The sequence below is a fragment of the Stenella coeruleoalba genome, assembly GCF_951394435.1.
Source record: "Stenella coeruleoalba genome assembly, chromosome: 8".
Lineage (NCBI taxonomy): Eukaryota > Metazoa > Chordata > Mammalia > Artiodactyla > Delphinidae > Stenella > Stenella coeruleoalba.
Genome location: NC_137154.1, coordinates 54,393,221 through 54,941,254, shown reverse-complemented (window position 1 = coordinate 54,941,254; position 548,034 = coordinate 54,393,221). Strand labels below are relative to the sequence as shown.

The following is a 548,034-nucleotide window of genomic DNA, read 5'->3' as shown; positions in this document are numbered from 1 at the left end:
TTCAAAATGTTTTATTATAATACTTCTGTCATTTCTTTCACTTAATATATGTCAATTGTGATAATAAAAAAATTAAATAATTTGATGTATTTAGCATGATGTGTTTGCAAACTTAGTTTATTTTAAACTTTGTAGCACATAGAAAGTTAAGAATTTTCAATAACAGTTGATGAAGGTTGAAAATTTTTATCACCTCAGGAATAGATGAATTGTTCCCTTACTATCTAGAAAGTAAATTTGCAAGTGCATCAATTTCCCCAAAATAATGTTTAAGGCTATTTGCCAAGGATGTGAATTATAGATATTAGAAAGCTTTCTTGATTTCTATCTTTAGCCTCTGGAGAACGGACACATTAAAGAGGCCTTGGACTTGTTCTGTGTGGCCCTGTGGGAGCCACAGAACTAGGCCAGAGGGCAGAAGCCATAGGCAAAAGCTTTCTATTTATTCTATGGAAATTCTTTTTTACAGAGTTCTCTAATAACTTGGATGTGAACTGTCACCAATAGGGGATGTTTGGGTTTAGGTTGAACTGCCATTTGCAGGACTGTAATAGATCAACACATTTTAAAAGGGGTTAAAAAAAATAAATAAAAAGGGGTTAGACATTTAAGGGGCCCTTCCAATCCTGAGTATAATTCTCATCTACAAATGTTGATTTGATAGATTTTCCTTACTCTTGGAATACAGTAAGATGCACAACGAACTCATTTTTTTCCCCAACAAACTAGTGGAGTTCATTATTTGCAATTCTGATTTAAAATATTGATAAACTATTTAGGTAAAGAACTTTTGGATCAGAATTTCGCTTAGTGGAGTGAAAGCTGATTTATGCTGGCAAGAAATGACCAGCTACAGTGCTTCTTAGTGATTTATTTGAAATGTTCACTTAAACTGAATTGGTCAAATACGAGTGAGATGCTGTGTTGGAGGCTAAGGGTGACAGCGCTGTGGCAGCCTTGAGAGAGCTCTTTTCTGGAGCTGACAGTGGGGTCCAGAACATGACTGTCGACCCACATCCCTTTCAGGTTATGAGACCAGAGAATGTAAAAGAGTTCTTTTCTTTTAAAAACTGAGAATCGGTCTACTATACTGTGATCATTTAGTAGCGGTAGAATTATAAAAAGTAGTGAAAACTTTCTAGTGAAACAATTAAATGTTGGGTGAGATGAATGCTTGTGTGTCGTTTTGATTCTTCAATCACTTCACATAAGTTCTTTAAGGTCCTAAAAGTCTAAAATGGAAAAAAAAACCACTCTAAGGAAATGTGAATTCATATTTGCAACATTAGTTTTACACATAAAGTTATCCCCAAAGCAAAGTCAACTAGGAACTTACTAGTTCATAGTATATATAGGTCACGTATAGCTTCCTTATTGTTCCTCTTTGCCCATTTCAGAGCCACTTTATCCACACTCGAGCACCCGTCCTTCTCTCCAGTCTCCAAGGAACAGATGTCACCTCTTTTTTTGCCACATCCCCTCTGCCTGTGTCCTTGATCTGGCCCCTTCCCTCTTGCCTGCTCTGGGTCTTCCCATCTCATTGATTTCTCTCTGACCTCCAGCCCTCTATATTCACTTTCTCGATACAAAACTCTCCCTTATCATGGAAAACAAGTGTCATCCTGTCTCCCATCCAATCTGTTTCCTACTTGACAACCAGTCTTTAAAATAAATAGGTTATAGAAATGTTAAACTATATTTGAAAACTCTCACTGAAATGTCAGAAATTCCGAAGAGAAACTCTAGGACCCTAGCAGGCTTCTCAAGAACATACCTGAACTCCATCATGAGGAACAATTGTTCTAGAAAGCTGAAATTTACAATATGGGAGAGGGTCCTCCCTTTTCCCTGCACTTGTTTCATGTTTTTCTTTTGAAATGTCCATTTTCTTTCCTCTTTGGCATTATTGCTTGCTAGTGGGATGCCAGTAATTGCATCTTTTTTTTTTTTTAAGGATGAATTTTGAGGTTAAGTAGGGCTTACCAACATCAAGGAGAAGCAAGCTGACTCAGTTCTAGAAAATCAGAAAGTTGGCTTCAGATTCAGACTGATTGAGAAGGCAAGGCTGAAATTTTACTGGGAGGTACTACACGCAGAGTCAGGACAGTGCCAAAGAGGCAAGGATGAAAGGCAGGGACCCACAACCAGAGAAGGCACTTTGGAAGGGGAGAGAAGGCTAGGAAGCAGCCTTCAGGATGACTGTCCTCTCCATGACACAGCCACTTTTAATAGTCTGGATGTGCTTATGCAATGGTTTCCAAAATAAATGTTCTTGTCAATTTTATTTTTAAATCTTTCTTCTTAGTTTTTAAAATTGAGATATAATTCACAAGCCATAAAGTTCACCATTTTAAAGTGTACAATTCAGTGGTTTTTACTATATTCACAAGGTTGTTGTCACCCCCCAAAATAACCCCATATCATTAGCAGTCACTCACCATCCCTCCCCCCGAGTCCCTGGCAACCAGTAATCTACTTTCTGTCTGTAAGGATTTGCCTATTCTGGACATTTGATATAAATGGAATTATACAATATGTGGCCTTTTGTGTCTAACTTCTTTTATTTAGCATGTTTTCATGATTTCACCTATATTTTAGCATGAATCAGCACTTCATTCCTTTTCATGGATGAATAATATTCTATTCTATGGATATACCAAATCATGTATATCCATTCATCAGTGGAGAGATACTGGATTGTTTCTACTCTTGGGCTATTAGGAATAATAAACGTTTGTGTACAAGTTTTTGTGTGGACATATGTTTTCAATTCTGTTAAGTACATAGCTAGGAATGGAATTACTAGATTATATGGTAACTCTTTGTTTCAAGTTCTAAGGAACTGCTAAACTCTTTTACACAGCATCTGCATCTTTTTACATTCCCACTAGCAATGCACGAAGGTTCCTATTTCTCCACATCAGTAACACTTATTGTCAGTCTTTTTTTGTTATAGCTCTCCTAGTGGATATCAAGTGGTTTCTCAGTGTGGTTTCGATGTGCATTTCCCTGATGATTAACGATGTTGAACATCTTTTCGTGTGCTTACTGGCCAGTTGTAAATCTTCTTTTCAGAAACATCTATTTAAATCCTTTGTCCATTTTTAAATTGGGTTACCTGTCTTTTAAATTGTTGACTGTCCTTTATATATTCTGGATACCACACCCCTACCAAATATATGGTTTGCAAATATTTTCTCCGATTCTGCAGGTTAGTTTTTTTTTTTCCCCCCTTTTTTTCTTGCGGTACGTGGGCCTCTCACCGCTGTGGCCTCTCCCACCACGGAGCACAGGCTCTGGACGCGCAGGCTTAGCGGCCATGGCTCACGGGCCCAGCCGCTCCGTGGCATGTGGGATCCTCCCGGACCGGGGCACGAACCCGCGTCCCCTGCATCGGCAGGTGGACTCCCAACCACTGCGCCACCAGAGAAGCCCCTGAAGGTTAGATTTTTACTTTCTTGATGTTGTCCTTTGATGCACAAAGGTTTTTCATTTTGATGACATCCAATTTTTTTCTGGGTGTTTTCTTTGCTTGTGCTTTAGATGTTTTACCTCAAACCATTGCCTAATGCAATGTTACAAAGATTTATGTTATATATTTGTAAGAGTTTTATAAGTTTATGTTTAGATCTTTGATTCATTCTGAGATATTTTTGTATATGGTGTGAGGTAAAGATCAAAATTCATTTATTTGCATGTGGCTATCCAGTTGTACCAGCACCATTTATTGAAAAGACTGTCCTTTCCCCCATTGAATTATGTTGGAATCCTTGTCAAAACTTAATTGACCAAAAATGTATGAGTTTACTTCTGGACTCTCAATTTGATTCCACTTATGACACTACTACACAGTTTTGATTACTGTAGCTTTGCAATAAGTTTTGAAATCAAGAAGTGAGTCCTCCAACTTGGCTTTTTTTTTTTAAGATTATTTTGACTGTTCTAGGTACCTTGAATTTTCATATGAATTTTAGGTTCAGTGTATCAATTTCTGTCAAAAAGGCAATTGGAATTTTGATAGGGCTTACCTTTAATCTGCAGATCATTTGAGGGAATATTGGTTTCTTAACAATAGTAAGTCTTTTAATAAATGAACATGAGATGTCTTTCCTTTTATTTTAGGTCTTCCTTAATTTTCAAGAAAGTTTTGTAGTTTTCTTTTGTTAAATATATTCCTATGTATTTTATTCATTTTGATGGTATTATAAATAGAATTGTTTTTCTTAATTTTATTTTTAGGTCGTTCATTGCTAATGTATAGAAATACAAATAATCTTTTACTTAGGAATAAACTTAACCAAAGAAGTGAAAGACTTGTACACTGAAAACTACAAAATGTTGCTGAAAGTAATTAAAGAAGACACAGATAAATGGTAAGACATCCCATGTCATGGACTGGAAGACTTAATACAGTTAAAATGTTAATACTATACACTAAGATATGTCACCTGGGCTCATTTAGCACCTCCCCATCTGTCTTAGAACTTGTTACAGATTTGAGGGATAATTTGTGGCAGGCTATCTATGAATGCCAAGGGCCTGCTGTACATAGCCCTTCCCAGATTGTCCCTGCCTACTTTGTAGCCCCACCATGCCATCATGTGCCACACACAAATTCTTGCAGTTCTCAAGCATCACATGCCTCTTTTGTACCATTGAGTGGAATCACCTCCACTCCTTCTTTTCTTTCTCTGTCTTTGAACTCCTCACTCTCAAGTCCCAGGTCTCCATGAAGTTCTCTCTGGATTCTCATTCAGAGCAATCCCATGGCACTTGGGTCTGTGCAGACTTCAATACCACACTTACCACACAAGATTATAATCCTTCCTGTATCTCTTATCCCAAAGACTATGGGGCCTCTGGGTTCACTGAATGAAGACCAATTTGGAGGCTCTTACAACAGTTTACTTAAGAGGTGACATGGCTTGAAGTGGGCTGGAGGAAGAGTGAGGGGTCAGGTCATGAGATAGGAGTTAAGAAATGACAGGACTTGGTTGATTGGAGGCATTAGAATGTAGTGGTTGAAGGGTGAACGCTGTGCTGCCCAGCAGCTTAGGTTCTAAATCATACTCTGCCACTTGGTGGCTATGGACCTTGGACAAGTTCAACCTTCTTACTTGTTTTCTTATTTGTAAAATAGGAATAATGACAGCATTTATTTCCTAGGGTTGCTGTGAAGATTAAATGAGTTGATACATACAAAGTGCCTAAAACAGTTAGTACCTAGCACATAGCCCTCCGTAAGTGTTAGTTGCTATTTTCTTGTTAAAATAATAATAATAATAATAATTGTTATTATTACTGGATATGAAGAGTGAAAGAGAGGAAGGAAATAAGGCTAAGTCCGAGGTTTCTAACCTGAGCAACTAAATGGAAGGTGGTATTTTTTCATAAAACAGGACATTGAAGAAATAACAGAATTGAGAAAATTGTAAATTCAACTTTTTTTTTTTGCTTTTTTTGGTTGCAGAATCTTAGTAACCCAACCAGGGATTGAACCCGGGCCACGGCAGTGAAAGCCCAGAATCCTAACCACTAGGCTACCAGGGAACTCCCGTAAATGCAACATTTTTCATTAAGACTTTATTCTTTTAGAGCAGTTGTAGGTTCACGACAAGTTTGAGGGGATGGTACAGAGATCCCCATATACCTCCCTCCCACTCATGATAGCCTCCCCCATTATCTACATCCTCCACCAGAGTGGTACATTTGTTACCACTGATGAACCTACATTGACACATTATCACCCAAAGTCCATACTTTATAAGTTCAATTTTTGACAAGTTGAATGACAGGTGCCTGTGGAACTTCCAAGTGGAGACGTCTAGTAGGCTGTAGGGTGTAAATATCTGTAGTTCATGAGACAATTCTGGGATGGAGATATAGATTTGGGAATCATTCACACAGGGTAATTCAAATAATGGGCATGGATAAGCTTGCCAAGTCAAGTGTTTAAGGAGCAGCACAGTGGCTAATACTGTTCAAGGTTCTTTCTCTGTCTCTTCTCTTTAGTTAGTGTATTAATTATCTGTTGCTGTGTTTACCCCAAAACTCAGTGACTTAAAACAACAGCTATTTGGGACTTCCCTGATGGCCCAGTGGTTAAGAATCTGCACTTCCACTGCAGGTGGCTCGTGTTAGATCCCTGGTCAGGGAACTAAGATTCCGAATGCCACGTGGTGCGGTCAATAAAAAACAAAACAAAACCGAACAAAAACCCAGCAGCTATTATCTCACAGTTCCTGTTGGTCATTAATCTGGGCACAGTTTGGTTGGGTGCCTCTGCCTCAAAGTCTGTCCCAAACCTGCAGTCAAGATGTTTAGACAGGGATGCAAGCAGTTCAAGGCATATATAGTACTACAAAGCTCATTAAAAAAAAAAAAAAGATGAAAAATCCAGCATATCCTACCTGTGGTTACACTCTGTAACTTCCAAGGCTAAGTGAGAAGAGGCCATGCAGCTTCTATCAGTCTATTTCTTGGGATACTCAACTTCGAAACCCAGCTGCTGTGCTGTGAGGAAGCTCAGGCCACAGGGAGAGGCTATGTAAATGTGTTCCAGCTGACAGTTCCCACAGAGGGCCTAGCTGACAGCCACCATGTGTCCGCATGTCAGTAAGGAAGCCTCAGGATCTCAGGATCTATCTATTCCTGGTACATACTTTCCACTAGTTCGCCTTCTTTCAACTCCATCTTTGCCACATCGTTGTCACTAAGAGGAAATGAAGAAATAATACGGGTAAAGTGCTTAGAACAGTGCCTGACACATAACACCCAGTTACCATTAGCTACTATTAAGATTATTTTAGAAGTTTTTATTGCTCTTATTACTTTGCTCTTCGGCGCCTAACGAAGAAATAAAGCAAAAAATTCCAAATCTAGTGGATTAATTCTTTTCCCTTCAGCGCCCCATCTGCTTACTGACATAACTAGCTCTTCACCTAGAATTAATTACCTCTTTGCGCTCGTTTGCCCGTCTGAGACCAGGGGATATGTGGCTCGTGCACTAGGACGGCCTTGGGACCTAGACTGATGTCTGGGGCGTGGCTGTTGAGACGTGAACAGGCCTAGATGAGGCGGGCGCAGGTGAGAAGGGTAGAACCCAGTTAGGAGACCTCCGACCTGTAAATCAGTGTGGTCTCTCTACTTCCTAGGCAACCTCAGGCAAGGACTCCCTGTCTCACGGTTCCGTTTCCCCTTCTGTAGAAAAAGTAATTTATTATTTGTGGTGCTTCCTCTCTCACAGGGTTGCTGTGAAGACACCGAGGTAGGAGATCGGAGAGACAACAGTCCGTTATTACAAGCCTGAAGCCTCAGAAATGGGAGGGAGAGAGGCTAAGGAGTCACGTGACAAACTCGGGCCTCTCAGGCCTCCGAGAGTTTGTCCTAGAACGTCTCATTTCTATGGTAGATGGCGCTGGAATTTCCGGGGCAAAGACTTTGCTCTTCCTGAGTAATTGCTACCGCTTCCGGGGCGGGACGCGGCGAGGCTAGAGTGCTGTTCTTTAGCTCGCTGGTGACTGGTTTCTCTGTGCTCCTTGTTGCAATGAGCTTTCTCAAAAGTTTCCCGCCGCCTGGGTCGGCTGAGGGGCTCCGGCAGCAGCAGCCAGATACCGAGGCCGTGCTAAACGGGAAAAGCTTCGGCACCGGCACCCTTTATATCGCTGAGAGGTAGGTTCTCTGGTCCCCAGTGCTGGCTTCCTGCGCACCTCCTTCCCCCAGGGCGCGGGCGATGCGGAGGAGCGGGGCGACACCAAGACCTCTGGGGCTGCGGGGCGGGGGAGCGCGTGCTCCGCGTTCCCTTGGGGGTGCCTCTGCTGGGGGTAAGATTTGACTGTTCCAGTGTCGTTTGTTCGGAGCCTTTTTTTCTCCTCATTCATTATGCTTTTTACCCGCCTGTTTACCGGAGGTCTGGTGGGGTGTTACTCTTTATTCAAGGTCTCATTTTAAGGTTTTGAGTTTCCAGGCCCTGAGTTAGAGTCATCAGTGTGCCTGCCTTCTCGATGAACAGGAGCGGGAGGTGTTACCCTGAGCAGGATATGTAGGTTTAGAGCAGATTGTGCAGTATTTTTAAAATTTGGTTAAGGAGTGTAGGTTTTCTTCTGTAGGTATGGGTGGGGAGAGGAACACCTTCAACGCCACGCAGGTTGGGGTTATATCCAGAGGGACCTGACTCTCATTTTCATTCCTAGAAGGAATTGCCCTTTTATTTGGGTACCTGGGGCACTTTGTACTTTCACAGTCAGATAGACTTGTCTTAAATGTTGAGATTGTAGAATAGAGGTTCCCATTTCCATGATACACGGTTCCATTCATCTTCAGGCCAACAGTGACACATGGAATCCTTCTGTCCTTCACATCTCTCTGACTTCTGCATCAGTTTTGTCTACATCCAGAGAAAATTCTCTGCTTCTAAGAGGTCACATGATTATATTGGACCCACACAGATAATCCAGGATAATCTCTCTATTTTATTGTCAACTGATTAGTAACCTGAATTACATACACAAAGTCCCTTTTGCTTTGTAACATAACACATTCACAGGTTTGACACCAGGGGAAATTGGAGTCATGGGGGCCAAAATTCTGACTACCACAGAGGGCACAAAAAGATGTAAAGAACCCTTGGTTTAGAAGGAAATCTAGTCACTGAGCAAAGCTTACGCTTTTGGCCAGTCACTGAGATAGGAAATATGGATGGGAGGAAAAGCAAGTTTGGGGAATGAGTTTGGTCTGTATATGTGTGGATTAGTTGCACATATGAGCATGTTTCTTGGGAGAGTGGTGTTAAAGATGGATAGATTACATGCCCAAGAAGAGAAGAGGACCAAGGGTAGAACCCTGGGGACACATCTACACTAAGAGGTAGGTTATAGAAGAATAGACTTGAGAAAAGTGAGAGGAGCAGTCAAATAAAATCATATCTGGAAAGCACCTGTTGGGTATTGACAAGGAGACTTTCAGTGATCTTGGAAGAGCAATTTCTTTTAAGGGGTGGAAAGTGGAACACAGATATGTTCCTAGCCCCTACTCAATCCCCTTTTTCTCCATGGCTTCTCTGTGTATTTGCCCTTCTATAATATAAATCCTGTTTTGGGAAGGTCCTATACTTGTCTTCCCATTTGGAAAATTTGCAAACCTAAAGAAAAGTTGCAAGCGTTGTTAATTAATACCCATGGCTCCTTTGCAAAGATCCATCAGTTGTTAACATTTTGCCACATTTACCTCTTTCTCTTTTTTTTCTGAGCTTTTTGAGAGTTGCACACACGTCATCACTTCACATGTAAATACTTGAGCAAAAATCTAAGTATAAGGACATTCTCTTGTATAACCACAATACAGTTATCACTGTACAGTTATCACTGAGGAAGTACAAACTCCTTTTTAGCTCTTATCTGTTTAAAAAATTTACTTATTTCAACCTTTCACTAACAAATCTTTTTCTTTAAGAAACTATTTTTATAAAATATACATATACATAAAATATACATAAAATATACATACAAAAAGAATATAAATTATAAATATATGGTTTAAGGAATTATAATTAAACTAACACCTGCATAACACCTCCAGGTTAAGAATAGAATATTACCAGTACCTTGGACACTTGTTCATCCCTCTACTGATTGTTAGCGTTACCTCCTTGGTCTCTTTCCCTTTTTGTTCTTTCCCACCTAGCATTTCCAAATCTTGATAGACTCAAGATCTCAACAAACTGGGAAGGCTTCCTAGAGGATGTGACAAATGAGGATTAACAGTCAGAGGAATGAGGTGGGGCTAAGAGGAAACATTCTAATTAGAAGAAACAGGATGTTCAGAGGCAATGGTGAGAAACAGTACTGTGTGTGCCAGGGTATATATCTGTGTGCACACATGCACACACACAGTTCAGCAGTTCTTCATCTGAGGGACCGAGGGAGAAAGAGTGGAAACATAATAAAGCTGGAGAAGGAGGGAGTCATGTTTATGAGCTTAGCTTATAGCCCAAAGGTTTTGGGGAAACTGTTTTAGGATTTTAGGCAAAGAGGAACAGGGTCTGATTTGGTTTTAGGTAGTTTTTCAGATGTGTATTGAGAGATTTAGAACTCTTGGGCTTATTTTCAAAGCTTAGTTTTCATAGAAAGTTGACTTTTTTCCAAATAAGCGAACAGAGGCATGAATCATTCAAAATAGATCATTTGAAACAAGTGAAATAAAATATTTAATTAAATTAAAAATAGGTATCTTAAACTTATAAATTATGCTCTTTTTATATCTTATTCCAAAATTAATTTAAAACCAAATAATTAAGCCAGTCCAAATTCAAGACCTCTCTTACCTTTCTGTCCTGTTTTTCTCCCCATGCCAGGAATAAAGTAGTGATATTCTTCTGCAAAGCATTGGAGGTTAGCAAAACATTCCTCTGCACCTTTACTGGCTTCCTAATTCTTTTGTTTGTTTGTTTTGGCGGTACGCAGGCCTCTCACTGTTGTGGCCTCTCCCGTTGCGGAGCACAGGCTCCGGACGCGCAGGCTCAGTGGCCATGGCTCACGGGCCCAGCCGCTCTGCGGCATGTGGGATCTTCCTGGACCAGGGCACGAACCTGTGTCCTGTGTATCGGCAGGTGGACTCCCAACCACTGCGCCACCAGTACTGGCTTCCTAATTCTTGATTTTCCCTTATGTGACTCATGGTTTCTTTGGGACTGGATATAGTTAGATATTTTGGTTTGGAGGGCTTTTCTTCTAGAATATATGAAAAGAGAATAAATAAAAATGAAAACTTAGTAATCAGAGTGAATGTTGCTTTTAACTGAAACTTTCTTCTGTAGAGTACATAATCCATGTTCCTGTATAAGGTTATGAGAGCTCCATAGGAAATGCTGTGGTGAGGTAGCATTTGTGTTCTGCCAGCAGTAAGGAACTACAGAGTAATTATTATGTGCTTTTTAAAGTGAAAGCCATAATTTATAGGCACTGAATCTTTGCGTATATTTCAGTTTTTCCATCTCCTAATTGAGTCACTAAAGAAAGTTTTGTGGCTTTGGTATTTCAAATCATTTTGGACACTGAAATTTGGAATACTCCTTTCTGACTTGTGATAATGCCAGGGGGTTATTGAGCTGAGAAAAAGGAGTTTATTTGCTTAAAGTAATACAGTTTTAGTAAGGGACTGGCAATATTTCTGTGATACATGAGCACTATTTCTTCTCCACATTAAGAGGAAAGCAGTGGAGGAAAGGCCCATAGAACACACACAATCCAATTACAATAATAAAATCTATTTCTTTGGACCCAATGGGATGAGTCATTCTGGAAAATCATTTGTAGAGCTTTTACCACTTTAAGCATCTTAAGATTTATCACTTTAAGCTTCCCAGGTTTTCTTTTTCTTTTTTAATAAGCATGTTGAATGGAAATCTTTCTAAATGACAGTGCATATTTTTTCACTTTTCCTTTTTTTAGTGTACAGTTCCTTATGTTTTAGTGTATTTACAGAGTTGTACAATTTTACCACAATCTAATTCTGCCTTTGCTTTTGATAAGTGAGGGTCAAGTGTTACACACTTGTGCTATTAGATGTTGATTTCCTTTAGGGACTAAGGTATAAAGTTCAACCTTGCCTTACATCGGATATGAATGCTCTCAAACTGCTGTACTGTCATTGTTCCTGCACAAGGGAGTCCTAGGTTCTACTATTGTATTTGTTTTTGCTTCATTAGAAATAAGACCACCAGGCTTGTTAGAGTTGTATAGAAAATAGAACGATATGGGGGTTTTATTGCGTTAACCTCTTTTTAAAAGAAAAGCTGCATTGAGATAATTTACATAGCATGCAATCCATGTATTTGAAGTATACAATTAAATGTTTTTTTAATCTATTTATAGAGTTGTGCAGCCATCAACACAATTTTATTTATTTTTAATTTTTAATTAATTTATTTTTTTTGGCAACGCCACGCAGCTTGTGGGATCTTAGTTCCCCGACCAGGGATTGAACCGGGCCCTGGCAGTGAAAGTGACGCGTCCTAACCACTGGACCACCAGGGAATTTCCAATACAATCAATTTTAGAATATTTTCATTCCCCCTGCAAAAACTGACACCCATTAGCAGTCACTTTCTATTTTCCTCCAGCCCTGTGCAACCACTATATTGCATTAACATTTTTTTTGTGGTTTCTTAAGCATCTTTTTCCTACTTTTTTTCCTGCTAAGTGGTGAAGTATTACCAAAAAATTAGCCAGTCCTTGCTCAAAACTCAACGTACAGATTTTCTTGATATATTTCCTTTGTTATACCAATAAAATATTTGCATTAGACCACTTTTGAGGGAAAACTAGATGTTGCTTATTTGTGGCTTTCTGTTAAAGCTGCAGAATAAATGAAAGGCTTCATAAAGTCTGCCTTTCAATGTGATGACTATTTTCCAGCTTGTGGTATGATTACAGCCATTTCATGTGTATATCATTTAATGTAGGATTAGTGAAGAAATTAGTGATTCCTAGGTATTTATTGCATACTTACATGCTAAGCACTATGGTAGTGGTTTTGAAGAATGTTAAATAAAGGAATATGACAAGTTTTGTCGAGTAGCTCACGTTCTGTCAGGGTACATATAAGATTCTTTACCACAGAGTTAGGTGCTCAATAGTATATTACTGAGCATAAGTACAGTTTAGAAAAAGAAGAGATCATTATGGACTGGAATAATTGTAGGGAGGGCTCTTGGAGAGGCTGACACTTATTCAGATGAAGAGGATTTGCAAAAGCAAAAAAGGTGCCTGAAGACATTCCAAATACGGACAAGCATAAAAAGGCATAGAAACACACAGTCACTTTTCTGTGACTTAAGAAAAACTGCATTTCAAATCTGTTTGAATAGAGGAAAATAACAGAATTGGTCGTAAAGAAATTCAATTCCTGCTGTTGAATTTTCTTATTTTACGAATATTTCTAAACAGTATGCTTGAATTTATTCACATGTATAAAAGTGTCCAAGATGAACTTTTATAAACGTTAGGACGTTAAATTAGGATTTAAGTTCTGAAAATAATCTACTTAAAACATGTTTTTCAGCCGCCTGTCTTGGTTAGATGGCTCTGGATTAGGATTCTCACTGGAATACCCCACCATTAGTTTGCATGCGGTGTCCAGGGACCTAAATGCCTATCCACGAGAGCATTTGTATGTTATGGTGAATGCCAAATTTGGAGGTATGTATGGTACTATTTAACCTTGAGCTTCCTTTGGTAGTATATTATATTTCAAAAAGCAGTCTCTGATCATAATCAATGTAATAATCAATTGACTTATTTTGGATAATACTTTCTTAAGCAAAATTTCAGCACAGTAAAATAGTTTGGCCTTTTTAAAAAAATATTTATTTATTTTTGACTGTGTTGGGCCTTTGTTGCTGCACATGGGCTTCCTCTAGTTGTGGCTAGCGGGGCCTACTCTTTGCTGTGGTGCACGGGCTTCTCATTGCAGTGGCTTCTCTTGTTGCGGAGCACGGGCTCTAGGTGCGTAGGCCCAGTAGTTGTGGCACACGGGCTTAGTTGTTCCGCGGCATGTGGATCTTCCCGGACCAGGGATCGTACCCATGTCCCCTGCGTTGGCAGGCAGATTCTTATCCACTGTGCCACCAGGAAAGCCCATGGGCACTGCCTTGTATTTTCCATATACTTGCACTTAGAATTATTTAGCTATTGTGCGTTTGTATTTCTAGTTTTTCCTCTTGAGTTTAACTGTTTATTCTTTCTCTTTGTAAAGACATTTATATTTGGCACCCTTAGAGGCTTGGATCAGTGTACTTTGCTTCTAAGAGTTTAGGATAGAACATATTTTGTTTTGTTACAGAAATGGTTCTCAGTGGTGGACATGTTGCCCTCCCCCCATGTTTGGCAATGACATTTTGATTGTCATGACTAGAGGTGGAGAGGAGTGCTACTGGCATCTAGTTAGAGGCCAGGAATGGTATTAAGCATCCTACAGTGCACATAGGACAGGCTCCCACAACAAAAAATTAACCAGTCCTAATGTCAGTAGTGCCAAGGTTGAGAAACCCTAGGGTACAGGATTCCCAAGTCTTGGATAAAATACAAAGATTCATAAAAATCTAGTGTAGTTGATGAAAGAAGAAGCAAGAAAGATTTTAAAAATCCATTTTTTTAGGCTGTCCACAATAAGTTGTAAGAATTCTGAATGAGAAACAGGTTAGGCACGAAATAGAATCTTGTGCTTGACTTTTGTAAGTATAACTAAATAAGAAGTTTATATAGTATATTGTGTTAGTTTAATATGTTCATCTTTTGTAGAAATGAACTTAGGGGTTGCAAAGACAATTGTCACATCTTTAGTAAACTTTCTCTTTTAAAATAGTGGGTTGCTTTTCTTTGAAATAGCACATAAGAGACAATCCCATGAATTTGCCTATTGAGCTATTGCTCCTTCAATTTGAGATTTTAATAGGGTTTCAGATATAAGATGAACATTTATATTGTTATACAGGTGTGGATCCTATTTTCCCAGCCTTTGTTCCTCTGGTCCTGATTCAGACTTTTTTTTCCTCTTTGGCTTACCTCCATTAACCTCTAAAGTGGACCATCGGCTTATTGTTGAGAACATTAGATTATTTTTAAAATGACTAAAAATACATTCCCATTTCTGAAAATTTAGAAAGTTTTAAGGAGACAGAGTATGGCACACACTACTATGATCTAGCATGAGATGATGAGTGTTTGTCATGGTAATATTTTCTTTTCCTAATTGTAAAAATGCTATATTACATTTCTGTTTACTGCCTTAAGATAGATTCCTGAAGATATAAAAGAAGGTATTAATTAATAGTAGTTATTTCTAGGGAGAGGACTAGAGGGTAGGGACTTTTTCCTTTGAATCCGTCTTGACTCTTTTACTTATATTTATACCAGCATGAATTACTTTTTTTTTTTAAATTTTTATTGGAGTATAGTTGCTTTAAAATGTTGTGTAGTTTCTGCTGTAACAGCAAAGTGAATCAGTTATATGTATACATATATCCCCTCTTTTTTAGATTTCCTTCCCATTTAGGTCACCACAGAGCACTGGGTACAGTTCCCTGTGCTATACAGTAGGTTCTCATTAGTTATCTATTTTATATATAGTAGTGTATATATGTCAATCCCAGTCTCCCAGTTCATCCTACTCCCCCTCCGCCCTTGGTATCTGTAAGGTTGTTCTTTACATCTGTCTCTATTTCTGCTTTGCAAGTAAGTTCATCTGTACCATTTTTCTAGATTCCACATACAAGCGATATTATACGATATTTGTTTTTCTCTTTCTGACTTATTTCACTCTGTATGACAGTCTCTAGGTCTATCCATGTCTCTGCAAATGGCACTATTTTGTTCCTTTTTATGGCGAGTAATATTCCATTGTATATATGTACCACATCTTCTTTATCCATTCGTCTGTTGATGGACATTTAGGTTGCTTCTGTGTCCTGGCTATTGTAAATAGTGCTGCAGTGAACACTGGGGTGCATGTATCTCTTTGTGTTACGGCTTTCTCTGGGTATATGCCCAAGAGTGGAATTGCTGGGTCTGAGTTACTTTTATAATTTGAAAAGTGGTATCCATTCAGTTATAGAATAATAATTACAGTATGATACTATTCTGTTTTTTTAAATGCATTGAAAAAGTTTGGTAGTACCATAATGTATTCAACTCCTTAGAATTGTTTGGAACTCTCCAATATTTTTGTATTTTACTTTTTACAGAAGACATCTCTATTATATTTGACAATTTAATAACATTAGAAACAGGACAGAAAACGTCCTATTAAATCTGCTATTTAAAACTGCTAACAGTGGCCACTGAAATTTTTTTCCTTTTTTGCTTATCTGTATTTTTTCATTATTCTGCAGTGAACTTGTATGACTTATAAAAGGTAAAAAAAATTTAGTGGATACCCCCTTATTATTGATTTCTATGAGTAGAATTGCTGCATTAAAAGTAAATATTTTTAAAGCTCTTAACATATATTGTCAAGTTGCTTTCCAGAAAGTTTATACTTTCAGTACCTCTCTACCTTATCTTCATCTATATGGAGAATTAACATTTTTTCAAAATGGTAACTGTAATATGCTAAACAAAAGTTATATATATATATACGTATATATGTGTGTGTGTATATATATATATATATATATTTTTTTTTTTTTTTTTTTTTTTTTTTTTTTTTGCGGTACGCAGCCCTCTTACTGTTGTGGCCTCTCCCGTTGCGGAGCACAGGCTCCGGACGTGCAGGCTTAGCGGCCATGGCTCACGGGCCCAGCCACTCCGTGGCATGTGGGATCTTCCCAGACCAGGGCACAAACCCGTGTCCCCTGCATCGTTAGGCGGACTCCTAACCACTGCGCCACCAGGGAAGCCCCAAAAGTTACATTTTTAAGATGATTGGTTGAACATGTTTTGGTGGTTTGGCGGTCTTTTTGAGTGTTTTATTGACCATTTTTTTAAAAATTATTATTATGAACTAATTCAAACATTGAAAAGTACAGAATAATAAAAAAATTCCATTATTTAATGTCCAGTGTAAATTCTAACATTTTTCATAATTATTCTAGTCTAAAAGAAATAAACTATATTAATACTACTGAAATCTTTTTTGTATCCCTCCCCATTTCGTTCCTAACTCTGTCTCCAGAGTTCATCTTAAAGATGGTGTGTGTCCTTCTTGTCTATGCTTTTAGATTTTTACTGAATATGTATATACCCATAAGCACTATAATGGTTCTCTTTTGTGTTTAAAATTTTAATGTAAGTGGTATTATATATATTCTGCAACGAGCTCTTGCACTCACTTATATTTTAAAATCTCTTCATTTTGGTACATATAAATCACATTTAGTCATTTTCAGCTGCTATCTCTCAAACATAGTATGACCAGGTTACAATACATCTATTTCCTTTTTTTAATTAACATTTATTTTTTATGTTTTCTATAGTACATATAGTAGTTCAGTAAACATTCACATACAAACTCCTTGTGTACATAATATGTACTTAAATGAGGAATTTCTGGGTAGTAGGATAAACACGTGTCTGGAATGGTTTTAGCAATTTCTACTTCCACCAGCAGCATGTGCTAGTTCTCTTTATTGAACATTTGTATTTTTTTCTTGCCAACAGACTTTGTTAATTTATCTTTTGGGTCAGCTAACTTTCATGGGCCTTAGTTTTCTCATCTGTAAATTGTTGGTGATGAATCACATCAGTGGTTTACAAACTGCTGCTGGAACCCCTTGTTTCAAGGTGAAAGAAACAGACATGACAATGGAACTCTACTTGATAGAGGCCTGACTGTACAGGTTTCCTCACCCCCACCATGACGTTGGGGCTTGGAATCCCTAGGACTCAAAGTACAGTGTGACTAGACCAGAGAGACTATCCAGAGTCTTTTTTAGCTCTAAAATAACAATGTTCTTATAATTTGAAGTAAAAAATTGCAGTATTTAGATATATCAGTAAGCATCCTTTAATTTAGGCTTCTATTTTTGAAAACAAATAAACAACATCATTAAAAAGCTATTTTTTTATTCCCTTTCTAGAAGAATCAAAAGAATCTGTTGCTGATGAAGAAGAGGAAGACAGTGATGATGATATTGAACCTATTGCTGAATTTAGATTTGTGCCTAGTGACAGATCAGCCTGTGAGTACTCTGTGGAGTTCTTTTCCCTTTAAGTACGAAGCATTCCCTCATCCCTCCCCCCACACACTTACCTTCACCCTCATTACCTCTCTTCTGTTGCTTTTTCTTCATTTTAGCATCTGTAATATCATTGAGGACCAGATAACTATTAATATAAAGATTGTGAATGAAGTGATAGTACAGTAGATGCCGTGTTGCCTGGTATGTTTTGTGAGTGGAGGAATATGTTATTTTTATGGACTTGATGCTGTTGACTGTGAATCTCACTGGATAGAGGACAGAGGACTCATGGCATTTCCAAAGTGGAAGATGCCAGGATAGCTGGAAAGAGCCCTGCCAGCTGAGGGGCTTCACCCTGAGGCCAGTGGTCTGACCAGGACACTGACACTTTTTTTTAGAAAAATCCAGCCAGGCATGAAGGGATGTCAATAATGTTTCAAAATGAACTCTTATTATTTTGTGGCGTGTCCATTGCTATCAAGCACTTTTCAAGATTGATTCTCCTCGGAATTTGGCAGATTTTGTAAATGTTGTGACCCTAGTATACCTCTTGTCTACTCATTAAATTTATTTGCCCTGATGGTTATTTTATTAAATTTTTATTGTACATTGGTCAGAAAAAAATTAATTAGGAATTTTTAATTTACTTGTTCAGTGGAGGCCATGTTCACTGCAATGTGTGAATGCCAGGCTTTGCATCCAGATCCTGAGGATGAAGATTCAGATGATTACGATGGAGAAGAATATGATGTGGAAGCACATGGTTAGTGAAGTGGATTTTTTTAAGTGTTTGTGTATGTGTTTCATTTTAAGCATCTATTTGTATAGGATATGGGATTATAGTTCTTTATATCTCTAAGTATCCATATAGCTTGGTTTTTAATAAAAGCGAATGGCACAATTCATGTCTCAGCCAAATTAGAAAACTTCGTGGGCTTCCGAGGCTTGAGAGCAAAAAATAGAGATTACTCAGGGGAGAAAGTGGATAGAGATAAATGGAAGGAAGGAAAATGATAGGATAGTGGGGAGTCAGGAGAGTCTTTTAAGTTGATGAAGTTGCTCTCAGAAAACAAACCTTCTCTCTCCATTGCTTGGAACCTGTATCATCTACATCTTTAACATATTCCATCTAACACCTCATTGCCAAAGTAATTTCTTTTTCCCACAACCATACTTGATTGATCTAAGAATATCTCCCTTTACCTCCCCAGAGCATAGTGCAGTCACTAGCTTGGTGTAGAGTCTTGTTACTTGAGGTGCCTGCTGTTCTCTTTTCTTTTTCCCACTGGTCTCATGTATACAAGTTTGGCTCTCTGAAGCCTTTTCCTCCATATATACCACTTCCTGGCCTGAGAACACTCATTTCTGGGATTTCCCTTTATATATCTAAATACATTCTCATCTTTGCTGAGATTTTGGGGTAATTAAAAATTTTTTTTAAATAAATTTATTTATTTTGGCTGCATCGGGTCTTCGTTGCTGCACGTGGGCTTTCTCTAGTTGTGGCGAATGGGGGCTACTCTTCGTTGGGGTGCGCGGGCTTCTCATTGCAGTGGCTTCTCCTGTTGCGGAGCACCGGCTCTAGGCATGCGGGCTCGGTAGTTGTGGCTCGTGGGCTCTAGAGCACAGGCTCAGTAGTTGTGGCACACAGGCTTAGTTGCTCGGCGGCATGTGGGATCTTCCCGGACCAGGGCTCAAACCCGTGTCCCCTGCGTTAGCAGGCGGATTCTTAACCACTGCGCCACCAGGGAAGTCCCAATTTAATTTTTTTAATCCTGTACTTTCCAGAATTTCTGATTTTTTAAAAATTAATTAATAAATTTTTGGCTGCGTTGGGTCTTAGTTGTGGTGTGCGGGCTCTTCATTGTGGTGTGTGGGCTTTTCTCTAGTTGTGGCGCATGGGCTTCTCTCTTGTTGTGGCACACGGGCTCCAGAGTGCACTGGCTCATTAGTTGCAGTGCACGAGCTCTCTAGTTGAGGCATGCGGGCTCTCTAGTTGTGGGGTGCAGGCTCATTAGTTGCAGTGCATGGACTTAGTTACCCCGCGGTATATGGGATCTTAGTTCCCTGACCAGGGATCGAACCAGCGTCCTCTGCATTGCAAGATGGATTCTTAACCACTGGACCACCAGGGAAGTCCTCAGAATTTCTGATTTTTTAAAAGGAGCATGTATTTTAATCAGTAAAAAACACTCACATGTAAAATTCCCACCTTGGGATAATACAAGACTCCCTAACTTTAGGAACACCCTCTTTTCCTTCTAGTCTCTGGACATTTGATTCTTTGGGAATTGCTGTTTACTGGCTTATTATGTCTTGGAATCCCTTCTCATCCTAGAGAGTAGAGACATTTTCTTTGTATCTCTGTCTTCAACAGATGGCTGATATATGTATGTTAAATGAATGTTGAGTGTTTTCCTGGAAGCCTTTTTTCATTTTAGCTTACCTTCAGTAAGTGCATTATTGATTATCTTTTTTTTTTCTAATTGTTTTTTAGTAGCTTAAAAGCTTTTTATTTATTTAGAACAAGGGCAGGGAGACATCCCTACATTTTATACCTATGAAGAAGGATTATCCCATTTAACAGCAGAAGGCCAAGCCACACTGGAGAGATTAGAAGGAATGCTTTCTCAGTCTGTGAGCAGCCAGTATAACATGGCTGGAGTCCGGACAGAAGATTCAGTAAGAGATTATGAAGGTGAGTACACAGAATTAACTCTTTATAGCGTAGGAAACAAACGTAGAATTACATAGAATGGGAATTCTATGTAAAATTTTTTTTTAACTTTTTTCCCTAACTACAAAGACAGTCTATGTTCATAGTCAAAAACATTTTAATGGGCACAGGCAAAGAAGAAATGAAAAATCAAGTAGAATTCTAATTGAGAGACATCTGTTACTTTCCTGCTGCATATCTTTCCAGTCTTTTTGTTTGCTTGCTATGTAAGTGTATGTGCAGGCACACATTGATGCTGCCATTTTAATTTTTTAAATGAATTCCTGCATGATTATGGGCAAAACTAGTCAGTTGATTAAGAGGACTAGACAGCATTCAAGAAACTTGGGATTTCTTTTAGTGACAGACATTTGAACCTTACACAAGTGGCTTTAACTGTTTCATTTGTCTCATATTTGTAAGCCGCTTTGTAAATATTTTACCTATTAGACTGGTTCCCTTTTCTAAGTGTCCTATTTCAGTTAGAATCTTAATGTATTTCTTTTGACTCAGCCTTTACCATTTTTTCCCTTATCCAGTCCAATACTGAATTCTATGGATTTTTCCTTTAAATGACTTTTCAGATCTCTTTGCTATAATTACTGCTATCCTTCAAACCTAGCCCCTTTTCTTCTCACACTGGATTTACAATAGTAAATTTTTTGCCTCAGTCATTCCTTCCTCCAGCTCACTGTGCCATATGAATCTTCTGAGAACACTCTGTGTCCTCCCTGTATAAGGATGTCCCCTCAGTGATTGTCTGATACTCACCATATGAAGTTCAAACTCTTCTCTCTGACTCTGAAGAGACAGCTGTGTCTCTGCCCTACTTGTCTCCAGTCTTGTTCCTGCTACCCTCAATAAAACATTTAGATAGTGCTCTTATTTGCCAGGTCCTGATTTAAGCACATTATATGTATTTGCTCATTGAATCCTTCCAAGAACCCTCTGGTAGATGCTGTTATGATCCCCATTTTACAGATGAAGAAACTGAGGCACAGAAAGGTCACATAACTTGATTGAGGGCAAATAGCTAGTAAGTGGTAAGAGGATTAAATGAACTAATATGCAAAAACAATATGCCAGGCACTGTTGTGAGCATTTCTTACATCTTATATGTATTCATTTCAGTATTTTATGTTGCTGCAGAATCTTAATACTTCTAATTTTTAGTGATGGAGAATGTTCTTAAAGAGGGTTACCATAGTTTTTCTTTTATTGGTACATTTAAGTTTCTCTCATAATGTTGTGATCAGTATCTCCATGCGCATAGCATTCTGACCTGGGGGTCCTGAAGTTCTGGGATATTTAATTTGGAAAAACTTAGGCTTTGGGTCACACTTTTTCCTTATGTCTCCTCTCCATTTTAAGCCCTAGGTGGTGAGCCTCTAACACAGGCTTTAGGGTGAGATGGCTCAGGTGATTTCTAGTGCTCTCCCAAACTCTTAGCTGAAAGAATTCAAGATATTTTTTTATTATAATGATTAACTGAAGAGTACCCTTGGACATTGAAAAATCTTTCATCACTGAAGTTTCTTTGTTGTTTTTAATTGTAAAATTCCTTATTTGATGCTTTGTAGCAAGTGGTTTTAAGGTCACAAACACTTGTTGCTAAAGTGAGATTTTTGGACTTGTATTCCTAAGCCTCATTAGCGTATGGAGACTTGCCTATATATAAAACTTCTTCAGCCTGTACCATTCTCTATCTTCTAAAGTCCTGGGTACCCATATCACTCTATTGCCATTTATTTGTTTATTTGACCTGTGCATTTTCTTTTTTTTAATTTATTTTTAAAATAAAAATTGTATATATTCAAGGTATACAACATAATGTTTAGATATATACATGGTGAAATTTCTACTGCTGGCATTTCAGTGCTTTGTGTGTTTGTTTATGTAAGAGGTGTTTGTTGAGCTACAGTGCCAGGTACAGAGAATACAGGCGTGCTCAAGAGAGATGCGGTTATATCTGTCAATGACAATCTAGTGGCGAGAAAAATAAATTAACTAATTAGGTAGTTATAGTACATTGTGATACAGCATTGAGATATAGGGGAGACTTGAGGAAGTGTGGAATCAGAGACTGGGCCTGTCACTCAGCTTGGATAGTCAGGGAGAGAGTCAAACTTCATGGAGTAAGTGACATTTAAGCCAGAATCTAAAGATGAATAAAAATGAACCAAGTGAAGAGGGATTGCATACAGTTTGGGGAGAGAGGCAGGTAAAAGGATCAGTCATGTGCAAAGGTCCAAGAGACCATGTAGCTTTGGGGAACTGAAAGTTCATATGTCTGGAACTCTGAGTGTGAAGGGTAGTTATTATAGCAACAGATAAAGGTGGAGTAGTGAACTGGGCTGTATATTAAAGGAACTTGAAAGCTGTGTTAATGAATTTCAACTTTTGCCTAGGTCATTGGGAAACCAGTGAAGAATTTTAGTTTGATTAATGTTTCAGAAGATGACTCTGGCTATGATAACAAAAAATTAATTGCAGAGGGAAATACTAGAGGAAAGAAGAGAAACCCTGTTAAGTACTTTATGATTTAAATTAGATAAGAGATAGAGGCCTAAATTACGGAGTGGCAGTGCGTGTCAAAAGACAACAGATTTGAGAGATATTTAAGAGAGAGAAGCAACAGAAGTTAGAGACATGGTAGGGGTTTCTGGGTTGGGCAGGTAAAAGGTATCCTTTTGCAAAACTCTTTGGAGAGAGAAGCATTTTCTACGTGGAAAGATGATGAGTTAATTTTAGATAAGTGTTGTTTTTGCATGCCCTGCTGGATATCAAGGTGGTGGTGTACCAGTGGGCTGCAGGCAGAAGCCAGTTTGTGGTGGGCTAAAGAGTTGAGGGGTGAGTGGGAAGTGAAGAAGTGGAGAAAGCAGCTTTAGGCAACTCTTTCCAGAGGGCCTTTTTTTTTTCTTGTCCTCCCCTCTCCTTTTTTTTCAATGAGATAAGAAAAAGATATGTAAGAACCTCGCTCTACTTATTTAGTCTTCTCTCCTGAATTATGTCGTAAGCTTATGAAGATAGGACTTCATATCATAAAAAAAAGTCACACAGTAAACACCTAGCACTGTTCTGTGAAGAGAGAACAATGGATGCTTACTGCATTTGAAAGTCCCTACCTGGTGTTCTTTCAGTGTTCAGGTTGAGAATTGCGAAGTAAATGTTAAATATATAGACTAATTTTAACTTGGCCTAAATCCACAGGTGGCATTTTTCTTTCTCAGTTTGTTCCCTGGTACTTTTAATTTTCAAAAGAGAAAGAAACTGCAACTCCTACAAGCAGGGGGCACTAGCTTCCTTCTGGTCTAACTTTGAGCTGAATCTTTACCTATCTGAAGTGCTTAGTAGACTGTTGCTCAGTGGTTAATTTTTTCTTCAGATGGGATGGAGGTAGATGCTACACCAACAGTTGCTGGACAGTTTGAGGATGCAGATGTTGATCACTGAAAATGATTGATGCTGCTTTAGGGTGAGTAGTTTATTTTCTCCCTTGTCACTGAACATGAAAATCATGTGAAATAATTGATTTTTATTTTCATAATTGAGGAGAACTCCATAAAATTAGCAGTTGTGGAAAAATGTTAGTTATTCATTTATGGAATTATTTAAAATCGTGTAGGTTTTTTCCCTAAGAAATCAAGATCTGCCAACATGGTGATGTTCAGGTTAACATTTATTGAGCACTTATTACGTGCTAAGCACTATGCTAGGCATTGAGAGTACATGGAAGAATAAGACATACCCATCTTCAGTGAATCAGAAGAAGGACATTACCCTTTGTTCAGAAACAGAGATCTCCCTGGTTGGCTCAGGTGGGAACAACAGAGCCTGAGGTCATGTCCTGCTCTGCTCAGTCACCTTTTCCCACTTGCGATGTTTGAAACCTTAACATACTCATCAAAAAACACAAAGCAGAGATTTGCTGCAACTCACTACTTTTCAGTTGAGGGAGGAAGTAGAAGTCATTCCAATCTGAGTTTAAGCCTTGAATCATAATCTTGTATCAGTTTGCCTCGTTTTGAATATAATGGAGGACCAAGGTCCTGGGCACTTCAGTGTTAAAGGCTGATTTGCCAAACCATATCAAGTCCACGTACAGTTGCCCAAAAGCTGTCACTTCCCAAGTTGCTTCATTCCTGCTTTTCTTGACGGACATGGGTTCACTGCCAATTTTCTCTCCTCTGACACATTCTCATGAGCTTTGCCTGAAGTTTGTTCCTGACTGTTTACTTGTTACATGCTACTCTGAGAAATAAATTGTCCTTTGTCAGTTTGAGTGTCTCAACTGTATGTTAAATACTAGCTGAAGGTCATGTAGCTAGTTTATATCATACTGAGCTAGGATTAGTAATTAGCAGTCCTTCCTTTAAAAACTAAGATCAGGAATACCCTGGCAGTCCAGCAGTTGGGACTCCGTGTTTTCACTGCCGCGGGCCTGGGTTTGATCCCTGGTCCGGGAACTAAGATCCCACAAGCTGTACAGCGTGGCCCAAAAAAAAAAACTGTTAAGATTTTTACATTGTTAAATTGTTGTTCCACTGTCCCCTTTACAACGTCCTTCTACTGCTGACCTTATAGCATTTTCTTGAATACTAGCTGTTTTCCATTCTTTGAGTACTTATACCCAGGTCCTTTGTTTTATTAAAGCATATAGTAATAACGTGGCAAGATTTATGTATTTTTGGCTTGAGTTTTATACCATTGTCAGTCATCCAATTAGGTTGTAAGATCCCTTGTTTTTCAAGTTCCATTTACCTTCCAGATTATTGCCACTGTGAAAATAACATCGCTTCTTATAGTAACCATGAATTGTGATAATGGAACTCTGCCTTCCTCTTAGATGCCAGTGGAACTATTAGAAAATAATCTTAAGAGTTCTGTGATTTAATATCTCTTTCTTTAAATATTTATTTCCACAACATTTATTTCTGTCATTGGTAGCCATATAGTCTAAAATCAGCAATGTCTCCTCTGCACTTAGCTGGAGCTCTGTTAACGTTAATTTTCAGATCTCACAGTTCCAGATGTCAGTATTTCACTATTCTACTTCATGGGAAATCTTTCAGTACCAATATAAGCCTTCTTCCCTTATTTCTCAGATTCTTATTTATTACATTCTTTATAGTGTGTGGATTTTTTCAGTAACTTTTATTGAAACTGGGAAACAGATTTTTTGATCTGGCTTTAACATATTTCTTCTTGAAAACAGACTATTCAGAGAACACCAACTACTCTACTAATAAGATTGAGAAACTTATTCGGTATGTCACAAATGGTTACACAAATGGGATGTTACAGCATTTTCCTGGCAAGAATTCTTAGCATTCTTTGTAATGCAATTTTATGGTGAAATAACTGTAAAATAGCCCAAAGTTTCTAATGAGCTGATGATTTGTTTTCCTTTCATTTTGTGCTACAGCTGGAGCAGAGAGATACTTTATTCATAAAGTTTATATAAGTTCTTCATCTGGATAATTGACCTCAATTCCAAACAATGTCTGTAAATTTTTAATCATTTAAAATTACATTTGCTTTTGAGGAGTGAACAAGGAATAATTAGAGTGTGTATGCAACTATTAAAAATTTCAAGATAATGGAGCTAGGACTGATCAATGCATGAGATAGGGTAGAGGGGAAGGCACATGAATAGTGGAATCACAACTCTACCACGTACCAGCTGTGTGCCTTTGGACAGGCGTATAACTTCTCTAATTCTCAGTTACCTCTTCCGAAAAATGAGGATGATAGTAAATACCTGGCAGGATTGTTGCTAAGACTGAGATATAATATATCTAAGTCCCTGGCACTCTTGACTAGGCATTTAATAAATTAGCTATTATTATTATAAACACTGTAAACCTTTTGTTTTTCAGATTCTGCTCATAACCTTAGGAGAGAACTTGGTGCCTCTTCCACTGTGGAGTGGGTATTGATGAAAGTCTTTTTCCTTCTCCAAAACTTACCTGAACCAGTTCTTTCTTGAGACAGATTATACTGAGACAACAAGTTGTCGCCAGCACAAGAAACTATGACCTTTATTAACAAAGGTGAATTAACTTAACCAAGAGGGTATTGGTAGTTTATCATTTACTCCAAAACTTTGTGTCTAGGTGTACCCTCCATAGGCTTATAATTCCTGCCTTCACTATATGCATCCTCATAACCTAGCAGGACTACATGGTGGAAATGCACTGGCACTTGAAGGTGTAGGTAGACTGCATGGGAAAGAGAGGGGCTGTATACAAGATATACACCTTAGGGCCTAAGAATACCCTTGCTCCTTTAAAAAAGAAAAACAGATATCTCAGATAAATCCTGGCCTATGCACAGTCTCCACAGGGTTAAAGGTCTTTTTCTTTTTACTAATTGGGAACCCAGATTAATTAACTCTAGGGAGCCTCTTCAGAAACAGCCCAGCCACACATACTACCACTAACACAAGTGCTTTTGCCTAGCCTTTGCTCCTTTCACCGTGTTTCACCAGTCTGTTCTCTTATAACCTCTTAGGTTATATCCTTCCATTCCCAACCTCTTAGGTCAGTTTCTGTAAAAGAACAAGTGAAATTGGGGTGAAGTTCTCAAAGTACTTCAGATAATTGTTTTGTCTTTGTAATAGCTTAACAAATAAATCTAGGTTTTCTATATTATTGTGCTCTTATCCTCTTTTTTTAATTCATTTTTATTGGAGTATGGTTGCTTTACAATGTTGTGTTAGCCTCCACTGCATAACAGAATGAATCGGCCATACACATACAGATATCCCCTCCCTTTTGGACTTCCCTCCCATTTTCATTCTTGCCTAAAACCATTAATGAGAAACATTTCTTAAAAAATTAGTGTTGGCAAAAACTGAGAATCTTGTTGGTCTTATTTTTGTTTGACTTTTGTTGAGAACATGAACATGAAATAAGTAAGAAAATGTATAGTTAGAGCTTCAGGCAGATGTTTAGTAGGACAAGGTCATAACACATTTCAAAGGGATTTCTGCTTCCACTTGAATCAGGAGTAATTTCTCAGGGCATACTTTTCAACTCTCAGTTTTCTGTTTTCACAGACACCTGGGTAGTTATCAGGCTGATTTGTAATTACAGGTTTATACTTGGACTTTTTTTTTTTTTTTTTTTGCGGTACGCAGGCCTCTCACTGTTGTGGCCTCTCCCGTTGCGGAGCACAGACTCCGGACGCGCAAGCTCAGCGGCCATGGCTCACGGGCCCAGCCGCTCCGCGGCATGTGGGATCTTCCCGGACTGGGGCACGAACCTGTGTCCCCTGCATCGGCAGGTGGACTCTCAACCACTGCGCCACCAGGGAAGCCCCTATACTCGGACTTTATGACCTTAAAAATAGGTTAGGAAAGCTATTCACGGTTACTTGCCTAATTAGTGACTAGTGTGTCACCACTAAGCCCAGTGTTCTTTTCAGCACTTTTACTTGGTTTCCCTCATCTTGCATGGTAGACTGAAAAAAACGAATATTCTTTTTCCTGACCAGACTCTTATAAATACTGAATTTGTTACAACAAGCAAAGATAAAGGCCGCTTGGAAATGGGAACTGAAATTTACTGAGACCTTCTCTGTACTGTTCTGGGTTCTTTACATGCATTATGCATATAATATTCTTAACCACCTTATGAGTTATAGGTGCTTTTATGATCCCACTTTAGAGATGAGGAAACTGAGTTATACAGGGAGAGGTAAAGTAACGCTTGAGGTCACATAAATAGGGAGCTGTGATTTTTAAGCCTGTGCTCCCAAATACCATTCAGCCTTACCATCTACCAGCAGCTGAAAGGAAGCACATTTTCTTTTTACTGCAGGGTTTTCAGTGTTAAAATTTCAATAGACAGCACAGGAAGTTCCCAAATTTCTCTGCTGCCAATCTCAGCAGCACTCATAATTCTATGCTAGACGTTTATCCATTCTTCAGTAAGCAGTCTGGGTATTCTTATGGGCTAATCTTAGCAATTCTATTTGAATTCCTTTTTAAAGTCATGTTTACATACTTGTAATCATGACTTTTAGTGAAACATAAAGTGCTCTTTGATAACATATCAACAAAATGTTGAGATTCTGTGCACTGTGTTTCCTGTAGGCACTGCTGCGGTCAGCCTGGTATTGTGGATAATGCAGTCAGCTAAGATGCAGGAGACCAAGCATCTAGTTTTGACTTGGCAGACAAGATATTTAACCTCTCTGGACCTACTTCCTCATCTTTGTAAAATAAGAGGACTAGACTTTCAAAGTCTAAATGACTTTAAAAGAGTCAACTGTAACATTCTGTAATAGTAGGCAGGTGTACCCATAGCTTTGAGAAAATAAGAGAAAGAAGAAAAGATCAGGTCACACTTTTTAAAAATAAAATTCATAATGATCAGCAAGCCAACATTTCTTGATTCTATTTGAGCTTAATTTTAGGGTTGCTGGAATTGTTTTGTTTACTGCTTCTTGGTGTAGAGGAAATTTTAAGAAAAGACATAGACATTCTCACCCCATAGCTAGGGTTAGTGGTCGTCTGATCTAGGTTCTATAGTTTAAAAATGTATTCATTAAAATATCCCAGTGGATTTCTGCCTCCCTCAGGTCACTTTGTCAGATATTGATACTTTTCAGATAGGCTTTTTTAAATGTTGATTGTGTATTTTGAGATCTTGTTGGGATCTTGCCGGTATTGTTAAAGATGAGGGATTATGCACAGATGATCATAGTATATAGCCCTTTATTTTTAGAAGACAAGTGTGATTACTCATTGTTCAGAGAAATTTTAGATAAAATTTTATTTATCTGCAGGATTTCAGATAGAATCACTATATAGTTAATTGTCGTACAAATCATATTTTTGAAGTATTTCTAGAATGGGTGAATCTTCATCTGGTACCCATCTTCTGTGGCTAGTAGATAGTAATTAAAATCTGAGAAAATCTCTTATGAGGATTCTGATAGAATTATTGCCATCCCTTGACAAAGAAGCTGAAATTGAAAAATACTTTCACTAGCGTCTCGCTTTGTCTGCTCATATCTATGTAAATAAAATCAATATCTAATGTCAGGGACTTAATAACTTCAGATGAGAAATCAGGACAACTTTGGGGAGAGAGCAGTGAACTTAGAATTGTTGTTTTTAGTACCATTTTAAGAAGATAAAATAGAAATACATAACTTGGATGAGAAGGCTAATAAATAAAAGTGTATACAGGCGAATTCTTCTTAGGATTTTATTTTTGGATTATTTTGAAGATTGTATGAATCACTAACAACAGTGTCTAGAAGATGATGCAATAAATGTTAATTATTACCAATAGTAGTTAATTCTTTCTATAACAGAAAGAAGCAGCTACAAATGTAATGTTAACTCAGCTCTTAGAATACATCTGAGATGCCTGATATTTAAAATTCCACTGAGCAATTAAAACAGATGTGATAAAATTATGCATTTTTCTCGAAGGACCTTCAGGCCTTCACTGCAGGTCTCTACCCTTGCTCTACAAACAGGTCCAATGGACTTGCTCATCTAGTTTCTAGGCATGTAACAGGTTAGAAAAGGAGAAAAGGGGTGGTTGCCTCAGGCATATTAATAGCAGCAGTAAACAGCTGACAGAATTATGAAGAAAAGCAAATATGTATTACCCCAAAATATAGCAGTCTAAGCCTTCATAGCGTGTAATGCAGATATGAGAGTACTGTAGCAATTTATGTTCATAAAAGTATGACCAAAATTATCAGCCTAAATTCTGGTTGTAAATATCCAAATCTGGCTAATTTAAGCAGAAGAAAAAAAAAAAAAAGGCTATCTGGTAGCTCACAAAATGGACATGAAAGCTGAAATAAACCAGGCTCAGAAAAAGGTTAGGAACTAGGATTGGTTTACATAAGATGTTGTGATTCCTCTGGGTGTTAGACTGATTGAATTGCTTCTGTGTCTTTGAGTCACCACAGGGTCCTGGTTGGCACTGTGTGTGTTGCCAGAAGACAGGACTGTCTGGCCCTTTCAGCTTCTGTAGTGGAAGGGCACTGCCCCTGCCCAGATTCTCACAGTAGTGGATTATCCCAAATAGAAAGGAGGCTTGGATGCTGGCTTGCAAAATTTACAGCTGTCTACTGCATCCCCAAACCTTAAAAAACAAACAAACAGAAACAACAACAACAAAAACTATAAATTGGGGTTGTATATAATTAAAGAAAGGTTTTTATAGAAACTGAGGGACGTACTATTGATATTTGTCAAAGCTTAAAATGCACGTGAGAGACCCAGAGACTTCGCTTAAAGGAATTTATCTAAAAGATAAATTTGCACATTAGGAAAAGTCATAAGCGCAAGGATATTAATTGCAACTTTATTTGTAAAAGACTGAAAACAACCTCAATGTCTATAGTTAAGCCTGGGTCAATTATTTACAGTACCTCTGTACAGTGGAAAACTGTATCCCTTAAAAAGAATTGGTTAGAGGGAAGAGATATGGGAACATATGTATATGTATAACTGATTCACTTTGTTATAAAGCAGAAACTCACACCATTGTAAAGAAATTATACTCCAATAAAGATGTTAAAAAAAAAAGGTTAGATACTATGTACCAATAATGAATAAGCTCCAAGATAACATTAGATTAAAAAACAAGACACAGAGATATTTGTATAGAAGAAAAGGGGCTGGAGGTTACAATGGGGATTATACGTATCATGTGCATAAGAAAGTTGTTTGGGGGAGAAGTAGGGGACTGGGGTAGGAGGGAGACGAGTTTTTTTTCCGTGTTCATGGGTTGAATTGTGTCCCCTCAAAACGATATGTTGAAGTCGTGACCTCCAGCATCTCAGAATGTGACTTTATTTGGACATAGGGTTTTTACAGAGGTGACCAAGTTAAAATGAAGTCACTAGGATGGGCCCTAATATAATATTTACTGGTGTCCTTATCAGAAGGGAGAATTTGGACACAGAGACAGACATGGCAGAGGGAAAGCCATGTGAAGATGGGGGATTGTAGTGATGCATGTACAAGCAGAGGAATGCCTGAGGCTACCAGAAGCTAGGAGAGAGGTCTGGAACAGATGCTTCCCTAGTGCCTTTAAGAGGGATCATGGCTCTGCTGACACCTTGCTTGGACTTCTGACCTCCAGAACTGAGAATAAATTTCTGTAATTCTAAACGACCTAGTTTATGGTACTTTGTTATGGTGGTACTAGAAAACTAACACATCTCCTGCATGGTTGTAATTTTTATCTGAGGAATAGGGATCTGGGCTATATATTGTAGTTTAGAGTTTCAAAGAATTAAAAAATTTACAATTATTCATTGTTTAAATGCAAAACTCTGCAGGTAAAGGAAAAGTTGGTTATCGTTACCTAACTTTATAAATAATTTGTGTTCTGAAATATTTTGGGCATATTAAAAAGATTAACCTAGAGAATATTATGCTTAGTGGAATAAGTCAGAAAAAGACATACTATATGATATCGCTTATATGTGGAATCTAAAAATAATACAAATGAATGTATATGCGAAACAGAAACAGACTCACAGATAATAGAAAACAAACTTGTGGTTACCAAAGGGGAGAGAGAAGTAAGGGAGGGACAAATTAGGGGTATGAGATTAACAGATGCAAACTATCATGTAAAAAGTAAACGGGCAACAAGGATATATTGTGTAGCACAGGAAATTATAGTCATTATCTTGTAATAACTTATAATGGAGTAAAATCTGCAAAAATACTGAGTCACTATGCTATACACCTGAAAATAATGTAATATTGTAACTCAACTATACTTCAGTTAAAAAAAAAAATACTAATGTAACACATACCCATATACTCACATGCAGCTAAGAAATAAAATTGTACAAATACAGTTGAAGCTCCCTTTGTATTCCCCAGATCCCAGTCCCCTTCCTCCTCTTCAGAAGTAACCACCATCCCAGATTTGGTATTGATCATAACTATGTATGTGTTTGTATTTTTGCTAAATGTATATGTATGCTATAAACACTATATAGTATTGGGTTACATGTTTTTTTTTTAACTTTTATTAATTGAATCTTTCTGCTGCTTTTCCTACTTAAGCACTTTATTTACTTTTTTTAAGATTTAAAATTTTAATTATTTATTTATTTTGGCCGTATTAGGTACTTTCTTGCTGCGTGCAGGCTTTCTTTGCTTGTGGCAAGCAGAGGCTATTCTTTGTTGCGGTGCACAGGCTTCTCTTTGCAGTGGCTTCTCTTGTTGTGGAGCACGGGCTCTAGGCACGCGGGCTTCAGTAGTTGTGGCACATGAACTCAGTAGTTGTGGCTCGCAGGCTCTAGAGCGCAGGCTCAGTAGTTGTGGTGCATGGGCTTAGTTGCTCCGCGGCATGTGGGATCCTTCTGGACCAGGGCTCTAACCCATGTCCCCTGCATTGGCAGGCGGATTCTTAACCCACTGTGGCACCAGGGAAGCCCCACTTATGTAAATCTTGAAGTTTGCTAGATTTTGCTAAACTCTTCTCCAAAACGATTGTAGCTATTTACAGTTCCACCATTAGGGAATAATGCTTCTCTATATCCTTATCAATTTTTGATATTTCTAGACTCCTGAATTTCTGCCAACCTGATGAATATGGAAGTAGAATTTCATCAGGATTGTAATTTCCATGTTCCTGATTATTAGTGAGATTGAACACCTTCCTGCTTTGTACATTTGACTTTTGCATATTTTTTGCCCAGTTTTAAGTTATTTTTTTCTTACTGATCTGTCCTTTATATATTCTAGATTCCAGTCTCCTAGTCTGTGACTTGTCTTTTCATTTTGTTTACAGTGTCTTTTAAAAGCAAGAAGTTGTGGAATCCTGTGTGCTTTTAGAAGCTAGGAATTATTCCTTATGTAGGATGCTTTAAAGTGTGGTTATTCTAGCCCTAGCATTCTAATACAGTTTTGCTACAGTGTGTTTTTAAATAATATGAACTAGCTCACAAATGATTGCTGAGTAAGGCAGTGATGTCCGTATAACCCAGAAATCACATTGGTTCATGTGCAGTTTTTCCCAACACATTAATATTTTGCACCAACAGTTGTGTACAGTTTTGTAATAGTTAAATCGAAGAATATATGCCTTTAAGTCTGAAATAGAGAGCTGTTGCATGATTTGATTGTTTTAATAGGATCACTCTGGTAATAGAAACAGGAAGTTATTGCAATAATCTGGACAGGAGTAAGTAGATGGAGGCTTGACCAAACTATGCTAGTAGGCCATAATGAAAAGTATGAAAGCCTACTACCCTAGAAAAACACACGTACACAAGAAGACATGCACAAGAATGTTTTATCACATGCATTGATTTAATAGTGAGTAAGAACAAATACCATCAATAAAATGGGTAAACTATGCAGTTTGAATTAACTAGAGCTGCATGTATTAACTTGAGTTATATGTTAGACAACCAAGTATAGAGTTACATTTACAGATGGATATGAGTCTGGAGTTCAGGACAGTTGTACAAGCTGGAGACAGAAATTTGGCAGTTATTAGGATATAGTTGCCATAAAGCCACAAGACTGGATAAAATTACCAAGGGAGTAAGTATAAATAGAAAAGAGCTCAGAGGACTGAGCCCTGGGAAACTCTTATCATTTAGTTTGGGGAAAGGAGGAAGAATAAACTGAGAAGGCAATAATTTTCTGGAAGTGAAGTGATTCAGGAGGAGAAAGCAATAAATTGTATCAAATGCTGCTGATAGGTAAGAAGTATGAGAACTTGATTTAACAGCATGGAAGTCATTGATGGCCTTGGCAGGAATTTCAGTGGAATGGTAGAGTTGAAGGGCTGACTAGAATGCTTCAAGAAAAAATGGGAAGAAGAAAACTGAAGAACTTTTTCAGACTCCCACCATCACATCTGCTTAACCAACTCTTCTTGTGCCCATATATTCTTACCTTTTCTCCTGTTACTATGAATGATCTGTCTGTGCTTCTAGCTAAGGCCAGCCCCTTCAGTTGTGCACTTGCTTCCATCTTTGCTAGCCAATTAAAAACTATGGACCTGGGAAATCTCCTACATCATTACTTTCTCTACTGCATCATTCCCCTTAGCATGTAAACATGCTGATGTCTTTCCCACCTTAAAAAAGGAAATTCTTTCTTGACCCAATTTCCCCCACGTTTTCTTTGCTTACAGCAAAAGTCTTTGAAAGAACTGTCCTGCTGCTATCTCCAGTTTTTCTTCTATTTCATGTTTGGGTGCAGGCATGGAATAAGCAGACAGTTGGATTTAATCAAATTGTGGTTAAGCCATGTGAGTATGATGAGATAAAGGAACAAGGGAGTTAAGATTCTATGCAAGAGTGTAATTTAAGCTGCTGAAGGAGACGAGGGTAATTGAGAGGGGAGAAAGATGTGAAAACGTGGTGGTATCGGTGGACAGAAGTTCCCCATGGGGGTTCAGAGGATCATTGGAGATGAGATAGTAGGGCGAGTGAGCTGGAGAGAGGGGTTAGTGGTTGGGGAATGAGGTATTTGAGATCAGAGAAGAGTTTGAGTTATTGGTAATGACAAGCTCAAGGTTATGACCAAAGTTGTAGTTGAGGCAGAAGAGAAGGGAAAAATTATTGAAGGGCCTTTTCAAGTTCAGCCAATGAACTGGGAGGCCAAGATATTGGAAGGATCGTCTTTGTAAGTATTGAAATCACCAACAAATACAGCTGGAGTTGTGTTGTGGAGAGTGAGAGTGAGACAGGAACTAAATTCCTAAAGGATCAAGAGGGAATTGAGGGGACTGTACAGTAGATAACTGCAATAAGAAGTACCCAGGTAGAAGGTGGCATGGTCTGATGACATGTTTTTAATGGGGGGAGCAGAGAATAGATGAGGAGAAAGGGACCTGTTCCATCTCCAGGCCCAGTGGTATCAAGAGGTGTGATAGAGAAAACAGCTAAGCTACCATTTGAGAGGGCTGCAGGGGAAGCCGTGTCATCAGAAGTCACAACCTCTAATTCTGACAAGTGCAGTTTAGAGGGCTGGGCATTTTCACAAATGAATACTCAATTTTCTTAAACCACAGTCTCATGATAAAGAGACATGAATAAAAAAAATTCCTATAAGAAAAACAGCCATGAAATAATAAGTGAAATTCAGCTTCATGTTTGGAAGAGACATAGGGAGTGGCAAAGGGACTATTTTAAAGGAACCAGTCATTTTGTGTGCTTGTAATAGCAGAAGTCAGGCCTAATATTGACTGATCTTTTGATTTTTTTCAAGAGAAGCTAGAACTATGGATTTTTGTGTGGTTTAAAAGCTTAAAATAACTAGCTTGTTATTTTGTTTTAACTACTGTGCAGGCCAAATAAAACAAGTCAGAGACTGCATTTAGCCATTGTTGCAGTTTTATGAACTCTGCTTTTTAAAATAGAAAATACTACGGTATGTATTCCTAAGTTCAAGAGTCAAAGTCCATGACTGTCAAACTGGCTGCCTTGTTGGGTAGCCTGCAGCAGTCTGGTTCAGTCTGCAGGTGTAAAGGGAGTGACTATCACAGGCTGATCACCAAGCAGCACTTAGATCACCTGGCAGTTTATCAGTTGCTTAATTGATTATTACTCAAACAGATCTTATTTCGCCCCCCACCCCGCTTTTTTTTTTGCTTTCAGTTTTAACTCTGATAATGGAATTCCTTTGAAGAGAAACATACTTAACCTTTTATCATCTGAACTTTTAATAAAAAGTAGACATACAATAAAAGAAAGCTTCTAATAGAGGAAAACTTGAAGGTTCTTTAAGCCTAAAAAAAACCCGCTGTTAATTCCTAAACAGATTGTAACATTATAAAGTATTTAATGTTTCTTTAAAATCTTCAATTTTCCTTTAGTCTTAATGATGACGGAGAATATTTTTTTGTATTGAAGTAGAAGTTTAAAGATGGTATTTGGCTGTATTTGACCTTGGGCAAAGCAGTAAACCCCCTTCTAGACTTCCTTTCCTTATCTGTAAACTGGAGATTAAAAATACATGCCCTGCCTACTTCATAAGGTAGCTGTTTAGTCCGATGAGAATGTGAAAAGCGTACACCTTGTATGAGTGCTTTATTCTACTAAAGAATGACAGTTTGCCTAAAGCTAGTGAGATTGTCTATTTAGAGAACATATTTTAGATTAGAATATATTTAAAATTCAGGAACCCCCTTGAGTATGAGTAGGTATATAATCTACTTCCAAAAGCAACTTTCCTATTGAAAGATGACACTGCTGATGGTATCACTGTGTGAGGTAGTGGCTGAAAAGTATCCTCTCTCCAGTTTTGTAAGCATGACTGTTTGAACTTTGGTTAAAAATCTTGTTCATTCAGGTGACACATGATACACATACTCTTTCTTGGTCCTACCATCACTTTCCCTTCCCTTCCCTTCCCTTCTCACCCTGTACTCAATTTCTTTTTCATCAAAATTAACAATTATCACTTGAGATTTATATTTAAAGAGTCTTTTCTAGCAGCATTTAATACACGCTTAAAAGAACAAGTCTTAACTGAAAAACACAGGATACCTCATTTTCACAGTAATTTTTTTTAAGTCCCAGTGATGAAAACTCTAAGGCAGTTTCTTCAAAGGAAGATAACATTGACGAATCCAGTGCAGCCAGTGTGTGAATATTAGGTGATAAAATCTTTATCACATCCATCTTGACTGTCCTGAAACTTAGTCTGAGTCTTTTAGAATAGTTACTCCTTTTTATTAATTGTGTGGTTGTTATACAGCCATGGAAGGAAAAAACTGAACATCAAAATCATCAGCAATATACCTGAAAGAAAAATACAGTAAAAACAAAACAATCCCTAAGGAAGTTCATAATCATTCAGTGGTTATAATTTAAGATTATATACAGTTACATACCTAGAGATTTGTAGAGCTATGTTTAAGAGAATTAGCTACATCAGTTCTACATGAAACATGTAGGTATTTTAAAATATAATATTCTCACATTATTTTTCTTCAACGATGAATCCTTAAAAACAGTATGTACTTGGAAAAACCAATAGGATCTAAACAGTGAATTCAAAGGATAAATAAAATAGATCTGGAGTTCTAGTTCTGGCTTCATTACTGACTTGCTGAGTGAGAAACTCTGGACTTGTGTCTCCATTTTAGTCTCAACGATTAATAGCTTTTAGAGCTGTATTAATAAGCAGAGTATCTGAAAGAAAACTTCAGTTGACGTTTTAAATCTTAAATATAAATATGTTTTTAAAAAAATCATATTAGCAAATCTTCATTTTTGAGGTCATGCCAGATAAATCTAACCTAGCATATATATATATGTATATATATGTAAACAGTGTGATTTTTTTTAAAACCATTTTTTAAGATTTAAAATTTTTCAGTGGGAAATAGGGACAGAGGAGATTTAGGCACAGGACTCAAATCACTGTCTAACAGAGAAGTCTGCAGTGGTTAATGTTTTTATCTGAAGGTATGTAGGCTTAAAGCTCTAAATCAGTTTAAACTTAGATTAAGAATGTGTTTTTGTCACATGCAGATTTGATAGTTTACTCCTGTTTGCTAACAAGAGGAAACCTTAAGGTTTGACTAGCATTTGGATAGCTTAACATATTTTTGAAAGATGAATCTGATTTGCAAACAAAGGCTTTAGATTTTTTTAAAAGTCAGAAACAGTCTGTTAATAAATCCACAAAATTTGACATTTTCTTTATAAAGTCAGAGCTAGAAAATAAGACATTACCTTTAAAACTTTCTAAAAATGGAGTTGCAGTTTCATAGAAGCAAATAGAATTTGCAAATTTTTATTATATGAAATGTGTAAGCTAGAGAATTAATTCTATATACATTCTTATAGTCACATTTCTAACATTTTATTAATTGGGGAAGATGGCAGGGCCCATTAAAGGAATTATAATTATCTCCGCTATGAAGAGAAACAAGAAAGAACAAGGACCATGTCTTCCAAGAATAGTGTGCTCCCTGTTTGGTCAAGAAGGGAAAGAAGATAGGTATCTTGCAATTACTCTCCTCTGTTGCACTCTGTGGCACTGCCTAGTGTGTGTTTGCTTTGACTCCTCATCTCTTACTTAGCTCTTTGAATGACTCTTGTAAAAATAAAATTTATTTTTCTTATCCTTCTTTGAGTTTAATAGTGACCTTATTTCATTTGAGGCCATTCCTTTTCCCAATGGGAATGTAATTTCAGTGTATGACAAAAGTCAGTGGCAAGCCAGAATTCAGTATTCTAAAAACTGCCATTTAGTCACATGTCTTTTATCCACACCTATCGAATTATTTCTATATTGTTTCTCATTCACAAACCTGTGAAAGCAGTATAGGAACATGGCTCTTTAAATGAAAAACTAGAACAGAAATTTTGTTTGGGTCTGTTTACAAAAAGCTAGGAGATCCTTAGGTTAACAAAGGAAGAATCTTTGAATGTATATTTTCAACAGGCTAATTAGGGCCATACATAATTGCAGAAAAGTTTGATCCCAATCCCATTTTTAAAAGATCCCTTGGATAGGAAGTAAAGAAATAAAAGTGTATTTGTTTTTCATTTACGTATTTGGATTGTTTTTTGGATAAGTGGTTCTTTAAAATGTTTTGGTAATGGCAACAAGTAATGTTCTCTTCCTGTTTGCACCACACTGTCAGGAAGAGAATATACTCTGTTTTCCTACCCTACTACTCTCTGGTCTGTATATTTGCTAAAGGGGCAGAAGTGATTGCTCCTTTTTTTTAATCTGTCATGAGACTTTTTTCCAGTATGTTCTTCCAGGAAGAAGTTATCAAGTGATTTAGGCTAGAAAATGTGTTTAAAAAAGTCATGGTCTTTTTACAGAGAATGGCAATGACTTCTGTTTCTTTTTTCTTTTAAAATTCTTTTGGAAAGGCCTACTTTTTAGTTTTTTTTCAAGTAGTGAATGACATAATTCCTTAGTATCATGGGCCTACTGTTAAAATTGTAGTTGGAGCACATTAACAAATATATAATGTTAATAATATATGTTCATTTCAAATAAGACATATTAAGAGAATTTTTCCATATAAAAACTTCAGTAGACCAGTCCAATTAGTGATGTTTTTAACTCCTTCATGAACTTCAGTGACCTTTTTTACTTCTTAAAAATTAAGAGCAGAGAAAATTTAAAGAACTTATTGGAAAATACTAGTAATCAATAGATGAGAAAAAGCTACCATTATTAGCATTTTAAAATACAGGTTTTCTCTGATATTCTTTATGTTTAGGCCTATAGATATTGCTGAGCATAATAGATACTAAATGTGAGGAAAATTCCTAAATGAAACGAATGGAAGGAATGGAAGGAGTGAAGTATGATGGCTATTCAAACCTGTTATGCCTGTGTTCTCTCCTATAAGTACCCTCCTCCCCACCCCCTTTTTTTTTTTTAAAGAAATGAGCAACAAGAAACAAAATGCAAACCGGATAAAAAGAAGGATGAACTAACAGAAGGCCAGCTATCCTCATATTCATTTATAGTTATGAATTATAGTCAGGCTTAAAACAGATGACTAAACAAAATCAAGAAATGCTGATAACTTACATAAGGAAATGCATATCATGATTACAGTTATTTTATAACTTCTTTATGTTATTTGACCTACCTGAAAATAGGAGTTTTACATATCTGATCCAGATAGAGATAACAGGAATGCAACTTGTGGAAAATTTTAAAACTACATTTATTATAGTTCTGCATTGTTTCATGAGATGCCCTTCTGTAAAATGAGTCAAATGAACTAAATAGTATTTTATTTGGCGCTCACAAACTTGAAAAAAACAAATTCCTTTAGCAAAAAAAAAGATTATTTTTTAAAGGAAGTAATTACTCCTCACTTTTTTGCCCTCATATCTGAGGGCTTCTTAAAGTGGTATCAGACCTCAAACTGACTATCCTTAACTAGGTAATTTGTTTCTTTGAAGATAAAAACAGTTTTAAAGGATACTGCACAAAATAAAATGTTACTTCAGACATAACATTTCCTACCTTTTTTCTTTTCTGTCCCTACTCTGGCTTTGGAAATTGACATGTTACAGTGACATTCCATATCATATTTAAAATATTCTAATCTTTTAATTATATTAAATAAAAATATGCTTACCTAAAGAAGGAGCCAGCCAATATACTATAAAAAATTGAAGGAATGCTTCATCAAAACACTTGAAATGTAGTGAAAGTGCCAAAGCTGGATTAAATACAGCTCCTGTTAGACTTCCTCCTGTAATACATTTTAAACAGAATGATAGCAAACCATATATCTTACATTTTCTTGCAACTAGAAATACAGGGATTACTAAATGTAACTATTTCATTTTAGGTACTTAAGTATTCTTATTCTGTAATCTTCCTTTGCAGAATCACCTGGCATAGAGGATAAAAATAGATTATAGATTATAATATGCCAGGTGCAAAAAAGCGGGGGTGGGGGGGACAAAGGACATTAAGAATTTTAATCCAATGCTTTTCCTATAGTATATTATAAAATGCACATTGAAAGTTAACCTGCTCTGTTATTGTTCTTACAGTTTTATAAAACAGGAGATTTGGCTGCCCTTCTTAACATTCATCAACTTAAATGAGTGAATAATAATAAAAATAAGACGAAAGTACATTTAAAATGGGTACAATACCCCAAGATCCTCTTGAGCAGAAGTACCTTTGCTTTGAAAACAAAAAATGGACCACAGCATTATCATTGACTCCATTTTTACTTGGCAGCAGAGCCCTGAAGAAGTGACTGTGAGTGGTATGTGAATTATATCTCAATAAAGTGGTCACAAAATTTTTAAAAATAAAAAAAAGTGACTGAGTAGTCGTGAAAGATAAGCACAAATTCTAACTGTTGACTACTTTTCAGGATTCATGGTCCAGCTCTGCACAGGGTCTCTCTCTGAGATGGGGCCCAGGAGCTTATAGTTCTGGCTACATAGCAAGTAAGGAAAGGCAAAAGAGGTTGGACTGCCTGTCCAGTGGTTCTCACCTGAACTGTGGCTCAGCTTTTCAAAACATATTCTAATTGTATCCCTGAGATAGAGACATTTCTGGTGGTTGTTCCAAGTGGAAGCTTTGGCACACTTGTCTGCCTCTGACTCAGCCACAGCTACAGATCCGGAGATCTTCACAAATTTTACGTGGACATATGCCACTATAGCATGTTAATTGTCTTTATAAAATGTAGTGAAGTAAATTTGGAAATTAAGAGACCCTTTCATAAGATTTCACTAATGAGATTTCACTCCTGATAGGCTGAAAACATTGAAGCTGTGTGGAGGTAAAGATGTTGACACTGAACTGAGTTCACTCCATGGCTAAGAGTCCATTTTAGCATACCAGCCTCACAGCATGATTCATATTTATGCCTGAGCAATTATAAATGACATCACATCATGGACCTTCAGGACCACTCTTGAATAGTCAAATCTTGGAATGTTAAACCTGCAACTGCCGAGGGCCAACAAAATTGGTTGGTTGGCATGTGGTCATTTCAGCTTAATTCCACAAAAAATTATTGAGTTCTTTTGTTCTGGACACCATGGATAAAAATATAAGGATTCACACAGATCTTTATAATATAATATGTGCGGTGATAATATAAGTGACCTGTGATTTTTTTTCCGGCATTTATCAATAAAAATAGACTGAATCATTGCCCTCATAATTAGTTTGCTTCAGTTTTCCCATTAGGTCTTTGGTATCTCCATTAGGTCTAAGAACACTGTCAGTCAGTTTTATACCATTCTAGAACTCCAACTACTTCACACTTATCTTCTAACCCTTACATCACCAATTCTGCTGGTAGAATTGGTAGAAGCTGCTCCTCCTACCCAGAGGTACAGTCTATTTCCCTGTCGTGGATATGGATTGGCTTTGCAACTTGCAATGACAAATAGAATGCAGCAGAAGTGATGCTATGTGAATTCTGAATGTGAGAAGCAACGCTGAGTGAATTCTAGGTTCAGGTCTCAATAAAGCCATCGTCGGTTTCCACTTTTTACTCTCTTGGAACAATGTCCTGACCATGTAAGTGAGCTGGAGGATGAGAGGCCACAGGGAAGAAAACTGAGGCATCTTAGATGGCTGTTGGTACCAACTGCTGGACGAGTGAAGCACCTTGGCTCTTCCAGACATACTAACTGTCCAGCTATATGATCTCAGGAATTTCCTATCTAATCCACAAAGTCATGAAAAATAATAAATTACTGTTATTTTAAGGATAAGTTAACTGGTTCAGAAATCCATTGTGTCAACAAAAGGCCCAAAATGTGGCATTGGCTTTGATGATTTAGACTGGGTAATTCTTTGTTGGGAGTTGTCCTTTGCATTGTAGGATTTTTAGCAGCATTCCTAGGCTTCACCCACTAGGTGCCATTGCACATCCATCTCCCACCTTGTAACAACCACAAATGTCTCCAGACATTGCCAAAAGTCCCCTGGGGGGGCGGGGGGCAAAACTGTCGCATTGAAAACCACTGTCCTAGAGAACTACTGGTACTTGTATACTAGTAGACACACATAAGATTGTTTATTTATAGTAGCAATGAACTGGGAAAAACCTAAATGTCCATTCAGAAGAAGGTAGCTAAATATACAACTTAGTTATTAATTTGGAATACCATTCAGTACTGAAATAAGTGAAATCTCTTTACTAATATAGATCTCTCCAAGATAATATCACTGAACCACACCACTAAACAAAGCAAACTGCAGAAAGTAAAGTATGATACCTTTCATGTTAACATGACCACATAATAGTTTCTATAGGGTCCTATCTATACGTATAATAAATGCACGTAAGAATTTGGAAGGACACATATGCATGCACAGAGGCTACACTGGTGAGAAGAGTAGGCAGGGAAGGAGAGGGGACAGGCATGAAGGATGGCAATCAAAAGTCTCATTGGTAATATTTCCATTTTTTACAAAAATAACACATTCATGTATTGTGTAATTAAATGTGAATTATTTAAAAAGTAAGAATCATCCATCAGGCACAGAACTTACAGAAAATGGCTTTGAAAAATGAGTTACTATTTATTGATGTCTGGAGGGGAGAAGCCATAACATGTTGAAGAAGAGGTATCAACAGGGAGATCCAGCTGGCTGACTGCCAAGAGTTTTAGAAGACAGTATGACCTTGGTGAAATTACCACAAAGACTGAGTCCCAAATCTGATAATTATAGGCCCTAATGTTTCTCAGTACTCCTAAAGGGAATCAAATTCTCTGTGACAGAATGACACTAGTTAAAATCATGTAAGACTTGTGTAAAAGCTAGAATGTCAATTAACTAATTCATAATGGAAGCTAGGCCTTTCCAGTGACCAGAACATTTGTGCCAGTTACTTTGGGAAGAACTTGGAATACATTATTCTTCATCATAGTCTGAAGAGATAGGTAGTATTATTCTCCATTTTAAAGATGAGGAAACTGAGACCTAAATTACGTTATCTCTCCTATGGACACAGTCCAACTCCAAGGCTGTGTGCTTAACCACTATATTATACTGGCATGATAAAAAAAAAAAAGTTTTGGACCTTTGTTTGAAGCTGTTTTTCATTTGTAAATTGACACCTATTTCATATGGTTATTGTATTAAAAATAAACTTATGTAAAGGACTTAGTTCCCTTCTCCTTTGACAAATAATCTTACCCAAATTCTTCGTGACTTAGAAGGATACAAAAACCTCCTGAATGGAGTAATGAAATGAAGTAAAAATGCAGTTACTTCAAACAATATATTAGGCTTATTTTGAAAGCTCTTAGACAAAATATGGAATACCCAGATATGTATTACTTCTTTCTATTTTTAAATGAATAGAGTATTTGCTAATTCATTCACTCATTCTAAAAATAATGAGTATTTATTTGTAACAGGTGACACCATGCTAAGTCCTAGTTATAACAATGAATAAAACAATTTTAGTCTCTGTACTCATAAAGCTTACTGTCTGGTGGAGGAAGACAGGCATTACATCAGAAAACAAGTATATAATTAAAAAATTCTACAAAGGAAATGAACAGGGTACAGTAATAAAGACAGCCTATTTGAATATGTAAAATAACAGATTTTTTTCCCAATATGTAATTAATTTAAAAATGAATGCAGTTCTCTCTCACCCTGGTCATTGAACCAAATTCTCCCAAAACCTAAATTGAGGAAAATTTGCTTGAAATTTGCATTAATAGTTTTATAGCTTTAATATGTTAATAAATCACAGGTTTTTTTACTTTATTTGGGAAGTCAATAAATACATGATAAGTGGTAATGACATCAGTGGCCTCCATCTGCACATCAAAGTGCAGGGTGCTAAATCAATAACTACACAATCAGATGCTTGTTCATTGGCTTTCCAAGGAGCCTGTGGCTATGCTGCTGGACAGTTATGTTCTGTAATCTTAAATTGCCAGTTCTTTTGATGTGACCTGTATTAGTGTCCTCCAAATGCAAGTGATTAAAGAAATATCCCAGCATGCAACTTAGCCAAACCAGTACTAATAGTATCTTAGAGGTTAAAAAAAAAAAAAAAAAGACATATCAAAGTAACTTGTAACGATGCCTGATTTAGCAGATGCTTCCCCTGACTTTCCTTCCCTATCCATTCTTAACTCCTTCCTACAAAAGCCTCACCTCTGCCTGGTAAGACACACACTCAGCTAGTCCCCAAACAGTTCACTCTATTTAGAATAACTGATCTAAAGTTATGACTTATATCCATAGAAAAAATGGGGAGTGACATGGCTTCGTGCAGCACTTCCCAAAGTATGTTCTCTTCTGCTACACACTCCTAGACAAAAGGATTCCATAAGTTTGAAAAACTGTGTTCCACATGCTTCTCTTGTTGGAGTTTCACAATAAACAGTCGCATAGTAAAGGCTCTGTGAAGTCTTAAATTAGAAAATCTGTTTAATCCAGTGTTTGCCAAATTTACTTGGCAACAGAATCCTTTTGTGACTTAAATTTTTTCAAGTTATGCTAAAATATACATAACATAAAATATGCCATTTTAACCATTTAAAAGTGTATATTCATGGCATTAATTACAGTCACAATGTTCAATCATCACCACTATTTCCAAAACTTTTCCATCACCCCAAACAGAAACTCTGTACCCATTAAACAAAAAGTCCCTATTCCTCCCTGCTACCCAGCCCATGGTAACCTCTATTCTACTTTCTGACTCTATGAATTTGCCTATTCTGAATATTTCATGTAAGTGGAGTCATATAACATTTGTCCCTTTGTGTCTGGCTTATTTTGCTTAGCATAATGTTTTCAAGGTTCATTCCTATCGTAGTATGTATCAGAACTTCATTCCTTTTCATGGCTGAACAATATTCAATTGTATGTATATATTTTTGTTACTTTTGAGGAATATGCTGTAGAAATGCTGATAATGAAATGAGTATAAGCTTTAGTGTCAGTTTAAACCATGGTTCCAGCACATTCTAGCTGTGTGACCTTGGACAGGTCATTTCACTCTTCTGAGCCTCACTTACATAAAAATGGGAATAATGTATTCATCAGTGGGTTGCTGTAAGGATTAACTAGGATAACTCATATAAATTTCCTACATGCTTGGCATGTTGCCCAATGAATATTCTTATCTCCCTTATATTGGCAGAAAAGGAAGATCATAATAGGGTATCAATTTTTGTAACAGTGCTAAATAATTGTTAGGTTCTGTCCCTGCAAACAGCCTCCAGCACTGCCCAATATTGTACCCACTAGCCACATATGGCTATTGAGTACTTGAAATGTGGCTATAGCAACTGAAGAAGTAAATATTTAATTTTAGTTGATTTATACCTAAATAACCATATGTGACTAGTGGCTACTGAAATGGCCAGCAAAGTCTAGACTGGAGCAGTGGTTCATATTGGGATCACCTGGGAAAATTTAAAATCTACTATTGCCTAGGCCCCTTCCCACAGCAATTAAATCTTAATCTTGGCACCCAGATATGGGTATGTTTAAAACACTCCCTAGGTGACTGTAATGCAGAGAGAATGTTGAGAACCACTGCTGTAGTGATCCCTTCACTCTCTCCTCCTCCCCTACCAATTAGTATCCTCATTTCAGCAATGTCGATGTCAATAGTGTGAGGGGAAGAAAAAGAGCAGTGTTTTTGGACACCTTAAATTGTTATTTTATGGGTTCTTTCTAATAACTCTCCTTATATTTATGTATAACTTCAATTATTATCTTGTTTCTCTTCTCTCAAAATCTTTGTCACTTATAAAATAGGTATTGGCTAATATATACAGTATTATTATGAAATCATAAATATGTATTAAAAGTACAAAAATAGGAAGAATACCAATTTAAAGATAATCAAGAGAGGGAGGAGGAACTGTGTATAACATTTTATTAACTTAAAACATCTTTTAAATGTTTACCACTTCTAATTATATAAGTACAGAGCTAAATTGTGGCATAACTTTTTTCAAGGGATGTTTCTGCTTTGGCCCAAACCTAAAACTTTAATAAGCAACTACTCACCAACCCCTCAGATATGCATAAATCCTTCCTTCTCTCCTATACCATTTACTTCCATCTGCCTCTACAAAAAAAATGGTACTAGATCTAAAGAAGTTGAAATGGATTGGAAATTCTTTCATTTCTACCTAGGAAGTCGAGCATATGTTTAAAATTCCTTATCTTGAGGTTTGCGTCTACTCATAGTTTCCCTTTCAGTGGGCAGAAGACTGATTCTTACTACTAATTCCTTTTATTAGATTCCTGCCTCCAAAACATCTTAGAATTCAGATATAGTCCTAATGAAATATTTTGTCGTGATCATTTAAAATAACACACTTCATCATCAAACTTTTGTTTTTTGGATTTTCTTGTCCCATTTGGAATATTCAGATTATCCACTAAATCTGAGATCTGTCAAGGTGAACAAATGGTTTACAATAAATCAACAGATTCTCAAGAATTATTAGTTTTTAAAAAGCGTCTTTGATTTCAAGCACGTTTTGATTTTAAAACACATCTTTCTTGATAGGCCATTAAAAATTCACTTATAACTCAAGATGAATTATTAAGGAGATAAATGATTTTAAGTAATTTTGTAGAAAAAGAACTAAGAAATAGAACTACAGAATTTCTACTTCCCACTCTTACTACTAACCAATCAGGTAGCTTGTGCTTTAAATTGGAAGGAACTTTTGACACCCAGGATCATGTTTCAGTGAGAGTCTCAGAAAGGATCTATACCAAGTTGGCAAGAGGTAGCTGATGTTATCTTTCCTTTCTACCATTACAACAATCCCTTTGTAGGATATTTGAACCCTTGGCAATATCTCACATGATCTCAGTTTCAGCACAGAAGTGGCTTTCTCTGGGCGTTAAAAAAAAAAAAAAGCACTGAATGGAGGATCAATATTTCGACCCTATCGGTAAAGAATGAGCTGCAAAATGATTAGAATTACGGAGATACCAATATTGACTTCACAGAGGCATAATGGTTTAAAATGTATCTTGGCAAAGAACTTAGAGCCTCAAGTCAGAGAAGCTCCGGACATGCCAAGTGTTTTGTGGGAATAACAAACCTGCATAGACCAAAAAGGTGATGAGTGCTGACAGCAGGTGGATACGAAGCTTGGTTCGGACCTCCTGGAAGTGCAGCAAAGCGCTGTGGAAGATAAAGGAGGAGACGGCCTCTATGATGACCGCTTTGGGCAAGTCCACTTGGATGGGATTCCTGCAAGCGAGGCTCCTCTCGCTGATGTGATACTTGGTCAGTCCCAGGCTCCACAGGGCGCCCATGCAGTACCTGCTGCACAGGGCACCAATCAGCTGAGCTAACAGCCTCATCGCACCCGTCTCAGCGGACATTCCCCCCAGCATCATCTGCATCATCACGCCGCACGGGTTGCTTGAGGTGCCCACCAGAGTCAGGCCATGCACCAACGAGAAGAAGTAGGTTAGCGTCAGCGGCCAGGTGGGGTGCAGGGGTTCCTGCTCGCTCAGCAGTTGCAGCTCATGGGTGCAGAAGCAGAGCTGGAACGTGGCCAGAAACTCCAAGACGAAGGCGTGGGCAGTGGGCCTGTTCAGCTGCTGCCGGGTGACCACGCGGGCCAGCCCCATGAACAGCACGATCGACAGCATCAGCCCCAGCGAGATACAGGTGTCCTGCATCTCGGGCCAGAGCCCCCGCAGCGCCGTCATGGCTCTCTCAACACCAGACTGGGAAGCCTGCTCTGGCTCGGCAGGAGGCGGTCTATGGGCCGGAGTCCTAAGTCCTCAGCCCCGCCCCCTCACGCCCCTCGGGGCGGGCCGACTCTAGGCTTACTGGAGGCACCGGGGGCGCTACGCGAAAGGCTCCTCCCCTCCCCGGCTCTGAGCTAGGGTGTTGTTACCAGAGCCGGGGAGGAGGGGCGACGAGGACAGCTCTGCGAGGGCACTGGCTAAGGGGCCAAAGGTCAGCAGGAGCCGGACAAGCACAAGCCCTCGCCGCTTCCCTCAGGGACTGGAAGCAGGCGCGGGTGGGGCAGGGAGTGGAGGGAAGGCGCGCGTCCGGAGGCCATTACGCATGCGCGCGGCGGCCCGCGCGCCTTTGCGAGAGGCTAGACTTGGGACCGCCGGACCCCTGGCGACGCCGGGCGCGCTTCTCCCAGTGCTACGCGGGAGGGCGCGCGCCTCTTGCGCTTGGACAGGTGCTTTGACGTGGGAACCTTGAGGCGTTTTCCTTCCCCGCTCCTAAAACTGTAAAGCCGGCAAGCTGGAAAGACCGCTAAAGCTCCTCTCGGCCAACCACCTCGTTTTTAATTTATGGGGCGACTGAGAAGACGGGAAGTGACGGAGGTGCAACGCGGAGGTCGGGGGTGGGGCTGGGTGGTGGTTTGCGGGGAGTAGATTTCAGAGCGAACCAGGGCTTGACCTGTGTGAAGAAGGGCAGCCAACTGGGTCTCCTTGAGCCTTAGTTTTTTTCACCTGCCTGTGACGTTTACCTCGTAGAGTTGTGGGTCAGACGACCCACCTCATCGATTTGTTTTAAAAAAGCATGGAAGGCAAGTAGCACAGAGCCTGGCAGACAGGAAGTGTTCAAGAAGTGCTAGGCTGAAGTTGAAAGAGCACGTCTTGCCACCGCCCCCCACTCCCAACAGCTCGCCCACCTTGGGCGGCCCTTTGTGGGTGCAGCTGGGAGGGAATGTCTGAGATTCCTCAGACCTTGCACCTGTCGTGGTTTTCTGCCAATGGAATGGGTGTCATGGTTTAGTTGGGGGAGAGGGGTGCAAATTCCTTAGCACTCTCCAGCCTCAGTTCTGCCTCCCCTGGGCTCTGCTGAAACACAAGTCCACATTTCTGAGGGCTGGAGAGAAGTGAGAGAAGAGCTAAAATGAGAGGAATAATTAGCCCGAGCTTCAAGTGATAGAGCGCTTGGAAGGTGTTCTTGACACCACTAGGTGGCATCTCTGGGGGGGCTCCAAGGAGCTCGGGTCCTTTATGTCTCGGCACGGAAAGAATTCAGCCAGAGGCGAAGTGGTAGATAAGAAGTGATTTATTAGAATAGGATGCTTGTGAGGCTTACAAGTGGGCAGGCGAGAGGATGCTGTGCCCTGAGAACTTAGTGGGCTACAGTTTTATAATCAAAGGAAAAGTGGGGAGGGGGGGGAAAACAGCCTTCTTCCTCATTCTTCAGTAGACGTCAAGCTTCCATCATCAGCTCCTCCTGCAGGTTGGGCAGGGGGGTTTTCTTGTCCCTACATGGTCAAGCCAGGACTGTCATGGCACTATGGAAAAATTATTTCAGGTCTCAGTACAGTGAGGGTCTTTCACTTTGAAATGTCACTTTTCCATAAAGTATTGTTTTTTATGTGTGCAGAGAGTATGTCCTAGGGGTCATTAACTGATTGAGTTCACTGGGCAGGATGTGAGTCTCATGCCACCATTGTTTTATTGTTTGGGGTCATGTCTCCTGCTTCGGTTGCTATGCAAGCCTGCTTGGTTTCGTGGTTAAGCAGACCTGCTTTCTTGAGTGATCATTAACTTATAGAGGTCTCCCATATTTTTTCTTTACTTACAGTCCCCTTAGTGGGATTAACTATTTAATTACCTACTTTGTCCCTTTACTCCGTCCCTGTCATTCTTGCTGATTCTCCTCAGTTTTCCTTCCCAGTCTCAATTTGTCCTCTAATAACTAATGAAAGAGCTTTTTTTTTTTTTTTTTTTTTTTTGGTTACGCGGGCTTCTCACTGTTGTGGCCTCTCCCGTTGCAGAGCACAGGCTCCGGACGCGCAGGCTCAGCGGCCATGGCTCATGGGCCCAACCGCTCCGCGGCATGTGGGATCTTCCGGGGCATGAACCCGTGTTCCCTGCATCGGCAGGCGGACTCTCAACCACTGCGCCACCAGGGAAGCCGTCTAATAACTAATGAAAGTTCTCTTCGTAACTCCCAGGTTTTCTGTGGTGCCAGTAGGTATTCTCTGAATTAAAAAATATAAATTTTTTCAGAAAACACACAAACTATGTAGAAAGATGAAGGCCTTTCCTCTTTCCTGTGTTGGTGCCTGATCAGGAAAGAATTTAGAGTAAATTAAAACTATTGTTTGCTCACTGCTGTTGAAAGAGGTTGCTTTTAAATCAATCCTGTGAGTGTAACGCTTTTATCGCTCCCCTTTACTAGAAGTCACTTGAGTTTTCATTAATGTGAATATATTTTGTTTACTGCTTTCCTGATAATTCACTTTTTTTTTTTTTTTTTTTGATAATTCACTTTTACTAGCACAAGCCATGTAGAAAACTAGCCTTTTGGACTTCGATTAGAAATTTTAATAACATTATAATATACATTGTCATTAAAAGGATTTTGGTAATTCTTTCAATTAAAGAACAAGGGCAAAATAAACCCAATTAATTACTTGTGATTATTTCACATCCCATGAATCTCTGTTTTCAGAAACAAGAAATCACTAATTAATCCACCCCATTTCCTTCAACATAAATGTTTGTTGTTATGGGTGACAGAGCTGCATCTTGCAAACCCAGATCTCAAAATTCCAGTTCTAAGACCAGTGTCTTCATGAGGAAGAACGACTCTTCCATAGGTTGGAAGATTAGAAGAGTCTGGCTTCCTCAGCAATGTTGGCCCCATTTTAACCACTTTGCTTCTGTGCATTTCAGAGATATCCTGTTTCTGTGAGGCAGGAAGTACATAATACTAGGTTTGGTGAAAGCACTGGATTTAGCATTTGAAAATGAGGGTTTGCATCTTACGCCATGCTTACTGTGAGATCTTGAGGAAATTGCTAAATCATTAAACTTCTCTGAGCTTCAGTTTCCTCATCATAATATTATGGTAAATAACTAATTTAGGGTTTTGTTGTGAAGATCGAATGAGAATACAGATGAAGTGCTTTGTAAAGAGTTATTACAAATGTTTATTGAGATGTAATTCACATACCATAAAATTCACCCTTTTAAAGTGTACAATTTAGTGGTTTTATTATATTCACAGAGTTGTGTAACCATCACAAATTATCAGTTATTTTGAGTGGTGATTCTTAGAAATGAAGTCCTAAATTTATAATGCGACTGTCTCTATAATCTTTGCCGTGAATTATTTAAATAGAATATGAAACAGTTATGTCTTATTATTATAGACACTGCTTCCTATGTGGAGAGGAAACCCAAACTATAACTTTAAAGAAGTCCATAGCAATCAGTGGATCCTAAAATGGAAGATACTTATCTAGTGCTCTGTCACATATAATCAGTTAAATTTTTGTGAGAACTTTTTGCTTCTATCTCAGTAATATGTTTCCTTCCTTCCTTCCTTCCTTCCTCCCTTCCTTCCTTCCTTTCTTTCATTCCTCCCTCCCTCCCTCCCTTCCTTCCTTATCTTTTTGGCTGTGCCATGCTGCTTGCTTGGGATCTTAGTTCCCCAACCAAGGATTGAATCTGAGCCTATCAGGGAAAGCACTGTGTCCTAACCACTGGACTGCCAAGGAATTCCCTATCTTCCTGTTAATTCTAATTTCAGTTAAAAAAAAAATTTGTTGAGCCACAGACATTAATAAGACACAGTCTGCCTCAATAACACAATCTTATAATAATATGTGATATTTATTGAGCACTACTTTGTGCCAAACATTGGATATTATTAGCCTTGCTTTACATAGGTCAAGAGAGGATTAAAAAAAAATAGAGAAGATATCATTTAATATGGTGGAAGAAGAAGAGTGCAGATAAATTAAAATTATTTTAAGGCATCACCAATGCTTTAAATTTGGACTAATTGAATCAACATATAATAGATAAGATCAGATTTTTACAGAAGTTGGCTTGTTTGAAAAAGCCCTCTAGATTGTCTTTTTCCTTTTGCTCTGATTTCATGTTATGTACTAATTTGACTTCCCATGCTTCTGTTTTTCTGAATTTTATTTAATTAATTTTTTTATACAGCAGGTTCTTATTAGTTATCTATTTTATACATATCAATGTAGACATGTCAATCCCAATCTTCCAATTCATCACACCACCACCACCACCACCCCACTTCCCCCTTGGTGTCCATACGTTTGTTCTCTACATCTGTGTCTCTATTTCTGCCTTGCAAACTGGTTCATCTGTACCATTTTTTCTAGATTCCACATATATACGTTACTATATGGTATTTGTTTTTCTCTTTCTGACTTATGTCACTCTGTATGACAGTTTCTAGGTCCATCCATGTCTCTACAAATGACCCAATTTCGTTCCTTTTTATGGCTGAGTAATATTCCATTGTATATATGTACCACATCTTCTTTATCCATTCATCTGTTGATGTGCATTTAGGTTGCTTCCATGACCTGGCTATTGTAAATAGTGCTGCAGTGAACATTGGTCCATGCTTCTTAATACCACGAAAAAGAAGCCTTGGAGAGAGGATACAAGAATTTCAACTATCAGGAAAGAATATGATTTACGTTAAATAATTAAATGATATTTCAGTTCATGCTTGAGGGACTAAATCATTTTTCTAACTTTTAATTATGAGAATTTTCTAACATACAAAAGCAGAGGGAATATATAGTAAATTCCTATATAGTTTTCACTATGTATACTATTCAATGATTATCAATACTTTGCCAATTTTGTTTCATTTATTCAGTTTTGGTGGAGAGGAGGCTGGAGTATTTTAAAGCAAATTCTATACATCTTGTCATTTTTCCTAGATGTCTCTTGTGTCCCCCTCCCAGTCCACTCTTTCTCTGCCTCTCTTCCCTGCTCTGATTCCCTTGAGGCTTATCTGTATAGAATGCAGATAAGGACTGCATTACCCAATAGCATGAGGACTTCCTTACCCAGTATCATCTAGTTGGGTTCTGCTAATGGATAGTATCACCAGGAGCTTAATACCTTGAGGTACTATTCTTCTGGCTCCCTTTCTGAGGGTTTGTGGCAGCCAGGTGTATCCTTCAACCAAATGTCACAACTTCTTGTCACAAGACTTCTCTGTCTCTGGGTTCTGATAACCACACCCTTTCCTCACCCCTAGGCCTAGGGGTGTTAACAGTTGTTATTACTAGTCCAGGGGTACTGGGTTATCCCTTCTAGTTTCCCTACAGTCTTCCTGCATCTTTGAAAAGGATCCTTTTTATTAAATTCTCTTTAAATTACCTGATTTGATTGCTACTGTTTTCTGCTAGAAACCTGACTGAAATGTCATTTTACACATAAATACTTTAGGCTGCGTCCCTAATTGATAAAGATATTTTTTTAAAAATGTAAACACTATGTTACTGTCCCATGTAACAAATTAATGATACTTTCTAAATATCATTTAATACCCAGTCCAAATTCACTTTTCTCCAGTTGACTAAAAACATGTCTTTTGGTTTAAGATCCAAACAAAACCCATTCTTTAAAAATTATTGCACCTCTTAGTTTTCTTTAGTCTATGTTGTTGATTTATTGGAGAAACCAAGTCATTTGTTCTGTAAAATGTCCCACATTCTGGATTTGGCTGACTGCTTCTACATGGTGTCATTTAACTTTTTCCTCTATCCCTTGCATTTCCTTCAAACTGGTAGCTACATTTAAATGTTTAATTAAGTTTAGTTTCTTTCTTTTCTATTTTTTTTAAGGCAAAATACTTCATAAGTGTCACTGTGTACTTAAGGCATATAATGTACAGTTCTACTTTTGGTAATACTAAGATTGATCAAGTGGTTTATAAATATACCATCAGGGCTTCCCTGGTGGTGCAGTGGTTGAGAGTCCGCCTGCCGATGCAGGGGACGCGGGTTCGTGCCCCGGTCCGGGAAGATCCCATATGCTGCGGAGCGGCTGGGCCCGTGAGCCATGGCCGCTGAGCCTGCGCATCCGGAGCCTGTGCTCCACAATGGGAGAGGCCACAACAGTGAGAGGTCTGCGTACCGCAAAAAAAAAAAAAAGGAAGAAAAATATTTTATATATATATATATATATATATATATATACCATCAGTCTTCCACTTTTTAGTATCCATTATTTTCATAGCTCTATTAACTTATTAGGGGTTGAAAATTGGTGATTTTCTGAATCCCTCATTCCTTTTCCTTTATCAGCTGAATTTCTTCTATAAAGAAGAATTTTCCCTTAGTAACAATTTGGTCACTCTAAAATTCAGTTTGTAAAGGAAATCCAGGATTTAATCGATATCCTTTATTAGTATTCAGAATGAGTTAGTGCCCCAGCAGCCTGTAATTATGACTAATTACCTTGTTACCATGATGAACTCATGGATTTTTATATATTTGATATGTTTCAATACATTTAATCATTATTATTTCTGATATGCTATTTATTATTTCTATGTTAGGTCAGTGAGAGCCCCTTTTCATTGATTCCTTTAAGGCTTTATTGGATTTTGTTACTGTGATAAAGTTTAACTTTACGAGAAGAGAGAGCTCACCTCTGGATACTGATCCACTTGTGTTTTCAGACCTGCAACACTGAGAAATAACCCTAGACTATGGTGGATTCATCAAGGTGACCCTCAATAGAGACCAGTCATCTAGCCTCCCTTGCTTACAGTTAATCACTCAATAAATGTTTTTTTTTTGAGGACCTACTCAGTGTAACATACCCTGTTAGCTTTGGTGAAATAACAGTGAAGATGTAGTCCTTGATTTTACCTACCTTACAAGAGGGAACAAAAGAGAGAAGAAAAACTAAAATATAGTGTAAAACTACTGTGGTTAAAAGAGGACATTACTCTGTAGGAGCACAGGGAAGGGCCTCCTACCCAGACTTAAGGGAAGGCTCCTTGGAAAAAGAGTCATTCTAGCTGATCCCTTTAGGATAAGTAGGAGCTAGAAGGTCAAGAGAAAGGAAAGAGAGACAGAGCCAGTGCAGTTTGTAAAATCCCAGAGAGAAAGCCCAGGGTGGTCAGGGTACTCTAGGCTGGGGTGTGAAAAGGGAAGTAGCAAGACATCAAGGTTAAATGAGATAATGCTATACTGGTTAAGTACTAAAAAGTACTTAGTACATGGCCAGCACATAGTTAGTGCTTAATAAAGGCTAATATATAAAAATGGAGTTCAAGCAGATGAAAGTTATATAATGATGAATTTTGCACTGAGGCCTCACATAAGATAAAGAGAAATGAAGGTGGAAGAAAACCTCACCAAAATTTAGAATTACGTTACAGTGGCATCTGTAAACAGAGAGGGAGATGGGATGTTTAAGAGATTGTAAAGGCAATTCCTTCAGCTTGATGTTATCAGGGACAGAAACTTTAAAACTCTGAATGTTAGGGAAGAGATCTGAGTCATTACATTAAAAAAACTATTTTGTAACTATATCAAGCTTACAGAAAAGTTGCAAGTGTATACAAAGAACTGTTTTTTCCTGAACCATTTGAAAGCAAGTTGCTGATGTTATTATGATGTCCCATTAACCTAGATATTTTAATGTTTATTTCCTCAAACAACATACTCCTATGTAACCGCAATAAGATCAACTAAATCAGAAAATTAACATTGTTTACATTTCTACCATCTATCCCTCAGACTCCATTCAAGTTTGGCCAATAGTCCCAGCACTGTTCTTTATAGTAAAAGGATTCAGTTCAGAATCATGCATTGCATTTACTCATTATGTCTCATTAATCTCCTTCAGTCTGGAAAAGTTCCTCAGTCCCTCCTTGACTTGCAGACCTTGACAGTTTTGAGGATTACAGGTCAGTTATTTTGTAGCACCTCTCTGAATTTAGGTTGGTCTGATGTTGCCTAGATGTTAGTTTCAGGTTATGTATCTTTGACAGGAATACCACAGAAATGATGGGATGCTCTTCACATTGTATCCTATCAGATGACATAATTTCAGTTTGTCCTATTACTGATGTTAATTACTTTTGAGCTCCTGATGAAGGTATTGTCTGCCAGGTTTCTATACTGTAAAGTTGCTCTTTTCCCATTGTGTGGAGGGAAGGTTCATCAAACTTTACATTTGTTTGAACAAAAAAAGTATTGATAACTTATAAACAGCTGAAGTGCTCAGGTCCTGTGAGCTGGTATCATGGGGGTGGGAGAGGTGAGTATCTCTATTTTCATATTTCTCTAATAGAAGAAAAGAAAAGCAATGTTTCTGTAACTTCTTAGAATTCAATACGACAATCTCCAATAATTAATAAATACGAATTTTGTTGTTGATGTGGAATTATTTTAGAACTTTGTTTTTGTGAATTTCAGTGAAAATAAAACAGATATCTGAGGAAAAAATGAGACAGCCTCAGATTTAAAAAATAAAATTAGCTTCCCTATTTTCAGTAAAATAGAGACTGGGAGCAGGGAAATCTTTTCATCTCAGTCCATCATGGCAGCAGAAAATCAGGGCTTGTTAATGTTGATGTTGTACAACCTATCTTCAATGTTGGGAACTGACATCTATAGGCTGAGGACACCTATGGACTGATTCTCTGATTATCCTAGAGGATATGAAAGTGATTAGGAGATAGCACAAGCACAGTCACTGCAGTCTGTCTGAGAAACACTGGTTCTGCATATATGCCTTTTTTAAAAAAATAAATAAATGATAGAAATCAAAAAAGAAAAGAAAAAACCCCCACAATGTTTCTGAATGGAAAGAACTCTGAAATTGGAATCAGGTTGAGTACTAGGTGCAGTTCTGCCACTGTATAAATCCGCTAAGACTGACATTACAAAATACCATAGACAGGGTGGCGTAAACAACTGATGTCCATTTTCTTACAATTCTGGAAACTGAAAGTCCAAGATTGTGGTGCCAGAGTTCGTTTCTGGTGAGATCTGTCTTCCTGGCTTGTAGACGGTGGCCTTCTCACTCTGTCCTCATGTGGCTTTCCTCTGTGTTCTCACAGAAAGAGAGAGATCTTTGGTGTCTTCTGCTCTTCCTAAAAGGACAGCAGTCCTATCAGATTAGAGGTCCAGCCTTTTGACCTCATTTAACCTTCACTACCTCCCTAAAGGTCCTATCTCCAAATATAGTCACACTGTGGGTTAGGGCTTCAACATATGAATTTGTGGGGAGGGAACACAATTTGGTCTATAACAGCCACTAAGGAATGACTACTGCTTTGTGCTTCCATTTTCTCCATCAGGGGTCCCAGCTGGAGCCTATTCTATATCTCCTTAGGATTCAAGCATTGCTGGAGGACTGGTGGAGCAGGACTTCAGGACTCTATTTATATATAGCTCCTAGAGTATCTTAGGAAAGAAGCCATGCTAAGAGAGAGCTGAGTCCCCAAGCCTGGTTCAAAGACGTGAGCCACTGTCAGAAAGGAGAAGAAATGGTGAAAGCATCATGGTCTCTGTCATTTAGATCAGCCTCCATGGATTCATGCTTCTGTCATAAGGTAAAAGGGCTGCAATTGAAAAAAAAATTCAAACTAAAGGGAAACAGCCATTCAGTGGAATACTATTCACTGAGAAAAAGGGATGAGGTATTCACAATAGCCAAAAGGTGGAAGCAACCCAAATGTCCATTGACAGATGAATGGATAAGCAAAATGTGGTATAAACATACAATGGAATATTATTCAGCCTTAAAAAGGGAGGGACTTCTGACATATACTACAAGTTGGATGAACCTTGAGGACATTATGTTAAGTGGAATACGTTAGTCACAAAAAGACAAACACTGTAAGATTCCACTTATATGAGGGACCTAGAGTAGTCAAATTCATAGAGACAGAAAGCAGAATGGTGGTTGCCAGGGACTGGGGAAGGAGGAATGGGGAGTTATTATTTAATGGGCATAGAGTTTTAGTTTTGCAAGATAATAAGAGTTCTGGAGATGGATGATGAATTGCACAATGATATGAATATATTTAATACCACTAAGTGTACTTAAAAATAGTTAAGATGGTAAATTTTATGTTATGTGTATTTTACTACAATTAAAACAAAAAAATTTTTTTTAAAGAAATAAACTATCAAGCTAAGCAAAAACATGGATGAATCTTGAATGTATATTGCTAAATGAAAGAATCAGGTCTGAAAGGCTACAAACTATATGATTCTATTAATAGAACATTCTAGATAAGGCAAAACTATAGAGCCATAAAATACATTAGCAGAGATCAGTAGGGATTCATTGGGGAGGAGGATTGAATAGGTAAAGTACAGAGGATATTTTACAGCGGTGAAACCATTTTGTATAATACCGTAATGATGGATATATGATACCATGCATATACCCATAGAACCTTAATATATGCAAAATTTTTAAATAATTAAGGAGATTGGAGGATCCCAAGATGGAATAAAGGATGGGACAAAATAATCTAACTATATTATAAATCTATGAAACATGAGACTTCCCTGGTGGCACAGTGGTTAAGAATCCGCCTGCCAATGCAGGGGACATGGGTTTGAGCCTTGGTCCAGGAAGATCCCACAAGCTGCAGAGCAGCTAAGCCCATGCGCCACAACTACTGAGCCTGAGCTCTAGAGCTCATGAGCCACAACTGCTGAGCCCATGCACCACAACTAGTGAAGCCCGTGTGCCTAGAGCCCGTGCTCCGCAACAAGAGAAGCCACTGCAATAAGAAGCTCACGCACCACAACGAAGAGTAGCCCCCGCTCGCCACAACTAGAGAAAGCTCGCACACAGCAACAAAGACCCAATGCAGCCAAAAATAAATCAATAAATTTATTTAAAATAAATCATTCAATCAATCTATGAAACAGTCTCACTGACGGGGGTGGGAGAAAAGGTACTGACCCAAGTAACTTTGGAAATGAGTGGAGTCTGTAAAATTAAATGCCAAAGGGACTGTACATCAGCACTGTACTCTAGCTGAAAAAGTTGTGTACCCATGGGGTATAAGTTAACAAATCTGAATTCAATATATATATATACTGGAACTGAATAATTAAGTAAATGGATGGCAGATTGTGGGAGCCAGGTTTCTCACTGTTGGAGTGGGAGTTTACGAAGAGGCTAGAAGGCTCCATATGGTAATGAATTACAGTTGGAGATATCAGTATGAACTTGTGTAGCTTAATATAGATACAGATGTTACATACAGAAATATTTATAGTTATGTGTGTATATATATGGGTCAGCATACACACATACATTTCCTTACGTTGTCAGCTGGGAGGGCCTAGAAGGAAGAATACCCCAATAGCAATGAGTGCACCTACTGCCCAGATCTTGGTTTCTAATACCATTCTCCCATAAAAGGAACCAGGGCTCCTTGGAGAAACGGCAGATTCAAGGACTGGGGCAGGGAATATACAGGAGCATCTGTAATGCCAGAACATCTTTTAGTGCCAGAAAGTAAAAGTTCTAAAACAAAATAAAAAAGATGGAGCTATGTCAAAGGGACATGGTAGCCAACTGAAAGAGCTGACCAAAGTGACCATTTAAGCAATACAATAAATAAAGTAGTATTGGATTATACCCAAAGTATACATTAATTATCCACAAAGCCATACTGTTATACATAAATAATTGAATAAATAAATAAATGGGAGGGAATATAAACATCTCCAGTGTAGAAGAATTCCAAATAATTTATGCAGATACTCTGCCTTCAAGGAGGCTGGGCATAGCTCCTCACTGGTTAAGTGTGGGTTGTGCATATTGACTTCCTTTCAAAGAGACTAGTCTGGAAGAGGGGGAGAGGGGAAGACTGAAAAGAGTAACTTCGCAAAAAAAAAAAAAAAGAGTAACTTTGCAGTGGAGAAACCTGACAAACACTACCTCAGCCAGATGATCAAGGTTAACCTCAACAGTGATGTCATGTTGATAGTATGTACCGTTGATATGAGGTAATGAGAATGGTACTTTACTTCTGTGGCTTCCTTCCCAAAACATGTAACCCCAATCTAATCATGAGAAAAACATAAGGCAAATTCCAGTTGGGGGATATTCTGCAAAATACTTGACCAGTATTCCTCAAAACTGTCAAGGTCGTAAAAAAGAAGGGGAGTCTGAGAAACTGTCATAGCCAAGAGGAGCCTAAGGAGATATGATGACTAAATGTAATGTATCTTGGAAGGGATCCTGGGACAGCTAAAGGACATCAGGTAAAAATTAATGAAATATGAGTAAAATATGGATTTAGCTAATAATAACATTAATATTGGTTCATTAATTATGACAAATGTTCCATATTAATGTAAGATGTTAATAATAGAGAAAATTGGGTATAGGATATACAGGAACTCTCTGTACTGTATTTGTAATTTTTCTGTAACTTTTTTTGTTTTTTAAAGTCTGTGTTTTAAGTAAAAAGTTTATTAAAAATAATAAATAATATATCATACACACAAAATAGAAGTTGCTCTTAATTTTTTTAAGTGGTATTGGAACACCAGGAAGTTTCAGCAGAGCTTGGAGTTGGCGCTGGTGGTTTTGGCAATGTTAAGAGAAGGTGAAGTCCTCAGCAACGGTTTAGAAAGAAAAGGCCTCAAGTAGGACCTTAATAGCCTTGGGGCAGGCACAAGTGGGCAGGTACCAGAGGTCCATCCGCCCTTTGAGCCTCAATAGAAACAGTGGGGTTTCTGCAGAGAGCAAGAGCTAGAGCAAGCTGGAAAAAAAATGGTGAAGACAGGAGCTCTGCAGGTGAACTTGGGGCTTCACAGAACAATTTGAGAGAAAATAAGGAAGTTTGGCTTTCCTGCAGAATGAATGGAAGCAGAGCCAAAGAACCACTGTTTTGTAGCTGTTGTTGCAGCCCTTTATTTACTGTGAAGGATGCTGTTGCCTGAAAAACAGGGGGTCTACAAAATAAGGGTACTTATTGCTATCTATAAATCTCTTTAAAATCTGTTCAATATAAAATGCAAAAATCTATAAAATACACACACACACAGTAAATGCAACTTAATGACCTGAGTCAAAGAGTGTATTTTTTTATATAAAGCTTAAAAACTAACATAATACACAGATACCAGAAATCCCTTTTATTATACTTAATCTATTAGAAATATAAACCTCAACCAACTGGTTTTTCAACTTCCCTTTGTCTCTAATGATGGGACAGGTGGTTTGAACATATGCCTAAATTTCTAGTATTGGATTTAACTGGACAAGCCTGATTCTTGCCAGGATTATAAACTCTTTGAGTTCTGGTTATGGGAGCTACCTCTTCTGAATTTCACTCCACCTAACTTCCCATTCACTGTTCCCTTTCTGAGGTTCAACTAGCTATTTCATCTTCAATCAACTTCTCTTACAGTGTGCACTGTGACTGGCTCTTCCCTGTTAAAAGTGAGATTTGTGTTTTTCAGTAGGATTAATTCTTCCCTTATCTGTAGATGGTGAATAATCTAACTGGATCTATCAAGACACCCTCTACCCCAGAACAAGTCTTGCTCAATGAAGATTATGGACAGAATGACTAATTAATAGGCTCTTACCACCATGGAGTCTTCATTCATTCAATAAGTATTTATTGAGAATCAGTTAGGTGCCAGCCAGTCTGCTAGCAATGAGTAGATACTATCCCATTACTCTTGGTGTTTGGCTATTGAGAAAGAGAGGATAATACTACAGAATGATTAAATATTATGCATATTAAGTTAGGGGAATATTGTGCTGTCATTCCTAAGACTATGATTTTTAATCTTTATTTTGAGGGAGTCATAGACCCCTTGAATCTTGTCAATCTTGCCCCAGAAAACAAATATATCCCCAAAACTTAACCAATAATTTCAAGTTGTTCATGGATCCTTTGAAGCCCTTTCATGAACTCTGGGTTTAGAATTCCCACCCTAAATGATAAATGCCAAGATAAATTCATATCTTGGAATGTCTGAAGAAGCAGACATTCCAAGATATATGGAGGGGAAGGTAGACTAAGTGCTTAGGAGTGGCAGCAGCAAGAATGAAAAGTGAGTTTCTATAGCTTTATCTTACATGTGTTATCATCAGCTAACATATGTAATAATTAATGTTTCCAGGAATAATCCACTACTGAGGACCCAATGCCCCACAAAGTGAACCTTGGCCTCCCACAGAAGAACGCTTTAAGGAGCTACCAACTCATTTACCTTTGCTCTAGTGCAGCACCCATATTATGGGTGGTAAGAGGTACTATAAAACTAAGTAGGGTAAAGGGGATGGAAACTGGGGTTTTGTGTGTTTGTGCTATTTTATATAGTTATACAGAATGTCAAGGAAGTTGTCTCTGATAAGGTGATATTTGAGCAGGAATTTATAGAAGTGGGGGATTAAACCATGTGTGAATGTCCAGGACAGCCTTTCAGCCAAATGGAGCAGCAAATGGAAGGAGGCCAGTGAGCAGAGCAGGGTGAGTAATGAGAGAGGGAGCGTGGCCTGAGTGAGGTCAGGAGGGAGTTGAGGTGTGTGTGTCAGGTCTCTCAGGGTTGGATTGAAAGAGTCAGAGGTAAGGGACAAGCAGAATCTGAGGGTACCAGACTCAGGATCATAAAATGCTGTTAGTAATGGGAAAACTGCTCAGTGAAATCCAGTGGGGGATGTTTTGGGATGATTAGCTGGATAATATAGAGAGGCTTACCGAGCCGGACCTTACCCAAGTAAGGGTTAACTAACGGACACTGTTCTATGTGTGTGATGGGGGAGGGGATAGGGTGGAGTCAGAAACAGAAAGAACAATGGAGAAAATACTTAGGAAAGTGAATAGAAAACAGAAGACTAGGATATCTTAAGTGGGAAGAGCTTAGAAATCAAGGAAAGGAAGAAGGATTAGGAAAGAGGGGGAGGGAGTAAGGAACTAATATTTGTCACATGGCCACAATTTGCCAGGATCTTTACATTTATGTTTTAATTTTGTTTTAAAGCAGTACTACAAGATGAGTGTTATTGTCCCCATCTTGCAGATAAGAAAATTTCAAGCCCAGAAAAGTTGAGTAACTTGATAAAGGTGATATGCTACTAGTAAATAGTAGGAGAGGATAACTTTATTATTTTGTCTTCAGTTCTTATTATTTTCTTATGTTGCTGTGTTGATTCATTCCTAATATTATATTTGGAGAAACAAAATGATGTTACAGGTAGGAAGACAACAGAAGGATGGCAAAGTGGCCAGCATGGTTAGAATTTTGTCCTGGGCAATCAATCCTCAGTGTTGGACTGCACACCTGGCCTTACAAAAAAGGCCACAAGGTGTCAGCGTCTTACTCGTTGGTTTGGGGGCCTCTCCTGCTCCTGTGGCCAACTGTTTCAGTATAAAAATATTGAATAAAAAGTAATATATCACTTATAGATGATATTTAGAAACTGACGTATCTTAACCAGAAATACTTGTTGAGAAATAGTCTAAAAGTTCCTAAGTTCCCAGAAATACATCCATTGATAGGCATTGGGATCTTGACATTTGCCTCCAAGTGAGCAGGATAAAAGAAACCATTTCCAATGATGTGTGGGGTTATGCGACATGGTAGAATGTAGTGGTCAAGTTTCCACTGGGTCGTCAGAGAGATCTGTGTTGAAATGTTATCTCCCACCTTTAGCTACATGGTATTGTGCAATTTCTTCATCGGTAAATTCCCTACCTCTTAAGTTCATTGTGAATATTAAATAGCACATAAAGAGCTCTTGGTAAAATGCCTGACACTTACCACTCAATAAATAGTAGGCATTATATAATATCTATCTAGCTAGCTAGCTAGCTAGCTATCTACCTACCTATTGCAGAACTAGCATTACCCTAATACAGTCATAGCTAATGGCTATAATACATTTATCTATGATTGCACATAATTTTTAAAAATATTTTTTCTTCTAGTTTTATTGGGATATAATTGACATATAGCACTGTATAAGTTTAAGGTGTACAGCACAATGATTTGACTTCCATACCTCATGAAATGATTGCCGCAATAAATTTAGTGAGCATCCATCATCTCACAGGAATACAAAATAAAAGAAAAAAAAGGTTTTTTCCCTTATGATGAGAATGTTACGGAGCCAAACTCAGGTCTGCTCACCCATGTGCAGTAAAGCCAATCTCCAATCTATTGACACCGGGTTGTGGTGAAGGAAAGTGCAGCTTTATTGTAAAGGTGCCAATACAAGGAGGACAGGTAGCTTGAGTTCAAAAAACCCCAAACGCCCTGAAGCGTTTCAGCAAAGCATTTTGAAGGGCAAGGTGAGGGAAGGGTGTCCTAGAGTATGTGATCAGCTCCTGCACAATTCTGATTGGGTGATGGTGAGGTAACAGGGTGGTGGCACAGGGGTTAACATTACCAATCCTTAGGCCTGAGGGCTATGTGCTCATGGTCATCAAGTAGTTGACACCTTCCATTTGGTGGGGGGTTTTCACATCTGTGAAACAACTCAGGAAACATGCATCAGATACTGTTATCTAGGTACTTCTGAGAGGAGCTAAAGCAGAGGATATGGGGGAGGGCTCTGCCCCCAGCAAGGCTCCATAGGGTCCTGCTTGGTTACAAGTCTTAGGATTTACTCTCTTAACAACTTTCATACATAATATACAGCAGTGTTCATTATATTAATCGTGTTGTACATTACATATCTAGTAATTATCTTATAACTGGAAGCTTGTACCTTTTGACCACTTTCATCTAGTTCCCCCTCCTCACGTCCCCACCTCTGGTAACCACAAATCTGATCTCTTTTTCTAAGAGTTTGTTTGTTTGCTTTTGAAGTATAATTGACCTATACCACTATGTTAGTTCCTGGCACACATGTAGTGATTTGCTATTTCTATACATTACAAAATGATCACCACAATAAGTGTAGTTACAATCTCTCACCATACAAAGATATCACATAATTATCAATCATATCCGCCCCCCCCCCCCGCCCCCTGCACTGTACATTTCATTGTGACTCATTCTTTTTGTAACTGGAAGTTTGTACCTCTTAATCTCCTTCACGTCTTTCACACATCTCCCTACCTCCCTCCCCTCTGGCAACTGCCTGTTTCTTTGTATCTATGAGTCTGTTTCTGTTTTGTTATGTTTCGGTTTTTAGATTCCACATACAAATAAAATCATACAGTATTTATCTTTTTCTGACTTATTTCACTTAGCATAATACCCTCTAGATCCATCCAAGTTGTCCCATATGGTAAGATTTCTCTTTTTAATGGCTGAGTAGTATCCCATTGTATATATATTCCACATCTTCTTTATTCATTCATCCATCATCAGGCACTCAGTTTGCTTTCATACTTGGCTTTTGTAAATAGTGCAGCAATGAACATACGAGTACATATATCTTTTCAAATTAGTGTTTTCATATTCTTTGGATAAATACCCAGAAATGGGATTGCTGGATGGCATCATAGTTCTATTTTCAATTTTTTGAGGAACCTCCATACTGTTTTACGTAGTGGGTACACCAGTTTACATTCCCACCAACAGTGCACAGGGTTCCCTTTTCTTCACATCCTCACTAACACTTATTTGTTGTCTCTTTGATAACAGATATTGCCATTCTGACAGGTGTGAGGTGATATTTCATTGTGTGTGTTTTCTTTCTTTTTAATTATTTTTGACTGCGTTGGGTCTTAGTTATAGCAGTTAGGATCTTTGTTGAGGCATGAGGGATCTTTTCACTGCGGTGCGCAGGCTCTTCTTTGCAGCATGCAGGCTTCTCTCTAGTTGTGGAGCACAGGCTCCTGGGTGCATGGGCTCTGTAGTTTGTGGCATGCAGGCTCTCTAGTTGAGGCTTGCGAGCTCAGTAGTTGTGGCGCTTGGGCTTAGTTGCCCTGCAGCATGTGGGACCCTGACCAGGGATCGAACCTGCGTCCCCTACATTGTAAGGCGGATTCTTTACCACTGGACCACCAGGGAAGTCTCTCACTGTGGTTTTGGTTTGCATTTCCCTGATGATTTGTGATGTTGAGTATCGTTTTACCTGTTGGCCATTTGTATGTCTTCTTTGGCAATATGTCTGTTCAGGTCCTCTACCCATTTTTAAAATCAGGTTTTTTTGTTTTTGGTACGCGGTCCTCTCACTGTTGTGGCCTCTCCCGTTGCGGAGCACAGGCTCTGGATGCGCAGGCTCAGCAGCCATGGCTCATGGGCCCAGCCGCTCCACGGCATGTGGGATCTTCCCGGACTGAGGCACGAACCCGTGTACCCTGCATTGGCAGGCGGACTCTCAACCACTGCGCCACCAGGGAAGCCCAGGCTTTTTTGTTTTTTGTTTTTGATGTTGAGTTATATGAGTTATTTGTATATTTTGGATATTAACCACTTATCAGGTGTATCATTTGCAAATATCTTCTTCTATTCAGTAGTCTGCCTTTGATTTTACTGATAGTTTCCTTTGCTGTGAAAAGATTTTAATGTAGTCCTATTTATTAATTTTTTCTCTTATTTCCCTTCCATGAGGAGGCATATCTAAAAATATATTTCTAAGATCGATATCAAAGATCATACTGCCTGTTTTCTTCTAGGAGTTTTATGGCTTCAGCTCTTAACATTTTCGGTTTCTAATCCATTTTGAGTTTATTTTCGTATATGGTGTGAGAAAGTAGCACAATTTAATTCTTTTGCAGATAGCTGTTTTCTGAATACCATTTATTGAAGAGGCTGTCTTTTCCCCATTGTATATTCTTGCCTCCTTTGTTGTAGATCAATTGCCCATATAAGTGTGGGTTTACTTCTGGGCTCTCTCTTCTGTTCTATTGTCTAGGTGTTTTTGTGCCAGTACCATACTGTTTTGATTACTGTAGCTTTGTAGTATAGTTTGAAATCAGGATGTGTGATACCTCCAGCTTTGTTCTTCTTTCTCAAGATTGTTTTAGCTATTTATAGTCTTTTTTGTTTCCATACAAATTTTAGAACTATTTGTTCTAGTTCTGTGAAAAATGTTATTGGTATTTTGTTATGGATTGCATTGATTCTGTGGATTGTTTGGGGGAGTATGGCAATTTTAACAATATTAATTCTGCCAATCTGTGAGCACAATATATCTTTCCATTTGTTTGTCATCTTCAATTTCTTTTTATTTTCTTCCTGTTTTATTGAGATATAATGGACTTACAGCACTGTATAAGTTTAAGGTGTACAGCATAATGATATGATTTACATACATCATGAAATGATTACCACAGTGAGTTTAGTGAACATCCATCATCTCATATAGATACAAAATAAAAGAAAAAGAGAAAAATATTTTTTCTTTGTGATGAGAACTCTTAGGATTTACTCTCTTAGCAACTTTCATACATAACATACAGCAGTGTTAATTATATTTATCATGTTGTACATTACATCCCTAGTACGTATTTATCTTATAACTGGAAGTTTGGTCCTTTTGACTACCTTCATCCAAGTCCCCTCTCCCCAACCCCCACTTCTGGTTACCACAAATCTGATCTCTTTTTCTATAAGTTTATTTGGTTTTTTTTGAAGTATAATTGAACTACAACACTATGTTAGTTCCTGGCATACAATATAGTGATTCAATATTTCTATCAATTTAATTAATTACTTAATTAATTAATTTATTTACTTACTTACTTATTGCCTGCATTGGGTCTTCGTTGCTACGTGCAGGCTTTCTTTAGATGCAGCGAGCAGGGGCTACTCTTCGTTGCAGTGTGCGACCTTATTATTGCGGTGGCTTCTCTTGTTGTGGAGCAGGGGTTCTAGGCACGTGGGCTTCAGTAGTTGCAGCACATGGGCTCTAGGGCATGCAGGCTTCAGTAGTCGTGGCTCGCAGGCTCTAGAGCACAGACTCAGTAGTTGAGGTGCACAGGCTTAGTTGCCCTGTGACATGTGGGATCTTCCTGGACCAGGGATTGAACCCTTGTCCCCTGCATTGGCAGGCAGATTCTTAACCACTGCACCACCAGGGAACTCCCTCTCTCCATTTTAAAACTATCACCAAGGAGTCTAGTTATGATCTGTCACCATTCAAGGATATTACATAATTATTGACTATACTCCCCAGGCTTTACATTTCATACCTCTGACTAATTTATTTTGTAACTGGAAGCTGTACCTCTTAATCTCCCTCACCTATTTCTGTCCTCTCCCTCCCCTCTTCCCTCTGGCAACCACCTGTTCGTCCTCTGTATCGATTAGTATGTTTCTGTTTTGTTCTGTTTGTTTATTTGTTTTGTTTTTTAGATTCCACATATAAGTGAAATCATAGAGTGTTTGTCTTTCTTTTTTTTTAATTAAAAAAAAATTATTTTTGGCTGCATTGGGTCTTTGTTGCTGCACGTGGGCTTTCTCTAGTTGCAGCGAGCGGGAGCTACTCTTTGTTGCGGTGCGTGGGCTTCTCATGTGGTCACTTCTTGTTGCGGAACATGGGCTCTAGGCACGCGGGCTTCAGTAGTTGCAGCACGCAGTCTCAGTAGCTGTGGCTTGTGGGCTCTAGAGTGCAGGCTTAGTAGTTGTGGCACACGGGCTTAGTTGCTCTGCGGCATGTCAGATCTTCCTGGACCAGGGATTGAACCCATGTCCACTGCATTGGCAGGCGGATTCTTAACCACTGCGCCACAAGGGAAGTCCAATATTTGTCTTTCTCTGACTTATTTCACTTAGCCTCTAGGTCCATCCATGTTGTCACAGATGGTAAGATTTCATTCTTTTTTATGGCTGAGTAATATTCCATTGTATCTTTATCCATTCATCTACTGATGGGCACTTAGGTTTGCTTCCATATCTTGGCTATTGTAAATAATGCTGCAATGAACATATGGGAGCATATATCTTTTCAGATTAGTGTTTTCATTTTCTTCAGATATACACCCAGAAGTGGAATTGCTGGATTATATGGTACTTCTATTTTTAATATTTTGAGGAACTCCATAATGTTTCCCGTAGAGGCTGTACCAATTTACATTCCCATCAACAGTGCACAAGTGTTCCCTTTTCTCTACATCCTCACCAACACTTGTTATTTGTTGTCTTTTTGATAACAGATATTGCCATTCTGACAGGTGTGAGGTGATATTTTATTGTGGTTTTGATTTGCAATTCCCTGATGATTTGTGATGTTTTAATGTGCCTGTTGGCCATCTTTATGTCTTCTTTGGAAAAATTCCTATTCAAGTTCTCTGCCCATTTTTTAAGCAGGTTGTTTGTTTTTTAGATATTGAGTTGTATGACTTTTTTGCATATTTTGGATATTAACCTCTTATCAGATAAATCATTTGCAAATATCTTCTCCCATTCAGCAGGCTGCTTTTTGTTTTGTTTATAGTTTCCTTTGTTGCGCAAAAGCTTTTCAGTTTGATGTATTCACATTTGTTTATTTTTTGTTTCCCTTACCTGAAGAGACATATCCAAAAAGATATTACTAAGACTGATGTCACAGAGCATACCTCCTATGTTTTCTTCTAGAAGTTTTATGGTTTCGGGTCTTACATTTATGTCTTTAATCCGTTTTGAATTATTTTTGTGCATGGGGTGAGAAAGTAGGGACTGCATCAAATTTAAAAACTTCTTTAAGGTAAAGGGAACAATCACAAGAGTGAAAAGGCAATCTATGGAATGTGAAAATATTTGCAAGCCATTTATCTGATAAGGGGTTATATCCCAAATGCACAAGAAACTCCTACAACTTGGTAGCAGAAAAACAAATAACCTGATTAAAAAATGGGACAAGACTTAAAAAATATATTTGTCCAAAGAAGATATATATATGGCCACCAGGTATATGAAAAGCTGCTCAGCATCACTAACCATCAGGGAAATGCAAATCAAAACCACAATAAGATACCACCTCACACTTGTTAAGATGACTATTGAAAAACAAACAAAAGATTATGGGACTTCCCTGGCCGTCCAGTGGTTGAGACTCTGCACTTCCAATGCAGGGGATGCGGGTTTGATCCCTGGTTGGGGAACTAAGGTTCCACATGCCACATAGTATGGCCAAAAACTTAAAAAAAGAAAACAAAAACCCAAAAGATTAGTGTTTGTGAGGATGTGGAGAAACCGAAACCCTTGTACACTGTTGCTGGGAATTTAAATGATTCAGCTACTATGGAAAATAGTTTGGAGATTCCTCAAAAAATTAAAAATAAAACTACCATATTATCCAGCAATTCCACTTCTGGGTATATATCCAGAAGAATTAAAATCAAGATGTCGAGGAGATGTTAGCACTCTCATATTCGTTGAAGCATTATTCACAGTAGCCAAGATATGAAAACAACCTATATGTTCATCAACAGGTGAATGGACAATGAAAATGTGGTGTATACATAGAATGGAGTATTATTCAGCATTAAAAAAGATGGAAAGCCTACCATTTATGACAACATGGATGAACCTGGAGGACATTATTCTAAGTGAAATAAACCAGCGTTATAAGGACAAATACTGTATGATTCCCCTTATATGAGGTAGCTAGAATAGTCAAACTCATAGAAGCAGTGAATAGAATGGTGGTTGCCAGGGGCTGGGAGAAGGGGAAAATGAGGAGTTGTTCAATGAGTAAAAGTTTCAGTTATGCTAGATCAATAACTTCTAGTGACCTATTGTACAACATAGTACCCACAGTTAACAGCACAGTGTTGCGCATTTTAAAATGTTAAGAGGGTAGATCTCATGTTAAGCATTCTTACCACACACACACAAAATAATGGGACACAAGGAAACTTTTGGAGGTCATGGACATGTTTATTACCTTTATTCTGGTGGTGATATCATGGTGTGTGCATATGTCCAAACTCATCAAATGGAATACATTAAATATGTACTTTTTTTGGTATATCAATTATACTTCAATAAAGCTGTTGTTTTTTCTTTTTTTAAAGTCTGCTGTCTGGAGTCCCAGCCCCAGAAGTTCTGACTTAGCTGGTCTGGGGTATAGCATGGTCATTGGAATTTTTATAAGCATTCTAGATGATTCTAATATGTAGCTAGGGAGATAAATACTTCTCTAGACTAATATCTCACTCTACAGATGGGAAAGAGAGGCTCAGAGAAAGTGAGAGTGACTTGTCTGGTGAAATGAGATCAAGAACTCAAACTGAGGTCCCCTGACTCCTAGTCCTGGGTTCTGTCTAGCACATAACGTGCCTCAGGCTCACTTCTTATGCTTCTACACAAACACTCTGTCCCAGTCAAATTGTCTCATGTTATATTCCCTGAACATACCAGGTCCATCCCTGTGTCAAATCCACAGCAGTACAAGCTGCCATTGGAGTGCTTATTATGTGCCCAAACTGAGCAAACCAAATTACATGTGTTACCTCTAATCCATACATCAAGCTTTCAGGGAAAGCATGAGTATCCCCATTGTTAGAGGAGGAACCTGATGTCAGAGACTCTAAGAGACTAGTTGCAATACTGGCTAATGAGGAGAAGCAAGATTTTTTTTTTTTAAGATTTTTTGATGTGGACCATTTTTAAAGTCTTTATGGAATTTGTTACATAATAGCTTCTGTTTTATGTTTGGTTTTTTGGCTGTGAGGTATGTGGGATCTTAGCTCCCCGACCAGGGGTCGAACCTGCACCCCCTACATTAGAAGGCGAAGTCGTAACCACTGGACCACCAGGGAAGTCCTGGAGAAGCAAGAATTTAACAAAGTTCGGTTGGACTCCAAAGCCCAGGCTCTTGAGCTACACTCACTGCCATCTGTTCCTACCCTGCCTTACCTTCCTGAGTTATTTCTCCATTAGAACCAGCTCTAGTTTCAAACCCTCCCTGAAAGCCCTTCCACCCCATCTTTTTATTTACTCAATTTTCATGGCACTGATCACCCACATTAGCTGTTTGGGTGAGTCCACCTCACATGGTAACTTATTTTGTCATGTATATGACCTGTTTCCTTCTCCTTGAGGCTGGGAAGGACAAGGACCTTCCTCTGACTATGTTTCTGTCCTGGTCCTGTAGGTGTGTCAAGATATGGTGCTATTGCAAGATCGTAATACTTAGTTTTTTCTGAGACTCCTCCCCTGGGAATATCTGGAGATGGGGAGAGCCTATAGGCCCAAATGAAATTGAAAATTTGAACTAAGAAGCTTTCCTCGGGCTCAGATTTGTAATAATATTTATAAGTAAGCCTCTAGGTGTCAGTAGAAAGCCTAGTTTTGATAGCGTGTCTCAAATGAAATCAAAATCTCAGGCTAGAAGGACTTTTTCTCATCTCAGTCATCAACCTAAAGCTAGAATTCCCTCTCCAACATAACAACAACCATAGCAACATTCCTTCCAGACCAGGGTCTGGTGATGAGGAACCCACTGTTTCTGAGGCAGCCTCTTCAATGTTTGGACAGTTTTGTTAGAATGCTTTTCTTGATTTTGTGAAACTCTGCCTCCTTCTAGCTTTCACTACAAGGCAACTAAGTGAAAACAACACATGCACTGCATCTGGGCCTGGGCATGTGAGAGGCCTGGTGTGGCTGAGTCAGGCCTTCTACACAAGATTGATTACTCAAGGACGTTGGTGGCATCAGTGGGAGCCCCACTACTCTGGGCTATCCTGCCCATCAGCACCTCCCTTATGACCTAAGCATTGTTGACCCTCAGAACACCAGGGAAGGAAGGAGGGAAGCAACACACCTCTGGCAGACTGCTGTCCTCTCAGACCCAGGGATGAAGAGGGTGACTCTTTACAGCAGAGTCCAAAGACCTGGAGAGTATGTGTCTTGCTCAGAGAAGCCTCCTTTTCACTTCTGTTCTTCCCAAGGGCTCCTGTCCAATAGCCAGATTGTTTCTTAGCCAAGCCCAATTTTTCTGCTCAAAAAATTAATAGGGACTGCCACTGTGTTTTCTGGTCCCAGTTGTATTCTTCAGTAATATCTAGAAAAAACACAGTATCTCTTTCTCTAGGAATCTCAAGATGGAAATTAAGCCATCCATCCATTTATCCAACTATCCAACCACTAAGCATATCTTTACTGGGAGCCTACCATGTGCCAGGCACTGAGTTTCCTAGTAAGCAGACAATAAGTGGTAAATCGTATTACTGTATTAATGACCTGATGATTAACTTAGTCAAAGGTAGATCCACTTTTTTTTTTTGCATTGTTAATATATTTTAATTTTTTTTTTACATCATTATTGGAGTATAATTGCTTTACAATGGTGTGGTAGTTTCTGCTTTATAACAAAGTGAATCAGTTATACATATGTTCCCATATCTCTTCCCTCTTGCGTCTCCCTCCCTCCCACCCTCCCTATCCCACCCCTCCAGGCGGTCACAAAGCACCGAGCTGATCCCCCTGTGCTATGCGGCTGCTTCCCACTAGCTATCTACCTTACGTTTGGTAGTGTATATATGTCCATGCCTCTCTCTCTCTTTGTCACAGCTTACCCTTCCCCCTCCCCATATCCTCAAGTCTATTCTCTAGTAAGTCTGTGTCTTTATTCCTTTCTTACCCCTAGGTTCTTCATGACATTTTTTTTTCTTAAATTCCATATATATGTGTTAGCATACGGTATTTGTCTTTCTCTTTCTGACTTACTTCACTCTGTATGACAGACTCCAGGTCTATCCACCTCATTACAAATAGCTCAATTTCGTTTCTTTTTATGGCTGAGTATATTCCATTGTATATATGTGCCACATCTTCTTTATCCATTCATCTGATGATGGACACTTAGGTTGTTTCCATCTCTGGGCTATTGTAAATAGTGCTGCAATGAACATTTTGGTACATGGCTCTTTTTGAATTATGGTTTTCTCAGGGTATATGCCCAGTAGTGGGATTGCTGGGTTATATGGTAGTTCTATTTGTTAGATCCACTTTTATATGGCAGATTTCTGGTAAGGGAATGGAGAGATAAGGGAATGAGTACATACTGAAAATGGACTGCCTACCAGGCAAGGTGTTAGTTGCTTGCTTTACTTGCCATATATCGTTTAAGTCTTACCACCATCTCATGATGTGTGTTATCTACATCTCCATTTTGAAAAGAAAGAAGCTAAGACTTAGCCTAAATAAGTTGACCAAGGACACATAACCAGTAAGCAGCGGAGCTGGACTCTGGTTACAGACCTCCCCATCATGCTGTGGTCATCACATGAAAATCCCTAGGACAGCTGAAGGAACGTCATGGTCTCTTCATGTACTGTGTCTGGAATGAATACTGCTTTAAATTACGCTTTTTTTCAAGCTTTCTAACCAAAACCCCTCATTTTCTCTGTTGTATTTTTACTTTCATTTTATTTTATTTTTGGCTGCGCTGCATGGCTTGCGGGATCTTAGTTCCCTGGCCAGGGATTGAATTCACACCCTTGGCAGTGAAAACATGGAGTCCTAAACACTGGACTGCCAGGGAATTCCCTCTGTTGTATTCTAAATTTTAAGTTCATAGGGTGATTTCTTTGTTGTTATTTTCTATAGAAGTCAAATTTCCTGTCAGTGCTTTTCCATCATAAATTTGGACACATGACAAAGCATATGAAAGTCAATAGCAGTAATTTGGGTAGTCATCAGTTTGTTTTTCCTCTAGAATTAGTTCTGTACTATATTTACTTTAATTGATAAATTGCTATGATAATATCAAAGACAATTTTCAAGAAAATAAAGTAGGGGGGACCTTCAATATAGCGGAGGAGTAAGACGTGGAGATCACCTTCCTCTCCACAAATACGTCAAAAATACATCTACGTGTGGAACAACTCCTACAGAACACCTACTGAACGCTGGCAGAAGACCTCAGACTTTGCAAAAGAAGGTAGAGCACCGCCTAAACGAGCTCCAGAGATGGGCACAAGTGCGGCTATTGGCTTCGACCACAGAGATGGACATGAAATCTAACGCTGCTGCTGCAGCCACCAAGAATCCTGTGTGCAAACACAGGTCACTATCCACACCCACCCTGGGAGCCTGTGCAGCCCGCCACTGCCAGGGTTCCATGATCCAGAGACAAGTTCCTTGGGAGAACACACGGTGCGCCTCAGGCTGTTGCAATGCCACGCTGGCCTCTGCTGCTGCAGGCTCACCCTGCATTCCAATTATAACTTCCATACCCCTCCCTCCCCCCAGGCCTGAATGAGCAAGAGCCCCCTAATCAGCTACTGCCTTAACCAGGTCCTGTCTGGGTGGGAACAGATGCCTGAGAGCAACCTACACACAGAGGTGGGGCCTAAACCAAAGCTGAACCCCAGGAGCTGTGCGAACATAGAAGAGAAAGGGAAATTTCTCCCAGCAGCCTCGGGAGCAGCAGATTAAATTCCCACAATCAACTTGATGTACCCTGAATCTGTGGAATACCTGAATAGAAAACAAATCATCCCAAAATTGAGGTGGTGGACTTTGGGAGCAACTGTAGACTTGGGGTTTGCTGTCTGCAACTGACATGTTTCTGATTTTTATGTTTATCCTAGTATAGTTTTTAGCACTTGTTATCATTGGTGGATTTGTTTATTGGTTTCGTTGCTCTTTCTTTTTTTATTATTATTTTTATATATTTTTTTGCTTATTATTAAAAACATTTTTTTTCTTTCTTTTTTCTCAATTTTCTTCTGAGCTGTATGGCTGAAAGGGTTTGGTGCTCCGGCTTGGTGTCAGGCCTGAGCCTCTGAGGTGGGAGAGCCGAGTTCAGGACACTGGTCCACCAGAGACCTCCCAGCCCCACATAATATCAATTGGCAAGAGCTCTCCCAGAGATCTCTGTCTCAATGCTAAGACCCAGCTCCACCCAATGGTCAGCAAGCTCCAGTGCTGGACACCCCATGCCAAACAACTAGCAAGACAGGCACACACCCCACCCATTAGCAGAGAGGCTGCCTAAAATCATAATAAGTTCACAGACACCCTAAAACACACCACCAGACATGGCTCTGCCCACCAGAAAGACAATATCCAGCCCCACCCACCAGAACACAGGCACCAGTCCCCTCCAACAGAAGCCTACACAAGTCACTGAACAAACCTCACCCACTGGGGGCAGACACAAAAACAACGGGAACGATGAACTTGCAGCCTGTGAAAACGAAAACCAAACACAGTAAGTTAAGCAAAATGAGAAGACAGAGAAACACACAGCAGATGAAGGAGCAAGGCAAAAACCCACCAAACCAAACAAATGAAGAGGAAATAGGCAGTCTACCCGAAAAAGAACTCAGAGTAATGATAGTAAAGATGATACAAAATCTTGGAAATAAATGGAGAAAATACAAGAAATATTTAACAAGGACCTAGAATAACTAAAGAGCAAACAAACAATGATGAACAACACAATAAATGAAATTAAAAATTTGCTGGAAGGAATCAATAGAATAACTGAGGCAGAAGAACGGATAACTGACCTGGAAGATAAGATAGTGGAAATAACTACCGCAGAGCAGAATAAAGAAAAAAGAATGAAAAGAATTGAGGACAGTCTCAGAGACTTCTGGGGCAATATTAAACACACCAATGTTCGAATTATAGGGGTCCCAGAAGAAGAGAAAAAGAAAGGGTCTGAGAAAAAATTTGAAAAGATTATAGTTGAAAACTTCCCTAATGTGGGAAAGGAAATAGTCAATCAAGTCCAGGAAGCACAGAGAGTCCCATACAGGATAAATCCAAGGAGAAACATGCCAAGAGACATATTAATCAAGATATCAAAAATTAAATACAAAGAAAAAATATTAAAAGCAGCAAGGGAAAAGCAAAAAATAACATACAAGGGAATCCCTGTAAGGTTAACAGTGGATCTTTCAGCAGAAAATCTGCAAGCCAGAAGGGAGTGGCATGATATATTTAAAGTGATGGAAGGGAAAAACCTACAACCAAGATTACTCAGCAAGGATCTCATTCAGATTCGACACAGAAATTAAAACCTTTACAGAGAAGCAAAAGCTAAGAGAATTCAGCACCACCAAACCAGCTTTAAAACAAATGCTAAAGGAACTTCTTTAGGCAGGAAACACAAGAGAAGGAAAAGACCTACAATAACAAGCCCAAAACAATTAAGAAAGTGGTAATAGGAACATACATTATTGATAATTACCTTAAATATAAATGGATTAAATGCTCCAACCAAAAGACATAGACTGGCTGAATGGATACAAAAACAAGACCCGTATATATGCTGTCTACAAGAGACCTACTTCAGACCTAGGGACACATACAGACTGAAAGTGAGGGGATGGAAAAAGATATTCCATGCAAATGGAAATCAAAAGAAAGCTGGAGTAGCAATACTCATATCAGACGAAATAGACTTTAAAATAGAGACTATTACAAGAGACAAAGAAGGACACTACATAATGATCAAGGGAGCAATCCAAGAACAAGATATAACAGTTGTAAATATTTATGCATCCAACATAGGAGTACCTCAATACATAAGGCAAATGCTAACAGCCATAAAAGGGGAAATCGACAATAACACAATCATACTAGGGGACTTTAACACCCCACCTTCACCAATGGACAGATCAACCAAAATGAAATAAGGAAACACAAGCTTTAAATGACATGTTAAACAAGATGGACTTAATTGATATTAATGGGCATTCCATCCCAAAAGAACAGAATACACTTTCTTCTCAAGTGCTCATGGAACATTCTCCAGGATAGATCATATCTTGGGTCACAAATCAAGCCTTGGTAAATTTAAGAAAATTGAAATGGTATCAAGTATCTTTTCTGACCACAACACTGTGAGACTAGATATCAATTCCAGGAGAAAAAACTGTAAAAAATAGAAACACATGGAGGCTAAAGAATACACTACTAAATAACCAAGTGATCACTGGAGAAATCAAAGAGGAATTCAAAAAATACCTAGAAACAGGGCTTCCCTGGTGGCACAGTGGTTGAGAGTCCGCTTGCCGATGCAGGGGACATGGGTTTGTGCCCCGGTCCGGGAGAATCCCATGTGTTGCAGAGCGGCTGGGCCCGTGAGCCATGGCCGCTGGCCCAGCACGTCCAGAGCCTGTGCTCCGCAACGGTTGGAGCCGTAGCAGTGAGAGGTCCGCGTACCGCAAAAAAAAAAAAACCAAAAAAAAAAACCCTAGAAACAAATGACAATGAAAACACGATGACCCAAAACCTATGAGATGCAGCAAAAGCAGTTCTAAGAGGGAAGTTTATAGCAATACAGTCCTACCTCAAGAAAGAAGAAACATCTCAAATAAACAACCTAACCTTACACCTAAAGCATTTAGAGAAAGAAGAACAAAAAACCCCCAACGTTAGCAGAAGGAAAGAAATCATAAAGATCAGATCAGAAATAAATGAAAAAGAAATGAAGGAAACAATAGCAAAGATCAATAAAACAAAAAGCTTGTTCTTTTTTTTGCAGTACGCGGGCCTCTCACTGTTGTGGCATCTCCTGTTGTGGAGCACAGGCTCCGGACGCGCAGGCCCAGCGGCCATGGCTCACAGGCCTAGCTGCTCCGCGGCATGTGGAATTTTCCTGGACTGGGACATGAACCCGTGTCCCCTGCATCGACAGGCAGACTCTCAACCACTGCGCCACCAGGCAAGCCCTAAAAGCTGGTTCTTTGAGAAGACAAACAAAATTGATAAACCATTAGCCAGACTCATCCAAAAAAACAGGGAGAAGACTCAAATCAACCAAATTAGAAATGAAAAAGGAGAAGTAGCAGCTGGCACTGCAGAAATACAAAGGATCATGAGAGATTACTACAAGCAGCTATATGCCAATAAAATGGACAACCTGGAAGAAATGGATAAATTCTTAGAAAAACACAACCTTCCAAGACTGAACCAGGAAGAAATAGAATATATAAACAGACCAATTACAAGCACTGAACTTGAAAATGTGATTGAAAATCTTCCAACAAACAAAAGCCCAGGACCAGATGGCCTCACAGGCGAATTCCATCAAACATTTAGAGAAGAGCTAACAACCATCCTTCTCAAACTCTTCCAAAATATAGCAGAAGGAGGAACACTCCCAAACTCATTCTACGAAGCCACCATCACTCTGATACCAAAACCAGACAAAGATGTCACAAAGAAAGAAAACTACAGGCCAATATCACTGATGAACACAGATGCAAAAATCCTCAACAAAATACGAGCAAACAGAATCCAACAGCGCGTGAAAAGGATCATAAACGATGATCAAGTGGTGTTTATCCCAGGAATGCAAGGATTCTTCAACATACGCAAATCAATCAATGTGATACACCATATTAACAAATTAAAGGATAAAAACCATATGATCATCTCAATAGATGCAGAAAAACTTTTGATGAAATTCAACACCCATTTATGATAAAAACTCTCCAGAAAGTAGGCACAGAGGGAACCTACCTCAACATAATAAGGGCCATATATGACAAACCCACAGCCAACAACGTTCTCAATGGTGAAAAACTGAAACCATTTCCTCTAAGATCAGGAACAAGACATGGTGCCCACTCTCACCACTATTATTCAACATAGTTTTGGAAGTTTTAGCAACAGCAATCAGAGAAGAAAAAGAAATAAAAGGAATCCAAATCAGAAGAGAAGTAAAACTGTCACTGTTTGCAGATGACATTATACTATACATAGAGAATCCTAAAGATGCTACCAGAAAACTACTAGAGCTAATCAGTGAATTTGGTAAAGTAGCAGTGTACAAAATTAATGCACAGAAATCTCTTGCATTCCTATACTAATGATGAACAATCTGAAAGAGAAATTAAGGAAACACAACCCAATCCAAAAATGGGCAGAAGACCTAAATAGACATTTCTCCAAAGAAGATGTACAGATTGCCAACAAATACATGAAAGGATGCTCAACATCACTAATCATTAGAGAAATGCAAATCAAAACTACAATGAGATATCACCTCACACCGGTCAGAATGGCCATCATTGAAAAATCTACAAACAATAAATGCTGGAGAGGGTGTGGAGAGAAGGGAACCCTCTTGCACTGTTGGTGGGAATGTAAATTGATACAGCCACTATGGAGAACAGTATGGAGCTTCCTCAAAAAACTAAAAATAGAACTACCATAGGACCCAGCAATCCCACTACTGGACATATACCGTGAGAAAACCATAATTCAAAAAGAGTCATGTACCACAATGTTCATTGCAGCACTATTTACAATATCCAGGATATGGAAGCAACCTAAGTGTCCATCTGCATCTTTATTCCTGTCCTGCCCCTACGTTTGTCAGAACCATTTTTTTTTTTTTAGATTCTATATATATGTGTTAGCATACAGTATTTGTGTTTGTCCTTCTGACTTACTTCACTCCGTATGACAGACTCTAGGTCCATCCACGTCACTACAGATAACTCAATTTCGTTTCTTTTAATGGCTGAGTAATATTCCATTGTATATATGTGCCACATGTTCTTTATCCATTCATCTGTCAATGGACACTTAGGACATGCATTGGTTGACTAGCCTCTTCTTCACTTTTACCTTCCTAAATTTGTATCTATCCCCCCCCCCAAGAAATAATCAGCACTTTAATCTTTTTATAAAAAATAAATTTATTTATTTTTGGCTGCATTGGTTGACTAGCTTCTTCTTCACTTTTACCTTCCTAAATTTGTATCTACCCCCCCTCAGTAATAATCAGCACTTTAATATTTTTTTTAAATAAGTTTATTTATTTTTGGCTGCATTGGGTCTTTGTTGCTGTGCACAGGCTTTCTCTCGTTGTGTTGAGTGTGGGCTTTTCTTCATTGCGGTGTGCGGGCTTCTCATTGAGGTGACTTCTCATGTTGCAGAGCAAGGGCTCTAGGCACGTGGACTTCAGTAGTTGTGGCACACGGGCTCAGTAGTTGTGGCTCGTAGGCTCTAGAGTGCAGGCTCAGTAGTTGCGGCGGCACATGGGCTTAGTTGTTCTGCAGCGTGTGGGAGAAAAAATCATATGATCATTTTAACAGAATGCCAAAATATTTTGATAAATATCACCATATATTTTTGATTTAAGCAAATCTTAATTAATATGTTAATGAATATTGATCTCAAACCAACAGCCAGTATTCTATTTAGCAGTTAAACATTAGAATCATTTTCATTAAAGTTAATAATTTGAGTGTCATTACTATTATTTAAAATTTTCCTAGAAGTGCTAATCAATGCAATAATGAGAAAAAGAAGTGAAGGAGGTATAAATATCTGACAGGAAGAGACAAAATTATCATTATTTAAAGATTATAAGGTTGCTTAAAAAACTATTAGAACTAGTGGGAGAGTTCAGAAAGATTGGCAATTATGACAGAAATATTTAAAAATTAATAGTTTCCTTATGTATCAACAACAGTTAGTTAAGATAATGAAAAAAAAGAGTCCATATCATGACAATCAAAAATAAAATCAGGGCTTCCCTGGTGGCGCAGTGGTTGAGAGTCCACCTGCCGATTCAGGGGATGTGGGTTCGTGCCCCAGTCCGGGAGGATCCCACATACTGCGGAGCGGCTGGGCCCGTGAGCCATGGCCGCTGAGCCTGTGCGTCCGGAGCCTGTGCTCCGCAACGGGAGAGGCCACGGCAGTGAGAGGCCCGCGTACCGAAAAAAAATAAATAAATAAAAGTAAAAAAGTAAAATCAAAGTACCCAGTAATAAACTTAAAGATAAATGTGCCAATCTCAAAACTTTGCCATGGAATCTAAAAGGAGATTTGAATAAAGGGAGAGACATTCTACATTACTGTACTGGAAGATTTAATATTATAAAGATATTAATTTTCCTCAAGCAAAGCCTATAAATTTAACAAAACCCCAACAAAAACACTTGGAAGTTTTTTAGAATGTGAAATAAATCTATTTTTTAGTTTATTTAGAAAAATCAACAAATGAAGAAAGCAAGCACATCTTTAGGAAAAATAGTAGTGAAAAGGCCTTTTCCTATCAGATATTAAAATAAGTCAGCAAGATAGAGTAATTAAAATATTACTGTTCTACGTAAATAAAATAGACAGCTCAGAAATATATCCAAGTACATATTAGAATTTAGTATATAATAAAGCTAGTGCCTCATTCAGTGGGGGGATTGTTAAGATGACAGTCTAGGGGACTTCCCTGGCAGTCCAGTGATTAAGACTCCATCTTCCAGTGCAGGGGGCAGGGGTTCGATCCCTGGTCAGGGAACCATGATCCCACATGCCACGGTGCAGCCAAAAGTTAAAAAAAAAAAAAAAAAGCTGTCTAACTGTTAAAATAAACCCAAACTCACACAGTACACTAAGATAAATTCCAGAAGGATTAAAAATTTTAACGTTAGTAGAAGAAAATACATAGGAATATTTACAAAATTTGGAGTAAGGAATGATTTTCTACACATGAAACTAAAAGCAGAAAGTATAAAGGATGATAGAGATGATTATATAAGGTATAAAACTTTCATATAGCAAGATTTACCACAAACCAAATTAAAAGACAAATGACATTGGAGGAAAGTATCCTTAACCAAAGGTTTGTATCCTTAGTGTTCAAAGACCTTCTTCAAATCAATAAAAGAAAAATGAAGATACACAACTGACCAGGAAAGGTATTTGACATAAGAAAAATCCTCAAATGCTCAATAAACATAAAAAGTTCAACTTCACTATCAGTCAAGAAGTGCAAATTTAAACCATAAAGAAAAAAATAAGGATAAATATATCCATAATTAAGAGGAGTTTGGAGATTCAGGCCCTTTCAAACATTACTGGATATATAAACTTATACAGTTCTTCTAGAGGGTATAAAAGCCATAAGACAGGATTTACTCTTTAGTTTAGGAATGCTACTACTAGGAATGTACAGCAAAAAAATAATGTTACTACTAGGAATGTACTGCAAAAAATATATATATATATATATATCCTTAATATATAACATGGCACTCTCTATAATAATAAAGAATTGGAAGCAACCTAAGTGTCCAAAAACAAGGGATGTATGCAGCCGTTTCAAAAGATGTAGAAGAATATTTAGGAACAAAAAATATTTCAGGAAAGATATTTAAAATAACAAAGCAATAGTGAAAATGCAGCCGGTAGGGGGAAAGAAGTTGTAACTTTGACAACCTGACACCAGAGTTCTCATAGGGAGGGACTATTTTGATTTAGCAGAATAACTTACCTCTTTGTAGTTTAGAATAAAGCAGAAGAAGCATTGAATTGCCTTGTGCAAAAGAGGATGGGAACTGGAAATGATTGCTTTGGAGTTTATAGCTAGAGGGGGTTGAATTTGGAAAATGAAAAAGATATTCATTACCTTCTCAGGGAGAGAAGCTGGGCAGCTGTTGCTGCTGTACTGCCTCTGGAGGGATGGTCAATGAGAATTTTCCAGTGATATGAATGACTAATGGACTCTTAAAAGAACTGCTGTCTTAACATGCAGTTTCAAGTTATTCTCTAAGCTGAGCTTCAATATAAGCCATCCTTTCTTGCTCCCAAATTTTCCCTAAAAGTTTGCCAACACACCACCTTGTTTAGGCCATATTCTGGGGAGAGAAGGGGTTGGGGAAATGAAGAAGGGACATTTCATGCCCAGAAAGTGAAATGAGCGGTGGAGATCAAGGCAGAAAATCAGAGCTAGAGGTAATCAGAAGAAACATATCCCCACCGTCACCTCCACAAAACCCCCCAAGAACCCTCAGAGATATTGGTAGGGACTTGGGCTTCACACCCTTTCATAGGACAGAGGTTTGAGCAGAATTCTTTTCCATCTCAAAGGTTGGGGAGACCCATAAAGTATATGCGATGAAGAAACTCAAGAGAAAATTCTTTAGAAGGATACACAGTATGCAAAAGTTACTTAAGATACTAAAATTATGAGCATTATTTATTTTCCTCTTTTGCTCACCCGTATTTTGATTCTTCTATAATGAATCCATATTACTTATATAATTTTTAGAAATAAATGTATACTGAGGGAATACGTAGATCTACCAGAAAGCTGACTAGTGGTTGCCAGGGGCTGCAGGAAGGGAGGAATGGGAAGTGACTGCTTAATGGGTGTGGGTTTCCTTTTGGGGAGATGAAAATGTTTTAGAACTAGACAGAGGTAGTGGTTGTACAACATTGTGAATGTACTAAATGCCACTGAGTTGTTCACTTTAAATGATTAATTTTATGTTATATGAATTTCACCTCAACAGACAAAAAAGAAAAATGAAAAAAATCTACTGAGGAGAAAAACATACAACATAGATCAGACTCCGTCACTCTTCTGCTTAAAATCCTTCAGGGACTTCCTAACTCTTTAGCATGGCAAACAAGGCTCTTCACGTCCTGGCCCCGCTGCTGCTCCACCACAGCTACCCCTTCCTATATACCTTATTCTCCAGCCATACAAAACCATGTGCAGTGCTCTGAAAGGACCTATTCTTTCCTGCCTTTGTGCCTTTGTATGGCTTTGCTTTTCTTGGAATGCCCTTCCCCTAGTTAGTTTCCGCTCAACCTTCAAAACTCAGCTAAACATCTCCTCCTTTGAGAAGCTTTCCCTGATTTCATAGTCTTGGGTGCCTCTTCCCTTACACCCCAAGAACCTTCTGGACATCTCTTTATTTTATCAGTGTAGGTGATTGTGAATCTTTGGAGGATGGAGCCTGGGCCTTTCCTCTCTTTAGCTTCAAAAGTTGGCCCAGGACAGAAGCCACAAGAATGTAGAATGAATAAGAACAGACTTAAAATCACTGAAAATAACAACCTTTTCTAATGTAAACAGGTGGCTACCCTGGGCATGGAATTGAAAATGATTCAGAGATGTTTAACTGGCCTATTATGGTATTTATCATAGAGGAAGAGGATATCTTTTCTTTTTCCTTTTTATGAATTATTTAGGAATTGAAGTATGATAAAAATTCTGAATGATAGGTTAATAAAAATGTCAATCTAGGGCTTCCCTTGTGGCACAGTGGTTGAGAGTCTGCCTGCCGATGTAGTAGACACGGGTTCGAGCCCTGGTCCGGGAGGATCCCACATGCCGCGGAGCGGCTGGGCCCGTGAGCCATGGCTGCTGGGGCTGCGCGTCCGGGGCCTGTGCTCCGCGACGGGAGAGGCCACGGCAGTGAGAGGCCCGCGTACCGCAAAAAAAAAAAAAAAAAAAAAAAAAAATGTCAATCTAATTAGCAAAATGGTCCCACATGGGGGATAGAGGGTTGCAGAATACTGATGGTTTTAGGAAAATGCCTAAAAACTCAATTACTCTTGCAAAAAAAAAAAAAAAAAATCCAAAAACAAAAGAACCATGATAGGTAATAGATAAAAAGAGATTTTTTTTTTGATACCTTGACTCAAAACTAAGATATAGTATTGCTATCTTAGGATGATTTTTAAAAATACCTAAGTCTTATAGGATTTTTTTTTTTTTTTTTTTTTTGCGGTACGCGGGCCTCTCACTGTTGTGGCCTCTCCCGTTGCAGAGCACAGGCTCCGGGCGCGCAGGCTCAGCGGCCATGGCTCACGGGCCCAGCCGCTCCGGGGCATGTGGGATCTTCCCGGACCGGGGCACAAATCCGTGTCCCCTGCATCAGCAGGTGGACTCTCAACCACTGCGCCACGAGGGAAGCCCCCCCTTATAGGATTTTAAATGAACCTAAGTTCCTAATGAAATCATGGATCTAGGCAAAAAAATCATCAATGGCTGCTAAAACTATTAGGTAAAATGTTGATGAGGAACATATGTATCAGACTGGCAGCCGCTGAATCCACTGTTCAATCTTAGCATTTACTAAAAGCGGGACAGTCAGACATTAATTACCTCCTGATAAAATGCAGTAGGAAGTACACTGCTTAAGAAACAGTCTTGCCAAAAGAATTGAACCTGAATTTAACATCTCTAATCATCATGTTGTGAGAAATATAAAGGAAATAGGAGCATGTTAAATGACCCCATTGAGGTATGAGAAATCAAATCAAGAAGCTGGGAATTTGGGACTTCCCTAGCGGTCCAGTGGTTAAGACTGTGTGCTTCCAATCCAGGGGACACAGGTTCGAATCCTGGTCAGGGAACTAAGACCCTCCATGCTGCAATGGTGTGGCCAAAAAAAAAAAAAAAAAGATGGGAAATTCTATAAGACAAATGACAATTTCTTCAACGAATAAGTTGTATGAAGAAAAAGGGAGGGGAAAATCAGAATTCAAGGAAACAAAGATTTGAGACATAAATTTTGAATAAACAAAAAGATAATTTTGAGACAACCTGGGAAAATTTACATGGATTGGGTGTTGATATTATTAAGGAATTATTGTGAACTATTATGTCTGATAACAGTGATTGTCACACCATTGTTCTTTTTTCTAAAGTTTATTCTTTATTTTATTGAGGTATAGTTGATTTACAAAACACCATTATGTTTTTTTTTAAGTTCTTATATTCAGAGATTGAAATGTTAATGGTGAAATGATATGAGGTCTTGAATTTGCATTAAAGTGCTTCCTAAAAAGTGTGTGTTGGGGTAGATGAAACAATAATGCAGAATATTAATAATTGTTGACTCTGGATGATAACGGGCACATGGATTCATTATACTATTCCTTCCCCTCTCATGTATGTTTGAAATTTTCCATAAGAAAAAGTTTTAAAGAATAAACCTAACATTCAACAGCCATGTGGCAATGTTTATAAGCCCATCTACTTAGCCAAGACTATGTCACGGGAGATGGCATTGTTGGACCAATGGGAAGATCTTAGGCCTTGGAGTCAGAAAGTCCTGGGTTTGAATTCCAGCTCTGCTACTTACTAACCCTGTTAGGTAGGCAAGTTACTCACTTCTCAGAATCTGTTTTCTCATCCGCAAACAGGGGTAATATTACCTACTTCAGAAGATTTGCAGAATAAGTGAGATGATATACAGAGTGTCCATCACGTGCCCCTCACAGAATAAATACTCTGTGAATGTTAACTACCTTACACTAATCCAATTATTTCCTTTATTGTTTTTTTAAAATAAATTTAAGTAATACTCCCCCAATTTTACTCTCCAGAGGAAGGAACCACTGTTAACAGTTTGGTGTTGGTATCTTTCTGGGCTTTTTCTTTATATCTATCAATATATATAGGAATATGCATCTACATACATACAGTGTGGGTTTTTTTAAAACAAAAATGGAATCTTATATTACGTATTACTTGGCAATTTACTTCTATCACGTTACAATATATAGTGTGTCTCTTTTTGTCAGTTCATGTGGCTCCTATGTGTGATTCAATCAGTGTGCCATTCATATGCCTTTATTCCCAGGTATGAGCATTTCTGTGAGATAGAATCCTACAGAATTGTTAGGTGGAAGAGTGTGTGTAGTGCGTATCTTTATGGTACTACAGAATGGCCCTACTGCCCTTCTACAAGTTACTGAGCTACTTTCACATGAAGACCTCAATATTATCTATTTTCTATACATTTCTAAGTTGCATTCTGGAAGATATGCCCTTTCTGGTACCACTTATTTCTCAACAGGCACTGAAAGTGTTCAGAGAATAAATGTGTTTGATTAGCAAAAATCAGCCTCATGGAAAATAGTCAGGCTCCATTCTGCTATTTGTTCCTGTTAGAGAATAATGCAATGCATACTGTTTTCAAGGTTGAATGTAGCGGTGTATTGGATAAAATAAATGGGAGTCCTAGTTTTCTTTGTGAAAAACCAGTGAACATTATTTGAGGCAGAATCCTGAGAGAAAGCAGGGAAATAAAACCTCCTCTCAAATGAGGTCCCAGTGAATGGCAGCCGTGGAAAAGTGGATGAGTAAAGAAAGGGGAAGGAAAGTCTGCCTTGATTCCCTGGGGAGTTCAAGATCTCACTTTCCCCCCCCTGTTGTTCTAGTGACTTTTAGAGAGGACAATTCTGGAGAAGGATGGTTTCAAAAAGAAAAGAAATCCAAATGGAATCCAATTTGGCCTTACTTATGTCAGAGCACCTGCCATGTTGTGTACAATAGTCCCAGGCAGAACTCCTAAGAAAGATCACTTTGTAAACCATCCTTCTGCTGTGGGAGTCCAACAATTGTCCTTTGTCCATGCAGCCCTCCCATCATCCCGCTATGGAGTTGCTGGTCCAAACCACTGTAGTAAGGTTTGGGCAAGAAGAAATTATTCCATTGTCTTTTAAAAGTTAGATCAATAAGGGTGATATCATTCATGACGTATGGCTTTCCTTGGGTCCCAGCTGTTCCAGATGTAGGAGATCATGTGCTACCCCATTGCTGGATATATTTCTCCAGATCCGTAGGCAATATGGGCACATAGAAGATGACCTGTGTCAGATGAGAATCTACTTAAGCCCCCAAAATGCTGACTTTTCTTTTAGGTGAAGTGCAATCAACATTTTGCTTAGTGACTTTTAAAACAATGCATGTAAAAAAAATAAATGTACTGTTCTTTCTTGCACTTAGAGTTAGGTTTTAAATACAAGGTACTAACTCAATTCATTGCATTTGACCTCCAGAACACTTTGTGTCTCTAATTCCTTTTTTAGTCCTGAATCAGTCTCTTGCCAGTGACAGAGGGGTCGACCACAACAAATGGGCAGTTTGCACATGAGACTTAATGTACAACTCCTTGTTCGTTTTTCCTTGACAGGTAACTTTAATTATTTTGACAAATATTTAATGTGCCAGGTATTGTCCTAGGTGCTAAGGATAAAGCAGAAGAAAACAACAAAAATTCTTGCCTTTGTGGGTTTACATGCTAGTTGGGAAGCTTCATTCATTCATTCACTCATTTATTCCACAAGCATTTATTGATCTTCTAATACAACTCAGGCCTTAAACTACATACTGTGCCTAAATAGGATTTTATCCCTGCCCTCAGAGTCTAGTGGGAGAAATAAGACATGTCCCCTGTCCTCCCCTGCTGCCCGCCATATACCCTCATATATAGAAAGTACAGAAGAGGGGCACCTCGTTCAGGTTGAGTGGTTCAAAGAATGTTTCTCAGAGAAACATGTAAACGAGCAAGTAAGTTGAGGCTGGAAGAATGAACTGATGGGGGAGAAAGGCAGACCTGGTGGTGATGAGACGGAGCATGGCATAGGGCCTGGGCCAGATGAGGAGACCAATGAATGCTGTTGAATGAATGAATGAAACTTCCCCAGGAGAGCATAAACTCCATGAGATATGTTCTGGGAACTGCAAGTTCCTTCCAATGGCTGAAGTTTAAGGTGTGTGGGGATGAGAAGCAGGAGACGGGGCTGGGGAAGGAGGCAGGGTCGGGGCTTGAGGTAGGTCTGGCTAAGGAGGTTTGTCCTGATGACAATTAGAAAATTTGTGGATCAATTTAAATGGCAATATGACATGGTCTGATTGGTTTATTCTTTTCTTAATAAAAATGTATTTAAAAAATTCCACAAATGACATATGTTTATTTTAGATGACTCTTATGGACTTTTTGTGGGAGCAATGATTTCATTATACTATTTTTGTAAATGGTACTTTGCATATCTCTTTCTGCTTCACAGTGGAAGGACATTGGACCTGACATACAGAAGTCTCTCAGTAAAGATTTGCTGTTTTTGAAATTCCATGGACACTGGTAAGTTGCAGTCAGCTTAGGTGAGGCCATGATCTGGCCCAATTGTGCCACTCCAAGAAACTGGAGTTTCATTATCTAACTAGGAATATTTAACAATTCCCCCTGCTGCGTCATTGCCACTATGTTTTTTTATCTCCATTTTTGTCACTTTTTATTATGCAAAAATCCAAATATTAATGTATGTAAAAATAGAAAGGGTAGTATAAGAAACCCTCATATAGCCACCACCCAATGTCAACAATTAACAACTTACAGCCAATCTTGTCTCATTTATATCCTTTCCTCTTCCCGACCACTGCATTATTTTGAAGTAAATCCAAGACATCAGATCTTTTTGTATGTATCTCTAAAAGATAAGAACTTGTTTAAAAACATATCCATAATTATTACAACTAACAAAATAAGGAGTTATTCTTTACTGTCATTAAACATACAGTCAGTGCTCAAATTCCAACTGTCTCTCTTTTTCTTAAAGTTGGCTTATTTGAATCATGAATTAAAGTCCACATTTGTATTGGGTTGTATACGTTTTCTTTAATTAATAGCTTCCCTCTTTTTCTTTTTTTTTTTCTTACCTTGCTTGTTATTTATTTAACTAAAGACTCTTAACAGAATGGTTAAGTTGAAAACAGCACTTTAAGTGTGCCATTTTCCTTCATGCTCACCTTCACTAGGTTTTTTTTTTTTAACACCTGATAATTTTTAAGGTACAAAACTGTATCTCATTATTGCACAACATTATTTTAATTTGAAAATCATGTCTAATGTTGCCTTTTTTTTTTTTTTTTTTTGCGGTACGCGGGCCTCTCACTGTTGTGGCCTCTCCCGTTGCGGAGCACAGGCTCCGGACGCGCAGGCTCAGCGGCCATGGCTCACGGGCCCAGCCGCTCCGCGGCATGTGGGATCTTCCCGGACCGGGGCACAAACCTGTGTCCCCTGCATTGGCAGGCGGACCCTCAACCACTGCGCCACTGGGGAAGCCCTAAAGTTGCCTTTTTTTATCCTGTCAGCTTTATCCAACCACTGAGACACATGGTGATCACACCATATACCAAAATGAGTTCTAGATGGAATAAAGGGTTACATATGAATAAATAAAACCATAAAAAACTAAAATAAAATATAATATTGAACATATTTTTGGAAAAGGAATATGTTACCTAAACATAAAAGCAATGGAAAATGTCACAAAGAAAAGTATCAATAAAATCAAGTATATGCTGTTAAAACTTTTTGGTCAACAAACACAAAATGAAAGGACAAATGATACACTGGGTGGGGGATATAGTTACCATCTATGAGAGACAACAGTTTAGTAGCTTTAATACACATGGTCTTGTCTAGATTGTCACTGGGTCCGGATGGGTCCACTCACAAGATGACACCAAGTTGAGATTCTTTAGACTCTATCTTCTTTTTTAAAAAATTTTTATTGGAGTATAGTTGATTTACAATGCTGTGTTAGTTTCAGGTATACAGCAAAGTGAATCAGTTATACATATACATATATCCACTCTTTTTTAGATTCTTTTCCCATATAGGTCATTACAAAGTACTGAGTTCCCTGTGCTATACAGTAGGTCCTTATTTGTTATCTATTTTATATATAGTAGTTTGTATCTGCTAATCCCAAACTCCCAATTTATCCCTCCCTCGCCCTCCTCTTTGGTAACCATAAGTTTGTTTTGGTTGTGACTATTTCTGTTTTGTAAATAAGTTCATTTGTACCATTTTTTTAGATTCCACATATAAGCAATATCATATGATCTGGAAGTTGTATTTTTTTCTCTAGATCTCCTGCCCCAGTTATTCACTTGAGAAATGTTAAGAGTGAGGGTAAGATTCCTAACATTTAGTCCCTCTGTTCTGTCTGTTGGTTTCACCATCCTTCTGCTCTGTTGACCCCAGGAGCTCTGCTGGGCCACTGCTGACCTCCTTCCCATCACTGACATCTGTCTTTCTTCTTCTCCTCTAGCAATCAGGAAAACACTTTCTACTCCTTATGACTGACTACTGTCAAAGGAGCTTCCTGCAAAAGAGCTTCTGGGCCCCTAATGACCCAGTTAATTTTGTTAGACCACAGACCTTCTGTCCCTGAACTCACAAGCACTCTTAGGAGGAAGGAAGAAGGGTGAAAGTGCAAGTCAGAGGATGATCAGGCCCCTGTGGTAGCTAAAACTTTACCCTCTCTGACTCTCAGCATCTGCTACATAAATTATTTCCTGGCCACAAGTGACAGAAGCTGATGCTGGCAGATTAGGCAGAAAAGGGATTTATTTAAAGGATATTGGGTAACTCATAGAATTGTTGGGAAGACTGGAGGAAACAATTTTGAGGCTAAGTTTCCAGGAAAATCCCCCCAAATCAGTAGCACAGCTGGCCTAATAAGCACACTGAAGCCAATGCCCTGTCACCACTCAGTAACCATATGCTGCCAGGAACTCAATTTGACTGCAACCACCGCTGCCAAAGGCATCAGTGTTACTTCTGTACCAGGAACTCACCTTACAGACCGTTCCAGTTTCCCCAAACCACATAGCTCTGCTACCCCCTCACCAGCAAAAGGAGTGCACTCTGCAGCCTTTCCCCTCTCACTGCCACTTTCTTCACCAGAATCTCACACAAATGCATCTGATTAGAGGAGCATAAGTCACATGCCTGTGTCCTAACTGCAAAGGAGAGGGATGGGAATGAGCATTTTGCGTTCTAACTTAGTGGTACTCAGAAAGGGAAAATTCTCCTAACATCAGAAGGGTGTTCAAAAGGCAGTGGATACCGAAAGACCAGGACAAATGTTTAGCAGAATGAATGACTTAGGCTGGGTATGGCATGGGGTGGTCACTTACAGATAGGGTGGCCTTATACCTACTAATTAAAATATGGACTGAGTTATAATATGGAACGACATACAAGGTTATTTGTGGAGGCATTATTTTTAATAGCAAAATATTGGAAACTATCCAAATGTTCAGTAATAGAGGTTTGATTGAATAAAAATCGTGGTACATCAGTACACACATGGAAGACAATGCACCTGAATGAAGGGGAAAGAATGATCTCTAGAATATATAAGCGAAAAAAGCAAAATAGAGAATAGTATGTGTAGCACCTGTCTATTCTGTAAGAAAGGTGGGGATATATTTATGGTTCAACCACAGAAATTGCCATTTTTGCTGATAAAATGGTTAATCTTTAGCAATTTCATACAATTCAACATAATACAGGGCAGAGGAGACAAGGATGGAAAAGAGACTTTTCTGAGTATATTTATTATGCATTTTTGACTTTGGAATAATATAAATGTGTTTTACGCATTCAAAATTAAATTTAATTTAAACGGACAATTCCTAAGATTTTAAAACAACCAAAAACAATGAACTTAACTGTATATGAAGTTAATTATGTAGCTGCACAGAGAGGACAATTATTTCAAGTGACTCTACAATGTGGTATATTTGCTGTACATACGTAGTGGAATATATTTTAAGGGAGAATAGAGCTGCAAAGAAATCTAACACTGCACTCAATAGTTATGTCACTAGTAGGTCTTTACATTAGTTTTTTTTTGGGTTTTTTTTGGTTTTTTTTTGTGGTACGCGGGCCTCTCACTGTTGTGGCCTCTCCCGGTGCGGAGCACAGGCTCCAGACGCGCAGGCTCAGCGGCCATGGCTCACGGGCCCAGCCGCTCCGCGGCATGTGGGATCCTCCCAGACCGGGGCACGAACCTGTGTCCCCTGCATTGGCAGGCGGACTCTCAACCACTGTGCCACCAGGGAAGCCCTACATTAGTATTTTGAAACTATTTTTTATGTAGTGTAGCACAAAGTAATAATCTTAATGCTATTAGGAACCAAGATTTTTAGTGTAAGAGAAGAGAAATATAAAATCAAAGGCATTCATATAAATAGATTTTATTTATTTATTTATTTTGAACAGGGTTGGGAGGACTTTAAATGCCAGACTGAGGAGTTCAGATCTTTTTTTTTTTTTTTTAATAAATTTATTTTTGGCTGCGTTAGGTCTTCGTTGCTGTGCGCAGGCTTTTCTCTAGTTGTGGCAAGCGGGGGCTACTCTTCATTGCGGTGCGTGGGCTTCTCATTGCAGTGGTTTCTCTTGCTGTGGAGCAGGGGCTGTAGGCGCACGGGCTTCAGTAGATGTGGCGCACAGGCTTCAGTAGATGTGGCGCACGGGCTTAGTTGCTCTGCAGCATATGGGATCTTCCCGGACCAGGGCTCAAACCCGTGTCCCCTGTATTGGCAGGAGGATCTTAACCACTGTGCCACCAGGGAAGTCCCTAATAGATTTTAATATTAAATTTGAATTAGAAATATCAGTATATGCTTATGATTTTTTTCTTCTATTTGTATACTTTTCAGAAAGGCCTAGAAGCATTAAAACCCCATGGGCAATGGGCAACCTCTAGTGCCCAGACTGTGGTCCCTAAATGACATTCTGCATTTAAAGGAACCAGGGGGCTTCCCTGGTGGCACAGTGGTTAGGATCCTCCTGCCAATACAGGGGACACGGGTTTGAGCCCTTACTCTGAAAACTGGCAATTTAAGAGAAATAAATAAACGTTATCCTGCTTTTCCAATTCAATCTGCATTTCAGGATGACCAAATAGCCCTAATTAATGAGGAAAAGTTCTTCCTTACACACAATTCCCAGCTAATATATGTGAAAGGAATGACAGAATTAGAAAAATCACCATTTTATAATCCTAATGATATAATTTAAGGCAAAGATCAATAAAGGATGAAAGCATTAGATGAAAGGCTTCAAGCCATTTCGTGATGCTGAACTCTTTTAGCTTTTGCTGGTCTGTAAAACTCTTTATCTCTCCTTCAACTCTGAATGATAGCCTTGCTGGGTATTTTTGGTTGTAGGTTTTCTCCTTGCATCACTTTTTTGGGAGCTCATTCTATCAAGAGGCCACTGGTGCTGGCAGGCACCATTTTGGAGTCCTCCCTATAGCTTATTAGTCCCAGGACCTGGAGGGGCCCACCAGCTGGTGGGCACCAGTCCTGGGATTTCGCAGGCTAAGTAGCTAAACTGCACAGCTGGCCTGCTGGTGGGGAGAGCTGTGTCCCTGTATTTCGGAGCATGTGAGATTTTGTGTGTGCCCTTTAAGAGTGGAGTCTCCATTGCCTACAGCCCTCTGGCTCTCTTGAAAGTAAGCCCCACTGGCCTGCAAAGCCAAACGTTCAGGTGGCCCCATCTTCTTGTTGCAGGAACCCTGGGCAGGGGCTCAGACCACTTCCTCCTTGGGGAGAACCTCTGCAATTGTAATTAACCTCCCATTTGTGGGTTGCCCACCTGGGGGTACGTGTCTTGAGTATAATGCGACTCCACCCCTCCTACCTGTCTAATTGTGGTTCCTTCTTTATATCTTTAGTTGTAGAAGATCTTTTCTGCTAGTCTTCAAGTAGTTCTCATCAATAGTTGCTCTGTAAATAGTGGCAATTTGGTGTGCCTGGGGGAGGAAGTGACCTCAAGATCTTCCTACTCTGACATCTTGGCACTTCCCTAGAAAAACAGCTTATGGAGAACTTTGCAGTGGAGAGATCTAGCTGACACCACCTGAATCTGCTGATCAATCTTAACTTCCCTAAGAGTGGGATCACCAGAAAATATGTGCTTCTTGAGATGCCCCGTTATGGAAAACAGAACCTGATTCTAACAAGTCTTTTAGAACTAACCTCCAGTTTACATGAAATACAGGAGGTAGAGGCTCAGGTTTAAGTGATGCCACAGGACATAAATGGATAAATTCAGAATATAGGTGAGTCTATAGAACAACTGAACTAGTTTAATCAAGAAGTCAATGGCATAAAGAAAAATAAAAACTTGGGGCAAGGGGGAGAAACTGTTCTAGATTATAAAAGTCTCAAAAGACATAACCATCAAATGCAGTGTGTGGACCTCGCCTGCATCCTGATTCTAAGGAGCCAACTATAAGAAATATATTTCTTTAGATATTAGGGAACTTTGAAAATGGTCTAAGAATCAGATGATATCAAGGAATTACTACTGTTGTTAGGTGTATTACTGGCACTGTGGCTATATAAGAAAATATTCATATATTTTATTTTATTTTATTTAAAAAAACAAACAAACCCAAAACCTTCAGATTCTTTTTTTGAATTTTATTTATTTATTTTATACAGCAGGTTATTAGTTATCTATTTTATACATATTAGTGTATACATGTCAATCCCAATCTCCCAATTCATCCCACGACCACCACCCCCACCCCACTTTCCCCACTTGATGTCCATACGTTTGTTCTCTACATCTGTGTCTCTATTTTTGCCTTGCAAACTGATTCATCTCTACCATTTTTCTAGATTCACATATATGCATTAATATACGATATTTGTTTTTCTCTCTCTGACTTACTTCACTCTGTATGACAGACTATAGGTCCATCCACCTCTCTACAAATGACCCAATTTCGTTCCTTTTTATGGCTGAGTAATATTCCATTGTATATATGTACCACATCTTCTTTATCCATTCATCTGTCGATCAGCATTTAGGTTGCTTCCATGACCTGGCTATTGTAAATAGTGCTGCAATGAACATTGGGGTGCGTGTGTCTTTTTGAATTATGGTTTTCTCTGGGTATATGCCCAATAGTGGGATTGCTGGGTCATAAGGTAATTCTATTTTTAGTTTTTTAAGGAACCTCCATACTGTTCTCCATAGTGGCTATATCAATTTACATTCCCACTAGCAGTGCAAGAGAGTTCCCTTTTCTCCACAGTCTCTCCAGCATTTGTTTATAGATTTTCTGATGATGCCCATTCTAACCAGTGTGAGGTGATACCTCATTGTAGTTTTGATTTGCATTTCTCTAATAATTAGTGATGTTGAGCACCTTTCATGTGTTTGTTGGCAATCTGTATGTCTTCTTTGGAGAAAGTTTAGGTCTTCTGCTCATTTTTTGATTGGGTTGTTTGTTTTTTTAATATTGAGCTGCATGAACTGTTTATATATTTTGGAGATTAATCCTTTATCCATTGATTCGTTTGCAAATATTTTCTCCCATTCTGAGGGTTTTCTTTTCGTCTTGTTTATAGTTTCCTTTGCTGTGTAAAAGCTTTTAAGTTTTATTAGGTCTCATTTGTTTATTTTTGTTTTTGTTTCCATTACTCTTGGAGGTGGATCAAGAAAGAGCTTGCTGTGATTTATGACAGTGTTCTTCCTATGTTTTCCTCTAAGAGTTTTATAGTGTCCAGTCTTACATTTAGGTCTTTAATCCATTTTGAGTTTATTATTGTGTATGGTGTTAGGGAGTGTTCTAATTTCATTCTTTTACATGTAGCTGTCCAGTTTTCCCAGCACCACTTATTGAAGAGACTGTCTTTTCTCTATTATATATCCTTGCCTCCCTTGTCATAGATTAGTTGAACATATGTGTGTGGGTTTATCTCTGGGCTTTCTATCCTGTTCCATTGATCTATATTTCTGTTTTTGTGCCAGTACCATATTGTCTTGATCACTGTAGTTTTGTAGTATAGTCTGAAGTCAGGGAGTCTGATTCTGCCAGCTCCGTTTTTTTCCCTCAGGATTGCTTTGGCTATTTGGGGTCTTTTGTGTTTCTATAAAAATTTTAAGATTTTTTGTTCTAGTTCTGTAAAAAATGCCATTGGTAATTTCATAGGGATTGCTTGAATCTGTAGACTGCTTTGGGTAGTATAGTCATTTTCACAATATTGATTCTTCCAATCCAAGAACATGGTATATCTCTTCATTGGTGTGTCATCTTTGATTTCTTTCATCAGTGTCTTACAGTCTTCTGAGTACAGGTCTTTTACCTCCTTAGGTAGGTTTATTCCTAGATATTTTATTCTTTTTGTTGCAATGGTGAATGGGATTGTTTCCTTAATTTCTCTTTCTGATCTTTCGTTGTTAGTGGATAGGAATGGAAGAGATTTCTCTGCATTAATTTTGTATTCTGCAACTTTACCAAATTCATTGATTAGCTCTAGTAGTTTTCTGGTGGCATCTTTAGGATTCTCTATGTGTAGTATCATGTCATCTGCAAACAGTGATAGTTTTATTTCTTCTTTTCCAATTTGGATTCCTTTTATTTCTTTTTCTTCTCTGATTGCCATGACTAGGACTTCCAAAACTTTGTTGAATAATAGTGGTGAGAGTGGACATCCTTGTCTGGTTGCTGATCTTAGAGGAAATGCGTTCAGTTTTTCACTATGGAGAATGATGTTTGCTGTGGGTTTGTCATATATGGCCTTTGTTATGTTGAGGTATGTTCCCTCTATGCCCACTTTCTGGAGAGTTTTTATCATAAATGGGTGTTGAATTTTGTCAAAAGCTTTTTCTGCATCTATTGAGATGATCATATGGTTTTTATTCTTCAATGTGTTAATATGGTATATCACATTGATTGATTTGCATATACTGAAGAATCCTTGCATCCCTGGGACAAATTGCACTTGGTTATGGTGTATGATCCTTTTAATGTGTTGATGGATTCTGTTTGCTAGCATTTTGTTGAGGAGTTTTGCATCTATATTCATCAGTGATATTGGTCTGTAATTTTCTTTTTTTGTAGTATCTTTGTCTGGTTTGGGTACCAGAGTGATGCTGACCTTATAGACTGAATTTGGGAGTGTTCCTTCTTCTGCAATTTTTTGGAAGAGTTTGAGAAGGATGGGTGTTAGCTCTTCTCTAAATGTTTGATAGAATTCACCTGTGAAGCCATCTGGTCCTGGACTTTCGTTTGTTGGAAGATTTTTAATCAGTTTCAATTTCAGTGCTTGTGATTGGTCTGTTCATATTTCTATTTCTTCCTGGTTCAGTCTTGTAAGGTTATACCTTTCTAAGGATTTGTCCATTCCCTCCAAGTTGTCCATTTTTTTGGCATAGACTTGCTTGTAGTAGTCTCTTACGATGCTTTGTATTTCTGTGGTGTCCATTTTAACTTCTCCTTTTTCATTCCTGATTTTATTGATTTCAGTCCTCTCCCTCTTCTCCTTGATGAGTCTGGCTAAAGGTTTATCAATTTTGTTTATCTTCTCAAAGAACCAGCTCTTAGTTTTATTGATTTTTGATATTGTTTTGTTTCTATTTCATTTATTTCTGCTCTGATTGTTATGATTTCTTTCCTTCTACTAAGTTTGGATTTTGTTTGTTCTTCTTTCTCTAATTCCATTAGGTGTAAGGTTAGATTGTTTATTTGAGATTTTCCTTGTTTCTTGAGGTAGGATTGTATTGCTATAAACTTCCCTCTTAGAATTGCTTTTGCTGCATCCCATAGGTTTTGGATCATTGTGTTTTCATTGTCTTTTATTTCTACGTATTTTTTAATTTCCTCTTTGATTCCTTCAGTGATCTCTTGGTTATTTAGTAACGTATTGTTTAGCCTCCACATGCTTGTGTTTTTTACGGTTTTTTTTTCCCTGTAATTGATTTCTAATCTCATAATGTTGTGGTCAGAAAAGATGCTTGATATGATTTCAGTTTTCTTAAATTTACTGAGGCTTGATTTGTGACCCAATATGTGATCTATCATGGAGAATGTTCTGTGTGCACATGAGAAGAAAGTGTAATCTGCTGTTTTCGGATGGAATGTCCTATAAATATCAATTAAATCTATCTGGTCTATTGTGTCATTTAAAGCTTGTGTTTCCTTATTAATTTTCTGTCTGGATGATCGATTCATTGGTGTAAGTGAGGTGTTAAAGTCCCCCACTATTATTGTGTTACTGTCGATTTCCTCTTTTATGGCTGTTAGCATTTGCCTTATATATCGAGGGTGCATATATATTTGTAATTGTTATATCTTCTTCTTGGATTGATCCCTTGATTATTATATAGTGTCCCTTCTTGTCTCTTGTAACATTCTTTTTTTACAGTCTATTTTATCTGATATGACTATTGCTACTTCAAATTCCTTTTGATTTCCATTTGCATGGAATATCTTTTTTCATCCCCTCACTTTCAGTCTGTATGTGTCCTTAGGTCTGAAGTGGGTCTCTTGTAGGCAGCATATATATGGGTCTTGTTTTTGTAGCCATTGAGTGAGCCTGTGTCTTTTGGTTGGAACTTTTAATCCATTCATGTTTAAGGTAATTATCGACATGTATGTTCCTATTACCATTTTCTTAATTGTTGTGGGTTTGTTTTTGTAGGTCCTTTTCTTTTCTTGTGTTTCCCACTTAGAGAAGGTCCTTTAGCATTTGTTGCAGAGCTGGTTTGGTGGTGCTGAATTCTCTTAGCTTTTGCTTGTCTGTAAAGCTTTTGCTTTCTCCATCGAATCTGAATGATATCCTTGCCGGGTAGAGTAGTCTTGGCTGTAGGTTCTTCCCTTTCATCACCTTAAGTGTGTCCTGCCACTCCCTTCTGGCTTGTAGAGTTTCTGCTGAGAAATCAGCTGTTAACCTTATGGGAGTTCCCTTGTATGTTATTTGTTGTTTTCCCTTGTTGTTTTTTTTTTTTTTAATTTAATTTTGGCTGTATTGGGTCTTCACTGCTATGCGTGGGCTTTCTCTAGTTGTGGTGAGTGGGGGCTACTCTTCGTTGTGGTGCATGGGCTTCTCATTGTGGTGGCTTCTCTTGTTGTGGAGCATGGGCTCTAGGCATGCGGGCTTCAGTAGTTGTAGCACACAGGCTCGGTGGTTGTGGCTCATGGGCTCTAGAGTGCAGGCTCAGTAGTTGTGGTGCACAGGCTTAGTTGCTCCATGGCATGTGGGATCTTCCCAGACCAGGGCTCTAACCTGTGTCCCCCGCATTGGCAGGTGGACTCTTAACCATTGGGCCACCAGGGAAGTCCTCCCTTGTTGCTTTTAATAATTTTTCTTCGTCTTTAATTTTTGTCAATTTTATTACTATGTGTCTTGGCATGTTTCTCCTTGGGTTTATCCTGCCTGGGACTCTCTACGCTTCCTGGACTTCAGTGGCTATTTCCTCTCCCATGTTAAGGACGTTTTCGACTATAATCTCTTCAAATATTTTCTCTGGTCCTTTCTCTCTCTCTTCTCCTTCTGGGACCCCTATAATGTGAATGTTGGTGTGTTTAATGTTTTCCCAGCTCTCTCTTAGGCTGTCTTCATTTCTTTTCATTCTTTTTTCTTTATTCTGTTCTGTGGCAGTGAATTCCACCATTCTGTCTTCCAGGTCACTTATCCATTCTATGCCTCAGTTATTCTGCTATTGGTTCCTTTTAGTGCATTTTTCTTTTTAGTTATTGTATTGTCCATCTCTGTTTGTTCTTTAATTCTTCTAGGTGTTTTTTCTTTAATTCTTCTAGGTCTTTGTTAAACATTTCTTTCATCTTCTCAATCTTTGCCTCCATTCTTTTTCTGAGGTCCTGGATCATTTTCACTATCATTATTCTGAATTCTTTTTCTGGAAGGTTGCCTATCTCCACTTCATTTAGTTGTTTTTCTAGGGTTTTATCTTGTTCCTTCATCTGGTACATAGTCCTCTGCCTTTTCATTTTGTCTGTCTTTCTGTGAATGTGGTTTTCATTTCACAGTCTACAGGATTGTAGTTCTTCTTTCTTCCACTCTCTGCCCTCTGGTGGATGAGGCTATCTAAGAAGTTTGTGCAAGCTTCCTGATGGGAGAGACTTGTGGTGGGTAGAGCTGGGTGTTACTCTGGTGGGCAGAGCTCAGTAAAACTTTAATCCACTTGTCTGCTGATGGGTGGGGCTGAATTTCCTCCCTGTTGGTTGTTTAGCCTGAGGTGACCTAGCACTGGAGCCCACAGGCTCTTTGGTGGCACTAATGGCAGACTCCTCGAGGGCTCACACCAAGGAGTACCTCCCAGCACTTCTGTTGACAGTGTCCTTCCCCGGTGAGCCACAGCCACCCCCCGCCTCTTCAGGAGTCCCTCCAACACTAGGAGGTAGGTCTGGTTCAGTCTCCTCTGGGATCACTGCTCCTTCCCCCTGGGTCTTCATGTGCACATTACTTTGTGTGTGCCCTCCCCGAGTTGAGTCTCTGTTTGCCCCTGTCCTGTCGAAGTCCTTCAGTCAAATTCTGCTAACCTTCAACGTCTGATTCTCTGGGAATTCCTCCTCCCATTGCCGGACTCCCAGGTTGGGAAGCCTGATGTGGGGCTCAGAACCCTCACTCCAGTGGGTGGACTTCTGTGGCATAATTGTTCTCCAGTTTGTGAGTCACCCACCCAGCGGTTATGGGATTTGATTTTATTGTGATTGTGCCCCTCCTACCTTCTCCCTGTGGCTTCTCCTTTGTCTTTGAATGTGTGGTGTCTATTTTAGTGAGTTCCAGTGTCTTCCTGTCAATGATTGTTCAGCAGTTAGTTGTGATTCTGTGCTCTCACAAGAGGAAGTGAGCACATGTCCTTCTACTCTGCCATCTTAAACCAATCCTTTCATATATTTTAGAGATGTGAAATGACGTATCTAGAGAAGAAATAACGTGAGGACTAGGATTTTTTTTTAAAGTAATTAATTAATTAATTTGGCTGCGTCGGGTCTTAGCTGTGGCACACAGGCTCTTCGTTGCAGTGTGCAAGCTCTCTAGTTGAGACATGCGGGCTCTCTAGTTGTGGCACACAGACTCTCTAGTTGTGGCACACAGACTCTCTAGTTGTGGCACATGGGCTCCAGAGCACGTGGGCTCAGTTGTTGCAGCACGCAGGCTCTCTAGTTGTTGTGCATGGACTCTAGAGCGCACAGGCTTATTTGCCCTACGGCATGTGGGATCTTAGTTCCCCAACCAGGGATCGAACTCACACCGCCTGCATTGGAAGGCAGATTCTTAACCACTGGACCACCAGGGAAGTCCGAGGGCTGGGATTTGCTTTAAAATACTTCCACAGAAAAAAGAGAAAGATAGATAAAGCAAGTGTGGCAAAATCCTAACAATTGTTGAATCTGAATGATGGGTATTTTTTATAATATTCTTTCCAATTTTATTTGTTTGAAATTTTTTGTATTAAGAAAAGGTAGTGGGAACAGGCAAAATACAAATCTTCTGGATGATAATTCAGCCTAACCCTTGAAAGTCAATGGAGCAAATAAATGGGAAAAGTTTTTGTCATACAGACTAACTTGCTGTTCTTTAGTTGTCAGCTCACACTATGTGGGAAAACAACCTGATGTCAGTGATCACACCTTGGATGATGTGATCATGGCCAAAGGAAGGGCTGTTGGTGGATGTAACAGTTCTTTCTCTCTCACGTCTCTTTTTTTGCTAACACCTGAAGTGGCACCTCAGCACAGCCAAGCAGAGTACAGAGCAGTTTGCAATGTTCTTTTGCATCCAAAAACTGCTAATCACACTCAGTGCCTTTGCTGATTCACTGAGGAATAACTTTTAGTCCTGTAAGTAGATCTCAAGATTGAAATCGGAACTTGCAAGAGTTTAGCAAGCATGTTGCCGATATCCCACTTTTCCTGACATTTCCTCCATGCCTGCCCTGTTTGAGTAAGGGTGCTGGGTGAAGGAAGAAGAAATTTTTTTTTTTTTTTGATGAAGGATTACAAAACTCAGGGATGCAAATTCAGCCAAGTGTATGGCCCCTCTCCATTCCAGAACCTGGGACAGGCAGACATCACAAATTGATCACAGATTTCTTTTTCTCTGGGCTCTGCTTGCCATACTACTCCAGGTAGCACCATATTGATGAAATTGTTACCAAACCAAACTTGGGTCCACTCGTCTGCACGCAGTAAAGCCAATCTACTGACACCAGGTTGTAGTGAAGGAAAGGGCAGCATTTATTGCAGAGGCCAAGCAAGGAGTCCAGGCAACTAGTGCTTAAAAGACCCAAACTCCCCAATGGCTTTCAGGGAAAGATTGTTTTTTTTAACATCTCTATTGGAGTATAATTGCTTTACAATGTTGTGTTAGTTTCTGCTGTATAACAAAGTGAATCAGCTATACATATACATATATCCCCATATCTCCTCCCTCTTGTGTTGAGGGAAAGATTTTTAAAGACAGGGTGAGGGAAGAGAGCTGTGGGGTGTATGATCAGCTTGTGGACATTCTTCTGATTGGTTGGTGGTAAGGTAATTGGGAATGCTTGTGTGTCAGCATCCAGTTAACTTCTTCCACCTGGTGGGGATTTCAGTATCTGCAAAACAGCTCAAAGGATGTGGCTCAGAATATTATCTATAGCCCTTTAGGAGGAACTAAAAGGAATTAAAAGTCCTTGACTTTGTTTAATGGCTAAACTATTATTATTTTTTCTTACTTGACTGTTTTCCTTTCTTTCTGCATTTTGTCACTTCTCTGATTAAATTTCTTCTTTGAAACTTAGGGAAGGAGGCTAAAGTTTTTCTATGGATAAGAGGCAGGGAGAGGATGTCTGGGGGGATGGGGTGGTCCTGTTCTGGGAAGGCCACGTAGGGTCCTGCTTGGCTACAAAATAACTCCTACTCAAAAACATCTTCAGACTAGATTATAAAGCATTTGCTTAGCTGTATTTTTTACCTTTTACAAACAAGAAGAAAAATACTTTGACTAGAAACTCAAGGAATTTAGATTAGATTGGATTTGAGGAAGAGCCTCATGTGAGGAGGTTGAAATCTGTGAATAATTACTTAGAAATATTTAGATATTTTTCTTAAAAGACCTATTAAAGCTGGGCAGATTCTTTTTTTTCTTTTTTTTTTTTTTAATTTGGCCACATGACATTGCTTGTGGGATCCCTGACCAGGGATAAGGTGTGTACCCTCGGCAGTGAAAGTGCAGAGTCCTAACCACTGGACCACCAGGGAATTCCATATTTTTAAAAAAATTCTGGGCAGATTCTTATTGTCTGGAGTGGTCTAGGACTAATGAGGTTGAGCACCATCTTTTGGCCTATGTCAGGACATCTGGCATTTTTGCCTGCCCAGCATCCCTTTTCCCTCCTCCTTATAATAGAATACTCTTTACTTTGAGGAAATCTGTCTGTTTGCATAGGTCTGCCCCTTCTCTTCTACATGGGGTGAGCAGGCTTAGCCAGTCAGATTACCCCATTTCTTTGAACACAGAAGTTAATACATGGATGGGCACATAACTCTAGCTGGGCCCATTAAATTCTAGCCATTTTTCAGCCAGATCTTTTGGAGAAAAAGCATTAAGTTGATAAAGTGGCTGGCTGTGAAGCTTGGGTTGCTGCTGGCTACAATGCCCTTCACATGGAGAGAGCCAACAAAACCGAAATGCTGGAAACAATTGAAAAGAAAGTCGTCCTTAAACCATTTGACCCTTTGGTTCTAACTGTGCTAGAAGCAAGATTAACTCCTGGATAATTTAAATATGAGCAAATTGTCTTTTTTTTCTCCCTTAGTTTGAATTGGGTTAGTGTCATTTCCAGGGAAAGTCTTAATTGGCATGGCATGTGAGATGCTTCATTCATTCCATTAACATTTATTAAGGTGTTGCAGTCACTTTGACACCCTGGAGATACAGGAAAAAAAAAAAAAAGACAATCATTATTTCAAGGTGTCTACAGTTAAAGAGACAGTTATGATACAGTACTAATATAATAGATGACACTTACATAGTGCTTAATATGTTCCGAGCACTATTCTAAACATTTTATATATACTAACTTATTTAATTCTTACAGCAACCCTTTGATATAGGTTCTGTTACTTTTTCCATTTTAGAGATAGGGAAAATCAGGCCCAGAGAGGTTAAGGAAATTGCCAAAGTTTACCCACTTCAGAAATAGAAGAGCTGCAATTCAAACCCAACTAGCTTGGCGTTTAACCACAACATTCTAGAGCTTCATTATACCTAAAGGTCAATGTTGGAGTTATCCTGGAGAATAATCAATAATAATGGCCACCATTCACTGAATGCTTCTTATGTGCCCAGCCCTGTGCTAGGTGCATTCCTGCCTTAACACATTAAATATTTTCAAGAATTTAATGCAACGATTATTGATTGTATAGTTGAGGGAACTGAGGCTCAGAGAGGTTAAGTGGCTTGCCCAGATCACACAGCTAACAAATGGCAAAGCATAAATTTGGATCCAGACATGTCTGCTTCCAAAGGCTTTCGTCTTTCTGTCATGTTTCTCTAAGGACCATACCTTCTAGCTTTTCCCCTAGAGGTGTGGCATGTCTAGGATACTTATGCCTGGCTGCCAGTGACTGGGAAATGGAGCCAACAGTGGGAGTCCTTTAATGCCAGAGAGTGTGGCATATTTTGTTCGCAGAAGTGCTCTTGGAATTTGTGTATACCTTGCAACCTGATAGTCCTGAGAATATATCTGCTGTAGTGGAGGGAGATTAAGAAATTCATCGGAAGTGTCTCTTCGGGAGAATAAAAAGGATGTTATTTGTTTATTTTTGTGGCTGCCATTCAAGTGTTGAAGGAGTAACTTGCTTTTGTTCTGTTTTTTGCCTTCAGACCAGATCTGTGAATAAGAAGGCTCTTGGATAAGGTATGTGTCAAGTATACTGAGGACAAAGTGCACATTTAATTAGAAAATCAGGGAATAAAAGGTAGTATTTGGAGTGGGGGAGATTTCTGTAATCCCCAACAGGCATTTTTATCTAATAAAATCACACCCAATACAGGAGAAGCTCTTAAGGTACCCCCATGTAACCAACTCACAGGATTAACTGATGCTCTCCATTCCTCCTGGAAAACTTATCAACAAAGGCATCCTGTGTGCTTCTGTGCCCAAACATTTACTGAGTGCTTAACAAGATTTTTATATAGATTAACTCATTAAATCCTTACAATGCCACCATTTTACAGGTGAGAAAAATATAGCCTGAGGAAGTTAAATAACTCAGCACCAATTAGATGCTTACCAGGAGTCAGTGATGTTTGCTAGCAAACCAATTTTTGCCAGGCACACATGGTATAATTTAATTAAATAAAGTGTAAATCTGTGAAATATGAGTGTAAAGAGAGATTGAGCTATTATTTCTATGAAAACTAAATTGAATGTTTTGGAAAGGCTTGATAATGTCTGATTCACTTTGGTGTACAACAGAAACTAACGCAGCATTGTGAAGCAATTATACTCCAATAAAGATGTATTAACAAAAAAAGGTTGCTGTTGAATTAGGTATGAGCAAGACCACTGCTCTTTCCTGTCTCTATGACTGGGCCTGCTGCTGCTAATTAGAAGTTCTTTTCTATGTTTTCCTCCCTCAAATGCTTCCTCCAGATCGATCTCCTCTGAGAAGCCGTCTGAGGTAGCCTGAGTTGTACCATTTCTGTGACTCAGCAGCAAGTTGCTCAATCTCTCTGACCCTTAGAGTCTGTATCTGTGAGACAGAGATAATAATATCTACCTTGCAGGATTGTTGTAGAAATTAAGTGGGGTTATCTGGGCCATAGTAAGTACTCAACAAATGGCAAAAATTATGGTATGCTTGTTGTTTTTCTGGGGGCTATGGAAACAGATGAATGAGATAGTCCCTGGCTCCAGAAGCTGAAGATGAGCACAGGACTCTGCCTGCTTTTGGCTCCACTTGCCCTTTAGTGAGCTGAAGCAGATTTTCACAAATGTAAATGGAAACTTTTCTAGATGTTTTTAGACACTGACACCATTATGTCATCCAAGTTCTTAGTTAGCATTTGAGTAACTCATCCTGAAGGCCTGGAATGCATCAGCACAGAGATCATCTTATATTTAGTCACTAAATGATTTGTTCTGAAGCCTAAAGGGGCCGTTGGAATGCCTTCAAGAGGAACAGGTTCCAAATCACGGAGGCCACATGGAGGAGGCTCTGGGATTTCTTCAAGTTGGGTTCAAATCATGGCTCTTTGACCTCAGGAAACTTACACAACAACTCTGAGTATCAATTTCTTCATCAGAAAAATGGGGGTAATGATTCTCATTTCATAGGTGGTAACAAGAAACAGATGAGATAAAGTGTCAAGTGTTCAGCACAGTACTTGGCATATAGTCAATACCTAATAAATGTTAGTTTCTAACAAGTGAATATGAGTAGGTAGGAATGTTGTGGGCACACAGCTAACCTATGAGCTGAGGAATTGCAAGTAGGCCTTTGTTCAACACTTCCTTTGTGCTATCATCACAAAGACTCTAGTCTGGATAGCCCATTGGTCTGACCCTGCACACGGTCTCCTCTTAGTCTTCCAGTGGAAATGACTAATACTCAAATTCTTATTCCATTATTTAACTTGCAGAGTTGTCTTGAGTGAGGCAATCAGCCTCTGGGAGCCTCAGTTTGTTTATAACATGCAGATACAAGTGCCTACCTTGCAAGAATTATGAAAGGAATAGAAATAATGAAAAGCATGTAAGAGTGCTGACACAGGTACTCAATGAACTGTGGCTAGTTATAGTACAGTGGGACGCCTTTATCTAACTAGAAGTTGGTCAATTGATCAAAAAAGTTGATTAAAGCAGGGAATCTTAGGACTTCCCTGGTGGTGCAGTGGTTAAGAATCCACCTGCCAATGCAGGAGACAAAGGTTTGAGCCCTGGTCCGGGAAGATGCTACATGCTGAGGAGCAACTAAGCCTGTGTGCCACAACTACTGAGCCTGTGCTCTGGACCCCACGAGCCACAACTACTGAGCCCACATGCCACAACTACTGAAGCCCATGCACCTAGAGCCCGTGCTCCACAACAAGAGAAGCCACTGCAACGAGAAGCCCGTGCACCACAACGAAGAGTAGCTCCTGCTCGCCGCAACTAGAGAAAGCCTGAGTGCAGCAACAAAGACCCAACACAGCCAATAAATTAATTAATTAATAAAAAAAAGCAGGGAATCATAAAAAAAAAGATACAATCTTTCCTTCCCTCACCATGTCCTCCTAGTACCACTGAGATCATCAAACCTGTTAACTTCATCCCTAATGGTGGCTCCCATCCCCATTCCTGGCTCGTATGACAGACATGAGTCATCTACCTACAAAGGCTAGAAATTCTGCTCCAGGCATAAAGTTTGGTTTGCAACCTTGCAGATTTTCCTGCTCAGAGACCAGATAAATGACCACAGGCCAGAGCAGGATGAGAAAAGGGTGGGAGTGGCATTTACCATGGACCACAGAAGAGGAAGATGTGGAGAGATCTGAAATGGGGGGAGGTGGTTCGGGAGGTTTGAAGGGAGGAGGAACCATGAAGTAGGAACTGCTTCAGTGACCAGCTGTCCCTCATGCTGCTGTCTGGAGTGGACCATGCTCGGCCTACAGAATTGGGCTGCCCCCGAGTATCTCATTTGGAAAGAGTTCTTTTGCCCTGGAGGGCTTGGCAAGCTTTCCTTCCCCATCTGACCTTTCACATGTTAGCAACGTTGACTCTTGTCAGCCTCAGAACATAGGGAGAGGGGATATGGCCTCCTGGAGGGGTTATGATGTCCTGAAAGGAAATCCTAACCCTGCTGTCAAAGTGGGAATAGACAGAACCAGTTTAAGCTGACCTCTGTGTTGGGATGATGGTGGAACACCCCACATTTTTATGCATATTACAAATTGCAAACTCTGTGGGTTTAGGGTTCTGTGTTTCTAAGTCAAATTGGAGGCTACTCCCACTCTGAACTGGGAGCCATATAGTCAAGGCAAAATCCACCTGCCACAGGTGATGCTCATATTATAATCAAATGCACACTTCTGATTTAGTTCTTGCAACTTATAATTAGACCTTGTCAGAAGAAAAAAAGAAAAAAGAAACTTGAAAGCAGCTGTGTTTTGGTGCTATTCACATCTGTGACTGACCTAGTTTTTAAAAATTAAAAATGTGCCATTTATTTGTCACATCTTTGCACCTTGCTCACACTCCTATAGGATGAGCATTGAGAAGTGTTTTCTGAGCTGTGAGCATATGGAGGAGGAAGGGCATTGTGGCTGAGGGCATTGACCAGCTCTCAAGCAAAATTCCAGAGGCATAGCTCTTCCTGAGATTTACCTTCACATGTTGAAAGGAAGATGGCAAAGTAGAGCTCTACAAATAGATGAGTTTTAGAGGTAAATAAGAGGGGATGTTGTTTATGCTGTGTTCTCAATGTTTTTGCGACCACTGGCCTAATGTAAAAGTGAGCTATAGAGCTGAAACCTTAATCATCAATCCTCCCATCCCATCTCTGGGTACAGAGGGTCTGGTTGCCAGGATATTCCCCAAAGCTTGCAGGAACGTTGGTGGTTTATTCTAAAGAAACAGAATGAATTAGGACTATCCTCTGTGTCTGGGTTTTATTTATTTATTTTATTTTTATTTTTGGCTGCATCGGATCTTAGTTGTGGCTCATGGGATATTCGTTGAGGCATGAGGGATCATTTGTTGCAGCACGCTGCCTTCTCTCTAGTTGTGGCGTGTGGGTTTTCTCTTCTCTAGTTGTGGCGCACAGGCTCCAGGGCACGTGGACTCTGTAGTTTGCAGCAGGCGGGCTCTCTAGTTGAGGCGCGTGAGCTCAGTAGTTGTGGCACACGGGTTTAGTTGCCCCACGGCATGTGGGATCTTAGTTCCCTGACCAGGGATCGAACCCGCGTCCCCTGCATTGTAAGGTGGATTCTTTACCACTGGCCCACCAGGAAAGTCCCTGTGTCTGGATTTTAGACTTTCCAAGTATAATGGCTGGTTCTCTGCCTGCTCATTATAAAACAAAACTTTCAGCCTCCCAACCACCCTCCCACGCAGAAGTCACAGGAAGCTCTCCTCTCTCCTCATTCTCAAGCATGTATAAACAATCAATGATGACTAGGCATAAAGGACAAGATAAACTAACAGATAAAATAATAATACTGAAGGAAGCAGAGATAACTCAGGGGAACAGACCAAAACATGAAATAAACATTTAAAAGAATCATCTAATTAGTATCCTCATAGAAGATGGTGCAGCCACAAAATAAGAACAGTTTGGTATTAAAAAGGAAAATGTCAGAGTGCAAAATCAGGGCTTTCCCAAAGTTGACAATAATCCTAACAATTTATATGACCTAACCGATAATTATGTGTGAGGCAGAAAGAAACTTTTCTAAACTATCAGCTACAGAGAATGAATTTTGATCAACCATAGAGACAAGACTGAGTTATCTTTCTATTCTCCCTATTGAAAATTATAAGATCATTGTCCTATGAAGAGGTTATCAAAAAAGTAAACAGTTAAAAGCTGTAGGGGAAAAAGTGTATGGAGGTGTGTCAGCTTTTTAAAACTTGTAATTTGTTGTAATTTCTTTTCTCACTCTAGATAAAAATTTACTGTCAGATATAATTTTGTATTCATAATTTAATATTCTTTTCTTAAAGAGACCTCCCTCTTCCCACCTCCACACACCGCCACCAATTTTCTAACTTTCAGGCCCCACAAAGCCTGGATGTGCCCCTGGCAGTGCATTGCTTGCAGATAGAACAGAGAAGATGGCAAACAAACTGCAGAATGATATACACCGTAAGATTTCAATTCAAATACCTTTCAAATACCCAACTCTCACTATCTATTGATTATAGCTACACATGCAGGTAGTAAAAGTGTGAAAACATAGACTAGGAGGTACACATCTAAGTTATGAGAATGGTTGCTTTGGAGTATGGGGTGCTCTGTTTTCACTTATTTTCTGAAGCAAAAATGAAAAAATGTTAACATGTATTTATTTTGAATGGTGGATATGTGGATGTTATTTTATTCTCGGTGATTTTCTCTTTCATTTTAAATTGTAGTCAGATTCCCTCAGAATTTGGAAGGCATTGTCAATAGTCTTCTGGTATCCAGGTCGTCCTTTGCAGTTGACCTGATTTTCCCTTCTTTTTCCTTGTGGTCCTACTATTTCACAACAATCTGTTTAAGTATGGACTTTGAGTCCCTCATTGTGCTAAACTTTTGTGAACTTTCCAACTTGAAGACTCATGTCCTTCAGCTCCAAGTATTTCTTTTCTATTAGTTCTCTGTCAGTTTTGTCCTTGCCATTTCTGTTCTCTTTCTGGATCTCTTGTTAGTCAAATGTTAGACTTCGTATTTTTGTCTCACATTTTGTACAGGTTTTTACCCCCATCTTTTTTTTTTTTTTTTTTTTTTTTGCGGTACGCGGGCCTCTCACTGTTGTGGCCTCTCCCATTGAGGAGCACAGGCTCCGGACGCGCAGGCTCAGCGGCCATGGCTCACGGGCCCAGCCGCTCCGCAGCATGTGGGATCTTCCCGGACCGGGGCACGAACTCGTGTCCCCTACATCGGCAGGCGGACTCTCAACCACTGTGCCACCAGGGAAGCCTCCCCGCCCCCCATCTTTATGGGAGATTTCTTTTCCATCTTACAACTCTTTTGTTAAAAATTTTGGCATTTATATTTTTAATTTCCAATATTTTTTCCTTTTCATAACATCCTGTTTTTATTTTGTAAATGCTCTGTTTTCTATGAGGATACTAATTAAATGGTTTGAATTATAACAGTTTCTTTTTTGTGTTGTTTTGCAGTTGGGATAATTTAAACACACATACTAATGTGGATTTTTCTTTAAAGAGTTAAAGGGTAGTGAGAGTTTACCTGTTATAAAATTGTTCAAATCTTGCAATATAGATACAGAAACATTTAAGGATTCTAAAATATATTTTCAAAACTTGGACGAGAAACCTGGCACAAACAAAATGAAGAGAGTTTATTCAAAAAGTTGATGAAACTCTAATGTATCATTTTTTCCTAATATATCATTTTTAACTGAAATTTGGAAAGATGTTTTTAAAAGTTTCAGTAAAATAAATGAGAAATGAGTCCTGATTTGAATGTGTATACAACTTCATATAGACTATGATATAATATATACTTGGTCTTTGTCACCAGTTCCTGGCACAGAGCTCCTAAAACCATGGGAGTTTCCTGAGTGATAGGATTAGCTTTTGTTGTTCATTAGGAGCCCCTTTCAACCACACTTCAGTTTATACTAATGAGATGACTCAGAATGAGGTTCCTAAATGGTTTTAGAATAGAGGCTGGTCAGCTGAAACAGCAACCAGCAACAGCAATTTCATTTCCACTTTCATCCCCACTCTCTGACTTCCTGGATAGTGATGGGGACTGGAGTTGGGTTATAAAAACTCTTAAACTACAAGATTGAGAGAGCTTCTGAATTGGTGAACACATCATGTTTCTGGAGGGTGGCAAAGCCTGACTCCCTGGGCACAGAGGTTCCTATGTACCAGACCTCGATCTATGTACTATTCATTTGTATCCTCATCTGGCTATTCATTTGTATCCTTTATAATAAACTGTAAAAGAAAGTGTAGCACTTTTCTGAGTTCTATGTATCATTCTAGTGAATTATCAAACCTGAGCAGGGGATCGTGGTAACCCCTGAATTTGTAATCTTCTGGGAAAAAATGTGGGTAGCATGGGCACACAATTAGAAGCCAGAAGACAGGGGAACTCATTCATGTGGTCTTACAGTCAGCTCTGGAGGCACTGAGCAGAGTGGAGAAGTGTGGAAAGTGGATCTGGAGAACAAACAAGAAATCTGACACATCCCTTGCCTAGAAGTTATGCTCTTTAATGCAATAACCTCGTCTATCTTATACTTCATTACGCCCTAGTGCCTAGAACAGACCTGATGCATAGCAATAACAGCTAACATTCACTGGGTGTTTACTATATCCTGAGTACATCTATTGGACTTTACATGTATTAAATTATTATTATTATTTTTTAAAAACAAAACCTACCAAATCACAAGTAGGGGATGATTTTCTTTTTCTTTTATAAATTTATTTATTTATTTTATTTTTGGCTGCCTTGGGTCTTCATTGCCGCTGGTGCACTTTATTTAGTTGTGGCGAGCAGGGACTACTCTTCGTTGCGGTGCTCGGGCTTCTCATTGTAGTGGCTTCTCTTGTTGCGGAGCATGGGCTCTAGGCATGTGGACTTCAGTTACTGTGGCTCGTGGGCTCTAGAGCGCAGGCTCAGTAGTTGTGGTGCATGGGCTTAGTTGCTCTGTGGCTTGTGGGATCTTCCCAGACCAGGGCTCAACCTGTGTCCCCTGCATTAGCAGGCGGATTCTTAACCACTGCGCCATGAGGGAACGCCTATATTAAATTACTTAGTTTTCATGTCAACTGTATTAGTTATTTCTATTAGGTATTATTATCACCATTTTCTAGGTGATAAAACTGAGGCACACAGAAGGCTAGATTTTACATATTTGTACTCCAACCCAGGACACTTGACTCTGTGACCGTCACTACTTTTTTTTTTTTTTAATTTAATAATATACTTGATTTAACCCAATATAACCTAAATATTTTCACTTTAACGTGTAATAAAATAAAAGGCATTAATATGATTTTTTTTTGGTTTTGTTTTTTCTTCCCCCCCCTTTTTTTAACATCTTTATTAGAGTATAATTGCTTTACAATGGTTGTTAGTTTCTGCTGTATAACAAAGTGAATCAGCTATACGTATACATATATCCCCATATCCCCCCCCTCTTGTGTCTCCCTCCCACCCTCCCTATCCCACCCCTCTAGGTGGTCACGAAGCACCGAGTTATTCCCCCTGTGCTATGCAGCTGCTTCCCACTAGCTATTTTACATTTGGTAGTGTATATATGTCCACGCTACTTTCTCACTTCGTCCCAGCTTACCCTTCCCCCTCCTCGTGTCCTCAAGTCCATTCTCTACGTCCGTGTCTTTATTCCTGTCCTGCCCCTAGGTTCTTCAGAACCAATTCTTTTGTTTTTTTTTTTACATTCCATATATACGTGTTAGCATATGGTGTTTGTTTTTCTCTTGCTGACTTCACTCTGTATGACAGGCTCTAGGTCCATCCACCTCACTACAAATAACTCAATTCCATTTCTTTTTATGGCTGAGTAATATTCCATTGTATATATGTGCCACATCTTCTTTATCCATTCATCTGTCAATGGACACTTAGGTTGCTTCCATGTCCTGGCTATTGTAAATAGTGCTGCAATGAACATTGAGGTGCATGTGTCTTTTTGAATTATGGTTTTCTCAGGGTATATGCCTAGTAGTGGGATTGCTGGGTCATATGGTAGTTCTATTTTTAGTTTTTTGAGGAAGCTCCTTACTGTTCTCCATAGTGGCTGTATCAATTTACATTCCCACCAGCAGTGCAAGAGGGTTCCCTCTTCTCCTCACCCTCTCCAGCATTTATTGTTTGTAGATTTTTTGATGATGGCCATTCTGACCAGTGTGAGGTGATACCTCATTGTAGTTTTGATTTGCATTTCTCTAATGATTAGTGATGTTGAGCATCCTTTCATGTGTTTGTGGGCAGCTGTATGTCTTCTTTGGAGAAATGTCTGTTTACCTCTTCTGCCCATTTTTGGTTTGGGTTGTTTGTTTTTTTGATATTAAGCTGCATGAGCAGCTTTTATATTTTGGAGATTAATCCTTTGTCAGTTGCTTCATTTGCAAATATTTTCTCCCATTCTGAGGGTTGTCATTTGGTCTTGCTTATGGTTTCCTTTGCTGTGCAAAAGCTTTTAAGTTACATTAGGTCCCATTTGTTTATATTTGTTTTTATTTCCCTTTCTCTAGGAGGTGGGTCAAAAAGGATCTTGCTGTGATTTATGTCATAGAGTGTTCTGCCTATGTTTTCCTCTAAGAGTTTTATAGTGTCTGGCCTTACATTTAGTTCTATAATCCATTTTGAGTTTATTATTGTGTATGGTGTTAGGGAGTACTCTAATTTCATTTACATGTAGCTGTCCAGTTTTCCCAGCACCACTTGTTGAAGAGGCTGACTTTTCTCCATTTTATATTCTTGCCTCCTTTATCAAAGATAAGGTGACCATATGTATGTGGGTTTACCTCTGGGCTTTCTATTCTGTTCCATTGATCTATATTTCTATTTTTGTGCAAGCGCCATACTGTCTTGATTACTGTAGCCTTGTAGTATAGTCTGAAGTCAGGGTGTCTGACTCCTCCAACTCCATTTTTCTTAAGATTGCTTTGGCTATTCAGGGTCTTTTGTGTTTCCATACAAATTGTGCAATTTTTTGTTCTAGTTCTATGAAAAATGCCATTGGTAGTTTGATAAGGATTACATTGAATCTGTAGTTTGTTTTGGGTAGTATAGTCATTTTCACAATCTTGATTCTTCCAATCCAAGAACATGATATATCTCTCCATCTGTTTGTATCATCTTTAATTTCTTTCATCAGTGTCTTACAGTTTTTGGCATAAGGTCTTTTGTCTCCTTAGGTAGGTTTATTCCTAGGTATTTTATTCTTCTTGTTGCAGTGGTAAATGGGAGTGTTTCATTAATTTCTCTTTCAGATTTTTCATCATTCGTGTATACGAATGCAAGAGATTTCTGTGCATTAATTTTGTATCCTGCTATCTTACCAAATTCATTGATTAGCTCTAGTAGTTTTCTGGTATCATAATTAGGATTCCCTGTGTATAGTATCATGTCATCTGCAAACAGTGACAGTTTTACTTCATCTTTTCAGATTTGGATTCTTTTATTTCTTTTTCTTTTCTGATTGCTGTGGCTAACACTTCCAAAACTATGTTGAATAATAGTGGTGAGAGTGGGCAACCTTGTCTTGTTCCTGATCTTATTGGAAATGGTTTCAGTTTTTCAGCATTGAGAATGATGTTGGCTGTGGGTTTGTCATATATGGCCTTTATTATGTTGAGGTAGGTTCCCTCTGTTCCTACTTTCTGGAGAGTTTTTATCAGAAATGGGTGTTGAATTTTGTCGAAAGTTTTTTCTGCATCTATTGAGAAGATCATATGGTTTTTATTCTTCAATTTGTTAATATGGTTTATCACATTGATTGATTTGTGTATATTGAAGAATCCTTGCATTCCTGAGATAAATGCCACTTGATCATGGTGTATGATCCTTTTGATGTGCTGTTGGATTCTGTTTGCTACTATTTTGTTGAGGATTTTTGCATCTATATTCATCAGTGATATTGACCTGTAGTTTTCTTTCTTTGTGACATCTTTGTCTGGTTTTGGTATCAGGACGATGGTGGCCTCGTAGAATGAGTTTGGGAGTGTTCATCCCTCTGCTGTATTTTGGAAGAGTTTGAGAAGGATAGGTGTTAGCTCTTCTCTAAATGTTTGATAGAATTGGCCTGTGAAGCCATCTGTCCTAGGCTTTTGTTTGTTGGAAGATTTTTTTTTTTTTTTTTTTTTTTTTTTTTTTTTTTGCAGTATGCGGGCCTCTCACTGTTGTGGCCTCTCCCATTGCGGAACACAGGCTCCAGACACGCAGGCCCAGCGGCCATGGCTCATGGGCCCAGCCGCTCCGCGGCATGTGGGATCTTCCCGGACCGGGGCACGAACCCGTGTCCCCTGCATCGGCAGGCGGACTCTCAACCACTGCGCCACCAGGGAAGCCCCTGTTGGAAGATTTTTAATGACAGTCTCAATTTCAGTGCTTGTGATTGGTCTGTTTATATTTTCTATTTCTCTTGGTTTAGTCAGAAGGTTATGCTTTTCTAAGAATTTTTCCATTTCTTGCAGGTCATCCATTTTATTGGCATACAGTTACTTTTAGTAATCTCTCATGACCGTTTGTATTTCTGCAGTATCAGTTGTTACTTCTCTTTTTTCATTTGGAATTCTGTTGATTTGAGTCTTTTCCCTTTTTTTCTTGTTGAGCCTGGCTAATTGTTCATCAATTTTTTTGTCTTCTGAAAGAACCAGCTTTTAGTTTTATTGATCTTTGCTATTGTTTCCTTCATTTCTTTTTCATTTATTTCTGATCTCGTCTTTATGATTTCTTTCCTTCTGCTAACTTTAGGTTTTATTTTGTTCTTCTTCCTCTAATCGCTTTGGGTGTAAGTTTATGTTGTTTATGTGAGATGTTTCTTGTTTCTTGAGGTAGGATTGTATTGCTATAAACTTCCCTCTTAGAACTGCTTTTGCTGCATCCCATAGGTTTTGGGTCATCATGTTTTCACTGTCATTTGTTTCTAGGTTTTTTTGATTTCCTCTGTGATCTTTTGGTTGTTTCATAGTGTATTCTTTAGCCTCCATGTGTTTGTAATTTTTGCAGTTTTTTTCCTATAATTGATAATAGTCTCATAGCGTATTGGTAGAAAAGATACTTGATATGATTTCAGTTTTCTTAAATTTACCAAAGCTTGATTTGTGACCCAAGATAAGATCTATCCTGGAGAATGTTCCATGAGCACTTAAGAAGAAAGTGTATTCTGTTGTTTTTGGATACAATGTCTTATAAATATGAATTAAGCCCATGTTGTTTAATGTGTCATTTAAAGCTTGTGTTTCCTTATTTATTTTCATCTTGGATGATCTGTCCATGGGTGAAAGTGGGGTGTTAAAGTACCCTACTATTTTTGTGTTACTGTCGATTTCCCCTTTTATGGCTGGTAACGTTTGCCTTAGGTATTGAGGTGCTCCTGTGTTGGGTGCATAAATATTTATAATTGTTATATCTTCTTCTTGGATTGATCCCTTGATCATTATATAGTGTCCTTCTTTATCTCTTGGAATAGTCTTTATTTTGTTTTTATTTATTTATAAATTTATTTATTTTATTTATTTATTATTTTTGGCTCTGCTAGGTGTTCGTTGCTGTGTGCGGGCTTTCTCTAGTTTCCGTGAGCTGGGGCTACTCTTCGTTGCGGTGCATGGGCTTCTCATTGCAGTTGCTTCTCTTGCTGTGGAGCACAGACTCTAGGCACAAGGGCTCAGTAATTGTCCTCATGGGCTCTAGAATGCAGGCTCAGTAGTTGTGGCACATGGGCTTAGTTGCTCTGCGGCATGTGGGATCTTCCTGGACCAGGGCTTGTACCCATGTACCCTGCATTGGCAGGTGGATTCGTAACCACTGCACCAGCAGGGAAGTCCAATAGTCTTTATTTTACAGTCTATTTTGTCTGATATGAGAATTGCTACTTGAGCTTTCTTTTGATTTCCATTTGCATGGAATATCTTTTTCCATCCTCTCACTTTCAGTCTGTATGTGTCCCTAGGTCTGAAGTGGGTCTGTTATAGACAGCATATATATGGGTCTTGTTTTTGTATCCATTCAGCCCGTCTTTTGGTTGGAGCATTTAATCCATTTACACTTAAGGTAATTATCGATATGTATGTTCCTATTACCATTTTCTTAATTGTTTTGGGTTTGTTATTGTAGGTCTTTTCCTTCTCTTGTGTTTCCTGCCTAGAGAAGTTCCTTTAGCATTTGTTGTAAAGCTGGTTTGGTGGTGCTGAATTCCCTTAGCTTTTGCTTGTCTGTAAAGGTTTTAATTTCTCTGTTGAATCTGAATGACATCTTTGCTGGGTAGAGTAATCTTGGTTGTAAATTTTTCTCTTTCATCACTTCATATATGTCCTGCCACACCCTTCTGGCCTGCAGATTTTCTGCTGAAAATTCACCTGTTAACCTTATGGGGATTCTCTTGTATGTTATTTGTTGCTTTTCCCTTGCTGCTTTTAATATTTTTTCTTTGTATTTAATGTTTGATAGTTTGATTAATATGTGCCTTGGATTTATCCTGTGTGGGTTCTTTGCACTTCCTGGGCTTGATTAACTATATCCTTTCCCATATTAGGGAAGTTTTCAGCTATAATCTCTTCAAATATTTTCTCAGTCCCTTTCATTTTCTCTTCTTCTTCTGGAACCCCTATAATTTGAATTTTGGTGCATTTAATGTCCCAGAGGTCTCTGAGACTGTCCTCAATTCTTTTCATTCTTTTTTCTTTATTCTGCTCTGCTGTAGTTATTTCTACTATTTTATCTTCCAGGTCACTTAGCCGTTCTTCTGCCTCAGTTATTCTGCTATTGATTCCTTCTAGAGAATTTTTAATTTCATTTATTGTGTTGTTCATCATTGTTTGCTCTTTAGTTCTTCTAGGTCCTTGTTAAACATTTTTTGTATTTTTTTCCATTCTATTTCCAAGATTTTGGATCATCTTTACTATCATTACTGTTATTATTATCATTATAATTATTCAATTGCCTGAATTCTTTTTCAGGTAGACTGCCTATTTACTCTTCATTTGTTTGGTCTGGTGGGTTTTCACCTTGCTCCTTCATCTGCTGTGTGTTTCTCTGTCTTCTCATTTTGCTTAACTTACTGTGTCTGGGGTCTGCTTTTCACAGGCTGCAGGTTCATAGTTCCTGTTGTTTTTGGTGTCTGCCCCCTGTGGGTAAGGTTGGTTCAGTGGGTTGTGTAGGCTTCCTGGTGGAGGGGACTGGTGCCTGTGTTCTGGTGGATGAGGTTGGATCTTGTCTTTATGGTGGGCAGGACCGTGTCTGGTGATGTGTTTTTGGGTGTCTGTGAATTTATTATGATTTTAGGCAGCCTCTCTGCTAATGGGTGGGGTTGTGTTCCTGTCTTGCTAGTTGTTTGGCCTGGGATGTCCAGCATTGGAGCTAGCTGGTCGTTCAGTGGAGCAGTGTCTTAGTGTTGAGACGGAATTATCTGGGAGATCTGTCGCTGATTGATATTACGAGGGGCCGGGAGGTCTCTAGTGGTCCAATGTCCTGAACTCGGCTCTTCCACCTCAGAGGCTCAGGCCTGACATGAGGCCGGAGCACCAAGACCCTGTCTGTCACATGGAGTTATCAAGATAGTGGTCATTGGCAAGTGAAACCACAAGAGAAGAGGCCCGTGCTATGCCTGGTCCCGCTGAGCAATTTTCAGACTTCAGCTCATTCTGGCAACAGGGCAACTGTGTCGATGACACAAGGCAGGACAGGGTCCATGAGGCGGGTGGCACTCATCTGTTGCGCGACCTGAGGGGGCTGGTCAAAGCCCTCAGGGAAGGCGACAGCAGCCAGGACTCCGGCCTCCTGTGGCTGCGGCGTCTTTGGGGTCTCCCTCCTGGTGTCAGGTCACTCTCATTCCTGCTTTGGCGGTGATGCCTTTACCCTCAGCTTCTTCGTTGGGCGAGTGTTCCCTGAGGCAACGTGTGAAAAGTGCAGGCCTCGCTTGACCCTCACTCTTTAAAAAAGAAAAACAACTTTCCCCCCAGCTTTTTTGAGATATAATTGGCACATAACATTCTATAATTTTAAGGTTTAAAATATGTTGATTTGATACATTTATAAATTGCAAAATGATTACCACCATAGTATTAGTTACCACCTTCATCCGGTAACATAGTTACCATTTTCTTTTTGTGGTGAGAACATTTGAGATACACTCTGTATCAAGTATATGATAGAGTATTATTAGCTGTAATCACCATGCTGTGCATTCGATCCCCACACTTGTTCATCTTATCACTGGAAGTTTATACCCTTTGAGCAATATCTCCCCCTAACTTCCATCCCCCAAGTCCTGGTAACCACCACTCTACTCTCCATGACCCTCAGTCTGAATTGCCATATTATGGTGCTCAACAGAGTTACTCTCTTCTTATGCAACATCACTTCTTACAACCAGTACCCAACCATCTTTTTTTCTTTCCTGAAGCTACAGCTTTCTCTTTAAAAAATGCTCCTTTGGAGAGTTAACTCTCTGCCAATTATATCTAGCATATAGTGCATCTTCCGGCTGAAAAGAGTAGGACCTTTAAGTTCTTAACGTGGGATAAGAAAACAAGTCCACAAGAGTGACCAGTTTTTAAAAATAGAATGAATTCTACTCAGATTTTCTAGAAAAGATATATCTCGGCTGCATGACCGATTGTATTGTCAACCTGCCAATATAATATTTATGTATCTGGTGAAATCTTGGAGAAGCAATAGGGAAGGGAAGTCTATGATTTTACTTGATAGGAGGCCACACAGAGAAAAATAATAATAAACATCATTTACTTTTTGGGGGCCTATGATTATCTCATTTAATTTTTTAAAAAAATTATTTATTTTTAACCCTTTGACCAACCTCATTCTTCCCAACCTAGTCCCTGGCAACCACCATTCTACTCTCCGTTTCTATGAGTTTGGCTTTTTTTTTTAAGCCAAACATATATATATGTTTGGCTTAAAACATATACTTTAAGCCAAACATATACTTTTCCACATGTAAGTGAGATATTGCAGTATTTGTCCTTCTGTCTGACTTGTTTCATTTAGTGTAATACCTTCAAGTCCCTCCATGTTGCAAATGGCAGGATTTCCATCTGTTTATGGTTGAATTAAAAAAAAAATGTGTGTATGTGTGTGTGTGTGTCACATTTTCTTTATCCATTCATCCACTGACAGACACTTAGGTTGTTTCCATGTCTTGGCTATTGTAAACAATGCTGCGATAAACATTAAGGTGCAGATCTCTCTTCAAGATAGTGATTTCATTTCCTTCAGACATATCACCAGAAGTGGAAGTGCTGAATCATGTAATAGTTTTATTTTTATTTTCTTGAAGAGCCTTCATACTGTTTTCCAAAGTGGCTGTACAATTTACATTTCCACCATCAGTGCACAAAGGTTCCCTTTTCTCTACATCCTCTCTATCACTTGTTATTTCCTGTCTTTTTGATGATAGCTGTTCTAACACGTGTGAGGTGATATCTCATTGTGGGTTTGATTTGCATTTCCCTGATGATTAGAGTGTTGAGCATCATTTCATATACCTGCTGGCCATCTGTGTGTCTTCTTCGGAAAAATGTTCAGATCTCTGCCCATTTTAAAATCAAATTATTAGTCTTTTTGCTGTTGAGCTGTATGAGTTCCTTATATATTTTGGATTTTAACCCCTTATCTGATATATGGTTTGCAAATATTTTCTCCCATTCCACTGTTTGCCTTTTCATTTTGTTGATCATTTCTTTTGCTGAAGAAGCTTTTTAGTCTGATGTCCCACTTTGTTTTTGCTTTTGTCAGTTGTGTGTTTTGGTGTCATATCCAAAAAATTGTCGCCAAGACCAATGCCAACTAGCTTTGTCCTCGTGTGTTTTTCTTTTTCTAGGAGTTTTATGGTTTAAGGTCTTACATTTAAGTTTTTAATCCATGTCTAGTTAATTTTTGTGAATGGTGTAAAGATAGGGGTCCAATTTCATTCTTTTACATGTGACTATCCAGTTTCCCTAGCACCGTTTATTTGAAAAGACTATCCTTTCCCTGTTGAGTATTCTTGGCTCCCTCGTCAAATGTTAGTTGACCAAACGTGCCTGGGTTTATTTCCGTGCTCTTGGTTCTGTTCCATTGGTCTATGTGCCTGTTTTTATGCATTTAATCTTTAAGATATCTTTCTTTGGTAGTTGGCATTTGCTTCATTTAAACTCAAGGAAACTGAGACAAAGAGAAATGTTTTGCCCTAGGTCACATGGCTAAAATGTATTCAAGTCATTTTGATTCCAAAGCCTCTGTCTTCAACTATATCACCTTACTGCCTGGTACGGCATGTGGAAATTGTTCCTAAACCTCAGTAAACTTCCCTGTTTCTCTTGTTCCCACATATAAGAATATAGGCATAGGTATAGTTGGATTTACATTTATTATTTCCACATGGGGGAACATGTACTTTCATATAATTTTGTATTATAAACAACACCTTGTAAATTAATAATAACCCAGTAATTTAATTGCATTTATATTGAGAGTGTATTGCAAGTTGTTTAAACAGCACCACTTCAGAGGCAGCCGCACACATCACCACAGAACTGTGAGTGCAAAAATGAAATTTAGAGAGATGATATTTACATCAGCTTCAGCAATGAGGGTATGGATGAGTCATGATTGAACCATGATGTATACGTATCTTAAAGTCTAGTTATTAGAAAATTATAGGACAAAAATGCTGCTGGTGTAAATATGTGTCACTGCGTGTTCTCTAACACTTAACAACCTTAACAAACAAAAAGGAGGGAGCTAAACTAACAGTAATTTTAATTAAAGAGGAAGAATATTAGCAATTGAAAATCACAACAAACTGAAGACAATACTACAATGAGGATTTAATACTCTGATAACAGAGAGTCCATTCCCCAAATTAAGAGCATTCCAGCTATCTGGGTGAGGTACTGTGCAGCAGGAGGCAAATCGGGGTTAAGATTGGCCTGGCAGACAGACTTCTTAGTGGAATACTGAATTTAGACTCTTTAATAAATTCTAGTAGCCGCCCAATTTTAGTTTATGAATATCACATTTTATTAATGGATAATTCACTTAGTAGGTGACTAATGAAAATGAAAGTTTATAAAATTTTGAATTTTGGAGTCATTTTGAGGCCCATCAGTAAGACTCACGTCCATCAGTAGATGCCAGCTCATTTTTAAAGAATCCTTTACATAGGGGGAAAAGCAGAGACGATTAGGGTCAGAAAAGGCTGGTCTTAAAAGGCTGGTCTTTCCAGGTCTGAGACCTTGAGCAAGAATCTTAGCTGGACTGAGCTTGAGAGTCTGCGAATCACTCAGTTGTGTGCTGGAACTGGCTCATATCGGTGTTGGAGAGCTCATGGTTAAATTTCCAAGAATTCTGCAGGCCAGTTGTTAAGCCATTGGTAGCTTGATATCAGCAACAATGGGAGTATTACACTACAAAAATCAGCAAACACTACAAATCAGGGATTTTTTTTTAGATGGTTTAAAAATTTTTTTATTGTGGTAAAATTGGTATATTACATTATATAAGTTTGAGGTGCACATTATAATTTAATATTTATATACACTAAAAAATGATCTCCACTATAAGTCTAGTTACCACCTGTCACCATATTGCTTATCCCTTTCACCCATTTTACCCATCCCTCAACTCCCAACACCTCTGTTAACCATCAGTCTGTTCTCTGTATCAGTGAGTTTTGTTTTGTTTTATTTGTTCATGCATTTTGGTCTTTAGATTCCACATATAAGTGGAATCATACAGTATTTGTCTTTCTCTGTCTGACTTATTTCACTTAGCATAATACCCTCAAGGTCCATCCATTTGTCAAAAATGGCAAGATGTCATTCTTTTTTATTCTTTTTTATGGCTGAGTAGTATTCCATATATATGGAATATATATAAAACAATTTCTTTATCACTTCATTCATCATTGGACATAGTTATTTCCATATCTTGGCTATTGTAAATAAAGCTGCAGTGAACATGGGGGCACATATATCTTTTCAAATTAGTGATTTCGTTTTCTTGGGAAAACTGGAATTGCTGGATCATACGGTAGTTCTATTTTTTTTGGGGGGGTGCTCTGGGTCTTCATTGCTGCGTGTAGGCTTTCTCTAGTTGTGGTGAGCGGGGGCTACTCTTTGCTGCAGTCCGTGGGCTTTTCATTGCGGTGGCTTCTTTTGTTGCAGAGCATGGGCTCTAGGTGCAGAGGCTTCAGTAGTTGCAGCAGGTGGGCTTCAGTAGTTGTGGCATGTGGCTCAGTAGTTGCAGCGCACATGCTCTAGGGCACACAGGCTTCAGTAGCTGTGGCGCACAGGCTTAGTTGCTCTGTGGCATGTGGGATCTTCCTGGACCAGGGATCGAACTCATGTCCCCTGCATTGGCAGGCAGATTCTTAACCACTTCAGCACCAGGGAACTCCTGGTAGTTGTATTTTTAATATTTTGAGGAATCTCCATAGTGGCTGCACCAATTTACATTCCCACCAACAGTGCACAAGTGTTCTCTTTTCTCCATATCCTTTCTACCACTTGTTATTTCTTGTCTTTTTGATAATAGCCATTATAACAGCTGTGGTTTTGATTTGAATTTCCCTGATAATTAGTGATGTTGTACATCTTTTCATGTGCCTGTTGGCCATCTGTCTGTTTTCTTTGGAAGAATGTCTATTTATTATAGATTCTCCAAGTCAAGGACTCCCCCCAAACCCCCCAGAAAACTGGCTTACCAGCACACCATTGTTTCATTCTTCCCTTCCCTCCAAAATATCACCAAATTCTGCAAAGAGGAAATAATGATTCCTCTATGAGCATTAAATTGTTTTGATATTGAACGAAAGCTAGGTAATCAATAAATATTCATTTTGTAGGGTGGCTACTAGGCATGATCCCATTTAATTCCTTTACAGGTAGATGTTATTATCCTCAATGAGAATTACATTTTTGAAAATACCTGAGAACAAACTACTGATGCTCAAAACATTACGTGAATTTCGCAGCTATTATATTGAGTGGAAGAAGCCGGACACAAAATAATACATGCTGTATTATTTCATCTATATGAAATAATACATACTGTATTATTTCATCTATATGAAATTTAAGAACTGATACAAGTTCAAGAACTGATGGAAGATTATAGAAGCCAGAAGAATGCTTATCTCCAGTGGGGAGGAGAGTGGTGACTGAGAAGGGGTGTGAAGGAAACATTTGAGTGCTGGAGTGTTTCTCTATTGTGATCCAGATAGGGGTTACACAGATGCATAAAGATGCAAAGATTCATCGCAATATACACTTAAGATGATTGCACTTTATCATAAAAGTAATTTTTACTTCAATAAAAAATTTAGTAAAAGTTATGTTACACTAAAAAGAAAAAGAAGAATCTGAGAAAGTATGTTTTATAAACTGGGAAGCACTTCAAAGTCTCTTTTACCTTAAAAATTTGAGATGCCTTTGACAACCTCCCTTCTCCTAGTTTCTCCCTCTCTGTGGCCAGTCTCTCTAAGGTTCGGTTGGCTTTTCTCTGCCTGTTTTGTAAGCATTGTGTCCCCAGAGTTCTGTCCTTATAACTCTCCTCACTTTATGTACTATTGACAATCTCTGTAGCTCCAACTCCTGACACAATTTCCTAACCTCCAGGTCACACTCTTTTCTCCTCTGTACCCATACTCATTCATTGAACAACTACATACTGGGTTGTCTTTACTGGGTGTCTTATGCCAAGTACTGTTCTTGGCACTAGGCCATGTCAGTCAACGAAACAGAGATCTTTGCCTTCATGGAGCTTATGTGCCCAGGTCGCTCTCCCTGGGCCTACCAAGACTCAGATGTCCCAAATGATCTCATTATCTTCACCCCTTGATTCTCCCTAACCTCAAACTTGTTTTTCCCATGCATCTTCCGTCTCTGTGATTGCACTGTCATCCTCTCAGAAACTCGGGATCATCCCTGACCCCGCTTCAACAAATCACCATCGGCTGACTATTACATGTCCTGAATATCTCTCAGAACCCTCCACTTGTCTGTATTTGCACTGCCCTGCCCCATTCTCATTCTTTCCCATTTGACTTACTAACTGGTCTCTCTGCCTCCAGTCTTCTTCCTGCCTATCACTCTCCATACAGCCGCTAGAATGATTATAAAATGCAAATCAGGACAAGTTGCTTTCTGCCTAAACCTGTCCAGTAAAAGTCTAAATTCCTTCCCTTGTTCTCATATTCTCAACTATCAGGATATAAGCATAGCTGCTGAAACCTGGGTTCACATCCCTGCTTACCAGCATAAACTTGGGCAAAATTGTTTTATCCTTCCCATGCCTTACTTCCCCATCTATAAAATGGGAATGATAATAGTACTGACGTCGAGTTGTTATGGGGATTAAATTTATTATTGCACACAAGGCACTAAGAACAGTACCTGGTCCTCAGTATATACTCAAGAAGGCTGGTTTTCTTTTAGACGGTGCTGTAATGTTTAAATAAGTTAAAACATCTAAGAGGCTTTGCACAGCACCCAGCCTGTCTTAAATACTCTGTAATGTCAATGTTGTTGCCTCTCTAGCCTTACTTCTTGCCCTTCTTCCACACAAACCTGACTCAGCCCTATGGGGCTGGCTATGGTTCTCTTTCTTACACGTCCCTTGGTTCCTCCCTTTCCTGTCTTTTTCCTGGATGTCTCCCACCGATCCTTCAAGTCTCTGCTCAGGCACCAGCCCCTGGCTGCCTCAGCCCAAGCTGGATTGGTGGCTCCTCCTCTGTCTCTCCGTCTTAGAACCTGTGCTTGCCTCTATTACAGAACGTAGTAATTGTTTATTTAAAACATACTAAGAAGCATCCAACAACAGATGAATGGCTAAGCAAAATGTGGTATATACATACAATGGGATGTTATTCCACCTTAAGAAGGAATGAAGTACATCATGGATGAACCTCGAAAACACTGTGCTAGGTAAAATAAGCCAGGATTTAGAGCCGAGATTAGAACAGTTAGGCTAAATTGCTCTAAATCCTGGCTTCACCAGGCTGTGTGACCTGGTGTAAGGTATACAGCTTCTCTATGTTTTCGTTTCTTCATCTGTAAAAATAGGTAAATTTCCTTTATAAAGTTGTTTGAAGTAATGTGTGTAGAATACTTGACATATAACCTGGATAATGGTAAGCGCTCAATAAGTGTTTTCCCTTATTATTGTTCAGTTGTGATCTCTTTGGGCACAAGGCTCTATGATCTCTGTCACAGTTCCTTGATATGGTTTCAGATTCCACATTGCAACCAACCTTGAAGAACATATTGCAACAGATTAAATGTAGAAGCAGATATAATCATCCAGTTGTGTTCCATTGATCTAGATAGTAAAAAGCTTTTTTAAAAAATGCTACTCTTCTTTTTTTTTTTTTTTTTTTTTTCCCGTTGCGGAGCACAGGCTCCGGACGCGCAGGCTCAGCATCCATGGCTCACGGGCCCAGCCGCTCCGCGGCATGTGGGATCTTCCCGGACCGGGGCACGAACCCGTGTCCCCTGCATCGGCAGGCGGACTCTCAACCACTGCGCCACCAGGGAAGCCCCAATGCTACTCTTCTTGCTAGATTTTTTTTGTTTGAGTAAATATAGTTATTTTCTGTAGAACCTTTTCTTTATGTTAATGTAGAAAGGAATTACTAATGTTATTTTAAAATAAATTAGTAAGTATTTAAATTTTTCTCAGTTTTAATTTCTAATATGGTAAATGTTGATAGATAGAACCTATATAAACAATGTTCCTTGGATCCTCAGTAATTCTTAAGAGTGTAAAGGAGTCCAGAGACCAAAAAGATTGAAAACCACTGTCCTGCCTTGCAGTTGGATCCCTGCCACACCACCCAGGACAACTGGCCTCCAGTCTGTGCTTTAGCACTTCACAGGATGGGGAGGTCATCACCTCCTGGAGCAGCTGGTTTTATCTTTGGGCTACTCTGCCTCTTAGAAGGTTCTTGCAATGAGTCAAAAATCTTTGTTTTGGAGGCTCCCACTGACAGTTCTTAGACCCACCCCTTATTTTCACACATTGCAATTTGGAATCCTCTTTCAGGTCTGGAAGACAGTCATCAATTCCCCTTTGTGGTGGTCCCAGAGGGAATCACCCTGTCCTTCGTGTGACTAAAGTGCACATGTATTTTTCTGAGTCAGCCAGTGATTTGTAGGAAGCATTGCCAAGCTAGATAGCTCACAACTGCTTTTCCAGGAACCAGAAGATTATCTCCAGTCCCACACTGAATTTGAGAAACTCATTTTGTTGTTGTTTTTACCAATAAATTAAAATTTTCCATTATAAATCACATATGTTTCTTAAGGAAAATAAAGTAGGGAAAAAGAGACTTAAGAATGGAAATGGGGTCATGGTTAGTGCTGACTTTCTTGTCTTGGCATCTAGCTCCCTTTCAGGCTTGCCCTGAATGCCATTTTTTTCAGCAATTCCTAAAGCAGTTATATGTACTATGCCTCCAGAGGTCTGCCAGGTTGACAGACTGCCTGCTGCCTGGTCAGTCCCCAGCCCTTTAAGGACAGCTGAGGAGGGGCACTCAGAGGAAACAGAAAGCTCTCAAGGAACGTGATTCTTGTACTACCTGAAGATATTTTAGGCCAGATCTCTCCAGGCAAGGTGGGGTCAGAGGGGATAGACGCTTTACTACAAGAGAGATTAGTAAATTTTTTCTGCATTTTTGGGAGGTAAAAAATGAAGTTCTTATGGAAATTCTACTTCTGGGAATCTATTCTAAGGAAATGGTGAGAGATTTAAATGGTGTTATGTGTCTATCATTATTCATAAAACTTGGAAACAAGCTAAATATTCTACAATAAATGTTCAGTTTAAAAACTATCTATAAGGGAATAGGGGTTATATGGGAAATCTCTGTACTTTTCCCTCAATTTTGCTGTGAACCTAAAACTGCTCTAAAAAAATGAAAATCTTAAAAAAGAAACCTGTCTATGTGCTTGTATATTCTGTGCTGGTTAATAATAAATTACATTTACAAAATCTTTTTAATGATGTGGGAAAATTCTCAACATAGAGTGTTAGTTGCTTAATATATGACTAGTATATAGTTTTTATGTAAATATTTGTTGACTGAAAATTGAAAAAAGCAGATAAGAAACTATACAAACAGTACGGTTTTGATTGTATAAATATTTTTGTGACAGAGTGAAAAAAATGGATGACACCAATGTATCTCACATGGAGGAAACTGTCTTTATGAAAACTCTTTGAAATGCCCTGCAGACACAGATGTCAGCAGATGCCCAGCTCAGACAAGGGGAAGCTGTTTTGCATGAAACAAAGAGAGGAACATGGTTTATTGCTTGTGAAAAGGAGGGGGAAGAAAGAAGGTATTGGTCAACACTCTTGCAATTGCAAATGACAGAAATTTAACTCAATGTGGCTTAAGGGAAAACCCAGATATCTAGTTAGACATGATTGGATTCAGGAAGTCAAACTTTGTCATCCATATCTGCGTTTTCTCTCCATCTCTTGATTTTGTTTTCCTTTGTCTTGATTCACTCTCAAGCAGAATCTTCACTTGTGCTGGCAAAGATGGGCACTAGCAATGCTAGGCTGACCTTTCTACCAGCTCAGTGACCCCAGGGGTAAGAGTCCTTCACTCACCAAGAGTTCTCTCAAGTCTATCCCTGAGTAGCAGTCTGGCCGGGGAGATGGAATGTACGGATTATGTGGGTTTCGTCACTTGTTTGGATCACTGGAATAGGCTGGGGTCAGCCCTGCTCAAGTCATGTAGAAGTTCCAAAAATAATTTGCAGAGTTCCTGGCATGGAGCTTCTAGAACCCTTGGAATTTCCTGAGTGACTAAAGTGTCTTTATTATTCATGAGTCCCTTGGATCACTCCTGAGTTTATGCTAATGAGGGCACTCATGGTGGGACCCTGCATAGCTTCAAGATTGAGACTGGTCACCAGAAAGACCAACCACTGATTAGAAGGTTGGGACTTTGAGCCAGCCCAACCTCCAGGGAGGGAAGAAGGATTGAGTTCAAGTGCATGGTCCATGATTTAATCAGTGAAACTCCAATAAACCTTTGGACAGCAAAGCTCAGTGGAGGTTCCTTGTTGGTGAACTCATGTTGAGAAGATGAGGGGCCCTCGTCCCATGGGGAGAGGGCACAGAAGCTCTGTGTTCAGGACCTTCCAGACCTTGCCCTATGTGTCTCTTCATTTGGCTGGTCTGATTTGTATCCTTTAAAACTCTAATTGTAAGTATAGTGCTATCCTCAGTTTTGTGTCATTCTGCTGCATTATAGAACCTGAGCGGGGTTGGAGGAACCCTCTGGATTTGTAGCCAGTTGGTTGGGAGTATGGGTGGCCTGGGCCCCTACTTGCTCCTGGTGTCTGGAGTGGGGGCAGTCTTGTTGGAGACTGTGCCCTTACAGCTGTGGAGTCTGACAATAACTCTGGTTGCTTAGTGTCAGAATTGAAATTGCAGCACAACAGATGACGTCAGAATAGTTGGGGTTGAAACAGAATAGGATTGAGTCTGGATCCATGCACTGCAGAACAGTGGAAGAAGTGTGGAGCCAGGAGCCTAGAGGCCAGGTGGTTATGATAACAGAAGATCACTGGGAAGAAACTGAAATCTTGAAGAGGGCTTTGGATTTTCACAGGATAGGGAGTTGGAGAGAAGAGGAGTTTAAGCCAATTTTATCTCAACCTTTCAGCAGAGGAGGGTCCCCAACTGAACTGAGTTACATACATTCATCTTTGCTATAAGAATCTGTGTTCACTTTTATGAAGTGATTACAACTTTTCCAAGTGAACAAAGTTCTTTCACTCACTCATGGTCAGACTCACTTATCTTACACATGTGCATTCAAAGACCTTCCAGTCACTCTCAGAGCCAGGTGTAGAAGCAGAGAATGGAAGTGCTGGCTGATGCAGGATAGTGGATTTGCAAGGCGAGTGCAAGAAAAAGTCAAGAGGGCAAGATACATCAACGAGGATGTGTCTGTTCTGTCTGTAAAAGCCCCAAATGCCAGAAGGTTCAGTGGGGTGTGTGTGTGTGTGTGTGTGTGTGTGTGTGTGTGTGTGTGTGGTGGCAGCACATATCAACTCAATGTTTTAGGGAGCAGTATGAACTCAGGACCATATCAGCTCACATAAATTAACATTCCCACTTCTGGCTGGTTTGATGAATACTCCTGGTTCATAAGTCAATGTGTGAGTTTCCCCATAGAGCAGGCCCTCCACAAAAACATGTAAAATACCTTATTGTATTTTCCTCACAAATAATCACTGAGAATGGTTGAGTCTTATTCCCTTTGTCTTTTGTTTTTAAACTAGGGTTAATAATAAAATAAACTTTAGGGTTTTTTTGTTTTTTCTAATTTATTTTATTTTTGGCTGCGTTGGACCTTCCTTGCTGCACACAGGCTTTCTCTAGTTGTGGTGAGTGGGACTACTCTTCACTGCGGTGTGTGGACTTCTCATTGCGGTGGCTTCTCTTGTGGAGCACGGGCTCTAGGTGCGTGGGCTTCAGTAGTTGTGGCTCGCGGGTTCTAGAGCACAGTAGCTGTGCACAGGCTTAGTTGCTCCGTGGCATGTGGGATCTTCCCAGACCAGGGCTCGAACCCGTGTCCCCTGCATTGGCAGGCAGATTCTGAACCACTGTACCCCCAGGGAAGCCCTAGTTTAGTTTTAATAAGCCATTGTCACAATCAGGATCATAAACATATCCGTCACCCCCAGAGTTTTTGGTGCCCTTTGTGATCTCCCTCCCACTCTTTCTCCCAAACCCAGACAACAACTGATCTCCTTTCTGTCACTATAGATTTGTTCACATTTTCTAGAATATTTTAGCAATGGAATCATATGCTATATATTCTTTTTTTATGTGGCTTCTTTCACTCAGCATAATTTGTTGAGATTCATAACTTGTTCATTCTTTTTTATTGCTGGATAGTATTCCATTGTATGAATATACCTCAATTTGTTTATCCATTCACTTGTTGATGAACATTGGTACAATTTCATAAGTTTTGATATACATATACACACGTGGAGCCATTGCTCCAACCAAGATACCCATCACCACCAAAAGTTTATCTCCAGTGTTTGGCTATTACAAATAAAACTACTATGAATATTCATGTAAGAGAACTTCTATGGATATAGCTTTCATATGTTTTCTCTTTAGTAAGTATCTAAGATTAGAATTATTACATCATTTGGTAGGTATACCTTTAACTTTTTAAGACACTTCCAAACTGTTTTTTAAGAAACTGTTTTCTAACCTAGTATATACATCACCACTCTTCTAAATTCTCGCCAACACATGGTTTGGTAAGTCTTTTTAATATTTTACATTCTAAAAAGTATATTGTTGTATTTTATCATGGTTTTAACTTGCATTTCCATAATGGCTAATGATATTGAGCAACTTTTCATATGTTGTTAAGAGTTTTATGCATTTTCTTCCTTTCTTTTTCCTGTTCTTTATATGTATATATTAACCCTTTACTATATGGGGAAAAATGCTTCTCCAAATTTTTGCTCATTACTGAAATTTCATATTGATGGCTAATAATTTCTATTATAATTAATGTAATAACTATGGTATTTTCTAATGGAAAAGTAGGTCTAAGCTTGATATTATAATAATATTGATAGTGAACTCCAACCTTTAGATGACTCTAAATTTTGTCATTTTATGAATAAAAGGTGAAAAGTTCTGAAGCAACTGAGAATTTAGCAGCAGTTGCAGTATTGATGTTAGCCATTTTCTTATTTTTTGGAAGCTCTGAAAATCAGTGTGATCTGACTCTGCAATGAGTTTGGGAACTGCTTTGCCCAAAATCAGAGTGATTTTTGTAAAAGCTAAAACATTTATTTCAGCTCAACATGGTGGCCTCTGAGAATACATTTAGCAGAGAACATCAACTAATGCAATCTTACTATATTTTCAGAGACTCTGAATGTTCATCTTTAAATGGAATATTCTCTTTGTATTAGGGGACTTGCATAAGTTGCATTTATAGTCACCCTGGGCATAAATTCAGTGTGTAAAATCTGGCTCAATCTTCCCATTCCAGATGAGGAAACTGGGGCCCTGGGAAGTAGAGATTTGCTCAAGGGAATCTGGTGAGATAGTGGCAGTGAGCACAGTTTAGGTAAGGTGGGCAATGCTCTCTATCCTGTCTCTTCTCTGAGTGAGATCAACAGTGAGTAAATTATAAGACCATAGAAAGTGAGTGCTGAAAGGAGAATTAGAGACCACTCAGTCTACTCCTCTTATTGTAAAGTGAGAAAACTGAGGCCTGTGGCAGGGGAGCAGCATGTCCAAGGCCATGCATAGCAAGTTTATCACATAATTGAGACTGAAAGTTGGGTCTCCTGATGCTTAGTTTTCAGGATGGCTGAGCAGGTCTGCTGCCTCTCCAGTGAATGAAGGGCCAGAGTCCGGGACTTCGCACAAAACTTTGATGGGATTTGGAAGATTTCCTTGTGGAGGTGACAAGCACTCGAGTTGTCTTTATAGCCCCAGTAATAAGATGATGGCATCATCCATGTTCCCTCTACCAATGACTCTTCCATGGCAACGTAGCTGAGACTGAGGCTAAAGGGCCAAAAAGGTGAGGATGCTCTCCTTAGCAGATGAAAAGTCATGCATGTGTCTCTTTCTGTGCATCATTCATTTGGCCGCCCATTTTTCCATCCCTTCATCCATCCACTCACCATTCAACAAAACCTACTCTGGCCATTATCCTTGCCATCGAGGAGCTCCCTGACTCTTGGGACAGGCAGACATGTAAACAATGAATTAAGATACAAAATGTAATAAAGAAATAACTAAAGGAACTTCCCTGGTGGCGCAGTGGTTAAGAATCCGCTTGCCAATGCAGGGGACATGAGTTCGAGCCCTGGTCCGGGAAGATCCCACATGCAATGGAGCAACTAAGCCCGTGCGCCACAGCTATTGAGCCTGCGTTCTAGAGCCCACAAGCCACAACTACTGAGCCCGCGTGCCACAACTACTGAAGCTCATGAGACTAGAGCCCGTGCTCCGCAACAAGAGAAGCCACCGCAATGAGAAGCCTGCGCATGGCAACCAAGAGTAGCCCCCGCTCACTGTAACTAGAGAAGGCCTGTGCACAATGAAGACCCAACACAGACAAAAATAAATAAATTAATTAAAAAGAAAAGAAAAAGAAAGAACTAAAGATTCATTGGAAAACCTAAGAGGTAGTACCTAATCCATCTAGGGTAGAAGAAAGAAGAGAGGGCGAGAAAAGTCTTCCCAGAGGTGTTAGCATGTGTTGAGTCTAGAAAGATGAGCAGGAAATATTCAGATGAAGAACAGAAAGGAGGAAATGCATTCCGGGATGAGGGAACAGCCTGAGCAAAGATACCTCTAAAATTGTATGAATAATATCACCATTTATTTTAAAAGTATGTGTGTTTGGGCTTCCCTGGTGGCACAGTGGTTGAGAGTCCGCCTGCCGATGCAGGGGACACGGGTTCGTGCCCTGGTCCAGGAAGATCCCACATGCCGCGGAGCGGCTGGGCCCGTGAGCCATGGCCGCTGGGCCTGTGCGTCCGGAGCCTGTGCTCCGCAACGGGAGAGGCCACAACAGTGAGAGGCCCACTTACCGCAAAAAAAAAAAAAAAAAAGTATATGTGTTTACATGTATATGATAGAAAAGGGGTTATACACTAAAATGTTAATAATAGCTATTTATGGTGGGATTATAGGTGACCTTATAGAATTTCATTTTTAATTTTCATCCATTTTTTAAAAAAATAAATTTATTTTATTTATTTATTTATTTTTGGCTGCACTGGGTCTTCATTGCTGCTCGCAGGCTTTCTCTAGTTGCAGCAAGTGGGGGCTACTCTTCGTTGTGGTGCGCGGGCTTCTCATTGCGGTGGCTTCTCTTGTTGCAGAGCACGGGCTCTAGGCACGCGGGCTTTCGTAGTTGTGGCACGTGGGCTCAGTAGTTGTAGCTCGCAGGCTCCAGAGCGCAGGCTCAGCAGCTGTGGCGCACGGGCCCAGCTGCTCCGTGGCATGTGGGATCTTCCCAGACCAGGGCTCAAACCCACATCCCCTGCATTGGCAGGCGGGCTCTCAACCACTGTGCCACCATGGAAGCCCTTCATCCATTTTTATTTATTTTTTTTCCAGTAGTGAATGCGTGTCACTTGTGAAATAAAATAATAATAAAAGTTTAAATATCTTTAAAACCTTTTTCAGAGGAGCTGTTCTTCCTTTGTTATTGAAAGTTCCATATGTGGAACATAGAAAAGTGGTACAGATGAACCTGTTTGCAAGGTAGAAACAGAGACACAGACGTAGAGAACAAACATATGGACACCAAGGGAGGAACGAGGAGGTGAGATGAATTGAGAGATTAGGATTGACATACATACACTAATATGTATAAAATAGATAACTAATGAGAACCTGCTGTATAACACAGGAAACTCTACTCAATGCTCTGTGGTGACCTAAATGGGAAGGAAATCCAAAAAAGAGTGGATATATATATATACATATAACTGATTCACTTCACTGTACAGCAGAAAGTAACACACCACTGCAAAACAACTATGCCCCAATTTAACAAAAAAAAAAAAAGGAAGTCCCAAAGATGGTCATGAAGTTGTTTGTCAGAAAAGGTTTTCTGCCAAGTTTGGAAATCTTTGTTTCACATAAAGCTTTCAGAAAAGATTTTATACTAGATTTCTATGTATACACAAAAATTTCCTACAATTTGAAGAGGCAGAAAAATTCCCAAGCAAGGTTATTGAAACACAGCTATTCCTTCAGACATTTATTTAACAAATATATATCATGTATCCCTTTGAAGGCCCACAGATGAGTCAGGCAAGGAGACCCCTTCAAAGATAGGCCATATAGACAAAAATGAGCATAAGACAAGATAGACAAGGCCAAGGACTGGGAGAGAGGTCAGCTGTGGGAGAGATGAGAGTCAGAGAAAGAACGATCATGGGCTTTCATAGATCACCACAACTATTCCCACCAGCATTATTTAAAATGATAGCAAGGGCTTCCCTGGTGGTGCAGTTGTTAAGAATCTGCCTGCCAATGCAGGGGACACAGGTTCGAGCCCTGGTCCTGTAAGATCCCACATGCCACAGAGCAACTAAGCCCAGGCCCCACAACTACTGAGCCCGCCCACCTGGAACCCGTGCTCCACAACAAGAGAAGCCACTGCAATAAGCCCACACACCACAATGAAGAGTAGCCCCCACTTGCTGCAACTAGAGAAAGCCCACGTGCAGCAACGAAGACCCAACGCAGCCAAAAATAAATAAATAAAATGAATAAAATCTATCTTAAAAAAAAGAGAGTAAATAAATAAATAAAATGATAGCAAACACCTACAACATTCAAAGTGTGGATTGCAACCCATTAGTGGGTCATGAAATCAGTTTAAATTGTCAAGCTAGAACTTTTTATTTTTCATGTTATGTAAGTTATTTATTCATTTATTATTATGGTATAATTGACATATAACATTATATTAGTTTCAGGTATACAACACAATGTATTTGTGTATGTTGTGAAATGATACATGTATAATGATATTTGTATATGGTGTGAAATGTGTTTGTATATGTTGTAGTATTTGTATATGTTGTGAAATGATCACCACAATAAGTCTAGTTAACATCCATCCCCATATGTAGTTATACATTTTTTTTCTTGTATTGAGGACTTCTAAGATTTACTCTCTCATCAACTTTCAAATATACAATACAGTGTTATTAACCACAGTCATCAGGCTGTATATTATACCTCACGACTTAATTTATTCTATAATTGGAAGTTTGTACCTTTTGACCCGCTTCACCTGTTTCACCACCTCCTACCCCACACATTTGGTATTTTTTTTTAATAAACTTTTTCTTTTGGAGTAACTTCAGATCTACAGATAAGTTGCAAAGATACTTCAGAAAGTTTCTACATATTTTCACCCAGCTTCCCCTAAAATGTTGACATCTTACATAACCATGGCACATTTACCAAAACTGAGAGATTAACATTGGTACAATATTATTAACTAAACTATAGATTTTACTTGGCTTGCACCTGTTTTTCACTAATGTATTTTCTGTTCCGGAATCCAACCCTGGATTATATTTAAGAGACTAGTAAAAAGTGAAATTCTATAGAATACAATACAAAATATCAGGGTACATTGCTCAGATTAAGGATAAGTACTGTTTTATAAAACTTGTTTCCATTACATGTATAAATTGTAGTTTTACTGAAGGTGGCAGCTGAAAAAAGTAACAAAAGAGAGAGACACAGTCTTAGAAGACACCAAATAATTAAGCATGCTTACCATTATGGGGATTAATACTCTAGTGAGAAGCAAAACAAAACACTTGAATACAACAATGTGAACACTAGTGCAAAGTCAGAAAATGCAAAATAACACAGGACTGTAGGACTAACAGTCAGAGGACAGAGCAAGGTAGAGATCCTTTTGTTCTCATACTGATGGCTGAACAGCCTTGTCCTTTGGAACAGAGCATAACGGGCCCCGTACATGTTGTTGAGTTGGATGGAATTCTTGGATCAAGCAGCTGAATGGGCTGCATCACCGGAACACACTACACACAGTACTGGAGCCCAGTACCACTCTCCCCATGCCCTTCTCTTAGGCCTGGCTTTGTCCCTAGTGAACTAATTAATGGTTATAAAAGCAGTTGGTAAAATGCAGTTGGTATATGCACTTTGAATGAGTCACTTTCTCTTCTGGGCCTCGGTTTCCTCATCTGTGAAATGCGGACATGACTCTTGCCATGGCTCCTTCACAGGGCTGTTGAGAGAATCAAGGGAGAAGAAAAGTGTTTTGTAAATTGTTAAGGGCTATACAGATCTATGTAAAAATTATGATTTCAGATATAAATTTTCATTGGTATTATTGTTCTTTGGGCAGTAAACATTTTGAGAACAAGGATTATATTACTTATCTTCATAACCCTAGGGCCTATTACCATGCCTAGGCCTTAAGGCAGACTCATCTCTATGGAGACATAAGGACCTGGGCACACCTTCCCCTCCACGGACTTGCAGATGTTCACTCAATTCTCAAATGCATATCATCCCCGACTTGTTCCTCTACCCAGCAGGGCAGAATCAAGCTAGATTAACTCTTACTGACCCTGCAGATTTGGGTCTCAGCATGGATCTTTCTACCTACCTGGAGAATCAGGAGAACCATCTGGAGAACCACACCTTTCAGATTTTATTTTTATTTCTAGGAAGTAGCCTAAATGTCCATTGATAGCTGAATGGATAAAGAAGATGTGGTATATATACACAATGAAATATTACTCAACCATAAAAAAGAATGGAATCTTGCCATTTGCAACAACATGAATGGACCTAGAGGGTATTAAATTAAGCAAAATAAGTCAGACAGAGGAAGACAAATACTGTATAATTGCACTTATATGTGGAATCTCAAAACACAAAACAAACAAAATAACAAAACAGGAACAGACTTACAGATACAGAGAGCAAACTGGTGGTTGTCAGAAGTGGGGAAGTGGGGCGAAATAAGTGATAGGGGATTAAGAGATACAAACTTCCAGTTATTAAATAAATAGCTCATTGGGATGTAATATACAGCATAGGGAATATAGTGAATAATACTGTAATAATTTGTATGGTGACAGGTGGTTACTGGCCTTGTCATGGTGATCATTTTGTAATGTATTTGATTGTCAGATCACTATGTAGTATACCTGAAACTAACATAATATTATGTCAACTATACTTCAATTAAAAAATTTTAAAATGTATTAGATTATCCTTTGAAAAAAGTTTCAAAGACACACAACACACACCCCACATATATATATATAAGAAAAATACTGAAAATTAAACCAAGAAAAGCAAATCTTACCTATAATCCTCAGCTTTAAAAAATTATATAAAGTGTGTAAAAGTCCAGTCCCCCTACCGTCCCCTTTCCAATTCCCAAGAGTAAGCACTACTAGCAATTTTTCCTATACTTATACTGATATATCATTTACCTTCATTTTAAAAAACAAAAAATGAGATTATATTATACAAATTTCTTACAGCTTGTTTTTATGCACTCAACAACAATAAAGGACATCTTTTTAGGGCAGTACATACAGATCCATTTAATTCTGTTTAATGCCTGTATAGTATTCTGCTGTATGGATGTATCATTCGATTAATTAGTCACCTATTGATGGATATTAGGTTGTTTCCAGATTTATGTAGTCACAGTACTGCAGTAAACATTCTTCAACTTCATGTATTTCTCCTATTTTTTTTTCCCTTGGTAGGATAGAATCTTAAAAGTGCTGTTGCTGGGCCATAGTAGATACATGCTTTAAATATTATTAGATGCTTTCAAAGTAACTTCCAATAAGTGTATGTCAGTTTACACTTCCACCGGTAGTATATAAGAATGTCCACATGATTGGCATTATTAATCATTTTAGTGTTTTAAAAATATATATATATATTTATTTATTTGGTTGCACTGGGTCTTAGTTGTGGCACACGGGATCTTTAGTTGCGGCATGTGGGCTCTTAGTTGCGGCATGTGGGATCTAGTTCCCTGACCAGGGATCGAACCCAGGCCCCCTGCACTGGGAGTGCGAAGTCTTAACCACTGGACCACCAGGGAAGTCCCCATTTTACTGTTTTTTTGAATCAATATTCTTCAGCCTATCAAACTAAATGTGGCAGAAATTGTGGATTGATTTATTCAACATCCCATGCAGCTGCCTTCTGGTATGTCTTCCTGTACTGGAGGCTGGAAAACCAAATCACATTTCCTAGACTTGTTTCCAACTAGGATTCACAAATAAGATGTATCCTAGCAAGACTTGGGTTTGGAACTGAGTTAAGTGGGGAGAGAGGCAGGACACAAGGTAACCATTTGTGCTGGTATGAACTGCAGGAGATGGCACGGTTCTGGAGCCAGCAGCCTTAAGAGAGGCTTCTGTGGGAGGGCAACAGCTCCGTTGGTGGCTCCCACCAGTAGGACTTGGGAGTCACTCCTGAAAGCTCAGCCTGGAGTCTTTATCTTCAGCATTCCCAATGATTCTTCAAATGATTTCATACCCTGAAATAAATATTTTATGCTATATTTTTATCCATTTTCTACAGTAGATCCTATGGACTGTTTCCTGTTATATTCAGTTGTGTGACACTGTCAAATTATTAACCTTTGGGGCCCAGCTTATTTATTAAAAAGAGATAATACCTATATATGGGGATGTTGTGAAGGTTAAATGGAATGATGAATTGAAAGTGACTGACTTACTCTGGGTTCAGCAAGGCTTGTGGGTAGTGGGTCTTTTTTCTCTTCCTTCTTTTTAGACTCACTCATCCTATGAGACCCAGCTCAAAGGCCATCTCAATACCCCTGGGGAGGCAGAATTATTGTTGTCTTCTCTGGGCTCTCACTACATTTAACTAATTCCTTTACAAGTCATAACATGTACTATGACTTATTCATATATGTGTTTGTCTCCCCACTAGATTTTGTGCTCTTTGAGGGCAAGGGTATTCATGATCCATCTCTTTATTTCCAGGCCCCAACAAAGAGCAGGGGATGAGATGTGTTGGTTGAATGAATTAGCCCTAGCCTTGCCTCACTGAACTGCTCAGTTCCCCTCACCTGCTTGTTGCAACCATCAATTTTAGTGGCCTCATTGGTATCTTAGATTGGGATCACTTGGCTACAGGCAACAGGAAGCCTTTTAAATTAGCTCAAGCAAAAATGGGTATATCAGTAAGCTTTAGATTCAGGAAACAAAAAGCGCCCAAGCTACTGTTAGTAGAAAACGGTTTAAAGAAAAATGAGGTACTTTTAAAGTTGTTGCAAATTTAGGAGGAGTAAGTTACAGGCTGGACCTTCAGGAATAACTCTCAGAACAACACTGCCAAACTGACTTGCCAGTGGAACTGCCACCTTTTGTACAATTAGGGAGCAAGGGGATCAGAAGCCCACCAATGGAACTACTGATTTTCAAGAATATACAACTGAGGGGTCAGGATGCTGCTGCTGCTGCGACAACAACTACCTCGAGATAAGCACAAAGTTAGTGAGTAGCCACTGAGATACTGTTACAGAAAAACCCAAAGTCTCCATAACTGTTCTTTCCAGCAGCAGTAGCCAAGGCAGCAAGAAGATGACCTCTGCCTCACTTCTGCCTTCCCAAACTTTCATGAGTGCCTTTAACTGGTGGAGCTTTCTTTCCTACCCCTCCTGTATTAGTTTTCTATTGCTCAGTAAATTACCACAAACTTTGTGGCTTAAAACAACGCATATTTATCATCTTAGTTTCTGTGGGTCAGAAGTCTGTGGACGACTTAGGCAGGTCCTTTCCTCGGGGTCTCAGAAGGCTACAAACATGGTGTTGACAGTTTGCATTATCATCAGAGGCTTCCAAGCTCCCTCAAGTTGTTGGCAGAATTCATTTCCTTGTGGCTATAGAATTCCTGGTGCCATGCTTTTCAAAGGCCAGAAGGAGAGTGAGAGTGAGTCTGCTTGGAGTCTTATATATACCGAGAGCACCTGGGAACAGTGACTCTCCCCAGTAATGAACTCAGCTAGTGCATAGATCTTGGCTTGTAAATACTGTTCTTCAATGAAAGGAATAAGAACTCTTTGGAGACATGACTTATTTGAGGACTGGGTCAAAGAAAGTGCAAGAAGAGCCTGGAACATCTTGGGCCAAAAAGCAAGGAAGTGCTCAAAGAAAGATGGGGACATGTGAAAAGGACACTGAGTGGTATAACTATTTTGGAAGACAATTTAGCAATTCTTATAGAGTTAAATATGCATTCATTCTACAACCCATTCATTTCATATCCAAAAGAAATGAAAATATATATCCACATAAAGACTTGTACATGCATGATCATAGTAGCTTTATTCATAATAGCCAAAAACTTGAAATGCCCATCAACAGTTAAATGGATAAACTAGTGGTAGTGTATCCATACAATGGAATACTACTCAGCAATAAAAAGGAAGTACCGACTGACACATGAACAACATGGATGATCTCAAAAACATTATGCTGAGTGAAAGAAACTAGACACAAAGAAGTACATACGGTTCCATTTACATGAAATTCTAGAATAGGCAAAATTAAGTTACAGTGGTAGCAGATCATTGGTTGCCAGGGTGGGGCAGGGGGTAGGGGATTGACAGTAAAGGGGCACAAGGGAACTTTCTGGGTCAGAAAGGGTATGGTAGTGGTTACAAGGAATAAACATTTGTCATAAATCATCAAGCTAAACACTTAAAATAGGTGTATTTTTATCACATGTAATTTATACTCCAATAAAGTTGATATTAAAAACTTGAGCAAAAGATCTGAACAGACACTTCACAAAATAGGATATCCAAATGACCAACAAACTTATGAACAGGTTTTCAACCTGATTAGTAATCAAAGGAATGCAGATAAACATAATATGATATCACTACCTACCCACCAAATGATTAAAATAATAAAGATTGATAATGCCAAGTACTGGTGAGCATGTGGAACAGCTGGAACTCTCATTGCTGGTGGAAGTGTAAATTGGTTCAATTATTTTGGAACATAGGTTTGGTGTTATCTACTAAAGTTGGTTTTATAATGTGAAACTATAAAAGAAACCCACTTAGTCTGTGGCAGATATCTCTGGTACTTGTCACATTCCTTTAACCCACATCTAATTTCAGCTGAAATTTTGGAAAACAGTTCCAACTCTCCTCATGGTGCTAGTGTGTCACCTCAAGTATACACTTTACATCTTTCCTTATTCTGCCTTAGGACCTTCTCTGATACCTGTAGCCCTGCAAGCAAAGTCACAAGGTCCTTGGGAGTCAACAGCCCTGGGGGCAATCATCATTCAAATAGGGATGGAAGCCTGTGGATAAAAGCTCTCATCTCTCAGATGGTTCTTTTTTTTTTTTTTTTTTGCGGTACGCGGGCCTCTCACTGTTGTGGCCTTTCCCGTTGCGGAGCACAGGCTCCGGACGTGCAGGCTCAGCGGCCATGGCTCACGGGCCCAGCCGCTCTGCGGCATGTGGGATCTTCCGGGACCGGGGCACGAACCCGTGTCCCCTACATCGGCAGGCGGACTCTCAACCACTGCGCCACCAGGGAAGCCCTCTTTTTTTTTTAAAAAATTAATTAACTAATTAATTTATTTTTGGCTGCTTTGGGTCTCTGTTGCTACGCATGGGCTTTCTCTAGTTGCGGCGAGCAGGGTCTACTCTTGGTTGCGGTGCGTGGGCTTCTCATTGCCGTGGCTTCTCTTGTTGCGGAGCACAGGCTCTAGGTGCGCGGGCTTCAGTAGTTGTGGCACGTGGGCTCAGTAGTTGTGGCACGTGGGCTCAGTAGTTGTGGCTCGTGGGCTCTAGAGCACAGGCTCAATAGTTGTGGCGCACGGGCTTAGTTGCTCTGCGGCATGTGGGATCTGCCTGGACCAGGGCTCGAACCCCTGTCGCCTGCATTGGCAGGCAGGTTCCTAACCACTGAGCCACCAGGGAAGTCCTCTCAGATGGTTCTAATCTGGGAGACATTCTATATGTTTCTCTGAGGTTATGGCAGAAGTGAGACCCTCAATAACAGACTCTACATTGGTTTTCCCTTCCCCCTGTCTCATTTCTGTTTTCTAGGATCACCTCCCAAATAAACTACCTGAACCCAAGTATTTATCTTAGGCTGTGCTTTTTGGGAAATCTAAACTTAGTTAGCTGATACCAGGAGTGACCTCAGAGTGAACACCCTCAGGATGGATTCTGGAACTGAATCACTCACTGACCAGATGGCAACAAGGACTCTGCTGTTGATGATAAGTTGAGCAGTGATAACCCCTGATAGGCTGTGCAGTCACAACGACTAAACTCTTCACCTGTGGAAGACTGGAAGTACAAGTGGAAGGAATACACCAGATTATGTAGTAGCTCTAGCACAGGGATTCTCAGCCATTTAAAAAAATATTGTCCCCCTAGGGAGAAAAATTAAATTAAGTTAAAGTATTCTGGGTGGGAGGTGGGCAAAAGAGGTGAAGGTGATCAAAAGGTACAGCCTTCCAGTTATAAATAAGTCTGGGAAATGTAACGTACAGTATGGTGACTATAGTTAAACATACTGTTTTGCATATTTGAAAGTTGCTAAGAGAGTATGTCTTAAAAATTCTCATCACAAGAAACAAAAATTGTAACTGTATATGGTGATGGATGTTAACAACTTATGGTGGCAATCATTTCATAATATATACATGTATTAAATCATTATGTTGTACACCTAAAATGAATAATATGTTGTATATCAATTATAACTCAATAAATTATCCCTAGCCAGGGAAATGAAATGCTAAGGAATAAGATTTTGTCAAAGAGGGTTGAGCTTTGGAGGACACAAACCATTATAAAATCTAAGATGTGTTTTGCCCAACTAAGAACAAGTTTTCACTTCCTTGGAGGTTGATATTGTCATTATTGAGAATGCATGCTCTAGCACTTGAATGGGATGGGAGTAATGTTAATTATAATTCATGGAATTGACTGCAACTATCTTAAAAGCCCTGAAGAAAGAGAAATTCAGGCTCAGGTCATCCACCTATCAATTCAGGACATGTATGAGATCCAGAAGACCTACATGGAAGGTTTTTTTAAAACCCTCTTTTCCAGCAGCTAGAGAGCAGATTGTGCTGAAAATCAGGCCCAGAATGTAATAGTTGCGGTTTCAGAGACCGCTTGACTGTTCTCTTATGCTAAAGTCAGCGTTCCTGTGGGGAGTGGGATGAAGCCTGGGATGGAGACATTTGGGTGGATGCAACTGAGAATCTGGCACCTCTAACAAGGAGCCCTTCCCACTTGTTAGCATAAGCAGTCACCCTTGACTTGAGACTGTGTCAGGTTCCTATTGCTGCTGTAACAAACTATCACAACTGTAGTGGCTTAATACAGCAAACATTCATTATTTTACAGTTCTGTGGTCCGGAAGTCTGAAATTAGTATCACTGGGCTAACATCACAGTGTTGGCAGGGCTCTGTTCCTTGCTGGAGGTTCCAAGGAACAATCTGTTTTCTTGCCTCTTCCAGCTTTTGGAATTGTTTTTATTCCTTCGTTGGTAGCTCTCTTCCTCTGTCTTCAAAAGGTGGATGGAGTGCTCCTCACATTGAATCACATCTCACATCTGACCTCTTATGTAGTCTCATCTACCTCTTCCTCACTCTTCTGCCTACTTTTCCCACGTTTAAGGATCCTTGTGATTACACTGAATCCACCTGGACAATCCAGAATAACCTCCTCATCTCAAGATCTTTAATTTAATCACACCTGCAAAATCCCTTTTGTCGTTGAAGGTAATATATTCATAGGCTCTGGGGATTAGGATGTGAACATTTTTAGGGAGCCATTATTCTGCCCACCACCGAGACCATGCAAATACAGTTTAGATTAGAATTAATTTACTGGGTTATGATCTTGGGTTAAGTTACTTAACCCCTCTGTACCTCAGTTTCCTCACCAATAAAATGGGGGGATAACAGTAGTCTATCTCAAAGGGTTGTTAGAGGTTTAAAAGAGAGGGTGCTTAGAACAGTATCTGGCACAAGGTAAGTACTTTGTGAGCATTTATTAAATACATTTTCATAACACTGATTCTTACTATATGTCAGGCACTATTCTAGATACTGGGGATATGGATAGTACGGATAGGAATATGACTTGCTCTCAAGGAGCTCAGGGCATCAGATACACAAAGAAAGTTACTATGCTGTCTGCTACATGCCATTAAAGGCATGGAAGTATTATAAGATTACAGCATTGTGAAGGCTCAGGGAAACTTAAGAAATATTAGTTTAATGAACAAATGAAAAGGACATTTGAGCTGGGCTTTGTAGAATGAATAGGTGTTGGCCAGTGAGATAAAGAGAGAAGGGCTAGATACATGAAGAAATGTGTGTTCAAAGAACATTAAGTATCATTTCAGTGTGGCTGGAACAAAAGATATACCATGTGAGATGAAGCTAGAAAGGCTGGTGTAAGCACCAAGGTTGTACAGTGCCAAGTTAAGGAGTTTAGATTTTATCCTGAAAGCAACAAAACCCTTTCAGAGTATTTAAACAGGGGAAGACATCAGATCTGTGGTTTTAAAAGGGCATTCTGGTCACCAGTAGGAATGGGTTGAATCTGGAGAGACTGAAAGCTGCTCCATTTGTCTAGGTGATGGTAGTGAGTGAAGAGAAGGGCTAGGACTTGGTGACCAATTTGATAAGAGTGTTGAGAGAGGAAGAATGGGGGGCTATGTTCAGGTTTCTGGGTCAGTGGACTGCTGGATGGCAGTCCGTTCTCTAAGACCAGAAAGTAACGTGAGTTGCAAGCTTGGGGGAAAAACGTAGTAGGAATAGCCAACATTTCAAAGGGCTTAATACATGCTAAATTGCACTTGCTATTATTATGGTAAAACTGAGGCTTAAAGAGATCAAGTTAAGGATACACTCATATAGAGAAATTGTGGCTTAGAAATGTTAAGGTCCTGTCACTAACATTTGTATAGCTGGAATTTGAAGCAAAGCAATCTGATTCCAAACCCTTCGTCACTAATGTTGTTTCAGTTTGGGTCATGTGGAATTTGAGGTACAGTGGGGTATGGAAGCACTGCATTGGAAAATAGAAGAGGCACTGGGAAATACAGAACCCGAGCTCAGGAAAAAGGTTTGCGTTGAATGTAGCCTTCAGGTAGGAGAAAAGCGGGAAAAGAAGCCCATTCTTTTCTGTCTGTAACAGCAGTTTAAACCTCCATTATCATTTCTTTACCCCCTTACCCCCTCCAAAAAAAAAGAAACAGTATAAATGTCTGGCTCTGAGGTCCCAGGAGATGGGGTAGTTTCCAAATTCAGCGCTTGGCAAAGAGCAAGCAGATGCCGTGGTGCTTTATAACCTGAAGAGGACCATAAGACTGGGGGGTGAGACATCTTCTTCGACACACCACTAACGCCCCCAGAAACCGTCCCAAAGCCTTCCCGCGTCCAAGGAGCCTGCCCCTGTATACTGTGCGGGGCTCGAGGTGAGACGCGGGCGCAATGACGTCACGCGGCGGCCGGGTGATTCCCCAGCCTCTTGCGTCATGCACCGATGACGTCATTCGAGGAGCTTGCTCCCCCCCCCCCCACCCCGGTTGGCCTCGCTCACGTAGGTCTGTCCAGCCCTCCCCGCCCCCTCCCACCTGCGGGAGGCGGGCCGAGCCGGGCAACGCCGGCGCCTAAGCCTCGCGGGGGAAAGGGCGGGGGCCGGTGGGCGAGGCGGTCGGCCCGGGGGCCGGCGTACAATAGCTCGGCTTAGGTTGGGGAGGCGGCCCTGCAGCGGCTGCAGCTGCAGCTAGAGTCCAAGGTGTCGGCAGCACCGTAGACGCCCCCTCACGGTTCCCCCCTCCCCCTCTGCTCGTCTGTCGCGCCTACCCGCCCCCTCCCTCCCCGGCTCTGCTGTCCTACTCCACAGAAGCTTTCCCTCAGACTCTTATTCCCTCTTTCAAGGAGCCCCGCGCTCGCGAGAGCCCCTCAAAGAACTCTCTGTCTCCCCACCTCCTCCCCCAGAGGCCACCCGAGCTCCTCACATCTCTGACCCTGGGAGCACGCACCCCCCTCAGCCGAGTCGCCTAGCTCCCTCCGCCTCCCCCCTATCCGACTCCCCCCACGGTCGCTGACCACCCTCCCACCCCCGCCCGGTCCTGAGGGATTCCCCGGCGCGAGCGGGGTGGGGAGGCGCCGAGAGAGCAGCGGCGGCGGCGGCGGCGGCGGCGGCGGCGGGAGGGAGAAAGTGAAGCGTCCCCTAGTGCACTCGCGCGCTCACTCCCGGGCTCGGCCGCCGCCTCCGAGCAGGAGAAGGAGGAGGAGCCGAGTCGAGCCGAACGTGCGCGGAAGGTGAGAGCCGGCCTCCCGCCCGGTACCCCTGGCTGTGGGGCCGGGGCGGCGCGGGGTGGGGCGCTGGGGCCCATTCATTCTCCGCGGTGGGGCCGGTTGGACGGGGGCGCCAGGTGAGGCGAGGCGGGGGCGGCCCCTGCGAGGCTGGCCGCTTCTGTCGGACCAACAAAGGCCCCCTGTGTACTAACCGGCGCAGCCGCCGGTCTCGGACGCCTGGGGCCCTGAGCGGCCCGGGGGAGGACAGGGGCAGGGGAGGGGACGGGAGATCCGACAGGTCCGGCCCCGGGAGCGACTCCCTCCCGAACTTTGTGGTCCTCCGATCCTAACCCTGGCCCGCGACGGGAAAGCCTAGCAAGGCGGCGTCAGATTCATTGTGCACGAAAAAATCACCCCGTCCAGGCCGTGGGGGGGAATCACCTATAGAGTTGAACTCCTTGAAAAATACGAGTGGACAGTGCTTGACTTGTGCTGCCCCTCCCCCACCCCGGGAATACTCTGTAACATGTGGAGTTAAAAACTAAACGGGGAAAGGAGAATTGGAGTTACTTTATGTTCATTATTCCATTTCAAAAGACATGATTATTATAGTCTTTACTGTATTGAATATTTTCACAGCAAACATTACCGGGAGTGTTTTGGAAGAATGCTTGGGAAGTTTTGGGTGTTTGTGGGTGTTGGGAGCAAAGAGCTTGTTGTTTGTTAAGCCCTTTGGGTAACTGTCTTATGCTCCCCTCCCTGCCCCCCCGAACTGTGAAAGGTGAAGGGAAGGATTAGTACTATGGTTACCAATAAAAATTCGAATCCACTAGTCTAGCCTTTATTTTAAGAGCTGTTCCTGAGAAAAATCTTTAATTTTGCCTACTGTGTCTTTGGGTTCTCTCTCTCAACTTTATCAGGAGAAAACAGGAGTCAACAGTACACAGATGCCTCCTCCTTGGTCTTACCTTATGACTTCATCTACTTCCTGTGTGACCTTGAGCAGGTGACTTCCAGTCTTAAAGTTCCAGGAGTTTGCTCTTGTGCCCTAGAAACAGGCAGATGTCTACCACCGACTTAGTTTTCAAGACTCTACTGAAGCATCCCCCCACCCCACTACCCCTAGTGTGAAGTCTTTGCTGGCATTCGCCCCCATACTCCTCTCAGGCCAAACTTTCTCACTGGGTCCCTCAGAGGCCTGGTAGGATTTCTACCACAGCACTTGTAACATTTTTTTGTTCCTATTTGGGAAATCCTAAATCAGGTGCATATGAAATCCACCTCACCTCAACTAGAAACTCTGCTTCTCAGAAAGGGTTTTGGATTGATGGACCCTGAAACATTCACTGAAGCTTACCTACATTAGCTCATGGGTCTATCTGGTAAATTTGCTTATTCAGTCATTCATTTACCCAACATTACTGGAGTCTGGAGAGCTGTGTTTCAGGTCTCCTGCTAGGGCTATGGGGATTTAGAATCTATTAAGACACTCCCTATCTTCAAAGAGCTCAAAGTCTAGTGGGTGAGGTAGACACGTAAACAATGAAGGCTTTCCCTAGTCTCTACTCCAGTTGTACAGGGAGTAGTGTGCAATAATTGAGGCTGCTGGACCTGTTTTTCAGGTCTTGTCCTGGCCAAAGTGAGTCCTTCAGGGAAGGTGGTGACCTGCTTCTCATCTATAAAATAGCACTTGACAAAGAGCTTGTTCAGTTTAATTCAGTATACATTTACTAAGCACATGTTATGAGGCCCTGTGCTAGGTTTGGAGGAAGGAGTGCTTTCTAAAAGGAGGGCACTGTGTATCCAGAGAGATCTTTGTAAAACAAAACCCAGTGATTTATCCCCACCCCGACTAGTCATTGCCTAAAGATAAAATTTTATACACTTTGACATGAGTAAGAAGCTCTCAGAGATTAGAATACTGCCAGCCTTTGCAGCCTCACTTTCTATAACTCCCTTGCCACTCTCTTCTCATCTCTGCTTTTGCATGTGCTGTTCTTTCTGCCTGGAATGCCACCCTGTACCGGCCTGTGGAGAAGTGCTTGTTGGACCTCTGGGAAGTAGTCCCTTAGTTTCTCCTCCTATTACCTCCATAGAATGAGTTGCTCTTCCACCCTCTGGCTCATGTACAGACCACTCTTAGAGGTCTCTATAGCTCTCTATTGCAAATATTTGAGTTTGTGCCTATCTTTTCCATGAACCTGTGAATTTCTTGAGGGCAGGATCTGTTTAGTCCTAGTGCCTAGCAAAGCTTCTGGCAGTGAATAAGTGTTTGAAATGAATGTATGAATAAAGAAGCAAGTCAAGACCCATGAGTTAGAGGTTACCTAATTCTTTGGATTAGAATAATTAGCTCCAAGTGTGGTCTCTGCACCAGCAGCATCAATACAATCTGGAAATTTGTTAGAATTGCAAGTTGTTTGTCCCATTCCAGACCTACAGATGAAAAACTCTAGGGTTGGGGACTCCAAATATTTGCTTTAACACGTCCTCCATGTGATTCTGACACTTGCTAAAGTTTGAGAATCACTGGGTTAAAAGATCTGCTTTTGGTAAGACCAGCTCCTTGCCACCTCCCCTCCTCCCCGCTCCCTCCTTTTTCTTCCAGGGTACAAACTGCCTGACATTCCATTCCATCTATTCCATTCTGTTCCATTTCATTCCATCCTATCCTATTATACTCCATTCCATTCCATATCATCTATTTTTGCCACTTGATTGAAAGCTTCCTGAAAGCAGAGAATTTTGTTTTATTTACTGCTTTAATCCCAAGGCCTAGAATAGTGACTGTATATAGCAGGCACTCAAATATTTGTTGAATGAATAATATAAAAATGATTTAATCCCATTTATTGCCAGCTGCTACGTTGGGGGTTTATTCAAGAATAGTTCTCAGTAGGAAGAGGAACCACACTCCAATATGCAAAGCCAAGTGGATTCTAACATTTTGGGGGATTTATTTTAGATTGAGCTTTTCTTCCCTTTTACATATGTCTTTCTCCACTGAAGCCTGGAGGATTTTTTTTTTTTTTCTTTCAGCCAGGACCTTAAAATTGCACTTAAAATATCCTAGGCCAGGATTGTTTCTTGGGAACTTGCAAGTGGTTTTGCAAGTTTAAATAAGCACCCTAATTTTGATCCTTTTAACTTGAAACTATCTCTTCCTGATCTCCTGTGGTTTTTGTCTTTCTCTAGTGATGCTTAAAGCCATACAAGGGCCTGTTTGACTCCACACAAAGGTTTCTCTTCCTTGTGAAGCTCTTAAAATGTTTTGTTTCTTTCACTTTCTTATTAGCCCTAAGATACCATATCCAGTTTTCTCCTTTCCTAACTTCCCTCTGGGAGATTGGCTTCATTTGTTGATTCATTTATTTGTAAACACTTGTTGAGTCCTTCTCTACCATATGCCAGGTCCCATGCTTGGACAGGATGTTCAGATATCCATAGGATGTGGTTCAAGTCCTTAAGGAGTTAAAGATACTAAAACATGATGTGATAAGTGTGGAAATGAAGAAATTAAATAGAGGGATAAAGTGATGCATACTCATAAAGATGGGACAAAGCTTTCTGATTTTTTTTCTCAGTTTTGGAATCGTTTATCAAACAAGCATCATTTTGATAAGCAGACTTTAAAATCTTTTAATTAAGAGGTTGTTGGCTTTATTGGGGAAAACTAAAACAAAAATCAAGGTAGAATCAGCAGTTGCTAATTTGAGATAATTCTCAATTCTGTTGTTAATGCATTTTCCTTTCCCCCCTTTTTATCTTTCTAAATCATGACTAGAAAGTAGGGAAAAAACTTTTTTTTTTTTTAAATAGTAAAGAGAGAAGTTTAAGTTTATCAAAAAGAATATGCTGTTTCATTTTAATTCCTAAGGACTAATGTTATAATTTGGGGTGGGGTGGGTAATAAAACCCAGAGAAAGTCAGGAGACCTTAATTTAGTCTCTATATTACTGCATGACCTTATGGAAATAATTTTATCTTTGTGCCTTTTGTCCTAACTGTAAAATAGGGTTAGTAACAGTTGCTATGACTAGCTTACAGCTATGAAGCAACTGAAAAAACATTGAATGTAAAGAAACTTTTGAAAAGTATAATTTGTTAGCTGGTTGTTAGGTGGTGGTAAACTTATTAACAGCCGCTTACATTATTGAACAACTGTTATGTACCAGATACTATGGGAGATATTTTTTCCAATCTTCAAAATAAGCACGTAAGAAGATTGCTAGTATCTCTATATCATGGATAAGGAGGTTGAAACTCAGACTGGCAAAGGGAACTTGTATAAGCTTTTGTTAAGTAAGTGGCAAACCTCAGTTCCAGTCTGTATCCGTCTGATACCAGCAGTTATGTGGCATGTTCATCACCCCAGCTGCTTTAACTTTTCTGTATGGCGGGTGTAGGAATGTTTTGTAAGTGTACTGCTGTGAGAGTTAAAATCTTTCTTCATTTAGCCTCCTCTCTTTTTTTGTGCATAGAAAGACTGGTGAAGAGAGACTTACATGGATTTACATTTATCATTCATTAGGAAAAAGAATAGCACCTTTCCCTGGTGCATTTTTTTTGTGTGTGGTACGCGAGCCTCTCACTGTTGCGGCCTGTCCCGTTGCGGAGCACAGGCTCCGGACGCGCAGGCTCAGCAGCCATGGCTCACGGGCCCAGCCGCTCCGCGGCATGTGGGATCTTTCTGGATAGGGGCACGAACCCGTGTCCCCCGCATTGGCAGGCGGCCTCTGAACCACTGCGCCACCAGGGAAGCCCCTCCTTGGTGCGTTTTGTTCAGTCTTCACAACAGCCATGTGAAATAGAAATTTCCATTGGCTTGCGCAAAGGTGCATCATTAGCAAATGACTAAATATTGGTTTAAAACTACATTTTTTTGAATCTAAATGTACTTTATTTTTGCCACTATATCATATTGCCTTTTAAACCCTATCAGGCTAAACTTTGGGGCACTAGAAATGTCCTTTTAGATTGCTTTCTAATCTCTCTAACCTCTTCTCACTAAGAAATCCCAACTGAAGTCCACAGTTTGAGCCCCCCAAAAATAACTGCTGATAAAACTCTGCCAGATGGTCATGATATTGCAGACTTATAGGATAACACTTCTTTACTGAAGTTGGGAGATCAGACTTTATCCATGTTCTGAGTCACCTGTGCCTGAATATTCATTTTTCCTTTGCCAATGTAGATTTATTAACATAATGTAATACATTTTTCTGCTTTAGTGTTAAGCTTTATCTCTCATAAATAACTTCCTCCACTCTCCCATCTAGTCTTTGAGATGGGAGAAATCTTCTATGTGCCAGGATCCTCCAGATTATCCCCTCTTTAGGAATAGTGTAGTAACAAGTCAAGGAAGAACCAGAGGTTCATTGATCCCTCATAAATATGATTTTGTTTGGTATTGATTAATTCTCTAAAATTTATCTAAGTCTTAATTATAAAAAGTCCATTATGTTTTGGCTCTTATTCATGGAGTCGGGGTGTGGTAATTTGCATGCAGCCTTGGGAAATTCATTCTTGTTTATAGGACTTTCTTCTTCCACTTTTCTACTTCCAGTTCTCTCCAGTGTCCCTTTCCCTTTCAGACTGTGTAAGTACTAACTGAGGCTGCAAGGACATTCCTTTATAGAATCTGCCTTTTGAATCTTTTGGGGTGATAAATGACAGTGACAGTATATGTGTGGCCTCCACCCTCATCTGCCTGCCTATATCTTGAAGGCCTAGCTTTCCTTATTCTCTCTTTCCCTGATTTGCACAAAGGGATTGATGGCTTTCTCATTTGAATCCTTGCCTCATAGTACTTTGTATATTATGGCAATATTATTTATCATTTTTCTTGGGAAGGAGAGAGATGTAGAAGGAAGAGCAGTAAATTTGAAGTTAGGCAAAGACCTACTTGGACACTTAACTTATTTAAATCTCTGTTTCTTCATTTGGAAAATAAAAATAATACCTAACTCACAGGGTTGTTGTGAAGATTAAATGAATAACATGTGAAAATGAATTGTAAGATGTTAAGTTATATAGATGTTAGGTACAATTGTTGTAATTTTATGACTGCAATTCTGTATAGCAGTGGTTTTTAATTTTGGCTATGCGTTTGAACTACTTGTGAAGATGTGAAAAAAAATACAGTTGCCTGGGCTCTATCTCAGGTCTACTTAATCAAAATCTCTTGGAATCTCTGTTCTTGAAAGGTTATAGATGATTCTGTTATGCAGCCAAGTTTGAAAAGTACTGCCTTATAATATTTTGCATAAATGTCTTTAGTACTTATTATATGAAAACTGTTTTAATTGTCATCTAAAGTCCCTTAATTTGCTAAACACATATTAAGCCTCAGGCATTGTCATGGGCTGTGAAGAAACAGATAGATGATACCTTGTCCCTACCTTTAAGTTTATATTTGAGAAACAAACATGTCTGTAGACAACTGTACTATATTGAGAAAAAAAATGACACATGGATATATATACTGGTGCTATGTGAAGACAGAGGAAAGGCATCTACTTCACCTGAAATAGGGGTGGTTTGGCAAGCCTTCTCAATGGAAGTGACACCTAAGTTGGATTTTGAGAGATAAGCAGGGATTAACCAAGACAGTGGGGGGAGGTAGAAAGAGAAGGGAGAAGGAGGACCTTTCTGAAAGAGAGAGATACAAGGGCTAGAAGGCTTGAGAGCATGTTTGGGGAACTCTGAGTAGTTTAGTACACTTAGAGGATGGGGTGCAAGGTGGGGAGTGGTAAGAGCAGACAGGAAAGCAAGGCTCAGACGATGAATGGCCTTTTGGATAGTGTACAAAGTACTTCCACTAATGTCATCTCACTTTATTCTTTCAGCAACTCCCTGGGTTAGCTAAGACAGGAATTATTTTATGTCCATTTTATAGAAGTGAAAACAGAGGTTAATTGAATTGCCTGAGGCTGTACAGCACAGCTATGGTTTGAGGACAAGTCCTTCTGACTCTTGAGCTTGTGCTTCTTCCAATACACTGTAGCTCTCTTATGCTTTTCTGGTGTTGTGAGGATCAGGTGAGCTCCATAGATAAATGCATAGCAATTCATAAGCTTTAAAGTGCTTGACTCATTTTGGCTATTAGTTGGGAGTTTGGACTAAGTGATCTATAAAAGTGCTTTTAGCTCTAAGATTCTGTGGGCATTTTCTTGGATTTTCCTTAATCATTTAAATAGATTTTTTTTTCCCAGGAGTTGGTAACCAGGGTCCAGCAAGCTAAAATAGCATCAGATAGTTACTCTTCCAATTTGAATGTCTTTACTCAAACCCCCTTGTTTGTTTTTGCGGTACGTGGGCCTCTCACTGTTGTGTCCTCTCCCGTTGCGGAGCACAGGCTCCGGGCACGCAGGCTCAGCGGCCATGGTTCATGGGCTCAGCCGCTCTGCGGCATGTGGGAGCTTCCCGGACTGGGGCACGAACCCGTGTCCCCTGCATCAGCAGGCAGACTCTCAACCACTGTGCCACCAGGGAAACCCCCCTTGTTTGTTTTAAAAATACATTTATGTTTCTTTTATTATGAAAGTAATATGTGATTCTTGTAGAAAATATGGAGAATACAGAAGAATAAAAGGTAAAACAAGGACAACAACAAATCTATCAGAGTTTTATTGTAGAAAGATAGCCAACAGTAAGTATTATAGCATTTCATCTATACCCTTTTAATCTTCTTAAAAAATGAGTTTGGGATAGTGATGTCCCTGTTTCCCAGCCACCTTCTCCCCCCAGCCTCATTGTATGTTGGGGATAAATGACATCAGGAGCAAATCAGCATCCTCAGCCTCATTACAACTGACCTTTTACTGGGGACTTTCACAGTGCCAAGTACTTTACATTTGGTTTTTCATTTATTCCTCAGAATAATCCTATAAGAGAGATACTGTTTTATACTCATTTTACAGATTAGAAAATTTAGAAGCAGAGAGATCAAGTTGGGATTTGAAGACATTTTTATGATTATTACTGTGTAACTACGGCAAGTCACTTAACCACCCTGAGCCTCCGTTTTCCTTAGCTGTCAAATAGATGTTTTAAATTTTTTTTAATTTATTTTTAAAAATAAATTTATTTACTTATTTATTTATTTTTGGCTGTGTTGGGTCTTTGTTGCTGTGCATGGGCTTTCTCTAGTTGTGGCGAGCGGGGGCCATTCTTTGTTGTGGTGCGCGGGCCTCTCATTGTGGTGGCTTCTCCTGTTAGATGTATTAAATTTGATGCCAGCTTCTTAGTTCAGATATTTTATGACAGTGTTTTTAAGTTTTTTTATTTATTTAAAAAATATTTTTATCTTCTTCTCTCCCCTGCCCTCACCCTTACTCCATAGTAAAATAGTCCATGATCCCCATAGTCTATCAGTAACAGTATTTCACTATGGAAACAATTCTCAGTGGGCTAGAGGAGTAAAATTTAAATTTCCAGGTTGGGGCATGGATAGAGAGGGACTTGGTATAGTTGGAAGGACTCTTAGTTCCCCAATCACCTGTTAAAGAATTACTATTTTATAACATTTTCTTCTATTTAAGATTATTTTCCCATCTGGAATTACCTGGCTGGTCCAGAGTCTGATATTTTTGTTTGGTGTCCGGGTACATTTTGCTTGGTCAGTTCAAGAAGTTATCTATATGTAATCTGCAAAGTAACTTAAAACAAGAAACTAGATGAGCAAAGGGGAAAAATTCATTATGATCCACTTTTGTAAGTCCACGTTTCCTAAGCAGGCTAGAGACAATATATATTTAGGCTTTACTGTTTTCGAAACACTTTCGTATACAATCTCATTTAATTCTGTCCTTAATGCATCATATTTTTACAGATGGAAAGAAGTTAAGTGGCTTGTCCATGATAGCAGAGCTGGGAGTTTGCAAATTGGAATCTTTAATCTATATCATCTGTCTCCAAATCTGGTGTTGGCTCCTGAACATTTGGGTGCTGCCTTGACCAGTGGCACTTCCTTCATTTTCCCTTGACTAAAAAAAAAATCCTGGTTCCTTGGAGAATGTTAAAAGCTATTTGCAGTTCATTCATTTTCCAAAAATCATGTTGTTTCTATCCATTGCCAGTTGCCAGAGAGTTGTCTGAAGCTGACTACTTTGTTAAGGCCCCAGGCCACTTGGGAATGGCTGCTGAGAATATCCTTATGTGTGGGTTGGTAGAGTAGGGACAAAACATATACACCTCCACATGCATACAAACCAAATGCATCTCTACAGTGCTTCTATTTATCTATCCCTTAATTAGTCTACAGATATTTGTTGATCGCTTCCTATGTGCCAGGCATGTGCTTAGTACTAGGAGTACAGTCATAAGCAACACAGAAATGGTCCTTGTCCTTGCTCTTATAAAGCTTATACTCCAGAGGGGAATAAAGAGAAAAGCATTAAATGTGCAAATAAGTAGTTGCAGGTTTTGATAAATCCTACAGAAGATAAAGGAGTAGGGCAGAGAATTTTGGAGTGCTAAGAGGAAGGCCTCATTGAGGAAATGATACTTTTAAAATAAGATATGCAAGATAAGTAGATACTAGTCATGCAGAGAATGGAGTGTAGAGCATTGCAGGCAGAGGGAACATTTTAAGTGCACAAAGGCCCTGAAAGTAGGTAACAGTTTAGAACTCTGATGTTCAGTGTGGTAGCTACTAGCCAGTGGGGTTACTGAGCATTTGAAATGTTGCTGGTTCATATACAGATGTGCTGTAAGTATAAAATACATACCAGATTTCAGGCTTAGTACTGAAAAAAAGAATTTAAAGTAATTAACTTTTTATATTGATTATATGTTGAAATGTTAATATTTGGATAAATTGGGTTAAATATTTTTTCAAATTAATTTAACTTTTCTTTTTTAACTTTTAAAATATAGCTACCAGAAAATTTAAGATTACCTATGTAGCTTGTGTTAGTGGCTTGCATTATATTTCTATTGGATAACACTGGTTTAGCTCAACATGGAGGAACTAAACACAGGACATTATGGTTGATGTGCCGTAGGGAGCAAGAGTGAATGGTATGAGATGAAGCTGGTGTGGTAGGAAGAGACCTTTCGAGATGCTACCCTGTGCAGTATCCTAGTTAATCCTAAGAGACTGAGAAGGGATGAATAAATCAGATTTTACAGACAGAGACAAATAGTGACTGCCCAAACCACCCCCCACCCCTTGGTGCTAGAATGAGGAGATGAACCAGCACTTTTAGCATAGTGTCTTGAGTGTAGAATGTTCTCTATCATTGTCAGCTAAAACAAACAAACAAATAAATATTGAGGAGTAAATTGATTAAATTGACTAATCAAAGTTTTTAAGTGGTTTTGAGATTGCCTCTGGATATCCGTAGTATCTAAGTAGAACTCTTTGTCAAAGATTGAATTTTTTATTCAACTTTTTTCTTTTTTTTAAATTTTTTTGGCACATGGGATCTTAGTTCCCCAACCAGGGATCAAACCCACACCCCCTGCATTGGAAATGCAGAGTCTTAACCACTGGACCACCAGGGAAGTCTGAATTTTTTATTAAAAAAGAAAAATCCCTTCTTTAGGCTGACTCCTCTTGAAGCAATACACTTCTTTCAACTATTTTGTATGTTTAAAAATTCTTTATAATACAATATTATGATGGGAGTATGTTTAGTGAGCACTCATATACTCATTTAGGTTCTATAATATTTTACTATATTTGCTTTATTGAATATCCATCCCTTAATCTATTCATCAATCCATCTTATTTTGAAGCATTTCAAAAAAAGTTGCAGACATCAGTACACTTCACCCTTAAACGCTTTAGCATTCATACTCTTACCCACTACTCTATGGCATTATTTGATTAATGTCTGTCTGCCCTACTAGACCCTATGCTCCGGAGAATCATTTTTCTTTAAGGCATGACACCTTAAAGAGAAAGAATTTTAACATAGTACCCCTTTCCTTAAAATAAAAAGTATCTCTTTTTTTTGCTCCCTGTTGTAGTTACAGTTCCTAGCATATAGTAGCTACTCCAGAAATGTTTTTTTTTTTTTTTGCGGTACGCGGGCCTCTCACTGTTGTGGCCTCTCCCGTTGCGGAGCACAGGCTCCGGACGCGCAGGCTCAGCGGCCATGGCTCACGGGCCCAGCCGCTCTGCGGCATGTGGGATCTTCCCGGACCAGGGCACAAACCCGCGTCCCCTGCGTCGGCCGGCGGACTCTCAACCACTGCGCCACCAGGGAAGACCTTTTTTACATTTTTAAAAATAAATTTATTTATTTTATTGATTTTTATTTTTGGCTGTGTTGGGTCTTCGTTACTGCGTGTGGGCTTTCTCTAGCTGCAGCGGGTGGGGGCCACTCTCGTGGTGGTGCGTGGGCTTCTCATTGCGGTGGCTTCTCGTTGAGAAGCACGGGCTCTAGGCGCGCGGGCTCAGTAGTTGTGGCGCACAGGCCAGCCACTCCACGGCATGTGGGATCCTCCTGGGCCAGGGCTTGAACCTGTGTCCCCTGCATTGGCAGGTGGATTCTCAACCACTGCACCACCAGGGAAGCGCCATAAATGTTTTTTGATTGAATGAATTTGAAAGTGGAGCCAGCATTCAAACTGAGGTCCATATGACTTCTTCACTCAAGTTTAGCAAACATACAAGAATCCTTTCCATTGTCTGGTGTTGGGAGAGGCCAGGAGAGAAGAAACTTCACTGTGTTAAATATTTAGGTGCCCAGTACAAATATCTCTGACCTGAGTCAAAGTTGAATGCATGCCCTGGTGCTAGCTAAGGATGTGGAAAATTCTTAAGCTGATCGCCAGCTACTTTGCCATTCTGGGTCTTTCTTCATTTTATTTGAGTTGAAGAATTAAATGTTACTGAAAAATGGCATTGGATTAAAACCCTTTTAGGCATATTTGCTTTCCAGAAGTTTCCTTAAAAAATTTTTTTTCAGTACTCTCCCAGGCAACATTTCAAAATTGGCAGAGTTCTTTTAGGTTAGTACCAATTTCTTTATAGGGCCACAATTCTAATAAGGCTTAACACGTACAATGTTACTAACTTTATTCCATTAAAATTAACAGAGCTCTATTTAACAAACTATTTTGTAATACTGTTAATAAATTTAAAATTCAGGCACAATTCCTTCAGTCAAATGAATAAACTCTTGTTTCCTTTTTTCTTGTATGTAAACATACCTATTTACATAATTATAATCACAATGTAGACCTACATTTGTTTGCCTTGTTTTTCTTGACTTATAAACATTTCCCTCATGTTACTGTGTAGTGTTCATTATAAAATTTAAGATGTTATTCCATAATTTGCCTAATACCATTGTATCAGTCAGTGTCCTACCAGAGAAACAGAACCAGTAAAATTCTTTAGCAGGGAAACCTCAGTTTTGCTCTTGAGGTCTTTCAACTGATTGGGTGAAGCCTATGCAGATTATGAAGGATAATCTCCCTTGTTTAAAGTCAACTGAATGTAGATGTTTACTGTATCTATAAAATACCTTCACAGCAGCACCTAGTTTAGTGTTTAATTGAACTACTGGGTACTATAGCTTAGCCAAGTTGACATAAAACTAACCATCACAATCATTTAGGTTTTTTTCCCTGTAATAAATTACACTGTAATTTTATCTGTAACACTACATATAGCTTTTTACTTTCAGAGTTTATTTCTTTAGAATAAATTCCCATAGGTGGAATTACTGGATCAAGTGATATGAAGACCTAATAGGCTCTTGACAGGGATTTAATATTTGCAAACTGAGAATACCCACCACAACCTTTCTTTTAATGATTTCTTCAGGAGTTGGTCTGTTCAACTGACTTATTTCCCATTTCCAAAAGCCTATTTTTTCCCCCCTGTATTTTCTAGCTCTGGAAATAGCTGCTTTCCTTCAGGGTTATCTTCAATTCTTCCCTCAGTCTCCACCTGTCACTTTCTCTCTTTTTTTTTTTTTTTTTTTTTTGCGGTACGCGGGCTTCTCACTGTTGTGGCCTCTCCCGTTGCAGAGCACAGGCTCCGGACGCGCAGGCTCAGTGGCCATGGCTCACGGGCCCAGCCGCTCTGCGGCATGTGGGATCTTCCGGACCGGGGCACGAACCTGTGTCCCCTGTATTGGGCAGGCGGACTCTCAACCACTGTGCCACCAGGGAAGCCCCACTTTCTCTTTTGTGCTTTCTCTTCTCTACTACCCCTCACTTTGTCTCATTTATCACAAATAAAACAGAGCTTTATATTCCTACTTCTGAATCTGAGAATCTACTTGGATTGTACTCCATTTTTGCCTTCGCTCCTTTTTTACAATGAAGGAAATGATTCTCTTTCAAGGAAAGGCCTGATCCTTCATATACTTTTAGATTCTTTCCTGTGGTCCTGTCTTAGAAACCTCACTTCACTACGTCATGACATTTTGCTTTCTACTGGGTTATCATAAGCAGCATTGAAATGTTTTATTTAAAGGAAAACAGTTTTCCCTTCTCCACCAAACAAAAGCGCTCCTGAGATCCCATGTCAGCCTTCAGCTAAGCGCTATTTTTGCTTTCCTTCAAAACTAGTCTTCTTTAAATAGCTGTTTACAACTTCTGCTTCTAATTCCTTACCTTCCATTTACTTGGCAGCCTACTCCACTCTGCTTCTACCCCCATCCCCCCACCTTATCATAACTGCTTGTGCTAAGGCCCATAATGACCCCTATGGTGCCAAATCTACTTAAAAAAAAGAAAAAGAAAAAAGCAAACAACCCAAAACCGCAGCCACACATACACCACTCCCCTTCCCATATTCCCTTAATATCATCAAAATGCTTCAGTTGTGGTGCAATGTCATACTTTTCTTTCTTTCTTTTTTTTTTTTTTTCTTTAACAGTTTGAAACAGATAAGGGCTACAAGAGAGATTGGTTGACATGTCTTTTATGTTTCCTTTAATCTCTAAATTTCCTCTCAGTCTCTTTTTTCTCCCTTTCAGGATTATTTGTTGAAGAAAACCAGTTTGTCCTATAAAGTTTCTCACTGTCTGGATTTTGCATCTCCCTGTTATAATTTAACAAGTTCCTTGGTTATACATTATTTGTAAGTTAGTATCTAGAGGCTTGATCAAATCCAGGTTTTCTTTTTTGCATGGCCACTTTATAGGTTGTTGGTGTGTTCTTTCATTGAGAGGCTCACAGTGCTTGGATGGCTCTCTTTTTGTGTTGTTAGCAGCCCCACAGAATTTCCATTTCATTCTTATCTTTCTGGACCTCTCAGTATATTTGCCTTTATTGATTACTCCCTCTTAAAATATTGCTTTGCCTTCTGTGATATCACTTTCCTTGTTTGCCTCCTACCTCTGACCATTCCTCAGTTTAACTTTGTTGCCTTTTCTACAATGTTGATTTTAAATGTTGGAATTCCTCAAGGGAGAGATCCTCTTCTCTTACACTGTACTCTCTTTCTACTTGATTTCATTCATTGTCCTACCTTTGAATACTATATATATGCTCTCAACTTCTGTATTTCCCCAGATATCTCTAGTCTAAACCTCTCTCCTTAACCCTAGACTCATAATATTCAATTGCCCACTTGATATTTCCACTCTGAGGTCTTACAACATCTCCTTCTTTATATACTCTAAACTGCGTTCTTGGTCTTTTTCCACAAACCTGGTTCTCTCCCAGTTATCACTGTCTTAGTAAGTGGCATCTTTGTTTCTCTAGTTGCTCAAACCAGAAATTTAAGGTTCATCCCTGACATCTCCTTCTCTCCTGACACCCTTCTCTCCTGTCCTTCATATGGATAACTCCACTCCCTATCTTGTTAATTTTACTTCCTTCGTATTGCTTGAATCTATCTACCTCTCTCCATTTCTGTTGTGACTTCTCTAATCCAAACTACCATCATCTCTACCTTGGACTATCTTTTTAAAAAAAATTATTAATTAATTAACTTATTTTGGGCTGCCCTGGGTCTTTGTTGCTGCGTGCGGGCTTTCTCTAGTTGTGGCGAGCCGGGGCTGCTCTTGGTTGCGGTGCATGGACTTCTTATTGTGGTGGCTTCTCTTGTTGAGGAGCACAGGCTCTAGGCCCGTGGGCCTCAGTAGTTGCAGCAGGCGGGCTCACTAGTTGTGGCTCAAGGGCTCTAGAGCGCAGGCTCAGTAGCTGTGGCGCACGGGCTTAGTTACTCTGAGGCATGTGGTATCTTCCTGGACCAGGTATTGAACCTGTGTCCCCTGCATCGACAGGTGGATTCTTTTTTTTTTTTTCCCCCGGTACGCGGGCCTCTCACTGTTGTGGCCTTTCCTGTTGTGGAGCACAGGCTCCGGACGCGCAGGCTCAGCGGCCATGGCTCACGGGCCCAGCCGCTCTGCGGCATGTGGGATCTTCCCGGTTCGGGGCACGAGCCCGTGTCCCCTGCATCGGTAGGCGGACTCTCAACCACTGCGCCACCAGGGAAGCCCGACAGGTGGATTCTTAACCACTGTACCAACAGGGAACAGGGAAGTCCCTACCTTGGACTATCTTTTAACTGAGTTCTTTGCTTGAAACCTGTAAAAGTTTTTTGTTTTATTTAGGAGAAAATATAAAATCTTTTTTTTTTTTTTTTTTGGCTATGCCACGTGGCTTGTATCATCTCAGTTCTACAACCAGAGATCGAACCCGGACCCATGGCAGTGAAAGCAATGAGTCTTAACCACTGGACTGCCAGGGAATTCCCAAATATAAAATCTTAAACGTGATTTTAAGTTTTTGAGTTGACCTGACCTTGTTTTTTGTTTCTCTAACTTCATCTTGTGCCACTCTCCACCTCAGTGGCTGTGTTTCAGAGTGATTGGCACTGTTTTTCCTCTCTTCCTCCCCCCCCCCCACAAAGTTTGAGAAAGTCTTTCTTGCCTCAGGGCCTTCACACCTGTTCTACTCCCCTGGTATGCTTTTCTCCATTTCTGGCTTCTTCACAAGTCTAGCTTTTCTCTGCCTCCCTCTTTTTCTTCTTTAAGAAAATTGAGTATATTCTTCTTTCTAAATATTGAGTATCTACTGGAAGCCAGGACCCATCTGATCTAAAGAAGATCCCCTCTATTTTCATCTTACAGTATTTGTTATTTTCTGTAATGGCTTTTATAATGACCTGTAATTCTGTACCTGTCTGTTTGTTATATGTCTAGCCTTTCAGCTCCATGGAGTCAAAGATCATCTCTTTTGTTCACCTTTGTACCCCATCACCTAGTACAGTGCCAGGACCACAGTGAGTGTTGTAAATATTTGCTGAATGAACGAGCTCACATTATCAAGAATTATCAAGCCTTGTCAGTTTTATCTCTGAAGTTATTTCCAAGTTTGTTTTTATCTTTCTATCCTCTGTGCTCTGGTTTAGACCATAATTATCTTGTCTCTAGGTTTTAAAATTACCTCTTAACTAGTGTCCTGGCCACCAGTCTTTTTGTTTTGTTTTTTCATTTCTAAAAATTTTATAGTTGATTTACAATGTGGTATTAATTTCTGCTGTACAGCAAAGTGACTCAGTTATACACATATATATATACATAATCATTTTCATATTCTTTTCCATTATGGTTTATCACAGGATACTGAATATAGTTCCCTGTGCTATATAGTAGGACATTGTTGTTTATCCATCCTGTATATCACAGTTTGCATCTGCTAATCCCAAACTCCCAATCCATCCGTCCCCTAACCCCTTCTCTCCCTTGGCAACCACAAGTCTGTTCTCTATATCTATGAGTGTATTTCTGTTTCATAGATAAGTTCATTTGTGTTATATTTTAGATTCCACATAAAGTGATATCATATGGTATGTGTCTTTCTCTTTCTGACTTACTTCATTTAGTATGATAATCTCTAGGTCCATCCATGTTGCTGCAACTGGCATTATTTCATTCTTTTTACGGCTGAGTAATATTTCATTGTGTATATATAGTCCACATCTTCTTTATCCATTCATCTGTCGATGGACATTTAGGTTGTTTCCATGTCTTGGCTCTTGGATATAGTGCTGCTGTGAACATAGGGGTACATGTATCTTTTCGATTATAGTTTTGTCTGGATACATGCCCAGGTGTGGGATTGCTGGATCATATGGCAACTCTATTTTTAGTTTTTTTTTTTTTTTTTTGCGGTACGCGGGCCTCTCACTGCTGTGGCCTCCCCCGCCGCGGAGCACAGGCTCCGGACGCGCAGGCCCGGCGGCCATGGCCCACGGGCCCAGCCGCTCCACAGCATGTGGGATCCTCCCGGACCGGGGCACGAACCGGCGTCCCCTGCATCGGCAGGCGGACTCCCAACCACTGTGCCACCAGGAAAGCCCTATTTTTAGTTTTTTGAGGAACCTCCATACTGTTCTCCATAGTGCTGGCCACCAGTCTTTCTGCCCTCTTATTCATCCGTTATTCTGCCTGGAGTAATTTTTCTGATCCTGTTACTGTTTTTCTCAAAAGCCATCAGTGTATCCCCATTGCTGGTAGGATAACATGTAAATTGGTTTGTTATTCAGGGAACATTACACTTTGACCCCACCTACTTCTTCAGCCTCATCTCTCTTGACCCTAGTCCATCCCTAAAAAGACTGAGTTTACTACACTTTCATATGTTATATCACTTTGTTCCCTCAGCCTGGAATTCCTTTTTCCTCTATGCTATTAAAGCTCTTCATTCTTCAAGATCCAACTGGGCTGCCATTTCTTCCATGTAGGCTTGCAGCCCTCATCCACCCATTCATGACTATAAATTCCTTGATGGTATGCTGTAGACTAAATGTTTATGTCTCCCCCAAATTCTTTTTTTTTTTTTTTTGTGGTACGCGGCCCTCTCACTGTTGTGGCCTCTCCCGTTGCGGAGCACAGGCTCCGGACGTTCAGGCTCAGCGGCCATGGCTCATGGGCCTAGCTGCTCCGCGGCATGTGGGATCTCCCTGGACCGGGGCACAAACCCGTGTCCCCTGCATCGGCAGGCGGACTGTCAACCACTGTGCCACCAGGGAAGCCCTCCCCCAAATTTATATGTTAAATCCAAATGCCCAAAGTGGTAATATTTGGTGGTGGGGCCTTTGAGAGGTGATTAGGTCATGAGGATGGAGCCCTCATGAATAGGATTAGTGTCCTTATAAAGTAGACCCAGAGAGCTCCCTCTCCCCTTCTGCTATGTGAGAGAGAAAATGGCTATCTCTGAACCAGGAAAAGGGTTCTCACCAGGCACTGAATCTTCTGGTGCTTTGATTTTGAACTTCTTAGCCTCCAGAACTGTGAGAAGTAAATTTCTTTTGTTTGTAAGCCACCTAGTCTATGGTATTCTGTTATAGCAGCCCAAATGGACTAAGACAGGTAGTACTTTATTTTGTTCCTTGCTGTATACTCAGTATCTTGAACAGTGTCTGGCATGTACTAGGCTCTCAATAAATGCTTGTTGAATTATTGAATAAAATAATTTATCCACTCATTCAACAAATATTTATTAAGCTTTTTTGAATTTCCATAGCACTCTTTTGGTCCTGTGCACTATAATTAGATATATAGATGTTCATTTGTTATCCATAGGAACTGATCACTTATAAAATTGCTCCCCACTCAGACATCCCTCTCTGCTCACCACTGGGCTCTGTCCTCACTCTCCTTGTCAGTAAGGGCATTTCAAATGGTAGGATAATTAATATCTAACAATATGATGCAAGTAGATTCTAAAAGGAAAACTGAAATTTCTGCAAAACATAAAGAATTTTATGAATTTGAAATAAAGTGATATTGGAGAATGGCTTGAACCACACACACAAAAGTCATTGACAAATGAGGATTAGGTAAAATTAGACCAGTTTAAAATTGAAGGAAAAATTGACGTGAGTTATGTCATAATAGGAGATTCAGACGACAATGATTTGAGTAACAAAGGATTAAGAGAGGCCCTTGGCAAAAACTGGTGAAGCTCCTGAATATTTTTACACAACTGATCCTTTTCATCAACGTGTTCTGAAAGCCAAATGTGAAATGACCTATGTTCTTTGGTTTAAGAATTACCTTAGTGGCAATTATTGCTTAAATTTTGTTAAATTACAAAATTTTGTTTTATACTTATTTTGAAAAATTAAAGGCCCCATCTACTTTTTATTTATTTTATTTTATTGTAGTTTTGTCCTTCGTCAGTTAACTTAAGTGGCATTTTTGGGTATTAGTTATACCCAGATAATAAGAATCCCTTTGTATGCACTTGCCCCCCATTAGATTTATTTCCCTGATGTTGGGGATTTTGCATTATTCATTATATTCCTATGGGGCCTAGCTCAGAGTCTGGCACATAGGAGATACCTACTAAAGCAAAGGGTTAGGAAGAAGTGAACAGTAATTGAAGAGATTTGGAAAAGTGTCTTGAAAAGGTACTGTTTGGGGAGGGGAGCTAAGATCCCACAAACTGTGCTGCATGGCTAAAAAAAAAAGGTACCGTTTGGTACAGTTTGCGTGGCAGGTGAGTGAGTAGGGTTTGACTGTTATACTTTGTTATGTCCAAATAGAGAACATCTCTTATTCTTCCTTTTGCTAGCTCCTGCCTAGTGTGTACTTTAATATTCAGAGTCTGGTCTCTGCCGCAATAGCTCTTGTTCTCAATTGTAATTCTTTCTAGAGATTGAGATGGAAATGAGGAAGGCTTTGGGCTGCTGCCTGGGCATCCACATTCACGAGAACTTAGAAATGCAGAGGGACCAAATGCCATGCCTGACCTAGATGAATCCAGGTCAGCCAATCATTGCTTTCTTGCCTCTCCCTTTGTTCTCTGTGCTGCCAGCCTTCTATTCTGCAGGAAGTTTATGCTACAGCTGTTTATGCCAATTAATATAATGCTAATATGCCCTTTAATGAAAGCATGGAAACACAGGGTCTCAGCCGGTGGATAAGAACAGTATAGTGTCAGCTTTCAAAGTACCTTTTCACTAACAACAACTGGACTAGGCACCTGAAAAATTTTTGACATTGTTTTTGAAACCGTAGAAACAGAAGCTGAAAGTGACCATTGCTTAGGGAATCTAACCCCTCATTTTATGGCATAAGGAAACAAAAACCCTCAGAGATGGTCAACCTCATGCCACATTAACAGTTCCATGCCTCCTATTTTAACAAAGCTCTATCTCATATAAATATAATTTTGTCCTCTATATTGTGTAGTAGTTAAAAACCTCTGCTACTGACCTAACTTGGAATCCTATGGCTCTGCCAATTCCTGACTCTCTGATCTGGGGGCAGTTACTTAACCTCTGTAGTTTTAGATTCCTTATCCTTAAAGTGGTATTAACAGTAGCACCTACTTCATAGGTTTGTTACCAGGATTACATGAGGTAATAATTGTAAAGCACTTAGCAGATTCTGGCACAAAACAAGTGCTCAATAAATGTTGGCTCTCATAATTATCCATATTACAGGATAGGGAAGTGAAAATGAGCCTAATGACCAGTGCTTTAATTTACAGCCCTGTCCTTGAAACCTTTGTTCCTAATTCTCCTTCAGTTAGAGTTTAAACCTTGTAAAAGCAAGGACTTTGTGCTTGCTTCTCTGTTTCCTCAGCAACTAAAATAATTTTTAGCATACAGTAGATGTTTAGTAAATATTTGGTGTATTAATGAATTCTTTTAGAAAAAATTTTCTCTGAATAACACCTATTATTAGATACTCTAGTGACTTGAAACTTTTTTCTTTACAGTTGTTTATATGAATTTGCACTTGTCTTTGTAGTATTTGTGTTGTATCCTTGCTCTTTTCAGATGTCTTTGTTTCTCTCTATACTGTAAATCTTTAAGAGTGGAAGACTGTGATCTCTGCTTTGGGAATTTCCCTATAACTCCTAATGTAGTAGTTTTTTTGTACACAGTTATTAGTGCTTATTAATTACTGACAACTGACTATAAAAATCACTTGTATTCAACATTACTTTTTAGCAAAACTCAGTATATGCTATAGCATCATTCCCAGCTCTAAGAAGTTGTGAATTTGTAGGGTCAGTCCTTGGTGGCAAGAGGTACTTTATTGCCTTTGTGAATGTTATTCTTTATACTTGAAACGCTCCCTCCATCCTCCTTGCCCCTTCTCTGCCAGATGTCAACTGCTCATTCTTCAGGGCTCAGTCTTCCTCTGTCAAGTTGGTTTTCTTCCTTTCTTCTGTGATTAATTCCTCATTATGTAAATCTCTTCATGGAGGAAGTGGGCAACTTTTGCAAATGGGATGATTGTGAAGGAGGACATTCCACACTGAGGGAAGAGTTGATGCAAAGACAAGGAAGGAAAGGGTCAGTTGTTATGCGAACATGATGGCAAATATTATATGTTATCTTTAGTGTAGGGTAGTTTACTGGTCAGGGTTCTTATTAGTGGGGCAAGTAACAGAATCCACTCTAGCAAGTTCAAGGAAAATTGATTTATTAAAGGATACCAGAGAGATGAAAGAGTCTTTGGGAGAATAGAAGAAATGGACCCAGGCTGAGCTTCCAGGAATAAACTTTCCAAACTGCACCAAAGAATAAAGCTCTCAAGGATGCTGCTGTCTTTGCCATAATCTAGAAGCTGCAGAATCAGGCAGCTGTTGCTATAACTGCTAGATCTAGAACTATGCTGCCTCTGTTGCAGTTTGTTCCAGCAAAAGGGGTGTCCTGTGCCCAGTCTCTCCACTCATCGAATACATAGTTACAAATCAGTATCTAGCGTGAGAGCATCTGATTAGCAGAACCTAAATGACTTTTAGGAGGGAGTCTGGGAAATACAGGTTTTTTTTGCTTTCCAATCTCTGAAGTACTCAAAGCTAGAAAGGGGTTAGAATAGGTATTGAGCAAAGCAATTTACAGATTCCACTGTAGAGAGTTTTCACGTGGCTTGTACCATCTTCTATTACTGAATTCTATGTCATTTGGAATTCTTTAAGCAGCAATTCTGACTCAAATTTGGTTTATATCATATTGAAATTTATATAAATTGAAAATTATAACAACACAAAAGTAAAAGATTGTGTTACTTATATCCCGAAGCTGCCTTCCATCATGGTGGTAAATTGATAGTAACCGTTGGAGGGGCTAAGTTTCTTTGTTAACCAGTGGATGAGAGAGATATAGATACATAGACAGAGGGGTGGGGGAAAGGGAGGGAGACAGGGAGAGAGGCAGAAAGAGGCAGAGAGAGAGACAGAGGCAGACACTGACTTCATCTCCCAAAATGGACAAAATTTCCCCTTTAGTGCAATTGGACCACCTTAGGCCACTTACCCATCCCTGAACTACAAGAGTTTCAAGGGATGTGCCAGATGCCAATTGGTTAAGCCTGAGTTCTTGGACTAATCACTGCAAGGAGAATGGGATTACTATATTTGGTTTGGGTGTAGAATGAAGACCTACCCTTAGAGCTAGGTTTGGGGTCAGCTTTCCCTTAGGACAGTGGTTTTCAAAAAGTGGTCAATTGGGAACTTGTTAAAAATGCAAATTCTCGGGCCAGGTATCAGACCTACTGAATCGAAAACTCTGGGTGTGGGGCCCAGGAACCTGTGTTTTAACAAGCTCTTCAGGTGATTTTTGACTCTGATAATATGCTAAAATTTGAGAACTGCCTTAGTTACATTGGCTGCTGAGGAATGAATACTGGATGAAAATCAGGGCTCTATTGGGAGGGAGGAAGAGGGGAATGGATGCTGGCTAGCCAGTAGCATCCATTTCAGAACTATAAAGGTGAGTAGGGATCAGTTCATGAGAATCTTGAATGTCTGCCTCACAAGCTTGTTGTGAGATTTCAGACTAGACAAGGGATGTGTGAGGGACCTGTACAGTGAAGGAGATAGAATATAATAGGGATGAAGTAGAAAGTACATTGAACTTGGAGTCAGAGATTGGGTTCTCATCCTGGTCTTTTTACCTCTTTGAGCTTCAAACTCCTCTTCTGTAAAATAGGGACTATAACTACTGGAATGTTGGGAGAATTAAATGAACAAAAGTATGTGGAAGCACTTAGTTCATTGTTTAGCATATTAATAAGTAAATATTTACTGAAAATTATGATGCTTGACTAAAGCAGTATGAACTTTATTCCGAGGTCAAGGGGAGGCTTGCTCCCTTAGGCTTGTCTTTCCTCTTAAGACAATTTCCTGGTTTCAGGAAACAATTTCCAGTTGTTTCAGATCTGATCATATTCAGATCAGCTCTGGTTTAACTGCATGAGCAATGGTTTTCTGCCTCAGCAGTCTTTTCCTGAGGGAATTATGTGAATTATTTACTTCAGCTGTCACAGGGCTATAGATTTTTATTTTTGCTTTTATAACTAATATGTATTGGGGGGTGATGTGACCATACGTATTTTATGTTCTGCCTTGGCATTTTTTAGAATTTTCTTATCTGAGGTCATTTTAATGTGTAACACTATGCCCTCTTCCTCCTACTTTTTGTTTTTTACACATTTCACATTTTCTAAATATAGAATATTTATAAATTCATATTAGGTTACAGTGGGAAAGGTGTTTAGGATTGGTTTGGACTCTCTCCCTTACTTTATATATAAAGAAACTAAGACAGGGAAGTAATTTATCCAGTCTTGGGTCCTGCTTCTTGCCCTCTTCTGTTTTCTTGGCATGGAAGAATTACATCTGGGGTTAAATTTCATATTTTGTTCTATAATATTAAATAGTCAAGAGTCACTTGTAAATTGTTTATATCTGATGGGATTTAAAGTCATAAGCCTGGTCTGCTGTAAGTGAAGCAGAGCTGATGTCCCAACCTAGGAAGATTACCTAGTGAATAGAAGTGTTGTGACTCCAACAGTGGGAAGAAGGGCCCTGCCATGAACACACTCTTCACTCCTAGTCATACTTGGCATGTTATTAAATGTGCCACTTAGAGGAGGTGCCAGTGTTGTGTTATTAGGTAGCTTGTGGCCTTTTCTATGTTTACATGTAGTGTGTTCGAAGAAGGAAAGAATGAAATTGAATGGGTAATTTCTACTCTGTGATGCTGAGCACTTCTTACCTTATCACTACAAATAACAGTTAATTTTTTTTTTTTCTTTTAGAGAGTTACTGTTGGGTGGCAAGGAAACCAGAGAAACTGATTCTAGTCTTGTTGGTACTAATTAAAACCTAGATTTCCAGATGAAGGGGAACCTAAGGGTTATCCAATCTAATACCCTTATTTTATGAATGAGAAAACTGAGGCCAAGAGAAGAAAAAATTACTCACTTAATATTATAAAATTAAAAAAATATATACAATAAGTTAGTTCCAGAGTCAGGACCATATCTCAGCCCTTCTGACTCTGTTAAGTATATTTCTACTATACCGTTCTGCAAGGCACTGAAAGAGGAAATGTGGGGTAGTGAGAAGAGCACAGGTTTGGGGGCAAAAGATCTGAGTAAAAGCCATGGCTCTGCCACTTACTGACTTGTGCCTGAGAAAGTAATATCACTTCCTTAAGCACCGGTTTCTTCCTTTGTAAAACAGGATAATGCTGATACTTTCTTACCTGCCTCACAGGGTTATTATTAGAATACCATGTGAGATGCAGTGGATAAAAGGAAGGCAAATTTGCTTATGGATTTCAGCTCCATCACCTATAAGCTGTGATTTTAGGGCAAGTCATTTAATTTCTGTGAACACAGTTTTTCCTTTGTAAAATTGGGACAATAATAGCTCCCTTGCAGAGTTGTTTTGAGGGCATTAATGTATGTAAAGCATTCAAAATGGTGCCTGGCACATAAGAGGTGTTCAGAGAGTGTTTGAGATATTCTCAGATGACTTAGTTCTGTCTTCTCAGAACTGTTCCTCTAAAGGCTTAACATAGATATAGCAGCACTTATTCTGGGGCTTTAAAACTATTTTGTGGAGTCTGATTCAGAGGCTGTAGGTGGGGTAGGGTGTGGGGTGTGCTGTTAGTCAGGTTTCTATTCTGAACTGTAGTGGCCTATGCTCAGGCTCTTCAATCCAGGGAAGGGCCTCTGGAGATGGCAGGCATTGAATATGGTGAATTGATTGAAGACGAGGTGAGGTGGAGGAAACTTGGTGGCTGCGAAACTTGGGAGGAAAAATGGAAATGGGATAAGTGGTACTATTTTTGGTCACCACTGCCTGCAGCCCACAGAATATCAGTATGTCAGGACCTTAACGGTGAAAACTTTTTTCATTATGATCTCAGTCTCTGACACTATAGTGCCTCAAAGTCATGGGACTATCTCTAAGTCCGCTGTTGTTCCGAACACCCAACTTACAGTAGATATACAATGTATTTTTTATTGAAAGAATGAATATCTGAAGTGGAGAACTGCTGTGACCCATAGGGGTCCATAAACCCTTGGTGGCCCCTAATCTCTTACCAGCTCCACCATCAGACATTCTTCTGTGTGCTTTAAATACATTATCTTACCAAATGCTAACAAGTAGCTTTTTGAATTAAGCTGATGATATTGCCCTCAGTTACACAGATACAGAATATGGAGTTTAGATAAAGGAAATGACTTGCCTTAGCTAGCAAAGGGTAGATCCAGAATTTGAACCCATGTCTTTTTTTTTTTTTACATCTTTATTGGAGTATAATTGCTTTACAATGGTGTGTTAGTTTCTGCGTTATAACAAACTGAATCAGTTATACATATACATATGTTCCCATATCTCTTCCCTCTTGCGTCTCCCTCCCTCCCACCCTCCCTATCCCACCCCTCCAGGTGGTCACAAAGCACCGAGCTGATCTCCCTGTTCTATATGGCTGCTTCCCACTAGCTATCTATCTTACGTTTGGTAGTGTATATATGTCCATGCCACTCTCTCCCTTTGTCACAGCTTACCCTTCCCCCTCCCCATATCCTCAAGTCCATTCTCTAGTAGGTCTATGTCTTTATTCCTGTCTTACCCCTAGGTTCTTCAGACATTTTTTTTTTCTTAAATTCCATATGTGTTAGCATACAGTATTTGTCTTTCTCTTTCTGACTTACTTCACTCTGTATGACAGGCTCTAGGTCCATCCACCTCACTACAAATAACTCAATTTTGTTTCTTTTTATGGCTAATATTCCATTGTATATATGTGCCACGTCTTCTTTATCCATTCATCCAATGATGGACACTTAGGTTGTTTGCATCTCTGGGCTATTGTAAATAGAGCTGCAATGAACATTTTGGTACATGACTCTTTTTGAATTATGGTTTTCTCAGGGTATATGCCCAGTAGTGGGATTGCTGGGTCATATGGTAGTTCTATTTGTAGTTTTTTAGGAACCTCCATACTGTTCTCCATAGTGGCTGTACCAATTCACATTCCCACCAGCAGTGCAAGAGGGTTCCCTTTTCTTCACACCCTCTCCTGCATTTATTGTTTCTAGATTTTTTTGATGATGGCCATTCTGACTGGTGTGAGATGATATCTCATTGTAGTTTTGATTTGCATTTCTCTAATGATTAATGATGTTGAGCATTCTTTCATGTGTTTGTTGGCAGTCTGTATATCTTCTTCGGAGAAATGTCTCTTTAGGTCTTCTGCCCATTTTTGGATTGGGTTGTTTGTTTATTTGTTATTGAGCTGCCTGAGCTGCTTATAAATTTTGGAGATTAATCCTTTGTCAGTTGCTTCATTTGCAAATATTTTCTCCCATTCTAAGGGTTGTGTTTTGGTCTTGTTTATGGTTCCTTTGCTGTGCAAAAGCTTTGACGTTTCATTAGGTCCCCTTTGTTTATTTTTGTTTTTATTTCCATTTCTCTAGGAGGTGGGTCAAAAAGGATCTTGCTGTGATTTATGTCATAGAGTGTTCTGCCTATGTTTTCCTCTAAGAGTTTGATAGTTTCTGGCCTTACATTTAGGTCTTTAATCCATTTTGAGCTTATTTTTGTGTATAGTGTTAGGGAGTGATCTAATCTCATACTTTTACATGTACCTGCCCAGTTTTCCCAGCACCACTTATTGAAGAGGCTGTCCTTTCTCCACTGTACATTCCTGCCTCCTTTATCAAAGATAAGGTGACCATATGTGCGTGGGTTTATCTCTGGGCTTTCTATCCTGTTCCATTGATCTATCTGTTTTTGTGCCAGTACCATACTGTCTTGACTACTGTAGCTTCATAGTATAGTCTGAAGTCCGGAAGCCTGATTCCTCCAGCTCCATTTTTCGTTCTCAAGATTGCTTTGGCTCTTCGGGGTCTTTTGTGTTTCCATACAAATTGTGAAATTTTTTGTTCTAGTTCTGTGAAAAATGCTAGTGGTAGTTTGATAGGGATTGCATTGAATCTGTAGATTGCTTTCGATAGTATAGTCATTTTCACAATGTTGATTCTTCCAATCCAAGAACATGGTATATCTCTCCATCTATTTGTATCACCTTTAATTTCTTTCATCAGTGTCTTATAGTTTTCTGGATACAGGTTGTTTGTCTCCTTAGGTAGGTTTATTCCTAGGTATTTTATTCTTTTTGTTGCAGTGGTAAATGGAGTGTTTCCTTAATTTCTCTTTCAGATTCTTCATTATTAGTGTATAGGAATGCAAGAGATTTCTGTGCATTAATTTTGTATCCTGCAATTTTACTAAATTCATTGTTTAGCTGTAGTAGTTTTCTGGTAGTGTCTTTAGGATTCTTTGTGTATAGTATCATGTCATCTGCAAACAGTGACAGCTTTACTTCTTCTTTTCCGATTTGGAGTCCTTCTATTTCCTTTTCTTCTCTGATTGCTGTGGCTAAAACTTCCAAAACTATGTTGAATAAGAGTGGTGAGAGTTGGCAACCTTGTCTTGTTCCTGATCTTAGTGGAAATGCTTTCAGTTTTTCACCATTGAGGATGATATTGGCTTTGGGTTTGTCATATATGGCCTTTATTATGTTGAGGAAAGTTCCCTCTATGCCTACTTTCTGCAGGGTTTTTATCATAAATGGGTGTTGAATTTTGTCAAATGCATTCTCTGCATCTATTGAGATGATCATATGGTTTTTATCCTTCAATTTATTAATATGGTTTTTCACATTGATTGATTTGCATATATTGAAGAATCCTTGCATTCCTGGAATAAACCCCACTTGATCATGGTGTATGATCCTTTTAATGTGGTGTTGGATTCTGTTTGCTAGTATTTTGTTGAGGATTTTTGCATCTATGTTCATCAGTGATATTGAATCTCCATACTGTTCTCCATAGTGGCTGTAGTTTTCTTTCAGAAAACCTGTAGTTTTTCTTTCTTTGTGACATAGTGGCTGTAGTTTTCTTTCAGAAAACCTGTGATTTTCTTTCTTTGTGACATCCTTGTCTGGTTTTGGTATCAAGGTGATGGTGGCCTCGTAGAATGAATTTGGGAGTGTTCCTCCCTCTGCTATATTTTGGAAGAGTTTGAGAAGGATAGGTGTTAGGTCTTCTCTAAATGTTTGATAGAATTCACCTGTGAAGCCATCTGGTCCTGGGCTTTTGTTTGTTGGAAGATTTTTAATCACAGTTTCAATTTCAGTGCTTGTGATTGGTCTGTTCATATTTTCTATTTCTTCCTGATTCAGTCTTGGCAGGTTGTGCATTTCTAAGAATTTGTCCATTTCTTCCAGGTTGTCCATTTTATTGGCATAGAGTTACTTGTAGTAATCTCTCATGATCTTTTGTATTTCTGCAGTGTCAGTTGTTACTTCTCCTTTTTCATTTCCAATTCTATTGATTTAAGTCTTCTCCCTTTTTTTTTTGATGAGTCTGGCTAATGGTTTATCAATTTTGTTTATCTTCTCAAAGAACCAGCTTTTAGTTTTATTGATCTGTGCTATTGTTTCCTTCATTTCTTTTCTTTTTTTTTTCAGTACGCGGGCCTCTCACTGTTGTGGGCTGTCCCGCTGCGGAGCACAGGCTCCTGACGCGCAGGCTCAGCGGCCACGGCTCACGGGCCCAGCTGCTCTGCGGCATGTGGGATCTTCCCGGACCGGGGCACGAACCCGTATCCCCTGCATCGGCAGGTGGACTCTTAACCACTGCGCCACCAGGGAAGCCCCTCCTTCTTTTCTTTTTCATTTATTTCTGATCTGATTTTTATGATTTCTTTCCTTCTGCTAACTTTGGGTGAACCCATGTCTTTATGACTCAAAGATAATCACTGATTGCCGTGTCTTTCTTCCTTACCAGATGGGAGCTTCTTGAAGGCAGGGGTGTTATCTGATTCAAATCTGTTTCCTATTCTCAGTACAGGAACTGAAAAAGAATAATTTTTATTGAACAGTTTATACACTGGAAAGTTGTAGACTCAGAGAGTAGGGCAATAGGGATGAGGTATTAAGAAACTGTTTCCTAGTCTGCATTATTTGCCTGGGGAGAACCCCAGTCCTCAAGGTGAATTTTTTTTATAACCCATAGGATCAAAAAGGAAAGCATTATATACTGCAGAAATCCATAAGAGTAACTAACGCAAACTTTATAATGCTCTGAAGAGCTTAATGTCTCCTTGGGAAAATAACACCTCCTTCACTGTTTTGCCTTGAGGAAAATTGAGATAATACAAGTCAAAGAGCCTGTCTGACGTGTAAAGTGTATGTTAAATTGTTTTTAGGCGTAGCTCTCCCTGCCCTTCTCTGGGCTTCAGTTAACTCTGTACAATGAGGTGTTGGACTGGATGACCTCTATGGCTCCCACAACTCAGACTTGTAAATAATGGTCTGCAGCTGTTGCATTGCTTACTTCCTCCATTAACGTGGTAACAGAGAATTGATGCCTCTGATGTTCTGCATTCTCATTGCCCCTCTTTCTTTAAGCTAGTTTCCCTTAAAGTCTATTGCGTGCTTTAGTCTTCTTTTTAGGCTGTTTCTTTGAGGGCTAGCATTCCCTTTTGAGGTTGAACTGAATTGTGTAAGGCATCAGGAAGTGGCAGAAGCACCTTCCTCAAACCTGGTTGCACCAAATGCCCATCAAGTCTAGTCGTGTCCCCAAAGAGGAAGAGAAAGCCTGGGTTCCTTAGCCAGTAGATAAGAGTTTCTTCCTTGAGCTCCCTGAGCTAATTTCACCACTTAAAGAATGGACATTTCCTTTTCACTTCCAAATGGCTCACTTTGTACGTGATTAATATTCCTAGGCCAATTTTGTGTCACTCTTTAATTTTCATCCACCTTCCTAGGTCTGACCTTTGGGTCATACAAAATAAATTCAAGCTTCCTCCATATTACAATCCTTTATAATCATAATGGTGATTTTATTTCTGTTCTTCTCTGGTAAATATTTTCTTCAAGTGCTTCTCAGATGACTACCTCTCCTTGCCCCTCATACCACTTTTCTCTCAGTAAAATACTCCTGTGGGTAGGCCCTTCCTTATGCTAATCTTCTGCTCCTGTGTAACCCATCCACTTCTACTCTCCTAAGTTTTGTCACTGTTGCTTAAATAAGCCATATGTTCTCTTTCGTATCTCCCTAACTTGTTTTTCATGGTTTCTTTTTTTTTGTGTGTGTGGTACACGGGCCTCTCACTGTTGTGGCCTCTCCCGTTGCAGAGCACAGGCTCCGGACGCGCAGGCTCAGTGGCCATGGCTCACGGGCCCAGCCGCTCCGCGGCATGTGGGACTGGGGCATGAACCCGCGTCCCCTGCATCGGCAGGCGGACTCTCAACCACTGCGCCACCAGGGAAGCCCATCATGGTTTCTTTTGTTTAAGATGTTTTCCTTTGCTTGCTGTGCTTCTCCTCAACAACCTTCAAGGCCCAGTTCAGATGTCTCTGTCTCTCATACCTTACCTGATACTCTCCTCCTGTTTCGGACAGAATTAGTATGCTTTTTTTTTCCCAGTGTTAATGTGATACTTTGTTCCAATGGCTATAACAGCATTTATTTTGTTGTATTATACTTATTTGTACTATATTATATTGGAATTATTTGTTCATCTATCCTGTCTCACCCTAAACATTTACTCAAAACAATCAGCCCTTCGAAGGTTGGAAGTACCTGGTATTTACCAGTTGATCAATAACAGAAGAAACTAACGTTTACTGAGTGCCTTATTGCTGTGCCAGTTGCCTTGTATAGATACTCTCAATCCTTACACTAGTTCTCTCATGTAGGTATTACATATGAAGTAACTGAGGCCCAGAGAGATTAGGACTCAGAGGACTGGAATTCAAACTTGTTTGCTGACTCCAAAGCTTGAGCTGTGTTTAGAGCTATTCTTCTGACTCCTAATTCAGTATTCTTTCTGTGCACATCAGAAAAACACAAATTGAGTATGTAGATGTGTTTAATGCAGTGATGGACATGAGTTCAAATGGGAGTAGGGTTCAAATAGCTGTGGCACTCACATTATTGCTGTATTAAGAAATGGCCTTAGAGTCATTAATGCCTTAATTGGTTCTGTAGGCAATCCTGTAATTTGGCATTTAAAATTAAACTGTTTTAGCTGGTTGGCAGATATAACAACACCTACCTTTGGGCATGTTCTGTTCTAAAAAGGGATGAAAAGCTGCCTCTTTCACACTATCATAGGCAAGGGGGATGAGCTCAGATTTGACCTGAAACATTGTTAGTGCTTTTGAAATCTTTCGTTTCCAAACTTTGTCATATTTTTGTTAGGTGTTGGTAACCTACATCTTCAGAGCTGTAGAATCAGACAGTTGGAACATGAATTGGAATATGGGGTTCTTACCCCAACTGTTTGAACAGCCTAAGCTCTCATCAGGGAGAGCCTAAACACAAAATACTTTTTGGAGTTGGTAAAGGAGGACAAAAGGTAGACCTTGGGAAACACCTCTGTCTCCTTGTTTTGTGACATGGGCTATTGAGTCATCCTTTTATTCTCTGAAGTCTGACTAATAGCACATGAGTTACAGAAGGGTAACAAAAATATGAAGACCAAGGTTCACGCTCTTGTTAGCCCTATGTGAGTTTGAGCAAGTGATTTATACTTCCTAGGCCTGTTCCTTTATATGTTCTAATCCAGTGATTCTTTCCAGGGGATGTGATCCTGCTGTCCAGGTACCACACATCTCTGCTACCTAGGGACCATGCAAGGCTCTGGGTTAAAGCTTTTTTTTTGCCATTCTTTTTTTGTTACAAATACCCCATTCATTATGGATAGTCTAAAATTTTGTTGAAATGTCTCGTCTTCTGATGTCCCCTCACCCATTCTCTTCCTTGTTTAGGTTTATACCTTTTAAAAAATATATATATCTTTAGTAGCATTTTAGTGTGATTTTTGGGGAGAACATAGGTAAATGTGTTTTTAATTTGCCAAATTTAACTAGAAGCAAACTTCAAAGGAAGTTAAAGGAACAGAACGTAAAGTTCCATTTATATATGGAGTTGCAAAAACTTCACCATGAGAGTAAATGAGAGAATAGATCTTCCCAGGAGATGTCCTGGGTTCAAATCTTGGCTTCATCATCTACTAGGTATATGGCCTTGGACAAGTTACCTTCCTGTGACTCATTTTTGAGATTGAAAATTTTTTTAAAAAGAGAAAAGATATATCAGAAGTTGCACTGAACTGGGAATCAAAACATGAGTTTGCTTGTAGCAGATTATGGGACCTTGACCAAATCCTTTCCCCTTTTTGGACCTCAGTTTCCCTCTCTGTAAAATGAGGAAGTTGGCTGGGTGCCCTCTGAGTTCTTTCTACCCTTACTGTCCTAAGGAGTCTGAGATTTTCCTGATTCCTGAAGAGCACTGATCCTTTAATGCTAACTTCCAGCCCCTTGTTCAGGATGATTAAGGCCTTAGGACTCAGACAGACAGGACTGGGTATTTTAAAGTCTGTCTGAACCGACCTGCCATATCGACCAGAGCACGATACTTGAAAAAAAAAGAGGAATCACAGTGTGGAAATCCATGGCTCTTAGACAGTACACAGTAAACAGGCAGCTATTTGAAAATATTTCACCTTTTTTTTCTTTTCCTCCTGGTATTAAGATAAGCCAGGGTAACTGAGGTCTTAGCATGAGAAGAAGCAACTTTTTGCTTTTTGCAGCCATGATTATTGTGTGTCTGCTCTAGCAAGACAGAGAGAGACACTAGAATTACTGTAACATTCAGTGATGAATATATAATAGAGGGATGTACAAAGTATTATCTAAGCAAGAAGGGGGAAGGGAGGAGGAGAGGCAGTAAAGACTCCATAGAGGAGGTGACACTTGAGTGTGAAATGAACAGGAGTACACCAGTTTGAAAATGTGTTGATGTCTTTCAGTGTTGCTCAGCCCTTTCTCTGGACTTCAGCACAAACCTAGAGGACTCCTTTAGGAAGTCATTGGAGCCTATTGGGAGCTGAGAAGTTCTTTGGAAGTCTGAGTTAGTGTTTTTCTGATGCTGGCTTGGACTTCTGTTTATACTAGTGGCGATGTGGAACAACAAGATACTTGGCCAGACTGTTGTTCTTAGTCTGAGGTTTGGGTACTATTAATACATTTATGTCAGTTAAGCAGAAAGCAGTGTCTGCCGTTTTGAGAGCTACTGGAGTGAATTTCTGAGAACTGTTTGGAATCTCTACTTCCTATCATCCCAGGCAGCTGTGGGGTCTTCAGGACCTAACCTATTTAAGGTACCTCAATGTTTAATTCTGTTAAAGTATCTCACCAGTATATTTTTCTTTTTGGACTAAAAATTGGTACTGTTTTGATGTTGCTACTTTTTTTTCCTCAACCTTCAATGTACTTATAGCCTAGTGGTGGATGGGTGGGTAGTGAGAAGGAGCCCTGTAGACCAATAACTAATACAATGGCCAAGGGAGAATGTGGCATTTACCATAAAAGAGAGAGAAATGATATTGTATACATTTAAGAAGATATTAGCTCAGGACTGCACTAGATGGTCTGTAAGCTCTCTTCCAGTCCCACACAGTACATGATTCTACGATTTTGTGAAATTTTTATTTATGGGTACTAGAGAGTATGCGGTATTATCTATATAATAGATATATAAAAAGCTCATGAAAAAGAATGTTGATTTTAGAATAGCTAATTCCAATGTGACAGAATTATAGAAGTAGGAAAAGTGATTTTCTGGTTATCAGATTCTGAAACAACCAGCAGTGGTTGTTGAACATTTTCCAGAAAGTAATCAAGTGAACAAATGTTTCCTGAATACTTTTTCCGAGGTCAGTCTTTCCCTAAGAGTGGTAGATGATACAAAAGATGTATAAAATGGTGTTCCTCTCCTTGAGAGGCTTTGCTTTCATTAGGAAGGTAGGATGCATATGATTAAAAAAAATTAAACAGTTCCACCAAATAAACTGGGTACAAACTTTCAGAATTTAGTGAAAGGTAGATGATTAGTTTCCTAGGGCTGCTGTAACAAAGTACCACAAACCGGTTGGCTTAGAACAACAGAAAGTTATAACCTTACAATTTTGGAAACCGAAAGTCTGAAATCAAGGTGTTGGCAGGGCCATGCTCCCCATGAAGGTACAAGGGAAGGATCTGTTCCAGTCCTCTCCTTAGCTTCTGGAAGTCTCAGGCATTCCTTGGCTTGTAGATGAACATCTTCTCCCTGTGTCCCTTCACAGTCTTCTCTCTGTGTATATCTGTCTCTTGTGTCAAAATTTCCCCTTCTTATAAGGATAGCAGCTGTATTGGGTTAGGGCTGGCCCTCATGACCTCATTTTAATTTGATTACCTCTGTAAAGACCCTATTTCCAAATAAAGTCACATTCTGATGTAGTAGCGGTTAGGACTTCGACAAATCTTTTTTTGGGAGACACAATTTAAACCCATAACAATGGGCTTGATGGTTAAGGAAAGAACTTGGTCAGGTAAGACTTGAATTAGCAGAGAGAAGTGGAGATATTATGAGACAAGTCTTTGCAGTATCCAAACCCTCATTAGAGGATGCTCCAGGAAATTCATGTTAGTGGAACCAAGGAGTTCTAAGATCCCCAAGAAGGGACATTTAGAGATAAAAGATTACTTCAATTTTTTTCTTAGTTGTTTTGTTCACAGTATACTCTTCTGGGCAGCTTTTCTCTTTCTATAAGCAATTTTATTGCTGCATATCACATAACCAGTCTTGACCATTAAGATATTGATTGCATGGTGCATAAAAATTTATTCTAGGTAACAGAAATTAAATTATTTTAACTTAGATAGTTGTTTATAATAATAGAAGTTTTTTGCTTTGTAAATGTAATGAATTTACAGAAAAGTAGATGACTTCACTGAGAGAATTTAACATTAGGAAATGAGGGTGGATCATGACATTTCTTAACCTGTGGCTCTTGGGGTTAGGGCAGTAGTTTTCAAGTGTGGCTAGTCCTCGAAGGCTTAAAAATACGTTGATACTCAGATCCCTGCCCCCCCTCTCCCCCCAGGACCAAAAAAATTTTTTTGCAGGGGGAGGAGGGGGCAGGGGTAGTTATGGGGCCCAGGCATTAGTGTTTTTTAAAAGTTCTCCAGGTTTGCATATCTGGTTTGCATATCCAGTTTGTAGCTCACTGGATTAGGGGAATAAGAAGTAAATTGGATTCTTGTCTTTGTTGTGACCTTTGAGCATTCCCTAAACCTTTTGAGTCTCAGGTACTTCTGAGAATAAAGAAATCTAGGTATATTATCTCTGGCATGTACCAGCTGTCTAATAACCACGGGCAAATTACTGGGATTCTTTCTTAGTCTCAGTTTTTTCATTTATAGAATGGAGATTATTAAAACTACCTTCCAGGGTTGCTGTGACAATCAAATATTTGTGGGTACTTCAGAATGCTTTGTAGATTCCAAAGTACTATGTAAATCTGAGGGTTTTAAAAATTTTCAATGACAGATAACTTGTCCAAGGTGTTAACAATTGTTTGGTGCCCTAGACAGGACCAGACTCTACATCTCCTGAATCTTTTAATTTCCCCATTAACTTGAAAGGTGATTTTTCTTCCTGTCTCTTTCATTTTTTCAGCTCTTTTGTTAAGTTGTGCCTGTATGCCTTCTGTATTGGATACTTTCAGGCTCCTTGGTGTAGTGAACAGCATATGGGTTTAGTGGAAAGAACATGGTCTTTGGAGTTGCATGGATATGAAGTTCAATCCTGGCTCCATTACTAACCAAATGATTTTAACCTCTTTCAGTTTCTCTATGGGTTAAATGTAGCATTAAATGAGAAAATAGTGCGATAACATTTAGCACTATGCTTGATATGTAATATCAAGCACTGGTAATTTTTTCCTATTGTTATTATGAGAGGCAGTGATAGAGGGGATACTTTTAATACAGTTGGATAAGTGGCCTAGAAGATGCCTTTCCATTTGACTTCATTGAGCAGAGTCATGTCCTTTTAGTTGCTGTTGGGCGTGGGCTTGGTGGGTTACCTTCCAGGGTCTTTGTAACAACTTTAATTTGTATAGTTCCAACTATTTTAAAGATACTTTTACAAACTATTCCCATTTAATCCTCACAATACTCTGCAAGGAAAATGTCCCTATATATTCAACGAGGAAATCACAGGTAAGAGAGATGAAGTGACTTGCAACTGGTCACCTTATGAATAAGCAATGGAGACAGTTATTATTTAAGATGAAGCCCCAACCCTTGAGGCTTTGGGTTTTGTTTCAGAGGGACTTTTGGTTTCGTAACGGGCTTTCTGATGTAAACCCAGGAAACCTTAGTTTTGTGGTCCTATTAGTTATCTATTGCTGTGTAAATAAATTGCCTCTGAAACTTAGCAGCTTAAAAAATAAACATTTATCATCTCACACAGTCTCTAAGCGTGAGGAATCTGAGAGTGGCTAGGCTGAGTGGTTCTGGCTCAGTGTCTCTAATGAGGTTACAGTCAAGCTGTTACCCAAGGTTGCAGGTATCTGGAGGCTCAACTGGGCCTAGTGGGTCCCCTTCCACACTCACTCATCTGGTTGTTGGTCAGCCTCAGTTTCTTGCTGGCTGTTAACAGGCTGACATCTTCAGTTCCTTGCCATGTGGCCTCTCCATAGGGCAGCTTACAGCATGTCACCTGGCTTCCCCGCAGCAAGTGATCAGAGAGAGGAGAGAGCAACCAAAACAGAAGGTGCAATGTCTTTTATAATCTGATTTCAGAAGTGACATGCTGTCACTTCTACTGTATTCTTTTGATCACACACACTGACCCTTCTACCAAGTAGGAAAGGTTACACAGGGTGCAAATACCAGGAGGCAGGGTATTTTTCTTGGAGGCTAGCTACCACAGTTGTAGAAAATCTATGAGGCCTAGCCTATACACATCATTTATTAAGGAGTTAACCGTAATGTACAGGTGCAGATTCTGTTCCATGTTTCATGCATGGTGGATGCCAGGAGAATTCCCGTATGTCTTTAAGGGATGGTTTCTCAGGACGCAGGGAGCAGGGAATCCTTCAGAAGCCTCCTGAGTCTCAGTTGTCTACTATCAGTCTAAGTTGGTGACATAATCATGCCTGTTTTTATAGATAGTCAGACACTTTACTGAGGGATTGGGAACACGAGAGGATTTCTTTGCTGTTAGGTGCTGTTGTATGTGGTGAAATTGTCCTTAGAAGTCTGAGCATTACAATTATTTTATCCTTAGAGAAATTTCGCTGAGGGAACTGTACAGGCCTGTGCACTTAGTGCTTTTAAAAATGCTTTCATATTCATTTTCATGTGAATATCCCAAAGGAGTAGTGTGATGATATGGGAAATCGACTGCCCTATAAGTCAGCACATCTGAATTTGAGTTCCAGCTTTGGCACTAACTGACTGTGTGATCATGTTTTCTCTGGACCCTAGTTTCCTTAAGTTTAACATGGTAGTGTTAAACTGGAGTCTCAGGGTTTTGAAATGCAACCTCACAGAATATGGGGGTGAGATTAGGAAGAGGAAAGAGGCTGAGGAAGTAGAACTTCCCCATCTCCTTTTCAGCCAGAGCAGTTCTACTTTTTATCTGTTTAAGTATTGGTGTTTCCATAAGATTTGATTGGAAGAAGAGGTTGAGAGGCTTTTAAAAAAGCTTGGAAATCCCTGGATTGAGTGATCTCAAAAGACTTCTCTGTGTAAAGAAAGGGGTTGGCTTTTCTGCTGCCATTGGGTAAGCAGTTGCCTCAGGGGTGCTGGAGTACCCTCCTTTCTGCATTTCTACAACAGAACAGTGGGCCTGGATGTCTCCGAAGACATTTGTTCCCTAAGACACTGGTCCTTAGCAGTGCAGTTCCTAAGAAACTTAGACTTTTTTCTCACCCTTTCCTCTTTAGTTTTTTGTTTTAAGCCAGTGTTGTGAGAGGTGGACATTCGTTGCTGATGCCTGCATCTTCCATTTCTAAGGTGATGTAGCTTCTTCAGGAATCAGCATCCAGATCTAGGAGAGTGAAGGCCTTCTTTGGAGAGGTAGAGGTCATGGAACAGACTTCCTGGAAGAGGAGGGGGCTAGATGAGTCAGCAGCAAGTGAGAGGGCTGGTTTTCTAAGTTGACCTCTGCCTCCTTTGAATTATTTAGATGTAAAAATACTTTCCCTGGCCTATAATTTGTCCCCAAGCCCGTCTATCTTTTGTAGACTAAACTAATGGAGTGGGTAGGGGTGGGAGGTATTGAGATGAATTTTGCTTCCATCATTGAGAAGGCCTCTTGTCTTTTGGAGACTCCAGTACTTTTTGTTATTTTCCTGTTTGCTGTAGAAAGCAGATCTTTCCAGCTGATTGAAGCTAATCTCTAGCAATCTTTTCCCTATTCTTTGGTCTCTTACTTTCCAGATAAATATTCTTTTTGGAATAGAAGCCTGGAAATGAATGGTTTACTGGAACAAGGCCTAGATTTAAGAATCAGTAGCTTTGGGTGAAACTCCAGCTCTCCCACTTACCCGTGTGACCTTGGGCAAGTTTCTTAACCTTTCTCAGTTTGTCTCCTTATATGTAAACTAGCATTGCTGTGAAGATTAAAGGAGACAAGCAGGTAAAGTACTGTACCTGCCCCATAATATGTGCTTACTAGTTGCTAAGTCTTTTTTTTTTTTAACATCTTTATTGGAGTATAATTGCTTTACAATGGTGTGTTACTTTCTGCTTTATAACAAAGTGAATCAGCTATACATATACATATATCCCCATATCTCCTCCTTCTTGCGCCTCTCTCCCACCCTCCCTATCCCACCCCTCTACGTGGTCACAAAGCACCCAGCTGATCTCCCTGTGCTCTGGGGCTGCTGACCACTAGCCATCTATTTTACATTTGGTAGTGTATATATGTCCATGCCACTCTCTCACTTCGTCCCAGCTTACCCTTCCCCCTCCTCGTGTCCTCAAGTCCATTCTGTATGTCTGTGTTTTATTCCTGTCCTGCCCTAGGTTCTCCAAAACCATTTTTTTTTTAGATTCCATATATATGTGTTAGCAAACAAAACAGTATTTGTTTTTCTCTTTCTGACTTACTTCACTCTGTATGACAGGCTCTAGGTCCATCCACCTCACTACAAATAACTCAATTTTGTTTCTTTTTATGGGTGAGTAATATTCCATTGTATATATGTGCCACATCTTCTTTATCCATTCATCTGCTGATGGGTACTTAGGTTGCTTCCATGTCCTGGCTATTGTAAATAGTGCTGCAGTGAACATGGGGTACATGACTCTTTTTGAATTATGGTTTTCTCAGGGTATATGCCCAGTAGTGGGATTGCTGGGTCATATGGTAGTTCTATTCTTAGTTTTGTAACGAACCTCCATACTGTTCTCCATAGTGGCTGTATCAATTTACATTCCCACCAGCAGTGCAAGAGGGTTCCCTTTTAACCACACCCTCTCCATAATTTATTGTTTGTAGACTTTTTGATGATGGCTATTCTGACCAGTATGAGGTGATACCTCATTGTAGTTCTGACTTGCATTTCTCTAATGATTAGTGATGTTGAGCATCCTTTCATGTGTTTGTTGGCAATGTGTATATCTTCTTTGGAGAAATATCTATTTAGGTCTTCTGCCCATTTTTGGATTGGGTTGATGGTTTTTTTGTTATTAAGCTGCATGAGCTGCTTTTATATTTTAGAGGTTAATCCTTTGTCAGTTGCTTCATTTGCAAATATTTTCTCCCATTCTGAGGTTGTCTTTTCAACTTGTTTATGGTTTCCTTTGCTGTGCAAAAGCTTTGAAGTTTCATTAGGTCCCATTTGTTTATATTTGTTTTTATTTCCCTTTTTCTAGGAGGTGGGTCAAAAAGGATCTTGCTGTGATTTATGTCATAGAGTGTTCTGCCTATGTTTTCCTCTCAGAGTGTTATAGTGTCTGACCTTACATTTAAGTCTTTAATCCATTTGGAGTTTATTTTTGTGTATGATGTTAGGTAGTGTTCTAATTTCATTCTTTTACATGTAGCTGTCCAGTTTACCCAGCACCACTTATTGAAGAGACTGTCTTTTCTCCATTGTATATTCTTGCCTCCTTTATCAAAAATAAGGTAACCATATGTGTGTGGGTTTGTCTCTGGGCTTTCTATCCTGTTCCATTGATCTATATTTCTGTTTTTGTGCCAGTACCATACTGTCTTGATTACTGGAGTCTTGTAGTATAGTCTGAAGTCCGGGAGCCTGATTCCTCTCGATCCGTCTTTCTTTCTCAAGATAGCTTTGTCTATTCGAGGTCTTTTGTGTTTCCATACAAATTGTGCAATTTTTTGTTCTAGTTCTGTGAAAAATGCCAGTGGTAGTTTGATAGGGATTGCATTGAATCTGTAGACTGCTTTGGGTAGTAGAGTCATTTTCACAATGTTGATTCTTCCAATCCAAGAACATGGTATATCTCTCCATCTCTTTGTATCATCTTTAATTTCTTTCATCAGTGTCTTATAGTTTTCTGGATACAGGTCGTTTGTCTCCTTAGGTAGGTTTATTCCTAGGTATTTTATTCTTTTTGTTGCAGTGGTAAATGGGAGTGTTTCCTTAATTTCTCTTTCAGATTCTTCATCATTAGTGTATAGGAATGCCAGAGATTTCTGTGTATTAATTTTGTATCCTGCAATTTTACTAAATTCATTGTTTAGCTGTAGTAGTTTTCTGGTAGCATCTTTAGGATTCTCTATGTATAGTATCATGTCATCTGCAAACAGTGACAGATTTACTTCTTCTTTTCCGATTTGGATTCCTTTTATTTCTTTTTCTTCTCTGATTGCTGTGGCTAAAACTTCCAAAACTATGTTGAATAATAGTGGCGAGAGTGGACAAACTTGTCTTGTTCCTGATCTTAGAGGAAATGGTTTCATTTTTTTACCATTGAGAACGATGTTGGCTGTGGGTTTGTCATATATGGGCTTTATTATGTTGAGGTAAAGTTCCCTCTATGCCTACTTTCTGGAGGGTTTTTTTCATTAATGGGTGTTGAATTTTGTCAAAAGCTTTCTTTGCATCTATTGAGATGATCATATGGTTTTTATCCTTCAGTTTGTTAATGTGGTGTATCACATTGATTGATTTGCATATATTGAAGAATCCTTGCATTCCTGGGATAAACCCTGCTTGATCATGGTTTATGATCCTTTTGATGTGCTCTTGGATTCTGTTTGCTCGTATTTTGTTGAGGATTTTTGCATCTATGTTCATCAGTGATAATGGCCTGTAGTTTTCTTTCTTTGTGACCTTTTTGTCTGGTTTTGGTATCAGGACAATAGTGGCCTCGTAGAATGAGTTTGGGAGTGTTCATCCCTCTGCTATATTTTGGAAGAGTTTGAGAAGGATAGGTGTTAGCTCTTCTCTAAATATTTGATAGAATTCACCTGTGAAACTGTCTGGTCCTGGGCTTTTGTTCGTTGGAAGATTTTTAATCACAGTTTCAATTTCAGTGCTTGTGATTAGTCTGTTTATATTTTCTGTTTCTTCCTGGTTCAGTCTTGGAAGGTTGTGCTTTTCTAAGAATTTGTCCATTTCTTCCAGGTTGTCCATTTTATTGGCATATAGTTTCTTGTAGTAATTTCTCATGATCTTTTGTATTTCTGCAGTGTCAGTTGTTACTTCTTTTTCATTTGAAATTCTGTTGATTTGAGTCTTTTCCCTTTTTTTCTTGTTGAACCTGGCTAATGGTTCATCAATTTTCTTTATCTTCTGGAAGAACCAGCTTTTAGTTTTATTGATCTTTGCTATTGTTTCCTTCATTTCTTTTTCATTTATTTCTCATCTCATCTTTATCATTTCTTTCCTTCTGCTAACTTTGGGTTTTTTTGGTTCTTCTTTCTCTAATTGCTTTAAGTATAAGTTTAGGTTGTTTATTTGAGATGTTTCTTGTTTCTTGAGGTAGGATTGTATTGCTATAAACTTCCCTCTTAGAACTGCTTTTGCTGCATCCCTTAGATTTGGGTGGCCATGTTTTCATTGTCAGTTTTTTATAGTTCTTTTTTGATTTCCTCTTTGATTTCTTCAGTGATCTCTTGGTTATTTAGCAGTGTATTGTTTAGCCTCCATGTGTTTGTATTTTTTACAGATCTTTTCCTGTAATTGATATGCAGTTTCATAGCGTTGTGGTCGGAAAAGATACTTGATATGATTTCAGTTTTCTTAAATTTACCAAGGCTTGATCTGTGACCCAAGATATGATGTATCCTGGAGAATGTTCCATGGGCACTTGAGAAGAAAGTGTATTCTGTTCTTTTTGGATGGAATGTCCTATAAATATCAATTAAGTCCATCTTGTTTAATATATCATTTAAAGCTGTGTTTCCTTATTTATTTTCATTTTGATGATCTGTCCATTGGTGAAAGTGAGGTGTTAAAATCCTCTACTATTATTGTGTTACTGTTGATTTCCCCTTTTATGGCTGTTACCATTTGCCTTATGTGTTGAGGTGCTCCTATGCTGGGTGCATAAATATTTACAGTTGTTATATCTTCTACTTGGCTTGATCCCTTGATCATTAGGTAGTGTCCTTCATTGTGTCTTGTAATAATCTCTATTTTAAAGTCTATTTTGTCTGATATGAGAACTGCTACTCCAGCTTTCTTTTGATTTCCATTTGCATGGAATATCTTTCTCCATACCCTCACTTTCAGTCTGTATGTGTCCCTAGGTCAGCATATATATGGGTCTTGTTTCTGTAGCCATTCAACCGGTCTATGTCTTTTGGTTGGAGCATTTAATCCATTTATGTTTAAGGTAGTTATCAATATTTATGTTCTATTACCATTTTTTTAATTGTTTTGGGTTTGTTATTGTAGGTCTTTTCCTTCTCTTGTGTTTTCTGCCTAGAGGAGTTTCTTTAGCATTTGTTGTAAAGTTGGTTTGGTTGTGCTGAATTCTCTTAGCTTTTGCTTCTCTGTAAAGGTTTTAATTTCTCTGTTGAATCTGAATGAGATCCTTGCTGGGTAGAGTAATCTTGGTTGCAGGTTTTTCCCTTTCATCACTTTAAATATGTCCTGCTACTCCCTTCTGGCTTGCAGAGTTCCTGCTGAAAGATCAACTGTTAGCCTTATGGGGAAGCCCTTGTATGTTATTTGTTGTTTTTCCCTTGCTGCTTTTACTATTTTTTCTTTGTATTTAATTTTTGATAGTTTGATTAATATGTGTCTTGGTGTGTTTCTCCTTGGATTTATCCTGTATGGGACTCTCTGCACTTCCTGGACTTGATTGACTATTTTCTTCCCCATATTAGGGAAGTTTTCAACTCTAATCTCTTCAAATATTTTCTCAGTCCCTTTCTTTTTCTCTTCTTCTTCTGGGACCCCTGTAATTCAAATGTTAGTTTATTTAATGTTGTCCCAGAGGTCTCTGAGACTGTCCTCAATTCTTTTCATTCTTTTTTTTTCATTCTGCTCTGTGGTAGTTATTTCCACTATTTTATCTTCCAGGTCACTTATCTGTTCTTCTGCCTCAGTTATTGTGCTATTGATTCCTTCTAGAGAATTTTTAATTTCATTTATTGTGTTATTCATCATTGTTTGTTTGCTCTTTAGTTCTTCTAGTTCCTTGTTAAACGTTTCTTATATTTTCTTCATTCTATTTCCAAGATTTTGGATCATCTTTACTATCATTACTCTGAATTCTTTTTCAGATAGACTGCCTATTTCTTCTTCATTAGTTTGGTTTGGTGGGTTTTTACCTTGCTCCTTCATCTGCTGTGTGTTTCTCAGTCTTCTCATTTTCCTTAACTTATTGTGTTTGGGGTCTCCTTTTTGTAGGCTGCAGGTTTGTAGTTCCCGTTGTTTTTGGTGTCTGCCTCCAGTGGGTAAGGTTGGGTCAGTGGGTTGTGTAGGATTCTTGGCGGAGGGGAGTGGTGCCTGTATTCTGGTGGATGAGGCAGGATGTTGTCTTTCTGGTGGGCAGCACCACATCCATTGGTGTGTTTTGGGGTGTCTGTGAACTTAGTATGTAAGTTTTTAATTATTGTTATTTTTGTACTACCTCTTTGAGAATTTAGAATAGATGCTAATTATAAGAATACTAGTTTCTTATAATTTGTTAGAATAACAAAACTAATAGTAGAAAAGTTGTATAGCTCATCTTACATATTTGTTTTACAGTTAGTACATTTTATAATTGGAATTGTTCGGACTCAGTGAAGCAGTAAATGGCCCAAGGTTACCCAGTGATGGCATCAGGGACTCAGTTTACAACAACTGATTCTCCAATGACAGGCGTATCTTAGGCCAATCTGGGTGCCTGGGGCTAGATTAGATATTCACACTAGGTTCCTAACTTTATGCTTTGAGGGCCAGCAGTCTGTGTGCCATGAGAAACTGGTGGCTCCCCTTGAGTTTGCATACGGCTGGGTGGAGCCAATGTCGTAATTTCGTACTGTCCTAGGAGAGAAGTATTCCCTGGTGTGGACCTGGGCCCCTGCAGATATACATGGTGGGTTTTTCCTTGACAACTTAACCCCTCATTTCCTCTTCATGAGTTGAAGACAAATCCTGAAAAGAGGAGGGTAGTATAGCCATGATGTCTCTGGAAGTGAATGACCTAGTGTGCTGTGATGGAAACACAGAAGGAAGGAGGGAAGGGGAATGGAAAAGAAAACTCCTTGGGTGTTTTTTTTCCCTCCAGAATCTGCTAATCTTTCTGTTGTGTGAGGAGAGAATTGTAGAATTTTAGGACTGAAAGTTCCCTTTAGGGGCATCTAACACAGCCTTTACCCCATGTTTAACTTTCTTCTGCAAAGTTCCTGTCAAGTATTTCTCCAGTGTCTGCATAATTTCATGATGGAGAGCTCTCTATTGCTAGAGGCAGTCATTTTCATGGCTTGACATTTTGGCTCTTAAAACTAAAATCTGCTGCTGTGTGCCTTCTAATCACTGGCCTCTCACATAAGGGTGTTTAGGTTCAGGCAGATGAAATGGTGTATATCAGGCCATTGTGTGTGCATCTTCCATTCTGCCTCCAGCTAAGGGGATCAAGCAAGACAGAGACCCATGAGCTCAGTTCTGGAGCCTCAGATTCAACCTTGTGTCTTAGTGATTTTTATTAAAACTATTTATTCTTTTTTGTGGACGTGCTGAGTTTATTAGTACTAGAATCATTAGAATTTATTACTATTAGAATATATGAATACTAAAAAGAAACTTGCTAATCATATGTCCTGTTTTCATTATCATTTTATGAATTAGTAACTGCGTTCCAGAGGGTAGAGACATCTGCCCAAAGTTATACACAGAAATTCTGTGACAGAACTGGGATTAGGACCCTGGTCTCCTGGCAGCCAGTCCTGGATGCCTTTTCATAGACAGCTCTTACAGAGAAGCTATACCAAACTCTAAAACTTTTTTTTTTTTAGTGCCATGTGGCTGGGTACCTTGAGATTTCTATTAGGAGAGACAGAATCAGTTAAAAATTACATAGATTTCCATCTAAAAATATCATGCTGTTTTTCCCCATCACAAGACAATGTAGAAGGACTCCATCAACAAATATTTATAGACCACCTATAGGAGCTCATTTGCCACATTCTTGAAAGTGTCCACTTCAGGTCACAATTCAGAAATCTTCATTTTGTGAAGTTTCCAAACCATTCCCTCCCCCTGACCTCCATGCCTCATGGAAATGTTTCTTATTATAGAACTTTTCATGCTGTGTGGGCAGTATAGTATGGTGAAAAGAATATTGGATTCAAACAGGCAGACCTGGGTTGGATCTTGGCTCCAGTAATTCATGTAGAGTGCTTATCAAAGTGCTACACATGTAATAAGAGTTCCTGAAATGTTGCCTACTGTTATTGTAATTATTTTTATTGTTACTCATGTCTTATTTCTCCCTTTAACTTGGGAGCTCTCAAGGGAAGTGTTTGGTTTTTTTTTTTAAGCTGTACCTCATAACCTATGGTTCATGGATTTAACATAGTACGCTGGACCAGCATTTTAAAAAAGTAAAAAAAAAAAAAAAGAAGTCAAATATACCAGTGAAAATATCAGAATATACTGTATATACGAAGAACAAGGATTGTCTTTTGAAACTTTTGTCTCAGTTTTGTATGTACGGTGTGTGTGCACACATGTGCATGTGTGTGTATGTACTGGGATTCCATCTGAATTGTATTCTTATTGTAGTCAGAACAGTTTGATAAACCCTGCTTTAGGGAAGAGACTGCTATTTATATCTTTTATTCACAGGATCTAGCACAGGGTCTGGAACAAATCTGATTCACATGTAACTAAGAAAAGGCACCCTGAAATTAGTTGCTTAATATATGATACAGACAGGAAATGTGATACCGGTTCAAAGAAAGGGGAAACTGTCTTGAGAAACAATTTAGTAAAGTAGTTGAGAGCTTAGGTTTTTGGTGTTTGAAAGATGTAGGGGTAGATTGCAGCTGTGCTACTTATCGGCTAAGGCAATAGGCAAGTAAGTTACTAATCTCTGCTATCTTCATTTTCTTCATCTCTGAAATGGGGATAGCACTTCCCTGGTGGCGCAGTTGTTAAGAATCCGCCTGCCAATGCAGGCTACACAGGTTCGAGCCCTGATCCGGGACGATACCACGTGCCGCTGTGGAGCAACTAAGCCCATGCGCCACAACTACTGAGCTTGCGCTCTAGAGCTCGTGAGCCACAGCTACTGAGCCCACGTGCCACAATTACTGAAGCCCGCGCACTTAGAGCCCGTGCTCCGCAACAAGACACCACAGTGAGAAGCCCGCGAACCGCAACAAAGAGTAGCCCCCGCACGCTGCAACTAGAGAAAACCCACGTGCAGCAACGGAGACCCAATGCAGCCAAAAATAAATAAAAATAAAATAAAAAAATTTATTAAAAAAAATAAAATGGGGATAAATAATTACCTCAAGTTGTGAAGATTAAATGAGATAAAGTTACTATAGTGGCTGGCTCATAATGAACTCTTGCTTAATATTTTCATGGACTGAAGTGGTTATCGGAGGCTTTTTTGAGGAGTCAGGCATTTGTCCTTGAAGTACTGGTAAGAATTAGATGTGGGAAATGTTCGAGAAGTCCTGTGTGTGGCGGAGTACTCTGTTAAAGCTCTCACTGTTTTTCTCTTATGTATCCTTTCTCCATGTTTTCCTCACCAAGATACCACAGTCGTTTTTCTCTTCAAAACCCCTTCTTGGGGAGAAAGTCCAATGTAAGTTTTTACAGCTTGCCTTTGGCCCCTTCCGGAGATCAGTTCATTCCCATAGACAAGGAAAAGGAGATTAATCCAAGTTGTCTGACCCAAGTTATACTTTCAGTCAGAATGCCTGCCTAACCTCGGGAGAGAGCAGTGACCAAAGCAGTTTCAGCTTGGCTCCTGCAAGAAAGGACCCAGGGCAGGTAAACTGGAAGAAATCTTGGCTTCTTATCCAAAGCCTAGGCTGGAGCTCTAAAGGGCAGGTCCTTGAGAAGGCAGGCAACGGAAGGGTAGGGAGAAAGGTCAGCCCTTCTCTGACTTCTGATGATGCTAGAAAAGAAACAGATTTTGTTTCCAAACCTGGGGATGAGGGAGGCAGAGATGAAGAGGGAGAGGGTTGGAGGGAGTGGGGAAGAGAAAGAGGAAGTGCTTGCTAGATATGTGAATTAGCTCGTGGAAGGAGCACCAGTCTGGGTTCCAGTTCTGGCTTTCCCACTGAATCTCTGTTCTTTCATAAACCACTTGCCCATTTTAGCTCTTGGTAAAGTAAGGAGCTCTCTAAAATCTGTTTTAGATCTAAAACTTTTATACCTGTTTAATAAAGTCCAGAAGAAAGATCCAAATAAAATACTCTAGGAGTTTAGAGGAGGAGGAAGAGAGAACTTCTGTTTGATTTGTTTAGTCTGTATTGGAGTTTCTCAATCTTGAGACTGTTGATATTTTGGATCATATCATTTTATGTTAGGGGCTAGGGGCTGTCCTGTATATTCTAGGATGTTTAGCAGCATCCTGTCCTCTACCCAGTAGCATCTACCCCCACTCCAGTTGTGACAGTCAAAAATGTCTCTAGACATTGCCAAATGTCCCCTAGGGAATAAAATCAGCCCTGATTGAGAACCGGTGGTCTACATACATGCAGATTGTAGGGACAGTTAAAAGATAAATTTAATGATGATGATGATGATAATAATAATAATAAAATCTCAAACAGCACCTACTGTGTGCCAGACACTGTTCTAAGGCTTTAAATATATTAGCCCATTTAATCTCCATAATAATCCTATGAGTTAGGTACTCTTCTTGTCCCTGTTTTACAAACGGTTAAACTGAGGGACTAAGGTTCAGTGAATTGATAGCAGCTAATGTTTTTATGAATTGCTATGTGTCAGGGACTCTGCTAAGTACCTTATGTATATGTTATCTCATTTAATCCTCACAGTCACTCTGTGAGGTGGGTACAGATGTTAACTGCAGTTTTACAGATGGGGAAGCTGTACTGTGTCTAACCCTGTACTGAGCACTGGGGGCACTCTGGAGTGGATTAGTTTCCAAAGCACTTTTTCCTATTTTATCTTCAGAATAGTGTTGTGAAGTAGATAGAATTATCGCCATTTTATAGTTGAAGACACTGAGACTCAGAGAGAGGAGAAGAAACTGGTGGAGGTGGCATTTATTGTGTATATGTTTCATGTTTTTTTTTGTGGTTGACTGTGATGCTCTAGCCACACAAAGCAGCAGGCAGTCAGGTGACAAGGTGTATGGCAAAGAAATACTGAGCCCCTATTTGTGATGGAGGGAGAGGTGAGAGGAACTCCTTCTGATTTGTAATCTAAAGTTTGTTGATGACGTTTTCTTCTGCATATGTGCTCTCCTACCCACTTCTTACTTCCTGATTGACACTGGCTGTGTGTCACAAGTTGTAATTCTGTTACAGTGGGCTTGCTTATTTATTTTTTAATATCTGACTTCTGTAGCGTTCTGTTCTGTAAACTCCATAAATACAGACTTACATGTAAACAGACTCTGTTCAACACACTATCTCAGCACAGTGCCGTGTGTGCAGTAGTTTCTTTTATTTGTGAAATTTCTGAATTAGTAGGCACATGGGAAGGGAACAGAGTCAGAGAGAATGATTTATTCAAGATTAGGCAGCAATTTGCTAGCAATTTTGAGACTAGATCTGATTTTCCCTATCTTCAGGTGCAGAATTCTTTGTAAAACATTGTTTTGCTTGCCATATACCTATCATACAGTTGAGATTATATGATTTTGCTGTGTGGCCTTAGGCAAATCCCTCGGTGTTCCCTTCTATAAACAAAAGTATTAAACAGCTGCTTGTTTCTCCTTTCCATCTTTGGTTGCCCACCAGTGGTGTCCTGGTGTGGCCTCCAACCACAGGATAAGTGTCTACTGTGAACCAGGAAAGCCTCATTCTCCTTGCCAACCCAGAACTAGGAATCCTGTTATCTCTCCTGAACAATGACTTCATATTTCAGTGGTAATGTGGTGGTCAGGGTATAGGAATTGAAACAAAGTAGTTTTAGGTTCTAGGGAAAGAAGGCAATCGGGTATCTACTTATACCCCTTCTTTCTTCAGTACTGCATGCTGAGTGCCTATGTTCATAACTTCAGAGCTTTCTTACTCTTCATTGTAAATTTGGGGGTCTGCTCATTTTCTTTTTATCAATAGCTTGTAGGAAAATACCACAAAGCTACTTAAATCAGGTGAGAAAAATGTCCTCTCTTCGTTTCAGATATTTTTGTCAGTTAAACTAATGACAAGAAATGTCTATCAAGAGAAAGTAACTGTCTTAGGAAATTAGCTGTATGCAAGGCACTTTTCATGTCTGTTTTCTTACCTTATTTTCCAGCCACTATGCAAAGGTAGTGATTACTATTATTATCCTAATTTTACAAATAAAGCAAATAAGGTTCAGGGACAAGTCATCGTGGTGCAGGTAGTGAGTAGTAAGAACCAGAATTTGAACCTAGGTCTTACTCTTAAGACCAGGGGATGCTCTTGTCACTCTACCATAGTGTGTGTATTTAACAGCTTTATTGAGACATAGTTCACATACCATAAAATTCACTTACTTAAAGTGTACAATCCAATGTTTTTTAGTATATTCACAGGGTTGTACAACCATCATCACACGTTCTGTTGAATAGTTGTAGAACATTAGGCCTCCTAAAAGAAACCCTGTGCCCATTAGTAGGCACTTACCATTCTCCCCCATTCTCATCACCCTGGCCCTAGACACCTACTAATCTACTTTTTGTCTCTTTAGATATGATTTGTCTATTTTGGACATTTCATATAAATGGAATCATACAGTATGTGGCCTTTTGTATCCTGTTTCTTTCATTTAGTGTGTTTTCAAGGTTCATCCATGTTGTAACTTGTATAATTTCTTTTTATTGCTGAGTAATATTTGACGATATTTTTTGCTGAATAATATTTCATTGTATGGATATACCACATTTTATTTATCAGTTTATCAGTTGATGGACATTTGGATTGTTTCCACTTTTTTAGTACTATGAATAATGGTACTATGAACATTTTGTGTGTGTGGATGTATATTTTTATTGATCTTAGGTATATACTTAGCAATGGAATTGCTGGCTCAGACGGTAGCCCTATGTTTAATCCTTTGAGGAACAGCCAGACTTTTTCCCAAAGGAACTGCAGCATTTTACATTCCCACAGCAGTGTATGAGGGTTCTAATTTCTCCACATGTTCATAAACACTTATTATTCTCTTTTTTTGTTACAGCCATGCTGGTGGATATGAAATGGCATCTACCTCATTGTGATTTTGATTTGAATTTCCTTAATTACTAATGATGTGGAGCAACTTTTTATGTGCCTATTGACCATTTATATATGGTCAATAGGCACATATAATAGCATATTTTGATGCTATTATAAATGGAATTTTTTTAAATTTCAATTTTTGGATCGTTCATTGCTTGTGTATAGATATAAAATTGATTTTTGTATTGATTTTGTATCCTGCAACCTGGTTGAACTTTATAATTCTAATAGTTTGTGTGTGTGTGTGTGTGTTTGTGTGTATGTGTATATGTGTGCGCCTGTGTGGGTTCCTTAGGATTTTCTGTATATAAGATCATGTCATCTCAAACAGAAAAAGTTTTACTTCTTCCTTTCCAATCTGGATGCTTTTATTTCTTTTTCTTGACTAATTGCTCTGGCTAGAACCTTTAATACAATGCTAAATAAAAGTGGCAAGAGCAGGTATCCTTGTTTTGTTCCTGATTTTAGGGAGAAAGCGGTCAGTTATTTACCAATTAAGTATGATATTAGCTGTGAGTTTTTCATACATGCCTTTTATCAGGTATAAGGAAGTTTCCATCTATTCTTGTTTTCTTGAGTGCTTTTAACATGAAAAGGTGTTGGATTTTGTCAAATGCCTTTTCTTTATCAATTAAATAATCTTATGGCTTTTTTTATAAGCAGATATTAATTTTTAAAATTATTATTTATTTATTTATTTCTGGCTGTGTTGGGTCCTCGTTTCTGTGCGAGGGCTTTCTCCAGTTGTGGCAAGTGGGGGCCACTCTTCATCGCGGTGCACGGGCCTCTCACTATCGCGGCCTCTCTTGTTGCGGAGCACAGGCTCCAGAAGCGCAGGCTCAGTAGTTGTGGCTCACAGGCCTAGTTGCTCCGTGGCGTGTGGAATCTTCCCAGACCAGGGCTCGAACCCGTGTCCCCTGCATCGGCAGGCAGATTCTCAACCACTGCGCCACCAGGGAAGCCCGATCTTATGGCTTTTTTTCATTTGTTCTATTAATATGGTGTATTGACTGATGTTATTGGATGTTAAAACAACCTAGCTACCTGGGATCATACTGTATTTTATGACAGGTACTTATTGGGCACCAGCTACTTACCAAGCCTGTAGGAGTACATGAATTACTAAGATGTTGGCGCCATTCACTGTAATTGAGGAGACAGAAAAAAATACAGGCTTAAAGTTGAGAACACAAGAGTGTGATAAAGACAGTATCTTGTGTTGATGTGTGGTAAATAGTTACCAAATGAACTCTACAGTGACCTTATTTTCAGGCCATTCAGTGATTATAGGGTTGGCATTTTTTTTTTGGCTGCTCCACAAGGCTTGCAGGATCTTAGTTCCCCTACCAGGGATCGAACTTGGGGCCCCAGAGGTGGAAGCGTGGAGTTCTAACCACTGGACTGCCATGGAATTCCCTAGGGTTGGCATATTGTAACTCTTTGTGAGGTATGTCCTTTCCCTTCTCCAAGTCTCAGCTTCACCATCTGTACATGGGAAGGGAAGGTTGGATTTCGTGGTATTTAAGATCCCTTCTAGTTTTAACATATTGTGAAATTACTTGCCTTTTGTGGGGCTTCTTTCACTTAGGTCCTTCTGAAGAGTTTGGGGTTTTTTTTTTGGTAAGTTTCAAGTGGCTAGGTAGTTAGGTGCCTATTTGTGTTCTGAGTGGTAAAAAGATCCTTTACTCCTTCTTAGTTCACCTTAATCACACTCCCATCTCGGAGAGATTATTTTCTTTCATATTATTCCAAATTCCCTTGAAAAAGGCCATGTCCCTAAGTAACACATAAATTTTATGAGGAGGAAAGGTCACTGCAGAGGGAGATGGGGGTATCTTTCAGGGCTGAGATGTACATTTAGCTAACTGTTAAACATTGGGCACATCAATGCATTCTCTTCATGTTTCAGTTGCCTCACCTGTCAAATTGAAAAGAGAAGACCACTTCTATTGCATAATCTCATAGGCTTGATATTAGTTGTAAATGATATCCTAGATGCATATAGAACTGGGTATAAACATGAGTTATTTTCAGAAATTAGAGTTGCAAATAATGTATCAAATAATGTAAACATAATGCAAATGATTGTCAATGTTGTAAATAATAGCAAAATGTTATAAAATGTAGCAAAAAAGAGCTAAGTAATCGATACATTTTAAGCCGCTACTGTTCTCGGCACTTTTGATAGGTGCTTTAAGCATTATTTCTCCAACACTTCACAAGAACAACTTTATCTCATTTGGTAGGTGAGGAAATTCCAGTTCAGAAAGGTTAAATAACCAGCCCAAGGTGGCAGAGTATGGAATCAAAACTAGACCTAACTCTAGAGTCCATATTCTATTATATTTTGCTGCCATTGTCTCATTACTGTTGATGTTCAGTTTGCTAACTTGCTCAGGACGGTGTCTGCCAGGCTTCTCCACTGTGAAGCTATAATTAATAAGTATTTTATAGGAAGGTACTATGAAACTATGTAAATATCTTTCTCTTTGCCAGACTTTCAATATAGTTAGTTATTTGTATCTGTTTGGACTCTTGGCTTCCTACTTTATTCAATGGGTAGCAATCTATTGCTATATCATTTTTTATTGATGTTCAAATTCTCCCTGATTTGGCTACTAGGAGCCCCATTCAGGTTGGCTTCTGTCTACTTTTATGTCCCTATTACTCTTTGACCACTCCCTTTCTTTCTGACCAAACAAGATATTCTAGATTCATTCGTGCGTTCTGTGCCCCAGGCCTGGAATAATCCATTTCACCAAGGAGCCATAGTTCCTTTTATTGTTTAGTAGTATTTAGAAACCAAGGTCTGGCTGCTGGGTATGCTTATTGCTATTGGGTTGGTGCTGCTCCCAGGCCCTCTCAGTAGACAGAGTGAGGAAACGAAGTTCCAGCTCCCTATTATAGGCTCTTCCCACTGTGTGGATGCCCTCCTCATTCTGCGTGGGTTCCAACACCCTAACCCAGGCTGCTCTACCATTGGGACTCCTTCACTTCTTCACCTTGGGCTCTGACATACTGTATCAGGCAACCCTCCCCACACCCAATATGGATGCCCTCCTCACTGTACTCAGTCCTCCGCCCTGCCCCATGTGTGGATGCCCTTCTCACCACCTTGGGCTCTGATTCTTCTTACCAGGCTTCCTCTCCCTTCTCCCCTCCCCAGTGTAGACCTGGGGTATAGACAGTGTAGACAATGTTGGGCTGCTCTTATCATCTCTTAACTAGACTATTATAACACAGTAGATTCCTAACAGTCTTACCACTTCTAATCTTCCCTTACCTTACATACTTCTAGAGTGATCTTTCTGACACCATAGCTCTGCTTAATAATAGTTCCCCTGTTTGTAGAATAAATTTCAAGTTCCTTAGGCTGGCATTCAAGGCCTTCTAAGATCTGACCCAAATGTGCCTTTCCTGCCTCATTTCTTATTTATTCTTCTGTGTACCCTGCACTCCAGTCATGGTCACTGGCCATTCCTTAGACGTAGCCCAGTACATATACTCTTCCATTTTGCCTTTTCCTTCTCCTCTACCTGGCTTAGCCAACTCCTTTCTTCACAATTTGACAGAATCCCTTGGGGTCCTATTTCAGATGTCTGGTGTGAGATGTCAGAATCTGAGAACAGTGTGGAGGGGACTTTTAAGGGGAGGGGGTTACCTGGTGAAGCCTCTCTGACCTTCACAGTAAAAATTAATCCCTTTTTTTCTTCTGATGGAGTATTAGCTCATTCTTCCTGTTTTCATGATTAATTTTTATCTGTTGTCTCTGATTCATTGGCTGGTCCTCGAAAGCGCCTGATGGAAGTTGTCGAGAAAATGAATTCTGGGTTGTGAGTCTTTTTTTTTTTTTTTTTTTTTTTTTACTTTTATTGAAGTATAGTTGATTTACAATGTTGTGTTTATTTTCTGCTGTACAGCAAAGTGACTCAGTTATACACACATACACATATATATATATTCTTTTTCATATTCTTTTCTATTATGGTTTATCACAGGTTAATGAATATAGTTCCCTGTGCTATACAGTAGGACCTTGTTGTTTATCCATCCCATATATAATATTGAATAGTTTGCATCTGCTAATTCCAATCACCCAATCCTTCCCCCCCACCCGCTGCAACCACGAGTCTGTTCTCTATATTTGTGAGTCCATTTTTGTATTGTAGATATGCTCATTTGTGTTGTACTTTAGTTTCCACATATAAGTGATATCCTGTGGTATTTATCTTTCTGACTTACTTTGCTTAGTATGATAATCTCTAGGTCCATCCACGTTGCTACAAATGACATTATTTCATTCTTTTTAATGGCTGTGTAATATTCCAATGAATATGTATACCACATCTTCTTTATCCATTCATCTGTCGATGGACATTTAGGTTGTTTCCATGTCTTGGCTATTGTAAATAGTGCTGCTCTGAACATAGGGGTGCATGTATCTTTTCAAATTATTGTTTTGTCTGGGTATATGCCCAGGAGTGGGATTGCTGGATCATACAGCAACTGTGAGTCTGTTGTTTTTATTTAAAATATGTTTATAGGCCTTGGTGAGGTCTAAGAGGCTCTAACTACAGGAAGGGGTTTGGACCGTGGCACTGCTGGGTCAGATACCTGCCCTATGCCAGAGCTCTTGCTGAGAAAATTATGTATTTACATGGCTTTCCTCTTTTGTAAATTCCAAATATGTTCTTTAAAACAAATTTGTTTACACTCTCTTCCCAAATAAAATAATTGCTGGCTACACGTATGTGGGTATTTAAAGCTGCAAGTAATAACAGCTACATCACTACCAAAAAAAAACGCTATCCCAAACTGTATGAAGGACAGTATGATGACAACATGTGTCTTCTGACAGCCTGTCTGTCTCCGGAGAGGCATTTAGGAGGAAGTGTTAGCAAAGGAGGGTTTTAGACTTTCTCAGTGACTTACTAATCTGCATTGTTCAGGTGCTGTAGGGAGAAAAGAAGCATCACAGGTTAGGTTTCTTGCAGGTTGTGGGGGTGTTTGGGGAGGAAGAAGAGGATAGGGGACTGTGTTTTCTTAGGTCTCACTACCAGTCCTACTTGCTCCAGCCATTGTCATATCTTGATCCTCTCTGCTAATTCCCTTCTCCTGGCCTTTGTCTAGGTTTTTCTTTTCTACTCTTAAGTTTGAACTGTCTGATTTCAAAGCCTAGGCTCTTTCCATGTTTCATAATCACTGTAATGAATGGTAAAAAAAAAAAAATAGATTGTTCACTTTTGCTTTTCCTGTCAGATTTTCAGTCTAGTTAAAATAATTTCAAAATTCATGTCAGAACATTGTCTAATATACATATTCAATTTTTAGCTCATCCTACTGAGGTGTGGCACAACAGGGATGGCAGTCAAGCTGCACTTACCTACAAGGCTAACTTAGTTTGATTTGGTCTGAGAGACAATGAAATGTTCTCAACTCAAGATTAGCACTGTTCCATCAGTCTAGAAGCAATTGAACGCTTTTTTTCTGTAATGTTGGCGAAGCAGTATGGGAAGATCTTTAGGATGTGATGGACTAGAATTCTATCTAATTCCAGGTCTAATACTTACTAGGTTTGCAGTCTTTGGCAAGTGTTATGCTCTCTGTGCCTCAGTTTTCTCATCTGTAAAATGAGGATAATAAAGCTGATCTTTTAGCTATTAGGATAAATTTGTTTCTTCTAGGGCAGACTGATTTTGACTTTGTCAGTGACAGTGGGAGTCATCAACCTAAGCATTGTCTGTAGCCTAGTATATCATTTCACTCTTCAAGTCACTTCTACTCACATTATCTTATATTAGTCTTCACAGTGTGTTGAGAGGAAAAGACTGTGTGATTGTTCCTGCTTGTAAAAAATGAGGAAGCTGATGCTCAGAGAAGTTAAGTGGCTTGTCTGAGGACCGGGACTTATGAGTCCCAGTTCAGGACTCCTTCTTTTGTACGCTGACCAATCCGTGGAGAGGGCAGCATGGTAAAAAGAGTCCTGAATTGAAAATCAAGAATACCCTGATTATAGTCTTAGCTAGGAAAATTTGGGAAAGTCATCTCAGTTTCTACTTTATTGAAATAAAAATGCTGACTGTTTTGCCTAACTCACTTTGGTTTGTTTATTCAGCAGACAATTATCAAACATTTACTGTGCTATACACTGGTAGGCCTGGTTCCTTCCCTTAGGCTACTCACACTTCACTATGGATAATAGATTATCTGTATGAGTGAGAAGAGCTATAGCAAATGTGTGTGTGTGTGTGTGTGTGTGTGTGTGTCTGTGTGTGTGTGTGTGTGTGTGTCTGTGTCTGTTTGATGGGGTTAGGGGGTGGCCCTGGTAGTGGTCGTAGTCCACAAGAGACGGCTTTGGGACTGGGCTTTGCTTGTGAGGAGAAATCTCACAGGATTGTATGCAAAAATTAAATTGGGTGATGGATACTACTGTGCTTTGTTGATTGTAAAGAACTGCATAGGGCTTCCCTGGTGGCGCAGTGGTTGAGAGTCCGCCTGCCGATGCAGGGGACACAGGTTCGTGCCCCGGTCTGGGAGGATCCCACATGCCGCGGAGCGGCTGGGCCCGTGAGCCGTGGCCGCTGAGCCTGCGCATCCGGAGCCTTTGCTCCGCAACGGGAGAGGCCACAGCAGTGAGAGGCCCATGTACCGCAAAAAAAAAAAAAAAAAAAAAAAAAAAAAAGAACTGCATAAATGTTAGGGATTGTCATATATTATAGAAGGTACTTCTTTTCTGAAGCCTTGGCTGACACAGTGGAACACTATAGTTGGAGTCTAAGCTTAATTGAGAAGAAAGATTTCAGTGGCAAGAAAGATGGGAAGTCATTAAAGAGAAATCTGTGTCTAAAAGTGTTTTGAGTCTAGGAGTCCTTAAAATGGGATATACCTTTTAAAATGGTCTTATGCTTTGACGACACAGTGGACCTTCAAACTGCTTTTGGGTTTATAAAGAACTTATTTATAATCATCTTTTTAAAGAAGCACTTGTGTTGCTGCAGGATTTTAAATATTTAGGAGAGATATTTAAGGCAGCCTTGAAAACTGCCTTGAATATATCCTGGGATATAAGAGGAATCAGAGCAAGACAAAAGGAAATTAGGCGGCTGGGCCAAAAGGTATGTGATGTTCTTATTGTTTAGATTTGTTTGGATTCAGTAGGTATAATTGTTGAGAACCTTCTATGTATGAGGCTTTGATTAGGTACTGAGGGAGTGGAAATGAATGAATGAAACATTCCCTTACCAAAGGGACTTATAGTCTGGCTGGAAATGTAAGACACCTGTGGTAAATAAGGTGAGAAGAGTTTTCATGAGGTGCTCTAATATCCTAAGGGAGGAAGACCTATTCAAACTTTTGGGCAGGACTGCATCAGAGATGGCCAGTTAGAGGACACCTGAAGATTAAGAGTTTTCCTGGAAACAAAGGGAGATAAGGAGAGATAAGGCTATTCCAGTCAGAAATAGCAGCATGAACAAAGAAAGGCATTAAGGCTTAGAATAGTACCTGGTACTTAAAGCACTCAATAAATAGAGATAAATTCCTTAGAATTTAATGCTGGGATGTTGCAACTAATGAGACTGTGTGTTGTCCCTTTTTTGGGGAGAAGGTGAGAGCATTTTTAGTTTGTTAGGGTTAGTGACAATATGTTAGGCTGGAGTGTATTTTTTTCTCTACTATTTTTTTTTTATTGAGGTATAGTTGAGGTAAATAGTCTATGTTTCAAGTGTACAACATAGTGATTCACAAATTTTAAAGGTTATATTTCATTTATAGTTATTATAAAATATTGGCTATATTCCCTGTGTTGTACAATATATCCTTATAGCTTATGAATTTTATACATAGCAATTTGTACCTCTTAATCTCCTGCCCCATCTTTCCCCTCCCCATTCCCCTCTCCCCACTGGTAACCACTAGTTTGTTCTCAATATCTGTGAATCTGCTTTTTTTGTTGTTGTTATATTCACTAGTTTGTTGTATTTTTAGATTCTACATATGAGTATTTGTTTTTCTCTGCCTGATTTATTTCACTTAGCATAATACCCTCCATCTCTGTTGCTGCAAATGGCAAAAATTTCATTCTTTTTTATGGATGAGTAGTATTCCATTGTGTGTGTGTGTGTGTGTGTGTATCACATTTTTATCCATTCATCTGTTGATGGACACTTAGTTTGCTTCCATATCTTGGCTATTGTAAATAATGCTGCTTTGAACATTGGGGTGCATTTTCATGTTCTTCAGATATATGCCTAGGAGTGGAATTGTTGGATCATATGGTAGTTCTATTTTTAGGTTTTGGAGAAACCTCCATACTGTTTTTCACAGGCTGCACCAATTTACATTCCTACCAATAGTGCGTGCATGAGAATGGTTTTCTCCACATCCTCTCTACCACTTGTTATTTCTGGTCTTTTTGGTGATGGCCATTCTGACAGATGTGAAGTGATATCTCATTGTGGTGTTTTTTAAAATTAATTAATTTATTTATTTATTTTTGGCTGTGTTGGGTCTTCATTTCTGTGCGTGGGCTTTCTCCAGTTGCGGCAAGCGGCGGCCACTCTTCATCGCGGTGCACGGGCCTCTCACTGTCGTGGCCTCTCCCGTTGTGGAGCACGGGCTCCAGACGTGCAGGCTCAGTAGTTGTGGCGCACGGGCTTAGTTGCTCCACGGCATGTGGGATCTTCCCAGACCAGGGCTCGAACCCGTGTCCCCTGCATTGGCAGGCAGATTCTTAACCACTGTGCCACCAGGGAAGCCCTCATTGTGGTTTTGATGTGCATTTCCCTGTTGATTAGTGATGATGATAGGCTGGAGTATTTAAAAAAAAACAATTTATATATGGAAGGAAGGTATAAGTAAGAGTTAACTGAAATGGATAGTTGTCATTTGTTTTGTACTGCATAGCACTTCGTGTCCCCCGTTTTAAAAAAAAAAATTATTTATTTGTTTTTTTATGGCTGAGTTGGGTCTCCATTGCTGCATGCAGACTTTCTCTAGTTGCGGCGAGTGGGGGCTACTCTTTGTTGCGGTGCGCGGGGTTCTCATTGCGGTGGCTTCTCTTGTTGCGGAACACGGGCTCTAGGCATGCGGGCTTCAGTAGTGGTGGCACACGTGCTCATGTGGGATCTTCCCAGACCAGGGCTCGAACCTGTGTCCCCTGCATTGGCAGGCAGATTCTTAACTGCTGTGCCACCAGGGAAGCCGCGTGTCCCCCGTTTTATGAGTCTTCTTGGTGGCAAAGTTGCTGTCCCCTAAAGGAGATAAAAATTTAGATAGTTGCTTCTCAAACTTCCTTGCTTCTAGGGCACTGGCAGTGACCTAGCTTTCACCAATACCGTATGCCCACACCACACTTGGTTTAGGACTTAATGACATGAGAGAAAAGGTAATGGGGAACTAACTTTCTCTCTTTGGCTGTAGAGGCAGGTAGCATCACCTGCAAGGTTGAGTTTCTGTCACTGAAGTAGCATTGATGCTAGTGGCTGTTGCACTCAAGCCAAATTCCTGCACTGCCAGAAGAGGTCTGGTGCTTACATCCAAGAATCTTCTGACTTAGGGGTCAGCAAACTATAGCCTGTAGGACATATTTGGCCAGTTGACTGTCTTTGTAAATAAAGTTTTATTGGAATACAGCCATACTCATTTGTTTACGGCTCTTTTTGTGCTACACAGGCAGAGTTGAGTAGTTGACACAGCAATGATACGACCTGCAAAGCCTAAAATATTTAGTCTGGCCTTTTGCAGAAAAAAGTTTTCCAATCCTTGCTTCAACTGATAATGGTTGTCTCGTAACAAAACTGATATACTTCTTCCATTAGACAATGAGAGTTAATAGTTTGAATTTCACTCCCTTCCTTTTGATTTTTTTTTTTTTTTTTTTTCTTTTGCGGTACACGGGCCTCTTACTGTTGTGGCCTCTCCCATTGTGGAGCACAGGCTCTGGACGCGCAGGCCCAGCGGCCATGGCTCATGGGCCCAGCCGCTCCGCGGCACGTGGGATCCTCCCGGACCGGGGCACGAACCCGTGTCCCCTGCATCGGCAGGCGGACTCTCAACCACTGCGCCACCAGGGAAGCCCTCCTTTTGATTTTGATTGGGCTTCCAGGATACACAGAGCAAAATTCAGTCATGAATTGCAATAGCTACCTTCAGTGTGGGTTTTTTGGTACTTGCTGTGATTTTCTTCAACTTTATGACCTATACCCCATTGATGATTACTATTGTCCTAGGATGTCTGTCTGTCTGTCTATCTTATCTATCTTTTATATGTGCAAGCAACTTGAAAGCCATTTTTGAAGAAGACAGAGTTATAATGTTATTCTTATAAAAATAAGGACTTATTAGGAAGAGTGATTGTCTGGTGTCTGTTACTGTGCAGTCCTCCTTTTATATCTACTCTGTATTTTTTAAATTTGCTAGATGATCTCCAATCTCATGCTAATAAGAGAAATTCATTTATGGTTAGGGGCCAGTGGCTGATAAGGAATAGAGGATTCAGACTAGTAAGAATCCTCTTCCTCTTGATTCTCTAGTATGCTTCTTGTTTGTGTTAATTAGGAATGTCTCCAGCTGTAAGTAGTAGAAAAACCTAACAATGACTTAAAATGTAGGGATTAGCTTTCTTGACAAGAAGTCTGGAGGAGAAAGGATGGTTCTGGCATGGGTTCAGATACTCACAATACCATTTGGATTCCAGGCTATTTCTGTTTTTCCAGTCTGCATCCTTAGAGTGTTTGCTTTCAGCCTTTGTGCTTATGATCTCATAGTTACAAGATGGCTACTGTAGCTCCAGCAGGAATGTTTGAGGAAGAAGAAAGGGGGAAAGGCAGAACTAGCACTTCTTCTATGTCCTATTTTGTATTTAAAGGAACCATTTCCCCAGAATTCTTAGAAGCTTTTCATGACTTTACTGGCTAAAACTGTGTCACATGGGCACACTAAACTTTGAGGAAGGCTGGGAAAACGAATATTTAGTTGTCTCATTGCCTTCCTGAACAAAATTAGGGTTTATTTAGCGAGAATGAAGGGAAGAATAGTCATTGGTTAAGCATTTGAAAGTCATTTGACTTTGATGACTTTTTAATATGGTTTTTAAAAACGTATTTGTACTCTGTATCATTCCATAAAAATATGTCGTGGTGCCTACATTTTATTAAAGTTGCCATATTGTGGTCTGGGGATATAACAGTAAATGGGGACATAAAGTAATTTTTCAGTCTAGAGGTGAAAAGGTATATGTTTTAATCTGCTAGGCTGGGTGGCTTAAACAAAAGAAATTTATTTTCTCTCAGTTCTGGAGACTGAGAAGTCCAAGATCAAGGTTCTGGCAGGATTTGGCTTCTTGTAAGAGCTCTCTTCTTGGCTTACAGACTGCTGCCTTCTCACTCTGTCCTCGAGGCAGAGAGAGAGAGAGAGAGAGATTCTAGTGTCTCTTCCTCTTTTATAAGGACAGCAGTTCTATTTGATCAAGGTTCCTCCCTTATGACCGCATTTAACTTTTTTTCCTTTAGAATTATTTTATTAAATTATAAACGTATAACAGCTTTTTAACTCTACCCATGCACTTAAATTTTTTTTAAAGGAAAAACGTTATGTCTTATTACACCATGATCCTGGCTAATAGCTTTTCAAAACTTTGAGAAAAATCTTAAAAAAGGTTTCACATGTCACCTGAAACTTACAAATTTAACATTATCAAAGGACTGCTTCTATATTCTTACAAAGACCACTAGAAAGAAACAACAATTAAAAAGCTAAGAAACTGTCTCAAAGGCTTTTTTTTTTTTTTTACAATCCTTCCTCCCCAGTAGGTAATGTTATTAAATAATCCAATCCATTCACAAAATGGCTCTCTGCATCTTACTCTGGTGTAGTCTGCATATTTATGCATGACTGAGATGAGAGTTTCCTTAACATTGTTATTTCGATAACCTGAAGATGTTCTGTTACCTCTGGGCTCTCATCCTCTCCTATTTATACAGAGAAGCCCATGGTAAGTAGAAAGAAGCTCAATATTGGCTTCGCCCTCCATAACCTCCACTTCCTCCACTGCCTCCTGGACCATAGTTTCCTCCACCATATGGTCCCCCCTTGTTCCTGCTACCACCAAAGTTTCCACTCTTCATTGAGCCATAGTTAGTAGGCTGCTGATTATAATTTCCAAAATTATTAAAATTTCCACTTCCATAATTTCCTCCTCCATAGTTTTCATAGCCATCTCCGTAGCCCCCACCCTGGTTGCCATATCCAGGTCCTCCACCACCGTATCCTTCTCTTCCTCTTCCATAACCAGGGCTACCTCCAAAATTACCACCTCCAGGTCCTCCTCCACACCCATTATAGCCATCCCCCAATCCACGACCACTTCCATATCTATCAGATCCTCCTCTGAAGTTACTTTCTTGACCTCATTTAACTTTAATCACCTCCTTACAGGCCCTGTCTCCAATACAGCCACAGGTGGGGTTAGGGCTTCAACATATGAATTTTGGAGGTAAGGAGGGCACAATTCAGTCATAATAATATATTAACAAACACTTTTAGTAAATTGGGATAAGTGGACAGATTGCTCTGAGGACCATAAGTAGCAGTGGCTAACTCTGTTTGAGGGAGTTTGGAAAAACCTTGGTAGAGGTGGTGACATTTGAACTGAATCCAAAAGGATAAGCAGAGGGGAAAATTATGGGAGAGTAGTTTGTTACTGCATCCTACGTGCTGAGAGGTTGATTGAGGGTGTTAATACTTTAAAGATTATCCATTTCATTATTGTATACTTCTGATTATTATAATGTTCTTATATTGATATAAAATAGAATTCCCCGTTACTCTCTCTGTCTCTATTTGATGGAGAAGACAAGGTGATTTGTATGGCATATGACAAGATAATCACTCTTGGGCAGTCTCTTCTTTAGGCCAATTCTAAGATTATATCCACATTTCTGGCCTTCATTGGTCTTTCTAGTTTCTTCCTGACTGGTCTTTCCAGCTCCACTTGTTCATTCACTTATTCATCCATTCAGCCATTACTTACCAATCTCCTACTGTGTGCAAGGAATAGTTCTTAGGTCGGGGGATAAAGGAAAAGTTTTTGCTTGTGGGGCATATGTTCTATTGGTGGGAGTCAACCAAAAAGCAAACAAATATGTCAGTTGATGGTAAGTGCTATGGATACAAATAAAGCAGATTAGGAGGGAATAAAGAGTGCTGAGATGGGGTGAAGAGAGGTTCCTGTCGTTTTATGAAGAGTGGTCAGGGAAGACCTCTGATGAAGTGATATTTGAGTAGAGACCTGAAGGAAGTGAGGAAAGTAGTCATACGGATATCTGGGGGAATATGTGTTTTTAGGCAGAGTGACCATAGGTACCAAAGCCCAGAGGTGGGAGTGTACATAGCCTGTTGGTGGAAGCCATTGTGCCTGGAGCAGTGTGAATGAAGGAGAGAGAAGTAGGATACCAGGTCAGAGATGTAGCAGGGTAAGATGGGGGGTGGAGGAGGAGGATAGAGGTAAGATCATGTATGGCCTTGTAGGTCTTCATAAGAACTTTAGCTTTTACATTGAGGGACTTGGGAAGCCACTGGAAGATTTTGAGCAGAAGAGAGTGATGTGATCTGAGACTTACATTATAAAAGGATCACTCTGGGAGGCAGGAGTGGATCTGTTAAGAGTCTACTGCAATACTCTAAGTCACAGTTTCTCCACTATTAACATTTTGGGCCAGATAATTCTTTGTTGCGAGGGGCTGTCCTGTGCATCATAGTATTATTAGTAGCATTCCTGACCTCTGTGCATTAGATGCCAGTAGTACCTCCTCAGTTGTTTCAACAAAAATTTCTCTAGACATTGCCAAATTTCTCCTTTGGAGAAAAATCTCTCCCCCCTAGCCTCCAAATATTGAGAACCACTATTCTAGGTAAAAGTTGCTGATGGTTTGGACCAAGGCAGTAGCAGTAAAGGTAATGAGAAGTGATTGGATTGTAGATATATATTGAAGGTACAGTTGTTAGGATTTGCTGGTGACTTTGAGGTAAAGGTGATAGAAAAAATGGAGTCAAAGATGAATCAGATTGGGATTTCCCTGGTGGCACAGTGGTTAAGAATCCGCCTATCAATACAGGGGACACAGGTTTGAGCCCTGGTCTAGGAAGATCCCACATGCTGCGGAGCAACTGAGTCCTTGAGGCACAACTACTGAGCCCACGTGCCACAACTACTGAAGCCCATGCACCTAGAGCCTGTGCTCCACAACAAGAGAAACCACTGCAATGAGAAGCCCACGCACTGCAACAAAGAGTAGCCCCTGCTCGCTGCAACTAGAGAAAGCCCGTGCATAGCAACAAAGACCCAACACGGCCAAAAATAAATAAATAAATTTATATATATTAAAAAAAGATGAATCAGATTTTTGGCTTGGGTAATTGGAAGAGTAGAATTGCATTGAGATGGGGACAGGTGAAGAAGGAACAGATTTTTGGATCTGTTAAGTCTGAGTGCCAGTGACACAGGTTTGTCTTCTGTTGTCTTTAAAAATGCTCTGTTTCTTGAAAGTAAGAAGTAGGTCTCCTCATATTTTCATCCTTTGTGACTGCACTGTATCTGGCATGTAGAACAAATTCAGTAAATGGTGAATGAATGATGAGATTATTTACTATTTCCTTGAATGTCTAGATTGTTTATTGTTTCCTAAACAGAGCTCATGCTTTTTCCTCCTTTGGGCCTTTGCTTTTGTGGTTCCCTCAAGGGGATTCTCAACCCTCACCCCCATTCTCAGTACCTCTATTTATGAAAATTCTACTCCTTTTTAATACCCAACCCAAATACTGTCTCCTTCACAAAACTTCCCCCAGCTCTACAGATATAGTTGGTGTCTCCCTTCTCTGTACTTTTTGCCTTGTTTGAACTTCGTGTACATTTTGATTTAGTTAGTTGCTTTATATCTGACTGGCACTGAATAGATTTTTGCCTTTTTCCCCCCTTTTCCATCCTTCCATTGCTTATTTCTTTTCTTGAAGTATTTTGGTAAGCCATTATTGTTATCTATTTATTTTATTCTCCACCTCATTCCATAGTCCTTAATAGACAACAGGCTCTGCCATGTAATTACAAGAAAGAATGGTATATTAGGTGACTATTTTAATAGAACCCAAATCATCATTGTTGACTGACTTCCTCCTACATATTTTTTAAAGACTTTATTTTTTAAAATTATTATTTTTTATTTTGGCTGTGTTGGGTCTTTTTTGCTGCGTGCAGGCTTTCTCTAGTTGCGGTGAGCAGGGGCTACTCTTCGTTGGGGCACGTGGGCTTCTCGTTGCAGTGGCTTCTTTTGTTGCGGAGCACAGGCTCTAAGCGCACGGGCTTCAGTAGTTGTGGTGCATGGACTCAGTAGTTGTGGCTTGCAGGCTCTAGAGCTCACACTCAGCAGCTGTGGCACACGGGCTTAGTTACTCTGTGGCATGTGGGATCTGCCCGGACCAGGGCTCGAACCCGTGGCCCCTGCATTGGTAGACAGATTCTTAACCGCTGCGCCACCAGGGAAGTCCCCACTTCCTCCTACATTTAACTGGTAATATCAGAAGTTGTAATTCTCAATCAGTAAATGTATTGGTCTTAAATTATTTGTGGTTGCACAAGAATCAAATAAAAACAATCATTTTCAAATCCTACAGCCACTGTCAGTTGAAACCTGTAATGTCTAAACAAATTTTGCTGATTATTACTGATCATTAGCCTTTATATAGTGTTAACAGTGGTTGCAAACTCATATGCTTGTAGAAGTCAGCTGAATAACCTAAAGGGCCTGATTAGGCTAAGATGACTACATAGACAAAACATCACTGGTCAAGATCCATGGGTTGAATGAATAGTTTGTGAATTATTTACTTTGGAAAACCAAAGGACTATATAAATGCAAGGAGTAATTGCACTTAAAACAAGTTAACTGCTAACTTGTGTAAACTTGGGCCAGTTATTTGATATATGTAGGATTTTATTTCTTTCACTGACTATGTAGTTTAGTCTTTTAAAGTCCCTTCTACCTCATTTGATTCTGCTTTTTCATTTCTTTAGTTAATAGTTTCTTCCTTGATTATAATTTACTAGCCCTCAGTAATAAATAAAATGCTGGCTTCTTATTAATATACCTCAATTTCATGAGTCTTGTATTTCATCAGAGGAAGCCATGGTTAGCCAAGCTTCCTATAGCAGTACCCACCATTGAAAGAGACAGCATGTGAGCTGGTTGGTCTGCATTCTATAACCAAACCAGCATCTGGTTTTTGAGAACTGAAATCTAGAATAGAAGATGCCTGAATTTGATCTTCCTTGCTAAAGACATTAGTGGTCCTGCCTTATACTATATGATACATGTTTTGTAGTTTCTTCCATCTTATCCTGTTTATTTTATTTATTCAGTTTTCTAGTGCAGTACTTTTTACAGTTTTATGTATGCCACTCTCCCTTATTAGTGGTGATTCCTGGAGTCATAGGCCATTTCTAGGTCATCTTTAATCCCTGTAACCAAGTACAGGCAAGGGCACATGGCAGATGTTTGATAAATGTTTGAAGAGATAGAATACTTACTAGATTTGCAGGTGATAAAGACTGGAAGGAAAAACTACTGTGCTAGATGGCACAGAGAGAGAGAGACAGAGAGAGAGAGAATGAGCGAGTGAGAGCGAGTGAGCTTGAAAAGGTGGGTTGAAGCCAAAAAAGATGAAATTTAAGGTGGATGGCAGTGAAGTTCTATATTTTAAGTCTGAAAGAAATGGCAAAATATGGGGAGCCTAGAGGAGACCTAGCCTGATGCTATTCTTATGAAAATTGTGGTTTGGGCTGCCTAAGGCCAGTGTCAGCCAAAGGCACTGCAGTGGCTAAAAAGCTAGTGCAGCTTCAGACTGAATTATTAGAAGTACAAAGTATAGTTAATGGAGGTGATAGTCCAACTACGTTCTATAGGGGATACACTGCCCTTAGACTATCACCTTTCCCATAGGGTACCAGGCAGTAAGAGGGTCATTGCAAACAGGACTGTGTTTAGTGGAAGGTGCCCTAGTTGCACCAGGATCATTGCAAACAGGACCGTGTTTAGTAAAAGGTGCCCAGATCACTCAAAGTAGAGTTTGAACTGTTCCCAGTCTGCAATGAGGTAAGCATAGAAATTGAGAGAGTTTAGAAACTTTTACAATAATTTGACAGAGTAATTTTAGGTCTAATGAATCTAATGAAAAAGAAAATGAGGTTTATCTTATATGTCTTTTTTTGTTTGATATTTGCCCTTTATTTTTTATTTTATTTTAATAGACTTTATTTTTCAAGCAGTTTTAGGCTTATAGAAAAATTGACCAGGAAGTACACAGACCTCCTGTGTACTCCATCTCTCCCACTCCTCCCAGCACTTCCTCTATTAACATCTTGTTATCAGTGGGTACAATTGATGAATCAGTATTGATACATTATTATTAACTAAAGCTCTTTGTGTTGTATATTTCTGTGGGTTTTGACAAATGCATCGTATCAGGTATCCACCATTATAGTATCATACAGAATAGTTTTACCACCTTAAAAATGCCCCGTGGGGACTTCCCTGGCAGCCCAGTGGTTACAACTCCGAGCTTCCACTGCAGGGGGCATGGGTTCCATCCCTGGTTGGGGAACTAAGGTCCCGCACGCTGCGCTGCGCAGTCAAAAAAAAAAAAAAAGCCCTGTTTCACCTGTTCATCCCTGCCCCCACTTTCTTAGCCCCTGGCAACCACTGATCTTTTTGCTGCTTCTATAGTTTTTGCTTTTCCTGAATATTATATAATTGGAGTCAGCCTTTTCAGACTAGTTTTTTCACTTAGCAGTATACATTTGGGGTTTTTCTAGGTCTTCATGGCTTGATAGTTCATTTCTTTTCTTTTTTTTTTTTTTTGCGGTACGCGGGCCTCTCACTGTTGTGGCCTCTCCGTTGCAGAGCACAGGCTCCGGATGTGCAGGCTCAGCGGCCATGGCTTACGGGCCCAGCCGCTCCGCGGCATGTGGGATCTTCCCGGACCGGGGCACGAACCTGTGTCCCCTGCATCGGCAGGCGGACTCTCAACCACTGCGCCACCAGGGAAGCCCAATAGTTAATTTCTTTTATTGCTGAATAATACGCATTGTATGGATGCTTGTCTATCCATTCATCTATTGAAGAATATCTTGGTTACTTCTGAATTTTGGCAATTATGAGTATGGCTGCAATAAATATTTGTGGACAGGTTTTTCAACTCATTTGGATAAATACCTAGGAGTGCAATTGCTAGATTGTATGGTAAGCCTATATTTAGCTTTATAAGAAACTGCCGAACTGTCTCAGAGTGGCTGTACTATTTTGCATTCCCCCAGTAGTGAGTGAGAATTCTTGTTGCTGCACATCCTCACCAACATTTGCTGTTATCACTCTTTTGGGTTTTAGCCATTCTGATAGGTAAGTAGTGGTATTTTGTTGTGTTTTAATTTGCAAGTCCCTAATGACATATGATGTTGATTATCTTTTCATGTGCTTATTTGCCATCTCTATATCTTCTTTGGTGTGGTGTCTGTCCAGATTTTTTTGGTCCATTTTTTGATTGGGTTGTTTGTTTTCTTATTGTTGAGTTTTAAGAGTTCTTTGTATATTTGGAATATAAGTCCTTTATCAAATGTGTGTTTTGGTAATATTTTCCCAAGTCTATGACTTGTCTTTTCATTCTCTTAATACTGTCTTTGGCAGAACAGAAGTTATAATTTTTAAATAAGTCCAAGTTATCAACCTTTTCTTTTATGGATTGTGGTTTTGTTGTTGTATCTAAAAAGCCATCACCCAATCTAAGGTCATCTAGGTTTTCTCTTTTGTTATCTTCTCGTCATTTTATAGTTTTGCATTTTACATTAAGGTCTGTGGATACATTTTGAGCTAATTTTGTGAAAAGTGTGAAGTCCGTGTCTAAATTGTTTTGCAGGTGGATGTCAAGTTGTTCTCGCACCATTCATTGAAAAGACTGTTCTTTCTCCATTGAATTTCCTTTGCTCATTTGTCAAGTATCAGTTGACTATATTTGTGTATGTCTATTTAGGGTCTCTATTCTGTTCCACTGATATATTTGTCTGTCCTTTCACCAATAACACACCACCTTTATCACTGTAGCTTTATAGTAAGTCTTGAAATCAGGTAGTATTAGTCCTCTGATAGATATCTATATGTAGTTATAGTTATATTGATCAGATGCGTTGCCTAGGCTACATCCCAGACCAGTTGAGTCAGAATCTCTGCTAGGACTTCACTATATATTTTTAAAGCTTCCCTGGTAATACTGATACACAGGGCGAGTTAAAAACTGCCATACTCAAACCATAAACTTCTTGAAGGTGTAGTCCTGTTCGATGGTGTGTATGTCTCTGGTGGCTTGTACAAGATGCTTAAATAGTTATTGAATGAACAAATGATTAAAAGAACTGAGTGTGTTTATTCTGGAGAAGAGAAAATGTGCATGGCCTTGATAGATCACCATATACACATATCTGAAAGCCTTTAATATGATTTGGCATTGAAGGATGTTTTCTGAGTGCTCTAGTAGCCAGAATTGGAAGTTTACAGAGAGGCACCTGGCTGAATATTAGGAAGCACTGTCTCATAGTGCTCGTTGCAGATGAGCTTTCTGTTCCTGCATATTCCAGCAGAGCCTATCTGTAAGAGCAAATGCTGCATGGGATGGGAAGTTGGGTAAGGTCATGTTATGATTATTGATGATTACTTTGAAAAACTATGTCCAAGACTGTGGACTCTTTTTGATTCTCCTCTCATTCATAAGTTGAAGGACAAGGGTGTGGGCCCAAAAGAACGTCCTAAAACTACTTTGAAGCTGAGTCCTCATAGTGCAGCAGATTCCTCCAGTCTGTATTACTGACCGATTCTCTGTATGGGCAAGGGGATCTTCAAGAAATTTCCTGTCTCCTCTATCAAATTTGAGACTTTGATAGTTGGAATAACACAAGTACTCAGGGTCTGGGAAAGGTGAAAAATACTTAACAGAAGAGCTCTTTCTGTCCTCCTGGAGTTCTTCCTCTACATCCTTCTGCAATTAGATTACTTTGGGCATATCAAATGGAGGTGTAGACATCTGTCAGGGAAAATTTCTCTCTAGCACACTTAAATTATTGATCAGACATAATGCTGGTTACCTGCTCTTTGCCAGGCTGTAGGGAGAGGGATATGGTAGTCAATACAAAGATGACTGACATGGCAGAGAGAAATAAAGCATAGGCTTAAGAGTCAGACCAAAGTTGGAATGACTCAGCCATTTACCAGCTGTGTGGTCCTGGGGAAGTCACTGCCCTCTCTCACTCATCACATCCTGTCTTTTACCGAGTTCGGCTGCTGCTTCTTCCAAGCTGTATGCTTAGAATATTCTTGTTTCTTCTCATCTCTTCTTCCAATATGTTATTCTAAATCATTACCGTCTTCTTCTGCCTGGAGTTCTGAAAGAATCTACTGATTTGTCTTCTTATTTCCATAACTCTCGCCTCTGTTCTCCATTCAGCAGTCAGTGATTTTTAAAAAATATAGATTAGACCTTGTCATTCTGCTTAAAACCTTCCAAAGCTTTCCCATTGCTAAAGCCTAGAACAAATCCCAGACTCCTAGTTATGACCCACAAGAGACCCTGCCTAATCTGACTCCTGACATGTCTCTCAAGAGCAAGACATAGAGGGGTAGTTGACGAGGGAATTTGACGTCCTACGGAGCATTTGGAAATGTGTGAAGATGTTTATTATTGTTTCAATTATTGAGGGGCACTACTAGCATTTAGGGGGTCTGGGCCAGTGTTGGTAAATATTCTGTATTGTTCTGCTCAGGGCCCTTTACAATGCCTGATTCACAATATGTGTTTAAGAAATCCTTATTGTACAAAACCATATGCTTCCTGGGACTCAGTTTTGACACATGTGAATTGGTAGTGTGTCTAATTCATAAGGTTGTGGGGAGACAGACATAAGATTTTGTAAAGTACCTGGTACACAACAGCACTAATAAATGGTAGCTGCTGCTGAGCTTTCTTTGCTTAGAAGCAGCTATAAGCATCCGCCCAGTGTTTTCCCTAGGGCATTAGAATTAGCACCTGACACCTTTGTTCGAGGCGGTGGGTAGGCGCATTTCTTTCCTTGAAGCCTAATCTGATAGAATGCTAGGTTTGATTTGAGTTGTCCTGGAGTCCAGACCCAGCTGGAGAAACTAAGGCACAGAGGAGTTCTGGTTCTCTTCCTTGACTCTGGGGCCCACCCAGGAAGCTCTGACAGTCCCTGGAAAGACTGGATTCACTGAGAAATTACCCCCTGCTGAAGACTAGGTTGGGGAGAATAGCTGAGAGGGTGGCAAGGTAGTAGTCTCCCCGCCTTCCCTCAGAGCCTCTTTGCAGAAAGGAGAAGCGCGGTTTTCTCCCGCCTCCTTCCCTCCCTTATTTCCCCGCCCCTTCTGCTTCGCCAACCCTGGAGCAGAGCTTTCGCTGCGCCCTGCGAGGGCGGGAGCGTGTTGCGCCCTGGAGCCAGAGCTGGGGCGGCCGAGCTGCTGGGAGCCCGGCCCCAGCTAAGTAGAGCCACCTGGGTGGAGCCCAGGGTGTTGCGCGGCCGGCCAGGCGTGAGGGAGGTGCGGCTCTGCTACAAAAACCGTAAGCAGAGATGCCGGGGCCATATCCCGCCGCCAGGTAATGCTGGCCCACCCTGGGGCGCGCTCAGCTGCGCGGTGCTGGGGCGGGGGGTGGGGGGGGTGGGGACGTCTCTGCTAGCTTCCGGGGAGTGGTGACGCGAGTCCGGTAGATTTAGGGTCTCTTCCTTTAAGAGACCCTAAGTGAGAGAAGGGGTTTAGGGTGGAACCCCCAGATGAGCCCACCCAGGCCTAGGCCATCCCTGGAATCAGAGCTCTGGCTAGGGAAGAGTGTGAAGGGGAAGCTGGTTTTGGGGGAACTTGCTCTGCCTCAGGAGCCTTGCCCCTTTGCAAGCACCCTTCTGCTTGGCGGCTAGGGTGATGCTTCCCTCAGCCTTGGATTAGCGGCTGGCCTGCTGGGACCATGGGGGCTTTTCTCTTGGGTGCTGGGGGGGGCATTGCATTATAAGTGACTTGTTAAGAGGTGGAGTAAACTGAGAGCTGTGAGACCTGGGGTGGGGTGGGGGCGCTGGTCCTGTTCAGGCAGCCTCTGTGGGGCCGCAGTTTCCTTATCTGTGCAATGAAGGGCTTGACATTTTGTTTGTGACTCTGGCATTTTCAGGCTGTCAAACTGCCTTTTGGACAGGTGAGTTGGTAAAAGCCCCAGAATGGACTGCAGAAATGTCCCCCTCAACACTGTAGGAGATAGGCAAACTTGGGACACAGACCTTGGAGGCAAACTTGGGAAGAAGACCTTGGTACCCTGTCTTCCAGCCAGTCTTTTGAATGGCATCTTACTGGGCTGCTCAGGACCCCGTGGCTTCACAGACGAGGCAGAGGTTGAGAATGCTGATTATTTTAGTGTTGAGTGTAGGTATATTGGGTGTAGGGAGATGGGGTTGGGAAGAAGCAGATCAAGGTATATTAATGGTTTTTCTCCAAACTGGCCAATTGTTCGATACTTGGGCATAAAGCTGCTTTAAACTTGGCTGTCTTCTCTGGAGCTTCCTCCGTACTCCGTCAAGCTAATGACAGACCTTGAGGCTGTGTAATGTCTTAATCGCTATAATTCTTTCCTTTTTGATCATCTGAAACTAAGAAACACATGTCAGGCCTGATACTAACCTACCTTGATTATTTTGGACTGCCTTCCTCCCCCCAGTTGTTCTGTGACTCTACCTCCTTATCATCTTCTCCCCACTTTTCTTTCTGCTTCCTACTCCTGAACATTTTTCCTGTCCTGCGCTCTACCCACCTTTTCTCCCATCCCCACTTTCTCCATTCTTACTGCTCCCCTTTCTAATCCCTTTCCTCTCATGCTTCGCCTTTCTAATCCTTTCCCCTCCATAGCAGATTTTTCCTGATCACTATCTTATGTACCATCCCCATCCCTGTCCCTTCATATTCACACGAACTACTCTTTAATTTTTATTATGGACTTGACATTGTATATTTATTTGCTTATTTCTTTGCTTCTCTTACTAATCCATAAAGTTCATGAACACAGGGACTTTGTCCTGTTCAGCTAGATTAGTACTGGTACACTGTAGATGCTAAATAAGTGTTTGTGGAATAACTGAATATGTGTGTGTGTGAGTGTGTGTGTGTGTGTGTGTGTGTGTGTGTGTGTGTGTGTGTGTGTGTGTGAGAGAGAGAGAGAGAGAGAGAGAGAGAGAGAGATTGATTAATGTAGCTGCTGAAGGAGGAGATCATTCCAGGTGAGAGGAGGGAGTACAAGCCAAGGAGTAGAAGGAGAAGAGAGAATGAGAGGATGGCTTTTGATGGGAGAAGGGTCACCTACTTCACTGTAACTGGGTGGTACAGTGCAGGGAAGCATACAGATTTAGGAGTGGGAAGATAGAGTTCTTCTGCAAAGATTTCTGTTTTCTCATTGAAATTTGGCTCATTGGCTAAGGGAAGGGGTGAATGAGAAGCCCAGTTGATGCTCATTTGAGGCAAGGTAATCATAAGTAGGGAGAGCCTCATAATTTTCAAGCTAAAACAGTCAACCAGGTAATGTTCTCTAGGATACTCAGCTGTTTCAGTCTAGAGACAGTTTGGAGAGAGTTGAGCTCAACCATCCCAAAGCTGGGATTTTGTCAATTGAATTTTGGAAAGGGAGAGAAGGCAAGGGGGTTGATTGTTCTTGTTTTTGTTTTTTATCAGATTTACCTTGCCTCAAATGAGCATCAACTGGGCCTCTCATTCACCCCCTCCCTTAGCCAATGAGCCAATAGTTTATTGTTCGTACTGTTATGAGCATGGGTGTACAGATAGCTCTTACAGACCCTGCTTTCAATATTTTGGGGTATATACCCCAGAAGTAGAACTGCTGGATCATATGGCAATTCTGTAATATTTTTAATTTTTTGAGGAACTGTTTGCTCTACTGTTTTCCATAGTGGCTGTACCATCTTATATTTCTACCAGTAATTCATAAGGGTTCCAGTTTCTCCACATCCTCACCAACACTTGTTGTTTTCTGGGGTTTTTTGATAGTAACCATCCTAAGGGTATAAGGTGGTGTCTCGTAGTTTTGGCTTGCATTTCCCTAAATATTAGTGATGTTGAGAATCTTTTTTTGTGCTTGTTGGCCATTCATGTATCTTCTTTGGAGAAATGTCTATCCAAATCCTTAGCCCATATTTGAATTGGGTTGTTTGTTTTTTTTGTTGTTGAATTTTAGAGGGTTCATTTTTTTTTTTTTTTTCGGTACGCGGGCCTCTCACTGTTGTGGCCTCTCCTGTTGCGGAGCACAGGCTCCAGACGTGCAGGCTCAGCGGCCAAAGCTCACGGGCCCAGCCGCTGCGCGGCATGTGGGATCTTCCTGGACCGGGGCACGAACTCGTGTCCCCTGCATTGGCAGGCAGACTCTCAACCACTGCACCACCAGGGAAGCCCAGGTTGATGGTTTTTGATGTTTAAGTGATTTTGTTGGACTATGTTTAGGGAAAAAAGAAAGTGATTGTAGTGGGGACTAACCGATAGTAGATTGGAGCTCAAAAGAAAGTCTGGGAATTGTAGTGGAAGTTCTTGAACAAGTGAGCTACATGGATAGGAAGTTGTGTTTGGAGTATATATGATTCTCTCTAGATATTGGAGTCAATGAACATTTTGAGGATAAGGTCCAGGGTGTGATCATGGGAGTATTGGCTAACTTGGACTATAGGTCAGCAAATGAAATAGCCAGAGTATTGGAGGGGTCATCATTGTGGCTGTTGAATCACCTAGAATGTTAACTGGAAGGGTACAGAAGAACACTGATCTAGGGACCTTTGAGTGGAGTGTCCAGGAAGTAGGTATTAGGCGGCAAGGGAGTGTGATAGCAGCCAGTGGAGGCTACTCAAAGGAACAGAAGTTTTACAAGAGGAAGAAAAAGGAGTGGTTTGGAAATGGCACTGAAAATTAAGGACCACACTGATAGGTTGGATGTAAGAGAGAAAACAGCCTTCAGTTGAGAGAGCTGCTAGAGAAGTCTCTTTCTCAGGAGATAACCAAATTTCTTTTAAGGCAAAGAGGCAAGGGGAATGAGCCCATGACAAATGGGAAGTTCCAGAGGAAATAGTGGGAGGGATCCAGAGTCAGGAAAGGGTTGAGGAATTTGGTCAGATTAGAGGACATACAGGAAAGGTTGGGTTTGAGAGTTTGGGTGGTCAAGGCTGTCTGAAGTAAATGGACACTGGAAGCTTGATTAAATTAGTTGTGATTCTCTTTTAAAGGAGAGAGGGCAGTCTAGTTTCATTCTTTTGTTCCTAATACTTCCAAGAGAATATGTTCCTTTGAGGCAGCGTGTGGCAGTGTGGGAAATCATAGGATATGTTCAGGCAGATTGACTGGAAGATCATCTATCTAGGAGACAGCAGAATAGATTCCAGTGTTTCTTGGGAGGTTAAACTAGATCACCTTATTGGTTCCTTCAGCTCTCAGATTGTATGAGCCTCAGGTTTTAGTGATTATTTTCTCATTTCAGGCCATCCGTGGGGAGGGCTGGAGGTTTGAAGCTTAAATTTGAATTTTTCCCTTAACTATTGGGAATAGCTCAACAGGGGATACAGGTCAGGAATTTCCCAAGATGGTAGGAGGAGGATTATAAGACATTTGGTGCTGGTTTCTGTGAGTGACTCTAGTGACTATCTGCAGGGGTGATAGGGGTGAGGAAGATGTGTAGTATTATTGGTAGGGGGAGGAGAGGGTGAAGGTATAGGGTCAACATAAGTTAATTTAAGTCTCTGACTCCAAATCTCTCTGCCTTTTCCATTTCACTTTGCTGCCTCTCATACCTCTCCAATTGTAGGAAGTTTTCCAGGTATTCTGTTTCATTGAGTGATCTTAGCTAAGTTGCATACCCTTATGGGTTTCATGTTAGAACTATGAAATAAAGATTTGGAACTAGCTGATTTTTCAAGATCTTTCCAACTCCTGTGTTTTTCTTCTCTAAACCAGGCTGCCTTTTAGTCAGTGAACCGTTACTAATTACCTAGTTGTGCCAGGTCTGTGCTGGGTGGGACTCGGGGACATAGACATTAATCAGACTTAGTTTTGTCCCTTGACTTGTTCATGGTCTGGTGAGGTTGATATCATGAAATATGGAACCTGCTGCATAGAATTATGTATAAAATGCTATTAAATTTGGGGCAAGGTAGAAATAGGAGGGCTGTGTGAAGATTTTGTAGAGGAAGTGAATCAAGCGGGGTCTTGAAGAATGAGTAGGAGTTTTCTTGGCAGACAAGTTGGGACATTTTAGGCAGAGAGAACAGTGTGGGCAAAGGCAGTAGCCTGAAAGCAGATTGGGTTGGAATGACAAGTTTAGAGATAGAAGAGATGAAACTGGATAGATGAGTGGGGGATGAGAACAGGTATTTTTTGAACATCTATTTTGTGTCAGGCAGCATGCCAGGAGCTTTTATATATGCTTTTCAATTCTCATGATAGCTCTGTAAAATAGACAATCCTATTTGTATTTTAAAAAAGAGGAAACTGAGGGTCAAAAATTAAAGTAGCTTTCCTAACAGCTCAGAAAGAGCTTCCAGTTTTCCTCCCTGCTACCTTAGCAGTTGCTTTCTTGTTGCTAAACCACTGCGAGTGGCTGGAGGCTGCACAGCGGGAATGTCTTTGACTTGTCAGAAGGACATCCCTCAGCAAATTCAAGACTGTAGCATTCCAGGCTTCTGCCAAAGAAAACCTCCTGGCACAATTTAATTAAAGATCAGATTCTCATAACCAGGTGTCAAGGGCATGCAGTACTCCCCAGTCTTGGGTGGAGTGTTGAGCATGCCAGTCTTAGCAGCTCTGAGTTGTTGGAACTGAGAAATGTGATTAATACATGAGATAGGTTTTATTTCTTTTTTCCTTCCGCATCTTCATTTAAATAATGGCCTGAGGTAATATTAAAGGTTATCTAGTCCATTCCTTTGCCTCTAGAGTGAACAGTGAGGTATGGTATAGTGGAAAGAGAGGTGATTCTGCAGTCACACAGACTTCATTTCAGGTTCCTGCCTCTGCTCTCCACTAGCTGTGTGACCCTGGGTGGCTGGCAGCATCTCTGAGATTTTGCTTCTTCTGATTTGTTCACTCTTTTATCCCCAGCGCCTAACACAGTCTGGCAAACAGTAGGTGATGAATAAATATTTACATGAATGAATGAGAAAAATAATACCAACCAAATAGATTTCCAGGTTTTCTTGTACACTCCATTAATGTTAGTGGTTATTGAAATATCAACCCCAGGTGATGGCTGAAACCCTATTTGTAAAGACAGTTAGTCCAGAAGGTTCAATGGGGATACTCTTAAAAGAATTTTAGCAACTTTGTTAGTCAATTTAGAGAACTCTCCTAAATTCCAAGTCCCATTGTGTGAGCTCAAGGCACCACAGAGTCGTCAGTGCAGATGGATAGCAGCTGGTCCCCTCCTCCAGGGAACACTTCTTTTCTCATTGTCATCCCTCAGCCTTTTTTAATCAACAGCGTCATCTTTTATTTTTAACATGGGACATTCATTGTACAGATCTAGAACTGCTTAGAAAGGACCATTTTTCTGACTAGCGCTGTATGTATTGCAGAAAATGAAAGGTCCTCTGTGATTGCTGTGTCCTACTTTTTCACCTTCATGTTGCGTTCTACCACACTGTACTCTCACACATGTTATTCCTATGATCTGGGATATATTTGCCTTCGTCGTTCTCTGTCAAAATCATTCATTTTATTGTCTGTTTTCCTTGGTCAAGGTAATATACCAATGCCTGGGCCTATCCCAGACCAATTAAAATCAGAGTTAAAGCAGTGGTATTCCCCCTGCACCCCTGCCGCCCCCGCTTTTTAATTAGGAAAATCTGAAACATACAGCAAAGTTGAAAGAATTTTATAGTGAATACCTGTGTAATCGCCATGTAGATTCTTCTACCATTAACATTTTCATGTTAACTTGCTGTATCACATCCATTCTATATTGACATGTATATTATATCACATCCCTATGTTCATCCACTAATGTATCTTACTTTTTAAAAATGCATTTCAAAGTAAATTGCAGATATTAGTATACTTCCTCTCTTAAGTACTTCATCTGGTGTTTTAAAAAGCTCCTCGGGAATTCTAATAGTCCAGAGTCAAAGACCACTAGTCTGACCTATTTATTCTTTAAGCCCCTGCTCTTTTTTTTTTTTTGGCTGCACTGCGCAGCATGTGGGATCTTAGTTTCCCGACCGGGGATGGAACCCATGCCCCCTGCAGTGGAAGTGTGGAGTCCTAACCACTGGATCACCAGGGCATTCTCCTAAGCCCCTACTCTTAACACCACTTCTTCTGAGAAGCCTCACTGATGACCTCAGTTTAATATAGTCTTTCCTTTCTGTTTCTTCTGACATTTTACTGCTTGTACTATTCTACAGCACTGTTCACAATTGGCCTGACATTGTGGTGTTCTAGGTCCTGTCTGTTTTGCTTACTAGACCGTGAGAACCTCTAGAGTCGGGAACATATTCATTTATTTATCTCTATATCCCTGGTTTCTGGCATAGCACCTTACAAGTAAGTACTCATTAAAAATTATTTGAATTGTACTTGAATGAAGAGCCTGCAACTGCAGTAAAAGGTGTACATAACTTTCACATGGCTGATTTGAGGACCAAGAAATTATTTATCTTCTCTGTTGCTTGCTCATGGCAGACATTTAGTAAATATCAATCTTAAGTCCAGCCCAAACATGTTTATATATTTCTATATTTGCCATTGGCTAGATTTGACGGATCTAAATGTAAATCAGAAGTAACATAGTTTAGGTCAGAATAGGTACAGCGGAGTGAGAATTACCTCAAGTATAGTTGGAAAATCCTTTGGCAGAGAGTCAGAAGACTTGAGTTCCAGTCCCCACCTTTAAATTTCTGTGTGATCTTTGGCAATTTCTTTCTGCTTTTTGGACCTCCGTACTCCTGTTACGTGAGGGGGTCAGATTAGATGACCTCTAAGGTTGCTTCTGGCTTTGATGTTATGTGTATCTTAAAATCTTTGATTATCTTGGCTGTGATTTATACTTGTGGCTGTGGAATCCAGATGTGGTAAAGTAGAAAGAAGTAATTGTTGGTGAACATACTCCTCTGAATCCCTGACTGGTTTTGTTCAGTATGTAAAGTACCTTGTACATACTGGCTACTTGAAAAGTGTTTTCTTTCCCTTTTTTCTACTCTAGCACTGTATCTTTATGCTTTTTATAGAAAAAGAAACATAAATCACTTCCCCTCCTTGGTTGCCTCTTGACTAGTGTCTGTCTAGAGACTGACTGCTCAGGAGGAAACAACAGTTTGCAGCTCATAGGTGAAGAGAGTTCTATTAGGACTATAGCTAGTAAATAACAGAACCAGGACTTAAACTTGTCTGATTCTAACTCCAGTCATCTTTTTACTATATCGCCCTGCCAGTGGCCCTTTTGAAACCTCACAGTGATCCTACATTTATTATAGAGTCATTCAGTTGATTAATAATTAGTACTTCAGTATAATTAGTTGCTTATAAATTAGTACTTCAGTATAATTAGTTGCTTATAAATTAGTACTTCAGTATAATTAGTTGCTTATAAATGAGACTCTGGGGCATTGGTAACACATGGTCAATCTGTCTTTCTCTCTGTTATATCAGTTTGTCATCTAGGATAGATAAAGGTTAGTAAAGATTTTAAGATACACATAACATCAAAGCCAGAAGCAACCTTAGAGGTCATCTAATCTGACCCCGTCACGTAACAGGAATACGGAGGTCCAAAAAGCAGAAAGAAATTGCCAAAGATCACACAGAAATTTAAAGGTGGGGACTGGAACTCAAGTCTTCTGACCCTCTGCCAAAGGATTTTCCAACTATACTTGAGGTAATTCTCACCCCGCTGTACCTATTCTGACCTAAACTATGTTACTTCTGATTTACATTTAGATCCGTCAAATCTAGCCAATGGCAAATATAGAAATATATAAACATGTTTGGGCTGGACTTAAGATTGAGGAACTTTCATTCTAAATGTTGGCCTCGGGCTTAGCTTTATTTTGCAGCTTGTCAGAAGGCGTTGGCTTGTCATCCTTCCAAATCTTTGACCAGCAGAGATTGCTAGAAGATTTAATGTATATTTGGTCATGTTATTCAAGAGCTGAGTGTATTTCTTGCAAATCAAAACTACAATGAGGTAACATCACACAGGTCAGAATGGCCATCATCAAAAAACCTACAAACAATAAATGCCAGAGAGGGTGTGGAGAAAAGGGAACCTTCCTACACTGTTGGTGGGAATGTAAATTGGTACAGCCACTATGGAAAACAGTATGGAGGTTCCTTAAAAAACTAAAAATAGAACTACCATACGACCCAGCAATCCTACTTCTGGGCATCCGGAGAATACTGTAATTCAAAAAAAGATACATGCACCCCAATGTTCGTTGCAGCACTATTTACAATAACCTGGACATGGATGCAACCTAAATGTCCATCAACAGAGGAATGGATAAAGAAGATGTGGTACATACATACAATGGAATATTACTCAGCCGTAAAAAAGAACAAAATAGTGCCATCTGCAGCAACATGGATGGACCTAGAGATTGTCATACTGAGTGAAGTAAGTCAGACACAGAAAGACAAATATCGCTTATATGTGGAATCTAAAAAAAAAAAGGGTACAAATGAATCTTATTTACAAAACAGAAGTAGAGTCACAGATATAGACAACAAACTTATGGTTACCAGGGGATAAGGGTGGGGACAGATAAACTGGGAGATTGGGACTAACACATACACACTACTGTATGTAAAGTAGATAACTAATAAGAACCTGCTGTATAGCACGGGGAACTCTACTCAATACTCTGTAATGGCCTATATGGGAAAATAATCTTTAAAAAACAGTGGATATATGTATTTGTATAACTGATTCACTTTGCTATATACCTGAAACTAACACAACATTGTAAATCAACTATACTCCAATAAAAATTTTAAAAAAAGAATTCTTTTTCCTATCAGGATTGAAATTTTGGACTTGTTTTCCTATAAACAAAGTTTAGAATAGTGTATGTTTTAAAATGTGCTAATTATTGTGCTAGGTATAGATGGACAAAATGACCTCTGAGTGGATCTATGAAGTGTAAAGAGAGTAAAGACTTGTGCAGAAGCCATAGGAAAGGACTGGATGGAGGGCTGCAGAGAAACTGGAAAGTAGTGTAAAAATATTAAGTCCAAGTAAGTTCAAAGGAAAGGTTCAAGAAGGCACAAACTTGTGTTCTGTGAGTATAGTTGAAAGTACTGGCACTGTTTAGCACTGAGAAAATAGATTTTGGGCGGTGGAGGGAGTCTTGAGAGATGATTTCAGGTACGTAAAGTTCTGAAGAGGCAATAGACTTTCACTGAGTAGCCCTCATATAGGATTTAGGAATAATAAATGGAAGTAGTGTTTGTTCATTTGTTGTTCTTTTATTTATTCATTTGCTTGTTCATTTGTTCAACAAATCTTTACTGATTACCTGTTCTGTGCCAGGCCTGGTGTTGGGGATTGCGATGACTGAACTTTGTTCTTGAGGAGTTCATAGTCTTAAGTCTGGCAGGGAAGGGAAGTGCAGGGAGAGGCAAATGTGTAAACAAATAATTGCAATTCAGTGTGAGAAGATAAAACAATATAAGTGAGGGCTTCCCTGGTGGCGCAGTGGTTGAGAGTCCGCCTGCCGATGCAGGGGACACGGGTCCATGCCCCGGTCCGGGAAGATCCCACATGCCGCGGAGCGGCTGGGCCCGTGAGCCATGGCCGCTGAGCCTGTGCATCCGGAGCCTGTGCTTCGCAACAGGAGAGGCCACAACAGTGAGAGGCCCACGTACTGCAAAAAGAAAAAAGCAATATAAGTGAGAGCTCTCTAAATGAGGTCACCAAAGATAGAATAGGCTGACTCGTGAGACTGTAGATTTCCTATCACTGGAGGTTTTCAAGCACAGGCTAGATGACCTGGGCTGGAATGTGGTACAGAGTATTCAAACATTGTATTCCAACAACAGATTTTAGGTTTTAATAATTTAGAATTTTTTTTTGAAATTGGCGATCTACCACCTAGAGTTCTCCAAACACAGTGGAAGAACTGAGAAATGAAGAAAAGCCTTATCAGAAAGGTTGATGAAGCCTTTCTTTTTTTTTTTTTTGCAGTGTGCGGGCCTCTCACTGCTGTGGCCTCTCCCATTGTGGAGCACAGGCTCCAGACGCGCAGGCCCAGCGGCCATGGCTCATGGGCCCAGCCGTTCCGCGGCATGTGGGATCCTCCCAGACCGGGGCACAAACCCGTGTCCCCTGCATTGGCAGGCGGACTCTCAACCACTGCGCCACCAGGGAAGCCCTGATGAAGCCTTTCTTGGTGAAATTCTGGGCTGTCATCCTGGAAAGGAGTAATATTCAATGAAGCTTTTGGCTGAAGGACCTAAGAGGCAAGGAAGGGCCTGCTTAGGGTATCAGGTGGCTGCAGGGAGTGTAATTTTGGAACTGGCAGTCTGAAGTGGGAAGGTACTCTTGAGAGCTGGGCCAGTAGAAATTCTCTTTGGGGGAGCTGAGGGACTTGAGTTGGGGCTGGGAGGGAAAGCAAAGACAAATCTGCAAAATGAAACTGGAAGAAATGGATAAAAAGCACACCACCCAGAGAGTTACTCTAGATTAACAAGATTGTCCTTGCTTACTTGATTTCTTTTGTTCAGAAAGAGAAGTGAGGAGCAGTGGGTTTGTCAGAGGTAGGTCAGGATGAATTATATAAACAGATGAAGTTTAAATTTGATCTTAAAAGATGAGTAAGATTTTCATCAGTCAGAGGAGGGAGAAATCACTGACAAGAAGCATTGGGGTTGGGGGGTGTAGGGCAAGAGGAGGGTAAGAGACTACTTGGCAAATTCAGGAGAACAGAGATTTCTGAAGTGTGGTTTGAATGCAAGCTGTGTCCAGGTACAATGGCTTAGTTTGTGAGGCAGTTCAATATCAAAGATTGCAAAGGACTTTAAAATTTCGTCTGTACTGAATTCCTTAAAGGCAAGGTATATAACTATGTCAAACTTTTGATTAATAGAAATATTTATTGAATCCACTGTTGAGTTAGATACTATACTAGGCTCTTTTGGATTACAAAGGTGACAAAATCGTGCCTGATCTTTGGGTTACATTCTTCTGGCGAAGATAATTAAAACATAGTAAAAATAAATGTGATAACCTGGAAATATACCCATTGCCTTTGGAGTGTGGAGGAGGGGACCTTAACTTCTTGAAGGTGAGAACATTTCAGAAGGGCTTCATAGGAGAAATAGCAGTTGAGGGGCTTCCCGGGTGGCACAGTGGTTGAGAGTCCGCCTGCCGATGCAGGGGACGCTGGTTCGTGCCCCGGTCCAGGAGGATCCCACATGCCGCGGAGCGGCTGGGCCCGTGAGCCATGGCCGCTGGGCCTGCGCGTCTGGAGCCTGTGCTCCGCAACGGGAGAGGGCACAACAGTGAGAGGCCCGCGTACGGCAAAAAAAGAAAAAAATAGCAGTTGAAGGATGAGTGAATTTGAGGATAGGGAAATTGGCATTCTAAGCAGAGGGAACAGCATGTGTACAGGAATGAAAGTGTGAAAGCTACAGTATACTTGAAGAAGTTGGGTGTGGCTAGAGTATAAGGGGAATTAGAGGGAGTGGTAGTGGTGGGAAATGAAGCTGATGGTGGAATGGGTTAAACAATGGGAGGGCCTTTAACAGCAAGCTAAGGAACTTTAGCTTTTATTCTGGGATGTCACTGAAGGGTTTTAAGTAGAGGTATGAGTGTTTTAAGATCACTGATGGCGTGTGGAGAAAGGATTGAGGGAAAAAATGGATGCAAGGGATCATTTAGCTCTGCATTTATTAGAAAATGTTAAGACTCCTATAGATTTTGTCCATAGCATTTAAGTAGTTAACTTCTAAAGCAGTGGTATTCAATTCTGGCAGGCACTGGGATCACTAAGTTTTAAAATTATAAATTTTGGGCTTAACCCAGCCGTACTAAATCAGAATTTATGAGGGTCATACAAGGACATCTATATTTCTGAAAAGTTTTGGTGATTATTACACTGTTTTGTTTTGTTTTGTTTTGTTTTTTTGATGATTAGAAACTTCAGTCTAAAAAGCACTGTTGTATTTGACTCTAAGGAGCTTACATTCTAAATAGTCATGGTTAAAGATATAATTTCCAGGGGCTTCTCTGGTGGTGCAGTGGTTGAGAGTCCACCTGCCGATGCAGGGGACACGGGTTCGTGCCCCGGTCCGGGAATATCCCGCATGCTGCGGAGCAGCTAGGCCCGTGAGCCATGGCCACTGAGCCTGCGCGTCCGGAGCCTGTGCTCCGCAATGGGAGAGCCCACAACAGTGAGAGGCCCGCGTACTGAGAAAAAAAAAAAAAAGAAAGATATAATTTCCAGTGTAGCATGAAGAATAATGAGAAACTTTATTAACTCTGGATATATTCATATTTATCTATTGTCAAGCACACTTATTTAAGGTAATAACATCTATCTTCACTAAAACTACTGGTTCCATCTGATAGGGATTTTTTCCCTTTTCTTTTAGATTTTATTCCTTCTGTTTCCGAGAAGCACTGGAAATTGCCTGTAAATTCAGCACCATATAGGACAAGATGGTTAATGCATTGATCATCATATATTTAGAACAAGGTCAAATTTTAGAGGAAGGAGATACTGGAGAGATGATAAAGCCCAGGGATCAGCAAACTTTTCTTGTAAATGACCAGATAGTAAATATTGTAGGTTTGTGAACAACCTAAATATTTTAGGCCTGTTGCAACTACGTAGTATTGCCATTAGAATGTGAAAGAAGCCATAGACAATATGTAAGTGAATGGATGTGGCTGTGTTCCAGTAAAACTGTTTACAAAACCAGCAGCTTTACTGACCATTGGTATAGTGATACAATTCCTACCAGAGAAGGAATGATTTTCCTAAGGTAACAAAATTAGAGCTTGGCAGAGAACTCACTATGTGGAATACTGTTGGCAGTTTTATTTAATCTTCATGTGAATGACTGAATGGAACCCAAGTGGTTAAGGAATTTCTCTAAAGCTTGTTAAGTAGCACAGGGATTCATTCTCAGTTTAACTGGGCCAAATTTCTGCCTTTTAAATCACATCATGGTGGCTTTTTGTGCTCTCCGATGCCTTAGATAGGAGAATGAAGAGAAAAGCAAGAACCTTGTGAATTTTCAGCAGTGCTTGGCACAGAGTAGGTATTACATCTTTGAGTATGGTGGACTGAATAAGATAGAAGTAGTCATGGTATGCAGTGGAAGGGCTTGAGGTGGGTCCTGGAGGAAGGGTTGTAAAATTTGGATTCCTTTAAAATTTTCAATACCTATTTCCTTTTGCTCAAAAAATAATAAAAGAGTTATGTTCTTCTTTCTGATTCCAGTAGCTGCTGCTGGTGCTGACAATGTCGAATAACGGCCTAGACATTCAAGACAAACCCCCAGCCCCTCCGATGAGAAATACCAGCACTATGATTGGAGCTGGCAGCAAAGATGCTGGAACCCTAAACCACGGTTCCAAACCTCTGCCTCCAAACCCAGAGGAGAAGAAAAAGAAGGACCGATTTTACCGAGCCATCTTACCTGGTGATAAAAGTACAGTATTTCATTTCTTTCTCATCATTTGTATACTTAAAAAAAATTTTTTTTGGTAACCTGAATATAATATTTGTCCCTTCCTTGATTTAATTTTCCTTTAATTCCTCTTTTTCTCATTAAATATTTTCCTTATTCCTTATCTTCTTTTCCTGAAATGACTGTGAAGTCAAATGGAAAATAGACCCATTATTATACTCTATTAACTATATCTGACCAAAATTCTAGGAAAATAATTATGCTCTTGCCAGATTTTGGGCAATCTGAAGCCATATATTTACTTTTTTTTTTTTTTTTCATTTTAACATCTTTATTGCAATATAATTGCTTTACAATGGTATGTTAGTTTCAGCTTCACAACAAAATGAATCAGTTATATCTATACATATGTTCCCATATCTCTTCCCGCTTGCGTCTCCCTCCCTCCCACCCTCCCTATCCCCCCCCTCCAGGCGGTCACAAAGCACCGAGCTGATCTCCCTGTGCTATGCGGCTGCTTCCCACTAGCTATCTACCTTACGTTTGGTAGTGTATATATGTCCATGCCTCTCTCTCGCTTTGTCACCGTTTACCCTTCCCCCTCCCCATAGCCTCAAGTCCATTCTCTAGTAACTCTGTGTCTTTATTCCTGTTTCACCCCTAGGTTTTTCATGACATTTTTTTTTCTTAAATTCCATATATATGTGTTAGCATACGGTATTTGTCTCTCTCTTTCTGACTTACTTCACTCTGTATGACAGACTCTAGGTCTATCCACCTCATTACAAATAGCTCGATTTCGTTTCTTTTTATGGCTGAGTAATATTCCATTGTATATATGTGCCACATCTTCTTTATCCATTCATCTGATGATGGACACTTAGGTTGTTTCCATCTCTGGGCTATTGTAAATAGAGCTGCAATGAACATTTTGGTACATGACTCTTTTTGAATTATGGTTTTCTCAGGGTATATGCCCAGTAGTGGGATTGCTGGGTCATATGGTAGTTCTATTTGTAGTTTTTTAAGGAACCTCCATACTGTTCTCCACAGTGGCTGTATCAATTTACATTCCCACCAACAGTGTAAGAGGGTTCCCTTTTCTCCACACCCTCTCCAGCATTTATTGTTTCTAGATTTTTTGATGATGGCCAGTCTGACTGGTGTGAGATTATATCTCATTGTAGTTTTGATTTGCATTTCTCTAATGATTAGTGATGTTGAGCATTCTTTCATGTGTTTGTTGGCACTCTGTATATCTTCTTTGGAGAAATGTCTCTTTAGGTCTTCTGCCCATTTTTGGATTGGGTTGTTTGTTTTTTTGTTATTAAGCTGCATGAGCTGCTTATAAATTTTGGAGATTAATCCTTTGTCAGTTGCTTCATTTGCAAATATTTTCTCCCATTCTGAGGGTTGTCTTTTGGTCTTCTTTATGGTTTCCTTTGCTGCACAAAAGCTTTTAAGTTTCATTAGGTCCCATTTGTTTCCTTTTGTTTTTATTTCCATTTGTCTAGGAGGTGGGTCAAAAAGGATCTTGCTGTGATTTATGTCATAGAGTGTCCTGCCTATGTTTTCCTCTAAGAGTTTGATAGTTTCTGGCCTTACATTTAGGTTTTTAATCCATTTTGAGCTTATTTTTGTGTATGGTGTTAGGGAGTGATCTAATCTCATACTTTTACATGTAGCTGTCCAGTTTTCCCAGCACCACTTATTGAATAGGCTGTCCTTTCTCCACTGTACATTCCTGCCTCCTTTTTCAAAGATAAGGTGACCATATGTGCGTGGGTTTATCTCTGGGCTTTCTATCCTGTTCCATTTATCTATATTTCTGTTTTTGTGCCAGTACCATACTGTCTTGATTACTGTAGCTTTGTAGTATAGTCTGAAGTCAGGAAGCCTGATTCCTCCAGCTCCGTTTTTCGTTCTCAAGATTGCTTTGGCTATTCAGGGTCTTTTGTGTTTCCATACAAATTGTGAAATTTTTTGTTCTAGTTCTGTGAAAAATGCCAGTGGTAGTTTGATAGGGATTGCATTGAATCTGTAGATTGCTTTGGGTAGTAGAGTCATTTTCACAATGTTGATTCTTCCAATCCAAGAACATGGTATATCTCTCCATCTATTTGTATCATCTTTAATTTCTTTCATCAGTGTCTTTTAATTTTCTGCATACAGGTCTTTTGTCTCCTTAGGTAGGTTTATTCCTAGATATTTTATTCTTTTTGTTGCAATGGTAAATGGGAGTGTTTTCTTGATTTCACTTTCAGATTTTTCATCCTTAGTGTATAGGAATGCCAGAGATTTCTGTGCATTAATTTTGTATCCTGCTACTTTACCAAATTCATTGATTAGCTCTAGTAGTTTTCTGGTAGCATCTTTAGGATTCTCTATGTATAGTATCATGTCATCTGCAAAGAGTGACAGCTTTACTTCTTCTTTTCTGATTTGGATTCCTTTTATTTCCTTTTCTTCCCTGATTGCTGTGGCTAAAACTTCCAAAACTATGTTGAATAAGAGTGGTGAGAGTGGGCAACCTTGTCTTGTTCCTGATCTTAGTGGAAATGCTTTCAGTTTTTCACCATTGAGGATGATGTTGGCTGTGGGTTTGTCATATATGGGCTTTATTATGTTGAGGAAAGTTCCCTCTATGCCTACTTTCTGCAGGGTTTTTATCATAAATGGGTGTTGAATTTTGTCAAAAGCTTTCTCTGCATCTATTGAGATGAACATATGGTTTTTCTCCTTCAATCTGTTAATATGGTGTATCACGTTGATTGATTTGCGTATATTGAAGAATCCTTGCATTCCTGGAATAAACCCCACTTGATTATGGTGTATGATCCGTTTAATGTGCTGTTGGATTCTGTTTGCTAGTATTTTGTTGAGGATTTTTGCATCTATGTTCATCAGTGATATTGGCCTGTAGTTTTCTTTCTTTGTGACATCCTTGTCTGGTTTTGGTATCAGAGTGATGGTGGCCTTGTAGAATGAGTTGGGGAGTGTTCCTCCCTCTGCTATATTTTGGAAGAGTTTGAGAAGGATAGGTGATAGCTCTTCTCTAAATGTTTGATAGAATTCGCCTGTGAAGCCATCTGGTCCTGGGCTTTTGTTTGTTGGAAGATTTTTAATCACAGTTTCAATTTCAGTGCTTGTGATTGGTCTGTTCATATTTTCTATTTCTTCCTGATTCAGTCTTGGCAGGTTGTGCAGTTCTAAGAATTTGTCCATTTCTTCCAGGTTGTCCATTTTATTGGTATAGAGTTGCTTGTAGTAATCTCTCATGATCTTTTGTATTTCTGCAGTGTCAGTTGTTACTTCTCCTTTTTCATTTCTAATTCTATTGATTTGAGTCTTCTCCCTTTTTTTCTTGATGAGTCTGGCTAATGGTTTATCAATTTTGTTTATCCTTTCAAAGAACCAGCTTTTAGTTTTATTGATCTTTGCTATCATTTCCTTCATTTCTTTTTCATTTATTTCTGATCTGATTTTTATGATTTCTTTCCTTCTGCTAACTTCGGGGTTTTTTTGTTCTTCTTTCTCTAATTGCTTTAGGTGCAAGGTTAGGTTGTTTATTCGAGATGTTTCCTGTTTCTTAAGGTAGGATTGTATTGTATAAACTTCCCTCTTAGAACTGCTTTTGCTGCATCCCATAGATTTTGAGTCGTTGTGTCTCCATTGTTATTTGTTTCTAGGTATTTTTTGATTTCCTCTTTGCTTTCTTCAGTGATCACTTCATTATTAAGTAGTGTATTGTTTAGCCTCCATGTGTTTGTATTTTTTACAGATCTTTTCCTGTAATTGATATCTAGTCTCATAGCGTTGTGGTCGGAAAAGATACTTGATACAATTTCAATTTTCTTAAATTTACCAAGGCTTGATTTGTGACCCAAGGTATGATCTATCCTGGAGAATGTTCCATGAGCACTTGAGAAATATGTGTATTCTGTTGTTTTTGGATGGAATGTCCTATAAATATCAATTAAGTCCATCTCGTTTAATGTATCATTTAAAGCTTGTGTTTCCTTATTTATTTTCATTTTGGATGATCTGTCCATTGGTGAAAGTGGGGTGTTAAAGTCCCCTACTATGAATGTGTTACTGTCGATTTCCCCTTTTATGGCTGTCAGTATTTGCCTTATGTATTGAGGTGCTCCTATGTTGGGTGCATAAATATTTACAATTGTTATATCTTCTTCTTGGATCGATCCCTTGATCATTATGTAGTGTCCTTCTTTGTCTCTTCTAATAGTCTTTGTTTTAAAGTCTATTTTGTCTGATATGAGAATTGCTACTCCAGCTTTCTTTTGGTTTCCATTTGCATGAAATACCTTTTTCCATCCCCTTACTTTCAGTCTGTATGTGTCTCTAGGTCTGAAGTGGGTCTCTTGTAGACAGCAAATATATGCGTCTTGTTTTTGTATCCATTCAGCCAATCTGTGTCTTTTGGTGGGAGCATTTAGTCCATTTACATTTAAGGTAATTATCGATATGTATGTTCCCATTCCCATTTTCTTAATTGTTTTGGGTTCGTTATTGTAGGTCTTTTCCTTCTTTTGTGTTTCTTGCCTAGAGAAGTTCCTTTAGCAGTTGTTGTAGAGCTGGTTTGGTGGTGCTGAACTCTCTCAGCTTTTGCTTGTCTGTAAAGGTTTTAATTTCTCCATCAAATCTGAATGAGATCCTTGCTGGGTAGAGTAATCTTGGTTGCAGGTTTTTCTCCTTCAACACTTTCAATATGTCCTGCCACTCCCTTCTGGCTTGCAGAGTTTCTGCTGAAAGATCAGCTGTTAACCTTATGGGGATTCCCTTGTGTGTTATTTGTTGTTTTTCCCTTGCTGCTTTTAATATGTTTTCTTTGTATTTAATTTTTGACAGTTTGATTAATATGTGTCTTGGCGTATTTCTCCTTGGATTTATCCTGTATGGGACTCTCTGTGCTTCCTGGACTTGATTAACTATTTCCTTTCCCATATTAGGGAAGTTTTCAACTATAATCTCTTCAAATATTTTCTCAGTCCCTTTCTTTTTCTCTTCTTCTTCTGGAACCCCTGTAATTCGAATGTTGGTGCGTTTAATGTTGTCCCAGAGGTCTCTGAGACTCTCCTCAGTTCTCTTCATTCTTTTTTCTTTATTCTGCTCTGCAGTAGTTATTTCCACTATTTTATCTTCCAGGTCACTTATCCGTTCTTCTGCCTCAGTTATTCTGCTATTGATCCCATCTAGAGTATTTTTCATTTCATTTATTGTGTTGTTCATCATTGTTTGTTTCATCTTTAGTTCTTCTAGGTCCTTGTTAACTGATTCTTGCATTTTGTCTATTCTATTTCCAAGATTTTGGGTCATCTTTACTATCATTATTCTGAATTCTTTTTCAGGTAGACTGCCTATTTCCTCTTCATTTGTTAGGTCTGGTGGGTTTTTATCTTGCTCCTTCATCTGCTGTGTGTTTCTGTGTCTTCTCATTTTGCTCATCTTACTGTGTTTGGGGTCTCCTTTTTGCAGGCTGCAGGTTCGTAGTTCTCGTTGTTTTTGGTGTCTGTCCCCAGTGGCTAAGGTTGGTTCAGTGGGTTGTGTAGGCTTCCTGGTGGAGGGTACTAGTGCCTGTGTTCTGGTGGATGAGGCTGGATCTTGTCTTTCTGGTGGGCAGGTCCACGTCTGGTGGTGTGTTTTAGGGTGTCTGTAGACTTATTATGATTTTGGGCAGCCTCTCTGCTAATAGGTGGGGTGTGTTCCTGTCTTGCTAGTTGTTTGGCATAGGATGTCCAGCACTGTAGCTTGCTGGTCATTGAGTGAAGCTGGGTGCTGGCATTGAGATGGAGATCTCTGGGAGATTTTCGCTGTTTGATATTATGTGCAGCTGGGAGGCCTCTTGTGGACCAGTGTCCTGAAGTTGGTTCTCCCACCTCAGAGGCACAGCACTGACTCCTGGCCGCAGCACCAAGAGCCTTTCATCCACAGGGCTCCTTAATTTGGGATGATTCGTTGTCTATTCATGTATTCCACAGATGCAGGGTACATCAAGTTGATTGTGGAGCTTTAATCCACTGCTTCTGAGGCTGCTGGGAGAGATTTCCCTTTCTCTTCTTTGTTCTCACAGCTCCCAGGGGCTCAGCTTTGGATTTGGCCCTGCCTGTGCGTGTAGGTCGGCCTGAGGCGCGCCGTGCGTTCTCCCGGGGGAGTTGTCCCTGGATCCCGGGGCCCTGGCAGTGGCGGGCTGCACAGGCTCCCCGGAAGGGGGTGTGGATAGTGACCTGTGTTCGCACACAGGCTTCTTGGTGCCGGCAGCAGCGGCCTTCGCGTCTCATGTCTGTCTCTGGGCTCCGCACTTTTAGCCGCGGCTCGCGCCCGTCTCTGGAGCTCTCTTAAGCAGCGTTCTTAATCCCCTCTCCTCGTGCACTAACGCCCTGCAGGCTGTGTTCCCACGGCCAACCTCAGTCCTCTCCCGGCGCTCCAACAGAAGCCGGAGCCTCAGCTCCCAGCCCCGCCCGCCCCGGCGGGCGAGCAGACAAGCCTCTCGCCTGGTGAGTGCCGGTCGGCCCAATCCTCTGCGCTGGAATCTCCCCACTTTGCCCTTCGCACCCCTGTTGCTGTGCTCTCCTCCGCGGCTCCCAAGCTCCCCCACTCCGCCACCCGAAGTCTCCGCCCGCGAAGCGGCTTCCTAGTGTGTGGACACTTTTCCTCCTTCACAGCTCTCTCTCCCGCTGGTGCAGGACCCGTCCCTATCCTTTTGTCTCTATTTTTTTCTTTTGCCCTAACCAGGTACGTGGGGGGTTCCTTGCCTTTTGGGAGGTCTGAGGTCTTATGCCAGCGTTCAGTAGGTGCTCCGTAGGAGTTGTTCCACGCGTAAATGTATTTCTGGTGTATCTGTGGGGAGGAAGGTGATCTCTGCATCTTACTCTTCCGCCATCTTCCCGGAAGTCCTTTTTTAACCCATATATTTACTTACTTTTTAAGTTCTTAAACTGTTTATGACCTCACAAAATATAAGAAATATTGAAATGTCTTCATTTGGATATGGTTTTTCCCCCAAACTAGTTTCATTTGGAATGTCATCTTTCCAGATTCTTTTTTTTTTGAAAAATTTTATTTATTTATTTTTGGCTGCATTAGGTCTTCATTGCTGCGCACGGGCTTTCTCTAGTTGTGTTGAGCGGGGGCTACTTTTTGTTGCGCTTCGCAGGCCTCTCATTGCAGTGGCTTCTCTTGTGGCGGAGCCCTGGCTCTAGGTGCTCAGGCTTCAGTAGTGGTGGCATGCGGGCTCAGTAGTTGTCGCTCGCGGAGTTAGTTGCTCCGCGGCATGTGGAATCTTCCCGGACCAGGCATCAAACCTGTGTCCCCAGCATTGGCAGGCGGATTCTTAACCACTGCACCAGCAGTGCAGGGAAGTCCCTTGTATCCAGATTCTTTTTTTTTTTTAATTAATTAATTAATTTTTGGCTACATTGGGTCTTCGCTGCTGAACCCAGGCTTTCTTTAGTTGCATTGAGCAGGGCCTACTCTTTGTTGCGGTGCACAGCCTTCTCATTGCAGTGGCTTCTCTTGTTGTGGAGCACGGGCTCTAGGTGCACGGGCTTTAGTAGTTGTGGCACGCAGGCTTCAGTAGTTGTTGCTTGCGATCTCTAGAGCGTAGGCTCGGTAGTTGTGGCACACAGGTTTAGTTGCTCTGCAGCATGTGGGATCTTCCCATACCAGGGCTCGAACCTGTGTCCCCTGCATTGGCAGGCGGATTCTTAACCACTCTGCCACCAGGGAAGTCCCAGTACCCTTTCTCTTACTCTTTCATTGAAGCTAGGAGGCATAGCTAGTAGGCTACATGGTAAAGTCAGAATTGGGATTCTGAAACAGTAGACCAAATATGTCAAGTACAGTGGTGAATTGCAGAAAATATGTTGCAGAAAAATATACCCGCATAACTACAGAGCAGGGGAGATGGTAGATAATAGTATCATTAACCAAATAGGGAACACAGGAAGAGGAACAAGTGAGGAAGGTTGATGGTTGGAGAGCAGGAAAGATGATGACTTAAACACATTGCATTTGAAGTGAAAAGATAATATTAGACACTTTGTATTTGAGACGTCTTGACATAGAGGTGTCTAATAGGCAGTGATCTTACATATAGGAAATGATTGTTGAAAAACTGAAATGAGAACTATTGAGGACTCTTATTGAGTACATTGGGCATGCATCTTTGTGTTTACCCTTTCCTCTACCCCACCTTCATTGTGAGCTGTTTTGGGGTCTAGATAGAAGAGGCACACATAAGTTGCTTAACTTTGTTTTCTGGCTAATTCATTTATGTAGTAGCTGCCAACTTCCTAGGCGAGGGGCTATGATCTAGGTGATGTTACTCTACCATAGAATCTTTTCCCACATATATAGCCACTTTGTTTAACCCTCAGTTTAGATGTGTGCTTATTTTTAATATTGTACTTTATCAGCCATAATTCTTGATCTCTATAAATAAGTAGGCTTTCAGCCCAAGTTTCTACATGCAGTAAGGAGGACTTTTAAAAATAAAAAGCTGGAATTGTTCTTACTGACAAACCAGGAAGATCATGAGATTCCTGACCAATAGACATCATCAAAATTAAAACTTTTGTGCTTCAGAAAGAAAGAGAAAAGATAACCCACAGAATGGGAGAAAATTTTCCCAAATCATATGTCTGATAAGGATGTTATATCAAAAATATAAAGAGTTACTATATTACCAAAAATGAAAACATATGTCCACACAAAAACTTGTACATGAATGTTTATAGCAGCATTATTGATAATAGCTAAAAAGTGGGAACAACTCAAATGTTCATCAATTGATGAATGGATAAATAAAATGTGATATATCCATACAAAGAAATATTAGCTGGTAACAAAAAGAAATGAAGTCCTGATCCATACTACAAAAGGGGGAACCTTGAAAACATTATTATTAGTGAAAGAAGCCAGTCACAAAGTCACATACTGTATGATTCTGCTTATATGAATTATCCAGGCAAATTCATAGACAAAAAGTGGAGAGTGGTTGCCTAGGGTTGTAGGGGGATGTGAATGGGATTTAGGGGACAGTGGCTAAGAGGTATGGGGTTTCTTTTTGGGGTAATGAAAATGTTCTAAAGTTGATTGTGGAGATGATTCCCCAGCTCCATGAATGTATTGAGTCACTGAATTTTAGACTCTATGGGTGAATTGTATAGTATGTGAATTATATCTCAATAATACTTTGTTAAAAAAAAAAAAAACAGCTGATGGAAGTGTTTAGACATCATTGGGAACCGAAGGGATGACCTTATGTATTGAATGGGGAGATGGGGATTGGGATATGGGTGTTGTAGTCTTGGTTCTCTCATAATTTGGCTGCCTGGTTTGGGTCAGTTACTTGTCTGTGGACTTCAGTGCCTTCATCTAAAATATTAGAGTCACACAGATATAGGGAACAAACTAGTGGTTACCAGTGGGGAGAGGGAAGGGGGAAAAGATAATATAGGGGTATGGGAAAAAGAGGGTTATTATGGGGTTATATGAAATCATGTGAGAATGGATGCATGTATATGTATGGCTGAGTTGCTTTGCTGTGCACCTGAAACTATCACAACCCTGTTAATTGGCTATACTCCAATATAAAATAAAAAGTTAAAAAAAAAAGAAATCGTGTGTGAAACCTTTGAAAATTGTAAAGCACTCTAGAATTTGAAGAATCTTTCATTCAATAAAAAACAATTTTAAAAAATTAGTCAAACCAGTAGACATATACAGTCTCTTATAGTTTTGAAATGCTATAATTACATAAATGAGATATAAAGATGAGGTTGGATCAGGTTGTATAAGTATGTGAAACAAAACTAGGCCATTGTGAAGTACTTTGTTCAGCAATAAAGCTGTAGATGCAGAGGTTCTTCTGGAAATCCTCGCTGAGTAACCCGAGGCCAAATCTGGTCTGAAAATAAGTCTCATAGCTCAAGATCAAAGCTGTAGCTCTATAAGTTCAAAGCATAGATGTAGAAAGCATAGAGTTCTAAGAAGTTCTTGTGAAACGATGTAGTGGCCTCTCTTTCACCACCTAGTTTTGTATTTCCTATACATTCCCTGAGCACATAGGTTTCACTCCTTTGCTTTAAGACCTTAGATGGCTATAATTAATGCATACATCAAAATGAAATAAATGCATTTTTTCCTTTTGTTTGGAAACTTTATTCAGCTTGATTTTGTACTTTTTGATTTTATCATTCAACCAATAAGGATTTGTTGACCTGCCGCTTCGTGCTTAACTTAGTCCTAGAAGGACGCACCGCAGTGTTGGCAGCCTTTGAAGTGGTATGCCCTTCATGAAGTATTTGAGAATTTATACCAGCTATACAGAGAAATGGGCTAGAACTGGACTTAGTCTGGATTGAGTCCTACCTCTAACATTTATTAACTCTGTGATTTTTTGCCCTTTTACCTATTTATTTTAATCCCTGTATCCTTAACTGTAAAGTGGGGAATGATTATAATTCCCATCCATCCCATATCATGAGTAGGCTTTTGTCATTTGACGTAGTGGATGTAAAAGCATTTTCTAAACTCTAAAACACTATACAAATATGAAGTTTTTTTTTTTTTTTTTAAGGGAAACCTCATTTCTTGTTTGATCTGATATCTGTAACAACTCATTTTCAGTTGGGGAGGCTGAGGCTTAGAGAAAAGTAAATTGATCAACGTCTTACAGTTGGAAAGGGATGAGTATGGAACTAAGTCTTCCAAAAGTATCTATTACATCACAACATACTATCTCTGTTAGTTGTTCCCAACCCAGATTACACATCCGACTCACTCATGGTGCTTTTCTGAAATACAGTTGCCCAGATCCTACCCAGACTTTTGGAGCCAGAATTTCCAGAGGGGTAGTTTTGGGGTGTAAAGGGATTTGGGGGATGAGAAAGAAGAGCTCTCTGTGGGCTGCGTTAGTGGTTGAGATTTGAGCTGGCAATGGGTAGAATGTCTATGGGCATTACCTAATGCTGACCTCCAGCATGGCTTCAGTGTGTGCCTGGGGGGATGCATAAATGATTGCAAGAAGCTGTAATTGAGGGCCTGTGATAGGTGGCGCTGAGTTGCAGAATTCCATGTGGGAAAGCCTGGTTCCTGTGGTTAGGATCTGGAGCCTTTGGTTTATTCTAAGAAGTTCTGTAGCATTTAGTTTGGAATCTTTTCCTGGCTGCATTTTCACAACCGAAGTGGAATTCTCCAAGCTTGGGAAGAGTTTAGCAAAGTTAATTTTAAAACTGGACTACGTCAGTGTTTATCTCTCCAAGTTTGGAGTGTTTTACTGCCTTGAGCTTAGATTAGGTCATCTGAACCAATGAGAAGGGCTTCTTAAAAATATATCTTTAAAAAAAAAAAAATAAGGTCAATGATTTGTGCTGAAACTTGGATGGCTGTACTGCAACCTGGGATTTTATAATGTCAGCCTCATTTCCCATGCTACCAGAAAGCCAAATGGACTTGGCCAAAGATAGGGTTAATATTAGGATGGATGGTTTTGCAGGCTTCTTTTTTCACTTTATTTCCTCAAGTCTGTGATCTCTAGTTTCATGAAATCAGATGATTCGTTCTTCTTTTTCCTTAGCCACAGTTTCTAAACTGTCTTAATGAGTGGGTTGGTAAATCTTACTCTGACACTTTCTTTTATTAATGATAACTCATGTTTGTAAAGCTCTCTAGCTTCTACACAGCACGTACATTTTCTTTATCTTCGTTAATCCTTAAAATAATAAGAACAATAGTAATAAAAATAGTAATAACAAATAGTACTAACACAGTAGTAATAACCATAAAAAGTAACAGCAGTAACCGAGCTACTATTTATTGAATGCCTGTTAGTTACCACATATTATATTAGGAACTTTGATGTTTGTGAAATGTGCCAATTTTTCAGGGAGATAAATATTTCACTTTGTAGACAGTAAACTGAGGTAGTTCAGTTTGAGTAACTTGCCCAAGGTCATCTGGTTAGGAGTGACTGATCTGCGATTATAGCTTTTTTCTATGATTCCAGGGACCTTTCCACTATACAACCCTGATACTCTTGTGCTCAGAGAGTCAAGGACTTGCCCAAGGTCATATGCTACATGGTTGCGGTGCATGGAGTCTGCATTTGAACAATTGTCTCTTGACTTCTGGACTGTGCTCTTTAATTCTTCTAAGTCCTCAGACACCATGTACTGTTTGAAGGCTCCCATCCTAGAGATGTTCAGACTAATGCCTTTAGTAGAACTGATTTGGTTAGTTCTTTTAACTTATTTTAAAACAAATTTGCATTTAATGACCTCCATTCATATTCACTTAGTCTGCAGAAGGCATAGTGCATGTAGAAGCAGCTATATTGGAGTTCAGGCACTGGAGGTTATCACCATTGACTATCCCTAATTTTGGGACCTTTGGTAAGTTGCTCTACCTTCCTTCACCTCACTTATCTTACCCGTAGTATGGGTACATAATAATATTTATCTCAGAGAGTTGCTGAATGGATTTATAAGACTAAAGATGTGAAAAAGGTTATGCAAACTGCAGCTTTATTAAGAGTTGGAAGTAATTTTGTGGCTATTATTGCTTGCAGTCATGGTTTTCTTTTGGAATCTGTGATTAACACTTACGAGTTGTTATGAGATTTACAAAAGAACAACTCTTAATGGGATTCCTCCAAGATAGAATTAAAGAATGGTCCTGGGGTAAAATACCTTTCTCTTCCTACATATAGCCTGTATTTCCTGTTGGTTTAGATAGGGCTATTAGGCCAGATTAAAGAATTTGTGCACTGAGGCTAAACAGACCCAAGGACAGGTTTCCTAAGGAGTTCTCAAGAGTCCTCTGTAATGTCAGAAGCAGGATTCTAAGCTCTGGACGTGGGCCTGGACCTCTGGAACAAATACTCTATTTGAAACTGAGGCCAAAAAGGTAAGCCTCTTAAAACTACAAATCTCAGATACTCTTTATGTGTTCATGTGTTAAGTGATTTTACTTCCCTGGGGCTCTTTTCTATAGGCTATTCATCCTCTGAGCCACTGTCTTTCTGTGTTTCCATTACCGAAGTTTGTTTTGTATTTGACATTCCGTGCCTGTGATGGTATATTATATGGTATATTAATAGGATATCATAGAAATAATATATAAAATATAAGATATATAACTATAAAACAAAAATCTAAGTAAAACATAAAAATAATCTAAGTAAAGCATAAAAATAACATAAGTGTTCTTCTCTACAATGTTTTAATTGACTAGATCAGAGGAAATTTAGGAACAGAAAGCAATTCCAAAGCCCTGCGACATGTCCCATGCATTCTAGCTATGAGTAAGACAGATGGACTTATGTCATAAATGAACCATTTATGAACCATAATAAACCGTTCCCTTTCTCAAAGCAGCTGCTTCTGGAAGGGAAATTGCCAAGTGTAAAAATAGCTTAAACCCTAGCAATTGGCATGTAGGCAAATGGTTCTCACTAAGATACTAAGGAAAGAACCTTTGGAATCAGACCTGGGTTCAAATCCCAGCTCTTACTAGCTGTATGAGCTTGAGCAAATTATTTAACTACTTTTTAGTTTCCTCATCTGTAAAATGACAGTAGTAATAATGTATCCCATAGGATTATAAGAATTAAGGAAAATATTTTATGGTTGTAGTATCTTATACATGGTAAGTTCTTATTTAATGTCATTTCTTCTCATTATAACAAAGTATGTTTTCTTGATTCAACTTGAAATTCTTTAGGGGAGGTAAAGTAGTAGAATGTAAAGGGCCTTGGCTCTTGACGCCACACTTTTTGAATTTGAATTACTTCAAGAACTGTAGGCAGGTCCATGCTTCAATTTCCTAATCTCCAGGTAAGGTTGACTCTCAGGATTGTGGTGATTATATGAGATGATGTATATGAAGTACCTATTAAAACTGTGGGATGCTGTGTCAGGAAGAAATGTAGATACAGGGCTTTGAGAGTGCTGATCTTTCTGTTTTCAGACATTTGGAGTGTAGGAGCTGAAAGGGCACTTAAGATCATCTAGTTCATTCTCCCCATTGTTCAGATGAGAAAGCTGAGCACCTGGACTGTATGGTGTGGTAGAGGCAAAACTGGCCTGGATTCTAGACCTTCTTGTGTGTCCTCCCCCCGCCACCGCCGCCCCCTGCATTTTGCTGCCTTTCATCAGGGTTATATTGGGTCTGTGGAGGCATTAGGACCTCAGAATATCTTTTGGCCGGTGTGCTGAGCTACCACAGAGCAGGATTTTAAAACGGGATTGTGAAAATCATGTCAGAGCTGATAAAAATGGAACATTTATTCCTGCCCTGGAGAGAATTTGCATGTCTTAGGCAGATTCCTTAGACTCCTTGTCAAGTTGAGTTAGGTGTCTGATTGTTTGTTCCTTTCTTCACTCGGTGCCTGAGCACCTATTTTATGCCTGGCTTTTGCTAGCTGTTGGGGATTCGTGATAAATTAGACATGGCCCCTGAACTTAGAATTCAGTTTGGTTGGAAAAATAGACCCTTAAAATAGGCAATTACTATAATGGTGCTGTGGGAACAGAGGGGAGGGTGAAGAACTCCCCAACCTAGAGATCAGGGAAGACTTCACAGAAGAGATGACCTTTAAGCTGAGACCTGACAAGGATAAATAAAAGGGTTTGTGTGGTGAGGTGGCAAGGGAAGGGAAAGGGAGAGGCAGGATTCACAGGCAAAGGGAGTAACTTGAGACAATAGGAAGAGGTGTGAAAGAGCCCATTACGTTTGGTGAACCATCACTGGTTCAGTGGTGTAGAATGTGTGAAACAGAAGTACAGGCATGCCTTGGAGATACTGTGGGTTTAGTTCCAGTTTTATTGTGATGCTCACTACCACAATAAAGTGAGCATCACAATAAAAAGAGTCACATGAATTTTTTTGGTTTCCAAATGCATATAGAACTTATGTTTACACTATACTGTAGTCTATTAAGTGTACATTTATGTTTAAATAAACAATGTACATACCTTAATTAAAAAATATTTTATTGCGGGCTTCCCTGGTGGCGCAGTGGTTGAGAGTCTGCCTGCCGACGCAGGGGACACGGGTTCGTGCCCCGGTCCAGGAAGATCCTACATGCCGTGGAGCGGCTGGGCCCGTGAGCCATGGCCACTGAGCCTGCACGTCCGGAGCCTGTGCTCCGCAACGGGAGAGGCCACAACAGTGAGAGGCCCACATACCGCAAAAAAAAAACCAAAAAACTTTATTGCTAAAATATGCTAACCATCATCTGACAATGCAAGGTTGCCACAAATCGTCAATTTGTAAAAGGTATAATATCTGTGAAGTGCAGTAACTCCAAGCACAGTAAAACGAGGTATGCCTGTAGTGGGAGATAAAGAAGATGTAAGTCTGTAGAGCAGAGTTCTCAAAGTCTTTAAAAAAAAGAGTTTATTTTTTAGAGCAGTTTTAGGTTCACAGCAATATTGAGTGGAAGGTACAAAGATTTCCTATAAACCTCCTGCCCACACATATGTACAACTTACCTCACTACCAATATCCTATACCGGGGTGGTACATTACAATAGATGAACCTACATCAACACATCATTTTCACCTTAAGTCTGTATTTTACGTTAGAGTTCACTCTTGGTGTTGTACATCTATGAGTTGAACAAGTGTATGTATATAAAGACAAATATCCACCATTATAGTATCATATAGAATAGTTTCACCACCCTAAAATTCCTCTGTGCTCTGGTAATTCACCCCTCCTTCCCTTCAAATCTGTGGCAACCACTGACCCTTAATACTGTCTCCATAGTTTTACCTTTTCCAGGATGTCAGATAGTTGGAAGCATATGGTATATAGTCTTTTCAGACTGGTTTCTTTCACCTAGTAATATGTATTTAAGGTTCCTCATTATCTTTTCATGGCTTGATAGCTCATTTCTTCTTAGTGCTGAATAATATTCCATTTTCTGAATGTATCACAGTTTACTTATCCATTCACCTGTGGAAGGACACCTTGGTTGCTTCCAAGTTTTGGTAATTATGAATAGAGCTGCTGCAAACATCCACGTGAAAGTTTTTGTGTGAACAAGTTATCAGCTCCTTTGGGTAAATAACGGAGCACGAATGCTGGATTGTATGGTAAGAGTATGTTTAATTTTGTGAGAAACTGCCAACGTGTCTTAGTGACTGTACCATTTTGCATTCCCACTACTAATGAATGAAAATTCTTGTTGCCCCATATTCTTGTTAGTATTTGGTGTTGTCAGTTTTGGATTTTGGCCATTCTAATAGGTGTGTAGTGGTTTTTCATTGTTGTTTTAATTGCAGTTCCCTAATGAAATACAATATTGAGTATCTTTTCTATCTATATCTTCTTTGGTGACGTGTCTCTTCAGGTCTTTTGTGTATTTCATTAATTGCGTTTTCTTATTGTTGAGGGTTTTCTTGTGTATGAAATTATAGCTTTTATTTTTAAAATTTTTATTGGGGTATAGTTGACTTACAATGTTTTGTTAGTTTCAGGTGTACAGCAAAGTGAATCTGGTATACATACACATATATCCATTCTTTTTTAGATTCTTTTCTAAAAGCATAGTAATAATATATATTACTATTATATAATGTAATATATGCCATTACAGAGTATTGAGTAGAGTTCCCTGTGCTGTACAGTAGGTCCTTATTAGTTATCTATTTTATATATAGTAGTGTAAGAGAATACAAAGGCCTTGGGGTTGGGAGGCCGAAGACCTCAGTCCTGGCCCCAGATCTGCTTCTAACTTGCTCTGTAACATTGGGCAGGCTACTTAACTTCTTGGAACCTCTGGCTTCTTCTGTCATATGGGCACCAAAATCACTACCCTGCTTGTCACACAGTTGTTTTGAGGCTCCAGTGGACTAGGTCTAGCTAATACCAAGGCCAGAAAGTCTTTTGAGTTGGAAAAGGATTATATTAGTTTGCTAGAGCTGCTGCAAAAAATTACCACAAACTAGGGGTCTTAAATAACAGAAATTTATTGTTTCAGTTTTGGAGGCTAGAAGTCCAAGATCAAGGTGTTTGTAGGGTTGGTTCCTTCTGATACCTGTGAGGAAAAATCTGTTCCATTCCTCTCCCCTAGCTTCTGGTGATTTGTTGGGCTTGAAGAAGCATTGCTCTGATCTCTGTCTTTATCTTCATAAGGTGTTCTCCTTGTATACGTTTGTCTTCAAATATCCCCTTTTTATAAGGACATTGACTGGATTAGGGGGCTGAACCTACTCCAATTTGACCTAATCATATTTTAAATAATTATATCTGCAATGGCTCTGTTTCCAAATAAAGTCACATTCTGAGGTACTGGGAGTTAAGAACATATGAATCTTGGCGGAATACAAGGGTACGACAAGGGCACGACAACTCTTTAAATATTGAAGCTTTTTATGCCAGATCAGCAGAACCTTAGTGAGCACCTACTGTATGCAACACCCTCGATGATTACAAATATTCAGACTTAGTGATTATTTAAGTTTGTAGCCTAGGGAAGCAGCATAGTAGAGTGGTTTAGTGCTCAGGGCCTGGGCCAGACGGCCTGGATTTGGGTCTGACTGCTGCCAGTTACTATCCAGTTGATCTTGGGCAAATAACTTAGTCTCTGTGCTTCAGTTTCTTTATCTGCAGAATAAGGATGACAGTACCTAACTACAGGGTTGTTGTGAGGCTACAGTGAATATTAATAAAGAACTTGAATTAATTCATAAGATACAAGGATATACTTTACAGCACAGGGCATATAGCCAATATTTTATAACAACTTTAAATGGAATATAATCTATACAAATATTGAATTACAGTGTTGTTCACCTGAAACTAATATAATATTGTAAATCAACTATAATAGAAAAAAGAAGGAACTTGAATCATTGCACATGATAAAATATTAGCTATTCATTTAATTAAAACAATTTCCAAATCTAAAATTCTGTAATGTAGAGAACCTTAAAGTGGTCCATAATCAAGGATCAAGCAAGCAGAAGCAGGTTATATAAGCTCATAGAATGTAGGATGTCTGGGTTGGAAGGCTCTTGAGAGACCATCTACTTGAGTCTTCTCATTTTGCAGATGGGGAAACCAGGGTTCAGAAAAAAGGAAGTGACTTGCTCTGGGTCAACTGACTCATTTGTATCACAGTCCTTGGCCTCTGAAGGAGCTTAGAGCTCAACAAAGAGCTAAATAAGCCTAAAAATGTAGTAATGTCCTTGTTTTTATCTCCTTTTTCCTGTTTCTCTTACAGCAAATAAAAAGAAGGAGAAGGAACGGCCAGAGATTTCTCTTCCTTCAGATTTTGAGCACACGATTCACGTTGGTTTTGATGCTGTCACAGGCGAGTTTACAGTAAGTCCTGGATCACAGAAAGACATTTGGTCTTTCAGAGTTCTGGCTATGCACTGTTAGATTTAATCCTTTCCAGACTTCCTGATGCCTCTATCTTTGCCCGAGACCCTCATTACTATCTTCTTACATTCTTGAGAGGGACACGTTCCTCCCCTCCAGAATTGTACTAGAGAAGCCTTTGAATCTCTATTCCTTAAATAGACCTCGGTTAAGTGGCCCCTTGGCATCAGGCTCTGTGCTGGGCACTGATGATCCAGAGACAAATCAGACATGATTCCTGCTGTAAAGGAGGAATATCCTGGTGAAGGGGCAAATACTGCAAGAAATGACAGATATAGTAAGAGATGTGTTATAAGAGAGACCTGTGTGGAACTCTGAGGGCAGAGAGAGAGAGGAATGACTAAAGCCTTCTTTAGCTGCCATCAGTTATCAGAGTTAGTTCTGAATTTCATTCAGGGTCCCCTGTGATTATGCCTTGCTGACAGCCTTGCATGTCTCTCTTATAGGGGATGCCAGAGCAGTGGGCCCGCTTGCTTCAGACATCAAATATCACCAAATCGGAGCAGAAGAAAAACCCGCAGGCTGTCCTGGATGTATTAGAATTTTATAACTCGAAGAAGACCTCCAACAGCCAGAAGTACATGAGCTTTACAGGTATGGGGATTGTGTCCAGGGCAGTCTAGGAAAGAAGAGGTTTTCATCTTAGTAGATGCCTATTGGTGTGGGGTGGAGGAAGAACGTATCGGAAAGAGTGGAGATGGCACGTTCACTAAGATGGAATTTTGGAATTTGAGAGCCAAGATGATGGGTTTTTGCATCAAACTTGAGTCTTTACTCTGAAACTGCATGTTTTGAAAAAGTACTGTGATATTACGTGTTAAGAACATAGACTTTGTGCTAGAAGATCTAGATTCTGATACTCACTATGTTCTAGTAGTCAGTTCATTTCTTTGAGCTTCAAAATGAGAATAATAATTCCTATCTCAAGAGGTTGTAATGAGGATAAGTGAGCTCATTGATACGAAAGTTCTTTATAGGTTGCAAAATGGCACCATGAAAATGTAGCCATCATTATCATCGTTTTCAATATCAGTAGGTTATGTGATAGCCCAGTTAAGCAGGCAAGCCCAATTTCTTCCTCAAGGAACTGATTTTTATCAGTCCAATCAGTCCAATGAAAAACTGGCCAGTAATAATAAATGTTCTTTAGATGTACTCTCTCTATATGTATAAGGGACTGTGTTTTTCAGAATGTTTTTGATTGCAGAACTGGGATTAGAATCCAGGTCTCCTAACTCCTAGACCAGTACCTTTTCAGTTTACCACTTGCTTCTAGTAACTCTGTTTGGAGCACCTCCTTCCATAGCAGAGATATTTTTCTTTTCTTAGGCAAGTCATAGGAAGGCCTACATTTCTGGAAACTTGCCTTGTATATAGCATCTTAGAATGTTAGGGCAAGAAGTATCTTTAGTATATACCACTTCCAGTTTCCCCTTGTTTTGCAAACATTAGAGCCCAAAATGCCTTTCTAATGTGGCTAAATTAGTGCTCTCTTAACCACTGGTCTTAACTCTGAGTCCAGTGCTTTTTCTGGTGTTCATGCTGTCTCTTTCAAAGGGCAGTATTGTTGGGGAAGGTGAGAGCCGGGATGAAACTAGCTAATTTTGAAGGATGCTTTCCCCAGCAAGTATCTGGCTTGCAGCAAAGGGCACAGATGGTGAGGATGACAGACTGCAGCTTTGCTCATGCTGCATAGTGGTGCCCAGTAGAGTGTCATACATGTTCCTAGCATGTTTCCTTCCTGATATCTGGCCCCGCTGGGTCTGTATCACTTCTTCCATTGAGGGACTGGGTCATTCCAAGGCAGTATTGGGGTTGAGGGGTGATGGGTAGGAAAGTATTCTAGATTACGGCTTGTGTTTTCAAGAGTTTGTCCTGGAGACTTCAGATTAGAAGCTGGCTTTGAAAGCTTCAGCAGCAAAGTCTTTCGAAGAATCTGTTTTTATGTATATGTGTGTAGATGTGTACAAATACTATTTATGTATATGGAAGCATAGCTATGTGGGTTTGCATATGTTTGGAATTAAAGTCCACTTAAGTATTTATGAGTGAATATGGGTATAGATATACCCATTAAGGTAATTGTGTATATGTTCTTCCATGCATGCATAAATGAATAACATTGAGTGTATATGTATAGAATGTATAGATATGTGTCCATACAGCGACTTCTGTGTGTATAAATTTGTGCAAATATGTGTGTGTGTGTGTGCACATGCACACACACGTGAGGGATTTTTTGTTTTCTGTACGTTGAAGACCAAGGCAATTCCAAGCAAAACTGTATATTTGGCACTTTTTAAAAAAAATTTTTTTAAATTGCAGTATAGTTGATTTACAATGTTGTGTTAATTACTGCTGTACAGCAAAGTGATTCGGTTATAAATACATTCTTTTTTAAAATATTCTTTTCCATTATGGTTTTTCATAGAATACTGATTATAGTTATCTGTATTATACGCAGGACCTTGTTGTTTATGGCACAGTTATTTTTTTATTTTTTATTTTTTTGCGGTACGCGGGCCTCTCACTGTTGTGGCCTCTCCCGTTGCGGAGCACAGGCTCCGGACGCGCAGGCTCAGCGGCCATGGCTCACGGGCCCAGCCGCTCTAAGGCATGTGGGATCTTCCTGGACCGGGGCACGGACCCGTGTCCCCTGCAACGGCAGGCAGACTCTCAACCACTGCGCCACCAGGGAAGAGCCCCCCCCCCTTTTTTTTTTTGCGGTACGCGGGCCTCTCACTGTTGTGGCCTCTCCCGTTGCGCAGCACAGGCTCCGGACACGCAGGCTCAGTCAGTGGCCATGACACACGGGCCCAGCCGCTCCGCGGCATGTGCGATCCTCCCAGACCGGGGCACGAACCCGCGTCCCCTGCATCGGCAGGCGGACTCTCAACCACTGCGCCACCAGGGAAGCCCTGGCACAGTTATTTTTAATGTCCTATCTCTCATTTTCCTATTTCCTTTCTTCTCATACTATTAATTATGATAACACTACTTCAGTTTGTATATGCTTGCACATAAACCATCTCATTTGATTCTCATGACGGCCTTGGGAGATTGGAAACGCAAGGGCATTATCCCCATTTTGCAGACTCAGGGAAATTAATTAGGCTCAGGGAAATTAAGTGACTTATTCACAGAACCTCAACATATCAGTTGAGTGATATACCAGTGTTGGAAGTGTGTTTTCAACTTGGGCCTTTAAATCCTTTGCTGTCTAAAAGCCCAAGCACAATCCTCCGTGCCAATTTTTTGTTAAGTTTCCTATCTTTTCATCACTTTATTTTCTGTACCAACTAGTAGCTAATGTGATAAGCAAAGCCTAGACTAGATTGACAATGCCAGGTTCTGGGTTTTAGCCCTACTTTGCGACTGATTTATGTAACCTTGAACCAGTTTCTTTTCCTCTGAACCCTAGTTTATTTATTTGTAAAATGAAGGGATTGCAAGTACTTTCTGCTCTGTCATTCTGTGCTATGGAATTTGATTTTTATATACAGAAATTGTACATCCCATTTTAAAGGAGCAAACGTACTTATTTTTTATATGGTGGAGATATATTTATTACCAGAATACCCAGTCCTCAAAAATACTAGCAGTACATAAGGTTAGGGGTGGTGCAAGGAAGGAACAGTATTGCACTTGGTATGGAATGTGCTTTTGGACAAGAAAAACAAGTGAATTATGTTTAAGCTATATCCTGAATTGATTTATCCAGAGTACAGCTGGCTATTCAGGGTTTGTTTTAAGAACATATTGTCACAGTTTATGGGTTCATAATTTGTCATAGGACCAAAGAAGCTATACCTGATACTTTCATGTATGATGGAATTGAGATCTTGGACATTCTCCGGGCTTGTTTCTTGGTGAGGAAGATGTAGGATTTGATATAATATTTCTTCTCCTTAATTCCCATTGGTGGTGAACTGGTGAAATCAATTTCTTCTTGGACTTTTAGGAATTAAAGAATAAATCCAAACACAATACTTGGTCTTTAAACTTATTTTCTTGCTAAGATTTCCATTGGGTCTGTTTCATAGTTTATCAAGTCTAAGATATCATTGATTGTAAGGTGCATTGTTATTTTACATGCCCCTAAAGAAAAAGAAGCTGCCAATTAAATCATGAAATACTTTTGATTGTAGGACACATCTCTTTCTGAGATGTTAATGTGAAAAAATACATGTCTCGGAATTAATAAAATATGGTGATTATCTGATTGAAGGAGCTTGGACCTATTCTTAGAAATAAGACCCTGCCTTTAATTATACTTGACATGACTAATGCATCTCTTTTCCTAAGGCTTAGTCTTTCTCTCCTTGTGGGGAATAGACATGGATGTAGAAGGATCCTTTCTAAAAGCTAAAGCCACATGCTGGTCATGATTTGTTATAGATGGCTCAGGGTGATGCCAGCCAGGAGTTCTTTCCCTTTCTCTTAGAATGCAGGAAATTTCCTTGAGCATTGAGGCCTGATGATGTGGATATAGTTCTAACCTAGTATTTAGAATTAGACCAGGATTCAAATCTTGACTCCTAATAACCTTTGTGTTAAGTAATTTGTGGACAAATTACTTCTCTTCTCTGAACATCAGTTTCCAAATCTGTGAAGGTGGACATACTAATAGTACTGAGAGCTGTAGTGAGGATTAGAGGAGGTAATGTGTATAACGTGTTTAAAATGGTGTTGGGCCTGTAGTACCAGTAACACTGTTATTATTCTGAGCTTGGCAAGTGCTTTAGTGAATAGGCTTCCTTAGGTCTCAAGAAAGGATTAACTGTAATTGTTTACTGACTGAGTCCCTTGTCTTTTTCCTTTTGCAGATAAATCAGCTGAGGATTATAATTCTTCTAACACTTTGGTAAGCCTTTATTTCCTCTATTCTGATGTGGGCAGGTATGATTTTTTAGGGATCAAGTCAAGTGTGGTAGATGCAGAGCCTGGGCTGGGGGGTACTCATCTTGGTCACTTTCCCACCCTGGGCCTCAGAATAAAGGACTTGGACTTAATAAACAATAAGCATCCCTTCCAGCTTTAATTTATGAATGCTCTAGAAATCCTAACCCTGGAACCAGAAGAACTGGCTGCTAGGCTCAATTTTCAGTTTTCACTTTGACCCTTAGGAAAGCCAGTTTGCCTTTCTGAGCTTCAGTTTTTTCATCAATAAATGAGAATGATACACTTTACTTAGAGATGTCTTCAAATAGCTGCATTTAGAGGAGAATTCTTTCTTTTGGGTTGGTTGGGTCTACAAAACCAGGATTAGGGCAAATTGTTGAAGGGAGCAGATCCTATTAATTTAAGGTCATTCATTCTGTCCTCTGAAGTTGTAGTGAATGCCCTATCACTTGAAGGAATGTGATAGGAGTCATTGGTGACCTCAAAGGTCCCTCTGCCCTTCATAACCTACAAATTCTGTTTTCCAAGGCAGATTATAAGATGAGATGCTGATGTATCCGAAAGGGTCTTAATGGCTATTAAGCTGTGACTTATATACTAGAATACTGCTATTCTTTATATCCAGTGTTGTCTCTTGTGCAAAGTTGGTTATTTCATGTTGATTTACTAAACATTTGCAAAGCCCCTATTCTATGCCAGGTCCTGTGTGGAGAAGTGGCAATATAGGGATGAATCAGACATTATCCCAACTCCTAAGAATCTCCCAATCCTGTAAGTGACATGAAGGCACAAACAGTTACAGTGCAGCATGCTAAAACTTCATGAGGCCAGGAGCTATGTTTGACTTGTCAGTTACTGGATCCCTGGCATCTGGCAAGTAACAATTTACTGAATAAAAGATTGGATGTATAAAGAAAGCTTCTTGATGGTGCAGACTGAGCTGAATTAGTTGTCTTGGGGAAGAATTATGAAGAGACAAGCGTATTCCCGACAGAGAATAATTAGCATGTGCCAAGACAAGGAGGTTTGTGAGGTAGGCTTGTACAGAGAACTGCAAGTGGTTTGTCATGATTGGAATGTGAAGTGTGAAGAGACTAGAGGTGGCTGGTGGGGAGGGGAGGGGAGGGGAGGCAGGTCAGATCATGTAGGAATTTTAACTTTATCTTAAAGGTAATGAGAAGCTATTGAAGAATTTTAAGTGGGGATGTCATACATTCTAACACAATACTGAGTCACCATCCAAATACTTTGAACCATGCTTCCAGCAATGGGGATTGGTTTATTCTGAGTCATTTATACTGTAATCGATGATAAAGAATGTTCATATGTCCATTACCTTGTCGCATACTGAGTCCTTTCTTATTCACTACCTCTTTTAATCTTCATAGGAGTTTAATGAGGTGGGTTATTATCCTTGTATAATCAATGATAAAACTGAAATTGAGAATGGTTAATGGCAGTAGGTATCTGATTCCCAGTCTGCATCGCTTTCCCCTGATTCATTCTTTCATCAAATGGAATAGATACAATTAAAAGGTGGGGAAGAATTTGCTAATGTTAAGATCCTTGGGAGTTTCTCCCCATTATTGAACTGCAAATTATTGAAGAAGGGACCTTAACCAAAGCTGAGCTGTGCCTTGTGGCACAAATGTCTTTATGCCTTTATAGGAGGAGTAACAGCTATTATTTATCGTGTAGCTAATATGTGCCAGGCAGTGTGCTAGTAACTTTATGTATGTTAGCATAATTAGTCCTCACAATTACTTAGTGAAGAGATTAGCATCCCCACTTCACAGGTAGGAAAACAGACTTTCCTGAAGGCTCATAATTGCTATTGTGGCACAACCAGATTAGAACTAGGGTCCTCTGAGTCCCTGTCGTGGATTTTTTTCACTGTGGCAGGTGAGAAAGACCATGTCAGAGAGGTCTTATAAAGGAGACTGCAGTAAAGCCTTAGCTCTGTTGTTCCTTAGTGAGGAGGAGGGGCCCTGGGGCTCATGCCATATGGCAGAGAGGATGACACCTGCTTGGTAAAATCCTGTACTGGTTTACCAGGTTGTAAAGGACATTTTTCTCCGCAACTCAGAATTTTCCCTGTGGCTCAGTCCTCTTTATTTTCTTACTAGTTTCACATGGGGTATATGGTTTGTACTGTGGTAGTATTGCATTGTTTTCCATATTGGTTTCACACAGATCTTTCCAATTGATTTGGGAAATAATTGGATGAGATTATAACATCCATGACACAAGTTAAGAAATTGGGACTCAGAGAGATTATGTGACTTGCTCCCTATCCTTGAATGAATTAGTAGTAGAAACCAATACAAAATTCAGTTCTCCTCAGCATTCATTTATACATTCATACCATAAATATTTACTTAGCACTTTCTTTGTGCCCAGGTGTTAGTGATACACAGATAAATTTTACACTTAGTCCTTGAGAAAAAATTAACAACAGAATAAAAGGATAAGGGCTGCAAGAGGGGTACATGAATAATGTACCATGGGGGTCATATTTGATGGAGTGATTTATTCTGCTTGGTAGTACAGAACAGTTTGCACAAGGTTCTTGGGCCCTACGATTTGTTCATTTAATAAACATAACCTTTAAGGTTTCTTCTAGCTCGAAAATTCTTTTATTTGTGGCTCATTGGTCTGAGATATATCTCCCAGATTACATAGCACTTAAGTGCCTGAATTCTCATTTATAAAATGATCACCTATTATGTGATAGGCTCTTTGAGTGCCTAAGATCAAGGGCAGGTAAGGTCATTGCTCTTGATCTTACAGTTTAGTGAGGAATCAGAACACGTAAACAAGGATTGATAATACAGTTTCAGGTAAACATAGGCAATGATACTAGCCAGAGAAAAGGGCAATCAATGCTTTCTTGTGTGAGGTAGCATGAACAAATGCCAAGTTGTTAAGGATCCATCGTGTCAGGCAAAAGAACTTGGACTGTGTGCTGGAGCTAAGAAAGTATTTTATTTAATTTTTATTTTTTTAATATCTTTATTGGAGTATAATTGCTTTACTATGGTGTGTTAGTTTCTGCTTTATAAGTGAATCAACTATACATATACATATATCCCCATATCTCCTCCCTCTTGCGTCTCACTCCCACCCTCCCTATCCCACCCCTCTAGGTGGTCACAAAGCACTGAGCTGATCTCCCTGTGCTATGTGGCTGCTTCCCACTAGCTATCTATTTTACATTTGGTAGTATATATAAGTCCATGCCACTCTCTCACTTCATCCCAGCTTACCCTTCCCCCTCCCCGTGTCCTCAAATCCATTCTCTATGTCTGCGACTTTATTCCTGTCCTGCCCCTAGGTTCTTCAGAACCATTTTTTTTTCTTTTAGACTCCATATATATGTGTTAGCGTACGGTATTTGTTTTTCTCTTTCTGACTTACTTCACTCTGTATGACAGACTCTAGGTCCGTTCACCTCACTACAGATAACTCAATTTCGTTTCTTTTTATGGCTTAGTAATATTCCATTGTATATATGTACCACATCTTCTTTATCCATTCATCTGTCGATGGACACTTAGGTTGCTTCCATGTCCTGGCTATTGTAAATAGAGCTGCAGTGAACATTGTGGTACATGACTCTTTTTGAATTATGGTTTTCTCAGGGTATGTGCTCAGTAGTGGGATTGCTGGGTCGTATGGTAGTTATATTTTTAGTGTGTGTTTTCTTTTTTTTTGTGGTACGTGGGCCTGTCACCATTGCGGCCTCTCCCATTGTGGAGCACAGGCTCTGGACGTGCAGGCTCCAGACGCGCAGGCCCAACGGCCATGGCTCACGGGCCCAGCTGCTCCGCGGCATGTGGGATCTTCCCAGAACGGAGCATGAACCCGTGTCCCCTGCATCGGCAGGTGGACTCTCAACCACTGTGCCACCAGGGAAGCACCTATTTTTAGTGTTTTAAGGAACCTCCATACTGTTCTCCATACTGGCTGTATCAATTTACATTCCCACCAACAGTGCAGGAGGGTTCCCTTTTCTCCATACCCTCTCCAGCATTTATTGTTTGTAGATTTTTTGATGATTGCCGTTCTGATTGGTGTGAGGTGATACCTCACTGTAGTTCTGATTTGCATTTCTCTAATGATTAGTGATGTTGAGCATCCTTTCATGTGTTTGTTGGCAATCTGTATATCTTCTTTGGAGAAATGTCTATTTAGGTCTTTTGCCCATTTTGGGATTGGGTTGTTTGTTTTTTTGATATTGAGCTGCATGAGCTGCTTGTAAATTTTGGAGATTAATCCTTTGTTAGTTGCTTCATTTGCAAATATTTTCTCCCTTTCTGAGGGTTGTCTTTTGGTCTTGTTTATGGTTTCCTTTGCTGTGCAAAAGCTTTGAAGTTTCATTAGGTCCCATTTGTTTATTTTTGTTTTTATTTCCATTTGCCTAGGAGGTGGGTCAAAAAGGATCTTGCTGTGATTTATGTCATAGAGTGTTTTGCCTGTTTTCCTCTCAGAGTTTTATAGTGTCTGGCCTTACATTTAGGTCTTTAATCCATTTTGAGCTTATTTTTGTTTATGGTGTTAAGGAATGTTCTAATTTCATTCTTTTACATGTAGTTGTCCAGTTTTCCCAGCACCACTTACCAAAGAGGCTATCTTTTCTCCATTGTATATTCTTGTCTTCTTTATTGAAAATAAGGTGACATATGTGCATGGGTTTATCTCTGGGCTTTCTATCCTGTTCCATTGATCTATATTTCTGATTTTATGCCAGTACCATACTGTCTCGTTTACTGTAGCTTTTAGTATAGTCTGAAGTCAGGGAGCCTGATTCCTCCAGCTTCGTTTTTCGTTCTCAAGATAGCTTTGGCTATTCGGGGTCTTTTGTGTTTCCATACAAATTATGCAATTTTTTGTTCTAGTTCTGTGAAAAATGCCATTGGTACTTTGATAGGTATTGCATTGAATCTGTAGATTGCTTTGGGTAGTATAGTCATTTTCACGATGTTGAATCTTCCAATCTAAAAACATGGTATATCTCTCCATCTGTTTGTATCATCTTTAATTTTTTTCTTCAGTGTCTTATAGTTTTCTGCATACAGGTCTTTTGTCACCTTAGGTAGGTTTATTCCTAGGCATTTTATTCTTTTGTTGAAGTGGTAAATGGGAGTGTTTCCTTAATTTCTCTTTCAGATTTTTCATCATTAGTGTATAGGAATGCAAGAGATTTCTGTGCATCAATTTTGTATCCTGCTACTTTACCAAATTCATTGATTAGCTCTAGTAGTTTTCTGGTAGCATCTTTAGGATCTCTGTGTATAGTATCATGTCATCTGCAAACAGTGACAGCTTTACTTCTTTTCTGATTTGGGTTCCTTTTATTTCTTTTTCTTCTCTGATTGCTGTGGCTAAAATTTTCAAAACTATATTGAATAATAGTGGTGAGAGTGGACAACCTTGTCTTGTTCTTGATCTTAATGGAAATGGTTTTAGTTTTTCACCATTGAGAACGATGATGACTGTGGGTTTGTCATATATGGGCTTTATTATGTTGAGGTAAGTTCTCTCTATGCCTACTTTTGGATGATTTTTATCATAAATGAGTGTTGAATTTTGTCAAAAGCTTTTTCTGCATCTATTGAAATGATCATATGGTTTTTATCCTTCAATTTGTTAATGTGGTGTATCACATTGATTTGCGTATATTGAAGAATCCTTGCATTCCTGGGATAAACGCCACTTGATCATGGTGTATGATCCTTTTAATGTGCTGTTAGATTCTGTTTGCTAGTATTTTGTTGAGGATTTTTGAATCTATGTTCATCAGTGATATTGGCCTGTAGTTTTCTTTCTTTGTGACATCTTTGTCTGGTTTTGGTATCAGGGTGATGGTGGTCTCTTAGAAGGAGTTTGGGAGTGTTCCTCCCTCTGCTATATTTTGGAAGAGTTTGAGAAGGATAGGTGTTAGCTCTTCTCTAAATTTTTGATAGAATTCACCTGTGAAACCATCTGGTTCTGGGCTTTTGTTTGTTGGAAGATTTTTAATCAGAGTCTCAGTTTCAGTGCTTGTGATTGGTCTGTTTATGTTTTCTCTTTCTTCCTGGTTCAGTCTCGGAAAGTTGTGCTTTTCTAACAATTTGTCCATTTCTTCCAGATTGTCCATTTTTTTGGCATATATTTGCTTGTAGTAATCTCTCATGATCCTTTGTATTTCTGCAGTGTCAGTTGTTACTTTTCCTTTTTCATTTCTAATTCTATTGATTTAAGTATTCTCCCTTTTTTCTTGCTGAGTCTGGCTAATGGATTATCAATTTCGTTTATCTTCTCAAAGAACCAGCTTTTAGTGTTATTGATCTTTGTTATTGTTCCTTCATTCTGTTTCATTTATTTCTGATCTGATCTTTATGATTTTTTTTCTTTCTACTAACACTGGGGTTTTTTTGTTCTTCTTTCTCAAACTGCTTTAGGTGTAAGGTTAGGTTGTTTATTTGAGATGTTTCTTGTTTCTTGAGGTAGGCTTGTATTGCTATCAAGTTCCGTCTTAGAACTGCTTTTGCTGCATTCCATAGGTTTTGGGTCATTGTGTTTTCATTGTCATTTATTTCTAGTTATTTTTTGAATTCCTCTATGGTTTCTTCAGTGACCTCTTGGTTATTTAGTAGTGTATTGTCTAGCCTCCATGTGTTTGTATTTTTTACAGATTTTTTCCTGTAATTGATATCTAGTCTCATAGCATTGTGGTCAGAAAAGACACTTGATATGATTTCAGTCTTCTTAAATTTACCAAGGCTTGATATGTGACCCAAGATATGATCTATCCTGGATATGTTCCATGAGCACTTGTGAAGAAAGTGTATTCTGTTGTTTTTGGATGGAATGTCCTATAAATATCAATTAAGTCCATCTTGTGTAATGTGTCTTTTTTGTGTGTGTGTGTGATACGTGGGCCTCTCACTGCCGTGGCCTCTCCCATTGCTGAGCACAGGCTCTGGACGCGCAGGCCCAGCAGCCATGGCTCACGGGCCTGCCGCGCTGCGGCATGTGGGATCTTCCCTGACCGGGGCACGAACCCGTGACCCCTGCATCGGCAGGTGGACTCTCAACCACTGTGCCACCAGGGAAGCCCTAATGTGTCATTTAAAGCTTGTGTTTCCTTGTTTATTTTCGTTTTGGATGATCTGTCATTGGTGAAAGTGGGGTGTTAAGGTCCCCTACTATTATTGTGTTACTGTCAATTTCCCCTTTTATGGCTGTTAGCATTTGCCTTATATATTGAGGTGCTCCTATATTGGTTACATAAATATTTACAATTATTATATCTTCTTCTTGTGTTGATCCCTTCACCATTATGTAGTGTCCTTCCTTGTCTTTTGTAATAGTCTTTATTTCAAAGTCTATTTTGTCTGATATGAGAATTGCTACTCCAGCTTTCTCTTGATTTCCATTTGCATGGAATATCTTTTTCTATCCCCTCACTTGCAGTCTGTATGTGTCCCTAGGTCTGAAGTGGGTCTCTTGTAGACAGCATATATATGGGTCTTGTTTTTGTATCCATTCAGCTGGTCTTTGTCTTTTGGTTGGAGCGTTTAATCTGTTTACCCCTATGTATGTTCTTTTACCATTTTCTTAATTGTTTGGGGTTTGTTATTGTAGGTCTTTTCCTTCTCTTGTGTTTCCTGCCTAGAGAAGTTCATTTAGCATTTGTTGTAAAGCTGGTTTGGTGGTACTGAATTCTCTTAGCTTTTGGTTTTCTGTAAAGGTTTTAATTTCTCCATCGAATCTGAATGAGATCCTTGCTGGGTAGAATAATCTTGGTTGTAGGTTTTTCCCTTTCATCACTTTAAATATGTCCTGCTACTCTTTTCTGGCTTGCAGATCAAGCCAGATCAAGCCAGTTTCTGCTGAAAGATCAGCTGTTAACCTTATGGACATTCCCTTGTATGTTATTCGTTGTTTTTCCCTTGCTGCTTTTACTATTTTCTCTTTGTATTTAATTTTTGGTAGTTTGATTAATATGTGTCTTGGCCTGTTTCTCCTTGCATTTATCTTGTATGGGACTCTCTGTGTATCCTGGGCTTGACTATTTCCTTTCCCATATTAGGGAAGTTTTCAACTATAATCTCTTGAAAGAATTTCTCAGACCCTTTCTCTTTTTCTTATTCATCTGGGACCTCTATAATTTGAATGTTGGTGCGATAAATGTTGTCCTAGAGGTCTCTGAGACTATCTTCAATTCTTTTCATTCTTTTTTCTGTATTCTGCTCTGTGGTTGTTATTTTCACTATTTTATCTTGCAGGTCACTTATCCGTTCTTCTGCCTCAGTTATTGTGCTATTGATTCCTTCTAGAAAATTTTTAATTTCATTTATTTTGTTGTTCATCATTGTTTGTTTGCTCTTTAGTTCTTCTAGTCCTTTCTTGTATTTTCTCCATTCTATTTCCAAGATTTTGGATCATCTTTACTATCATTACTCTGAATATTTTTTCAGGTAGACTGCCTATTTCCTCTTCATTTGTTTGTTCTGGTGGGTTTTTACCTTGCTCCTTCATCTGCTGTGTGTTTCTCTGTCTTCTCATTTTGCTTAACTTACTGTGTTTGGGGTCTCCTTTTCACAGGCTGCAGGTTCGTAGTTCCCGTTGTTTTTGGTGTCTACCCCCAGTGGGTAAGGTTGGTCAGTGGGTTGTGTAGGCTTCCTGGTGGAGGGAACTGGTGCCTGTGTTCTGGTGGCTGAGGCTGGATCTTCTCTTTCTGATGGGCAGGACCCCATCCAGTGGTGTGTTTTGGTGTGTCTGTGACCTTATTATGATTTTAGGCAGCCTCTCTGCTAATGGGTAAGGTTGTGTTCCTGTCTTGCTAGTTGCTTGGCATAGGGTGTCCAGCACTGTAGCTTGCTGGTCATTGAGTGGAGCTGGGTCTCAGCATTGAGATGGAGATCTCTGGCAGAGCTTTTGCTGTTTGATATTATATGGAGCTAGGAGGTCTCTGGTAGACCAATGTCCTGAACTCAGCTCTCCCACCTCAGAGCCATAGGCCTGACACCCGATGTGAGCATCAAGACCCTGTCAGGCACACGGGAAAAAGAGAAAAATGAAAAAAATGTATATATCGTTGCTCCCAAAGTTCACTGCCTCAATTTTGGGATGATTTTTTGTCTATTCAGGTATTCCACAGATGCAGGGTACATCAAACTGATTGTGGAGATTTAATCCGCTGCTCCTGAGGCTGCTGAGAGAAATTTCCCTTTCTCTTCTTTGTTCTCACAGTTCCTGGGGTTCAGCTTTGGATTCGGCCCCGCCTCTGCATGTAGGTCACCTGAGGAATTTTGTTCTTCGCTCAGACAGGACGGGGTTAAAGGAACAGCTGATTAGGGGTCTCTGGCTCACTCAGGCCGGGGGGAGCAAGTGGTACGGAATGTGGGGCGAGCCTGCGGCGTCACAGGCCAGCATGACGTTGCCACAGCCTGAGGCATGCCATGTTTTCTCCTGGGGAAATTGTCCCTGGATCACGGGACCCTGGCAGTGATGGGCTGCAGAGGCTCCCTGGAGGGGAGGTGTGGGTAGTGACCTATGCTTGCACACAGGCTTGTTGGTGGCTGCAGCAGCAGCCTTAGTGTTTCATGCCCATCTCTGGTGTCCGTTTGATAGCCGTGGCTTGCACCTGTCTCTGGAGCTGGTTTAGGCCGGTGCTCTGAATCCCCTCTCCTCGAGCACCCCGAAGCAATGGTCTCTTGCCTCTTTGGCAGCTCCAGACTTTTTCCTGGAGTCCCTCCTGGCTAGCTGTGGTGCACTAGCCCCCTTCAGGCTGTGTTCACACAGCCCACCCCAGTCCTCTCCCTGGGATCTGACCTCCGAAGTCCGAGCCTCAGCTCCCAGCCCCCACCCATCCCAGCAGGTGAGCGGACTGGTCAGCACCGATCCTCTGTGTGGGAATCTCTCCACTTTGCCCTTTGCACCCCTGTTGCTGCGCCCTCCTCCGTGGCTCTGAAGCTTCCCACCCCCACCCCCGTCTCCGCCAGTGAAGGGGCTTCCTAATGTGTGGAAACTTTTCCTCCTTCACAGCTCCCTCCCAGAGGTGCAGGTCCCATCCCTATTCTTTTGTCCCTCTTTTTTCCTTTTTCTATTGCCCTACCCAGGTACTTGGGGCATTTCCTGCCTCTTGGGAAGTCTGAGGTCTTCTGCTAGCATTCAGTAGGTGTTCTGTAGGAGTTGTTCCACATGCAGATGTATTTCTAATGTATTTGTGGGGAGGAAGGTGATCTCCACTTCTTACTCCTCCGCCATCTTGAAGGTCTCCTAAGGAAATAGTTTAAATCGGAAGTATTTTAAGTGAGATAGTTAGATGTGCATTTTAGTCTAAACTACCATCTTAGAAAGATTCCTCTGGAAATTGGGTCAGTGTAGTGGGGTGAATTCATATGTTTATGTCTCCTGCTATACTAAATTTCTTAATTTCAGAAAAGATACATAAAAAATGAATTCAAAACAGTGCTCCAAAACAAAAACAGGATGTTAATAAACCATTGTCAGGAATTCATGGAAGGTAGAAAGCAGATAAGATCAGATTGATTGGAGCAGAGGAAAGCACAGCTGCTGTATGTATGTGGAAGACAAATTTCCTAGGAAGATAAGAGTAGCTCAAGAGAAAATGGTCTGAGAGAATATATATAAAAAGCAGGAAGGAGGGCTTCCCTGGTGGCGTAGAGGTTGAGAGTCTGCCTGCTGGTGCAGGGGACGCAGGTTCATGCCCCGGTCCGGGAGGATCCCGTGTGCCGCAGAGCGGCTGGGCCTGCGCGTCCGGAGCCTGTGCTCCGCAACGGGAGAGGCCACAACAGTGAGAGGCCCGCGTACTGCAAAAAAAACCAAAACAAAACAGGAAGGAGTCTTGGGTCATCTTCAAGAGTAAATTAAATTCTGTAAGTGAAACAGCAGGGGCAGTGTCCATGTTACAGTGAGCAAAAGGTACCAGAAGGTTGATCCTAAGCTTAAACCAGATACTTGTCTGAAGAAGGTAAACTGCCTACTTGAGGAAAATGCCTAGTGTGGTACAGGGAGAGAAGAGAGAGAAGCAGAGCAGAACTGGAGTTAACTACAGATCTCTACAACAGGCATAAAGTAGAGGAAAAAGGAGAAGTAGCTCTGCAGTGGAAGAAAATACATTAAATTGCTGCATCCCAAGGATAAATTCCTGATGCTTTTGATAACTGGGAAGAGAGGTATACATACTCTTCCATGGCAGCTCACCCTGAAGTGATGCTTGCCAGTTACCACATCTGTATAACTCACGTACAGACTGCATCAGACCTCCCATTCAGAGGAAGGTACAGCAGAGAAATAGACTTACACAACTACAGAGGAAACTCATGCTAGTCGAATACACTAGTTAATATGGTTTTTCACTGATAAATATGAGGGGAGAACCAAGGATCTCTAGACATTTGAGAGAAACAAAGCGTTAAAGAGAAGGACCAAGAAAAAGAAATAAAACTGACCCCAGAGGAAATTGATAATTCAGGAAAGAAAGTTTTAAAAAATCTAATATATTGAGAGGTTCTATAGATGTTGCATCCACAAAAACACTGCAGGTAGATCAATCAGAAGATAAAAAAAGAATTCTTAGAAATTAAAAATATAGTTGAAGAAACAAATTCCCAAGGATTAAAAAATGCATGTAAGAGTGGATTATTGATATAAAATATAAAAACACATAGAAAATATGAGAATAAGGGACACAGAAGATTATTCAAGGAGATTCAGGAAGAATTAGAGGATTAGAAGATTAAGATTATTGTTTTTTAAGATTATTGTCTTTGAAATTTCTGTATTGGAGTTTCTCTGTGCAATGCTTCTTCATTTTTAGTTGGCTTCCCAGTTTGGTGGAGTCCATCTTCCAGTAGCTTTGAGAAAGTAAATATTTAATATCTTTCAGGTCTCAAAATGGAGCGCCTCCATTCTATTCTACCATTTGATTGATATTTGGCTGAATATGGAATTCTGGGTTGAAAATAATTTTCTACCAGTATTTGGAAAACATTGCCCTTTTGTCATCTAGCTTTCAGCATTGGCTATTCAAATTCAAAGCTATTTATTCCTGCATCTTTGCATCTGACCTATTTTTTATTTTTCACTTGGGAAGTTTGTAGCATCTTTATTGTCACCACTGCTTTGAAATTTCATAATTACATCCCTATATTCACCTACTTAATTTGTGAGGAGCTTTGTGGACTCTTTCAACCTGGACTCAAGGCTTCAGTTTTAGGAAATTTTCCTGAATTATTTCGTTGATGATGTCTTCCCCACTTTTCTTTGTTTTCTCTTACTGGAACTCCTGTTTTTTTAGACTTCCTGGACTGATTCTCTGTTTTTAAAAATATTTACTCTGTTTTACCTTGCCTTGATTTTGCAGCATAGATATGTAGATTGGTTTTCAGGTTTGCCTACCGTCAGCTTTGGAATCATTCTCCTTGACAGTTACTGCTCATCCATCAGTCATTGCCTCCTTTGCTAATCTTGCCTCCTATCCTGTTCTCTCCAGCCTTTGGGTTTAATGCCTTTAAAAGGCCATTCGTTTATTATAGTTCTAGTGAGGTTTTAAGAAATAGATGCCTGTGTTCAATCTGCCATCTTTGTCAGGCATTCCTGAGGAGTTTTCACTTTTAACTCCTTATATATCTGTATTATATGAAATGTATAATGAGAACCTACTGGTTTTACATATAATTTAAAAATTTAACTTTTAAAAGGCAGCATTATTGAGGTATTATTTACATACCATAAAATTCACCCATACTGATTGTACCGTTCAATGATTTTATTAAATTTATAGACTTGTGCAACTATCACTAGTCTAGTTTTAGAATATTGCCACCACCACAAAAGTTCCCTTGTACTCGTTTACACTTCATTCAAACTCCCATGCCTAACCCTAGGAAACCACTGATCTTCTTTCTGTCTGTATAAATTTACCTTTTCTAGACATTTTATATAAATGGACTTGTATAACATGTAGTCTTTTGTGTCTAGCTTCTTTCACTTAAAAGCTTGCGAGGTTCATCCGTGTAGTAGCGTGTATCAGCATGATTCCTTTTTATGTCTGAGTAATATTCTATTGTATTGATATACTACATTTTTTACATTCATCAGTTGATGGGCATTTGGCTTGTTTCTTCTTTTTGGCTATTCTAATGCTCATACTAACATTCATGTACAAGTTTTGGTGTGGATCTATGTTTTCATTTCTATTTGGTATATACCTAGGAGTAGAATTTCTGAGTCATATGGTGACTCTATGTTTAACCTTTTGAGGAACTGCTAGGCTGTGTTCCACAGTGGCTGCACCTTTTTAAAGTCCCACCAACGTTAGGAGGCTTCTGATTTCTCCATATCTTACCCCACATTTGTTATTGTCTGTCATTTTTTAAAAATATTTATTTATTTATTTGACTGCATCGGGTCTTAGTTGCAGCATGGGGATCTTCAGTGCCATGTGCGGAATCTTTTTAGTTGCAGCATGCGGGATCTTTTAGTTGCGACATGTGGAATCTTTAGTTGTGGCATGTGGGATCTAGTTCCCTGACCAGGGATTGAACCTGGGCCCCTTGCATTGGGAGCGTGGAGTCTTAGCCACTGGACCACCAGAGAAGTCCCTATTGTCTGTCTTTTGATTATAGCCATCCCAGTGGATATGAAGTTGTATCTCATTGTGGTTTTGATTTGCGTTTCCTAATAATGATGTTGAGCATCTTTTCATGTGCTTTTTGGCATTTGTTTATCTTCTTTAGAGAAATTTCCTTTCTGTTGTTTATCTCTAATTTAATTCTACTGTGGTTAAAGAATACATTTTGTGTGTTTTCAGTCATTCAAAATTTATTGAGATGTGTTTTATGGCCCAGCATATGTTCTATCTGAAGAATTACCCATAAGTGGTTAAAAGTAATGTGTGTTCTGTAGAACTTGGGTGGAAAGTTTTGTGCATGTCAGTTAGGTTGAGTTGATTGATAGTGTTGTTAAAATCTATATCCTTGCTAATTATTGAGACCTCTTTCAGGGCTGTCCAGAAACTTTTACTTTCTGCTTGGCTCTTCCGAAGTTTTTATGTACATGCACAGAGCCAGGCATGTATGACTAGTATGGGGCCTCTCTCTAGTGTCTGCTGTACCTTTGGCCAGAATTCGTTTGCCTTATTCAGGATTGCAACCTCAGGCTAGTAGTGGTTGACACTCTCCTGCTACTACCTCTGGGAGGTCACTTCCACTGGTGGCACCACTGGGCCTGGGCATTGCCCACTGCTTCAAATGAATGTAAGCTCTCTTGGGTCCCATAGTCACAGCCTACCTCGTTCTGGAAGAACCCCTCCTCTGATGGAGCTAGGGTGGGATGGATGGGAGCAATCCTGGGCCAGAACGTCAGAGATTCCTATGTTTCTACCCAAAGTTCAGCAGTTTTAAAATCATAAGCACTTCTCAGTAGTATAGGTAGGCACCTGGAGGTTTTGGGAACACACCAAGCATGTCCCCTTCTCTCAGAGTCTTTGTGTTTCTTCCATCTGCCAGGAATATTCTTTTCCCAGAGGGTCTGATGGCTCATTTTCTCATTTCATTCAGGCCATTAGAGAGGCCTTTCCATGACTACTGTATGTAAAGTAATAATTCCCTACCCGCAACCATTCTCTGTTCTCCTATGTTTATCTTATTACTGCCTGGTAGTTTGGTGATTAATTTTGACTGTATCTTCTTCTCAAATGTAATCCATAAAACCAGGCGCTTTATCTAATTTGTTCTTCAGTATAGCCCCAGAGCTTTGAATAGAGCCTGGTACACAGTGAATGAATGGGTGAGTTGATGTCACTTCTTAAAAAAGAGGTTTGTGGTTATTAAACATAATGATAATTTAATTGATTCCTTACATCTTTCTAGCCCCTTGCCATTTACAAAGTGCTTGTATACTCACATCACTTCATTTCTTCCTCCCAGTGGCCCTCTGAGGTAGGCGGAGAGCTTCTGTCATCACCTCCATTTTATGGATGAGAAACTGTAGCTTAGAGTGGGACAGCCTTGCCAAAGAACACAGGGATAAGAAATAAAAATCTGGGACAAAAACCTAAATCTCTTGATTCTGGTAGTTGTTAATACTACCACACAAAGCCATCACCTGTGGAAAACAGAGTGTGTTGCTAAGGTGATGAAATCCCCTTCTTTATAGAGTTTTAGGAGGCAACAAACAAGTGTTTAGAGTCTACATTAGTCAGACCGAGGGCCCTTCTTCACCTGATGATGAAGAGGCTGCTGAGTTAACCTCATTCTCATTTTGGGTTCCTAGTTAAATTTTGCTGAGTGAACTATTAGGGAGAAAAGAAATTAGAGCAGAAAAATATCAAAACATGTGCTTTGACAAGGGAAGAACCTCTATTGGATTTTAGAACTAAAAGTGACTTAGGATCACCCCTCAAATTATACCTGTCCTATTCTTCCACGTTCCTTGAGTGATGAAACTTGAGACCCAGAGGATGGATTCATTGCCTGTGATCACCAAAGCTAGTTGCTTACATATGCCTGTCACTGGCAGTTTTCTAGTTATGCCCTGCACTGGAGGCCCTGTTAGAATCTATGAGCTTGCCAGTTTTCTTTATCTTAGTATGTCAAATGTAGTAAAGACCAGGCTCCCACACAGTAGCTCTAGACTAGCATTTGACTAGACAGTTCCTTCACTTATCCCCTGTCATTCTGACTCCTGACATTCCTCTCTCCAGAGGCCCCAAATGGCAGCAGAAGGGAATTGTCCCTCTGTCTCCTGCATCATATGGTGAGCTTCTTTAGGACATGGGCCATCTTTTTCATTTTTGTGCATTTATATCAAAAGCATTCATCACAGTATCTTACTGAGCACAAAGCAGATGCTCTGAAAATATCTGAAACTGTTGAATTATAGCAATATATACAAAAAATCCCTTGCTTCTCTGGCCCTACACTGTAACCATTTAATCTCTATCAAAAATCTCATGTTTTGGAGCTATTTTGTCTCTTGAATATGTGTTATAAACAGTAATGGTATGATCTTTTTGCCTGGACCTGCCCTAAAACCTGCCAGTCTTAGCCCAGCTTTGGTACAGTTTACATGGGAAAATCAAGTTGCTGAGATTATAGCATATTCAATTAGTGGTGCTGGTAAGGTTCATTCCAGGACAGGGCAAAAGCTTAGTGAAATAGATAGCATCCAATCTGGGGAAAAACTCATTGTCTTCTTGAGACAAGGGTCTTCTGATGTTCTGTATCTTCAGGTTGAGGCAAGGGCACCTGATGGCATAATGGTTGCAGTAGGTTTTCGTAAAGAAAGGAAAAGGAGAGGGAAAGGCCTCTCAGGACTTCCACTTATCGTATCAGAAAGGACTAAGGAATTACAATGATAATCTTTGTGAAATCCCAAACTTTTGATCCCTCCCCTGCATTTTGTACTTTATCCTCTCTTTAGCATAGAGAGTAAAATTCATAGAAGGAGAAGGAACTATGATCTTGTGTTCAGGGTTTGGATTGGGCTAGGCACGTAGAGAAGCTGTAAGCTGGTTTCCCCATCCACAGTTAGGCTTTGGGTGGGAGAAGAAAGCCCCCAAGGGCCTGAGTGGGGAGTGGTATCTAAAAGAAGAGAGGGAAGGTGGCTGAGTTCCTGAGACTGGCTACAGAAAGGTGGAGATCTTGAGGCTGATGTGTGTTTCAGAAGGAGTGTCAGGAGAAGGTTTCTTCTGGGAGATTGGTGACTCTGGTAGCTTAAGTTGCATGTCAACTGGACATGATGAATCTGGCTTTTCTCCACTGTGCAGAACGTGAAGACGGTGTCTGAGACCCCTGCAGTGCTACCAGTTTCAGAAGATGAAGATGATGATGATGATGCTACCCCACCTCCAGTGATTGCTCCACGCCCAGAGCACACGAAATCTGTGAGTCTTTGGGGACGTGGGCAGCTTTGTGATATATTAGAGTTTGGAGGGGGAGTGAGGGGTGGGTGCTGAGGCCTAGAGGTTTAATAATCTGGTAGCGGTCCTTAGATTTTGCAGGTGGTGAAATCACCAAATTACCTTGATTGAAAGGTATTTTCTGTATGATTAAAGACAAGAAGTGGTGTATTTATTTATCATTAGTTTGCACATAGTCCCAAAGTGTCCTAGATAATTGGTCTTTGTACCAACTTAGGCCTAGTTTACTTAGCCTGTTCACATACAGAAAGATATACAGAATTAATGTTACTTAGTGCAAGACTAACATAAATTATTCCAGTCTCCTGGGAAGCAACATATTAGTCTGCTATAGATCTTTTCTTCTCTGTTAAATGTGCAGTGTTCAGCCTCTTAGTACATCATTGATGATACTGTAAGACTCAAGAGAATTTATAAAAACATTAGTGCTATTAATATGCTGGACATCAGGAGTGCCTTTTTTTTTTTTTTTTTTTTTTTTGCGTTACGCGGGCCTTTCACCACCGCGGCCTCTCCCATTGCGGAGCACAGGCTCCGGACGCGCAGGCTCAGTGGCCATGGCTCATGGGCCCAGCCGCTCCGCGGCATGCGGGATCCTCCCAGACTGGGGTACGAACCCGTGTCCCCTGCATCGGCAGGCGGACTCTCAACCACTGCGCCACCAGGGAAGCCCGGCAGTGATTTTTATTTAACTTCTTTTGAGGTTCTTGCATCTCTGAATAGCCAGGTCCCTCTGCCCTCACTTGGCACAATCTGCCTTTTACATGGTTTAGCATCATTGAGCACTGATCTCTCATCAGATGATACTCTACTAGTGTTGCTTTGTTTGGACTTTTTATTATGACAAGAGCTTCATAATGAAAGAATGATCTAGGGCTTAAACTCTGTGATAATACAAAAAAAGATTGTCTCTGGATTAGAGAATTCGTGGAAGTGTTCAAGCAGATGTTGGTTGACTGACTATGGAGATGCTGTGGAGGACATTCAGGGGGATTAGATGACCTTTTAGGATTAGAATTTATAAGCAGAATCTGTGGAATCACCCTTTCTGTAGGCTACAAAGTCACTTTAAGGAAAATAAGCTTCAAATTGGAGCGTTCTCAGGATATCTCATATTGGTATGTTTTTTTGTTTTGCAAGTATGTTCATTTAAAAATTTTTCGCACTAAACCACGAACTCCTGTGTGTGTACACACACACACACACATACATTTACACACACATATATATGCAAGTACATATATATATATATGTATGTATTTGCAGTGCTTAACATAGCTCTTGGAAGGTTTTAGAAAGGCAGTTAGTATTGAATGAATTGATAAATTTGATCTTGATAGCATTCCTTTCTAAAAAGACATTGTTAATTCCTAATTTATAGAAGAAGCTGAGATTTGGAGAGGTAAATTGATCTACCCAAAGTCTCTAAGTAAGCAAAAGAGCTAGAACTGAAAGCAGGTAATTGACCCCAGGTCCAGGTTGTATTCCAGCGTAGCACAGTGGCCTTTTTATGTGAGCAGACCTGTGCTGGGAGCCAGAAAAAGAGAATTTTAGAGAAGGAAAAAGCAGGGTTCGTGCCCTTAAGGAGGCATGTCAAGAAAACTAAAGGAGGAGGAGAAGGCATGAAAGTACAGGTTTAGGTGCCAGGTATATAGTTTGTCTACATGTACAAGAATAGAAAATTAAGAAATCATTATGCTGGAATAGTCAGGAAAGAAGCTGTAGTCTCTGGTCTGTGTCTTGACTTATTGCTATTTCCACTATGTGGAAAGTTCTCTCCCTTTTCTACCTATTAAAATCATGTCCATCCTTCAGGATCCAGCTGAAGAATCCTATTTATTTATTTATCGATTCATCAAACATTTTCCTGAATGCTTGCTTTCTGTTAGGCAACTGGTTAGATATAGGAACTCAGGGATGAATGACACAGATTCCCTGTCTTCATAGAGCTTATAGACTAACCAAAAAATTGTGATATTTTTATGAAAAAAGGTGATAAATGCCTTGATGCATCTCCTGGGGAAAGGCAGTATAACGTATGATCACCTCTTCTGTACATTAATAGTATACAGTTTGCTCGTATCTTCTGACATTTATCCCTTTTGCCTTGCAGTTAGGACTTTCTCCAAGACTTCCTTCACAGGAATAGTGGATGGGGCAGCATTTTGTACAGCAAGGCAAAGAACAGATTCTCAGTCAATGTTTATTAAGTAAATGAATGAATAGGAAATATAATAATATTTGCCAAAATTTGAAAGCTTAGTGTCTTTTGGGTGTGATATTACTCATTTCACACATTAATTAATTTATTACCACAGCAGCTCTATAAGATAGGTATCACTAACATCACCATTTTACAAATGAGGAAACTAAAGCATAGAGAAGTTAAATAATCTGCCCAAAGTCATACAAGGTAAGAATAAGAGTTGGGGGCTTCCCTGGTGGCGCAGTGGTTGAGGGTCCGCCTGCCGATGCAGGGGACACGGGTTCATGCCCCGGTCCGGGAAGATCCCACATGCCACGGAGCGGCTGGGCCCGTGGGCCATGGCCGCTGAGCCTGCGCATCCGGAGCCTGTGCTCCACAACAGGAGAGGCCACAGCAGTGAGAGGCCCATGTACCGCAAAAAAAAAAAAAAAAGAAGAGTTGGGATTTAAGTCCAGTCAGTCAGTTTCCAGAGTCTGTGATCTAAATGACTACACCGTTAACTGCCTCTTAAAGAAGAACAATTGCAGTTCCTTCTCTGTGAGCGTTCAGGATTTAAAGAGGAAGTAACTCAAATGAAGATAATGTTGTGTTGTATTAGCCGTGGAAAGTACTATGGGAATACAGGATATTCATTTCAGCTTGGGAAAGAATAGACTTTTACAGATGAAGGAGATTCCCATCAAATGACAGAATGTCCTTTAAACTATTTATAATGAGAGTTGTCTAACTTGTACTGAATATCTTAAGTGCTCAGACTGTCACTAACCCTTGTGTGTACAGTGAGAGCAAGGAAGGCCATTCCGTCCTCACAGCCTGAGTATAGAGGAAGAGTAACATAGATTTTGACCTAGGAGAAGGGATGAGTTTACTGGGATTTGCTCTGTGGATGTTCTAACACACACATCTAAGACAGACTGGCCTTGCCAAATTTTTGCACCAACAATGCAGGTATACACACGGTCCGTGATTGAACCACTTCCTATTACTCCAACTCGGGATGTGGCTACCTCTCCCATTTCACCTACTGAGAATAATACCACTCCGCCAGATGCTCTGACCCGGAATACTGAGAAGCAGAAGAAGAAGCCTAAAATGTCTGATGAGGAGATCTTGGAGAAATTACGTAAGCACTTCCCAGGTTTTTTAATTTCCCTCTGGTATGTGACTGGTCAAGCACAAAGGTGGAATTCTATTGCTATAAAGATCTTGGTTCTGCGCTAGGTGTATGTGGCTGGCTGGCTGTGCTTTACATCTTAGCCAGACTGTGCTTCTCTTCACCTGTCCTTGCACCCGCCTCCTCTGTCTCACCAGCCCTAATTGGTATTAATGGAAAGGACTTTGGACTGGGAGACCAAAACCAAGCTCCTAATCTTAGCTCTGACACCAATTTGCTGTGTGACCTTGAGGGGAAGTATCTTCCTTTCTGTGGGCCTCAGTTTTGCCATATCCAGAATATTTTTTTTGAAACTGTCAACTCTCTCATACCTCTGTGTCTTTGCACTTGAAGTACTTTCTGTTGTAACCCTTTCTTGACTTTCTCTCCCTGGCTAATTCCTACTAACCCTGTAAAAATTAATCCAGATATCACTTCCCTTCTGAAGCCTTTCCAGTCTATATTTTTGCCTCTTTCTGTATCACCACAGTTATTATATTTTCATGGAACTTTATACTTATTGTCTGTCTCCCCTGAGATTAGAGCTTCTTGAGAGCAGAGACTGTCTTAACTGTGTCTCATCTATCTCTTTATTTGTTGCATTCAACATAGAGCTTAGTACATAGTAAGTGAGCATGTTAAAATGAGTTAATGTCTGTTGAATGAATGGATTTTAAAATGAATGAATAACTTTTAGGAGTTTAGAATTGGATTAGAGTACTATGAATAAAAGCGGTAAGGAGATGAAACTTTTGGTTGCAACTTAAAGAGGGAAAACTAAGGACCTGCTTAGTGTGGTTTTTAGGTATTGGAGATAGTTCTTTAATCCTTGCCAGCTCAGCATTTGGGAAAATATGGGGCCTGTTTTGTATGTTGATCTGGGAAAAACTGATTCATGTTCTCTGTTTCTTTCAAAGGGAGCATAGTGAGTGTGGGTGATCCTAAGAAGAAATACACACGGTTTGAGAAGATTGGACAAGGGTTAGTAGGGGCATTTTCTTCCCTAGAAAAATGACTTAAAATTGTGTGTGCTGGTATATATGATTTTGCTTTTGTTTTGCCTCTCATAAATCTTGTTCTGCCTCTCATAAATCTTGTTCTTCTTTCTCCACCTCACCCATCTGAAGGCGTTTTGTTAGGCTGACCTCAGGTTTACAGAATTATGTTTAATATGTGAGATGTGCCATTAGCTGACATGGTTGCTAAAAATACACCTGTGGTGAGAGTGAAAAACCCATTTATTTTCTTGGCACAAAACCTTCTTCCCAAATTATAGCTCTGCTTTTCCAGATTAACCCTGTTTACCTGATGCTGAGACCTACCAGCTCTAACATGAAATGGAAGACTCAGAACTGCAGACTCTTCTGCTAGTATAATGGGATCTGTTTTTCTAGTGGATGCCAGAATTCATGTCTCCTGCTCTCTGATTTCTTCTCTGCATCTTGTATACTGCCCTCAATGTACTGAACTCAGCAAATCTTAACTGAATTCCTGTTAGGTGCTAGGCACTGTGAATACAGCTATGAATCAGTCTCTCCCTTCAGAGACCCCATGGCTACAGAAGGAGATAGACAGTCAAACAAAAAATTATAATATACTGTGATAAGTCTTAAAAGTGGCCATTATTTTGAGTAAGAGAAGCCAGATACAAAAGAGCAGATGCTGTATGATTTTATTTATATGGAGTTAAAGAACAGGCAAAACTAATGCTAATATAAGTCAGAATAATCATTGCGTCTGGGAGGGGAGTGTTGATTGGGATGTGGCAAGAGAGAACCTTCAGGGTTGATCGTGATGGTGAACATGTAGGTGTGTACGTATTGAAAAATCATCAAGTTGTGTACTTGAGATTTGTGCAGATTAAGTGAGTTATACCTCTGTATAAAAAAGAAAAATAATAAGATTTCTACAGATATACCCAATTAGCTAAAATTAAAAAGAAACTGAAGAAAAGTGTCTGGCTTGTAGAAAGCTCTCAGTGTTACTTGAGTGAAAGCATTGTTGTTAATGAAGTAATTGAAGCTTTCTGTTTTAGTTTTCTTTTTTATGCATCCAAGAACTTCTGAAATAAGATAAAGTAATGCATAATATACTGATGTTTTATTTGTACAGTATTCTACAGCTTACATCTGTTATTTGCATCTATTGTTTAATTCAATCCTCAAAACAACCCTGGACTTGAGTGCATCTCATTTTTTCCTGGTCTGGTGCTTTTGTGAGTCTGAACCGGTATAAGGTAGTTAACACCTTGAGAAGAAATTGTTTTGCTTGCCTCAGAGTAATCTGGGATGGTATTTCCTTTAGATAATTACATTGAGATATTAAGAATGTAGCAGAAAGGTACACAGACAAGTGTGGGCAAGTCAGGTCCTATCTCTGGACTTCAGTTTCTTCATTTAAGCGAAAGGGGCTGTGGATTCAGGGTCTTTCACCTCCCAAACTGCTGATGTGTGTGTTCAGATGTATAAGGCCCATAAATAGGCACTATCTGCAAAAGTTTTTTTCCTTGCTTACTTGACAGGTGTGTTAGTGCTAAGGGAGGAATGCAATATGTATTAAGCACCTATGCTGATGTTTCCACATTCCATGATTTTAAAACTGTACATGGCACACAAATAAGATAAATTAGTACCATTATAATTTTGCTTGTTTTTTTTTTCCCTTTAAGACCTGAAGGTTTTTTTGACCTGGAATTCATATGTCTAATCATATGTCTATTTGAGGCAGAAACAATCAGGAACTAACCAGTGGGCCTCAATAGCTTCTGAGCCTCTGTAATCATGGAGACACAGTCTCAACATGTCCAGTTCCCTGAGGACTGGGCATATTTGCCCTTAAAGAATGGTATATCTGGTGGGATAGGGGAGAATGGGGACAGGAATATAGACATCAGCTTTATGACAGAAGATGTCTAGAGGTAGGATGATCAGGCAATGGGGAAAAAACTGCCAATGCAAAGCATCCCATCCTTATTTGATTGTCCATATCTTATGATGCCAACTTCCTGACATGTAGCTAGGATCCTAACTAAAGAGCTGTAGTTGGGAAGCTGGTGACCATAATTTCTGTCTTCCAGGCAAACTTACAAGTGACTTTTCCCCCGAATTGACCTGACTTCCCTGGGAAGCATAATCACAGAGCTTGCCTAGAATACATTTTTGCAGTACATAGAATTTTAAGTTTCTTTCAATCGCATCATATAAATCTGACATACTGACATGTAAGGTTACAAATATTGTTGCATATCACTCATCTACAAACACACAGGGTTCATGGTTATAGGCATAAAGTGTGGTTTTTAGTCATTTAGAATGGACATGATTACTTTCCTAGCATTATTCCTAGTATTTCTCTGCCATTCTTCGTCCGTCCCTCCTTTCTTCCCTCACTTCCTGATGGCCACTAGAGCATATATTCTCTTTACTACTACATACTGCCTCTCATGAGAGTGGAGTGGGAGAGGCAATGGGGAGGATTATTTTTGCTGCTATTTTTATTAACACTTGCATTGCCAGATTGTGTGTAGAGCTTCATTTGACAAATGTCACTTCATCTAACACCTGTTTTTTTCCTTCCCCCACCTGTTGTTCAGTGCTTCAGGCACTGTGTACACTGCAATGGATGTGGCCACAGGACAGGAGGTAAGTATCCACCACCAACTACTACTCCTTCAGTTCCACTGTTTCTTTTTTCTTTTTGTTAAGTTTTTGCCCTTCTTAGCTCAATAGGGACACTTCTAGTTTCTCAGTATTGCAGACTAGAACTCCTTAACATGATGAGATTTACAGATTTTGGAAAAAGTCACTGTGCCTACAGTGCAGAGAAGAGATTGGGGGAGATAAGAGTGGAGCAATGAGTCAGGAGGTTACTGTGTAATTCCATGTGAGAGATGATGGTCTGGACTAAGGTGGTAGCATAGTATGAATGGGGAGAAGTGGATGAATTTGAGAGGTACTTAAGTAGATATGACAGAATTTGGTGAATGTGAGGATGGCTCACAAGTGAGTGGTACTAGTCAAGGAGAAAGAACAAAGGAGGAGGTACAGATTTGAGGAAGTTAGATGTTGCCTGAGAGACTTTCTTGTGAAACTGCCTGGTGAACAATTATTTTTACAAGTCTGGTGCTTGGGAGAGAAATCTGATATAGAAGAGATTTAAACATGTGTCTCTTGCCTCCCAATCTAGTGGTCCTTCCATTGCTCTGTGCCCAGGATTCCAGTAGACATTGAAGTCCTCATTTGGAGGCACCTCTTTGTCTCTCACATTTCATAAGCTGGGAAGGCTCTGACCTTATTGCTAAGGCCTGATAACCCAAGCTCTTATCTTCAGCAGAAGAAGCCATGAAGGGAATCTAGAAGGCTTGAAGTTTCTTTGCATTGTACTCTTTGGTTGCAGAGCAGGAATGTTGGAAGGTGGGTTGTATATGGGAGTTGCCTGGGGAAGATCTTAGCTCAAAAGACTAATGGGGCTCAGAGCTTAAGAGAGGCACCTCCTGTTCCAGTGAGAACAGAGTTGGGCTCTTCTGAGGGAGGCTACTAGGACCTGCTTGTATATGTTTGGTGGTTGAAACCCCATGGTGTACTGGAGAAGTCATGGTTAATAGGGACAGCACGTACCTCACTGTGCTCTGGTCAGGCTTTTACAAGTGTCTGAGCCAAATATTGAGGCTCCATCGAGGGTAAGTCAACTTAAAAAAAAAACATTATTATGTTTAAAGATTTATTAATTGTTCTTTGATGTGAGAATCCAATAACCTAGATGTTTACCTTTACTTACTTATAAAACCTTGGGGAAGTCATTTGACCTCCTAAGCCTGAATTTTATTTATTTATAAAATGTGCATGATAACATATACCTTACAAAATGTGAATGAGTTGAGTGAAGTAATGCATGCGAAAATATACCATAAACTAAGAATTACATATATATTAATATTTATTTGTATGTATTTATTTATTCTACAGAATGTTTACTGAACATTTGCTTTATGCTACACTTTGCGCTAAGACCTATATGAAAGATTCAGGCATTAAAATCATATATGTAAATGTAAGAAACCATACTTTCTGTTGTGTACATATAAAACTCCTATAATGCTGACAGGAACCTGTGATAACATAATGGTAAAGAAGGAAGGATGGTATCATTCTGCTGATTTTAAATATGCTGTATTGGAGGTAGAGATAGAAAAAAGGAGGTTATATTAAATATTAATATTAAAAAGAACCCTATGAGGTAGGTAATATTATTTCCTTTTTACTGATGAGGAATTTGAGACTCGGGTGTTTAGTAACTTTGGCCGGGTTGTGCTAATAGCAGTTAGCAAGGGCTGGGTTAGAATCCTTTGATTCTAAAATTTTAACTTGTGCTTTCTGGACTGCAAGGCCGCAGCAGAGCTAAGGTTAGGCACCATGGCCCCTGGTCGTGTTTCTGGCCTCTAGGACCTCACAGCCCTTGATGGGAGGCAGGCTGGTGCTGGCCGGTTCCTGGAAGGCCTGGAGGCTCCATGTGTGAGCAGCTGGCCACAGGAAACAAACTTGACTTCACTATGTGCCTGCCCTGTGGTTACAAAACTATGAATGGAAGGGAGTCCATTAGGGTGGCTAATGCAGTGTAGCCAGGAAGGCCTCATTTCCTCCCCCAGGGAGTGTAAATCTTTAGTGGAGCTGGCGAGATACTCTGTGTTTGTGAGCAAGTGCCTATTGGGAGTTATCCAGCTGAGAAGAGGAGAGCTATTGTCTGTCTGTCATATGTAAGAAGATTAGCATATTAGTGCTGGAAATCCTCCAGTTACAGATCCAGCAATTAATTTTCAAGCCCATTTTTTAGAGGGAATGTGTGTAATAGAGAAAACTGGAAGAGGCTTTGAAGTCATATGAACCTGAAAGCATTGATTATGACCTTGGGCAACTTTCTTGTAAGTCTTAGTCTTCATTTTCTTCCCTGAAAACGCAGATAATGATTTTTGCTCGACAGGCTTGTTAGGTTTTACAGAGATAATGTCAGTAGAGCACCTAACACAGCGCTGGCACAGAGCAGGCATTCAATAAACAGTAGTGGTGGGAGGGTGGTTTGTTTTTGCTGTCATTCCTGCTGATAACATTGTCACTCTTGCTGCTCTGTGCCAATTACTCATCAAATGCTGTTATGACAATGATTAGCATTTTCATTGTTGTCTTACTGTATTATTTACATTTCTTATGTATGAGTAACACATTGACCACTGTCTCATTTAGTTCTCAGAACAATCCTGTGAGGAGGGGATTCAGGGTTGGGATTATTATCCTCAGTATTGATAAAGGGACCGAGGCTCAGAGAGCTTGTGACTAGTCAAGGTCAGTAAGTGACAGACCCAGCCCCAGAGCTTAGGCCCCCAGAGTTCAAGTCCAGTTTTTTTTCTGTTATAGGAGTGCTATCTGCTGGCCTGAATAGGAGGGATCTGATTAGGTGAAGGGCATTAGCCTAGCCCACAGTTAGTAGCTATTGAAAAGGATTCCTGGTGTCTTGCCACCCCTGTTATCCACAGGCTGCCTCTTTTCTCCCTTGCTGCTGCAGCAGTGACCTCTGTGAGGTTCACTAGCACTGTCCCATCCTCCAGGATGGCCTGAGGAACTGCAGAGAACCCAGATCTTAGTATGTGTTGTAAGGGCTTACAGTCTTAATGTAATGTGTCTTTAGATCACTGTGTTCCTCTTCAGACATTAGAAAAAGCTAATCATCAGCTGTTATAGCAAGCTGCAGCCAGACCAGAAGCCTAACCTGATAGGAGACTCCACTCCAAAGCAATTTTTTCTCACTTGGGGCAGGGAATGGAGGTGATCAAAATGTTTTAAAAAAATCATTTCTATTCTTACTGATGAACTGGCTCTTGGCAGAAGATTGTTCATACTTGATTGAAGAAATAATAGAATTTGGGTTTTTTCCATAAAAGTTGAATTATTCATCCTCTACACTTCTTGCTGATTCTGGAAAGACTAATTTTAGTTGTTCTGTTAGGTGTTCGTGTTCTTGGCTGTTATTTCTAGAGAATAAACATTTAGGAAATAATTTAAAGTCTACTCCTGTAGGATAGGGCAGCCTATTGCTAATGCTCTTTGTGGTTTAAAAACAAAGTATTTATCAACCCACTCAATTCTGTCTTTTCCTCTTCATTTCTGAAAAGATTTGCTGAGCACCCACTGTGTGTCAGGCCCTGTGCTTGGCACCAGGGATTCTGAGCTTTCAAATGAGCTCTCAAGCTTCTCGAGAGACACACCCTAACTAATCATCATACAATTCAGTATGTGCTGAGTTCCACAAGAGAGGTATAAGTATAATCTTATGGGGCTTTAAAGAAGGCAAAAAGCCTATCTGGTTTGGAGAATGAGGTTTCTTTTGGTCTGATACAAAGTATAAGAAGGTTTGGAACATGTAAAAACAGTGGAGCAAGATGTTCTAAATGGAGAGAAGCTCAGATTGTAGTATATGAAGGAATACAGTGAGAAAGAAGTAAGATAGGGGTCAGATCATAAGGACTTCGAATGTTGGGCCAAGGAGCATCTCTAGGCAAACAGGAGCCATTTCTGCTTTGAACAGGGGAGAGAGTCACCAAATGTGTACTGTGGGGAGGATTAATCTGGCTGTGTGTGCAGGATAAATGGGCGTCACTTTCGAGATTCTAATCCTGACTTTGCTATTGAATAGCTGTGTAGGCAAGTCACATATCCTCTCTGAATCACAATTTCCTTATCTGTCAAAGGGGGTCGATAGTAATATTTAACTCATAACGTGTCTCAGAGGATTAAATGAAATACATTTGAGAATACCCTACATAGTACCCGACACATAAAAAAGGACACAAAAGTGCCTTGGAAACTAACGTGTTCCTTAAATTTGTATTATGTGAAAATTTGTTTATTTCCGTAGACACAAAGCCTATCAATTTCTTTTTCATACATAAACATTAAGGATCCCTTTTTTCTATTCTTTCTTAACCTGGTCAACTCTGATTTATTTTTCCACAACAAGTTCAAAAACTCATCTCCCCTTTATGAAACCTCTGCATTGATAGTGTGAAAGAGTTCTTGGCCCAGTTTTATGCTCCTGTAACACTTTGTAGGGACTTTTGTTATAGCATACCTCTTTTATATTGTGATTTTTAAAAGTATTTTTCTAATATAAGTATTTTATTTAGTAGCAAGTTTGATCTTCACACTTTGGTGCACATGAGAATTGCCTGGAGGGCTTATTAAAGTACAGAGTTTTTGAGGAAAAGGAAGTCCCTATTTACTTGGGCTTGGATTAAGTAGAGATCTAAGAAGGTAGAGAGATGAATGGAAAGATCAGTTTTTAAATTCTTTCACTTCCTCATTTAAATTCTTCATAATTATGTCTTATCCTCATCTCCAGTGACACCAGTACCAATACCAAGTAATAAATGATCCTTATACTCAGCAAGTGAACTTTTCCATTAAATAGAAAGTTTGTGCAAAAAAAAAAAAAAAAAAGCAAAACCAAAAAAACAACCCACAGAATTTCTGATTCAGTAGGTTTATGTGGGGACTGAAAATTTTTATTTGTAGCGCATTCCTAGATAATGTTGATGTTGCTGGTCTGGGGACCTCACACTGAGTACCACTGGTCTCCGGAGATGAACTGTGATTTCCTCAAGGGCTAAGACCATATCTTACTCATTTCTATCTCCTTAGTGTTTATGTCTGGTACTTAGTAGGTGTTCAGTAAATGCTGAGTGACTCTGGTTGTACATTGAATGTACTCTAATTTCAGGTGGCCATTAAGCAGATGAACCTTCAGCAGCAGCCGAAGAAAGAGCTGATTATTAATGAGATCCTGGTCATGAGGGAAAACAAGAACCCAAATATTGTGAACTACTTGGACAGGTATGGAGTGGTAGTCCTGTCAGAGAGATAGGGCCTTAGGGATGGATGGATGGTGGAGCTCTTAGGGGAGAAGGCAACACCAGCACTCAGAACTGCCTCCATTTAAGATTCATCTGTGATGCTTGGCTCTCTGCCAATGACCCTGCATGTTGGTGGACACCTCTGATTGCTGTACAGTATTCTGGGTTAGGCTGAACCCTACCACCCTGTAGCTTCTCACAGCTGGTCCTGATACTGTTTGTTCTACCCCAGGGAATGCCTTCAGCCCATCTGCCTGAGTCAAACATGTAGGTCTTTAAATCATTCTGCATCTCAAATCTTTCCTTATCCTGCTTACCCTGCTGAATAACTTCTAGTTTGTCTGCATTCTATTAAAATGTGACATTCAGTAGTTTCGTTTGAGATTTCACCATTACGGAGACATTGGGACCCCTCTTTTGTTCTAAACACTACAGAACTTGATTTGATTTTTTTTTTTTAAGAGTTCTGTTTCATTGTTGACCCCTGGTAAGTTTGTAGTCAATTCAAATCTCTGATCCTTGTTTGTTGGAAGATTTTTAATCACAGTCTCGTGTTCAGTGCTTGTGATTGGTCTGTTTATATTTTCTATTTCTTCCTGGTTCAGTCTTGGAAGGTTGTGCTTTTCTAACAATTTGTTCATTTCTTCCAGGTTGTCCATTTTATTGGCATATAGTTGCTTGTAGTAATCTCTCATGATCCTTTGTATTTCTGCAGTGTCAGTTGTTACTTCTCCTTTTTCATTTCTAATTCTATTGATTTGAGTCTTCTCTCTTTTTTTCTTGCTGAGTCTGGCTAATGGTTTATCAATTTTGTTTATCTTCTCAAAGAACCAGCTTTTAGTTTTATTGATCTTTGCTATTGCTTCCTTCATTTCTTTTTCATTTATTTCTGATCTGATCTTTATGATTTCTTTCCTTCTGCTAAGTTTGGGGGTTTTTTGTTGTTCTTTCTCTAATTGCTTTAGGTGTAAGGTTAGGTTGTTTATTTGAGATGTTTCTTGTTTCTTAAGGTAGGATTGTATTGCTATAAACTTCCCTCGTAGAACTGCTTTTGCTGCCTCCCCTAGGTTTTGGGTCATCGTGTTTTCATTGTCATTTGTTTCCAGGTATTTTTTGATTTCCTCTTTGATTTCTTCAGTGATCTCTTGGTTATTTAGTAGTGTATTGTTTAGCCTCAAAGTGCTTGTATTTTTTACAGATTTTTTTCTGTAATTGATAATCTAGTCTCATAGCGTTGTGGTTGGAAAAGATACTTGATATTATTTCAATTTTCTTAAATTTACAAAGGTTTGATTTGTGACCCAAGATATGATCTATCCTGGAGAATGTTCCATGAGCACTTGAGAAGAGCATGTATTCTGTTCTTTTGGAGGGAATGTCCTATAAATATCAATTAAGTCCATCTTGTTTAATGTATCATTTAAATCATGTGTTTCCTTATTTATTTTTATTTTGGATGATCTGTTCATTGGTGAAAGTGCGGTGTTAAAGTCCCCTACTATGATTGTGTTACTGTCAATTTCCCCTTTTATGGCTGTTAGCATTTGCCTTATATATTGAGGTGCCCCTATGTTGGGTGCATAAATATTTACAATTGCTGTGTCTTCTTGGATTGATCCCTTGATCATTATGTAGTGTCCTTTTTTGTCTCTGGTAATAGTCTTCATTTTAAAGTCTATTTCGTCTGATATGAGAATTGCTACTCCAACTTTCTTTTGATTTCCATTTGCATGGAATATCTTTTCCCATCTCCTCACTTTCAGTCTGTATATGTCTCTAGGTCTGAAGTCGGTCTCTTGTAGACAGCATATATATGGGTCTTGTTTTTGTATCCGTTCAGCCAGCCTATGTCTTTTGGTTGGAGCATTAATCCATTTACATTTAAGGTAATTATCGATATGTATGTTCCTATTACCATTTTAATTGTTTTGGGTTTGTTATTGTAGGTCTTTTCCTTCTCTTGTGTTTCCTGCCTAGAGAAGTTCATTTAGCATTTGTTGTAAAGCTGGTTTGGTGGTGCTGAATTCTCTTAGGTTTTACTTGTCTGCAAAGGTTTTAATTTCTCCATCGAATCTGAATGAGATCCTTGCTGGATAGAGTAATCTTGGATGTAGGTTTTTCCCTTTCATCACTTTAAGTATGTCCTGCCACTCCCTTCTGGCTTGCAGAATTTGTGCTGAAAGATCAGCTGTTAACCTTATGGGGATTCTCTTGTCTGTTATTTGTTGTTTTTCCCTTGCTGCTTTTACTATTATTTTTTTTGCATTTAATTTTTGATAGTTTGATTAATATGTGTCTTGGCGTGTTTCTCCTTGAATTTATCCTGTATGGGACTCTCTGTGCTTCCTGGACTTGATTGACTATTTCCTTTCCCATATTAGGGAAGTTTTCAATTATAATCTCTTCAAATATTTTCTCAGTCCCTTTCTTTTTCTCTTCTTCTTCTGGAACCCCTATACTTCGAATGTTGGTGTATTTAATGTTGTCCCAGAGGTCTCTGAGACTGTCCTCAATTCTTTTCATTATTTTTTCTTTATTCTTCTCTGTGGTAGTTATTTCCACTATTTTATCTTCCAGGTCACTTATCTGTTCTTCTGCCTCAGTTATTCTGCTATTCATTCCTTCTAGAGAATTTTTAATTTCATTTATTGTGTTGTTCATCATTGTTTGTTTGCCCTTTAGTTCTTCTAGGTCCTTGTTAAACGTTTCTTGTATTTTCTCCATTCTGTTTCCAAGATTTTGGATCATCTTTACTATCATTACTCTGAATTCTTTTTCAGGTAGACTGCCTGTTTCCTCTTCATTTGTTTGGTTTTGTGGGCTTTTACCTTGCTCCTTCATCTGCTGTGTGTTTCTCTGTCTTCTCATTTTGCTTAACTTACTGTGTTTCGGGTCTTCTTTTCACAGGCTTCAGGTTCACAGTTCCTGTTGTTTTTGGTGTCTGCCCCCAGTGGGTATGTTTGGTTCAGTGGGTTGTGTAGGCTTCCTGGTGAAAGAGACTGGTGCCTGTGTTCTGGTGCATGAGGCTGGATCTTGTCTTTGTGGTGGGCAGGACCGCATCCATTGGTGTGTTTTGGGGTGTCTGTGACCTTATTATGATTTTAGGCAGCCTCTCTGCTAATGGGTAGGGTTGTGTACCTGTCTTGCTAGTTGTTTGGGATAGGGTGTCCAGCACTGTAGCTTGCTGGTCGTTGAGTGGAGCTGTTAGCTTTGAGATGGAGATCTCTGGGAGAGCTTTCACTGTTTGTTATTACGTGGAGCTGGGAAGTCTCTGGTGGACCAGTGTCCTGAACTTGGCTCTTCCACCTCAGAGGCATAGGCCTGGCACCTGGCCGGAGCACCAAGACCCTGTCAGCCACACAGCTCAGAAGAAAAGGGAGGAAAAAAAGAAAGAAAGAAAGAAAATAAAGTTATTAAAATAAAAAGTGTTTTTAAATTATTAAAAATAAAAAAAATTAAAAGTAATAAAAGAAAGAAAGAAGAGAGCAACCAAACCAAAAAACAAATCCACCAATGACTACAAGTGCTAAAAACTATTCTAAAACAAAACAAAACAAAAAAACGGACAGACAGAACCCTTGGACAAATGGTAAAAGCAAAGCTATACAGACAAAATCACACAAAGAAGCATACGCATACACACTCACAAAAAGAGAAAAAGGAAAAAAAATACGTATATATATTAAAAAAAAGAGGAAGGGAGCAACCAAATCAATAAACAAATCTACCAATGATAATAAACTGTAAATACAAACTAAGATAAACATGAGACCAAACACAAATTAGATGTAGAAAGCAAACCCCAAGTCTACAGTCGCTCCCAAAGTCCACCACCTCAATTTTGGAATGATTCGTTGTCTATTCAGGTATTCCAGAGACGCAGGGTACATCAAGCTGATTGTGGAGATTTAATCTGCTGCTCCTGAGGCTGCTGGGAGAGATTTTGCTTCCTCTTCTTTGTTCACACAACTCCCGGGTTCAGTTTTGGATTTGGCCCCACCTCTGCATGTAGGTCACCTGAGGGCATCTGTTCCCACCCAGACAGGACAGGCATAAAGTAGCAGCTGATTAGGGGGCTCTGGCTCACTCAGGCCGGGGCGGGGGGGTGGGCGGGTTGTGGGGGGGAGGGAGGGGTACGGGATGCAGGGCTAGCCTGCGGTGGCAGAGGCCAGCATGACGTTGCCACAGCCTGAGGCACGCCGTATGTTCTCCCAGGGAAGTTGTCCCTGGATCACGCCAGCCTGGCGGTGGTGGGCTGCATAGTCTCCCGGGAGGGGAGGTGTAGATAGTGACCTGTGCTCGCACACAGGCTTCTTGGTGGCTGCAGCACCAGCCTTAGCGTTTCATGCCTGTGTCTGGTGTCTGCACTGATAAGTGTGGCTTGCACCCGTCTCTGGAGCTCATTTATGCTGTGCTCTGAATCCCTTCTCGCACACCCGAAACAATGGTCTCTTGCCTCTTAGGCAGGTCCAGACTTTTTCCTGGACTCCCTCCCAGCTAGCTGTGGCGTACTAGCCCCGTCAGGCTGTGTTCACACAGCCAACCCCAGTCCTCTCCCTGGGCTCTGACCCCCGAAGCCCAAGCCTCAGCTCCCAGCCCACATCCATCCCAGTGGGTGAGCAGACAAGCCTCTCGGGCTGGTGAGTGCTGGTCGACACTGATCCTCTGCGCAGGAATCTCTCCGCTTTGCCCTCTGCACCCCTGTTGCTGTGCTCTCCTCTGTGGCTCCGAAGCTTCCCCCCCCGACCCCCGTCTCCACCAGTGAAGGGGCTTCCTAGTGTATGGAAACTTTTCCTCCTTCACAGGTCCCTCCCAGAGGTGCAGGTCCCATCCCTATTCTTTTGTCTCTGTTTTTTCTTTTTTCTTTTGCCTACCCAGGTACGTGGGGAGTTTCTTGCCTTTTGGGAAGTCTCAGGTCTTCTGCCAGCATTCCGTAGGTGTTCTGTAGGAGTTGTTCCACATGTAGATGTATTTCTAATGTATTTGTGGGGAGGAAGGTGATCTCCACGTCTTACTCCTCCACCATCTTGGAGGTCTCTCCTAGGTGACGTTTTTGTTTATCACATAATAGACCTGAGTGATCCAGTCCCTGAGTGAGACTATCAGTTTTAACTCATGTTAGCCCCATAATCTCTCTAGGGATACAGTACTAACTGGGAACCCCTGGCTTCCAGAAGCAGCTTTGGTTTTGCAGCCTTTACTGAATTTATTCCATTCTTAGAATCAGAGACATTCAAAATGGAGATCATTGTCAGCATAATGGCTATGGGTATAAAATTCTACAGCTTTTCAATGGCTCTTATAGTCAATACTTCATTTTACATTTACAATTATCTTTTATTTCACTCATTGAATTATTCGGTAAATATTGACATCTACTGTGCCACACTTTCCGGGAATGGAATCTTGAACAAGACCCAGTATGGGTCTTATGGATCTCAAATCTAATAGAATTCTAAAGGAGGTTTAGTGACTTTCCCTAATATTGGTAAGATGGACTCCAAATCCCATCATTGTCAAATGTTTGGATGCTCTCTCCTTTCATGCAGAGAGGTGTGGGAATCATGCCTGATTTTAGGAAGTACTACTTTGTGTTGTGATGAAATAATTTTATATCTTCAACCTAGTGATTGTAGTTCTGTCTTTTGGGGCTTCACAGAACAGTGTGCTTTGATTTCCCCAGGTGAATCCTTCAGAGATGTCAAGTTAGTGAACCTGTCCCACAGATTCTGCTTTTCCTTAGAAAAAAGAACCCTGGACTCTTCCAGAACTGAGGGAAATGCAGAGTCACTCTGGTATATGCTTATCCTTTGAAAGCCACTGCTATGGTCCAGTGTACTCTATTCCTCCTCACCCTTTATCTTTACTCCTACAGTTACCTCGTGGGAGATGAGCTATGGGTTGTCATGGAATATTTGGCTGGAGGTTCTTTGACAGACGTGGTAACAGAAACCTGCATGGATGAAGGCCAGATTGCAGCTGTGTGCCGTGAGGTAAGGCAAGTGGCCAACCAGACTTGAGCAGGACGTGGTCTCCATGTCCATATATCTCAAAGTTCTGCATCTGAAGGAATCTCAGCCTGGGCACTGTAGAGGTGGGAGAAATTAGTTGTACTCTCTCCCATCATCCTCTTTTTATACCTGTTTTTAAAGATTACTATATTCTGAAAGTTAGAAAGTTCCAAAATATATATATATACACACATATGTATATATATGCATAATCACGCATAATTTCAACCTCTTAAAAATAACTTTATGAACACTTATTTTCCTTTACCTCTTTTATATGGGTATATGTTTTAATCATATTTTTATTCTGCTTTCCTGCTTTATTCATGTGCTATGAAGGAAATAAAGTAGAATAAAAAGATAGTGACAGGACTTCCCTGGTGGCGCAGTGGTTGAGAGTCCACCTGCCGATGCAGGGGACGCGGGTTCGTGCCCCGGTCCAGGAAGATCCCACATGCCGCGGAGCAGCTAGGCCCGTGAGCCATGGCCGCTGAGCCTGCGGGTCCGGAGCCTGTGCTCCGCAACGGGAGAGGCCACAACAGTGAGAGGCCCACGTACTGGCTGTTATGGATGATGCCGTGAACATTCACGTACAAGTTGTTGGTTGGATGTATGTTTTCATTTCTCTTGGGTATATGCCTAGGAGTGGAAATTCTGGTCATACAGTAACTCTATGTTTAATATTTTAAGGACTGGCCAAAACGCTTTCCACAGTGGCTGTACCATTTTATATTCCCACCAGCAATGCATGAGGGTTCCAATTTCTTGAAATCATCCTTTTTGTTTATATATTTTTTAAATTAATTAAGTTTTGGCTGTGTTGGGTCTTCGTTGCTGCGTGTGGGCTTTCTCTAGTTGCGGCAAGCGGGGGCTACTCTTTGTTGTGGTGCACGGTCTTCTCATTGCAGTGGCTTCTCTTGTTGTGGAGCACGGGCTCTAGGTGAGTGGGCTTCAGTAGTTGTGGCTCCCGGGCTCTAGAGCACAGGCTCAGTAGTTGTGGCGCACAGGCTTGGTTGCTCCGTGGCATCTGGGATCTTCCTGGAGGAGGGACTGAACCCATGTCCCCTGCATTGGCAGGCGGATTTTTTTTTTTTTTTGCGGTACGCGGGCCTCTCACTGTTGTGGCCTCTCCCATTGCGGAGCACAGGCTCCGGACGTGCAGGCTCAGCGGCCATGGCTCACGGGCCCAGCCACTCCGCAGCATGTGGGATCTTCCCGGACCGGGGCACGAACCCGTGTCCCCTGCATCGGCAGGCGGACTCAACCACTGCACCATCAGGGAAGCCCCAGCAGGCGGATTCTTAACCACTGCGCCACCAGGGAAGTCCCTGTTCATAATTTTTTACATCCAGAGGCCAAAGTCTCTAGCCTCCTTAGGAAAGCAAGTCATACTTTTCCAGGGAAAAGCCGCTTCTGAATATTGGTTTGTTTTTAATTTAGCCATTGATATGTTCTTAGAAAGTGAAGTATTAAGTTGAGAATATTTAACTAGTATCTTCTAACTGGTTTGCATTTTTAGTGTTTTTTAATCAGTGGAAGCCCCTAAAATTTTAGCTTTCGGTTATGAACTTAAACTAGTAGATTTAGTAGTAACTCTGAGAGTATCTTTTCTGATCCCCACATTTTACAAATGGGGGATAGCCAGTAGCCCAGAGGGAGTAAGAGATTTGTCTAGAATAATATTGTTGGTCAGAACCATGCATTTTCATTGTTCCATTCAGTCTCTATGTTACTTATTCTGCTTGCTAAGTCTGGGTATTTTCCAAGGTTCTTTTCTTTCTCCTCTATCTCCTATAGCATTTGCCAGTTCCAACCATTACCATAACTTAAAAAGAAAAAAAAATCACCTCTTCACGAATGACTTGTAAACATTTATTTCAAGTCCAGCCTCTCCACAGAACTCAAGATTCACATCTGCAGTGGCCTACGGACGTTAGTCTGCAACTCTTTATAGGAATATAAAAACCAGCATACCCCAAACAGTACAAATTTATCTCCTCACCAAAATAAGATTATCCTCCTAAGTTCACTGCTTCTAATATCATTTCCGTTTGTCTAGTTTCCCAAATGTAACTCTCACTTTCCTCCAGTTTTTTCATTACAAAATCCCTTCCATTCTTCCTCAGTATTTATTTATTTTTTGTTGCCTCGGGTTCTTTGTCAAGGTGCTGATGTTCTGTAAACAACTCTAAAATACTTTGGAGGAACTCCTGTAGTTAAAGAAATCTGTTGTAAGCTGTGTTATAATACGGTATGGTCAAGTATATTATAAGAAAGATATAAGGCAGCACGGAATGTTAAAAGAATGCTTAGCTAGGAGACAGGAGACTAGGTTCCAGACCTGCCTCTTCCGCTTATTTGGAGTTAAGTCCTTTTACTCACTGGGGCCTCACTTTTGTTATCATCAAATGAGCAGGTTGGATTAGCGATATTCTGTAAGTCTTCATATTATATGTCCTTTCTTTCTCCCTCTGCCCACACCGCTTCAATAGTGCCTGCAGGCTTTGGAGTTTCTGCATTCGAGCCAAGTTATTCATAGAGACATCAAGAGTGACAACATCCTGTTGGGAATGGATGGCTCCGTCAAGCTAAGTGAGTAGGAGTGGTAATACTTCTCTTCCCTGCGGGACCGTCTCCTCTGGGATGATAATCATATAAGAGTAGCTATAAGACTCACCAGAGAATCTGTATTTCCTTGGATATGCGGACACTTTATATTACTCAGCACTATATAGGATGACATTTCTTTTTTTTTCCCCACTCATTTATACATTCAGCCAAAAAACTTTACTGAATGCCCACTATGTGCTAGGACCCGTGATGGGCGCTGAGGATACTTCTGCCTGTATTTAAGTAGTTCCCAATCAAGTATGGGGAACACAAAATACATAATTAGAAGAAAGAGTTTAGTGTAACTTCTTTCATTCAGTCATTCATTCAGCAAACTTTTATTAAATGTCTGTTGTATGCTGGGCCCTCTGGGAATGAAAAAAATGAGTAAGAAGACAGTCCTTCTTATTGAAGGCCTCATAATTAAATAAACATATAATTGCAATATAATGGGAATGAACTGCAGGCAGAACATTTTGTTCGAATGTGTAAGGACCAATAGTCCAGACAAACAGGTTGTGTCACAGGTGGATGGGCTGCTTATGGGAGGACTGTTAGCAGTCTCTGTCCTGGGGCACAGGGTGAGGAACTTATTAAAGCAGGGCCATGCCTAGTTGTAGGTGATTAGGGTTTAAGTCCAGGACTCATGCCCAGGAAATAAAGCAAGGACCTAGTTACCAGATACTGGTGTATGGGAATGATTTTCAAGAAGAAAGCAGTACTGGGGCAAGTAATCAAGGTCACTGGGGGTGGCTTGGACTTTAATGCCTAGCGCTTCTGGTTTGAGGAGGGGTAAGGAAGCCGGAGATGATATTTGTTATGTTCCTCCTTCAGGGTTGAACAGGAGACAGACTAAGAGCTGAAGGTGGCAGTTAAGTGATTCTGGCTTTGGAGAGACAAGGGATGCAGTGGCTAGGATGCAGGCAGAGCTTGATACCTAGGGGTAGGCACAGAGTCAATATTTACAGAAGGCATACCCTACATATAAATCCTTTCTGTCTTGTCCTTTCTTTTTCTAGCTGACTTTGGATTCTGTGCCCAGATCACCCCAGAGCAGAGCAAACGGAGCACCATGGTGGGAACACCGTACTGGATGGCACCAGAGGTTGTGACACGGAAGGCCTATGGGCCTAAGGTTGACATTTGGTCCCTGGGCATCATGGCCATCGAAATGATTGAAGGGGAGCCCCCATACCTTAATGAAAATCCTCTGAGAGTGAGTGTTACTAGGCCCATATCAAGATGTTTGGGCTGTTGGATTTCTCTTTTCTGGATAAAAACTAGGCACTGTTGAATTTAAAGTATAAATGCTTAAAGAAAAGGTATATTAGCAGTCACTCATTCATTTATTCAATGATTATTTGAGTTCTTATCATGGGCAAGAAACTGTTCTACTGATGATAAATTAATATGTAGTAACAGAAGATAAGAGCTGTGAAAAAAAGCAGAGTAAGTGGCTTAAGAGAGTAAGGGGGGAAGGAGGGAGAAGTGTGCTATTTTATTCTAGGTAGAGAATGAAGTCTTCTCTTATAAGTTATTTGAGGAGAAATCTGAAGAAAATAAAGTAGTGAGCCATGAGATTAATCTGACGTAAGAGTTTTCCAGGTGTCAAGTATATAAAGAACTTGTTCTGAGAACGTGCTTGATACATCCTAGGGAAAACCAAGGAGGCCAGTGTCCCTGAAGTGAGTGAACAGAGTGGACAAGGTTCTGTGTTAATTTGAAATGTTTATTAAACGTCCAAGTGGAAATACCGAGTAGAATTGGGCATAAGAGTTCAGAGTTCAAGGGTGAGAGGTCAGTACTCTAAATATAAATTTATTAGTAGGTATTATATAGTTGGTTTATTTAAAAATCAGAGCTAGTTGATAATGAGATCACTCACCTAGGGAGTGAGGGGAGAGTACTGAGACCTGGGATACTGTCATGTTTACAGGTTAGAGGAGCTAGCAAAGTGGCCAATGAGTAGCCTTCCAGGTAGGAGAACTGAGAGAAGTGTCCTGGAGGCCAAGAGGACAAAGTGTTTCGAGAAGGAGGATGGATCACTGTGTCAAACCTGACTGATAGGTTGCATTTAAGATAACGCTAAGAAATGATCATTAGATTTGCCAGTGTGAAGGTTATTGATGACTTTGACAATCAGTTTCACTGGAGTGATAGGAATGAAAGCCTAATTAGAGTAAATTCACCAGAGTGGGCAAAGTTGAGATGGCATGTGTAAGCAGTTAGTTTTTACTTTTCATTGTTGTTTTCTTTTAAAGGAGTTTTGCTTTAAGGTAAGGAGTTTTGTTAAGGTAACAGTGGAGCAATATATTAAAGTGGAGTCGAGGGAGGGTTTGTTTGTTTGTTTGTTTATGGCTGTGTTGTGTCTTCGTTGCTGCACGGGGGCTTTCTCTAGTTGCAATGAGCAGGAGCTACTCTTTGTTGTGGTGCATGGGCTTCTCATTGTGGTGGCTTCACTTGTTGCGAAGCACAGGCTCTAGGTGCGCAGGCTTTAGTAGTTGTGGCATGCGGGCTCAGTAGTTGTGGCTCACGGGCTCTAGAGTGCAAGCTCAGTAGTTGTGGCGCACGGGGTTAGTTGCTCCGCAGCATGTGGGATCTTCCCGGACCAGGGCTCAAACCTGTCTACCCTGCATTGGCAGGTGGATTCTTAACCACCGTGCTACCAGGGAGGTCCCTTTTTTTTTTTTTAAGATATTATTATAGCATGTTTTTGTGCAGATGGGGCTGATCTAGTGGAGAGGAAAATGGTCATGTTCAAGAGAGAAGTGACATCTGTAGGAGTGATGTCCTTAAGTAGATGAAGGGGGTTGGATCAAGTACTGAAGTAAAGAGCATTAGATTAGAATATGCCCAATTTATCCGTTGTAATAGGAGAGGGAAAGCAGAGTATGTGAATACAGATGCAAGTAGGTTGGTAATTTTGATCATGCGCAAAGGTGAGAGTTATTTTTATTGCTTTCATTTTGTTGTTTATTCCAACCTCCCATTCAGTGCAGGAATTCCCTGTGCATTGTCACTGACAGGTGGTCATCTAATCTTAGTTGGATAGCTCTGATTATTGAAAAGTGCTTTAGTGTACCAAAGTAAAACTACCTTCGTAGTTTCTACCCTCCGCCCCCAGTTTTGCCCGGTGGATCCACATGCCACTCATCTTCTTCCACCTTAGAGCGGCCTTGAAAATGATATCAGTAGGGCGTGACAGAACTAAGACTGGGAGTAGAGTCAGAGGACATGAACTTGTGTAACCAGCATGATTCCAGGCATATCTCTCTATGTTTCTGGGCTTTATCTGTGAAATAGGGATGATAATTCTTGCCCTGCCTATTACCCAGAGTTATTGTGGTCATTAAATGAGACAGTATTTGTGTAAACACTTTATGAATTAAAGTGCTGAGTGCTTTAAAAGGTTTAGTTTGACTGTTTTTCTTTACCTTTCCCAGGAGATACTTCATGTTAGGGGACCAGGATGGCAACAGTGAAACAGGTTGCTCCTTTACAGAACGCTTCCTTTATACATATTTCTGTCCTGCTAGAAGAGATGAGTTTTTAGATGACTGAAGTGATGGCACCAGGAATAATTTCCTTCAGCAAGTGGGCAGGTGTTTAAATCATCAGGCTAAATGAATAATAAACCATTTAGATCTATAATCAAGGATAATAATAAACCCTTGGGTCAGTAACACTTCATAAGCTTACAGAGTGCTTTTAATATACTATCTTGTTTTATTTTTCAGACATGTGAGGTAGGCACTATTATCATCCCTGTTTTACAGATGAAGAAGTTGGAAGTTCACTGGCTTGCACCTGGTTACATGGCCTTTAAATGTTAAACCTGACCCTTAACTCATATTCTTTCCAGTATACCAAAGCTGCCTCTTTGTGTTCTGAAGGCAGAAAGCAGCTGACCATATTTCTAGAGGGCCTGTCTGGGGACCAAGAGAGAACCTCAGTTGGAGCCCAAGGCAATTCTCTGTTTGTATTGCCAGGCCTTGTACCTCATCGCCACCAATGGGACCCCGGAGCTTCAGAACCCAGAGAAGCTGTCAGCTATCTTCCGAGACTTTCTGAACCGCTGTCTTGAAATGGATGTGGAGAAGAGAGGTTCAGCTAAAGAGCTGTTGCAGGTAACTGTCCCTATGCAGGGAAGCACCTAATTCGAGAAATCACTAAACCAAGGCTTTTTTTGCTTCATTTTTGTCTGTGAGGTACTGGCTGTTATAGAACTAAGCTTCTGTCCTAGCGCATCCCATGCTCAATTTGTATTCCTAGTTCCCTCATCTTTATCCTTGGGCCTTTGCTCATGTTACTCCCTTAGGCTCTTCTTCAGCCTATTAAAACTCTGTACATTCTCCTAGGCTGCATCTTATAGAGTTACTTTCTGAGCTCCTGTTGAGCTTTGCTTGTGTCTTCCTCTGGTGCCTGTTTTGTTCTGCCTGAATTAGTCTGGCAGAGTTTGAGTGAGTCTTAATGAGAAGAAACTCTTTGATGTTCAAATCTTATACAAGTTATATTTTACTGGGGTAAGCTCAAAAGATAGATTTTCAGTGTATCAGAGCACATTAGTTTAGAGGATAGTTAGTGCAGCTTTTCAAGTCTTCCCAGTTTCTTCATTGGAAACCCTCTCAGTTGGTGGGGATGATAGTCTGCTTGTTTGTTTGTTTGTTTGTTTGTTTATAAAATTTTTGGCTGCACCATGCAGCACGCAGGATCTTAGTTCCCTGACCAGGGATCGAACCCACGCCCCCTGCAGTGGAAGTGCAGAGTCTTAACCACTGGACTGCCAGGGAAGTCCCATATAGTCTGCTTGTTTGGAGTAAGATCCTGCCAGGCTGTGGGGAACCTGGAGCTGGGGGTTTACTAAGGCTATTATACTCCAACAGCTTAATCCTGAAATTACAGCATAATTATTTCATATGGTTGTAAAAACTGCTTTTAGCTGACCACATTATTTGTATTTAACATTTATGTCTCGGGTACAATTTCTCATTCCTAGTGTTATTTTACTACAGTGCCAACTGGTGCTTTAATAAGTATCACATGCAACTTAATGACAATGATTAATTTGTAGGGTTTCATAGTCAGTTACTTTCGTATTTTGAGGACGAAGAGCAACTGGTCAGGGCAGGGCAGGACCTACCATACTGTACCACATTGAAGTTAGTTATGAACAATTCTGTCTTTCTTACTAGATTATAACTTCTATCTTATTAATCTCTTGTCTCCTCTTATACCTGAGACCTGACTCAAAATAGGTATTCAGTGGGAGAAAACATTTGCGAGTGATATGACTGATAAAGGGTTAATATCCAAACTATATAAACAGCTCATACAACTCAGCAAAAAACCCCCAAAACAACCCAGTTAAAAAATGGGCAGAAGACCTGAATAGACATTTCTCCAAAGAGGAAATGCAGATGGTCAACAGGCACATGAAAAGATGCTCAACATCACTAAGCATCAGGGAAATGCAAATCAAAACCACAATGAGATATCACCTCGTATCTGTCAGAATGGCCATCATCAAAAAGAACACAAATAATAAATGCTGGAGAGGGTATGGAGAAAAGGGAACCCTCCTACATTCTTGGTGGGAATGTAAATTGGTGCAGCCAATATGGAAAACAGTATGGAAGTTTCTTAAAAAACTCAAAATAGAACTACCATATGACCCAGTGGTTCCACTCCTGGGTATATATATGAAAGAAACAAAAGCACTAATTTGACAAGATACATGCAGCCCAATATTCATAGCAGCATTATTTACAATTGCCAAGATATGGAAGCAACCTAAGTGTCCATCAACAGATGCATGGATAAAGAATATTCCATACAGTGGAATACTACTCAACCATAAAAAGAATGAAATCTTGCCATTTATAACAACATGGATGGATTTGGAGGATACTATGCTAAGTGAAGTAAGTCAGAGAAAAATACCGTATGCTAACACATATATACAGAATCTAAGAAAAAAATGGTTCTGAAGAACCTAGGGGCAGGACAGGAATAAAGATGCAGACAGAGAATGGACTTGAGGACACAGGGAGGGGGAAGGGTAAGCTGGGACGAAGTGAGAGAGTAGCATGGACTTATGTACACTACCAAATATAAAATAGATAGCTAGTGGGAAGCAGCTGCGTCGCACAGGGAGATCAGCTCGGTGCTTTGTGTCCACCTAGAGGGGTGGCATAGGGAGGGTGGGAGGCAGACGCAAGAGGGAGGGGATATGGGGATATATGTATATGTATAGCTGATTCATTTTGTTATACAACAGAAATTAACACACCATTGTAAAGAAATTATACTCTAATAAAGATGTTAAAAAAAAATTGTGGGGCCTCCCTGGTGGCGCAGTGGTTGGGAGTCCGCCTGCCGATGCAGGGGATACGGGTTCGTGCCCCGGTCCGGGAAGATCCCACATGCCGCGGAGTGGCTGGGCCCGTGAGCCATGGCCGCTGAGCCTGCGTGTCCGGAGCCTGCGCGTTCGGAGCCTGTGCTCCGCAACGGGAGAGGCCACAACAGTGAGAGGCCCGTGTACCGCAAAAAAAAAAAAAAAAAATTGTGAATCACTATATTGTACACCTGTAATTTATATAACATTGTACATCAGCTACACTTCAATAAAATATAGGTATTCAGAAAATACTTGTTGAATTAAATGGGATTGCTTAAACCTTCATTGAAATGTTACCCTCTGGAATATGTTTAGCACCTCTTTGTAATCAGAGTAACTGACTACAGAGCACTGGTCTATTAGATATGAGTTCTGCCAAGTGTAACCCATTAGTTTCTAGCATCCTTTGGGAATAAAACCCCCTTATAACAGGCAGTATAATATAGGATCCTTTGCCTTTTATATGAGGTTTGTTCTGGAAACCCTAAGCTTTGGGAAATGTGCAAATACTATTCTAAGCCTCAAGATGATATTGTTAATTAGGTATTAAAATATAGTTTTTGAAAGATGAATGCCTTCTAGAGTTTCCTTCCTGATATAACTACTAATAAATACATTATGTTGAATTTTTACCACATTCTAGGCACTAAGCACTTTATATATTTTTTCATCTATTCTTTTTAAAAACCTTGTGAGTTAATAGATTCTTGTTTTCCCATTTCTACAGGTGAGGCAACTGAGGTTTCAAGTGTTTAGTAACTTTTGCATGATTATGTAGCTGATAAGCAGTGGATCCAGGATGTCAACCTATGTCTATTTGGCTCTCAAGTGTGTGTGCTCTTGGCCACTGCTTGGCTCAGAGTGTTAAAACTTGAAAGACCTTAGGGCTTATCTCATCTGCTTTGTTCATTACACAGGGAAGGAAATTGAGGCCTCCCAGTCGGGTGTTGGATCATGCTGCTTTCTCAGCTGGGAGGGGAGTTGTATAAACATGTGATCTGAGAACACTGACTCTTTAATTTGTTACTGCACATTGTAAATGTTCAAAACCATGACTTTCAGAGTCTTAAATCATGAAAGCTTCACATCTTTGTCTCCTGTGAAAACACATACATGGACAGAAATACATAGGGTTTTATGTTTGAATTCATATCTTCATGATTTAGCCAAGATCTTTTATTCCTTTTGTAGTAATAGTAACTTCTTGCTCTCAGTACCTCTTTATATCCTATCTCTGTCCAAAAAGAAGTTGAAGCACTTCCAGCAAAGAATATGTGTAAATACGTCTATATGTGTGTGTATATACATATACAATATGATTAATAAAGAGACTTATGAGGATGGCAGGAGAATCAAATATGCTAATCATTTGAGTTAAATAGTTTTGTTTAAACATCAGATTTGGTTCTTAGTTTCCTGGTAGCGAGGACAGAAAAGGAAATATGTTAGTTCCTATGTTTCTTATCAAATGGAAGAAACATCCTACATCCTCAAGACACAAAGCTTTTTCACTAGTAAATGTAAGAAAAGTCATTTACAGTTAAGAGGCTCTGAGTTACATAAAGAATCGTTTTCCATAATGTTTTTTACTAAAAACATAAAAAGGTTTCATATGGTGTTTTCTCCAAAATGATCTTCTTTAATAGTTGTGGGTGTGGCCCAAAGTACAGCCCAGTGAAAGTGGTTTGGGAAAGAACCAAGCCATTGAAGTCCTTCCTGGGTTAATTAGCCTTACTAGATTCAAGGATAGAACAACAAATTGCTAGATCAATGCTCCTGAAATGCAGTATTGCAATGTACCATTGGGTCATGATCAATTAATAACCTTCCCTCTGAGCTGATTATTATTCTGATTATCACCATAGTTTGGTCTTACCTAATATAAAATAGAATCATACAATATGAGCTCTCTTGTGTCTGGCTTCTTTCATGCAACATAATGTCTGTGCAATTCATCCTGTTGTTAGTGTATCAATTATTTATCCTTTTTTGTTCTGTAATTTTTGTGTGGTATTATATAAATATAATATTATTCATTCTTCCATTATCTTGGACATTTGGGTTCTTTTCAGTTATGACTGTAATAAGTAAAGCTGCTATGAGCATTTTTGTTTGTGTCTTCTGGTGGATTCACAAGCTCATTTCTCTTGGAAATATATCTAGAAGTGGAATTGCTGGGATATAGGATAGACGTGTATTTAGCTGTAGGTAGATACTGCCAAACAGTTCTCCAAATGATATGTTATCTTTTAAAGATATGCTTCAATTTGGGGATGATGATCTGAAGCTCTCCAGGCAGCACCTTGTGCAAACATGGATGCCCTTATCATCTTGTAATGGTTGCTGAGGAAGAATGGTAAATTGTCATGTGTCTTTTGTTCTTTTTCTCCTCTTTAGCATCAGTTCCTGAAGATTGCCAAGCCCCTCTCCAGCCTCACTCCACTGATCGCTGCCGCAAAGGAGGCAACCAAGAACAATCACTAAAACCACATCACCCCAGCCTCATTGTGCCACGCCTTCTGTGAAGTAAATGCTCATTTCGGAAATTCCAGCCCCTGATGCTCTTCCTTGTCTTGCTCCTCCCCTTTCCTGATCTAGTGCTCTCAAGACTTTGATCCTTGAAAACCATGTGTCCAGCATCGAAGAGAACTGCAGTTGACTAATCGGATGATGGCCATTTTAAAATAAGGAATTTGCTCCCAATCTGTGGATGTGAGGGTGGTTTATGATCAAGGACTTATAGGAATAAACCCTTGGACTCCTGTTTCTACATAGCAAAATCCTTCCTCCACCCATCAGTTCTTGACTGTATAAATTTTTGGCTTTATAACATTATCAATTTGCAGTCGGTTGAGATTTTTCTTTAGTGCTTGCTTTTCTATTTCAAAACTGCCCACACACACTATTGTACTTGAAAATTGGAATAACTTGAGAAATGCCATGGAGGTTGATATTCTTCCAGGGACATGAAATGGCTCTTTTTTTCTGGACCATGACTTCGGCACAGCTGATCCTGATGTGGGAGGGAGAGCTACCACATTTTTCTTTGTGTACGCTTCTAGCAGCTGTGTGGGAGGATCTTGACCCAATAGTGTTCCCCACGCTATTTCCTGTGAAATGGTCTTGGCTGTGTAGCAGCTTTTGACTCCCTAAATCCCCCTAGGCTGCTGCCCTCATTCTGTCCTTGTTTAGAACGTTGAGAGGTTTCCTAGAGCACATGCTGGGTGAGAGCCGTGTGAAACGTCAGGAAAAAAAATTTAGCTGCTTTTAGAACAAGGCTGGGCATCAGCACCTGTCCAGCTATACCTATGTGATGTTTCAAGAACTCAGCCTCTTTTTCCATCAGCAATAAAGAGCTAAAAGATTAACTCAGATCTTCTGATGGCCTGAATCTTTGGGTCAAAGGGAACGATCTCCAAATCTGAGGCTACGTGTTAGTTTTGGATGGATTTGTTGGCCTGAGATGATAGCCTGCCAGCTGTGAGGGGACCCTGTTTTTACAATGCATGGCCAAGCTCTCTGCAAATGGAAATGCCTGCACTGGGTGTTGGGGATGTTTGCTACCTCCTGCTATCTTTGTGGTTTTGGTCCTCCCATTATGGTAGGACCCCTGGCCAGCACTATGGCTTGTCATGTCAGCCCCAGTGGCTACCTTGTCATGCTCTGAGGTACTACTGCCTCTGCAGCACAAGTTTTATTTCCTTCAATAAAAGGAGATGAAAATATTCTACTTGGAGTATGCCTTTCTTTGTTTCTTTCCTTCCTTCTCCCCTTCCTTTCTTTTCTAATTTTTTATTTTGATATTTTGAAAGTTAAGGGAAAAAAAAATTTTTTTTTTCTTGCGGAATCATTTGAGATTAAGTTGCAGATAAGCTGCCCCTCTACCACTATATACGTCAGTGTGTATTCTTTATTCTTAACACTTTAAAATATAATTTAATTAAGAGAAATGGGCCAAAAATGTTCGTATATCATAAGGTATTGGCTTAGGTAGTTGTGGAGGGTGAGAAGTCCCATGATCTGCATCTGCAAGTTGGAGACCCGTGAAAGCCAGTGGTGTAGTTTGAAGGCCAGACAGCCAGAGAGCCATGGTGTAGATTCTAGTCCAAGTCTGATGCCTGAAAACCAGGAGCACTGAGGGTAGGAGAAGATCAATATCCCAGTTGTATAGTCAGACAGAGATCAATGTCCCAGCTGTATAGTCAGAGAGCAGCCTTCCTCTCCCTTTTGGTTCTATTCAGGCCATCAACTAATTGGATGATGCCCACATTGGGGAGGGCCATCTGTTTTATTCAGTCCATCAATTCAAATGCTAAACTCTTCTGGATACACCCTCAAAGACACACCCAGAAATAACATTTAACCAGATAATGGGCTTCCCAGACAAGTTGGCAGAACTAACCATCACACTCCCCATCCCCACCTCCAAGCGAAGGAGGTAACTCCAGTGAGGACTGAGTGAGCCAACAACTCTTATAAAGCTATGTGGTTATGGCTTTTAGATTAAGGGGTCAAAAGTGATGATTGGTGACCCCCGATATTATGAAAAATAATACACAGGCACAGGAGAACCTCCATGCAGTTACTGAAAGGACAAGTACAATTGGATTGCTTATGTATAAGGTAGAAGGAATGTTAGATGATGGTATGGCCCATCAGAAGACAGGAATGATGAAGACCCAAAGATTGTACCTCCTTACTTTGAGATTGCAGAAGTAAACTGGTTAGTCTGATGAGGGCTGAGGAATTGTTAGTTAATTACCCCTCTGGAATCTTAGAGTTATCTGATTGGTTGGGTTTTAAAACCCCAGTGCTGGCTGTCCTGTGAACTTTCCAACACTCAGTTTAAGCATTAGAGGGATGACTGTTTATGAAACCGAACAGGACCCTGTGGGGCCCACCTGGGCACAAAAGCAGTTCCATGTCCCCTCCTTTCTTATTTGCAGGATCAAGGCTTCAGCCTTCTAGACCTTACTGAGTTCCAAAGAGCAGATTAAACAGTTTCTAATCAGTGAAGTAAGGAAATGCAGAAACAAAGGAGGAAGAATCAAGAAACTGTAGTGCAGGACTTCCTTGGTGGTCCAGTGGTTAAGACTCCACACTTCTAATGCAGGGGGTGTGGGTTTGATCCCTGGCTGGGAAACTAAGATCCCACATGCTGTGCAGTACAGCCAAAAAAAAAGAAACTGTAATGTAGCCGTTAAAGCAGGATCCTGGTTCCTCCTCAAGGGATATACGTAACAACATCTTTGAGTTCTTCTGCAGGAACTAAGGCCCCCATGCAGGTGGAGGATGGTACAGGCTGAGCGCAAGATTCCTGGAACATCAACCTGTTACCTCACCACCAACCAATGAGAAGAAGTCACACAACCCTTCAGCCCTCACCCCAAATTTTGCCTGTAAAAACTTTTCTCCAAAAACCAATGGGGAGTTTGGGGTTTTTGAGCACGAGCCACCCATTCTCCTTGCTTGGCTCTGCAATAAGCCTTTCTCTGCTCCAGACTCTCATGTTTCGATTTGTTTGGCCTTACTGTGTGTCTGACACTCAAACTTTTTTTGTTTGGTAACATTTACTACTGGTATATCTAGACATCCACTCAGATAATGGAATATTCTTCAGGTCCATGCAGCTTAACCACATATTTCCATGCCTTTCCTTGCCTGCAGAGTGTGGAAACAGAACTCTGAAACTCTCTACTCATAGACAATCACTGCTTGTCTAATTCTATACGAGTACTGAACACATCTGTCCCCTATGTGTTAGTTTTCTATTACTGCATAACAAATTACCACAAACATCATGGCTTAAAACAACACAGATTGTCTCACAGTTTCTATAGGTCAGAAGTTGGAGCATGATGTGGCTGTTTTACCGAATCAGGTCCATCTGGTTGTTGCTCAAAAATCAATACTCGAGAGAAAGAGACAGATGTTGGTAGAAAGGAAAGTTGCTTTTAATCAGAATGCCAGCAATCCGGGGAGCTGGTGGATTCATTGTTCCCCAAAAAACATCTCCAAAGATTCTGCTCAGCCATGAAAGTTTTTAAAGGGAAAAAGGGACATAATCTCAGTTAACCGTTGAGATGGAGGTCAGAGTCATCGCCATCCCACACTGTGCAGGCTTGTGTGCTGGCTTGTTGACTTCTTGTGATTTTTCTTTAGATGCTATCTTGTTCACAGAGTTTGTTCACAATATTACTGAAGGGGAACCTAGGGAAGAGATCTGGTCATCTGTTAATTACTTCATTTCTACTTCTTTGATCTACAGAAAGAACCAAGAGATTAGACAAGGTATTGTGTGATCAAAAGATCTGAAAGGTGTGCTAGGGCCAGAGATGAGTAGAGCATGGGGGTGCCTGGTTTAAGGTTAGTGACAAGACAAAAGGGTGCCTCCTGCGGAGAGCTTTTTCCTGCAAAGAGCTCTTTCCTGCCAAAAGCTGCTTACAAATCCCCGTTTGTCAGAACATCGTTCCATTTCTATGGGATTATGAGTGAAGGTCGGTCTTCTGTAACTTCTTCACGCTGAAATAGGGCGTCATGTTCTTAGAGTGGAAGATGTTGACGTGGGTCTGTACCATCTCTTTGCTGACCATTGTAGTTGCTCATTTACATAGAAAGGCAGAACAAGCTAAATTATTTTGATGCCCACAAGGATATAGATTATTATGAGCAATAGTGTTAATCCCATTCTCTTAAGGCCAGTTCTTGGAATTGTGCTAGCCATAGATTCAATATTGCTCAAGATGGAGGAGTTCATGTCATGGCTGCAGTCTGATCATCATGCAGTTAGCTTTTTCCCTCTGGTGGCAGTTACAGTGTCTGTAAAACAACTCACGAATGTGCATCAAACACTGAGTCTGTGATTCTGTTGTCCTAATCATTAGCTGCTTGAGCCTACTCTTTTGTGACTCAGGAAGGCCTGGAGACTTCAGCTTTTCTATAAAGAAGAGGCAGGAGACATAGAGGGGATTTGTACTTGGGAGGGGGGCGCAGGGTTCTGCTCGGTTCCAGCTGGTTTTTCTTTTCAAGGTCTCATCAGGCTGAAAGTCCAGGTGTTAGCCAGGGCTGTAGTTCATGTGGGGCTTGGAGTCATCTTCCAGGCTCACTGGTTGTTGGTAGAATTCATTTTCTTGTAGTTGTAGGACTGAGGTCCTCATTTTCTTTTCTTTTTTTTTTTAATTTATTTATTTTGGCTGTGTTGGGTCTTCATTGCTACATGCAGGCTTTCTCTAGTTGTAGCGAGCAGGGGCTACTCTTTGTTGCAGTGCATGGGCTTCTCACTGCTGTGGCTTCTCTTATTGGGGAGCAGGGGCTCTAGACGCATGGGCTTCAGTAGTTGTGGCACACAGGCTCAGTAGTTGTGGCTTGCAGGCTCAGTAGTTGTGGTGCATGGGCTTAGTTGCTCCGTGGCATATAGGATCTTCCCAGACCAGGGCTCGAGCCCGTGTCCCCTGCTTTGGCAGGCGGATTCTTAACCACTGCGCCACCAGAGAAGTTCCTGAGGTGCTCATTTTCTTGCTAACTGTCAGCGGAGGACCCAGCTCCTAGAGGCTGCCTGAAGTTTCTTGCCACATGGCCCCCATAGGCAGTTCATAAAATGAATGTTTGCTTTCTTCTATACCAGCTAGAACATAGCTCTTTGACATCCACTTTGGCAACTAGCCAGAGAAAACTGCTTTTAAAGGGCTTACATGATTAGGTCAGCCTTAATTAGATAATTACCCTATCTTAAAGTCAACTGATTTGGGAACTTAATTACATCTGCAAAATCCCTTCACTATAGTACCTATATTACTGTATGTATTGAACAACTGGGAAAAGGTACATTTATACCAAAGGCAGGGAATATTGGGGGGCTGTCTTAGTCTGTTTGGGCTGCTATAACAAAATACCACAGACTGGGTAGCTTATAAACAGCAGAAATTTATTTCTCAGTTCTGGAGGCTAGGAAGTTTAAGATCATGGTGTCAGTATGATCAGGTCCTGGTGAAGGCCCTCTTCTAGGTTGCAGACTGCCAATTTCTCTCTGTGTCCTCACATAGTGGAAGGGGTTAGGGAGCTCTATGGGGTCTCTTTTATAAGAGCACTAATCACATTCATCAGGGCTCCACCTTCGTGACCTAAGCACCTCCAGAGGGCCCACCTCCTAATACCATCACATTGGGCATTAGGATTCCAACATATGAATTTGGGGGAGAGGGACACATTCAGACCGTAGAAGGGCCATCTTAGAATTCTGCCCAGCAAACCCTGCAAGGGTCTATATGCTCTCAGCCATCTGTTAGGGACCCAGGAGTTAGGGGATGGGGAAATAACTGGAGTAGTACATGGACCTGAACCTAGATGTTCCTTTCTACACCTCTGCACTTTTTCCTAAACCCTGATTCTCTTTGGTAGTTGGGAAGTCTGCACAATACCCTGTACTAAGAGTGAGCAGATCCAACCTGAAGGCACTGCTATGCCATGAGTCTGGGTAGTGGTGGCCCATCCAACTGAGGTCACAGTAGTATCTTTATTCTGCATTTGATATTATTGTAAACCTTGCCACCTAGCATTGTGCTAGGTGTCCTCACCTCTGGGTGTAAGTAAATGCAGTCCAACTACTATGGGACCATGGAGCAAGGAGATTGGTGGTGATGGGGCTACTCCTGGGTTCCTGTTAAGGTGATTATGTTGGGCCAGTTATAGATGTTTTCAGAAGAAGCCTCTCACCAGAAATAAGGGAATACCTGAAACCATGGGAGGCATTTATTTGGAGGAAGTACATACTCTCTTATACTTGGATCCCTTCCAGAGGATTGTCACCCAGGCCACCCCATTCTTCCGTGCATCACTTATTGACAGTGGTTTCTTTGCTAATGTGTCACAATGCTGAATCAGTCATCAGTTACTGGATGCAGCAAAGGGAGCTTGAAGCACTCCAGTGTTTCCTAACACTTATCTACTCCCAGTTTCCTATGTTACTCCATTGAATTATACTACCCACTCCCTGCCTATGAAATTGACTGTGAACAATGGACACTTAAGTTCCATGTTTAGTTCTTTCCCTACCTCCTGGGATGACAAGATTCTTGGTGATTGGGAAAGACTTGGGAGCAATCCTACAGGTCTTGGTTAGTTTTTATTCAAGCCCTGTAACTATGAATGTTAACTTTAACTACACACAATGTACACACGTACACACAAAAACACACACAATGATGGACTGCATAATATGCCCTTCCTAGGCTATTTTCCTGTGTGGTCAAATGGCTGTCACCTGTTTCCCTCCATTAACCATGACCTAGAACCTGAGGTGATAACACAGCTGTTTCATGTTTTCTGTGATTCTCAGGCCCATAGCCACCACCTGGCTGAGATGTAAAGGAGAAAACTTCCCAGTTGGCAGTGGCGGGGAGGGCTAGGAGACATTACATAGTCTTACTCCTGGTTGCGGGTAATTGTGGCTGAAGACAGTAGGAAATCTGCCAGTTATGCTATAGCTTATGAGACCACTCTAGTCACTGAGTGGATTAGCCTGGATTCCTTAGCCAGGATGATTTTATTTTTATTTATTATTGTTATTATTACTCTTTTAACCAGGTGGATTTAGATCACAGAACTGATCTTCATAATCTTATAGCCAAAGGGCTGTCTGTGCCCTAATCAACACATCCTGTTTTTATGGATCATGATTAGTGGCAAGTAGAATAATCTGTATTCTGCATATGGGAAAAGGCACTATAGTTATCCAATGTACCCCAGTCAGAACTCTGGTACCTCATTTCTTGTCTGAGTCTAAGCTCCCTTAGCCCCTGATTTAGGAAAGGACTATTCATGGCTTTCCTTTTTCCAGAGATTTTCAAAGTGTGGTACCTGCCCCAGCAACATTAGCATTATCTGAGAACTCCTGCAAATTCTCAGAGGCCTCCGTGGATCTGCATTCTGCAGATGAGCCCTCAAGGTGATTCCAACAGCCCAACTTTGAGAACCACTGCCGTAGTCACTGTACTAACCATTCTCCAGGGTTGCCTGTAGATTGAAATGGTATATATTACAGATGGAATGGGGTATAATGCATAGAGGCCATACCGAGATTGGAGTTGGAGAACTTCAGTGGTTGAGAAATAAAGGCTAACTTTCCCAAGATTCTCTGCAGGCTGGCCTCCTAGAAAAGACATGGCCTTTGAGTTCCATGGGAACTAGCTACATTTGAATGCTTAAGGAAATCAGTTCTACTGGAATGCTTGTCTACCATATCAAGACATGTCCTTTTGCCCCTTGTCAGGAAACAGCCTGTGCACTCCTACCTGATGTATGATAAAGTGGTGAATGGGGCTAGAAGCCATGGTTCTGACATGTCATGCGTCTATTTGGATCACAACCCTTGTCAGGCAGCCACTCTATGGTTTTAAATCTCTTCCTTTGTGAAGAAACAACCTTCCTTATTGGCAGTGAGAGAGGAGGGAGTTGATTAGGAGACACTGTACAGCCATATTCATGCCAGGACCAGGATCCCTTTCATCCCTGTGTGCTGACTCCAAATTGCAGTGAGCAACAGGGGACTTCCAAACTTGCTGTTGGTTTCCTCCTATAAATCCTATTCTAAAGGCCTGGTGTGTGTGCTGTCTGGTCATCTGACTTTATTTGCTCTATGTTATTCAGTTGTATGAATGTGCAGATATTATTTATTCGTTCTTCTGTTGAGCATGTAAGTTAGCTGCTCTTTGGGGCTATGACAAGTAATGCTGCTATGAACAGTGTTGTATATTTATCCTGGTGCCCACAAGCACACATTTATCTAGAAGATACCCTAGGTGTGGAATTATTAGATCATAGGGCATGTACCTCTTCAATTATTTTAAGATAATGCCTAAGAGTTTTACAAAGAAGTTGTACCACTTTAATCTCCCACCAGTGTTGGAGTTCATACACATTGCTCAACCTTTTTCACATTGCTGAGTCAGTCCTTGCTAACATTTGATATTGTCAGACTATTTCATCATAACCAATCTGGTGTGTGTACTGCAGTATTTCATATAGCTTTTACTCTTTTGTGAAGTGCCTTTTCAAATCTTTTCCTCATTTTTTTCTACTTTTTCATCTTTTAAATATTTTATTTGTTGAAATTTTTTGTATATTCTGGATAATTATTCTTTTTATATTTGTGTTATAAAATACTCTTATTTTGTTGCTTGTATTTAAAATTAAACTCTTTATTTTGAGATAATTGTAGTCACATGAAATGTAAGAAATAATACAGAGGTATTCCACATACTCTTTATCCAGTGTCCTCCACTGGTAATGCCTTGCAAAACTATAGAACAATATCACAACCAAAATGTTGACATCGATATAATGAAAATGCAAACATTTCTATTACCACATATTACTTTTATAGCCACATCTACTTCCCTCCTGCCTCATACCTCTTTATTATAATTTCCTTCTTTCTGCTGGCTTTGTTTGCTCTATGCTATGGTTTATTTTGCTCTTCTTTTTCTAGGTTCTTGAGATGGGAGTTTAGATTATTGATTTGAGACTTCCTCTTTTCTAATTTATGCATTTAGTGCCATAAATTTCCCTCTCAGCGCAGCCTTAGGTGTGTCCCACAATTTTTTTGTATTGTATTTTCACTTTCATTCAGTTCAGTGTGTTTTAAAAATTTACCTTGAGATTTGTTCTTTGACCCATAGATTCTTTAGAAGTATGTGGTTTAGTTTGCAAATATTTGTAGATTTTTATGTTATCCTTCTGTTATGATTTCCAGTTTGATTCCAGTGGATCAGACAATACACTGTGTATGATTTAAACCCCTTTAAATTTGTTGAGGTTTGTTTTCAAGCACAGAAAATGGTCTATGTTATTATATGTTCTATACACACTTGAAAAGGATGCATATGCTGATGCTCTTGGGTGGAGTGTTCTATAAATATCAATTAGATCCTGTTGGTTGATGTTGTTGTTGAATTCTTCTACATATTCACTGATTCTCAGTCTAATTGTCCTGTCAATTGTTGTGAGTTGGGTGTTGAAGACTTCAACTGTTATTGCGGATCTGTCCATTTCTCTTTCAGTTCTATCAATTTTTCATTCACTTATTTTGTAATTCTGTTGTCTGCTGCAAATACATATTTAGAATTGCTATATCTTCTTTGTGGATTGACCTTTTTATCATTATATAATGTCCTTCTCTGTTTCTAGTAATTATCTTTGCTCTGAAATATAATTTATCTGATATGAATGTAGCCTCTTCTGCTTTCCTTTGATTCATGATAAAAACTTACATGATAAAACTTCTTCCATGCATTTACTTTTTTTTGCGTTTTTTTTTTTTTTTTCTGGTACGCGGGCCTCTCACTGTCGTGGCCTCTCCCATTGCGGAGCACAGGCTCCGGATGCGCAGGCTCAGTGGCCATGGCTCACGGGCCCAGCTGCTCCGCGGCATGTGGGATCTTCCCGGACCAGGGCACGAACCCATGTCCCCTGCATCGGCAGGCGGACTCTTAACCACTGTGCCACCAGGGAAGCCCCTCCATGCATTTACTTTAATCCAGCCTTTATTGTTATATTTGAAGTGAGCTTATTGAAGACAGCATATAGTTGGCTCATGAGTCCTATTCTGCACCTTATACCAGAAAGGGCATACAAAAATCAGGTCATGTGTCCTGATTTTTATTTATTTATATTTATATCCTGCCTTTTCCACAAATAATTTAAGAAAACCTGCAAACAGAACATTTTCAGTGAAACAATAAGAAAAAAATACAGGCAGAAAATCAGGACCAAGAAAAAGATGAACACAAATATGTTGACCACAGGGGCTAAAGTATTGCTATACTTGAGCTTAAACTGAAGCTCAAGTATAACAATACTTGATACTTGACTTCCTGGAAGTCAAGTAACGAGATAATTTATGTAATTCTCATTATCAGAAAAGAGAGAGAGCTTCCCAGTTACCAGAGACTCTAGACCAGCACTGTCCAATAAACTTTCTGCAATAATGAATTCTATAACTGCATTGTCTAGTATGGTAGCCACTAGCCACACGCAGCTATTAAACACTTGAAATTTGGTTAGTGACTAAGGAACTGACTTTTACATTTTATTTAACTTGTATTAATTAAAACTTACATAGCCATAGGTGGCTAGTAGCCACTTAACTGAACCACATAGGTCTAAGGAAACCAAGTAGCACAGTGTAATTGGAGTCAAATGGGCTGGGTTAATGTTTGGCTCTGTCAGAGGTATGTGTGACTGTGGAGAAGCTACTTAATCTTTCTGAGCCTCAGTTTCTAGATCTGTGAGATGAGTACAATTATAGTATTTAAGACCCTGAAGGAAATAAAACGTGTGCAAGCATTTAACACGATCCCTGTCACATAGCAAGTGCAGTCCTATTTTATAATGCTTGGAATTACCTGGTCTGTCAGGAGATTTTATGCCTCATACTCTTTTATTGGCACTAAATTGAAGGTTTTATAGAAGAACCAAAAACTAGGAGTCTAAGTTGTGCTTGAGCCTGTTAGCCAGTAACTGGTTTTGGTCCACAGAATCAAAGGCCAATCAACATTGATAAAAACCTGTATCCACTTGAGGCTGCTTGAGGATACTCTGTTCAAAAGCATGGGCCTCTTTTTCTTTCTTGCCAAGCTGCTAAGGGATTAAGCCCTAATGTTAGTATTTAGTATCTCTTTCAGACTTGTAGTTCGATATTTCTTTATTATGGGTGTATTCAAAGCAAAATATTAATTTCAGTGACCTTCCACTTAAAGGAGATTCATTCCTTTTAATAAGGACATTTGTTACAACAGGAATGCCGTATATATTTAGCAGCAATAAGGCCCAAACTTTGGGGCTGATACACTGCTGCACAGTTGACTAGAATCTGCATCAAGCCCCAGCATGCTGCCTAGAAAGAGAAATCGGAGGCTGGCACTCAGCTGATGAGATGACATTTATCTATAGGTCTCAGATTTATCTCTTTCTTTGTGTCAATTTTATCATTTTTCAGATTTAGGTAACTGATACTTAAAACAACCCCTGACTCATCCTTCATTCCAAGCAGTGAGCAATAAAATTGCTTTTACAGTAATTAGAAAACAAAAAGTTGAGATAGATATTGATTAGACTTTAGGATGCAGGCAAAGTTAGGAATTTGCTGTGTTTTTATACAACTACTAGCTTCTTATATTTTGCTGAGAAACCTCTCCTATATGCAAAGGCCTAGGTGACCACGTGCCATCCTAGATGTTTAAACAGCATACAGCTTTGTGTGTGTGTGTGTGTGTGTGTGTGAGAGAGAGAGAGAGAGAGAGAGAGGGAGAATATACATTTGCAAAGTATTTGAATTAGACTTTTTGGTCCATAGCAAACTACAATTTCTCTTATGTCATTTTAAGCAGAATTTTCCCTTAGATGATAGTGTAACAATGATCACTAGAAAAAACCATCTCAGGTCATCTTGCTCCTTATGGAAGCTATTGGACTAAGAATCTATATTCTACAGAAGGAAAGTAGAGTTTTGAAGAAATGACTAAAAAACTTTCAGTTTGTAGTTTTGAAAGAGTCTTCAAAAAAACCTAAGTTCTTCCAACACAGTCTTGTTTGAGTTCGTCATACTTTTTGTCTAGGATCAGATAGGGCCCACCACACTTAAAATAATATTTATTACAAATTAATTAGATTAATGAGTTTCCAAAATTGAGTCCGTTTTGTTGGGACAATAAAGCTGGGAAAATAACCTTCCCAGATATCAGTGGAAAATCTGTGGTTTCTTACTTTCATGTCCCCAAGTCAACTTTCATTACTGATTTTTAACAGGCAAGTTAAAAGTTAAAGCCTCCCACAGAAATTAATTGAATACTTATGTTCTTTGAAATAATAATGTGATAATTAGACTTACTTGATGAGCTCTTTGGTAACCTTTTCTATACTCTGTATCGCATGCTTTAGTTTTATGCTTCTGCTTTAAAACCAAGAGTGATAGGATCAGGTCTGTATTTGCCCTAACATGGGACCAACCTCTACAGCTTGTTTCATTCTCTGTTGATAAGAGGAAAAGGTGTCTAAAGAAAAAGTCAGAATGAAGTTTCAGAAAATCTTCATATCACAAAAGATCGCTTAATCCCTTGATTTCTACCCAATCTCAGTGGGTGCAATCATTTGGAGGGACCTATGGGACAAGAGGAAGAAGTATTTAACCGAGTCTGGTGGTGAGGAATGGGTGGTGATGATCAAAGAAGGCTTCCTGAGCTGAGTCTTCCACCAACAAGAGGAGTTAACAGGTGAAAGTGGGGGGGTGGGAAGTGGGTTAGCCTGGCAGTAGGGACAACATGAAGAAAGATACACAATGGTGTAGGGGAGCAGTACAAGTGGTTTGGTTTTGCTGGAGTTTCAATATGAGTGGGGATGAAGGAGAGTAGGCGGAAGATGAAGCTGGAGAGAAAGGCAGGATCCAATTTAAGGAGCTTAAACTTTAACCTTAGGAATGAATTTTAACCGTGTTCAGGTTTGCATTTTAACAAGATCACTACCTGATCTTTGAAAGGTAGATTTTGTGAAAGATAAACTGGAAGCAGTGAGATTCTTTGGGAGTCTACTGTAGTAACTACCTTAACGCTTATCATAGATAGCAGTACTAAGCAGTTGGTACCCAGGGAGATGATTAGGGGCCTAGTGGGCCTTGAAATTAACAAGAGAATGACTAGGAGAACTGAATAGAAATGAATATTAATATATTCATATATTAATAAGGAAATATAATAAGCAGAATTTGGTTGGTATAAGGTGGGAGGGGGTTTGCAGAGGAAAAGGAGGAGTTAAGAATGAGGAGTAGGTTTCAGATCTTGTTATTTAGCAATTTGGAGCCACAGGAGATGGAAAGATAATTTAGGTTACGGTTTACTGAGTTTGAGGTGTCTACAGCAGGACATGCAGATGAAGATGACCAGCAGGCAGTTGGAGACAAGAATCTAGAGCTCAGAAATGAGGTCAGAGCTAGAGAAATAGCTGTATGAATCAAAGATTAAACAAAGAAACAAGACTAAAACAGGTGTATTTTTGAAGCAGCTTAGGGAAAAAAAAGCAAGAAAAAATAGTAAAAAAAAAAAAAAGACAATCTATGAATAAGTGGGCTGGAAAATAATGCCTGAACTAAATGTTAACAAGAGTTAAGTTTATATTTATGTTATTTTTAGAAGAACAAAAACAAAACAAACAGGGTAAGCCTTAAAAGACATTTAAAGCGTGGTGCTTGGAGCTAAGGTCGGGTGTCGGCTTTAAATTCAGTCTTCGTGTCTGACTGGGCATCTGGGGCCAGGCCCCACCCGCCCCTGCAGCCTTGGGCTCCTCCTTCCGCCTGGCCTCCATCTTGAGAGACGCAGGCTTCTCCAGCCTGAATTCCAGGTTTAGGTCTGGGGCTGTGAAGTTACTGTAAGTACCGTGGCCAGTTCCGTGCTTCCCCCGTAAGCATCTCTAGAAAATACTCTAATACATTAATACTCTCAAGTGGGCAGGCACACCTGAGGCCCTCTACCCAGTCAGTTCACCACGTCAGGTGAAGCTGTAGCTGCAAGCTGCCACTGTGACCCCTGCCCGAGGGACGACGCTGAGAGCAAAGGGCTCCACCTGAGCCGGCCCCCAGCCCCCATTCGGCACAACGGTACCAAGCCCCGCACCCCCTTGGCAGGCCCGGTGGCTCGGCTTATCTAGAAGTCCCTGCAGGTATGAAGGGCGCGCTCGTCTGTTTCTCTTCTTGAGGGTCACTGCTCACGGCTGCCTTTTCAATGTCTGAAAGTAGTTGTTTCATGCATTTTGTCCAGTTTTCTAGTTTTTATGGGGGGAGAGTGAGTCTTTTTCTGGTATCTTAATCCTGACAGGCAAGCCCGGGTTTTTGCCTCAGGCAACTGTGTGAAGAGTGGTGCCCTTTACTGAGATGGGACAGGCTTCAAGAGGAATAATAGGTTTTGGAAGGAAAGTCAAGGGTTCAGTTTGGACATATTAATTTTGAAATGCCTCTGAAAAATCCAGGTGGGGATTTCAGTAGGCTGTTGGATACATGGGTTTGGAAATCAGAGAAGAAGCTTCAAGGGAAACAATATTTATTGATCTTTCCCTAAATATTGTTGATTTTCATGTGAACTTGCCTACTCTGGCTGTTGAACACAAAATTAGAGATCTGTAGATATGTGGAAAATGGTTATGGTAATGATTCTGGTTTAAATGCTCCCTTTTATTCAGTATTCAAGCAGCTCACCTTCCTCCCAGTCACAGAACTTTTGTTCACAGCATATTTCTTAGACGCTCCAATATTTGCAGCTAGTCATACCAAGTTCATGTAGTTTCATCATCAACCGATTCAAACTCTTTTCTCATTTCAATTGTGGTCTTTTTCCTTTGACCCATGGGTTTTTATAAATATGGTGTTTAATTCCCAAATGTGGGATTTTCTAGTTCTCTTTTTCTTACTGATTTCTGGCTTAATTGTACTTTTGATAAATGTTCCATTTCCATTTGAAAAGAATATAAATTCTGCAGTCATTGAGTACAGTGTTTTATAAATGTTTAAGACTAATTTATTAATCAAGTTGTTAAAATCTTCTATATCCTTACAGACTTTTTTATCTGCTTATTATATCTTTTATTGAGAGAAGTGTGCTTAATTTCCCACAATGATTGTGGATTTGTCTGTTTCTCCTACAGAGGCTGTGTGATTAGGTGCCTATAAATGAAAAATTGTTTAAAAGTAATTTCTCATCATTATGAAATGTCCCTCTTTGTCTCTGCTAATGCTTTTTTTTTTTTTTTTTTTTTTGTGGTACGCGGGCCCCTCACTGTTGTGGCCTCTCCCGCTGCGGAGCACAGGCTCCGGACGCGCAGGCTTAGCGGCCATGGCTCACGGGCCTAGCCGCTTCGCGGCATGTGGGATCTTCCCGGACCGGGGCACAACCCCGTGTCCCCGGCATCTGCAGGCGGACTCTCAACCACTGCACCACCAGGGAAGCCCCTCTGCTAATGCTTTTTGCCTCAAGGTTTTTTGATTTGCTGATAATATAGTGAGGTAGATTATATCATTTGGCCTCGATTCTCACCCTTCTTTAATTACACTCTTTGTGTTCACACCCTTTGCCATGCAGCTTTACAGTGCCCTCTACCATGAGTTGACTTTGACTTCAAGACATCCCTTGAAGCAAAAGCTTGAGATAGGCTTGACATTGAGACTTGTTCTCTTGGACAACTTCCATCACCATGAAAAAACATACTCAGGCCAACCTTGTTGAGTGACACATGGAGCAGAGTTGTCTGGTCATTCTAGCTGAGGCCAGTCTAGATAAGCAGAATTGAGAGCCAATCAACTCAGATGTGTGAGTAGTAGATGCTTTTTGTTATATGTGACTAAGGTTTTGTCCATGCTTGGTACATAGCATTATCCTGGTAATGGAATACTGATACATGTAAAAGGTATATCCTTTTTTTTTTTTTTTTTTTCGCTGCATGGCATGCAGCGACCAGGGATTGAACCTGGACCCTCGGCAGTGAGAGCACGGAGTCCTAACCATTGGACGGCCAGGGAATTCCCCATCTGATATGAGAATTGCTATTGCAGCTTTCTTTTGATTTTCATTTGCATGGAATTTCTTTTTCCATCCCTTAACTTTGTATGTGTCCCTAGGTCAGAAGTGGCTCTCTTGTAGACAGCATATATACAGGTCTTCTTTTTGTATCCATTCAGCCAGCCTATGTCTTTTGGTCAGAGCATTTAATCTATTTACATTTAAGGTAATTATCAACATGTATGTTGCTATTACCATTTTCTTCATTGTTTTGGGTTTGTTTTTGTAGGTCTTTTCCTTCTTTTGTGTTTCCTGCCTAGAGAACTTCCTTTAGCTTTTGTTGTAAATGGTTTGGTGGTGCTGAATTCTCTTAGCTTTTGCTTGTCTGTAAACATTTTAATTTCTCTGTCAAATCTGAATGAGATCCTTGCCAGGTAGAGTAATCTTGGTTGTAGGAGTTTCCCTTTCATTACTTTAAAAATGTCCTGCCACTCCCTTCTGGCTTTCAGAGTTTGTGCTGAAAGATCAGCTGTTAACCTTATGGGGATTCCCTTGTATATTATTTGTTGCTTTTCACTTGCTGCTTTTACTATTTTTTTCTCTGGATTTAATTTTTGATAGTTTGATTAACATGTGTCTTGGCCTGTTTCTCCTTGGATTTATCCTGTATGGGACTCTCTGTGCTTCCTGGACTTGACTATTTTCTTCCCCATATTAGGGAAGTTTTCAACTATAATCTCTTCAAAGATTTTCTCAGACCCTTTCGTTTTTTCTTTTTCATCTGGGACCTCTATAATTCGAATGTTGGTGCGTTTAATGTTGTCCCAGAGGTCTCTGAGACTATCTTCAATTCTTTTCATTCTTTTTTCTGTATTCTGCTCTATGGTAGTTATTTCCACTATTTTGTCTTCCAGGTCACTTATCTGTTCTTCTGCCTCAGTTATTCTGCTATTCATTCCTTCTAGAAAATTTTTAATATCATTTATTTTGTTGTTCATTGTTTGTTTGCTCTTTAGTTCTTCTAGTCCTTGTTAAACGTTTCTTGTATTTTCTCCATTCTATTTCCAAGATTTTGGATCATCTTTACTATCATTACTCTGAATTCTTTTTCAGGTAGACTGCCTATTTCCTCTTCATTTGTTTGTTCTGGTGGGTTTTTACCTTGCTCCTTCATCTGCTGTGTGTTTCTCTGTCTTCTCATTTTGCTTAACTTACTGTGTTTGGGGTTTCCTTTTCACAGGCTGCAGGTTCTTAGTTCCCGTTGTTTTTGGTGTCTACCCCCAGTGGGTAAGGTTGGTTCAGTGGATTGTGTAGGCTTCCTGGTGGAGGGGACTGGTGCCTGTGTTCTGGTGGATGAGGCTGGATCTTGTTTTTCTGGTGGGTAGGATCGCATCTGGTGGTGTGTTTTGGGGTGTCTTTGACCTTATTATGATTTTAGGCAGCCTCTCTGCTAATGCGTGTGGCTGTGTCCCTGTCTTGCTAGTTGTTTGGTGTGAGGCATCCAGCAGTGGAGCTTGCTGGCTGTTGCGTGGAGCTGGGTCTTAGCATTGACACTTAGGTCTCTGGTAGAGCTCTCGCTGATTGATATTACATGGGGCCACGAGGTCTCTGGTGTTCCAATGTTCTGAACTTGGCTCTCCCAACTCAGAGGCTCAGTCCTACAGCAGGCTGGAGCACCACGACCCTGTCAGCCATGTGGCTTAGAAGAAAAGGGGGAGAAAAAAAAGAGAAAGAAAATACAATAAAATTATTAAAATAAAAAAAATTAAAATACAAAAATAAAGAAGTAATTAAAAAAAAGAAGAGAGCAACCAAACCAATAAACAAATCTACCAGTGATAACAAGTGCTAAAAACTATGCTAAGATAAACATAAAAATCAGAAACTAGTCAGTTGCAGACAGCAAACCCCAAGTCTACAGTTGCTCCCAAAGTCCACTGCCTCAGTTTTGGGCTGATTCATTGTCTATTCGAGTATTCCACAGATGCAGGGTACCTCAAATTGATTTTGGGGATTTAATTCACTGCTCCTGAGGGTGCATGGAGAAATTTCCCTTTCTTTTCTTTGTTCGCACAGCTCCTGGGGTTCATCTTTGGTTTAGGCCCCACCTCTGCGTGTAGGTTGCCCTCAGCCTTCTGTTCCCGCCCAGACAGAATGGGGTTAAAGCAGCAGCTGATTAGGGGCTCTGGCTCACTCATGCCGGGGAGAGGGAGGTTTGCAGTAGTTATAATTGGAATGCCGGGTGAGCCTGCAGTGGCAGGGGCCAGTACGACATTGCAACAGCCTGAGGTGTGCCTTGTGTTCTCCCGGGGAAGCTGTCCCTGGATCACGGAACCCTGGCATTGGCGGACTGCACAGGCTCCTGGGGCGGGGTGGGGGAGCTGTGTATAGTGACCTGTGCTTGCACACAGGATTCTTAGTGGCTGTAGCAGCAGTGTTAGCGTTTCATGCCCGTCTCTGGTGTTCAAGCTGATAGCCAGGGCTCGTGCCCATCTCTGGAGCTTGTTTAGGTGGTACTCTGCCTTCTGTTGGCACACTGGAAAGGAATCCCCTCCCCTCACGCACCCTGGAACAATGGTCTCTTGCCTCTTAGGCAGGTCCAGAATTTTTCCCGGACTCCCTCCCAGCTAGCTGTGGCACACTAGCCCCCTTCAGGCTGTGTTCATGCAGCCAATCCCAGTCCTCTCCCTGGGACCTGACCTCTGAAGCCCAAGCCTCATCTCCCAGCCCCCACCCACCGTGGTGGGTGAGCAGACAAGCCTCTCAGGCTGGTGAGTGCTGGTTTGCACCGATCCTCTGTGCGGGAATCTGCTTTGCCCTCTGCACACCTGTTGCTGCACTGTCCTCCATGGCTCTGAAGCTTTCCCCCTCCCACCCCCCGTCTCTGCCAGTGAAGGGGCTTCCTAGTGTGTGAAAGTTTTCCTCCTCCCAGAGGTGCAGGTCCCATCCCTAATCTTTTGTCTCTGTTTTTTCTTTTTTCTTTTTCCCTACCCAGGTACGTGGGGAGTTTCTTGCCTTTTGGGAAGTCTGAGGTCTTCTGCTAGCATTCAGTAGGTGTTCTGTAGGAGTTGTTCCACATGTAGATGTATTTCTGATGTATTTGTGGGGAGGAGGGTGATTCCCACGTCCTACTCCTCCGCCATCGTGAAGGTCCCTTCCCTGGGCGTTTTTTTTTTTTTGCCCTTCAGCCAGTGCATGAAGACCAGCTCTGAGGGGGCTTTTTTTATTGCTCAGCAGCAGGCACTGGCATGTGGGGAGAGAGAGGTTACAAGAGCAGCTCCTTCCCCTGTGTGTGACTCAGCAGTAATGCCCTGCTTCCAAGGCAGTCCAGTCTTCCTCTGTAGGCATTCCCTGCTGCGGGTTTCCTCCCTCCTGTCCCCTCAGTCCGTCTACCCACAGCCAACAGCAGTTCTCGCTCCAGGCCTCTTCTCAAATCTCCACACTCCAGCTCCCAGCCCCCTTGCACATCTGTGAACACACCTCCAAGTCCGGGACACGTTGGGCCATGGTACAGACTATCTGTGTATTTCTCACTCTGTCCCATCTGTCACAGATTGGCCACTTGGCCCTCTTCCGACAGCCTCAGATGCTTCCCTTCTGTTCCAGTTGATTTCTGTGTTGGAGAGAGGGTTTCCCTGAATTCGGGAATCTCTCCTCTGCTTCACCTCCCCTGCCTCGGCATGTAGGCCCTGTCCCACTTCCTCTCCTCCTCCTTTCCCTTCTTTTTTCATCCTACCCAGTTATGTAGGGATTTTTATAGTTCTTTCCAGGGTCCAAGGTCTTCTGCTAGTTTTCAGCTGGTGTTCTGTGAGAATTGTTGCATCTATAGATGTATTCCTGATGCTTCCATAGAGAGAGATTAACTCCACGTCCTTCTACTTCTCTGCCATCTTGAATCTCCTCTCTCAAGTAACTTTAATTCAAAATAATATGCATTATGGCATATCTTGGGCAGGCTACTCTGAGCCCCAGACTGTTCTTGTATTTGGGAAGTCCTCTACTTTAAGAGACAGGACCACCTCCTGCTATAAAAACTGGAAAGGCCCATACTGTTTTGATTACTGTAGCTTTGTAGTATAGTCTGGAGTCCAGGAGCATGATTCCTACATCTCTGTTCTTCTTTGTCAAGATTGTTTTGGCTCTTCAGGCTCTTTTGTGTTTCCATACAAATTTTAAAATTATTTGTTCTAGATATATGAAAAATGCCATTGGTATTTTGATAGGGATTACACTGAATCTGTAGATGCCTTGGGTAATATTGTCATTTTAATAATATTAATTTTCTAATCCATGAACAGTATATCTTTCCATCTGTTTGTGTTGTCTTCAGTTATTTCATTAGCATCTTATAGTTTTCTGAGTTCAGTTCTTTTACTTTCTTAGTTAGATTTATTCCTAGATATTTTATTCTTTTTGGTGCAGTGATAAATGGAATTATTTTCTTAATTCTCTTTCTGATAGTTCATTGTTAGTATATAGAAAAAGTGGTGAGAGTGGGCATCCTTGTTTTGATCCTGATCTTAGAAGAAATGCTTTCAGCTTTTCACCTTTGACAATGATGTTAGCTGTGGGCTTATCATACATGGTCTTTCTTATGTTGGCATATGTTCCCTCAATACCTACTTTGTTGAGAGTTTTTATCATAGATGAATGTTGAACTGTGTCAAAAGCTTTTCTGCATCTATTGAAATGATCATATGATTTTTATTCTTCAATTTGTTAATGTGGTGTATCACATTGGTTTGTGGATATTGAACCATTCTTGTATCCCTGGGATGAATCCCACTTGATCATGGTGTATGGACCTTTTAATGTGTTGTTGAATTCAGTTTCTAATAGTTTGTTTAGAATTTTTACACCTATGTTATTCAGTGATATTGGCCTGTAATTTTTTCTGTGTGTTGTATCTTTGGTTTTGGTATTAGGGTGATGCTGGCTTCATAGAAAGAGTTTGGAAGCATTCCTTCCTCTGCAATTTTTGGGAATATTTTGAGGAAGATAGGTGTTAACTCTTCTCTAAACATTGGTATAATTCACCTTTGAAGCCCTCTGGTCCTGGACTTTGTTTATTGGGAATTGGGTTTTTGTTGTTGTTGTTTGTTTGTTTGTTTTTATACTACTGATTCAGTTTCACTACTGGTAATTGGTCTGTTCATATTTTCTATTCCTTCCTGGTTCAATCTTAGGAGATTTTACATTTCTAGGAGTTTTTCCATTTCTTCTAGATTGTCAATTTATTGGCATACAGTTGTTTGTAGTAATCTCTCGTGATACTTCATATGCTTGTGGTGTCAGTTGTAAATTTTTTCATTTCTGATTTATTGATTTGGGCCCTCTCTTTTTCTTTTTTTTTAATTTATTTTTTATTGAAGTATAGTTGATTTACAGTGTTGTCTTAGTTTCTGGATATATATATATATATATATATATATATATATATATATATATATATATATAATATTCTCTTTCATATTCTTTTCCATTATGGTTTATTACAGAATATTGAACATAGTTCCCTGGGCCATACAATAGAACCTTGTTGTTTATCCATTCTATATATAATAGTTTGCACCTGCTAAGGACGCTCTCTTTTTCTTGATGACTATGGCTAAAGGTTTATCAATTTTGTTTATCTTTTAAAAGAAACAGATCTTAGTTTCATTGATCTTTTCTATTGTTTATTTTTTTAGTCTCTATTTCATTGATTTTTGCTCTGATCTTTGCATTTCTTTCATTCTAAACTTTGGGTTTTCTGTGTTCTTCTTTTCCTAGTTCCTTTAGGTGTAAGGGTAGGTTGTTCATTTCAGATTTTTCTTGTTTTCTGGGGTAGTCTTGTGTCACTATAAACTTCCCTCTTAAAACTGCTTTTGCTGTGTTCCATAGATGTTGGTTTTTTTCATTTGTCTCCAGGTATTTTAAAATTTCTTCTTTGATTTCTTCAGTGATCCATTGGTTGTTTAGTAAGCTTATTGTTTAGTCTCTACGTGTTTGTGTATTTGCAGTTTTTTTCCTTGTAGTTGATTTCTAGTCTCATAACATTTTGGTCAGGACAGTTGTTTGATATCATTTCAGTCTTCTTAAATTTATTGAGACTTGTTTTGTGGCCTTTCCTGCAGAATTTTCCATGTGTACTCAAAAAGAATGTGTCTGTCTCCTGCTGCTTTTGGATGGAATATTCTATTAAGTCTAATAGATACACATTTCGTCTAATGTGTCATTTAAGCCCAGTGTTTTCTTATTGATTTTCCTTTTTTTTCATGTTTTACACTTATCTTTTTATTTATTTATGTTTTTAACATCTTTATGGGAGTATAATTGCTTTACAATGATGTGTTAGTTTCTGCTCTATCACAAAGTGAATCAGCTATACGTACACATATATCCCCATATCCCCTCCCTGTGGTGTCTCACTCCCTCCCTCCCTATCCCACCCCGCTAGGTGGTCACAAAGCACTGAGCTGATCTCCCTTATTGATTTTCTATGGATGATCTGTCAATTGATGCAAGTGGGGTGTTAAATTCTCATAGTATTATTATGTTTTTCTACCTGTTTTTCTGTTAATATTTGTTTTATGTATTTAGGTGCTCCTATGTTGGGTAAATATTTCAATTTTTATATCTTCTTTGGTTGATCCCTTGATCATTATGTAATGTCCTTCTTTGTCTCTTGTTACAATCTTTGCTTTAATGTCTATTTTGTCTGATATAAGTATTGCTACCCTGGCTTTTTCTTTGTTTCCATTTGCATGCAATATCTTTTTCCATCCCCTGCTTTCTCTGTGTCTGTGTCATTAGATCTGAAGTGAGTCTCTTGTAGGTACTATACATATGGGTCTTGTTTTTGTATTCATTCAGCCACTCTAGGTCTTTTGACTGGAACATTTAGGCCATTTATATTTAAAGTAATTATGGATTGGTATATACTTATTGCCATTTTGTTAATTGTTTTTATAGTTCTTTTTTGTTCCTTTTGTCTTCTTTATTCCTCTTTCCTTGTGATTTGATGACTACCTTTAGTGTTATGTTTGGATTCCTTTCTCTTTTTTTTGTATCTGTTATAGATTTGTGGTTTCTGGTTACCATGAGGTGTATAATAGCAATGTGTATGTGTGTGTGTGTGTGTGTGTGTGTGTGTGTATCTACTTACATATATCTATTTATATATATACTTATATATATATGTAAATATTTTAAGTTCCTAATTTCTTAATTTCTAACTCATTTTAATAACTGCATTTTCAGTCTTCTTTCCCATGGTTTTTGACATCATATCTTACTGCTTTTTGTTTTGTATCCCTTAATGCTAATTGCAGATGTATTTGATTTTACTGCTTTTGTTGGTCTGCTGGTGGGGGTGCTGGTTCCTGACATGGCTGGCTGTGGTTTCCGAGATATCTCAAAACTGGTACTGGCCTGCTGGTGAGTGGCACTGGACCCCAGAGTGGCTGGCTGAGGAGTCCAAGGTATCTTGGTGCTGGTGTGGCCTGCTGGTGTGGGGCCAGAGCCTGGGGCATCATGGGCTAGTGCCAGTTCACTGGTGGGTAGAGGTGGGTGTCAGAATCTCTTGCTGCAGGGTCCTGGGGGTACTGGAGCTGGTGTGGCTTGCTGTTGGGTGGAGCCAGTTCCTTACACAGCTGGCTCTGGAGTCCAGGGTGTCCAGAAGCTTATGTCAGCCCACTGGTGGGTGGGGCTTTATCCTGGGATAGCTGGGTGAGGGGCCCAAGGTGTCTCAGAGCTGGTGTTGGCCTTCTGGTAGGTAGGGCTCTGACCCAGGGGGTCCTGGGGTGGTACCAGCCTGCTGGTAGGTGGTTTCGGTCCTGCTATGGCAGGCTCTGGGGCTGCATTGGTCCTGGGGCTGGTGTCCACCTGCTGGTTGGTGGGGTCAGGGCCCAAGGGATCCTGTTGCTGGTTCCCACCCACCAGTGGATGAAGCTGAGTCCTGGGGCTAGTGCTGGTCCACTCACTGGCAGAGGTGTGTCCTAGGGTCTCTGGCTGCAGGGCCCTGGGGTCCTGGGTCTAGTGCCTGTGTACTGGTGTGTGGGCTGTGTCCCAGGTCACCTGTGGGCTCAGGGGGTCTTAAGGCAGTCTGACTGCTGGAGAGTGGAGCTGTGTTCCCACCCAGGTAGCTGCTTGGCCTGAGGTGTCTCAGTACTGGTGCTGACAGGCTGTTGGGTTGGGCTGGGTCCCAGTGTTAATAAGCTAGAGGGAGGATTGCAACATGGTGCTTGCCAGCACCAGTGTCCATGTGGTAGAATGAGCTGCCGAAAATGGCTGCTACCAGTGTTTTTGTCCCCAGGATGAGCTCCAGTTGCCTCCTGCCTCTCCGGGAGACTCTTTGAGATCAGCAGATATGTCTAAACCAGGCTTCTTTCAAATTTCTGCTTCTGCCCTGGGTCCTGGATCATGTGAGATTTTCTGTTCGCCCTTTAAGAATGGAGTCTCTGGGACTTCCCTGGTGGTGCAGTGGTTAAGAATCCACCTGCCAATGCAGGGGACACAGGTTCGAGCCCTGGTCCGGGAAGATCCCACATGCCGCAGGGCAAATAAGCCCATGTGCCACAACTACTGAGCCTATACTCTACAGCCTGGGAGCCACAACTGCTGAGTCCACGTGCCACAACTACTGAAGCCCACAGGCCTAGAGCCTGTGCTCTGAAACAAGAGAAGTCACTGCAATGAGAAGTCTGCGCACCACAACCACCCCACTTGCCACAACTAGAGAAAGCCCGCGTGCAGCAACGAAGACCCAACACAACCATAAATAAATAAATATATTTTAAAAAAGAAAAGAAAAAATGGAGTCTCTATTTCCCACAGCCCTCTGTGTCTCCCAAAAGTAAGCCCTGCTGGCCTTCAAAGCCAAATGCTCTGTGGGGTCATCTTCCTGGTGCAGGATCCCTTGGCTGGGAGCCCGATGTGGGGCTCAGAACTATTGCTTCTTGGGGAAGACTTCTGCAACTGCAATTAACCTCCCATTTGTGGGTTTCCCACCTGGGGGTATGGGTTTTGAGTACACTGCAACCTCACCCCTCCTACATGTCTCATGATTCCTTCTTTATATCTTAACTATAGAAGATTTTTTCTGCTATATTCTGGTCTTTCTCATCAATAGTTGCTCTGTAAATATTTGTAATTTTGGTGAACCCATGAGAGGAGGTGAGCTGAGGGTCTTCCTACTCTGTCATCTTGGCCAAGCTCTCCGTATACCTTTTTAAATTGGTTTTCCATGATAGTTTGCTCAGTTTCCCCCTTTTTAAATGTTTCATGTCTCTGCACTAGATTTTTCTTTTGCAGTTACCATGAGGTTTGAATAAACTGTCTCATAAATAAATTAGTCTGTTTTCTACTGATAGCAACTTATCTTCATTTGCCCATACAGGTTCTGTTCTTTTGTTCTTCCCCTTTTATAATTTTGCTGCCAGAAATTACCTCTTTTTATACTGTGAGTTCATTACTGAATTATAGTGGCTATAGTCCATTTTAGTGCTCTTTTCCATTAACCTTTATGCTATAATCAAATGTTTAACACCCTATTCTAAAATAGAGTTACAGTTTCCTAATCCTGTTTATCACCTTCCTTAGAGTTTTGTGTACTTTTGTCTTTTCTTTTCAGATAGAAGAGTTCCTTTCAACATTTCTGGTAAGGCAGGTCTAGTGGTAGCAAATTCCCTCAGCTTTTGTTTGTCTAGGAAAGCCTTTGTTTCTCCTTCATATCTGAAGGATAACTTTGCTAGATAGAGTTTTCTGGGTGGCAATTTTTATCTTTCAATATTTTGTATATGTCATTCCACTCCCTCCTGGCCTGTAGAGTTTCTGCTGAGAAATTTGATGATAGTCTAGTGGGTTGGTTTTTTTTGAAGGTTACTCCCCACCACCCCCAGCAGCAGTCTTTAAGATTTTTTTTCTGTATCATTGACTTTTGACAGCTACATTATAGTGTGTCTTGGAGAAGGTTTTTTGCACTGAGATAATAAGGTGATCAATTAATTTCATGGATGTCCAGGTCTTTGCCCAGGTTTGGAATTTCTCAACTATTATTTCCTTTAGTAAACTCTCTGTCCCCTTTTCTTTTTCTTCTCTTTCTGGTATACCCATTATTCTTATGTTGGCTCTAATAATGGAGTCTGATAGCTCTTGCAGGGATTTTTTTTTTTACTTTTTAAAAACCTTAGTTCTATCTCCTACCCAAACTATTTTTAGATTCCTATCTTACAGCTCACTGTTCTCTCTTTCATCTGATCTGCTCTATTTTCAGTGCATTCTACTGCATTTGTTGAGTTCTTTGACTCCAGAATTTCTGTTTGGTTCTTTTTTAGAATTGGAAAACTCCCAAATATTAAAAAAACACACCTCTCAATAACCCATAGATAAAAGGTAAATGTCAAGGAAAGTTAGAAAATACTTTGAACTGAAAGAAGATAAAAATACAACATATTAAAATTGGTGGATTACAACTAAAGCACTGCTTAGAGGAAAAACCCTAGGATTATCTGCTTATATTAGAAAAGAAGCGTCTCAAATAAATAACCTAAGCTTTCTCTTTAAGAAACTAGAAAAAGAAGAGCAAATTAAACCCAAAATAAGCAGAATAAATTATAAAGAACAGAAATCAATGAAATAGATACAGAGAAATAGAAAACGTCAGTGAAACAAAAACTTATTCTTTAAAGAGACCAACAAAACTGATAAACCTCTAGTCAACTGACCAAGACAAAAACGGAGAAGACAAATTTTCAATATTAAGGAAAGAAAGAATGTTCCTCATTACAGACTCTCCAGACATTAAAAAAGGATAATAATGAAATAGTGTGAACTGTGGAGCTGGCTCATATTGGCTCATGAGGGCCAATTATTACATTTCAGAACTTTTGAAACTAGTTGTTAAACCCAGTTACAATATTAGGCATGGTTGTAGTATTTAAGCAACAAAAATTGGCAAACAGTACAGATCAGGCCTTTATATTCATGGAGAGCCCATTGTTAAACATTTAGCAGCACACCATTTTCTATGAACAACTCTATGCTCATAAAGGTGACAATTTAGATGAAATGGAACAATTCTTTAAAGACACAAACTACCAAAACTCACTCAAGAAGAAATGCGCAAACGAAATAGTATTATATCTATTAAATAAATTGAATCTGTAGTGTAAATACTTCCAACAGAAGATTCCAGTTGCTGATGTATTTGTTAACATAAGTTCGTGTGCCCAACACACATTGAGGCCAAACAAACTGAAATGTCAGAGTTTGGAGCAGAGCAAGATTTTTTGCAAGACCATGCAAGGAGACAAGGTGGCTCATGCCCTGAAAAGCCCCGAGGTCCCTGAAGGGTTTCGGCAAAGCACTTTTTCTTTGTTTTGTTTTGTTTTTTGCGGTACGGGGGCCTCTCACTGTTGTGGCCTCTCCCGTTGTGGAGCACAGACTCCGGACGCGCAGGCTCAGCGACCATGGTTCACGGGCCCAGCCGCTCCACGGCATGTGGGATCTTCCTGGACCGGGGCACGAACCCGTATCGGCAGGCGGACTCTCAACCACTGCGCCACCAGGGAAGCCCTCGGCAAAGCACTTTTAAAAGCCCGGTGGGAGCAGGGGTTTGAAGGGTATGTGATCAGCTTGTGCACAATTCTCTGATTGGCTGATGGTGAGGTATAAGGGTGGTGTCACAGGTATTAATATTATCAGTCCTTAGGCTCCAGAAGGCCTGGGGCTATGTGCTCCTGGTCTCACGTAGTTAACACCTTCCATTTGGTGGAGAGGGGGGATTTTTACATCTGCAAAACAACTCAGGAAATGTGCATGAAATACTATTATCTAGGTACTTCAGAGAGGAGCTAAAGCAGAGGATATGGGGGAGGGTCTGTCCTGGGAAGGCCCCCATGGGGTCCTGCTTGGTTACTTATTCACTGGTGAATTCTACAAAATGTACAAGGAAGAAATAAGACCAATTCTACAAATACCTTCCAGAATATAGAAGAGGAGAGAATAATTTCTAATGAATTTTTATGATATCAGCATTTCTCTGATAACAAATCCATAAAAAGGCATTTGAAGAAATCCTTTTTTTTTTTAGGCTGCACTGTGCGGCATGGGGGATCTTAGTTCCCTGACCAGGGATCAAACCCTTGCCCCCTGCATCAGGAGCATGAAGTCTTAATCACTGGACAGCCAGGGAAGTCCCAGCCATTTGAAAAAATCTTTAGAACAGTATCCTTTGTGGATAAAAATATGGACATCCTCAACAAAATATTAACAAACTGAATCCAGTAATATATAAAAAGGATAATATGTCATGATCAAAGGGGTTTTATCCTGAGAATGCAAGTCTGGTTCACAGTTGAAAATGAATGAATTTTATCATGTTAACATACACAAAGAAGAAAATAATATAATCAAGTTCCATTCTTGATAAACTCTCTCAGAAAACTAAAAACAGAAAGCAACTTTCTTAACAGTATACCTATAGCCACCATCATACTGAATGGTGAAAGACTGAATTCATTTCCATAAGACCTGGCAAAAGGGAGGATGCCTCATCACTCTATTTAACATCATATTGTTAGTCCTAGCCTGTGCAATAAGTAAGGAAAAAGGCATACAGATTGCAAAGAAAGAAAGAGAACTATTTCTGTTTGCAGAGGACCTGATTGTCTATGTATAAAATCCCAAGGAATCTACCAGAAATATCCAAGAATTAATAGGTGAGTTTAGGGTGGACACAGGATACAAAGTCAATATTTGAAGAAAGCAAACCCCCAAACCCCCTTAATCTAATCAGAGAGGACTTCCAGTTTCAACTTTGATATGTAAAGAGTTTGGAAGTTGTCACTGCCCTCCTTAAAACAAGAAAAAATCCAAGCAAACTGAAAATCAATGAATTTTCTCGCATACATTTGAGAATTGAAGTTATAGGGCAAACCGTTACTCTGAAATCTGGAGAGACAAGTGAATATAGAGAATCACAGCCAAGATCAGTTTACCAGAAGCAGAAGCCATTGGAGCCAGTAACTGGTAGGAGCAGTGTAAGTATAAGTGGTAATATTGAGTAATTGCTGAAGGCTGAATGTGAACTAGTTTGAGTCTTAAAAACTCCTGAGGGCCCAGTTTTATACAGGCCCCCACATTTTTGTGGGTTTTGCCTCCAGGAACTCCATCAGGGTCTTACAGTGGAGATCAAGAAAACAAAATCATCTCTGGTTTTGAACAGGGAAAGGAGAATATAACCCTTTTGAAATATATCCAGAGTATTCTCCATTACAAAGGCTTAGTCTCCAGAAGTAACCACATTACCATAACCTTATCAAATACATGGGGAGGGAAATCAGTCAATTCAAGCCCTCTCTAGCCTTCCTGTCATGTAAAGGTAGAGAGAAAAAATACTAAGAAATGGTTTTGAAAGTCATAGCCCAGACTCAGACCCACTAAAAAATACAAAGATTTAATCATAAGGTTATAGTATACTTCCCTTCCTCAGCACCTTACATGAACAGGGCTTCTGTATAATAAAAGTGGATTATGACTGAGAGAACTTAGACTCTGTTTAAGTTCTTAAGGAACCCAGAGAAATAGGATAGGGCACAAAATAAAACAAGGAAACTGAATCCTCTGGTACCTATAGCTATAGTAGGCATTAAACATAGTCCAGGTCCTAGCCAGATTAATATAAAACCTGACAGTAAAAGCATGATTATCTCAGTTCCTATTACTGTTTACATCATATCCAACTTCCAGCAAAAAAAAATTATAAGATATGCTAAAAGACAAGAAAAAACACAGTATGAAGAGACAAAGCAAGCATCACAACCAGACTCAGATATAACACAGACTTTGGAAATGTCAGAGAATTTAAAATAATTATAATTAATATGTTAAGGGCTCTAACAGAAGTATGGGAAAAGTAGACAACATGAAAGAAAAAATAAGTAGTGTAAGCAGAGAGATGGAAACTCTAAGAAAGAATCAAATGGAACCACTAGAAATCAAAAACATTTAACAGAAATAAAGAATGCCTTTGATGGACTCATTGGTAGACTGGAAAATGATAAGGAAAAATCAGTGATATTGAAGATATATCACTAGAAACTTCCTACACTGAAATGTAAAAAAAAAGAAAAGAAAAGAACAGAAGAGCCAAGAATTGTGGGATAGTTACAAAAGTTATAACATACATGTGATAGGAATTCCAAATGGAGAAAGAAAAAGTGAAAGGAACAGAAGAAATATTTGAAGTACTAATGGCAGAAAACTTTCCAAAATTAATGACAGAAACCAAACCACATATCCAGGAAGCTCAGAGAACACCAAGCAGGATAAATACCCAAAAGATCTATACCTAGCCATACTATATTTAAACTGCAGAAAACCAAAGACAAAAGAATCCAAAGAGAGGGTTAACAATCCTCACCTACAGAGGAGCAAAGATAAGAATTACATCAGACTTCTCATCAGAAACCATGCAAACAAGAAGAGTATACAATTTATAATGTTGAAAGAAAAAAACCCACTGACCTAAAATTGTATATCCAGCAAAATTATTCTTCAAAATTAAAGGAGAAATAAAGACTTGTTCAAACAAAAACTGAGGTAATTTGTCACCAAGAGAATTGCCTGGCAAGAAACATCAAAAGAAGTTCTTCAGAGAGAAGGAAGATAACATAGGTCAGAAACTTGGATCGACATGAAAGAAAGAGAATCAGAGAAGGAATAAATGACACGTAAAAATAAAATCTTCTATTTTTATTATTCAGTATAGACTTCTGGTAGAAAGTGTAGAAGAAAATTGCAGTGACCCTGGATTAGTAAAGAATTCTTAGAACAACAAAAGCATGATCCTTAAAAGAAAAAAATTGATGTTGATCCTTATCAAAATGAAAAACTTGCTCTGTGAAATACATTGTTAAGAGAATGAAAAGACAAGTCACAGACTGGGAGAAAATATTTGCAAATCACATATCTGATAAAGGACTTTTATCTAGAATAATAATTAAAAAAACCCAAAACTCAAAAATCAGAAATTAAGCCATTTAAAAAATGGCCAAATATTTGAATAGCTACTTCACCAAAGAAGTACATGGATGGCAAATAAGCACATGAAAAGATGCTCAATTTAATTAATCATTAAGGAAATGCAAATTTAAGCCACAATGAGATACTGTGGTAAAACCTATAGAATGACTTCAAAAAAAGAAAGTCTTGGGAATAGCAATAACTGGTGAGAATATGGATCCCTTGGACTCCCATGCATTGCTGGTGGGAATGCAAAATGATACAACCACTCTGGAAAACCATTTGGCTGTTGCTTGTAGTGATAAACATACACTTACCATAGATTTGTAAACAAGGAATATTGCCAAGATTAAAAGTAATTCAGAGCATACCAAACATATCTAAGTGTTTCTGGCATCCTTCTTGCTTGTAAGTAGGATATGGCATATAGCATGAAGAAGTCAACCTTTGATATTTTGCTATCTAAGAAACAGCACATAATTTGGTTGTAAAAGTATTTAGTAATCTTACAGTTGACCCTTGAACAACATGGGCTTGAACTGCATGGGTACACTTACATGCAGATTAAAAAAAAAAATGCATACTGAGCACTGCACCATCTGTGGTTGGTTGAATCCGCAGATGCAGAACTGTGGACAAAGAGGACCGACTGTAAAGTTACAGTCAGATTTTTGACTGCGTGGGGATCAGCACCTCTAACTCCTGCGTTGTTCAAGGAGTTCTGTTTTTCTGAATTTAGAGTCCTATACTGGAAAGGTGATATAAAAAATGTTATTGTAATGGGTTGGTCACTTAAGAATATTAAGTACTTGAGAACAATGAATGTTTGTAGTTTTACTACCTATTAAGCAGACTGGTAATACAATGTTTTAAAATAAAAATAGCAGAAGATAACATAATTTTTTTTTAAGATAACATAATTTTAAGGAACTTGAGTTCCTTCAGAAGTGAGGAACTTCTGTTTTTATTTAAAAATAATACCAGGCATGCCAAGGTTACCACAAAGTACACAGTTATTTTGGGGAAAAATAAGACAGATATTTTGGGCAGATGACCCACAATGTAAATAAAGATTTAGTCCATATTTTAAGGAAAAGACTGAATATTCAAAGATCAGTTTTGTCATTTTAACAAAGAGAAAACTGAATTACAATCTTGCAATAATATAACATTTGTTGGTAAAGGATTCACAAGACTTGAAAAAATCTTAAATGAGCTTGTTTCTGAACCAGCTTTGTCAAAATTTTAATGTATTTAATTGATTCTTACCACATTCATTATTTTCAGTTATCATAAACTAAAGCAACATAGTTCACTTTCTCTCAAATCTTCTGTAACTTATTGTACCCACCTATTTGTTTTTAATTATTATTATTCTAGAACAACCGGATAATTTAAATCAGCTGTGTCACTAAGCACACTGTTTAGTTCAGTTGACTTTTTTCTTTACATAGCAAGATTTCTTGGTGAAGAAAGTAGTTGGTTAAAATATATTCTGGTACAAACTCCCCACCTCATTACTAACCAGTACTTTGAATACCCTTATTCTAACATATTTATAGTGGGAAATAATACAGCTGAGGAAAGCATCCCAGCATCAGGGTTAGATTTTTGCCTGGAATTGTTCATCAATTGTTGAACAGTTGGGTGTCACTTATCATTTACCTATTAGTTGAACCATTGGGCATGTCATTTATGCTTTCAAGCTTCAGTTTTTTCATTTTTAATGTAGTGTTCTGCGGTTGAATTAAATAACGCATTTGAAGTTTTCCGCAAACGGTATTTTATTGTTACTGTAGTCCAACTCTAAGAAGGTCACTTTTTCAGTGACCACTGTCATGGAACCTATATCATGTTTTATTTGTCTGTCTGTCTTATCTCCCTTACTATACTGTGAATATCTTGAGAACAGGATTGGTGTTTTATGAACGCACAGCATAAGCTTGCTGAATGAATGGTTATCCAGGGCTTAGTAAGCAAATCTGTGTGTCATACTCATTTCTTCTCTCTCAATGTTGTTGAAAATGTATAGTTAATGGCATTGATAAATTAATTTTCCTGTAACACTGCATTTCAAGTACCATCCAAAACCAAGTCCAATGCAAGTCCTTATAATTGCATTTAATAAACATCACCCACCCAATGGAGCTGCAACACAAAGTGTTAACAATGGTGCTAGTTGGTTAAAAGTAAATTTAGTGCTTTTTTATTTTCTATATTTACTCAGGCTAAAGAATTTAAGGTGTGATGTATGCCGAGGGCTTGGGCTATGTTATTTATAATACTATAATAAATTATATATTTATTGTATCAGCCAAAGTGAAAGACAAATTTTTGATAATTACCTCAAATTATTCAATTCCTGTTGATGGAATCAATATCCTTAGAAGGCTGTTTCCTAGGAAATATGCTATTTTTTCAGACTCTTTATAAGCAGATATTGTTTTCTAAGTGTTTGGGGAGTCCTACAATTGGAGAGGTCTAACAGCCCCAGAGAACATTTAACCTTGTCCTGGGTTAACGTCAAAAAGCTTGATTCCCACATATTAAAAGAAGACAGAAATTATACAAGAGACACAACCAACTTTAGTGAAATTTATGTATATTTTCTCTGAGAATTGTCATGACAAACATTCACTATTACACCCCAAGCATTTTAAAAAATCTTCTACTAGCTTAAGTATATTTCCCTTCATTTAGGTATTACGTACACAAATAATCATTATTGAGTTGGTGTAGTAGGTTGATTGGTGACCCCAGAAAAGATATAGCCACATGCGGATCCCTAGAACCTGTGACCATTATCATAAAGGCAAAAGATGTGATTAAGTTAAGGATCTGGAAAGAAGGAGCTTATCCTGGATTATCTGGGTGGGCCTTAATATAATCATGTATTGTTGTAATGGAGAGACAAGGGGAGAACAGACATACATATAGAGGAGACCACACAGAGAAGAGAAGTGATGTGATCATGGAGGTAGGAACTGGAGTGATGTGGCTATTAGCCAAAGAAGGCCAAGGCATGTCAGCAGTCACCCGAAGCTAGTACAGACAGATTCTCCGCCAGAGCCGCCAGAGTGAGCATGGGCCTGATAACACCTTGGTTTTAGACTTTTGGCCTCCAAACTGTGAGAGAATAAATTTCTCTTCAATTACCAAGTTTGCATTAATGATGGAATTCTTGAATTCCATAGGTTGGTCTTTCTTTTCTATAAGAGGCCCTTGTCTAAGGACATTAATCAGAGCATTCTGTTTAGATCATCTGTTGATGATCTGCCAAAGTATTTCCTCTAATGTCTGTTTTACTGTGGGGCTCTACCTTTAGGACAGGAATTTGTTTGGGGAGTTCCAAAACATCTAGTAATATGCGTATTTATTATTCATTTTTAATACAGATAACTGAAGAGGTTAAAAATCTCTATTTTTTCCCCCATAACATTCCAAAGTTGTGAATCACTTGAAAGGCAAACAAGCAATGCATATATTTACCCTTTTATTTTCAGTAATCCCACATGCCATAGAGACAGCCATAATTTTGGCCAGTTGAGCCAATTTGATATCTGGTAATGGATCTGAGATTCTATAAGGGAATCTGGAAAAATTATTGCATAATCAGCCTATTATTACCTTTTTTCATTTTTAAGTTTAACCTATCAATAAGTAACATTAAATCAAGATTTGATATAGGAGCATCCAAAAGATCTGTTCCAGGTATGGACAGTTCTCAAATTATAGAAATGATGAGATTCTCCTCTGTTGATAAGGATAATAGTTGCTATTAAGCGTGTTACATTAGTAACTGGTAATATGAGAAAGAGAATGTAGGTATTTTGTAATTAATCAACTAATATAAAAATACTGGATATTTTAAGTTAACAAGAGGCATTATATTTAATGTGGTACCATAAAATAGATGAACCTATTATGAGATCTGAAGATTATTAGACTAATTTAGCTAAGACTGCATGTTTTTCTGAGGCAAAGATTAAAAGCCTTGGATCAAGGAATAGGCATTAATAGGCAGAGTCTTTGATGTATGTCTTGTCATTAAATTAATACCCATAGACTATGGCCTTCCCTTTTACTTTCAAAAAGAAAGGTTTATGATGATCTGGAAGATCAGCAAAGATGATGGTTGAAGAAATATTTTGAGATCACTGAAGGTCTTTCTGTGTTTTGTGAGAATGGTTCCAAGATGTAAGTCAAATCATACAGAGAGCTATTTCAAAAAAGCTTGCTACCTATACTCTACAACATCCAGTTAATCCCAGAAATCATCTTAATTTTCTTTAGTGTTTGGCCTTGGATAATTTTGGATAATTTGTAATCTCTCACTAGATTATGTCTCTCCTTAGCCAATAGGTCATGGCCGAGGTCAGGGGTTTGCAAACTATGGCCTGCTGTTCAAATCCAGCCCACTGACTGTTTTTATATAGCTTGTGAGCTCAGAATGGTTTTTGCATTTTTAAATGGTTGAAGAAAAATCAAAAGAATAATGTTTCATGACACATAAAAATTATATAAAAGTCAAATTTCAGTATCCATAAATAAAGTTTTATTGGAACATAGCCATACTTATTCACTTATGAATTGTCTATGGCTGTTTTTGCAATATAATAGCAGAGTTGAATAATTGTGACATAGACTATATGTCTAACAAAGTCAAAAATGTTTAGTGTATGGCCCTTCACAGAGTAAGTTTGCTGATTCCTGGATAATGAAATGTTATTTTGTACAGTTAAAATTTCTCCTTAGAGTCTATGTGAATAGAATTTAGAGTCAGTCTTAGAATTTCAAGATGGGTATAGGTTACTGCATATCCTTAAGATCTTGGTTTAAGACTTGAGAAAAGTAGGATGGGACTTCCGTAAATGCCTGAAACATAACTTTCCAGGTGAAGTGTTGATTTTGCTCTGGTGAAAGCAATAAATATTGGCTATCTTTATAAGCTAGGAAATGAAAGAAAGTAAAGATAGGACCAAAGAGAGTACATTCAGGTTAGGCAGTGCTAGAAAATGAGATATAACTCTTTGGTTAATAGCTCACAGATATTGATGACAGACCACCATCTCAGTTTTGGGGTTTTTAAAAAACCTGTAAAATAGACATATTGCTTGGACTAATGCAAGAGATAATTAAGCCTTGTTATATTGCCTGTTATAGTTGGCTTAGATCTTTTCTAACTTCAGCATTAATAGGATCTTAGGCAACAGTGTCAACAGAGTCAATCTGAACTCCTGGTTTAACTCCAATTATTCTGCCTCTTTTCCCCTTGGGTTCTGGTACCGTGGACAATTATTTGGTTATTTTTTTGAATCAACATACTCAAGTCCGTAGTTATAATTTGATAAGGTGCAGTAGAATTTTCTGTGACTCCTGATAGTAATTTGTCTGTGGTACATTTCTTCTGGTGGTTCTTGCAAAGTAGGTTCCTAACAAAGCTTATAAGAGTGTGCCATAGAGAAGAAAGTAGTGTTCTTCTGACAGTTATAGATAAAGACATGGAAAAGGACTTACGGTTGTTAAAAATTCCCACTTCTTGGTTTTAGTGCTCTGAGAAATGTGATTTGCTATGGTAGTGACATTAATCGTAAAGGTAGTTGTACCTCTATCAACAAGAAAACTGTATTGTTGTTCATTGATACTTACAGATAGTTCTCATAATTGTCTGTTGAGCGGTATTGTTTCCCTCAGAGTGGCATCATTGGGCAGATTCTGGATAATTTTCCTACTTCTAAACCAATATGATACATTGAATCACCCACTGGCTCTTCTACTTGAAATTTTTCTAAGCATAGGCATAGAGAACCAAGGACTTTTTAGTACTGTTTTGAAAATATTCAACTTTACATTGGAGATAATCTAAACTGGCATTGTCCCTTTCCAGTTTATTTTTCTGAATAAGTCCTCCCATTTTATATATAAAAAAGAGGCCCAACTTACTTCAGATATTAGATCTACCCTGTAATGCTATTTAGAGATTACTGGAATCTGGTTTTAAACTCTATTGATTAATCTTCATAGTTTTACTATTTTGAATTTTTCATCCACTTTATCATTAAAGTAAAGGTTTCATAAATAAATGTCCTTGTATAGTACATTTCTTATTCCTTTTTCCCATTCAGGGACATTTTAAAACTTATGCACGGCTAAGTTATTTAAATCCTTTCTTGGTCTTTCCCATCCTGTTCCTTTAACAATTTTCCCCTCATGAAGGTCTAATGATTAAGTGCATCAGTTGGTCTAGATCTGGTAGAATCTAACAAAAGCTTGTATTCCAAAGCAAATTTCTATTTTCCTGAGGATTAAGAAAATCTTTACTTATAAACCTCTACTCAGATGTAGACCATGGTTTAATTCCAGACTTACGATCTGCCTTCAGGTATAGCATGGGAATATTGTGCAATGTGATTTATTCTTTCTTGAGAAAAAGGTGAGAAAGGGCAGGTTGCTTAGGAAGTCAAAGGATGGAGAAGAAGTGGAAAGTGTGAGAAGGAGAATGAAGATAAAGTTGTATAGAGAAAAGGAGAGATTATTTGAGTCTTGGTAAAATGTGAGGTAGCTGCTGCTTCCTTCTCCTGAGAGATAGCCTGTTATCACTGACTTTACCTACAAATTGGCAAATGACAATAAAAGTAGCCATCTCTTAAAGTTAATATAGCTAATATATGTATGGACTGAGGTATAAGATGAAATGCTGTGTACTGCAAAGAAATTATAACAGTTCCTGCCATTAGGGAGTTGCACTGCAGTAGAAGCAGTAGAGAGTGAGGGAACTATTGTGAATTGTGCACTTCTCTGTGTACCAGACATGCTCCTAGACCTGGTAAATATTTTATCATACTTGATCTTCAAAATAATCCTGTGAATACATAGATTACTTCTCCCCTTCCCCATTTTATATTAGGGTAATGAAGACTTTGACATTTTAAATGGTTTTACCAATGTTACACAGCAAGAAGTATATGAAGCTAGGATTTGAATCTGGTCTAGGATATGTACAAATGACTGAAGAAGGCAGAATGAGACATACAATTACAAAGGCCTAAAAATGGGTCGTTGGGGTTTAGCACCATTGAAGTCTCTGTAGCTTAGGAATATTTAAGGGAGGGTTCATTAAGGAGGTAGCATTTGAACTGGGCTTTGCAGTTTGAGGATAGGATTTTAACAGGTGGTTATGGTAACAAAGGCAAATGAGTGATAGAGCTGGGATTGAATTCAATTCAGTCTGAAGTCAAAGCCTATTTTCTTTCCATTACACAAAACTAGAACAGTGAGAGAAAATGTGGAAGCCAGTGCAACTGAAAGGGGATTGTAATATTTTGAGTTATAGTAAAAAAAAGGTTGAAAAGGAACTTCAAGACAAGAACATGAAGGACCTTCAGTACAAATACATCAGGTTCTACAATATAGAATAAATCATTCCAAATACCATGATTACCTATGGAGATTACATTTAATATCTCTTCTTGGCAAATCTTCTCTCAGGACCAGTATTTTGGAGGGCCTGGTGGGTTGAATGGTAATGGACCAACATGGAGGTAGGGCTGGGTACGGGACTAAAAGCAGGAGAATTGGAAAATGCTTTTGATAGGAGCCAGTGTTTTCTCTGATATATTTATTTTTAGTTCAAACCATTTTACAATATGAAGCCCCTATCAGAGGCTGATAGAGAAAAAGCAGGAATCAGAAGATTCCAAAACTGACTGAATTATTGGAACTTGCACAGAAGGAAAAAAAATCTGTGATATTTGATCTTAATGCCCCTGCACCAAGACATTTTCACAGAAGCTTGTATGTCCGCCATGTAGTAAGCGTGATCCTTGACTCTAAGATTGAGCAACAGCTGGTATGTCTATCTTAGTATTTATGGTAGAGGTTAGGAGGTGGGTAGCATGTCCCAGGAGCATAGCAGCTGAATCTGACCTACCTTGTAGATCTTCCCTGGGATCCTAAAATAATTTTGCTCCCTGTAAAAATGGAGATGACTACTTTATACAGCTATATGTGGCAATCTAAGAATGACCCAATGAAATTTACATCAGTGGGGAAAAACATTGAGGCTATTTGCTATTACAAACTAAATGAAATGTCACCACTCTGTTAAAAGGGAATGTGTGTAATGGCTATATGACGTGACCTGCACCATCACCAGCATACAGCTATTAGAAAGAGCCTTGAGGTAACGGGGAGAAAGAATCTACCCCATCTTTCTTCTCTTAGTTGCTGCTCCCCACTGGGGGGAATAATTTATTTAATTGGCCAAGCCACTCAAGTTCTATAGCCATTGGTCCTTATAAAAAAAAAAAAGAAAGGAAAGAAAGAGCCTCGGTATGGAACACTAAGGCTTTGAGGACTTGGCTTTCATTAATGACATATAAAGAGACTTTTTGAGCAGAGAGTTTTTCATCATGTTCTTCAGAAGCAACTCTGCATTTGGGCAGTCAGTCATTCCAAATGTCTTAAATTCTCAGAATATAGAAGAAAGCTATGAGTGAAACAAATATGTGTCTTTTTGCAAATAGAACTATTTCCACAGATGAGTCATAATAGCATTCCCTGTTGGCAGGAAATGACCCCCTGCAAAGATGATTTTTAGCATCATTAGCCAGAGGAGATGTTTATGATTCCCACCTTTCCTCCACACGTACCAGCTCCTCATCCACCCTGGCCAGTGTGAGGACACAGTGGACCCTTGGTCCCATGATGTTAACTGGGAAAACTCAGCTCCAGAACAACCTGGGTGAAAGCCCCATTATAAGAATTCATTAGACAGTATTAGGCCAGGTTGACTCTATCACCAAGGGCTAGAATCTCTCTGCTCCCTATAGACTGTTACCCATGCTGGAATGGGGCTCCAGCCATTCTACTTGGGGCTGTTTGTACCTAAACAGCTGGATTATCCACTGAAAGACTTCCTGTTTTTCCTTACAGATTTTTTGGTTGCCTGGTTTTGATAGAAGAGCTCCTGGTTTTCAGCAAGTGGGCCAGTTATTCTCCATTGAACGCCTCACAAAAGAAAATATCAGTAGAATAAATGTTGACCACAAGAGGCTGTTCTACAGTGGATTGAGATAAGTGTTTGACCACATCTCTTTTGGCATATATTGCCTTACTTGCACGAAATCTGTATCCCAACCAAGCTACTTAGGTCCCCCCTCCCACCTCAAGATTTCTGTGTGTGGCTCTCTTTTTGGAATCTCCTGTTTTCATCTTCTTACCCTTCCCTCCGTCTCTGCCAACAAACATTTATCAAGGGTAGACTCTTCCTGGAACATACTCTTCAGCTCCTCCTTCATGCTTCAATCTCTCATCATTCAACACACCTTTTTGTATGCTTGGTGTTTTTGTTTTTATATAAATTGATCATTGAAAAGTCAGAACTCAGAAAGTTGTCGATTTCCTTCTGCCATTACTAGATGGATTGCAGTACCTTGTAAATAACTTTGTAATCCAGATAGCCAGATTTCTTATAGATATAATTCAGAACATAATTAAATCATTATTAGAAAAACCCTTAAAACAGCCAAGTATGAGAAGAAACTGAAATTCTCAACCACCACATTTATAAATATATAATCAGAGACAGATTTTTAGAATTAAAAGCACCTGGGAATAAAGTGGTAACTTTTTCAAACTTAGCTATTATTAATCACTGTTTAATTTAATCCATATTCCCTTTCTCTTAGATTAAAAATAATTTTTTTCAGATAATTGTAAAGGCTTCAGAGACAGTCTGAACATGTATATGTATTTTGTTCAGATATACATATATATCTCCAAAATCTCTTGAGCTAGTAAAAATTCCCCTAGATATCTTTTTGTATCTCAAGCCATGAGCTAGGCTGTTGGATACACCTCTGTTCATGTTCTGACTTTTCCAGCCTCTCTGGCCATGGGGGGAGATGATCATAAAATAGGTCTTTTTTCTTTTAGAATTAGATAATTATACATGTATTACCTCTTTTTCCCATTCAGAAGATTTCTCTTTGCCCAACTACTTCTCTGTTTTGAGTGTATTTGTTTCCTTTTACTTTTTTTTTTTTTTTTTTTTTTGCGGTACGCGGGCCTCTCACTGTTGTGGCCTCTTCCGTTGCGGAGCACAGGCTCCGGACGCGCAGGCTCAGCAGCCATGGCTCACGGGCCCAGCCGCTCCGCGGCATGTGAGATCCTCCCAGACCGGGGCACGAACCCGTGTCCCCCGCATCAGCAGGCGGACTCTCAACCACTGCGCCACCAGGGAAGCCCCCCTTTTACTTTTTTATCGAAGAGAAAATAGTTCCAAGATGATTTGCTTCTCTCCTAATCATAATTTAGATTCATCTAGTAGTTGGAAATAATTATAATAGCTTCCACTATTGAGCCTTTATTATGTGTCAAGTTCTGTTGGTAGACCACAGGCTCTTTTTGAAATTCTGGCTTACCCATCAGCTATGCGTGTGACTTTGGACAAGTTTCTAATAATCAGTTTTTTCATTTGAAAATTAAGGATAACAGTAACTTGATAGAATGGTTAAAAGATTAAGTGACATAATTCATATATGCACAGAGCAAAATGCTGGGCAAATATATGAACATAATGTTGTTCATATGTTGTTGTATGAATGTTGCTTTTATTATCACCATCCTTACATTCTGTGCCCTGGAAATTATCATCACCACCATTCTGCGAATGAGTCATCTTGCCTGTAAAGAGGAAAAGTTCAGGGAGGTTAGGTAATTCACCAAAGTCAATACAGTTGGTCAGCAAGGGACCACACTGAGATTTAAATATAGGCCTGACAGACTCCAGAGTCCAAATTCTTTCACTAATAAGCCTTTAGTTATTCATTGGCCATAGTTATATGGACGTAGTTTCAGCTGGCATCAGACTTAAGAGAGATCATATCCTGAGTCCTATTAGAAAATCAAGCAGTTTAATTTAGCTCAGCAAATATTCACTGAGTAGTAATATGTACAGCGCACCATGCTAGTTTTATGTGAAAAGTCAACATAAGCGAGGCATCATCCTTTTTCTTAAGGAAACTATATATTCTAATAAGAATAAGGGTTTCTTCCATATGCCTGTAATACAAGGTTGATTGTGACAGTTCATGAGCAGACTTTATTCCAAGTCATTCCCCTCAAGAAACACTAAATTTTAAGAAGTTAAGCGGTTGTAACTTGTTATTTGTATACTGTTCATGACCAGAATACTTACTATGATCACATTTCCAATACATTCTCTGTGAGCAATGCTTACTTCCATCAGACCACACTCACAAGACATTGTGACCTTGCCATTTTGACTGAGAATGCTTTAAATACATTACTTTGATCAAACTTATATGAATATAGAGATGCCCTCTGTTTTATTTCTGATGTGGGAATTTTTAAGTGTTTAAAATTTTTTAATTTATTAAAAATTTAGTGAGGTGAAATTCACATAAAGTTAACCATTTTAAAGTAAACAATTGAGTGGCATTTAGTACATTCACAATGTTGTGCACCTGTCACCTGTAGTTCCAATACATTTTGGTACTGAACATTTTTATTTTCCCTCTGATTCTTGGTCAGTCTTGCCAGGGGTTTATGAATTTTACTAACCATTTCAAAACACCAAATTTTGGCTTTGTTCGTTTTATTCTGTTGCACATTTTCTTTCCTATTTCTTTGACTGTTGTTATCTTTATTATTTTCTTTCTTCGATTTCCTTTAGGTTTAATTTGCTCTTCTTTTAGAAGCAGAAAATTAAGTGATTGATTCTAGATCTTCTTTTCTAATGTAAACATTTAAGGCTGTAAATTTCCCTGCAAGCATTGCTTTAATTGCATTCCACAAATAATTTTGATATATTCTTATTATCCAATTTAAAATATTTAAAAGTTTTTTTAGTTCCCACTTGACTCATGGATTATTGAGAAACGTGTTGCTAACTTTTTTAAAATTTGAGGATTTTCCGTCTACTCTAGTGTTATTGACTTCTGATTTAAGGTCACTGTGACCAGAGGACAGCTCTATATGATTTCAATACTTTATTTTTAAATTTTTAATTTTATTGACACGCCTTTGAAAGGTTTGTTTTGGTATAGGGCAAAGCGGCCAATTTGAAATACAAACAGATGGACACAATGTGTATATCAGATGTTGGGAGTAAAGGTGGTTTATTGATTGAAATAATAGAGGCATTATTCTGATTTGTCTTGACATGAACGCTGATTTATGAATCTCCTCCCCATTGATTTCTTCCTGTAGTCCAGACACATAGAAATGATAAAAAATCTCACCAAAGCTCACCTTGGTGCTAATCAAGAGTGCTCGGTGAACATTATAAAACACATGATTTCAATACTTTAAATGTATTTAAACTTTCCTTATAGACCACTATGCTGTATATCTTGGTGAACTTCCCATGTCCACCTGAAAAAGGTGAGCTCTCTTCATTTGTTGGGTGTGATATTCTATAAATATCAATTAGTTTAAATTGGTTGATAGTCTTTTTAAGCATTTTATACTGCATCTTCCCCCTGCTTTTCCTATTCAGTTAACACGAAACATTAGTTTGCAGATCAAACTCACACACATCAGAGAACTTACCTACTATGAAGTTTTATTATTAATTTCAAAGATACAGCAGTCTATCAAGAGGCTCAGACAAAGCAAGGAGAGGTCAGAGACATTGATTTCAACTTTGCAGGTTTCTTCCTTTATTGGACCCGTACTCTGTGGCCCACAGTAATAGATACGGCCTCCAAGTGAGTGTTTGCAGGGTTATTTCACTTAGAAGGAGAGCATTTGAGTTACAGAACATCTGCATTTAATACTCCCAGGGAGTTGTATGGCTTATGTGACTTTCTCCAGGGACACATGCCTCATAAATCCACATTCTGTATTTATTTACAAAATATATAATAAAGAAATACTCAACCAGAAACATCCTTTTAAAAAATGTTCTATACATAAGGCCTTTCTTCCTGGTAAATATTATTATTATATTTAGAAAATATGTAGGTATCATGTTGACAAGGAGATTAGACCATGTCTTCTTCCTTCTTTCTTCTGGGAGCAACCTCTTCAGTCAGAGAGAAATTAAGGCCTCCTTGTGCATCATCTGTCAGTTATGGAGAAGGGGGTGTAGTATCTCCAATTATGATTGTTGATTTGTATATTTCTCCCTTTAGCTCTGTCTGTTGCTGTTATTGTGATTGTTATGGTTGTTTGGCTTCTCATATTTTAAACTCTTTTATTAGGTGTATTTGCATTTTATAATTGTTAGATCTTTTTGGTGAATCCACCCTTTCATTATGAAATGTCCATTTTCTCTGGTTATAATTCTTGCCTAAAGATTACTTTTATTAATATTGCCACACTTGCTTTCTTATAATTAGTATTTGTGTGATATTTCTTTTTGTGTCCTTTGTCTTTCAACTGCTTTGTGTCTTTATATTTAAAGTACATCTCTTATAAACATCTCATAAAATATTATAGGTTCTTGCTTTTATATTTAGTAGGACAGTCTCTGCTTTTCAATGGGAATGTTTGGCCCATTAATATTTAGTTTAATAATTAATATACTTGGGTTTATATTACATCATACTATTTTTTTCTATTTGTCCTTTTTATTCTAGGTTGTTTATTTTGGTCATTCTTTTCCTGCCTTTTAATTTTTTTTAGTTAATCAATTATTTTTTAGTATTCTATTCTATCTCCTCTACTGGCTTCTTACATTTTAAATTATTTTTTACTGGTTGCTCTATGAATTATAAAAAGTATCCTTATCTTATTACAATCCACCTTGAGTTAAATTATTCCATAATATAGAGTATAGAATATTAAAATCTTAATTCCATTGACTGCTGCCCTTTGTGCTATTGTTGTTATAAATAATATTTTTGTTATAAACCTAGAGTACATTTTTATTTTATTTTTAAAAATTAACTACCACTGGCATTTTTCACAGAACTAGAACAAAAAATTTCACAATTTGTATGGAAACACAAAAGACCCCAAAGAGCCAAAGCAATCTTGAGAACGAAAAATGGGGCTGGAGGAATCAGGCTCCCTGACTTCAGACTATACTACAAAGCTACAGTAATCAAGACAGTATGGTACTGGCACAAAAACAGAAAGCTAGATCAATGGAACAGGATAGAAAGCCCAGAGATAAACCCACGCACATATGGTCACCTTATCTTTGATAAAGGAGGCAGGAATGTACAGTGGAGAAAGGACAGCCTCTTCAATAAGTGGTGCTGGGAAAACTGGACAGGCACATGTAAAAGTATGAGATTAGATCACTCCCTAACACCATACACAAAAATAAGCTCAAAATGGATTAAAGACCGAAATGTAAGGCCAGAAACCGTCAAACTCTTAGAGGAAAACTTAGGCAGAACACTCTATGACATAAATCACAGCAAGATCCTTTTTGACCCACCTCCTAGAGAAATGGAAATAAAAACAAAAATAAACAAATGGGACCTAATGAAACTTCAGAGCTTTTGCACAGCAAAGGAAACCATAAACAAGACCAAAAGACAACCGTCAGAATGGGAGAAAATATTTGCAAATGAAGCAACTAACAAAGGATTAATCTCCAAAATTTACAAGCAGCTCATGCAGCTCAACAACAAAAAAACAAAAAACCCAATCCAAAAATGGGCAGAAGACCTAAATAGACATTTCTCCAAAGAAGATATACAGACTGCCAACAAACACATGAAAGAATGCTCAACATCATTAATCATTAGAGAAATGCAAATCAAAACTACAATGAGATATCATTTCACACCAGTCAGAATGGCCATCGTGAAAAAAATCTAGAAACAATAAATGCTGGAGAGGGTGTGGAGAAAAGGGAACAGTCTTGCACTGCTGGTGGGAATGTGAATTGGTACAGCCACTATGGAGAACAGTATGGAGCTTCCTTAAAAAACTACAAATAGAACTACCATATGACCCAGCAATCCCACTACTGGGCATATACCCTGAGAAAACCATAATTCAAAAAGAGTCATGTACCAAAATGTTCATTGCAGCTCTATTTACAATAGCCCGGAGATGGAAACAACCTAAGTGCCCATCATCGGATGAATGGATAAAGAAGAAGTGGCACATATATACAATGGAATATTACTCAGCCATAAAAAGAAACGAAATTGAGCTATTTGTAATGAGGTGGATAGACCTAGAGTCTGTCATACAGAGTGAAGTAAGTCACAAAGAGAAAGACAAATACCGTATGCTAACACATATATATGGAATTTAAGAAAAAAAAATGTCATGAAGAACTTAGGGGTAAGACAGGAATAAAGACACACACCTACTAGAGAACGGACTTGAGGATATGGGGAGGGAGAAGGGTGAGCTGTGACAAAGCGAGTGAGAGGCATGGACATATATACACTACCAAACGTAAGGTAGATAGCTAGTGGGAAGCAGCTGCATAGCACAGGGAGATCAGCTCGGTGCTTTGTGACCGCCTGGAGGGGTGGGATAGGGAGGGTGGGAGGGAGGGAGACGCAAGAGGGAAGAGATATGGGAACATATGTATATGTATAACTGATTCACTTTGTTATAAAGCAGAAACTAACACACCATTGTAAAGCAATTATACCCCAATAAAGATGTTAAAAAAATTGTATTTTTTAAATTAAACTTTTTATTTTGAGATAATTGCATATTAACCTGTAAGAAATAACACAAAATGATCCTGTATAGCTTTTACCCAGTTTACTCCAATGGTAAAACTTGTAAAACTTCAGTACAATATCAAAACCAAGGTATTGACATTGATGCAATCCACCAATCTTATTCAAATTTCCCCAGTTTTACTTATATTCATCTTGTGTGTGATTGTATATATAGCTCTGTGCAGTTTTTTCACATGTGTAGGATTGTATATCCAGTGCCACAACCAAGACATAGACTAGTTTCATCACTGGAAGTATTCTTTTTGTTTCCCTTTGATAACTACACTCCCCTTACTTCCATCCACTTCCCCTCACCTCAAACCCTAGCTCTTCACAATCACTAATCTGTTCTCTACTTTTATTATTTTGTCATTTTGAGAATGTAATATAAATAGTATCATAGAGTATATAACGTGTTGTGATTGGCTTTTTTTCATTCACTATAATTCCCTTTGAGAGTTATCCAGGTTATTATGTATATAATAGTTTATCCTTTTTCATTTCTGAGTAGTATTCCATTGTGTGGAGGTACTGAAGTTTGTTTAATCATTCACCAACTTAAGGCTATCTGACTGTTTCTGTTTATGAGCTATTATAAATAAATCTGTTATGAACATTTGCGTACAGGTTTTCATGTGAACATAAGGTTTTTAAATTAAAAGTCTATAGTTTATTCAGATTTTAGTCATTTTTAAAAAATGTTTTAACTGTGGTAAAAATACATATAATATAAAATGTACTGTTTTAATCATTTGTAAACATACAGTTCAGTCATTCTAATATACATTCATTACATTGTGCAGCCATCTCTGCCATCAAGCTACCTAACTCTTTTTGTCTTATAAGCTCAAATTCTGTACTAATTAAACAATAACATCCCTACCAACTCCCCCACCCCCAGACCCTGGCAACCACCATTCTGCATTCTTTCTCTGATTTTGACTTATATAAGTGGAATCATGTAGTATTTGTCTTTTTGCAACTGGCTTATTTCACTTAGCATAAAATGCTCTAGGTTCATCCATGTTAAATCCATCCATTGCAGAATTTCTTTCTTTTTTAAGGCTAAATAATATTCCATTGCATGTATACACCACAGTTTGCTTATTCATTCATCAGTTGATGAACACTTGAGTTGCTTCCACATTCTAGATATAGTGAATAATGCTGCTATGAACATGGGTGTACAAATATCTCTTCAAGACCCTTCTTTCAATTGTTTTGGCAATATATCCATTAAGTGGACTTTGTGGATCATATGGTAATTCTATTTTTAATATTTTGAGGATACTGCTTTCCATAACAGCTGTACCAGCAGTACACAGGGGTTCCAATTTCTCTATATCCTCTGCACCCTTGTTGATTTCTGGGTTTTTTTTTTCTTGATGTAGCTATCCTAATGGGTTAGTATTAGTTCTTCTTGAAAGGTTTGGTGGAATTCAACAGTGAAGGCAATGGGTCCAGGACTTTTCTTTGTTGGAAGGTTTTTGGTTTATGATGCAATCTCCTTATTCATTGTATGTCTATTTGCATTTTCTAATTCTTTATGATTAAAAGGTAGGTTTTGTGTTTCTAGGAATTTGTTTCATCTAGGTTATCCAATTTGTTGGGATACAACTGTTCATAGTACTCTCTTATAATCCTTTTTATTTCTGTAAAATTGGTAGTAATGTCCCCACTTTTATTTCTGCTTTCAGTAATTTGAGTTTCTCTTTTTATTAATAGTACATCTAGATAAAGGTTTATCAATTTTGTTGATCTTTTTGAAGAACTAACCTTTGGGTTCATTGATTTTCTCTATTGGTTTTCTGTTTTCAGTTTCATTTATATCTGCTCTAATCTTTATTATTTTCTTTCTTTTGCTATGTTGGATCAATTTGTTCATCTTTTTCTAGTTCCTTAAGTTACAAAGTTAGGATGCTGATTTGAGATCTTTCTTGTGTTTTAAATGTAAGCATGTATAACTATGAATTTACGCCCAGCACCCCTTTTGCTGCATACCATAAGTTTTGGTATGTTGTGTTTTTATTCTCATTTGTCTCCAAGTATTTTGTAATTTCCCTTGTGATTTCTTTCTTGATCCATTGGTAGTTTAAAAGTGTGTTAAGTTCCACAGATATGTGAATTTTCCAGTTTTCCTTCTGTCATTGACTTCTAATTTCATCTTGTTGTGGTTGGAGGAGATACTTGTATGGTATCAATCTGTTTGAATCTATCGAGACTTAATTTGTTGCCTAACATGTTGTCTGTCTTGCAAAGTGTGCACTTGAGAAGAATGCGTATGTTGTTAGTGTTGGGCTGAGTATTATTTATATGTCTGTTAGATATAGTTAGTCCTTGTGTTGATTAAGTACTCTATTTCCTTACTTACCTTTGGTGTGGTTGTTCTATCCATTGTTGAGAGTGGGATATTGAAATCTCTAATGATTATTGTACAGCTGTCTATTTCTCCCTTCAATTCTGTTAGTTTTTGCTCTGTCAGTTTTGCTGGTCTGTCATTAGGTGTGTAAATGTTTATAATTGTTGTATCTTCTTGCTGTATTGAACCTCTTATTAATATATAATGTCCTTCTTTGTCTCTTATAACCTTGATATAAAGCCTATTTTGTCTAATATCAGCATAGCCACCCCTGCTCTTGTTGGTTACTATCTGCATGGATTGTCTTTCCATCCTTTCCCTTGTAATCTATCTGTGTCTTTGAATATAAGGTGAGTCTCTTGTAGACATCATGAATTGAAACATATGTTTTATCTGTTCTGCCAGTCTCTGTCTTTTACTTAGAGAGTTTGACCCATTTATATTTAAAATAATTACTGGCAAGGAGGGATTTTGTCACACTGTTACTTCTGTCATTTCTGTAAATATTTGTTATTTTGTTTCTGTCATCTGTTTTTTTTTCTTTCTTTACTTTCTGTATGCCTTATACCTTTTTTGTCACTTTGGTTTCTGCATTACAATTTTCTTTGTTGTTTTGTTGACCTTTTATAGTGAAATGTTTAAATCCTTTTCTCATTTTTGGGGGGTGTATATTCTATATCTATTTTATTTGTGGTTAGCATGGGAATTACATTTATTATACTAAAGCTTTAACACTCTTATTTGAATTTATATCAGCTTAATTTCAATAATATAGAAAAACTCTTTTCCTTTACAGATCTATTCCTACCTTTCTGGGTTGTTAACATCAGAAAATTAAATCTTTATACATTGTGTGCCCCAAAACGTAAACTAGTAATTTAAAAAAAAGGCATTAGTCTCAAATTACATAGAAAACAACTTTTGGAGCTACAAACCAAATTTACAATAATACTAACTTTTAGACTAATAATTTTTTTTCTTTAGATATATTAGTCTCTTAAATCATGTAGAAAATAAAAAGTACAGTCACAAACCAGTGTTACAATAGTACTAGCTTTTATAATTGCCCATATATTTGCTTTTATTGAGATCTTTATTTCTTCCTTCAGTTTTGAGTAACTGTCTAGTGTCCATTCATTTCACCTTGCAGAACTCCATTTAGTTTTTCTTGCAAGGTGAGTCTAGTGGCCATGAACTCCCTCAGCTTTAGTTCTTCTGGGAATATCTTAATTTGTTTCTCACTTCTGAATGACAGTTTTTCTGGATATAAGATCCTTCATTGACAGTATTTTAACACTTTGAATAGGTTGGTCCACTGCCTTCTGGCCTCCAAAGTTCTGATGAGAAATCTGCTGGTGATGTTGAGGATCCCTTGTATGAGACAAGTTGCTTCTCTCTTGGTGCTTTCAGCATTCTCTCTCTGGCTTTTGAAAATCTGATTATAATGCATCTCAGCGTGAGTCCCTTTGAATTCATCTTATTTGGAGTTTGTTGATCTTCTTGGATGTTTTCCTTCATGTCTTTGATTGAATTTGAGAAGTTTTAAGCCATTATTTTTTCAAATATTCTTTCTGTCCTGGTCTATTTCTCTTTTCCTTTTGGGAATCCAAGAATGCATATATTGATCTGTTTGATGGTGTCCCATAGACATCTTAGGCTGTTCATTTTTCTTCAATTTTTTTTCTTTCTGTTCTTCAGAATGGTTAACGTCTATTGGCCTGTCTTCAACTTCACCAATTCTGTCTTCTACCTGCTCAAATCTGCCTTTGGATCCTAATAATAAAATTTTCATTTCAGTTACTATACTGTTCAATTCTAGAATTCTTTTTGGTTTCTCTTTTAGGATTTATGTTCTTTATTAATATTTAAATTTTGTTTATACATTTTTAAACTTTATCTACATCTTCCTTTAGTTCTTTGAGTATCTTTAAAATACTTGTTTCCAAGTCCTTGTCTAGCATATCTGCCAACAGCTCTTTTCTGGGAACAGTTTTTATCAAGTTATTTTTTTTCCTTTGAATGGACCCTATTTTCTTGTTTCTTAGTATGCCTTGTGATTTTTTTTTGGTTGAAAAATGTATATTTCAATCTAATAATCTGGTAACTCTGGAAATCAGATTCTTCCCTTCCTCAAGGTATGCTGTATTTTTGTTATTTGTTTATGTGTTGTTGTTGGCTGTCTCTGTGCCAAGGATCAGCCTGAGTTCTTCTCAAATCTCTTCTGTTCCTTTCCTTGCTCATACATGTCACTTTCTAATTTTCCCCCTATATAAAGTTGCTTTTGCATGTCCTAGTCTTTAATGTATGACTCCCAAAAAGGGAAAAAAAGAAAAATAAAAGGTGGGGAAGAAAGAGTGCTGGCCCTTTTAACCCCTGGTAGTCACTTCAGTGGGAGTGGGAGGGGTTTGCAACAATGGGGGAAGGTACAAAAATCATGGCTTCCCTACTCTGTCTACAGCTCTGTGGATGGAAGCATCAATCAGTGATCAGAGCACAGATACCTAATATATGAAGGATAGCATCCTTTTGGCTCACCTTGGCTCCTACAAGGTGTGTGCAAGCTGCTTCAGGAACATGGGCACAGCTGCCTGCCATGGGGCTAGGGGCTGGTGTACTGTAACTGCTACTGTGCCAAGTGATGAAATCAACCAAAGTTAACTATAACTTACCATCCAAAACTCCCCTGGAAGTTGAAAGCCTTCAATAGATTCCATAGTTACAAAATAGTTATATTTTACCTTTTATGGATCATGCTTTTAGTGTCAAGTCTAAGAGTTCTTGGTCTAGCTCTTAGATCTCAAAGATTTCTCCTATGTTTTAAACATATTCTTTTATCACTATTATGCAGTTTACAGCTTTCAGATCCTTCCTTGTTTTGTTAAGTTTATACCTAAGTATTTAATTTTCTTTGGAGTGATTGCTAATAGTATTGTTTTAAATTTCAATTTCTATATGTTTATTAATGTATAGAAATGTGTTTGGTTTTTATGTGTTGGTTTCAAAAAGTATAAAAAATAGGTTTTTAAAAACCATTTCCTTATTTCTATTTTTTAAATTTATCTTTAGGTGATCTGTAGAATTCTCTTAAAGACAATGTAACATATTGGGTAACTAATGGCAAGCACTCCTGTAAAGGTGGTATGGTTATTTTTATTTTACAGTGTATACACTGAGCCTAAGAAATTGCCAGGTTAGTATGTGACAGAGCTGGGATTCAAACCCAGGCTTGTACAGAGCTGTTTTCAATATGCTATACCATCTCAGGGTTTAAAAAGTCTTTTGAAGGCACTTACATGGTGTATTTTCTGAGAAATTTAATCTTTGAAAATAACAACTTGACTAGGTGTTCTTCTACTGTTTCTGTAGGTAGTGCACAAATATTTACTGACATTTGAAGTTCTGACATTGGGAAGTGTTGTGTTCCATTCCCCCTACTCAATGCTTATAAAAATTCTTTATATTTGAAATTTAAATATTCAACAAATTGGTATTCATTTCTTCATTCCTTCCTTTAACTATTTCTGAAGGCAGGTATGCTAGGTACTGGATATACAGAGATGAGTAAGACACAGTCTCTGCTTTTAATTTGCTTACAGTCAAGTAAAGAAGACTGATAGGAAAGCAGATAAATAGAGTAGAGTGTGGTAAGTACTCTGATGGAAGGAAGTACATTTGCTACAAAACAGTGTACTGGAGCTGGTGCATTTCAGCTTATGGGAGCAAGTTGTGGGAGTATTTACACCATGGAAATTGGCAAATTCTACAGTTAGGGCTTTTCTTCTTTTTTCTTTCCCTCCGTCTCCCTTTCCTTCCTCCCTCCCTCCCACTCTCCCTCTCCTCCTTCCTTCCTTCCTTCCCTCCTCTTTCCCTTAGGAAGCCAGTTTACTAAAATACTACTGTTGGTACAGGAGGAAAGGTATTAAATCCAGTCCTTTATCTCACCGTAACATGAGCTCATTCTGCATGTCATATCATAAGTTGTCCTACTACCAACTACTTCTGGTGATTTAAGCAACAGCCTTTCACAGACATGGTGGCTGTTTCCCTTTTACATGATGAGAGTGAGATTAAGTCTAAATCTCCTGTGGGTTCTTTTTCTTCCCAGAGAATATAAAGCAGTTAACATCAACATCCACTTATACATCGTCAATGAACCTTGGCTTTTCTCACTGGCCTGGTGCTCCAGCATTCATTCAGTGACCACAGACAACATTCAGGTCCTAAATGAGATAAATCACCCTTACTTCTTCATGGTGAGCTGATGGTCCAGATTGTTCTTCCGACTCTGGTATAATAGGGGTCTCTGTCCCCCACCCCACCCCTACACTGCCCACTGTGCAGTCCCCAGGGAAGCTGCTTCAGAGCAGAGATTTATGTGACCTTGGAAATGGCATTCCCCTTTCTCTCACCCAGATCCTTCTGTGATTTTCAGGGAAAAATTAATGTTGTTTTAATAATTGAATTAATATTGAATCTTCACACTGCCTTGCATGCATTATGTAGTTTAACCCTCTGAGTTAGCCACTAGGAGTATCCCCATGGGGGATCTGAAGTTTGTAGCTTCACATGATACAAGGTTCAAAATGAGGTCTGACTCCAGAGTTTTGTTACTGCAGCCACACCTTCCTGTAGGCACAACAACAATGACAGTGGCATGGGGTGAGGGGAGAAAATCAAGTGTACTTGATTCCGAAGTGAAAACTGTGTGTCCTGAGCAAAGGAGAGTGAGTGTCCAGCCACCGAGCTTGATTTCACCTCTGTCCTGCTACTGCTTATGGCCAGAAGTGTGGGGACCTGAAGACCTGTGTTTTAATCCCAGCTAAATCCCACCACTTACTGTCTGTAGAGGGAACCCCAGCTAACCAGTTAACTGCTACAGAAGCTGTTTTTCAAATCAGTGTAGAGTATGTTGACTGCGTTGGACATCTATAACAGAAAACAGCTTAATTTCTCTCCACTGACTCTTTAAACTGCTCTGTGAACTAGATCTTTCCTTGCCCTTGAATGAGGTCTCACTCAGATCCCATAGCTTTTCTAGTCACTCTTAGATAATTTCTTAAAGTACAGTTTAGTCACCAAAAAGCCTCAGTTCAGCATCAACAGTCTAGTCCAGAGAATAACCCAGACTCTAAACTGCCTTGAAAATTAAAGCTTTTTAAATGAGAGGCCTAAATATTTCTTGTTGCTTTCTCCATAACTCCAGGTTCACTGGCCCTTGTTTCTGTCTTGATCAGCGTCAGGAGCAGGAGAAAGGGGATCAAGGCCAAGGGCACAATCTCACAGGGCCAGTGCCTGTACTGAGGCCCTCTGGTGGCAGTGTAAAATTGCTTCCCTCTTCTTTCTTGGTGGCTCGGGCATTCTTCTATAGATGACCCTCAAGGAAACCTTGGATGGCAGGCAGGTCCCTTGGCATAGATAAAACCTCTCCACTTGTCTGTCCCCGTACCATCCCGCTTCATGTATGTACTATATACTTTTCTAACATTTTTGTTTTTTAAAATTGATTGCAAAGTAAACTTGTTCATTATATAAAATTCAATCATTATGAAAATCTATAAATTAGAAAGCAGTACACTCCTCCATAATCCTATCCCCCCTAAATCAGTAATGTCTTAATGTTGTCCCTTTGTATATATCAAATAAAACTTTATTAAGTAAAACTTTTCATTTTAATATTTTAATTCGTAATATTGGAATTGATAATAAATTCATGTGATTCAAAATTCAAAGAATATAAAAGAATGTAAGTAAAAAACTTCCTTCTACACCTGGCCTGGGCTTTTTTAAAGGACCCAAAGTCACTTTGTTCAGGGAGGTGGGGCCTGTATCCCAAGGACTTTCCTAAGCAGCCCACACTCTGGGTTAGAATATGCAGATTCAAATCTTGGCTCTACCACTTACTGTGTGACCTTGGAAATGTTAGTTAACCTGTCTGGGCCTCAGACAGGTTATTTGTTTATTTGTAAATTGGGAATAAAAACACTGCAATAGGGAAACCTTCAAGATGGTGGAGGAGTAAGATGTGGAGATCACCTTCCTCCCCACAAATACATCAGAAATCCATCTACGTGTGGAACAACTCCTACAGAACACTTACTGAACGCTGACAGAAGACCTCAGACTTCCCAAAAAGCAAGAAACTCCCCCACGTACCTGGGTAGGGCAAAAAAAAAAGAAAAAACAGAGACAAAAGAATAGGGACGGGACCTGCACCTCTGGGAGGGAGCTGTGAAGGAGGAAAAGCTTCCACACACTAGGAAGGCCCTTCGCGGGCGGAGGCTGCAGGTGGCAGAGGGGGGAAGCTTCGGAGCCACGCAGGAGAGCGCAGCAACAGGGGTGTGGAGGGCAAAGCGGAGAGATTCCCTCACAGAGGATCGGTGCCGCCCAGCACTCACCAGCCTGAAAGGCTTGTCTATTCATCCCCCGGGGTGGGTGAGGGCTGGGAGCTGAGGCTCGGACTTCGGAGGTCAGATCCCAGGGAGAGGACTGGGATTGGCTGCGTGAACACAGCCTGAAGGGGGCTAGTGCACCACAGCTAGCTGGGAGGGAGTCTGGGGGAAAGTCTGGAACTGCCGAAGAGGCAGGAGACCATTGTTTCGGGGTGCTTGAGGAGAGGGGATTCACAGCACTGCCTAAACAAGCTCCAGAGACAGGTGTGAGCCGCGGCTGTCAGCGCAGACACCAGAGACAGGCATGAAACGCTGAGGCTGCTGCTGCTGCTGCAGCCACCAAGAAGCCTGTGTGCAAGCACAGGTCACTATCCACACCTCCCCTCCCGGGAGCCTGTGCAGCCCGCCACTGCCAGGGTCCCGTGATCCAGGGACAACTTCCCCTGGAGAATACAGGGTGTGCCTCAGGCTGTTGCAACGTCATGCTGGCCTCTGCCACTGCAGGCTCGCCTTGCATTCTGTAACCCTCCCTCCCCCCGGCCTGAGTGACCCAGAGCCCCCTAATCAGCTGCTACTTTAACCCTGTCCTGTCTGAGCAAAGAACAGACGCCCTCAGGTGACCTACATGCAGAGGTAGGGCCAAATCCAAAGCTGAACCCCAGGAGCTGTGCGAACAAAGTAGAGAAAGGGAAATTTCTCCCAGCAGCCTCAGGGGCAGTGGATTAAATCTTCACAATCAACTTGACGTACCCTGCATCTCTGGAATACCTGAATAGACAACGAATCATCCCAAAATTGAGGCAGTGGACTTTGGGAGCAACTGAGACTTGGGGTTTGCTTTCTGCACCTAATTTGTTTCAGGTTTTATGTTTATCTTAGTTTAATATTTAGAGTTTATTATCATTGGTAGATTTGTTTATTGATTTGGTTGCTCTCCTTTTTTATTTATATATATTTCTTTTCCTTTTTCTCTTTTTGTGTGTATGCGTATGCTTCTTTGTGTGATTTTGTCTGTATAGCTTTGCTTTTACCATTTGTCCTAGGGTTCTATCTGTCCATTTGTATGTGTGTGTGTCTGTGTTGTTTTTAGCGTGTGTTATCATTGGTTTTTTGGTTTGGTTGCTCTCTTCTTTCCTTTTCTTTCTTTAAATTTTTTTAGTTTTTAATAATTTAAAAATTTTTAATTTTAATAACTTTATTCTTTCCTTCCGTCCTTCCTTCCTACCTTCCTTCCTTCCCTCCCTCCTTCCCTCCCTCCTTCCTTCCGTCCTTCCTTTCTTTCCCATCTACCTTTTCTTCTGAGCCATGTGGCTGACAGGGTCCTGGTGCTCCGGCTGGGTGTCAAGGCCTGTGCCTCTGAGGTGGGAGAGCCAAGTTGAGGATACTGGTCCACCAGAGACCTCCCGGCTCCACATAATATCAAACGGCAAAAGCTCTCCCAGAGATCTCCATCTCAATGCTAAGACCCAGCTCCACTCAAAGACCAGCGAGCTACAGTGCTGGACATCCTATGCCAAACAACAAGCAAGAGACCCCACCCATTAGCAGAGAGGCTGCCTAAAATCATAAAAAGGTCACAGACACACTAAAACACACCACCAGACACAGTCCTACCCACCAGAAAAAAAGATTCAGCCTCATCCATCAGAACACAGGCACCAGTCCCCTCCACCAGGAAGCCTACACAACCCACTGAACCAACCTTACTCACTGGCAGCAGACACCAAAAACAACGGGAACTACGAACTTGCAGCCTCCAAAAAGAGCCCAAACACAGTAAGTTAAGCAAAATGAGAAGACAGAGGAACACAGAGCAGATGAAGGAGCAAAGTAAAAACCCACTCAGAGTAATGATAGTAAAGATGATCCAAAATCTTGGAAATAGAATGGAGAAAATACAAGAAACATTTAACAAGGACCTAGAAGAGCTAAAGAGCAACAAACAATGATGAACAACACAATAAATGAAATTTAAAATTCTCTAGAAGGAATCAGTAGCAGAATAACTGAGGCAAAAAACAGATAAGTGACCTGGAAGATAAAATGGTGGAAATAACTACTGCAGAGCAGAATAAAGAAAAAGAATGAAAAGAATTGAGGACCGTTTCAGAGACTTCTGGGACAACATTAAACGCACCAACATTCAAATTATAGGGGTCCCAGAAGAAGAAGAGAAAAAGGGACTGAGAAAATATTTGAAGAGATTATAATTGAAAACTTCCCTAATATGGGAAAGGAAATAGTCAATCAAGTCCAGGAAGCGCAGAGTCCCAAACAGGATAAATCCAAGGAGAAAGACACATATTAATCAAACTATCAAAAATTAAATGCAAAGAAAAAATAGTAAAAGCAGCAAGAGAAAAGCAACAAATAACATACAAGGGAATCCCCATAAGGTTAACAGCTGATCTTTCAGCACAAACTCTGCAAGCCAGAAGGGAGTGGCAGGACGTATTTAAAGTGATGAAAGGGAAAAAACCTACAACCAAGATTACTCTACCCAGCAAGGACCTCATTCATATTCAACAGAGAAATTAAAACCTTTACAGACAAGCAAAAGCTAAGAGAATCCAGCCCCACCAAACCAGCTTTACAACAAATGCTAAAGAAACTTCTCTAGGGAGAAAACACAACAGAAGGAAGAGACTTTCTCTAATAAACCCAAAGCAATTAAGAAAATGGTAACAGGAAAATATATATCGATAATTACCTTAAATGTAAACGCATTAAATACTCCAACCAAAAGACATAGACTGGCTGAATGGATACATAAACAAGACCCATATATATGCTGTCTACAAGAGACCCACTTCAGACCTAGGGACACATACAGAATGAAAGTGAGGGGATGGAAAAAGATATTCCATGCAAATGGAAATCAAAAAAAAGCTGAAGTAGCAGTTCTCATATCAGCCAAAGTAGACTTTAAAATAAAGAGTGTTACAAGAGACAAAGAAGGACACTACATAATGATCAAGGGATCAATCCAAGAAGATATAACAATTGTAAATATTTATGCACCCAACATAGGAGCACCTCAATATATAAGGCAAATGCTGACAGCCATAAAAGGGGAAATCGACAGTAACACAATCATAGTAGGGGACTTTAACACCCCACTTTCACCAATGGACAGATCATCCAAAATGAAAATAAATAAAGAAACAAGCTTTAAATGACACATTAAACAAGATGCACTTAATTGATATTTTTTGGACATTCCATCCAAAAAGAACAATACACTTTCTTCTCAAGTGCTCATGGAACATTCTCCAGGATAGATCATATCTTGGGTCACAAATCAAGCCTTGGTAAATTTAAGAAAATTGAAATCATATCAAGTATCTTTTCCAATCACAACGCTATGAGACTAGATATCAATTACAGGAAAAAACCTGTAAAAAATACAACCACATGGAGGCTAAACAATACACTATTAAATAAACAAGAGATCACTGAAGAAATAAAAGAGGAAATCAAAAAATACCTGGAAACAAGTGACAATGAAAACACGAGGACCCAAAACCTATGGGATGCAGCAAAAACAGTTCTAAGGGGGAAGTTTATAGCAATACAATCCTACCTCAAGAAACAAGACATATCTCAAATAAACAACCTAACCTTACACCTAAAGCAATTAGAGAAAGAACAAAAACCCCCAACGTTAGCAGAAGGAAAGAAATCATAAAGATCAGATTAGAAATAAATGAAATAGAAATGAAGGAAATAATAACAAAGATCAGTAAAACTAAAAGCTGGTTCTTTGAGAAGATAAGCAAAATTGATAAACCATTAGCCAGACTCATCAAGGAAAAAAGGGAGAAGACTCAAATCAATAGAATTAGAAATGAAAAAGGAGAAGTAACAACTGACACTGCAGAAATACAAAGGATCATGAGAGATTACTACAAGCAACTCTATGCCAATAAAATGGACAATGTGGAAGAAATAGACAAATTGTTAGAAAAGCACAACGTTCCCAGACTGAACCAGGAAGATATAGAAAATATAAACAGATGGATCACAAGCACTGAAATTGAAACTGTGATTAAAAATCTTCCAGCCAGCAAAAGCCCAGGACCAGATGGCTTCACAGACGAATTCTATCAAACATTTAGAGAACAGCTACAACCTATCGTTCTCTAACTCTTCCAAAATATAGCAGAGGGAGGAACACTCCCAAAGTCATTCTACGAGGCCACCATCACCCTGACACCAAAACGAGACAAAGATGTCACACAAAAAAGCAAACTACAGGGCAATATCACTGATGAACATAGAGTCAACAAAATACTAGCAAACAGAATCTAACAGCACATTAAAAGGATCATACACCATGATCAAGTGGGGTTTATCCCAGGAATGCAAGGATTCTTCAATGTATGCAAATTAATCAATGTGATAAACCATATTAACAAATTGAAGGAGAAAAACCACATGATCATCTCAATAGCTGCAGAAAAAGCTTTTGACCTAATTAAACAGCCAAAAACCCTAGAGAAAGTAGGCATAGGGGGAACTTACCTCAATATAACAAAGGCCATGTATGACAAGCCCACAGCCAACATCATTCTCAGCGGTGAAAAACTGAAAACATTACCTCTAAGATCAGGAACAAGACAAGATTGTCCACTCTCACTACTATTATTCAACATAGTTTTGGAAGTCCTAGCCACAGCAATCAGAGAAGAAAAAGAAATACAAGGAATCCAAATCAGAAAAGAAGAAGTAGAGCTGTCACTGTTTTAGATGACATGATGCTATACATAGAGTATCCTAAAGATGCTACCAGAAAACTACTACAGCTAATCAATGATTTTGGTAAAGTAGCAGGATACAAAATTAATGCACAGATATCTCTTGCATTCCTATACACTAATGATGAAAAATCTGACAGGGAAATTAAGGAAACAGTCGCATTTACCATTGCAACAAAAAGAATAAAATATCTAGGAATAAACCTACCTAAGGAGACAAAAGACCTGTATGCAGAAATCTATAAGACACTGATGAAAGAAATTAAAGATGCTACAAACAGAAGGAGAGATATACCATGTTCTTGGATTGGAAGAATCAACATTGTGAAAATGACTATACTACCCAAAACAAACTACAGATTCAATGTAATCCTTATCAAACTACCAATGGCATTTTTCATAGAACTAGAACAAAAAATTTCACAATTTGTATGGAAACACAAAAGACCCTGAATAGCCAAAGCAATCTTAAGAAAAATGGAGTTGGAGGAATCAGACACCCTGACTTCACACTATACTACAAAGCTACGGTAATCAAGACATTATGGTACTGGCACACACACAGAAGTATAGATCAATGGAACAGGATAGAAAGCCCAGAGATAAATCCACGCACATATGGTCACCTTATCTTTGATAAAGGAAGTAGGAATGTACAGTGGAGAAAGGACAGCCTCTTCAATAAGTGGTGCTGGGAAAACTGGACAGGTACATGTAAAATTATGAAATTAGAACATTCTCTAATACCATACACAAAACTAAACTCAAAATGGATTAAAGACCTATATGTAAGGCCAGACACTATCAAACTCTTAGTGGAAAACAAAGGCAGAACACTCTATGACATAAATCACAGCAAGATCCTTTTTGACCCACCTCCTAGAGAAAGGGAAATAAAAACAAATATAAACAAATGGGACCTAATGAAACTTCAAAGCTTTTGCACAGCAAAGGAAACCAGAAACAAGACCAAAAGACAACCGTCAGAATGGGAGAAAATATTTGCAAATGAAGCAACTGACAAAGGATTAACCTCTAAAATATAAAAGCAGCTCATGCAGCTTAATAACAAAAAAACCGTCAACCCAATCCAAAAATGGGCAGAAGACCTAAATAGACATTTCTCCAAAGAAGATATACACATTGCCAACAAACACATGAAAGGATGCTCAACATCACTAATCATTAGAGAAATGCAAGTCAAAACTACAATGAGGTATCACCTCACACTGGTCAGAATAGCCGTCATCAAAACGTCTACAAACAATAAATTATGGAGAGGGTGTGGTTAAAAGGGAACCCTCTTGCACTGTTGGTGGAAATGTAAATTGATACAGCCGCTATGGAGAACAGTATGGAGGTTCCTTCAAAAACTAAAAATAGAACTACTGTACGACCCAGCAATTCCACTACTGGGCATATACCCTGAGAAAACCATAATTCAAAGAGTCATGTACCACAATATTCATTGCAGGTCTATTTACAATAGCCAGGACATGGAAGCAATCTAAGTGTCCATCGACAGATGAATGCATAAAGAAGATGTGGCACATATATACAATGGAATATTACTGAAGCATAAAAAGAGACAAAATTGAGTTATTTATACTGAGGTGGATGGACCCAGAGTCTGTCATACAGAGTGAAGTAAGTCAGAAAGAGAAAAACAAATACTGTAGGCTAACACATATATATGGAATGTGAAAAAAAAAAAGGTTCTGAAGAACCTAAGGGCAGGAAAGGAATAAAAATGCAGATGTAGAGAATGGACTTGAGGACACAGGGAGGGGGAAGGGTAAGCTGGGACGAAGTGAGAGAGTGGCATGGACATATACACACTTCCAAATCTAAAACAGATGGCTAGTAGGAAGCAGCCACACAGCACAGAGGGATCAGCTTGGAATTTTGTGACCACCAGGAGGAGTGGGATAGGGAGGGTGGGAGGGAGCTGCAAGAGGGAGGATATATGGGGATATATGTATCTGTATAGCTTATGCACTTTGTTATACAGTAGAAACTAACACACCATTGTAAAGCAATTATACTCCAATGAAGATGTATAAAAAAATACTACAATAGGAGCAATTTTATCCAAAATAATCCTGTTTGCTTAGCAGTCTGTTAATTCAAAAATTTTAAATGGGGAATCGTGAAATAAATGATATACAGTGTATTAGCTTTTTACTACATTAAAAAAAAACGTACCTAATACTTAGTGGCTTAAAACAAACAAATGTTTGTCACATTCTCTGTGATGGCTGAGTGGTTTCTCTGTGCTCAGCCAGTTTGGTTGGACTAAGTGGTAGGATGGCCTCATTCATATGTCTATGGTCTTACCTGAGATGACTGTGGTCTCTCTTCGTTTGGTCAGTCATCCTTAAGGAATCCAGCTTGTGTATGTTCACCTGGTTACATTGGGTTCTCAGCAGCAAGAGAGGTCAAGTCCCAATGCACATACCTTTTCAAGGATATCCCAGTGTGATGTTTGCTAATGTTCCATTGGCCAAAGAAAATCACATGGTCAAGTCCAGATTCAAGGTGGGGCAGGGAAGAAACAGACTTTACCTTTTGATGGAGAGGAACAGCAAAGTCACATTGCATATAGACCTGCATTTTGGAAGGAATATTTTGGTCTTTTTTATAAACAATCTACCACATACATACCTCACACATTTTAATTTAAATCATTCACTTTTTGACATAGACTCAATGTCTTTCCTTTGAGTGTATTTCAGCTGATTGAATTCTGTATTCTCTTGCTTATGTATACTTTCCAATGAACCATCTATGATTTCTACGTTTTGTTTCCTTAAAGCACAACAAGAACTTGAGGGACTTCCCTGGTGGTCCAGAAGGTAAGACTCTGCGCTCCCAATACAGGGGGTCTGGGTTTGATCTCTGGTCAGGGAACTAGATCCCGCATGCATGTCACAACTAAGAGTTCGCATGTTGCAACTAAGAAGCCCACATGCTGCAACTAAAAGATCCTGCATGCCACAACTAAGAGCCCACATGCCATAACTAAGAAGTCTGCATGCCACAACTAAGAAACCCGCATGCTGCAACTAAAAATTCCCGTATGCCACAACCAAAAAGCCTGCATGCTGCAACGAAGTCTGCATGCCACAACTAAGAGGTCCGCATGCCGCAACTAGGAGTCTGTATGCCACAACAAAAAGATCCTGCATGCCAAAACTAAAAGATCCTGCATGCCTCAACTAAGACCCGGCACAGCCAAGATACATAAATAAATAAATACTTTAAAAAATTAAAAATAAAACAACGTGAAGTCATTTGGAGAAATGACGGGAATGAGGAAGCCACCCAGTTTTTTATAATCCTCCCCTCATCTCTTAGTGTTTCTCTCATACCTAAATCAAAAGCAGTTTATTTTTTAATGACCTTTTCTTTCTTCATCAAGTTTTTCAAAGCATCGACTTAGTTTCCTTGAAAATGACATACTTTTTAAACTCAGATTTTACAGATTTAAGTAACACTGAATTACACTGCGCAATTTAAACAACTGGTACAGCTGTTCTAAGCCATTTGGGTAGTAAGAACAACTGATTCTTGGTGACGGTACAGCTCACTTAGTGGGCATCCTGAAGCAGGCCAAAGCACAGGTCAGTTAGGTTCCCAGAGAGGATTAAGAGCCTCAATTTAGTGGAAGTTGGTTAAGAGCTTCTAATGTACATGCCTAGTAGAGCTGTTGTGAGGATTAACTGTGAAAATACCTTTGAAGTGCTTGGAATGCTTCCTTAACTCCTGTAAACTCTCATTAATGTTAGTTGTTGTTCTCATCATTATCATGATAGTTCATGTTATTGTTATTATTATCATTGTTAATCAGTCCAAGGAAAGACCATGGGATAGGGTGGAAATGGCATAAGAAAAAATAAAAATGATAGACCCAGTACCATCAAGTAATACTAGAAGGGGGACAATGAAGTTGGAAAGGGATGAGTAAACTAGCGAAATGAAAAACTCATACAAGAGAACCGAGAAGATGGAGCTCTGTGAAATGGGTGATTCAGGCAAGGAGACTGGAGAAGTTGGCATGTTAGTTAAGAATTATAATTTCAACATATTTATCTGGAGCATGATGATTTAGGAGAAGGATTCCTAAATGCTGGTTCACAGACTGGTTGCTTTTTCCTGGGAAGCTTGTGAAAAATACAGAAATTCTCATTCCTGAGTCTGTAGTGAGACCCAGGAACCTGTATTACTAAAAGCTGCTCAGGTAGATTTGGATGCACAGCCAGGTTTGGGAAGCCATGCCATGAAAACATAGAACACTGGAAGTCAAGAAACTTGGGCTGTAGTCCTGGGTCCAGAATACACTTGCTCTGTGACATCTCTGGGACTCCCTCAAACACCTATCTTGAGGGTCCAGGGAGAAGTGTGGGAAGTATTTTATCCTTTGTAGAGCCTTTGGCACATGTAAGGGGGGCATTGTTAGGATAGCAGCAGGTACTCTCTGTGTTTGAGACCAACCCCATCATCAAGGTTCCTCTGCCTGGTCTGCCCCCTCTCCTCCCGGGCAGCCAAGCAAGTGACCTGGCCTACATGATCTAAAATCCCTTCTAGCTGTAAATCCTTTAACTATTTTCTATTTTGCAGACACCAAGTTACTATAAGTTCACGTGGATTCTCATGGATTGTGTTTCTGCAGTTTTCATTGTTGCCATATTTTATTTTCATTGGTAAGCATATGTTTGTAATTTTAAATGATTTTTTCCCAAAATAAAAATATAAATGGTCCTTATGTAAATTTGAGAAAAAACAGTTACATTTTCCCCATAATTCTATATGGCGAATTCTCAGGAAGACAGGGTTTTATCATCTGAACCTCCCATTTCTTCTCATGCTGCTTGCAGCTCCTCACACCCCTTCTACCTCCTAAACATGAGACCATATTCTAAGAATAAGGACTCTCACTAAAGCTTAATCAAATCCTGTTACTACTGTTTTGGTGTGGATCAGTTGGGAGAGGACAGGGATTGAAGATTGTTCAGAACAAGTGTCTCCACCTTCCCACCTTCCACAAAATTGGACATGCAGAGTGCTGTGTAAAGAGCAAGTTCACAAACTGGGGAGCCTGGATTTTAGTTGTGGCTTTGCCCTTAGTTTCTGGGTGACCCTGGGAAAATCACTGCCCCTTTCCAGACCATAGTCTTTTTATCTGTCCAAGAAAATAACATTTGAGAATTCTTGAGGGAAAATGCTTCAAGAGTGCAAGGTTCAGGGTGGGAGAGGGGACATCTGGTAGAAGAATTTTAGCTAGAAGAGTCCATGGTTGTTTAGACCTCATCATGCCCATCATTTCCTCATTTGAGTTCTCCTTTAAAGGCGGAAACTACAAACCCTCTGCTTAAGGTAGAATTTGACTGGATAATGTTCTTTTCTGGCCACTGCCTTGAATTATGGCCTATTTTGGAAGAGGTCTGTGAGGCTCATGGATAGTCTGCTTCCTTCCAGGTGGAGAGAGAGCCAAAAAGAAAAATTACTCCAGAGCACTGGCATTCACACAGGTAAATCAGAGGCCTAGCCCACTCTCTTAATTCCTACCCATTGCCTCCAGGATACAGGGCCTGCCTTTAATGTTTTTGACAAGCGTTGAAAGAGTGGGGACCAGTGAGAAGTTGGGACAAAGAGGCTGGGCACAGATTCTGGAGGGCCCTTGGCATAAGGATTCATTGTGGACTTTATCCTCTAAACAATGAGACTCCTTGGAAGATTTTGAACACGGGTATTTTTTGTTCACTTGTTGATATATTCATTCATCACATAGTTATTGAGTACCTACTTTGTGCCAGGCACTGTGAGAGAGACTGAAGTAACTGAAAGCCGTCTATGGGGTGACACAAGAGAACAGAGGTTCTGGCCCACAGAGAGCAGTGACGAAGCAGGCAGAGGCATAGCAATTGATGCCATTAGGCTAGGCCCCTAGGTCCAGGACAGAGAAGGTGCCATGCTTACCAGGGCTGAATGTGCTTTATATGGCTTCAGTTGTGGGTGATGTATATTGGAAGGTGGAGAGAGAAAACTGTGGAGGGGGGATGCTGGAATCGAGTCTAGGCTCTGCACATAAGCAATCAGGAGACGGCAAGTGAATTTCAAACAAGGGAACTTGTGCAGACTTCTGAGTAAAGGGATGGAATAGCAGAATAACTTATTATTCAGCAGAATAACTCAGAGGCTAAGTGAGATAGGTCCAGTAAGGGAATGGAAGCTAGAGTTTATTATTCAGGTGGTTGTGGGTATAATCACACAGTGAGTTACAGGTTTGGGAAGTCAGTGCAGTGTCAAAGGGAAAACCAGTTAGGAAGCAGAGGACTGTGCAGTACCAGATACAGTTTCTTCCCATAGCTCTTGGAGCCTTAAGTAAAGTTGATACAGTCACAAAATCATGAATTAATTTAATTTATTGTGGACAATGGTAAAGATCATGAGATGCCATGTACCAGCTGGCAGAGGGTTAAACTCATACATTACTTAGAGTTGCAGCAATGGATCCAAAGGGACCATGAAAAAATAAGTTCAGAAATTTGAATAAATTAAATGAAAGGAAATAGACTTTCATTCTGTGAAACTGAAGGTTGAAACCAAGCTCACTCAAATCTCTTAAGGGACAGAGAGATCTCAAATAACACTGAGTTACATGGATTTTTAGATCATCCTGCTGGCTGTTAAGAAGTCTGAAGGCTATGTTCCAGCTCCCTTATGACTTTTAGTAGTTTTATTAGTAAACTAGGGCTGCCATAACAAAATACCATGGACTGGGTGGCTAAAACACAGAAATTGATTTTCGCACAGTTCTGGAGGCTAGAGGTGCAAGATCAATGTGTCAGCAGGTTTGGTTTCTACTGAGGCCTCTCTCCTTGGCTTTCAGATAGCCACTTTCTTCTGTGTCCTGACACAGCCTTTCTTCTGTGCACACCTGCGCCCACCCCTGCCTCATGTCTCTCTGTGTGTCCAAATTTTCTCTACTCTAGTCAGACTGGATCAGGGCCAACCCCAATGGCCTCATTTTAATCTAGTTTCCATATAGTCAGATTTTGAGGTTCAACATATGAATGTGGGACACAATTTAGCCCATAACAGTAATCCAATGAAGAAATGAAAAAAATATGGGAATGTTGAGGAAAGCATGAACGGAGAGAACTTTTAAAGGAAAACTCAAAGAGCTGTTTAAATTGAGATAAAAGACATGGCTATAATGCCTTAGAAAAGTACTCAGTTAACTTGACCCCAACTTCCAACTGTGGTGAATGATGATAAGAAAGTAAGGTAAGTAGGAAATAAATTAAGAATTTTTCCTGTTTTTAAGATTTTTTAGTTGCCCAATTAGGGAAACCAATTTTGCCTGAACTAAGTAAATGCATGAGAAGGCTGTTTGAGTACCTCCAAGAGATACCTAGAAGGGGTGGACCAAGTTTGGAATCAGGCAAGGAACAAGGAAGACTGGAAGGAAGCCGAAAACACAGTCCAGACCAATTCAGTTTGGGGAGAATAGAGCCTTGAACACTAAGCATAGTGTCACATCTTGCACCATGACCATCTCCAAGATGGGCATGTACTGCTGCACCTACTGCTGCCACTGGAATGCTTTATCACCTCTCCAGCTTTAGGATATATTTTTCAGACCTTTAAAGAAGTTGATCCTTTGTCTTCTGTCTCATATAGTTTCTTATGAAAAGTCTTCCAAAAAGATCTTCCATTTTTTTAAAAAAATCATTGTTTTTTTACTTGTATATGTCCTTTTTCTCTGGCTGCTTTTAAAGACTGTTTCTCTTATTACTGGTTTTCAGTAATTTGATTATAGTTTATCTTGTTGTATATGAGTGTGTATATGAGTGAGTGAGTGAGTGAGTGTGTTTGTGTGTGTGTGTGTGTCCATCCTGCTTGGAGTTTTTTGAGCTCCTTAGATCAGTCAGAGTATAATTTTTATCAAACTGGATAAATTTTCAGTCTTTATTTTTCAAAAATTTTTTTGCCTCTACCTTATTTCTGGGATTCCAATTACATAGATGTTAGACAGTTTCATTTTATCCTATAAGTGACTGAAACTCTGTTCATGTTTATTTTTAGCCTATTTAATTTCTTTGCTTCATTTTGGATAGATTCTATTACCATATGTATTAGTTTTTATTGCTATAGAAAAAATTACCACAAATTTAGCAGCTCAATACAACACAAATTTATCATCTCACAGTTTGTGTGGGTCACGGGTGGAGGCATGGGTTTGTTGGGTCGTCTGCATAGAGTCTCTCCAGGCTAACATTGAGGTGTTGGCCTGGGCAGCAATCTCTTCTGAGACTTACAGTCTCCAAGATCACTGGTTGTTGGCAGAATTTAGTTCCTTACAGGAACTGAAATGTCCCTTTTTTTGTGATCACTGTTGACTGGGTTTTGATTTGAGTTTAGAGACCATATCCAGTCCTAGCCATTTGGCCCACTCACAATGTGGCAGATTTTTCTTCAATGCCAGCAAGAGAATCTCTCTTTATAGTAGATGGATTCAGAGAGAAAAGGACAAAGGAGGCAAAATAACAGACAAAACAAATAGAAGACAAGTTGAAACATGGTCATCATTAATTCAACCATTTAATTACTTACATTAAGTATAAATGGATCAAATACTCAAATCAAAGTAGAGATTGTCAGACTAGATAGAAAAACACAAGACCCAACCATATGCTGTCTACAAAAGAAATACTTCAAATACAAAGGTACAAATAGATTACAAAGTGAAAGGATGGGACAATGATATGCCATGCAAACAATAAACATAAAAATATTTTCTGAAAAAGAATAAACTTCAAAACATGGAACATTACTGGAAACAGAGATAGATTTCATAATGATGAAAAGGTCAGTATATCAGGAAGGCATTATAGTTATAACTCTGTTTTCAGTTAATAACAGAGTTTCAAAACATGTTAGACAACAACTGAAAGAGAGATCATAGTTGGAGATTTTAACATTCTTTACTCAGTACTTGAAAGAACAATTAAACACAAAAAATAAAAAGAATTTAGAAGTCTGAACAGCACTTTCAGCCACCTTGACCTAATTGACATACAACATTTTACCCAACAACTGCAGAATATTTTCAAGTGTACATGGCGTATTTCCCCAAATAGACTACATGACAATCTATACAACAGCCTGGGAGAGACAGCTGATATACCTAATACATAGAAAGAAACAGAGAATTAGGCAAAATGAGGAGAGAGAGGAATATGGTCTAATCAAATGAACAAGACAAAAACCTCAGAAAAACAACTAAATGAAACTGAGATAAGCAATCTACCTGATAGACTTTAATGTAATGGTCATAAATATGCTCATCAAACTCGGGAGAGGAAAGGATGAACATAGTGAGAACTTTCACAATGAGATAAAAAATATAAGATAGTACCAAATAGAAGTTATGACTGAATTGAAAAAATGCACTAGCAGCTTCAACAGCAGAGTAGATGAGGTAGGAAAACTAATGAGCAAGCTAAAAGAATGGTGGAACTCCCCCAGACAGAGCAGCAAAATGAAGAAAGAATTTTAAAAAGTGAAGATATTATATGGAAGATTTGGGAAAACGTCATGTGGAATAACATTTGGGTCTCAGAAGGAGAAGAGAGAGAGAAAGGGCCAGAAAAATTATTTGAAGAAATAGTGACTAAAAAATTTCCTAATCTGGGGAAGGAAACAGATATCTGGGTCCAGGAAGCCCAGAGAGCTCCAAATAAGATGAACCCAAAGAGACACATTACAATTAAAATGGTGAAAGTTAAGGATAAAGAGGAAATCCTTAAAGCAGCAAGAGAAAAATAACTTGAGGCAATAAAGGAGTGGTGGGACATATTCAAAGTGCTGAAAGGAAAAAAAAATCTCACCAAGAACTCTCTACCCAGCAAGTTTATCATTCAGAAATGAAGGAGAGATTAAGAGTTTCCAAGATAAGCAAAAGCTAAAGGAGTTTATCACCACTACACTGATTCTACATGAAATATTAAAGGGACTTCTTTAAACTGAAAAGAAATGGCACTAACTGATAATAAGAAAACATACAAAACTTAAAATCTCACTGGAAAATGTAAATATATAATAAAGGTAGGGGATCAATCACTTATAAAGCAAGCATGAAGGTTAAAAGCAAGCATGAAGGTTAAAAGACAAAAGTAAAAATATCTAAAATTGCAATAATTAGTTAAGGAATGCATAAAATTAAAAAGTGTGAAAAGTGTCATCAATAGATGAATTTCAAAAGACTGAAATCTTACAGAGTATGTTCTGTGACCACAGCAAAATTAAATTAGAAACAAACATGAATTCTAGATGCTGGAAATTAACGTATTTCTTAACACCCCATTGATCAAGGAATAAATCACAAGGGAAGTTGGAAAATATTTCAAACTAAAGGATAATGCATATACAACAACAGAATTTGTGGGGTACAGCTAAAGCAGGACTTAGAGGGAAATTTCTAACTTTAAATGTTAGAGGGAAGATTGATTTAATATTGATTAATTTTCTACCTTAAGAATCTAGAAAAAGAAAAGTAAATTTATCTCTAAGTAAAAGGAAGGAAACACTAAAGACAGCAGGAATCAATGAAATAGAAAAGATACAAACAGAGAGAAAATGAAAGGTTGGTTCTTGAAAAGATAAATAAAATTGATAAACTTTTAGCGAGAGAGAGTTTGATTGCCAATATGATAAATGATGAATGAAAGAGGAAATATCACTCCAGATCCTAGACATAAAAAGGAATATTATGAACATTTTTATGCCATTATATTTGACAACTTGAAGTAGAGAAATTCTTTGAAATACAAAACTTACTAGAATTGAGAAAAGATACATAAATTTGTAATAGCCTACTATCTGTCAGAGTCAAATTTGTATATCAAAAACTTCACCATAAAGAAAAGTCCAGGGCCAAAGAGTTTCACTGGTTGATCAAATATTTAAGAAATAAAAAGGAAGGAAGGAAGGAAGGAAGGAAATCCCATACCAACTCAGAAAAAAGAAGGGGAAGGAACACTTCCCAGCTGATTCTTTGAGGTCAGCAATAAACTCATATAAAACCTGACAAAGATGTTACAAGTACTAAATATACAGATCAATATCATTCATGAACTTAGACAAAAATCCTGAACAAAATATTAGCAAATTGAATCTATCAGTATATAAAAAGGGTAATGCATCATGAGTAAGTGGGGTTTATCCCAACAGTGCCAGATAAATATGTCATTTGAAAATTAATCATTATAATCCACCATATTAACAAAATAAAGTAGAAAAAGCATATTTGACAAAAATTAACACCCATTTATGATCAAAGCTCTGGGCAAACTAGGAATAGAATGAGACTTCCTCAATCTGATGGAAAATATTTACAGAAAACCTACAGCCAGTATCATTTTAATGGTGAAACAATGAATATTTTCCCTCTAAGATCAGAAATAAAACAAGGGGAGCTTGATCAAGATGGTGGAATAGAAAGATGGGGAGCTCCTCCCACAAATACATCAAAAATACATTTACATGTGGAACAGTTCTCACAGAATACTTGCTGAATGCTGGCAGAAGATCTCATAAAACCAATACAAAAAAGAGGAAAGAAAAAGAATGGAATTGGGATGGGACCTGTGCCCTGGGCGGGAGCTGTGAAAGAGGAAAGGTTCCCTCACACTGGGAAGCGCTTTCGCTGGTGGGGATATCAGGTGGAACAGAAAGAGAGCTCCAGAGGCTTGGAGGAGAGTGCAGCAGCCAGTTTGCAGCAGGCAGAACAGAGAAAGACCGGCACAGAGGATCTGGCCACCTCCCTGCACTCCCTAGCCTGAGACACAAGTCTGCTGGTGTGTGTGAGGTGCTAGGTGCTGAAGCTTGGGATTCGGAGGACAGACCCAGAGAGAAGGTGGATTGGCTTCATGGAGACAGCCTGAAGGGCCTGGAGTGTGGTCCAAGCTGCGACTGGGGGTGTGTGCAGGAAGGAGCCCAGGTCCACCATGGAAGCCCCATTGTTCACATGCACGCTCGAAGGGCGGGGTGAGGCTCACCACAGCAGCCTCGTTCTCAGCGTGCTCACAGCTGGCAGGGCTCTGCCAATGAAGCCCCACGGTTAATGTGCACGAAGGGAGGGATGGGCCCCACCATAGCAGCTTTCCTCAACTTGCTCACAGCAGGAGTGGCTCCATCTCTATGAGCTCTGGGAGCACGCAAGCGCTGGTAGGTTGCAAGTGGAGGTGGGGTTGAAATTCCAGCTGATCCCCAGAGGCTGAGCGACTTCAGAAGCAGGACTGAAATCTGAGTGTGCAGTGGTTCTGCAACCCAGGGACTTATGCGACACACGTAGCTATGTAAACTCAGTTTGTCTGGGATATCCAAGCAGATCACTGGTGTTCCTGTGGCTGGGGCGGATCCGGCGATAGTGGCTGCAGGCTTTGCCGCGCAAGCACACTGAGGCGGGGCCAAGGTTGGGACTGACTCAGTAGCTCCCATGGTGGGTCCAGGTGAGTGACTGTGGCAGTCTCGGTGCCTGACTTCAGTGGTTCTGTGCCAACATATCTGTGCTAGAGGTTTTGTGAGTACAGTGCCTGAGGGACACCTGGGCTGATTGCCTGAATTCCCATGGATGAGTCCGGGCTGAGGGCAGTGCCAAAAACAGTGTATGGGTGACAGGTGATACCACAGAGTGCACTTCCCAGTACAGTAAGTCCCCTACATAAGAACAAGTTCTGTTCCGAGAGCACATTCATTAAGTCCAATTTGTTCATAAGGCCAACAAAGTTAGCCTAGGAAACCAACTAACACAGTGAGCTATATAGCACTATACTGTAATAGGTTTATAGTAACTTTTCACACAAATAATACATAAAAAACAAACAAGGGCTTCCCTGGTGGCACAGTGGTTAAGAATCCGCCTGCCAATGCAGGGGACACAGGTTCGAGCCCTGGTCCAGGAAGATCCCACATGCCATGGAGCAATTAAGCCTGTGCACCACAACTACTGAGCCTGCACTCTAGAGCCTACGAGCCACAACTGCTGAAGCCTGTGTGCCTAGAGCCTGTGCTCTGAAAAAAAGAGAAGCCACCACAATGAGAAGCCTGTGCACCGCAATGCAATGCATTTACCATTGCAGCAAAGAGAATAAAATACCTAGGAATAAACCTACCTAAGGAGAAGAAAGACCTGAAAGAAATGAAAGATGATACAAACAGATGGAGAGATATACCATGTTCTTGGATTGGAAGAATCAACATTGTGAAAATGACTATACTACCCAAACAATCTACAGATTCAATGCAGTCCTTATGAAACTACCAAGGGCATTTTTCACAGAACTAGAACAAAAAATTTCAGAATTTGTGTGGAAACACAAAAGACACCGAATAGCCAAAGCAATCTTGAGAAAGAAAAACTGAGCTGGAGGAATCAGGCTCCTGGACTTCTGACTATACTACAATGGTACAGTAATCAAGACAGTATGGTACTGGCACAAACACAGAAATATAGATCAGTGGAACAGGATAGAAAGCCCAGAGATAAACCCACACACATGTGGTGAACTTATCTTTGATAAAGGGGGAAAGAATATACAATGGGGAAAAGACAGCCTCTTCAGTAAGTGGTGCTTGGGAAAACTGGACAGCTACATGTAAAAGAATGTAATTAGAACACTCCCTAACACCACACACAAAAATAAACTCAAAATGGATTAAAAAACCTAAATTTAAGGCCAGATGCTCTAAAACTCTTAGAGGAAAACATAGGCAGAATACTTTATGACATAAATCACAGCAAGATCCTTTTTGACCCACCTCCTAGAGAAATGGAAATAAAAACAAACAAAAAAAACCCAAACAGGACCTAATGAAACTTAAAAGCTTTTGCACAGCAAAGGAAACCATAAACAAGACAAAACAACAGCCCTCCAAATGGGAGAAAATATTTGCAAATGACACAACTGACAAAGGATTAATCTCCAAAATTTACAAGCAGCTCATGCAGCTCAATATTAAAAAAACAAGAACCCAATCCAAAAATGGGCAGAAAACCTAAATAGACATTTCTCCAAAGAAGATATACAGATTGCCAACAAACAGATGAAAGGATGCTCAACATCACTAATCATTAGAGAAATGCAAATGAAAACTACAATGAGGTATCTCCTCACACTGGTCAGATGGCTGTCATCAAAATATCTACAAGCAATAAATGCTGGGGCTTCCCTGGTGGCGCAGTGGTTGAGAGTCCACCTGCCGATGCAGGGGACACGGGTTCGTGTCCCGGTCCGGGAAGATCCCACATGCCGCGGAGCGGCTGGGCCCGTGAGCCATGGCCGCTGAGCCTGCGCATCTGGAGCCTGTGCTCCACAACGGGAGAGGCCACAGCAGTGAGAGGCCTGCATACCACACACAAAAAAAAGAAAAACAATAAATGCTGGAGAGGGTGTGGAGAAAAGGGAACCCTCTTGCACTGTTGATGGGAATGTAAATTGATACAGCCACTGTGGAGAACAGTATGGAGGGTCCTTCAAAAACTAAAAATAGAACTACCATACTACCTAGCAATCTCATTACTGGATATATACCCTGAGAAAACCATAATTCAAAAAGTCATATACCACAATATTCACTGCAGCACTATTTACAATAGCCAGGACATGGAAGCAACCTAAGTGTCCATCGACAGATGAATGGATAAAGAAGATGTGGCACATATATACAATGGAATATTACTTAGCCATTAAAAGAAACAAAATTGAGTTATTTGTAGTGAGGTGGATGGACCTAGGGTCTGTCATACAGAGTGAAGTAAGTCAGAAAGAGAAAAACAAATACCGTATGCTAACACATATATATGGAATCTAAAAAAAAAAAAAAAGTGGTTCTGAAGAACCTAAGTGCAGGACAGGAATAAAAATGCAGACGTAGAGAATGGACTTGAGGACACGGAGAGGGGGAAGGGTAAACTGGGATGAAGTGAGAGAGTGGCTTGGACATATACACACTACCAAATGTAAAATTGATAGCTAGTGTCAAGCAGCCGCATAGCACAGGGAGATAAGCTCTGTGCTTTGTGACCACCTAGAGGGGTGGGATAGGAAGGGTGTGAGGGAGGAGATATGGGGATATATGTATATGTATAGCTGATTCACTTTGTTATAAAGCAGAAACTAACAGAGCACTGTTAAGCAATTATACTCCAATAAGGATGTTAAAAAAAAATAGAAAGAAAAACAAAAGAAAAAGAATTTAGTATGAATTAAAAAAATAATAATACAAATGAATCTGTATATAAAACAGAAAGAGACTCACAGACATAGAAGACAAATTTATGTTTACCAAAGGGGAGAGGGAAAGAGGAAGGGACAAATTAGGGGTATGGGATTAACAGATACAAACTAGATATAAACTACTATATATAAAATAGATAAGCAGCAAGGATTTACTGTATAGCACAGGGGAACTATACCCAATATCTTGTAATAACCTATAATGGAATATAATTTGCAAAACTACTGAATCACTATGCTGTACACTTGAAACTAACACAACATCGTAAATCAACTATGCTTCAATAAAAAGATATCATTTCTCCTCTGAATTACCAGAGAAGAAACGCTTTCCCCCAGGAGAGTCCCAGTTGCCTCCTGACTCTCTGTGAGGCTCTCCAACATTAGCAAATGTGTCTGACTCAGGGTCTTTTCAAACTACTGCCTCTACACTGGAACTCAGAGTGTGTGAGATTTTGAGTGTGCCCCTTTAATAAGAGTGGACTTGAGGACACGGGGATTGGGAAGGGTAAGCTGGGACGAAGTGAGAGAGTGGCATGGACATATATACACTACCAAATGTAAAATAGATAACTAGTGGGAAGCAGCTGCATAGCACAGGGAGATCAGCTCAGTGCTCTGTGACCACCTAGAGGGGTGGGATAGGGAGGATGGGAGGGAGATGCAAGAGGGAGAGACATGGGGATATATGTATACGTATAGCTGATTCACTTTGTTATACAGCAGAAACAAACAACAATGTAAAGCAATTATACTCCAATAAAGATGTTAAAAAAAAAAAGTGTAGGCTCTTTCCTCCAGCTCTCCTGAACAGAAGACCCACTGGTTTTCCAAGCCAGACTTTCTGGGGGCTCATCTTCCTGGTTCAGGACCCTCCGGATGCGGAGCCCAATGTGAGGCTTCAACCCCTCGCCTTGCGGAGAACCTCTGCAATTGTGATATTCCTCCTGTTTTTGGGTTACTGGCCCAGGGGAGTGGGTCCTGACTATACTGCATCTCTGCTCTTTCTACCCATCCTGCTGTGGTTCCTTCTCTACATGTTTAGGTGTGGTAAATCTTTTCTGCTAGTCTTCGGGTTATTCTCATAGGTAGTTGCTCTGTAAATTGTTGTAATTTTGGTGTGTTTGTGGGAAGAAGTGAGTTCAGGGTCTTCCTACACCGTCTTGGCCATCTCCAGCCCTGAACTATTTTATTTTTAAAGGAAACCTCATTTCTTGTTTTATCTGATACCCACAACAATTCATTTTCACCTGGGGAGGCGGAGGCTTAGAGAAAAGAAAATTGATCAAGGTCTCACACCTGGAAAGTGGCAGGGATGAGTGTGGAACTAAGTCTTCCTAAAGATTATGTCACAACATTCTATCTCTGTTAGTTGTTCCCAGCCCAGCTTACACAAATTGACTCACTCATGGTGCTTTTCTGAAATACAGCTGCCTGGGTCCCACCCAGACTTTCAGCGTCAGAATTTCCAGAGTTGTAGTTTTGGGGTCTAAGGGGATTTGGGAGATGAGAAAGAAGAGCTCTCTGTGGGCTGCGTTAGTGCTTGAGATTTGAGCTGGCAATGGGTAGAATGTCTATGGGCATTACCTAATGCTGACCTCCAGCGTGGCTTCAGTGTGTGCCTGGGGGGATGTGTAAATGGTTGCAAGAGGCTGTAATTGAGGGCCTGTGTTAGGTGGCGCTGAGTTGCAGAATTCCCTGTGGGAAAGCCTGGTTCCTGTGGCTAGGATCTGGAGCCTTTGGTTTACTCTAAGAAGTCCTACAGCATGTAGTTTAGAATTCTTTTCTGGCTGCGTTTTCACAACGAAGGTAGAATTCTCCAAGCTTGGGAAGATTTTAACAAAGTTGATTTAAAAACTGGACTACGTCAGTGCTTCCTCTCTCCAGTTTGGAGTTTTTACTGCCTTGAGCTTAGTTTAGCTCAGCTGAACTAATGAGAGGGGCTTCTTAAAAATAAATCTTGAAAAAATAAACAAGGTCAGTGATCCGTGATGAGACTTGGACGGCTGTACGGCAACCTGGGACTTGGCAATGTCAGCCTCATTTCCCATGCTACCAGGAAGCAAATAGATTTGGCCAAATATAGGATGGATAGGGTTGCAGGCTTCTTTTTCCACTTCATTTCCTCAAGCCTTTAATCTCTAGTTTCATGAAATCAGGTGATTCATTCTTCTTTTTCCTCAGCCACAGTTTCTCTGTCTTAATGAGTGGGTTGGGAAATCTTACTCTGACCCTTTCCTTCATTTAATGATAACTCATGTTTGTAAATCTCTTTAGCTTCTACAAAGTAAATACATTTTCTTTACCTTAGTTGATCCTGAAAATAATAAGAACAGCAATAATAAAAATATTAATAACAAATAGCAATAACACAATAGTAATAACCGTAAAATAGAAACAGCAATAACGAAGCTACTATCTATTGAATGCCTGTTAGTTACCACATATTATACTAGGAACTTTCATGTTTGTGAAGTGTACTGATCCTTTCAGGGAGATAAATATTTCACTCTGTAGACAGCAAACTGAGGTTCATAGTTTTAAAGTAACTTGCCCAAGGTCTTCTAGTTAGGATGGCTGAACTGGGATTTTAGCTCTTCTCTATGATTCCAAGCACCTTTCCACTGTACAACAGTGATACTCTTGGGCTCAGAGAATCAAGGACCTGCCCGAGGTCACATGCTGCATGGTTGCAGTGCATGGAGTCTGCATTTCAACCATTGTCTCTTGATTTCTGTACTGTGCTCTTTAATTCTTCTAAGTCCTCAGACACCATATAGTATTTGAAGTTTCCCCATCCTAGAGATGTTCAGACTAATGCCTTTAGTAGAAATGAGTTAGTTAGTTCTTTTAACTTTAAAACAAATTTGCATTTAATGACATCCATTCACATTCACCTGGTCTGCAATATGGGGAAGGCACAGTGCACGTAGAAGCAGCTACGTTGGAGTTCAAGCACTTGAGGTTATCACCATTGACCATCCCTGACTCTGCAACCTTTGGTAAGTTGCTCTACCTTCCTTCACCTCAGTTGTCTTACCTGTAATATAGGTACATAATAATATTTACCTCACAGAGTTGCTGAATGGATTATAAGGCTAAAGGTGTGAAAAAGGTTATGCAAACTGCAGCTTTATTAAGAGTTGGAAGTAATTTTGTGGCTATTACTGCTTGCAGTCATGGCTTTCTTTTGGAATCTGTGATTAACCCTTGAGTTGTTATGAGATTTAAGAAATAACAACTCTTAGTGGAGTTGCTCCAATATAGAATTAAAGAATTGTCCTGGGGTAAAAAGCCTTTCTCTTCCTACATCTAGGCTGTATTTCCTGTTGGCTTAGATAGGGCTATTGGAAAGGCCAGATTAAAGAATTTTGTGCACTGAGACTAAGCAGACCCAAGGAGAGGTTTCCCAAGAAGTTCTCAAGAGTTCTCTGTAACGTCAGAAGCAGGATTCTAAGCTCTGGACATGGGCCTGGGCCTCTGGAACAAATACTGTATTTGAAACTGAGGCCAAAAAAGGTAAGCCTCTTAAAACTACAAATCTCAGATACTCTTTTTTTCTTTCTTACTCTAACCATCTCCCTTTTCCCTTTCTTTCTTTCTCTTCCTCTGTGTTCTCCTAATTCACTTACATAGTTGTTGTCAACCGGGTTGGAAACATTGCTGTACATACGATATACCAGGAGTTAGGCTTATCAGCCAACTATGTGTTCACGATTCTCTAAGTAATAACATTTAAAAATATCCTGGGGCTTCCCTGGTGGTGCAGTGGTTAGGAATCTGCCTGCCAAGGCAGGGGACACAGGTTTGAGCCCTGGCCTGGGAAGATCCCACATGCTGCGGAGCAACTAAGCCCATGTGCCACAACTACTGAGCCTCCACTGTACAGCCTGTGAGCCACAACTACTGAGCCCGTGTGCCACAGCTGCTGAGGCCTGTGTGCCTAGAGCCCATGCTCCGCAACAAAAGAAGCCACCACAATGAGAAACCCACGCACCGCAATGAAGAGTAACCCCCACTCACCGCAACTAGAGAAAGCCCGCGTGCAGCAATGAAGACCCAACGCAGCCAAAAATAAATAAATAAATTTATTAAAAAAATAAATGCATCTGTTAAAAAATATAAAATATCTTGCTTGGGGTTTTGTCCCTATTGCAATGTTTCCACTTGTTGTGTGACAACTCCATGACCTTCTCTGGGCTTCAGTTTCTTTCTCATCTGTAAAATGAATAAATTGGACTGAATGCTCTGTAAGGTCATAGGTAGCTCATGAACCATGATCCTTGTATGTTCCTCCACTGCATTTGTTAAATCTTTATATAGAAAAACGCACAGTTCAGCAGTGTACAGCTCAATGCATTATCACATTGAGCACCTGTGTGGCCACTACCTTGACCAACAAACAGGGTATAACCAGCCCCCTGTAAGCTCCCTATGTTTTCCCTTTCAGGCACTAACATCTGTCTCCTTCAGAAGATAAACATCATAAATGAGTTTGCCTGTTGTTGAACTTTCTATGCATAGAATCATGCAGTGTATGTTATTTTCTTTGCCTTCATTAGATTAACATTGATTATAAGATATTTCTATTTTTTTTACATACATGTTTATTTTCATTGCTATATAATATTCTCTTATAAGAATATCTTCCATTGTAGTATTGATGAATATAGGGTTGATTTCAGTAATAGACTCTTTTAAAAATAAAAATTAAATTTTATTGAAGTAGAGTTGATTTACAGTATTATATTAGTTTCAGGGATACTTTTTCACATATATATTCTTTTTCAGATTCTTTTCAATTATAGGTTATTACAAGATATTGAATATAGTTCCCTGTACTATACAGTAGGTCCTTGTTATTTATCTGTTTTGTATATTGTAGTGTGTATCTGTTAATCCCAAACTCCTAATTTATCCCTCCCCTGGCCCTTTCCCCACTGATAACCATAAGTTTGTTTTCTATGTTTGTGAGCCTATTTCTGTTTTCTAAATAAGTTCATTTGTGTCATTTTAAAAATATTCCACATATAAGTGATATCATATGATATTTATCTTTCTCTGTCCCACTTACTTCACTTAGTATGATAATCTCTGGGTCTGTCCATGTTGCTGCAAATAGTTTTACAGTTAAGTCTCCTACATAAGAACATTCTGTTACAAGAACGCATTCCTAAGTCCAACGAAGTTAGCCTAGGTAGCCAACTAACACGATCGGCTATATAGTACTGTGCTGTAATAGGTTTATAATACTTTTCACACAAATTATACATAAAAAACAAACACAAAAATAAAACATTTTTAATCTTACAGTACAGTACCTTGAAAAGTACAGTAGTACAGTACAACAGCTGGCATATAGGGGCTGGCATCGAGTGAACAGGCAAGAAGAGTTACTGACTGGAGGAGGGAGAGGGGGTGGGAGATGGTAGAGCTGAGGGATCATCAACAGCAGGAGATGGAGGCCAGGCTGCAGTTTCACTGATGCCTGACGCTGATGGCACAGGGTCTGGTTCCTTGCTGGATTCAATTCTATCTACCCTCTTGAAAAAACGATCCAGTGATGTCTGGGTAGTAGCTCTTTTGTTCTCATCATAGATGACATGGTAGCACTGGATTGCGTTCTGAACGGCCGCTGCAACCTTCGTGTACCATTCTACGTTTGGGTCCTATGCCTCAAAAACTAACAGTGCCTCCTCAGATAAAGAAAATCCCCTTACCATTTCCTGCGTCGTGACTCTCTTCAGTTACTTCTTCTTCCTCTTGTCTGTCTTCGTCCTTTCTCTGGGCCTCCAATTCTGTCAGGGCTTCATTAGTAAGCTCCGTGTTCGCATCTTTGAAAGTTCACAACTTGAAGGTTCATATGTAGGGGACTTACTGTATTTCATTCTCTTTTACAGCTTAAAATATTCCATTGTATATACGTCCATCTTCTCTATCCATTCATCTGTTGATGGACATTCAGTTTGCTTCCATGTCCTTGCTATTGTAAATAGTGCTGCTATGAACATTGGGGTACATGTATCTTTTTGAATTAGAGTTTTTGTCTTTTCTGGATATATGCTCAGGAGTACTCTTTATGCTCTTAATGGTATCTTTGATAGATGCATGACATGTTGTCTTTGATAGAATTTTAATATAGTCAAATTTATTAATTATTTCCTTTCTAATGCTTTCTGTTCTATATCTGAAATCTTTACCTACTCTAAGATATGAAGTTTTTTTCTATTAGCACTTTCTATGTTTGTATACATGATCATATTATCCATAAATTGTGATAGTTTTGTTTTTTCCTTTCTAATCCTTCATTTTCTTCTTTTACTTTCCTAATTGTACTGCTAGTACCTTCAGTATAATGATGAATAGAAGTAGTGGTAGCACATCCTTGTCTTATTTCTAATCTAAGAGGGAAAACTGTCAACATTTCACCACTTAGTATGGTTTTTGCTCTATGGTTTTTTTTACTAGATGAAGTAAATTCCCTTGTAATCCTAGATTACTAAGAGGTTTTAATCACAGTTGGATGTCGAATTTTAGCAAATCCGTTTTTGCATTAATTGATTCCATACGTTGTCTTCTTTATTTTGTTAATATGGTAAATTACATTTACTTTTTTAAAAACATTGAGATGTAATTCATGTACCACATAGTTCACCATCTCAAAGTGTACAATTCAGTGATTTTTAGTACATTACAAGCTTGTACAACCATCACAACTGTCTAATTACAGTATATTTTCATCACCCTAAAAAGAAACTGTTAGTATCCATACCCCATTTCTCCCTTCCTTCAGCCCTTGCCAACCACTGATCTACTTTCTGTTTATGGATTTGCCTTTCCTGGACATTTTATATAAATGAAATCATACAATATATGGCCTTTTGGGACTGGCTTCTTTCACTTAGCATAATGTGTTCAAGGTTCATCCATGATGTAGCAAGGATCTGGATTTCTTTTTTCTTTTTTTTTTTTTAAGGACCAAATAACATTCCATTGTGTGGCTATACCACGTTTGATTTATCCATTCATCAGCTGAGGTACATTTGAGTTTCTACTTTTTGACTCTTTTGAATAACACTGCTGTGAATATTCACTTCCACGTTTTTGTGTAGACACAAGTTTTCATCAGATGCCTGTAGACTCGTACTTCTGTCACCATAAGACAAACCAAAACCAATCATCTGCTTGCAGCAGCAGTAGTCCCAGGGATCCTGATATCTGTGGCCTGGGGATATGGGACTAACAGGATCCTGAGTTTGCTTCATTTTCTTTATTTTATCTTCCCTCAGTCTCAAGCCCAGAGTACACCCTTAGTAAGAGTTTATAAAATTTGCTTGGCTTGCTGGACAGGCAGAAAGCTGGGACAAAGATCCCTGTCACTACTCCTCTGGGTTTTTGTTTATTCTGTTTCTTTCTGGAATGGCCTTCCCCATCTCTGCCTGACCAACTCCTGTTTATCCTTCGCGAGTTCTTTGAGGTAGTGTCTTCTCCGGAAAGGTGATTTATTACTTACCTTTCTCTCTAGCCTGAGCATGGATCATTGACCTGTTTTACAGATTGAGGATTTGAACTCAGAGAAAGAAAGGGACTTGCCCAGGTTCGTAAAGTGAGTTAATGGCAAGGATATACTGGATCCATCTTCCTCTGGCTCCTAGCCCAGGATATATTTCTTTCTTTTTTACGGACAAGAATCATTTGTATTATCATCGGTTTGCTACAATTTTCGGGGTTGTAAACTAAAACAATGAAAGGCAGCAATATTACAGGTGGATGAACTAGGCAAGATATATTTCTTTTAATTGCCTGACCTCAGTATTCTTAGCTGTAAAATGGAGATAACTCATGCTGTTCAGTTCCTGGAGTATTTGTGAGGAGCCAGTTAGACAGTGACTGTGAATGGGGTTTGTGAAGGGCTATACACATGTGAGGGAAGTGATTGTTACTTCCAGGAAGATATTTACTGAGTGCCAGATGCTTCTGTGATTGCATGGCTTCTCCAGTTCTCTCCTGCTTTCCTGCCTCAGGTACCCAGTTTTCTGCTGTGACCTCCAGCCAGTAAGTACTCAGCCTAAATTGCACAGCACTCATAATAAGTCCTGGCAGCTAAGTTTCATTCCTCCCCACACTTCCCTCCTCTCCCACTTCAGCCAAGCTCTTCCTCATATTATTCCTCAGGACTGGTCTGTATTCAACTGTTATTTCAGTCAGTAGTTGCTTCCAGTCAAATCAGTCAGTAGTTGCTTCCAGTCAAATCAGGGGATATCACAAAGGGTAAAAGACTTGATCAGGTAAACTGAGTATTACCGCTATGCGCTCTATGACACAAGCCCCTTTCCTCGGGGAGTAGAGTAACCTAGTCTCTGAGGTCACTTCCTAATATCTTCTGAGGTGTTCCTGAACTAAGTAAGCTTGGTGTTGGGTCCTACTTGAGATTCAGAAGTATAATGATCATAAGAAGAAGCCATGATTGTAGGCCATGATTTTGGTCCTCAAGAAGATTACATTTTAGGTAAGGAGGTAAGTCTTAAAAACGTCAAAGAATCATACAAATCAGGAAATGACTAAATGCATGGTGGTTTGGCAAACTCCATGTCTTGGGAATTCATACAGAGAGGAGAGGTCAGGAAATCCTTCCAGGGAGAGGTGGCACTTGAACCAGTCTTTAAATGGTGGTTGAGAGTTTGACAGGGAGAATGAAAGGAACAACATTCTAAGCAAGGAGAAGGAAAAGTAAGCAAAAACTTGGAGGTGGGGATTTGGAAGGTATATGCAAAGGTTGTGGGGTGAAAAGTGACCTGTGGAAGCAAAGCCAACTTCAGCATTTCCTTATATGTTTGTTCATGCATTAAATGATTTCATTTCCCTGGGGCTATTTTCTATACACTTATCTCATCCTCTGAGCCACTCTTTCATGTCACTATTACCAAAGTTCCTTGTGCATTTTTTGTATTTCACGCCTATGATTGTGTATTACACAGTATATTAATAACATATAATGGAAATAAAATATGAAAATATAAAGCACATAAATATAAAACAAAAATCTAAATAGAACATAATTTTTTTTTCCTAAAATCTTTTTTTTTTTTTTTTTTTTTGCGGTATGTGGGCCTCTCACTATTGTGGCCTCTCCCGTTGCGGAGCATAGGCTCCGGACGTGCAGGCTCAATGGCCATGGCTCACGGGCCTAGCCGCTCCGCAGCATGTGGGATCTTCCCGGACTGGGGCACGAACCCGTGTCCCCTGCATCAGCAGGCGGACTCTCAACCACTGCGCCACGAGGGAAACCCCCTAAAATCTTTTAAGTGACTAGATGAGAGGAAATTTAGGAACAGACAGCAATTCCAAAGCCCTGCAGCATGTCCCATGTATTCTAGCTATGAGTAAGACAGATGCGCTTATGTCATAGATGACAGCTTAATTTGGGTCCTGATACACCCCTAGCTTTCCCTTTCTCAAAGCAGCTGCTTCTGGAGTGGAACTGGCCACTTATATAAATAACTTAAACACTAACAACTGGCACGTAGACAAATAGTTCTCATTAAGATATTGAGGAAGGAACTTTAGGAATGAGACCTGGGTTCAAATTCCAGCTATTACTAGCTGTATGAGCTTGGGCAAATTATTTAACTGCTTTTTAGTTTCCTTATCTGTAAAATGACGGTAGTAATAATGTATCCCATAGGATTGGAAAATAGTTGTGAATGGTATCTTATACATGGTAAGTTCTTATTTAATGTTATTTCTTCTTCTCATCATACCAAAGTATGTTTTCTTGACTCCACTTGAAATTTTTTTAAGGGAGCTAAAGTAGTAGAAATGTAAATGGCCTTGGCTGTGATGCCAGACATTGTGAATTTCAGTTACTTAAATAATTGTAGGTAAGCCCATGCTTCAACTTCCTAATCTCCAAGTAAAAATTGAGCTTCAGGATTGTGTTCATTATATGAAATGATGTGTGTGAAGTACCTGTTAAAGACTGTGGGATGCTGTGTCAGGAAGAGATATAGCTGCAGAGCTTTGAGTGTACTGATCTTTCTGTTTTCACAGACATTTAGAAAGTAGGAGCTGGAAGGGCACTTAACATCATCTAGTCCAGGTAGGCCAAGAAGGTGGAGGAAGACCTTGAGCTCACCTTCTTTCACGGGCACACCAAAATTACAACAATTTACAGAGCAACCATCGATGAGAACGATCTGAAGACTCACAGGAAAGATTTTCCACGACTGAAAAGATAAAGAAGGAAACGCCATGAGACGGGTAGGAGGGGCGGAGATGAGTGTAGTCAAGACACACACCCCTGGGTAGGCCACCCACGAACAGGAGAATAATCACAATTGCAGAGGGGTCCCCCAAGGAGCGAGGGGTCTGATTCCCACATCAGGCTCCCCAGTCCAGGAGTCTTGCACGAGGTAGATGAGCCCCCAAAATATCTGGATTTGAAAGCCAATGGAGCTTCTGTGTGGGAGGGGTGGAGGGCTGTAGGCAACAGACTCTGCTCTTAAAGGGCATGCACAAAATCTCATAAGCTCCAAGTCTAGAGCAGAGGCAGTAACTTTAAAGGAGCCTGGGTCAGACCCACTTGCTGACCTTGGAGAGCCTCCCAGAGAGGCAGAAGGCAACAGAGATACCCCATGGGAACACAGACTCTGGTGGCAGCCATCTGGGGAGCTCATCATACCACAAGGACACTGGTGCTGGCAAGCACCATTTTGGAGTCCTCCCCCTAGCCTGTTAGTGCCAGGAATGTGCCCACAGTCAGTGTACCAGCACCAGGTCCATGACCCCCAAGGCCAAACAGAAAGCTGAATAGTAACCTGACCTCACCCATTTGTGTGCTGGCACCAGCCCTGGAGCCCTCCTGGGTCTTGACACCAGCTACAAGACCTCCAGAGCCCCACAGCCAGCCACCCCAGGACCCAGCTCCACCCACCAGCAGGCAGACATGGTCTCTGGGACCACATGGCCACGAAGCCAGCCACAATCGGACCTGGCCTTGCCCAGCAGCAGGTCGGAACAAGACCCAGAATCCCCTGGTCTGCAAGCCAGCCAGGCTAGGACAAGGCCCTGCCTCCTGTAACTGACAGCCACTGAAGGAAGCAGGTCCTCACAGCCAGCTGGGCCAGAGTCCAGCCCCACACACCAGTGCATGCACAATAGTCAGCCTTGTCATGAAAGTAGGACCCACAAAACCAACATTGGGGCACCCCTGTAGCATTTAGCTCTGGTGACCAGAGGGGAACCCCAGAGGACATCTCCATAAGGTCAGTTCTCCAAAACTGGGAAGTGTAACAGACCTATGTAATACATAGAAAAGAACACAGAGAATTAGGCAAAATGAGTAGACAGAGGAATACATTCCAAATGAAGACACAAGATAAACCCCAGAAGAAAAACTAAGTGAAGTGGAGATAAGCAATCAATCCAATAAAGGGTTCGAGGTAAAGATCATAGAGCTGCACAACAAACTTGGGAAAAGAATGGATGAACACAGCGAGAGTTTAACAAAGGCCTAGAAAATATGAAGAAGAACCAAAAGAGATGAAGAACACAGTAACTGAAATAAAAAATGCACAAAGGGGCTTCCCTGGTGGCGCAGTGCTTGAGAGTCCGCCTGCCGATGCAGGGGACCACGGGTTCGTGTCCCGGCCCGGGAAGATCCCACGTGCCGCGGAGCGGCTGGGCCCGTGAGCCATGGCCGCTGAGCCTGCACGTCCGGAGCCTGTGCTCCGCAGCGGGAGAGGCCACAACAGTGAGAGGCCCGCGTACCGCAAAAAAAAAAAAAAAAAAAAATGCACAAGAAGGAAGCAACAGTAGAATAGATGATACAGAGGAAAAGATCAGTGAACTGGAAGACAGAAGAGTGGAAATCACTCAAGCTGGACAGAAAGAATAAAAAGAGTTTTAAAAAATACGAATAGTTTAAGAGACCTCTGGGAAAACATCAAGCACACTAACAGTCACATTATAGGGGTCTCAGGAAAAGAAAAGAGAGAAGAGGGGGCAGAGAAGTTACATGAAGACATAATAGCTGAAAACTTCCCTAACTTGGGGAAAGGAACAGACATCCAGGTCCAGGAAGCACAGAGAGTCCCAGACAAGATGAACCCAAAGAGGTTCACACCAAGACATATTGTAATTAAAATGGCCAAAATATTTAAATATAGAGATTCTTAAAAACAGCAAGAGAAAAGCATCTAGCTATGTACAAGGGAACTCCCAAAGACTACCAGCTGAATTTCAGTAGAAACTTTGCAGGCTAGAAGGGAGTAGCACTATGTATTCAAAATGATGAAATGAAAAAAACTACAACCAAGAATACTCTGCCTGGTAAGGCCTTCACTCCAATTTGAAGGAGAAATAAAGAGTTTTACAGATGAGAAAAGCTAAAAGAGTTTAGCACCACTAAACCAGCTTTACAAGAAATGTTAAAGGGACTTCTCTAAGTGGAAAAAAAGACCACAAGTAGAAACATAAAAATTAAGCAAGAAAAAAAAATCTCATTTGCAAAGGCAAACATACAGTAAAAGTAATAGATCAACCCTTTATAGCTAGTAGGAAGATTAAAAGACAAAAGTATCAATAGTAAAATCAACTATATCCACAGTCAGTAAGAGGTTAAGGGACACATAAAACCGAAGGAATAAAATATTATGTAAAAAAAATTAAAGTGGGCAGGGTAAAAATGCAGGCTTGTTGGAATGCATTTGAACTTAAGAGATCATCACCTTAAGATCAGCACTATATATACATATATGTTGTTATATAAGAACCTCAATGTAACCACAATCCAAAATCTATAATAGATACACAGAAAAAAGAGAAAGGAATCCACACATAACACTAAACCACAGGGAACGCGAGCAAAAGAAGAAGAGAGGAATAAAAAGTACTAAAAAAACCCCCAGAAAACAATGAATAAAATGTCAATAAGTACATACTTATCAATTTAAATGTAAATGGACTAAATGCTCCAGTGAAAAGACAGAGTGGCTGAATGGATTAAAAAAACAAGACTCATATATATGCTGCCTATAAGGAGCTGACTTCAGATCTAAAGACACAGCCTAAAGTGAGGTAATGGAAAAAAGTTATTGCATGCAAATGGAAACAAAAAACGCAAGGGTAGCGACACGTATAATGCCAAATTGTAACAAGAGACAAAGATGGACATTATATAATGATAAAAGAATCAATCTACACTACCAAATGTAAAATAGGTAGCTAGTGGGAAGCAGCCACATAGCACAGGGAGCTCAGCTTGGTGCTTTGTGACCACCTAGAGGGGTGAGATAGGGAGGGTGGGAGGGAGACGCAAGAGGGAGGAGATACGGGCATATATGTATATGTATAGGTGATTCACTTTGTTATAAAGCAGAAACTAATACACCGTTGTAAAGCAATTATATCCAATAAAGATGTTAAAAAATCTATATCAAATGATTACATTTCAGGAGACAAAGCTTGAGCTAGAATAAAGGAATGAGATTCAAAAAGAAATAATGAGCATAAAGCTTCATAAATACATCAATAAATTTAAACTATTATTGACACATTGAATAAAAATGGGTAATTTGAGAATAAAAATTAAGTGAAATATAAAGAAAAGAATCAATCTAACAAGAAGGTATAACAATTCTAAATATATATGCACCTGACATAGGAGCATCTAAATACATAAAGCAAATATTAACAAACATAAAGGGAGAAATTGACAGTAGCACAGTAATAGTAAGGGACTTTAACACCCCACTTATCTCAATGGACAGATCATCTAGACAGAAAAATCAATAAAGAAACACTGGCCTTAAATGACACATTAGACCAGATAGATTTCCAGATATACAATACGTAAGTCCTGGGGATGTAATGTACAGCCTAGAGGATATAGTCAATAATATTGTAATAACTTTGTATGGTGACAGATAGTAACCAGACTCATTGTTGTGATCATTTTGTAATGTGTAACAATATGGAATCACTTTGTTGTAGGCCTGCAACTAATATTGTAAGTCAATTTACTTCAATAATAAAAAAATCATCTAGTCCATTCTTTCCATGGTTCAGATAAGAGAGATGAACACCTGGACTATATGGTGTGGTAGAGGCAAAACTGGCCTGGACTCTAGATCTTCTTGTTTGTCCCCCCATTTTGCTGCTTTTCATCAGGGTTGTGCTGGGTCCCTGGAGGCACAAGGACTTCAGAATATCCTTTGGCCAAGTGCGAAGCTCCCATAGAGCAGGTTTTAAAACAGGATTGTGTAGGTCAGGTCAGAGCTAGTAAAAATGAAACCTTTATTCCTGCTCTGGAGAGAATTTGCATGTCTTAGGCTGATTCCTTAGACTCCTTGCCAGGTTGAGTTTGGGGCCTGGTCATTTATTCCTTTCTTCATTCATTGTCTGAGCACCTGGTTTATGCCAGACCCTTGCTAGCCGCCGGGGATTCATGGTAAATTGTATGTGGCCCCTGCACTTGGAACTCAGTTTGGCTGGGAAGATAAACCCTTAAAACAGACAATTACTAGTATGGTGCTGGGGGAGACCATACTGGGGTCTGAGGAGGAGACGGTAAAGAACGGCCCAAACTAGAGATCAGGGAGGACCTCACAGAAGGGATGACCTTTAAGCTGAGACCTGACAAGGATAAATAAAAGGGCTTGTGTGGTGAGGCGGCAAGGGAAGGGAAAGAGAAAGGCAGGATTCACAGGCAAAGGGAGCAACATGAGACAAGCTGAAGGGATGTGAAAGAGCCCATTATGTTTGGTGAACCATCACTGTTCAGTGTAGTGGGTGTAGAGTGTATGAAGCGTAAGTAGTGGGAGATGAAGGAGAGGATACAAGTCTGCAGAGCAGAGCTTCCCAATCTATTTGTTAAATAGCTTTTTTTTTTTAAAGAAGATGTTGGGGGAAGGAGTTTATTAATTAATTAATTTATTTTAGCTGTGTTGGGCCTTCGTTTCTGTGTGAGGGCTTTCTCTAGTTGTGGCAAGCAGGGGCCACCCTTCATCACGGTGCGCAGGCCTCTCACTGTCGCGGCCTCTCTTGTTGCGGAACACAGGCTCCAGACGCGCAGGCTCAGTAGTTGTGGCTCACGGGCCCAGTTGCTCCGCGGCATGTGGGATCCTCCCCGCCCAGGGCTCGAACCCGCGTCCCCTGCATTAGCAGGCAGATTCTCAACCACTACGCCACCAGGGAAGCCCTAAATAGCTTATTTTTTAGAGCAGTTTTAGGTTCACAGTAAAATTAAGTGGAAAGTACACAGATTTCCTATAAACCTCCTGCCCACACGTATGCACAACCTTCCCCACAACCAACATCCTGCACTCGGGTGGCATATCTGTTACAATTGATGAACCTACATCAATACATCATATTCAATTTATGACCATATTTTACATTAGGGTTACAACATTTTACACAGGTTGTACATTCTGTGGGTTTGGAGAAATGTATAATGACAGGTATCTACCATTATAGTATCATAGAGAATAGGTTTTACTGCCCTACAGTTCCTCTGTACTCCACCAATTCATCCCTCCTTCCCCCCTAACCCATGGAAACCACTGATCTTAATATGTATTTTAGGTTTCTCATTGTCTTTTTATAGCTTGATAGCTCCTTTCTTTTTACTGCTGAATAATGTTTCATTTTCTGGAAGTACCACAGTTTATTTATTCATTCACCTACTGAAGGACATCTTGGTTGATTCCAAGTTTTGACAATTATTCATAAAGTTGCTATAAACATCCGTGTGCAAGTTTTTGTTTGTGAACATAGTTTTCAGCTCATTTGGGTAAATAACAAGGAGTGTGATTGCTGGATTGTATTGTAAAAGTATGTTTAATTTTGTAAGAAACTGCCAACTTGTCTTCCAAAGGGACTGAACCATCTTGCGTTCCCATCAGCAATGAATGAAAGTTCTTATTGCTCCACATCCTTGTCAGCATCTGGTGTTGTCAGTTTTGGATGCTGACCATTCTAATAGGTGTGAAGTGGTATTTCACTGTTGTTATAATTTGCAGTTCCTTAATGACATACGATGTTGAGCATTTTTTCCAACTGTATATCTTCTTGGTAAGGTGTCTGTTCAGATCTTTTGCCCATTTTATTAATCAGGTTGTTTGTTTTCTTCTTGCTGGGTTTTAAGAGTTCTTTGTACATTTTGGATAATAGTCCTTTATAAGATAGAGTCTTCCCTTAGTATCCATGAGGGATTGGTTCCAGGACCCCACAGGTACCAAAATCCATGGACGTTCAAGTCCCTTATATAAAATGGCATAGCGTATATGCCATTTTACTTTAAATCATCTCTAGATTACTTATAATAACGAATACAGTGTAAATGCTATGTAAATAGTTGTAACTACAACGTAAATGCTATGTAAATAGTTTCCAGTGCAGCATTTCAAGTTTTGATTTTTGGAACTTTCTGGATATTTTTCCAAATATGTTTGATCCACAGTTGGTTGAATCCATGGATAAAGAACCCATGGATATGGAGGACCAACTGTGTATCTTTTGCAAATATTTTCTTCCTGTCTCTGGTTTTTCTTCACATTCTCTTGATTCTCAAACTTTTACATGCACATGTAAAAGTTACATGGATCATTTGGGATCTTATTAAAATTCAGATTCTGATTCAGTAGGTCTGGGGTGGAGCTTGGGATTCCACATTTCCAGCAGTCTCCCAAGTGATGCTGTTGCTGCTTTGATAGCAAGGCTATAGATCACCCTGGCAGCTGTTTCCATTGGAGGGGACCAGAATGCAGGTGACAGGTTATTGTTAGAATGATTCAGGCCACAGATAACGATGGCTGAAATAGGGTGGGGGCCATGGTGACAGAGAAAAGTGGGTAAATTTGATCACTGTATAGAAGATAAAATCATTAATGACTTAGTGAGTGGAATGCATTGGGAGAGAGAGGAGAAATAACATCATCATGAGCAGCAGCTGTCCAGAGGAGGCAGAATGACTGAATACAAAGGCCTTGGGGCTGGGAGTCCGAAGACCTCAGTCCTGGCCCCAGATCTGCTGCTAACTTGCTATGTAAACTGGGGCAGGCTACTTAATTTCTTGGGACCTCTGTTTCTTCTGTCAACTGGGCACCATAATCACTGCCCTGTTGTCACACAGTTGTTTTGAGGTGCTAATGAACTACGGTATGTGAAAGTGCTTTGTCAAAACTAGAGCATGACACAGATGAAGGTGATTATTGTAATTATGAAATGTAAACGAGAGCATGACACAGATGAAGGTGATTATTGTAATTATTATGAAATGTAAATCTAAAGTGCTAGGGGGTATACTTGTTACTGACCCTTTTGAGTCAGGCCCCAACAAGGGTCCTCCTGCCCAGTGTCATTTGAGCCAACAGAATGAGACTGAGTTTGGTTTAGAAGCCAAAGAAAGTTTTATTCTTTGATCAAAGCATGGAGAGGTGTGAGCCTGTGCTCTAGAGCCCCTGCTTCAGCTGAAAGGCGGTGGGCGGGGCTGCTTTATAGGGTTCTTCTCAACAGGGAAGGGGGAGGAGTCCTTGTGGGCGGGCACTGCTGCGCTGCTCAGGCTTAAGACTGCAGAGCCAGGCGCAGCGTCTCGGTTCGCGGCCCATCGCTGCCATCTTGGATGCGGAGTCCTGCCAGAGCTTCTGCCCGTGGCCCTGCGGAGCTGCGGTGTCGGGACCAGCCGTTTCCCACTAGGAGCTTTGGTCTGAAGGGCTTGGTGCAGGGCTTCTGCACACGGTACCCAATGAGCAAGTGAAGCTAGACTAAGCAGCACAAAGGAAAAAAAAAGGTTAGACTTTATTACCCGATTCTATGTTTGTTTCCTGCGAATTGTTAATGGGCTTTGCCGGTGACATACTGATAATTTCTTTGGCCTGTAGGAATATTCAGTCTGGTAGTGAGGCTCAGACATTTCAACCTGGAAGGGCAATAGAACAAGTGTTACAGAATAAGTGGCTCATGTAAATGCAGTCCAGCTCTTCCTGGGCACTGGGGCCTTAACTGTGGATTTGGGAGCCTTATTTTAGCCCATGGGTTTTAGCCTATACTTTTAATATGAACTCCAAGGATAGGCCCAGACAAGCCTGGCATTCAGCCCCTGTCTGACCCCAGCCCGGATACTGCTCATTGAATTCTTTTTTTTTTTTTTTTTTTTTTTTTGCGGTACGCGGGCCTCTCAGTGTTGTGGCGTCTCCCGTTGCGGAGCACAGGCTCCGGACGCGCAGGCTCAGCGGCCATGGCTCACGGGCCCAGCTGCTCCGCGGCATGTGGGATCTTCCCGGACCGGCGCACAAACTCACGTCTCCTGCATCGGCAGGCGGACTCTCTACCACTGCACCACCAGGGAAGCCCTCACTGAATTCTTTTAGAGGTGAATTTGGGGCTTCCATTCTTTAACGCTGAGCCTTGCTGGTGTATGGTGCTGGGCATTTCTAGGAGGGAAAATGTCTAGCTTGTCATGGAGCCAAGGATTTTGTGACATGATTGTGATAGTGTGGAGAATAACTTCTCCTACAAGGAGAAACTCTGGAGGTTTTCTTGGGAGATTGGTAGTGGGGAAGACCAGAGGCTCAGGGCTCCTGGCCTTTCCTCGCTCACTTGCCTTAAAGAGGGGATATTCTGGTCTTGCCTCATAGGCCTGCAATGTGTTTCTGGTTTGAGTATATGGCAAGTTGGATACTTTCAGGTCATGCTTGTCACTGATACTCAGGAATGGTCAAGCAAATTATTAAAAATAAGTACTGTGAAATAGGGATATTAATATCTGTTTTGCAGCATTTCATGAGTATTCAGTGAAATAACACATACAAAATTCTTAATGCATGCCTGGCACATACTAATAGCTTCATAAATGGTAGCTTTTGCAGTTACCCTCTGAAACCAGTAACCCTAGGTGATATGTAGGGAGTTCTCTGCAAGTTTAGACCACATGGTCCTGTCCTCTACCTCTTCCCTAGGCCATTGAAGGAAGAAGAACCTTGGCTGAAGGAAGGGGGAGGGTTTCTACAGATGTTTAAAATCTTGGTTCTGTAGGTCCCTATCTAGGAAGAAAGATTATCAGGCTGAGCCTTGGAAGGTATTTAAGCCTGTTTCAGCTGGGTTGCATTTGCAGGTGCTTGCTGAGGTCTAGATAATAGCAAGAACCTGAAACTCTTTTTAGTTGGAAGAGGGTTATATTAGTTTGCTAGATCTGCTGCAACATATTACCACAAACCAGGAGCTTAAGCAACAGAAATTGTTTCTGTTCTGGAGGCTAGAAGCCCAAGATCAAAGTGTTTGTAAGGTTGGTTCCTTCTGAGACCTGTGAGGAAAACTCTATTCCATGCCTCTCCCCTAGCTTCTAGTGACTTTCTGGCAATCTTTGGTGTTTCTTGGCTTGAGGAAACATTGCTCTGATCTCTGCCTTTATCTTAAGATGTTCTCTTGTGTGCATCTGTCTCCAAATTTTTTTTCTAATAAGGACACCAGAATTATTGGATTAGGGGCCCACCCTACTCCGGTATGACCTAATTATAACTTAACTAGTTATATCTGCAAAGACCCTCTTTCCAAATAAGATCACATTGTGAGGTACTGGGAGTTACGGCATAGGAATCTGGGGAACACAATTCATCCCCTAACAAGGGTACTTCAGCAATACAACTCCTTGAATATTGGACGTTTTTCCTGTCAGGTCATCAGGACCTTAGTGAACATCTACTGTATGCAAGACTCTTGATGGGAGAGGGATGACTACAAGTATTTGGACTTCATGATTCTTTAGGGTCCTAGCAAGAGAGGCAGCATAGCATAGTGGTTAGAGCTCAGGCTCTGGGCCACACTGCCTGGGTTTGGGTCTGGCTACTGCCAATTAGTAATCATGTGATTGTGGACAAGTCACTGAATCTCTGTGCTTCAGTTTCTTTATCTGCAAAATAAGGATGATAGTATCTAATTGGTACGGTTGCTGTGAGGCTGAAGCAAGTTAATACATGTGAAGAACTTGAATCACTTTCTACTGAACACCTGATATGATAATATTAGCGATTCATATTATTAAAACAAGTTCCAAATCTAAAATGCTGTAATTTAGAGAACCTTACAATGGCCCATAATCAAGGACCAAAATGGTGGGATGCAGCTTATAGAAGCTCATAGAATGTAAGATGTCCGGGGCTGGAAAGGTCTTTATAGACCATCTATTTGAGTCTTCTTGTTTTGCAGATAAGGAAACCAGGGTTCAGAGAGAGGAAGTGACTTGACTTACCACTAATGAGTCAGGATCAACTGACTCATTAGTGGTAGAACCAAGACTATAAACTCTGATGAAAGTTCTTTCTGCCCCTCCCTTACTTTAGATCAATGAAAAGCCTTCAATCATGGCTTAATTTACTACTCCGTCTACTCCAACCTAGATCCAACACTGAGCTCTGTAAATACACATGTGAATTTTTAATCACAGTCCTTGGCCTCTAAAGGAGTTAAGAGCTCAACAAATAGCTAAATAAGCCTAAAAATATAATAATGTCCTGGATTTATCTACTTTTCCCTGTTTCTCTTGCAGAAAAAAAAAAAAGGCAGGAGAAGGAACAGTCAGAGATTTCTCTTCCTTCAGATTTTGAGTACACGATTCACATTTTTTTTTGTTTGTTTTTTAAGAAGATGTTGGGGGAAGGAGTTTATCAATTAATTTATTTATTCTTGCTGTGTTGGGTCTTCGTTTCTGTGCAAGGGCTTTCTCTAGTTGTGGCAAGTGGGGGCCACTCTTCATCGCGGTGCGCGGGCCTCTCACTATCGCGGCCTCTCTTGTTGCGGAGCACAGGCTCCAGACGCGCAGGCTCAGTAGTTGTAGCGCACGGGCTTAGTTGCTGCGCGGCATGTGGGATCCTCCCTGCCCAGGGCTCGAACCCATGTCCCCTGCATTAGCAGGCAGATTCTCAACCACTACGCCACCAGGGAAGCCCTAAATAGCTTATTTTTTAGAGCAGTTTTAGGTTCACAGTAAAATTAAGTGGAAAGTACACAGATTTCCTATAAACCTCCTGCCCACACATATGCACAACCTTCCCCACAACCAACATCCTGTACTCGGGTGGCATATCTGTTATAATTGATGAACCTACATCAATACATCATATTCAATTTATGACCATATTTTACATTAGAGTTACAACATTTTACACAGGTTGTACATTCTGTGGGTTTGGAGAAATGTATAATGACAGGTATCTACCATTATAGTATCATAGAGAATAGGTTTTACTGCCCTACAGTTCCTCTGTACTCCACCAATTCATCCCTCCTTCCCCCCAACCCATGGAAACCACTGATCTTAATATGTATTTTAGGTTTCTCATTGTCTTTTTATAGCTTGATAGCTCCTTTCTTTTTACTGCTGAATAATGTTTCATTTTCTGGAAGTACCACAGTTTATTTATTCATTCACCTACTGAAGGACATCTTGGTTGATTCCAAGTTTTGACAATTATTCATAAAGTTGCTATAAACATCCGTGTGCAAGTTTTTGTTTGTGAACGTAGTTTTCAGCTCATTTGGGTAAATAACAAGGAGTGTGATTGCTGGATTGTATTGTAAAAGTATGTTTAATTTTGTAAGAAACTGCCAACTTGTCTTCCAAAGGGACTGAACCATCTTGCGTTCCCATCAGCAATGAATGAAAGTTCTTATTGCTCCACATCCTTGTCAGCATCTGGTGTTGTCAGTTTTGGATGCTGACCATTCTAATAGGTGTGAAGTGGTATTTCACTGTTGTTATAATTTGCAGTTCCTTAATGACATACGATGTTGAGCATTTTTTCCAACTGTATATCTTCTTGGTAAGGTGTCTGTTCAGATCTTTTGCCCATTTTATTAATCAGGTTGTTCGTTTTCTTCTTGCTGGGTTTTAAGAGTTCTTTGTACATTTTGGATAATAGTCCTTTATAAGATAGAGTCTTCCCTTAGTATCCATGAGGGATTGGTTCCAGGACCCCACAGGTACCAAAATCCATGGACGTTCAAGTCCCTTATATAAAATGGCATAGCGTTTGCATATAACCTATACCTATACTTTAAATCATCTCTAGATTACTTATAATAACGAATACAGTGTAAATGCTATGTAAATAGTTGTAACTACAATGTAAATGCTATGTAAATAGTTTCCAGTGCAGCATTTCAAGTTTTGATTTTTGGAACTTTCTGGATATTTTTCCAAATATGTTTGATCCACAGTTGGTTGAATCCATGGATAAAGAACCCATGGATATGGAGGACCAACTGTGTATCTTTTGCAAATATTTTCTTCCTGTCTCTGGTTTTTCTTCACATTCTCTTGATTCTCAAACTTTTACATGCACATGTAAAAGTTACATGGATCATTTGGGATCTTATTAAAATTCAGATTCTGAATCAGTAGGTCTGGGGTGGAGCTTGGGATTCCACATTTCCAGCAGTCTCCCAAGTGATGCTGTTGCTGCTTTGATAGCAAGGCTATAGATCACCCTGGCAGCTGTTTCCATTGGAGGGGACCAGAATGCAGGTGACAGGTTATTGTTAGAATGATTCAGGCCACAGATAACAGTGGCTGAAATAGGGTGGGGGCCATGGTGACAGAGAAACGTGGGTAAATTTGATCACTGTATAGAAGATAAAATCATTAATGACTTGGTGAGTGGAATGCATTGGGAGAGAGAGGAGAAATAACATCATCATGAGCAGCAGCTGTCCAGAGGAGGCAGAATGACTGAATACAAAGGCCTTGGGGCTGGGAGTCTGAAGACCTCAGTCCTGGCCCCAGATCTGCTGCTAACTTGCTATGTAAACTGGGGCAGGCTACTTAATTTCTTGGGACCTCTGTTTCTTCTGTCAACTGGGCACCATAATCACTGCCCTGTTGTCACACAGTTGTTTTGAGGTGCTAATGAACTACGGTATGTGAAAGTGCTTTGTCAAAACTAGAGCATGACACAGATGAAGGTGATTATTGTAATTATTATGAAATGTAAATCTAAAGTGCTAGGGGGTATACTTGTTACTGACCCTTTTGAGTCAGGCCCCAACAAGGGTCCTCCTGCCCAGTGTCATTTGAGCCAACAGAATGAGACTGAGTTTGGTTTAGAAGCCAAGGAAAGTTTTATTCTTTGATCAAAGCATGGAGAGGTGTGAGCCTGTGCTCTAGAGCCCCTGCTTCAGCTAAAAGGCGGTGGGCGGGGCTGCTTTGTAGGGTTCTTCTCAACAGGGAAGGGGGAGGAGTCCTTGTGGGCGGGCACTGCTGCGCTGCTCAGGCTTAAGACTGCAGAGCCAGGCGCAGCGTCTCGGTTCGCGGTCCCTCGCTGCCATCTTGGATGCGGAGTCCTGCCAGAGCTTCTGCCCGTGGCCCTGCGGAGCTGCGGTGTCGGGACCAGCCGTTTCCCACTAGGAGCTTTGGTCTGAAGGGCTTGGTGCAGGGCTTCTGCACACGGTACCCAATGAGCAAGTGAAGCTAGACTAAGCAGCACAAAGGAAAAAAAAAGGTTAGACTTTATTACCCGATTCTATGTTTGTTTCCTGCGAATTGTTAATGGGCTTTGCCGGTGACATACTGATAATTTCTTTGGCCTGTAGGAATATTCAGTCTGGTAGTGAGGCTCAGACATTTCAACCTGGAAGGGCAATAGAACAAGTGTTACAGAATAAGTGGCTCATGTAAATGCAGTCCAGCTCTTCCTGGGCACTGGGGCCTTAACTGTGGATTTGGGAGCCTTATTTTAGCCCATGGGTTTTAGCCTATACTTTTAATATGAACTCCAAGGATAGGCCCAGACAAGCCTGGCATTCAGCCCCTGTCTGACCCCAGCCCAGATACTGCTCATTGAATTCCTTTTTTTTTTTTTTTTTTTTTTGCGGTACGCGGGCCTCTCAGTGTTGTGGCGTCTCCCGTTGCGGAGCACAGGCTCCGGACGCGCAGGCTCAGCGGCCATGGCTCACGGGCCCAGCCGCTCCGCGGCATGTTGGATCTTCCCGGACCGGCGCACAAACTCGCGTCTCCTGCATCGGCAGGCGGACTCTCTACCACTGCACCACCAGGGAAGCCCTCACTGAATTCTTTTAGAGGTGAATTTGGGGCTTCCATTCTTTAACGCTGAGCCTTGCTGGTGTATGGTGCTGGGCATTTCTAGGAGGGAAAATGTCTAGCTTGTCATGGAGCCAAGGATTTTGTGACATGATTGTGATAGTGTGGAGAATAACTTCTCCTACAAGGAGAAACTCTGGAGGTTTTCTTGGGAGATTGGTAGTGGGGAAGACCAGAGGCTCAGGGCTCCTGGCCTTTCCTCGCTCACTTGCCTTAAAGAGGGGATATTCTGGTCTTGCCTCATAGGCCTGCAATGTGTTTCTGGTTTGAGTATATGGCAAGTTGGATACTTTCAGGTCATGCTTGTCACTGATACTCAGGAATGGTCAAGCAAATTATTAAAAATAAGTACTATGAAATGGGGATATTAATATCTGTTTTGCAGCATTTCATGAGTATTCAGTGAAATAACACATACAAAATTCTTAATGCATGCCTGGCACATACTAATAGCTTCATAAATGGTAGCTTTTGCAGTTACCCTCTGAAACCAGTAACCCTAGGTGATATGTAGGGAGTTCTCTGCAAGTTTAGACCACATGGTCCTGTCCTCTACCTCTTCCCTAGGACATTGAAGGAAGAAGAACCTTGGCTGAAGGAAGGGGGAGGGTTTCTACAGGTGTTTAAAATCTTGGTTCTGTAGGTCCCCATCTAGGAAGAAAGATTATCAGGCTGAGCCTTGGAAGGTATTTAAGCCTGTTTCAGCTGGGTTGCATTTGCAGGTGCTTGCTGAGGTCTAGATAATAGCAAGAACCTGAAACTCTTTTTAGTTGGAAGAGGGTTATATTAGTTTGCTAGATCTGCTGCAACATATTACCACAAACCAGGAGCTTAAGCAACAGAAATTTATTGTTTCTGTTCTGGAGGCTAGAAGCCCAAGATCAAAGTGTTTGTAAGGTTGGTTCCTTCTGAGACCTGTGAGGAAAACTCTATTCCATGCCTCTCCCCTAGCTTCTAGTGACTTTCTGGCAATCTTTGGTGTTTCTTGGCTTGAGGAAACATTGCTCTGATCTCTGCCTTTATCTTAAGATGTTCTCTTGTGTGCATCTGTCTCCAAATTTTTTTTCTAATAAGGACACCAGAATTATTGGATTAGGGGCCCACCCTACTCCAGTATGACCTAATTATAACTTAACTAGTTATATCTGCAAAGGCCCTCTTTCCAAATAAGATCACATTGTGAGGTACTGGGAGTTACGGCATAGGAATCTGGGGAACACAATTCATCCCCTAACAAGGGTACTTCAGCAATACAACTCCTTAAATATTGGACGTTTTTCCTGTCAGGTCATCAGGACCTTAGTGAACATCTACTGTATGCAAGACTCTTGATGGGAGAGGGATGACTACAAGTATTTGGACTTCATGATTCTTTAGGGTCCTAGCAAGAGAGGCAGCATAGCATAGTGGTTAGAGCTCAGGCTCTGGGCCACACTGCCTGGGTTTGGGTCTGGCTACTGCCAATTAGTAATCATGTGATTGTGGACAAGTCACTGAATCTCTGTGCTTCAGTTTCTTTATCTGCAAAATAAGGATGATAGTATCTAATTGGTACGGTTGCTGTGAGGCTGAAGCAAGTTAATACATGTGAAGAACTTGAATCACTGTCTACTGAACACCTGATATGATAATATTAGCGATTCATATTATTAAAACAAGTTCCAAATCTAAAATGCTGTAATTTAGAGAACCTTACAATGGCCCATAATCAAGGACCAAAATGGTGGGATGCAGCTTATAGAAGCTCATAGAATGTAAGATGTCCGGGGCTGGAAAGGTCTTTATAGACCATCTATTTGAGTCTTCTTGTTTTGCAGATGAGGAAACCAGGGTTCAGAGAGAGGAAGTGACTTGACTTACCACTAATGAGTCAGGATCAACTGACTCATTAGTGGTAGAACCAAGACTATTAACTCTGATGAAAGTTCTTTCTGCCCCTCCCTTACTTTAGATCAATGAAAAGCCTTCAATCATGGCTTAATTTACTACTCCGTCTACTCCAACCTAGATCCAACACTGAGCTCTGTAAATACACATGTGAATTTTTAATCACAGTCCTTGGCCTCTAAAGGAGTTAAGAGCTCAACAAATAGCTAAATAAGCCTAAAAATATAATAATGTCCTGGATTTATCTACTTTTCCCTGTTTCTCTTGCAGAAAAAAAAAAAGGCAGGAGAAGGAACAGTCAGAGATTTCTCTTCAGATTTTGAGTACACGATTCACATTTTTGTTTGTTTGTTTTTAAAGAAGATGTTGGGGGAAGGAGTTTATCAATTAATTTATTTATTTTTGCTGTGTTGGGTCTTCGTTTCTGTGCAAGGGCTTTCTCTAGTTGTGGCAAGTGGGGGCCACTCTTCATCGCGGTGCGCAGGCCTCTCACTATCGCGGCCTCTCTTGTTGCGGAGCACAGGCTCCAGACGCGCAGGCTCAGTAGCTGTAGCACACGGACTTAGTTGCTCCGCGGCATGTGGGATCCTCCCAGACCAGGGCTCGAACCCGCGTCCCCTGCATTAGCAGGCAGACTCTCAACCATTGCGCCACCAGGGAAGCCCTCACATTGGTTTTGATGCTGTCACAGGCGAGTTTACAGTAAGTCCTGGGTCACAGAAAGACCTTTGGTCTTTCAGAGTTCTGGCTATGCACTGTTAGATTTAATCCTTTCCAGACTTCCTGATGCCTCTATCTTTGCCCGAGACCCTCATTCCTATCTTCTTATAGTAATGAGAGGGACACGTTCCTCCCCTCCAGAATTGTACTTGAGAAGCCTTTGAATCTCCATTCCTTAAATAGACCTCGGTTAAGTGGCCCCTTGGCGTCAGGCTCTGTGCTGGGCACTGATGATCCAGAGACAAATCAGACATGATTCCTGCTGTAAAGGAGGAATAGCCTGGTGAAGGGGCAAATACCGCAAGAAATGACAGATATAGTAAGAGATGTGTTATAAGAGAGACCTGTGTGGAACTCTGAGGGCAGAGAGAGAAAGGAATGACTAAACCCATCTTTAGCTGCCATCAGTTATCAGAGTTAGTTCTGAATTTCATTCAGGGTCCCCTGTGATTATGCCTTGCTGACAGCCTTGCATGTCTCTCTTATAGGGGATGCCAGAGCAGTGGGCCCGCTTGCTTCAGACATCAAATATCACCAAGTCGGAGCAGAAGAAAAACCAGCAGGCTGTCCTGGATGTATTAGAATTTTATAACTCGAAGAAGACCTCCAATAGCCAGAGCTTTACAGGTATGGGGATTGTGTCCAGGGCAGTCTAGGAAAAAAGAGGTTTTCATCTTAGTAGATGCCTATTGGTGTGGGGTGGAGGAAGAACGTATCGGAAAGAGTGGAGATGGCACGTTCACTGAGATGGAATTTTGGAATTTGAGAGCCAAGATGATGGGTTTTTGCATCAAATGGAGTCTTAACTCTGAAACTGCAGGTATTTTATTTCATTTTATTTTGTTAGTTTTTTGGGGGGCTGTGCTGTGCAGCTTGTGAGATCTTAGTTCCCCAACCTGGGATTGAACCGGCAGTGAAGGCACAGAGTCCTAACCACTGGACCGCCAAGGAATCCCCTGAAACTGCAGGTTTTTTAAAAGTAGTGTATTTTGTATATTTAGAACATAGACTTTGTGCTAGAAGATGTAGATTCTGACACTCAGTAGGTTCTAACAGTCACTTCATTTCTTCGAAGCTCAAAATGGGAATAATAATTCCAATCTCCAGAGTCTGTAGTGCAGATAAATGAGCTCACTGATGTAGAAGTTCTTTTTATTTTTTAATATATTTATTTATTTATTTTTGGCTGTGTTGGGTCTTCGTTGCTGCTCGTGGGCTTTCTCTAGCTGTGGCGAGCAGGGGCTACTCTTCTTTGCAGTGCGCGGGCTTCTCATTGCAGTGGCTTCTCTTGTTGCGGAGCACGGGCTCTAGGCACACGGGCTTCAGTAGTTGTGGCACATGGGCTCAGTAGTTGTGGCTTGTAGGCTCTAGAGCACAGGCTCAGTAGTTCTGGCGCACGGGCTTTGCTTCTCCGCTGCATGTGCGATCTTCCTGGACCAGGGCTCGAACCTGTGTCCCCTGCACTAGAAGTTGGATTCTTAACCACTGCACCACCAGGGAAGTCCCAGTTCTTTATAGGTTGTAAAACAGAACCATGGAAATGTAGCCATCATTATAAACTTTGTTTTCAATATTAATGAATTATGTGATGACATTTAATGTGTATCTTTTAAGTAGGCAAACCCAATTTCTTCCTCAAGAAACTGATTTTTATCAAATGAAAAATAGGCCAGTAATAATAAATGTTCTTTAGGTATACTCTTTCTCTCTCTATATATATAAGGGACTATGTTTTTCAGAATGTTTTTAATTGCAAAATTGGGATTAGAATCCAGGTCTCCTAATTCCTTGACCAGTACCTTTTCAGTTTACCACTTGCTTCTAGTAACTCTATTTGGAGCACCTCCATAGCAGAGAGATTTTTCTTAGGCAAGTCATAGGAAGGCCTACATTTCTGGAAACTTGCCTTGTATATAGCATCTTAGAATGTTAGGGCAAGAAGTATCTTTAGTATATACCACTTCCAGTTTCCCCTTGTTTTGCAAACATTAGAGCCCAAAATGCCTTTCTAATGTGGCTAAATTAGTGATCTCTTAACCACTGGTCTTAACTCTGAGCCCAGTGCTTTTTCTGGTGTTCATGCTGTCTCTTTCAAAGGGCAGTATTGTTGGGGAAGGTGAGAGCCGGGATGAAACTAGCTAATTTTGAAGGATGCTTTCCCCAGCAAGTATCTGGCTTGCAGCAAAGGGCACAGATGGTGAGGATGACAGACTGCAGCTTTGCTCATGCTGCATAGTGGTGCCCTGGAGAGGGTCATGCATGATCCTAGCATATTTCCTTCCTGACATCTGGCCTGCTGGGTCTGTCTCACTTCTTTCATTGAAGGCCTGGATCATTCCAAGGAGTCATTGGGGTTCAGGGGTGCTGGGTAGCAAAGTTTTCTGGTCAGGAGATGAAGGCTTGTGTTTTATAAAGTTTGTCATGGAGACAACAGATTAGAAGATGGCTTTGAAAGCCTCAGCGGCCAAGTCTTTGGAAGAGTCTGTTTTTATGTGTATGTGTGTAGATATGTACAAATGCCATTTATGTATATGGAAGCATAGCTCTGTGGGTTTGCCTATGTTTGGAATTAAAGTCCATTTAAGTATTTATGACTAAATATGGGTATAGATATACACATTCAGGTAATTCTGTGTATGTTCATCTGTGCATGCATAAATGAATAACATTGAGTGTATATGTGTAGATATGTGCCCATACAGCTACTTCTGTGTGTATAAATTTGTGCAAACGTGTATATGTGCCTGTGTGTATGTGTGCATGTGTGTGCATGCGCACATGTGAAGGATTCTTAATTTTCTAGAAGTTGAAGTCCAGGGCTAACTTTCCCCTCTTCTCATACTACTAATTATGATAAAACTACTTCAATTTATATGTGATTACACATGAGTTATCTCATTTGATTCTCATGATGGCCTTGAGAGATTGGTAGGGAAAGGATTATTATCCCGATTTTGCAGACTCAGACAAATTAATTAGGCTCCGGGAAAGTAAGTGACTTACTCAGAGCGACTCAACTGATATGTGATGGAAGGTGTTTTCACCTTGGGCCCTTAAACAGTTTGCTGTCTAGAATCCAAGCACAATCCTTCATGCCAATTTTTGTCGCGTTTCCTATTTCTTTTAGCATTTTATATTCTGTACCAATTAGTAGCTAATGTGATAAGCAAAACCTAAACTAGATAAACAACCCAAGGTTCTGGGTTTTAGCCCTACTTTGCCACTGATTTATGTAACCTTGTACCAGTTTCTTTTCTTCTGAACCTTAGTTTATTCATTTATAAAATGAAGGGATTGAAAGTACTTTCTGTTCTGTCATTCTGGGCTATGGAATGTGATTTTGATACATAGAAATTGTAAATCACGTTTAAAAAGAGTGCTTACCTGTTTTTTATAGAGCGGTACCAGAATATCCAGTACACAAGATGAAGGCGTAGTATTATACTTTGTTCTGTCTAAGGTGATGTACTTTTGGACAAGAAAAAAATGTGAATCAATCCTGAATTGATTTCTCCAAGGTACAGATGGATGTTCAAGGTTTATTTTAAGAACTTATTGTCACAGTTTTTGTATTCATGATTTGATTTGTCATAGGACCAAAAAGCTGTACCTGGTAATTTCTTATCTGATGGAATTGGGATTTTGGACATTCTTTGGGCTTGGTTCTTGTTGAGAAATAGGTTGAATTTGGTAGACTTTTCTCCTCCTTAATTCCATTGGTAATGAACTGGTGAAGTCAGTTTCTTCTTAGACCTTTAGGAATTAAAGAATAAAAAGAAACACAATACTTAGTCTTTAAACTTATGTTTTTGCTATGATCTCCATTGGATCTATGTTTCATATTTCATCAAATCTAAACTATCATTCATTGTAAAATGCACCGTTATTTTATATGCCGTTAAAGAAAAATAGTTGAACCATGGAATGCCTTTGATTGTAGGACAAATCTCTGTTTCAGACGTGTTAATGTGAAAAAATATACATCTAAGAATCGGTGAACTATGGTAATTATCTGCTTTCAGGAAGTTGGATCTATTCTTAGAAAATAAGACCCTGCCTTTGGTTAAACTTGAGATGATTAAAGCCTCTCTTTTCCTAAGGCTTAGTCTTTCTCTCCCTGTGGGGAATAGACATGGATGTAGAAGGGTCCTCTCTAAAAACTGGTCATCATTTGTTATGGGTGGCTCAGCACAGTGCCAGCCATGAATTCTTTCCCTTTCACTTATAATGCAGGAAATCTCTTTGGCCATTGAGGCCTGAAGATGATGCAGTTGTTGATGTGGATACAGTTCTAGCATAGTGTTTAGAAGTACACCAGGATTCAACTCTTGATTCCTACCAATCCATGTGTTAAATAACTACTGGGCAAATTACTTAACTTCCCTGAACCTCAGTTTCCAAATCTATGAAAGTAGACATAATAATAGTACTGAGAGCTGTAGTGAGGATTAGAGGAGGTAATGTGTGTAACATGTTTAGCATGCTGTTGGGCCTATAGTACCAATAACGCTATGATGATTATTCTCTGAGCCTAGCAAGTGCTTGACTGAATAGGCTTCCTTAGCTCTCAAGAAAGGATTAACTGTAATTGTTTACTGACTAAATCCAGTGTCTTTTTTCCTTTGGAGGTGAATTAGCTGAGGATTGTAGTCCTTCTAACACTTTGGTAAGCCTTTATTTCCTCTATTCTGATGTGGGCAGGTATGATTTTTAGGGATCAAGTCAGTGTGGTAGCTGCAGAGCCTGGGCTGGGGGGTACTCATCTTGGTCACTCTCCCACCCTGGGCCTCAGAGTAAAGGACTTGGACTTAATAAACGGTAGGCATCCCTTCCAGCTTTAGTTTATTAATGTTGTAGAAATCCTAACCTTGGAACCAGAAGAACTGGCTGCTGGACCCAGTTTTTCATTTATAGATTTGAACATTAGCAAAGCCAATTTGCCTTTCTGAGCTTCAGTGTTTTCATCAATAAAGTGAGCGTAATACACTTTGCCTTTCCTGACATGTCTTCAAATAACTGCATTTAGAAGAGAATTCCTTCTTTTGGGTTTGTTGGGTCTACAAAACTAGGATGAGGACTACTTGTTGAAGGGAGCGGATTCTATGAATTTAAAGTCATTCATTCCGAAGTTGTTGTGCATGTCCTGTCACTTGAAGGGATATTATAGGAACCATGGATGAATTGGGTAGAAAGTAAGATTAAAGGACCTCAAGGATCCCTCTGTCTCTCTCAACTTACAAATTCTGTTTTTCAGAGCAGATAAGACGAGATGTGGATGTATTTGAAAGGGTCTTATAAGCTGTGACATAACTGAGAGAATACTGCTATTCTTTTTTATTTTAACTTTATTTTATATTGGAGTAGAGTTGATTAACAGTGTTGTGTTAGTTTCAGATGTACAGCGAAGTGATTTAGTTATATATATATATATGCACACATACATGTATCTATTCTTTTTTGAATTCTTTTCCCATTTAGGTTGTTACATAATATTGAGCAGAGTTCCCTGTGCTATACAATAGGTCCTTGTTGGTTATCTATTTTAAATATAGCAGTGTGTACATGTCAATTGCAAACTCCCTATCACTCCCCCCCTGCCTCCCCCCCACCCTGTAACCATAAGATCATTCTCTAAGTCTGTGAGTCTGTTTCTGTTTTGTAAAGTTCATTTGTATCATTTCTTTTCAGATTCCGCATGTAAGTGATATCATACAATATTTCTCTTTCTCTGCCTTACATACTTCACTCAGTATGACAATCTGTAGAAAAGATGTTCAATATCACTAATTATTAGAGAAATGCAAATTAAAACTACAGTGAAATATCACCTCACATCAGTCAAAATGGCTATCATCAAAAATCCACAAACAGTAAATGCTAGAGAGGGTGTGGAGAGAAGGGAACCCTCTTGCACTGTTGCTAGGAATGTAAATTGGTACAGCCACTATGGAGAACAGTATGGAGGTTCCTTAAAAAACTAAAAATAGAGCTACCATATGATCCTGCAATCCCACTCCTGGACATGTATCTTGAGGAAAACATGGTCCGAAAGGATACATGCACCCCAGTGTTCATTGCAGCACTGTTTACAATAACCAAGACATGGAAGCAATCTAAATGTCCATTGACAGAGGACAAAGAAGATGTGGTAATATATATAATGGAATATTACTCAGCCATTAAAAAGAATACTGCTCTTCTTTATACCTGATATTGTCTCTTGTACGAAGGTGGTAATTATATGGATTTACTAAATCATATTGATTTACTAAACATTTGCAAAGTCCCTACACTTTGCCAGGTCCTGTGTGGAGAAGTGACAATATTGGGATGAATCAGGCATTGTCCCAACTCCTAAGAATCTCCCAATCTTGTGAACAACATGAAGACACAGTTACAGTGCAGCATGCTAAAACTTCATGAGGCCAGGGGCTGTGTCTGACTTGTTAATTGCTGGGTCCATGTATCTGGCAAGGAACAATTTACTGAATGAAAGGTTGGATGTATAAGGAAGGCTTCTTGATGGTAGAGTCTGAGCTAGATGAGTTATTTAGGTTGAGAATTAAGGAGAGATGAGAGTATTGCAGACAGAATAATTAGCATGTGCTAAGGTAACAAGGTTCATGAGGTAGGCTTACACAGAGAACTGCAAGTGGTTTGTCATGATTGGAATGTGAAGTGTGAAGGGACTAGAGGTGGGTGATGAGGAGGGTAGACAGGTCTGATCATATAGGAGTTATAACTTTAAGGTAATGAGAAGCTATTGAAAAATTTTAAGTGGGGGTCGTACGTTCTAATACAATACTGAGTAACCATCCAAATACTTTGAATCATGCTTCCAGAAGTGGGGAAGTTTACTCTGAGTCATTTATACACTTAGCAATTATAAAAAGTATTCACATATCTAATGCCTTGTGGCATACCAGGTCCTTTTTTATTCAATATCTCTTTTAATCTTCGCTGGAATTTAGTGAGGTGGTTTATTATCTTTGTTTCATAGATGAGAAAACTGAAATCAAGAAGGGTTAATAACAATAAGGTATCTGATCTGCGGTCTGTGTCACTTTCCCCTGATCCACTCTTTCATCAAATGGAAGAGATGGAATTAAAAGATGGGGAAGAATGTGCAAATGTTGAGATCCTTGGGAGTTTCTCCCCATTGCTGAATTGTAAATTATTGAAGAAGGGGTCTGAACAAAGCTGAGCTTTGCTTTGTGACTCAAATGTCTTTATGTTTTTATAGGAGGAGTAACAGCTATTATTTATTGAGTAGCTAACATGTGCCAGGCACTGTGTTGATAACTTTATGTATGTTAGAATAATTAGTCCTTACAATTACCTTGTGAAGAAAGTATTATCCTCCCCTCTTTGCTGGTGACAAAACAGACTTTCCTGAAGGCTCATAATTGCTATTGTGGCAGAACCAGATTAGATCTAGGGTTTTCTGAGTCCCCATCCAGCATTCTTTTCACTGTGGCAGGGAACTGAGAAAGATGTCAGAGAGGCCTTATAAAGGAGACTGCAGTAAAGCCTTAGGCCTGTTGTTCCTTGGTGAGGAGGAGGGGCCCTGGGGCTCATGCCATATGGCAGAGAGGATGACACCTGCTTGGTAAAATCCTGTACTGATTTAGTATCTACAATTAAAACTACGCAGGCTGTCAAGGACATTATCTCCCCCAGTTCAGAATACTGTCCCTGTGGCTCAGGCCTCTCTATTTCCTTGCTAGTTTTATGTGGGGCATGTGGTTTTGTATTGTGGGAGCATGGCATTGTTCTCACACAAATCATTCCATTTTAGTTGTAAAATAATTGGTTGGGATTGTTATCTCCATGACACAAATTAAGAAATTGGGACTCAGATACTTGACATGACTTGCTGTGTACCCTTGAATGAGTCAGTAGTAGAGACCAATACCAAATCCAGTTCTCCTAAGCATTTATTTATTCATGCATACCAAAAATATTTGTGTAGCACCTTCTTTGTGCCCAGGTGTTGGTGATACAAAATTGAATATGCTCTCTCTTAGTCTTTGAGAAAAAATTAACAACAGAATAGAGGGATAAAGGCTGCAAGAGAGGTACATGAATAATGTACAATGAGGGTCATATTTGATGGAGTGACTTATTCTGTCTGGTATTACAAGGAAATTTGTATGGAATCGTTGGGTCCTCACTATTTGTTCATTTAACAAACATGATATTTAAGGTTCTTTCCACTCTAAACTTCTTTTATTTGTGGCTCATTGGTCTGAGATCCAGCTCTTTCAGTAGCACTTTTGTGCCCAAATTCTTATTTATAAAATGAACAACTGCTATGTGATAGGCCCTTTGGGTGCTGAAGACTCAAGGACTGGTAAGGTCTTTGCTTTTGATCTTATAATTTAGTGAGGACTCAGAACATGTAAATAAGGATTTATAATACAGTGTCAGGTCAACACAGGTAAGGATACGAGCCAGAGAGAAGGGCAATGGTTTCTTGTGTGAGGTAGCATGAACAAAAGCCAAGTTAAAGATTCATCATGTCAGGCCAAAGAATTTGGACTTTGTGCTGAAGCTGAGGAAGTATTTTAGATGGGAGATTAATATAGTTGGATGGGCATTTTAGTCTAAACTACCATATTAGAAAGAATTTTGATCAGGGTAGGGTGGTAGAGTGAATTCATGTGTCTCTCTCTGGTTATGCTAAATTTCTTAATTTCAGAAAAGATACATAAAAAATGAACTCAAAACAGTGCTCCAGGGCTTCCCTGGTGGCGCAGTGGTTGAGAGTCTGCCTGCCGACGCAGGGGACACGGGTTTGTGCCCCGGTTCGGGAAGATCCCACATGCCGCAGAGCGGCTGGGCCCGTGAGCCATGGCTGCTGAGCCTGCGCGTCTGGAGCCTGTGCTCTGCAACGGGGAGAGGCCACAACAGTGAGAGGCCTGCGTACAGCAAAAAAAAAAAAAACAGTGCTCCAAAACAAAAACAGGACATAAATGGACCATGGTCAGAAGGTTCATGAAAGATAGGAAGCAGGTAAAGTCAGACTGATTGGAGCAGAAGAAACCACAGCTTAATTATGTAGAGGAGAAAAATCCTAGAAGATAAGAGTAATTCCAGAGAATATGGACTGAGAGAATATATATAAGAAGCAGGAATGAATCCTGGGTTATATTCATGGATAAATTAATTAAAATTCTGCATTTGAAAGAGCAGGGACAGTCTCCTTTTTTTTTTTTTTTTTTTACTTTTTGGCCGTACTGCGTGGCATGTGGGATCTTAGTTTCCCGACCAGGGATCGAACCTGCACCCCCTGCAGTGGACGCACGGCGTCTTAACCGCAAAGTCCCACAGTCTCCATTTTGCAGTAAGAAAAAGGTAGCAGAATTTTGATTCCAAGCTTATACCAGATAATTGTTTTTCTTTTTTTCATTGAAGTATAATTGACTTACAATAGTATATTAGTTTCAGGTGTACAACATAGTGATTCAATAGTTTTACATGTTACAAGATGATCACCATGGTAACTGCTTACCATGTGTCACCATAAAAAGTTATTACAATATTTTTGACTATGTTCCCTATGTTGTGTATTATACCCTTGTGACTTATTTATTTTATAGCTGGAAATTTGTACCCCTTAATCTCACTCACACATTTTTTTCATCTTCCCGCTTCCTCCCTGGCAACCACCTGTTTGTTCTCTGTATCTATGTGACTGTTTCTATTTTGTTATGTATGATTGTTTTGATTTTTAGATTTCACATACGAGTGAAATCATATGATATTTATCCTTCTCTGTCTGAACTATTTCACTTGGCATAATACTTTCTAGGTCCATCAATGTTGTGGCATTTGGCAACATTTTGTTCTTTTTTTTATGGCTGAGTAATATTCCTGTGTGTGTGTGTGTGTGAGTGAGTGAGTGAGTGTGTGTGTCTTCTTTATCCATTGATCTATTGATGGACACTTAGGTAGCTTGTTATATCTTGGCTAGGGTAAAGAATGTTGCCATGAGCATAGAGGTGCATATATATTTTCGAATTAGTGGTTTTGTTTTCTTTGGGAAAATACCCAGAAGTGGAATTGCTGGATCATATGGGAGTTCTATTTTTCATATTTGGGGGAATATCCATATTGTTTTCCTAGTGGCTGCACTAGGACTGCAATTTACATTCCCACCAACAGTGCACAAGTTTTTTGTTTTCTCCACATCCTTGCCAATGCTTGTTATTTCTTGTCTTTTTGATAAAAGCCATTCTGATAGATGTGAGGTGGTATCTCATTATGGTTTTGATTTGCATTTCCCTGATGATTAGTGACACTGAGCATCTTTTCATGTGTCTGTTGGCCATCTGTATGTCTTCCTTGGAAAAATGTCTATTAAGGACCGCTGAATATTTGTTTTTGTATGTTGTATGAGTTCTTTATATATTTTAGTTATTAATCCCTTATCAGATATGTTATGGCAAAGAGATCTTCCCATTGAGTAAGCTGCCCTTTCCTTTTGTTGATAATTTCTTCTGTTGTGCAAAAGATTTTTAATTTGATATAATCAATTTTGTTTATATTTTGATTTTGTTTCCTTGCCTGAGGAGACATATACAAAAAAAAAAAAAGAATATTGCTAAGACCAATGTCACAGAGTGTACTGCCTAAGTTTTCTTCTAGAAATATTTGGTCTCATATCTTATGTTTAAGTATTTAATCCATTTTGAGTTTATTTCTATATATGATGTGAGAAAGTAATACAGTTTGATTCTTTTGTAGGTAGGTGTCTGGTTTTCTCAACACCATTTATTGAAGAGGCTGTCTTTTCCTTATTATATACTTTTGCCTTTTTTTGTCATAGATTAATTGACCATATGAGTGTGGGTTTATTTCTAGGCTCTCTGTTCTGTTGCATTGATCTGTGTGTCTGTTTTTGTCCCAGTACCATATTGTTTTGATTACTGTAGCTTTGTGGTATAGTTTGAAGTCAGGGATCATGATACCTCCAGCTTAGTACTTCTTTCTCAAGATTGTTTTGGATATTCAGGGTCTTTTGTGTTTCTGTACAAATTTTAGAATTATTTGTTCCTGGGCTTCCCTGGTGGCACAGTGGTTGAGAGTCCGCCTACCGATGCAGGGGACACGGGTTCGTGCCCCGGTCCAGGAGGATCCCACATGCCGCAGAGCGGCTGGGCCCGTGAGCCATGGCCGCTGAGCCTGCGTGTCCGGAGCCTGTGCTCTGCAATGGGAGAGGCCACAGCAGTGAGAGGCCCGCGTGCAGCAGGAAAAAAGAAAAAAAAGAATTATTTGCTCTAGGTCTGTGAATAATGCCATTGGTATTTTGACAATGATTGCTTTGAATCTGTAGATTTCCTTGGGTGGTAAGTTTATTTTAACAATATTGATTTTTCTATTCACAAGCATGGTATATCTTTCCCTTTGTCGGCGTCATCTTCAATATCTTTCATCAGTGTCTTACAGCTTTTCAAGTACAGGTACTTAACCTCCTTGGTTAGATTTATTCCTCATAATTTTATTCTTTTTGATGCAATTGTGATTGGACTGTTTTCGTAATACCTCTTTCTGATTGTTCATCGTTATTGTATAGAAATGCAAGATTTCTGTATATTAATTTTGTATTCCGCAACTTTTCTGAATTCATATGTTAGTTCTACTAGATTTTTGTGGCATTTTTAGTTATATACAAGGGAACTCCCATAATACTATCAACTGAATTTCAGTAGAAATTTTGTAGGCCAGAAGGGAGTGCCATCATATATTCAAAGTGAATTCTAACAAACACTTAAAGAAGAGTTAACACAAATTCTTCTAAAACTATTAAAAAATAATTACAGAGGAAGGCCTGCTTTTGAACTCTTTCTATGACACCAGTATCACCCTGATATGAAACCAAATAAAGACTCCCTGAAAAAGAAAATTACAAGCCACTATCACTGATGAACATAGATGCAAAAATCCCCAACAAAATATCAGCAAACTAATTTCAACAATACATTAAAAGAATCATACGGGATAATGAAGTGAGATTTATCCCAGGGATGCAAGCATGGTTCAGTGTCCACCAGTCACTCAGTGTGATACACCACATTAACAAACTGAAGAATAAAAACCATATGATTATCTCAATAGATGCAGAAAAACTTTTTGACAAAATTCAATATAAAAATTCTCAACAAAGAGGCTACTGAGAGAACATACCTCAACATAATAAAGACTGTGTATGACAAGCCCACAGCTAACATCATACTCGATGGTGAAATGCTAAAAGTACTTCCTGTATGATCAGGAACAAGACAAGTATGTGCACTCTCACCACTTCAATTTAACATAGTATTGGAAGTCCTAGCCAGTGGAATCCGACAAAATAAATAAAAGGAATCCAAATTGGGAAGGAACAAGCAAAACTGTCGCTGTTTGCAGATGACAGGATACTATGTATAAAAAATTCAAAAATTAATTAGGCCATGTTGGGTCTTATTTGCGGCACGGGGGATCTTTGTTATGACATGTGGGATCTTCATTGTGACATGTGGGATCTTTCATTGAGGCATGGGCTTCTCTAGTTGAGGCACGTTGCGTTCTCTCTAGGTGTGGTGTGTGGGTTCCAGAGCATGCGGGCTCAGTAGTTGCAGCTCGCAGGCTCTCTAGTTGTGGCATACTAGCTTCAAAGCACGTGGGCTCAGTAGTTGTGGTGTGTGGGCTCTCTAGTTGTGGTGTGTGGGCTCCAGAGCATGCAGGCTCAGTAGTTGCAGTGCATGGGCTCTCTAGTTGTGGTGAGCAGGCCCTAGAGCACATGAGCTCAATAGCTGCAGCATGAGGACTTAGTTGCCCTGTGGCATGTGGGAATCTTAGCTCCCTGACCAGGGATCAAACACGAGGCCCCTGCATTGGAAGGCGGATTTTTAACCACTGGACCACCAGGGAAGTTCCAGTTTTCTTTATTTTTGTGTTTAGAATTTAGGCTGGTCAGATCCAGTGAAGAATCTTCTAATCTGCTGCTTTGAGAATAAAAGTTTGAGTAATATTTCAGGAGCACAGTAAGATAAGAGGGTTAGGGATCTCAGCATTAGTATGCATATATTTACTTTATTACCCTGTTTTTCCTATGATACTCTTATATTTCACTGTACTTTACATTGCCTAATCCAGAAATCCTGTGTTTTTCCATCTCCAGAGAATAAACCTCCAATTTTCTGCTGAGGAAGGTGTAGGCAATCACTCAGTGTTACAGAGTAGGGAAAGAGTTTGGGGATCTAACTGCATTTAAGTAACTTTCATTGAATCTGGCTTTAGTACCCCCCATCCCTGCTGCACTCCTCTAGTTTCAGAAGCATATTGTGCTACCAATTCCTGAAGCTTTTGAGGATTCTGAAGCATAGATATATAAATTGGTCTTCAGTTTCGCCCACTGTCAGCACTGGATTCCTCCTTGAGTTATTTACTGCTCACCAATATGTCATCGCCTCCTTTGCTGATCTTGTCTCCTTTCCTGTTCACCCCAAACTTCTAGGTTTAATGGCTTTAAAAGACCATGCCTATGTTCAATCTGCCATCTTCACCACATCCCTGAAGAATACTCACCTTTAACTCCTTATATTTCTATATTATTTAAAATATAATGAGAACATAACTGGTTTTAAACAAAATTGAAAAATTTTACTTTATTTTTTAAATTAATTTTTATTAGGGTATATTTACTTTACAATGTTGTGTTTCTACTGTACAGGAAAATGAATCCACTATACATAAACATATATTCCCTCTTTTTTGGATTTCCTTTCCATTTAGGTCACCACAGTGCATTAAGTAGAGTTCCCTATGCTATACAGTATGTTCTCATTAGTTATCTATTTTATACATAGTATCGCTAATGTATATATGTCAATCCCAATCTCCCAATACCTCCCACCCCCCCTTCCTCTCGATATCCATACATTGGTTCTCTACATCTATGTCTCTATTTCTGCTTTGAAAATAAGATCCTCTATACCATTTTTCTAGATTCCACATATATATGAGTAAATACATGATATTTGTTTTTCTCTTTCTGACTTACTTCACTCTGTATGACACACTCCAGGTCCATCCACACCTGAACAAATAACCCACTTTCATTCCTTTTTATGACTGAGTAATATTCTATTGTATATATGTACCACATCTTCTTTATTCATTCCTCTGTTGATGGACATTTAGGTTGTTTCCATGTCCTGGCTATTGTAAATAGTGCTGCAATGAACATTGAGGTACATGTGTCTTTTTGAATTATGGTTTTCTCTGGGTAGATGCCCAGTAGTGGGATTGCTGGGTCATATGGTAGTTCTATTTTTAGTTTTTTAAGGAACCTCCATACTGTTCTTCATAGTGGCTGTACCAATTAATATTCCCACCAACAGTGCATGAGGGTTCCCTTTCTTTCTGTGCCCTCTCCAGCATTTATTGTTTCTAGATTATTTGATGATGGCCATCCTGACCTGTGTGAGGAGGTACCTCATTGTACTTTTGATCTGCATTTCTCTAACAATAAGTGATGCTGAGCATCTTTTCATGTGTTCGTTGGCTATCTTTATGTCTTCTTTGGAGAAATGTCTAGGTCTTCCGCCCATTTTTTGATTGGGTTGTTTGTTTTCTTAACATAGAACTGCATGAGCTGTTTATATATTTTGCGGATTAATCCTTTGTCAGTTGCTTCATTTGCAAATAATTTCTCCCATTCTGAGGGTTGTCTTTTCATCGTGCTAATGGTTTCCTTTGCTGTGCAAAAGCTTTTAAGTTTAAGTAGGTCCCATTTGTTTATTTTTGTTTTTATTTTCATTACTCTAGGAGGTGGGTCAAAAAAGATCTTGCTGTGATTAATGTCAAATAGTGTTCTGCCTATGTTTTCCTCTAAGAGTTTAATACTGTCTGGCCTTACATTTAGGTCTTTAATCCATTTTGAGTTTATTTTTGTGTATGGTATTAGAGAATGTTCTAATTTCATTCTTTTACATGTAGCTGTCTAGTTATCCCAGCACCACTTATTGAAGAGACTGTCTTTTGTCCATTGTAAATCCTTGCCTCCTTTGTCATAGATTAATTGACCATAGGTGCATGGGTTTCTCTCTGGGTTTTCTATCCTGTTCCATTGATCTATATTTCTGTTTTTGCTCCAGTACCATACTGTTTTGATTACTGTAACGTTGTAGTATAGTCTGAAGTCAGGAAGACTGATTCCTCCAGTTCCATTTTTCTTTCTCAGAATTGCTTTAGCTATTCATGGTATTTGTGTTTCCATAGAAATTAAAAAAAAATTTGTTCTAGTTCTGTGAAAAATGCCACTGGTAATTTGATAGGGATTGCATTGAATTAGTAGATTGCCTTAGGTAGTATAGTTGTCAATGACTTTTGATAGCTTTTGTATAATATGTCTTGGGCAAGGTCTTTTTGTGTTGATGTAATTAGGTATTCTCTTAGCTCATGGACCATATAGTTGTCCCCCAGCATTGGGAATTTCTCAGCTATTATTTCTTTCAGTAATCTCTCTGCTTCCTTTTCCCTCTCTTCTCCTTCTGCTGTACCCATTACCCTAATGCAGCCCTTCCTAGAAGAGTGGGATAGGTCTAGTAGAATTTCCTTATTTTTTCAAATCTTATTTTTCTTTCCTCTTCTACTTCTATAATTTCTAGATTTCTATGTTTGAGCTTGCTAATTTTCCTTCCATATGTTCTGCTCTCATTCCAATGCATTCTAATACATTCTTTGTCTCATTTACTGAGTCTTCAGCTCTAGAATTTGTTTTGTTCTTTTCAGATATTCAATCTCTTTGATAAATTATTCCTCTGTTTATTAATTTTATTCCTGAGCTCATTAAAATGCCTTTCTGAGTTTTCCTGTAGCTTGTTGAGTTTCTTCATGCCAGCCATTTTGAATTCTCTATCAGTTAGATTGCAGTATTCTCTGACTTTAAGCTTGGTTTCTGAAGAATTGTCATTTTGTGTGTGTGTGTGTTACAGTGTTACTGTGGTTCTGCATGGTGCTTGATTAGTTGTTCCTCTACCAGTGCATTTGAAGTAGTGAACATCTTTCTACTTGTTTCTAACAATTCAACAGATAAGAAATTAGAGGTCTTTCTTTTGTTTTCCAGTAGGTGGCACTATAGCACATGTCTTTGGTTTCACTTACCTGACCTGTCTCTGATTATATTTAAGAGTCCACACTTTACATCCTCCACTTTATATCTGTTGGAAGTTTGGCCCCTTGCACTCACTATAATTTCTTGTGCTTCCACAGTCACTGGTGCCATGCTGCTGCCACTGTTCCTGGTGATGCTGCCTGGGGCACCAAGGTGATGGGCTCTTCTGTTGTGTCTGGGACCTGCTGAGTTTCAGGCTTCACTCTTGCAGGTGGGGGTGGGAGTGGGCAGGGAGCTGGGTCAGGTAGACACCTCTGCCATGTTCCTGTTGTCAGGTTCTCGGGCTCCACTACTGTGTGTAGGGGTGGAGTGGAGTTGTGGGTGCCTCTGTGGCTGGATGGGTAGGGTTCACTGCTTCCTAGTTACCTGTGGCCATGGGTGCCACTGTAGCTGGGAAGCCAAAGTCATGTGTGCCACCTCCCCTGCTGCTACTGGGTTCTCTGGGAATGTGGACTCAGCTGTTGAGGCCAGGGAGCTGGGATTCTTCACTGCCTCCATGGTTCCCCTGGTTCCACCTCCTCTATGTGTTCCCATGTCTTCACCTTTAGATATACAGATGTGTAGAATTCTCCACCATTGTGATGCGTTGGGCAGAGGAACCTTTGTTGAGTTATGGATATTTTACTGGTTAGAGATTGAGGAGAGAGACAAAGGGAACATCTTTCTCTCCATCTTGATGCTGACATCACTCCTGGACAATTATTTTTACAAGTCTGGTGCTTGGGAGAGAAATCTGATATAGAAGAGATTTAAACATGTGTCTCTTGCCTCCCAATCTAGTGGTCCTTCCATTACTCTGTGCCCAGGATTCCAGTAGACGTTGAAGTCCTCATTTGGAGGCCCCTCTTTGTCTCTCACATTTCATAAGCTGGGAAGGCTCTGATCTTATTGCTAAGGCCTGATGGCCCAAGATCTTATCTTCAGCAGAAGAAGCCATGAAGGGTATCTAGAAGGCTTGAAGCTTCTTTGCATTGTGCTCTTTGGTTGCAGAGCAGGAATGTTGGAAGGTGGGTTGTATATGGGAGTTGCCTGGGGAAGATCTTAGCTCAAAAGACTAATGGGGCTCAGAGCTTAAGAGAGGCACCTCCTGTTCCAGTGAGAACAGAGTTGGGCTCTTCTGAGGGAGGCTACTAGGACCTGCTTGTATATGTTTGGTGGTTGAAACCCCATGGTGTACTGGAGAAGTCATGGTTAATAGGGACAGCACGTACCTCACTGTGCTTTTGTCAGGCTTTTACAAGTGTCTGAGCCAAATATTGAGGCTCCATCGAGGGTAAGTCAACTTAAAAAAAAAAAGATTATTATGTTTAAAGATTTATTAATTGTTCTTTGATGTGAGAATCCAATAACCTAGATGCTTACCTTTACCTACTTACATAACCTTGGGCAAGTCATTTGACCTCCTGAGCCTGAATTCTATTTATTTGTAAAATGTGCATGATAACATATACCTCATGAAAGTGTTGAAAAAGTTGAGTAAAGTAATGCGTGTGAAAATGCATCATAAACTAAGAATTACGTATATATTAATTTTTACTTGTGTTTATTTGTTCCATAAAGCATTTACTGAACATTTGCTTTATGCTACACCTTGTGCTAAGAACTGTTAAAGATTCAGACATTATAATCATGTAGTATATAAATGTAAGAAACCATATTTTCCATCATGTACGTATAAAACTGTTGTAGTGCTGACAAGACACCTGTGTAAAATAATGGTGAGAAGTTAGCATGGTATCACTCTGCCAATTTTAAATATGGCTAATTGGAGGCAGAAATAAAGAAGAGGAGATGATACCAATTCTAAAAAGAACCCTAAAAATGAGATTATACCAATACTAAAAAGAACCCTACCTGGGAGGTAATATTATTTCCTTTTTACTGATGAGGAATTTGAGACTCGGGTGTTTAGTAACTTTGGCCGGGTTGTGCTAATAGCAGTTAGCGAGGGCTGGGTTAGAATCCTTTGATTCTAAAATTTTAACTTGTGCTTTCTGGGCTGCAAGGCCGCAGCAGAGCTAAGGTTAGGCACCACAGCCCCTGGTCGTGTTTCTGGCCTCTAGGACCTCACAGCCCTTGATGGGAGGCAGGCTGGTGCTGGCCGGTTCCTGGAAGGCCTGGAGGCTCCATGTGTGAGCAGCTGGCCACAGGAAACAAACTTGACTTCACTATGTGCCTGCCTTGTGGTTACAGAACTATGAGTGAAAGCGAGTGCATTAGGGTGGCTGATGCAGTGTAGCCAGGAAGGCCTCATTTCCTCCCCCAGGGAGTGTAAATCTTTAGTGGAGCTGGCGAGATACTCTGTGTTTGTGAGCAAGTGCCTATTGGGAGTTATCCAGCTGAGAAGAGGAGAGCTATTGTCTGTCATATGTAAGAAGATTAGCATATTAGTGCTGGAAATCCTCCAGTTACAGATCCAGCAATTAATTTTCAAGCCCATTTTTTAGAGGGAATGTGTGTAATAGAAAGAATGGACTGGAAGAGGCTTTGAAGTCATATGAACCTGAAAGCATTGATTATGACCTTGGGCAACTTTCTGCAAGTCTTAGTCTTCATTTTCCTCCCTGAAAACGCAGATAATGATTTTTGCTCGACAGGCTTGTTAGGTTTTACAGAGATAATGTCAGTAGAGCACCTAACACAGCGCTGGCACAGAGCAGGCATTCAATAAACAGTAGTGGTGGGAGGGTGGTTTGTTTTTGCTGTCATTCCTGCTGATAACGTTGTCACTCTTGCTGCTCTGTGCCAATTACTCATCAAATGCAGTTATGACAATGATTAGCATTTTCATTGTTGTCTTACTGTATTATTTACATTTCTTATGTATGAGTAACACATTGACCACTGTCTCATTTAGTTCTCAGAACAGTCCTGTGAGGAGGGGATTCAGGGTGGGATTATTATCCTCAGTATTGATAAAGGGACCAAGGTTCAGAGAGCTTGTGACTAGTCAAGGTTAGTAAGTGACAGACCCAGCCCCAGAACTTAGGCCCCCAGAGTTCAAGTCCAGTTTTTTTTCTGTTATAGGAGTGCTATCTGCTGGCCTGAATAGGAGGGATCTGATTAGGTGAAGGGCATTAGCCTAGCCCACAGTTAGTAGCTATTGAAAAGGATTCCTGGTGTCTTGCCACCCCTGTTATCCACAGGCTGCCTCTTTTCTCCCTTGCTGCTGCAGCAGTGACCTCTGTGAGGTTCACTAGCACTGTCCCATCCTCCAGGATGGCCTGAGGAACTGCAGAGAACCCAGATCTTAGTATGTGTTGTAAGGGCTTACAGTCTTAATGTAATGTGTCTTTAGATCACTGTGTTCCTCTTCAGACATTAGAAAAAGCTAATCATCAGCTGTTATAGCAAGCTGCAGCCAGACCAGAAGCCTAACCTGATAAGAGACTCCACTCCAAAGCAATTTTTTCTCACTTGGGGCAGGGAATGGAGGTGATCAAAATGTTTTAAAAAATCATTTCTATTCTTACTGATGAACTGGCTCTTGGAAGAAGATTGTCTTTACTTGACTTAAAGAAATAATAGAGTCTAGGATTTTCCCATAAAAATTTGCATTATTCATCTCTACACGTTTTGCTGATTCTGGAAAGACTAATTTAGTTCTGTTAGTTTTTCATGTTATTGTCTGTTAAGCAAGAAAAAGATAAAATATCTTTAGGGAATAAACATTTACCAAGTAATTTATAGTCTAGTCCTATGGGATGGAGTAGCCTATTGCTGATGCTTTTTGTTGTTTAACAACAAAGTACTTATCAACCCACTGAATTCTCTCTTCCCCTCTTCATTTCCACAAGTGTTTGCTGAGCACCCACTGTGTTCCAGGCCCTGTACTTGGCAGCAGGGATTCTGAGCTTTCAAATGAGCTCACAAGCTTCTTGAGAGACACACCCTAACTAATCATCATAAACTTCAGTATGTGGAACTTTTTTTTTCAATAAAAATAAATTTTATTGAAAATACTGTATTCGGAAGAAAGTATTGAAATGAAGAATATTTCCAATTTTCCCTCCCTTTTCTGAGTGTGAGGTGCTTCTAAGTGAAAAAAATAATCTACAATTAAGAGTCATTTGATAAGTCTTGGCAAATTCTTTTCTGGTATTCTTCGTCAAAATTAAAGTGATTATAGTGCAGGACTATAAGGGCTGGGTAACAAATCCTCTTGCAAGTCAGGTAGCTTTTTTCGTTCAGTTACACATGTACATGGATTTATTCTTTTTAAAATTCTTTTCCCATTTAGATTGTTACATAATATTGAGCAGAGTTCCATGTGCTATATAGTAGGTCCTTGTTGGTTATCGATTTTTTTTTTTTTTTTTTTTTTTGCGGTACGCAGGCCTCTCACTGTCGTTGCGGAGCATGGGCCCAGCCGCTCCGCGGCATGTGGGATCTTCCCGGACCGGGGCACGAACCCGTGTCCCCTGCATTGGCAGGCGGACTCTCAACCACTGCGCCACCAGGGAAGCCCGGTTATCGATTTTTAACATAGCAGTGTGTACATGTCAAGCCCAAACTCCCTAACTATGCCTCCCCTCCACCTTTCCCACTTGTACCCATAAGTCATTCTCTAAGTCTGTGAGTCTGTTGCTGTTTTGTAAATAATTTCATTTGTGTCATTTTTTTTAGATTCTACGTATAAGCAATATCATATGATGTTTGTCTTTCTCTGACTTGCTTCACTCAGTGTGACAATCTCTAGGCCCATTCATGTTGCTGCAAATGGCATTGTTTTGTTCTTTTTTATGGCTGAGTAGTATTCCATTGTATATATGTACCACATCTTCTTTATCCATTCCTCTGTTGATGGACATTTAGGTTGCCTCCATGTCCTGGCTATTGTGAATAGTGCTGCAATGAACATTGGGGTACATGTATCCTTTCAGACCATGTTTTTCTCTGGATATATGCTCAGGAGTGGGCTTGCTGGATCATATGGTAGCTCTATTTTGAGTTTTTTTAAGGAATCTCAATACTGTTCTCCACAGTGGCTTTACCAGTTTACATTCCCACCCAGAGTGTAGGAGGGTGCCTTCTCTCCAAACCGTCTCCAGCATTTATTGTTTGTGGCTTTTTGATGATAGCTATTCTGACTGGTGTGAGGTGATAGCTCACTGTAGTTTTGATTTGCATTTCTCTAATAATTAATGATGTTGAACATCTTTTCATGTGCTTTTTGGCCATCTGTATGTCTTCTTTGGAGAAATGTCTATTTAGGTCTTCTGCCCATTTTTTTTTTGTTGTTGTTGTTGTACGCGGGCCTCTCACTGCTGCGGCCTCTCCCGTCGCGGAGCACAGGCTCCGGACACGCAGGCTCAGCGGCCACGGCCCACGGGCCCAGCCGCTCCGCGGCACATGGGATCCTCCCAGACCGGGGCACAAACCCGTGCCCCCTGCATTGGCAGGTGGACCCTCAACCACTGCGCCACCAGGGAAGCCCCTGCCCATTTTTTGGTTGGGTTGTTTGTTTTTATGATATTAAGCCACATGAGCTGTTTGTAAATTTTGGAGACTAATCCCTTGTCGGTTGCATCATTAGCAAATATTTTCTCCCATTCTGCGGGTTGTCCTTTTGTTTTGTTTATGGTTCCCTTTGCTGGGCAAAAGCTTTTGAGTTTAATGAGGTTCCATGTGTTTGTTTTTTTTTCCATTACTCTGGGAGACGAATCAAAAAAGATACTGCTGTGATTTATGTCAGAGGGTGTTCTGCCTATGAGTTTTATAGTGTCTGGTCTCACATTTAGGTCTTTAATCTATTTTGAGTTTATTTTTGTGTATGGTGTTAGAGAATGTTCTAATTTCGTTCTTTTACCTGTAGCTGTCCAGTTTTCCCCAGCTCCAATTATTGAAGAGACAGTTTTTCCTCCATTGTATAGTCTTGCCTCCTTTGTTGTAGATTAATTGACCATAGGTATGTGGGTTTATTTCTGGGCTTTCTATCCTGTTCCATTGATCTATATTTCTGTTTTTGTGCCAGTACCATACTGTTTTGATTACTATAGCTTTGTAGTATAGTCTGAAGTCAGGAAGACTGATTCCTCTAGCTCCATTTTTCTTTCTCAAGTTTGATTTGGCTATTTGGGGTCTTTTGTGTCTCCATACAAATGTTAAGATTTTTTGTTCTAGTTCTGTGAAAAATGCCATTGGTAATTTGATAGGGATTACTGAATCTGTAGATTGCCTTGGGTAGTATAGTCGTTTTGACAATATTGATTCTTCCAATCCAAGAACACAGTATGTCTTTCCATCTGTTTGTGTTGTCTTCAGTTTCTTTCATCAGCATCTTATAGTTTTTGGAGTACAGGTCTTCTGTCCCTTATGTAGGTTTATACCTAGGTATTTTCGTTTTTTGATGTGATGGTAAATGGGACTGTTTCTTTAATTTCTCTTTCTGATCTTTCATTGCTAGTTTATAGAAATGCAAGATTTCTGTGTATTAATTTTGTATCCTGAAACTTTACCAAATTCATTGATGAGCTCTAGTAGTTTTCTGGTAGCATCTTTAGGATTTTCTATTTGTAGTATCCTGTCATCTATAAATAGTGACAGTTTAACTTCTTTTCCAGTTTGGATTCCTTTTGGACTCTTGCTGTAGTTAGCCTCTTTTATATTGTGATTTTTAAAAGTATTTTTCTAATATAAGTATTTTATTTAGTACAAAGTTTAATCCTCAAGCTTTGGTGCACATGAGAATTTCCTGGAGAGCTTATTAAATCACAGAGTTTCTGGTTCAGGTCTGGGTGGGGCCTGAAAATGTTCATTTCTAGCTCATTCCCAGATGATGTTGATGTTGCTGGTCTGGGGACCTCACATTGAGTACCACTGGTTTCCAATAATAAACTGTGAGTTCCTCAAGGGCTAAGACCATATCTTATTCATCTCTGTCTCCTAAGTGTTTATGGTCTGGTACTTAGTAGGTGCTTAGTACATACCGAGTCACTCTGTACATTGAATGTATTCTGATTTCGGGTGGCCATTAAGCAGATGAACCTTCAGCAGCAGCTGAAGAGAGACCTGATTATTAATGAGATCCTGGTCATAAGGGAAAGCAAGAGCCCAAATATTGTGAACTACTTATGGAGTGGAGTCCTGCCAGAGAAATAGGGCCTTTGGGACAGATGGATGGTGGAGCTGTTAGAGGAGAAGGCAACACCAGTGCTCAGAACTGCCTCCATTTAAGATTAGTCTATGATGCTTGGCTCTCTGCCTCTGACCCTGCATGTTGCTGGACACCTCTGATTGCTGCACAGTATTCTGGGGTTAGGCTGAACCCTACCACCGTGTACCTTCTCACAGCTGGTCCTGGTACTGTTTGTTCTGCCCTAGGGAACGCCTTCAGCCCATCTGCCTGAGTCAAACATATAGGTCTTTAAATCATTCTGCATCTCAAATCTTTCCTTATCCTGCTTACCCTGCTGAATAACTTCTAGTTTGTCTGCATTCTCTTAAAATGTGACACTCAGTAGTTTCCTTTGAGATTTGACCATTATGGAGTGGCTGGGACTCAGCTTTTGTTAGAAACTCAACACAACCTAATGATTTCATTCATTGTTCTGTGGTTTTTTTTTTTTTTTAGGTGGTCTTTTTCATTGTTGACCCCTGGTACAGTTGTAGCCAATTTAAATCTCTGACCCTTTTCTTAAACATGAGATTGCCTTAAGCTGGTAACATAGAACTTTTAAATTATCTTCATTAAACCCCATTTTGAATATTCCACTCCATTGTTCCAGTCCATCAGACTTCTGTTCTTCAGCATAATAATAAGGGCTGTAGCTAACATTTGTGTCATGCTTTACTTTGTACTAAACACTTTCCTGAACAGTAGTATCTCATTGTGAGGCAGGGTTTATTATCTATATTTTACAGATGAAGAAACTGAAGTTCATAGAAGTTAATAACTTGTCCAAGATCAGGAAGCCAGAGTAAGTAGCAAAAGAGGGTTTTGGATTTGAATATTCCTACATCAACATCCATTCCCTTTCCATTTTTCAAATGTAAAAAAGAAAGTGAGCTTCTTGCCCAGCTCAGAGATGTCACAGGTGCAGGTGATATTGGCCCAAGTCTTGGACTCTAATTCCTTTACTGTTTATATTGCATTGCCTGCTAGATTTCATTTCTGCTAGATTCCGCCAGATTCTTGTTCTGCATCTAAAACATTGGTAAGTTTCTGTTTTGTTTTAAGAGGACTTCGATCTTTCCAACACATGCTGTTGACAACTGTAGAAAACAGAGCCTTATCCTTTTGGGGGATGATTGTCTCTCCACAATGTGGGTCATGACTGGCTCTGAAAAAGCCTCTGAAAGTTATTTTCCATCTTCTCATCTCTTTTATGAACTCATACAGAGAATAGTGTGTGGACAAAGTACTAAAAGTTATAAGGTACCAGATTTTGTCTCAGGATAAGCAAAAATGAATGCTGTCCAATAGAGTTATGGCCTGTCTCATAAAACAGGGAGTTTCCCATCATCATTGGAGTTATCTAAACAGTAAATACATGACAATGTTGTTGAAGGAATTTGTGTTCTAGGAAGGGATTAGAAGATTTATAAATTGTTTATTGATCGTGCCTTTTCTGGTGTCTCCAGAGGCTTTTACTGTGGAATCAGAAGTATAAGGCTCAGTCCCTGCCATCAGATAGCTCCTAGTCTGGCATAGAAAAGAATACCGGGGGGCTCCTGCGGGAGGACAAAGTGGGTGCTCTTAATTTGAGCACTCAGTGAAGGTACTGCATTTGAGAGTCTATGGCTTTTGTGAGTTCCCAGAAGAGAGCTCCATTCATATTACTTCTTCTCAAAATATGTGATGCTCTGAGGTTTTACCTTGAGATGTGATTTTAACCATACAATGAAAAGGCTATCTGCTTTCTTGTTCTCTTTTTTTTTGCAATGCTGCTCGGCTTGTGGGATGTTAGTTCCTCGACCAGGGATCAAATCCGGGCTCTCAGTAGTGAGAGTGCAGAGTCCCTACCACTGGACAACCAGGGAATTCCCTGAGGTGTGATTTTAGAAGTTACCTTGGCACAGTGTGTAGTCACAAAGTGTTTGAGACAACCTGAATCTGGTCTTGCATTGTATTAGTTTTGACAGGGACATGTCGGACCCAGGAAAGAGAATCAGCTTTGTCAGTGTCTAGAGATAGTCTTTTGGACCCTCATATTTTCCCCCAGTCAGTCCAAGCTGACGCTGTCTTCTCCATGTGCTGGGTGACAGGCCATAAATGTGTATTCTTTGTCAGTGAGGAAATAGGCTCCTGGCAAGTGGAAGGCTTTTTACCCAGTCCTGATTCTCTTTTGGTCCACGTTCCCATAGTCTTCTCTCTCAGAAGTGATTGTTGAAGAGAAAAGCAATCTGTCATATTTATTCTTCATGGACATTAAAAAACTACATGACTTTCAAGTATAAAGAATGAAGAACATTATGGAAAGAGGACTGGATTGAACCATAGTCAAGAGAATAGGGCTCAAAGCTTACCCTTTGGTTGAGACCATGTGTTTTTTCCAGTAGTCTCCCTGTCTGCCCAGCAATAGTCCCAGTATCTGGATGAAGATAAGGTGACATACCACACAGCTTAAGTCAGTCCAGTCTAGCTTCTCTGTCTAAAGCGAGCACAAGAGTCTGTAGAGCTCTGGACTATCTTTGTTGTTATTTGTCTTATTCTACTGCTGAGGAAACTGACCAGACAGGCCAAGTGACCTTTTTATTTATCACATAGTAGGGCTGAGTGATCCAATCTCTGAGTGAAGCTATCAGTTCTAACTCGTGTCAGCCCCATAATCTCTCCGACAGTACTTAATCGGCAGCCCTTGGCTTCCAGAAGAGGCTTTGGTTCTGCAGCCCTTACTGAATTCATTCCATTCCTAGAATCAGAGACATTCAAAATGGAGATCATTGTCAGCATGATGACGTGTGTATAAAACTGTACAGCTTTTCAGTGGCTTTTATGATGCTTATTTCACTTAGTATTTACAGTTATCTTTTATTTGATTTATTCAGCAAATACTGACATCCATTGTGCTGGACTCTCTGGGTATGGAGTTTTGAACAAGACCCAGTGCGGGTCTCATGGATCTCAAATCTAATAGAACTCAAGGAGGTCTAGTGATTTTCCCTAATATTGGTAGCATGGACTCCAAATCCCAACTTTGTCAAATGTTTGGGTGCTCTCTGCTTTCATGCTTTTAGAGGTTTGGGAGTCATGCCTAATTTTAGGCATTACTACTTTGTGTTGTGATGAAATAAAATTTTATTATATCTTCAACCTCTCGATTTTAGTTCTGCCCTTTGGGGCTTCACAGAAGAGTCTACTTTGTTTTCTCCTGGTGAATACTTAAGAGGTGTCAAGTTAGTAATCCTGTCCCCCAGATTTTGCTTTTGCTTAGAAAAAAGAGCCCTAGATTCTTCCAGAGCTGAGGGAAATGCAGAGTCACTCTGTGTGTATTCTTGTCCTTTGAAAACCACTGCTATGGCCCAGGGTACTCTATTCCTTCTCACCCGTTATCTTTACTCCTACAGTTACCTTGTGGGAGATGGGCTATGAGTCGTAATGGAATACTTGGCTGGAGGTTCTTTGACATGGAATACTTGGGAACCCACATGGATGAAGGCCAGATTGGAGCTGTGCGCCATGAGGTAAGGCCAGAGGCCAACCAGCCTTGAGCAGGACGTGGCCTCCATATCTATGTATCTCAGAGTTCTGCCTGATGCGATCTCAGCCTGGGCACTGTAGAGGTGGGAGAAATTAACTGAACTCCCCCTTCATTCTCTTATTACACCTGTTTTGAAATTTCTGTTAACATAATATTTTCTTTAATGATACCTTTATTTTGAAAACAAAATTATGTTAACATTGTAGACAAATTGGGAAGTACCATGTATATTTCACTCATAATTTCAACCTGTTTATGCTAATTGCTGTAAACACTTTGTAATATTTTCCATTATCTCTTTTACATGGATATATATTGATATCATATTTTAATTTTACTTTCTTCATGTGCTATGAAGGGTATAAGGAAAAGAAAGAAGGTAATGACAGAGGGGGTACTATTTCAGACAGAGTAGTCAGGGAAGGTTTTGCCGTACATTTGACTAAAGATATTAATGGTATGCAGAAGCAAGCCAGGCAGAAATCTAGGGTAAAGTACTTCCAGGCAAAAGAAATGGAAAACAAAGCTTAAATCGGTATCCCTTTCTCCTCATTGCTATTAAAAATTTAGGGTCTTTGGACTTCCCTGCTGGCGCAGTGGTTAAGAATCCGCCTGCCAATGCAGGGGACACGGGTTGGCTCCCTGGTCCGGGAAGATCCCACATGCCGCAGAGCGGCTGGGCCCGTGAGCCACGGCCACTGAGCCTGCGCCACCAGGGAAGCCCCTGTAGTTGTATGTTTAATCAATATTAGGAAAAATAAAATCACGTGAAATTGTTACTGTCCTAGAAAATATGATCACCTTTGCATTAAAACCCCTGAGATCTAGAACACGCACGTGCATGCACACACACACACACACACACACGTTAATGGAAGTAACACAGGCCTGGGATGCTTAGGAGATCTGACTTATTTTCTTTGCTGTACCACTAAGGCAGTGTTTCTCAACTGTTTTTTCATTGTCTCCACTCGCCCCCACCTGCCCCAGGAGCCATTTAAGACATTGCTTCCTAATCACATAAAATTTGATATCATAGTTCTACTATATACCTGTTTATGTACAGTGGCCATTTGGAAAGCCACAACAATTGGAATATCTAAGATGTTTTTCACTCACCGCAGAAATTGACTTTCACTGGTAGAGAATACATGCAAATGTATGCTTGGGGAAATCAATACGCCTCAAATTATTTATCTTTAAATTGTAAATTAGAACATTCATACTGCATGTATCTTAGGGGTGCCACATGGATCAAAAAGCACTTGGAAAAAATTAAGTGTTACCCAAATGAGTGGCATTACTGTTATCCTTAAGTTCGCGTACAGATCACCCTCCTTTTAAAAAATAACTTTATTGAGATATAATTCACACACTATATAATTCACTCATTTAAAGTATGTAATTTAATGAGTTTTGTATATCGAGTTGTACAACCATCATCATAATCAATTTTGAACACTTTCATTATCCTAAAAAGAAACTCTATACCCACTATCAGTCACTCCCCACCCAACTGGCTTCCTGACCCTCCCAGCCCTATGTAGCCATTAACCTATTTACTGTCTCTGGAGATTTTTATTTCAAGCATTTAATATAAATCAGATCACACAATATGTACTAATTGGGACTGGCTACTTTTTTTTTGTTTTTTTTACATCTTAATTGGAGTATAATTGCTTTACAATGGTGTGCTAGTTTCTGCTTCATAACAAAGTGAATCAGTCACACACACACATATGTTCCCATATCCCTTACCCCTCGCGTGTCCCTCCCTCCCACCCTCCCTATCCCACCCCTCTAGGTGGTCACAGACCACCAAGCTGATCTCCCTGTGCTATGCAGCTGCTTCCTACTAGCTATCTATTTAATGTTTGGTAGTGTATATATGTCCATGCCACTCTCTTACTTTGTCACAGCTTACCCTTCCCCCTCCCCATATCCTCAAGTCCATTCTCTAGTAGGTCTGCATCTTTATTCCCATCTTGCCCCTAGGTTCTTCATGACATTTTTTTTATTAGATTCCATATATATGTGTTAGCATACGGTATTTGTTTTTCTCTTTCTGACTTACTTCACTCTGTATGACAGACTCTAGGTCCATCCACCTCACTACAAATAACTCAATTTCGTTTCTTTTTATGGCTGAGTAATATTCCATTGTATCTATGTGCCACATCTTCTTTATCCATTCATCTGTTGATGGACACTTTGGTTGCTTCCATGTCCTGGCTATTGTAAATAGAGCTGAAATGAACATGTTGGTACATGACTCTTTGAATTATGGTTTTCTCAGGGTATATGCCCAGTACTGGGATTACTGGGTCATATGGTAGTTCTATTTTGAGTTTTTGAAGGAACCGCCATACTGTTCTCCATAGTGGCTGAATCAATTTACATTCCCACCAACAGTGCAAGAGTGTTCCCTTTTCTCCACATCCTCTCCAGCGTTTATTGTTTGTAGATTTTTTGATGATGGCCTTCTGACCAGTGTGAGATGATATCTCACTGTAGTTTTGATTTGCATTTCTTTAATGATTAATGATGTCGAACATTCTTTCATGTGTTTCTTGGCAATCTGTATATCTTCTTTGGTGAAATGTCTGTTTAGGTCTTTTGCCCATTTTTGGATTGGGTTGTTTGTTTTTTTGATATTGAGCTGCATGAGCTGCTTGTAAATTTTGGAGATTAATCCTTTGTCAGTTGCTTCATTTGCAAATTTTTTCTCCCATTCTGAGAGTTGTCTTTTCATCTTGTTTATGGTTTCCTTTGCTGTGCAAAAGCTTTGAAGTTTCATTAGGTCCCATTTGTTTATTTTTGTTTTTATTTCCATTTCTCTAGGAGGTGGGTCAAAAAGGATCTTGCTGTGATTTATGTCATGGAGTGTTTTGCCTATGTTTTCCTCTAAGAGTTTGATAGTGTCTGGCGTTTCATTTAGGTTTTTAATCCATTTTGAGTTTATTTTTGTGTATGGTGTTAGGGAGTACTCTAATTTCATTCTTTTGCATGTGCCTGTCCAGTTTTCCCAGCACCACCTATTGAAGAGGCTGTCTTTTCTCCACTGTATATTCTTGCCTCCTTTATCAAAGATAAGGTGACCATATGTGCGTGGGTTTATCTCTGGGCTTTCTATCCTGTCCAGTTGATCTATATTTCTGTTTTTGTGCCAGTACCATACTGTCTTGATTACTGTAGCTTTGTAGTATAGTCTGAAGTCAGGGAACCTGATTCCTCCAGCTTCGTTCTTCTTTCTCAAGAGTGCTTTAGCTATTCGGTGTCTTTTGTGTTTCCATACAAATTGTGAAATTTTTTCTTCTAGTTTTGTGAAGAATGCCAGTGGTAGTTTGACAGGGATTGCATTGAATCTGTAGATTGCTTTGGGTAGTGGAGTCATTTTCACACTGTTCATTCTCCCAATCCAAGAACATGGTATATCTCTCCAATTATTTGTATAATCTTTAATATCTTTCATCAGTATCTTGTAATTTTCTGCATACAGGTCTTTTGTCTCCTTAGGTAGCTTTATTCCTAGATATTTTATTCTTTTTGTTGCAATGGTAAAAGGGAGTCTTTCCTTAATTTCACTTTCAGATTTTTCATCATTAGTGTATAGGAGTGCTAGAGATTTCTGTGCATTAATTTTGTATCCTGCTACTTTACCAAATGCATTGATTAGCTCTAGTAGTTTTCTGGTAGCATCTTTAGGATTCTCTATGTATAGTATCATGTCATCTGCAGACAGTGACAGCTTTACTTCTTCTTTTCCGATTTGGATTCCTTTTATTTCTTTTTCTTCTCTGATTGCTGTGGTTAAAACTTCCAAAACTATGTTGAATAATAGTGGTGAGAGTGGGCAACCTTGTCTTGTTCCTGATCTTAGTGGAAATAGTTTCAGTTTTTCACCATTGAGGATGATGTTGGCTGTGGGTTTGTCATATATGGCCTGTATTATATTGAGGAAAGTTCCCTGTATGCCTACTTTCTGGAGGGTTTTTACCATAAATCGGTGTTGAATTTTGTCAGAAGCTTTGTCTGCATCTATTGAGATGATCATATGGTTTTTCTCCTTCAATTTGTTAATATGGTGTATCACATTGATTGATTTGCATATATTGAAGAATCCTTGCATTCCTGGGATAAACCCCACTTGATCATAGTGTTTGATCCTTTTAATATGCTGTTGGATTCTGTTTGCTAGTATTTTGTTGAGGATTTTGGCATCTATGTTCATCAGTGATATTGGCCTGTACTTTTCTTTCTTTGTGACATCTTTGTCTGGTTTTGGTATCAGGGTGATGGTGGCCTCATAGAATGAGTTGGGGAGTGATCCTCCCTCTGCTATATTTTGGAAGAGTTTGAGAAGGATAGGTGTTAGCTCTTCTCTAAATGTTTGATAGAATTTGCCGGTGAAGGCATCTAGTCCAGGGCTTTTGTTTGTTGGAAGATTTTTTTTTAACATCTTAATTGGAGTATAATTGCTCTACAATGGTGTGTTAGTTTCTGCTTTATAACAAAGTGAATCAGTTATACATATGTTCCCATATCTCTTCCCTCTTGGGTCTCCCTCCCTCCCACCCTCCCTATCCCACCCCTCTAGGTGGTCACAGACCACCGAGCTGATCTCCCTGTGCTATGCGGCTGCTTCCCACTAGCTATCTATTTTACATTTGGTAGTGTATATATGTCCATGCCACTCTCTCCCTTTGTCACAGCTTACCCTTCCCCCTCCCCATATCCTCAAGTCCATTCTCTAGTAGGTCTGTGTCTTTATTCCTTTCTTACCCCTAGGTTCTTCATTACATTTTTTTTCTTACATTCCATATATATGTGTTAGCATACGGTATTTGTCTTTCTCTTTGTGACTTACTTCACTCTGTATGACAGACTCTAGGTCCATCCACCTCACTACAAATAACTCAATTTCGTTTCCTTTTATGACTGAGTAATATTCCATTGTATCTATGTGCCACATCTTCTTTATCCATTCATCTTTTGATGGACACTTCGGTTGCTTCCATGTCCTGGCTATTGTAAATAGAGCTGAAATGAACATGTTGGTACATGACTCTTTTTGAATTATGGTTTTCTCAGGGTATATGCCCAGTACTGGGATTACTGGGTCATATGGTAGTTCTATTTTGAGTTTTTGAAGGAGCCTCCATACTGTCCTCCATAGTGGCTGATCAATTTACATTCCCACCAACAGTGCAAGAGGGTTCCCTTTTTTCCACACCCTCTCCAGCGTTTATTGTTTGTAGATTTTTTGATGATGGCCTTCTGACCAGTGTGAGATGATATCTCACTGTAGTTTTGATTTGCATTTCTTTAATGATTAATGATGTCGAACATTCTTTCATGTGTTTCTTGGCAATCTGTATATCTTCTTTGGTGAAACGTCTGTTTAGGTCTTTTGCCCATTTTTGGATTGGGTTGTTTGTTTTTTTGATATTGAGCTGCTTGTAAATTTTGGAGATTAATCCTTTGTCAGTTGCTTCATTTGCAAATTTTTTCTCCCATTCTGAGAGTTGTCTTTTCATCTTGTTTATCGTTTCCTTTGCTGTGCAAAAGCTTTGAAGTTTTATTAGGTCCCATTTGTTCATTTTTATTTCCATTTGTCTAGGAGGTGGGTCAAAAAGGATCTTGCTGTGATTTATGTGATAGAGTGTTTTGCCTATGTTTTCCTCTAAGAGTTTGATAGTTTCTGTACTTACATTTAGGTCTTTAATCCATTTTGAGTTTATTTTTGTGTATGGTGTTAGGGAGTGTTCTAATCCCATACTTTTACATGTAGCTGTCCAGTTTTCCCAGCACCACTTATTGAAGAGGCTGTCTTTTCTCCACTGTATATTTTTGCCTCCTTTGTCAAAGATAAGGTGACCATATGTGCGTGGGTTTATCTCTGGGCTTTCTATCCTGTTCCATTGATCTATATTTCTGTTTTTGTGCCAGTACCATACTGTCTTGATTACTGTAGTTTTGTAGTATAGTCTGAAGTCAGGGAGTCTGATTTCTCCAGCTCCATTTTTCGTTCTCAAGATTGCTTTGGCTATTTGGGGTCTTTTGTAGTGAGGTGGATGGACCTAGAGTCTGTCATACAGAGTGAAGTAAGTCAGAAAGAGAAAAACAAATACTGTATGCTAACCCATATATATGGAATGTCAGGGGGGAAAAAAAAAGGTCATGAAGAACCTAAGGGTAAGACGGGAATAAAGACACAGACCTACTAGAGAATGGACTTGAGGATATGGGGAGGGGGAGGGGTAAGCTGTGACAAAGAGAGCAGCATGGACATATATACACTACCAGACGTAAAATAGATAGCACGTGGGAAGCAGCCGCATAGCACAGGGAGATCATCTCTGTGGTTTGTGACCACCTAGAGGGGTGGGATACGGAGGGTGGGAAGGAGGGAGAAGCAAGAGGGAAGAGATTTGGGAACATATGTATATGCATAACTGATTTACTTTGTTTTAAAGCAGAAAGTAACACACCATTGTAAAGCAATTATACTCCAATAAAGATGTTTAAAAAAAAAAGGCAACCTCTCAGGAACTCCGAAGGTAAGTGATGCAATCTTTATACCCTCTGTGGTCACTCAGGCTGACAAAGACTAGGGGCTGATTGCCAAAGTGCGTCAGAGATGGAGAGGGGGCATGGGCACGCGTTGGGGGTAAAGATCTCATCCCACACGCACATCCTGTTGTACAGTGTGCAGTGGGTGTGTCCTAATAGCTTGTCATTGGTTGATTCCCCAGTGGGGTGATGGGCATAATCCCATGTCCACCCAAAGGCATTTGGTCTTGAAGGGAAACTAGAGCTGAGAATACCTGTCTGGGAGCCCAGCGTTAGAAGCAGCAAGTTGTGTTCCATTATGTGCCCATCAGGTATTCACACTCCTCCAGGGCTCATATTCCCATGTATTTGATGATGTGTAGGGGCAGACACCACAGCACCTTCCTTGGGGCTCAGATTTATCCCGGGCTGACTGTGGAGTCACGTGAACATTGGTGGGGCAGGGCTGCCTCAGGTGGCTGCACTGTCCTCCCAGAAAGCAGGGCTGTCTGGTTTGGGGCCTCCATTTCACCAGCCAGCCCCTCCACCTCCCACACAGGCATCTGGAGAGAGCAGGAATAGCACTCCCTGTGGAGTGGTTTGTCACCTACATGCAGGTGACCCCAGACCCTTGAGTGTGTGAGGGCAAGTGGAGCTGGGCTGGCTGTGCTGAAGTACCACGGGGGGCCTTGAGGACAGATCACAAACATGCCAACCTCTCCCCTGTCATTTCTCTAGGCGCTCATCCCAGCCACAGCCCAGAAGGATGCCCACCCCCAGATCACACCTTCCCTGTCTGAATCCCCCGGACCTGCCCAGGTCCTGTCCAAACTTGTATGTTCCATCCTGGTCACAAAGTAATAATTTACAGGCACCTACTGGACGTAAGCATTCATCCCAAGGCAGCGTGGTTCCTGAGGTTCTTGGAGGTTTCTTGATGAGCCAAGGAGCTGTTTCTGGCAGGACGCAAGGGCCACTCTTGATCCACTGGCCCTAGGTAAGGCCCAGAAGCTGGTTCCCCCCTCTGGATCTCCAGCTCATCCACACTGAGGTCACCACCTCCCAGGGCAGCATCCCCTCAGCCTGCCCCAGGCTCAGCCAGTCCTTTAAGCACCCCCAACCAACCCCCAGACCCAGAACAAGGAGACAGTTCTATAGGCCACTCCCCCAAAGGGCCCTGTCCTGGCCCCACACCCTGCCCCTCCCCCAGCAAAGACACTACAGGGCCAGAAGATGGAACACATGCTTTATGCCTGAGGTGATCAGGGGAGCCTCGAGCAGGGGCTCAGCACTCACTCACTCACACTGTAATATATAAAAGTGGTCTGTCTCCCTCACCCCAGCTGAGGCTCCTGGACTTAGGGGAATGAAGCCAGTCCCTTAGGCTTCAGAACAATCTTGGTTGGTTGTTCCCAGCATGAAGAACTAGGTAGTCCTCTTGGTTACCTTTCCTGGTGGTGCACAGAAAGTCAAAAGAGGTCACATAGTAGGGCTAGTCTGAGCTAAGAACGGCATCCAAGGAGCACAGGGTTTTACAACTGGGAAGGCCACAGCAAGCCAGGACTAGAACCAACCGGGGGCTTCAGGGGTGGAGGGGAGTTCTGCATCCCGGCGAGGCCGCTGCACCGGAAGAAGGCTCAGAGGCCACGATGGTACGGTCAGTGGTGGCCAGCCGGCCCAGCCTCCCTGCCTCGAGGGCAAAGGTCTTCCCCTGGCTGCAGAGGTAGCTGATGGTCCTGAGCCGGCTGCTGCCTAGAGGCAGGTACAGAGCCAGCGCCACCTCCCCACTGTTCACTTGCCGCTTCTGGAGCTCCGCTGTTTGCTCATGGCCGTGAGCATCTGGCTAATATAGGAAGTCAGGAGGTCATCCATCTTGTAGCCCTGGAAACAGCAGCAAGAAGATAAACAGATGTAGGACACGGCCGCCCACTCAGACCCAGGACACTGCTCCCAGCAAACTGCAGTGGACAGAAGCCCAGACAAAGGCAGATCCTGCCCCCTGCTCTGGACTTACTTAAGTCTCCCCAGCCACACAGCTGAAGGGTTGGATTCATCCAGCCAGACATCTAGGGCTCTAAGCTGTTGCGACCTCACATTAAGGTGCTAATTTGTGGGTCCCTCAATTGAAGCTGCAGGTGAGGCAGGGGAGCCCGCCAGGCCTGGAAGGAAGAGCTCTCACCAGTGACGTCTCACAGAGAAGTTTGCTCCCGCGCACCAGGTTCCCGATGGTGATGTGGAAGTAGGTGTTGCCGCTGCTCCAGTTGGAGATCTTGGTGAAGGGGTGAGTGGTCAGGATGTCCTAGGGGAGCAGAGAGTGTCTGAAGCTGCACGGCCTGGACCGTCCGGCCTCACTCTCCTCAGCTCCAGCCCAGACACCACCCATGCGAAGGACCCCAGACTCTCAGACGAGAAAAGGGGCAAAGGGAAGAGTCCAGCTGTGCTGTGGAGCTGCTGTGGGAAGCAGATGCCTTCCCCCTCCAGGCCTTGGGTGGGGCCGGCTGGTGGGACAAGAGGCCGTCAGGTGTATGGGGCCCGGAACTGGAAATCTGAGAGCCTGAAGGAACTGAAACTGTGGTCACAGATGAGATGGTCCAGCGGAGTTGGAGGGGGGAGAAAAGAAGACACAGGCTGGGGGAACACAATGTGTGGGCTGTGTAGAGAAGTGCCTGAGAGGGAGACCAAGGGGGACATGAGGAAAACCAGGAACGTGGGCACATGGAGCCACGGGGAAGATGGTGGTTGTTGCCCCCTTCGCCAACAGCCCCCGTTGTACCCTCCTGTGTCAGTGGTAGGACTTGTCTCCTGGCCCCCTCGGTAGGAACTGCTCAGGCCCACAGACCTGAGCAGCAGTTACCCCAGTAGAGCCTCCCACCCTGACCAGTGTGGACAGAGAGCATTCTGGGAGGAAGTATCCAGTGACGCTGAAAGGCCAAGCACTAGAGTGATGGGATTTCGTAGCGAGGGCTTTGTTAGTAACTCAGCAGTTTTGATGGAGAGATGAGAGGTAAGGAAGTAGACGCAGCAAACATGGTGCTTCTCAAGATGTGTGGCCAGGTGGGTGGATGAAGCGAGGATGGTGGTGGCTGATAGGGTCTCTCGGGGTTTGAGTCTGGGGGCCTTTGGTAGAAGTGCAAACAGAGAAGCCCACCCGCCTCCTCTTCCCTGTCGCTGCTCACCTTGGTTCTGGGATCAATGAGGCTGACCCCATACTTGTTGATGGCGATTAGGAGAATCTCAGGGAAGTTTGGCTCCGTAGTTTGCTAGTTAAAAAAAAAAAAAAAAAAGCCAGAGACATCAGGTGGGGAGCCGCCCCCAGCTGGGCTTGAGTCTACCTCTCCTGCTGCCTGCGTGATGCCAGGGGTGCACTGGTGCTCCACGACCTCGTGGTTTCTAGCAATACCTCTGCTGGGCCCCCAGAGCTACCCCAAATCCCTTCACGGGCCCCCAACCAGCCCGGCAGCAGTTTCAGCCCTTCTGTCCTGCTTCTCTAGGAGTCCCTGCTATTGCTCCCTCTCAGCCCTAAAGCCCCTCATCTTTAAAAAGCCTCCTTGAACCCTACACCTGCCTCCAGGCTCTCTTCGTTGCACAGCCAGGCTTCTCAAAGGGGCCCTCTCCTCAGTGTGTAGCAAGGCCATTCCCCCCTCTCCATCCTGACCTATCCCCTCGCCCCAGCCACTTCACCATTCTCCTGCCTCTGGTCCTGCCCCTCAGATCCACCCCCACCCTGAAGTCAGAGTGGGCTCTGGCCCCATCAGTCATCCCTGTGCAAAACCGTCCAGGCTGGGCACCACCTGCAGGAGGAACCCTACCGGCCTCTCCTGCTCACCAACCTGCTGCTTACCGCAGTCTGCTCGCCTCACACCCTCGCCCATCCACACTCACCCACTCGCACTTCCTGCCCAGGCCTGAGCTCTCACACCTCTGGGTCTTTGCTCGTGCCAGGCCGTCTGCCAGGAACCCTCCCCTCAGGGTCTCCCTAGAAAGCTCAACGTTGCCTCCTCCAGGAAGCCACCTCAGCCTCTGCCGTCTGGTTGGGCCTCCCAGGCTCTGCCACCCCACTGTCACGGTGCAGATCGTCCTGCATTACTCTGGCCTTTGTACACATCTGCCTCCCCTGCCAGGCTGAGATAATGGCCCCTCAGTGTCCCAGGACTAAACCCAGGGCCCAGTACTTAGCCGAGACACCTAGCTGGGCCATTTCCTCCTTTCCTTGCCAGGCAGGTGGCAGAGGCCACTGCAGTTTCCCAGAGCCATGGGGAGGAGTCTCTGTGCCATCTGGTTCCCCCTCGTCCTGAGAAGCACGCACCCACGGCATACCTTCACCTCGAAGAAGGCTGAGCCGAAGGTGGGCCACTTGAAGATGAGCTTCAGGAAGGCCAGCTTGGCGTCCTCCTTGGACTTCCCTGCGTGCTTGTTGAAATAGGCGACGATGGACTGCAGGGGGAGCGGGGGGTCAGAGTCCTCTCCCCTGCCGCTCCTGCCCCATCTGCACTGTCAGCAGCTGCCATGGGCCCTGGAGGCTATGAAGCCTCCCCACTTATACCAGTTAATGGACTCCTGACAGCCCTTCCCTCCCCAAAGCAAGCAGGCCAAACAGTATCAATTAAAATCCGGTCACCATGGTAACCAGGACAGGGCAAATTACTGCCAAGTGGCCGGCTGAATTTACAGGGGCCACAAGAGATACTTCCCTGGGCTGCTGTCCAGCACCTGCCCCCTTGACCCTGGGGTACCCAGAGAACCATTCAGGGGGCCCCTATTCCCACTGTCTCCCCCACGGTCACCCGCTTCCAGTCGTCAGGCGAGATCTGCCGGATGAGGTCCTGGGGCACCAGCTCCCGTAGAAGCTTGGGGATACTGGGGAAGTAGGACTTGTCCTCCTCAAACTTGGCCCTGTAGATGAGTGCCCCCAGCTGCAGCACTTCCTCCCGCGTGCACTTGTGGTAGCCTCGGAGATACTTGGGCAACTCCTGCCAGAGACAGAGCGGGTCACAGGCAGTGGAGGCACCTGGAGGAAGTGGGCTCCTTCCCTTAAGCACCCCCCACCCCCCCCCATGAGGCCGGGTCTACTACTTTACCCCACATTTGGGCCCACCTGCTTCCCCAACCTCAGCTGACACTGCTCCCCAAGGGGGGAAGGCATAGTACGGGGAAACAGCATTATGCCACAGATTCAGCGCTTTGCAGATTTAAAAAGGCAGATGGAGGAGATCAGAGAGAAGGTTATGGGCTTCTTCCCGATGAGAGAAGATGGTGGACCGACCCAAGTTGGTGGAGGCGGTGATGGAGAGACGTGAATGCGTTCAGAGATAAGAGATATTCGGGAGGTAAAGTCTTCAGGTGAGTGATTTGGGACATGGGAGAGGTCCACGCTGACTCAGGTTTCTGCTTTGGGGGAGCTGGTAGTTAACGGTGCCACTTGCTAAACGGGCAACATGGGGCAAAGGGGAAAGGGGAGAGGAAGATCCTGGGTTTGAAGGAAGGCGGCCCTTCTGGCTCGCAGGCCATGGGTCTCTCTACCAGGGCAGCTGCCTTCCCCACCACTGGCGCCCCTCCCAGCATCCTGGTCTGTCTGTCCCACAGAACGGTAAACGGCCACCTCGGAAGAGACCACTGAGTCTGCAGTCATGAAGACCTGGAATCCAACCCCAGTTCCATCAGCCCTGTGATCCTAATTACATCACTTGATCTGAGTGTTCCTCTGTGAAATGGGAACAACATAACTCCTTCTTGGGGGTTGTTGGGAGGACAGAACGAGTACAAGCTGCCAGACACATGATAGAGGCTCAGCCTGGGAGCCACCTGCTGGCTTCCCGCAGGCCCATGCCCTGCTGGAAAACGTCTACAGACGCAGGTGTACCAGCAGAATCCCAAATCCAGAGCATAGCCCCTCACCAAGGGAAGGGCCTGAGAGCTCAGCCCGAGGGCTGGAGGGTTGGAAAGGAGAAGGATGTGAGGTTGGGCCACCTCCGGAGACCCCAGCAGGAATGGCTTCCAGTCCATGCTGCTGCCCCTCCCCTGGCAAGGACAGCAGGCAACCACAGCAGAGAGGCTCTGGGCAGCTCACCTGGTAATAGTGGAAGATGGAATCGGCCATGGGGTCCTTCCCTGGCACCGTGGTGGTCCACAGCTTCTTCATGAAGAACACTTGGTAGGTGAGCGAGGGCACGATTCCTGTGGCAGAGGGCAGTCGGTCACCCAGAAGATCCCAGCACCAGCCCTGGAGGAAGGCCGGACTCGGGCCCCACCCAGGTGGGCCTCAGGTGTGGCCCCGAGCCAGGACCTGCTGGCCCCAGGCCTCGGATGATCCCAGGGCTCAGCCTCACGTTACCATCCTTGACGGGCCGTGCTTTCTTTATCCAGTCGGTCAGGTGTCGTACAAAGTCGAAGAAGAAGTCATTCTCAGGAACGCTGATGACCTAGGGACATGGCCATGCTAGTGCAATCATTTTAATTGGAGCAATACTGAGTTTTCTGACGTTACCACCCAAGGCCTCCCCGGCAGCCCCTTCTCCAGAAGAACTCCTGCTCGCAGCCAAGGGGGCCAAGTATCAACCCCATCTTGCCCCGACTGTGCCTGTTGAGTGTCTCTGTCCAGTGACAGTGACTCCCTTCAGTCATTCAGCAAAGAGTCACTGATTGCTGCTCTAGGACCCTGGAAAAAAGGCCGAGAAAGGGGCCCAGTCCCTGCTTTGGACATTCTCTGGTATCCGTGTCCTGCTCCTCCCACAGGCTCTAAGCCCCGCTGGGTCCAGGACCTCACTGAGATCACCTCTGGTCACAGTGTCTGGCACAGGGACAGACATGAAGTGAGGAGACAGACATGGATGCACAGGGAACTGTGGGTGAGTGACAGGAGAGAGCACCTGACCTGCCTGCAAGGGTCAGGGAAGCCCCCCCCCCCATGGGAAGGGGCTTTCAAGCTGGGCCTTTGACTCTCATGGACATAAATGGGGCGGGGGGCAATGTGGGGTGAAGGCAGGGGCCTGCGCTTCAGAGTCAGCCCTACCTGGATCTGAGTCCCTGCTGTGTGACCTGAGGTAAGTCACTTAACACTTCTGAGTCCAGGTTTTGTGGTCTATTAGGTGGGGATGGTCATCCTCCCTTCAAGGGCTTTTTCAGAGGTGAACTGACCTCAGCCTGGCAGCTGAGGGACCAGTCAAATCAACTCTGGAAAGTACATGTGTATTGGGGCAGGGCGAGGAGCCTAGTGTGTCCAGAGCACAGAGTGCTCCCAGGAGGTCTGTGGCCAGGCTGTGCAATGCCTCAGAGGAGAGAGATGTAGGCATAGCTGCTGCACGTAAGGGGGCCATTGCGGGGATGTAAGAAAGAGACGGGCACAATCAGATGCCGTGTGCAAGAGGGCCTCTTCCTCTCCCCGTCCCTCCTTCTGTCTCTGTCCCCACCCCCGCTGCCCCATGAGCTCCCAGGGCGCCAGCAAATTTCCCATGAGACAGACCAAGAGCAGGCAGATAAGCAATCAGTGCCCCCCCAACCCACCTTATCTGCAATTTTGACAAAGAGGCTGAATCCCTCGGAGGACTTGAGGAGCAGCCGGGCAGCGATGTTCTGGCAGAAGTCCTTGGCCTTGGTGCTGGACTCCACCTCGAAGGCCTGGGGGAAGGGGTGGCGGGGGAGCACTCGCTTGCCTCTGGCAGGGCCTCTCCCAGGGCCTCTCGCATCCCTGTGGCTGTGCCCCCAGCTGGACGGAGCCCCCTCCCATGCAAGACACCCTCCTCCTGAGGGGGCTTCCCCAGAGCTGGGCACCATGCTTAAGACAAGGAAGAAGTATAAAACCTACTCTGTATAAAATAAACAAACTACAAGGATATACTGTACAACACAGGGAATATAGCCAATATTTTATAATAATTATAACTGGAACACCACCGTTAAAGTTTGTGAATCACTGTTGTACAGCTGACACTCATATAATATTGTACATCAACTAAACTTCAATTAAAGATAAATTCTTTTCAAAAGAAGGAGAAGCAACTCCTGTCTGGGTCTTCCCAGATCGTGCCCTTCCCAACCCTTCAAGCGGGACTAAGCCTTGGCCCAGCTGTACAAGCGTGAGTGATGGCAGAGGCCAAGGGAGCACAGGAGGGACAGGGTGATTGGAAGGAGAGAAACTGGAGGAAGGAGAAAGCAAACTCCAGAAAGGGTGAGGAGTCAAGAGCCGAGAAGCAGCCCAGACTGGGCTTGAGAGGGATGGGAGGGTCTGGGGAAGCCCGGATGAGGGAGGAGTGCAATTTGAGGGGCGGGGGGTGCTCCATGTAACCCTCCATAGGGGACAGGAAAAGATTTTAGGAAGTTTTTCTGTCCTTGTGACTAGAATCCCCTAGTGGTATTTCTGAGTCTCTAGTCTAGACAAGTTTTTAAACTGCTTTTCAAACCGAAAATTTCACTGTTGGTCTTGTTTATCTGAATGAGATGCTGTGCTGGGATGGAGCAGGGGGTGTAGATCAGGAGCCGGCATGACAAGAAGACAAATAGGACTTTTGCCCAGGGACTCACACTCAGGTCAGGTGAGAAGGAAGGAAGGGTCAGTCTGCAGGAGAGTGGGCTCGGGGCAATGGGGGAGGTCTTGGGCTGCGGAGCAGGCCTGTGCCCAGGAACAGAGCTGGCATCGGAGATGACATCAACACAGAGCTCAGCTCAGAGGGAGAAAGCACGTTTCTCCAAGCAGAGGCTCCTCAGAGAGAGGGAGGGGTGAGCTTCTCAAGGAAGCTGATCAAGGAAGTGAGAGGCTGAACCAGGAACCCAAGGGCTCCTGACCCGAGGAGTCTGTGGCCTCTTGACTGAGCCCCGACTCCACTGAGGGGCAGGAGGATGGGGGCAAAGGTGGGGGTGGTGGGGAAGAGACATCAGGGCTGCCCCGTGTCCCCGAGGGAGCCTGGTCCTTCAGGGGCACCCACAGACCAAGAAGCCAGAGTCCCTCACCTCGTCTGTGTCATCGGGAAAGTAGACCTTGTGGAAAATCTGGGTGGTTTTGTGCTGGATGGCCTCCACCTCCACCAGGTGCGGGGGGTACTTCCGGGACCCGTTTCTGAAAACCAGCCGGGGAGGGGGAAGGGGGGCAAGTCAGGAGGCAGCAGATTCCTGGGGCCATGGGGAGCAGAGAGCAGTTTGGAGACAGGCAAACCCAGTCCTAATCCCCAGCCACCACTTCCTAGCAGGTGACACACTCTCAAGCCTCTAGTTCCTCATCTGTCAAATGAGGTGATCACGGTGCCCACCAGATAGGGATGTGGAGGGGACCGAACGAAGCAAAGGGTACAGGTGGGCTTTGCAGAGTGTGGAGTGCGGCCCAGGTGTCTGCCTCCCCAGCAGACTTGAAGGTATGAGAAAATAACTTTCTGAGCAACCAGACTCTCAAACTGTCCAGAATGGGTACTGGGCACTGCCACCTTTGTCAACCTGGCAGCTGTGGGACCCCGAAGATGGGTCCCAACCCCAAAGATGGGTCAGGACCTCAGCATCCCCAAGGGACTCGTCTCACAAGCCAGGGTGGCCGGAAGCCCATCCCAGTGCCTGCCGCCACGCACTATGCCCACTGCCCCCTCTGCCCCTTGCAGCCCCTGCTGTACCTCAGGGCTTTCTGGAGCCGCTGCAGGCAGTCGATGGCGAGTGGGCAGTGCTTGCGGGACTGCAGGAAGCGCTGCACATGCGGCAGGAGGATGTTGCTGGGCGGGAAGAGCCCTGTGCACAGCCAGAGCAGCTCCCAGCCCCGCTCCTCACTATACCTGCAGGAAGAGGTGTGGTGTCCAGCAGGGCGACCGCGGGCCAATACGCCTCAGCTCCTCACACGGCAGCACATGCCTGCCCTCACCCCCACCCCTGTCTGAGGACCAACACGGACCCACACCCCCCCACAGCCTGATCCCATTAGTGCTACTCAAAGTCTGGTCTGCCAACGCCACCCCAGGCCGCACGCTTACTAGTCAAGTGGAGGTAAGGTGCTTGTGTCAGCTGTGTCACCAAGCACTCTGGCTAAGATTTTCTTTTTCTTAGACTTTCCTATGACGGAAGCAGTGTGTGATTTACATTATGGCAGCAGCTCTTTAACTCGTCTATTATTTGAGTAGCACTACGTTAGACCAGCCCCAGGACTCCCTCAGGCACTACTCTGAGCTCCTTCGGTCTGGCAGGAGGGAAGCCTGGAGGGCTTCTAGGAGGAGGTGGCATTTGATCTAGGCTTTGAAGACTGAGGCAAATTCTGATATGCAAAAGGAGAAGAAAGGTTTTCCTGGCTGTGGGCACAGAATGTGCGAAAAGATCTGACGCACGGTCCAATGGTAGACTTGTGTAAGAGATGTAGAGAGTGACAAAGCTGGGGAGGGAGTTGGAAGTCTGGGAATAAAGGGAGAGGGTGGGGCTTCTCTCAGGCTCTGGGATGAGCATGTGCCTGACTTCCCCCTCCTGCCATGGTCTGGGCCATCAGGGAGGCGGTGACACCCTCTGGGGTCCAACACCCCCAGCCCATGAGAGTTTTTTTTTTTTTTTTTTTGCGGTACGCGGGCCTCTGTTGTGGCCTCTCCCGTTGCGGAGCACAGGCTCCGGACGCACAGGCTCAGCGGCCATGGCTCACGGGCCCAGCCGCTCCGTGGCATGTGGGATCTTCCCAGACCGGGGCACGAACCCGCGTCCCCTGCATCGGCAGGCGGACTCTCAACCACTGCGCCACCAGGGAATCCCCCATGAGAGTTTTTAGCCAGAGCTTCTGACAGCCAGCTCAGCCTGAGCCAGGGGTGGGACAAGTGCTCATGAGGTGCACCTGTAGGCGACAGTGGCATCTGGGCTAGGGAGGGGTATCCAGAGGAGGCAGAGAGCAGCGGGAAATGAGGAGGAGCTGGGGCTGTTCAGCTTGCGGGGAGGACAGACTCGGGGCGCAGCCACCACCTCTCGGTTCTTGACCCTCTTCCTTGGGCCTTGAGGGAGAGCTAGGACATGAGGGGGCCTGAGGACGGCTTCCTGCTCTGAGTGAAGAAGGACTGTTCCAGGCAGAGCCAGCTGCTGCCTCGGCAGGGAGTGAGCTCCCAGTGGGAGGAGGACCTTTACGATTACCTTCAGCTGTTAGCACTGGGGGGGCCTGCCCCTCACCCTCCCACCATCCCGGCTTACCTGATGTGGTTGTCGGTCAGCTGCTTCAGGATCTGCACGTACACCTCGTCCTTGAGGGGCTCAGCCTTCAGGGCACCCTCGAAGATCTGGTCTGTGAGCTCATTGACGGAGCGCATCCTCTTGGACGGGTAGTCACCCATGTACTTGAGCACGGGTGGGGAGCTGTCAAGGAAGGCTGTGGCCAATCGGGGAACAATGGCCCGGGAGGCAGGCGGCCACACTCTCCAACGGGGTCTGCCACCCCTGATCGTGTGGCCCTGGGCCTCAGGCTACTCACCCAGGAAATGGGCATAATCTGCCCACACTGCTCTCCATGCCCACTGCCCACCCTCTCTCCTCAACTCCTCTGGCCACCTCCTCACTGGCCATCGTGCTCCAGGCCCCAGCCCCACTACCAGAGTCCTCACAGCAACCAGAATAAACTTTCCAAATCACAGATCTAACCATGCCACCCCCTGCCCCAGTGGCTCCCCATGGCTGCACCGCAGGACACAGTCCAAGCTTCTTAACAGGCCTTGGGAAACTTTCATCCATCAGCCCACATCTTGGGATTCCCTTCTTGAACTCTAGCCTCTAGCTGTGCTGAGTTAATTTCTGCCCTTGAAACAGCCCTGCTCTGTTTTGCCTCAGGGCCTTTATACATGCTGCTCCCTCTGTCAAAAACATTCCCACCTATCTCCCCTTTGGCCAAGGCCTACCCAGTCTCCAGCCTAGATATCACTTCCTCCAGGAAGTCCTCCCTGCCCTCCTCCAAGGCCAAGTCAGGTCAATGTGCTGTCGGGTCCCATCACAGCACTGACCCCAATCAGCACATCTCCACTCTCAACTATGAGCACCATGAGGCTAAGGACTGGGTCTGCTCACCGCCGTGTCTCCACGCCTGGCCCAGCACATGGCACGATATACATCTGTCAACCAAGTGACAGGGTGCGAGGAGACAACGGGTGAGGCAGCCCCCTGCACGCTGTAAGGTGCCGGGCACACAGAGGGAGCCGCTCCGTCAGCATCCCCCCACGTCTGCCCAGGCCCCAGCTGGGCCCCTCAGAAGGAAGTGTCTAGACGAAAACCCTAGAGGCCAGGCCCAGCCCAGCCCTCCCCTGCCCTAGGCGCCCCCTCCCCGTGGCCCCTGCCTGACCCTCCGTGCCCCCCCCAGCCCTGAGGGTGCGGATATCGATGAAGGCCATGCAGGCCTCCTGCGAGAGCTCCTCGCTGCCCAGGATCTTCTTCAGCAGCGCCTGCTTGAGCGGCTCCCGCGTGTGGCTCCACAGCCGGTCCTTGCCGCGGGCCTTGGACACCATCACGCGGCTCAGCGTGTGCTTGGGTGGGGGCCTGCACAGCACGGGACAGTCCGCACTGACGGCCAGGTTGTGAGACTCCAGCCCCATCCCGCCCGTCCCGAGTAGGAAGCGGAGCGGAGGGAACCGGCTTCCCTGCTGCGCCGTGTGACCTGGGATGAGTCACCAGCCCTGCGGGGGCCTTACTTTCTCAGCCGACAGACGGAGATACTAACAAGGCTGGCTGGGCCCCGGCAGCCCTGCCCGCCTCCCCGGCCTGCTCGCGCCTGCTTCTCTCTGCTCGCTCTGCTCCAGCTGTGGCGCTCCTCCACCCGGCTCACCCCGCCCCAGCTTAGCTCAGACACCACTTCCTCCACGAAGCCTCCATCTCCACCCCGACCCAGCATCTCCATCCCAACACTGGGCGCACAGAATAACAGCCGCCTGGTCTCATGCCTGTCTCCCCACCAGGACTGTGAATCGGTGAGGCAGGTACAGCCTTGAGTCAGGAGTGCCCAGGACTCCACCTAGGGTGGGCGCAGTCACAGTATCTTAAATGAAGGAAGGATAAGACGACACAACATGAGAAGCGTCATCTCGATGGACTGAAACTGCCCTCTGGTTCCCTCTGACCTGGGCACTGCTCACAGACGGGGACACCACAAAGCAACCCCAGCACGCAGACCAGAGAGTAGCAGAAGCCTGCAGCTCCCTGTCCTGGGGCCCTCTCTCCCCTTCCCCCGTCACCTGAAGTAGTCGTAGGAAAATTCCTCCAGCGTGTAGGGCTTGGCGCGCACCTCAGGCTCTGCCGTTCGCAGCTGCAAGAGCCGGATAACGTCCTGCCTCTGGTCGGGGGTCATGGTGACCAGGGCCTAGAGACCGAGAGACGGGGAGCTGAGGTCAGGCGCCCCTGGATCTCTACCCCGGGTCCCTGGATCAACATGGTAAAGCCCAGAGCCTTCTTAAGTGGGTCTGGGGGTGGGCCCTGTGCCCCATTCTGACCCTGGGAACACCTTTCCTCCTGGGGGATCTCTGACGTTACCACTGCCTCCATCATGCTGGCCTTAGGACCCTTCCCTTGGTGCCCTGTGTCTGAACTAAGTTGGGTCTGTCAGAAAGCCTGGACAAGGCAGCAGATGTAGTGTGAGAACTGCCCCGTCAACAGAGCCTGGCTCCGGAGCTGCCTGGAAAGCTGGGCTCCGAGTCCTCAGTGCTGGCTCAAGGGGCTCCGGAGGAAGCAGGGCCTCACTTCCCATCTCTGCCCTCACTGCCTTTCTGGACAGTGCAAGCCCCTACCCCCGTCCCCATCCCCTAGGCCACTCTTCTCTGATCCCCTACCCCTGGGCAGTTCCTCCTCTGATGCAATTTCTAGGTCCCTCTCCACCTGGCATACATTGGATAGTTGCCCCCAACTTTCAGTTTATGGTCCCATAAGACCCCCAGATCATCTTCACAGAAGCTGCAAAGCATGAATCTACTGTAATCCCTCACTCCATTTTATGTGGGAGGAAGACAAGGAGGGGCCAGGGGAGGGGCCAGGGGAGGGGCCAGGGGAGCCTCCCATGCATCTGCCCCACCCCGGGCCACGTACCACAATCTCCCGCGGTGGCATGGTGACAGTGGGCATGACATACACGCAGTCGGTGGGGAAGTCCCCACGCTGCTTGGTCCTCTCATTGATGCCATTGGCCCAGCCTGAGTTCATGACCTGCTCTCCTGTGTCATGGTCCAGGATGATGAGGTCCCCCTTGGCAAAGCTGAGGAAGCCTGACTCCTCGCCCGCTGGAAGGCATGGGTGAGCAGGGCCACATGGGGGCAGAGAGACAGGCTGGGTTGGAACACCTCTCTTGGGATTGATGACCCGTAAGCCTCTCCTCCCCACTGGAACTGAGGCCCTGTCCCGTATCTGCTCAGCAGCCGCTCTGCCTCTACCTTGCACAACCCCCAACACAGATAGCCGTCGGAGGGGGCCCCTTCCCAGCTCAGAAGCCTTCCGTGGCTCCCCACTGCCCTAAAAGGAATCCCACACTCCTCGACACGCTACAGGCCTGTTGCTGGCAGATGGCCTTCCTGACGTCTTCTGCCTCACTTTTTGCCCCTCCCGCCTCACCTCACCCATTCCAGCCGAAACAAACTACCCGCAGTTCCCAGACACACCTGCCCTCTCCAGCCTCTGCTCGGTTCTCTCTGCCCCAAACGTTCTGTTCACACATACGTCCTCCCCGAACCCCAGGCTCCCACAGCCTCTGGGCTTCCCGGGTCACTGCACTATCACAGGGATGGGCACTGTCTGCTCCCACCCCCTCCCCACTGAGGGCAGGGCTGGGTTCATTTCGTCTCTTTCTCACGCTCTGCTCGGGACCTCAAAGGCCCGGGGATGCACGGTCCATAGTTGTTACCACTGTCATCATTTGAAGATGGTGGGTATTGGGGGAACACTGAGGAGGAACCCCTGATCTCATTTGGAGAAGTTGGCAAGTAATAGGTATTTAAGACCAGAGGGAGGAAGGTTCCCCACAGGGCACAGATCGAAGGCACAGGGTTGAGCTATTTGGTCCAGCTGGAAACGAAGTTTTCTGGGGAAGAATGGGTAACAGGCTCTAGTGATCCTGAACGCCAGGCCAAGGCCAGGGCACGTAATCTGCCTAACACCCTGACCCCGGGGACTGGCATCTCGTGCCAGGAGCCACTCACCAGGGCTGGGGTTGTCCTGCAGGGCCACCACATACTTAGACCTCTTTCGGAGCCCCTCCAGGAAGGTGACCACCAGGTCACGGATGTCCTCAGCATTGCTGGAGGTGAAGGTGTACTCATCCCCCTTGATGGTGGCCAGCGTAAAGCTGGGGGCTACCAGTTTCGCTCCCCTGCAGGACCAACACGGAGAACAGGGCCCTGTCGGGGTCACTCCTGCCCAGCCCGAGTGAGATGCAGCACAGCCCAGGTCAGAGCAGCCCAGCGAGAGCGAGACACGGCACTCCCTGAAGGAGACCAAGGCCAGCCCAGTCAGATGTGGCCCAGCCAGAAAGAGGCCGGCCCAGCCAGGGTGAGATGGGGCCCAGGCAGCCACAGCTCAGCCTGAGTCAGCCACGGCCAGGCCAAAGTCACACATGGTCCTGGGAGGCCTGCAGGGGGAGCTCACTTCCCCTTTGTTGTCTAATTCCCACTCACCCTTTAGGGCTCAGCCTAGAAACCACCGCCTCCAGGAAGCCCTCCCTGCCTTCCCATAGCCCTCAGCACACTGGCCCCTACTTTACAATGGCTTATTCGATGCCCATCTCCCCTCTCAAGTGAAGCTGCAAGAGGACAAGGACTATCTTGTCACCACTGCATCCCATGTGCCTGGTCAGAGCTGGACATGACCCAACCCCTGCCCACATCGGACACAGCCCAGAGACACTCCTACAAGCCCCAGATGCGGGGAGGAGGCACTGCTGGGAATGCCAGTCCATTCCAGGACCCACTCCCAACGTTGCTCCCATGTGCACTGCACTTCTCAGTTTGCAAAGAGCTCTCCTATCAATTATTGCATGTATTCCTCACCACTGTACTGATGGAAAGACCTCCATTTTAGAGATGAGGGCATGGAGGTGAGTCCCACACGGAGCCCTGAATCTCAGGCCAGCTTTTTGTACACGCTCGACTGTCCCTGACTGTCCTAACCACCCGTGCCCATCTCAGAACAGCCACGAATGTGCTGTAAATACCCACCCCCCCACACCCTATAGGGAGGAAGATGCCTGAGGGGTCTGCAGGGTGCAGCACACACTGCTCGGTCACATGCGACCAGGACAGGCCACTGCGTGTCTCTGCACCTCGGTGATGTCCTCTGTTAGGTTTCCTTCAAAGGCCCCCATGACCCGCAGAAAAGCCCCGGGAGCTCTCTCCTTCCCTGTGTGTCTGCCTGTGTCTCCATCTGCCCCTCCTCACTTCAGAAAGTGCTGAATCAGGACCCTGGGTTTGAGTCCCATCCCTGCCACTGGTCTTCATGCGGCTTTGGACAAGTCCCCGCCCTGCACTGACGCGGGGGGTGGGGGCTGGACTAACCTACTGCTGGACACGGCCATGATCTCGGGGAAGGACAGCTCCAGAAGCACCTGCTCCTGCTCGTCCACGAAGTAGACGCCCGTCCAGTTGACGGCCACGATGACGTCGTTCTTGGGGAGGCTGGGGCCTGGGGCAGAGACAGAGGCACTGAGAGGGCACCTGCCCGCTGCCGGACCCAGCCCTTCTCGATCCTCATAACCACCAGGGAGGTGGCCAGGGTGGGGTATGTTGATGTCCATTTTACAGATGTGGAAACTGAGGCTCGGAGAACACAACCTCCCTACGAGCCGAAACCCCAGGTGCGGCGGGAAGAGAGTGTTGGATTAAGGAACTGGGTTGGAGCCGCGTTCCTGCCACTGGTCTGTGCAGCTTGGGACAAGTCCCTGCCCTGCGGTATGGTGGGATACGGGGAGGAGTCAGACAAACTGAGCCCCAACGTTCCCTCGAACCTGATATTTGGTGGTTCTGTGAAGCCACCACCAGCACAGGGCCTGGCATGGAGCAGGTGCCTGGTACCAGTGGCCCGAGGTTGGCTAAGCAAGTGGCCAGGACAGGTCTGTCGGCTGCATCTACTCTCAGCTTCACGGGTTCGGCCCAGCCTCTGCTCTGGGCCACCCTCTTCTGTACACAGTAGGTGCTTTAATGATCACAATACTCAGTCAATTGTTTGACCCAGTGTGTTGCTGAGTACCTACTATGTGCCACGGAGCCCTACTGGGCTGCAGGGAGGCAGGACCCACTCAGCACACTCACTTGGAGGCCAGGCAGCCCTGCGGGCAGGAGGCTGGCTGACTGGGGAGTCTGGCTCAGGCCATCCCCCTCCCTCTGTCACGGACCAGAGCCATCGAGGGAGGGATGGGAGGCAGGTGGGCTGAGGGGTACCTGAGAACTTGTAGGCTTCGTAAAACCTGGAGAAGAGCAAGGGCCACTTGAAGCGGGCATAGTTGACCACATCCTCTTTGACCTTCTGGGCATCAGTTCTCCTCTGGGCATAAATCCCCTGGAGGGGCACAGACAGGGACAGGGGACAAGAGACTTGGCACAAGCTCTGCCTGGAAATCAAACGTCCCTGTCTGCACGTCAGAAGTGGGCCCCAGGCCACCGTGTCCTCGTGCACACCATGGCCTCACCCCACCCCCCCCAGCCCACAGCCTCCCCGTCACTCCATCTTCCTCCGATTCCATCAACAGTGGTGAGCACTTCCTAGAGGAACATGGGTCCCCCCCTCAGGGAGCTCCCGATTCAGCAGAGTGACAAGAAAGCCCACAATCCCAGCCGGCGCATGTGCAAGGCACAAGGGCAGGGATCAGGGAAGGAGTTTGGGGAACAGGAACATGAGTGGCTAAGGATGGGGCCGGGGTGGGTGCCAGGCCTGACCAAGAAGAGGGAGTGGGAAACCGGTGAGTAGGAGCCGGGTCACAGAGAACCATGGGCGAGGCCACCACTGTGAGGCTGGTCTCTTAGTGGAAACTGACAGGTAAACTTGGGAGTTAGGAAGATTGCAGGGTAGAGAAGGGTTGGAGCCTGGAGTGGGCAAGCAGATGGGGGAATAATGCAGTGCTCCTGGCAAGAAATTAATGCACGCATGTTTTATTATCTAAAAATATTCTGCCGAGCTTTAATAAGAACTTGGTGGTATTGGAGTAGAATTGGAGGGATCAGAATGAACTCATGGTTTTTATCATCTATGAACACAAACATAGATGAAGACGTGTGTGTGCCAGCCCCTGTGCTGTCACATTTCCATGCACGAAGAGGGCCCAGAAGCAATGCCATCCCAAGAGCTGTGAGTATTCAGGGATAAGGGGCTCAGCATCTCCAACCTAATCTCAGATGGCTCAGAAAAAATAATAACATGTATGTGTGCAGAGAAAATAAAAGCAAATGTGGGACAATGTTAACATCTGGTGAGTCTAGGTGAAGTGCATACTGTACACAGCAGGCCTAGCTTTTTAACTTGCAACTTTTTCGTAAGTTTGAAATTATTTCAAAATAAAATGTTTTTACTCCTCTGACCCTAATAATCATGCTAATTCGGACCTGTCCACTCTACAAGAGGCCGGGGCCAGGGCTCTGGAACGCACAGGCCAGGGCACTACAGTCCAGGGGGAGACACACGAGCTCGGTCATGGGCTCTGAGAGGGCAGAGGGCACATCTGTTGTACTCGCAGCTGTGTCTCCAGGGCCTGGTGCAGTGCCCAGCACATGGCAAGCACCCAGAACAAAGGGAATTCATGAGTGATGGCACCCAACCCAGAACATGCCAGGTGCCACATGCACGTTGGCCGCGCACACTGAGGACCCAGGGAAGGCAGAGGAGTGGAGGTGGGGACGGAGGCTGGAGCTGCTGGCAGGTGGAATGGACGGGCTTCAGCAGCTAACCAAGTGTGAGGGGTGAGGGAGAGGAGGTGGCCAAGGACAGAGAGTGGGGGAGGGAGTACATGCATCTCTTCTGGAGGGGGCTGAGGACAGGGAGGTCCTCGGGGGTGAGCCAGGCCTAGAAGCACAGGGGGTGCAGGGAGCATTCGGGTACAGGTGGAGACTTGTGGGCAGCTCAAGGGGAGGCAAAGAGCTCAGGGGGAGACACATGGGGCTCCTGGGTTAGGGAAGAGGCCACGTGGCGTAGGGGTTGAGACACACTGATCTTGGAGCCCTTGGCAACTTGTGTGCAAAGAGGATTCTGCTCTTATACAACCAGGGCCTGGAGATGGGGAGGCCCATGGGTCCCCTCCAGCAGCCAGGGTCCCCCACCCCAACCAGGGCACCCCTGCTCTACTTGGGGCGGGTCTCTTAGCTTAGAAGGGAGCTACTCAGGGCTGGTTATGGGCCTGGGGCCTTAAACAAGAGGCAGAGGGGGCCAGTACCTCAAATTCCCCAGGCAGGAAGTTGGGCCAGAGCTCTTTTAGGGGAAAGGAGGTGCACTTCCTAGAAGCTCCTCCAGCATGCACCAACTCTCCTGAGCTGCAGCACTAATAAGCTTTGGTGGGAGGCCAGGAGCTGGGACCCCCAGTGCCCATGGACCCATGGTTTCCCTCATGAGGCCATGGGGCTAGATTTGATCCATCTCTGTGTCCCTGGCGCCCAGTGTAGAGTAGAGGGCAGAAAACACAAGTGAACTGATACCCATGGTGGAGAAAGGCTGCTGGGAGCCAGGAGGTCAAGGGTGCCATCCTGTCCTCCCAGCCCCATGGACAGACAGATGTCAGGTAAGAGCTGTGGCCTCTTTGATTTCTCAGGTCCTTACCCTTCAGCCAGGTCATCAGAAAGCCCCTCCTTCACAACCCCAGCCCTCTGACCTTCTTGTGGGCAGCAATGGCCAGCTGGGCCCACTTCTCCAGCGTCCTCAGGGGCGTGATCTCGCGGTCAGGGATGTAGGTGGGCACGAGGTTCAGGAGGCGCTCCAGGATCATCTCAGAGCCGTAGTCCACAAAGTACTGCTGGGAGGCCAGCTCGGCCAAGTCATCCTCCTAGGTGTGGGGAGATCTCCTTCACACACGCTCTGGGAAGCCATTCCGGGCCACTAAAGCCCCCAGGCCCTGCATCCTGTCACTTTCAGACCCTTGCCATTGGGACCCTGTGCTCTCCCTGACTCACCAGGACCTCCTGTCTGCTTGGTGGAGCCATGAGCACCCCAAGGGCAGGACCACACTCACCTGCTCCTGGGTTTCCTCAGCACCAGCACAGAGCTGGACTCTGCCCAGGGGCACATGAGCTGACCCAGGGGGACCAGCCAGCCCATTGGTAATGGGTCAGCCACTACCTTCTCAGCCTGATGAGAAAGGCCTGCCCTGGAGAATGGGGGACCTGGGTACCGCTGGAGACTATCAGAGGAACGGGGTGCATCACTACCTCCATCACCATCACTACACCCCCTGGGGACAGTCAAGGCATTGAACAACCAGTGAGTCATAATGCAGAGGTTGCAGAGAGCCAGATGGGCACTGAGCATTTGCCCCTTTTCTGTCTGAGGCTGGTGCATGGCAGCCCCAGTGATGCCTGCCTGGGGCTCCCCAGGGCTATGGCAGCAGGGGCAATAGGGAAAGGGTCTTGTGCACCTTGAAGGCAGTAGATGTTTTCCAACTAGTTCAAAGTAGTTTGGAATTTGAGCAACTGATACGGCTGTACTAATACATTCTCCTTGAATATCAGCTCGCCAACACCAAAACCACCACTATTATCATCACCACCATTACCAACACCAACACCACCATCAGCAGCACCATCATCATCATCACTACCTTCACCACCACCTACACCATCACTACCTCCACCATCATCCCTCATTTCCATCATCTCCATCCTTATTCCTCCATCATAATAACCAACAGAACCATAAGTGTCATGAAAACCATCATCACCATCAAAAACAAAGCAACCACATCAATCCTGTCCTCAGGAGATAAAAGGATACACGTTTGTAAGCTGTGGTCTAAACGAGTGGATCTCTTACTCCTTTAGAGCAGTTTCTAGACTAACTAACAATACAGCAAGATGCACAGACAAGATGGTGGAGTGGAAGGACCTGAGCTCACTTCCTCTCACAAAAACACCAAAATCACAACTAACTGCTGAACAACCATCGACAAAAAAGCACTGGAACCTAACAAAAAAGATATTCTACTTCCAAAGACAGAGAAGAAGTCACAACAAGACAGTAGGAGGGGTGCATTCTCAATACAATCAAACCCCATGCCAGCCAGGTGGGCAACCCACAAACTGGAAAATAATCACATCACAGAAGTTCTCTCAAAGGAGTGAGAGTTCTGAGTCCCATGTCAGGCTCCCCAGTCTGGGCGTCTGGCAAAGGGAAGAGGAGCCCCTGGAGCATTTGGCTTTGAAGGCCAGCTGGGCTTGATCACAGGAACTCCACAGGACTGGGGGAGAGAGAGACTGCAGTCTTGGAGGGCACACACAAGAGTTCACATGCACTGGGACCCAGGGCAAAGTAGTGACTCCACAGGAGCCTGGGCCAGACCTACCTGCAGGTCTTAGAGGGTCTCCTGGGGAGACAGGGGGTGGTTGTGGCTCACTGTGGAAACAAAGACACTTGTGGTGGAGGTACAGGGTACTCATTGGCATGAGCTGTCCTGGAGGCTGCCATTTTGACACTAAGACCTGGCCCACCCAACAGCTCGAAGGCTCTAATGCTGGGACATCTCAGGCTGAACAACCAGAAGGCCAGGAACACAGCCCCAGTCATCAGCAGACAGGATGCTTAAAGTCTTCCTGAGCCCACAGCTGCCTGTAAACACACCCCTGGACATGGCCCTGATCACCAGAGGGACAACACCCAGCTCCACCTACCAGTGGGCAGGAACCAGTCCCTCCCACCAGGAAGCCTCTTAGACCAGCCTCATGCATCAGGCGGCAGACGCCAGAAGCAAGAGGAACTAAAATTCTGCAGGTTGTGGGACCATAAACACAGAAAGTTAGACAAAATGAGACAGCAGAGGAATATGTTCTAGATGAAGGAACAAGATAAAACCCCAGAAGAACAACTAAGTGAAGTGGAGATAGGCAATCTACCTGAAAAAGAATTCAGAGTAATGATGGTAAAGATGATCCAAGATGTCGGAAAAAGAATGGAGGCAAAGATTGAGAAGGTAAAAGAAATGTTTAACAAAGACCTAGAAGAACTAAAGAACAAAAACAGAGGTGAACAATACAAAAACTTAAATGAAAAATACTCTACAAGGAATCAATAGCAGAATAAATGAGGCAGAAGAAAGGGTAAGTGAGCTGGAAGACAGAGTGGTGGAAATCACTGCCACAGAACAGAATAAAGAGAAAAGAAATGAGGACAGGGCTTCCCTGGTGGCACAGTGGTTAAGAATCCACCTGCCTGGGCTCCCCTGGTGGCAGAGTGGTTGAAAGTCCGCCTGCCGATGCATGGGACACGGGTTTGTGCCCCGGTCCGGGAAGATCCCACATGCTGCGGAGTGGCTAGGCCCGTGAGCCATGGTTGCTGAGCCTGCACATCCGGAGCCTGTGCTCCACAACGGGAGAGGCCACAACAGTGAGAGGCCTGCATACCGCAAAAAAAAAAAAAAACTCCACCTGCCAATGCAGTGGACACGGGTTTGAGCCCTGGTCCAGGAAGATGCCACATGCCACGGAGCAACTAAGCCCATGTGCCACAACTACTGAAACCTGTGTGCCTAGAGCCCATGCTCCACAAGAGAAACCACCACAATGAGAAGCCCGAGCGCCACAACGAAGAGTAACCCCTGCTCACCTCAACCAGAGAAAAGCCTGCGCACAGCAACGAAGACCCAACACAGCCAAAAATAAATAAATAAAATTAATTTATTTAAAAAAAGAAAAGAAAAAGAAATGAGAACAGTTTAAGAGACCTCTGGGACAATGTTAAACGCACCAACAATCACATTACAGGGGTCCCAGAAGGAGAAGAGAGAGAGAAAGGACCTGAGAAAATATTTGAAGAGATAATAGCTGAAAACTTCTCTAACATGGGAAAGGAAACAGTCACCCAATCCAAGAAGTGCAGAGAATCCCATACAGGATAAACCCCAGGAGGAACACGCTGACATACATATTAATCAAACTGACAAAAATTGAAGACAAAAAGAAAATATTAAAAGCAGCAAGGGAAAAGCAACAAATAACATACAAGGGAATCCCCATAACGTTATCAGCTGAGTCGTCAGCAGACCAGAAGGGAGTGGCACGATATATTTAAAATGATGAAAGGGAAAAAACTACAACCAAGAATACTCTACGCAGCAAGGCTCTCACTCAGATTTGATGGAGAAATCAAAAGCTTTACAGACAAGCAAAAGCTAAGAGAATTCAGCACCACCAAACCAGCTTTACAACAAATGCTAAAGGAACTTCTCTAGGTAGAGAAGAAAAGCCCACAACTAGAAGTAAGAAAATTACAAATGGGAGAGCTCACTGATAAAGGCAAACATACAGTAAAGGTGGGAAACCATCCACACACAAATATGTTAACAAAATCAGCAATGGTGAGAAGAGGGTACAAATGCAGGATGTTGGAAACACATTTGAAATTAAGAGACCAACAACTTAAAACAATCTTGTATATATATAGACAGCTATATCAAAACCTCATGGTAACCACAAACCAAAACTCTACAATAGAGATACCCACAAAAAAGAATCCAAACACAACACTAGTCATCAAATCAAAAGAGAAAAAAAGAGGAAGGGAAGAAGAGAGAACTACAAAACAATCCCCAAACAATTAACAAAACGTCAATAAGAACATACATATCAGTAATTACCTTAAATGCAAATGAATCAAATTACCTTAAATGCAAATGAACCAAAAGACATACACTAGCTGAATGGATACAAAAACAAGACCCATATATATGCTGTCAACAAGAGACCCCCTTCAGATCTAGGGACACATACAGACTGAAAGTGAGGGGATGGAAAAAGATATTCCATGCAAATGGAAATCGAAAGAAAGGTGGAGTAGCAATATCCATATCAGACAAAATAGACTGTAAAATAAAGACAGACAGTTACAAGAGACAAAGGTAGGCACTACATAATGATCAAGGGAGCGATCCAAGAAGAAGATAAAACAACTGTAAATATATATGCACCTAACACAGGAGCACTTCAATATATAGGGCAAATGCTAACAGCCATAAAAGGAGGAACCAACAGTAACACAATAATAGTGTAGGACTTTAACACCCCACTTATATCAATGGACAGATCATCCAGACAGAAAATCAATAAGGAAACACAGGCCTTAAATGATACATCAGTCCAGGTGGACTTAATTGATATTTATATAGCATTCCAACCAAAAGCAGCAGAATACATATTCATCTCAAGTGCCCATGGAACATTCTCCAGGATAGATCACATGCTGCGCCATAAAGCCTTGATAAATTTAAGAAAACTGAAATCATATCAAGCATCTTTTCTGACCACAATGCTATGAGATTAGAAATCAATTACAAGGAAAAAAACTGTAAAAAACACAAACACGTGGAGGCTAAACAATATGCTACTAAATAACCAATGGATCACTGAAGAAATCAAAGAGGAAATCAAAAAAATCCTAGAGACAAATGAAAATGAAAACATGATGATCCAAAACCTGTGGGATGCAGCAAAAACTTTTCTAAGAGAGAAGTTTAAAGCAACACAATCTTACCTCAGGAAACAAGAAAAATCTCAAATAAACAACCTAAACTACACCTAAAGCAACTAGAGAAAGAAGAACAAACAAAACCCAAAGTTAGTAGAAGGAAAGAAATCATAAAGATCAGAGCAGAAATAAACGAAATGGAGATGAAAAAAATAGCAGAAAAGATCGATGAAACAAAAAGATGGTTCTTTGAGAAGATAAAAAATTGATAAACCATTAGCCAGACTCATCAAGGAAAAGAGGGAGAGGTCTCAATAAAATTAGAAATGAAAAAGAAGTTACAGCAATACCACAGAAATACAAAGGATCATAAGAGACGACTACAAGCAACTATATGCTGATAAAATGGACGACCTAGAAGAAATGGACAAATTCTTAGAAAAGTACAGTCTCCCAAAACTGAACCAGGAAGAAACAGAAAATATGAATAGACCGATCAGAAGTACTGAAATTGAAACTGTGATTTAACAACTCCCAACAAACAAAAGTCCAGGACCTGATAGCTTCACAGTGAATTCTATCAAACATTTAGAGAAGAGTTAACACCTATCTTTCTGAAACTATTCAAAAAATACCACACAAAAAGTCCAATATCACTGATGAACACAGATGCAAAAATCCTCAACAAAATACTAGCAATCCAAATCCAACATTACAAGGATCATACACCACGATCAAGTGGGATTGATCCCAGGGATGCAAGGGTTTTTCAATCTCTGCAAATCAATCAGTGTGATACACCACATTAACAAATTGAAGAATAAAAACCACCATTCCAGGTTGTGCCCTGCCCCCTTCCCTCTTGTTTCATTCACACCTAAGGAAGATGGCTTGCGCTGAGTATTCTTTTCAGCTGTCAAGTCTAGAGGAGCTTGTTGGAGTTCTGCAGAAGGTGCTAAAGGATAACTTTGCTGATGTCCAGGTCTCTGTAGTTGAGTGCCCTGATTTGACTAAGGACCATTTACCTTTCCTGTAAAAGGCATCTGTGGGAAAACTAGAATTGCAGAAGTAGGAGGTATGCCTTACTTATTGCCTCTTGTAAATCAAAAAACAGGTTTATAACCTAAATAAGATTGCAAAAGAACTCCAACTTCCCAGAGCTTTTATTCTTAGAGCAGGAGTAGACCCATTTCAGACTCTTGGATTCAATTCTGAGTTTATGTCAGTTGTTCAAACAGAAAGTGAACACAAACCTCCTGTGTATTGAAGTTCATTTGCTTGTATTAACCCTAAAGATGGAGGGTGCCTACTAGAGAAGTACAGTGAGAATATCATGATTTGGGGTGTGCATTACTGGCTAATCTTTTTGCCAGTGGGGGCCAACCTGGAAAGGTCATTGAGATGAAAGCCAAAAGAAGAACTGGAAAACTTAACTTTGTGACTTGTATGAGACAGACTCTTGAAAAAGATTATGGAGATAAGCCTGTGGGGCTGGAAGGTACTTTCGTGATTCAGAAGAGAAAAGTGAAGACTCACATTATGCCCACAGAATTGTCTTCCTGCCCATTGAACTCTGATGAAGACGTGACTAAATTGTTGCATTTTTATGAGATGAAGGCTCCTTTGGTCTGTCTGCTGGTTTTTGTCTTCAGAGACCCAGGGTTTGATTTGAGGTTGGAGCACACTCGGTGTTTCAGTCATCATGGAAAAGGTGGACACTACTATTATGACACCACCCCAGATATAGTGGAATAACTTGGATACTTCTTACCTGCAGAGTTTCTGTATTGCATTGACCAACCAAAAGAGACCCATTCTTTTGGGTGAGATTAAATCAACTGATACTCATTTAGAAGAAGAAATAATTAAGGTTAATTGATTGATTAACTCATTGATAGATAGTAATATAAAATCCAAAGGGGTCGGCAAGATGGCAGAGGAGTAGGAGGACGTGGAATTCATCTCTCCCCACAAACGCATCAAGAATACATCTACAAATGGAACAATTCTCACAGAGCACCAGCTGAACACTAGCAGAGGACCTTGGATACCTAAAAGGACAGGAAAGATCCCCGTGTAACCAGGTAGGATGAAAGAAAGAAAAAGGGAAAAAGAAAAGGAGAGGAAGCGGGATGGGAACGGCACCCCTGGGTCGTGGGGAGCTGAAGGAGAGGAGAGGGTCCCACATCTGGGGAATCCCCCTCATAGACAGGGGCATGAATTGGGACACAAGGGAATTCATGGGCTATTGGAAGAGAGTGCCAACAGCCAAGCAGGACAGAGTGAAACCTACACAGATGGTCTGTGCCACAGCCCTGTGTGCCCCAGCCTGAGACAGGTGTCCACTGGTGTGCACAGAGGCTGAGTGCTGGAACATGGGGTTTGGAGAGCAGACCCAGGAGAGGGCTTCTGTTGGCTGTGAGGAGACAGCCTGAGGGGATGGAAGTGAGGAAATCCACAACTGGGAATGCTTGTGGAGGAAACTTGGACTGCCACAGAAGCAAAGAGCCATAGTTAAGTGATGCGTAAGGGGCAAAGCTGCCATTGCAGACTCTCTCCCCGTGTTCCAGCCCCTGCCTCCCGGGGAACTAAGAAGGGCCCCCGCTGGGGCCAGCTCTCCTGTGCCCGTGACTGCTGGCTCCCCCACGTGCCCATCGCCACCAGGGTAGACTCATGTGCTCCAGGGCAGCCTCGGGAGCAGACCCCTGTGCGTGGCCCACACACAGAGGTGGGGCTGAAACGACAGCTGAGCCCCAGGGGACATGCAACTAAGGAAGAAAAGCTGAAATCTCTCTTCACAGCTGCACAAACCATGAATTGACACCCCCGTGACTGGCCTTGTAAAGTTAGCACCTACAGAACATCTGAATGGACAATCAGTGCTCCTGCAGCCAAGGCAGGTCTAGCTTTAGCAGCTGTGGACTTTGTGGGCATATACACATGAGGGTTGGGCTGGCCTAGAGTTGGAGCTGCCCCCATAGCATCCACAGTGGGTCCAGATCCATGATTACTGCAATCCTAGGACCTGACTTCAGTAGATCTATGCTGGTGGCCTGGTGAAAACAACATATGAGAGACACCAGGGCCGATTGCTGGCATACCCACATTTAAGGTGGGGCTGAGAGCAGTGCCAATGATGGTGTAATCTGAGAGCTCGCACAACAGGTGAAAGGTGACACAAAAGAGCAACCCCACAGGCGAACAGCTCCAGAGGAGGAATACTCAGTGGCTTCCTTCCCAGTGGGAGTGCTCCAATCCTGCCTACCTCACAGTGCAGATCAGAACCACAGCTAAGAAGAAGACCTGGGGGCCTCTACTCCAACAACTAGGGAGTAGAGCCCATCTCTGACAGGGCAGTGACAACCACAGAGCAAAGGGGAAGCTCTACTCAATATCCAGTACAGGCTATGGTCACCACAACATCAGTCATACCTCCTATAAAGAGGCTAATGTCCAGAATACACTGAGGAAAGAAGTGGCAGATATCTATACTAAAAACAACCCTCGCACCAAAAAATATTAAACCCACGCAGGCTACACATGGACATTCCCACATAAAATAGCCCTCCAAGACAGTGTGAGAGTCTGGCATTGGGCAGAAGAACCCCCAGAGCATTTAGCCCCAAAGGCCAGCAGGGCTTGAGGGCAGGAGCTCCACAGGGCTGGAGGAAATGGAGACTCCACTCTTGGAGGGTGCACACAAGGTCTCACGTGCACTGGGACCCAGCACAAAGCAGTACCTGATAGAAACCTGGATTATACCTACCTAGGGGTCTTAGAGGGTCTCCTGGGGAGGCGAAGGTCAACTATCACTCACTGTGAAGGCTAGGACACTGAAGGCCCAGGGAATACTGATCAGAGTGAGATCTTCCAGAGGTGCACATTTCAGCACCAAGGCCCGGCTTGAGAGCTGGAAAGTCTCAGTCCAAACAACGCCCGAGATAAGGACACAGCCCCACCCATCAGAAGACAGGCTGGCTGAAGTCATACTGAGCTCACAGCCACCTCAAAACACACCCCTTCACATGGCCCTGCCCATCAGAGGGACAAGACATAGCTCCACCCACAAGAGGACAGGCACCAGTTCCTCCCAGCAGGAAGCCTACACAAGTCGCTGGACCAACCTCACCCACCGGGGAGCAGACACCAGAAACAAGAGCAACTATGATCCTGCAGCTTGTGGAAAGGAGACCTCAAACACAGAAAGTCAGACAAAATTAGTGACAGAGAAATATGTTGCAAATGAAGGAACAAGATAAAATCCACAAGAACAACTAAATGATGAGGAGATAGGCAATCTACCTGAAAAAGAATTCAGAGTAATGATAGTAAAGATGATCCAAAATCTCAAAAAAGAGTGTAGGCACAGATCGAGAAGGTACAAGAAATGTTTAACAAGGAGCTATGGACTTTGCTGGTGGCACAGCAGTTAAGAATCCACCTGCCAATGCAGGGGACACAGATTCAATCCCTGCTCCAGGAAGATCCTACATGCCGTGGAGCAACTAAGCCCATGCTCCACAACTACTGAACCTGCACTCTAGAGCCTGCAAGGTGCAACTACTGAGCCTGCATGCCACAACTACTGAAATCCGTGAGCCTAGAGCCTGTGCTCCGCAACAAGAGAAGCCACCGCAATGAGAAGCCTGTGCACTGCAACGAAGAGTAGCCCCGGCTCGCCGCAACTAGAGAAAGCCTGCAAGCAGCAACAAAGACCCAACACAGCAATAAATGAATGAATGAATGAATGAATGAATAAAATTTTTTAAATTATTTATTTATTTATTTAGTTATTTAAAAACCCAAGGAGCTAGAAGATTTAAAGAATAGAGAGGAACAATACAATAACTGAAATGAAAAATACTCTAGAAGGAATCAACAGCAGAATAAATGAGGCAGAAGAAAGGATAAGTGAGCTGGAAGACAGAGTGATGGAAATCACTGCCACAGAACATAATAAAGAAAAAAGAATGAAAAGAAATGAGGACAGTCTCAGAAACCTCTAGGACAATATTAAACACATGAACATTCGCATTATAGGGTTCCCAGAAGGAGAAGAGAAAGAGAAAGAGCCTAAGAAAATATTTGAAGATGTTATTGCTGAAAACTTGCCTAACATGAGAAGGGAAAAACTCACTGAAGTCCAGGAAGCACAGAGAATCCCATGCAGGATAAACCCAAGGAGGAACATACTGAGACACATATTAATCAAAACGACAAAAATTAAAGACAAGAAAAATATTAAAAGCAACAAGGGAAAACCAACAAACAACATACCAGGGAATCCCCATAAGGTTATCAGCTGAATTTTCAGCAGAAACTCTGTAGGCCAGGAGGGAGTAGCATGATATATTTAAAGTGATGAAAGGGAAGAAACTACAACCAAGAATACTCTACTCAGGGACTTCCCTGGTGGTGCAGTGGTTAAGAATCCGCCTACCAATGCAGGGGACATGGGTTCAAGCCCTGGTCTGGGAAGATCTCACATGCCTCGGAGCAACTAAGCCCATGAGCCATAAGTACTGAGCCTGTACTCTAGAGCCTGCACACCACAACTACTGAGCCTGTGTGCCACAACTACTGAAGCCCGCACGCCTACAGCCCATGCTCCACAACAAGAGAAGCCACGGCAATAAGAAGCCTGCACACTGCAATGAAGAGTAGCCACCACTCACCGCAACTAGAGAAAGCCCAGGCGCAGCAATGAAGACCCAATTGAACTGAAAATAAATAAATTAAATAAATAAATTTATTAAAAAAAAAAAGAATACTCTACCCAGCAGAGCTCTCATTCAGATTCAAGAGAGAACTCAAAAGCTTTACAGCAAAAGCTAAGCGAATTCAGCACCACCAAACCAGCTTTACAACAAATGTTAAAGGAACTTCTCTAGGTGGGAAAGAGACCAGCAACTTAAAACAAGTTGGTTTTATATACAGTGGTACATATATACACTGCTAAATCAAAACCTCAGGGGAAATGCAAACCCAAAACTACAATAGATACACACACACAAAAGAAAAGGCAACCCAAACACGACACTAAAGATGGTGATCAAACCACAAGAGAAGAGAACAAAAGAGGAAGGGAAGAAAAAAGATGTACAAACCCAAAACAATTAAGAAAATGGCACTAGGAACATACATATTGATGATTACTTTAAATATAAATGGATTAAATGCTCCAACCAAAAGACATAGATGGGCTGAATGGATACAAAAACAAGATCTGTATATATGCTCTCTACAAAAGACCCACTTCAGACCTAGGGACACATACAGACTGAAAGTGAGGGGATGGAAAAAGATATTCCATGCAAATGAAAATCAAAAGAAAACTGGAATAGCAATACCTATATCAGACAAAATAGACTTTAAAATAAAGACTGTTACAAGAAACAAGGAAGAACTCTACATAATGATCAAGGGAGCAATCCAAGAAGAAGATATAACAATTGTAAATATATATGCCCCCAACACAGGAGCACCTCAATATATAAGGCAAATGCTAACAGCCATAACAGGAGAAATCAACAGTAACACAGTAATAGTGGGGGACTTTAACAACCCACTTACAGCAATGGACAGATCATCCGGACAGAAAATTAATAAGGAAACACAAGCCTTAAATGACACATTAGACCAGATAGAATTAATCGGTATCTATAGGACATTCCATTGAAAGCAGCAGAATACACATTCATCTCAAGTGCACATGGAACATTCTCCAGGATAGATCACATCTTGTACCACAAATCAAACCTCACTAAATTTAAGAAAATTGAAATCATCTCAAGCATCTTTTCCAACTACAATGCTACGAGATTAGAAATCAATTACAAGAAAAAAAACGGTAAGGAACAAAAACACATGGAGACTAAATAATATGTTACTAAACATCCAATGGATCACTGAAGAAATCAAGAGGAAATTTAAAAATACTTAGGGACTTCTCTGGTGGTCCAGTGCTTAAGATTCCATGCTTCTACCACAGGGGGTGGTGAGTTCAATCCCTGGTTGGGTAACTAAGATCCCACATGCCACACAGCTCAGCCAAAAAGATTTTTAAAAAATACCTAGAGACAAACGACAACAAAACCACGACAATCCAAACCTATGGGATGCAGCAAAAACTGTTCTAAGATTGTATAGCAATACAATTTTACCTCAGGAAACAAGAAAAATCTCAAGTAAACAACCTAACCTTATACCTAAAGCAACTAGAGAAAGAACAAACAAAACCTAAAGTTAGTAGAAGGAAAGAAATCATAAAGGTCAGAGCAGAAATAAATGAAATAGAGACAACGAAAACAATAGAAAATATCAATGAAACAAAAAGCTGTTTCTATGAAAAGATAAACAAAATTGATAAACCTTTAGCCAGACTCATCAAGAAAAAAATGGAGAAGGCTCAAATCAATAAAATTAGAAATGAAAAAGGAGAAGTTACAACTGACATCACAGAAATACAAAGGATCATAAGAGATTACTACAACGAACTGTATGCCAACAAAATGGACAACCTGGAAGAAATGGACAAATTCTTAGGAAGGTACAATCTTGAAGATGGCAGAGTAGAAGGACGTGTGCTCACTCCTTCTTGACAGAGCACCAGAATCACAACTAACTGCTGAACAATCATCAACAGGAAGACACTGGAACTCACCAAAAAAGATACCCCACATCCACAGACAAAGGAGAAGCCACAATGAGACGGTAGGAGGGGCACAATCACAATAAAATCAAATCCCATAACTGCTGGGGGTGACTCACAAACTGGAGAACACTTATACCACGGAAGTCCACCCAGTGGAGTGAAGGTTCTGAGCCCCACGTCAGGTTTCCCAACCTGGGGGTCAGGCAACGGGAGGAGGAATTCCTAGAGAATCAGACTTTGCAGGCTAGCAGATTTGATTGCAGGACTTTGGCAGGACTGGGGGAAACAGAGACTCCACTCTTGGAAGCCACACACAAAGTAGTGTGCACATCGGAACCCAGGGGAAGGAGCAGAGACCCCATGGGAGACTGAATCAGCCCTCCTGCTAGTGTTGGAGGATCTCCTGCAGAGGCAGGGGGTGGCTGTGTCTTACTATGAGGACAAGGACACTGGCAGCAGGAGTTCTGGGAAGTACTCCTTGGCGTGAGCTCTCCCAGAGTCTGACATTAGCCCCGTCAAAGAGCTTGGGTAGGCTCCAGTGTTGGGTCACCTCAGGTCAAACAACCAACAGGGAGGGAACCCAGCCCCACCCATCAGCAGACAAGTGGATTAAAGTTTTACTGAGCTCTTCCCACCAGAGCAATGCCCAGCTCTACCCACCACCAGTCCCTCCCATCAGGAAACTTGCACAAGCCTCTTAGATAGCCTCATCCACCAGAGGGCAGACAGCAGAAGCAAGAAGAACTACAATCCTGCAGCCTGTGGAACAAAAACCACATTCACAGAAAGTTAGACAAGATGAAAAGGCAGAGGGCTGTGTACCAGATGAAGGAACAAGATAAAACCCCAGGAAAACAACTAAATGGAGATAGGCAACCTTCTGGAAAAAGAATTCAGAATAATTATAGTGAAGATGATCCAGGACCATGGAAAAAGAATGGAGGAAAAGATTGAGAAGATGCAAGAAATGTTTAACAAAGACCTAGAAGAATTAAAGAACAAACAAACAGATGAACAATACAATAACTGAAATGAAAAATACACTAGAGGGAATCAATAGCAGAATAACTGAGGCAGAAGAACGGATAAGTGACCTGGAAGACAGAATGGTGGAACTCACTGCTGTTGAACAAAATAAAGAAAAAAGAATGAAAAAAACGAAGACAGCCTAAGAGACCTCTTGGACAACATTAAACGCAACAACATTCACATTATAGAGGTCCCAGAAGGAGAAGAGAGAGAGAAAGAAAGGACCCGAGAAAATATTTGAAGACATTACAGTTGAAAACTTGTCTAACATGGGAAAGGAAATAGCCACCCAAGGCCAGGAAGCACAGAAAGTTCCAGGCAGGATAAACCCAAGGAGAAACACGCCAATAAACATAGTAATCAAAGAGACAAAAATTAAAGACAAAGAAAATATTGAAAGCAACAAGGGAAAAATGACAAATAACATACATGGAAACTCCCATAAGGTTAACAGCTGATTTCTCAGCAGAAACTCTACAAGCCAGAAGGGAGTGGCATGATATATTTAAAGTGATGAAAGGGAAGAACCTACAACCAAGATTATTCTCCCAGCAAGGACCTCATTCAGATTTGAGGGAGAAATCAAAAGCTTTACAGACAAGCAAAAGCTAAGAGAATTCAGCACCACCAAACCAGCTCTCCAACCAATGCTAAAGGAACTTCTCTAAGTGGGAAACAAAAGAGAAGAAAAGGACCTACAAAAACAAACCTATAACAATTAAGAAAATGGTAATAGTAACATATATATTGATAATTACTTGAAACGTGAATGGATTAAATGCTCCAACCAAAAGACACAGGCTCACTGAATGGATTCAAAAACAAGACCCATATATATGCTGTCTACAAGAGACCCACTTCAGACCTAGGGACACGTAGAGACTGAAAGTGAGGGGATGGAAGAAGATATTCCATGCAAATGGAAATCAAAAGAAAGCTGGAGTAGCAATACTCATATCAGATAAAATAGACTTTAAAATAAAGAATGTTATAAGAGACAAGGAAGAACACTACATAAGGATCAAGGGATCAATCCAAGAAGAAGATATAACAATTATAAATATATATGCACCCAACATAGGAGCACCTCAATACATGAGGCAATTGCTAACAGCTATAAAAGAGGAAATCGACAGTAACACAGTAATAGTGGGGGACTTTAACACCTCACTTACACCAATGGACAGATCATCCAAACAGAAAATTGATAAGGAAACAGAACCTTTAAATGACACAATAGACCAGATAGATTTAATTGATATTTATAGGACATTCCATCCAAAAAGAACAGAATACACTTTCTCCTCAAGGGCACATGGAACATTCTCCAGGATAGATCACATCGTGGGTCACAAATCAAGCCTTGTAATTTTAAGAAAATTGAAATCATATCAAGCATCTTTTCTGACCACAACGCTATGAGATTAGAAAGCAATTACAGGGAAAAAAACGTAAAAACAAAAACACATGGAGGCTAAACAATATGTTACTAAATAACCAAGAGATCACTGAAGAAATCAAAAAATGCCTAGAGACAAATGACAATGAAAACACAATGATCCAAAACCTATGGGATGCAGCAAAAGCAGTTCTAAGCAGGAAGTTTATAGCAATACAAGCTTACCTCAAGAAACAAGAAAAATCTCAAATAGACAATCTAACCTTACACCTAAAGGAATCAGAGAAACAAGAACAAACAAAACCCAAAGTTAGTAGAAGGAAAGAAATTAAAAAGATCAGAGCAGAAATAAACAGAAACAAAGAAAACAATAGCAACGATCAATAAAACTAAAAGCTGGTTCTCTGAGAAGATAAACAAAATTGATAAACCATTAGCCAGACTCATCAAGAAAAAGCGGGAGAGGAGTCAAATCAATAAAATTAGAAATGAAAAAGGAGAAATTACAACAGACACCACAGAAATACAAAGCATCCTAAGACACTACTACAAGCAACTCTGTGCCAATAAAATGGACAACCTGGAAGAAATGGACAAATTCTTAGAGAGGTATAACCTTCCAAGACTGAACCTGGAAGAAACAGAAAATATGAACAGACCGATCACAAGTAATGAAATTGAAACTGTGATTAAAAATCTTCCAACAGGAGGAGCCTCCGCAATGGCGCCCACCAGCATGGGCTTTGTGCAGTAGAAGGAGCTCCCCTGTATGTGCTGCAGCTGCCCTCCGCCTCTCCAGGAGACTCTCCAAGACCAGCAGGTTTTCAAACTAGCCACAGAAAAGATGCCGAATCATCTCCCAGGGTAAAGGAATAATCGTTTCCAGGCTGCTCAGAGTAAAGGAGGACACATGGGAGACTGATACACAGACTTCCCACCTTTCCTGTTTTCAGCTCCATACTCCACCCTTACCTTCTGAGCCGTGTGGATGAAAGGTTCTTGGTGCTGCAGCCAGGAGACAGTGCTGTGTCTCTGAGGTGGGAGAGCCAACTTCAGGACACTGGTCCACAAGAGACCTCCCAGCTCCACATAATATCAAACGGCGAAAATCTCTCAGAGATCTCCATCTCAACACCAGCACCCAGCTTCACTCAACGACCAGCAAGCTACAGTGCTGGACAACCTATGCCAAACAACTAGCAAAACAGGAACACAACCCCACCCATTAGCAGAGAGGCTGCCTAAAACCATAATAAGGTCAAAGACACCTCAAAACACACCACCAGACATGGACCTGCCCACCAGAAAGATAAGATCCAGCCTCATCCACCTGAACACAGGCACTAGTACCCTCCACCAGGAAGCCTACACAACCCACTGAACCAACTTTAGCCACTGGGGACAGACACCAAAACCAATGGGAACTACGAACCTGTAGCCTGCAAAAAGGAGACCCCAAACACAGTAAGATAAGCAGAATGAGAAGACAGAAAAACACACAGCAGATGAAGGAGCAAGATAAAAAACCACCAGACCTAACAAATGAAGAGGAAATAGGCAGCCTACCTGAAAAAGAATTCAGAATAATGACAGTAAAGATGATCCAAAATCTGGGAAATAGAATAGGCAAAATGCAAGAAACATTTAACAAGGACCTAGAAGAACTAAAGATGAAACAAACAATGATGAACAACTCAACAAATGAAATGAAAAATACTCTAGATGGGATCAATAGCAGAATAACTGAGGCAGAAGAACGGATAAGTGACCTGGAAGATAAAATAGTGGAAATAACTACTGCAGAGCAGAATAAAGAAAAAAGAATGAAAAGAACTGAGGACAGTCTCAGAGACCTCTGGGACAACATTAAACACACCAACATTCGAATTATAGGGGTTCCAGAAGAAGAAGAGAAAAAGAAAGGGACTGAGAAAATATTTGAAGAGATTATAGTTGAAAACTTCCCTAATATGGGAAAGGAAATAGCTAATCAAGTCCAGGAAGCACAGAGAGTCCCATACAGGATAAATCCAAGGAGAAATACACCAAGACACATATTAATCAAACTGTCAAAAACTAAATACAAAGAAAACATATTAAAAGCAGCAAGGGAAAAACAACAAATAACACACAAGGGAATCCCCATAAGGTTAACAGCTGATCTTTCAGCAGAAACTCTGCAAGCCAGAAGGAACTGGCAGGACATATTTAAAGTGATGAAGGAGAAAAACTTGCAACCAAGATTACTGTATCCAGCAAGGATCTCATTCAGATTTGATGGAGAAATTAAAACCTCTACAGACAAGCAAAAGCTGAGAGAGTTCAGCACCACCAAACCAGCTCTACAACAACTGCTAAAGGAACGTCTCTAGGCAAGAAACACAAAAGAAGGAAAAGGCTTACAATAACGAACCCAAAACACTTACGAAAATGGGAATAGGAACATACATATCGATAATTACCTTAAATGTAAATGGACTAAATGCTCCCACCACAAGACACAGATTGGCTGAATGGATACAAAAACAAGACGCATATATTTGCTGTCTACAAGAGACCCACTTCAGACCTAGAGACACATACAGACAGAAAGTAAGGGGACGGAAAAAGATATTTCATGCAAATGGAAAGCAAAAGAAAGCTGGAGTAGCAATTCTCATATCAGACAAAATAGACTTCAAAATAAAGACTATTAAAAGAGACAAAGAAGGACACTACATAATGATCAACGGATTGATCCAAGAAGATATAACAATTGTAAATATTTGTGCACCCAACATAGGAGCACCTCAATACATAAGGCAAACACTAACAGCCATAAAAGGGGAAATCGACAGTAACACATTCATAGTAGGGGACTTTAACACCCCACTTTCACCAATGGACAGATCATCCAAAATGAAAATAAATAAGGAAACACAAGCTTTAAATGATACATAAAACAAGATGGACTTAATTGATATTTATAGGACATTCCATCCAAAAACCACAGAATACACATTTTTCTCAAGTGCTCATGGAACATTCTCCAGGATAGATCATATCTTGGGTCACAAATCAAGCCTTGGTAAATTTAAGAAAATTGTAATTGTATCAAGTATCTTTTCTGACCACAACGCTATGAGACTACATATCAATTACAGGAAAAGATCTGTAAAAAATACAAACACATGGAGGCTAATCAATACACTACTTAATAACGAAGTGATCACTGAAGAAATCAAACAGGAAATCAAAAAATACCTAGAAACAAATGACAATGGAGACACGACGACCCAAATTCTACGGGATGCAGCAAAAGCAGTTCTAAGAGGGAAGTTTATATCAATACAATCCTACCTTAAGAAACAGGAAACATCTCGAATAAACAACCTAACCTTGCACCTAAAGCAATTAGAGAAAGAAGAACAAAAAACCCTCAAAGTTAGCAGAAGGAAAGAAATCATAAAAATCAGATCAGAAATAAATGAAACAGAAATGAAGGAAACAATAGCAAAGATCAATAAAACTAAAAGCTGGTTCTTTGAGAAGATAAACAAAATTGATAAACCATTAGCCAGACTCATCAAGAAAAAAAGGGAGAAGACTCAAATCAATAGAATTAGAAATGAAAAAGGAGAAGTAACAACTGACACTGCAAAATACAAAAGATCATGAGCGATTACTACAAGCAACTCTACGCCAATAAAATGGACAACCTGGAAGAAATGGACAAATTCTTAGAAATGCGCAACCTGCCAAGACTAAATCAGGAAGAAATAGAAAATATGAACAGACCAATCACAAGCACTGAAATTGAAACTGTGATTAAAAATCTTCCAACAAACAAAAGCCCAGGACCAGATGGCTTCACAGGTGAATTCTATCAAACATTTAGAGAAGAGCTAACACCTATCCTTCTCAAACTCTTCCAAAATATAGCAGAGGGAGGAACACTCCCCAACTCATTCTACGAGGGCACCATCACCCTGATACCAAAACCAGACAAGGATGTCACAAAGAAAACTACAGGCCAATATCACTGATGAACGTAGATGCAAAAATCCTCAACATAATACTAGCAAACAGAATCCAACAGCACATTAAAAGGATCATACACCATGATCAAGTGAGGTTTATTCCAGGAATGCAAGGATTCTTCAATATACGCAAATCAATCAACGTGATACACCATATTAACAAATTGAAGGAGAAAAACCATATGATCATCTCAATAGATGCAGACAAAGCTTTCGACAAAATTCAACACCGATTTATGATAAAAACCCTGCAGAAACTAGGCATAGAGGGAACTTTCCTCAACATAATAAAGGCCATATATGAGAAACCCACAGTCAACATCGTCCTCATTGGTGAAAAACTGAAAGCATTTCCACTAAGATCAGGAACAAGACAAGGTTGCCCACTCTCACCACTCTTATTCAACATAGTTTTGGAAGTTTTAGCCACAGCAATCAGAACAAAAGGAAATAAAAGGAATCCAAATCAGAAAAGAAGAAGTAAAGCTGTCAGTTTGCAGATGACATGATACTATACATAGAGAATCCTAAAGATGCCACCAGAAAACTACTAGAGCTAATCAATGAATTTGGTAAAGTAGCAGGATACAAAATTAATGCACAGAAATCTCTGGCATTCCTATACACTAATGATGAATAATCTGAAAGTGAAATCAAGAAAACACTCCCATTTACCATTGCAACAAAAAGAATAGAATATCTAGGAATAAACCTACCTAAGGAGACAAAAGACCTGTATGCAGAAAATTATAAGACACTGATGAAAGAAATAAAAGATAGTACAAATAGATGGAGAGATATACCATGTTTGTGGATTGGAAGAATCAACATTGTGAAAATGACTCTACTACCCAAAGCAATCTACAGATTCAATGCAATCCCTATCAAACTACCACTGGCATTTTTCACAGAACTAGAACAAAAAATTTCACAATTTGTATGGAAACACAAAAGACCCCGAAGAGCCAAAGCAATCTTGAGAACGAAAAACGGAGCTGGAGGAATCAGGCTCCCTGACTTCAGACTATACTACAAAGCTACAGTAATCAAGACAGTATGGTACTGGCACAAAAACAGAAAGATAGATCAATGGAACAGGATAGAAAGCCCAGACATAAACCCACACACATATGGTCACCTTATCTTTGATAAAGGAAGCAGGAATGTACAGTGGAGAAAGGACAGCCTCTTCAATAAGTGGTGCTGGGAAAACTGGACAGGTACATGTGAAAGTATGAGATTAGATCACTCCCTAACACCATACACAAAAATAAAGTCAAAATGGATTAAAGACCTAAATGTAAGGCCAGAAACTATCAAACTCTTAGAGGAAAACATAAGCAGAACACTCCATGACATAAATCACAGCAAGATCCTTTTTGACCCACCTCCTAGAGAAATGGAAATAAAAACAAAAATAAACAAATGGGACCTAATGAAACTTCAAAGCTTTTGCACAGCAAAGGAAACCATAAACAAGACAAAAAGACAACCCTCGGAATGGGAGAAAATATTTGCAAATGTAGCAACTGACAAAGGATTAATCTCCAAAATTTATAAGCAACTCATACAGCTTAATAACAAAAAAACAAACAACCCAATCAAAAAACGGGCAGAAGACCTAAGTAGACATTTCTCCAAAGAAGATATACAGAGTGCCAACAAACACATGAAAGAATGCTCAACATCACTAATCATTAGAGCAATACAAATCAAAACTACAATGAGATATCATCTGACACCAGTCAGAATGGCCATCATCAAAAAATCTAGAAACAATAAATGCTGGAGAGGGTATGGAGAAAAGGGAACCCTCTTGCACTGTTGGTGGGAAGGTAAATTGATACAGCCACTGTGGAGAACAGTATGGAAGTTCCTTAAAAAACTACAAATAGAACTATCATATGACCCAGCAATCCCACTACTGGGCATATACCCTGAGAAAACCGTAATTCAAAAAGAGTCATGTACCAAAATGTTCATTGCAACTCTATTTACAATAGCCCGGAGATGGAAGTAACCCAAGTGTCCATCATCGGATGAATGGATAAAGAAGATGTGGCACATATATACAATGGAATATTACTCAGCCATAAAAAAACCGAAATTGAGCTATTTGTAATGAGGTGGATAGACCTAGAGTCTGTCACACAGAGTGAAGTAAGTCAGAAAGAGAGAGACAAATACCGTATGCTAACACTTATATATGGAATTTAAGAAAAAAAACCTGTCATGAAGAACCTAGGGGTAAGACAGGAATAAAGACTGTGTTCTACTAGACCTACTAGAGAATGGACTTGAGGATATGGGGAGGGGGAAGGGTAAGGTGTGACAAAGCGAAAGAGAGGCATTGACATATATACACTACCAAACGTAAGGTAGATAGCTAGTGGGAAGCAGCTGCATAGCACAGGGAGATCAGCTCGGTGCTTTGTGACCGCCTGGAGGGGTGGGATAGGGAGACTGGGAGGGAGGGAGACACAAGAGGGAAGAGATATGGGAACATATGTATATGTATAACTGATTCACTTTGTTATAAAGGAGAAACTAACACACCTTTGTAAAGCAATTATACTCCAATAAAGATGTTAAAAAAAAAAATCTTCCAACAAACAAAAGTCCAGGACCACATGGCTTCACAGGAGAGTTCTATCAAACATTTAGAGAAGAGCTGACACCCATCCTTCTCAAACTCTTCCAAAAAATTGCAGAGGAAGGAACACTTCCAAACTCATTCTATGAGGCCACCATCACCCTGATACCAAAACCAGACAAAGATACTACAAAAAAAGAAAATTACAGACCAATATCACTGATGAATATAGTTGCAAAAATCCTCAATAAAATACTAGGAAGCAGAATCGAACAACACATTAAAAGGATCATACACCATGATCAAGTGGGATTTATCCCAGGGATTCAAGGATTCTTCAATATATGCAAATAAATCAATGTGATATACCATATTAACAAATTGAAGAAGAAAAACCATATGATCATCTCAACAGATGCAGCAAAAGCTTTTGACAAAATTCAAAACCCATTTATGATAAAAGCTCTCCAGAAAGTGGGCATAGAGGGAACCTACCTCAACATAATAAAGGCCATATATGACAAACCCACAGCAAACATCATTCTCAATGGTGAAAAGCTGAAAGCATTTCCTCTAAGATCAGGAACAAGACAAGGATGTCCACTCTACTATTATTCAACATAGTTTTGGAAGTCCTAGCCACGGCAATCAGAGAAGAAAAAGAAATAAAAGGGACACAAATTGGAAAAGAAGAAGTAAAACTGTCACTGTTTGCAGATGACATGATACTATACATAGAGAATCCTAAAGATGCCACCAGAAAACTACTGTAGCTAATCAATGAATTTGGTAAAGTAGCAGGGTACAAAATTAATGCACAGAAGTCTCTTGCATTTCTATACACTAATGATGAAAAATATGAAAGAGAAATCAAGGACACAATCCCATTTACCATTACGTCCAAAAGAATAAAATATCTAGGAATAAACCTACCTAAGGAGGCAGAAGACCTTTACTCTGAAAACTATAAGATGCTGATGAAAGAAATCAAAGATGACACAAACAGATGGAAAGATATACCATGTTCTTGGATTGGAAGAGTCAAAATTGTCAAAATGACTATACTACCCACTGCAATCTACAGATTCAATGCAATCCCTATCAAAATACCAATAGTATTTTTCACAGACTTAGAAGAAAAAAATCTTAAAATTTGTATGGAAAAACATAAGACCCCAAATAGCCAAAACAATCTTTGGAAAGAAAAATGGAGCTGAAGGAATCAGGCTCCCTGACTTCAGACTATACTACAAAGCTACAGTGATCAAAACAGAATGGTACTGGCACAAAAACAGAAATATAGATCAATGGAACAGGATAGAAAGCCCAGCAGTAAACCCATGCACCTATGGTCAATTTATCTATGACAAAGGATGTAAGACTATATCATGGAGAAAAGACAATCTCTTCAATAAGTAGTGCTGGGAAAACTGGACAGCTACATGTAAAAGAATGAAATTAGAACACTCCTTAACACCACACACAAAAATAAACTCGAAATGGATTAGAGACCTAAATGTACTGGATACTATAAAACTCTTAGAGGAAAACATAGGCAGAACACTCTTTGCCATAAATTGAAGCAAAATCTTTTTCAACCCGTCTCCTAAAGTAATGGAAATAAAAACAAAAATAAACAAATGGACCTAATTAAACTTAAAAGGTTTGCACAGCAAAGGAAGTCATAAAGAAAATGAAAAGACAACCCATAGAATAGGAGAAAATATTTGCAAATAATGCCATAAAAAAGAATGAAATAATGCCATTTGCAGCAACATGGATGGACCTGAAACTAACACAACATTGTAAATCAAATATACTCCACACACAAAACAAAACAAAAAAATATATACTCCACAAATAAATAAATTAAATAAGTGATCTAAAGAGGTCAAAAAAAAAAAGAACAATACAGCAAGTTCTGAAGCATGTACAGTCACTGCAGCAAAGCAGGAACTACTTGCAGAATTCAGGCTACTCTTCAAAGCCCTTGCTCCTATAGATCGTGTTAAATCCAGGAGAAGCCTAGATAATGCCCAGCCTCCATCTGGCTAACCTCCACATTTGCTGACGGTGAGTCAAGGGCAGCAACACTCAGCCCAATTCAGCACACAGGTGACTTGACCAAACAAACTCAGCCAGAAAATTAGCTCTCACTCACCTTCTCACACCTGTACTCCCCAAACTTGACCCCTCGCACCACCTGCTGGTAGATGAGGTTGGTGGCCACATTGTCTTCTGAGGGGTTGTGCCAGGGAGTGAAGACCTCCTTGCGGAAGAAGAGCCTCCATGGGGCGTTGCGCTCCTGGGCGCCCTGCTCCTTGGCATACTGCTCACACTGGGAGATGGCGTCCATGACGTGGTCGCTGCCACTGCCCAGGGAGGACACCTGCGGGCACAGGGCTGGAGGTCACCCAGTGGAAGGGTGAGCAGGCTGGGAAGGACCGCAAGGAGCTACTGACTGTGCCAACTCTTCTCATTTGGATGGAAAACCAAGGCTCAGAGAGAGGAGGGGCTTGCCCAGGTCACCCAGGAGGCAGACCAGCCACGTGGGAGTTTCCATTTCCTAGTACAAGCCTTTGGTGAAACTCTGATGGACAAATGGCCACTGAAAACACGGGAGGTAGCTGTTGGTGAGAAAAGTCCAAGCAAACGGCATCAGACAACATGTGTCTATCGCTGGACCTGCTGGGGTGAGGGCTGGGGGTCACCTCTGCTGTGGATGGTGATGCTGGGTGTGGAGGCAAAATCACCCACTCCCAGGGCCAGCTCAGCAGAGAAGACTCCAAGCCCAGATGTGCCCCGGGAGGTATACACTCTGGCTGGTCGGTAACAAGTGAAGAGGAACTACCATAGCAACCTGATAAGGAATCACATGCCCATTTGCAAATGGGAAAACCCATTTTTTTTTATATCAGCGAGCCAGTGGCTCTCTCTCTCTCTGCCATGTTCTTCTTCTGTCACCAGCAGAGGATTGAATCCACCTGCGCACATACACGTGCAGTGAGCCCTGGATTTCAATCACCAGTGTGCTGTTGGGTTTCTCTTTAGGTGCTTAGGACCTCTCCCTGATCCTAAGGAGTTGGGGCAGGACCAGGGTTACCTCTGGTTTACAGGAGGAAACTGAGGCCCTGGAAGGTCAGCAACCATGCAAGGGCACCTGAGCCAGTAGGTGGCAGCACTGGGGTGGGAGCTGGTGGGTGGCCCTGGGGGCGCCAGGAGGAGGGGCATCAGGGCCAACCTCACCTTATCAAACAGGGCGATGTAGAGGGAGAACCCGAAGCGGTCCTTGAGCGAGGTCTTGTCGGCTAGCGCGTTGCAGAGCTCCTTGGCCGTGGTTGCCGAGTCTGTCAACAGGGTCTTGGTGGTCCCGTCCATGAACGTCACAGGCAACATGATGGGCTTCTTGGACTTGGTGGCCTGAAAGTGATCCAAGGCTTTGTGGGAATCCTTTCACTTCAGAACATCTTCCTCTGAGCTCCTGGCTCCCTGCTCCCTATGGGGTTGGAGCCCTCGGACCTCAGCATCCCACGGCGCATTGCCTGTCCCTGGTCACAGGTGCCCAGGGAGCCCTGCTGTGCTCCCCACCCTGAAAGGACCTTCAGGGTCCCTGAGGTGGGGCACTAGGGCTGGGTGGTTGGGCTTTGCCACGTTCAGGGGCTTCCGCCCTCCTGTCATGTAACCATCACAAGACCCTGTGAAATGAATATCTTTACTGTCATGTATGCAGATGAAGCCACTGAGACACAGAGGAAACCCCCTGCCCAAGTCACTTTGACTATAAAGCCAGCAGATGGGAGTCATTACCACTGTGGGCTTTCCCATTCCAGTAGCCCTGAAATTCCAGAACTTGAGGGTGGGTGCTTGAACGACCACAGAATCCCAAAGTAGGCAATGTTTCTGGGGCACTGGGGTGCACCGGCGACACACACACACACACACACACACGCCTGGGGGCCACACCTGCAGCTCCAGCCAGCTTGGTGGCTGTGTCCGTGTCCCGTTGACGAAGGTCCTCCGAAGCCGCTCCTCACAGTATGGGGCATAGCCAGGTGGTCCCCCGTGGATGAAGTTCCGCAGGTACTATGGACAGAGGACAAGCTGAGGGGGCCCCACTCCAGCCTCCCTCGGCCTCCCCACCTGTGAGATAGTCTGGGACCTGGGACCCTCTACTGGAGTGCTTGCACCTGGACAAACGTCTCCTCCAACAATAAAATACAAAGAAATCAAAAGGGACTAAAAACTGCACACATGTGCGGTCAGGGCAATTATGAACAATAAGATACAAAAAGGCCACAAACCAACTGCCAGGAGAAAAGCAGGGAACTGCCCATGACCCCTGCACACAGCACCACCAAGGGGGTGGGCAGACCACCTAAGCTCCCCCTCCAGCCCGACCCACCAATCCGCCACCGCCCTCACCTCATTTAAGGGACCAGCCCGCCCCCGCTCAGGGCCCCTGTTTCTTGTTCTCACTCCCTCGTGCTAAAGCAGCATGAGTCCCAGTAAAGCCTTGCCTGAATTTCTTGTCTGACCTCTTATCAACTTCTATCGATTAAAGAGGACCCAGGTCGGTAACCCCCAGACCATCAGAGCAGCCTCCCCGGGTCTCCTGCCTCTGGTCCCTCCACCCACACTGAACCCGCTCCTCAAGGCCCATCCATCCCCGTCCCTCCTCGGCTTTCCAGGCCTCCCCAGTGTCCTCCAGATCAAGTCCACCTCCCTCACGTTTGGCAGCACGGCCACCATGACCCGGCCCCGCCTAGTCTCAGCTGCACCTCCTGCCTCACCCCACACACCATACCCCCTTCACCCAGCTTGACTGCTCCTCTTCCTCCAGGGCCCACCTCCCTGAGCCCTCCCTCTTCGCAGCGCTGACCAGCTGGGTTGATCCAGCCGTCACCTGCTCTGCCTCTGTGTCCCCAGCACCCAGGGCCTGACACTGAGGAGGAGTCACGAAAGGGCCTGAGATGAACGGAAGCGCTTCAGACCAGCATGTGGAGGGTCTAGGGAGCGCTGTTGTCACGTTCAGCATCCACATAATGAAAATGGGGCTCGGAGGAGATGGAGCGCAGTGGTGGGTGCCCAGGAGGAGGGGGCCTGCGGAGGTGGGGAGGCCTGGGAGGAGATGACCCGGGCAGGGCCTCATTGCCAAGCCCCTCTGAGTTTCCTCCCCGTGCTCTGCCCCTCAACCCCAGGGACCGGGCGCGGCTCCCCTTCCCACCCCTGGAGGCCAAAAGCCTCCCCTACCTTAACGAACTTCTCAGAGGGGGCGAAGCAGCCCACGCAGAGGGACACGAGGATCCAGCCCCGGGCGTAGCTGCTCTTGGAGGGGTTGTGGGTGAGCTGCTTGCTGATCTGGCAGTAGATCTCATCCCTAGGCAGGCGGGGGCGGGGGGCAAGGACGGGAGACGCACTGCCTCAGAGGGAAAGCCCCACCCCTCCCAGCAGCAGATAGGATGCTTGCTCTCCCACTTGCCAGAGACCACCTGGGAGGAGGCAGGTGAGGCCAGGTGGGGAAGGCTGAGCCCAGGGCTCTGCGGCTACCGCAGGAGATAGGCTCATCAGGCGTGAAGCACGCACGTTCCTGACTCCAGTCCAGAGTCCACGGCCGGGGCCCCGTGATCCAGAGGGTGGTGCATACCCTGCTCCTGGGCACAGTGGCCCCAGTCACTGGTGACCACTTTGATGAGAAGCACAGGCTCCCCACGTGCCTCCTCCCTCACCAAGCTGCACGGCCTGGGCAGGTGAGCTCACCTCTGAGCCTGGCCCACAGACACGGCAGCAGGTACAATTTCTACTAATAGTAACTGGCAGAGCAGATACAGGAAGGACAGCTGGGGAGTTTCTCTGGGGGATGGAATGACGTTCTCTTGATATAGTGCTATAATATTTGAATATTGAAATGGCCATGCTTTACGTCTGCAATCAGATTAAAGCAATGAAGGTAGTTTTTCGTTTTGTTTTCATTTTAAAGGGAAATGATACCACCCCTTCCTTACAGGATTTCTGTGAAGAAAAATGAGCCAAGGCTTATACAGCACCTGGCACGGTGCCCAGCACAGTAAACCCCCGCAGATGCCAGCCTAGCTGCAGCTGTGAAGATGCTGCATGCCCCCTCCAGGGCCAAGGACGGGACCCACCAAGATGGAGTGACCACCAGGGGGCACTAACTGCTGCTCCTCCCTCTGTGAAGGGCAAGTATCTAATTCAGTGGCTCCCCAGTTTTGAGAGCTCATGGACCAATGCAACCTCAAAATAAATTGTGGACGTCGCTAACTTATTATCAAGACAATAAGGACATTTAAAACACACCACACACACAGCACCTGCCCACTATCTATCACAATCATTTTATAAAACAAATGTAATTTTAATATCCAAAAAGTAGGAAGGGCAAAATCTCAGAACAAAGAACAGTGCTTTAAATAAGTCAAATTTAGAAACATCCTTATTTTTCCCATCTTGCTACAGACCAGTGACAACTATCACCCGTAGCTGGGAGCCCCTGACCCCGTTCGATTCATGGACAGGGAGACGGAGGCCGGGAGGAGGGATTAGCCATGGTCCCTCAGGGAGTTGGCACCCCAGGCTTCTAATAGTCCAGGGCTCCTGGCACTGTGTTCTCTAGAAGTACCCCTTTAGGTCTGATGGTGAGCTAACTGGGAGGCAAATTCTTGCCCTTAAACATACCTTGGGCAGCCACCTTTTCTTCCTGGAGGCTGGCGGCCCCAAGTGCTACATCTCTGGCGAGCGAGGTAGTCACTGGCCTCGAGGAGCAATGAAAGGGAGGCCAGTGACCCCTGGGCAAACCTCTTCCTCTCTGGACCTCATGTCTCCCACTGGGAAAATGACACTTGACCTCCCCACCCGGCCCATCCTGCTGTCCTCCCAGCCAGCACATACAAGTTCACGGGATCAGCTCTCCTAACCAGCCATCCCATGCAGATGGAGTTCTCAGAGAAACCCTATCTGCCTTCCCTCCGCTGATGCAGCTGAGTTGATTCCGTAATTGCTCCTGGAAAGTCATGGATCATTGCAGCTCCTCCCCAACACCGCAGGGACCTGAGCAAAGGCCTCTCCTGGGCCTGCGTGGGGAAGGAGCCACTTGCAGGATCCCAGGCATTCTGACCACAGTAACCCTGACCACGGGCCTGGGCTGGGTCACCAAAGGTGCCAGCAGGGATAGGGTTACAGCAGAAGATGCATGTCAGATAATGCTAACAACAGCTACCGTTTACTGAGTGCCCACTGTGTAGGTCCTGTGTCACACTTTCCATAGTTTTATCTGCCCACAAGCCTACAAGGTAGGTACTTTTATTATTCCATCTTTACAGATGAAGAAACTGAAGCTTACAGAGCTGAAATCACTCTACCAAGGTCACACAACCAGCTAGCAGCAGAGCTAAACCCAGGCCTGCTTAGCTTAATCAGTTGCTAAAGTGACAGAGCTACCACTCAGCCAGCAAAAGCCTTTCAGGTCTGGAAGCGCGGGATGCCTCCCCTGACAGCTGTCCCCTCCCTGTGCCCCTGCCCCTCAGGCACTGACCGGAGCGCTGGCCGCAGGATGCCGTTGCCAATGATGAAGTGCAGCTTCTCCAGGTTGGAGGTGGGCCGGTCCTCCAGCATGCTGTTGCCCTGCACCGTGGACTCTCCGTCATGCAGCCTCTTGGTCACCTAGGCCACAGGGAGGGGCAAGGCTTGACCAAGGCTTGGCCGGGGCCCTGCTGTTTGCCTGAGTCTGCCCACTCCCCCAGAGAGCAGAATCTTGGGAGTAGCCAGAGAGCTGGCTCCCCACCACTGTCACAGCCCCGCCCGTGCAGAACAGATGCTGGGTGGATGCCTGGCCCGGTGTTACGCGCTTCTGGGGATAAGGCTCCTCTGCAGCCTCCTTGACATCTACCCCCAGCCCTACCCCAGGGGAGTCCCCTCATCCAGGCCAGGGGCTCCTCTGACTCCTGATGGGATCCCTCTCTCTCTGAGGTGGGCCACGCACCACTCCGACACCCAGAGTACACCTGGGTTCCAAACACCCGGCCACCATCACCTGTCATTAACTCCCTAGCTCCTGTGTGAATAGCCTTGGGCCTGGGTTCTTATAGATGGGCTTTTCCTCTCTGGTTCCACATGGGCCACAACGCCAGCCCCGCGCTCTGCCCAGAGACAGGGTGAGTGGCGGGAGCACGCCCCTGCAGGCAGTCCTCATGTCTGCTGAGCACCCACGGCCATCATCTCACGTCATCATTCCAGGAAGCCACTAGCAGGCATTTTCTTCCCTGGGTGCCTTGGATACCGAGCAGTGGAGCTGGGACTCAGATCTGGGGTAACATAGCTACAAGACTGGATTGGAGCCTCAGATGGGGAACAAAATGAGGACAAAGACAAAGCAGGCTGAGGAAGCCCAGGAGAAGCAGCCTGACTCTGCTGTAGAGGGGAAGGCTTCCTGGAGGAGGTGACCCCCCCCCCCAGGCACAGAAGAGGAAGGAGGAATTTTAGGCAGAGGGACCGGTGTGCACAAAAGCAGGGGCATGGAGGAACCAGTCCCTCTGCACCTTGAATGCCTTAGTTTGTGTCTGTCGGCCCTCCCAGCCTGGACAGTCCTGGAGCAATGGGCCAGGACGGTGCTCAGAAAACACAAGGTGACTAAATGAATGACAAACAAACTAATAGTGTTAATGCCCCATGGGCACTGTTATCCCACAGAAAATTCTCATCGACTAAAAGGTCCCTGGATCAGGGCTTCCCTGGGGGCGCAGTGGTTGAGAGTCCGCCTGCCGATGCAGGGGACACGGGTTCGTGTCCCGGTCTGGGAAGATCCCACATGCCGCGGAGCGGCTGGGCCCGTGAGCCATGGCCGCTGAGCCTGCGTGTCTGGAGCCTGTGCTCCACAACGGGAGAGGTCACAACAGTGAGAGGCCGCGTACCACAAAAAAAAAAAAAAAAAAAAAAGTCCCTGGATCAAAGGCATCGGGTCCATGCCCTGGCATGTCCTCCCTTCTCACCATCTGCCACTCCAGCCCTCCCCAGCTCTCATGGCCCATCTTCCAGGAAGCCTCCCTGACCGACCCCAGCCTGAGAACAACGCCCTCTTCCTTGCATCCTGTCTGCCTGATCACATCCAACGCTGTCCTGCTGGCCATCCTGGTCCCCTGAGGACAGGCAGTATCCACTCCACTCCCGTCCCTGTTGGTCCCAAGCCCAGCCTTGCCCCAGCCTGGGCCACCAAGGCCGTGCAGGGTCTTTTCTGACCTCCTCTGTCAGTTTGGACTTCTTCTTCAAGGTCAAGTGCACCAGTTTGTGCCTCACGCTGCTCTTCTTCTGCCCCTCAGGGAGCTGGGCCTGCCGGACAAACAGGGGTCAGAGTCAAACGACTGGATCGAAAGTAATGACAAGAGCAGTTGACAACGTGGTTAGAACTGTCGCACCTCCACACTAACGTGTATCACCCCAGCCCATCAGCCCAGTGACAAATGGGAAAACTGAGACTGAAAAGTGTAGTAACCCACCCACCGCCTCCCAGCAAGTCAAAATTGAAGCTGGCTCTGACTGCAAAGCCTGTCTGCCCTGCCACGTGGCCTCAATCGTGGTCAGCACTTTACAGTTTATATCAAGCTCACACTAATCGTTCCCAGGAGTAGACAGAGGAGGGCAGGGGTCAGGGAGGTGAGGCAGAGGCAAATTTTAGGGTGCTCCTTCTGCCGAGGACCTTAAGGCTGGGGGTGGCCTGGAAGGGACCCTGGCCAGAGGGCACCTGCGACTCACCTCGCCCTCGCCCTGCAGGGCCTGAAGCTCCCTCTTGTATGTTTTCTTGCCCAGAGTCTCATAAATCTTGGTCATCACGGGAATCTTCTCGCTGCCGTCACTCATGGCCGTGTGGTACTTGGGCTCAGGGAGGTCCCCCATGAACCGGAGGACAGTGATCCAGACCGCCAGGGCCGCCTGGGGACAGACCCAGGCCAGTCAGAAAGCCTGAGCGCAGGATGCGGCTGAAGCCATCAAAATGATCCAGGGGTGGGGGCGAGGCTGGGGAACCCCGCTCCCGCCAACCGGAGGAGGACCACTGAGCTGAGTGCCTTGTGGGTGTTCCTCAGGGCCTTGCCCTGTGGCCCGGACGCAGGCTGTGTACGGGATGAGGTCAGCCCTGGTCCCTGCACAGCTGGGCCCCAGCCCCTTGGCACCCACGCTGCCAGCACAGACAGCCCCAGCCCTCACCAGCTGGTCGCCCTCATCGTCGTGGTACAGCAGCGGCTGCTTGAGCGGCCGCCGGGTGTAGGTGTGCGTGGTCGTGCCCTGGAAGTAAGTGGCAGCGAACTTGGCGAATTTATAATCGGAGAGGTCCTCCTCATCCTCATCAGGCAGGGGCAGGGCCGCATCCAGGTCTTCCTCCACCATCTCCCTCCGCCCGCGCTCCAGGTCCTGGGAAGACAAAAGGGGTTCCCTGCCATAGGGGCAAACGGGGCTGGGCTGCAGTCCCCCAGCCTGTCCCTGTAGGGCCAGCTCTTCCTCCAGAAGTGTAGGGTGCTGTTCATCCTGTTCACTCCCCAGACAGAGCCCAGTGCAAGGTAGATCCTCAACACATGAATGAATAAAGGCTTGTGAATGGCCCTGGAGGGGAACAGTGATTGGCCCAAGGTCATAGGGCAGGCTGGTGGCTGGACAGGGCCTGGGACTGCAGCCCCGTCCCAGGTCATCACAGCTGCCTTCTGCTCAGAGGGGACCACGTGGACTTTAACACAGAGGGGCGCAAGAGGAGGGACAGCGCCACACTGGGGCCTGTTCCAGCCCCTTCCCCAGCTTGGTACCTCGAAGCCACTAGGTGCCTGGCCCTCCTGGCCTGGCAGGCTGCCCGAAGTCCCCAGGAAGCCAAACATCTTGTCCACCATGTCCGAGTGATTGATGGGCTCGTGGCGGGCCCTCTCCATCTGCTCCAGGAGCTCCTTCTTCCGCCGAGACTCCTCCTTCTCCTTCAATTCCCGCTCTGCGTCCTCACGGGCCAGCTGGGCCAGGCGCTCCTGCGAGGTGGGGGTGATGCAGCGTCAGGGAGCAAGCCCCCCGTGGGGAGCCCACTGGAGCCCCTGCAGCAGCCAGGCCAGAGTCCCAACCTCCTCGGGGCCCTCCTGACCGCTGGGAAGGACAGAGCCTCGGGCCTCTCCACCCTGGGACACATCTGCTCATCCCTCACAGCTCAGTGCAGACAGATGCCCGGTGCTGAGCCAGAGACAGCTCACAACAAGCTCAGACAGTAACGTCGCCTGCCTGCCTCGAGGCTCAGCTGGGACCACCTCCTCCAGGAAGCCTGCTCAGGTCTCCCCACCCAAAGGGGACCACACCAACCCCCAAATCCAAGAGCCACTGGGTATAGGCTCTAGACCACCGCTGTCCAATAGAAATATAATGCAAGCCACATACGTAGTGGCTACATTCAAAATAGTTTTTCAAAAAATAGGTTAGATCAACTTTAATAATGTATTTCATTTAACCCAATATTTCCAAAGTATTATCTTGACATGTAATTAACATTAAAAAATAGTACTGAGATATTTGATATTCCTTTTTTTTTTTTTTTTTTTTTTTTTTACTGAGTCTTCAAAATCTAGTGTGTAATTGGGAATTCCCTGGAAATCCAGTGGTTAGGACTTGGTGCTTTCAGTGCCGTGGGCCCGGGTTCGATCCCTGGTCGGGGAACTAAGATCCCACAAGCCTCACTGCGTGGCCAAAAAGAAAAAAAAGAAAAAGAAATCAAGTGTGTATTTTGCACTGACAATGCTTTGCCCTTTCGAGTGCTCTGTAGCTACGCATGGCTGGGGGCTCCCACCCCGGCTCAGGCTGTTTATCCTGTTACAACACAGCTGAGGGCCTGGACCCGCTCGCCCTGGAGCCACAGCCCTCTGGCCTGGCCTGGCACAGAACAGGCACCCAGCGCACAAAGGAAGGTCGCGTGGACAGAGGCTGGACAGCCGGTGTTGGCTGAGGGCTGCTGAACCAGTGAATGGATGTCTAAGGAGTCGGCACATCCCCAGCTCACCTGATGCTTGCGTTCAGCCTCCTCCTTGGCCTTCTTGGCGCTCATCTCCTTCCGGAGCTTCTGCTCCTCCGCCAGCCGCATTTTCTCAGCCTCCAGGCGCCGCAGGTACTGGGGGAGGGGGCGGCAGGGTGCGCACCAAACCGTGTGTGACCCTCACGGTGCTTCCCGCCAGCTCGACCCCACCCCACCCCGGCTGAGTTCTGGGACTGGGAATGACTTTGCCAAATAATTTGGTAGAGGGAAACTGAGGCACATGAGAAACCCTCCAGGTGCCACAGCGGGTTGGGGGCACCGCTGATCCCAAAGCCACAGCAGGTTCACCTTGGCCTCCCAAAGAGTCACAACAGGGACTGGGCCCCTGCCCTGCCCCTGGCTGGAAAGAGGGAAATCAGGGAGCCAGTCTTATGCATACCTCCAAAGAGGTAGAGCCCCACATCCGCACCCCCCGACAGGCTCAGGCCACACGTGGGGGCGATGTGTCTGCCTGAGGTGGAAGAGCACCCCTCGGAGGACACAGCTCTCACAGGGCTCAGAGCTGTGCCTGCTGGGGACCTGGGACCCTTACCTCAGCCCTGAGGCGCCGGTGCAGCCTGCGGGCGATCATGCCCCGGGCGTAGGCCTGCACGGTGATCACAGCCCAGAGGCGATGACGGAAAGCCCTGCGCACCAGGTAGGCGCGGCAGCGGGCCTGGAACCCGATGATGCGCCGGCGGGCCAGGCAGTACTGCTGGTGCAGCTTCCGGGAGCGGTGCAGGGCTTGCAGCCGCAAGAAGCCCAACCGCATCTGCAAGGATGGCCGCCTGCTGAGAACCAGGGCCCTGATTCCAGACCAACCCTGCCCAGTGGAGGTCACTGCCCCGGGCTCCACTCTCCAACCTGCATGCCCCGAAGGCACAGCTGTCTCCTCTCAGACCAAAGTTGCCCAGGGAGTGGCCTTGGCTTCCCCTGTGATGCGGTCCCCCCAAGAGACTCCCATCCTCAGACCAGGAGCGGGCCTCCTTCCTGTCCACCTCCCCAGCCCCAAGGCCAGTTCCTCCACAGGGGTCCATGGGACACACCCGTTCCTGGCCCCCTCTGAGGTGTTTAATAACCCAGGTGTTCATCACCCACCAAAACATTCCAGAAGAAAAGCACAAACACTGCTGACCAGATGGGGAGAGCTGCAAAAACCAGATCGGACTTTGGGCTGGAGGAAGGGTAGGGGCTGGCAGGGTGGCAAGAGGTCAGCCAGGCCCCGCAAACAGGTAAGTCCTGCTGCTATGGCAACAGGGCCAGGTTCAAAGGCTTCGTGAGGCAACAAGCAGCTCCCTCGAGGAGGCTCACCAGCCCGTAGTTCTTCCTGCAGTTGTGGCCCCGCCAGTGCCTCTGGATCAGCGTGGCAGCGCTCTTCAGCTTCAGGAAGTTGGACCTAAAACAGCAGTGTGATGCAGTCGGACCTCTGCCAGGGCCCGGGGGGCGGGGCTTGGAATTAGGAGAGCAGGGCTGAGTCCCAGCTCTGCGTCTCCTTGGCTCCATGACCTTGGGCAAAGGCATATAACTTCTCTGCACCCCAGCTTCCTTATCTGTAAAACGCGCAGAATACCTGCCCTGCCTACCTCACAGCCTCGTCACATAAACCCAGTAAGGTGGACATTCAGAAGGTTACTCATGAATAAATGTATGAGTAGTCAGTAAATAAAGATTCAACACTTTGAAAACTGTAAACATCACTTATTACTGAGTACCTAACTCCCTCATTTTATAGGTGAGGAAACTGAGACTTGATGAGGTTGGGGCCGGAGCCCTCGTCTTCTGACTGACTGAGCGCCATGCTTTTCCCTGTGTACACTAGGCAGCTTCTACAGGCCGACAGTCACCTTCAACCTGATGGAGGACAAGAGACCACACATCAAACAGCAGGTGTCTCCTGAACGTAGAAATAAATAAGGGAGGAGTGAAGGATGGCTACGTCAGTGTGGGTGAGCCAGCCAATTCCTGGATACACACACAAACGAAGGCACAGCCGTGGGACGAGGGACAAGTTGATGGACAGACAGGTGGATGGATGGACAAAGGATGGCTGGACAGATGGACAGACAGATGGACAAGTAGGTGGACGGATAGAGGAAGGGAGTGACCAGATGAACTGCAAAAGATGCAGGCTGTGGGATTTTTGTGGAGCTGAATCACACTCCAGAGTCAGCCCTGCCCATCTGAGAACTGACACAGCTGTACACATGCCCCTTACATGGAATATGGGACACACTTTGTCACTCACAAAATCTCAAATTTCCTCTTTGGGAAATTTCATCGGGCATCTGAGACCAACAGAGGGTCCACTTGTGTGCCTTACGTACCCACGTGTGCAAGCCTGTGTGTAGGTGGGGGTACTGTGTTACTGGGCACAGATGGGTCCACGTGTCTGAGTGTTCAACCCTGTTCGCATGACCCTGTGGGCATGCTGTGCACGTGTGTGCATGTTTCTGTGTGTGCACATGGGTGTTTATTCCGTGTTCACGTGGGAGGAGCGGAGGTGAGCCAGGCACACGCACACACACACACATGCGGGCTGAGGTGGGGAAGAGCTGGTCCAGGTACGAACCTGTCTTTGAAGCCCCGGATGACCTTCTGGAGGAGGATGACTCTGTCAGTGATGGCCTTGTCCCGTTCCACCTCCAGCAGCATGTCATGGTGGTCCTGGAGGGCAGAGCTCCTGAGCGGCACCCCTACCAACCTCTCCAGTCCCAGAGCTGAGGCCGCCCCAGGTGGGCCCCCTCTTCCTTCACTCAGAGCCCAGGCCTAGGGCTCATTTGGGCCCCAAAGGCTCCCAACCCTGCCCTGGCCCCATGGGGCAGCCTCTCACAGCCACAAGTACAGACGGGTACTGTCGTGGCGGATGCCAGAGGCCTGGGAGGGACAAAGGGAGCAGGGGGCGCCTAATTTGACTGCATGGAGTCGGGGGCCCAACACGCACACACACTGGCTTCATCCTATGGCCATCTCTACCCAAGTCCCAGCTCTTCTAGGTGTCTCTGTCACATCAGCCCCTGGCCTGGGCCAGGCCACCATCGTTTCTCTCCAGGACCTTAGAAACAGCCTCCTAACCAGTCTCCCGTCCTCTGTTGCTCCCCCTCTGGCCTTCCCTCAAGGACAGATCTCACAGAGATACCCCACTGTCTCCCGGGGTCAAGCCTGGTCTCCTCCCCTGGCACCCGGGTCCTCTACCATCAGGCCCTGCCCACTTCTCCAGCCCCCTCTCCTTCTCACCCCTGAGCCCCTAACCCTCACTCCAGTTGGACAAAACTCATGGTTCATTCAATACCTGAATCAAATATCTCCATGTGCCAGCCATGTGCTAAGTGCTAGGGTGAGGCTGCAATGAACCAGGCAGACCTGGGCCCTGCCCTGGGGAATCGCAGTCTGGTGGGGGAGGAACATGCATCAGATATTCGCAGGACACATCAGCTGGGGACAGGGCCCGGCACAGAGGGGCTGCTTAGCCAAGGCTTTGTGAACGAGCGAGGGAACGAATGAGAAGCAGATGTTTGGGGTCTAGAAACCACTACTGGTTTCTGAAGAGCCCAGAAAAGTGAGGATGTGGAGGATGGGGACAATGACGTCTCTGGGACTAGATGCCGTCATGCCGCATGCCTTCCCTCCCTTACCCATGTGGGCTGGGCATCAGAACCACAGTCTGGAAGCCCTGCTCTCCACTCCAGGGTAGCGCCTGACCATGGGCACCTCACCTCTACGCGCTAAGCCTCTGAAACGGGCATAATAATTCTACCTCACGGGCTGCTGTGATGACTAAATGAGTGATGATGGACAAAAAGCCCCCACTGGGGCCTGGCCCACGGAACGTGTTCTCCAGGTGGCAGTTGTGAGACACACAGGCAGGGAACAGTCAACACATTTTTCCGATGAGGAGATGAAGGCACCAGCCCAGGCCCCTCAGCCAGGGAGGAATTAAACTAGATCCCAGGACTCCCTCCAGCGCAGGAACGGCTCCCCCGTTCCCTCTCCCCAGCTGTCCTGGGCTGCCTGGGCCCACCCTATGCAGAGGAAGGAGCCCTGCCCCATCACCCAGGACACCCAGAAATCTAGAACAGCAGAAATGGAAATGCAGAAGCTAGCGCTCACGCTGTCCCTGCTCTAGCTGTCCCGTCTCCACCAGCTCCAGCAAGCTCCCCCGGCCCAGCTTCCTGCTCCCAGCCCCACCCCCTCCCTGACCGCTCAGCCCCCAAAGTCCTGCCCAAGCTGTGGTGGGAGCCAGAGGGCCCCAGGTGTCTGCTCGGGGAGCGCGGGAACAGGCCCGGGGACACCAGAGAGCAAGGTGAGTAGCACACGGCTGACCACAGCCTAGCATGAGCCCCGCCTGGCAGGAAAAAAGGGAATGGACCAAAGGTACACTCAAGAGCCCCCTACCACAAGCACATCCCATTTTACAGATGGGAAAATGAGGCTCAGACACGGCCAGTGACCTGCCCAAATTCCCAGGACAGACAACCACAGGGTCAAGACCGAACCCAGGCCTCCCTGATGAGCCCACCTCTGGCCTTCGGTTTCCTCACCCGGGGTCACTGCTCCAACCCCACCTCCAGCTCATAGATGCTCTCAAATACCAACTGCCCCTCCACTACCCGCTCCAACCAGCCACAGCTGCAGGGCAGGAGGGTCACAAAGGCCCAGCACTGACCCCATTCGGTGCTGCAACTCCTCTACAGCACACCCCTAGGACCTGTTCCCACCGTGACGGGGAGCCCACAGCCCCGTCAAGGCAGCCGGATTCAGAGGCCGTGCTCACTTTCAGAAAAATCTTGGTTTTGCCGATCTGCCAGTCATCGTGGGTGCCCAGCACAGCCTCAGCCATGCGCTGACATGTCCCCTGAAGGTCATCCTGTGGGGTACATAAGAGAATGGGTGGCCCCACCCTTGGAAAGACCACCTGGTGTCCCTCCCAAGGCTGGGAGGCGGGGCTCTTGCTCCAGCTCTGGCCCTAACTCTGTGTGGTCGCAGCCAGGCCCTGCCGTCTCTGACACTCGCTTTTCTCCTTAGCTCGGCCCGGTGATTATAAAACACTTGCCTCCAGCTAAGAGCCAGGGCCCACTCACCACACGTGTCAAGTCCACACCAGCCGAGCGTGGCGATGGAAGCTCTCAGATGCACTCCACTGCCTGACCCCAATTTTCCCAGCCATACCTGAGGGGGCCGAGGGGATGTCACGCCCAGCACACTGTTCCAATGAGAACAGTGGGACCTTCGCCCAGCCCAGGGCTGGGATCCTCCCGCCTGCCTATGCCCCCAGCTCCGTACCTGCTTGTAGGCCGGCTTCACGCCGGGCAGCAGGACTCGGTACCGCTCCACGAACTCCACGAAGCTGTAGCGGATGGGGTAGCCGGCTCGGCGGATTCGGATGGTCTCCATCATGCCCGAGTACCGCAGCTGGCGCACACACAGGTGCCGGTCGAAGAGCTGCCGAGCAAGGAGCCAAGGGCGTCGGGGCTGGAGGCCCCCGCTGGGAGGCCAGCCCTGCTCTGTATTTTCCTGGCCCCAGACAAAGGCCCCGAGAGGCCAAGGTCACACAGCAGATGAGGCACAAAGGCGGGACCAGACGCAGCTCTGCAGTCCAAACCCCACGGAGCAGCACGGAATGAGGCCCTCAGGTGGGGTGAGCTGAGTGCTTTGAGGGCACAGGGGACAGACAGCTTAATTCCCCTTGGGACCTCTCGAGGGGGCTTCGTGGAGGACCTTTGCTCTGACCCTGACAGGAGAGAGGGTGCTGGAGGAGCTAGCTCAGGCAAAGGTGAGCAAGCCTGAAAGCACAGGACATGTTGGGGGATTTTATGGGGACTGAGGAGGCTAATCTATGCGAGGGTTATGGCTGTGCAGGTGGTGGGTGCCTTGTACAACCCCAGGGGTCGCCCTTCCTATTATAGCCAGCTTAGATCGATAGTTTTTCAGACAGCTTTCTGGCTGCTGACAGCAAAGTACCTTCCTTAAGGAAGAGATACATTTTTCTAATTGACACAAAGTCATTTTTGTGATAGCAGCAGGGTTGTTGGATGGGCTGTGAAGGACCTGAGAGGCCAGACTAGGGAAGCAGAAGGTGACCGGGTCAGATTTGTGTTTGAGAACCATGTCTCTCACTGCAATGGGGAGGAGGACGGGAGTGGGGGACAGGAGGCAGGAGGCCCAGGGTGGAGGTCCTGCAGCCAAGGGCCAGGCCACAGATGCTGAGGTCAGCCCAAAGAAGGTTCCAGAGGCATCTGAGAGCAAGAGAGATGGTGCCCAACTACAGGGCCCTGGCCTCGGTCCCCTGGACCTCCTGCCTTAGAGGGGAGCCCACTGGAGCCCTCTGTGACTCACCCTGAAGACCCCGTCCTGATCCCCAGGGGGACTGGCCAGCCCACTCTGGGGAACGTTTCCAGGCAGGGGACAGGGGACAGAGTTAGCATGCGGAAGGCTGGCTGCCGCCACCTGTTTCCTCTCCCTACAGGCACTTTCCCTGGCCCAGTACTGGCCTCCCGCCTTCCGTCCCTCCCCAGACCCTCAGGCCCCAGCTTCCCCTGGGCCTCCCCTCCTATCTCTGGGAAGAGGCTTGTGGTAAACAACACCTCCCAGAGCTGGGGAAGGAGAGGGCTCCCAGGGAGGGGCGGCCCAGGCTCCTGGATCTGCAGCCTCAAGCCCCTCAACCTCCCTGAGCCTCTGCTTCTACATCTTGAACACGGGGCCATAAACGTCCCTCCCTCCTGGGCTGTTGGGAAGGTTAAATGAGGCTCTGGAGAGACAATCCATTCTGCTCCGGACACACAGAAAGGGCTCAACAGATGTTATTCAGAAAAGCCAAAAACGAAAATGTTCCCAACCAGTCAAAGGAATCCAGGAAGGCTTCCAGGAGGAGGTGGTTATTGGCTGGACCAAAGGAGAGAAGGCTTTCAAAGTCAGGGCCGCAGCAAGAAACACAGCTGCCATTTACTGAGTGCCTTCCTAGGCGCCAGGCAGTTTGCATGCATTATTGCATGGAATACCCCCAGGAGGTGGGTACGATCAGTCTCATTTCCATCTGTGAGGAAACTGAGGCACGAGAGAATGAAGTGACTTGTCTACAGTCACCCAGTGAGAAGGTGGTGGAGTTGCGATTTGAATCTGGCTCGAGCCCACGACTACAGAGTCCAGGCTCTCTCCAGGGCACCTGCTGCCTCCAGTAAACAGGAACTTTGCTCTTTAAGCCCCTCAGGGGCCCTGCCGTTCCCCACAGAGCACAAAGTCTCACATGGCCCAGCCCCTCCCACCCCCCAGGCTGGTCCTATCTGCCTCCCCCTTGCCCCCTCCCAGGCCAGGGCTGCTCACCATGGGCTTCTTGAACTCGTTGGGCTTGATGCAGCGCACGAAGAAGGGCTGGCAGGCACCCAGCGTGCGCATCAGCAGCTCCAGGGACCGCTTGAACTGGCTGCTGAGCGTGGGCGAGCGCTTCCTGGTCTCGGCGCCCTGGGGGGATGGACCACAGCGATGGGAGGGGCTGACCCGTACCCCTCCAGCCCTCCGGAAGGGAAGTAGGAGAGGAGAGGTCAGCGGATCAAGGGCCTGAGGGAGAGCCGCCCAAGGAAGCAGGCTGGCCAGGCACATGGGTTTTCCTGTGACCCGCCCGGTCTGCGCTGGAGCTTGGGTCCCAGACGCACCCGCTTCTGGAAAGCCTCCCTGATCCTGGGCCCAGGAGCGTGGCACACGCCCTGGTGTGCTGGTTGACTCTGGGCGAGACGCAGCCCCTCTCTGAGTCTCCATCCTCCCTTCCCAGTATAAATGAGTGGCCAGACTTGGTCGCCTCAGGACGATGGGGTCATCTCTAGAGACGGGTTAGACAGACCTAAATTCAAACCCTGGCTCACCACCTCCGAGTCCCGTGATTTTAGGCAGGTCACTAAGCAACACTGAGCCTGTCTCCTAAATGAGAATAGTGCCACCTATCTAGCTGACCAGGCTGTGAGAGTATCTCAGTAAACAGCAACCCGTGAGGGCGGCGGTGCTACCTACACCCTCTGCCCCCCCTGTGGGATTAGCAGGTCAGCAGCAGGGGGGCGGGGCAGACCCAGATAAGCCTCCTAAGAAGGCACACGGCTGGCCTCTGGCGCCGTCCAGCACCAAGGCCCAGGGCCCCATGCTCCACCAGCCACCATCTGGGTGAGCCGGCCAGCGACCCCCTGCACCTCCCTGCCCTGTTGGGGTCCCCCTCTCAGAAGACTAGGAAATGAGTTGGGGTCCTGGGGGAGGACCTGAGCAGCAAGCAAACAGGAAGCAGAACCTCTCAGACCAAGAAACTGGACATAGAAACAACATTCGATTCCAAAGCATTTTGCTGTTATTGTTTTCCTGGCCGTTTCTTTGGGGTGAGGATGTTTTAATTAGTGAATTTGATTATTATTGTAAGATTTTATATTTTAAATGAGTCATCATTTTATCTGATATCCTGTAGCACCAAAAGCCAAGGATGCAGATGTCAACGTGTGAGATATGGGGGGAGGGAGAGGCATTTAACCCCTTCTGAAGTTAGACCACACGCCCCCGGAATGAAATGAAACTTGCCAAGAAACAGCAAATGCTTGCTCTTCTGAAATTTGCCATGTTTTCTGTTTTAGTATTATCTGGAACACATTCTAGGATTTTGCCAAGAGAAGCTGAGGAGTATCTGCACTGGGGTAGGGTGAATGTCAGGTCTTCAGCCCCCAAGTCTGCCCCAGAACCTGATCCGGCAGCAGCACCGGGTGACCCCCAGTTGGGGGGGAAGCTGTCCAGGGTGGGCTGTACACAGCCTGCATTAGAGGCCTTGCCAGGAGCACGTGTGCACACACAGCACACACACAGACACACACAGCACACAGACACACAGACACATAACACACAAATGTACACAGACACACATATACACACACGCCACCCACAAATACACACGGCACACACACCAGACATACACACAAAACACACATACACACACCACATACACAGAAATACACACACAGAGCACACCCGCACACACAGCATGCACACATGCACAATACATACAAACAACACACACACACATAGGACACACCCTTCTTCGGTTTCGATCAGACTATGGAACCACTTTCTGTCTGTCTTCCCTGCTGAGCTGTGAGCCCCGTGAGAACAGGCGGGTCTGCCTAGTTTACTACTGTGCCCCAGGGCCCAGCAACAGCAACAATCAACAACACCTGGCTGAACTGAAGTGGTGCTGAACTCCGAGAAATTGTCCCACTGCTCAAGCCACAGATCTGGGAACCATTCCCAACTCCTCCTCTCTCATATCCAATATGTCAGCAAATCTTATTGGCTCTACCTCCAAAATGGACCCAGAATCTGACCCCTTCTTACCACTTCCTCCACTGTCAGCCTGCATGGCTCTCTCGTTATTGCAACAACCTCCAAACCGGTCTCCCTGTTTCTGTTGCCCACTCTCCACACCGCCCTCCACTCCACTATCGACACAGCGATAGTGAGTGAGGCTGTTAGAACACAAATCCAGTCATGTCTCCCCTCCCCCAACCAGCTCAAAATCCTCAGTGGCTCCCCAGTTCACTCAGCATGAATGCCAAGGTCCCTTGTAAGAACCCACCCCACAGGACCTGGTCCCAGTTACCTCCAGCCTCTCCACCACTTTATTCCCTCCCTTCCAGCCACCCCTGCCTCCATGCTCTTCCCAGGGCAGGTTGGGGCTTAAAAAGCACCTTAGGGTTTTGCACTTGCTGTTCCCTCTCCCTGCGATGCTTTTCGTCCAGAAAGCACGTGGCTGGCTTCTTCACTTCCTCACCAACCTCTCAGTAAGCCCTCTCCTGATCCCCTATTCAAAACTGCAAAGCCCCCCCACCAGCACCCTTCCCGCCTTCATTTTTCCCCATCTCATAAGTCACCATCTAAAATTATGTAATACACTTATTTATTTGCTTATTAACTATTTCCTCCTTCTGCTAGAGCACAACCTCCACGAGGACAGAGGTTTCTTTCTGTTTTGTTCACTACTGTGTCCCCAGCACATATGACAATGTCTGACATATAACAGGCATTCAGTAGGTATTTGTGATGGAAAGAAGGAATGAGTGAATGGGTCCTATGATCCCAGGATCTGCTCTCACTTCCCTGGCCACCTGGTTTCTGATTTGGTTTTATTTCATTGAGGGGAAAGGTCGTCTTTTCCGACATTTGTTGTTTTCTGGGATAATTTGCAGATAACTAGGGACGGGGTAAAGGCAGAAGTGAGAAGTCCAAAGGTCAGCGTTAAATGATGCCTCGGAGGGGATGTGAGGCACAGGCACCCGAGCAGGATGTGATCGGGGCTGGGAAGTCACTGTCAGGAGAAGCCACCTGCATAAGGAGTGAACCAGCGTCCTGTGGACTCAGGGCGCCTGGGTCATGTGCCTGGGGTTGGGGGTGGGGTGGTGTTCACGCCCTGGAAGAGCCGCCCCGCTCTGCTGCTCCCTCCAGTGGCAACGATTGGGGTGGGGCTGCCCGGGGCGCCCTGAGGAGGCAGACACAAGAGTCAAAAGAGTAGAAATTCAGGGGCTGGGGACCTGCGCAGGACACAGGTCAGATCACCGGAAGGACGTGGGCCCTCATCCTAAGGAGAACGCTGCGGCTGGTACGCTGTCATCCAATAAACTGACTCAGCATCCACACTTCACCAAGCCCATTTCCTTGTTCCTTTAACAGAGCTATCATGTTTCCAACAGTTACAAAGTATTTTTTCTTTCCTTGAGGCAAAGCTTGCAGATAGCACAGTACAGTGAAAAGGAGCAGGGACAAGAAAGCCTCACTGTAGCCCTCACTTGTACGTGACCTTGGCCAAGTCCCTGCACCTCCCTGAGACAGACCTGGAACCAATCCCTGTGTGTCACCAGCTGTGTGACTTCTAGCAAAGACCTTGGCCTCTCTGGGCCCCAGTTACTTTACCTGTAAGGTAGGGGCAATAGTAATTACTCACGAGGATACCTAAGTGGGCCAGAAGAGTAGACGTAATTGGTATCAAATCTGTCACTGCCATGTTCTCATTCTGTGCTCCAAAAACTCCCTCGGGAGCAGGCCGCTTCTGGACACCCCACAGTCTCACACTTGGACCTCTCCACGGTTCCTCAGCAAGTGGGTTCTATTCCCAGAGTTCAGGGAAGGGGGCTTAGAACAGGAAACTTCATGGAGAGGTCCTCACATGCCTCTATGGCTTGGGAAAGAGAAGTAGGAGGAAAAGATGGGTTCAGTGTCTTCCGGGACTGCCCAAGACCAGGACGAGTGGGTAGGCCTGGTAGGGGCTGGGCTGGCGTCTACAGAAGGACAGGAGAGAGTGGGGGAGAGTCCAGAGCCACACCCGTGTCACCAACACTGCGACCGGCAGTTTGTGGGCTTCACGTTGGGGACTGCCGGTGCTGGAGCTCCAGGCGCCTGGGCCCCTCTCTGGTGGTGGCCCTACGTTCATCCCATCAACCGGCTGGGCCAGTGTTGGCCTGGGGCCGACTGTGGGCAGAGGACAGAGGCCTCCTTCCAGACGACCTCCCTGCTCTTGATGTGCTGGGGGCCCTGCACTACCAGTGGGTTTGTGATTTGTGCCAGAACTCTGCAGGCACCAGGCAGCAGGGGGATGCCAGACATGCAGGAAGGAAGGGGACCCAGCGTCAAGAGCGAGTGTGAGAGGATGTCAGCATCAGGCAGAGAGGAAACTGAGGGCTGAGAAGAGAAAAGGGAGGCGAAGGGACGCCAGAGCTATGCTGCTGCTAAGGGTACCCAGCATCTTTGGGGCCCAAAGAGCCTTGGGAGCCACGCACGACCTGCAGTTGGTGGTCAGGACACACCAGGGATGGTGTTCCAGGGCCTAAGGAGCTCAGGGGGCAGGGAGTGGCTTCTAGTCCCAGCTCCCCCAGATGCTGTGACTGGGAGTGAACCACACTCTATCTCTGAGCTTCAGTCCCCCATCTGCAAAATTCAGAAAATACTACCACCTGTCTCTCCTGATCTACAAGGTTAATCAGAGGATCTGACTGAGTCATGGACGTAGAAACCCTTAGTAGGGCCTGATGGAAGGAGCAGGCCTTGATACCTCCAAGAGACTCCGTGGAGGCAGAGAACTTGGGAGAGAAGGGTTCGAGTCCCAGCCCTGCCCCGATACACTGGGCAGGTCTCACACCTCTTTTTCTAGGGCTCAGTTTCCTCCTTTAAGAAACTGAGATGCCTGAAGTCCACACAACTCAGAAAACAAAAATCAAAGCACTCCACAAACCACTCCACAAAAACGCACACTCCAAAACAATAAAGAAAAAAGGGCCCTTTCCCCAAGCCTCAGTGCCTCAGGGGCTGAGGACACAGCCCAGCCCCAAGGGCTGCTGAGGCCTCTCCCGCCATCCTCCGGCCCCGGGCTGGGGTCTTTTACCTTCGCAGAAGCCGCTGACTGGCGGAGAGTGCCCGATGAATAACCACAGAGAAACTACAACAGGAACCACAGTGCACGGCGAGATGGGGTGGGGGGCAAGGAGAACGTGGCGGGTCAGAAAACAGGGAGCAAAATCCACCAGGGAGAGAGGACAACCCTCAGGGCAGTGGTCTGGGCTTCTGGGAGGCTGGGGGCAACACAGGCAGCAGGACAGGCACTGAGGGGGCAGCGGCTCTGCTCCCGCCTTGAGCCCCTCCATGCACTCTCCAGGAAGCCATGGGACAGGAGGAAAATATGAGATAAAAAAGCATATAAATCCTGCAAGAAACAAGCCCACCCATTGAGAAGGTGGTGGAGTTGGGATTTGAATGTGACTTGAGCCCACTACAGAGTCCAGGCTAACACGCTAGGGCCAAAGAAATGTCGAGGGTGGGAAATTCTCCCCCGCCCCACCCAGTTTGGGGCCCAGGGCTGGTGCAAATATGCCGTTTGGGCCCATTTCTCTGAACACCCACACCCGTCCGCGTCCTCGAGGCTGGACGTCCCCTCTTTGCCCGTGCTCCCTGTTAGCTGCTGGAGGTCGGGGCGGGGGAGGGGGCCCCCCCCATGGAAAACCGAGTCCTGACCAAGCTCTGCTCCGCAGCCTCCCACGTGATCTTTCTCTGGGCCTTGCACCCCACCCACTCTACCTCATTAGAACAAGAGGACCCGATAGGAGGACCTTGGAGGCCCTCCAGCCCCTCCCGGAACCACAGCAAAGCACCACCCCTGCTCTATGGCCAGAGGAGCTCAGCTGAAGCCACTAGACAAGGGGGCATCTAGATACCGGCCTGGCTTCTGGGGGCCCTTCCTGCCCAATGCAAACCACACCCCGACATTACCATGGCGACGTCAGCCTGGAAGATCTGCTTGATGAACTTGTTCCTGGAGGAGTGGACCAGCTGGATGATGTCTCCGTGCAGGGTGTCCCGGTTCTTCTCCAGGAAGCCTGGGTGGCGGCAAAGAGCAGTCACACCTCGCCAGCTCCGGCAGCCTCCCCCTGACAAGACTCACCCCTTCCCCGAAGCCACAACGCCTGGTCCAGGAAGACCCTCGAAAGCCACCTAGTTCAACCACATCCACTTTACAGCTGGGGACCCTGGGGCCTGTAGAGGACAGTAGCTTGCCCACGGTCCCAGAGAGAGCGAGGGGCAGAGCCAGCACTGGAACTCGTCTCCCCAGCCTCACAGCTCACCTCTTCCCGGCCTGGCCAAAGCGGAGGGCAGGAAGTCTCAGGCCCCGGGAGGGAGCGGGGCACCTTGCCAGCTCAACCACCGCAACCCCTGAAATGCCAGCTTCAGTCTTTTGGACGAAGGGGAGATAGGCTGGGACCTGGGACCCTCTACCGGAGTGCTCGCACCTGGACAAACGTCTCCTCCAGCAACAAAATACAAAGAAACTTAGGGACTAAAAATAACCACACGCATGTGCGGTACCAGCAATTGTGAACAATAAGATACAAAAAGGCCACAAACCGACTGCCATTCCTGAGCTGCTGGGAGCAAAAGCAGGGAACTGCCCGTGACCCCAGCACACAGCACCACCAACAGGGTGAGCTGACCACGTAAGCCGCCCCACCCCCAGCCCGGCCCACCAATCCGCCACCGCCCTCACCTCATTTAAGGAACCAGCCCGCCCCCCCCCCGCTCAGGGAGTGAGCAAAGGCACCTGTTTCTTGTTCTCACTCCCTCGTGCTAAAGCAGCACGAGCCCCTGTAAAGTTTGCCTGAATTTCTCGTCTGGCTTCTTACCAATTTCTATTGATTAAAAAGTCCAAGGACCCAAGTTCAGTGACAAAGGTGTCAAAAGCCCTTGTTAAGTGTGTGCCCTGGGAGAGAACACAAGTTCATCTGGTACCAGCTAATAGTAAAGGAATGCATTTAAAATACCTTGTGTTTGGGTAGTGGCTTCACAGCTGGAATGCTCACAACTCCCCCTGTATATGCAGGACAGGTGGAGACTATCTTCCCCGCTCTCACAAGGGAAGAAATTGATGTTCAGAGAAGCTAAGCAAATTGTCTAACTGCACACAGCAAGCCACGGGCAGAGTTAAGACCTGAGCACAGGAGCCCTGGCACCAGCCCAGGGGGGCTCCCCTGCACCAGAGACTCCAAAGCAGGCTACCATTACCAGGGCCTGAGGACTTAGGAACTGGTTAATGGGGGACCTTGCTAGCGCGGGGATGAAGATGAGGAGCCCAAGGGCTGGGGATGCCCGAGGAGGAGGAACCCTGCAGAGAAGCAGCACCCTTTTCCCCCAGGACTCAGGCTGCCCTGGCTGGCAGATGGCACAGAGACCCAGTGCGGAGCTGCCCACCTGGCATCTGGGGAAGGGTGAGCTGCAGGTGGCACTCAGTACTGGAAGGGGGGCTCTGAAGTTGGGATGGAATTGTAGGGTCCTAATTAAAGCTCTATGACAGACTCACTACGGGACCCTAGGGAGGTCCCCTTCTGGGCCTCAGCTTCCTTATCTGTTGAATGAGCATGAGGCACCCATAAGCTCTAGCTTCTTTTTGGATCACCTAGCACCACACATGTCATAAATAAAATTTACTGAATTGAAACAGTGCTCTGTACACAGAAAATGCTGACACAATTGTTTAAAGTAGCTCAAAACTGATTAGTGACCTTAGGCAAGTCATTTCCCTCTCGGGGCCTCAGTTTCCAAATCCCTAAAAGTAGATGAGCCGTATGTTTCCTCCAGATCTAATAATATTCTATAATTTTATAACTGTGTAGAGTTTGCTCAATTTTCATTTTCGTCTCCTCAGCCACATCATGAAGCCTAGGACATAATAGATGCTCAGTGAACGTTGGTTGGACTGCACTAAAAAAAAAAACCCTCTCTTACTCCAAACAACAGATCTATTTGTTTGTTCAACACTCCTTCAAACTTAACATTGGGTTTCTTCTTTCTAACAGGTGGGGCGGATCTCACACCCTAATGAGGGCTGAGCAGCCTTCTGATTGCATAATTGCCACATGGCTTGCTCTCTGCCTCCTGGACCAACTCAACAAGGAAGTATGAAAGCAGTGGCTCTTTGCTTGTTCGTTTGAAATTTCACTGGCTTTGGCTGTGGCTGGGACCCTTTGGGACTGAAGGCGGGAGGGCAGACACATCCCACAGCTGATGCCCATTCAGGGCCAGCCCTTTGCACCAGGGTGTGAGGACTGAGGTTGGCAAGGGCAGTCTGCCCGCTTTTGACAGACCCTGTAGGAATTCCAAGTGGGGAAAACGTGACCGTTTTCTGACCGTCTTCCTCACTTCTAGCTTTTAAATGAGCCCAATTGTATCTCCCAGGAGAAAAGAAGATACATCTCCTTCAAAGACCAAACTTGGTCTTGCTGCTCAAAGAGTTTTGGTGAGTAACGGGGCTAGTTCTAGGCCTGGCTTTGCAGCCAATAGGCCATGTGATCTAAAAAAAACATTAACTGCCCCTTCTGAGACTCAGTTTCCCCATATGTGCAAAAGAACATTGAGCCCACCCGAAGAATTGAAAGCAGGGACTCAAAAAGATAGATATACACCCATGTTCGTGTCAGCACTGTCACAACAGCCAAAAGGTGGAAACAACCCAAATGTCCACCGACAGATGAATGGATAAATAAAATGTGGTGTACACACACACACACACACACACACACACACACACACACAATGGAATATTATTCAGTCATGAAAAGGAAGAAAATTCTGACACATGCTGCAACACGGATGAACCCTGAGGGCATTATGCTAAGTGAAATAAGCCAGACACAGAAGGTGAGATAGTGTATGTTTCCGCTTATATGATGTACTTAGAACAGTCAGATACATAGAGACAGAAAGTAGAATAGAGGTTATCAGGCACTAGCGGGCGGGGGGAGGGTGGAGAGTTACTGTTTAGTGGGTACAGAGCTTCTATTTGGGGTGATGAAGAAGCTCTTGAGAGTGGTGGTGGTTGTACAATATTGTGAACATACTTAAGGCCACTGAAGTGTAGACTTAAAAATTGTTAAAATGGTAAATTTCATATTACATATATTTGACCACAATTTTTTAAAAATCCCTAAAAAAGAAGCACTGAGCCCAATGCTTCCTAACATCCCTTCCCTCTTTGTATTCCAGGGCCCTGGTCTCTGTCCTGGGCTGGACAAGGGGAAGGAAGGGAGGGGACACAAGCAAAGAGAGACAGCCAGCCCCGGAGGGCCCACCTGTACCTTGACTCTCATAGTAAACAACGCCTGCAAAGTGGTTGATACCAAACTGGGTCTCGTGGTTGTTCTTGGGGGGAATGTAGTTCGAGTTGAGCTTGTGCTGGGAGTTCAGTTTATGCAACATGGTGGTGTCTGTGCCCTGTGGGAACCAAGCGGCGGCTGTCAGGCCCACCCACTCCTCCCCGTCGTCCCACTCTCTACCAGGCCCTACTGCCTTTCCTGCCCCCTGTCTTTTCACCCCCTCTTCTGTTTTTCCCAACAGCTTCCCTCCCTTTATTTATTCCCCACACAGGAGCTCTCTGGGCCTCCATTTCCCCATCTGTTAAGCGGGTGAATTGGAATTACACAACCTTGAAAGTACATTCCAGCTTAGAAAATCTATTTTCCATGATTAAAATCATGAGAGCAGCCCCTCCCCCACTCCAAGACATGTTCTGTGTCTGGAGCACCTATTCTGCACCAGCTGCATGCTTAGATCTTCATAGTTTGGTCCAGGACCCACTGGACCGTAGGTAATTCCCAAATGTCAGATGAGCGCATTTGAACCGGCCCCAAAGCTGCTCTGAGAGGCGCATATCATTAGTCCCATTCCACAGATGAGGAAAGCGGAGGCTCAGAGTGTGGAGGGGACGTGTCTGCCCCGCTCCGCTGCAGGCCCACCTTGGGGAACTTGCTCTCCTCATCGATGAGGGAAATGATGTTCATGGGCTTGTTAGCGATCATGTCCAGGGCGTCCTGGTTGTCTGTGAACTCGATGTGCAGCCAGTCGATGCTCTCCAGGTCATACTCCTCCTGTTCTAGCTTGAACACGTGCCGCACGAAGAACTGCTGCAGGTGCTCATTGGCGAAGTTGATGCACAGCTGCTCGAAGCTGCAGGGAGGGGTGCAGGGCACAGGGGGTAGCGGGAGGCAGGGCGATGTTCAGGCCCTGCCTTGCCGCTCAGGGGCCGGCCCCAGCTTGGTGTGCAGTGTGCCCCTGGGACTTCCAATCTCTGAGGTGAACCAGCATTGCAAGTCCAACCCCCTCCATTACCGAAGAGGACACGGAGGCCCAGAGAGGGCACAGCACTTGCCCAAGGTCACTCAGTGAGTCGGAAGGAGAGTTAAGGCTGGAGCCCTCTTCCCTGCATGACCAGGCCCTGAGAGAGGACTGGTGGATGGGCACCACACCCCTGGCAGAGCACCTGGGAGAGGAAGAGCCAAGGCGCTGGGGAGGGGCCTCAAAGAGAGCTCCAAAGCGTCAGCAGACATGGGAAGCGGGCTCGCGAGATTGGGCAAGAAGGGCCTTGACAGTGACATCTCTGCGCCACCAACTCAGTGCTCTCCCAGGTGACAGACGCTTCATGTGTTCAATGTGAGTGTTTTGGTGGTGTGGAGGGCTTTGAGACATCTGAACATTACAGGAATTGAAGTGACTTGCCTGGGGTCACACAGCCAAAAAGTGGGGCAGGGCTGGCTGCCTCCAGCTCCAGTGTCCACCTGGGCCTGCTCCATCGATCTGCTCCTCACACAGCCCCCAAGTGGGACACCAGCTATGGCCAACACCCCATCTCAAGCTTGGCTCAGGCCCCGCCTCACCTGCTTTGCGGCACCTTGGAACTTGGACACTGGACTGATGGGCAGCGGGGACTAGAGTGTCTGTGATGGTGTAAGAGCCTTCGCTCCACCACCCCAGCTGGCCTCAGCTGACCCAGGGACTGGAGGGGACAGGGAAGAAGGGGAAAGGGCCCCAGAGGGTGTCTGGAGTCAAATTTTCCAACAGCCTGGCAGAGTGTGCTTGGGGCCAGCTAAATGTAGTTTAAAGGGAGAGATTTGACACTGAAGTCCATGTTGCAGAAGAAAATTCCCACAGGACACAGCCCACGTGGTACCTGTTCACGGCAAAGTTCTCGAACCCAAAGATGTCCAGGAGGCCAATGGACCGTCGAGAGTTATTCACTTCCTGGGAGGGAGGTTTGTAAATTGCCGCGTTGATCTTGTCCACAATCCACACGAAGAGCCGCCCGTAGATCCCCTGCGGGGAGAGGCAGCCACGTAAGCCACGGGTGCAGCCACAGCCTCGCAGGAGGACCGGCCAGGCTCCTGGGCCTCGGTGGCCTCGCTCCAGCCCCTTCCTGCAGCACGAAACCCCCAAGCTTCACCTTCTCCTGCCAGAACAATTCCTGCCTGTCCTTCAAAGCTCTGTGGGGACGTCAGCTCCACCAAGAAACTTCTCCTGACCTCACGCAGTTTGGGCTCCCATCTCTCCCAACCATCTCTGTCTCCCCTTCAGCTCTGATTATCACGAGGGTCCCAGAGCCCAGCACAGGGCCTGGCACAGTGGAGGGGCTCGATGGATGACAAAATGGCAGGACTGGGGGGCCTCTCCACCCGACCCAGCCCCTCTTCGGCGGTCTTCGTTGGAGAGATCAGAGAGGGTATGCCCTGGGCTGGGAATAGCACAGCAGACCGAGTGACCAAAGGTTATGATTCAACATGAAGCAGGCCAGGTGTGGAGGGCCTCAGGGCACCAGAGCTGTTGGGGCCGCTGAAGAGCACAGCTCCCACCCCTTGTGGGACAGACGAATGAGGCTCCGGGGAAGGCAGGCTCTTGCCCAAGCCCCAGAGAGAGCCAGTGGCTGGAGCCGGACCCAAGGGCAGACCGGGGTCAGGGCCCAGACGTCCTTCCAGCTCTGTGGACTCCTCGGCTCCTGTCCGTGAACAACCCCACCTCCCGTGGGCCGGGGAGAGCCGGCAGCCACTCCACCTTGACGAAGGCGTCTCTCACGTCCAGCGCTTGCTCCCTGCTGAGCGGGGTGGACACCGTCTCCCCGCGGGTGATGAGGGTGCGGCTGGTCAGGCAGCTCATCAGGTTTGGGGGGTTCACCTAGTGGGGCAACATCCAGGCACCCACTCAGCCGCCCGCCAGCCTGCCCCTCCCTCCATCACACCTAGAACCCCTCCCGCCTTCCACCAGGCCTGACTCAGACTCTGCCCTCCACGGCCATATCCTCCCCAGTCATCAAACCCACCCAAGGGCGGCTGAGAAGGAACTGCTCTCTCCTCGACAGCCCCCTCCCATCCCCCCAGCATGTCCCCTGTCCCTCCGGCACCGGCTTTGACTCTGGCTTGATTTATACCAGTTTTCCAACTCGAGGCAGAGTCTAGTAAATCTTTACTACAAGACTGACTGACCTTCTCAGGGCCCCCCATGCTCCACACCCTCCCCAGGGGCAGCCGTGCTAGGTCCCCACTCCTCCTCTGGGACCCGTGCCCAACACAGATCCTGCACACAACTGGTTCTCGCCGTCGAACTTCTAGAACTCTCCAAGCAGAGGGCCCCAGCTCCCTGAGCCTGAAGTCAAAACTGCTCCTCTGGGAGAGGGAGAAGCAGGAGAGGGGACAGAAAGCTCTCACTGACCTCGAGCAGAGACGCGGCTGTGGCCAGGGATGGGGAGAAGAGGACCTCGCAGGCATCCAGGTTTTCAAACGTACGGTCTGTCAGCAGCACCAGGGCGCAGCGTCAGGCAAGGGGGGGGGGGCGTGGGGGGAAAGGGACAGTCTAGCAGGACAAGGCGGCTCTTGTCTCGAGTCTCAGGGGGACTGCCCTGCCCACAGAGGGCATCAGCACCATGACTAAATGCTTTTCTGGGTTAATATCAGTTTGACGAATGTTGTCACCGTGAGCCACGGGCACCAGGAGGGTAGGGAGCATGTATGCCCAGCAACTGGCTCCATGCCTGACATCCACGTAGCGGACACTGGCAGTCACGGCCCCCTCTCCCATGACCCTCACTCCAGACCCAGAGCAATCAGGGGCTCCTGAGACAGGCTTGGAGAACTTGTCTAGCTCTGTGCCTGATACCATCTGCCCTTCGCCAAATGTGCCCTGCTCTCTCAGGCCTCAGGACCTTTGCACAGGCTCTTCCTTCTGCCTGGTGCGTGCTTTCTCCACGTCTCTTAGTCTTTCAAGACTCACTAGACTGTGAGCTCCTTAGAGCTGGGATCATTCATTCATACTGAGCAAACATTCCCAGAGCTCTTACTCTGTCCTGGGGCCATGCTGGACACCAGGGCAAGAGCAGAGTGGACTTGGTGCCTGTCTCAGAGGGCCTCCTCCCAGCCTGGCACATCGCTGGAGTGTCAGCTGAGTGAGCGTGTCCCCTTCTCTAGCCTGCCTTCCTTTCTGAAGATGGCTGTTCAGTCACTCACCCTCATACTTCAGGTTGCCCAGGTGCAGGATGGCGGCCAGGAGCTTTGAGATCTCCCAGTTCTCCGTGTCTGTGAACATGAGCACCTTCATGGCCGAGCGGATGTTGGCATACTCCTGGCTGTCCTCGCGGCCCTCACAGGTTATGCAGTTACCCTGGTGGGAGTGGGTGGGAGAGTGGGGAGTAGAAGGGTGTCGGGGAGGCCACAGGTACCCACAGTGCCTGGGCTGAAGGGCCCTCTGCCTGGCCAGGCCAGCCTGGGTTTCTGAGCACTGACTTCACCTATGACTCCTCCAGGAAGTCTAGAAAGCTCCTGGCTGGCCTTCTCAGGGATACATTGCCCACATCTGGGGAGCATGGATGCCCCTTCTTCCCATGAGTGAGAGGAGCCGGGTCACTGATGCCAGGCCTGCCCCCGTCACCCCGCCTGGCAAGTCACAGCACCAAGGCCTTACCTGACCCCTCTCCCCCCACGGACATCCACCCTCAGGAACCTGAACCCCTCACAAGGTGCAGCCTGGGGTAGAAGGCGGGAGGTGGTAACTACAGACAGGCAGGGCATCGCCTGGGGTCTGCCCCATTGTGTGTGCCTATGAGACCCGTGTGTGCACGTGTGTGTGTGTATCCAAGTGTGCCAGCCAGCTAACGGAAGTGTCCAGAAAGGCCTGCCACACCTACAATACACAGACATACACACACACCCCTTGGTTGTCCCACATCCCTCAGCTGCCGTGGCCCACACTTGTGTCCACGTGGCTGGCCCACCTCAGGTCCAGACAACCCGGCGTGGGCTCCCCCCAGTCCAGCCTGCTGTGTGCATGGCCCACCACTGGCGCTGAGTGGCAGCAATGGTCTCAGGCCCACTTTTCCTTTATGTCCAGACAACAAGAAGCTGGCAACAGGGCCCTGCAACCACTAAGCCCCCGGGGCTGAAGCCACAGCAGGCTGTACCCTACAATCCTGGGGGCCCTGGCAGAGGTCCCAGTCTCCACGTCCTCAAAGAATAACGTATCACCTCCCACGTGTGCAGACAGGGCCGGGTGTGCGTACACGTGGGCGTGTGTGTGTCTATGCGTCCCTGGGGCTGGGACGTGTACACATTTAGGCATGTGTGTGTCTGTGGTGATAATTCGTCTAGATGTGTGTACAAGCAGGCGTGTGCCCACGTGGGGAACAGGCCTTATGGTGGGCTGGGGCCAGTCAGAGGATGGAAGAAAGCCCACAGAGAAGTTCCTACCCACCAGGCCTGGAGCTGCGGAGGGGCTGGGACGGTGTCCCCCTCCCCGGGTGCCCCACCTGGGCCTCACCATGGCCAAGTAGTTATAGTCTGTGGCCTGGCCCAGGCCCAGCTTCCTCTTCTGTTCCTCACTCATGCCCTCCAGCATGCAGTAGAACACGTGGTAATTCCTTTCATCGGGGGCCTAAAAGTGGGAGCACAAGGTGTTGGGGGATGGGAGGGCGGGAGGAGGCCATCCGGAACCAGACAGACAAGCAGACTGTAACCAGTTTACTATGTTAACAAGCGCCTTTCATGAAAAAGTCCCCGTGGGTGGGTTTCCTGCTGGGATTTCAGGCACTGAGGCAAGCGAACTGCAACACAGGGACAACCAAAGCCATGCAGACGGTGTGCACCCCACACCCCCCTGAGGCTGGGACTCCCGCGCAGCTGCAGCTCTGCCCAGGGGCTCGGGCCCACCTGGCGACAGACACGTGACTTCTCCAGCAGGTACTGCTCGATCCTGGCGCCCTCGATGGCGCCCCGCTTGTTGAAGTGGATGTCGATGTACTTCCCGAAGCGGCTTGAGTTGTCGTTGCGAATGGTCTTGGCGTTCCCAAATGCTGCAGGGTGGGCAGACGTTCATGGGTCACGGTCAGTGTCAGTCGCCCCCCAGCCCCCCAGCCCCGCCCTGAGAGCCCGGCCCTACCTTCCAGGATGGGGGTGGCTTCCAGCACCTGCTGCTCGATCCACGAGTGCTGCCCACTGATGGCCGCCAGGAACTGCAGGATCAGCTTTGTGCTCTCCGTCTTCCCTGCCCCAGACTCCCCACTGCAGAGGAGCCCCAGGCAGAGGCAAGACCTGTTACTGCCCTAAACTACGGCCCCCCCTCCAACCAGCTCCCTATCTGTAAAATGGGCTGACACTACGGACCTTCCAGGTCTGGGGAAGGCGGAAGGAGCTCAGTGCCCTGCCACAGCTAAAGGTCACCTTCTTTCCCCTTATTCAGACACACACGCTCCTCCACCCATACTGCCACACAGCATGGCACGAACTAGATGCTCGATCAATGCTTTGTTGTTTTACCCTCTGCCCAAGAGAGAACAGGAGCCTAAGGTTGCAACTGACCATAATTTAACAGGAGCCAGCAGTAAACAAGGTTGGTCTCAACAGTTAACATGCGCTTTGGTAGCATTAATAGAGGTATAAGGCCTGGGCAAGGGGAGGTGATTCTCTATATTAGGAGGCATTAGCGGGAGCACAGAGCAGGAGTTCTAGGGGCCAAGCCTGGGGCTCCATGCTGGTCCTGGGCCGCCCACCTGATGATACAGCACTGGTCACGGCTGTTGCGCTTCATGTTGAAGTAGCAATTGTCAGCAATGGCAAAGATATGTGGGGGCATCTCCCCAATCTTCTTGTTGGTGTACTGGCGGATGTGTTCTGGCGAGTAGATAGAGAGCAGCTGGTAGGGGTTCACAGCCACCAGGATGGAGCCCGTGTAGGTCTGTGGGCAACAAGGAACAGGGAGCTCACTCCTTCCCACGTGGGAGGCTCTGACTCTAGAAAGCTCTCAGGCTCTGCCCTGCTCCGTCCCTCTGGAAGGGACAGCACTGGCTTTGGAGTCCCATGGATCTGGGGTCAGAATCCTACCTCCCTATGAGCTGGGGGTGGGGCCTTCAGATTAGCATTGGGTCGGGCTCACAGTAGGTGCTCAGAGACATTTGATGAAAGGAGGGAGGAAGTGGGGAGGGAGGGAAGGCGGGTCTTAAAGCCTCAATTTCCTTATCTTTATCCGTAAAATGGGCATAATATAACTTTATGAAAGAAGATGGTGGACTTTAAAATTTATAGCACACTGCAGGTAATTCTCAAATGCTGGCCCCCACCTTTGCCTCCAAACCCTGCATCCCAAACCTTCAGAGCAAAATTCACAAACTGGACCTTCCCAGAGTGGAGGAGTTGGGTTGGTGAGGGGGGAGTGGAATGAAGCCATAAAGAGCTAAAGGGGCTGGGTGGCCCCCAGTCTCTGCAGCACTGCCCCTGTGCTGTGGGGGACAGAGTGCCTCCAGCCATCCCAGGCAGTGGGGACACACAGGCCAGACACACCTCAGAGAGCCTTCTGGGGGCTTTCTCTCCTCGGGCTCCTCTGCTAGGGCACCTACATGCAAAATTTCCTGCTGTGGGCCCTGCTACACAGGGGACACAAGGCCTGGCCCTCCTGCCACCAGGACACAGGGAGGCCCTCAGGGGTTACTTCTCCTTCCCTCCCCACCTCTCCCCACTCCAACTCAAAAAGGTCAGGCCCAGCTTATAAATGGTGACGGATCTATTGACATCTGGGCCCAGAGGGGTTGAAGAAAGATGTGACTGTGCAGCGGAGGCGACAGCCCTGCCCATCCCCTCCCACCCAGGGCCCAGTGCACCATACCAGAGCCCCAGTCACACCCTAGCAGCCTCGGCCCAAGGTGGCCGTGCAGGGAAGGCGCTGCTGCCAGCACCGCATGCCAGGGCAAGTGCCCACCCCGGGGGCAGGTGTGGCCATGCAAAGCTGCCCTGGGCTGAGCGCCCCAGACCCAGGCTTCTCTCCTGCCAGACATTGTCCTTTTGGGCCCCAGTGGACTCTCCTCTCCCCCTGGCTCTTCCTACCAGCTAGACTCTGGTAACCAGGTAGGAGAGACAGCCACAAGGAACATCCCTTTGGCAGATCACTTTGCTTCTCTAAGCTTCAGTTTGCTCATCTGTAAAAGGGAGATGGTTAACACCCACCTCCCAGGGCTGTCATAGAGACCAAAGGGCACAACCTTTGACAGGTGTCTGGTATAGAGTCAGCTGTCCACAAATGCTCCCTTCCTTTCTTCTGAATACTTCCCTAACAAAGCGATGCTCAACGACCTGGCCTCGGGCCAGCTAGGCTCCGTGCTGTCATTCAAGAACCCTTCCCTGAGGCACGTGGGGAGGCTGACAGCCACACGCTGGGTGGCAGGGAGGGAGAGCCTGGGGCCCTGGCAGCTTGCACCGAACACACGGATTCCTTGAGATTGGGGCGGTGGGGGGCGGGGGACGGGGGAGTGGAGGGCTCGTCAGTGGGGATCAAGCACAGAGGCATAAAAGGACAGGACACTTGGGAGGATTGCTGGGAAAAGGTCACCCTGGCAGCTGGGGCGAACGAAGAGCAGCTACAGACGCAGGAGGCAGAGACACTATTTCAGACCCAATGAACCGATCGACGGGGGGAGTCAGAGCCAGACCGGGGTGGCCCTGAGGACAGACCAAGCACAGGGCAAAGGGAACGCTGAGATGCCGCAAGCAGCCTTCCAGGGGCTCGGCCTGGACCCTCTTCTCCCCCTCACAGCTCCCATGGCCCTGTCTACTCTGCCCACAGCCCAGAGGGCCCTCCTGAGCGCTAGACCCCTCAGCCTCCTCCCCCACTTGACGTCCACCAGCCTGTCCAGATGGGAGCTCACTCTCCCCTCAACCCTGCTCCTCCTCTGCCTCCCGGCTCGGCCAACTGCACCATCACCAACCTTCACGGCCGACCTTCACAGCCGACCTTCACAGCCGACCTTCACAGCCGACCTTCACTGCCGACCTTCACCACGGACCTTCACCAGGGCGGACCTTCACCAGAGCGGGATGCCGGGAGGCCTCCCTCTCCTTCATAACAATGCACTTCACTCCATGGGCACGGCCACCTCCCCGGCCAGGCGCCTCCCCTCTGGGCTCCCAGCTTCCACACTGGCCCCTACAATCTGTCCTCCACTGGGAACCAGAGTCAGCTCTGAAAATCTGACTGTGTCATCCTCCTCCTGAAAACCCTCAGGAGATTCCCCATGGCCTCAGGACAAAGTCAGTATCCTTCCCCTGCCCACAGACCTCTGAGCCCTGGCCCTCGTTATCTGCATCCCACAGCCAGAGGCTCCCTCCATATTAAACCTTCTGTTAAAAGCACCAAACTCCGTCCCCTGCCCCCTCACCCAGCTAATGCCTGTTCATCCTTCAGGTCCAAACGGAGATGAGCGCTCCCCCCGCAGGAAGCCAGGCGCCCTCCTGTGTGACCCATCACAGCCTCCATGGTCCCCTTCACTTGGCCCCCGACTCCTCCATAATTCTGGTTCAAGGCCTCTGCCCCCCAGCCTCACTCCTCTCTCTACCTGGGGCCCAATACTGTGCATGGTGCGTAAGACACACTCAGCAAATGTTTGGCAAGTGAACGAATGAGTCACTAAATTAATGGATGAAGAAGAAATTCACTGCTGTCCACAGGAAACAGCAAGAAAAGGAGCTGAGGGGACAGGCCTGTCAGCAACACTGCGGCGGGCCTGCCTACGCTGACAGGAAGGATGGCCCGGGCTGGGGCTAGTGGAAAAAGCACACAGGTGTGAGGAGAAATGCTATCATTTGTGTAGAAAAAAATTTTTAATTATATATATATATAAAATTTAATATCATATATATCATATATATATAGTCTTTCTCTTAGAGGATAGATAAGAAGTGAGGAGCAGCGGTCATCTCTGTGGCAGAAGGAATATTTTCCAATCTGTAGCACATGTACCCATTTCAAACTAAATAATAAAAACGAAGCCTTTTCCTTCAGCGAGAGGACCCGGCCCAGCAGAACAAGGACACACCACCTGCCAGGAAGATCCCTGTCGGGCGCAGGACTTGCAGCTTCCAGGCCAGCTCTCTCTGTATTGTCAGAAGGCCCCTGTGAGATGTAGTCATGACGCCCCTTCTCAGTTGGGAGAACTGAGCCTCTGAGAAGGGGCGGGGCTTGCCAAGGTTGCACAGCAGATAAGCAGGGAGTGGGATGAAGGAGGGACCCTGGCACCAGAACCCCAGCTCTCGCCTCCCCACCTGGGCTCCCCCAGATCCCAGGAATTCACCTGTGAGACTGCGGAGCTGGCGGTGGGGGAGGTAAGAGAAGTGAGGGGCTTGGCCACTGCTGACAATGAGACCCAGGCCCATCCTGCCTTTCTCTGGGCCTTAGCACCCGTCCGTCCCCTGAGGTTCTAGGCACTGCTCCCTGAGGCCCTCTGGCTCTGTCTCTCCAAGGGTTCATGGTCAGCAGAGAGTTAATGTCCAACTACCCAGCACAGGCCTCTTCTCCAGTAATAAAGCCTGCCCTGTGGGCCCATGGGCTGGAGTAGGGAAGAGATAAGGATTATTCCCAAGACAAGGACATAGCACACAGGTCCCTAGGGGCCCCCAAGTCCCCAGGTGGAGTTCAAGGAGCCTCTCCTGGGCCAGAGACACACCCCAGGAGATATGGTAGGAATCCACCTCCTCCAGGAAGCCTCCGGGCCTGCTAGCCCTGGGGCCTCTCCCTTAGCAGACCATGGAGACCAAGACATACATCTTAGACACATACACCTTCCCAGTGTCACAGAGGCACCCACCCCATTGTGCCAAAGGGACGGCTGAGACCAGAAATGGGTGGGAACTCCCTAAAGGCAACCTGTCAAGACCTGGATCCAGGCACCCCAGCCCCCAGACCAGGGCTCCAGCCCATGTTTAGCATCAGCCCTGCCACCTGTTGCCCGCAAGACCCAGGGACGACCCCTGGCCTCTGGGACCACCCAGCGAGAGGTTGCTAGGTGTCCTCTGAAGGCTCTGCTCCATGTAGGGTGCCTCGGGCTGACTTACGGCCCTGGGGTGCTGTCCCTCACACACCTGGGGCCAGGCCAGCTGGAGCAGGCAAGCCCTGGGCAGACAGTCAGGGACAGAGCGTCCTCCGGGCCAAAGGCTGTGAGTGGCCGTGGTAATCTGAGGAAATCCTGGGCGTGTGGGGGTGTGCCCAGGGTAACCCAAGCCATGAAGTGACCAGGGGTTGCCATGGTTAGGGACAGGTATGGTTTCTGGGCGGGACAATGGCCTGGCTGCTTCTTCAAAGCCCTGCTCTAATCCTACTTCACGCACCCAGTCACAGAATCATAGAGTCAGAGAGTCATTTGAGCTGACTCTTGAGCCCTACAATTGTGGAGCACGGCTCCCCAGACCAACAGACACCCAGCATCTCAGGCCCACAGACTATCCAAGCTGGGCACCTTCCAGGCGCCACGACTTGACTTCCAGCCATGAGTCTCTGAAGGAGAAAGACAGCTCAGACACCTCGTGTGGGCTCCACCCCCGTGCCCTCCCACCCTCACCCGAAAATCAGTCAGAAAGGCTACTAGTGAAACTTCTAATGAGGCAAACGGTGCAGATCCCAGCGTTCTCTGGAGAATCCACAAAACTCTAGAATTCTTTTCTTTGATCCCACAGTCAACCTAGGTAAGGCCTAATGTTCAGGCTGATTTCTCTGCCGGCTGCCAGTCTACCCTCAAAACTTCACAAACAAGATTCACTGATCTCGGACTGTCTGAAGTTTTTTCCTCCTCTCTCCCTTTTGAATCCTGTGTTTGCCTTTGTTCTTTGATTCAGTCTACCAACCGACTCCCTCACTTACAAAGAACCAGTTTGCCGGCAAAATCACTAAACTACGCGCAAAATAACCAACTACATGCCTCTGAATTATTCTTAGACATTGTCCGCGGGGTCCCTGGTGGAAACAACTCCCACCTCACTCAGCTCCCGCCTGTGAAGCTCACCCCCGAAAGGAGATTCAGGACGTCAGCTCTGCAGTGGCCTCCCTGGGCAGGCAAGTAGGTAGGCTCCCACTCACCTCCAGACCCAAGTGTCAGACTCCACCCAGGCCTGGGTGGGTGGCCATGGAGAGCCCCTGGACCATCCTGTGTCCACCTGCTGTCCAGAGAGAGGAGGGAGGAGGGAGCCGCCAAGAACTGGGGTGCAGACACCAGTGGGTCCCATGGGATATCTCTGGCCTGGGCTCAAGTCCTAGCTCCCCCCCGCCATTGTCTAGGTGACACTGCTCACATCTGGAGGTGCCATTGTGCCCTGCCCCCTGGGTGAGGAAAGGAGTGAGAGGGGCTTTGTCGGTACTAAGGGTCTCCCTGAGAAAGCTGCTTGCTGTGCCAATGCAATCAACGCACGTCAAGGGCCCAAGCACAGCCTCTTCTTGGGAGCTCAAAGCTACAGAAGGACCCAGAGTGGGGAGGCTGGCAGGGGGCCTCCCGAGCAGCTGAGGCACCACAATTCCAGGACTTCTGAGGGCCCGAGAGTTCCTTGTTGTGCTTCCTCAGGTTCCCTCAGACTCTCCCAGCTCTGTCTCCCTGGCTCCCCTTCACAGTCTGACAAATCACTCACTTGGCACCGTCCTGCCTCAGGCCTTCTGTTCGTGAAGTGTCCCTTCCTGAACGCCATCTCCACCAGCGGCCAGGAGGTGACCTGGGAGCGAGACCTCACTCCTACAGACTCTGCGGAACCAGCTCCGCACCCCTCTCAGGCACTTATCACCCCACACCTCCCCTGAGCGTGCCCAGCCTGGGGACCTGGCTCAGGGGGCTCCCTCCTGCTCTCTCCTTGTTGTACACCCACAGCTTCCTTCACCCCTGAGCTGCTTGGGCACACAGCTCTGGGCCTGGCTAAGCCTTATAGAGCCTAAGTTTCCCTGTCTGTAAAATGGGACTAGGTCAGCAGTTCTCAGAGTGTGGTCCAAAGACCCCCGAGGGTCCCAGAGACCCTTTCAGGAAGTCCATAAGGTCTTGTCTTCTCCACCTCCATATCTGTGAGGCCAGATTTTCTTCACACACTTCAGTCAACACAATGTCACATCAGTCTGGATGTGAAGCAGGAATCGGGTTGTCTTCTATTGAGTCAGATACTAAAAATATTTGAAAAAAATGTAAAACAATGCCCCTCTTCTTACTAATTGTTTTATGTTGGCAAATACAGTTATTTTTCGTAAAAATACATTATCCTGTAATGGATTTTTTGTGGTTACTTTTAAATGTCTCAGTTAAATTTCTAATATGTTAAATATCAATAGATACAACCCACATAAACAAAAGCTCTTTGAGGTCTGCAATAATTTTTAAGAACATACAGCATTCCTGAGGCCAGAAAGCGTGAGAATCTCTAGACTAAATGATCCTGATGGGCCCTTCTTGTTCTCATGGTCTCTCAGCTCACCTCTTGGGATCAGCTCACTCCTGGCTGAGTGAGATGCTCTTTATTTGTCCTCTTGAGTTTCAAGGTGGGGAAGTGTGTGTGTGGGGGGGGGGGGTGTATGACTGGTTCTAATTTCAAGGGTTTGGGGGATCAAGGAGCATGTCCAGCCTCCATCCCCTTCAAGAGGACACAGACTTCCAACCCATCCCCTCTTGACTCTGAGGACCCGTGGCAGGTCCTGACCCCACAGCAAACCCAGGGAGAGCAGCAGATCCCCCATCTCTGGGCAAAGCACTGAGCCTCTCACCGTCCCCTCCCTGGTCTGGCCTCCCGGCGGTTTCAGCCCTACGGAGGCACATGAACCCCTGGAAAAAAACCTCCCCATTCTCCAATCACAGACCACACAAGCCACAGCCCAAAAGAGAGGATGAGCCACAGACCCGAGCGGCTGTGGGCGTGGGCTGAGTCCCTGGTCCCCAGTGGCCAGCTGCAGAGGCTGGGCAGGGCTGGCTGCAAGTCAGAGGGACTGCGAGTGGGCGGGGCTGCTGGCAGGCGGGGCGGCACTCACGTAGATGAGATGGTCTCGGTATCTAATGAGCAGGTTGCGCAGGATGCCAGCTTCATTGAGGTCCCCCAAGCGGATCATGTCCTCCACGCCGTGGACCGACGTGGGGTGCATGGGCTTGATGTGCCTGGCATTCTGCGGGGAGATCCAGTGTTCCTGCGGGGAGGCACAGTGGCTAACGTAAGCTAGTTGCGTCCTCCTGGCTGCACTTTGCTAGAGAACAGTCCCGGGAGGGACGGGAACCCCGGGTACCTGCGACCCCATAAGGGCCTCTCCTGCGGCCAAACACTATCATTTCTAACATCTATGAGGACGTTAGCGCCCACCCCTACCCTTCATGGACCACTCTTCCTCCTCTTAGGGGATTCTCTCTGCAGACCTAAGAGGTGGGCATGGCAGGGATTTTGGCCTACCTCATGGTTGTCATAAAGGGGATTAGTCTCTCCAGTCACCTTACAGGATGGAGTGGAAAGTGTAATCACTGGAGTTAGACAGACTTGGCTTCAAATCCAAACTCCGATAAACAAAGGCACAAGAATTATTCAGATAGTGCAGTATTTCCTGCTGCCACGGGGGGCAGATGGTTGCACATCTGGGCCATAGCCTTTGTTCTTTCAACAAGTTTGTGAAGCCGTGGTTTCCTCTGACCTCCCCCAGGTGGTCTCCAGCACCCTCTACTCACAGCCCCAGCTTCTCAGAGAAGTGAGAATCTCTCCTGTGCTCTGCACTGTGGCTACAACCTGAGTCAAAGCCCTCTGGGGCCCCCTCCTTGTTCCCAAATGCCGGAACCCTGGGAGCCTCAGGACCAGGCAGAAAGCTGACTGGTTCCCCAGGCTGGGGTCGGTGCCTCCTCTGGGCTCCCACATACCCTAGGTCTCCCATTGCAAGGCAATGGTCACTGCCACTGTCGGAGCGCAGTTCTGGCCCTGACCCCTCCATTTTCCCCAAGGCTGGTTCCATGTCTGCTATACGCCTGGTTCACAGTGCCTCATATAGGGGCCAGGCACAAATGACGTGGCAGGGGATCCCCGATGAGACAGATGGCCGGCTGGGGACTACTAGGAACCAGACTGAATTAAAAGCAGAGTCCTAGTCATGGAGAGACCCCTATTCCAGCCCCCTCACATCACATGAGAAAATAGGATCAGAGGACCACGGCCCTCAGAGAGGTGAGGGGCAGGCCAGCGATTGCTCATGACTCCAGTTTCCCTGGCATTTCACGGCATCTCCTGGGCCAGGGCATTACATTCCAGGTCAGGCCCTCAGACAGCCCTGACGTGAATGTGCCTGGTGGTGAGATCAAAGAACCTGCCGACTTTCCAATCCCGTGTGGAACATTCCTCTCTCCCACCCTATTTCTTGATAAAAGCTGATCCAATTGGAAAATTCCCTTTCCCTGACTCGGTCCTAAGCCCTGGAGTGGGCCAGAGGGGAGAGGACGCTGGGCAGGCTGTCTGCCTCCCCCGCTCGACCCCAGCCTCTGGTCCCATAATTCCTCCCCAAGACACTTCCGCACAGAGTTAAGAGGTGGCTCAGCCACTGCAAGACCTGTAGCCCTGTGCACATCACATTGCTTTCCTGAACCTCTACAACCTCATCTGTGAAATGGGAATGAGATTAACAATCCCTTTTTCTTGGAGATGTTGGGAGGGTTAATTGATACAATAATGGCCAACCTCTGTTTCACTCCTGCCAGGTCTAAAAAGCGCTGGTGCCTGATAATTGCTCAACCAGTGCTGCGTATTATCACTTTAATGTTTTCCAGTTTTTGTTGCAAAAGAGATGTATGTTCTCATTTGTTTCTCTTAACATCTCATCATGGAATTACCAGTCCCGTCTTACAGTGAGGAGTCACATTGGAGAGGTAAAGTGGCGTGCTCAGTTAGATGGCAGAGCTGAGCCTTTCCCCGCCCCTTTCCTGCATGGAAGGTCGCCCGGCTGAGGTCAGCAGCGCTCAGGTCAACGTCCACAGACACCTACAGCACAGACCAAAGTGTAACCAGGGCAGAAACTGAGGCCTGGCCCTGAAGGCATACCAGCGAGAGACAGAGAGGGAACATGGCCAATTCTAGGGCCTGGGGGCACATTTGGGAAAGAGCTGGCCTGGCACTGAGCTCAGAGAGGCAAGGACCACGTGCTCTGTAGAGGAAGGGAAGGAGGGGTACATCTGCCAATGAGAACAGCCTGGACAAAAGCAGAGCCTTAGGACTCCAGTGAGGACGGAACCATGACCTTTCATTCATTCAGCAAGTCTTTACAGAGGACCTTCTCTGGGAGACCTTTTGTTGTGCTCTGGGGAACCAGATGTGATTCATCTGGTCCCTGCCCTCAAGCTGAGGGAGTCTGTGGGCAGACAGAAGGGTCAAAGATGATGGCCTGGAGGTGGGGTAGGGGGAGGGATGGGAGTAGGAAAGGCTGGTGAAAGGGGAGGCCAGAAGCCGCTAGGGGTCCAATGCCACTGAAGCAAACCCAGCCCCCTAACCTGCCCCCAGCCAGCCAGCCACATCCCTCCCCCCTCTGCAGCCCCCGTTCTCAGGGGGCAAGTGGGAGGGGACCTCTGGGATCCGGTGACACAGTTATGGGACACCATCTGACATGCAACATGACCCAGATGAAACTCAAGCCTGCAGGCAGAGTCCCTGGGCCCCACCCCTGGGGGTCCAGGCTAGCCTGTGGGCCTGTGTGTGCTCCAGCCAAGTCCGTGTCCCCCTTCTGAGGCTGCAACCTCACAGGGGCTTCCTAGAAGGCCCTGGAACTGGAGCCTCTGGAATGACGTTGCAGGCCCTCCATTTCTAAAAGCTCAGGGGACGAAAGTGTGGTTAACAGAACCTGAGCTCTAAGCTGCCACTGAGATGCTGGGAGAGGAAACGCCCACACAAAACCCAGAGGTCCCGGGTCCTGACCCCAGCACCATCATCCACTAGCTGGGTGACTCGTCCTGAGGGTCCCTCTCTGGACTCCAGTTTCCCCTTGGGGTAACAGTTGCTGTTCTCCCTGCCTTTCACAGACACTGTGAGGACCTAAAGATAGAACTTCGGTCAAAGGGCTTTGCAAACCCCAAGGCGGGTATCCCCGGGGGCTGCAGGGATAGCAGTGATGTCCCTGCCTCCTCCACGTTCAGTACCAGGCCTCCAGCGTCCTGAGCCCTCCCCTGGCGCTCAACAGAGCCTTCTTCTCCAAGTCACTGCACCCTCTTCCACCCCCATCAAACTAAGAGGCTAAGATGGGGACTGTCTCTGTGCCCCCAGCGCCGGCCACAGCGTCAGGCACAACCCAGGTTACGGTGGAACCTAATGTCTCTGGTCCTCCATGTCCCCACTAGGCTGTACATGTGCCCCTGCCGCATACACACATGCCATGCACACGCACACATGTCCAGAGTTCCCAGGCTTCCCCTCTGGGCCCTCATCAGGGCCACCTCCTCTAAGGCAGGACCCTGACTTAAGACCTTTTCTTCCCTCCCCAAGGCCCCACTCTCACTGTCTATTAAACTTACACTTCCTGTGGCCCTTTTCTTCAGGGCCACAAGAGATAAAGTATTCAACTGTTAGACTAATTCCAGGGCAGCGTCGGGGTGGACAGTGAATTCGTGTGATGCCGTAACCCCACAGAACGAGAGCGGGCGTTTTCAGACCCCCTCACCCTCTTCTGAGGCATTCACGTGTGATCTCACATATGAATCAATAACCCTGTGAGGGTTCAGGAGGGAAAGAGATTTGGCCAAGGTTGCATAGCTGGCAAGTGGGCAGGATGGGATTTGAATCCAGTCTGTCTGACCCGAAAGCACCCCTGTACCTGAGGAGCTCCCAGTCCGGTGCCACCTCCTGCCCCACTGTACACACCGGTATGCCCACACAGACACACATTTCTAATACCAGGCAGAATGGACTGAAGTGCTGGTGGAACTAGAACAGGTAGCCTGGGGCAGAAGGGGAGGCTCCCTCCCACGGGGGTGATGGGGAAAGCTCCATGGGGGCAGGGGGCTCTGAGAGGCAGAAGCGGGGCACAGGCACTGCCTCCATCCCCCTGAGGCAGGTCACCTGTCAGCCTGGGTCCCCCCCAAGGCCTGGGGACGGGGTGGCCACGGGCTACTCACATTGCCTTCATCGTCCACCACCTGGATCTGCCCAGAGTCACAGAGCTTCACCACTGCCCCGATGGGCACATCAAACTCCTGCCCGGATCTCAGGTCCATCCAGACATAGTCCCCCTGCGGGTGAGAGAGGCCCAGGCCAAGTGAGCAGGGAGGGGGATCAGGTACTCCTTCCAAGCAGTCCTGTGCCCACCCCTCCACCCCCAGAAGCTCTTGTGCCAACCACAGAAGAGGGAAGAGAAGGGAACTGGCACTGTGGAAGCCATGGTGCCAGGGCCGGGGCTGGGCACGATGTAGTGTCATCAATCCCTCCTCTGGGGCAGCTGTTACTGTCCCCAATTTATAATGAGTAAGCAGAGGCTCAGAGAGGGGAAGAGCCAACACCACACAGCTGGGCAGCTTCAAGCCCAGGCCTGTCCAAAGCCCTGACCTCTCCCCAGGACGCTACAGCCCACACATGTACAGCAGACTCATTGAAGTTTAGGCAGAAACACTTCCCCTCTGTCCTAAAGGAGGCGGACCCCCAGGACATTCAAACAGCCTCTGTCACCTCCTTGGTCAACAGTCACAGTTATGACTTCCCTGCAGTGATGCTGCTCTGTGCCAGGCCCCATGATCTATGTGGGCATCGCTCTCAGCCACACTGTCTCCTGGCTTGTGGGGACATCCCGATCTGGGGCCAGGGGACCATTATATTTGTGTCCCCTGCAGCGTTCAGCAAAGGGCCTGGCTCCCACTACACGCTCAGTAAGGGTTCGCAGAAGCCAAGTCTACAACCCAGAGTCAGAAAATGGACTTAGAACAACCACTTTCAGCACTGATGCGTTCAACATGCATGTACTGAGCACACACTGGGTACAAGGCCCTGATGCATCTAAATGCTGGGGATCGAGCAGTGAGCATGGAGTCCACATTCTAGTTGGGAGGAGACAGAAAACAAACAACTGAGCAAGTACACGGTCACTTGGGATGGCGGTAGTGCTGTGATGGAAGTGAGCACACTAACACTGGAGAAAGACAGAGCCGGCCAACCGGAGACTCATTCGCCGGAGAAGCCACTCTATGAAGGAAACCTCTGAGCTGAGACCTGAAGGGCGAAAAGCAGTCAGGCTAGGAAAGAGCAAGGGTAGAAATCTGGGCAGCGGAAATGATAAGTGCAAAGGCCCTGAGGCAGGAAGGAACCGCAAAGAGGTGGTTGTTGCAGGACCTGATGAGAGAGAGAGATGGGCAAGATTCAGGACTCATAGACTCTCATTGGCCTGGAGGTAAAAGTTTGAATTTTATTCTAATCTTTTTTTTTTTTTTTTTTTGCTGTATGCGGGCCTCTCACTGTTGTGGTCTCTCCCGTTGCAGGGCACAGGCTCCGGACGCACAGGCTCAGCGGCCATGGCTCACAGGCCCAGCCGCTCCGCGGCATGTGGGATCCTCCCGGACCGGGGCACGAACCCATGTCCCCTGCATTGGCAGGCGGATTCTCAACCACTGTGCCACCAGGGAAGCCCTTATTCTAATCTTAATAAAAGTATTTTTTTGGGGTGGTTCCCAAGTTCCCCAGAAGGGTAAGAGAACCTAGACATCCTAATAAAAATATAACTTCCTATCAAGCGGCAGTTAAAAGCATAACAGTTGCTAGAACTGATTCACAATGAAATAAGCCCATGGGGATGGCCCAGGGGAAACAGCTCTGGGCTATGAGACTGGGATCCAGGACCCACTTGGCCTCCAGTAAATCGCTGACCTCTTTGAGCTTCAGTTTCCACATGCCTCAGTGAGGCGTGGGCTTGGTGAGTCCCAAGGCCAGCTCTTCACTGTTTCAGCCTCCTCCTGTTCCCATCAGAACCAACTACTTTTCAGCCACAGCCGCCATTATGGGCCTTCATTTCATGGGAGGTTAGCACATGTTAGAAACAGACTAGCTTCAAACCCAAGCTGTCTCCCAGAGAAAGTGAGAAAAATTGGAGAGCATCTGGGATGGGAGAACTCATGCGTTTGCTGAGCATCTACTGTGTGCCCAGGCTGCATGACTGCTTCCCATTTAATCCTCACGACTGCTTTAGTCCCAAGTCCAAGCTGTGCTTCCGGCCACACTCCTCGCCCTCTCTAAGCGCCAGCCCAGGACCACCTGACACAGTCCTGCTCAGGCTGTTCTGTTCCAACTGCCCCCAATCTCACCCCACCTTTCCACTGAGTGGACACCCAAAGCAAATAGCAACTCTTCCCTGGCCCCTCCTCACTGCCGCACCTTCCACCTCCTCCCCAATTCCTAAAGAGTTAGTTCATTCATTCAGTACATATCTGTGGAGAGTCCGCTGTGGGCCAGTTTCACTCCAGACCCTGGGGCCAGAGCAGTGAACAGAGGGGAAAGCAGAGGGCCTAGTAAGGGCCGGCCCAGGTTGGAGCTAGATGAGGGGGCGCTTGGAGGATATGGGCAGCACCAGGGCACACAGGGCCCTGGGAGCCATGGACAGACGTTGGACTTTCTTTCAAGTAGGACAAGTAGCCACTGGGAGGTTTTAAAGCAGGAGAGAATGGCATAATGGATTTACATTTTCAAAACTTCCCCCTGGCTGCTGTGTAAAGAACACAGGCTCTCCTCCAGTCTTCGGGGCCCCTGGGCTTGCCCCTTAACAGCCAGCACCACTCTGGGTCATCACCATGGGTGTCCACTCCCCACTAGCCTGCAGCCCCGTGAGGACAGGGCTGGTCTGAGTCTTCCTGGTGACTCCCCAGAACCAAAAATAGAGAAACAGTTCTTCTCTCAGTGAGACAGAGAATCAGAATGTGAAACAGCGTGTATGTGAGCATGTGTGTGAGTAGGTAAGAGGGAGCATGTGACAGAGTTCGTGTGTGAGAGAGAGAAAGAGAGAGACTACCTGATTCCCAGAGGCCAGCGGTGGCGGGCAGTGGCACCAGGACGTTGCTCTATGCAAACTCAATACCCCTGCAACAGGAAGCAACTTCCATGCTTCCCTGTAATTAACTGTCTCATTGACCCTTATGACAGTGCTTAGGCAGGGCACTTTCTCTCTACTCCATCTCCTCAAAGAGGTCAAGAAACATGCCCAAGGTCACATGGGTGTTTTGTGGTAGAGCTGGGAATGAAGCCCACGCCTGGCAAACTCCAAATTCAGTGCTCTCTCCCTACATCCCCTGGGCCCCACCCTGAACCCAGCTCTGCAGGCAGAAAGGAAGCACTGATAGGGTCCCTGGCTGAAGATGGTTTGTGGACCCAAAAGGCAAACTGGACGCTCCAGCTAAGGGCAGCAAAGCAAACAGAAATGTCTAGAACCCTCCTAGCCAAGGACTGTCACCAGGAGGGTGGCGACTTAACTTTCTCTTCTCTTGGTCTGAACTCGAGGAAAGAGGCTAAAATGGCAGCTAAGAGGCTTCAGGGAGGAATCTGGGGCCTGAGAACCTCTGAGGGGGACAGTTCCCATGGTCCCATGGAAAGCACTTGGGGCATCAGAATGCAGCTGTGTTGTAAGGGTCCCCATTTTACAGGTGAGGAAACTGAGGCTGAAAGCGAGAAAGGGATTTGGCCATAGTCACTCATCAAATCAGTGACTGATGAGACTGTGAGCATCTGCAGGGCAGAGCCTGAACCCAAAACGGGGTAGGTCAGGAATCGCTGGATGCGTGAAGGAAGGAGCAGAGGAAGGAAGATGTAAAAGAACATGACACTTTTTTGAGGGGCAGGAGAGGGGAGGAGAGGAAAGGGGCACTGGGCTCAGGTCTAACCCCACCAGCCCCTCCCCACAGCCGATTCCAGGCAGCTCATGACTGTATCTGGCCCCATTCTTACCACTCCACTGTGAGGGGTGCCCCACTAGGGACCTCACCCGGAATCAAAAGTTCCATTTGTGTAGACACCTGCCTCTGTGTGGCTGTGTAACCTGGGGCAAGTTCCAGCTTCTCTGCTGTCAGTTGAGTGGTTCCCAGCCCCAGAACGGTGAGTTCCTAGATGGCTTTGCCTAAATGTTCTCAAGGGTACACCACAACCCTCGTGGGGGCTTCCTCCAGGGAAGCTGGCCCACATCCACAATGAACACAAGGTAAAGAGTTCTGGGTTCAGGTCCCAGTTCTGCCACTAACGCTGTGTGACTCTGGGTAAGTCTTTCAGTCTCTCTGAGCCTTAGAGTTCAACAACCTTAACAGGAAAGGAGTCAGTGCTTGTGAAGATGAGAGACCCATGCAAAGGGAAGTTGTCTTTGATGTCCACCCACCTTCCCTCCTAGGCATGAGCCCGGGATCAGATCAATATCAACTCCCCACAGGGCTTTAGCCTTACATGCCTCTTTCCTCCTCTGGGGCAGGGCCTGAGGTTCAGTCCCCGTTTGTGCAATGAAAAGGAGTCTGTCTCAGGACACTCCCCCCACCCTCACTTATCCTCATAGTCACTCCGGGACATTGGTTACATTAGCCCCATTTTCACAGGTGAGAAAGACGGGCCAGCTGACTTGCCAGGGGCGCCAGTGAGCAAGGAAGTGTCTGGTTGCTAATCTTCGGTGGAGGAGGGGACCCGCGGGCCATGCTTTCCTTCTACCAGCCGGTCAGCCAGTCCACAAACGTCTCCCCGAGCCCCCTCCGTGCACCTGGAGTCACCCCCTGCTCTGGACCCAGGCAAGGGCAGGGAAGCCCCTTCCCAGCGCTGGCCCATCCACCTCCCGTTTTCCAGCTGCACAAGTTCCCCGCCCAGGCAGGGGCAGCTGGGGGCCAAGTTCCCCCCGGGCGTCTAGGGCCGCGCGGCACCAGAGGGCTCAGGTGTGCGTGCACCCTGGGGCTTTGCGACCCTGCGGCCCGCCTGGCTCCAGACAGGCGGGGAAACCGAGGCCCAGGACCGGGTCCGCGGGGCGCGTCCTCCCCCTCCCGACCCGGGCCTCACCGGCAGGACCGCGTATGTCTTCAACGCCTGGTTCAGGCTACGCAACAGCGCCCACTTGCCCGGCTGCTTGGCGCACGCCTCGGCAGGGTCGCCGGGGTCAGCGGCGTCCTCGGGGCTGGCGGGGTCCGCGGGATGGGCAGGGGGCTCCATGGCGCGGAGGGCCTAGCGGCGGCTACGGTGGCAACACGTCTCGAGCTCCCTAATTCACCTAATCCCGTGCGCGCCGCCCGCCGGGGAACCCTAAACCCGGCCATCTGCCGCGGGCCCATGGCAACGGCGGCTTAGGTGACGCCCGCTGGCGGGAACGAGGAGGGGGCGCCCGCGCCGCCCCAGCCCCCTCCCATCCTGGCGCGACCCCAACACCCAGCATCGTCGGGGATTCCGGGCCCGCCTCACCAGGACCTCTGCGAACGGCACCCAGGAAACGAGATGCGGGGCCTCGGCAAAAACGAGGCACCTGGAACCTCACCTTGACCGCAGTTTTGGAGAAAATCAGTATGTTTTCTGCGGAAAGAAACGTGGGGATGTTATGGAGTGGAACACAATAAACTTCGTAAATTTTTTAAGACTAAAGGGAAGGTGCGTCAAAGATCTTTCTGGCCCACTGGCTGCCTCTGGGGAATGAGGGCAGATAAAAGCCTTGAGGTTGGGAGGGGACTTTATGGGGAAAGCCCTGGAAGAGTCTCTGGTCCTCACCCAGCCTCTGAGGCCAGCCAGCTGGTGATCTCCAGGTCGAAGAGGAGGCACTGAGGCCTAAAGGAGGGGCATCCCCTCATTCCCCAGGACAGCAAGTCACCCCTAATGACTCAGAGCTCACCCCACAGTGGGCGCCAAGCTGGGCTCCTGTGTCCTGGCAGCCACACAGGACTGGGTGCCAGCCTGGGTCCATGCTGGGCTGCAAGCCACAGTGGCCACTGTCCCATCCAGAAGGCGTGGAATGCCCAGGCCCTATGACTCCTCCTACACCTGCCTCCTCCTCTCTCCCTACTTATCTTTATCCTCTCCCCTCTTTTCTCCTATTCTCTCTTCAAGGTCTCATTTCTGGCCCTCAGCGTTGCCTGAAATCCTGGAAGACCCAACTTTCTGTTCTAGAGGAGCAAACCACAGCGGGGAGTAGAGGGAATGACAAGGAAGCAGACAGTGATACCTCACACAGAACTCGGAGCTGCCCCTCTGGACCTGGGCTTCCTTCTACACGCCGCCCCCCCCTTTTCCAGCCTCGAGGACCCAGCGCTCTGCCACCCAGCACACAGATGACTGTCGGCAATGATTCCCACCCATTTCCTGTGCCCTCTCAGGGGCCCTGCTCTCAGAAGGGGTCCTTTCCAGAGTTAAGCCCAGAACAAGCACACCTACCCCTGCCCACCCTCCTAGGAGAGTCCGTGGGGACAGGAACCAGACCCTCAGACCCAGGGAGGTGCTAGAGTTGGGCTTCGAGGCATCCTTCCATCTGTCTATTTAAAAAACCTTCACAGGGACTCCCCTGGTGGTCTAGTAGTTAAGACTCCGCCTTCCAATGCAGGGGACATGGGTTCAATCCCTGGTCAGATCCCACGAACTAAGATCCCACGTGCTGCAGGGCAACTAAGCCAGCACGCCACAACTACTGAGCCCAAGAGCCACAACTAGAGAGCCCATGTGCTCTGGAGCCTGCATGCCACAACTAGAGAGAAGCCCACACACCGCAACGAGAGATCCTGCATGTTGCAAATAAGACCCAACACAGCCAAAAATAAAGAAATATTTTTAAAATTTAAAAAAACCAAAAACCTTCACAGGCTCAGGCTAAAGCTTAGGGGACACCGTCCTCAGAGCTTCCAGCCTGGGGGTGGACAAACCCAGACACAGAAAAGGATGGTACCACCAGATAAGGGACAGATTAACCCTGGAGAGACAGGATAGAATGGCTCCTATGAGATTGGACTCTGGAGCCAACACCAGTTCAATGATGACAAGGCCATTCACATGCTGTGTGACCTTGGGCAAGTTCCTCAACCCCCATGTGCTTTTGTTTTCTCATTTGTCGGATAACAGGATAACAGTACCTCATTAGGTGCTTGTGAGGGTTAAACAGGTCGTGTGTAACTCACTCAGATCGGTGCCTGTTAGAGCAAATGCTGTGTGAGTGTTAGTTATTATTAACTGAGCAAGTCATGTTGTTGTGGTGTTGTGATTATTTAGGCAGATACGAGGGAGAAGGGTGTTCCAGAAAAGAAAACAGCAAAGCACAGAGAAGCAGAGGTAAAGAGGAAGAGATGGTGAAACAAGTCTGGTGGATGGAGAGAGGCCCCATGAGAGAGACCTAGTAAAGTACTGAGAGACTGGCCCTCCCTGACCCAGACCCACTACTCAACACCCTGCACCCAGGCCACCCCTGAGATGAAGCCTAGGAGTAGGTCCCTTCCCTGCAGGTGGCTGCACGCCAGGTCTGGAAGGCAGGTCTAATGCCCCTGGGACCCACTCTGGCATCACACCAGACTCTCTCCCAGAGCCAGGGCTCACTGCTCCCCCAGCCTTGTCTCCTGCTGCCTGGCCACACAGGACAGGGCCTCCTACCTTTGCTTATGCTGAGTCCTCTGCTAGGAATGCTCCACCTCCACCATACTCTTCCCTGCCCCCACTTAGCCACCAAGGCTCCACTTAGCTATGTGCCTCCTGGTCCCCACACCTCACTACCTTCTTTTCTCCTCCCTTCATGCCTCACACCCATAGTGCTGCTGTCACCTCCACCATACCACCATCTGGTCCAATTCTGGCCACCCATATTACATATGGGGAGACTGGGGTTCAGAAGGGGCAAAAGGACCTATCCAAGTATACATAGCAAGCTGGAACAGAAAAGCTTTCAGGAAATAACTGTGCCAGTTGTCATCAGCAAGTGATATCAGCAAAGAGTAGAGAAGTCTGCCAAGAACTCTACAGAAACACCAAAAAACATAGCAAAAATTGTCAGAGTCAACTTTACTGGAACTCTAGAAAATATGCAAAGGTTTACAGTAACCATTTGAACATTTAAGGAAGAGGAAGATGACTGAAACCCCACAGGAGAACTTTGTGGTACTTTAACCTACCCATCCTCCCTCACCCCCCACCTTGAGGATGGCAGCCTGTATCCCTGGTGTGGGTTTTTGGGGTCAGAGGGAGCAGAATAGACCTTTTTATCAAAGAATTTTGATGGTTTTAACCTGTCTGGGAGGCCCCTGAAGGAATAATGCTAAAGGTTTGTCTTTATTCCCTAACTAGGGACCCCAGGGTAGAGAAGCAGCTATGGAGGGCATTGGTCAAAAACATCCAAAGGCAAATGAACTACCACCTGGGGAAAAAAATAATCAGCTGGAGCAAACAATAGACACTCCAAAAAGCCTGGAAGAAAGGCAGGGGAATGAGATGCACCAGGGAAAAAGGGCTTTGTAAAAGCTTCAGCATATACTGGGGAATCTAGAAGACCACGTACACACCCAGGGTTGGACAAATGTTCAGAAAAAGTATGAGAAACCCTAAGCTCTCACCTCTGACTGACTTCAAGCTCCATGCAGACAGGGAGTGAAGGCTAAGTCAGAGTTGTAAATGTCCTGACTGAGCATTGAAGTCATGCGCCAACGTACACACAGCCCAACTGCAAAGTCTGAGATTGTTTTTATTTGTTTTGTTGTTTTTTCCAGGGGTTTTAGAGACCTCAGTGACCACACACAACAAAGAATCTAGTCTTCACACACACACACACACACACACAAAATAGTTTAGAAAAGTCACTCAACAAAATTACAATTCACAATAAGCAGTAACAACAAACCCTGGGGAGGGGGAGAATCTGACTTCTGGAGTTATCACATTATAGTAATCAAAATGTCCAGTTTTCAACAACAATAACAAAAAAAAAAACCTATGAGACCTACAAAGAAACAAGAAAACATGGCCCATTCACAGGAAAAAAAGAAATTAATAGAATCTTTCCCTGAGGAAGCCGAGACACTGGACTTAATAGACAAAAACTTTAATCAACTGTTTTAAATATGCTCAGAGAACTGGAGAAAACCAGAACAACATCTCACCAAGTACAGGCTATCAATAAGGAGACAGGAATTATAAAAAGGGACCAAATAGAAATTCTGGAGTTGAAAAGTACAATAACTGATATGAAAAATTCACTAGAGGGGTCATCAGCAGATTTGAAAGGGCAGAAAGAAGAATCAGCAAACCAAAGATAGCTTAACTGAGATATCCAGGCTAGGGAGCAGAAAGAAAAAAGGATTAAGAAAAATGAGCTGAGACTAAGAAACCTACAGGACACCATCCAATGGACCAATATATGCACAATGGGAATCCCAGAGGGAGAGGAGAGAGAGAGGCAGAAAGAATATTCGAAGAAATAATGACCCCAAATTCCCCAAACTTGATGAAAGATATGAATCTACACATCTAAAATGCTCAATAAGGGAGCCGGGGCTGCCGCTGTCATGGACGCCTGGGTCCGCTTCAGCGCTCAGAGCCAGGCCCGGGAGCGGCTGTGTAGGGCCGCCCAGTATGCTTGCTCCCTTCTTGGCCATGCACTGCAGAAACATGGGGCCAGTTCTGAGTTACAGAAACAGATTCGACAACTGGAGGGTCATCTGAGCCTAGGGAGAAAGCTTCTACGCCTCGGTAACTCAGCAGATGCCCTTGAGTCAGCCAAACGAGCTGTGCACCTATCAGATGTTGTCCTGAGATTCTGCATCACTGTTAGTCACCTCAATAGAGCCTTGTACTTCGCCTGTGACAATGTCCTGTGGGCTGGAAAGTCTGGACTTGCTCCCCGTGTGGATCAGGAGAAGTGGGCCCAGCGTTCATTCAGGTACTATCTGTTTTCCCTCATCATGAACTTGAGTCGTGATGCTTATGAGATTCGCCTACTGATGGAACAAGAGTCTTCAGCTTGTAGTCGACGACTGAAGGGTTCTGGAGGAGGAGTCCCAGGAGGAATTGAAACTGGGGGACCTGGGGGTCCAGGGGCTCCAGGAGGAGGTCTGCCTCAGGTGGCTCTGAAGCTTCGGCTCCGAGTCTTGCTCCTGGCTCGGGTCCTTCGAGGTCATCCCCCTCTCCTGCTGGATGTGGTCAGAAATGCCTGTGATCTCTTCATTCCACTGGACAAACTAGGCCTGTGGCGCTGTGGTCCTGGAATTGTGGGACTTTGTGGCCTCGTGTCCTCCATCCTGTCTATTCTCACCCTAATCTGCCCTTGGCTCCGACTCAAGCCCTGATATTCTGGTACAGGCTAAGGAGGGGATCTGAATTGGTGAGATGGAATTTTAGATTGTCCCCGTGTACTGGCCTCATTCTAACTCCACTCCTTGGTTAAAGCTAAAATCCAGAGATTTGGGAGTAAGAGGGAGGAGCTTTGGGGAAGATGAGGTGAAGAGAGGTGACTTGTGAAGTCACTTGGATGAGTCACTTGTTCAGATCTGCTAGAACTTTTGTTCTTTTCCTCCTTCATTGCATTGTCTGTGTCTCTCTTGACTCTTTTTACTGTCTCTTAAGTCTATTTAAGGTTCTGTCTCTGTATCTCTTTTGTACCTTCTCAGTCCCTGTCATAGGAATTTAATCAGCAGGATTACTTTTTGGTATGGGAGGTAGAAGGTATGGTCTATAAGGTTCTAACTGCCTTCTTCTTTTTCCTCACAAAGGTGACTTGTGGCTGTTATTTTCCCCTTCAGACTCCAGATTTAATTTTGAAGGCTTGATGTCCCAGTGGACTCTTCCCACATGCACCAGAAGTAGTTTCATGCTTCCTTTTCCTCTCTCATGTCTACCTCACCAAGCTTTCTCATGATTTGCCCTTTCCCTCCACTCACACCTGCAGGTTTCTGCTTACACTTTGATTTCAGGGCCTTGTTCTAGCCTTTCCATACCCCTTCTTTGCCTATCCAGAATGATGCTATGTTTAGCATCTTGTTGTAAATACTGTATAGTGATTCTGTGTAAATAGCTGAGGCCCAAGCCCATGATGGATAGCAAAGCCTTCCAGGTTAGCAAATTAAAGATCAATTTGCTCATTGAAAAAAAAAATAAAATAAAATAAAATGCTCAATAAATTCCAGGTAGGATAAACTCAAAAAGATCCTCACTGAGACACATTATAATCAAACTATCAAAAGACAGACAAAAAGAGAATCTTAAAAACAGTGAGAGAGAAGTGACTCATCATATACGAAGGATCTTCAATATGATTAATTGCTGATTTCTCATCAGAAACCATGGAGACCAGAAGGCAGTAGGATAATATATTTAAAATGCAGAAAGGAAAAAAATACATTTCCAACAAGAATTCTGTATGTGGCAAGAATATTCTTCAACAGTGAAAGAGAAACTAAGACATTCCCAGATAAACAAAAACTGAGGGAGTTGGTAGCTAATAGACCTGCTCTACAAGAAATGCCAAAAATATTCCTTCAGGCTAAAATTAAATGGCACCAGACAGTAACTCAATGCCATACAAAGAAATAAAGAACCCAGTAAGGTAACTACAAAGGTAAATATAAGAGCCAGCCTTATTGTTATTTTTGGTTTGTCACTTCTTTTTTTTCCTATGTGATTTAAAAGACAAATGCATAAAATAACAATTATAAATCTATGTTAATGGGCACACAGTGTATAAAGATGTAATTTCTGACAATAATACTGTAAAGAGAGAGTGATGGAACTGTATAGGAGCAGCGTTTTCATGTACTATTGAAGCTAAGTTGGTGTTAACCCTCACTAGATTGTTGCAAATGTAAGGTGTTAATTGTAAACCCCAGAGTAACTATTAGGGGGGAAAAAAAAAAATATATATATATATAGAGAGAGAGAGAGAGAGAGAGAGAGAAATGAATGAGAAGGGAACCAAAACAGTAGAGTGGGGGAAAAAAATCAAACACAAAAGAAGGCATCATAAAAAAAGATACAAATGCACTTAAATATAAAACAGAAATAGACCCACAGAGATAGAAAACAAACTAACTACGGTAACCAAAGGGGAAAGTGGGGGAGGGATAAGTTAGGAGTTTGGGATTAACAGATACCCACTACTATTTATAAAATAGATAACCAACAAGTACCTACTGTATAACCCAGGGAACTATACTCAATATTTTGTAGTAACCTATAAGGGAAAAGAATCTGAAAAAAAATATATATATATATATATATGTATATAACTGAATCACTTTGCTGTACACCTGAAACTAACACAACATTGTAAATCAACTATACTTCAATTAAAAAAAGACGTCATTATAGAGGAATTGACAGGGGAAAGATATGACATATTAAAAAAAACAGCAAAATGGAAGAAGTAAGTCTTTAAATGGAAATGAATTTAACTCTCCAATTAAAAGGTAGAGGTCGGCAGAAAAGGTTTAAAAAAAATAACACATGATCCAACTATATGCTATCTACAAGAGACTCACTTTAGATCCAAAGACACAAATAGGTTGAAAGTGAAAGGATAGAAAAATATACTCCTTGAAAACAGTAACCAAAAAAGAGCTGAGGTGGCTGTACTAATATCAAACAAAATGGACCTTAAATCAGGAATTTTCACAACAGACAAAGAAGAACATTATATTTTAATAAAAGACTTAACCCAACTGTTATCAACAGTCCACAGATTTATCTTCAAACTTCACTCTGATCCAGGAATCTGGGCAAAGTACATCTAGTCCCTACACTGGCCTCACCACAGAGCCAGAAATCACATCTTACCGAAGCACAGCAGACTTCCCTGAGGTCCTAAAGAAGCGGGTCACGTGTACCACAGATCTCTGGGTTCTCACAAGCACCAGCTGGCCTTGCAACGTGGGGCAAGTCCCTCCTGCTGAGACCACAGCCCCCCATCTGTATGTGAGGGGCTACCACGACAGCCTCAGAGCCTTCCCTGACATCACCACCCCACCCTGCCGTACCGCCGGCGGGGCAGAAGCCTCCCCCATCCCCAGGCTCCCTCCCACCCTACTCCACCCCCAGGACTCCTGCTATCACGGTTCTGCTCATGGGCACCCTTGCTGTGTTTCGGAGCTGCCTCTCCCTTTGGTCTGGAAACTCCTCCAGGACAGGGAGCAGTCAATTTATCTCTGTACCCTTTGTGCCCTGCCCGGTACAGAGAAGGGGCTGAGTGCCACTTTGTTGGGTGGGTGAGTGAGTACTTGGCTGAAGGAGGTGGCTTCCGGCACACTAGGAACCTCCAGACACTCCCACCTACTCCCAAAGCCATCAACATGATGGGTCTGCCCAGCCTACCACAGGGTGCCTGGGAAAGAGCTCACGCTCTGCAAATGCCACCCAGCAGGGGAAGTCTGACCTCCTCCCCTGAGCCCTGTGCCTGCTCCTTGTGCCACAGCCCTGTGCCCTACACAGCAGCCTCTTCCCAAGGTCTCTTCTCCCTGCATGCTGCCCCCCTCACCAGCATGGCTCCCTATCCTGTCTGGACCTGCCCCAGCTCATGTCTAAATTACCCTATCTGGGACATATATACGTTGCCAAATGTAAAATAGATAGCTAGTGGGAAGCAGCCGCATAGCACAGGGAGATCAGCTCGGTGCTTTGTGACCCCCTAGAGGGGTGGGACAGGGAGGGTGGGAGGGAGACGCAAGAGGGAGGAGATATGGGGATATATGTATAGCTGATTCACTTTGTTACACAGCAGAAGCTAACACACCATCGTAAAGCAATTATACTCCGATAAAGAAGTTAAAAAAATAAATAAATAAAAGCATAGCTGAAATTAAAAAAAATTAAAAATAAAAATAAATTACCCTATCTGGGCTTCAGTTTCTTCACCGGCAATATCGGCACAAAGATCCCTACCCGACAGCCTTACGGCGATAAAATGAGATCATGTATAGAGAGTACCCGGCACACAGTAGGACCAATGTGGATGCTACTTTTGAAGAATTAGAACCCTCAACAAATGAATAACATTTTTTCATAATGAAGAGATTTGGATTCTGAGCACAACTTATGAAAGTGTTCTCTGTGCCTGGTACTCTGTGGGGCTCAGATAGGCTGGCATGATGGATGAATGGAGGGAATGAGGGAGGGATGGGTGAGTATCTGTCACTGATATGTCCCACACTGGGCCACTCTACACACGGGGCAAGAAACATCATATTCTCTGAGGTCTCCTCAAATAATTTATCCCAAATAAATATTTATGCCCAGTAAAGTAAAAGAGAGAAAAGAATGGGAAATTCTCATACACAGGAACACTACTGATATGATTTTAGTAGTGGTCGCCGCGGCCGTTAAACTCTTTTGAGCTGTGTCCAGCACTGGGTTGAGCGTTGTACATGTGTTACGATATTTTGTTCTCCAACATCCCTTTGAGGTAGCTTTCATGCTCGCCCCAGCCCCTCGGACAAAATGAGGGTGAAATCACAATCGTTCATTCGTTTGGCACAGAGCTCCATCTCCGCGGGTGCTGGCGCTGGAGCTGAGGAGGCCGTGGGGAGCAGGATGAAGGCTGTTCCCCATTTCTGGGCTCACCAGGACGCCCCAGGAAGGCAGGGGAAGAAGGTGGCGTGCGGTCAGACTCTAGTGCGCGCAGAGGAGGGAAGGGTCCCAAAGGGAGTCGTGGCCACAGCGAGGACTTAGAAGTCAGTCAGAAGAGGGACCAAGTGCTCGGGCAGACCGACCGTCTTTCAGGACAGGGAAGGCGTGGCGGGAGGAGGCGGACCTGGTAGGCAGGTGAAAGGCAAGCGCTCTGACTGAACCCCTCATGGCATTTCATCTTCACAGCAACCATCCTGGGAAAGGAGGGTTTTTATCCTCGTTTTACAGATGAGGAAACTGAGGCTCAGGAAGGCTGAAGGACGTGCGTGCCCCAGGTCCGCACACTTATCAACAGCAAAGCCCAAGATGAGCCCAGGGCTGCGGGCTCTGCCTGTGGAGCTGCGTGGCTGGCTGGCTCCCCAGAGCTGGGACTTCATTCAGGACCAAAGAAGTAACAGAAATGTGCTTTCTGTGTGAGGGGTGGGCAGAGCCAGGTCCACCTGCAGATACCTGCTCCCAGCAGAGGCTGCCAGACGAGATGGGCCAGCGTTCAGGGGGGCTGGTTGGAGGCGGGTGGACAGCAAGTCAGAGGCCTCCCGAGGGAAAGCGGCTGTGGGAGCTATGAGTGGCCCAGGCCCTCCCTCTGGGGTCTGCAATTGTCCCCATCCACCCAGCCCCGCCTGCAGCCCAGGCCCTGGCACCCAGCAAACACTCAGTGACAGTGACTTTTCCTTCTGTTTTTGGTCTTGGCCATCTCTGATGGGCCTTTGAAGAGACTCTCAGGCCGAGGGGCTCTAGGAGGTGGTTCCTCCAGCCCCAGGACAGAAGACTGTCTATCCTGATCCTGCCCTGACGCCTGCCTTCTCACACACACACATATACATAACTCACACTCAAACACGCAGCTGCAGGGCACGGCTGCCCATTGGTCCCACATGGTCCTGGAGGACATGAAGCCACTGGCCAAGCCTCCACAGCACACAGCCCTACCAGCCCAAGGGCCTGGTGCCAGGCCGACCTGGCTCAGGGCCCACATTCCTGAATCTGGAGACCAGGAGCTCATTAGAGTTTCAGGCTGATCACGGGGAAGGGCTGAGGGTCAGGGGCCACTGTGGCCCTGGGAAGGAAGGGGGGCTGGAGGACTCAGCCGGGGGCAGCACCTCTGCTTCTTCCCCATATTATCCTCGGAGCCTGTAGCTCTGGCTACGTCATCCCCCCTTCACTTCTCCCCAGTCAGGCTCAAGGCCCTTCCTGGTCTGGCTTCAATAGACTTGCCAACTTCGTCTTCCCTTTCTCCAAGGGCTTCTCTACATCTGGGCCTTTGCACATGCTGTTCCACTGCCTGGACTACCTGGGGATTCAGAGATGTGTATAAATAAGTAATTTCTGACCAGTGGGGTGAGTGCAATGAGAAAGGGAGGCCCCAACAGACACATCACAGGGAGAATGGGCCCTGAGAGAGTCAGGGAAAGTTTCATACCTGGGTTTTGAAGCATAGATAGGAGTTTTCTAGAAGAAAGGATTAGGGAGGGGATTCTACAGCTAAGAACATGGATAAGAGAATATGGGAGAGGGAAGGATGAGCCACCCAACAGGGTTATTCCTGATAGAAGGATGAAGGAGCCCTCACCTGCTGAAGAATCACCATTGTCCTTGGTCAAATGCTCCTACTGCCCGCCTGGCCAGACACAGTTCTGCAGGGAGAGAGACCATGTCAAACCTCTGAGCCAGCCAGCCCTGGAAGCACTGAGCCTGGCTGGGTCACCTGGGCTCTTCCCAAAGCCCCAGCCCCTCCTCCCTGAGGAACCCTCCCTGGCTTCTCTCCCTCTGGCCACAGCCCAGCCTGCGTGACCTGAGCCTCTGCCACCATCACCAGTTCCACTGCCCAGAGCAGCTGAGCTCCCTTTTTACTACTGTTATTCAGAGATTCCCAAAGGGCTCCTAAGAAGTAGAAAGTCCAGCCCCCTCCCCTGGACATATGGGCAAAGGGGCCAGAGAGGGACCAAGGCTTGCCAAAGGTCACACAGCAGGACAGGACAAATTCAGGATTAGGACTTGGTCTCTGGCCACCCAGCTCAGAGCTGCCCCAGGAGTACAGGTGACAGGGACAGCCTGGCCCAAGAGGAGGGTCAGGCTGTACATGACCTGCTCATGACACGACGTGCCTAAAACCCTTCCAGAGCACCCCCGGCCTTCAGGATGGGGGCTCTAATCCCTCCCCCATCTTGCGCTTAAGGCCCAGCACTATGCGTCTCAGTCTTGCCTCTCTCTGCTTTCTTCCTTCCCCACCCCTGCCCTTGGGCCGTTCTCAGCACTCACTCTTCCTGAAATATGCTGGCCCTTTTTATACCTCTTAGACTTTGTATACACTGGACCCTCTGCCTGGAATTCTGACTAATAAATTCCCACCTATGCTTCACGGCTCAGTTTAGATGGTACCTCCTCCAGGAAGCCTTCCCTGACTGTCCCCAGGCTGCCAAGAGCCCCAATATTTCCCTCTATCCGGCCCTGACTATATGCGTTTGTTGTCTGGTCAGGGTCTGTCCCCACCTCTGCTCCCAAAGTGAGGGAGTTGATACAGGGTAGGGTGTGGAGCTCAGCCATCACCTCACACAGCACAGGGACAGCTCAGGAAGGACTCGTGGGACTGAGTGGGGTGATCAAAAGCAGCCCCAGCCCATTGGCCCCGGCATGAGGCCCCTCTGGCCCCCTACCTGCCTCCCAGGATGAGCATCAATTTTTCACAAGGTGCATTCAGAGGCGCTGGGGCATTTGATCCTCTGCCCATGACACTACCTGACACCCGAGCCCTGACCCCTGCCCCGGGGCTCGGGATACAGCAGGCACACCGTCCTTCTGGAGACCTGCACCTGGCCTGGGTGTCTGGCTGAGAAGGGAATTCAACAAAGGCCAGCAGGCAGCTGCCGTGGGGAGCTACGTCTGTGAAGAGGATGCCCAGCTGTGGTGCTGGCATCCTGCACCAGTGTGAGCCCCGAGAGCCAGGGGCAGAACCGGGGCCTTCAGGGCCTTGGCGGGTGGAAAGGGGTTGAAAGGGCATAGAATTTAAGGGCCACGTGTAAGGAAAAAGCTACAAAATAGACATTTTTTTCTTCAAAATAATAACTAATCCCTGTTCAAGTTAATTGCTTTTTAAATTGACAACAGAGAACACAGAACTGTATTTCCATTTCTGTACCCATGCTCAGTTTACCTTGTCCTCCCAACAACCATGGCTGATGGGGCTTCATCTCCCATTTCACAGATGGGAAATTTGAGGCACAGAGGAAGGAAGCGACTTATCCAAGGAGAGAGATAAAGAAAGAGATAGTGGCTGAGAGAGGCCTAAGGAGACAAAGAGTCAGGGACAGAGGACTCTGTCTGCCACCCCCAGCATGTCTGCCCCCCGTCCCAGCTCTGGTCAGAGATGGCAGGGGGCCCAGACCAGGAGCAATTGGCTGTGGGGACCGTGGCTCCAGGGTGGCCTGAGCCCATGACTCCCCCGAAGTCCAGCAAACCCTTCTCCCAGGGCTCAGGACAGCGGGCAGCCCATCCTTACCTGGGTCCCTGCTGCCCACCGGCCTGGCTGGAGCTGCCACCAGCACAGAGGGCTCGGGAAGCTGGGGTGGCAGGTGTGGGAAAATCTGCAGACACAAGCCCCCTCTTCCTCTGTCTTGCTCCGTGACTTGCTCTGGGGGTCTCTCTGGGTCTTGCGGTCTTTCGCTGTGTGACTCTCTCTCAGTCTCTCCCTTTCCTTCCTGCCCAGGGCAGCTCTCCGGCCGGCACTGCTGCCCTCTCCTCCCCACTCCAGAGCCTTCCCCTGGGAGGCGGAGTTGGAGGGCCCTCCGAGGTCTGGGTGTCGTGACATCAGCATGGGAGGCGGGCTGTGCTGCCCAGGGCCCTGGCGGAGCCCTGGCCGCCCAGCGGGGAGGCCGGGGCACTGGGGTCTTTCTCGGCTGTGCTGCCGACCGGCGTGGGAGCAGGCCCGGAGCCATTCATCCCAGCCTCAGCTGCCTCCTGTCATTTGCAGTAATGCCCACCACCTGCTCTCAGCACCTGGGCAGGAAACCTTGTTCTGATCCCGACTTGGTCACTGATTTGCTGAGTCTTGGCCCCTGCCTGCTGTCTGCCAAGACTGTTTCCTTCTCCGCAAAATGGCTGTTTGAGACTCAGAGCAAAGGACCAGGCGAGGCAGGGCAGGAGGTAGCAAGCCCTGCCTCCTGGCCCTTTCTGCCGCCCTGCCCCCCCCAGCCCCCCACAGACACTGCCCTTGCCCCAGGCCACTTCCCGAGGGCTCACCTCAGATGCGTCCCCCTGAAGTTCATCACTTCGTCGCTGGCCCACAGCTTGTTCTGGGGGCTGGGGCGCGAGAGGCCTGCTGTCGCTAATCATGCAGGGAACCTTCTCAAAGCAGCTGACTGGGAGCAACGCTGCATGTACCAGGGACTCGTGCAAACTGAGGTGGAAAATGCGATTTTACAGTAGGGGAGGAGGGTAGAGAGTGAACAACATGTTCGTTAGTAGCATCAGCGAAGACAGGGACACCGAGGACTCC

General features: G+C 42.3%; 5 protein-coding genes and 1 pseudogene across 23 annotated transcripts; 4 read left to right on the top strand and 2 right to left on the bottom strand.

Moving 5' to 3' along the window:
* Positions 1–7,454: 7,454 nt before the first annotated feature.
* On the top strand, positions 7,455–27,173 carry CLNS1A (chloride nucleotide-sensitive channel 1A). Of its 3 annotated transcripts, XM_079928284.1 has the most exons (7): positions 7,455–7,671; positions 13,060–13,196; positions 17,573–17,674; positions 18,330–18,437; positions 20,199–20,372; positions 23,776–23,865; positions 26,270–27,168. In XM_079928284.1, the coding sequence occupies exons 1-6, from the start codon at positions 7,547–7,549 to the stop codon at positions 23,841–23,843; spliced, it is 714 nt and encodes a 237-aa protein (XP_079784410.1). In that variant the 5' UTR covers positions 7,455–7,546; the 3' UTR covers positions 23,844–23,865; positions 26,270–27,168. The 3 variants fall into 3 exon arrangements, with proteins under 3 accessions (XP_079784410.1, XP_079784412.1, XP_079784411.1); XM_079928286.1 differs by lacking the exon at positions 20,199–20,372 and having other exon boundaries at positions 26,270–27,166; XM_079928285.1 differs by lacking the exons at positions 20,199–20,372; positions 23,776–23,865 and having other exon boundaries at positions 26,270–27,173.
* Positions 27,174–37,031: 9,858 nt separating this feature from the next.
* AQP11 (aquaporin 11) lies at positions 37,032–48,824 on the bottom strand. The gene is made up of 3 exons (XM_079928287.1): positions 47,931–48,824; positions 40,478–40,594; positions 37,032–37,151 (listed from the first exon to the last, which is right to left on the bottom strand). The coding sequence occupies exons 1-3, from the start codon at positions 48,547–48,549 to the stop codon at positions 37,072–37,074; spliced, it is 816 nt and encodes a 271-aa protein (XP_079784413.1). The 5' UTR covers positions 48,550–48,824; the 3' UTR covers positions 37,032–37,071.
* Positions 48,825–148,380: 99,556 nt separating this feature from the next.
* PAK1 (p21 (RAC1) activated kinase 1) lies at positions 148,381–446,915 on the top strand. 10 transcript variants are annotated; one of them, XR_013829588.1, is made up of 21 exons: positions 148,381–148,884; positions 235,336–235,546; positions 253,780–253,880; positions 254,387–254,534; positions 258,767–258,804; positions 275,629–275,745; positions 278,936–279,110; positions 280,058–280,121; positions 282,733–282,781; positions 287,907–288,019; positions 293,915–294,032; positions 296,543–296,642; positions 297,680–297,876; positions 300,650–300,787; positions 370,393–370,475; positions 371,251–371,303; positions 408,267–408,405; positions 434,450–434,566; positions 442,007–442,132; positions 446,323–446,475; positions 446,719–446,915. XR_013829588.1 is itself a non-coding variant. In XM_079930716.1 (18 exons), exons 2-17 carry the CDS (start codon positions 235,357–235,359, stop codon positions 408,368–408,370), a joined length of 1,788 nt encoding a protein of 595 aa, XP_079786842.1. In that variant the 5' UTR covers positions 148,381–148,884; positions 235,336–235,356; the 3' UTR covers positions 408,371–408,405; positions 434,450–434,825. The 10 variants fall into 10 exon arrangements, 6 of the variants coding, with proteins under 6 accessions (XP_079786842.1, XP_079786843.1, XP_079786840.1 ...); XR_013829589.1 differs by lacking the exons at positions 446,323–446,475; positions 446,719–446,915 and adding an exon at positions 445,353–445,431; XR_013829590.1 differs by lacking the exons at positions 446,323–446,475; positions 446,719–446,915 and adding an exon at positions 443,265–444,094.
* Positions 442,375–541,812, bottom strand: MYO7A (myosin VIIA). Of its 7 annotated transcripts, none has more exons than XM_079930708.1 (48): positions 541,698–541,812; positions 529,100–529,213; positions 525,007–525,159; positions 517,748–517,932; positions 517,138–517,259; positions 516,909–517,051; positions 516,520–516,633; positions 515,214–515,367; positions 514,423–514,499; positions 513,769–513,888; positions 512,894–513,036; positions 511,683–511,893; positions 511,026–511,161; positions 507,670–507,776; positions 501,718–501,855; positions 499,681–499,839; positions 499,172–499,264; positions 496,970–497,064; positions 495,712–495,796; positions 494,954–495,172; positions 494,389–494,496; positions 493,166–493,375; positions 492,576–492,779; positions 492,126–492,302; positions 491,613–491,702; positions 489,913–490,040; positions 487,614–487,740; positions 486,327–486,446; positions 485,610–485,783; positions 484,525–484,752; positions 460,874–461,044; positions 458,460–458,577; positions 457,578–457,704; positions 456,228–456,511; positions 455,125–455,315; positions 454,281–454,405; positions 453,431–453,588; positions 452,260–452,413; positions 450,726–450,881; positions 450,079–450,184; positions 448,636–448,749; positions 447,467–447,554; positions 447,203–447,309; positions 445,920–446,105; positions 445,453–445,569; positions 444,312–444,395; positions 443,315–443,434; positions 442,375–443,016 (listed from the first exon to the last, which is right to left on the bottom strand). In XM_079930708.1, exons 2-48 carry the CDS (start codon positions 529,196–529,198, stop codon positions 442,927–442,929), a joined length of 6,615 nt encoding a protein of 2,204 aa, XP_079786834.1. In that variant the 5' UTR covers positions 529,199–529,213; positions 541,698–541,812; the 3' UTR covers positions 442,375–442,926. The 7 variants fall into 7 exon arrangements, with proteins under 7 accessions (XP_079786834.1, XP_079786836.1, XP_079786838.1 ...); XM_079930710.1 differs by lacking the exon at positions 541,698–541,812 and adding an exon at positions 534,448–534,474; XM_079930712.1 differs by lacking the exon at positions 541,698–541,812 and adding an exon at positions 534,448–534,474 and having other exon boundaries at positions 456,228–456,397.
* LOC307191061 (ester hydrolase C11orf54 homolog) lies at positions 466,556–467,496 on the top strand (annotated as a pseudogene). Its single transcript has one exon. The product of its transcript is annotated as an ester hydrolase C11orf54 homolog (transcript).
* LOC307190929 (peroxisomal membrane protein 11B) lies at positions 538,436–539,785 on the top strand (the record flags this gene model as incomplete). Its single annotated transcript, XM_079930445.1, has 1 exon — positions 538,436–539,785. One exon carries the CDS (start codon positions 538,436–538,438, stop codon positions 539,213–539,215), a length of 780 nt encoding a protein of 259 aa, XP_079786571.1. The 3' UTR covers positions 539,216–539,785.
* Positions 541,813–548,034: the final 6,222 nt, after the last annotated feature.

Bases quoted from the DNA above. Each gene is read 5' to 3' on its own strand.
- AQP11 (XM_079928287.1), bottom strand. From the start codon at position 48,549: ATGACGGCGCTGCGGGGGCTCTGGCCCGAGATGCAGGACACCTGTATC. The intron at 40,595-47,930 runs GTTTGTTATTCC...AATGTATTACAG, and splicing joins CACCTTTTTGGTCTATGCAG to GAGGAAGTCTAACAGGAGCT. The intron at 37,152-40,477 runs GTAAGCATATTT...TTTTTCTTTCAG, and splicing joins TTGGCTGGCTCCTTCTTTAG to GTATATTGCTGATGATTTTG.
- PAK1 (XM_079930714.1), top strand. From the start codon at position 235,357: ATGTCGAATAACGGCCTAGACATTCAAGACAAACCCCCAGCCCCTCCG. The intron at 288,020-293,914 runs GTATGGAGTGGT...TTACTCCTACAG, and splicing joins ATTGTGAACTACTTGGACAG to TTACCTCGTGGGAGATGAGC. The intron at 300,788-345,530 runs GTAACTGTCCCT...TTTTCCTTACAG, and splicing joins CAGCTAAAGAGCTGTTGCAG to ATTTTTTGGTTGCCTGGTTT.
- MYO7A (XM_079930708.1), bottom strand. From the start codon at position 529,198: ATGGACCTGAGATCCGGGCAGGAGTTTGATGTGCCCATCGGGGCAGTG. The intron at 458,578-460,873 runs GTCAGAGGGCTG...GTGCCCCTCCAG, and splicing joins CCATTGCTGCCCACAAGAAG to GGGATTTATGCCCAGAGGAG. The intron at 454,406-455,124 runs GTACGTGGCCCG...CTCGGTCTCTAG, and splicing joins TGCCACCGCGGGAGATTGTG to GCCCTGGTCACCATGACCCC.
- CLNS1A (XM_079928284.1), top strand. From the start codon at position 7,547: ATGAGCTTTCTCAAAAGTTTCCCGCCGCCTGGGTCGGCTGAGGGGCTC. The intron at 13,197-17,572 runs GTATGTATGGTA...TTCCCTTTCTAG, and splicing joins GGTGAATGCCAAATTTGGAG to AAGAATCAAAAGAATCTGTT. The intron at 17,675-18,329 runs GTGAGTACTCTG...TTACTTGTTCAG, and splicing joins GCCTAGTGACAGATCAGCCT to TGGAGGCCATGTTCACTGCA.